General features: G+C 46.6%; 93 protein-coding genes across 139 annotated transcripts in view; 42 read left to right on the forward strand and 51 right to left on the reverse strand.

Annotated features, from left to right (window-relative positions):
* The window catches only part of LOC117587485 (flocculation protein FLO11), a 4,127-nt gene extending 2,253 nt beyond the window's left edge, over positions 1–1,874 (reverse strand). The window contains exon 1 of one of the 3 annotated variants that reach the window (XM_034278222.1): positions 1–1,874. This exon is cut by the window's left edge and continues 1,457 nt beyond it. In XM_034278222.1, coding sequence (XP_034134113.1) covers positions 1–1,844 — 1,844 coding nt within the window. In that variant the 5' untranslated portion in view covers positions 1,845–1,874. The other 2 variants (XM_034278224.1, XM_034278223.1) reach the window with 2 other exon arrangements.
* Positions 1,875–2,046: 172 nt separating this feature from the next.
* LOC117587501 (peritrophin-1) lies at positions 2,047–2,771 on the reverse strand. Its single transcript, XM_034278272.1, has 2 exons — positions 2,704–2,771; positions 2,047–2,641 (listed from the first exon to the last, which is right to left on the reverse strand). Exons 1-2 carry the CDS (start codon positions 2,708–2,710, stop codon positions 2,118–2,120), a joined length of 531 nt encoding a protein of 176 aa, XP_034134163.1. The 5' UTR covers positions 2,711–2,771; the 3' UTR covers positions 2,047–2,117.
* A 1,292-nt stretch (positions 2,772–4,063) lies between these two features.
* LOC117587497 (cell surface glycoprotein 1) lies at positions 4,064–4,910 on the forward strand. The gene is made up of 2 exons (XM_034278269.1): positions 4,064–4,099; positions 4,164–4,910. The coding sequence occupies exons 1-2, from the start codon at positions 4,093–4,095 to the stop codon at positions 4,892–4,894; spliced, it is 738 nt and encodes a 245-aa protein (XP_034134160.1). The 5' UTR covers positions 4,064–4,092; the 3' UTR covers positions 4,895–4,910.
* Positions 4,911–5,211: 301 nt separating this feature from the next.
* Positions 5,212–12,681, forward strand: LOC117587480. The gene is made up of 11 exons (XM_034278209.1): positions 5,212–5,289; positions 5,345–5,610; positions 5,672–7,570; positions 7,633–7,797; positions 7,867–8,046; positions 8,101–8,268; positions 8,337–8,516; positions 8,580–8,762; positions 8,837–9,025; positions 9,090–9,836; positions 10,221–12,681. The coding sequence occupies exons 1-11, from the start codon at positions 5,283–5,285 to the stop codon at positions 12,618–12,620; spliced, it is 6,384 nt and encodes a 2,127-aa protein (XP_034134100.1). The 5' UTR covers positions 5,212–5,282; the 3' UTR covers positions 12,621–12,681.
* Positions 12,682–14,618: 1,937 nt separating this feature from the next.
* LOC117587506 (anoctamin-4) lies at positions 14,619–19,180 on the forward strand. The gene is given in 11 exon segments (XM_034278278.1): positions 14,619–14,821; positions 14,879–16,092; positions 16,151–16,296; positions 16,357–16,937; positions 16,993–17,210; positions 17,274–17,438; positions 17,504–17,857; positions 17,915–18,014; positions 18,076–18,472; positions 18,536–18,626; positions 18,690–19,180. Coding segments are annotated over 11 exon segments (3,819 nt in total). The 5' UTR covers positions 14,619–14,643; the 3' UTR covers positions 19,065–19,180.
* A 156-nt stretch (positions 19,181–19,336) lies between these two features.
* On the forward strand, positions 19,337–20,560 carry LOC117587495 (tubulin polyglutamylase complex subunit 2). The gene is made up of 4 exons (XM_034278267.1): positions 19,337–19,492; positions 19,561–19,728; positions 19,780–20,075; positions 20,139–20,560. Exons 1-4 carry the CDS (start codon positions 19,420–19,422, stop codon positions 20,514–20,516), a joined length of 915 nt encoding a protein of 304 aa, XP_034134158.1. The 5' UTR covers positions 19,337–19,419; the 3' UTR covers positions 20,517–20,560.
* On the reverse strand, positions 20,527–21,719 carry LOC117587500 (viral IAP-associated factor homolog). Its single transcript, XM_034278271.1, has 2 exons — positions 21,588–21,719; positions 20,527–21,404 (listed from the first exon to the last, which is right to left on the reverse strand). Exons 1-2 carry the CDS (start codon positions 21,591–21,593, stop codon positions 20,688–20,690), a joined length of 723 nt encoding a protein of 240 aa, XP_034134162.1. The 5' UTR covers positions 21,594–21,719; the 3' UTR covers positions 20,527–20,687.
* Positions 21,720–22,814: 1,095 nt separating this feature from the next.
* On the forward strand, positions 22,815–40,438 carry LOC117587481 (tuberin). 3 transcript variants are annotated; one of them, XM_034278211.1, is made up of 16 exons: positions 31,037–31,193; positions 31,280–31,404; positions 31,467–31,718; positions 31,779–31,915; positions 31,976–32,150; positions 34,966–35,172; positions 35,239–35,383; positions 35,445–36,217; positions 36,272–36,881; positions 36,933–37,132; positions 37,194–37,450; positions 37,515–38,420; positions 39,120–39,765; positions 39,829–39,999; positions 40,061–40,156; positions 40,218–40,438. In XM_034278211.1, exons 1-16 carry the CDS (start codon positions 31,139–31,141, stop codon positions 40,335–40,337), a joined length of 4,875 nt encoding a protein of 1,624 aa, XP_034134102.1. In that variant the 5' UTR covers positions 31,037–31,138; the 3' UTR covers positions 40,338–40,438. The 3 variants fall into 3 exon arrangements, with proteins under 3 accessions (XP_034134103.1, XP_034134102.1, XP_034134101.1); XM_034278210.1 differs by having other exon boundaries at positions 37,515–39,765; XM_034278212.1 differs by lacking the exons at positions 31,037–31,193; positions 31,280–31,404; positions 31,467–31,718; positions 31,779–31,915; positions 31,976–32,150 and adding an exon at positions 22,815–22,819 and having other exon boundaries at positions 37,515–39,765.
* Positions 23,252–27,668, reverse strand: LOC117587484. The gene is made up of 5 exons (XM_034278221.1): positions 26,571–27,668; positions 26,358–26,511; positions 25,938–26,299; positions 23,628–25,879; positions 23,252–23,570 (listed from the first exon to the last, which is right to left on the reverse strand). The coding sequence occupies exons 1-5, from the start codon at positions 27,621–27,623 to the stop codon at positions 23,330–23,332; spliced, it is 4,062 nt and encodes a 1,353-aa protein (XP_034134112.1). The 5' UTR covers positions 27,624–27,668; the 3' UTR covers positions 23,252–23,329.
* LOC117587504 (alpha-endosulfine) lies at positions 27,911–29,883 on the reverse strand. The gene is made up of 3 exons (XM_034278276.1): positions 29,537–29,883; positions 28,773–28,961; positions 27,911–28,704 (listed from the first exon to the last, which is right to left on the reverse strand). Exons 2-3 carry the CDS (start codon positions 28,953–28,955, stop codon positions 28,531–28,533), a joined length of 357 nt encoding a protein of 118 aa, XP_034134167.1. The 5' UTR covers positions 28,956–28,961; positions 29,537–29,883; the 3' UTR covers positions 27,911–28,530.
* LOC117587490 (peritrophin-48) lies at positions 32,239–33,712 on the reverse strand. Its single transcript, XM_034278261.1, has 2 exons — positions 33,280–33,712; positions 32,239–33,217 (listed from the first exon to the last, which is right to left on the reverse strand). The coding sequence occupies exons 1-2, from the start codon at positions 33,491–33,493 to the stop codon at positions 32,277–32,279; spliced, it is 1,155 nt and encodes a 384-aa protein (XP_034134152.1). The 5' UTR covers positions 33,494–33,712; the 3' UTR covers positions 32,239–32,276.
* On the reverse strand, positions 33,329–42,337 carry LOC117587492 (ketohexokinase). The gene is made up of 2 exons (XM_034278264.1): positions 42,334–42,337; positions 33,329–34,856 (listed from the first exon to the last, which is right to left on the reverse strand). Exon 2 carries the CDS (start codon positions 34,854–34,856, stop codon positions 33,732–33,734), a length of 1,125 nt encoding a protein of 374 aa, XP_034134155.1. The 5' UTR covers positions 42,334–42,337; the 3' UTR covers positions 33,329–33,731.
* On the reverse strand, positions 40,484–41,817 carry LOC117587494 (ketohexokinase). Its single transcript, XM_034278266.1, has one exon. It carries the CDS (start codon positions 41,570–41,572, stop codon positions 40,640–40,642), a length of 933 nt encoding a protein of 310 aa, XP_034134157.1. The 5' UTR covers positions 41,573–41,817; the 3' UTR covers positions 40,484–40,639.
* Positions 42,338–50,436: 8,099 nt separating the features above from the next.
* Positions 50,437–88,522, reverse strand: LOC117587482. Of its 7 annotated transcripts, none has more exons than XM_034278216.1 (13): positions 87,467–88,522; positions 82,345–83,878; positions 56,631–56,819; positions 55,137–55,664; positions 54,501–54,598; positions 54,228–54,444; positions 53,789–54,166; positions 53,493–53,720; positions 53,081–53,425; positions 52,357–53,026; positions 52,120–52,291; positions 51,357–51,461; positions 50,437–51,122 (listed from the first exon to the last, which is right to left on the reverse strand). In XM_034278216.1, the coding sequence occupies exons 2-13, from the start codon at positions 83,848–83,850 to the stop codon at positions 50,840–50,842; spliced, it is 4,719 nt and encodes a 1,572-aa protein (XP_034134107.1). In that variant the 5' UTR covers positions 83,851–83,878; positions 87,467–88,522; the 3' UTR covers positions 50,437–50,839. The 7 variants fall into 7 exon arrangements, with proteins under 7 accessions (XP_034134107.1, XP_034134104.1, XP_034134105.1 ...); XM_034278214.1 differs by lacking the exons at positions 82,345–83,878; positions 87,467–88,522 and adding exons at positions 59,801–61,954; positions 65,073–65,273 and having other exon boundaries at positions 50,840–51,122; XM_034278213.1 differs by lacking the exons at positions 82,345–83,878; positions 87,467–88,522 and adding an exon at positions 59,801–61,606.
* Positions 80,720–82,066, forward strand: LOC117587502 (protein snakeskin). Its single transcript, XM_034278274.1, has 4 exons — positions 80,720–80,841; positions 80,946–81,017; positions 81,270–81,466; positions 81,526–82,066. The coding sequence occupies exons 2-4, from the start codon at positions 80,967–80,969 to the stop codon at positions 81,764–81,766; spliced, it is 489 nt and encodes a 162-aa protein (XP_034134165.1). The 5' UTR covers positions 80,720–80,841; positions 80,946–80,966; the 3' UTR covers positions 81,767–82,066.
* A 1,481-nt stretch (positions 88,523–90,003) lies between the features above and the next one.
* On the forward strand, positions 90,004–90,375 carry LOC117587505. The gene has a single exon (XM_034278277.1). It carries the CDS (start codon positions 90,060–90,062, stop codon positions 90,294–90,296), a length of 237 nt encoding a protein of 78 aa, XP_034134168.1. The 5' UTR covers positions 90,004–90,059; the 3' UTR covers positions 90,297–90,375.
* Positions 90,376–90,422: 47 nt separating this feature from the next.
* On the reverse strand, positions 90,423–91,535 carry LOC117587493 (probable chitinase 10). Its single transcript, XM_034278265.1, has 2 exons — positions 91,407–91,535; positions 90,423–91,348 (listed from the first exon to the last, which is right to left on the reverse strand). Exons 1-2 carry the CDS (start codon positions 91,509–91,511, stop codon positions 90,467–90,469), a joined length of 987 nt encoding a protein of 328 aa, XP_034134156.1. The 5' UTR covers positions 91,512–91,535; the 3' UTR covers positions 90,423–90,466.
* Positions 91,536–92,437: 902 nt separating this feature from the next.
* Positions 92,438–93,998, reverse strand: LOC117587489 (peritrophin-48). The gene is made up of 3 exons (XM_034278260.1): positions 93,940–93,998; positions 93,307–93,884; positions 92,438–93,247 (listed from the first exon to the last, which is right to left on the reverse strand). The coding sequence occupies exons 1-3, from the start codon at positions 93,947–93,949 to the stop codon at positions 92,588–92,590; spliced, it is 1,248 nt and encodes a 415-aa protein (XP_034134151.1). The 5' UTR covers positions 93,950–93,998; the 3' UTR covers positions 92,438–92,587.
* Positions 93,999–94,468: 470 nt separating this feature from the next.
* LOC117587491 (peritrophin-48) lies at positions 94,469–95,803 on the reverse strand. Its single transcript, XM_034278263.1, has 2 exons — positions 95,743–95,803; positions 94,469–95,672 (listed from the first exon to the last, which is right to left on the reverse strand). The coding sequence occupies exons 1-2, from the start codon at positions 95,747–95,749 to the stop codon at positions 94,534–94,536; spliced, it is 1,146 nt and encodes a 381-aa protein (XP_034134154.1). The 5' UTR covers positions 95,750–95,803; the 3' UTR covers positions 94,469–94,533.
* Positions 95,804–96,779: 976 nt separating this feature from the next.
* On the forward strand, positions 96,780–98,135 carry LOC117587222 (peritrophin-48). The gene is made up of 2 exons (XM_034277782.1): positions 96,780–96,860; positions 96,972–98,135. Exons 1-2 carry the CDS (start codon positions 96,857–96,859, stop codon positions 98,051–98,053), a joined length of 1,086 nt encoding a protein of 361 aa, XP_034133673.1. The 5' UTR covers positions 96,780–96,856; the 3' UTR covers positions 98,054–98,135.
* Positions 98,136–98,946: 811 nt separating this feature from the next.
* On the reverse strand, positions 98,947–100,289 carry LOC117587223 (peritrophin-48). Its single transcript, XM_034277783.1, has 2 exons — positions 100,180–100,289; positions 98,947–100,124 (listed from the first exon to the last, which is right to left on the reverse strand). The coding sequence occupies exons 1-2, from the start codon at positions 100,187–100,189 to the stop codon at positions 99,052–99,054; spliced, it is 1,083 nt and encodes a 360-aa protein (XP_034133674.1). The 5' UTR covers positions 100,190–100,289; the 3' UTR covers positions 98,947–99,051.
* Positions 100,290–100,820: 531 nt separating this feature from the next.
* On the reverse strand, positions 100,821–102,439 carry LOC117587224 (peritrophin-44). Of its 2 annotated transcripts, none has more exons than XM_034277786.1 (2): positions 102,364–102,439; positions 100,821–101,922 (listed from the first exon to the last, which is right to left on the reverse strand). In XM_034277786.1, exons 1-2 carry the CDS (start codon positions 102,368–102,370, stop codon positions 100,898–100,900), a joined length of 1,032 nt encoding a protein of 343 aa, XP_034133677.1. In that variant the 5' UTR covers positions 102,371–102,439; the 3' UTR covers positions 100,821–100,897. The 2 variants fall into 2 exon arrangements, with proteins under 2 accessions (XP_034133677.1, XP_034133676.1); XM_034277785.1 differs by lacking the exon at positions 102,364–102,439 and adding an exon at positions 102,011–102,119.
* Positions 102,440–103,717: 1,278 nt separating this feature from the next.
* On the forward strand, positions 103,718–105,051 carry LOC117587225 (peritrophin-44). The gene is made up of 2 exons (XM_034277787.1): positions 103,718–103,798; positions 103,856–105,051. The coding sequence occupies exons 1-2, from the start codon at positions 103,789–103,791 to the stop codon at positions 104,863–104,865; spliced, it is 1,020 nt and encodes a 339-aa protein (XP_034133678.1). The 5' UTR covers positions 103,718–103,788; the 3' UTR covers positions 104,866–105,051.
* A 636-nt stretch (positions 105,052–105,687) lies between these two features.
* On the forward strand, positions 105,688–106,968 carry LOC117587226 (peritrophin-44). The gene is made up of 2 exons (XM_034277788.1): positions 105,688–105,785; positions 105,900–106,968. The coding sequence occupies exons 1-2, from the start codon at positions 105,779–105,781 to the stop codon at positions 106,907–106,909; spliced, it is 1,017 nt and encodes a 338-aa protein (XP_034133679.1). The 5' UTR covers positions 105,688–105,778; the 3' UTR covers positions 106,910–106,968.
* A 172-nt stretch (positions 106,969–107,140) lies between these two features.
* On the forward strand, positions 107,141–111,227 carry LOC117587218 (possible lysine-specific histone demethylase 1). The gene is made up of 5 exons (XM_034277779.1): positions 107,141–107,516; positions 107,586–109,219; positions 109,279–109,817; positions 109,878–110,494; positions 110,555–111,227. The coding sequence occupies exons 2-5, from the start codon at positions 107,643–107,645 to the stop codon at positions 110,573–110,575; spliced, it is 2,754 nt and encodes a 917-aa protein (XP_034133670.1). The 5' UTR covers positions 107,141–107,516; positions 107,586–107,642; the 3' UTR covers positions 110,576–111,227.
* Positions 111,228–112,300: 1,073 nt separating this feature from the next.
* On the forward strand, positions 112,301–114,054 carry LOC117587219. The gene is made up of 2 exons (XM_034277780.1): positions 112,301–113,182; positions 113,245–114,054. The coding sequence occupies exons 1-2, from the start codon at positions 112,388–112,390 to the stop codon at positions 113,752–113,754; spliced, it is 1,305 nt and encodes a 434-aa protein (XP_034133671.1). The 5' UTR covers positions 112,301–112,387; the 3' UTR covers positions 113,755–114,054.
* Positions 114,055–114,246: 192 nt separating this feature from the next.
* On the reverse strand, positions 114,247–122,415 carry LOC117587217 (probable serine/threonine-protein kinase yakA). Of its 7 annotated transcripts, XM_034277776.1 has the most exons (12): positions 122,212–122,413; positions 121,035–121,704; positions 119,682–120,611; positions 118,399–118,893; positions 117,384–118,320; positions 116,277–116,455; positions 115,894–116,208; positions 115,693–115,830; positions 115,378–115,627; positions 115,032–115,315; positions 114,784–114,966; positions 114,247–114,721 (listed from the first exon to the last, which is right to left on the reverse strand). In XM_034277776.1, the coding sequence occupies exons 2-12, from the start codon at positions 121,647–121,649 to the stop codon at positions 114,641–114,643; spliced, it is 4,407 nt and encodes a 1,468-aa protein (XP_034133667.1). In that variant the 5' UTR covers positions 121,650–121,704; positions 122,212–122,413; the 3' UTR covers positions 114,247–114,640. The 7 variants fall into 7 exon arrangements, with proteins under 7 accessions (XP_034133667.1, XP_034133666.1, XP_034133663.1 ...); XM_034277775.1 differs by having other exon boundaries at positions 117,384–118,893; positions 119,682–120,608; positions 122,212–122,414; XM_034277772.1 differs by having other exon boundaries at positions 117,384–118,893; positions 122,212–122,414.
* Positions 122,416–122,475: 60 nt separating this feature from the next.
* Positions 122,476–124,886, forward strand: LOC117587228 (probable deoxycytidylate deaminase). The gene is made up of 3 exons (XM_034277791.1): positions 122,476–122,628; positions 124,151–124,526; positions 124,591–124,886. Exons 1-3 carry the CDS (start codon positions 122,624–122,626, stop codon positions 124,756–124,758), a joined length of 549 nt encoding a protein of 182 aa, XP_034133682.1. The 5' UTR covers positions 122,476–122,623; the 3' UTR covers positions 124,759–124,886.
* Positions 122,915–124,084, forward strand: LOC117587227 (clathrin light chain). Of its 2 annotated transcripts, none has more exons than XM_034277790.1 (2): positions 122,915–123,077; positions 123,200–124,084. In XM_034277790.1, exon 2 carries the CDS (start codon positions 123,202–123,204, stop codon positions 123,868–123,870), a length of 669 nt encoding a protein of 222 aa, XP_034133681.1. In that variant the 5' UTR covers positions 122,915–123,077; positions 123,200–123,201; the 3' UTR covers positions 123,871–124,084. The 2 variants fall into 2 exon arrangements, with proteins under 2 accessions (XP_034133681.1, XP_034133680.1); XM_034277789.1 differs by having other exon boundaries at positions 122,917–123,077; positions 123,191–124,084.
* LOC117587221 (flocculation protein FLO11-like) lies at positions 124,832–126,184 on the reverse strand. Its single transcript, XM_034277781.1, has 3 exons — positions 126,027–126,184; positions 125,645–125,967; positions 124,832–125,581 (listed from the first exon to the last, which is right to left on the reverse strand). Exons 1-3 carry the CDS (start codon positions 126,157–126,159, stop codon positions 124,916–124,918), a joined length of 1,122 nt encoding a protein of 373 aa, XP_034133672.1. The 5' UTR covers positions 126,160–126,184; the 3' UTR covers positions 124,832–124,915.
* An 8,043-nt stretch (positions 126,185–134,227) lies between these two features.
* Positions 134,228–139,996, forward strand: LOC117587026 (serine/threonine-protein phosphatase rdgC). 5 transcript variants are annotated; one of them, XM_034277447.1, is made up of 13 exons: positions 134,228–134,538; positions 135,005–135,112; positions 137,172–137,299; positions 137,478–137,559; positions 137,613–137,737; positions 137,805–137,972; positions 138,030–138,233; positions 138,296–138,445; positions 138,515–138,580; positions 138,646–138,831; positions 138,895–139,302; positions 139,360–139,459; positions 139,518–139,996. In XM_034277447.1, exons 1-13 carry the CDS (start codon positions 134,271–134,273, stop codon positions 139,859–139,861), a joined length of 2,337 nt encoding a protein of 778 aa, XP_034133338.1. In that variant the 5' UTR covers positions 134,228–134,270; the 3' UTR covers positions 139,862–139,996. The 5 variants fall into 5 exon arrangements, with proteins under 5 accessions (XP_034133338.1, XP_034133339.1, XP_034133340.1 ...); XM_034277449.1 differs by lacking the exons at positions 134,228–134,538; positions 135,005–135,112 and adding exons at positions 135,861–136,102; positions 136,208–136,590; XM_034277448.1 differs by lacking the exon at positions 135,005–135,112 and having other exon boundaries at positions 134,232–134,538.
* Positions 139,997–141,864: 1,868 nt separating this feature from the next.
* LOC117587006 lies at positions 141,865–143,265 on the forward strand. Its single transcript, XM_034277416.1, has one exon. It carries the CDS (start codon positions 141,909–141,911, stop codon positions 143,226–143,228), a length of 1,320 nt encoding a protein of 439 aa, XP_034133307.1. The 5' UTR covers positions 141,865–141,908; the 3' UTR covers positions 143,229–143,265.
* A 185-nt stretch (positions 143,266–143,450) lies between these two features.
* LOC117586992 lies at positions 143,451–163,749 on the reverse strand. Its single transcript, XM_034277392.1, has 10 exons — positions 163,035–163,749; positions 152,254–152,624; positions 150,297–151,589; positions 150,113–150,243; positions 146,745–146,975; positions 145,854–146,178; positions 145,337–145,793; positions 144,862–145,279; positions 143,896–144,791; positions 143,451–143,858 (listed from the first exon to the last, which is right to left on the reverse strand). The coding sequence occupies exons 2-10, from the start codon at positions 152,366–152,368 to the stop codon at positions 143,855–143,857; spliced, it is 3,870 nt and encodes a 1,289-aa protein (XP_034133283.1). The 5' UTR covers positions 152,369–152,624; positions 163,035–163,749; the 3' UTR covers positions 143,451–143,854.
* On the reverse strand, positions 147,059–148,944 carry LOC117586994 (cilia- and flagella-associated protein 157). Its single transcript, XM_034277393.1, has one exon. The coding sequence runs from the start codon at positions 148,898–148,900 to the stop codon at positions 147,110–147,112; it is 1,791 nt and encodes a 596-aa protein (XP_034133284.1). The 5' UTR covers positions 148,901–148,944; the 3' UTR covers positions 147,059–147,109.
* Positions 163,750–164,237: 488 nt separating the features above from the next.
* On the reverse strand, positions 164,238–165,518 carry LOC117586995 (protein FRG1 homolog). Its single transcript, XM_034277394.1, has 5 exons — positions 165,364–165,518; positions 165,116–165,298; positions 164,856–165,054; positions 164,591–164,790; positions 164,238–164,519 (listed from the first exon to the last, which is right to left on the reverse strand). The coding sequence occupies exons 1-5, from the start codon at positions 165,420–165,422 to the stop codon at positions 164,372–164,374; spliced, it is 789 nt and encodes a 262-aa protein (XP_034133285.1). The 5' UTR covers positions 165,423–165,518; the 3' UTR covers positions 164,238–164,371.
* A 575-nt stretch (positions 165,519–166,093) lies between these two features.
* Positions 166,094–170,857, reverse strand: LOC117586825 (tectonin beta-propeller repeat-containing protein). The gene is made up of 4 exons (XM_034277105.1): positions 169,668–170,857; positions 167,943–169,612; positions 166,609–167,887; positions 166,094–166,533 (listed from the first exon to the last, which is right to left on the reverse strand). Exons 1-4 carry the CDS (start codon positions 170,730–170,732, stop codon positions 166,495–166,497), a joined length of 4,053 nt encoding a protein of 1,350 aa, XP_034132996.1. The 5' UTR covers positions 170,733–170,857; the 3' UTR covers positions 166,094–166,494.
* A 651-nt stretch (positions 170,858–171,508) lies between these two features.
* Positions 171,509–177,293, forward strand: LOC117586827 (DCN1-like protein 5). 3 transcript variants are annotated; one of them, XR_004574019.1, is made up of 8 exons: positions 171,509–171,721; positions 172,410–172,452; positions 172,516–172,703; positions 176,038–176,129; positions 176,204–176,457; positions 176,523–176,730; positions 176,789–177,151; positions 177,212–177,293. XR_004574019.1 is itself a non-coding variant. In XM_034277108.1 (7 exons), exons 3-7 carry the CDS (start codon positions 172,600–172,602, stop codon positions 176,863–176,865), a joined length of 735 nt encoding a protein of 244 aa, XP_034132999.1. In that variant the 5' UTR covers positions 171,509–171,721; positions 172,410–172,452; positions 172,516–172,599; the 3' UTR covers positions 176,866–177,227. The 3 variants fall into 3 exon arrangements, 2 of the variants coding, with proteins under 2 accessions (XP_034132999.1, XP_034133000.1); XM_034277108.1 differs by having other exon boundaries at positions 176,789–177,227; XM_034277109.1 differs by lacking the exons at positions 171,509–171,721; positions 172,410–172,452; positions 172,516–172,703 and adding an exon at positions 175,718–175,973 and having other exon boundaries at positions 176,789–177,227.
* LOC117586826 (lysosome-associated membrane glycoprotein 5) lies at positions 173,198–175,150 on the reverse strand. The gene is made up of 5 exons (XM_034277106.1): positions 174,875–175,150; positions 174,649–174,731; positions 174,325–174,573; positions 173,796–174,205; positions 173,198–173,732 (listed from the first exon to the last, which is right to left on the reverse strand). Exons 1-5 carry the CDS (start codon positions 174,957–174,959, stop codon positions 173,690–173,692), a joined length of 870 nt encoding a protein of 289 aa, XP_034132997.1. The 5' UTR covers positions 174,960–175,150; the 3' UTR covers positions 173,198–173,689.
* A 712-nt stretch (positions 177,294–178,005) lies between the features above and the next one.
* Positions 178,006–180,864, forward strand: LOC117587030 (serine/threonine-protein kinase polo). The gene is made up of 5 exons (XM_034277455.1): positions 178,006–178,371; positions 178,727–178,951; positions 179,025–179,804; positions 179,868–180,296; positions 180,367–180,864. Exons 1-5 carry the CDS (start codon positions 178,273–178,275, stop codon positions 180,559–180,561), a joined length of 1,728 nt encoding a protein of 575 aa, XP_034133346.1. The 5' UTR covers positions 178,006–178,272; the 3' UTR covers positions 180,562–180,864.
* A 608-nt stretch (positions 180,865–181,472) lies between these two features.
* LOC117586951 (retinoblastoma-binding protein 5 homolog) lies at positions 181,473–183,439 on the forward strand. Its single transcript, XM_034277320.1, has 7 exons — positions 181,473–181,560; positions 181,621–181,841; positions 181,893–182,099; positions 182,162–182,343; positions 182,402–182,521; positions 182,575–183,203; positions 183,272–183,439. The coding sequence occupies exons 1-7, from the start codon at positions 181,542–181,544 to the stop codon at positions 183,358–183,360; spliced, it is 1,467 nt and encodes a 488-aa protein (XP_034133211.1). The 5' UTR covers positions 181,473–181,541; the 3' UTR covers positions 183,361–183,439.
* Positions 183,374–185,923, reverse strand: LOC117586952 (serine protease inhibitor 77Ba). Its single transcript, XM_034277321.1, has 5 exons — positions 185,460–185,923; positions 184,542–184,959; positions 184,201–184,471; positions 183,771–184,139; positions 183,374–183,701 (listed from the first exon to the last, which is right to left on the reverse strand). Exons 1-5 carry the CDS (start codon positions 185,473–185,475, stop codon positions 183,435–183,437), a joined length of 1,341 nt encoding a protein of 446 aa, XP_034133212.1. The 5' UTR covers positions 185,476–185,923; the 3' UTR covers positions 183,374–183,434.
* A 974-nt stretch (positions 185,924–186,897) lies between these two features.
* On the reverse strand, positions 186,898–189,048 carry LOC117586961 (alpha-soluble NSF attachment protein). The gene is made up of 4 exons (XM_034277333.1): positions 188,957–189,048; positions 188,194–188,509; positions 187,805–188,125; positions 186,898–187,740 (listed from the first exon to the last, which is right to left on the reverse strand). The coding sequence occupies exons 1-4, from the start codon at positions 189,046–189,048 to the stop codon at positions 187,591–187,593; spliced, it is 879 nt and encodes a 292-aa protein (XP_034133224.1). The 3' UTR covers positions 186,898–187,590.
* A 731-nt stretch (positions 189,049–189,779) lies between these two features.
* LOC117586953 (eukaryotic peptide chain release factor subunit 1) lies at positions 189,780–194,561 on the forward strand. 3 transcript variants are annotated; one of them, XM_034277322.1, is made up of 8 exons: positions 189,780–189,835; positions 190,438–190,775; positions 191,518–191,693; positions 191,752–192,221; positions 192,289–192,444; positions 192,517–192,714; positions 192,783–192,930; positions 194,297–194,561. In XM_034277322.1, the coding sequence occupies exons 2-8, from the start codon at positions 190,690–190,692 to the stop codon at positions 194,377–194,379; spliced, it is 1,317 nt and encodes a 438-aa protein (XP_034133213.1). In that variant the 5' UTR covers positions 189,780–189,835; positions 190,438–190,689; the 3' UTR covers positions 194,380–194,561. The 3 variants fall into 3 exon arrangements, with proteins under 3 accessions (XP_034133213.1, XP_034133216.1, XP_034133215.1); XM_034277325.1 differs by lacking the exon at positions 194,297–194,561 and adding an exon at positions 193,150–193,254; XM_034277324.1 differs by lacking the exon at positions 189,780–189,835 and adding an exon at positions 190,306–190,376.
* Positions 194,562–195,565: 1,004 nt separating this feature from the next.
* On the forward strand, positions 195,566–197,881 carry LOC117586949 (cysteine sulfinic acid decarboxylase). Its single transcript, XM_034277319.1, has 4 exons — positions 195,566–195,834; positions 196,222–196,409; positions 196,592–197,567; positions 197,636–197,881. The coding sequence occupies exons 1-4, from the start codon at positions 195,667–195,669 to the stop codon at positions 197,822–197,824; spliced, it is 1,521 nt and encodes a 506-aa protein (XP_034133210.1). The 5' UTR covers positions 195,566–195,666; the 3' UTR covers positions 197,825–197,881.
* A 106-nt stretch (positions 197,882–197,987) lies between these two features.
* Positions 197,988–199,461, forward strand: LOC117586956 (DNA/RNA-binding protein KIN17). Its single transcript, XM_034277329.1, has 2 exons — positions 197,988–199,045; positions 199,103–199,461. Exons 1-2 carry the CDS (start codon positions 198,062–198,064, stop codon positions 199,301–199,303), a joined length of 1,185 nt encoding a protein of 394 aa, XP_034133220.1. The 5' UTR covers positions 197,988–198,061; the 3' UTR covers positions 199,304–199,461.
* Positions 199,461–201,073, forward strand: LOC117586954 (phospholipase A1 1). Its single transcript, XM_034277326.1, has 4 exons — positions 199,461–199,842; positions 199,905–200,164; positions 200,228–200,363; positions 200,420–201,073. Exons 1-4 carry the CDS (start codon positions 199,491–199,493, stop codon positions 200,959–200,961), a joined length of 1,290 nt encoding a protein of 429 aa, XP_034133217.1. The 5' UTR covers positions 199,461–199,490; the 3' UTR covers positions 200,962–201,073.
* On the reverse strand, positions 200,971–202,669 carry LOC117586948 (DNA primase large subunit). The gene has a single exon (XM_034277318.1). It carries the CDS (start codon positions 202,618–202,620, stop codon positions 201,007–201,009), a length of 1,614 nt encoding a protein of 537 aa, XP_034133209.1. The 5' UTR covers positions 202,621–202,669; the 3' UTR covers positions 200,971–201,006.
* A 182-nt stretch (positions 202,670–202,851) lies between these two features.
* Positions 202,852–206,717, reverse strand: LOC117586942 (toll-like receptor 1). The gene is made up of 6 exons (XM_034277308.1): positions 205,762–206,717; positions 205,469–205,699; positions 205,121–205,375; positions 203,395–205,025; positions 203,205–203,332; positions 202,852–203,150 (listed from the first exon to the last, which is right to left on the reverse strand). The coding sequence occupies exons 1-6, from the start codon at positions 206,060–206,062 to the stop codon at positions 202,931–202,933; spliced, it is 2,766 nt and encodes a 921-aa protein (XP_034133199.1). The 5' UTR covers positions 206,063–206,717; the 3' UTR covers positions 202,852–202,930.
* A 352-nt stretch (positions 206,718–207,069) lies between these two features.
* On the forward strand, positions 207,070–210,038 carry LOC117586944 (protein inturned). Its single transcript, XM_034277313.1, has one exon. The coding sequence runs from the start codon at positions 207,245–207,247 to the stop codon at positions 209,924–209,926; it is 2,682 nt and encodes an 893-aa protein (XP_034133204.1). The 5' UTR covers positions 207,070–207,244; the 3' UTR covers positions 209,927–210,038.
* Positions 210,039–212,579: 2,541 nt separating this feature from the next.
* Positions 212,580–215,947, reverse strand: LOC117586946 (brachyurin). Of its 2 annotated transcripts, XM_034277315.1 has the most exons (5): positions 214,841–215,100; positions 214,516–214,778; positions 214,148–214,449; positions 213,266–213,543; positions 212,580–213,198 (listed from the first exon to the last, which is right to left on the reverse strand). In XM_034277315.1, exons 1-5 carry the CDS (start codon positions 215,083–215,085, stop codon positions 212,637–212,639), a joined length of 1,650 nt encoding a protein of 549 aa, XP_034133206.1. In that variant the 5' UTR covers positions 215,086–215,100; the 3' UTR covers positions 212,580–212,636. The 2 variants fall into 2 exon arrangements, with proteins under 2 accessions (XP_034133206.1, XP_034133207.1); XM_034277316.1 differs by lacking the exons at positions 212,580–213,198; positions 213,266–213,543 and adding an exon at positions 215,738–215,947 and having other exon boundaries at positions 214,019–214,449; positions 214,841–215,397.
* Positions 215,948–216,073: 126 nt separating this feature from the next.
* LOC117586962 (serine protease 3) lies at positions 216,074–216,937 on the forward strand. The gene has a single exon (XM_034277334.1). It carries the CDS (start codon positions 216,106–216,108, stop codon positions 216,913–216,915), a length of 810 nt encoding a protein of 269 aa, XP_034133225.1. The 5' UTR covers positions 216,074–216,105; the 3' UTR covers positions 216,916–216,937.
* A 953-nt stretch (positions 216,938–217,890) lies between these two features.
* LOC117586940 (cyclin-T) lies at positions 217,891–224,276 on the reverse strand. Its single transcript, XM_034277307.1, has 4 exons — positions 222,979–224,276; positions 222,841–222,886; positions 221,534–222,156; positions 217,891–221,467 (listed from the first exon to the last, which is right to left on the reverse strand). The coding sequence occupies exons 1-4, from the start codon at positions 223,562–223,564 to the stop codon at positions 219,315–219,317; spliced, it is 3,408 nt and encodes a 1,135-aa protein (XP_034133198.1). The 5' UTR covers positions 223,565–224,276; the 3' UTR covers positions 217,891–219,314.
* Positions 224,277–227,044: 2,768 nt separating this feature from the next.
* On the reverse strand, positions 227,045–264,350 carry LOC117586943 (ecdysone-induced protein 74EF). 3 transcript variants are annotated; one of them, XM_034277310.1, is made up of 6 exons: positions 263,721–264,350; positions 263,084–263,377; positions 262,315–262,813; positions 230,623–231,057; positions 230,201–230,455; positions 227,045–229,043 (listed from the first exon to the last, which is right to left on the reverse strand). In XM_034277310.1, exons 1-6 carry the CDS (start codon positions 263,805–263,807, stop codon positions 228,154–228,156), a joined length of 2,460 nt encoding a protein of 819 aa, XP_034133201.1. In that variant the 5' UTR covers positions 263,808–264,350; the 3' UTR covers positions 227,045–228,153. The 3 variants fall into 3 exon arrangements, with proteins under 3 accessions (XP_034133201.1, XP_034133200.1, XP_034133202.1); XM_034277309.1 differs by lacking the exons at positions 262,315–262,813; positions 263,084–263,377; positions 263,721–264,350 and adding an exon at positions 241,108–242,477; XM_034277311.1 differs by lacking the exons at positions 230,201–230,455; positions 262,315–262,813; positions 263,084–263,377; positions 263,721–264,350 and adding an exon at positions 241,108–242,503 and having other exon boundaries at positions 228,538–228,831; positions 230,832–231,057.
* A 15,285-nt stretch (positions 264,351–279,635) lies between these two features.
* LOC117586964 (ras-related protein Rac1) lies at positions 279,636–297,079 on the forward strand. The gene is made up of 2 exons (XM_034277337.1): positions 279,636–279,650; positions 295,465–297,079. Exon 2 carries the CDS (start codon positions 295,499–295,501, stop codon positions 296,075–296,077), a length of 579 nt encoding a protein of 192 aa, XP_034133228.1. The 5' UTR covers positions 279,636–279,650; positions 295,465–295,498; the 3' UTR covers positions 296,078–297,079.
* Positions 283,720–284,917, reverse strand: LOC117586963 (charged multivesicular body protein 5). The gene is made up of 5 exons (XM_034277336.1): positions 284,740–284,917; positions 284,527–284,678; positions 284,304–284,469; positions 284,011–284,241; positions 283,720–283,943 (listed from the first exon to the last, which is right to left on the reverse strand). The coding sequence occupies exons 1-5, from the start codon at positions 284,806–284,808 to the stop codon at positions 283,875–283,877; spliced, it is 687 nt and encodes a 228-aa protein (XP_034133227.1). The 5' UTR covers positions 284,809–284,917; the 3' UTR covers positions 283,720–283,874.
* Positions 285,212–286,643, forward strand: LOC117586960 (lipid droplet-associated hydrolase). The gene is made up of 2 exons (XM_034277332.1): positions 285,212–285,706; positions 285,774–286,643. The coding sequence occupies exons 1-2, from the start codon at positions 285,514–285,516 to the stop codon at positions 286,502–286,504; spliced, it is 924 nt and encodes a 307-aa protein (XP_034133223.1). The 5' UTR covers positions 285,212–285,513; the 3' UTR covers positions 286,505–286,643.
* On the reverse strand, positions 286,561–290,645 carry LOC117586939 (RNA polymerase-associated protein CTR9 homolog). The gene is made up of 5 exons (XM_034277306.1): positions 290,475–290,645; positions 290,311–290,409; positions 289,296–290,231; positions 287,937–289,231; positions 286,561–287,872 (listed from the first exon to the last, which is right to left on the reverse strand). Exons 1-5 carry the CDS (start codon positions 290,514–290,516, stop codon positions 286,666–286,668), a joined length of 3,579 nt encoding a protein of 1,192 aa, XP_034133197.1. The 5' UTR covers positions 290,517–290,645; the 3' UTR covers positions 286,561–286,665.
* LOC117586947 (5'-nucleotidase domain-containing protein 1) lies at positions 290,718–292,858 on the forward strand. Its single transcript, XM_034277317.1, has one exon. The coding sequence runs from the start codon at positions 290,850–290,852 to the stop codon at positions 292,467–292,469; it is 1,620 nt and encodes a 539-aa protein (XP_034133208.1). The 5' UTR covers positions 290,718–290,849; the 3' UTR covers positions 292,470–292,858.
* Positions 292,945–294,697, reverse strand: LOC117586957 (acetyl-CoA acetyltransferase). Its single transcript, XM_034277330.1, has 5 exons — positions 294,539–294,697; positions 294,308–294,429; positions 294,107–294,219; positions 293,428–294,043; positions 292,945–293,367 (listed from the first exon to the last, which is right to left on the reverse strand). The coding sequence occupies exons 1-5, from the start codon at positions 294,579–294,581 to the stop codon at positions 293,083–293,085; spliced, it is 1,179 nt and encodes a 392-aa protein (XP_034133221.1). The 5' UTR covers positions 294,582–294,697; the 3' UTR covers positions 292,945–293,082.
* Positions 297,080–297,893: 814 nt separating the features above from the next.
* Positions 297,894–299,156, reverse strand: LOC117586958 (calumenin-B). The gene is made up of 2 exons (XM_034277331.1): positions 298,652–299,156; positions 297,894–298,594 (listed from the first exon to the last, which is right to left on the reverse strand). Exons 1-2 carry the CDS (start codon positions 299,100–299,102, stop codon positions 298,080–298,082), a joined length of 966 nt encoding a protein of 321 aa, XP_034133222.1. The 5' UTR covers positions 299,103–299,156; the 3' UTR covers positions 297,894–298,079.
* A 616-nt stretch (positions 299,157–299,772) lies between these two features.
* On the reverse strand, positions 299,773–302,289 carry LOC117586945 (rab5 GDP/GTP exchange factor). Its single transcript, XM_034277314.1, has 4 exons — positions 302,016–302,289; positions 301,742–301,960; positions 301,357–301,669; positions 299,773–301,294 (listed from the first exon to the last, which is right to left on the reverse strand). Exons 1-4 carry the CDS (start codon positions 302,161–302,163, stop codon positions 299,890–299,892), a joined length of 2,085 nt encoding a protein of 694 aa, XP_034133205.1. The 5' UTR covers positions 302,164–302,289; the 3' UTR covers positions 299,773–299,889.
* Positions 302,290–303,340: 1,051 nt separating this feature from the next.
* On the reverse strand, positions 303,341–321,876 carry LOC117586938 (protein FAM135A). 4 transcript variants are annotated; one of them, XM_034277304.1, is made up of 9 exons: positions 321,749–321,876; positions 313,647–313,865; positions 312,616–312,893; positions 309,455–309,728; positions 307,938–307,967; positions 304,540–307,743; positions 304,268–304,479; positions 303,964–304,204; positions 303,341–303,908 (listed from the first exon to the last, which is right to left on the reverse strand). In XM_034277304.1, the coding sequence occupies exons 2-9, from the start codon at positions 313,721–313,723 to the stop codon at positions 303,716–303,718; spliced, it is 4,509 nt and encodes a 1,502-aa protein (XP_034133195.1). In that variant the 5' UTR covers positions 313,724–313,865; positions 321,749–321,876; the 3' UTR covers positions 303,341–303,715. The 4 variants fall into 4 exon arrangements, with proteins under 4 accessions (XP_034133195.1, XP_034133193.1, XP_034133194.1 ...); XM_034277302.1 differs by having other exon boundaries at positions 321,557–321,876; XM_034277303.1 differs by lacking the exon at positions 321,749–321,876 and adding an exon at positions 316,724–316,833.
* A 1,599-nt stretch (positions 321,877–323,475) lies between these two features.
* LOC117586955 (C-type lectin 37Db) lies at positions 323,476–342,887 on the reverse strand. 2 transcript variants are annotated; one of them, XM_034277327.1, is made up of 5 exons: positions 342,128–342,887; positions 337,052–337,546; positions 329,191–329,294; positions 324,927–325,035; positions 323,476–323,991 (listed from the first exon to the last, which is right to left on the reverse strand). In XM_034277327.1, the coding sequence occupies exons 1-5, from the start codon at positions 342,423–342,425 to the stop codon at positions 323,741–323,743; spliced, it is 1,257 nt and encodes a 418-aa protein (XP_034133218.1). In that variant the 5' UTR covers positions 342,426–342,887; the 3' UTR covers positions 323,476–323,740. The 2 variants fall into 2 exon arrangements, with proteins under 2 accessions (XP_034133218.1, XP_034133219.1); XM_034277328.1 differs by lacking the exons at positions 337,052–337,546; positions 342,128–342,887 and adding an exon at positions 332,690–333,183 and having other exon boundaries at positions 323,481–323,991.
* Positions 342,888–343,636: 749 nt separating this feature from the next.
* On the reverse strand, positions 343,637–345,149 carry LOC117587048. Of its 2 annotated transcripts, none has more exons than XM_034277483.1 (3): positions 345,036–345,149; positions 344,323–344,975; positions 343,637–344,120 (listed from the first exon to the last, which is right to left on the reverse strand). In XM_034277483.1, the coding sequence occupies exons 1-3, from the start codon at positions 345,127–345,129 to the stop codon at positions 343,866–343,868; spliced, it is 1,002 nt and encodes a 333-aa protein (XP_034133374.1). In that variant the 5' UTR covers positions 345,130–345,149; the 3' UTR covers positions 343,637–343,865. The 2 variants fall into 2 exon arrangements, with proteins under 2 accessions (XP_034133374.1, XP_034133375.1); XM_034277484.1 differs by having other exon boundaries at positions 344,323–344,988; positions 345,038–345,118.
* LOC117587047 lies at positions 343,637–347,204 on the reverse strand. 2 transcript variants are annotated; one of them, XM_034277482.1, is made up of 3 exons: positions 346,208–347,204; positions 345,955–346,142; positions 343,637–343,895 (listed from the first exon to the last, which is right to left on the reverse strand). In XM_034277482.1, exons 1-3 carry the CDS (start codon positions 347,103–347,105, stop codon positions 343,866–343,868), a joined length of 1,116 nt encoding a protein of 371 aa, XP_034133373.1. In that variant the 5' UTR covers positions 347,106–347,204; the 3' UTR covers positions 343,637–343,865. The 2 variants fall into 2 exon arrangements, with proteins under 2 accessions (XP_034133373.1, XP_034133372.1); XM_034277481.1 differs by lacking the exon at positions 343,637–343,895 and adding an exon at positions 345,106–345,247 and having other exon boundaries at positions 345,756–346,142; positions 346,208–347,203.
* A 323-nt stretch (positions 347,205–347,527) lies between these two features.
* On the reverse strand, positions 347,528–350,379 carry LOC117587024 (phosphatidylinositide phosphatase SAC1). 2 transcript variants are annotated; one of them, XM_034277443.1, is made up of 3 exons: positions 350,316–350,379; positions 349,870–350,025; positions 347,528–349,783 (listed from the first exon to the last, which is right to left on the reverse strand). In XM_034277443.1, the coding sequence occupies exons 1-3, from the start codon at positions 350,362–350,364 to the stop codon at positions 347,967–347,969; spliced, it is 2,022 nt and encodes a 673-aa protein (XP_034133334.1). In that variant the 5' UTR covers positions 350,365–350,379; the 3' UTR covers positions 347,528–347,966. The 2 variants fall into 2 exon arrangements, with proteins under 2 accessions (XP_034133334.1, XP_034133336.1); XM_034277445.1 differs by lacking the exon at positions 349,870–350,025.
* A 380-nt stretch (positions 350,380–350,759) lies between these two features.
* On the forward strand, positions 350,760–354,718 carry LOC117586872 (kinesin-like protein Klp61F). The gene is made up of 6 exons (XM_034277170.1): positions 350,760–351,095; positions 351,157–351,457; positions 351,551–352,883; positions 352,952–354,162; positions 354,224–354,475; positions 354,539–354,718. Exons 1-6 carry the CDS (start codon positions 351,010–351,012, stop codon positions 354,560–354,562), a joined length of 3,207 nt encoding a protein of 1,068 aa, XP_034133061.1. The 5' UTR covers positions 350,760–351,009; the 3' UTR covers positions 354,563–354,718.
* On the reverse strand, positions 354,648–361,258 carry LOC117586873. Its single transcript, XM_034277171.1, has 6 exons — positions 361,088–361,258; positions 360,368–360,625; positions 360,060–360,306; positions 356,932–357,058; positions 355,420–356,858; positions 354,648–355,353 (listed from the first exon to the last, which is right to left on the reverse strand). Exons 2-6 carry the CDS (start codon positions 360,572–360,574, stop codon positions 355,145–355,147), a joined length of 2,229 nt encoding a protein of 742 aa, XP_034133062.1. The 5' UTR covers positions 360,575–360,625; positions 361,088–361,258; the 3' UTR covers positions 354,648–355,144.
* LOC117586874 (glycine-rich cell wall structural protein) lies at positions 358,762–360,020 on the forward strand. The gene has a single exon (XM_034277172.1). It carries the CDS (start codon positions 358,837–358,839, stop codon positions 359,899–359,901), a length of 1,065 nt encoding a protein of 354 aa, XP_034133063.1. The 5' UTR covers positions 358,762–358,836; the 3' UTR covers positions 359,902–360,020.
* Positions 361,259–361,867: 609 nt separating the features above from the next.
* Positions 361,868–363,187, reverse strand: LOC117587279 (alpha-tocopherol transfer protein). The gene is made up of 3 exons (XM_034277865.1): positions 362,825–363,187; positions 362,393–362,765; positions 361,868–362,329 (listed from the first exon to the last, which is right to left on the reverse strand). The coding sequence occupies exons 1-3, from the start codon at positions 363,127–363,129 to the stop codon at positions 362,072–362,074; spliced, it is 936 nt and encodes a 311-aa protein (XP_034133756.1). The 5' UTR covers positions 363,130–363,187; the 3' UTR covers positions 361,868–362,071.
* Positions 363,188–363,263: 76 nt separating this feature from the next.
* On the reverse strand, positions 363,264–364,453 carry LOC117587278 (retinol-binding protein pinta). Its single transcript, XM_034277864.1, has 3 exons — positions 364,103–364,453; positions 363,672–364,044; positions 363,264–363,613 (listed from the first exon to the last, which is right to left on the reverse strand). Exons 1-3 carry the CDS (start codon positions 364,405–364,407, stop codon positions 363,350–363,352), a joined length of 942 nt encoding a protein of 313 aa, XP_034133755.1. The 5' UTR covers positions 364,408–364,453; the 3' UTR covers positions 363,264–363,349.
* A 512-nt stretch (positions 364,454–364,965) lies between these two features.
* Positions 364,966–392,083, reverse strand: LOC117587276. Of its 4 annotated transcripts, XM_034277860.1 has the most exons (9): positions 391,542–392,083; positions 387,476–387,866; positions 387,156–387,416; positions 367,834–368,107; positions 367,589–367,764; positions 367,226–367,528; positions 366,835–367,167; positions 365,254–366,780; positions 364,966–365,216 (listed from the first exon to the last, which is right to left on the reverse strand). In XM_034277860.1, exons 2-8 carry the CDS (start codon positions 387,826–387,828, stop codon positions 365,259–365,261), a joined length of 3,222 nt encoding a protein of 1,073 aa, XP_034133751.1. In that variant the 5' UTR covers positions 387,829–387,866; positions 391,542–392,083; the 3' UTR covers positions 364,966–365,216; positions 365,254–365,258. The 4 variants fall into 4 exon arrangements, with proteins under 4 accessions (XP_034133751.1, XP_034133750.1, XP_034133752.1 ...); XM_034277859.1 differs by having other exon boundaries at positions 364,966–366,780; positions 391,542–392,082; XM_034277861.1 differs by lacking the exons at positions 387,156–387,416; positions 387,476–387,866; positions 391,542–392,083 and adding an exon at positions 384,862–385,753 and having other exon boundaries at positions 364,966–366,780.
* LOC117587284 (lysozyme S) lies at positions 369,123–369,651 on the reverse strand. The gene has a single exon (XM_034277871.1). The coding sequence runs from the start codon at positions 369,615–369,617 to the stop codon at positions 369,192–369,194; it is 426 nt and encodes a 141-aa protein (XP_034133762.1). The 5' UTR covers positions 369,618–369,651; the 3' UTR covers positions 369,123–369,191.
* Positions 371,160–371,680, forward strand: LOC117587282 (lysozyme B-like). Its single transcript, XM_034277868.1, has one exon. It carries the CDS (start codon positions 371,177–371,179, stop codon positions 371,606–371,608), a length of 432 nt encoding a protein of 143 aa, XP_034133759.1. The 5' UTR covers positions 371,160–371,176; the 3' UTR covers positions 371,609–371,680.
* Positions 371,804–372,346, forward strand: LOC117587283 (lysozyme S-like). Its single transcript, XM_034277869.1, has one exon. The coding sequence runs from the start codon at positions 371,849–371,851 to the stop codon at positions 372,275–372,277; it is 429 nt and encodes a 142-aa protein (XP_034133760.1). The 5' UTR covers positions 371,804–371,848; the 3' UTR covers positions 372,278–372,346.
* Positions 372,965–373,511, forward strand: LOC117587286 (lysozyme P-like). The gene has a single exon (XM_034277873.1). It carries the CDS (start codon positions 373,007–373,009, stop codon positions 373,430–373,432), a length of 426 nt encoding a protein of 141 aa, XP_034133764.1. The 5' UTR covers positions 372,965–373,006; the 3' UTR covers positions 373,433–373,511.
* Positions 376,998–377,499, reverse strand: LOC117587281 (lysozyme D-like). Its single transcript, XM_034277867.1, has one exon. It carries the CDS (start codon positions 377,468–377,470, stop codon positions 377,048–377,050), a length of 423 nt encoding a protein of 140 aa, XP_034133758.1. The 5' UTR covers positions 377,471–377,499; the 3' UTR covers positions 376,998–377,047.
* Positions 379,394–379,890, forward strand: LOC117587288 (lysozyme D). Its single transcript, XM_034277875.1, has one exon. It carries the CDS (start codon positions 379,425–379,427, stop codon positions 379,845–379,847), a length of 423 nt encoding a protein of 140 aa, XP_034133766.1. The 5' UTR covers positions 379,394–379,424; the 3' UTR covers positions 379,848–379,890.
* On the forward strand, positions 381,091–381,590 carry LOC117587287 (lysozyme D-like). The gene has a single exon (XM_034277874.1). It carries the CDS (start codon positions 381,124–381,126, stop codon positions 381,544–381,546), a length of 423 nt encoding a protein of 140 aa, XP_034133765.1. The 5' UTR covers positions 381,091–381,123; the 3' UTR covers positions 381,547–381,590.
* On the reverse strand, positions 382,388–382,874 carry LOC117587285 (lysozyme D-like). Its single transcript, XM_034277872.1, has one exon. It carries the CDS (start codon positions 382,854–382,856, stop codon positions 382,431–382,433), a length of 426 nt encoding a protein of 141 aa, XP_034133763.1. The 5' UTR covers positions 382,857–382,874; the 3' UTR covers positions 382,388–382,430.
* LOC117587289 (lysozyme D-like) lies at positions 386,450–386,949 on the forward strand. Its single transcript, XM_034277876.1, has one exon. It carries the CDS (start codon positions 386,487–386,489, stop codon positions 386,907–386,909), a length of 423 nt encoding a protein of 140 aa, XP_034133767.1. The 5' UTR covers positions 386,450–386,486; the 3' UTR covers positions 386,910–386,949.
* Positions 389,255–390,773, forward strand: LOC117587277 (ester hydrolase C11orf54 homolog). Its single transcript, XM_034277863.1, has 2 exons — positions 389,255–389,463; positions 389,817–390,773. Exons 1-2 carry the CDS (start codon positions 389,367–389,369, stop codon positions 390,698–390,700), a joined length of 981 nt encoding a protein of 326 aa, XP_034133754.1. The 5' UTR covers positions 389,255–389,366; the 3' UTR covers positions 390,701–390,773.
* A 2,313-nt stretch (positions 392,084–394,396) lies between the features above and the next one.
* Positions 394,397–395,855, reverse strand: LOC117587439 (mitochondrial carrier homolog 2). Its single transcript, XM_034278121.1, has 4 exons — positions 395,510–395,855; positions 395,280–395,448; positions 394,720–395,217; positions 394,397–394,659 (listed from the first exon to the last, which is right to left on the reverse strand). The coding sequence occupies exons 1-4, from the start codon at positions 395,712–395,714 to the stop codon at positions 394,587–394,589; spliced, it is 945 nt and encodes a 314-aa protein (XP_034134012.1). The 5' UTR covers positions 395,715–395,855; the 3' UTR covers positions 394,397–394,586.
* Positions 395,856–396,616: 761 nt separating this feature from the next.
* On the forward strand, positions 396,617–397,824 carry LOC117587440 (tRNA pseudouridine synthase-like 1). Its single transcript, XM_034278123.1, has 4 exons — positions 396,617–396,732; positions 396,794–396,922; positions 396,979–397,293; positions 397,352–397,824. The coding sequence occupies exons 1-4, from the start codon at positions 396,686–396,688 to the stop codon at positions 397,785–397,787; spliced, it is 927 nt and encodes a 308-aa protein (XP_034134014.1). The 5' UTR covers positions 396,617–396,685; the 3' UTR covers positions 397,788–397,824.
* Positions 397,776–398,535, forward strand: LOC117587442 (dual specificity protein phosphatase 19). The gene has a single exon (XM_034278125.1). It carries the CDS (start codon positions 397,802–397,804, stop codon positions 398,417–398,419), a length of 618 nt encoding a protein of 205 aa, XP_034134016.1. The 5' UTR covers positions 397,776–397,801; the 3' UTR covers positions 398,420–398,535.
* Positions 398,536–398,596: 61 nt separating this feature from the next.
* On the reverse strand, positions 398,597–405,896 carry LOC117587436 (ras association domain-containing protein 10). Of its 3 annotated transcripts, XM_034278116.1 has the most exons (7): positions 405,712–405,896; positions 403,017–403,228; positions 402,882–402,936; positions 400,187–400,583; positions 399,799–400,124; positions 399,561–399,733; positions 398,598–399,495 (listed from the first exon to the last, which is right to left on the reverse strand). In XM_034278116.1, exons 4-7 carry the CDS (start codon positions 400,580–400,582, stop codon positions 398,735–398,737), a joined length of 1,656 nt encoding a protein of 551 aa, XP_034134007.1. In that variant the 5' UTR covers position 400,583; positions 402,882–402,936; positions 403,017–403,228; positions 405,712–405,896; the 3' UTR covers positions 398,598–398,734. The 3 variants fall into 3 exon arrangements, with proteins under 3 accessions (XP_034134008.1, XP_034134007.1, XP_034134006.1); XM_034278117.1 differs by lacking the exon at positions 405,712–405,896 and having other exon boundaries at positions 398,597–399,495; positions 403,017–403,099; XM_034278115.1 differs by lacking the exon at positions 402,882–402,936.
* LOC117587437 (arrestin domain-containing protein 4) lies at positions 403,524–405,662 on the forward strand. The gene is made up of 4 exons (XM_034278118.1): positions 403,524–403,687; positions 404,339–404,874; positions 404,948–405,130; positions 405,197–405,662. The coding sequence occupies exons 2-4, from the start codon at positions 404,419–404,421 to the stop codon at positions 405,590–405,592; spliced, it is 1,035 nt and encodes a 344-aa protein (XP_034134009.1). The 5' UTR covers positions 403,524–403,687; positions 404,339–404,418; the 3' UTR covers positions 405,593–405,662.
* A 138-nt stretch (positions 405,897–406,034) lies between the features above and the next one.
* On the forward strand, positions 406,035–407,259 carry LOC117587438 (formylglycine-generating enzyme). 2 transcript variants are annotated; one of them, XM_034278119.1, is made up of 3 exons: positions 406,035–406,059; positions 406,096–406,614; positions 406,679–407,259. In XM_034278119.1, exons 1-3 carry the CDS (start codon positions 406,050–406,052, stop codon positions 407,158–407,160), a joined length of 1,011 nt encoding a protein of 336 aa, XP_034134010.1. In that variant the 5' UTR covers positions 406,035–406,049; the 3' UTR covers positions 407,161–407,259. The 2 variants fall into 2 exon arrangements, with proteins under 2 accessions (XP_034134010.1, XP_034134011.1); XM_034278120.1 differs by lacking the exon at positions 406,035–406,059 and having other exon boundaries at positions 406,062–406,614.
* LOC117587441 lies at positions 407,257–408,247 on the reverse strand. The gene is made up of 2 exons (XM_034278124.1): positions 407,509–408,247; positions 407,257–407,446 (listed from the first exon to the last, which is right to left on the reverse strand). Exons 1-2 carry the CDS (start codon positions 408,177–408,179, stop codon positions 407,293–407,295), a joined length of 825 nt encoding a protein of 274 aa, XP_034134015.1. The 5' UTR covers positions 408,180–408,247; the 3' UTR covers positions 407,257–407,292.
* A 223-nt stretch (positions 408,248–408,470) lies between these two features.
* Positions 408,471–444,220, reverse strand: LOC117586875 (breast cancer anti-estrogen resistance protein 1). Of its 3 annotated transcripts, none has more exons than XM_034277173.1 (4): positions 443,695–444,220; positions 418,832–418,975; positions 416,418–416,702; positions 408,471–411,255 (listed from the first exon to the last, which is right to left on the reverse strand). In XM_034277173.1, the coding sequence occupies exons 1-4, from the start codon at positions 444,073–444,075 to the stop codon at positions 409,399–409,401; spliced, it is 2,667 nt and encodes an 888-aa protein (XP_034133064.1). In that variant the 5' UTR covers positions 444,076–444,220; the 3' UTR covers positions 408,471–409,398. The 3 variants fall into 3 exon arrangements, with proteins under 3 accessions (XP_034133064.1, XP_034133065.1, XP_034133066.1); XM_034277174.1 differs by lacking the exon at positions 443,695–444,220 and adding an exon at positions 429,768–430,405; XM_034277175.1 differs by lacking the exons at positions 416,418–416,702; positions 418,832–418,975; positions 443,695–444,220 and adding an exon at positions 411,510–411,628.
* A 490-nt stretch (positions 444,221–444,710) lies between these two features.
* LOC117586876 (WD repeat-containing protein 78) lies at positions 444,711–447,389 on the forward strand. Its single transcript, XM_034277176.1, has 6 exons — positions 444,711–444,812; positions 444,877–445,023; positions 445,080–445,280; positions 445,346–446,778; positions 446,840–447,052; positions 447,107–447,389. Exons 1-6 carry the CDS (start codon positions 444,744–444,746, stop codon positions 447,315–447,317), a joined length of 2,274 nt encoding a protein of 757 aa, XP_034133067.1. The 5' UTR covers positions 444,711–444,743; the 3' UTR covers positions 447,318–447,389.
* Positions 447,390–449,106: 1,717 nt separating this feature from the next.
* On the reverse strand, positions 449,107–451,650 carry LOC117586889 (DC-STAMP domain-containing protein 2). Its single transcript, XM_034277222.1, has 9 exons — positions 451,425–451,650; positions 451,057–451,367; positions 450,739–450,999; positions 450,474–450,687; positions 450,259–450,412; positions 449,620–450,203; positions 449,488–449,562; positions 449,289–449,426; positions 449,107–449,232 (listed from the first exon to the last, which is right to left on the reverse strand). The coding sequence occupies exons 1-9, from the start codon at positions 451,622–451,624 to the stop codon at positions 449,133–449,135; spliced, it is 2,037 nt and encodes a 678-aa protein (XP_034133113.1). The 5' UTR covers positions 451,625–451,650; the 3' UTR covers positions 449,107–449,132.
* Positions 451,651–455,161: 3,511 nt separating this feature from the next.
* Positions 455,162–475,307, reverse strand: LOC117587473 (3-phosphoinositide-dependent protein kinase 1). 3 transcript variants are annotated; one of them, XM_034278202.1, is made up of 6 exons: positions 474,758–475,307; positions 467,250–467,712; positions 466,847–467,167; positions 458,196–459,308; positions 457,858–458,132; positions 455,162–457,518 (listed from the first exon to the last, which is right to left on the reverse strand). In XM_034278202.1, the coding sequence occupies exons 1-6, from the start codon at positions 474,824–474,826 to the stop codon at positions 457,162–457,164; spliced, it is 2,598 nt and encodes an 865-aa protein (XP_034134093.1). In that variant the 5' UTR covers positions 474,827–475,307; the 3' UTR covers positions 455,162–457,161. The 3 variants fall into 3 exon arrangements, with proteins under 3 accessions (XP_034134093.1, XP_034134095.1, XP_034134094.1); XM_034278204.1 differs by lacking the exon at positions 474,758–475,307 and adding an exon at positions 472,027–472,187; XM_034278203.1 differs by lacking the exon at positions 474,758–475,307 and adding an exon at positions 471,251–471,376.
* Positions 475,308–504,064: the final 28,757 nt, after the last annotated feature.

A 504,064-nucleotide genomic window follows, 5' to 3' on the forward strand; every position in this document is an offset into this window, starting at 1 on the left:
ACAGGAGTCGAATCCTCAGCTGTGGTGCTATCTTCAGGTGCAGAAGTCGAATCCTCAGCAGTGGTGCTCTCTTCAGGCGCAGAAGTCGAATCCTCAGCAGTAGTACTCTCTTCAGGATCGGATGTTGTTTCGTCCTCTACTGTGGTGCTCTCTTCAGGTGCAGGAGTCGAATCCTCAGCTGTGGTGCTATCTTCAGGCGCAGATGTCGAATTCTCAGCAGTAGTACTCTCTTCAGGATCGGATGTTGTTTCGTCCTCAGCTGTGGTGCTCTGTTCAGGTGCAGAAGTGGAATCCTCAGCAGTGGTGCTCTCTTCAGGCGCAGAAGTCGAATCCTCAGCAGTAGTACTCTCTTCAGGAGCGGATGTTGTTTCGTCCTCTACTGTGGTGCTCTGTTCAGGTGCAGAAGTGGAATCCTCAGCTGTGGTGCTATCTTCAGGTGCAGAAGTCGAATCCTCAGCTGTTGTGCTATCTTCGGGCGTAGATGTCGAATCCTCAGCAGTAGTACTCTCTTCAGGATCGGATGTTGTTTCTTCCTCAGCTGTGGTGCTCTCTTCGGGTGCAGGAGTCGAATCCTCAGCTGTGGTGCTATCTTCAGGTGCAGAAGTGGAATCCTCAGCAGTGGTGCTATCTTCAGGTGCAGAAGTGGAATCCTCAGCAGTGGTGCTCTCTTCAGGCGCAGACGTCGAATCCTCAGCAGTAGTACTCTCTTCAGGATCGGATGTTGTTTCGTCCTCTACTGTGGTGCTCTGTTTAGGTGCAGAAGTGGAATCCTCAGCAGTGGTGCTCTCTTCAGGCGCAGAAGTCGAATCCTCAGCAGTAGTACTCTCTTCAGGATCGGATGTTGTTTCTTCCTCAGCTGTGGTGCTCTCTTCAGGTGCAGGAGTCGAATCCTCAGCTGTGGTGCTATCTTCAGGTGCGGAAGTGGAATCCTCAGCTGTGGTGCTATCTTCAGATGCAGAAGTCGAATCCTCAACAGTAGTACTCTCTTCAGGAGCGGATGTTGTTTCGTCCTCTACTGTGGTGCTCTGTTCAGGTGCAGAAGTGGAATCCTCAGCAGTGGTGCTCTCTTCAGGCGCAGAAGTCGAATCCTCAGCAGTAGTACTCTCTTCAGGATCGGATGTTGTTTCTTCCTCAGCTGTGGTGCTCTCTTCAGGTGCAGGAGTCGAATCCTCAGCTGTGGTGCTATCTTCAGGTGCAGAAGTCGAATCCTCAGCTGTGGTGCTCTCTTCAGGCGCAGATGTCGAATCCTCAGCTGTGGTGCTCTCTTCAGGTGCAGGAGTCGAATCCTCAGCTGTGGTGCTCTCTTCAGGCGCAGAAGTCGAATCCTCAGCAGTAGTACTCTCTTCAGGAGCGGATGTTGTTTCGTCCTCTACTGTGGTGCTCTGTTCAGGTGCAGAAGTGGTATCCTCAGCTGTGGTGCTCTTTCCAGGTGCGGAAGTGGAATCCTCAGCTGTGGTGCTGTCTTCAGGTGCAGAGGTCGAATCCTCAGCTGTGCTGCTATCTTCAGGAGTGGATGTAGTATCGCTCTCTATTGTGGTGCTCTGTTCGGGTGCAGAAGTCAAATCATTTGCTGTAGTACTCGATTCAGGCACATATGTCGAGTTTTCCACAGGTTTTGTCACGTTGGGTTGAGGTGGTGTTGGTTTAGTTGGTCGTTTATGCAGAAATTTATTATCTCTGCCAAACTGTGATTCATATTCAATAGTATTTAATTGCACTTCATCACTTTTTATGTATTGAGAATCCACAGAGGCACTGTCTACTCCGTGCAGGAGAATTTGACTGAGTATTACCAGTGATATTACAAATTTTAATACATCTCGGGAAGAACCTATGAAAGACATCTTTGTGCTTAAGAAAGATGGAGAGCGCAGCGAATTCGCGTATTAGTTAGAGAAAAGCATTCAGAGAAGTGATATTCGGGCTTTGTGCATTGACACTTATAAGTAGCTCTTTAGGTAGCTCGTTGCACTTCTTATCAGATCTGTTTGTGCAAAAGCCGTTATCTATAAGGGGAAACCTCTTGAGGTGTCGGCTACAAAAATGTAATTGCTTAAATGTATTTTGTATTATTACATTTATTGGAAACGCATTTTCGTTGGTTACAACATATTCGTTCATTGCTCCTGATCGTCTTCGGAGTACGCGAAACGGGAGTCACACGTGTAGTCGCATCTCTGGAGTGGCTGGTTCCAGAAAAGCCCCATTGGACAGTTCTGCTTAATCCCGGTATTGTAGACACACTGAATGTACTTGCTGCAGTCTAGCTCATAGGGAAGGAACGGCAGGCCAGATGAACAGTCCGACTCCTTGCCAGTGGGCTCATCCACATTCTCACAGTACTTTGAGTCCCAGCCGCAAACGTCAAGTGCCGGGTCCCAATAGAGGTCCGGAGGACAGAGTTTTAACACTCCCTCCCCATACAGGCATTGGTAGAACTGCTGACAATTGGGCGCTGCTAGAAATTCCTCTCCCTCTTCGCACAGCACGGGCGGCGGCAGTGTAGTTTCGATATCTTGGGGCTCCGTTTCAGTGCTGGGATCCAGTGTTGTCGATTCGGCGGACGCTATGTACTCATCGTCAAAAGGCAATGAAACCGCATAACCCACAAGGAATGCAAATGTAACCACAGTGCACAGGCCTGAAAGCATAAAAGGAACTTGCGAGTTATGTGTGAAACAGCGCCAAAAGTTATGCTCCTACCTCTCATATTTGTGAATGTCGACGTTGCAGTAATGCTCTGATTATTCTTGAGGCTCTCTGCTTTTATAGCAGAGAGTACCTTCAGTACTTCCCATTGCGTGGTTCATGTCTAATCAATTTTGATTACACTTGTATAGGAAGCCAGCGGAAAGTAAATATTTTATTGCCTATCAGTCTTATTGACCAATGCAATTTACGAGTAGATTTCCGATTTAGAAATTTACAAGCTGCACCGATTCAGAGGAGACTTGGCTAAGGCATACCCACATGGCTCTGAAAAGGTAACTCCTCAAAACCCAGAAGCATATGAGAAAGTGATGCTGATGCTGTTGAATCTATAAGTATTAATATTCAGATGTTACATTCTCTTTCTAGAACCCATAATGCTTCCTGACTACCGGGTAGGTATCTGCCGTAGAGGTACATATACAAACGTACTTATATGCAATTGATTATAAATGGAAAACTATAAGTGTTCTGGGAAAAAATAAACTTTATTTCAATTGAAAAAGTGGGTTGCAATGCAATACTTAAAAGGTGTATACACTCGCCACATCCGACTGTGCTCTTCGGAAGTGAGTCATGCTCATCTGAATTGTGTTTTGAAATTATTTAGAATTATTTAATATTAATGCCAGTGATGCATTGATGCAAATGATGACACCAAGAGCTGCACAAATCTAATGGTTATGGTTTGGTCCATTTTGTTCACAGAATTCTGAATGCAGTGATTTAAAAATTGTCCCAAAAATATGCAATACATATATTTCGATATGCGAAACAAAAAAAAACGTAAGCAAACGGAAGCGTACCCTTCCTCTTTTACAACTCCGCTCTTATCTTATCTGACATTAAAGAGGGTGCGATACCAAAAGAAATCAAGAGCCAGATACCTAAGATCATATTTTTTACATATATATTAGTATTTCCACCAATAATTACAGCCAAAGACAGTTGATAAAACCCCCTTTATATAATTCAGACTGCAGCTATTTTCTTATTATTATCTAATCAATCGAAAACTGTTTGCGACCTTGACTAGCCGATTTGGCATCAATTGCACTTGAAATATAATGAAATTCAACAGAAATTCTTGGAAAATATTGTCTGTTAAATATCTGCCATAAATTGCCATTGATTTGTTTATCAAATTGAACTAATTACAAACATAAGTTGTATTTACTCTCCCACCGCTATCATAAGACAATCATCATGAATCATGTTCGGTCAAGATAAGAAGAACACATCGATGGCTTGTGTACGCTAATTAGATGCAGATGATAAGTGCAGCTATGGTATGCAGTACTTGGAAACGGTATAAATAGAAGGAAAATGGCGAACTGATCATTAGTTTGGGATAATAGTGAATCAATTCGACTGCTGAATGAAATGAAACGTAAGTACGAGCATGAAAGAATATCCTGAGTAGTACTAACAACAACATCCATTGCTTGTGGCAGTGGCCTTTATATTTATGTCCGTGCAGCTCATGCTCCTGGCGACATCCCTCAACGCCAGAAGATGCATTCGGCCCACTACGACAACCACTTCGACGCCAAAAACCACCGACGATGAGCCAAGTGACGAGTCCTCTGACTCATCGGGGGAAATCACTAATGCACCATCGGATCCAACGGGAGAGACTACTGGTTCAACACCGGATCCAACGAGCAAGCCCACGGATGCCCCATCAGATCCAACGGGGGAAACTACTGGCTCACCCTCGGATCCAACGATTGAACCCACAGATGCACCATCGGATCCAACGGGGAAGCCCTCGGATGCACCATCGGATCCACCGGGAGAGACTACTGGTCCTCCCTCCGATGCAACGGATATGCCCACAGATGCACCCTCAAATCCAACAGGGAAACCCACGGATGCACCATCGGATCCACCGGGAGAGACTACGAATGCAGCCCCAGATCCATCCAGAGAAACTTCTGCTGCACCATCGGATCCAACGGATGCATCGGGTGTACCAGCTGATACAACTCAGACAACAACCCCTCCACCCGCAATAGATTCCGACGCTGCGTGCCAGGCACATCCGGGAGTGCATTACTTACCAAATCCCTACGATTGCCATAAGTACATACAGTGCGAGGGGAATGTGGGGCACATACATACGTGTCCAGCCGATCTCTACTGGAACTCGATTGCCCTGACCTGCGATACGGTTTGCCAATAAAGTATTATGAATAGCAGCTCCCTCCAGAAGCCTTCATTGCATGCATTTTGTATGTGGTTTTCAATGTGGCCTTGGGCCTGAGCGATCTTGAAACGAGAGCAGTTGTTCCTGACATTCATAAGTTTGCAGATTCCGAGCATCGATCGGGAGTGGCCGAAGTTGCGTTCCAGGAACCCACGAAAGACTTCACACCTCAATTAAACTGACACGATGGGCGCATGTTCGACACGATCAACATAATTGAATGAGATAAGGGCTGCCAGCGAAGGCAAATGAAGATCGCTATTGAGTCTCTAATGTATATAAAGGTTTCCAAATTTTGGCAATTGGGCAGAGTTCAACATTCATTATTGATAAAGCATCACGAGTGGAATACTATCGAACAAATATGAGAGGTGAGCAGAATCAGGACCTTTGGAACTTGGATTTATTTTTGTTTGTCGTTCGCAGTTGCTCTGCTAGCTGTGGTGACCCTCACTACAGTGGCGGTCCTTGTCGGAGCCGCCGATCCTGAGTGCGTCTATCGCAAATTACGCGGCCTGTCGCCCCACTGGCCAAACCCCACGAGCTGCTCCAGCTACTACCGCTGCTCGGGCAAGGGCATTGCCCGGGCTGTGACCTGTCCAGCCGGTAAAGAATACAACCCCAAGAACGGCAAGTGTGCCACCGCCGGGCGCGGACTCTGCAAGCTGAGCCTTGCCGCTCCCCTGTCCCTGGTGAGTTTTCCTGTTGATTCTGACAGCCGTGTGCCTGGATAACTAACGCTCCACTCCATAGTCAACCAATCTGTGCACCGATGAGGTGAACGGAGCATTTTTGCCAAAAAGCGGATACTGCGGTGAGTTCTACATCTGCGACGAGCAACAGGCATACGCCCAGAAGTGCGACGCAGGCAGCGTCTTCAACAACACTCTGGCAGTGTGCCTTCCGGACACCAACAAGACTTGCTGGCAGAACCTGTGCGTGGGAGAGGCCGATGGCCTACTTCCCACCAGCGACGATAACTGTGCCAACTACTACTCGTGCTCAGCTGGTGTGGCCACGCTGGAGAGGTGTCCACAGAAATCGTACTTCGATGACAGCCTCAGGGCCTGCACCCCCGACACAGACTCAGTTTGCTGGCAGAACTTCTGCGTTGGCATGGCAGATGGCTCTGGCGTCGCTGACAAGACCAACTGCTCCGTGTTTTACATCTGCTCCGGCGAGACTGCCACCACCCAGTACTGCCCGGTCGGCAGCATCTTCAATCCCGAAGGCTGGAACTGTCAGCCCGGCACATGCGACGACACCACCACTGTGGAGCCTGGCGATGATGTCACAACCACAACCGAGCCCTGCGATGATGTGACGACCACAACTGAACCTTGCGACGAGGTGACGACTACAACCGAACCTTGCGATGAGGTGACGACAGTAACCGAGCCCACCGCCGACTGCGATTGCGGCAGTAATGTGAAGAACGGAGATCTCGTGGCCAACGCACAGAATTGCCGATTGTACGACGTCTGCGTGAACGGCGTCCTGATCTCTGGCGATTGCGGAAAGGGAAACTTCTTCAACAGCAAGTTGAACGTGTGCCAGGTTGACTCTGATAATGAGTGTCCCGATAGCTCTGAGGCCGAGTGCACGGACGGTGAGCTGCAGGTGGATGTGCAGAACTGCGCCAAGTACTACCAGTGCAAGAACGGAGTCTGGCTGTCAGCGAGCTGCAGCAGTGGCAGCTTCTTCGACACCGCATTATCCGCGTGCAGGGTAGACTCGGACAACGTCTGTGTGGACTCATCCACTGACGAGTGCAACACGAGCGATCCGGCTGCAAGCGGCAAGAACTGCTATAGCTACCAGACATGCATAAACGGCAAGTGGCAGGAGGAGGTGTGCAGCAAAGATTACTACTTCGACCCGGTCTTGGGCATCTGCAGACAGGACGAGGAGGGTTACTGTCCCGAAAACAAGTTACTCTTCAACTTCATGCGACCCGATATCGGCAACACCAGCCTCAATGTCAGCCGCCGCGGCAGGCGCAGTGCTGAGTCGGATGGCAGCTGTGCTGGAGGCATTGCCCAAGGCTCCATTGTGTGCCATCCCACCGACTGTGGCAAGTATCTGCTCTGCGAGAATGGTGAGATGGTCGAGGGCAGCTGCGGCGTGGGAAATGTGCTGCAGAACGGTGTCTGCGTGCCCGACACCGCCGCCACGTGCTGGGTGTGCTCCAACAAGCCCAACGGCTACCAGCTACCCACTCCCGATGACTGCACCAGCTACGTCAGCTGCTACAACGGCCTGGCCACCCAGCACTCTTGCGCCGCTGGCGAGTGGTACAACGGAGAGGTGTGCGAGATCGATGTCACCGCTCAGTGCATCAATCCCTGCAGCTGCGCCTCTGGAGCCGTGCCCCATCCAATCTGCACCAAGTACTACCTCTGCACCGACGGCGTGGCCCAGGTAGTGGACTGTGCGGAGGGCGAGGCATTCAACAATGCCACAGGACTGTGCTCCACCGCAACGGTATGCAACGCAAAGCTGTGTGCCACGGCTGCCGATGCTACCACCTACCCAGTGGCTGGGGACACCAGCAGGTTCTATCTGTGCCTCAACAAGGAGGCCACCATCGTGTCCTGCCCGGCCAACACCGCCTTTGACGCCACCTTCGGCATATGCCAGGCCGTACCCAGTGTAAGTGAATGCATCCGAAATCCAAGTGAGTTCAGCCTTAACCTCCTCATGTGTGCCTCCAGGCGGACTGCGATCAGGCCACCTGCAAGGGTGCTGCTGAGGATCTGACTTACCCAACTCTGAACTGCGACAACTCAAGCTTCTGCCTGTGCAATGGCGGTGCTGGCTACATCCAGTCCTGCGGCGAAGGCTACGTCTACGACGCCGTCGATGGCATGTGCCAATTTGTAAGTAAAAAGTTGTTCATATAAAAAACTAACTTTAGGCGAATAACATTTGATTATGCCGCTTTTCAGACTGGACAGTGCGACCCTGCGGCATGTGTCGGCAATCCAGAGTACTGGGTTTCGCCTGATTACCAGGATCCGAACAGCTTCTGTCTTTGCCGCGTTCAACAGCCCGTGTCGGTGCCCTGCCCCATTGGCTACACATTCAACAGTGAGGATCTTGTGTGTGCCCTCATCCCACAGCCTGACGTAAGAACACAACTCCCAAACATTGTTCTCACATTAATCTCATTTCCATAACAGCCCAGATGCGATCCCAATGGTTGCTCGTGCAAGTCAGACTTTGACACGATTCCGGCCCTGAATACCGATGCTGGATTCTGTATATGCGTGGACAAGCTGCCATCGTATGACAGCTGCCCAGCCAACACAGTCTACAACCTGGAGGACAAAGCGTGTTTGGCCCCCGAGGTAAGTAAACTGGAGGAATGCCTCAACCTACTCATTTGCTCACCCAAAGGTGTATCCTCTCTCTGCAGATAACCTGCACAACTAACGCTTGTGATGCGACGCAATGCGACAAACTGGCAGACTACGAAACATTCCCCGCCCCGGATCTGTCTGGATTCTGCTACTGCAGGGACACCTGTCCCATCTACGAATCCTGTCTGAACAACACGGTTTACGACACGACGCTGGCCATCTGCACAGAGCCAGAGGTAGAAATCTGCTAATTTCTGCATCTAATTTGCCTCCTCCTCACATCCATTATCCATTAACAGGATCCCTGTGCCACTAAGCAGTGTGATGTCAACCAATGTGACTTGCTGCCGCCTTACGATCCATTCAAGCCGGAGGGCGACCTACAAGGATTCTGCTATTGCGAAGACGGATTCCCAATCTACAATGAGTGCCCCGAGGGCGAGGTTGTTGACTGGATTCTGAAGCTATGCCAGGTTCCCAAGGTGCTGTATCACAAATCTATCAGTTACTTGGAGTTATTTAATTGTGCAATTTTTTGCCACTTCTTCCCCTGTAGGTGGATGCCAGCTGCACCTGCGATGCATCCAAGTGCACCGTGAATATGCCTGATTTTGAACCATTCCCCCCCAAAGCGGAAGACGACACCGCCGGTTTCTGCTATTGCGATAATGGCGAAGTGGTCTACGATACGTGCAGCGAGGGAATGGTGTTCGATGCGTCAGAACAGATGTGCGTCATACCCTCGGTAAGACTCACATTTAATATGAGCTCAATGGAAATCCACACAACTAAATCTCAACTCTACACAGGCTCCCTGCTCAGTGTGCGCGCCAGGCACTTGCGCCACAATGGATGACTTATCCACCTTTAAGGCTTCGAATACGACCGCAGGATTCTGCTTGTGCATGTCCGGAAGTCAGGTCTTTGTGCCATGCGAAACGGGCCTCGCGTACGACAGCGATATGGGCGCCTGCCTGAGTACATCGGCCAAAATTGTCGCCAGTACGGCTTGTGACACGACGCAATGCATCAAGCGGGATATCTTCTCGAGGTTTTCGGCCAGAAACACGACCAGTGGCTTCTGCACTTGTGAGGAATTCGGCGTCACCGCCTACCACAGCTGTGAGAACGGAGAGCTCTACAACGAGGCCCTGGCCGCCTGCACGGCTGAGGCATGCGATCCCAGCCAGTGCCGGCGTCGTGCCCAGTTTGAGCCTTTCGCGGCTAGGAACACCAGCGAGGGATTCTGTAGCTGCAACGGAGTCGCCGTCTACCACCGCTGCGACGAGGGACACGTCTTTGACGCTGCCCTGGGCCTGTGCACACTGAAAGGTTTCATCGGCAACATTGCCTGCAACTTGCTGGAGTGCCAGAAGCGGGCTCGCTATGAGCCCTTCCCGGCACACAACACAAGGTCCGGATTCTGCTCGTGCGACGCCTCGGACGGAGTCAGTGTCACGTTCCATTCCTGCCCCACGGGCGAGGTGTTCGACTCCGAGATGGGAGTGTGCGCCGGGCATGTCATTCAGAAGCGCTCGCTGGAGGCGCAGGCAAAAGTAAGGTCCCTATCATTCCTTAAGAGATTCTTCCAGAAACTTGCATAAACCTTATCCGCGCGTGTCCCCTATCTTGTGATTTTTAAGTGCATATAATCCCATTTTATTTACGAGTTATGTTTAATGTGAAAGTTCCGCTTGTTCCACTTCTTTACTGCTATAACCTGTACCATAAAAATAACCATGAGCTACAATAAATTCAAACTAGATGAATTATACTTTCGGCCTTTTATTCAGAATGGAACATGAGGATCTTATTCCTATGCTTTAGTCTCAAAGTTTAAGAAAGAATCTACAAAGAGGCATAATGTTTCATCCATTAATCGATGCTTTATCGATTGATCAGTAACTTATTAACCTCTATTATTGTCTGTTGTCTTTCAGCTTGCCTGCTTGGTGGATGAACTGCGCTCAGTGCCAGCGAACTGCTCCCAGTACGAGGTCTGCGTGGAGGGGCACTGGCGACGACGCACCTGCACCGATCAGCGCTACTACAACCCGGAACAGCGGCGCTGCCTGGAGCCGAGGGACGACATGGTCTGCGCCTATGCGCGGGTCACCTATCTGCCAGCCTGCACCAACAGCAGCGAGGCCCAAACGATGTCCACCAGAAATGGCAGCTGCCTCCAGTACTTCCGTTGCTCTGGCAGCAAGTGGCGCCTCCGTAACTGCCCCAAGCAGCACTACTACTCCTCCCTGATGGGCTCCTGCCTGCCACTGCCGCTTGCCACCAAGGAAAACGCTAGGAACATCTGCAATGCGACATTTATTCAAAGTCCGCCAGAGGATTGCCAGCATCTGGCTGTGCGTCCGTCCGCGGCAGGCTGTGACAGCTTCCTCATGTGCCTGGACAACGTGTGGTGGCGGCAACAGTGTCCACTGGGCATGTACTTCAGCCGCGAGCGCAACTACTGTGTGCCCAACGATGGCCAGCAGTGTCCGCAGCATGCCACGACTTCCTGTGTTAGCGGCCAGAAACGCAGCCTGATCGGCAGCTGCAGCATCTATGACCAGTGCTCGGACAGCCAGTGGGTGCGAATGCAGTGCCTCGCGGGACAACAGTTCGAGCCGCTGCTCGGCTGCGTGCCCAGCGATGGCAGGTGCCAGGCCAACGGCATGCGCCGCGTCTGCCACAATGGGGAGTTGCGGCCGCTGCCACTGATCTCAGCTGACGGTGGCCACTGTTCGGCATTCTTCCACTACTGCGAAGAAGAGGAGTGGCTGCTGGGCAGCTGCCTGCGTGGCCAGCAATTCAACCCGAAACTGAACAAGTGTCAGGCCCAAGCCGAGTGCCGGGAGCAAACTCAAACTCTGACCATGTCGGCTGCGGAGAACAGCTGTGTGGGCCAATCGGATGGCCTGAGCGTGCCTGATGTCCAGGATTGCACACGGTTCTACCTGTGCCTGCAGCAGCAGCCAGCTGTACTCCAGAGGTGTGCCTCTGGAAGCTTCTTTGACGCCGCCCAGGGATACTGCAGACCCAACGATGGCACCTGCCAGCTGGCCGTCTGCTCGGGCGTGGATGATGGCAGACTAGTGGCTCATCCCGAGGACTGTCGCGCGTACTACAGCTGCTCCAGCCAGAACGGCACGCAACTCCACCAGTGCGAACAGGGACAGTACTTCCACAGCCTGCTCTCGCTGTGCCGCGCCGACCACGGCCAGTGCCAGAAGGAGTCGGACCCTGGGCAGGAGGAGTCCAATGGGAGGGTGTGTGCGGGGCAGCACGGAGTGCGCTTGCCCCACGAGCTCTACTGCAACCTGTACTACGCGTGCGTGCGTGGCCTGGCGATTCCCGTGGAGTGCCCCGCCCAGCAGCAGTACAATCCCGTGCTGGGAGCCTGCGAGCCAGAGTCGCTGGCGCTGGAGACGTGCCAGAACGGACAGCTGGATGGAAACAGCAGCGCCGTCTACAGCTGCGGTACCCTACAGGAGGGAAGCTACCTGGCAAATCGCAGCGACTGCACGCGGTACTTCATCTGTGCGGGTGGCATAGCCGTGGCTCAGAGGTGTGCAGCGGGCAGCTTCTTCGATCCGGAGCAGCTGCTGTGCGTGCAGGACGATGGCTCCTGTCCGTTCGTGGAGAATGGGGACGATGGCGAGGAGACAAACAATCAGCACGTGCCGCCCGATCCGATGGTTTGCGAGGGCAAACACGGCTACATTCTGCCAGATCCGGCCAACTGCAATAACTTCTACATCTGCGTGTCTGGGAAGCTGCGTCACGAGTGCTGCTACTCCGGATCCTTCTTCAACGCCACGCTCCAGCAGTGCCAAGCCCTGGAGCTGCCCAGCGACGTCGACTCGCAGACAGAGCTGCCCGGAAACTCCACTCTGCGTGCGCAGAGCACACTGGAAAAGCAATGCAGCGATGCACCCACCACCTTTGACAGCCTGTGCAGCGTCATTGGCAATGGCACCTCCGTGGCGGAGCAGGGCGACTGCCGGCGCTACACCAGCTGCGAGGATGATGTGCCCGTGTCGCAGCGCTGCCGCAACGGGGAGAGCTTCGACAGCCTGCTGAGAATCTGTCGCCAGAGCGACGGCACCTGCCTCATGGAGAACGGCGAGCGGGTTGGAGTCTGCAACGGCCTGCACGGCCAGTTGGCCCGAGATGCCAACAATTGTCGCGGCTTCTTCGTGTGCCTGCACGGCCAGACCATCGAAGGTAACTGCGGACAGGGTCTGTACTTTAACAAGGCGACGAGCAGCTGCGAGCTGGATGTCCTGCAGCAATGCAAGATCGATGGAGACGACACGGTAATTGTGACCGATACGAACTAGGTGCAGAGAACCTGCATGTAAATCATTTCAAGTGTATTTAATTCATTTTACGGTGGAGGCTACAAAAATATTTACTCTTAAAAGGAGCATAAGCTGTTTGTATTTGAGGGGTCAAAGGAAAGTCCCAGGAATGCCCTTCTCCCCAGCTGTACCCCTGAGCAGTGAGGCCTTCAAAAATGTTTCCATTCAATCAAAAGTTCCGATTGAACTCGTACGGGGATGATGAATACTGATGTGTACATGGCCGCATATCAATATTAATAGGTGCCATTTGCATACGAGTAGTCGTATCTATAGGTGGTGCCAATCAAAGCACTATTACAGGACAACCGAGCGGCACGCACCCAGCACTCGAAATGGCGCTATTAATGACGTACATTCAATCAAAATAGATTCCACGTCCGAGAATAATAGTGTAATAGTAACTGCTGCATAAGAGAGCTCTGCTGGAGGGCTATTTCTGTGGTCACGAATTGAATTCCCAGCCAGGTCTTACGAGTATTCCATCACAAACAGATGGAAGAGTCAGTCCATAACCCGCCCCAAGGAAACTGACGTCATTCACAGAAAGTAGTCCAAAGTTAGTGGAGGAGAAGCGTTACTAGACCTGATTTAAAATTAGAAACTTATCACGAATAACCAACAGGAGGTCCAATATTAATAGGATATTCGTGTGGGCGGTGGTGCCAGTCCCTCCCCCCGTACGCTCGTTTTACTATTCAACGAGAGAGCGCCAGAACCGTGATTATCTATCCAGGAGTACCGATATCCTGTGCAGCTCGTCAACGACCATTGACACCAGGGACAGGGACAGAGACAGAGACAATGTTGGATTGCTGTGGTCATTCGTGCGCGAGAGCCAGAGCCAGGCACATCGGAATAGTCGGAATAGTCGGAATAGTCGGACAAGACCCATATGTACATATATGCAGGTCGAAAAGTGTTGAGTCAAGTGCGGGGGACTACAACGGATGGACATGCGAGGGCATGAAAATTGATTCAAAGATAATGATTATGGAAACACAAAATCAATAGTGCCCCAGTTCTGTAGGCGCAACGCGACTGATCATTCGCAGATTGTGAAACCAAGAGCTGCATCCGAGTGCAGGACTGCAAATCAATAATCGATTGTTCCTTCGAGTGCTACTCGGAACTGACTGGAGCGATCAATAATCCTTCAATTGTTGTGATTACTTCAATGGCATGGGACTTTGCACAACTGCCAACCAGCGCTGACATTTCGAGACCGTCGCACACCCATTAGAATTACTACAGGTACGAGTTCGGATTTATTTGTCCCAAGATACATATGTTTTGGGGCAAAGTAAAACTTGTAGAACACTCCCACAGTCCTTTACATACATGCAATAATCTGGGGCAATTATCTAGAGCACTTGTCATTCCAGCGCATGGGAGTGGGTAGGGTAAGGTGACAGTACGCTAGCAACAAGTTTGTTTGACTAACCTTTGGGAGTCAAGTGGAGCTGCTCCCACAGTGCATTGACTAATGTCCGAGCACTCTGTATGGGTCCGTAAACCCTCATCAAGTTGGACAAATACAAATATACAAAGCCCGACCCGAATTCGTGGGTCAATGTCGAGCGTGTGTTGGCGTGTGCGTGAGTTTGAGTGCGAGCACGCCTCTGATTGGGTCGTTGCTGGCAAATGAAGTTACAAATACGAATATGAATAGCCACTCGAGGGCCGTAGTGCAAACATCGATGAATTTTTAACATCGCAGCACTCGCGTGGAGGTCGCAGGACACAAGCTTATGCATTGTCCCCCATCTCGGTCGAACTTTTGAATACTTCTTGTCCTTTCCGTTCCGTTCCGCTCCGTTCCGTTTCGAGTGTCAGCAAACCGAAGCAAACCTTAAATAGTTTATCATGGGTACTGGAGCAGCTGTGCTCCAAATTAGACACTATACATTATCCTTCCGGCTTCACCGTGTACATGTCCCAACCAGAGCCCAAAACGAGGGAGTGGAATAGCCAATTGCCAACCAACCAGCAGCGTCCCACAATGAGCAGTCCCGGAGAGCGATCTGGCGACAAGTCACACATATTCCAGATACGCATCGACAGCGTGGATGACGAGAGCACCGCTCCAATAACGGAGGCCAGCTCAAAAGAGGATCTCATCATCAGTACTGCCCAGGAGTGCGATCAACAGAGCGAGCAGTTGATCTTTCAGTTTCCCCGTGAGTGAATCCCATTGAACAGAGCCAACAGAGTACTATAATTGTTGCCCCACGCAGGATTCCTTTCGGTGCCAACGCTGCGCAGTCCACGACCAGAGACGACCGCACGGCGTGAGGTGATGTCCAGTCCGTCCAAGAGCGAGCGCATGTACCGCCACAGCCAGACCAAACTGAGACCGCGACGGCTCAGCCAGGACAGTGGCATTGTGGCTGGCCGACTGATCGGCTATGGGGTGAGTGCAACGATATCTTGAGTGACTGTGTAGTCCATCCATTACAGCTGTCATCTCCCACAGGAGCCCGAAGCACAAATGCGAATACAGAGCGAAACAGAGCGAATTCCAGCCGAGAACATCTACAACTATCTGACGAACACGAGCCAGCCGGAGAGCACTCCCGCTGCGGTGGTGGCCAAGCCTGCCACACCGATCCTGCCGAGGTCCAAAGGCAAGGAAGCGATAGCCCATCGGGCCAACTCTGCGGCCTACACGGAAAAGTGGCTCAACTCCTCGGTGGTGCGAGCCAGCAACGGCTCCTTGTACCAAAAGTCAAACTCAATTGCCATGCCGCTGCCCACCCATCTGGAGGGTGATTCGGCGGAGCCCAGTCCCACGCAGGCCTTCGGTCCCAAGATTGTCGGCAGTCATGAGGAGGATATTCCGGGCACTGCCATGCGCCGCACACTGGCCCTTAACCTGAGCCCCACTCTGGGCGGCCACAGATTGAGCTCGGAGGATCGGGTGAATCAGTCGTACGAGGTCATTGAGTCCTCGCACTCCAACGTGTTGGCCGACCAGTTCGGCTACCGGCAGCTGATGCCCACGGAGCGGAAAGCCTCGGACACGGCGAGCAGCATCAGCGGCAGCTACTACGGCAGCCGGAAGGCGAGCAAGAGCAACAGCATTACGGGGGACTCGGGGGACGAGCGGCGACGCATCAGCAAGCAGGATCGGGAGGGGCTGGATCCCGAGTCTCTCATGTTTCGCGACGGCAGGCGCAAGGTTGACATGGTGCTGGCTTGGGAGGAAGAGGATCTGGGCGTCATGACGGAGGCGGAGGCACGTCGGCGCGACCTGAGGCGCAGCTTCATGGAAAACCTGGTCAAGGAGGGCCTCGAGGTGGAGCTGGAGGACAAGTCGCAGTCGTTCAACGAGAAAACCTTTTTCCTCAAAATCCATCTGCCTTGGCGACTGGAAACCAGACTCGCTGAGGTCATGAACCTGAAGTTGCCTGTCAAACGCTTCATAACAATATCCGTGAAGCCATCTTGGGTACGTATTCGCATTAGCCGCAATCAGCATCCATGCTGATGCTCCTTTTCTTTTGCAGGATGAGGAAAATGTGGTGCTAAGGAATGTGCAGTACTGGCGGGAGGTGTGGCAGCGCCTCACCAAAAAGATTCAACTCGATCAGAGCTTGCTGGAGGGAGAGACAACTTTTAAGACAGCCACAGCTAATGGCAATCCGGAGGAGCAGTAAGTTGTGGAGTTTTCTTTGGGGAATTCAAGAAACTTACGCAGATGCCTACCATGCAGATTCATCGTCAAGGATCGTGCCACAGCCTTTACCAGTGCCCAGCGATCACTGATGGTTATGCAGGTGCTGATACGCACGCCCTACGACGAAACCGATCGCAGTGGGATCCGGCGGCTGATGAACGATGGCACCTACCTGGGATGCTTTCCGCTGCACGAGGGGCGCTACGATCGGCCGCACTCCAGCGGCATCTCCCTGGACAGGCGAGTGCTCTACCAGACCTGGGCCCATCCCTCGCAGTGGTACAAGAAGCAGCCGCTGTGTCTGGTGCGCAAATACTTTGGGGACAAGATTGCCCTGTACTTCTGCTGGCTGGGCTTCTACACCGAAATGCTGGTGTATCCCTCTGTGGTGGGCACTCTTTGCTTCATCTACGGCCTGGCCACCCTGGAGTCGGAGGACAACACGCCCAGCAAGGAGATTTGCAACGATGCTGGCCCCGGCAACATCACCCTCTGTCCACTCTGCGACAAGGCCTGCAGCTACCAGAGTCTGTCGGATTCCTGCCTCTTCTCGCGTCTCACTTACCTATTTGACAATCCCTCAACTGTGTTCTTTGCCATATTCATGTCCTTCTGGGGTAAGTGACGCCTCCACAGTGCCACAATTGGTCAATGATCATCTTCTGCCAACAGCCACCACATTTCTGGAGCTGTGGAAACGCAAGCAGTCGGTGCTGGTGTGGGAGTGGGATCTGCACAACGTGGAAATGGATGAGGAGAACCGACCCGAATTCGAGACCAATGCAACCACATTCCGCATGAATCCGGTCACACGCGAAAAGGAGCCCTACATGTCCTCCTGGAACCGAGCCATTCGATTCGTTGTAACCGGCAGTGCAGTGCTCTTTATGGTGAGTGTTTAGCTTACAAATATATACTTCAAAATGATTCCACTCTTTCCCACTCTTGCTCAGATCTCTGTGGTGCTGTCTGCTGTCTTGGGCACCATCCTGTACCGCATTACACTGGTGTCTGTCATCTATGGCGGCGGTGGATTCTTTGTGAAGGAGCATGCCAAACTATTCACCAGTGTGACGGCAGCTTTGATCAATCTGGTGGTCATAATGATACTCACAAGAGTAGGTGTCGATACTGATTATATTTTCTACTATATATATTTATATAATTCTATTTTCGTGCACAGATCTACCATCGGATGGCAATCAAGTTAACAAATTTGGAGAATCCGCGCACCCACACCGAGTACGAGGACTCCTATACGTTCAAGATCTTCTTTTTTGAGTTCATGAACTTCTACTCGTCGCTCATCTACATTGCCTTCTTCAAGGGCCGCTTCTTCGACTATCCCGGTGATGATCAGGCGCGTCGGAGTCAGTTTTTCCGCCTGAAGAACGATATTTGTGATCCGGCGGGATGCTTGTCCGAGCTCTGCATCCAACTGGCCATCATCATGGTGGGCAAGCAGTGCTGGAACAACTTTATGGAGTATCTGTTCCCCAAGTTCTGGAACTGGTGGCGTCAGCGGAAGCACAAACAGGTAAGAAATTGGATCCGCTTGATCATTCCAATATTGCTTTGTATTTCACTTTTGCAGGCAACCAAGGATGAATCGCATCTGCACATGGCTTGGGAGCAGGACTATCATATGCAGGATCCGGGTCGCCTGGCTCTTTTCGACGAGTACCTGGAAATGAGTGAGTAGAAAGTCTTAGAAAGTGCCTTCCATGTGGGTAATTCTGCAATCTTTATAATTAGTTCTGCAATATGGCTTTGTCACTCTGTTTGTGGCTGCCTTTCCCCTGGCTCCGCTCTTTGCGCTCCTGAACAATGTGGCCGAGATCCGGCTGGACGCATACAAAATGGTGACTCAGGCCAGACGCCCACTGGCCGAGCGTGTCGAGGATATCGGTGCCTGGTACGGCATCCTGCGAATCATCACGTACACGGCTGTCGTTTCGAATGCCTTTGTGATTGCCTACACCAGCGACTTTATACCGCGGATGGTCTACAAGTTTGTCTATTCGGAGACCCACACCCTGGCCGGCTACATCGAGCACTCGCTCTCCATATTCAACACCTCGGACTACAAGGAGGAGTGGGGCGCCACGGTCAGTGAGCGCGATCCAGACACTTGTCAATATCGTGGCTATAGGTAAATCAAGCAACATCCTCAACTTATCCTGATGCTCCCAACCATTCATAATCTGTTTTGCAGGAACGGCCCCAAGGACTACGAACCATACGGCCTGAGCCCCCACTACTGGCACGTGTTTGCCGCTCGTCTAGCCTTCGTTGTGGTCTTTGAGGTGAGTAGTTGAAGTGCTTCCAGTGCAGAGACTGTAGCCTAATTCTCATTTTCCACCAAACAGCACGTTGTGTTTGTAATCACCGGAATTATGCAGTTCATCATCCCCGATGTGCCCTCCGAGGTGAAGACGCAGATGCAGCGGGAACAGCTGCTGGCCAAGGAGGCCAAGTACCAGCACGGCATCAAGCGGGCCCAGGGCGACAGCCAGGACATCATGAGCCTGTTTCGCGATGCCAGCAATCGGACGTCGGTGGCCGGCAGTCAGGGCACCAACCGCGGCAGCTGGGCGCGCCGCTTCAGTCGCCTCAGCGACGGACTGGATGCCCATGTGGAGGTAGCAGCTCGACCTCGACGGTCTGTAGAGTCCACTGTCTGGGAGGTCTCCTGACACGAGGAGGAGGCCGAGAGCGAGGCAAACGTGTCGAGCAAGAGATGAGACCGCAACCTGCAGACCACAAGCAATGCCGAGAAATAGCTCCAAACACTTTCTCACATTATCTTCTCTCTGGAACTCCCCATTTCCCCATTCGAATATTATTGTTATCAGCTTATGTTTTGCCGATCTTGTACTAAATACTTGTAAATAAATCCTTTTCAATGTTGTGAGTCGGTTCCTGTGCCAGTTTGCCGATTGTTATAAGCGACAGCCCTGCCGTTTCCAACACAACACGTTTCCAGGCCAGGGTTTTGTTTGCTCGAAATCAATCAATCGAATCGGAAAAGTAGTAGGGAGCAACACACGTCTGACACGTTAAACTGAACAAAATATTTTGTATGGCGAAAATTATTTAATGATGAACAAGAAACTCTCGCCGGAAGATGCATTCTACGAAAACCTAACGCTGGGCCTCATCAAGACGCTCTGTGAGTATCCAACGCAAAGTCAGCCAGAGCTGCTCTAACATCCTGAAACCTGCCTCATGATATGCCAGCAACTGTGCCGCGGGTCTGCAATGTGAGCCTGGAGCGACGACAGCCGCTGACCGCTTGCCAGGTGGTCAACTGGGAGCAGAGACACTGCGTCTATCTGCCGGAAGACATGAAGAAGTTCTATCTGTCTACCGACGGATTCGTGCTCAACTGGAGCTATCAGTATGCGCGTGAGTAGCTCATGTGTTGGTGTGGCCTGCTCCTACACATCTCATCTGCAGCCAATGACATTCGCCGCGTGGGACACATCTACTTCCCGCACCTGCTGCAGGTGACACTTTTGCGGGAGAATATCGAGACGACGCACTCCAGCAGTGGGGTTGCTCTCCCGCCGGCTGTGACTAGTGGGGGCCCGGAACTCTCAGGAGCTGGCTCCAGTTCGGCGGCCAATCTTCTGCCTCTGACAGTGCCGAGTGCCTCCAGTGGCACGGGCAAAGACAAGTGGGGCAACGCCACGCCAACCATCACGGCCAAGTCAAAGATATTTGAGATCAACAACATCAACGAGATGGCGAAGGTGATGAGGATCTAGTTTGGGTGTTGAGATTCCATATAATAACTTGGTTTCCGTTTCGTTTAGGTGTGCATGTTGTATGAGTCGACAAGCTCGAACAATCCCAAGTTCTATTTGCTGGAGCTGAACACCCTGAGCTGGCAGTTCCTGGCGGAAACATTCAGCGAGTATTTGCGGATGTCCATCGCCCACTTGGGACTGCCCTACTGGGAGCTGTGCTTCTCCAGCTTCGGCCTTCCCTCATGGACTGAGCAGCTCTTTCTGCTGCTCGCCCCCCATCTGCTCGAGGAGCACGAGCTGAGGCGCGGCCGCGTCCTCAATCCGGCCTGCGAGCACCCCTACAACATCATCGATCCCAACATATTCCGGGGCAAGCCGAAGAGCGTGGCCAAGACGGCGGCGGCGGCGGCGGCGGCCAGCAGTTCCAAGCAGAGTAATAAGTGAATGCGGATTTGTGTAGAAAAGTAAAGGTTTATTGGTGAAGAAAATGCACAAGATGGCAACGAAACATAAATGCTACAAAAGAATCTCGCTACAGATCATCTCTGAGGCGTAGCTTAAAAGGTTTTGGATGTGGATGTGGATGGGGATATTGATGTGGGGAGCTTAGGGTCTTCAGTAAAAGTCCGAGCTCTTGTCCTCCAATTCAGCAAGCAGTTTGTCCCTAATCTGGGGCCTGGGATCTTCGGTTATTTCGGTGGCGACGGCGCCCACTTGGCCGAGCATGAACTCTAGCTCATCAACCGTCAGCTTTTCTCCGCGCAGCTCTACGGGGCCAATGAACTGTTTCCGCATGGCGCCCTCGTGGTAGATAAATATCGTGGGCAGGTTTTTCTCGGGGAAGTTCGCTATGCATGTGGTGGCAACGGAGCGCAGGAACTTTGTCTGCGGGAAACGTACCGCCAGCTGCTGCATATGGTGGTGGAGGAGAGCGCAGAGCGGAAGGCCGTTCGCGTACAGGTGCAGCACCACCCAAATACCCTCGCCGGCCTTGGTGACTTCGCTGACATAGTCCTGTCCCGAGATTTCGCGCACGCTGCCAAACCTGGCCTTCTCAGCCGTGGCCCGCATCTCCGCAATACGCTTCTGACGGTACTGCTCCAGCACAGCCTCGTCCTCAGAGTCTTCCAGCTCATCCAGCTCGTCCAGCGACATGTCATCGATCTTCTTGTCACGCTGACCCTCGCTCTGTGGCAGGTCTGTGCGGCGCTGTATCGCATCGTCCATTAGGGCTTGGATCTGGTCCTCTGTGATTTCGGCCTCCTTCTGCTTGGGTCCGATGATTCCCTTGGCCCGCAGCACATCATTCCACTCGGTGTCTTCATTTGGATCCTACAAAAGTTCAAACCATTTGAGTTTTCATTCACACTCCATTTATTTTCGGCCTGCAAATTGCAGCGCATCTGCCCAAATATGGAATTTCATATTTCAGTTGCAGAGCACACCCACAAAAGTGGAACTCCACGCATTTCCCGCACACCTGGCGCTGGTCATGCGTTAAAATATATCCCTCACCTGCATTTTCAACTATTACTGCTGCGAAAGCGGGTGGGATGCAATTAAGAGAAAACGTGCCTAAAAAAATTCATAAACTAAAAATAAACGAACAAATTACTCATGGCCAGTGGGACCGCAGACAGACCCACGGAAATATACCGAGATATACACTTGCATTTTCAAAATATACCGTAAATATACCGTAAATCTTAAATAATTTTCCTCGATTTTGATATTATATTTAATATTACTAGCTAGTTAGGAGTCTCAGCGCTAACACTATAATTTTATCCGACTTATCAATAAATTCTCCACAAGATTGGTTAGTTCTTACGACTTAATTTTCTTTGATTGTTAACAAAAAAAGGTTCAAACAAAAAAGAGAAAAGAGGCAGTGTGCCCGGGGGCTTATTGATAAAAAATTCCTCCTGACCGTCGGAAATATACCGAAGTATGCTTTCGCTTAGCCCAAGTAAGCCAGATTTTGGCAGGGAACGCATAAGCGCAGATTATGATAAGCATACATAACATACACATACATAAAAACCCCTTCTGTAAATATGTGTTCCAGAAGTTGGCGTCGAGTTCGCAGGGACGCCACTCTGCTAATTTCGTATGTATGTATGCTTTCGCTTAGCCCAAGTAAGCCCCCACAGATTTTGGCAGGGAACGCATAAGCGCAGATTATGATAAGAGTTCCAGAAGTGGGTGTCGAGTTAGCGGGGACGTCACTGTGCTACTTTTTAAGACAAAAAAATTAAACCTTGAAGTATGCAACACAAATTTCCTGAAATAACGATAAATTTGAAGCATACTTCAAGTTGAAAAATTAAAACTTGAAGAAAGCTAGAAATTTTTTTAAATTACAGGAAATTGTTGTTGCATACTTCAAGGTTTCACCAAGTTAAGAGAAAAAAGTCGAACCTTAAAGTAGGCTACACATTTTTCTTAATTTCATGAAATTTTTGTTGCATACTTCAAGGTTTAACCAAGTTACGATTAAAAATTGAACCTTGAAGTAGGCTACGGATTTTTTCTTAATTTCATGAAATTTTTGTTGCATACTTTAAGGTTTGACCAAGTTAAGAGAAAAAAGTTGAACCTTGAAGTAGGCTACGTATTTTTTCTTAATTTCATGAAATTTTTGTTGCATACTTCAAGGTTCCATTTTTGTTCTTAGCTTGGTCAAACCTTGAAGTATGCAACACAAATTTCATGAAATTAAGAAAAAATCCGTAGCCTACTTCAAGGTTCAACTTTTTTCTCTTAACTTGGTCAAACCTTGAAGTATGCAACAAAAATTTCATTAAATTAAGAAAAATTCCGTAGCCTACTTCAAGGTTCAACCTTTTTCTCTTAACTTGATCAAACCTTGAAGTATGCAACAAAAAATTCATGAAATTAAGAAAAAATCCGTAGCCTACTTCAAGGTTCAACTTTTTTATCTTAAGTCAGTTTCATATCAGCCAGCTTTTGCCGGCATGCCCATGTTTGTTGTGCAACAATTTCTCATGCTAACAAAAGCTGATTGCTTTTTAAAGATTTTAGGGATGTTTTATCTTATCTTTTTACTTCATTAAAATTCATTGTCCTAAAACATTCGGAAAAAATGCAACATAATTATACTGAATAATTAACCTATAATGTGCGCCTCCTAAACATTCTGGTTTTTTTTCAAGCAGCATGCATTATTAAAATCTTGAAATCTTATCTCACTTCTTGGATCAAAGAATCCTTTAACAGAATCGGACGCACGATTGCTACATTCGATTTGTGAAGGTCGATGTGGATCCGTCAGATAACTTGTAATAGTTGTTAAAATTAATAACACGTATCAGGTCTCCGATTTCCTCTTGGTACCCGGAGGCAGCCAGCTTGTTGCCCAAGTAGATGAAGTACTGCAGGAACTTCTCAAACTCTGCCTCCTCGTGTACAAGGCGCTTGTAGCGCGGATGCACCAACTCTTCTCCCTCCATAGCGAAAGACTGCGACTCGAGAACCCTGTAAAGGAAGGTGGAATTAGATCGTAGGCGACCATTTTAAGGGATTAAAGCGTACTTGCAAAACCGCATAACAATCACAAGAATGCCGTCAATGGTTTCCTTGATCTTGGTGCTACGACGATTGAGCAGCGCCAGGAATGCCACACGTTTCAAGTACGACACATGCATCCTATAGAGCCCCTCGATGCAGTCGCACCCACACAAGTCCTTCTTGAAGGAGTTCCAGGTGGCCTGCAGCGCATTAGCCACGAGATGGGTCTGCAATGTGGTCATAAAGTGTGACAGCTTGTGGCGCACCGCCTGCAGGTGCCTAAACTGCAGGGCAGTGCGGAGTGCTGATCCGTGCTGCTTTGCCAGCAGTTGGAGATGCTGGAAGGAGCCCTCAAGAACAAAGGTGACATGACGCAGCTTTAGCAGATGCTCGAAGATCTGTCCATACTTGATGATTGTTTCGCCGTTGATCACCAAGCTTAGCGGCCAATTCACTTTGCAATTTAGCGTCAACATGGACGTGGCATCCAGAGACATGAAGTCCAAGCCATCCGGTATCTTTTTGCATTCCAGTGTGAGATTCTGTGCAACGACGACGTCCTCGCCAGCCGCACAGCCTCCGAGCGCGTTGTTGAGAATAGCGTCCAGCACACCCTTCTGGCAGAGGCTGCCCGGATCCATTCCCACCCTAATGTGATCCAAAATGCCGCCTGTGAGCTGTGTGCCAAACTCGCCGTTCAGCAGAAAGAAGTAGTTTCTCAGCATGCGAAAGTGCTCGTAGACTCGTTGCTCCTTGAAGATGCGCAGCACCTCGTTGCGAAGCAGCGCGTAGTGCGCACTGACGGGCTCCATCACGGACATTTGCAGACAGCGCCTGGCCATAAATGGATTACACGACTCCGGCACCGAGGCGACTGAGCTCTGCGGCTGTTGCAGCTCTTTCACCTTTCCAAAATTCGTTGGCCACCCAACAGTTTGGAATCTGCTGGCTCCTGAAGACGCTCTTGTAGCCTGTAGTGCTGGCGCAGGCTGAGCAGGCAATGGAGTAAGCGACAAAGGTGTTGCAGGATCCAGGCTGTTGTTCTCTTCACCAGCATCTGTTTCAGAAGCATCATCTTTTTGAAGTGGAATGTGGTCGGAAAGTCCATCAATATCCACATCGGATGTGGTGGACATCGGAGTACCGACATCCAGAGGCTGTACCACATGCAGCTTGTGCACTTCGAGTGGCAAGTGCAAACCGTTTTCCGCAATCGAAGCCATTTTGATTGTGGCTTTTCTGCAAACACTCGGAATATCAAATTCGCTTGCCATCACCCGTCGCCGATTAATGGCCAGCGCCGAATTGGAACTCAGATGGCACTTGACGCGCTGCGTGTGCACATCCTCGGTGGAGTTGAAGGCATTGAATCCATCATGCTGCAGCATACGCTGACGGTTCCGTTCCAGATCACTCTGCTCCGCAGTGTCCTCCAATCTATTGAGGTTCATGTTTATGTCCGGAGGCAGGAGTGCCCGTAACTCTGTGCCTGAGCTGGAAGACTGCTCCAGATGCACCTCCGATTGGCACTCCTGCAACAGGGCGGAGGACAACATGTGCCTGCGATTGCGATCCAGCTCAGTGGGTAAGGAGGGTTCTTCTTCATTGGAATTGAGAACATCCGAGTGACTTCTGTGATATGGCACGACAGAGACGGGTGCTGGCTCTGGAACTATTTCATTTTGTTCTTCATCGTTCAATGAAGGAGTGTCCACTGGGTCTGCTTCTGCATCTGCTTCAGGGGCTTCAAGGCAAGATTGAAAACTCGTATTTGAACTATGATCGGGGCTCATGGCCATATCCGATTCGGAAGCATCCTCCGCTGCCTGTTCCCTCTGATGTAGCACTTGTATTTGATTTAAGAGCGCCTGCTTCTCACGCTCCAGCAGCAGATCATCGTACCGTTCACGTTCTCGCTGATGCTGCAGCTCTTGAACGACCTCCTGGCGGCGCTGTTCGATACGATTCTTTTGCTGGAGTTCCTGCTCTGCGTTCATCTGATTGTAGCGCAGCCGCTTCTTGGCATTCGCTTCCAGGAGAAGCTCGCGCTGCTCCTCCTCCCAGGCGGCAATAAAAGACGCCGTTTGCTCGACCATGCGGTTCTTGTATCGAAGCTTGGATGCCATCCGCTCCTCAAAAATACTCTTCATACTGCACTCCTCAAAGGTCTGACGGACCCGGCAATATTTATCGTTTAAATTGGTACGCATCGTCGTGAGCTGCTCCTCCGAGAGACATACTACTATATCGGGGTACTCCTCATCAAAGACTGGATGCTGTAATTGTGCAATTGATTATAATCAATGCATTCCTTTCGCTAAATAACTCTCTCACCTGAGCATTGCAAGCCTTGAGCAGGCGATTGTACTTCCCGCACTGCAAAATGATGTTTTCGCAGCCAGACAGAAAGTCTGGAACTTCCTCCAGGTGCAGCTGGTAACCCTTGTCGAAGAACTCCTTGCTGCACTCGTCAATCTGTGAATTCAGTGGCGCACGGCGTCTGATGAAGATCTCGTTCACCGCCTCGTCCAGCTCGCCCCTGTAGACCCACCGCTGAAGCTGGGCAAAGTATGTCTGGCACATGCACTTCAGCAGATACATCAGCAGCTGCAGGAAGTCGCTGTTTCGGCACTTGTCAATGGCCGTCCCAATGCTGGTCAGGAGAACAGTTCCAGGCACACCCAAGTTCAAGTTCACTGCAAATGTCGGTCAAATATTAACGATGAGAGGTGGATCGGCATGCCAAATGCTTACGACTAGGTTCTGCATCGAACATCATCTCGAGATGCTGCATCATTTGCATGGCAGGTTGGGCTGAGAGCAGCAACTGCGAGAAGCTTTCGGCGGGCAGGCAATGCAAAAACTGTCGATTAGTGGCCAACAAATCAATGAGGATGTCCCGCATGGCCTGCAAAGATAGGTTATTTAGTAATGGCAAAGATGAAGATTCGAGAGTGAGCGAATTACCCGATTAAGCGGTCCCTCCTGGCGGGGCCCTCCGCTCTTGACGCGCGCACTAAGGCGTCGGAAGGCGGTGCCAGACCGCATGAATGGTTCTACAAAATCGGACAGCACCTCGGGCAGCACTGTTCGCACCGTGGTGTTTCTTTTTATTTGAAGTAGATCCCCGGCTTCGGCTGAGCACTGGAAGGTCTCTGATTGCAGACCTGCGGCTGCCTTCTTCAAGTGGTCAATTAGCACCTCCTGCTCGACGTAATGCAGCACCAAATCTTTGTTCTGGCTCAGCAACAGTTCGTTGCTCATGCTAGTATCCGACAAGAAGTGCTTCTCGGGCATAGCCTTGGCTATGAAGTTTTTCTTCAGCTCATCCCGGGCCCTGGTTTTATCAGGCGGTGGCCTTTTCGTTGGCAGCGGTAGGCGATATGTTATGCGCATCATTTGGTCCTTTGGCTCCCTAATGCGTGCCAAGGACTGTGAGATGGCGGAGCAGGTCTCGGAGGGGACCTGCAACTGCAATCGTTTGGGGGGAGCGCGCCTCTCACTTAAACTGACGAGGGCTAAACCAGAGCGGGGCGTGAAATGGAGCGGGTTGCCTTTCCGTCGCAATTCATCGATGGAGGTTAGCATCATTGGTTTAAGATCACTTAGGGCTGCATACCCTTCACTATCATTGGCCGGCTTTTTCAGCTGCAGTGGTCCTGGCTGTAGAAGCTTGAGCCTGAACCTGGACACCGTTTTGCACTCAGCATCATTCTGCGGTCCTTTGCAGTCAGCAGCATCCAGGAACGGATCCTGAGAGCCGAGTATCTGCTGGAAGTGGCGCAACGTTTCATCTTTTCTCTCGCTCCTGATGTCCCTGCACACCTGCCGCAAGAGCGCCTCCTTCATGGAGGCGGGCATTGTGCCATTCCGCAGCAGAGAATCGAAAATCTGGCTGCGCTTCCTGGCCACCGACGCAGCTGTTGGCCTTTTCGGTCCACTCTCCTCGGCGCCCAACAGAAAGGCCAGGTGAGCCACCACTTCGAGCAGACTGTGGGTGCGCTCGTCGAATGCATCCATAAATATTTGTTTTTAAAATGCGGATGAGAATAAATTGTTATTAAAATCGATTGGTGTTTTTGGCAACTGGTCACACATTTTCAGCGCGACACACCAAATACACAAGCTAGTGGTGGGCACTATGACAATCGATGAATATCGATAGGTTCGGCGCTTAATTTAAAAACAGACTTACCACACAAAATATATTTATATAATTCAAAATTTCCACTGTATGCCTTTCAGAGGTACATATGTAACTTTTTCCCGAACTGAGACTACAAGTTTAATCTAATAACACTTAAATGTGGTAGTACGAACAGGATTTTTTATTTTAGTTCATTATAATGCCATATACATGGACTCATTTACAACAGATTCTATTACGACAGTTTGGTTTTCGCATTAAAAATTGAATTCGGCAAGCTTGAACGAGACTTGTGCCTTCTGGGAGGTCTTACAATACGAGAAAAATTTAGCTTGCTGGCTCCAACTTATGTTTATTATGCTGGTAATACTTAAGGCTACATCCAATCTGGGTAAGTTAAGATAATGTTACACAGATTGGGGTACATTATATGAATGTTCTGCAACAAGCTCCGTGCTGCCCAACTTCCTTGGCATGAGAAATGACTTGATCTTGAGATTTTGGGTGGACAAGTAGGTGTGTATGGGTGTTTAGCCAAAGGAATATGCAATACAGTTTCACTTAAAAATTAATAAGGTTCGGGGAGCAGCTCTTTTTGTGGGGGATACAATTTAGACCAATTGAAACATACGCGAAATCTCATAGTGGTGCCGAAAGTGCGCCGCAATTAGCAATAGAATTTAAGATAAGATATTAGGAGCATTTGAGGGGTGGGCTGCTGCTTAGCGTTTGGGGGATGTGTGTTTGTTTGGGTGCTTGGGGGTGGCAGCTTACGAGAGCTTAGCTCGTCGCTGGGAACTTGTTGCAGGGCTGAATGATCGAGGTTTTGCGTGCCGGCACGGTCTCGGGCGTTGGTATGGCTTCGCCGGTGGACACCTTGTTGGCAAAGACCTGCTTGACGCTGCCACCCTTCTGCTTGGCCATCTGATAGTCGCCCGAATCGAAGAACTTTTGCTGCAGAAGGGACAGATACAACGATTATGTGAGACGAACCATGGGGCATCGGCACATGGCACACTTACCCCCTTCTGCAGACGCTTCTGGAGGAACGCAGAGTGGCCTCCGGGCACACGCATGCCGCTCGAGTACTTTGACTTGAGCTTCTCCTCCTCAATCTTCTCCAGATCCCTGGGATTGGTCTGCTCAGGGGCCTCACCCTCCTGGGGCGTGGTGGCCGGGCTGTTGTTATCTTCCGTCGAGCTCATGGTAATCTGGTTTTTAAAACACAATGAATCGCGGATTAGTAAGTGACTGAAACTGAAACTTATTCCGACTAATGTTTGGCGACGAGAATATGTCAAAAATGGCGGCGCTGTTTCCCCAAAACAATCAGAGAACGTTATAGTCGAGTGACTCGACATATGGATACCCGGTAACCTGATCACAGCAGGCACTGGCCAGTCCAACTGTAATTTCTGACACTATTTTTCACTTGGAGAAGGGCATCCATAGGTGTTGAGTTTCTCTGCTACACGGTACCCTGTACCATACTGTACGAGTACCATGTATGCATTGGAAGCACCGGGTATAGAAATCAAGAGCAATACGCCTGGAATCTGAGGCGCGAAAAATGCCAAATAAAAATTGCATTTCATGACACATGCACACAAGTAGATGGCAGGAAGGCAAAAGTTCGCATGCACACACGCAAACACAACCAAATAAGACTACTTTACTTTGGTGATATATGGACGACGCGACGACGTCGTCGGCGACTGCACGCAAATATAAGGGTAATAATCAGATGTTCAAATATTGCGTTAATTTATTACATGTGTATACATACCTGCACGTTTGGTTGTGTGTGAATAGAATAGAGCTTATTCCTAGCTCAGACGCGCTTCGTAGATTTGACGACTAACTGTTGTTTTCCTCCTTTTGTTCTTCTTGTTCCTTTTGCGTATGTACTTTTCCGTGGATCTGGTTTGCCAATTAGCGAGCGCGGAAAGCAACGAAAAAGTGACACTGACGACACTGTGCAATCGCGGGAGGAAAACGGGTGAAAACTTTAGAATGTGGCAGAGAAACTAGACGCTTAGATGCGCAGCTTAGTTAAAATGAATAGAATTTTTCAAGGTTCAAAAAACTAAAATAATTTTTTTGTTCACAGACGCGTCGAGTGTGACCGAATATGAATCGATAAATATACCGCACGACCCTCTATTATTCTATATACCAAAATATAACCTTGCATTTTCAAAATATACTGTAAATATAATGTAAAACTTAAATCATTTTCATCGATTTTTATGTTCTATTTAATATTACTGGCTGGGTAGGAGTCTTCGCACAAAAACTATAATTTTATCCGATTCATCAATAAATTCTCCACAATATAATTATGAATTTATGAATTCCTTTTGTTGGAATGTTTAGAAATTAGGTAAAAAGAAGTTAATAAAAGTACATTTTTTTCACAGTTGCTTTCAGTGTGACCGTCTGTTATCGATAAAATATGCTGTACGACCCACGAAAAATATACCAAGATATACTTTTCATTTACAAAATATACCGGAAAAAACAATTCATACCTAATCCATTTCCACGAATTTGATATTCCGATTAATATAACCAGCAAGTTCGTTTTTTTTGCGTTTAACTTATAATTTTATTCGATGCACAAATCAAATCTCCACGATTTAAATGTTCTGGATGGACTTCCTTTTATTATATTGTTTCGAAAAGTTGAAACATTCTGAGATATGTTTCACTAAAGCAAGCTTTGGACTCACCTTGTTGTGCTAACACACCCCTGTAAAAATTATGTAGATTTACATTTTGTGGGCATGTAGTTGCCGGGTTCGCCGCTAGGTGCCTCCGTGACAATTTCATTTATTGTGTACATGGCAAGTAGCAGCTAAAAGTCTGCCTGGAAAACGGAACTTTAACATTAATTAATGGATAGGCCTTACTACTGTTTGAAATACTTCGAGTAGTCAAATTACGTAACATTGCATTCCCATTTACGCTGCATTCCTACATTTTTTGCTAAGTTATTTTGTATTTACCTTTTTAGTTGTAACCTTATATTGTAAACAATTAAATAAAAACAAGTCTAGAATGCTCACTAATCTTGTGGAGAATTGATTCATCAATTGGATAAACTTATAGTTTGAGTGCTGAGAGTGCAAAATAGCTGGTAATATTCAAAAGAATAGCAAAATCGCGGAATATGATTTTCAACGGGTCTATTGTTTATTTTTTGAAAAGGAGAAGCTATACTTAGGTTTCTTTTCGAGGGTCGGGCGGTTATTTTATCGATAAGTCCGCGGTCACACTGCATGCAGCAGCAGCTGGGGCCTGTAAATTGTTATTAGAATCGAAAATAACTAAAAATTGTGCACGCTGCTAGCTGTTTTACCGACCACCGCCCAGAGAACGATCCACTATGAGCTCCAACAACAAGTCAAAGTTCAAAAATTTTATCAAACACATACCGACAGGTAATGAACGACTCCAGTTGTTGGGTAGAGCACCACCGTCGTCGGGCCCTTTTTATTTATTTGTATTAATGCTGCGTTTTGCACAGGCAATGCAGGGGAGAACAGACTGCGGCCATACGAGCGGGAGCTGCGACCGGAACAGCCCGTCGCACAGCGGTGCAAGATGCTCAAGGAGCTGGGCGACACGCTGAACAACTTTAACTTGGATGAGGTGTGTAGCAGGCAGACGACTGGGAGCGAAACCAGTTCTAAAGCTATCTTCCGTCCCCACAGACTTCCATTACCAACCTGTGGAATCTCACCAACGATCTCATAGTGCCGAACAAGCCGGCGGAAACACGACAGATTGCCCTGAGCTTCTACAAGCGACTCATTCACACACAGTACAAGAACCTCACTCTCATGAGGGAGAAGTTCTTTCTGGTCATCCAGAACCACGAGGCGCGGGAGGACCTGCGGCATCTGCTCGAGCTGCTGGACACACTCACGGAAAACGGCAAGAATATCACAAACTTTGAAGAAAAGGTAACCCTGAACCATGTGCTTGGAGAATTCTTAACTAAATTTCCATTCGTTAATTGGCAGATTGGCAAATTCATGCTGCTGTGGATCCCAGCAATAACAGAGGCCAATCTCCTCTGCCCGTACCTGGACATGCTGGTCAATCTGATCAAGTTTAATGCAGCCCATCTGGACAAAGACATTCTCGTTGGAATCGTACAGTGGGTGATCTTGTCAAATATAATCTCAGCATATGTTTTACGTTTCTCCCTTCTGCTTAGGAATGCCTGCGAATTGAGCTGCACCGTCACCGACGTCGACATCGGCCTGCAGTGCCTCACCATTCTGGAGATGGTCATTGGCTACACCATATTCCCCAGCGAGCCGCTTCCACAGTGCATTATCACGCTGTGTCGAGTTGTCGACTGTTTGAGCTACTGCCCGTCCTCCCACAAGGTGAGATTTACATAGATTTCTGTCCGATTGGTGATCCTGTTTGGCATGCAGGAAGGCATCTCTCTCTCTCTCTGAGACGATGGTGATGTGGATCTTATAACCTTTTTATTAAGTACTTTAAATGTCTCAAAACGAAACAAACTTTGACGAGAATTTATCGTAATTCGCGACGACTTCCCGTTCTGGTGGTGGCGGTGGTTTCTTTGCTATCGCCGCCGTCTCTGTCACCTCGAGAGTCTTCGCCTCGCTCAGGTCGTCCTCAGGTCGCTGACACTCACTGGCGAGGTCCAGAGCGCAGTAATGGTGCACCGCATCAAAGTATTGACCCCTGGGACACCTCATCTCGAGGACACGCTTGTCCGCACAGACATAGTAGCGGCCGCAGTCCCTGCTGTGGGGCGCCAGCCGGCTGCCAGTTCTGATGCACTCGTCCAGGGCGAGCGCGTGGTCCGTGAGAAACGGCGGAAATGTGGGCTTCTCGAAACAGATGCCGGTCGTGTCCGGCAGACAGCTGCCCACGCTGCTCTCAAAGTATTGGCCAGCAGGGCACTGAACGAGCACCGCCTCGCCGCTCTCGCAGCGATAGTAGGTCTCGCAGTCGCTCGGATTGGCCACCGTGGCGTGGTCCGGCAGCAGGCAGCTGCACTGGTGTGCTGCCGTCACGGCCACTGGCAGGCAGGCGCGTCGTCCGGTGTCAAAGTAGCTGCCACTGACGCATCGCGCCACTGAGTAGGCGCCTGCTGGCGTGCAGCGGCGGTAGCGGGTGCAGTCGCTCGGTATGCGCTCCGCACTGGTGGAAACGTTGCAGGAGCTGGTCACCTCGTTGCAGGCACCGGGCACACAGATACCCTGCTCGGCGCTGAAGCGATAGTGGAGCGGACAGCTGAACTCCTGGTAGGCATCCTCTGCATCCCCAGTGCAGACATAGAACCTGCCGCAGTGTCGCTCATCGGGCAGCAGTCTCCAGGCGGTCGAAAGCCGACACAGAGCGGCGATTCTCGGGTCATGCGCAGCACTGCCACTCGCCACACTCACTGCCAGTAGCAGTAGAATCACCATTGAACGATCTGCAAGCAAACAAGCTCTGGTTTAGCATCCGAACGTCTCCTGTTCCCTCCTCCACACTCACTCTCCATTTGAATTAGTCTCTTGTTGCGCTTCGAATAGCGAATGCGGCACTGGTTTGACGACGGGCACCTTTTTATGTCCTCCTCAAGACGAATCACATCATCGCTTTTGTGGCAATCGCTTCCGAGATTGCATTGACATTCGATTATTAATGCTAATGAAAATTCCCTCGAGTCAATATCTAATTTGGCATTTGCAATGGAGCCCCCATCCATCCACAGACACAGCACCGTCTTATCAGAGAATTACACATTCTGCGGGACTTCTTATCGACAGCCGCGACATGCTGCCAGATGGATGATTAACTAAACAACGATCAATGAATCTGTACACTTTGATTCCTCAGCGGTTGGGTGTTTTTCCAGCCAAACTCAAGGCCAAAACTCTTGCTTAGAGCAGCGCTTGATGCTTGATAACCCAGTTTGGTCATGAACTCAGCCGCTCAATCATCGCTTAGGCGTAGTAGCATCCAACGAGATCCTTGGGCAGGCAGCGCAGACCATCGAATCCGTTCTGTTGTACCTTCAAGACGGCCGCCCGAGTGCCATATGCCAGGGCGTCGCGCAGCCGCAGCTTTGCCTCCAGCAGAGCATAGATTACCGCCGCCGCAAATGTCTCATTCTCACCGATCACGTCCACAATCTTTTGCGGCGTGTGAGGTCCCACCTTGAAGAAGCTGTCCTCGGGCAGCAGGCAGCTGGCACCCTCCGCATAGTTGTTGTAGATAATTGTGGGGCCGTTCTGTGGCGGCCCCGGGCAGAGGTTCGGGTCTACGGGAGGGGTGCCCTGTGTGGGGTGGGGCGTCTTTCTGGGCTGATCTTTCTCCCATTCAGCACGCACCTGACGCAGTCCATCGCGTACAGCCCATACCGTCTCGTGGCCGTTCATGTACGAATAAGTCTGCTTGAGCTGCTTGCGGACAAACACATAATCCACCAGATCGGCCACCATCAGGCTGGGCTTCTTCAGGCTGCCCAGATCGGCGGACAGAATGATTCTCGCCTCAGGGCAGCGCTCGTTGAAGGCGCGCACGGCGCGTATCATGCGCACCGTTTCCATGGGATTGCGACACTCGAAGTGCACCCACGAGTACCGCTGGTAGTCGATGGCCCCGATGAACTGCTGGAAGGTGAGCTCCTGCCTTCGATTCGAGTACTCCAGTATGGTGTGCGTCTCGCTGCCGCGTATGGTGATGATGCTGCGATGCGGCGGCTGCTGGGCCGACATTGGGCAGTGCGAAATGTCGATGCCCATCGAGTGGAAGCTGGTCAGCAGTTCCTCGAAGGCACTGGCCCTGCTCAGTCGCCCAAGGAACTCGCAAGGCGTGCCCAGGCGACGCAGAACGCTGCACATATCGGAGGCGCTGCCGCCCCGCCGCCAGCAACCCTCGCTGGTGCGCTGATCCACGCCGGCCGTAGGATGAAACTCGCAAACCGTGACCAGATCCAAGGTGCAGCTACCCACCACGAGCACCTGGCGTGGCGGCGGTGGCGGTGGCTGCGGTGGGGGCGAAGGCTGCCGTGGCAAGTAGCGCACCTTCTTGACCGTAATGAACTCCCGAACGATTTGCTTTTTCATCTGGAATTTTGAATAGAATCTCTGCCAAAAATAACTATAGAAATGATTCAAAACACTACGACAGAATTTCAGGAGAACTCCCCCCACCACTCTCACTTATTCGTTGCAGATAATGAAGAATCTGTTGGGCACCCAGCTGGGCTATCATTCCATGAAGATAATGTTCAGCATCCTCAACGATCGTTCCCTCTACGACGATGCGCAGCTGTTGCGCGGAGCTGTCTTCCACCTGACAATGAACATCTTTTGCTCGAACATCATTTTCCAGGTCTCATCGATGGCGTATGCGACGAATGTGCTCACTGGTTTCCTGCGCGTAAGTGCCACTATTTGCACTATCCATGATTATATTTTTAAAAGTATTTCTTGTGACTCTTTTCAGGCACTGGATAGTCGACAGGTGATCGTCACATTCGAGGTGATACTCAGCGTGCGAAAGGTGATCAACAAGACGGGCCTCTCGGAGATCATTTGGGACAGAATCTGTGACATTATGTCGGCGATTGTGAACAACATTGAGTTCTACGGTAGGTACACGCTTAATGGGTTCTTTTATGTCTGATATTAATTGTTGTTCCATCCACACAGAGGTCTCGGGCATGAACAAGGAGCGCCTGCAGCCTCTGCAGATCAATTTCCACGAGAACATCGACTGCATCGAGAAGCTGCTGAAGCAGGATCGCTCGCAGATACTGGGCAACGTCGATCGCATCTACGATCTCATCGAGCGTGTGGCAGAGAGGCGCCCAGAAGCCTCTGTCCTAGCCCTGATCGAGTATCGATCGCGTCAGGTGACAGCCACACGGCCGGAGTGGCTGCAGGTGCTGACGCATTTCATCCGCCGCTACTACCGCATGGCCAATGTGAATGTACGCATCAAGACGATCGAGTCGCTGGTGCGCATTATGGACCAGAACCGCGCCTGCTACGAGGAGGAGATACTCAATCGTGTCGTCCTTACCCATCTGGCGCAGATCCATCAGGAGCCCAGTGTGCAGGTGCGTGTGGCCGTTGCGCGGGCATTGTCCAACTTTGCCCTGCACTGCGACACCAAGCGGTGTGTGGATCTGCTGGACACGCTTGAGGCGCTCATTAATCGTCCCTTTGAGCACATGCGTCACCTGGCCGCTGCCGACTCTGGGGCGCCTCTGCTGGAGGGGTCGGTGGCCATTATCAAGAATGAGTCGGAGGTGGCGGACATCATTGCTGCCGTCGATGGGCTGGTCAAGGTGTTTGCCACCAAGCTGCACCGCCTTCCAGCTGCACATGCCATGAAAATATTCAACATTCTGCTGGAGCACCTCGAGCTCCACTACGATTGGCCCAAGATCTTCGAGCAGACCAGCATTGTGCGCCTTAAAGTGAGTAAACAAACACCTGGACTGGCTGTTTATATAATTTCACTTATTCCCTAGATATTCACCTGGATACTCAAGGCTCGGGCCAATGCCTCCTACCACATTGGCTATCCGGAAACGGGCGGAAAGGAGGCTGTGAAGTTCAGCCACTATTTGGGCATTGAGTCGCCGCTGCTGCCGCAGGCGCATGCCACTGCGATATCCATACGACGCGTCTGCAAGCTGATTGTGCGGTGCCTGGAGCAGGACACGGACTTTCAGGTGTTCGAGCTGGTCATCAAGGAGCTGCCCAAAATGCTGCAGAACAAGGCGCTCATCCAAGGCACCGACATCGAGGAGCTGGCCAACACGCTGTTCAAAATCAATTCGGTCAGCAACAACAAATTCAGGCGCTCCACCGATGAGTTTCACGCTCTGGTGCTGCCGGCCATCGCCTCGCTGGTGATCTACCACGAGTGCCTGCAGCCGCCGCATCACTACAGCATCATCACGGCGCTCAATGCGCGCGTGCTGACTGGCATTGCCAGCGTGTGCATCAACACGATGACCATCCTGATACTGGAGATGCCCGAGTCGCTGATGCGCAAGCTGCCGGAGGTGCTGCTGCAGATGAGCAAGATGTCCGACACGAACACGCTGGCCATTCCCGTGCTGGAGTTTCTGTCGTGTAAGTAAATGGAATATCCCACGGACTTTTACCCTCTATTCTTTTGGGCAGTGCTGATCCACCTGTCGAAGCATCTCTTCACCAACTTCACGTCCATGCACAACATGTACGTATTTGCCATTTCACTGCCGTACACGAAGCCGCATCGCTACGACCACTACACAGTGTCGCTGGCCCACCACGTCATAGCCGGCTGGTTCCTCAAGTGCAAGCTGGAGCTGCGCAAGAATTGCGTGAACTACATCAAGAGCGTAAGTGGGGGCACCCAGACTCAGCGATCTGCTCTTTCTCATTCACTCCCCATCCCCGCAGTCGATGCAGTCGAATGCCAAGATGCTGTCCAACGACATTGTCAACCTGAACTCCCTGAACGAGGACTCGTCCAGTCGCAAGCGCAGCACCAGCCTCACGGAGCGGGGCAGTCGGAAGAATGCCACGACCCGAAATGATCCCGAAATGCGACCAAAGATGAACAATGGCCTGCGCAACTTTCACACGGAGCTGGCGGAGACCTGCTTCGATTTCCTCGCCCGTCACACCTTCTCGCCGTGTCCGTCGCCACCCAAGCGGTACGCAAAAAAGAAGCATCTTTAGGCTCCCGTTTTAAGCCCCTTTTTATTGGTTGTCTTGCAGTTTGCCAGCAGCCGAATTTCTGCTGAAGGATGGCGTCTCGCAGACCTGGCTGGTGGGCAACAATCTGGTGACAATCACCACCTCCGGCTGCCCCTCTGCACCCACGCGCAGCGGCCTCTGCGAGCGGTGCGCACAGCTGGGCAAAGCCCCCAGCATCAGCCTCAACTCGAAGAGCCTGAGCGACGCAACGGCACCACTCTCCCCCGAGCGAGAGCGACGATACACGAAGGTGAGCCTGCAGCATAGCAGCGGCAACGAGTCGGCCGGCAGCACCGAGCTCACCTCCTCCTCCTCGTCCAACTCGGCGGCCACAGGCCATCCGCACAGACAGATCTCCAACAGCTCGACAGCCTCGCTGGATGCGCTGTCGCGGCGGGGCTCCAATCCCGAGGCCCTGGGCGGAGGACTTGGCGATGGACCACACACGGGAAGCAACACCTCGCTGCTGGGCAACTCCTTGTCGCAGTCCTCGGCCAGCATGAGTCCCGCGGGATCTGTTGTCCAGCAGCCGGTCTGTGTGCGGGCGTGCACCGGCTGGGCGGAGATCTTCATCCGGCGTCCGACTGGCAACATCTCGTGGATTACGCGCATCCAGAACCCCATCACCAACGACTGCTTTGGACAGGATCTGCCTTTCAACAATGTCGTGTCGCTCTTCTTGCCCACGGCCTACGGGGGAGTGTTTGGGCCGGACAGCACTTTGCACGACAGCACGGTGCAGGGACAGCCGCAACCGGAAGCAGATGGGGAACAGGAAGCTCCAGAAGAACAGGCCGTCGAACCACAGCCAAGTGCGGCTGTTGCTCCACCCACAAGCGAGCTGCGGGCCAAAGCCCGAGCGCTGCAGCGCCAGGAGGAGATTCATTCGGTTGGCGGTGTTGGCAGTGGCAACGGCAATGGCAATGGGAATGGCAATGGTGGTGGTGGTCCCTCGGGAACTGCAGCGATTCCCATACCACGGGTAACCGCACCTGGCAAACGCGGCAAGGAGGCAGCTCTCTGCGGCAGTGTGAGCGACGGTGAGGCAGACGACGACTCGCTGGCGTTTGAGGATGCGCAGAATCGGGCCCGCAATCCCGTGCGTCGCGTCAACTCCAGCCCTGAAATGAGCTCCAGCTGGCGGCAGGCGTTTCTAACGGCCAAACCGGCGCCGCTGTCCCAGGAGCCCGTCAAGGTGGCGGATGAGCCGCAGAGCCAGCTCACGCTGAAAAAGAAGAGTGTCCAGTACAGCACGAAGGATATGCGTGTCAGCTGCGAGGCCATACCGGAGGAGATAGCTGGCTCAACGCCTCCGCAAGTTGTCCAAGATCTGCAGCCAGAGAGCGGCACCTTGCCACCCAAGCAGCATTCGGCGGACGACGTCAGCAGTCAGCATGGTGCCGTTGCCCTGCCCACGGCAGCCAAACCTCCGTTGTCGCCAGCACCTGTTTCGGCTACGACTGCCGCAGTGCCTGCCGTGAAACAGTCACCGCTGCTGGCGGCGAACAAGATCACAAGCTTCGGCGGCGCATCTGGGCCGCCGCAGCAGCAAATGCAGGGCGTGGCTAAGTCCAGCAGCAGTGGCAGCAATGGCACGAATGTGGGCGGCAGCTCGGAGTATGGCAACAATGGCAACGGCAATGGCGACATGATGAGGGGACGCTCAAAGACCATCTCGACGGTGCGTGAGGTGATCAATGGCAAGGCACGTCCCCCGCCGGCCAGCAGCTTCCGCAACTTTGGTCCCGCCAAGCCGCCGATCAATGCCAAGCTGTGCATGAATCCGAGCTTTGTGTTCCTGCAGCTGTACAGCACGGGATCGCTGGGTGTCACGGAAATGCCGCTGAAGCTGGGGCCCGAGCACTCGAATGCCGTGACGCTGTTCGACCTCGTGCCGCCCTTCGAGACGCACAAGATCGGTGTGCTGTACGTGGGCCAGGGGCAGTGCAATAACGAGGTCGAAATCCTGCGCAATTCGCACGGCAGCTCGCGCTACATAGAGTTCCTGCGCAACATCGGCACGCTGGTCAGTCTGAAGGAGGCCGAGCAGAACAATCTCTTCATTGGGCTCGACAGGAACGGGGCCGATGGGAAGTTTGCGTACATCTGGAAGGATGACATTCTGCAGGTGACCTTTCACGTGGCCACGCTGATGCCCACCAAGCTGAAGGACGATCCCAACTGCAACGAGAAGAAGGGCCACATTGGCAACGATTTCGTCAAGATCATTTACAACGAAAGCGGCGAAGAATATAACCTGAACACCATATCCGTAAGAGCCACTGGACTGACACTAGGCATCCCGAAAGTGGTTCATTAACTGTCTCCTTTCCAGGGCCAATTCAACTACGCTTGTGTGATTGTCGAACCCCTGGAACTGAACTCGAATCGGGTGTACGTCAAGGCTCGCTCCGAGATATCAAAGTTTGTCTGCCATCCACAGCCGAGGATTGTGTCTGATCGCAGCGCTCCGCTGCTCGCCCGTCAAATGGCGCTGCATGCTAATGTGAGTAGAGGCACTTAATGAACGAATTTAACTGCTAACGAAATGTCGTAATGTCTTTCAGCTTGCCTCGCTTGTCTATCAGAGTGTGCAGAAACAGAATCCGTATGCCTCCAACTGGCTGGAACGACTGCGCACGATAAAGCGCCTGCGGGCCAAGGTAGGGCCCTGCATCACTGAGGAAAATGCATTCTAACAGCATTCTTTTTGTCCCTCCACAGCTCACCGAAGCCAACAACAGTCAGCAGCAGAGCGGTGCTTCGAGCGGCATTGGCATACACTCCTCGGCAATCGGCTCGGACATGGACGACCAGCGAGCAGACTTTATGAAGTTCACATAGACAGCCACTGGGCATTCGATTGCGGAGCAGTAACAATCATCCTGCCATGCTCCCCACAAAGATTGCTGGATACGGTCAGTGCAGGGCGGCTGAGTTGCAGCAGGCCGCCGCATCGGTCGCTGCTAAAAACATATAATCATAATACATACAATACATATATACATATATTCGTAATGACTTTGACAAGTTTATAAAATTTGTGAAAATATATAAGCGCTGACATCCTCAAGGAAGCAGCAGGAAACTTTCAACGAAAATGGGGAAGCATTTTTGGTCTTTTAGGGTTTTCCCCCCATTTGTTTCTAGGTCAAGCTCAGCTCTCCAATATGATCGTAGCCGAATTTGGTGATTTTGTGGCTGGCCACACGATTGGCAAAGTCCACAGCCTCAGCTAGATTCCGCTTGTGCTTGTGGGCGGCGTATATGAAGCCAGCCATGAAGCTATCGCCCGCGCCCAGTGTGTCCACCACCTGTTGGGGCTTGTACGGCGGCAGCTCGTGGCAGTTGCCACTGGCGTCCAGGCAGACAGCGCCTGCACTGCCCCAGGGACAGATGATAACTGGCGGTGATCGTGTGCCCTGCAAAGACAGGTCGGCTGCCAGAGATTCGCAGGTTTCCCTTGGGCTCTTCCAGCCCCGCTGGCTGGCCAGTTCCTTGGAGAATACCACATAGTCGCAGGGATAGCACAGCTGCAGGTTTTGTTCGTACAAAGTCTCAAAGTCTAGGGATATGATGATGCTTTCGCCACTGACTCGATTGTGCTCCACAATGCTCGCCATCATCCTGGAGGTCTCTGCGACATTTCGAGCCTCAAAGTGCACCCAGCCGTAGCGCAGGAGATCGATCTTCTTGAAGTCTTCCCAGGTGACTTGTGGATAGTTCTTGTTGCAGTGGATGATGGTGCGTGTGCCGGTGTCTTGGGCAAGTATCACAGAGGAGAACGGTGGATCCTTGTCCGTGTGCGGGCAGTGCCTCGTGCCGATATTCCGCCGTTTCAGATCGTCCAGCAGCACACGAAACGCATCCGATGTGCTCAGCATGCCGTAGAAGTCGACCTTTGACCCCAGCACACCCAAGACAGTGCACACATTTGAGGCATTACCGCCACGCTGCCAGAAGCCATCCAGGCAGCGTCGATCGGTGTCCTCCTTGGGGTAGCTGCCAGTGATAGTCACAAAATCGATGACCGTGCAGCCCACGCACAGCACGGACTTAGCAAGAGTCTCCTCGTTCATGGCAACACACAGATCTTTGCTGGTCACTGGCCACTCGCGCGATTATCGAATGTGTTCTGCTGTATTTACAGTCTTCTGGAGCTTTATTTTCCACTCAATCTAATCAGAATATACGCTTGTTCGTCTTTGAAGGCATACATTGCACAATTTGCTACTTTTATTTACTGCCGATCGTGTTTTACAGCTGTTTGTATACACTGGCAGCGGGTATTACGGTTATGCTGAAACCTCATGGTATATATATATAGAATTATTCCAACGTAGACACTGCTGATCCAACGAAAGAGTAACTAAAGCTTCGACCATCAAAGCTCTTGCTCTCTCTCTCTCTCTCTCTATTGCTTATCAAGCGGAGAGAGCAACTACGCAGCAGTCTCAGCCGCTGATCGCGCCTTCAATTGTTTCTCTCATTTATTTATTTCTCACTCTCAATTATTTATTTCCCCCCTTCGATTATGTTAACTGCAGTCAAATTGGTCGCGTCGCTCCAATTACATATCATTAACGGGGCAACCATAAACATTAAGCCAGACCGCTATTATTGAATTAACATAAGTATGTAATGCCAATTGATTCATGCTGAATATGAATGTAAATTGATTAAATTGATTGGTTTCATTCCATTTGCTAAAGCCTGAAGCGGAAGTCTAGTCAAGAAATGTACATACATACATTTTTAGATATGCAGATACATATTCGTATGTGATCACAGGATGACCCCCAAAAAAAAGTGATTGTATGTCGAACTTCTTTTGACTGACATTTGGGAATTATGATAATTTGCATAACATGATTTCGTTACGCCTCCAACCCCCCCGCACCGTGTCTGCATCATGATTTTGCAGAATTCAACCAATGCCGCACCGCAAATACCATGACTAGACAGACACACATGGGGCCGGTTGGCGCTGCCACGAAAATAAGCTCAGCAAAACTTTGCTTTAATGAACAAGCCGCGAACAAAGTTGTGTACAGGTGTGTACAAATTCATTAAATGGATTACACTGCAGTAATTACATATGCACGAGGAGTACCTATGTACAATGCGCAGCTTAACATTAATTAATACAAAATGCCTCTGCTTGCAGTTCTCTTCGGTTGGGGGAGTGGGTAGCAAAACAGCAGTCATCGCCCATAACAATCTTCATTCTTCCATTCCGTTTGGAATTGTTGAACTTTAACTTTGCTGGATAGTAAACCCTCTCCTTTTTGTGAGCACACAAGCATAATTTGCACTAGGTTCCACAAGATGAGTAATTCCACAAATCCTTTTGCCCACGAAATGTCGCTACTCAAATAAAGTTCTTTAATTAAAGGGTCTGGAGTGGGAAAGGCGAGACGACCCAGCGGACGGGCTTCAAGTAACGGGAGCAAAATTTTAAAGCGGGTTAGACGGCGACGGAGACGGTGACGGTTCTCCTCCTTGACTTGGCTGAGTGTGCGCTTCTTCCATAAATCGATAGCTCGACATTTGCTTGCCTCCGTGGCCGCCTGGCCGCCTGCCGCGTGGCCGCGTGGGTCTGTCGCGACGACACTTTGTTGAGGTACCATTTTGCGGCGTGGAATTATGGCAGGAAATTGCCTTAAAGTGTCAATCACTGGTAAATGCTCTTAATAGGCATTTATTTTTGCCATTTTAATTACCCCCGTCCCTTAATGCTCTCCAACTCCCAGTGCCAACGGACTGGGAACAGCGCCTGAACTGATGATGGCATAATTACTTTCTCGCGAGAAGAACTCATTTCCGACTGAATTATTTATGTACACAAATATGGGTCGGTCCTTGAATATTAGCCCAAAAGGTGTTAACAGCCGATTCTATGATTTCCCAAGTTAAAGACAAACTTAAGGCAGCACAAAGCAAAAAGATTTCGTTGCCACACTGCTGACACCTTCAGAACTTCCATTGTGTGGGGGAAATCTATGGCACAGTGATCCAAGCAGCAACAGAATCATAATCAACATTTACTCAAGGCAAGGATGATGTAGATTGTCTTGTATTTCTTGGTTAGTTTTCTGATTATTTCTGCCTCAGGCAAGACGTGCCAGATAGTGCTCACTGTGCAGCGGATTGGGATCATCGCGTGCGTGCCAGTCTTGGTTAACGAATTCAACATTTTGTATCGAGCAGCACACACTCCCAAAGCCCTGATGGCCCCAGGCAGCAGTTAACACAAACTGGCCAATGGTAATAGCACGCTGGAGAGCGCCCCAACCCAACCAGCAGAAACACCAGGTAAGGGTCAGCTTGTCGGCCCTGGCCTCCACAGGAGCTGGCCGTAAAAGTGCTGCTGTTTAATGCAGAAATACGTGAAACTGGAACTCGACATGTTCGAGTTCTTTTTGTTAGCTACTAACTGCAGTTTTAAGCCATTGAACTCAGTGGGAATGGCTGTGAAAATCATCAAATCGAAATGAAGCAATCTACCTGAATGACTTTTGTAAATTTTAGACTTTAAAACTTAACTTTCCTGGCTTCGTATTTTAAAAATAAGTCATATATTTAATGCCTGCTATTTTTGTATAATAAATTGTCCTGTCCACATTGCATATTTGTAGTGTCTGGCACAAGTACTACTCGTATATCTTCGAGAGTAAATGTTTTATGATAATCAAAAGATGATGAACAATACTCGTGCATATGTGAGTACTTGGCAGCGTATTGTGCATACAATCGTGGTGTGCAATCAGGTTAATGTATTCAAAACGAGCGTCTTGTCGCATGCACACACACTGCCCATAAATAATATTCCTCGCACCGTTAGTCAATTCCCCAGCCCAGCTCCAACATTTGCCTCAAGTGGCCGCCACTGACAGATGTACAAATACGAGTGCACAACAGGATTGGAATGTTTGTGTCCCTATGAAAATGGAACTGAGAGTGGGAAGTGGTGCTCTGCATATGAGAAATCTGTTCAACTGAATCGTGACCCAGAGAGTACTTAAGGACGAGACAGATAACTCAATTGAAAGTAACTGATTCAATTCCGCCTCTCCTCGGTTCGGCTCGGCATTCTTTTGCCATGGAAAGTAATTGTCAAAGCAAGCATATCAGTGTTTGCTTGTGTTAAATTAAAGCTCAGATTTCAGTCAACTTTGGCGCTGGATTATCCAGCTTCCTCTTTGCTTTGCAAATTGATTCTCTACTGATTTTATAGACACTTCTGAGCTGTTCACTTGAGCCTTTGCTCTACCTTGCTGAGGCCTGAATTAATGGTCCCTTTCTGCAAAACGGAAATTAATTCCAATTTCTATCATCGATTGATAAATGGTGTCGCTGCTAGGAAGCTCCTACACTACGCGTAGGTATAATTCATCATTTTCTACGTCGATACCCGAACGGAGTTCGTAGAGCTTTAAACTCTTGGAATCATCCAAAATGGGAGAGATTTATACGCTGCGACTCCTCCAATGTGTCAGTACCAGTACTGGGAAGCCATATAGTAAATTCCTGCTGGCATAAATTAGGGAAATAAATTATATTTATCAATGAAACTCATAAATAATATCTCCTGCCGCCTCTGACAGCACACCTTGCTGACGCCGCTCCTGTGGCACTGCCATGCCCATGGCCCCCCCATGGGGTGTGAATGTGTATGTGTGGCGTTGTCTGCCTACTCGTATAGCTCACAAAGCATCAATCAAAAGTATTAAATACAATTATAATTGTCTGTCACCGTATCGAGATGAAAAGCTTGCCGCCACCAAGGATGCTCCTGGATGCCTTTGGCTTCGCATTTACTTTATTTACTTTAATACCTCGATTCCATTCCATCACAGTTGAAATGTCGACTGTCATAGGTGTGTACTCAATGGAGCAATGGATTTATGTTGCTGTCTCGTTCAATTCTGATAGAAAAATCCAATGTGTTGCCGAAGTGGAAAGAGTTCCATAGTGCATTCCCTTTTGCTTCATTTTGGGTGTGTTTTTGAGAGCCAAACCGAGAATGGATGCACACTTAGAAGCAGAGACAACCGCAAGGCTTGAGAAAATAAAATGTTTAATTTCCGGATGCACAGTCCGTTGAGTTTCCTGCTGAGGCGCCCAAATGTATGCAACGAGGAGCATACCATGCAGATGCTTCAAGCTTCCGGCACTTGACTGCATGCAAAAGGTCTGCCTCTGCCCCATTTCTGTGTGCGTGGGCCATCTGTCCGTTGCATGAAAAGTGGGGCAGCGAGTGCAGCTGAAAGTGAAGCGCAATTTCCGGCGTCTCCGCCAGAAGCAGCCTCCATCCTCATTCCGTCTAATTTCTCTTTCACTCGTAACCGGGGAACAACAGCAACAGTCGGGGAAATGAAAACATATTGCTGCTGCTCTGTCCGTTCGCAGGGCATCCATTGTGGCAGCTTCATCGGTAATTGGGCACGGACAATCGAGCGAACAATCGAACTGAACTACGGGCAAACAATTCTCGTAAACACTCAATGCATTGGCTCGAGTTTAATGACACTTTGCATCGGTGACGATGACTCCTCCGCTCGACAGCAATTGGAAATTAAACAAAGCCAGCGACCGATCCGAATGTCCACCCTGTCCCACAAGGGAGCATTGGGAGCATGGAGGATGCGACTCTGACCCGCATGTTGGCTCGAACGCCTGCCACAAGGTGTCTACATAATAATTTATAATGGTCGGACGGGCAGTCCACGACCGCAGACGGCCACACCAGGGCACGGAGAGAAAGAAAGTGGCGTGGAAAAATACACGATAATAGCGCCAGACGGCTGCAGTGCCATTTCTCAAACTCAAGCACCGCACCAAACGACCGAGCGACCGAGCGACCAAGTCGACTCGAGGACACTTGGCCCACAGCCAGGCCCATGAGTCAGTCCCAGTTCCAGTTCCAGTCACAGTCCCAGTCGCAGTCGCACTCATGTCCAGGGACGACGACAGTTCGTAGGTGAGTGACCAGGCTCTTTCTTGTTTACAAGCCACATTCACTTTGCAAACATTCTGGTTAGCCATCCGGATGGTCGGCAATGGGTACGATGAGGTGCCGGAAAGGCATCGATACACACGATATGGATATCCATGCAGTTGGTTCGTTACACTCACAAAGAGAGACAGATTTTCGACTGCCGGGTTTACACAAATTGTAAATCTGTTGCTGTCGTCTTGCTTTCACGAGTGTGTAAGTTAATCCGCCTTCTATGGCATTCCTTTCCTTTTAGCATTATCCTGACTTACTGCTGTGGTCGCATTATTTCAACATACGTAATCACTTACAGCGATTCAATCGGATTCAATCCTTCGCTGCTACATCCTACGAGTGCGAGCATGATCTGCCTCGAATGCAGTGAAGCAAGCAAGCCAGTGGAGTGCCACAGCCAGTGCCACAACCAGTGCTGGTGCCGCCATTTATAATCCAAGCGAAGTGCCTATCGTTGCCATCCGTGGAATGGCATGGCGGATGGCGAGCGACGCGAGTGCAGTGCGGCCAGGAGGCAGTCCTCGTTCCGTTCCGTTCCGTTCCGTTCCTGTCGTGGCTTAAATTTATTGCGGTGCTATTGATATTTTGAATAAATGTGCCGTGACACAAATAAAACACTTTTCACTGGGCACTCGTACGAAAACATAGATTGGATGCTCTCGATGCTTTCGTTGCTTGTTTATTTATTGTGTTTTTTTGTTCGTTTGGTGCTTTGGGAATTGAAACACTTTTCGACCGTGCAAACTGACCTTGTTTGGGTTCTTTTTTTTTTTGTTTGAGTGGAAAGAAAATAAAGAGTAAAATGTAATGTTCATTGTTCATTGATTCTGGGTACATCGTCGCAGGATTGATTGCATTTCGAGGACATTTCTGTGAGTAATGGAAAGATGCAATCAGACCGTGGAGGCTAATCTTTCATGGCTTATAACTTACTTTGGAACAAATTTACTTGGAAATGCCTGCTTTAAATGTCACTCAGTCTCTGTCCAATCAAATCCTCTTAAAGAATCCCCTGCTGGCCACACACAGAGTGAGAGGAGCAACGAGTAGCCCCTGCTCGGGGCTCATTATATCCCCGAGTAATATGCTAAAATGACTCGAACACACAGGCGACACACAGCAGACGTCTGGCTGGCTCGGTTGCCAAAGCGCTGGGCTGGGAAATGTTTTTAATTGAAAAGAACTTGCGAGGCGTGCCGGCGCAAGGTGGGTTGAATGCAGTGGCACACTCTTCACCTCTCCCCTTTCCACTTGCAGGGGGGGTTTATACGGTTTCGTCACTTGTGCAAAGGAGAGGCAGGCTGCTGGTGTCCCCCAGCTCTCTCCTCTTAAAGCTCCGCCTGGAATATGGCTAATTTGCATTTATTTTCCTGCAAATGCCTCAATGCCGCTGAAAGTCTGCAAACTGCACCAATATTTAAATATCTTGTTTAGATATTTGTAATTATTTTACCTGTATCCCAAGGCCAACTTTGACGCCTCCATGTGCTGCTACGATTCCACTTGGCCCTGCAAATGGATGCAGTCGGAGGGCGTATGTGGGTTGCACATTGAATTCTCCATGGCTCGGTGCTGGTTGCAATTCGAGAGCCGGCTCGTAAAGTGCGTGTTTTTACGACGCCATTATGGTGTCTAAATATACGAGTAAGAGACCCGACCGCGAGGCAAACAGCCTGACTAACAGCCAGTCATAACACTTCTATGGCGGCATCAAGACATTTATCATAATGTTTCCCGAGCATAGCGGGTCGGGTGAGGGCATGCAAATAATCCTCTCTTGCAACAGCAAGCATCGTCTGCCTGTGAGTGTGCTCGTTACGGGTTTGCCGTTGCCAGCTTACCAGCTAAGGAATATTATTAAAAGAAACTTAATTTGCATCTGCACAGCTTGTACAATGAGGAGGGCATTAGTTTCGCCTGCTCAAGACGATGCCTGACGCAGAGTGCGTCACTCGTTTAGTTTCAACTTACATAATATTAAATTCTCCGAATCTGTTGGCTAACTGCGATGCCAATTAGTAATCGCGCATTGAATGACAACGATGGCCCCGCCAGAGAACCCTTCATTTATCAAACTGCATCCTTGGCATGGACACTGACATGGTCTGGCTGCAGCTGCGGCCAAACTTTTTAATGGAAAAATAAGCACTGTTGTCCACTGCACTGCACTCCACACCACTCCAGTTGGCTGCAACATGTCTTCGAGCTCAGATTTGATTCGTACGTGGCAGCTTTTTCATAGTAATTGCCTTTAAATTGCAACCATTCAACTTGACAATGTGCAATTGATGTCTGTGCAACCAAGACAACTCAGTGCATTGCCTGCTCCATAATTTGTAAGATTTTCGATGTCTGTTGCAGGGCAAAATTCAAGACAAAGTTGCACAAAGAAAGTCGGAAAGAAGTTGAAGACTTCTGCCCGCTTCAAATTCTATTTGGATTCATTAATCACTTGGAAATGTCAAATCAAACTACATTTAAATTGTGAATTTACTTTACAAATACGTTTAATGTTTATTGTTCAAGCGTGTAAATAAAGCTTTGTTGCACTTTACGCATTATATGTCTGTCTGTCTGTTTGTTTGTTTGTTTGTTATTTGTGTTCCATTGTAAATAAATTGCGATTTTGATATATGTAGGTTTCAATAACATTTTAAGTTCAACTTCAATTTACCATATGCGGGGGTATGTGTTCTACATGTATTTATATGTTGGTAACTATCATCCCATCCACTCTTTACTCTGCACTAGAGATTAGATATTGTAAGGCGGAAGGGGCTACAACTAAACTCTAAGATACGAACTCTATGCATACACAATAAATACATGCAAATACAGTTAACGTTTTTTATTGCGGTTCTATATATGGGTAGATATTGTAATATATACTTTATGTGTTCCCTCACCTCTCTTTTGTACACGTTTACAAATATATATATATAAATAATCTCTCTATATATATCAAGTGTGTGTCTTCGTTTGTTTTCTCTATATGTAATTTAGAACTTGTGTCACGCTTTCCCGAAGGTAATATTTACAAATTTCTGGAGCAAACACCTGCGATTGCTGTTCCAGAACATCATTTATGTAGGAAGAACAGAACTACTTTACACTTAATTATTTTACTAGTGGGATCTAGTAATATGTATTCCCCTCAAGATATAAGGTTCTACGGTACGACTCTAAACTCCTGTTCCCACCTCAAATCTAAGACAAACAGTAAATATATAGACTCTAATGCTTCAAAGGATAGTTAGACATTATGGAATGGAACAGAGTATTGCAAGGCCGCTTGGGATTCCCCACATATGTACCTGCTACTTACAGCACAGACAGAGAAAACACCATCGAGAGGACTTACTTCTGTCTGTATCACATCACAAATTATATCACCCATATCACCACTGGGGTCCACATTCATTGCCTTGAAACGGGAAACTCAAACTCAAACTCAAACTCAAACTCAAACGTTGAAGAATAACTCTATGGCATACAGTTTAAAATGTACTTACACAACTTTTGGCCGTTGATCGGCTAATACTCTAGGTTGGTATACATACGTTAAAGGGGAGTTGAAGCTTCTTATGTTTTAGATTCTATGCTGTTGGGAATGTTTAAGCTATTATTGTAGTGTCTACAAACAACATTCAACTGAATTGGGAGGGGAAAAGCATATGTTTTGATCTGTTTAAGGTTCTCCTTGTATAATTTATATATATATATATATTGAGGATACATATTTACTTTAATCATGTGTATTTTATTTGATATTTTGTAACCATAACATTGTAATTTGTCCTACTTGTGGGTAAGTAACGACTTACATCAACCGACTTACTTGGAGACACTTTTATAAAGCTTGCGAATCTCGTTCTAAATAGTTTTCGTATATATGGCATTGCACTATGCTTGTATGTTTTAGTTCTAGAATTAACTTCTTCCATTGGTTAAACTTTAATTGTCTTTATATCTTTAGGGGAAGAATACTCGTAATATGGCTGAGTGTTTCCAGTGTTCAGTAAAGGTCGAAGCTTGAGAGGCTAGGTGGTCTGACGCGGGGTTGATAGTTAGGTTTTAGTAGATGGTTTTGGAATGTACATTATTTGGACCCAAAAGTGCCGTTTCTCACAAGTTCAAGTTTAAGTTCCTCCTAATAGAAAAGTGCTCTCTGTGTGTGTGTGTGTGTGTGTGTGTGTGTGTGTGTGTGTGTGTGTGTGTGCTATTGCTAATTTGTGACAGGTTAAGTTAAGTACACGCTCTTTACTTTCCAGGACAACTCCAAGTGCTACAGCTTGCGGGCACCGGTCGCTGGTCGCCGGAGTTTGGCTCCACATCATACGTCCGTCTCGGTGCTGGATGTCGTCAGGGGTGCCTGGTGGGAGAGCTGCTTGTGGAGCAACGGTGGCGATGGGTCCAGCACTGGCAGCGACTTTTGCAGGGCAATGCTGGCGGCGGGTGTGGAGCTGTGCTGCGACCGGGGACTGGGCGGCGTGGGCGTCGGGGTGGCCGGTATCTGGTGCCAGTTAATACTGTTCTGGGAGGTCACGTTGCGCGTCTTCCGCAGTGGCGGATTCTTGGTGGAGGTCGAGAAGGCCATGCCACGTCGCAGCGGCACTCTGGGAACCGGACACAGTACAGGCATTAGGCATTGGGGACGGACGGTGGGTTTAAGTTTTCATTTCGGGATTTTTGGTAGTCACAGGGCGGTCGATGATGGCAAAATGTTGGGTCGTGAGACGGTGGCGGTTCGATCAACGATACACATGTGGAAAGACGACAGATTGGATGGGGATTGTATGAGCAGGTGAGACCATAACCAGGCGGCGGCTTCCCTGCCCTTCACAACTCACCTCGTTGGGCTCGGCGGCGGATAGGAAATGCCACGATGGCTGGGCGACAACAACATGTTGCCCGAGTGGCTAGTGGTCGTGCCCGGCACGAGCAGGGTATTGTTACTACAAAAGTATGGCAAAAGGTTAAGGTCTGTAAAGAGCAGAAGGTGGATGCGGAGGCGCAAGCGAGAGCAAGCGATAGGCACGAAACGAAAAGTAATCGATCTTCAACGATTGAAATTGGATGAGAAAACAAAAGTTAAATGACAAATGCATGGCAGTATATGTGTGTGGATTAGCACGAATGAACACGAACGGACACGAATGATCACGAATGAGCACTGATGCTTGGTCGTTTTGGTGGTTGAAATGGCGATGGATGGGCCGCGTTGCGTGTGGTGTGGAGTAATCGAGTCCATCGATGCTTATCGTACACAATAAAAACGATTTATTCGATAGTTTTTGTATAAAAGAGATGACTAAATTACAATACAAACTATGTACCTAGGATTGTTGTGTTTAAATACAAATATATATATGATATGGCTTAATGATACAATATGATACAACATAAACGATAAACGCTGTGTGCCCGATAGTTCCTGTGAGAGGAGGGAGTGGAACCCTCGGACACATGACTGGACGAATGTGGTGAGAGAGTATTTTGTTGGATGTTGGATGTGCTTGCTTTTGTTTTAGTAAGAAGCTGGTCATGATGGTCATGGTGGTGGGCGGGTGGTTGGTGGTTGGTGGTTGGTGCACTCTCTACGGAACAACTTACGTGTGACTGTGGTGCATGTTCAGGTTGGGCAGACTCTGCCCCAGGTGGTTCAATGGCTGCACAGTCAGTGTATTCGCCGACTTGGACCCAATCGCGCCAATCATCCCAATCTTTGCCTTGTGCAGACCGCTAATCAGTTGCTGCTTTCCCTTCGTGGCTATTCCATGGTTACCTGTCCCCAAGAGACCAAGCATTCAGCTGAGATTGGGAGCTGTGGGAGTCGCTGGCTGGACTCACCTGTCGTCAGGCCGGATCCCTCGTCGCTCGACACGGAGTTTGTCTTCTCAAAGTCCACGGATATGTTGCGCGAATCGTTCCACTCGACACTGCCGCTGTGGCTGTTGTTCGCACTCGACACATGGCTGCAGATGGAGGAGTTCATCGGTGACTTGCGCACCCCCAGGGAGTCGGCCGTGCCGCCGCTAGTGCCGCTGCCTCCAAAGCGGAAGCTGTCACCCACAGTGCCCCCGCCGCCGCCGCCGCCTCCTGCTCCGCGCTTCAGTCTTTGGTAGATGGTCTTGGCCCGCCACATCGCGTCGTACCAGTTCTTGGCCTCGGTGCACTGCAGCGTGAACGCCGTGCTGGCCACCTGGAACTCGTTGAGGTAGACACAGTTGAGGGTGTTGTTCGGGGCCATGTGGACGATTAGCTGGTCGGTCAGGTACGGCTGCCGGATGACCTTCAGTGCGCCCAGTCCCCGCTTGGCCATGGTCTTGCAGACGAGCAGGAGGTCCGTCAGCAGGAAGCAGTGCACATCGGACTTGCCCAGGTTGTCCTTGAACTTGTGGTCGCCCTCCATGAACAGGTGCCGCACATGATATGACGGACAGCCGCGCATCGGGGCACACAGATCGAACATCTGGCTGTGCTGCTTGATCAGCTTGTCCAGCCCCTCGTTGTTGGTGTCCTGCGAAACATCGTTGCATCATGGAGCTACACAGGGATCAGCCACTCTACTCACCACCACGTCGTAGGACTCAATCCGCACCATCACGCCCTTGAGCCGCTCGTTCTCCTGCCGCATTGTCAGATGATTGTTGACGCTGCCCACAAAGTTCTCGACGCTGTGCATCATCACATCAATGGCCTCGATCTCCTCCACGTCGCTCATGTGCTTCTTGATGGCGGCCAGCAGGAGGCTGTACTTTGTCAGGCGCTGCATCGGTCGCACCACAATGTCGGCCAGCCGCAGGCGGTTGCACATCTTCTGCGACTCGCACCACGCCAGGTACGAGGTGAACAGCGGATTGTTCTGATTGAGCTCCTTGCAGTAGAACTGGCAGGTGCTCTGCTCGGCACAGTAGATCTACGGGAAGAGGGGATACATAATGTTGGGGAATTGTAGCTCGAGGCAGAGCGAGAGAGAGACTCACTTTGTATGGCGCAAATATTGAGGCGAATGCAATGAATCCTTCCTGGAAGAAGGCACAGCGCAGTGGCTCGTGTGTCACCACACTGTGGGCCACCATCGGATAGAGCCACATTGTCCAGAACTTGATGTTTGCCTCGCAAACGGCTCGCACATTGGAGAACAGCCTCGCCTGGTCGACATCAATCAGCAGCCGCTCCTCCTGCACAGCCTCCAGACAAGCGAGGAAAAGCTGAAATCAATTAAATTCAACAAACAGTTCACTGGGGGATTCCGCCTCCTCTTGATTTGAGGTCTCACCTCTGTCACCGTTTGCAGGGCGTGTATGTAGTACACTTCGGTGGTGACCAGCTCCCAGATGGCCGTCTGGATCTTGACCTCGCTCTCGGCCATGCCGTCGCTCTCGACAAAGTCCCGCCAGGACTTGTGCATGTTCTGCAGGTACGCCAGCGAGTTGTCGAGGTCCGGATGCTCAAAGCTGAGACCTTCCGCCCGCTGGGGCACACCATTCCGCGAGTAGCTGTTCAGCAGCTCACACAGCTGGCTCTGCTGGGGGTTCTTGATGCCGAAGAGTGAGGACCATCGTTGTTTGATTTGTTTGCCAGCCGCCACAGCCGCATCGCTGGTCTCTTCCGTCGAGGCGGAGGGCAGCAGGCGGGGCGGCGGTTGTCGGGAACCCTATTTGGGGGAACAGAAAAAGAGTATTAAGTCGGTCTCCCCTCCTGCTCCCTTCACTTACAAAGGAGGCTGCCTTCTGCAACGGTTTGCGATTGGAGCCACGTTCCGTGATGCATAAGTGATGGCCAGCCAGGTTCTCCACATCGGTTTGCTCATCCACGGAACTCGTTGCGGGCGAAGGACCTGCATCCAAAAAACTGGGCGTGGGATTATTGTCCGTTATCGTGATCTGTGAAAACGTGAGGTTCCTCCGCCGCAGGGCATGGCTAAGGGCGTTACTGAAAATGGATCCAATAGAAGTCGGAGACTAACAGCAAATCTTGGAGGAACTTACAGTAGGGTGACTCCTTTTGTGGCCGGTATGAATTCCTCGTCCGGATGCTGGGACGATTCCATGCAAAACGACACGGAAAAGAACTCGGAACTGGATACCTAGGCGAAGAATGGGAAACGTTTTAGTGACAAGAATTCCTGCATTAAAATTGCTAGAGATGTATCCATCCAGAGGCCACTGTAGAAGAGATTGCTTAAGGGACTTAAAGGGTTGCCCTGCCGCGAAGTGGCTGCCACAGAAACTACTGAATGGGCAAACATTACGGAATATTGCCCAAGTGTTTGTGTGTGGCAGGCGGCAGGGAAACCAAAGAAAGGAGGCAGTAGGATGAGAGAGTTGTACAACAACTTTGCTGATTAAGGCGACAAAGCAAATACATAGAGAGAGAGAGAGAAATTAAAAATCTGCGAGGTAGAATCCCTTCCTTAGCGGGGGAATGGCGTTTGAGTTCTGTTTGAGTTTCTCTTGGGTGCCCGCACACACACACACAAGACTGGGGGACATTCACTGGGTTCGCTCAAGGCTCTCGAGGCTCTCAAGGTCTGATTATGAATCCATATTGAGGCACTCTCGACCTACGGTCACCGGTTCTCTTATTTTGGGTGCCGCTCTCGAGTGTCGGTGTTCGGGACTCACCTCGCTGCGTGTCAATAGCGGTTTCTTGCGCTGCAAAAATGAGGATTTCTTTTTGACTGTCGCCGGCGTTGACGCCGACAGGCCTGACGGTGAGCTCAGCGGTGGGCCCGCAGGAGGCGTGCTGCTGTAGGGGCTCAGCGAGGTCGCTGCCGCTGCCACCTGCGCCTCGCCGCCCGGATGCTGAAAGTGTTTGAAGGAGGAGGAGCAGGAGGAGGAGGGTATCGAATGAGTTGTCGTTGAGCCACTACCACTACTCGTCACCGCCGCAGCCATGGCCGGCTCTTGTGGGTGCTTTTGCTGCTGTTGCTGCTGCTGATGTTGGTGCAAGGAGCTGGCACTCGAGTGCACAGTGGGTCGACCGGAGCCAGCAAAACAGGCGGACGCGGCCGTGGTCGTTGTGTCGAGCGTGGGCGAGAGTGAGAGCATCAGCGACGGCGCTCGACGCACGATCTGCGGTGCTTGGGTGTAAATTGTGGGTGGATGGGACACGGACGCGGACACGGACACGGACGGATCGCTCTTTTCCGTCTGTTTTATGGATGGGTGTGTGGCGGGAAGGGTTCAAGCGGTTGGCAAATAAACAAAAAGTGAAGAAAAAGACAGAGCAGAGAGCGAGAAAGGCACAGACATAGAGGGGGTAAAGAGAGAGAGAGAAAGAGAAAGGAAGAGAATACAGAATAGTCGTTAAAAGGATTTCAATCGATTCTACATTGGATACCGGAAGATTATCAAAATAAAAATGGCTACATTTTGAGAAAATAAAAAAGAAAGACTAAAAAATACGAGGAATACTTTTTCCTATCACATTTTATGGCTCTGTTTGTTAAAAATCCTCCAGTTAGTTGCCCTAATCTTCATGACAGCATACCCTTGCCCGAACCCTACACCAGCTAGCAATTTCCACTACCAATTTAATGGCTTTCCTAATCCACGACAAGTTTTATTGGCTTTACTTGCCAGGCGAAAATTGCATCGATTCCGCGCAAGAGCCCAAGAGGATCTCGACAAATATGGCAACTGTGCTGCTGCTGTCAGTGGGAACTAAACTGCTGGCCGAGCTAAAAAAAAGTTTTAAATGATACCAGAAGGAAGAAGTTCTTCTGCAAATCATAGGCAAGTCACGTACTTCCTGACAGCGAAAAGAACAAGGCTTTTTTCAATGCATACAAAAGCCAATACAAAAGTTGGAAGAACGAAGCATGGAATACCCTTGCAGCTCTCCATTTGGAGTAGATGAAACAGACAGACAGATAAGATAGTAAGGGATACAGAATATAGTCAAGAGGTAAAACTAGTATTTAGAGTAACAGCAATAATGGCGGAAGCAGTGGCAGTCAAACTCAAACTGAAACCAAAATGCATTAACAAATGAAAAACGCATCAAAGGCGCATCACTATGGATAATGCTTCGCGGAAAGCCCGTCGGCAGCCAAAGGACTACACACACACACACTACAAAGGATGGGTGGGGCATCGCTTTCTAGTCTCACTTACCGCATGAGGCTGCCGGCCAAGCGCCGTTGGTGTCGTTGCTGCCGCCTGTTGGTGCTGATGCCCAGAGGACACGCCAGGTGTGGCAGCCGTTTGGACAATCGAGGTAGTCGCTGCAGTCCCTCCGGGCCCGTGCTGGCAGGCCACCACCGTATCGAGGCCATCCAAGTGCGTGAGGCTTTTCGATTTAAGCTGCAAAATGGAAATTAAAAGCGTTGTGTAATCAATCAGGCGTTACACTCAGTTATTGATAATTGAATATGGGATGCGAGAGCATTGTCGAGAGATTTTTATTATGCATACTCGTACATGAGAGTGTTTCAATGGGAATTATTCACATCATAAATTCAAATAAAAATGGAAATAAAAGCGGGAAATAAAATGCTACAATCGGCATGCCGATGCATTAAATGAAATGAAATTCCTGTGAAGTAATAATAATATTCCCAGCTATACATATCAGAATTCCTGCTGTTGATATTATATGTGGAGCAATCTCTGGAGAAGTGCATTCAAAGGGCGGTGAACCCTTATTGGATTTACAGAGTATTTCGCGCTTATTATACGAGCGAGCATCTAATGCCCCTGGGGTGCTGCTTGCCGGAAAAATAAATTGCTGGCAGCAGTCGGCAGTCGTCAGTCGGCAGTGCCCCAAAAGGGCACGAGCGAGATGCATCGAGAACAAAAAGATTGTGCCAGCAGGGCCAAGGGCTCTAGACGTGTCCTAGAAGACTTCCTGTCCTGTGTCCTGTGTCCTGTCCTCGCCTAATGCACTGAGATTACATCAGTCAAGAGACCGCACCCCTCCGCCTTCAGTGTCAGTGGCAAAGTCAATGCCGCCTCTGAGTCCCGTAGTCAAGGACTCGGCAGTGATTTACACATTTCAGTGCCACTCTTGAGCAAAATCCTTGTACATCTATGGAATGGCATCGACCACAGGGGGCAGACAGGGCAGAGCAGCACATAAAATCATTACTGGCTGTGCAACAGCCAAGTAATATAACGTTCCCACCGATCCCAATGGAAATGGAGAGCACTCGCAAATTTCTAGCTCTCTGTTTTCACTTGAAGCGGAGGGACACTCGCCCCTGCCGAGGGACACCCACCCAACCAGCAAGAGGGATGTTCAAGGATGCGCGTGCCGTTCCGATACATTCTCGTCTGACGACAATAATTCACATTTTCTGCTTTTGGCCATTTCGAGCGTCGCCTCTTGCCCTTTACTCTGGTTTATGGTTTTTGTTTTCCTGTTTTATCGTGAATTGTCGCTCTCCCACTGAGGGGTATCTTGGATCTGTGCAGGCACGGGAGAGTCTTCTCCCTTTTTCCCCACTGTTCTCGGAGGAGGTACAGAGGAGGTGTCCCCGCCTATGGCCTTGTCAAGCGGGGATTCTGGTTTGGTCTCTCTTTTGTTCTCGTTTTAGTATTGTTTGCTCAAATCATAATTTCATAATTTCTGTGCGGAAAGCAGGACACTTTGTGGGCCAAGAATGTATTTACTCTAAATTAGGACAAGAATTTACACCCTTAAAGCCTTCAAGCCATTCGCCAGCTCCGCTTTTACCGCCGCCGCCGCAGCAGCAGCATCTTGACCACGGCATTTCCGTGTAAAGTCCACGACGAAACGCAAAGGGGTCAGGGGGTCGCCCACGACACGCACAACAGCAAAAATCACTTTGGGCCTTACAGGCAAACACGACTCGCTGCCAGTGCAAACACCCCAAGGCATGGGTCCGCAAGGACCTCTGGGTTCAGTTTTAAGATTTGCCTACCGCAGGGCCAGCAGAAAGGTGCTTCACGGAGCGTTAAATGCAATTGGAACTATTCTTTTTTAAGCTTTTCAATGGGAAAATAGTTTTAAGCACAATGGCATCAATGATTTGTTTAAACTATGCCGGTAATTTTCGTAATTTTAATTCACGAAAAGTGTGTTTAAAAATAGTTATTCTTATGCCTCGAACTTTTGGCAAAGGAAGTAATCAAGTATACAGAGTAGAGAATTCGCTCTTAAATCAACCAGCAAATGGTAATCAAAAGCAGAAGCTTATTTTAAACACAGACTAAATCTTGGCAGTGCAGTAAGACACACATAAATAGGTACCCACAGCTAACGATAGCTTGGAGGAACCTCCGCTATTCACTTAAACAAGTACTAATAGGATTAAATTCTGCCATAAACGTGCAGGAAAATCGCTGAATAAAAAGTCTTTGTACAAAGGCGGAGCCGAGGATTTGATACAAATGATTCCACAAACCGACGAGATGCTGCTGCTACAAGATTCCGTGATGGAACGTTGACACGTCCATTGAAAATCTGAATGAACAAGCAAGCCGAGTCGAGCCTTGGTGTAAGTCTGAATCTGTGTCTTCTTTTCACTAGCTGCTTTGTCGTGTGTGGGTGGTGTCCTTGGGGGCAGCGGGGAACTAAGTGGACAAATCGTTGATGCAATTTACTGCTTGACTGCATTTGCGCTAATGCCCCTAAATGTCCTCCGGACGACAATTGAATGCCGCCAGACAGACAGACAGACAGACAGACAGACAGACATACAGATATTCATGCGGGGTCTTTCATGCGTTCGCGTTCAGGTTCACGCTGCGTATGGGTAACATAAATACATACATAATAAATATGTACATCTGCAGTTCACAACTCGCATTTATTATCATATGTATGTTATGCGTGGTCGTCAGAGCAGTCAGTCGCTTATTGCAATTCCATTCGAGCATTAAAGCCGTTGACAAAACGAATTCCATTTAATATTACTTTTTGTTGTACATTCAGCCCCCAGATTGCTGTAGATATTCATGTAGATTCATTTCCAGTGAATAATGGATTCACTTATCAATCTATTAATGGATTCATTTGTAATGCAAACAAACTATGAAGTCAACCAATCACAAATCTCAACTTATTCGAGACAGAAAATGCCAAAAGTAGGGCTTTAAATTTGCAATAAATTTGGGCTGTTCTTTGGAAATTGTAAAATTAAATAAAAACCAAAACGAAGCACAACTCACGAGAAAACAGAGGAAAAACGAAATAAAATAAAACGAAAATACACCAATCGGCGGGGGGTGCGCCGGATAAAATCTGTTTATTCTCATTTCTTAGAGTAAACATTTGCTCTGGGGAGCCTCCTTGCTGGCGCAGGGCCTTCGCCTACACTCACCTGCAGCTTGCTGCTGGGCGGCGACACCACCAGGCAGATCTTCATGGTGGCGCGCAGGAACTCCTCCCGCTTGGTGCCCAGGTCCGGGGTCACGGCGCCCGGCGAGGTGACGGCAGATTGCTTGAGGGGCGAGCCACGCTTGGGCGAGGAGGCGGTGGGCAGGAAGGGATTCAGACTCCGCACCAGACTGCCAGAATGGAAGCGGCCGCTGCTCTCCTGCTGGGCGCTGGAGGGCGGGGAGGCTGTCGGCGTGGGCTGGGCGGCGGGCGCATGGTGCAGCAGCCGCGTGGGCGAATTCAGGCTGAAGAGTTTGCGCCTGTGCCGTCCGGGCGTCGAGGAGGAGCTGGAGGCTGGGCTGGGACTCGGTCCCGGAGGGCAACTGACGCCGCTCTCGCTGTGCGTAGACTCCTGGGATCCAGCGCGACTGTAGGCGGGCGTCGGCAGCTGGGCAGACCGCGTGCCAGCGGCACTGGCATTGTACTTCACTGACGTCACATTGCCATCCAGCTGCAGCTCCTCCATCTGCTCCAAGCCATCGTCCTCGTAGGTGCTGTGGTAGGTGCGGGCCGTGATCTCCGGCAGGAAGGGATTGTTCGGCGAGGTCAACGTGTACTGGTAGTAGCCGCCACCCGCCTCTCCGCTCTCCACCGGCAGCGTGCTGCCCGCGTCCGTGGCATCGGTCTCATCGGGGGTGCTCTCCTCCGGGAAGGAGCCACCGTGGAAGCCCACGCCGCTGCTGCTGGACAGTGGTCCGTGGGCGCCCAGCTGCTCCCACTCCCCCGAGGAGGAGTTGTGCGAGGAGGCCGTGAAGCCCTCATTCGAGTGCCCCTGACAGCTCCTCGAGCTCTCGTTGCTGCTCTTGAAGAGGAAATTCTGGAGTCGTGTGAGCCGCACGGAGCTGCTCTCGCTGGTGAGGCTGCAGCTCCGACTGCCGCTGGCTGGGGCCGATGATGTGGTCGTCGTAATGGACACCGGCTGCTGGTCACTACGATTGCTGCTCTGTGTCTCCAGGCGCCGCTTGGCACGCTCCTGTGCTTCCTGCTGCGATCCTGCTGCCGCACCACCGTTGGCCGTGCTCACCTCTCCGCCCATGGATGCGTTGGTCGCCTGCTGGCCACAGGCCCAGTAGAAGACGCTCGTCTGGGAGCCGCTAAGCTCTCCCAGCTCGCAGTTGCTCTCCAGGGAGGTGCTCGAGTTGGTGGTGGCGACGCTGCTCAGATGCCGATACGCGTACTCGGGGGGCGTGCACTCGTCGGGGCTGTCCAGCAGCAGAGCGGGATTGATGTGTCCGCCCAAGCCCACACCGGGCAGATGCAGCTGACTGAGGGCAAAGGCTGAGGGGGATCTGCCAGCAATCAGATTGTTGTTCTCCGACGCTAGCGGCAGCGGCAGCGGCAGCGGTGGTGTGGCACGGCTCTTGGCCCGTAGCTCGTCCGGCGTGGGCTCCTGTCGCTTGATTTCCAGCGAGCGATGGTCGCCACGGCGGAAGGAGCGTCGCAGGCGCTCCGCGAATTTCGATTGCTTTGGTGGCTTGTCCTTGGGCGGCTTCTCCTTGACCTTGCCACCCAGCAGACTTGTTGCCCGTTCAGTCTTTTCTTTGCGCGTCTCCTCCTGCTCCAGGAGTTTCTCGTGCATTGGAGCGACCGTTGAGGACCTGCTCGCCGTTCTCCCTGCCTTCGCTTCTATCTGCGTCCGTGGATATGTTTGATGTTGCTCCTTCTCCTTGTTGTTTTTGTCGCTGGCTAAGGCCGGGCTCTGGTTGCTGGTTGCTAATGTAATTGGTGGCCCAGCAAAGCCACCACCCATTACGGCCGCACTTTGCCGTGTTGTTTGGTGGGTCTTGGAGTCTTCTCCTACCCGTGTATCCTTGTATTCCTGTATCCTTGTGGCTGTGTAGCGGGTTATAAAACACCCGAGATGCTCGTTGTTGTTGTTGTTGGTTCTTAAATTTGTCTATTTACTAAATCGTAATTTATGAAGCGTTGATTTTCCCCAACGAAACACACATTACATGTCTTCGTTTTTCGTTTTTCGTATTTCGTAAAACCTTATTCTAGGTATCCTCTAAAGCGTTCTTAATATATTATATGCTGTATCCTTTACAAGTAGAAGGTTGCTATTGCTTATTCTATTATTTAGTTGTTCGTTGGTTTGCTGCAAAAAGAAGTCAGAAATCAATCGGAAAGTGTTTAATATTTGCAGTTTTTCTTTTAAAGGTGAGAGTTTTGATGTGGCGGCGGCGGCACCCCTTCAACATATCAATGGAAAACTCTCCTTTTTCTCTGTAAATCCCAATGAATTTTGTTAAATGGATGTATTAAATCCTCCAAAAATAGCACTCTTAACTACACTCCAATTGAAAGCACTAGAATTTAGATTAAATTAAGTATTCCTGATTGCCATTCTATTCAATCCTCTCAGTGCCATTTATGCACAAATCTGCATTGCCTTTTCATGCTGTTGATACCCACCGAGAATTCCCTATCCAATAACTACCGATTGAAGCACTCTTCAGACAAAATGAATCTAAATTCCATAAATTTAATTAACGTTTCCATCGCTGCCAAATTTCCATCAACTTTTTTCCCATTTCCGATTTTGGGATTAGTTTTTCTAAACATATTTCTTCTTTTTTGTTGTTGTTTTTGCTTGGGCTTTGTATGGGAAATGAAAAGTTTTTGGTTTTTTATGGGCACATTGGGGAAACGTGTCAGCATTGCAAATGAAGGGCGAGACACGAATTTTAGCATAATTTTGCCAATCTGAATGCCAATCGATGGGAATATGAAAAGTTTAATGAATGTGCATATATTTTGGATGTCCAACCCATTGGCTAAACGAAGGGGAGGCTAAACCACCATACCAACTGGTTGTGCTCCGCTCAAAAAGATTTAAAAGCTGCAGCCACAGCTGATGAAGCTGATGAAAAATGGCAAAAGCGGCACGAATCGGTCGTACGAAATACTTATCTATGGAACATCAATCTCTCTGGCTTCTAATACCCATCTTATGCATAGGTGCATCTGTCTGTGTTCATGTCCAATCTCATCTTCCTCGAGAAATGCAAATGCCATAAAAAATGGGGAAAAACAAACATTTCGAATAAGCCAAGGAGCGCATAATTCTGCTTTCGAGTTACGGAGTAGCTCTCTCATTCCTCGCACATGTCAAATATCTTATTGTTAAGGTCACGAAAAGATTAGCAAAACGAGAACTCATGGTTGAAGCACTTTTAGCAATCCTTTGGGGACTCTTTTTGAGGCAACGCAAACTTCGCCATAAAGTGGCTCGGACAGCTTTATTGTTATTAATATTACGGGAGATTTTGCCATAAATACGAATACATTCGGATACGGATAAGGATACGGGAGGGCTGTTGTAGGCAAACATGCTCCTACGAGGAAGTTGATAGGCTGGTTGGCTGCCCCCCGGCTGCTGCTGCACATAACATAAATCATTGCACACGCTTGGACGCCTCACGGGCACGCGACGTGCCCCGTCTGCCTGGGCCTAGACCAACGTAATGTATAATTAGGCTCGAGGCGGAGGCAAGCCGCCGTATTTTGGGGCTGGTCTTTATTAAAGTCCGGGTTTGTGGCTGGCGGCATATTGGCCAATTGATTGAGCCCCCGCCTCCCACATCCTGGTGCTAATCGGGGAGCAAAAGCCCCTCGGTATTCCATTAATTGGAGTGAAATTTCATAACTCAAAGAAAGATATTCAATCCGAAGAAAGGTGGCAGTATTCATAAGAGTCTTATTACAACCTAAACCTATTCCCCTCTGGGGGGACGCCTAAAACCTAAAAAAGAAAAAGCCCAGAGCAGAGACTTGACACCAAAAGCATTCTCCTTCACGTTGCATAATTGTAACCTATTTTCCAGCAATTTAAATATTCTATGCTGGGGACGGGCAGGGAGCTGCTGGTGCTGTCCCGTGAGGGAGAAGTGTGCTTCGCAGGGAATCACGGCAGAATCCAAGATAAGCGAGCGCGTGCATGTTGTTCTCCTTCATTAAATTAAATTAAATGTGTGTCTTGCGATTAAATTTTATATTCAACCCAAACTCAAACCAAAACGTCGCTCGTGCTGTCTCGCTTGCTCGTCCGGATGTGGGTCCAGACTGGAGCGGGTTCAAGGCGCTTTTCGATTTCAGTGGAGCTGCGAAATCCGTCCTCCAACGCCACCGCCAGCACCACCACAACAACCAAAACAACAGCAACAACAGCCAGCAATGGACAGTGAAGCGCCGTCGTTTCCGCTGCCTGTCAGAGCAGCAAAAATTTAATTTTTATGGTTATGATGTCATCAGCATAAGAGGCAGAGAACCAGAACCAGAACCGAAACCAGAGCCAAGAGCCACACAGCCTGTGCCTGTGCCTCTGCCTCTGCCAGTGCCATTTGCAGCGACAGAGTCACAGAGTCCATGCTGACGCAGTCGTGAGACGTGGAGGACATACAAATTGGCCTAGCAATAGACTCTCAGGCATGCCTCCTTCTCCCTCTGCTAAGCAGGACCCTGAGGGAATGCTACACCTTTTGGGTGGAGCGATGTTCGCGGGCGATTAATGGGTGGCAGGATTTATACGAGCTGTTGACCAGCAGCCCTACGGCAGCAACACAAATGAAGTACCAACAGTGCAGTGTAAGACTCTACTATATATAGACTGGAACTGAACTTCGTGGTGCCCCCACTTTTTATGTGGTAATGTAACATTTTGCTGAGCAATCAAAGGCGCAGCACAACTTTCCTTGTGTGCGGTAGAAGGAGCAGCAAGGGGACAAACCGCATCCGGGGGCCAACTTGCACCAGGAGTTTGATCGATAAGCCCATACCAGATACCCCAACAGACAGACAGAGAGACAGACAGACAGACAGCTGAGGCCCCAGCAGAAGTCAACCGCCACCTCATCGGTCCCGTGTCAAAGCTGAAGTTTAATCTTTTGGGCTGGCGACACATTGGGCCAGAATTGATTTTTAAAGTGAAAATCGGGTGCGGGTGGGCTGGGACTCGATATCTGGGGACTCGGGCTCTGATTTATGCAAAGGGGTCTGTCAACTTTTGCGTTTTGTCTCTGCACCAAAAAGCCCCTAAGGCGAAACAAAAACAGAACTGAAGAGCTGAGCATGCGGTGGCCATGCCCGCCTGCAAGTGAAACAATACCGATAGGGAAAACATCCATCATAATATTGTCTTTGGGGGCGCCACTCCACACGATACACGCCACACCACTCTCCCTCGTGGCATCGATTGCCACCTGTACAGTACTTACCTCGCGTTGATTCCCTAATGGGAGCTCCTCTTCGTTTCCGATTGCGGTTCTGACTGCGATTGCGAATGAGAATGCGGTTTCGACCTTCTGGCTTTTCTCTTCTTTTTCCGAGTCCTCTTTCTTTTGTCTGGTCGGGACTGTTGGTGCGGCTGCGTCTGCGTCTGCTCCTGCTCCAGCCGCCACCCGCCGCACATTTATTTTTTGCAATTTGGTTGCCTCTTGGTTTTGTTTTTTATTCTTTGTGGTTCTTTGTTTTTCGTTTGTTGCCTGTTTGCTGGCTTTCCCGGTTCACGGCACAGCCTACGACACGGATACACACATAAACTTACATAAATACAAACGGAGAGGGACACGGACACAGATACGGATACGGATACGGATACGGAGAGGGACCTATTCGAAAGTACACGAGAGATGGGTAGTGCACAGAACCCGACGAAGGAAGCATCCAGCAGAGACAAGAGTCTCCTTTGGATTTCTGGGGGGTACGCAAATGAGTTTATTGCTGGCAATAAACCCCCTTAATGCCCCTTCACAAGAGACTCTGGTGCAATATTTCATTTGGATTTGAAAAGTTACCTGCAAAGAAACAGAGAAAACAGAACATTGGGTTAGTTTGGGTTATTTTTACGTCTGTATTGTATGTAATATATTCATTTTTATTGAGATCTGCCTGCTTATTTATGTACAGAGAGGTGAAACATGGAGTGATTATATATTCCTTCTTAATTCCATGAAAACTCAAACCTCACGCCTTTCTACTAATTTCCTGTTCTTTCGAGTCAAATGGAATTAATGAGAGCTATCAGTAGGGCAACCCACCCTCTTCTTGGAAAAATTACTCAATGTTTAATGGGAATTCAAGGTGGAAAAAACCGTTTAGAACAGCTGGCGACGGAGCTGCGTGTTGGATTTTATGGTACACCTCGCAAGAAGGAAGGACATGTAAACACAGCGTTTTAATTCGTAGACCAACTGCCACCACAGTTAAAAATTTAATTTCAATTTCGAGAATGTTCTTAACTGGTGCATACTTGAAGTTGGTTTATGGGGAATCGTTATGGCAGAAGTACTCCTGTACTCCGAAGTTATTCTAGCAAGCAAACTTTATTTACTTACGGACTTTTCAATTCATTAAGAAATTCAACGGACCATCAAGCTCTGTGTGATTGTGTGCCAGGCCTCTGCCCTCCCGCTTAAGCAGACCCTAACTTATCAGTGAATGCGATCAGCTAGATGAGATTTTGTGCACTGCGTAGCGAGCGTCGAATGCAAGCGGGTTCATGTTTGGCAAAGTAACTTAACGGTGCAACGAATGAGACGAGAAAGCACGACAGCCACAACAAATCGACAAAAACAAGTTGCCGTTAATTGTAATAGAGAATAAGCACACACATACATACACTCTGCTAACAGGCTGCTTGCACATCGCCTGAGACTCTCGCGTAGTTTTAACTCTTGTTCTGCATACTCCACACATTTGTTGACTGGTGTAAAATGCTTTTATCTGACTTTTGAATGGAGTGTGTTTATGACGTGAAGAGAAGGCAATGAATGCAATGCTCAATTAGAGATTCATTGATCTGCTCTGACTCTCTCTCTCTCCCTTGGTGGTAGTCATGGTAATGAATGTGTTAATTAGGAATACGAGCACTACGCGTACATTCAATCAGTATTAGATTTCCCCTCAGAGTCATCCATCGCCCTTTCAGGCATGCACAAACAGCAAAATCCATGAAGGTATCGCCCGAGTGTATGTGCAGGTTGGTTGATGGGTAGAAATTTACAAATGTGAGTGCTTTAAAAACACTCGACCCGTTGGCTGTTTTCCGGTACCTGACCCACATTCCACACTCCACATTCCTCATGTCCTATCCGCCCAAGGAATAACCATTTGGGCAGTACGGCAGCAGCATGTTATGCAAAACAAAACAAAAATTCAATTTCAATTCAATTAATCACGCTTGATTACCACCAATAATGGTCTTCGGGCAGACACCGACGCAGGCACAGGCCCAGCAGCCACAGTCAGAGTGAGATGGAGAGAGTGAGCTGGAAAGCCGAATAGTCGAATAATACCCTTGTGCAATCTATTTGGGCAGCCAGCAGTGGCAGTGGCAGTGGAGTAGTCCTTCTGCCTACATTGTCCTTGGCTGCAACTGCTTCCGATGCCAGCTTTTGTTTACCACTTTGCACATTTCGCTGTCAAATTTGTTGATTTATAGTTCCCGATGTGCCTCCGAAACTGGGATGGAAGCCCTTACTATGGGATCTGTGTGGGGCCACTGATGACAGCAACATAGGTTCTGATGGAGCAAAAGCACTAGGGAGTGAACACCGCCCCCGAAAAAAAGGGAAATAGAATTCTCGAAAAAAAAAAACTACGATAAAGCCAACCCCACCTACAAAAAGGAACTGAGAGACAAAAAGTCCGGCCAACATTTCAATGACAATGCGGCTGTTTGTTTGCCAGATTCGGCACTTGGCTACAGCTTTGGCTTTCACTCTGGTGCAGTTTCTGTGGGGTATGGGGCATGGATGCGTAGGGGCCCAGGACCCCATTCGAGTGAAAACTGTTTTCAGAACTGTCAGAAGGGGCGATTAGGCACCTGAAATAGTTTGCGGTATCGCTACCCACTCACCAACTGGATGCGGATACCCCACTCCATCGCTAGATATCCAGTCGAGTGAACACACCGTCGGCCCCACAGACCCCACAAAAGAGCAAAGATTGAGTACGCCCGACGGCATACAAATTCCCCCCGCCTCGATATCTACAGGCGAACCGCAAACAAGGCAGCGGCGATGCTCATTTGCAGGCAGGCCGCATCCTCGACGTCAGACGGAACTCGGATCCGATGTCAGTGATGCTCTGCCATTGCTCTGGCAATGCCAATGTGTTTGATGAGGCCGGAGATAATCGTTTGGCAATTGAATGAACCCCCCATGGCCATGGCGGGACTATGGCATGTGGCCTGAAAATGGGTTAGAAAGAGAGTTGAAATTTCGGGCAAACATTCATATTTTCCATGGCACTGGCACGTTCAGGCTTTAAAGCAACATTGCGAGCACAGACTGGTAATGGAATTGGTGTCCTCAATCGATAAGAATTGTTTAAATATATAATTTAACTTGTTTAAACCCCAACAAAATATTTGGCAAATCAAAAGTTTGTCAGAGTTTGTACTCTGCCCCGTGGGGGCTCACGGCAATGATGTCACAGAATATCTAAAACTTTTATTTTTCATTCAAGTACCCGCTGGAATATTTGATATCTTGGCCACCATCCAAATGCATTGAAGAGTTGCAGAACCGAGTTCATATTCCTATTGCTCGTTTCGTTTAATCGATGTTATTTCCCCACAACTGGGCCGCTTTTTATTTGCAAAATGTAGCGAAAGGACCTCATTTCCAGTACATGCACCTCGGCAAGGAGGAGCTCCACAGCCCAGGCAAGTACCTAGCTCTAGCTGCGGCCATGTTCTGGCCGCTTGTAACTGGATTGAAGCTCTATAAATTAAGTGCAGAAAAACAGAGTCAGATAAATTTGCAGTGGCTATGTGCCCGTTTCCCCAAGTATTTTGCTGGTGGCATAAACCACTGCGCGTGCTGCCTCGATGGACGACTGCTTTGAAGTTCTCTCAACTCGCGGGTGAAATCGATTTAAATGCTCCGTTTGCGTGTTCTGTTTGCTGCCGTCTCCGCCGTTCTGTTGTTGGGGTTACCTTGAAGTCTTTATGTAACCTGTGAATGGGGTCGTAGCGGGCCGGGTCACTATGCAGCATTGTGTCCCGGTTATAGTAGTCGCTACAAAGCGAATTTCCATGCTAAATAGCCTGACACGTGGCATCTGCCACTCTCTCAGCAACACCACGTCCCGTTCTGGCTCCTGCGTACCACAGGAGCCATTTTGATGGGCGTTTGATAAGCCATAAGGACGAGCGTGCGCCTGGTCGAACGGAAGGTCCAGAAACTGGCACAGCGGCACAAGTGCTGTCTGACTTCATTCTTCATTTTCCATTCAACGTTCCACATTCCATTTAATCTGCTGACGTTGTCGATTGTTGTGGCGGGGCAGCAGGCAGCCAGCCCTCTGACAAATGTTTGCCTGTGCCCCACACACACTGATACCTGCCTCTGCGTGTGCTGCAAATGTTGCAATCCTTTCAGGTAAGGGCAGACCCTCGCGTATGGCGTGGTTCCCACGCGAGGATAACTATCTTTTGGCATTAATTTCCCCTATGGAGAGTGCTATTACGTTTCAGTTGCTAATTTTGGGAATAAACACGATTTTCCGGGTATACTGTGTGCCATTTAGCGGTGTTTAAGCAGAGGGATAGAGGAGAAACTTCAGCAACAGTTGGTACACAGAATTTGGATTTAAGCTTAATCGATGCAACGAAGGATCATTCCGTGACGCAGCTTACAGATGGACTCGATGCAAACTTGTTCTTTTCCTTCCTGAATATTCTGGCTACATACACGAGAAAATGAACAGGTTAATGGCTGCTAACCAGAGGGAACTCCAAACACGAAAGCCGAAACATGTATTCGTGTGAGTCGCCCTGCACTTGCAGTTGTTTGCCTAATACTTTGTTGCAAAAGCAAATTCAACACAATTCAATTTTGCAAGGAATACGTTTACGGAGGGGGGACATTGTTGCTAATGTCTGTCCCATGTCAGGTGAACATGCAACATGCCCAGCACTGATGCCACTACCAGTGCCACTCCCACAGCCACAGGGAGACATGGAACCGAGAGCTGACACGCAAACACATAAACGCCATTTCCCGACGAGCAGGAGAAGGAGGAGACTACAAAATACCTACGTAAATGGCAATGACATTCACAAGAATTGTCCCCAGCCAAAACCTGGCTTCCGAAATGGCACATTTTTGAGTTCATCTCTTGTCATTGCTGCCGCTCTACAATGTGGCATCAGTCATCCCCTCAATCCCATCCATCCCATCACATCGCATCCGGGGGAGCAGTCAAAGCCCCTTCGATATATCAAATTAATTCCATGCCATCCTTCTGGCATCCTCCTCTTCTGTAACCTGGACACGGCCCGGAATGACTCAGTGATTGCTGTCCACGGCCCAAACTGGGATTCACGAACTGGGATTCACATTTGACACGTACATTGACACACACACACTCACTCGCATCCACATGTGACAGATAGAAAGACTGACAGACAGACAGGCCCGAAAACTTGCTAGGGGCTTAGGCCGCATTTAGTTTTCGCTGCTGGCTTTGACAGCACACACACGCAAACGCAGGACGCAGGATGAAGGACAGGCGGGGACTTAATGAATTATGTGCAAACTCAAAGTTTCCCAAAATACTCACAAATCAAATGATTTCACCATAAATTTCGTGTCTAATTCGCACCTGCGGAGCGCACAAACGGTAAGCCTGTGGCTAAACCAAGTGGAGGCTTTTGCAGTCATAAGGATACAATGTGTAAGAAATAAACACAAAGTTGTGCAGGAGAGACCACCATCTAATGAGCTTACTGCCTTTAGAGGACGCTGCTTTTTCATGTCAAGGATCAGCTTATGCTTGCAGATGTCTTTAATTGGCATTTAAGCCGATTTTCGTTGGCCACATTTAAGGGCGAATGTTGGAAAGTTGAAAGAAAGTTGTGCAATTAATTCTAAAAGGTTTCTTCAAGAGTTGTTTGTCTAGAAAATCTCTCAACAAGAAGCAGCTCATGTAATGTATGAAAAATGAAGTTTATTTTAATGATTTTAATGGTTTTTGAGTTCTATTCACAAGCTACGAGTACCCCCCACAGGAGCAAGTGAATCTTTTTAGCACTCCTAATGAGGTGCTTCCATTCCGCAGGCACACACAGAAACACACAGCCAGCGTAATAGGCATAGACACATTCACATTAACCGACTTTTTACACATCGATTATTGATCCGTGCCACAGTTTTTTTCTTTTTTTTGGCGAGGTGTCGTCCTTTCGCAACTTCTTACGTCATTTGGGAAATGCTCCGACAACCGGTTCCACGGCCAGGCGCGGGTGGTGGAGAGAGGCGCAGGCCTGCCTCCAGTTTGAATGTGTCATCATTAGGGTTCGTCGTGCATTCCCTACCCAATGACCTCCTCAGCCCCCACGGGGTGATGATGGGAGATGGGCGCTGAAAGACCTAGCCAATACACAAATCGATCGCTGTGGTTTTCTTTCATTAAGTATATTTCGCGCTGTCGGTGGAGGGTCGTTCCCGCCATTCGGCGTTATTATTGTAATAAAAATTTACGTAAATCGTGCCTCGAACCCTGCGCCATGCCACGCCACGCCACGCCACACACACACTTGCTCTCACGCACAGTCCTGGCTGCTCCACGGCTCGTCCTTCGGCGAAAAAGTTGCCTTTGTTTGCCAATTTTTATGAGCAGACTACCTGCCACCCACACCAGCCACATGTCCCTGCTGGCCCACAACACCTGCAGACTAATTAATGGCAAATTCCTGCCGCCTCATGCATGATGTATATAAGGTTATGAAATCACAAAGTTCCTCATTCGGATGACGAACCCAAAGCAGGAGGCATGATTATCGATTGGACTCCACAGGATGTGGATGGTGGCTCTGCCGCTAAGCGGAACATTGCACTGCCTGCAAGGGGGTAGAAAATTGAAATTTATTCGATTTGTCCAGCTATCAGTTGAATGTCGCAACCAATTAACATCTGCGGTTATTCGAATTATGAGGCCAGAGAGTGTTTTGTAATGGCAAACAATTAGGGATATGTCAACGGAATATGCCTACAAAAAGAGCCTCTCTTCAAAGTCTCTTTTTAGCTACCAACTAACGGGTAACCCTTGGTCGTAGTGTCCAATAAATGGCTACCAATTGTTTTCTACAAGTATTTAATTTAATAACAATGGAACAAGAACCCCCTGGGAGCTGCTTGTGTCCTACTTTGAAGGACACAAGCATAAAGCACACACACATAAATATTTGGAGTCTCGTGAAGTATGTTTGAGTTTCGTCTTTGGGCACTTGACAATATTTTGGAAACTTTTAATGACATTCTCGTTTGTGTGTGTTCCTCTTCTGTGCTGTGTCGAGTGCTTTTTGCCAGGATTAATCAATTGTAATTGTCATTGTCATTCTCTTCCTCTCTTACTTTGTGGCTGTGTGTGGTGTGTGCGTGTGGTCGCAATTAACGGATGGCAGAGCGGATGTGGCAGGCAGTCCTTGGAATTACCATGCTCTCCCCATACATCCATTGACTTGCTGGCATTGTCCACATTCACATCCTCCTTGAGAGCACACTCTTCTAAATATTTATTCAAGCAAATTGCTCTTTATTTCCTTTTGCCAGCAGTTTAACATTTGATTTGCATTATTCCATTATTTCCATTTGTGGAGCTCCACCAAGAAGAGAGCTGTGAGCTTTGTCGGTTTCCGTTTCGGAGGTCCCTCCGAGCACACAACTGTGTTAATGGCGACACATGCCACAGCCACAGCCACAGCCACAGCCAGTCACTGCCGCAGCCTCAAAGCCTGAGCCTCTGTGGCGGCCAGCAGACATCCAACCTTTCCTTTTCACTCTTTCACCCCGTCTTTTTCAAGGTCCTGCCGGATAGGGAAGGAAGCAAGGGACCGGCTCTCAAGTGCTGGCAATTATTTACAACAATCTGAGAATTGCCAGATGAAAGGATCAACCGGGAGGCGGCCCACAAACATTGAGGGCTCTCATCAAAAACTAGATATGTGTGCGGTAAGTACACTGAAAGAAACTAGCATAGATAGCATCTAAATGGAAATATCTGCCCGAAGCTTAGGATCTGCCTTTGGTGTGCGTGTCTTTTCCAGTGTATATTCCGGAAGTTGTTCGTTCCATAACACAATAGTTAAACTTTTCACAGAATTGCTTGCGTGCCAAGTCAAACAGCAGAGGGGATTTTCTCTGGGTATTTCTGGGGACGCGTCGTTTCATTAAGTGAGCAGAAAATGACGCATCTCGGCGCCCTCTCTTTGAGGGGCGGTGTGGGCTGTTGTTGGCTGGACATTTGTGGGTATCCCTTCTTGTCTGGCCGCAAAAACGGGGCACGGAGCACAGACCTCGGAGATATGCCGCCACTCAAATTCAGTTTCCGTTTCAAAGCAAACATTTAGAACAAAGGAAAAGCTGCCTCGAAGTCCATTTGCTAAATAAATTTGATAAGCAACGAGCGCGCAGCAGGAGCTGTCGAATACTCTGCTGCTCCTCTCACTCACTCTCTCTCTCGAGACGTGGTTCAAGGGCTGTCCCCCATATTGAGCTGACCCCAATACGGGACCCAGACGCCAGACGACAGACAGCAGGCGGCAGGCCTTAGGGTGCAGGCGTGGCCTTGCCAACTCCTCGCGGCAACAGCAGGGAATGTTGCATGGAGCTTGAGCATTCAATGTGCCTTGAAAAACCCCAAATGACCGGCAGAGCAACCGACCAGCAGACATTTCATACGCTCCTCTCGTTCGAATATTAAATTTGTAGATGCCTCTGCGCTGCTTCTTCTGCTGGTTGATCCTTGATCCACATCTAATGCTAATTAGTGCCGCGACTTGTTGACGCTGGGCCCCCACTGGCCCACTGGCAGACATTATCGGATTTCAGGGAATGCTAATTGAGGGCTGAATCGTGATATCCTACCAGAGAGAGAGAGAGAGAGAGAGTTTTCCTTTCAAAACAGCAAAAAATGGAACGACCAGAAGCTCCTTTTTTTTGGGTAGAAATTTCCCTGAAATTTCAAAACGAAAGGAAAGTGAAAGTATGACCCGTATTTTCTCACACATTTCCACAAGATAAAATCGTACCTTTTTGTGTTAGGGAGCGTTAGATATGGCAGGATTTAGGATTCTTTCCGATGCCTCAAACTATGCAACACCCAAAGAGCGAGACAAAGCGTAATCAGTGTCCATTGTCCAGCGGTGGCCACACCTCCACGCACCTGGCAAAAAGCCCTTGGCGAACCGAACCTGCATCGCCCCATGCCGCACCCATGACACAAATCAAATTAACAGACACCAACAGACCGCACCACCAACAACACACCGGCATGGACAGGATCGGATTGGATTGGAATGAACTGGAAAGAACTGGCGGCGGCGGCGGCAGTAATTACCGGAGAGTGGCGGCGACGTCCCAATACCTGCATAAATCACTTCGCATTCAACGGACACGAAATCTATGCCCCTGACGCACCCAGCCTGTGGAGAGCAGGCTCAACGTAATTTATTGATTGATTAAAACTAGATCCCCAGATCCCCAGAACAGAACTGAACCATTATAAATGGAAGATAATCGACGAAGGGAGCAGCGGGAGTTTACGGTGGTGCCATTCGATAATTGAATGACTCGAAATGAACATTCATTCATTCATTCATTCATTCGCTCTGACAATTTATGTGTTGTAAATGAAGGAGACCTCATGGTCTTCCATTCCCTCTTGTCTCTCAATCTGTCAGCAGCAGCAGCAATCAGATCCGTTCATGGCTCGTCTGCTACTGCTGCTGGTCTGTCCATAATCCTTGCCACTTTGCCAGTCACGCAGATGACTTTGCCATGTGTCCATCTGTGTCCATCTGTGTCCACTTGTGTCCTTATCCCATGTTCACCGGATACCCATCCATCGTTCAATTCTCATCTGCTGTTCCGGTGTTCGTGCGGTTTTGCGTGCGGTTCGTTTTGCGGATTTGCTTTTCAGTTTTAATTAATTTTAAAATGGACTTCTACCTTCGCCGCTAATTGCAAGGACTTTGATTTATCGTCTCTGATAATGACCAAAATTGGTTTTTCAGCACTCCACCAACGCCTTCTCTACCGTCTTCCCCTGCGTATCCACACACCCATTGTGCGTCTTTCTCCTGCTCCTCCTGTGGTGCTGTGGTACTTTTCTCCTTCAAAGAATTGCGAGGGACATACTTTAATGTGAACATGAAATGGATGCCCTATAAGCTTTAATCTATCTCTTGAATGTTGTGGGAAGTTACCCCAACTTCCGAGAGAGTTTAAACGTGTGCAAAAGGTATGTCCTTTCTTTCCTACTGTCTCCGGCATGCCTGCCAGGAATGTGAAATATTTTAAAGCCTCTTGGCAGAACAGCACCAGCAAAACAATTTCAAATATGGTTGATTCTATAGACACAAGAGAGATGCAAAAGTGATGATAATTTTCATATTTTCTCTGCGGAAATTCTGCTTTTGAGACGCTCTTCAAAAGATTAGCTTTATTATCTATTTCTGTAGCAGTTCTAGCATACCCTCTGGATCCTCTATTACCCACTTTTAAATGTGTAAATTGTAGCCTTAAATAAACCTAGCTACAGATGGAAGCACCTCCCAGCACACACCAATTACTGGGTATCAAGAACAGAAATGAAACTGTTCAAAAAGGCATCCCCTGGCTCCGTAAGATTCGTCGTAAAGTTTTACACAAAGTTCTGTTCGTCGCTGGCCGTTATCCTTAGAGGGAATTCCGCCCCATAAATAAACAGAGATAATTTTAAGGTCTTAAAACTTACATTCAAAACAAATTTGAACGCACGTTTAATACTTAAAAGAATTTCAGAGGAGGAGAGTGAGGAGCAGGCGGAGGAATTTCAGTTATTACCTGCCATTAAACAGAGGCCCACATTTCATGAAAGGAAATTTAAATATTCAGGTAATTCTCTTTAATTTAAGGACTAATGGAGCCTTAAAGCAGAGGGGCAAATGACATATAACAATCGAGTATTATGTTCCAAGAAAACACACACAACCAAAAGATATTCAAATCTGGGAAAAAGACCCTCATAATCGATGGATAAATATGGGAATTCCTAAATAGATTCAAGGTGTCACATGTGGTGTCCTCCCCCAACGAATGGCCAAGGAATTCTGTTGTTGTTTGCTTATGAAAAATATCCCGAAGAAACATGCGGCCATATTTTTCACATTAAAATTGATTTATGACGCACTGTTGTGGCATCCACCAAATATTCACCAGCCACAGCCGGCACATAACGCATCCGTAAATTCCTCAAGCTATTTTGTGTTTGTGTTCTGACCCTCCCCGCTTCAAACAACGGATGACCAACGGATGGAGAGCTTCAGAGCCATATACGGAGACGGAGACGGAGACATAGGACCCTGGCAGCCATAAATCATTTGACGTGGCCACTTCTTCGGCTGGGCATTCCTGGATGCCGAAGCTCCGCTCTGACTTTGCACCTTCTTTTTGCAGCGGTTCGGAGTGGAGTGGAGTGGAGTGGCGTGGCGTGGAACGCGGACGTCACACGGAGCAGCGAGTACGGACGTCATCGGAGGAGACCTGTCTCTCCACCGTGCTGTCCGGCTCAGATCTGCCTCGTAAACTGAATTTATTAGCATTTAAATGCTTCAACGGCTCATGGGGGGAGTAAGGATGCCCAAATGGCAGGCGGCAGCACACGGCACGGGGCACATATGGGCCAGCTAGGTAATGAATATTACAGCAGGAGGCAGGACGAAGCAGAAGAAGGCAGTGGCCGCATTGATGTGCCGCGGGGGCACTGTGCCGAAAAGAATGTTGCATAAGCCGAAATTAGTTTATGCATATTTGAGAGCTCTAAGAGCAAAGAACAGGCCATCCACACGGCACCCACTCCTGCTGCAGATTCTGCAATGCTCTCGTTTTCAATAGAAGACTGCACGGCGTGCTACATGCCCAAAAATAATATTTGTTGGCATTACATATTCGCAGAGATCTCTGTCGCCAAAAAGGAAAATATGCCAAAGGTATCTGCCCTACAAATTCGCTGCTCCGAGTTCCTTGGAAAGAGAGAAAACATGCAAGGAACGCAACATAATCGTTGGCGTGGGCGGAAACATCCAAAGGGCATGTGTCTGAATCCCTGGTATGGGGTGAAAAAGGTTCATGAATCTGAAAAACCACAATACGAAACAGAAATGTTGCGAAACGAAAGGAATTTTTGCGGGTTTTGAAACGTTTTTGCTAATTGGCCCGCCCACTGACCCCAAAAGTATTTACTTGAGTAATTTGTAAATCTCAAAACAAATAAACATTTAATTCACATTTTATTGCCATAATAAATAAAGTCGTAAGGCAGATTTCCTTAAGCCACTACTTTTGAGTCAAATAAAGCTGCCCTGAGGGTTTATTTGTGGTTGGTTGGCAGAAAACAGAAAACTAAAATGGAATTCAACAAGCATAATGCACACAAAAACTCTCACAATGAAGTCATATTTAATTGTTATTTATTTTTGGTCATTTTAAGAAATTTGTCATGCGATTTCTGGATCTATTTATTTGCTTGCGAAGCAAAACCTCTGCCACATTTACCTCTACCATCGCTATATGCCAAAATCATACAGAATCGTATGTCTGGAACCACCACTAACTTTTCTAACTCCCTAAAAGTAAAAGAAACATCTAAACAATTCCCTTAAAAATGCACCACTTTAAAGCAGAGCTCCACACTCCACACTTTTTGTCAACAAAATTCGACTTTAGTTTTGCGACTGTCGTCCCTTCTTTTGCTGTCCTTGCACTTCCCATGGTATTAAGTCGCTCGAATCCTGTAGGATTTCGGAAAAACTCACTTTGGTCAACAAACAATCACATGAGCCAGAGCTCTGGCTTGCCATCGCATCTGCTGCACCGAATGTCGGACATATTCCATTTGATTTGTTTATTCTCCGAGCGTTTAGTTTATTCGTCTGCGAGGTCTGACAGTCATTCGCGAATCCAAGCGGCAGCGGCACCTGTGCACTGGTACAGTGCACCCTGGCTAGTCAGCTCCCCAGCGAATAGACCACGCGACGGCACTACGGCACTACGGCACTACGAGCAGACGGAGCGCAGAATGGCGCTCAACAAAAACGGAAACCGAACCGTGGACGCGGACGCGGACGCGGATGTTGCTCCTCTCCCAAGGGTCGTTCGCTGGGCGACGGCTGGCAGCGAACTGGCGCGACTCTGGCGCCATCAGTTCGTTTAAAGGACGAATCGAAAGGCCAAGAAGCGGAACGAAAGCCGAGACAACTCGCGCCGCCTGATAAGGATGACGAGTCTCCCAACCGAAAGAGAGGGGCATACATCCACCCAGCCACCCAGCGACACTTGTGCATGTGGGAAATGTTGTGGCATAACGGATGCAAAAGGGAAAATTAAATAAAGTCTACTACAAGTTCTCATTTTATTTGGAATAAGCTGATATAATAATGCTCCCCTCGTATCAATGGATTCCAAGATGGAATCTCCGCACAGTTATTCAATTGGCGAAACTCTTTTGGGGTCTGATGATAAGCATCTTGCTCTGTCTCTCGCTCACACTTTTTGCTACCTTTCTCTCTCCCTCAATCACTCACGCTCTCTCTCTCACTGCGTGTCGTGCACTTTCTCTCTCCGAGAGAGTGAGTCGATGCGCACACTCACTGAGCAGAGCGTAGGCACCGAAAAGTAAACAAACGAAACTTTCATTCATAAAAGCAACAACGACCGGAATCTGGAACCCCCCTATGCCGAGCGTCTCCCCTGCCATCCACATATTGCCGGCATTGATTGCCTCCAGAGAGAGAGGAAGAGAAAGAGAGAGGGTATGTGTGTGTACGAAGAAGATCCAACGGAATCGAGTGGGCAGTAATCAAAACAAAATCGAAAAGCTCTATCGATGCGCCAACCAACCATCCGTCTATGCAGAACATGTGCTCGAGGGTTGCCGCTGTGGGCTGTGGCTCTGACTCAGGGCAGCTCCAAGTCTGCGCGCCAATTCGAGACACTGTCACACCTCATTGACGCCGGGCAGGGACATACTTTTATGGACATCTTAAGTGCTCTCCAAAAATGGTAGCAGCGCAGGTACACTCATTCGTGATTAGCATTTGAGCACAATGTAGGTAGAAATTACAAAAATTACAGCAAAACTTTCGTAGCTTTAAGCTGGAACAACAATCACAGTTATTCGTGTGTCCATCAATATCTGGCTGGCATGAAACTCGTGGATTGCGTATCGGCTGACAAAAGCTGGCCAACTCTCACTCTCTCTCTTGCTCTCTTTCGCAGCTGCGACAGCGACTGCTCTGCACGCGACGTTTATTATTTCTGGCTGCTGCGTTTGTGTTTGTGTTTGTCGTCTGTTGCATGCCGGTTCCAGTTCTTGCCTCGTTCTCACCCAGCTCCCCCTCTCTGACGATCACAGCACAGTGACTCATGCAGTGACTCGGCAACGCAGCGGATACAGATTCCAAAAATGAAAAGACTTCACTCGGCGCCTAAGTAGGCGAAAGAGACAGAACGTTTCGACCTTTGGCCTTGATTCGGTGTGGCATTCCACTGCAAGTACAGCAGCTTACCATTCCCTTTCCCATTCCTGATTTTCTTTGTCAATTTAATGTGAGGGAGAGGGATATTCTGGATATAGAACTATATTTATAGGAATTTTCTCTGGAATAAAAGAGTGATGATTCTGTTCTTAAGCTGAGAAAGTTGGACCAGCCTTCGCGATATATAACAAAACATTATGTGCAAGGAGAATTACCCACTCAAAATAAGAATCAAAGACTTGAAAGTTAGAATAATTTTTCAAAAATGTAGAGAGTACATGGGGCCATTCTTTTCATTCTGAACATATTCAAGATGGGAAGCCTTGTGCACAGATCGGGCTTCTCTTTCGTTCTACACTTCCTATATTCGAATAAACCGCAGAGACACCTCGTAACTATGTAAATATGTATGTATGTGAATAGATATGTACATAAATATTTATATGTGAAATGACTATAGTGTAGTGTACGAAAGAGACACTTAACGACGGGTTATAAAAAAACGTCTTGACAAGGTGTGATGTCACTTTTCATGTTTTGATGCTGCCACTGGATATACAATATTTATGATCTATAAATATAACTCATAATTCCGAGCACGTGATAAAAGCCAGGGGATTTCGTGGAGCTCCCACAGTTTCTACCAGCAAACTAACAAATTTATGTAAATGTATTCCCCAATATAATAATAATAGTAACTCACTCCCTTTACCCTTTGCTGTCACTGATATACAGATCGTAGTTGCGGGCAACGGGAGGGCATACAATTGTCGCAATGCTTTGCATTATTTGCTTGCCTGCTTCAATTGGTTTGTAGCGACTCTCCACGATTGCCCCTTGGGGTTGGGTTCAGCGTTGACGGGCTAATTGACATGCAGATTGCTTTCAGTGGGGCAGTCTTTGTGTGTGGGGCATTTCAATCGGTTGTTAGATCCAGGTAAGGGCGCCAACACAATCGATGCCCAAGGTCAAGAACAGTGGCACATTCTTTAGAAGCAACATAAATTCCAGACCCATGGCTCATCAAAATTTAACCATTCATCGGTGACGCTTCCGGACCTTTCTTTGCCACAGAACTTTGTGGCTTTGTGGCCCGTCATGATTAATGTAGTACCAACGCCCCACCTAAACGGCAATGTAAAGCGGCCAGCCACAGTGAGCCACCGATAAGATAGGGGCAGCGCATGCGCACCACCTCCACAAACAAATAGTAGCCCACTTCGGATCGTAGAGCACCTGCTATCGTGCCACCCAGCACTTGTTATCGTTCCCCTGTCGTATCTTATCTTATCTCGCTGTTGTGTGTGTACGCCGCAGATTGCAAAAGCTACACAAATTCTTTGTCGGCTGTGGGTTCCGTTCCAGTTTTTAAGTTCCAGTATTCAGTCGACAAGCGACAGCGATACGAACACGAGTGCGAGTGCGAATCAGTTTGTGGGTGTAAATTACAGCAACAGATTGTGAGTGCGGTGGCCAGAGATTGATTGCAAATTCAGAAAGAGAAATCTGAGGAAAAGCCCAAGATATAGCGCTATTCCTTAAACGATTCTTATTTACCTTTCAGCCAACGAAACGAAACATCAGAATGGTGTCTGTGGAGACTATTGGTTCTATTTTCATCAAGGCCCTAAAGCTGGTGAGTCTACGCCGTACCCTTCAATCCCAAACGAGGGCCAAAATGTTGAGCAATAGCCACACAGCCCCACAGCCACAGCCCCTGCTGATAAGAGTCGCTTATCAGCAGCAGCAGCAGAAGTGCCCGCCCTGCGCGTATTAGTAATATTACTCATACGCAGCGTTGGATACTCCGCTCCATTGGCTATGGCCATGAATCATGCAAAGACATTAAAACAGTGACCTCATCGCACATCCTTTCGTTCTTTTGTAGATCATCAACCTGGTGATCCTCTTCCTGTACCGTTGGGGCGATGGCGGAGAGTTCTTGGGCATTGGCGGCACCTGGAATCTCAACGAAGAGAAAAGTGCCGATGCGGAAATTGTTGCCTCTGGAGTAATGGTTGGATTCTTGATCTACACGGGATGCCACACGATTGCCTATGCCTTCGGCACCACCAAACATAAGGGGTAAGTCCACATTCGAGGCAGCTTTATAACATTTCCCTAACACCTTTATTCATTTGCAGAGAACTTTGCGACACCATCATGAACGTGGTGGGATGCATCATGTGGATAGCCGTTGGCGGCGTGGCACTGCACTACTGGAAGGGTTACATGTCCGACGAGGGATTCCTGTACGTCAACTCTGAGCGACAGGTGGGCATTGCCATGGGCTCGCTGTGCGTCTTGGAGGGAGCACTCTATCTGCTGGACACGGTTCTGGCCTGCATCCATTACTCCAAGGGCGACACCGACTACACGCAGTAATGGGAGCAGACTCCACCCCAAACAGGGTCGCCGAATACCATTTCCACACATAAGCCCCATAAACCTTAGGATCGCTTTAAGTGCAAACTAGTTTTTATCATATGCCGATTATCCACTAACCATTATCCAATTTACGATTTATCCGTAGCTATCCGTTAAGTACAGTTGTTCGTAAGGGTCCCTTGTCGCTATAACTTTTTTCTAACTTTTTCTATTATATTTTGTTCGATTCGGCATTAATCTGTACACCACACAACAAAGAAGCTGGCAAATACAAATAGTTAAGTCCATGCCAAAGGATGTTCAATGTTTTTGCTTGGGAGAATCAGAAAGATTCTAGGAGGGTTCGGGGAACAGAGAAAATATGGCCTCTGCTGGTTTCCACTCCCAGAGATGTCAGGAAAATGGCATAGAAACACTCTTCGAATGAATAATACTCATTGCAAGGCATTGATAAGGCACCCAATGACGGCACGGAATCCCACGAAATACATTAGCAAGAATACAAACATTAATCCCACTTCCTATCACGCTTTTCCGGGGTAAATTCAATGAATCAATTCATGAGTTTCGCTCACCTGTTTCTTTGGATTCCCCCGCCCGTCCACGGCGTCACGTTGCTGCTGCTTCATGCTGCCGCTCCTGACCACACGCTGGGAGCAGAGCTTACACCGTCGCTCCACAGAGCCATCCTCCAGATTGAGGGCATCGAAGAGCAGCGGCTGATCCTGGATGAACGAGTTGCGGGAACGCAGATTCAGCAGCTCCAGGGTGCGCGAATCGAGACTCTCGCGATAGACATTGTGCACCTTGTCCAGATTGTGCTCGTAGTCGGTGTCCAGGCTGGTGCGTGCCGCCAAGGAGGTGCTGCTGCTGCTGTTTCCCCGCTTGTTGCGCCGCATCACCACCGTCCTGGCCACTGTCTCATCCATGGGCGAGACCAGGGGGACGGGCAGTGAGGGCGAGGGAGAGTGCGAGTGTGTCATGGCTGTGGCAGGCAGTGGCAACTGTGTGGCAACGGGCAGCGGCTGCTCCGCGAGGCTCATGAGCGACTGCTGCCGCTCGAGCTGCTTCTCGTAGCCGTTGAATTTGTCGTAGTCGATGAAGGACATGTTGGCATAGGACACCATATTGTCGATGGCCTGCAGCGACTGCAGCGAGGCGCTCCACTTGGGGTTCATCTTGTCCTTCTTTTCGCTGGCTCCACCACCGCTGCCAGCGATGCCACCGCCACCGCCGCCGGCCAGACCGCTGAAGGTGCTCTTGAAGGAGGCGATGAGCGTGTTGGAGCGACGCTTCTGGAAATTCAGCTGCGGATTGTCGGACATGAGGGAGGCCTTCCGTTGCACAGCGGGCACCGACACCGACGACACCTCATCCAGCGGCGTGGAGGTAATCGGATGCGCCGACTGGCGACGCGTCGGCGTCCGCACTGAGCCGGTCACCTCCCCGCGCCGCAGCATAACAGGCGACTCTTCGGCCACCGATGTCTTGCGGGGAGAGGCCGGTGAGGTGAGATCCCCGCCGGACTTTTCCGTCTCCTCCGACAGCTGCTCCAGCTGTGGCTCAATGAAGCTCCGACGGTTGGGCCGACGCATCAGGATCATGGAGCGGCTACGCGTGAACGTGAATGGCGTGCGGCCTGATTCCGCATCCTCCTCGGAGCGCGACAGGTTCTCCTTGCTGCCCGTCAGGTGATTGATGAACTTCGAGAGCTTTGTCCGCAGCGAGAAACTGTTGGATCGCTCCATCTTGGCCACATTCTCGTATCCCGGCAGTGATGGCAGCGTTGTGGCTGTCACTGTGGCCCTTCGTTCCGCCTCGTAATGTGTCCGAAATTTCTGACTTGTGTTTGTCGATTCTGCTGGCGGATCTTTATTGTTGTTTGGCACAATGTTATTATTGTTGTTGTTGGTTGTGGTGCTGTTCGTTTGTGTTGGGGTCTTGGCGTTAGGCGGAGACTTCGTTGTGCTCCCAATTTTGATGCCGTTCTGCTGTTGCTGCTTCTGCTGCTGCTTTTTGGACACCTTTTGGGTCTTTTTCTGCGCCTTGGCCGCGCTCTTTGTCTCCCTTGTGGCATACATCCCAACGCCAGTGGACTTTAAGCCCCACTACAGAGAGAGAGAGAGTGTTAATAAAGTTAAGATTAAGAACAAGAGTCATTCGCTCTCTTGGCCAACTGTTTTATTGATTCAATGCCCCTACACACAGGCACACACATAGGAACCATGGGAGCTCTGTACCTTCTGTCGGATCGGTTTTTCCCAGAAATATATTTGGCCACACACTTTCCGGGGCTTGCTTATTCATTTTTAAAGAAATTGCGGAATATCTCTGGCTTAAATTACGATTCAAATCAGTCGAGGAATTTTTGTATATTTAAGAGTATTTATGCGGCCCCTTTAGAATATTATATTAGAGATATTTTTCTATCTTTTGCAGCGCTCTTTATGTTCCCTAGTTTATGGCAAACGTTGGTGATTCCAGTCCAGTCAAATGTCCATTCAAATCCCCTGATTTTGAGTGACAGTGACCCCTCTGGACAGTGCTGGAAAGTGGACGTACGCGGCATAGCAGTTTGCCTGTCAATTTATCAACAGAGAGTTCGTATTGATAAAACCCAACGACAGAGCCACAGAAGAGTTCGTCCATCCATGATGGATGTCGATGTGGATATATGTATGTATGTACGATGTACGATGAAAATGCAAAGAAAAAATGACAGACATGCTCGCATGTGAGTGATATCTGGAAGCGAGGGAGCCGCTATATCTCGTTTACAGTGGATATTGCCAAAGTGCAAACACCAGCCCTTCCTTCAGCCAGATTCCGGCCGATGGAAGCTCAATGGAAATCAAACGAATCGTGCCAGTTGCAGATACAAAATAAATGAACGAATGCAGTTTAAGAGTGCACTGAGACACTGTTGCCACTTGCCAGCTGCCACTGCAAACATTTGGCATGCGGATGAGCTGTGGAACCGGCCTGCGGAATGAGTGAGCGGAGTGATAGATACTCTCCAGTGTGGTGAAACTTTTGCCTAAATTGTTATCTCGAGCAATTTTTATTTCCAGCCAAAGCCTCAAAAACAACATTCACAACATTCGCTGCGTGATAAGATTTCCCACACAGAAGAACAAAAAAAAAAAGCCCCAGACACACTTCTGCCCTTTCCATACCCCTAACCCCTATCCCTTTCTCTATAGTGGCGCGATATCTGAGTTTTAGGTGTGTGTGTGGGTTGGCTGTTGATTGCTTTGGTTCCGTTTTTCACCTGCCATGAGAATCCAAAAAGATTGCATGGCACTGATCTCTCGTTCTCTCTCTGTCTCTGGGGGAGGAGAGGTGCTATCAACATTTGTGTCGCTCAATGAATAACAAATCAGAAAATCAGTTGATGATTTTCGCAAGTAAAATGCTGCTGTAGATAGTCGGACAATAAAACTACATTCAACTTGAATATTAAGTGCAGGATTACTCGGCAGCCATTGTCCCTTTTATGTGGCATTGCATAACCAATAAATAATGCCAATAAATAACTAGGGTATCTGATGGTCGTTCTAATCATTCCCACACTGGAGTGTGTTTTATCAATGTCAATCCCCCAATCCAGCAGAACTTTACTTATTTTTAAATGTCGAAATGACTCATTCACACGACAATTAAGGAGTATTGACTTATTTGTGTTGGGAACTTCAGAGGCAAAGCCAATCACTACTGCCTGAGGCCGAAGCGTATTTTTTGGGCGGGTTTCTTAAACAATAGATCGTTGAGTACACAAATCCTATCTGATACGTCACTCAATTTTATGGCTAAGATTTCGGAGGTACAAGTGTCGCTCTTATTGGAAGATTTCTGCTAGTTCTTGCAGTTTTAGGTATTCAAAATGTTGCTTGTAAATGAGGAATTCATACAAGGGCAGGCCCAGTGCAAGTTGTATCCTTCTTTATAATTAATCATAAGATTATTCCATTTATTCTCAGCAGACCTTCAAAAACCCTTTAAATGGATGATTTTGCATTGACATTTCCATGTTGACATCCATTGGAAAAACTCGACTTGAATGTCTAATGTAGACCCATCCTCATCCTCCATCATTGTAGTTCCCATATCGACTATTTAATACCCGATAATCACAAATATTTGTTGTTGCAAAAGGTCTAATGGTAGACAAATTTGGTTTTTCTGGTTATTTTTAACAAAGAGCTTACCATCGATCATATACAAAAAGGCGTTCGAAATTGCCAACCTCCTGCTAGCAGTTCCCTGTATGGATATACTCCACTGCTGAAGAGGGTATCGGTATACGCATAAAACCGCATAGAGAAGCCATGATGATGATCAGAATATCAATAACCGTCTCTGTCACTCCCGGGTCTTGAGATCAACTTTAAATTAGCCGCAAAAGTACTCACATTTGTGGTTAAATTTAGACGAGAGTTTCTGAGACGGTTTCGCTGTCTTTTCATTTACTTTAAAGTGATTTCTCTGCTCTTGCACCTGCCACTGAATACCGATATCGATTTCGGCTTCGATTGCGTTTGATTGTTCGCTATGGTTCAGTAGATTCTACGCCCCGCGTTTGATTACACTTTGAGAGGCGATTGTGCCCGCTCCAGCCAGGTTTTTGTGTGTAAGATTCACTTGGAGTTGAGCTTGAGACGAAAGGAAAGGGTTTGTTTATTTGCGTTTCTCTGTAAACAGAAGCTTCGATGCGTATTACGTTACCACATGGCAATGCGTGGTGGGTATGCCTGCTTCGGGTTCAATATCAGGGCGGATGAAACATGTTATCCAAAGGCATATTCAAGTGAAAGCTCCCTAATGCTCGAAGGGGCGAATGACCATCGTCTAATGACAAATCAAATATGTACCCGCATATGTATCGATCATGGCTAAAACGGAATACTTTCCAACAACTGGCAATCAAAATTCTACGAAATGAACACCCTGTAACACAACAATCTCACCGGTTGACGTAAGTCCGTCGTGCACTTGAGACAATAAGGAATAAAGAATCCCAAATCTGTGAGAGGGCTCGATTGCCTTTTGTCTTGTTTTTTATGAAATGTGTACACCCCCTCAGAGAAATTAAGAAGTGCGGGATAGGTGCTAGTCGAGCATACACCTTGCCGCCTTCCCGCTGCTGCTGATGTGTGTTTTGTTGTCTCGTTGTTTGGGTTCGAATGAAACCTGTTTGCGGGTTTCATTGACAACGCATTGTTGTTGTCGAAGCACTCTCATATGTAGCATCCGTCAGTGGTGATAGATAGCCTCCTCCTCCTCCTCCTGGTTCCTTTGAGGAACCTTCGCCTGAACAACAGGAACACAAACCGGTTCCAATTCTAAGCGAACTAGTTCTAATGATGGAACACCCATCCCATAGTGTTTCGGGCTTATGATAAGGTCGTGTGATATATGCATGTTACATAAATCTCTAGCAGATTAACGTGATAAAAAGCTGATAACGAGATGTGCCATCTCGCACATGTACGATCCCGCATGTCTGCCACAGTGAAACTTCCCCCAGGGCGACTAATTCTATTGAAAATCTGTTATGGAAGGTACGGGAGCTTTCCATTTAATCTGCAGACATCTGGTACACACATATGGCAGCCAAGAATTTCCAATTATTGGGTTCTGTTGTAGAGTCGTATCGTAGTGTCGGGCGACACATCAAAAAGTGTTGGCAATATTTACCCTTCGGCGTTATCAGCTCCACAAGTTGCTTTTTGGTGTGTGCGTGTGTGTGGCCGCTCTTTCCTGATAGACTGCTTTTGATATACTCGTAAGTAGTTTCCGATTTTCGCCGTTGCTATTCTGCTGCTTCACTGCTGCTGTTCAGATTTTCATATACTTTGCTTTTTTCATTAACACTCGGAATCGCATTGGCATTTTACCGACCCGACAATATGTACGTCCGATTCGATGTCCGACGCGACGCTTGCGCTCACACTAGACAGAGAGAGAGATATTTCGTATATGTAGCCTTGCTCGATTTTGGCCTGGTCAAAGCGCAACCGTTTTTTTAGCGGCAGCGAACTTTGAAGCGCGTGCACACGCCGACAAAGAAATGCACTTCACTCTTATTTGCTCTCAGCCCCGCTGGGCCCGCACTTTGTTTTCGGGAATAGACGACACTCTGCTCTAACGAAACGCAGTGCATGGAAAACAAAACAAAATTGAATTGTACATATTTTCATGCACGGCCTATGTGTATGTAGTTGTACATATGTATGTAGGGAGAGAGAGTTTATATAAAGGCTTTTTGCGCAATTTAACAACCAGCTGACAGCTGAGAGTCACTCTCTCGCTGCTTTCGCTCTCGCTCACCTCACAAACGCAACGAAGACACACACACACGAACGCACGCTGGCACACGCACGGAACGACACGCTCTCTCTCTCGCCGTTTTGCACGTTTCAATTTGATTGCCTCTAATTTTTGTTCTGTTGTTGTTTTTCTATTAAACAACGCCAGCTTTTTTGCACTTGAAAATTGGCTTCGGTACCAATATGGACAGGCGCCGCCGACTCGCCCCTGCAGCCGCTACACTCACAAGCTTGCTGGTGTACAATTCCGTACCAAGTCGCACCGCACCGCACTTAACCCTATCGCACATCAGAATTAGCAATGTGCTCGAGTCGCCAGTAGTACCGCCATGTGTGCGCACTTACTTCCAGGGATCGACGTTGATGCGAAAATAAATAAAACAAAAAAGAACTCCCGCTCGCGCACAAAGCTAAAAGCCAACTCTTGGCGTTTCGTTTTTGTATGAACGGTACGCAACGAACGATCGCCGCAAAAATAGTGCCGCTCTCGCTCTCTTTCTCTCTTCTGCTGTCAGACTCTCTCTCGGCGTTGGAGTGGTATGCGTGCATTGGCAGTGCGGCGGCGCGGCACCAGCTGTTTGCTCTTGCAGAGGGATACAGGGTGCCTTGGTTCAGTTTTCGAGCTTTCGTATATCAACGGAGATTTCAGACAGACTATTGTTATTTTGCTGGGTCGAAAGTAAAGCTTGAGACAATATACAGCAGCCAAAACTAATTCAAAACTCATGACTATATCTTACAGGTGCCATGATAACGATTTATCGGCAATAGTTACTGATAATAAATCGATGAAGCATTACAAATTATGTCATTGTACTCATTGGTACTTCTGTCATAAGAACGACCAATCTCCAAGGGTACCCAATGTTTCGAACCCAGAGCCGGGCGTTGGCTTCATGAGTCACAGTCCCGACAGAGAGTTTTTTTGTTGACCAACGACCGAGTTTGGACGCTTGAATTAATTAATGAGCAGAACACCGCCAAATGGCTGGGAGCATACAGCGAGCCCTAGCAGCGCTCCAACCGCTTTGAAAGATAAATTTAAATTAAACAAAATATTGCGCGAAACATTTGTATGTTCATACACAAAAGCAAAAAATACATAAATGGATACATAAGCAAAAATAAAACCTAATACATCCAATTAATGGATTATTTATGAATGAACAGATCAATGTGCGTTGAGATCAGGGACAATCTTTAAACGTTCGTTAGCTTAAAACTGACATCATTTAAGATACCCAGTAATTGCAGGGCACGAGGGAATATACCTTCGCTTCCCAGTTTGCAATACTCAACATTTAGAGACTCCGTTTATATGCGTAGGGGCTTCAGTGGAGCTTCCTGTCTCCTGCCTTGACAGGGAGAGAGATAGCGAGTGTAAAGAGATGGAACATTGGAAAACAAAGACAGAAAAAATATAGAAAAACACACACAAATACACACAGGTGTGCTTAGCGTATACTTATGAGAATCGCGGAGAAAGGCGCTGATACAAAGTACCAACATTTATTTTATTATTATCTCAATAAAGTACGATTTGGATGTAGATTATGTATTTTTACTCGATTGGCAGTCGAAAATCCCACAAATGGATGTTCTACTTGGTTTCTAAAATATATAAAATATAAAATACTTTATGTTCTTCAGCTAAAAAGAATGCAGTAAAATGTCGATGCTCGTATGACAAAATGATGTCCACCATTTTTGTGGCAGAATTTTAGACTTTTTAGTTTTAAAATGTCTGCAAAAGAATGCAATGCTTTGTCAATATTTAGCTCTTTAGATACCATAACTTAATATCTTTGCAATCTTATCCCATTATCTGAATGTTGTAAAGCAATTTGCAGCGTTGTAAAATAATCTAAATTGATAAGACTCCCATCATGCCAAGTCTTTTATGATATTCGTGAAGATCAGTCACTTGCACACAATCTACTGAGTGGTAACGGAGCCTCAAGATGAGGGAGATCAACGTATTTCAGTTGGCCATTTGTGGAGCTTTGCTTTTCATGCTGATCTTTGGTTCAACCAGCATCGCCGCGGGGGAAACAAATCCACCAACTCTATGGTGGCGAATCGTAGCCGGAGTGAAGAATTATCCCTGGCATTCTGATAAACCGGAAAGGGAGACACCTGAAAATATTCACAACAAAAGAGTTATGTGGCAAAGGCTTACAATGTCCACAGTTTTATAGAGCTTGTATTTGTAGAAGATCAACGATATTTATCTGAATAAAACTGAAGGCCAGGAAAGCCACAACAAATACTCCCAAATATGCCTTTCGATTGATTCCACGGAGGACAACCCGTATGCGAATATGTAGCAAGTGCAATGTCAAGCACTAGAGGGGCTCGAGTTTATTGATCAAACTTGGAAGCATTTCACATTCTTGGCCAGGTCGCAGTATCCCGACAGTTGGTCCCAGTAGAGACCCTTGGGACAGGACGTCAGCACCGGCGAGCCCACAATGCAGATGTAATACTTGCTGCAGTCCTCGGGATGGGACATGTAGCTCTGCTTCTCCGAGGGACAAGTGAGTGGGACACTGGTTTCGGCACGTGGCGTGGACAGTACTGGCGCTAGGAGCGGCACAGTTGCGTCCGTGGTGGCTGGTGGTGGCTCTGAGAGGAGCGTGCTGGTGCCCACAATGTAGCACACTGTCACCTCACCACCGCTGCTGATAGTAGTCATCCCATCGGTGTCGTCTGTGCCCACAAGGGCGTCCTGGCGATCGGGTCGCAACTGGCCGTAGCAGACGGCGTCACTGCTCAGCTGGCACTCGGTCTTCTCGTAGTTCCAGAAGGTGCCACGACCGCACTGATGACGGTGCAGGTGCCCGTAGGCACAGATGAAGTACAGACGACAGTTGCTTGGATGGGGCAGAAAGTAGGCGCCAAAGTGGCGGCACTCGATGTGCAAGGGATCGTACTTCTCCATGGGATTGACGGGCTGTCCAGTGGATACGTCTACTGCCACGAAGCTGGGCCGCGGCCTCTGGGGCCACCAAATGATTTCGGAGGCTTCTGGCACAAAGTCGCTGGCCGGACTTGGTGTGGATCTGGACACCGGCAGCAGCTCACTCTGCCTACAGTTGGCATTCTCCGGCAGATCGCACACGCCACGAGTCTCGTCGAAGTGCAGGCCCTGGTCGCAGTAGAGCAGCGTCGGGATGCGGCCGCAGGCAAAGTATCCATTGCAGTCAAGCGGGTGGGCCACCAGTTCGCCATCCGAGCGAGCGACGCAAATCTGCAAACAGGCAGATGGGAATACGAGACTCGAGTTCCTTCTACGCTACGCTACTCACGTGACTCAAGTCACCCATTGCAGCCTGAACCTGCGGCTGTCGGCCATATCCAGCTCCAAGGCGGAGACAGACGATGCCCAAGACAAATGCCCAAGAGCATTGCATTTCAGTGAATTTTGATAGGGGTTGCAGCTATGTTTCGATGTTGATATGGTTTTCTTTTTTGCACCACAATATGGTGGCGCCTCTCTGCGTGCTTCCCTTTTATACAGTCGATCCGCTGGGTGCGGCAAGTGTCAGAATTAATCGAAAACTTGTGTTTGGCAATCTGAAATGTGTGCTGCGATCTGGCCATGCCTCTGCCGCAGATCTTGAACATCAAAACTTGGTCTACTAATTTCCCGATTGTGATTTTTCGGCGAGGGTAGGCACAACAGAATATATGAAATATATGTGGGTGCTTATGTTTGTTGTTTCTAAGTAAAGGTTAATAAGTGATTGGATATGGTAGAAGAACAACCTTTTACGTCGGAATCTGCATAGAAACTCTCCCGGCGCTCTCTCGCCGATCGGTTAGCCGCTCTCGCTCTCAATTCGCTCTCCTTCGTTTTCTCTTTGCGTTTGCTCTCGCGCATGAAGAAACTATATAGGGAGGTCTCGTCGGCAAAAATAAGCAGAACGTGCGAGTGAAAAGTGCGAGTGAAAGGGCTCTCGCTGTAAGTGTGAGGGCAACGACATTAGAGTGTGCTGATTAATCATTTGAAGGCAATGTGAAAAAACATAATAATTGATTAATAATTTAATTTTTAATAGTTTGCTACATGATAGTAGTCTTTGTTTTAAGAAAATAAACATTTTGAACAAATTAAAAAAAAAAATGTTGCCGCAACCAACTTTCCACGTCGACAAGCAAACAAGCACTGAGCAAACAAGCACTGACAATAAGCAGAACCAACGAGTAACTCTGCCACCAACGAAGCCTCCTTATAGTTACTTGATGCTCTCGCGATTTGCAATTCGCAGTGACGCCAATTTGCCCTTGCTCGTTTTGGCAACTGGCAAAACCCAGCCCACTTATAGAATGCATTAAATGGTTTGCTTGTAAATGTTATTTAACTGAAATATTTCAAATATAATACGTTATGCAACAGGAGCAGAATTTTCTCCAAAGAATTTCATTGCTTCGCCAGCTACGAACGGATCCTGGCCGCGTTTAATCGAGCGACGTTCGTGTGGAAGCATTATTTTCCCTTATTTCCAGCGTCGTCGGTTATCGATCCTTCTTCGCCGGAGGATGGTCCTCCTTCGCCGGAGGATGGTCCTCCTTCGCCGGAGGATGGTCCTCCTTCGCCGGAGGATGGTCCTCCTTCGCCGGAGGATGGTCCTCCTTCGCCGGAGGATGGTCCTCCTTCGCCGGGGGTTGAGTTCACTTTTGCTCCAGCGCAAGCTCCATTGCTGGACACATAGGTGGTGAAGGCGGGCAAGTTGGAGGTGGGCACGCAGCCCTGCTGGGCCTCGTTGAAGTAGTAATCCTCCTGGCAGGTCTGGAGTGTGGCCTTGCCATTGTTGCAGTAGTAGTAGGTGCCGCAGGTGGTCGTGTTCACGGCATTCACCCATGTGGTGGTGGCGAACTGGCAACGATTGCAGCCCTCAGCCGGTGTGGCTGTCTTGCGCGGCAAGCAACCAGGTGTCGTCACATCAAAGTAGTAGCCATAGGCGCAGTCGTAAGACACCAGAGACTTTCCATTGCACACATAGTAACTGCCGCAGACGTTCTCATTGGCCACCATGTCACCGTTTTTGGTGCACTCTAGGGAGGCAGTGCCCAGCGCTGTGTTTGTGACTCTGCTGCACACGTTTCCGGTATTGTAACCACACATATTGTTTTGCACATCATAAGCCTGAAAGGAATCAATATTTAACAAGAGTTCTCAGGCTCCGGCTGTGCGGGTTCTCTTACAGTCGCGCAGTCGGCGCTCTGGAGTGTGCCGTCGGGTTGGCAAAAGTTCCACTTTTGGCAGTTTATGGTGTCACCGAAGTACTTGCCAGCGGGCACAACTTCACAGACGCTCTGCAGGCTGGGCTCGTCGCTGCTGTCGACGAGGGCGGGGTTGCAGTTGCCGTAGACACATTGCTGGCTGATCTTGTCGAAGGACTGAGTGCCCCTGCACGAGTCCCGTCCCTTGTTGACGCCATCCAGGCAGTAGTAGTACTGGTTGCAGGTTCCCGTCACGGGCACCCAGTTCTCGCCGGTCTTGCCCAGGCAGGGATTCTCCATGCCGTAGTAGCAGTTCGCCTGTCCCGCTGGCGTGCAGGAGCCCGTGGCTAGACTGAAGGCGTAGCCGCTGGTGCAGGAGGTCTTTACGGGTCCGGTGCTGGTGCACACGTAGTAGTAGTCGCAGGAGACGATGCTGCCCAGATTGGTGCCGGTCTTCACTGCCGTGCAGAAGGCCGTCACATTGTAGTTGCCCTCCAAGACATCGGCGCCCAAGGCAGTGCCCAGCACAAGGCAGAGGATGGCAGCCGAGAGGAATTTGGCTGTGGATCGTGAAATTGTGAAATTAGTTATCACTTTCGAGGGGGTTTCACTTGCCTGTTGTCATGATGTCGGATGTCAGAGAGATATCCGCTTGAGCTAATACTGGCAGCTAGTCGTTGACTGAATATGGTGTTATCCCAGCGACAGTCTTTTATACTTCGCCGATGGCCAAAAATATACACCATATATTTTATGGAGAGCCTCTGGCAGCGACAAGCCAATTGATAAGCGCTTCGATTCCCGAGAACTACGTTGATGCAGATGATTCAAGATACAGGCGCAACACAATTTAATTTTATAACAATTTAATTTTATTGAATTATCGAGCCATTGTGGCTGTCGTATCGAATGATACTCCGCGAGGAAGAAGACGACACCCGCGACACCTATCTATGCTCGTTCATATCAGGGTCATAACTTAATAATTAAAAAAAAGAAATAATAAGGCAAGAAGCCACAGAAACAGCACTAATCAGTAGAAACGGGGGCTGGGGTTGGGCGCACGTTTCCAGATTAGTTCTTGAGGTTTTTGCAGCGAATTAATCGACATTCGTGGGGCCCATCCATTGAACTGAAACTAGTCTCGAATGATCAAGGGGCACAAGGGGCTTTCCTTTAATTGCAAACATATTTCTTCAGCAAAATCCTTTATGCAGGTGTCTTTGTTGTTGCTGTGGTGGTGGTTGTTGTTGCTGTAGTTGTTGTTTTTGCTGCGGTTGTGGCCGGCTGTCCGGACAGTCCATCGGGATTGCAGCACTTGAACGCGGGTTCAGTCTCGTAGACACAGCTGCCGGCATCCTCGTTGAAGTAATAATTGTCGGGGCAGGTCTCCACAGCCTTTTGGGCACCATTGACACAATACAGATACTGATTGCAGCCGCTGCTGGAGTAGGCATTCACGAAGGACTTGGTGGAGCCGAGGCAGCGATCGCAGTCATTCCGCGCCTGCATGCGGGCCACGCACGTCTGCGAGACGGTGTCAAAGTACAAGCCGGAGCCACAGGTCATCAGGGTGTAGCTGCTGCCGGTGCAGAGATAGTACTGGTTGCACGCTGTGGCGTTCTTCATGGTGCCACTCGTGGTGCATGTCGTTGGGGCCACAGCGCCGGTCAACGAGGGATCGTTGGTCACCTGGGCGCAGGAGCTGGGACTTCTGTAGCCGCAGCTCTTGCCATTCACATTGAAGACCAAGCCGTTCTGGCAGGTGCCGCTGTGCAGCACATTGTCCTGGCAATAGTTCCAGCCACTGCAGTCCGAGGCGCTGCCAAAGTAGAAGCCATTCTCGATGAGGGAGCACAGATTGAGGGCCACCTCCACGCCGGGACTGGCGCCGCTGCTGCTGTCCACGACCGACTGCGAGCAGGCGTACTGGTAGGCATAGACACAGGCCATGGTGGTGGGATTGAAGTTCTCGCCGGTGGGGCAGCTGCCGTATATGGCGCCCGAGTCACCGCAGTACCAGTAGCCGCCGCAGGAGCTGCTGTCCGGCTGGAAGCTGCCCACCGTCTTGCCCAGACAGGGATGGCTCTTGCTGGCGCAGGTGCTCTGCGAGGAGGCCACACACGTCTGCGTGTCCTTGTTGAAGTACTGCCCATTGGAGCAGCTCATCAAGCTGGCTGTCGCGCCCTGGCAATGGTAGTAGCTCGAGCAATCCATCTGGCTGGACACGAACATGCCATCGGGCACCGTCAGGCAAAGGGCGCTCATATTCAGATTGGCCGCAGCCGGGGCCGTGCAGGCGCACAGCAGCAGCAGGAGGCCGGCAAGCATCGATCCTTGACCTCTACCTATCGGGGAGATGTTTATATCTATGATTAGTTGTTTATTCTCTGACATATTTGTGGCAGCAGCACCCACCCATCATAATTATTTGGAAATTTCTTCAGTGTGCGCTCTGGTAGCTCACAGTCGAACACTGTGCAGGAGCCTTTGCGCCGCCAGACTTTTATATGCAACCAGAAGTTAGTTTATCGTTGCTGGAGGAATTCCCTGGATTGATCGACGACATGTCGAGCACAAGACATGATGAATCGCACGCACCGCGCCACTTATGGTCAAAAGATATTTTGCATGATCGATCGACGACGTCCCACCAAATCGTGGCCATAAATAGACACCCAAAAAGAACAGCCAGAAGAAAGCCTGCAAACATTTCGATCAATAGCCAACAGCTGCAGTCTGCAGATATTGTTAAGCAGATGGAGGACAATCTATGGCTATGGCTTTGCCTCATTATTGATACGTTCTTCCAGATAATCAGTTTGTATTTTTAAGTGAACTGGTCATCGGCGTTTATTTATACCCTGATGCATGTACAGACACACACATGTCTTATCTGGCAAGAGACTTTGGAGTTTGGAAAACAAAATGAAAACAATATTTGCACTACCCAAAACATTATACATATATCAGCCTTGGTAGTTGTGTGGCTCCCTTTTCAGAATTACAATTAATCGTAGCATAATGGGAACTATTTTAATCATTTTTGCTCTTCCCCAAGATCAATACACAGTTGATCAGAGCCCAACATATACATTTCGGTAGCTGCAACAATTCAGTAACAAATTCGCATTATCCTTTGCAGTTTCTGCAGAAAAAGAAAGCACAGCTCGTCTTTCTTATTGCCGATCCTCCATATAATACGCAATTGGTTGGTCTTTTATTTGTTGATCGACCAACAGCCACGGAGTTCCCACATATATCAAACAAGTCCAATTAGGCTTTAGCAGCAATTTGATAAAACAAAACAAAAAACAGAAATATGAATACGCTCAGCGCCCTTTTTTAGGCACTGACGACAGTTCCGTGCCGACCGTATAGTAATGCTCATTAATTTATGGACCTGCGGAACACTCGATCGAGCGAACGCCATTTACGAGTATAAAATAAAACCAGTGCCGTGCGCCTGCCAGTTGTACGTTGTCGCCTATAGGAGCGTTAATAAAGCATTTTGAGTCCACAAACAAGCAACATGAGTACGTAGAAATAAACGTGGAATATTACTAGAAAATTCTGATTGCCCGTCTATAAATGTTTGCTAATTTAGTTTTGATTTTTGTGCTGTGATTTCCATTTATTTCGTCTAGATGCCAGGATATTTGTGTTTCTCGCACTCGCATTGGTGCCACTGTGCAGCGCCACCTTTGACCCGAGTGTCATTTGCTCTCTGGTTGTTAATGGCACGAAAATAAACGATCCTCGTGTGTGCAATGGCTGGATTGAGTGCACCGCTGGGCAGCCAGTGGCCGGCACCTGTGGCGCTGGCCTCTTCTACGACAGGGAGAGCGAGAAGTGTGTGGACTCGGACAGCATCCAGTGCTTGTCGAGTGATCCGTGTGCTTCGGTGCTGAATGGCTTCGCCGCCGATCCGTACTCCTGCAGCAGCTACTACTACTGTCTGGACGGGAAGGGCACGAAGGGCTACTGCCCCACGGGCATGAACTTCAGTGCCGGAACGGAGACCTGCATAAGAATGTATCCGTGCAAGCTGAACATGGATCCGGACAGCTACTGCAACATCCTGCCCGATGGCGTGTTCATCAAGGACTCCAGCAACTGCAACGGCTGGCAAATGTGCTGGGACGGCGAGGTGATCAGTGGCACCTGTCCGGGCACCTTCTACTTCAGTGCCAGCTCCGCGAGCTGCGACTATCCGCAGAATGTGGCCTGCGACATCAGCGTGCCCCCATTGATTGCCGAGAAGGGTGTCTGCGCCCAGGCTGGCGACTTTGTGTCCGATAAAGTGTCCTGCAACGGCTACTACTACTGCCACGAGCTGGCGGATGGGCAGATGGCGCTGGAGCATGCCGTGTGCTCTGACGGACGGTTCTTCCTCGCCGCCGATGGTGGCGCCTGCGTGCCTCGCACCAATGTGGCCTGCCCGTACGATCGCTGCGTGGGTCTGGGCAACACGACCATTCAGCTGGCCAGCGAGTCGGATGACGGCTGCCGGGGATTCGCCATATGCCAGGACGGAGTCAGCATTGGCACGGGCACTTGTCCGGCGGAAGAGTACTTTGACGAGCTGACTCAGCGCTGCACAACGGCGGTAATATCTTATCCCGCCTGCCAGACCCAAGTTGTGGCCCATACAGCCAATAATGATGACACGACCGGAACCAGCACGAGCGACAGTCCCAGGCAAGCCACTAGCACTGAAGCCGCGTGAGCAGCGTACGCAATCGGTTTTAATTAGACACTTGTTAGATACTCCCCACCACGACAAGTAAATACGAGTCTGCTGTTATCAATCTTAAGTCGATTAAGTCGTTCGGTTAGAGGTCCCCCGGTGGGTTAGATTTCTGTGAATCGATTGGCCAACATAATAGCTACAAGATCCAAACATGATGTCATACATTTTTCGGCAATGCAGACACTTAAGGGATGAAAGAATCTGCCAGCATGCCATTCCTCGGGGGATCCCAGCAGCAGTTATCAAATGACTTATTTATTTCTAGGAAAGAATGCTATCGCATGCTGTTTTTGTTGATTATTATCGAAATGTCAATGACTTGTTTATGGCATAAGTATAAATCAACTAAGTTGGAAAATATTTAAACATTTTTAACCCTCTGCTGTAGCTGTAACTATTCTTTTTTTTTTTTTGCCCATTTGTGTGGCAAAGAAATTGTATCAAAAAGTGAGCAGCAGCAGCAGCAGCAGCAGCAGCCTCACATGCTGAATCTGTTATCGGAGCTATCAAATGGCGGCGCCGAATTCTTCGAACCCGAAGACTGGCGACGGGGGTACTCTTTTAATTAAAACTGATAATGCCTGGGGCCTGTGCTTGGGCACTTGAACTGTAACGAAGAGCGATTGCCAAAAAAAAATAAATAAAAACCAAAAAGCAAAGGTATGCGGCGTAATTTGATGGGGAAGGCCGTGTGCCTGCTCGAACCTACTCGAACCTGCTCGCACTTGTACTCAGCAAATGAAGACAATTCCTGTGCCCCTGGCCACGTACACAACTCCGTCGTGGGATGAGTATTGAAATTGGTATTGGAATGCATTGTTGGAGTTTAATATTAATAAAGAGTATGCAGCAAAAGGGGAACAAAAGGGCGTGTTTAGAAAATGTTTAATCGTGCATGGAAATATTTCGCATGACCAGCTCTAGTTGTTGTGACCTCCACCCTGTTTCGGATCGGTTAACTATGATTAAGGGGCCTAGGCAATCCTTGGGGAGCAGGCAATGTAGTGGTGATTGGTGGGCGTACAGCCCTGGCTGCGCTCATCGAAGTAATATTTATCCGGACAACGACCGGTGCCGGCTGTGACGCCGCCCGAGCAGCGGGCATACTTCTGGCAATCGTCGGCCACATTCACGTAGGACATGTTGTTGCCCACGCAGCGATCGAGAACGCAGCGAACGTTGAGCCGGTCGCGGCAGGAGAGCTTCTCGATGTCAAAGTACTGGCCGAGGGCGCAGCTCAGGTGCTGGGGCTGTGTGTCGTGTTTGCCCTTGACGGGCTTGCCGCAGATGTAGTAGTGGCTGCAGGACTGATCATCCGCATAGTAGCCACCGGTGCTGTTCAGGCAGAAGGTGTTCTCCGGCTCGGGCAGGGCTGCTGTGGCGTAGCAGGCCACCTGCTCGATGTCCACGCAGTAGCCCCTGTTGACGTCGTAGGCCTTCTGGGGTGCACACTCGCGGGTGTGGAGGATCTCGTTGACGCACTCGTAGTACCGCTCGCAGTGCTCGGTGTGGGCCAGACGCGTGTTGTTGGGCAGAGCGCGGCAGGCCGGGCTGGTGTGTGTCATCTGGCTCTCCGGGCACGTGTACTGGTTGTGGTAGACGCAGGAGCGGGATCGGGGATTGAAGATCAGCTCGCTGGGGCAGTCGGCATGGATCTGGGTGCGGCCCTGGCAGAGGATGTAGCCGCGGCAGTTGCTGCTGCTGGTGTCTTGCAGGAAGGTGCCGTCCGTCTCGTTGGCGCACAGATTGATGGGCGCGGTGGCCTCCACTCCGGTGTAGGGACACTGGACACTCGAGGCCAGATTGCAGCGGCCCTGCTGCTTGTTGTAGTAGAGTCCGGTGGCGCAGGCGCCGTGCTCCAGGCTGGTGCCGTTGGCCGGGCAGCTCACCCAATTGTCGCAGGTGCTTGGCCGCAGGAAGCTCGTCTCCCACGGCAGCAGGGCGCACATCTCCTGCACCGAGAGATACTCAAAGTCGTCGATTGTGCTGCCACCCAGGGCACCCACCGCCAGGCAGAGCAGCGCGAGCAATGGCAGGATCCCCCTAGCTGGAACACCAGTGTGGAATGTTGAATGAGTCGGAGTGGGTAGGTCGGAACATACCTTGCTTCATGGTGTTTATCCTTGGGGAGGAGAGGATTTCGTTTGGTATCCTTGAAGTTCGATTGCGTTGCGATCGATTGTGAGCAGCAACCAGAAGACGAATGATGCGCTGTCAGGGGGCTGCCACCTCCTTAAATATGCAAAGACCATTCTGCGCTGTTTTCTTCGGCGAAAAACAATTTCCAAAATGCACCAAAACGATGCGGCCAATCGCTTGTCGCTATCTCAATCAGTAGCACAGATAACGCTCCCCACTCTGATGTACGATAGCGAGAAGCATGTAAATTACACGGCATAACCTTGTCATTGCTCTCGGAGTGGAGAACCAATACTCATATGAATATGTACAAGCACGTAGAAGCATTGATATTGCCATTGTCGAACCACCAAGGGAAATCGAATTACTCACAGATACAATTATGATTGTTTTCCCCTGCTCTTTTGCTTCTAGAAATATACAGAAATTCCTTGAAATATTCCCAATTCCATGAATCAATTCCCCCCCCGTACAGAGATCTTTGAGCATTTGTATGCCTACTTTTTGAGACTCTATGAAATGTCCTGCAACAAATTAAAAGGCAGTTTTGTTTGGTACTTCCACTTTAATATCTTTTTCACCCAATCATTAAATCGAAATGAAGTAAATGTACCATCTCAGTGACGAATAGAGCATTCATTTATTACGGAATTAAAGTAATTGAAATTGCTGGAAAATCATTCATTCAGCTCCGCAAATTGTATAAGCAGGCTTATCTTTTGTACAAATATTATGTACTTCATCGTAGAAGGGGTTTGAGGAGGGACAGTAGGCTGTAGCGCCGCTTGAGCAGATTTCATATTGCTTGCAATTTTGGCCACTGACAGCCATGAATGGGGAATTGACATTGCCGCAACGGTTATAGGTGCAGTCGACTGAAGCGGGAGAAACGCATTTCTGTGTGTCAGGATCGAAGTGGGTTCCAGTCAGACAGGCGTTCCAAACTCCATTTCCTGCTGCTGTTGTACAGTAGAAGTATCCATAGCATGTTTGCTTATCTGGCATAAAGAAGGTTGTGGCGGGAGCTATGGCTGTACCGCCCGTGCAGACAGCTGCAACCGACTGTCCCACAGTGTAGGTGGTGCCTGGATTGCTGCCACTGTTGCCGGATTCGCCGGTGCAGGGATTGGTCCCCTGGCACATGCCATTGCCCGGATTGTAGAACTTGCCGGTGCCACATTGTCCCGGAGTGCCGTAGCCGTTGTTGCACTGCAAGTAGGAGCCGCAGTTGTTCGGATCACCTACGAAAATGTCATTCTTCATGAAGCGACAGATGGTGTCCTGAGGGCAAGTTGGTCCCCAGACGCAGGTGTTGTTGTTGGCAGCATAGACGCCGCCGGCGCCGCAGTTTCCGTAGCCAATGGAGCCGTTGCCGAAGCAGTAGCCATACTGGTTGCAATCACTGGGCACAGCCACGTACATGGGAGACTTGGCGGCCGTGCAGGTGGCCACCGCGCTGGTGGTGCAAATCGTCGAGTTGGCAAAGCCGCAGGTCGAGGTCGGGGCATTGAAGACGCGGCCGTTGGGGCACTTGTTCCACGAGACCAGCTTCTGGCCCTGGCAGTAGCCCCAGCCGTGGCAGTCGGCTGGGTCGCCCACGTAGCCGGAGCCCGACCACTGGGCGCACAAATCCTCCATCGAATAGCCGGACACATGTCCGACCAGCAGCAGACAGGCCGCAAGGGCGCAGACCTTCATATTGAAACCTGCAAGGGGAAAGAACAACAAGATGTTCGACGGTTTAGTTATCGGTTTAGCTTACAGACACTGCGCAGTCCTCGCCATCAGCCCTACCTCCCATATGGATCGGACTTGGAATTAGTTACGGCAGAATCTCGGCTCGGTATTCGATATTCCGCTGGGGAGAACGATGCTGGTACTAGCCTGGCCAAAAGCAGGCTGCAGGCTTTTATAGGCCACCGCCTGGCAGTGCGATAATTAAAAAATTGTCAAACACTTCCAGCAGCTTCATATAAGATAAGCCATCCAGCAACCAGTAACCAGCCATGCCGAATATCAAACTTGTAATTAAAATTCAATTCGCAGTAAGCGAGCGATCAAAGTCAAACTGGAAGGCGTAATGGGAGACAGAGTCTGTGTGTCGAGCGATAAGACTTAGAGTAAAGGTAAACCTTTCAGACACACACCTTTCATCCTTGTACTCTTCAGACGTACTGCCGGGACGTTGGACGTTGGACGTTGGACGTTAAGTGTTATACTAGCGAACTCGGCCAGCGAGGCACGCCTTTTAAGCACTAATCGGGGCACCTGGACAGCCGGCAGCTATTTTGACATGACACCCAACCCAACTGACGGAGACAGCACTGCGGATAATCAGCGACTGATTGCGTGCCGTTTGCCGTTTCTTTTGTCTATAATTGATATTTAATTCAATGGCATGGCACTTATTGATCACTTCACGCGGTATCTCGGACTCTACCTTCTTTTTTTCGCTGCTGCCTATCTAAACTTTTATTTTCCAGCGATCCTTGGCATATCTCTGTGCCTATGTCTTACTCGCTTGTTCTTGGCCAAAATAATGGCAATATTTTTAGATATTCGCTCACGGAATGGCACCCAAACTTAAGGCAGCTTTGTCGTGTATTCATTAGCAACTGTTGCCCTACTGATAAGCTCTTGAATTCTTTGAAGAAGTCTTCTCATAAATAGATTTATGCACATTCCAATAGTTTGATCATTGTGAAATAAAATAATAATATATATTGGATTGATGACTAATAAAAATAGTGTTAACAGTACTCCCGATTGCGGTTCGTTGTATTCAATTGAACAGTCTCAATCTTTGTTTACTGTCGTTGAATGATTGATCGTCTGTGGAGTGACGCATATGGCATCTTATCTGTCCTGAGGAATGCTTCTACAATTCTTCGTTCGCCTAAAAGCAAGCTTTAAATAACAATTAAATGGTAGACACAAAAGTATGCTTGTGTAAAAAGATTGGAAGTCAAAACTAGACCCTAGGCTTTACTCCAAGTGCCCATTGGCCTTTGTTCTTTTAGGATATTTAATCACCTACTGCAGCACTCATGCATAAGTTTCCTTTGTTGATATTCCGCAGCTCCATGTGGCAGAGACACCAAGCTCCTTTGAAGTCCTTTAGCTGAGATATGGAAATGATCTACTACCAATTTTTAATGTGCAATTATAGGAAAGCAAAAAGCATTATTCAATCCCAACTATTACATTTTCCATACCCCATTTTTGATAATGTTTGAGAGTGTATTTTAATTATAGCTGCCAGCGTAGCTTATCTTTCTTTGCATACCCTGACAGAGGGCACAACTGCTGTCACGAAACTAGGGAGAGAAATATATAGGCACAGCCAAGAAAATACTGCCATGGGCTGAGCTTTATGGCAGAGTATTTGCACTTCCACCTTCACACAATCGAAAGCGAAACAGCTGCCCAAAGTGGTAGCTGATCCTTTGATATGCGAGCCCATAAAGCTAATCGAAGTGCCAAAAGTGCCAGCAGCAATAGCCATCAGTTCGGCAACAGTCGCACTGCGAAGCACAACGTTCTACGACGACTCAGAGTGAAGATTGTTAACAATGCGAACAGGTGGGTACCGTCTTAAAGTTAGATTTTCCAGAGTAATACAACGATTTCCCCTTGCAGCTTTCGGAGCACACCTTGAACCGGCTGTGGCTGTGGGCCTGGCCATGCTGATGGTCCTGGCCTGCCACTCGCCCGTTGCAGAGTCCATTGAGCAGGACATTTGCAGGCTGTTTTCCAACAACACGGTTATCCGGGACCCGGACTCCTGCAGTCAGTACATCAAGTGCATTAATGCTGTCAGCGTTTATGGCACCTGCGGCGGCTCCACGCCGTTCTTCGACAAGGAGAAGGGCGCGTGCGTCAAGACACTGACTGACGACTCGACCTGCGACGTGTCGTGCGTGAATGCCACCAGCCAGTTCGTGGCAGATCCAAAGTCCTGCTACGGTTACTACTACTGCTTGGACCAGGAGACGCCCATGTACGGCTCCTGCCCACAGGAGACGCACTTCAATGAGACCACCCAGACCTGCACGCGGCTGTACGAGTCGGAGTGCACCGCCAGCGACTTTGAGTACTGCAGCATCGTGAAGAACAGCGTGAAGTTCGACAATCTGAAGTCGTGCGCCGCCTACCACGTCTGCGAGAAGGGCGTCCTGAAGACAAAGACCTGCTCCTCGTCGTACTATCAGGCCAGCACCGGCACGTGTGTGGCCAAGCCCCTGGTGGACTGCGTGGCCCATCCGCTGCCCAGCAATGTGTGTGGCAAGGCCAGCAAGCCCTATGCCAACAAGTTCGTCTCGGACGGCGCCACCTGCCGTGGATACTTCTTCTGTGCCGCCCAGGCGGATGGCACCCCGGACGCAAATCCCATGTGGAACCACTGCCCCCCGGACACCTTCTTCGATGCCAGCAGCGAGACCTGCCGCAGCCCCAATCTCGTCAAGTGCGCCGAGGATCGCTGTGACGGTCGCACGCTGCCGTTTGTCATTAGCAGCACCAAGGGATGTCGCAACTATCTACGCTGCAGCGAGGGCATTACTCTGGACGAGATGTCGTGTGGCAATCTCTTCTTCGACGAGGCAAGGGGCGGCTGTGTGCCCAACGTTGTCTCCTACAACATTTGCTAGGCCAAAGGTGAGTTTATTTATGCAAGAACATATTCACCACGCGAGCAGAAAGAGATGGTTCCCGAACGAGATAAATGTGTGGTGAAGATGTCGCCTTGCAAGTAAATTTACATTTTGTTAGTCTTTTGTTGCTAAACCATAAAGTTATTATGCAATATGCTTATATAATAAAGCTCATCAATTGATTTTGTTGCGTTTTCCTGTAAGGCAAGTGTATTTTGCCGGATGCCAAGTAGACTTTTGCACAGTAAAAACTCATTAACTGGCGCAATCGATTAGCCATGGGAAGGACTTATGACTCTGGTCACTGTTTCACTTTCGCTTATGAAAGATTATGGCCAACAATCAGGGCTTGTTGTGGATCAGAACTGTTTGTTCTGATTACACGGAGCAATAAAGACGAAAAACCCATAAACAATGGGTTATCAATCGGTTGGACTATTTACGGCGACCCACAATCGGCTTGTGGCTGCCGTGCCGTGATTTATAAATACCAATTAGTTAGCAGCCAATAAGAGCGATCAGCGATCGTAGAGCTACGAGGCAATTTTTAATTAGTGACAGGGAATCGTTTTGCTGTTTGGTTGGTTGGTTGGTTGGTTGGTTGGTTAGCGCCTGCAGTGGCACGACGCACAGAGAGCAGGGCCATTGGACCATCCACAGTAAGTGGAGGAAATATATCAATGGCTTTGCGCACTTTTGCAAGCATCGATAAGATTCGCGCACCTGCTATTAATGGGCCAATAAAGTGTGTATAGTATATGGGTATCAGTAGCCAGAGGCATGTTCCCTGCTTCCATATAAACTTTTCCCCAATTCAGTAATCTCCATTTAGTTGGCAGCAACAGCTACAACAGGACACAACACACATCCAAATTGTTTTCTTCGGAGTTTCCCCAATAATTCAGCAAAAATGCCTTGTAAGTTTTTTATCTCCAGAGTATAAATAGAAAACGAAACAGGGGGAGATTATGCACCTGTGTGGCCTTGAATATTCTGCCGCATTCTAATCGAAACTTGCTCTTCCTTTGCAGCGCGAAATGCTTGTGGAGTGCTGCTTGGGGCATGCCTCTTGGTATTCAGCCTGCTGGACCTCTCCACGGCCGATGGCGACTACTCGGAGCTGTGCCGCCTGTTCAAGAATGGCACCAACATCCGCAAGCCTGGCACCTGCAACGAGTACATACATTGCAGCGACGGCGAGGGCATACTGAAGTTCTGTGAGGGCAGCACTCCCCACTATGACAGAAGCAGCCAGAAGTGCGTCAAGGAGGTGTCCAACAGCCACCTGTACTGCGGCAACAGGTGCGAGGGCAGGAATGGCACCTGGGTGTCCGATCCGACAGAGTGCCAGCGATATTTCTACTGCAACGAGGGCGTGCCGCTGGAGGGCACCTGCCCCATGGGCCAGCACTTTGACGAGACGAGCCAGGCGTGCCTGCACAGAGTGGACTCGCACTGCGTGGACGTGGCCAACATATGCGAAATCCTCCCGGACAAGACCAAGTTCCGCTACGAGGACGACTGCGACTACTACTACGAGTGCAAGAGCCTAAAGCAGACGCTGAACAAGTGCAGCACCACCAAGTCCAAGCTCTACTTCAATGTGGAGACCGGCTCCTGCATGGCCCGCAATCTGGTGGCCTGCACTGCCCACTCCAAGAGCGGCGTGTGTTCCGCCACCAGTAGCCTCGTCTACAAGTCGGATGGAGCTACGTGCCGTGGATACTTTGGCTGCAAGCCCTTCGGCACTGTGGCCGACCTGGATCCGATTTGGGGTCAGTGCGCCGAGGGCCTCTTCTTCGACGAGAAGCGCCAGATTTGTGCCAAGGCCACCGATGTGGTGTGCACCCACAACCGATGCGAGGGCAGGGGCACCATGCTGGTCGCCAGCAGCAGAAACTACTGTCACAACTACATCGAGTGCGTCGATGGTGTTGAGGTGGCTGAGCATACCTGCCACTTTGATCACTTCTTTGACGAGGTGATTCAGGCGTGCAGCAGCAAGATCATCTACGACAACTGCTGTGACGAGCAGGAGTAGGAAGAGCAGAGGGTGTTTATAGCATTCAAGAATTACAGAATTACAGAATGAATCAAAAACATGTTTTTTCTCTCTGACATCAATAATTGTCATTTCTGATGGGAAATTCAAATTTAAATTTAGATTACTATCGATAGTCATATCGATAGCTGGCAATTTAGTCAAGTATCGTAACTGTTCACAAATATATATTGCATTTCAGTATCGATATTTTTATATCGATACCCATCTAAACAATTTGATATAAACAATTTTCAATAATGTCAAAAACGGAGATTTTTTAACGTAAAATAAAAAGCATAGCGTGTCTTAAGCTAGTGAGTTTCGAACCAAGTTGACAAAACGAATTAAGTCGCTTAAAATCGCAACAGGTCGTACCAAGGAGCACCGAACCGGTCACCAACCGCCAAGCCTTTCCATTCCATTCGCATCTTTCGGCGGATCCATAACGTGTACCAAAACTATAGTTAATTGAAGTTGAGACAATATAGTGAAATGCATCGGATCCTGCCCCGCCTCTAGTCGCCCGTTTCGGCTCAGTTGTGCGCGGGCCAGTGGCCCTTCTCCTTCTGCTCCCGCTCCTGACTGCCAAACTGCTTCCACCCTCGTAAGTGCCGCCATCTATGTATCCATTTTTGTATCGGCCGCAATTCGTTTCGTTTATGCTACGACACAGGACGAAGAAGATTGATTCTAAATCGCCGACTCCTGAAGGATTCGGAGGAGACCTGCGATGAAGCCAACCCAGGCCAGCGGCGGTAGCAGCAGCACCAGCGCCAAATTGCCCGAACCCATCGACTACGTGACTCTGATCAGCGACGACTCCGATGGTGAGCCGCCACAGAAGCGGATACCTACAGCACCAGCATCTACTTCATCGAAGCATAAAATCCACGACGACGACTCCAACGATGCCGCCGCCGCCAACAGTTCCAATGCCCACGATGAACGGCGCACGAGTCGGCGCAACAAGCCCAAAGTGGACTACACCACAAACAAGCCCAGCACTAGCGGCGAGGCGACAGGCAGCGAAAGGGCCAGTGTGGGACCCACGAGAAGCACCAGCAACCCGCCAGTGGAGAAGCGCGTCCAGGGTCATGCACAGTCGGAGCCACGCACCCGGAAATCGGACACGGCTGCTGCTTCTCTGACATCTGCGGGCGGGGGTTCATCGAGCACGGGCACGCGCAGTGCCCCATCCACCAACGGGGAATCATCGCGCAACCGGGATATGGGCACGCCCACAGTGCTGTCAGGAGAGGAGGGGGCTGTGTTTCAGTCCCGCCTGCCCTATGGCAAGATGACGCCCAACGAGGAGGCCTGCTTTCCGGACATCAGCCGCTCGGGCATACTGGGCCACCGCGTGTTCCTCAACATCCGCAACAGCCTGCTCCACATGTGGGTGGACAATCCCAAGGTGCAGCTGAGCTTCGAGAGCGCTCTAAAGGCACTGCAGCCGCCCTTTGACAGCGAACCGAACCTGGTGCGGCGCGTCCACTCGTTCCTGGTGCGACATGGATTCATCAACTTTGGCATCTTCAAGCGCCTGGTGCCAATTCCCACCAAGAAGCTGGGCAAGGTGATTGTCATTGGTGCGGGTATCTCTGGACTGGCCGTGGCCCAGCAGCTGCAGCAGTTCGGCATGGACGTCATTGTGCTGGAGGCTCGAGATCGTATTGGCGGACGCATTGCCACCTTCCGGAAGAACAGCTACATAGCGGACCTGGGAGCTATGGTGGTGACGGGCGTTTACGGCAACCCGATGACCATATTGAGCAAGCAAATCGGCATGGATCTGGTGCCCATACATCAGACATGTCCGCTTTACGGGCCGGACGGCAAGCCAGTGCCAAAGGAGAAGGACGATGTCATTGAGCTGGAGTTCAACCGACTGCTGGAGTCGGCCAGCTACCTGTCCCATCGCCTGGACTTCAACTATGCCGGCAACTGTCCCGTGTCGTTGGGCGATGCCCTGGAGTGGGTCATCAGCATGCAAGAGATGCAGGCCATGAACAAGCGGGCGCAGCACATGCAGGATATCGTTGCTGCCCAGAAGAAGATCATTGAACACCGGAAGCGGCTCAAAGCAGTCAAGCTGAAAATCGAAGCACTTAGGACGGAGCATGCGGCCATGGTGAAGAAGCGCTGCCCAAAGGGCGTCGAGAGCGACACGAATTACGCGAGACAAGAGTACAACATTCGGCGCACCCAGCTCCAGCTGGACGATACGCTTAAGGAGTTCCGCCAGCTACACGAAGAGGATATACAGATGGCGGCCAAGCTGAACGAGCTGGAGCAAAATAAACCCAGGTAACTGTTTGGTTACCCGCTTGATTTTTGCACAGCTAATGCCTTCGAGTATTTTCCAGCGATGTGTACCTCAACACCCGCGATCGCCTCATACTGGACTGGCACTTTGCCAACCTGGAGTTTGCGAATGCCACACGACTGAACAACCTGTCACTGAAGCACTGGGACCAGGACGATGACTTTGAGTTCATTGGCCACCACACGACCGTTCGGAATGGCTACTCCTGTGTGCCCATGGCTCTATCCGAAAACCTGGACATACGCGTCAACAGTGCCGTCAAGGAGATCAAGTACGGCCCCAATGGCATTGAGATTGTGACCGAGAACATGAAGACAAGCAACTCTGTGATGACATACAAGGCAGACCTTGCTGTCTGCACACTGACCCTTGGGGTGCTGAAAGTTGCCGTCGCCGAGGAGGAATCACAGCAGAAGAACACGGTCAAGTTTGATCCCCCGCTGCCGGACTGGAAGCGACAGGCGATACGACGCCTGGGATTCGGGAATCTGAACAAGGTTGTTCTCTGTTTCGATCGCATTTTCTGGGATCCCAATGCCAATCTCTTCGGCCACGTGGGCAGCACCACGGCTAGTCGCGGTAAGTGACAAATCACAAGTAAAACAATCGATAGTATTTGCTCATTGCTCATCGATTTAGGGGAAATGTTTCTGTTCTGGAGCATCAGTTCGTCACCAGTGCTGCTGGCTCTGGTCTCTGGAATGGCCGCCAATATTGTGGAGAGTGTCACGGACGACGTCATTATTGGGCGATGCATGTCAGTGCTGAAGAATATTTTCGGCAACACCGCCGTGCCCCAGCCAAAGGAGACGGTGGTCACGCGCTGGCGCAGCGATCAATGGGCTCGCGGATCCTACAGCTACGTCTCCGTGGGGTCCTCCGGGAGTGATTACGATCTGTTGGCAGCGCCCGTCATACCGCCGCCCGCCAGTGGGCACCGCGCAAGCAATGACTCTGAGGGACTTCCACGTCTGTTCTTTGCCGGCGAGCACACGATACGCAACTATCCTGCCACAGTACACGGAGCCTACTTGAGCGGGCTGCGCGAGGCCGGCCGCATTGCCGACTACTATCTGGGCTATCCGGAGGGAACGCCAGCCAACATTGGCTACTCCGTCGCAGAAGCGGCCAATGCCGTGTGTGTTGGCAAAGTTGTTACGCTGAACAACTTCTCGCCAAATCTCTCCGATTCTTCAACGTCCAAAAAGTCCGAGGAGAACTCAAACTCAAATACTGCCGATCCCGAGCCCTTGGAAGTGCAGTAGCTCTCGAGATTCTGCACTGCGAGTATTGTGTAGGGTAGTGTAGTGTATTAGCGAAATATAACCATCAAGTAAGCCATTTAGTTAAGAACGTGTTGTAATATTGTAATATTGTATCTGTAATTGTATAGTGAGTGTATTATTGAATCGGCTTTTTGCTATATGTTAGGAGAAGTTTCAGGATAAGCTAGACCTATGGATAATGCTAGAAACCATTTAACAAATTACTTTATTTAACAATTAAGCAAACAACAGAAGCAATATCATTGAACATAGTAAATTATATTTCACTCACAGCAGCCCGAGCAGCATTGTTCGGATTGCTATCTATCTTTATTATGCATGTCCCTCCTAAGGCTGAACTTTACTCAGCATTATCATCATCATCTTATCTGTCATAGGAACTTTAGTCATATTCAGATTTGAAGGCCAGCCAATATTTGGGACTGCTGTAACAACTCTTCTAGATTCGTTGTTTTTGATTTGCTTTACTTTCCCATCGATGTGGCAATCAGTGACTGTATCCCCATCATAATCGGAGCGCGTATTCCTATGATCATTTCGTATCCCCTTCGTAGGTAATATGCATGTACATATTGTATGTAATAACAAACCACATTTAAGGCACGTAGCTACCACACTCTCTAAGGTTTTAACTTATCTAAAATTAATTTTAAAATAAATAAATAAAATTTAAAGTAAACAATTAGGAAGTAAACATATTGGGAATGTACACTTTTGTTGTTATGTATACATTTTTTTTATATAAATAAATATTTAATACCAATGTAAAGATCATCACTCTCAGCCGCACAGCATACCCAGCTAGTAGGGAGTATCAGAAAGCGAAACTATATTTTGGGTCTCTCGGGCAGTTGGGCAACACGCATTGCTTTCGTAATTGTGCCATTGGTTCAACGACCCCTCTGTTATTGTACCGAACCGTAACTATGTGCTTTCAATGCCAATGAAAGCTAAACCTTTACCCGAGCGAAAGCTCTCCCCCACTCCTCTCAAGCTGAAACCTTGAGTCGCAGAAATGCACAGAAACGATCGTACATTTAGCGAGCTTTTGGGAGAGCCAAATGCACGTTCGATTCGTGTGTCAAGTTCATTGCCCGATTGTTTAGAAATCTACCTAACTACCTGGTCCTCACAATCAATAGTAATTCTCCAAAAGCTCCCCGCAGAAATTGCTATGACGAGCGTTCAAGTTTTTGCGTTAGTATTTTGAATGGAATGCTTTTCTAACTCGTCGGGCCTGTGTGTGTGTGTGTGTATGTGAGTGCACATGCATACTGGCAGTTTGTTTTGGCCTTGAGACAGGGCAACGACATCGGCCGAATCTAATACTAGAAGCAACTGAGGCGGAAACTTGGTATGTGATGCCCCTTCAGGTAGGGACTCAAATGGGTTACTATCATGGCCTATATGTACATATGTACATACATACATACAAATGTACATACTATGTACATACATACATACTATGTACATACATACATACAAATGTACATACTATGTACATACATTCATATGTACAACTATGTACATACTAACTCTAGCTTGTGGGGTTTTCCCCGCTCACAGAAACTAACACAGAGATTTCAGATCATTCAAAATTCGTTGTTTACTCAAAATTATTAATTACTCGGCGGGCTCGCTATGTCATTTCCGCCGCTAAAGCATCACTATCCCCCCGTCCCACCATAACAGCGATACGGCCGACACGATGCAGCAGAGCTAACTATCGCCGTGAGCTTTTTTTCCCACAGAGCCAACTACATATAAAACCCGGAACGGGAGCTGCAGCAGGTCAGTCGCAAAGATACATTCATTTGGTGACGAAGAAGCTTCAGAGTCTAAACAGCAACAAAAACAAAAAACATGAACGAGAGTAATAGTAATAGTGAGCTTTCAAGCGCTGTGAGCAAAGCCCTTTTGGCCCTTTATAACCGCCACAATGTGCCGCTGGTCACGCAGCCCATATCGGGAGTCGGAGAGAATGCTTGTGGCGAGATCCTGCTCGTAAGTTGGCCATCAGAGTCCAAGGCGAAGAGGCTGGTGGTCAAAATGGCGCCCAAGAACGAGGCTAGACGACAGCACATGCACGTCGCCGACTGTTATGCCCGAGAGGTGTTCATGTACCAGAGCGTGTTCCGCAGCTACCGCGAATTGGCGAACGACCAAAGTACCTTTAGTGTGGCTCCTGAGTTGCTGGCATCCGGACTGCAGGCGCCCGACGAGTTCCTGATCTTCGAGGATCTGTCCCAGAGCGGCTTTCAGACAAACCCACGCAGCTCCATGCCCACCTATGACATTGTGGTGGCCACGCTGAAGGCGGTGGCAGAGCTGCATGCGTGCTCCTTTATCCTACAGCATCGGAATCCGACAAAGTTCAGGGAGTTGGTGGATCATGTGCGGCAGGACAATCTATTCACTGAGAACATTGAGACGGTGACGATTGAGTTCGGCAAGTCAATGCTGAGCCGCGCTCGCCTTCTGCTGGAAGAGGACAAAGTAGGGGACGACCACACAACCGCTTTGATACAGGTGCTGGAAAGCTGTGAGAGAAACCTGAAGGCCCTATCACTCTACTGTGTGGACGGCACTACGCAGTCACCTCACGCGGTCATCTGTCAAGGCGACTTCTGGAACAACAACATATTGTACAGGCGCGAGGTAGGTCCACGACGTCTCATGTTAGTTGGCAGAGTCTATATAGAATCACCTCTTCCTTACAGCCTCGGTCTAATCTTGTGGTGGAAGCCAAGCTCATTGATTTCCAACTGTCTCGCTATGCCTCGCCGGTACTTGACCTTGTCCACTATCTGTTCACCAGCACAGAAAAGCAGCTTAGGGATAAGCACCTACCCGAGTTTCTGGACATTTACCACCATACGCTGAGTGGGAAAATTGGTTCCTGCGGCCTGAATGCGGACGATATCTATCAGCGCAGCGTCTTTGACCGTCAATTTCAGCTCTTTGGTGTATTTGGCATGATAATGGCCGCACTCTCCTTGCCCTTCTTTATATCCAATGCCAACGAAGTGATTGACATTGATGAAGCCACCGAGGCCATTCAGGATTTGTCTGGTTCGGCCACCGATGAACCCAAGTGCCGCGAGCTTGTCAAAGAGTTTGATATGCTCAACGAGCGCACATTGCCCATTTTCAAGCGGCGCATGACCGATGTCGTTCGGGACTTGATTAAGTACAAAATGACCCAGCCGCTAGATCAATTCGATTCTTAATGATGATTTCTGTTAACAGTATTAGGTATTATTGTGTGTGTATATATATATATATATATATATATATGTGTATGCATGTCCTTAAATAAACAAATATTTTATCATGTATATTAACTTGCACATAGAGTTCTTAGATCGAATTATGAATGATCTGTGACTATACTCCATATGAAATTCCGTCAGATGGAGGCTTACGGCTTAACGCTTAACAGTTACAAGTTACCAGACCCACAATACCACAAACACACACACACACACACACACACATACACACATACATACATATATAAATGATATTACTCTGGGTTTTAATTGGGCTTAAAAAGTCTTACAAAATTAAAAAAACTTATAATAGAAAAAATGCACTAACAAAAAAGGGATTGACATCTACGTTTACTGCACAAATGGCTTTGCTTTGCTTTCTATAACTAATACAAATACTACATATATATTTACAAAATCTTATATTGAAATTGAAAAGGAAAGAGGCTGTTGCTTCGTGTGTTTACTGGTTCGTTTGACGCATGGGATAGTTCGTTCGGTAGTTCGTCATAGCACATCCATAAAATGGAACAAATTAATGAAAATATTATAAATTCATTACTCAGAGTGTGGTGTACCTAAGGTGGCTTTTGATATTCGTATGTAAACTAGTACTTGTGAATCTATAGCTACATGTAGCTACATTTTGAATGCTTATTCTATGAAAATGTTTATGGAAATTATCCGTAATTATAAGGCCTACTAAGTTACTGCTACTCGTCAAGTTAAACCAGGTTCTACTCGTATGTTATGATGCACTCTCTAATCAAATTAACAACTCATTGAGTTTATTGCAGCGACGAATGTCCAGCACTCAGATACGCAGACAACACGCAGCTGCCGCCTACTGCATTGACTGCCGGAACCGGTTCTGTCGCTCCAGACTCTCCACTTCCGCCCAGCAGTTGCGCATGTTACGGAACAGCTGAAATAACAAAAGAATAATTAAACAGGATTGCCTGGGCACTGAGCTGACATCGGACTTGCCTCATCGATCCAATTATGCTCAGCTAGCAGATCGTTTAGTATTTCGGTGGAGGTCTTTCCGGGGAACTGCTGCTGTTGCTCCGTTACACGCTGCGAGCAGTTGATGAACAGATTAAACTTCTCGTGCGCAATCTTGTGGAAGAGATCAGCGCGTGCGGCACAAATGCGGCAAAGAACAATGTCCTGCAGTGAAAAAGAGAAGTTGGAGTTAAAGAAAGGTCAGTCAGTAGATAAAGTGATATTCTTACCTTCTCGTAGACAATACGAGGATCGACAGGTATGGTCTGCATGGTGTTGGGATTGTAGGGCTCGCCGAAAAGAAGGAAGCGCACAGCGATGCCCGGCTGGCGGCAGCCGGCACAGTTCTTCTGGGTCAGATTGTTTTGCTCCCACTCGGAAAAGACGTGGCACTTGGGCCATGTCTCAATGGACGAGATGGTGCTGCGTGTCCAAGGCGTGATGGCCAACAGCTTGTGCTTGCAATTCTCCATGATGGTATCCACCACACGCACGCTGCCCAGGAAGTAGTCGTCTGCAAGAAGTAGGAAATTTATTAAGTATCAACGAGAAATAAGAGCCACATCCACATGTTACCCTTTTCCCGTGTAATTTCTGAGAAGAAGCTCGGATCAAGGGCCTGCGATATCATGGTCTGAATGTAGATCTCAAAGTTATCCCTGTACGACAAATAATCCTCCATAATCTTCTCGATGAACTGCTCGGTGTCGTCGGCCAGCAGCTCCGACCGCATGAACTCCACAATCGTCTCTGTGTGGGAATGTACCTGCATGCGCACTGGTGTTTTGAGGTAGAGTTTCTTTGTTTCGAGATTCCATGAGGCGTACTAGTTGCAAAGTCAGAGAATAGGTAAGTCAAGAATCGGGAATACGAGTGTGAATGTGAGCATACCTTTGACATGTTGCGATAGAAGGTCTTTCCGTTCTGCCGGAAGGGCTCATATTTTTGCAATATGCACTTGGAGTCCACCTGCCAAATGGTGGGCCAGTCGTTCACTAGATCCGAACGCAGCACGATAAAGTCGCCCGTCTATAAAACAAAATGCAGATACATGTAGCATCAAGTTGGCTCAAGGCTGGCAGTGCCACCTACTTTAAAGTTCTCCGCTGTTGCAGCCGTGCCACCTGCCGCACTGCCATAGCCCACGTCGCCCACTCCGGACATATCGTGCTGTGAATTGTAGCCATCGCCAGCGGTTGGCATTTGCTGAACCTCTTGTTGCACTTGCTGGTGCTGGGGAACCTGCTGCATCTGATGCAGCTGTTGGTTGTGCTGCTGCTGCTGATGTTGCTGCTGCTGGTTTTGTTGCTGCATCTGGGATGGATTCTCATAGGTGTTCTTGCGAGGCGTCCCCTTGGAGCGTCGCGCAACCTTACGCTTCCCATAGCCCTTGCCAGCATCATCGCTCTGCGTACAAAAGTGGATGGGGGATGGTTGAGAATTACAGACACAAACGGACCACAATCAACACTTACATCATCCTCCTGTGGAGTCCAGACAGGATCCGTGTCCGAGTCGGTGAACTCGGCCTCCGGCTCGCCCACAGCACTGCTGTCCCCTCCGGCGGCAGTGGAATTCAATAGAAGAGCGTGCATACTGCTCTGCTTGGCCTTGCGGGAGCACTGCTCGCGCCTCACAGGCACATTCAAGGGGTCTGTGAAGAGCACAAAAGTTCGGTTAGCAACATTGATCAGGGCAAAGGAGGCCTTTGGTGGGGTGAGCATTTCCACGAACCAAAACGAACGGAACGACAACAACAACAATATCAAAACAACAACCACTACAACGACGACAACACCACAATTATCCCAACAGCCCAAAAAGAGCAGTCGCCGGCGCACCAACACCGTTGCACCTTGCACCACAGCACCTTGCACCTGAACAGAGCACAGGACTCCGTCTCTCCCGATCACTGCCTGATCTTCTGTGCATTCGGTCGGTGGTCGTGGGCTTACAATGTAAATAATAAAAATACACAGTTTATTTGGGTTTTTGTAAATTAATAATATTTGTTCATCTCGATTTCATCTCAAAAATACTTTTTTACTTTTGTTCATTCGATTCTTTCTCCTTTCTCTGCTTCTTCTTCTTTTTTTCTTTCTTTTTCTTTTAACAATTTAAAAGTGCGTATTCCTTTTTTTTGTTCTTTTTTTTGTTTGTTTTGTTTTTACATATACACAGCGTTCTTGTCCATTGTTCACGTCTGGATCCCTATTGCCAGTCGTCTGTCGTCGGTTGTTGTTGTTGTTGTTGTCGGTGTAGTCTATTGTCGTGTCGTGTGGTGCGGTGCGGTGTTCGGTGCTGCGGCGGCAGAGACAGCGGCTAGTGCTGCCATGGCCACAGTAGATTTATAAAATGATGAGGATTCGGCGCTGGTGCAGCGGCGGCAGCGGCAGCAGCGGCTGCGGCAGTGGACGCCGGCGTTGGAGATGTCGCGATGGATGCCGCGCTCGCGTTCGCATTGGCTGACGTGTTGTGGTGGTGGTGGTGGTGGTTGTTGTTGTTGTTGTAGTTGTTGCATGGCGTGGAATTAGCGATAGTGGAGTGCTTATTGGAACTATGCTGTTGGTCAAGTAACATACCTTGACTGCCGCCAACGACTACGCCGACCCCAGCACCCGCACCCAGCTGGGCGCAATGTTGCTGCACGAAATGCTGCGTGCCCATCGACTGCTGCTGCTGCTGCTGTTGTTGTTGCTGCTGCTGCTGGGCGTATGGCCGGAAGGATGTCGGATCGGCGGGCTGCTGAATGACGGAGGAGGACGTGGACTCAGCAGCTGCTGCCGCAGCCACCATTTGTGCATGCGGCCGCTTCTTGGGCAGTATTTGGGTCTGGGAGAGTATTTTGATGCGATGCCCGTCATCGCCGACCAGTCCGGTGAGTCCTTCCTGGCCCGTCTGATTGTCCCCAGGACCTCCGGCCCCAACCACTGTCTGCGACGTTGAAGCCTCTTCATTGCCACCTCCAGGGCCGCCCTTGCCCTTACGCTTATACGGCGCCCGCGGATAATTCAGCTTGCGAGATGGCTTCACCACCGGCGGCGGATCGTCGTCCCTCTCGCCCTGCAAGAACTTCAGATAGCTGTCCATAAACTGCGTCTTCTTCTCGCCAATCATCGTGCCCACGCCAACCGGCTTCGGCGGCGGCTGAGCTGGTCTGTACGGCACCGAGGCCGTGACGGGTGGGCTTGAGGTTGGACCAGCAGATGAATGGTGGCCATGCCCATTCGACGGACAGGGCGACGGCTCTGGCGATGGAGTCTTGTTGGGATTGCGTATGCCAAAATTTGTGTTGTTCGTCGATGAGTTGGTGCCGCGGCCATTGCTGGACGACGAGTTGGCGAACCCCTGCTTGGGCGCACTGCTGGCGTCTGCGAGGAAGTCCAGCTCCTCCTCAATGTTAGGCACGATCACCTTATTGCTTGCGTCCGCTGCCGCCGCCGCAGCGGCAGCCGCAGCATCGTCTTCCTGTTGGGCAGCCTCGATTTTCTCCTGTTGCTGCTGCTGGTTCTGGTGCTGCTGTTGCTGCTGCTGTTGTTGCTGCTGTTGTTGCTGCGTGTAGGCCTGTTGGTGTTGCTGCTGCTGCTGCGTGTAGGCTTGCTGTTGCTGCTGCTGTTGTTGCTGCTGCTGTTGCTGCTGCTGCTGCATGCACGCCGTGTATTGCGAGGCAATGGGCTGGGGGAAGGCTGGATAATATTGCGCCAGCTGGGTGAGATGTGATTGCGCCTGCGAGGACTGCAGATGGGCCGGCTGCGGCACGTGCTGCTGCTGGGTCTGGTGCTGCTGTTGCTGCTGCTGCGTCTGCTGTGGATATGTGGGTATGTTTATGGTGGCCGCCGGCGAAACAGACGCCGCATTGTTCTCCGTCTTAAGCGGGGCATTCCACTTGTTGTTGAAGTCGTAGTACGTGTTCTGTTGCTGCTGCTGCTGTTGCTGCTGGCTGTGCTGCTGCTGCTGCTGTTGGAGCTGATGGTGCTGCGGCTCCTGGGGACTGCGCACATTGCTGTAGTCGCTGCTGGTCGCTATCAGCGTTTTCTTCGGCTGTCGCTTGCGCGGCGTCTTCGCTGGCTTCGGCGGCGGCTTGACCTCTTCCTGCAATTGAGCGAAAGAAAGACCTGCGATTAGGATCCTGTTTGCTTTTGTGGCTTAAAATGCTATCAAAGACGAGGCTATCAAAACATTGGACATGGCATTAGGGACAGCATAAAACAATTATACTCTGCCTAAGCAGAGATCGGTCGGTCTCCACCTGGATCCAGATCCACCGCACTGAACGTACCACATTCATTACATTACAGCATAACGTCACAGTTTCAGATCGGCCACAAGGCAGCTCTTCAGCACGAAAAGATTAGCAGTTAGCAAAGCAGTTAAAGGAAGCAAATAAAAGAAAAAACATAACAGATCCGAGACAACTAAAGGGTGTATAGAAAAGTGTACTCTTCCACCAGCAAGTTACAAGCGAATGTTAAAAAGAAAGCCCCAAAAAGAAAACAGAATATATTTTCCATTGATTTAAATTTGGGAGCAACAACCAGCAAGAACGTCAAATATCTCATCAGCGAACCCAGAATAGTCATGCACACGACATGTATTATGTGTTTTATATACATTGGAAATACAAATGGATAACTTTTAAAGGTAACCCACACTGGAAATGCATTGCTTTATGTCCTAGAAATTCTAAAAGTATTTCAAGAGGGGACACCGGGGGAAGAGCTGAAGCTCCAAAGAAAATATTCGGAATGAAAAATCGTAAAGAAAAAGCGCAAAAAAAAGCATAAAATAAAAAACACCAACAAAACGAGCAAAACAAAATGGAAATTGAACAAACAAACAAAAAACTATTCGGAAATAAATAGAAATAAGAAGATACAAACCTTTGGCACTACTTGAATCTGTGACGCTATGTTGCCGCTCGCTGGCGACATTATCATGTTGGCCACCACATGCTGGCGCCGGCCAGGGGCCTGCTCGTGCAGTAGGTGCTCCCCATCGACCACGCCGGACGGATAGAAGGTTTGCTTGATCTCCAGGCCTGGCGGCAGGTTGAACACCAGATTCTCGCTGGTATCTCCTCCGTCAGGTTCGCCCGCCGTTGCCGCCGCCGCCTCGCTGGCATAGTCTAGATGCCGGTGCTCCTGTTTCACATGCAGCTGCAGCACATTTTTAATGTCCTCCTGGCTGCCTGTTCCCTCTTCCAGCTTCTCCCAGCAGAGGTTATGTTCCTGCTGCTGCTGCTGCTGTTGCTGCTGCAGCGTACTTTGTATCACAGATGAATAGGCCACCGTTGTGGGCGCCGTCGGGTGCTCAGACGAACCAGCGCCTGGCACATTCACCACCGATCGTCGCTGCCCTAGAGGCGCCGTCTTGTAAACAATCACTTGAGCCTGCGGCGTGCTGACCACGTCCACGGCATTTAAATTCGTGATGGGGGATCCGTCCGCCGAGCTGAGAGCTGGACTTGCATACTGTGCCGGATAGGATCCCCCCGAACTGGCGGCTCCCACTGGCACAGCCACTGGCACTGGACTAGCACTTTGCTGCTGCTGTTGCTGTTGCTCCATGTGGATCTGTTGGGCCTCCTTGCGCGTCAGCTTCACCTTCTGACCATCCAGCGTGTAGTAGGTTTCTGTCTCTTGGATATCCTGCTGGAGGTGGTGGTGCTGCTGCTGCGGGTGCTGCTGTTGGTTTTGCTGCTGCTGCTGCTGTTGATGCTGCTGTTGTTGCAGCTGCGTCAGGTATATTAACTCGTTGTATGCCTTTATTTGCGCCTTGGCTTGTTGTTGGGTGTTTTCTTGCTTAATCTGCTAGACACGCAGACGAGGACGGGGCACATAGATTGAATCGGAATCGGAAAGTTTTGGTTTTTGGTTTGGTTTTTGCATTTTGATTGTGATTTGAGAAACTCATGTGTTCATGGTTGGTTTGGATAAGGCAAAAAGGTCTAATCTAGGCTTATATGGTAGGGTGGGATTAGATGGTTAGTAGAGCAGAATGACAAATAATGCGATTGGCGGAACTTCAGGCGGGAGTGAGAGATTCAGATTCGATTCAGAGATTCCGCTTCCGCTGAAGTCCCCACCCCACACCCAGAGACGCAACTGATTAGGTAGAGATAAGGGGGGCCGTGCGGCTGTTACAAATATGTCTTTATGTATGGTATGGATTTGTATGGTATGTCAGTGAGAGATCAGTAAAGCGATAGTATTGTAGAGGAGTATTCTACTCACCACTTTCTCGGCCACCAGGTTCAGCTGCTGCTGCTGCTGTTGCTGGGCCGCCTGCTGCTGTTGTTGCTGCTGCTGCTGCTGGGCCTGCTGCTGCTGCATGGCAAGGAACGTGTTCGATATCATATTGGGCGTGTTCCAGGTCAGCGACGTTGAGGTCAGGGCTACAGTCGTCGGCGAAGGCGAGGCGCCGCTGGACGACGAGTTCTCGCCGTAATAGTTGGAGGCAACATTGTTGACCACTGCTGCTGCTGCCGCTGAGACGGCCGCCTGGTTTTGAAATGTGCTCAACTGCTTGTCCAGCGAGCTGGGGAGCTGCAGCTGGCGGTGCGGCGTGTTTGCCGCCGAGGAGGCATAGTGGGCGGGCTTCGGCTGTACACTAGCCGCAGCCGCATGATGATAGATCTGCTGGAATACTGGATTGTAGCTGCCGATCGGTGATGGTGGCACAAAGCTCCCCCCACTGGCCGCAGCGGCATTGAAGCTGGCAATGCTCGCCGCGGTTATAGTCGCCAAATGCGGATGCTGGAAGTCCTCGGCCGTGCCGCCCGTGCTGCCAGCACTCGCCGGCACAATGCGGTTGTACGCATATGACCAGGGGCTGGAATTGGGATCCATGTGAAGGTAATGGCTGTTCTGCTGCTTCTACTGCTGCTGCTCGTAGTAGTAGTAACTAAAAAACAAAGTCGAGATGTGTTTTTGTAAGTATTTTCACTGTACCATTATCGGGTGGTGGGGGAAGCTGGTTTTCGCGTCTCCTATTAGCAGGTGGAAATGCTTTATAAGCGGGACTCCACTTCCCATCCACCACGCTGCTTCGATCAAAATATACACACAAGTGTATTTACATGTGTACATACAGGCTTATATGCATGTATGCATGAATGTGCCCGAAGGGAACTACTTCTTTTGGCGTCGTCTGTATTTTGTGCATTTTTGCTTACACATAAACTAATCCGCGCACGGAGGGTGGGGGGCAAACAATGTTTTGTTTCATTGAGGAACGCACATTTTACTTGTTCAGGGGCGCACATTCATTGAAAAGATATGCCTTTTTCCAGAATTGCTCGATTTTTTTAGCACTTTAAATGTTGTACATATGTATCTATACATACACACATGCATGTGTATGTGCATGCGTGTGCCTGCGTTGTTGAGATTGAAAGATAGCCACACTAACTTGTCGTTGTCGTTACAGATTCGGGAGGCGCGAACTGCGTCGGGTCAACATTATTTGTATATTTAATTATGCACTGCTTAATGCACAAGGTAAATTTTGAGTTCAATTTCAAACTAAACTTTTTTTCAATTTTGATGCATAACTTTTTTGTGGACAATCTCCAAAATGGCCGCTTCGATATCGAAAATATCGATGGTTTTGGAATGGGGCGATGGTTTTTTTATGCAAAATCGATGTTTCAGTGTTTGCCGCGATGGTTTTGAGATATTAATGAACCTCTATGAACCTCTAGATCATGGGTATAGTGCCGAAGTGAACCGGTTCGCGGCGCGAGTGTCTTTTGTTGTTATCGTGGTGCCAATTGATTAATGCATGTTTAGTTAAGAACTTTATTTTCAATTTTTTTTAAATAATGAGGTAAGTTAAACCGGCGCGTCAAAACAATATGCACGGCACGACAGCAGTTAATTTCCAGCAGCCAGGGCGTGTAGGCACATCGCATGACGACCACAAGTGTTGTAAAATGGCGGATTTGGGTGTTGGGCTGAGTGGTTAAATTAGTTTTCCACTATTTTGTGACACCTTATATGCATTTATATTCGTTTAAATAATTTACCAGGCCACTCACAAATTTGTTGTGGTTTTATAAACTACAGCAGTAGCAACAACTCTATTCTATAACCGGGCGTTAATCAACACAGTGCGAGATAGTTCGATAATTTTTCTGCGATATTTCGGGTGCTAATGACATTCATTTTACGTATTCATTGCTAAAAGAAAACCGAAAAAACATATATTCTCCCCGGATTTCCTCTTAGTCATCCACATATCTGATCTTTGTTTCGTATTGCAAACTTGAACGAGAGGTATGTAGCAATCTACAGTGGGTTCGCTGGCACATAATGTGTGGCCAGCTTGAGCCTGCCCTGCGTACGTGTAAATGGAGTGAGACGCCCACTAAATAATCAACATATTTTAGCTTAAAAAGAGATGGATTTCGGTGATGATTTCGCATTGAAGGAGGAAGTCGATCCAGCGGCAGAGTTCCTGGCACGAGAGCAGTCGGCTTTGGGAGATCTCGAAGCAGAAATCACAGGCGGCTCTAGCACGGCCCCAGATCCAGCCACAGTGGACGATGCTCTTGGGCTTGGTCTTGGTGGCCTGAGTGGTGCTGGTGCTGAGCTGGGCAGCGAACTGTCGGCGACCGGAGGCGGCCTCGAATCATCAACAGGCAGCTTCGAGGTGATCGGCGGCGAGTCGAACGAGCCCGTAGGAATTTCCGGACCCCCGCCCTCTCGGGAGGAACCAGAGAAGATACGCAAGTGGCGGGAGGAGCAGAAGCAGCGCCTCGAGGAGAAGGATGTGGAAGAGGAGCGAAAAAAGGAGGAGCTGCGGCAGCAGTCGAAAAAGGAGCTGGACGACTGGCTGCGCCAGATTGGCGAATCGATTTCAAAGACGAAACTATCATCGCGAAATGCTGAAAAGCAGGCCGCTTCATTGGAAAACGGGACCATCGAGCCGGGCACTGAATGGGAGCGCATAGCCAAGCTCTGCGACTTCAATCCGAAAGTTAACAAGGCGGGCAAGGATGTCTCTCGAATGCGTTCCATATACCTGCATCTCAAGCAGAATCCAATTCAGTTGCAGAAGACCACCTAAGTGTCAGCAGTCGACGCTATGGCTTTGCCTGCCAACTAGTTTTAATTATGTACTCGCCTAACCACACACATTGAGTTGAATATGAAAAATTATTATTGAAAAGTATTCGCTGTATATTCCAATTATATGATAAATACATTATTATTGCTGCTGACAACAATTTGAGATCATGGTTCATGTTCATGTAATGAATGCAATAAATAATGTGCACACAGTTGTCGTTTAAATTATAACTAAATAAAAAACCAAAACCATCCAAAAATATCCTCAATCATTCCAGCGACACATCTCCCGATAAGGCAGTGGCGGAAGCAACCAGCTCGAAGCGGAAAGACTACCTGCATTGGGACGACTACTTCATGGCCACGTCCCTGCTCTCGGCTAAGCGCAGCAAAGACCCTGTCACCCAGGTGGGCGCCTGCATTGTGGACCAGCAGAAGCGCATCGTTGCCATTGGTTACAATGGATTCCCGCGCAACTGCAGCGATGATGAGTTCCCCTGGTCCAAGTGTCGCGATTCCCTCGAGGACAAGAAGCTGTATGTGGTCCATGCCGAGGCCAACGCCATACTCAACAGCAATGGCGCCAGTCTGGTTGATACGACCCTTTACACCACGCTCTTCCCGTGCAACGAGTGCACCAAGCTCATAATACAAGTAATCCCCACTTTTACCCACTCATACAATAACATACTGTAACAACTTTCGTTTCTATTCTCAGTCGGGCATCAAGCAAGTGTTCTACATGTCGAACAAGTATGCCCATAAGAAGAATTACCGCGCATCCAGTCGCATGCTCAACGCCGTTGGCGTGGTCTGCACCCGTCACGTGCCAGCCAGGAAGCAGATAGTTATTGACTTTGACGCCATCCTCCAGGACGACGAATGAAACGCTCATTCTAATGACAAGATTATGGTTATGTAAATTGCATGTACATTTTTGAAGTATAATTTGTTGTAAGTAATGGCCCTTCTTTTAATTAGTGTGAATTTTACAATAAAACTTTAGACAAGGCATTTCTACATTCTACAGATAGATTGATTGTTTACTCTTGTGGGTTCTGTGGTGCACTCGTTGCAGATCCTGTGGTAGCTGGAGTTTCAGAAGACGCTGTTGGTTCCTGTGGACCACTTGTGGGTACTGTCGTAGCTGGAGTTTCAGAAGACTCCTGCGGAATACTCGTTGTAGGTGCAAGGGTAGATGAAGCTTCAGAAGATGCTTCAGCGTTAGCATTTGTGGAAGACTCTGTTGGTTCCTGCGGGCTACTCGTAGGTACTGTTGTAGCTGGAGTTTCAGAAGACGCTTCGGAGTTAGAACTTGTAGAACCACTCGTAGGTTCTGCGGCAGATGTACTCTCTGTTGGCCCTGCAGAGGGAGAAGTCGTCGGTTCCTGCGGGCTACTCGTTGTTGTTGCTGGGCAGCTATCCGGTCGAATGGCCACACATCTGGAGGAGGCCGAGTCGAAGAATGGTTCTGCCCCATTGCACTTGTACAGGATGGCCAGCCACGTGACGCTACTGACCTTCTCGCAGTACAGATAGCTACTGCATGTTGCGTCGTTGGTGTATCTCGTATAGAAGTAAGGGAAGTTCGAATTGGCAGGCAGGTCACCTGCCTCTTTGCAGGCCTTCACCTGCTCATCCAAAGTGGGTACCGTTGGGTTTGGGGGTGCCACATACTCACTATTGCTGCATGTCGCCGTCTCGTTCAACTGTGTATCAAGCAAGGATTCAGCAAGGGTAAACTACCATTGGTTATGGGTCGAAACACTTACGAAGGTGGCGGCACAGGTGGGCACACAGAGGGTGCCGTGGGTGGCGAGTGCCTCAATCACACAAATCTCATCCGTGCCGCAGCTGTAAACATTGGCAGTGGATGCCTGCTGATCGACACATCGTACAAATTGGGTCTTGCTGACGCAGCTGTACTTGTTGCTGCCGATGCAGACCTCACAGTCGTCACCGTTTCCGCCGGGTGCACCGCACACATCCAGCACACTAGATCCATCCACAAGATAACTCAACACGCAGACATTCTCGGTGTTGCTGCAAACGTAGCCGCTGTCACACGATACAATGTCGCCAATGGGATTGTTTTCTGTGGGGTAGCTTCCTTGAGTGAATGCTTTTGGATGGAAGAGTCCAAACTGAACTTACGCATGCAATTTCTATATTCGGTCTGACTATGACAGTAGGCCGAATTACCGCTCTGACACTCCTGGCACTTTTGTGCCGACACGAAAGCTAATAGGCCGCAAGCGAGGGCCAAAATGGCGGTGATCTTTTGCATTCTAACTGAAAACTGATTCAAATGCTGTTACGAAGGGGTCTTATATAGCTGGGAGCCCAATCTTATTGCCAAATTCATCAACCTTCATAAGTTTATGGGCCGGGCTACAATAATTTGGCTTATCGGAGTTGTATCGGCCTGTCCAAGTCGTAAATCTGCCATCATTAAGTAATTTCGGGAGTTTTCAGCGAATTTTTCATACCATATCAGTAAACAAGAGAGAATGGTGTTTGTGTGTATGTAGATTGTTGTGATTTCCAAGTGCTCTTATCAGCAAAATTATTTTTCCGTTCCATTAAAGGGTAGGTCGGATATACTTACATATGTGGGAGAAGTTTTACATTTAATCAGCTTTATGTACCCACTTACAGGTGCTCCGTCATCGAAAGGTCAGATGGGACTCACATGCAACATCTAATTATCGTTGTACACCCTCCCAACTGCACCTAGGAGAGTTTCACAAAGGTTGAATGGCGAATTGCTTAGAACAGAAGAAATCATACTCACAATTTGAAAACCTTGAAGTGACTGAAGACATCATAAATATCCACACTTAACTTATTTTGTATCTAAGGTGTTTTCTATCATTGTGAAAGTACTTGGCCAGTTTAGAAATTTGAAATTGTGCACCAGAAGTTGAGGTACAAATATGCATTCAGCTTTTATGAAACGAACCGGACCGGACCGAGCAAAACGGTGATGGGATGTTTAAAAATGGCATGCCGGCACGAAGGAGCGTCACCCTGGGTGGAGTGCCACCAAGCCAAGAAGTAAGTGTTACTGGGGATATGCAAAACAGTGCGGTTAACCGGATGCCAAGAGGTGCCGCCATCTGGTCTCACGCAAACTCCATATACCCAGGGGTACTTGGGAATGTGCATACTTATATAGAGTCGTTTGTTTTCTTAAAGGTGTCTCTTGTATTATCCAAGTCCACCAAGAATGGGTTTTAGTTCTAAAAATTACTGCACACTTGATCTCCATATTTGCTTGAGCTCAGGATATGCAGATTGAACTTTAAGATAGTTTCAGAAACGACACACAATATGGTAGAGCCAGAATTTGTTTTGGCCAAGACTTTCAGTTGTCACGGAAAGTTGTGTTCCCCCTATTTGGAACTACTGCCAAGGGCGGAAAACCCTAAAGTTGTTGGCGACCTAACGGGGTCAGCGTGTAACAAAGCCCTAATTTTGGGTTTCGTGAACTTTAGCTACACATTTTCTAAAATCACATCGAGTGGCCAACTGAAGGCTTGGCGGCACTGGACTACTTAGAATGTGTGCTACGGGTCGGTCACCCATGCATGGGGCAGCAATAAAAGACACGACATCAAAAAATAATCAATATACTCCGAGGTATACAAATATACAAAGCTAAAGAATGGCATTTTTTTAAGAAGAAAGCCGGTCCGGCTCTCTTTTCAATAATAAACGTTAACCTTTTGAATACGTTAAAAAACAAAGAAACATTATATGGGTATTCGTTATGTCGATATCTTGCTTTATTTCTAATTGATCGGATACCAGTAGCTGGATATTAGGATCAAAGAGAGGACTTCGTTTTCGTGTGCCTTTGGGTATGATTCGCACTATAACGGAAAATAAATGTAAAATGCAGAAAAGATCAGCAGGTCTAACTCAGCTTAATATATTTATAACACGCTCTATTATTTTCGGTAAACAAATGTCGCTGCCAAAGTGTTTTTAAGTGCAAGTTTATCCATAAAAGACCTCTCAAGAGAGAATTAAAAACAAAGGGGAATTCGTCACCTTGTTTAAATACAGTCGCAGCATCAGCATGGCTCTCCTCTCACCCTCACCTGCCTCCTCTCCCACACTCATTTGTCAGAGCACAAGTCACATGGAATAGATGGTAAGGCAGTCCAGAAGAGCAGCCTCTAATTGCCCTGAGCTGCCTTCCAGACAAAGGGACATATAAATAGAGAGAGAGACTGCTTTACCTGTTATTTTGCATTCCTTGGGAGAGCGGGTCTCAAAGAGCGCGCAGCCTCCGGAGAAGAGCGAAATGGAGCAAACGGGAAAAAGTGAAATGACACTTGGAAGGTGCAATCAGCTGATATGGACGATGCCGTTTGTTTTGCTTTGCCCATGCTTGCTGCTGCTGCTGCTGCTGCTGCTGCTGCGACGTCACTTTGAGGAAACAGAAACACCAACAGAAACGGTAAGTGGCGGCGACTGCGACGCCGACTGGCGACTGTGGGGCCACTGTGGCCAAAAAGGATTTCCGAGCTTCTGGCCCGAATCAGTTTGTAACGGAATTCCATGAGAGACGGACCGCAAATACCAGAGAGTGCCCTCCTCGCTGCCTCCGTGTACGTAACGGTGACGCTGCCCGCTGCTGCTCCTCAGCTCCGCGCGCTATTTCGGAATCATAGCGCAGATATGCGACGGTGTGTGGTGTAGGTCTCGCCTGTTGTTCTTGTTGCTGGTCGTGGCGGTGGCGGTGGCGGTGCGGTGCTGTTTTGTCACCAAAAGCATTCTATTCTGTGTTTGGCTTCATTTAATGCTTTTCGCCGCCTTTGTACTAGTTTTCGTTATTGTTGTTGCCGATTTAGGATGTGGCTGTTAATATCTGTACATATGTATGTACATGTGTATCTGCGGATGCGGCACTATGTGTCTCTGCGCTTATAATTTTATGACCACTTATCCCTCCGAAAGGAAAGGCGAACTGTCACCTCCTCGCATATATTGATGTATACAGTGTTATGCAGGCATAATAATTTCCCCCCCAAAACATGATGGGGCTTTTGCTGTGCAGTGTAATGCGTTTTCTTCTCAGTGTGCGTATGTGCGTATGTATGCCAATTATGCGAACAACAATAACTTAAGGCGCCAAGCCATGCGAGAGAGAAATTGGTTTTTGACTAAAGAAAAGTAAAAACATATTTACATATGTACATAAGTAAATATTTATGTAGAAATGTTTGCTTGCACGTTGGTACATACAGATGCATGTGATATTTATTTAGACAACTCTCTCTCTCTCTCTCTCTCTCTTCTCTCAGAGATATGAATACCCAAACGCACACAAGCACACATCTACGGACTGAAATTTGTTTAAAAAATATGCAAATATTAGAACAAACAAATGTTTAAGGTGATGAAAGACCCCAAGAAGACATTTCTGACCGAATTGCCAAGTAGATAAAACGACGCTGCGGGTCATTAAATGTGTGTTCGCTTAGATATGGAGAATAAATACTTTTGTATATACATAAATATTTCACATAAATATATGTACATGTAAATTTGTTGTTTGCATCAACAGCAGGAGCAGCAAATAAGACATGTAATCACATTTGATTGATATGATGGACCTGTCGGAGTTAGTGTAGCAGTCTTTTATATACTCTTCCTACGGCGTAAAGCTCCTTTAATTGCCTCTGCATAGCAAACGAAAGTCGATATATTTATAGAAATAATTGCTTAACAATCAAAACAGGTAGCTTGTATAGTTCCACGACTACAATCCAACCATTGCTTGGGGGTATTTACCATACCATTTGAAATCTTATCACTCACATCATTCACATTTCAGTACATTGTCAAAATAGTAATGATACATATTAGATTAGCTCGAGTGCTTTGCCCTACCCTTTGAATGGCAGTCAGTCGAAGATTAAAATTCCTCATCCCAGTGACGTTTTCCGAGCTTCAGATCCAGAAACGCAGGCCGGCCCCCACAGAGGCAACCAATTTCGCTGACGTTTGGCATTTGATTTTGGGGCTTTCCTTTTTACTTTCCTTCTTTCCCTGAGATTCACTTGTTTATTTATTTTCGTGATTTCTTTTATTTTTTCCATCGCCTGGGAGTTTTTCTTTTTGTTTTTGTTTTTTTTTTTTATATTGTGCTCCAACTTCCAGCGGCTTCATTCCCCTAATGTGCCACCACTTTTGATTTGATTTTTGCGTGGGCTTTAGGACTAAACTTTTTTTTTGGTTGGTTATTGAAATGCCAATGGCATTAGAATGTGGTGCAAAGAAGAAGGCTCTTTAAGTCTTGACACTTTTCGTATGTGCGATGTTTGTTTTTGGGATAAAAAATTCCAAAGGACTAGCCGCAGAGCCTAGAGAATCTTGAGAAAGGAACCCAATCTGAGGAATTGTCAGAGGCACAAGAGTACCCAAATCATCTAATCAAGACTTGAAATTTAAGACTCCTGCCGAAAATCGATTTAAATAAGTCGTTTACCTTCCATCCCTGAAACCATTTAAGGTGTCGTAATTTTCGCGCTTGATTTGCCAACCAAAAAGAAGGAGAAATTTGGTTACACTCCGACGGCAATTAAGGCAAAACATCAACTTGCCGCATACTTTCCTATGAAATACACTGCCCGAAACCTTCCCTGAGTTTTTCTTTTAATACGTTCTTATAAAGTTATAATCCAAAGTACCGGGCCTCAAGCACGCTTTTACTTTTTTAGATATTTATCAGAAATTTGTAACTCAATTTCACTTTACAACTTCACTTTTATGCCCCATTATTCTCCGAGTGTACGTAGCGTGAATAAATGACGGCTAAATACTTGCTTCGAATGCCTTGGGGCGCTTCTCACACAGCTGGTGGGCTGGAAATTCTGAAATCCGGGTCCATATGGCTGCTTAATGCTGGCAGAGCGGAGCGCCGCTTTTAAGGTGCCAAGCGCCTGACGCCCAATTTCCGTTTATCCCTAATTTGGTTTATAAATAACGAAAATCGACTCTCAGCATTGACACACATCCAACATTCACATGAGCATCGCATCCGAGAGCTGACATCATTGCAAAGTCGTTAAAGCCCGCGTGGCCTTGTTAATGGCCATAAACTGTGAAATTTAAGGGGAAAATGTTTATAGTTAATACGTGATAGCCAATGCCAAATGAGGGCCATGCAGGATACAGGTGCTCCCTCGGCAGGTACCCTCTCGGGCACGTGCCTACCCTTCAAATTGACTCCTCCTCGGGCAACTCAATTAAAAGCGCAGGCAACCTAATTACCTGCCAAGAGAATTTGAATTAACAAATTTGCGAGCCGTGAAGCCAGCAGACTTTTCTGATTCTCATTTGGCCTTTGGGCGAGGCGTACCCGAGGACCTTTCAAGTTGCTCACGGTTAAATGTTTTTGTAGCCATAGCCACAGTACGGGAAATGTTATGTGCCTTCAAAAAATACTTATTTGATAGTTGGAAACAGCTTAAGCCTTCATGTTGGAAACTAAATGAATTTTAACTTTGTTTAAGGCCTATTAAATGTAGCTTTTATCTTAATGAAAGTTGTTTTCATAAACGACACTCGTGCAGGTTTATAGTTTTAATTAGTAAGTTTAGGCAGTGAGGTCATAATAGGAAGAGGTTTGAACGCAGTAAAGAGAGAAATATTCCTCTAAAAATGCTCAGCTTGATAGCAAACTCATCTCGAGATTAAACATCAATGTGCCACTTCCTGTGGGACCAATGGGACCAATGACAGCCTGCTCTACAGCATGTGACCTAATGTCGTGCTAGTTGTTTGCCATTGACCCTGAGACTTGACGCATCATCTGCAAATAAGTACATTTGCTGTCAAGTTAATTGCTGCGGGGCGTAAGCGATGTTTGCTGAACTGAAATGCTGAGTGCCGGAGTGTCCGTGTCGTCTGACATGCAATTCATCGTAATTGAGTCAGCCAACAATCATCTTTTGGGGGCGCCACGCCACACCACACACGCAATGGGGCGGGATTCGGATTCGGATCCTGCCTCCTTCACTCCATTCGTTGGTGGACAGAACCTATTATCGTCAATGTCCGTTTAGCGGACAGATAGCTGCTGCTGCTGCTGCTGCTCCTCTGTGTTGTTCTGTTCGCTCTTTGTTCTGGGATTAATGGAGAAACAACGTATTCTCTCGTCCGCAATGTGCTGGCGTATAATCCCATTATCTTTTGATCCCTCTTGTCCTGACCCAAGGCGGCAGCGTTGCCACCCGGAACCGGAAATTGACCCCAAAAGAAATGGGTAATTGAAATAAATAGAGTTGGACCTCCAACCGGTACCGAAAAGTGACCTAGAACTTCCTCTAACGCTCTGGGCTTTTATTTCCGTTGGTTTCAATGGCCTAAAGATCAAATTGTGGCTTTTCCCCACTCCGAATATCCTTTAGATTTATTATTTCTGACGCATAAAGTTAGCGAAAATCCTTAAAGATATGCCAAAATGTTGCAGTCAACTCTCTCTCTCTCTCTCTCTCTATCTGTTCTGTCATTTTCACTTTAGACAAATTACATTTCGATAAAAGCCTTGCGCCCACTTTTACCGCCACATTTACATTTTTCGCTAACGCAATTTTCTCCTCAACAGTGCCATGGCAGAGGGGAAGGGTGTGGATGCGGTGGTTCAACTTCTAAAACATTTTACCTGGCAAACGATGGGCGGAACGTCACGGCTGGGGGGGATCTTTGACTACAGACAAGAAAAAATAATTGAAATATGCATGAGAAATCCCCTCCCTGTGGAAGATAGCGCCTAAAATTGTTATTTTCGGGCGCTAAGAGTTCTTCGATTCCCTCGTTTTGGTAGTTGCTAAAATTTAAACTCACTTTCTGGTGTTATCTCTCTCTGCTCGTTTTGCATTTCTGCCACAAAATGTGGCCCGTGCTATGCTTATTGTATGTTTGAAGCGATTAATCAATACACCCACCCATCCATGCTGCCTTTATATTTAGGTTACAATATGTTGCGCCACATCCCTCAACCCTCAACCCTCATCACCTTTCCCATTCCCATTGAGAGATGGGTAGAGAGGCTCCTCGTGCTCTGCTACAGGTTATCATTTTAATTTCACACTTTGCGGATGTGCCACTGATTCTGTTGCCACTGTTTTGGTGGGTGCGGCCACCCCCATCCGGTACGTTACGGGCTGAAGCCTGGGTGTGGCATATCGCTCAATTGGTGGATACATTGGTTCGTTCCTTTGGAGCCACTCGAGAGGAACAGTGGCTTCATAAAAGCTGAAAGCATTTCGACCATCACAAAAGACCCCTCGGGCACCTACCGTACCCCATATAAAAATTCACACACACACACACATACAGTAGTGGTCATAAATAGTGAAATGGCAACCGGGTCAACGGGTTTTGTTGGCCAAAACCCAAAGCAACTCCCTGCCCCCGCTTTGGCTATGGGGCAGTGTATATGATGATTGGCCAACAATTGGCAACGCATCAACGTGCTGTAGGTACGTGCTGGCCATAGAGCAAAAGAGAGTTTCATTTTGAGCCATAAACTAGTGGGGAGTGGAAACATAATAATTGCAGTGTATTCAAAGTTTCGATGGTTCTTCTTGCTGCTTTAACTATCATTCTTTTATTCTCCAGTCGATAAAGCGCAGCGTATTTGTTTCATTTCACTACATTCCTCCACACCCATGCACCCATTATGCAGAGATATGGAAAGTACTTATCAGGGAACGTTCCTCCTGCGCTATTTATTAGAGCAGAAAGCGAGTGCAGAGTGCTCCTTCAAAGCTAATTTGATCAAGGAGAAACTTAGCATTTCAATTTAACTTTTGTGCTCAACATAATTTCAGACTCGGGAATATTTCATCGTTTTGTTTCTGTTTCAGTTGGCAAGAGCTTTGAGACGCTGATTTGATGCCCCATGTTGCAACATCGCCAACATCGAAATGAATAAATTATATGAAAGTGAAATCAATTTGCATTAGGGCCGCCGACTAGCGAATGGCACCCACTCGCACCCCAAGACGAGCGTTCGGCGGAGGTGGACTCTGGCTGTACTCTGGCAAGTGAGAAGGGGGGGGGGCTGCTGACAAATTACATTACAGTGTCAGGCGAAGGCGAGTGACATCAGGCACATCAGACCTCTGGCCCCGGCGCATGTGTGAACGTGAACGTGGATCTGGAGACGCGCCTCACCTGCCTGCCGCCGCCTGACAGTTGTCGACGGGCCCAGGAACGTCACTGTGGCGTCTTAGGTTACGCTGCCCTGCCCTGCCCTGCCCTGCCCTGCCCTGTCCTCCCCTCTCCGCGGACTTTACGGTCTGTGACCTGTGACCTAGCCCCGGGGGCTAGTTTCTGACAGCTTGAGACAGGATTTGTCCGTCAGCCCGCAGAAGTATGCTACGCAGCTGCGTGTGCCTGCGATCCGAGGAGGACGGCAAGCGGCGCGGCTCCTCTGTGGAAGACGCCTCGTCGTGCCGCTCATCGGAAATAGAGCGCGTGGGTGCCAGCATGCAGACACTGGGTCCGAGCGGCCAGCCCCAGTCGGTGTCCGCCCAGACGACCACACGGGCCTCCAGTCTGCTGCAGCTGTTCCAAAGGAAAGGTTGGTGCAAGCACTTTCGCAAGCCACTGCGGGGAATGAGCGCCTCCCGTGCCGAGAAAAGTGAGTAAACTTGCTGTTAACCTTAGATCCATTCGGTTCACTGTCCCAGGGGATTTGTAGCAGAGCCACGCGGGCAATAGCGCCCAAAACCTAATCCATTTACGCTGTCATTGTTCCTCTGATGGTTAGGAATTAAGCAAAGTCTGGCCAGCAATTGGCATCGGTTGACGAACATGGCACTAAGCAGAGGATAAGGTCAGCTGAAATCTGGTCATGCTGACAAATTAGCTACACTAATAGGTAGGAATATAGGAAAGATCCAGCAGATCCCTGGAAACAAATGACAAAGGAGTTGTCTCAACATACCCTTAGAACTTTGAGGAGTCCCACAATTACCAAATGTCCCTTGTGTGTTCTTTGGTGTTAGCTCTGCGTCTTGTACTCCCCATCGAAAGACCTTTAAGACCTACTCTGACCGTGGTCGTGTTCCGGTAACCTTATTCTTTGTTCCAATTTATTTTACCAGCGATACACATGGATCCAAGCCAAAGAGACGACGACACACTGCTTCTCTGTCGCCGTCAAGGGGAAGGAACATCGCCAAAGAGGGCGCCCATAGTTTGTTGGGCTGTTGGTAAGACAGCTGGACAGTTGGCTATAACTAAGGCTTGATATATGTACAGCACACATACATCTGTAAGAGTATGGGTCAATACTCTGGCATGCATAGTAGTAGTACACCCCATTCAGCTAGTCACGCAGCCAGAAATGAAACCACAAACAAACGCGGACGTAGACGCAAATTGGTAGAGGGAAGGACGGCCGAACGGCCGAACGACCGTCCAACGATTCGATAATTGGAACAAAGAACACTGTGGAGGCCGTGTGCTTTGTGTACCTTAAATGTGTTTTTGTTCACTCTAACTGAGTGTTGGGCCCACTGTGCTACGCCAAAAACAACACTTTAGCTGCCACACAAAAGCAAACAGAACAGAGCAGAACAGAGCACGAGGCATCGCGTAGTTCTTTTCTACTGCTGCAAGTATTCTACGAGTATTGTAATAGTTGCCCAGTCGTTCGGGGTCCTCTATGCGGTTTCAAGCGGCGGGCACGGAAAAGAAAATAAAAACTTTTGTGCTTTTCATTTGAGTTTGAGGTTGCATTCGAAAGACAGTCACAGAAACAGAAACTTCGAGTATTTCTTTAGGGTTTGTTATTAGGTCGGACATTCTAAAGTGCATAACGATGACATTTGCAAACGCAAATTAACTCTCACCTTCACTGTTTCGACTTGAGAGGTCTCTGCGGCTGAGGCTTTTCCAAGGCTTTTCTTGCCCCCAGTTTATATAATTAACCAAAAACAGTCCGTGCCTTAAATGTCAGGGCAGTTTTATCCAGTTCTGGCAGCCAAAAGCAATATATATTCATTTCGTATATTCGTAATTTGTGTGTGCGGCCAAGAAAGTATTCGTCATGCAGCAGTGACTGGATATGGACACGGACTGACTATTCGGCATTTTCCCTTGTAACAAAATCCTCATTCAGGCCATTAGCGCTAGACGAAAGCTGTAATCAGGTATTCCAACATTAATTGCCAGCGAGATTAATCACAGCAGATTTATTCGTAAGTGGAAATGGCAGCAGAGAACAAAAAATGAACATATCTGCCAGTGCGCATGCCTCGTTAATCAATTGGAAACTCGTTTCATATTCGATTTTGAATTTACAGAGTGCCAAAACTGAAGCTGGAATCAGGCCAAGTCTAGCCATAAGATGGACCTGTATTTATACATCGATTTGGCCATTGAATATATTCTGAAATGCCTGCGGGCAGATCACAAAATTGTAGAGTAAAATCGGCCCAAAGTTTTCCAAATTCATTTCGAAGACATGACGAGGGAAAGTGCCCGAATTGTGACGAATACTTTTTTGTCATCGTACTTTATGGAGATTTCGAGTATTGTTAAATGACAAATTACCGGAAATAATAACCATTTGCAGCTGGGTATCGGACTGTACTGCGACGGATGTTGAAGCAATTTTCGACCCATCTTATGGGCTGTATAAATTTGAAAAAGAAAAAGCCACCGCCCCCACCAGACACAGCGACAAGTGTGTAAAAGATATTGAAAACTGCCGAAGAATTCATCCCAAAAACCAAACCCCTCTCTCTCTCTGGTAGAAGTAGAACTGTTGCTGCCACAAAAACCCCAGTCTTGCCCTGCCCTGCCCTGCCCTGCCCTTGCCCTTTCTGCCCGACCATTTTTTGACTGTCTTTGACGTTTTCAGCATTCAGTGTGTGTGTACATTTTCGTATTGCAGACGTGTAAATTTGCATCAGAATGGATGAGAACGGCAAGTAATTAACGCGTGTACTGTCCATATTCCGCACAATCCAACCCAAACCCGCACCACCCACCCCCATCCACAACACACAAAAATTTGCATTTTGTGAACTTTGTACCGATAAGCGACGAGTCGAACGGGAAATGCTTGAAAATGTCAAAGGTTAAGCGTAACTTTAAGGAAAACTCCCCCCCGCCCTGCTTTCGACTGTCTTCAGGTGTTGTTTCTGTGGCTTTGATGTAGCATTTCCTCGAAGTCCTTCAATTCCCCGCACCCGTACAGTCGCTAGCAAGAAACCCACAAGACAGAAATTACTTTTAATACATAATTCCCGATCTATTTTGTAGCTATCAGAGCGGCAATATTTATCCAAAAATGGTATCGCAGGCATCAGGCACGTCGCGAGATGGAGAGGCGCTGCAACTGGCAGATATTCCAGAACCTAGAGTACGCCAGCGAACAGGACCAGGCTGAGGTAAGAAAAATGACCCCCCAGTCGACGTCAGACGATTGCATTTGTACAGTTTCAAAAGTCGATGGCATGGCAAGTCGAGGGAACTGTGCTGCAAGTGCAACCACAACAGTGTACCCCTCAGTACCCTTCCCCAACAGTGTGTCTGCCTATTCATCCGTAACATTCTGTTCTCCCGCAGCTGTACAAATTCTTCAATGACCTCATCAAACATATGCCCCAGGCAGCGGGCAGGAAAAACCAACACCATGCCGACTCCAATTGTAAGTTTTGCCACATGAAATGACCTCTAGAGTTTATCTGTCTCTGCCTGCAGTTTCCCTGCTGGAAGAAAAGGACGACATCATGGATGAGCTCGGGGATACTGTGGATGCCAAAATAGAGCTGCCAATACGAAAGAGTCACATCGATCTCCTCATTGACGTCTTCCGCAAGAAACGGGTAAGCTTGTACCAGCAGCAGCAGCATCTACCTGCCCGTGTCCCAAGCATAAACTCTCTGCTTTCAGGGCAACCGATTGCATCCAAAGTATGTGGCGCTGATCCTGCGCGAGGCTGCCAAGTCCCTCAAGCAGTTGCCCAACATCTCGATGGTGTCCACCGCAGTGTCGCAGCAGGTCACGGTCTGCGGCGATTTGCATGGAAAACTCGACGATCTACTTGTGGTGCTACACAAGGTGAGGGAATACACTCCATGTTCTACGCATACTTACGGGCAGTTCTTTCACTTACAGAACGGTCTTCCTTCATCTTCCAATCCCTATGTGTTCAATGGGGACTTTGTGGATCGCGGCAAGCGGGGACTGGAGGTGCTGCTGTTGCTGCTTTCCCTGTATCTGGCATTTCCCCAAGCGGTGTTCCTGAATCGCGGCAACCACGAAGACAGCGTCATGAATGCTCGCTATGGCTTCATACGCGAGGTGGAGGGCAAGTATCCTGTAAGTATTTTCGGCTCGCTCAAGGATTCGTAGCTAATTTATTCCTTCTGTCTGCGCTGCAGCGGAACCACAAGCGACTGCTATCGATCATCGACGAGGTCTACCGATGGCTTCCCCTTGGCTCCGTTCTCAACAGTCGAGTGCTGATCGTTCACGGCGGCATCTCCGACAACACCAGCTTGGATCTCATCAAGAGCATCGATCGGGGCAAGGTGGGTGTCTCGCTTCACTATCTGAATCTGAATGTTTAACGACTAATCATGTTATCATCCATGTTCCAGTACGTTTCCATTCTGCGACCACCACTCACAGATGGCGAGCCCCTGGATAAAACCGAATGGCAACAGGTACAGCAGCACACCCATAGATGGGCTTCCATTTAGCTTTATTTCATTCGGTCCTGCCATTGCAGATCTTCGATATCATGTGGAGCGACCCACAGGCCGTGATGGGCTGCGTTCCGAACACACTGCGTGGTGCTGGCGTTTGGTTTGGCCCCGATACCACTGAGAATTTCCTGCAACGCCATCGACTCAGCTACGTCATACGCTCCCACGAGTGCAAGCCCAACGGGCATGAGTTTATGCATGACAACAAGGTGGGTGAATCACTCTTTATCCCTCGCTCAGACCTCTCCTATAATCCTTGACGCTCCCCACAGGTAATCACAATCTTTTCGGCATCCAACTACTATGCAATTGGCTCCAACAAGGGCGCCTACATACGACTCAACAACCAGCTGATGCCGCACTTTGTGCAGTACATTTCGGCAGCCTCGCAGTCCAAGCGGCTGTCCTTCAAGCAGCGCATGGGCATGGTGGAGAGCTCTGCGCTGAAGGAGCTCGCTGTGAAGATGCGCGACTATCGCGACGAGCTGGAGGATGAGTTCAAGAAGTTCGATTCGGACAATACCGGCTGCATAACCATTACCAACTGGTGCTATGTGATGGAGAAGGTCACAAAGCTGGGACTGCCCTGGCGTCTGCTACGCGATAAGCTGGCTCCTGGCACCGACAGTCACATGGTGAACTATAACACCACTCTGGATCTGCTGGACACGGATGTGATTGTGAGTCTTTACTTAGTATTACTGTGAACCGAAAATATATTCCTTTTTGCTTTGCAGATGGAGGCCGAGGCAGATGGCACCTCGGTCATGGACGCTTTGTATGCGAACAAAGCCAGTTTGGTGGCCATCTTCAACATCATTGATGCAGACAATTCGGGTAAGCACACACCCCACTAGCAAGCACCCACAATGCAGCTGTACCTTCCATTCATTAGGTGAGATTACGCTGGATGAATTCGAGACAGCGATTGATTTGTTGACGGCGCACATGCCGGGCGACTACTCCAAGGAGGAGATGCTGGAAAAGTGTCGCATGATGGATCTCAATGGGGATGGCAAGGTGGATCTGAATGAGTTCCTGGAGGCCTTCAGGCTGAGCGATGTGCAAAGGAGACAGCAGCAGGACGAGAACATACGCAGGCGCTCGGAGGTCAGATCCACAACAAAACCTTCGGATCCCGTGACCGAACTGGCGGAGCGCATACACCGGAATACCGTCATTGTGGAGACAGATATAGATCCATCGGACTGCGAGGCTAAAGTTATCAAACCCAATTAGGCATAGAGACACCCAGGATGACTCTTTGGGCACGTGACTCATGAGAGACCATCGGAATATGTTTATTTAAACATGAAATCCCCAGAAAAATTGTATGTCATTCACGAATTATACTCGACACAGTTCTCCACAGCACTTCTGATGATCTTTTTTTATCGTTCCCCGCGGAGCGTCATATTCAAGGCATCACAAATAAATTCTATATGTGAATATATTTATAAATGATCAATTGTGAGATCTCATGACACATTTTGGCTCGTCGGCCGGCCATTCCCGTACGCTTTTGATTTATATAAACATTTATAGACCATCGTATAATTAATACCCCGTATAACAAACAACCCGCAGTAATCGTATTGTGCACTCCTATAGCTTGTGCTTTCTTCAACTATAGACAAATATCGTGCACATTTTTTATAGCTACAGTAAAAGCGTAGAGAAATAAACAAAAGATTTATGTATGTAATATTTATAACGCTTACAACCTAAGTCAATGGGGAACAAATTGAATTTTATAATTAAAACAAAAACACAAACAAAAAGCAACAGTTAAACGTTGATGTTAAAGACATAAAATATTCCTAAATATAATTATAACTATGATTAAACCGCAAGCCAATTATGAAAACAAATACTCCAATCAAATCTCCATAAAGCCGCACAATTTTTAAATGAAACGAATGGCAAGAAACTAAATGACAGAAATTAAAACAGAACGAAATGGCAACTTATTTATGACTTAAGAATCATTTTACAACTCATCTGAGCGAGCAAACCATATATTTTAGGACATTTCTGTGCACGGCTTTTAGGAATCGCTTAATTATGATTTAAGTTGGGCTAAGAATCTGTAGAAATAAATGAATACCCAAAACCTTATTTTACATATTACTTTTCCCATTGAAAAATAAGATATACCAAGTTTTTGGGAGCTTTTATTTACGTGTTATTCAAGCTCGCTCTTAGCCTCCTCTGGAAATATCTTCTGTGAGTTTTACCCACTGAAACCTTAGAAATATTAGGTTCCAAACACAAGTATCTATTCCAAGCCATTTGAGACCAAAATCATATCACTTTATGCAGTTTTTGTTAGACTGACCCGAATGCATAGTCGATGTTTCGCCTTTAAAAACCCCGAAACTAGCAGAATGGAATTTATACATTTTTACACAATATATTTGGAACCACCTTGAATGTTGAATGTACAATGTATAAATGCAATGAAAGCAATTAATTACAATGTAATGATGATACAGCATAGTCAGTTATAGTCTCGATCAATTGATACTCTAAACACAGAATTGACCTCAAATCCGTATCAATTGGCCGTCAAATTTCCCAACTAAACGCAATAAAAACTTTTAAAATTAGCAATCCATTGATGTTGTGCTAAGTATTTAAGTAAATTATGAAATTAACATACTAATCTAAGTCGTTTGTTCGGATTGGAGAATGGGAGTTGCTCCTTTCCTTTGCTAAGAAGAATATACTCACAGGATCGGAATGGAATCGAGTACCTATGATATAACTATGTACAACCAAAACGCTTCTCAACAGGCACCGGTAGGACCAACAAATGTCATTGACAGACAATTAGCATTACGCTACGCTACGCTAGTTATCCATGAACATTTTACATACATAAATACTTACTTAATGCCATATACATAAATATGTTATTTAATTTAGGCATAAGATACTCGCACTCTAACTCTAACTCTTAATCCTTCTCTTCAATTTGTATCGTGAGTCACAGTTAATATTCAATAGTGAAAATATATACCTGAAAATAAACTTTACTAATTCAGCAGTTGAAAGAAAGTTCCTTGCAAATAGTAATTCCAAAGGATAGTTTCTGGTGCTCCCTTTAAACTGTCTGAAATCTGTTGGAGATCCAGCAAGCCTTCCTTTTTATTTTGTATTTTTATAAATAGTCTAAATCGGAAAAAAAAAATATATAAATATGAAGAAGAACTTTTCCCCTCCCATAACCATAAATCCGAATGCCAAACACTTCACCGACTCGTTGGCAAATGTTTTGTTCAGCATGGAAAAACTAGAAAGCAAAGCACTAGCTTGGCCCACTTGCAAGGGCACCTCCAGAAGGAAGCAGGACCTCAGAAGCAAGCAGGACTGCTCCTTTCCGGAAGTTCCCTTAGCCAAGACTCCATCCAGCCTCCATCCGTTTCCTCAGAGACAGCCAGGCGGTTGGTGGGCGAACAGCAGAGAAGCTCATAGAAAAAACACATTTTATCAACTTCTTCGAGAAAACCAAGATCCGGAATCGTTGCGGAAGGTGCCACAGATGACGGTCTATTATCCCATGGGAAATCGTGTGGATATCAGCAATATGAACTATACGAGAAGGTTACCCAATGACGGCAAAGCTACAAAAAATTCACATCTGGCAGTGAATCACATCCACAAAATCGAAAGGCTACCAAAGCCTCCTAGTCCTTTATTGGCATCAAATGTACCGACAATTTCCAACTCACTAGAATTTGTACTCAGTTCCTCGTCGAATATGTTTGAACCGATTCGTAAATTAACTCAACATAAAAAGGCCACAGGAAAACCAAAAAGGAAGCTACGCAAACAAATTAAACGAAGTAAAGCATCGAACCTTTTGAAGGAGCAAGCAAGGCAGTGGGACACGATTAGTCTTGCCCGCTCAAAGAAATCGCAAAAGTCTGAAACAGCCTCTATTGCCCCCTCAATGCTCGAAGAAATTGTAATCGCTGAAATTCAGTCAATGCATCCGATAAGAAGCGGTTTGATAGTCAAGCCCTACAAACAAAGACTCGATGACATTCAAAATGATCAAGGGGAGTATCGAAAAAGCACCATCAAAGACAACAAAAGTCGTATAGAGGTGCATAATAAAAGGGAAGAAACTCCCACACCGTCCTATGAAGAGCAGCTGAGTCAGCTTAAGGAAATTCTTCAAGCAGACAATTCCTTGCAAATTTTCAACCATGATATAGACATTGAAAATATAGTGCCAGCCGATGTACTTCATTATCCATATCCTATGTTCGATGAAGATACTCCCAAAGTTGAGCCTACAGTGCAAACGAAACCAAACGGTGAAGTCAACTCGAAACGGAAGTTGGATGGAAAGAAAATAGAGCAACCTTCGGAGACGAAAGTTCCACAAAAGAACTCCGACTGTTGCATTTGCCAGAGGTTGCATCGGAGACAGACAAAGGATGCGCCCTTCATGGCGGAGATGATAAGGGAGCAAAAGCGGCAGGAGCTGCTGGCATACCGCTCCAGAATGTTGGCTGCCAATTCCAGCACAAGTCGTGGCAAGTGGTGCAAGACACTGGATAACTACGATCAACTTGTTCATCAATTAGTTTCATAGACTCACGCAATGTGCTACACGGAAACACAAGTTCTCTGAGAAGTACGAATATTCGTATTACTTCTCAAAGAAATTGTGTGTTCCGTAACTGGCTTTTGTTTTGAAATAGAAACGATGTTTTAATATATAATTTATGTATCGTACAAGTTGTGTTTATGTATCATAGCTTAGAGGTCAGGCAAGGGCACAAAATCTTACAAATTAAACTTCCTTTTTGATTCGTTTTTTTAAGTTCCAAAAATAATTTCCACTACGTACACAGTAATCGTATAATTTTGACTAGAATGTTGCGTTTAAATGCACTCAAAGCTGTAAATAAGGATCACAAAGGGCAGGCCATAGCTCTAAATTCTCTAAATCAAAGTTGGATAATAATAAAAACAGATTGTGGGTTGCATCTGTGTGCGATTAGCTTAAACTTAGCTGCGATATTTACATTTACAATGTGAGACTAGAGATGTACTCTCAGTTGTATCCTAATCCTACTCCAAGGTGGTCTACGTTTCTTATCCTGCTGTCATATGTATGTGAATGTGTACCCGTACTTTACAGAATCCTAAAAGTGTTATGGCTAAACGTAATCTGCATTATTTGTGCTGTTCCTATATATGTACATAATACTCTCGTTACTCGTTACTCGCTACTCGCTACTCGTCTCTACTGTTACACGGACACCTCCCGCGACTTGGAGCGCAGCCTCGTTTGCAGATCATCGTGTCCCATTCTGGACTCCTTTGTGGCTGTCATTTGCTTCAGCGTCACCGTCTCATAGTCGCTGCCACTCTCGTCCGCGAATTGTATGTCATCCAGTGCCAGGAAATCCTGCAAATCATTCGTCGCCTTCTCGCAGGCAGTCTCCTTCTCCACATACGACCCAGTCATCGAGTCATTGGGCTCCGTGTCGACTTCCAGCTTCTGATGCACGGCGGCAATCTCACTCGGGTGAGTCCTGACGGTGCGTATCTCGTGCTCTGGTGCAACGCCAGTGCCCAGGGAGCATGTCGAGAGGAATCTTTGCTTGGAGTGTCGTCGCTGCTTGCGGGACATGTACGGCGTGGGCTGCTTTCCATTCTTCTGGACAGCGGACGTCGTCTCGCAGGGGGAAGTTGCCTTGGAGGCGAGCTCGCTGTTCGGTGGCGAACGCTCCTCCGAGCTGGGCGTGTTGTCCGCCGTGTGGGAGCGGCTCGACTCTGTGTTGCTGGCGGGACTCAGATAGTGACCGTACTTCGGCATTTGAATCTCCTCGTACAGCGGCTCTGCCTCCTCCCGTTGCGGCTCAGGCGTCTTGTCTTCGTCGTCACGTTCGGCCACCTCCTCGAAGGGCGGTATCCACACCAAGTAGGCAGGATCCATGCCCAGATACGAGCCTGGTGCTGAGCCTGCGTTGATCACGTTGTAGTCGTAGTAGTCCAGCTCGAGCTCCTCCTGATTGCCCAGCGAGAACTCGGACCCAGGCCGAGCGAGCAGCTTCCTGCGGTTCTGCTTCTCCTTTGACTCCTTGGGATTGCTGGTCGTCCGAATGGTGGCAGTGCTGACCACGCTGGCGGCGGGTGAGTAACAGCCCTGCAATGAGGATATTTATTTAGCTGTAGCTATGATTTCTGGGTAGCCAAGTGTACGAGTACCAACTCACATTCGTCAGGGAAGAGCTGACACTGCGCGAGCCCAGGCGACCCATTCGCAGCGACTCGGACACGGAATGCAGCGAGCTGGCATCCTGCAGACTCTCGTCCAGACGGGAGGAGAGCAGCTTCAGGGTGACAGCATCGTAGCGATCCGAGTACTTGCTCATTCGCTTGCTGTTCATCGGCGGACTGTTGCACAGGGAACTCATGCCGGAGGATATGATGGACTCCGAGTCCTTGGCGCTGTCCGGCAGCATGTGCGCCTCCGGTGAGCATTCACCGTCATCCGCTTTGGAGGACAACACAGCCTCACCGGACGAAGGCGAACCGATGACACTGCCACCTTCCAGCGATCGCGCTGGCGAGGATCGTTCGTTACGCAATGTCAGCATTGAGGCGGAGCTGCCAAGCTCTTGGATGGGCTCCCTGAAGGATATAGAATGTAAGAATCTTTCGGTGGGGAATGGTTCTCCGCTTACTCACCCCTTGACAAGCAATCCATTCGGGCAGGCATCCTTAAACTCCGTCTCGAGGTTCAGGTTCTCGGCATCCACACTCTCCCGGAGGATGGAGTGGCGCAGATGGTGCTTGGGTCGCATCTTTACCAGATAAATAACCTCGGAAAGCAGCGTCGTAGTCGATGTGGCACGCGACGGTGGACCGTGCAGCGAGCTGAGCGATGCCCGAGGCGTGTGCAGGCGTGATCCCTCATCCTGTCGCAGTGCCACCGCCAGATGATATTTCCGATACCGCACCACATACTGAGCACCGAGCAGGGCGCTTATCAGAATGATGATACTGGCAAAGATCATGGCACTCAGGTGGACCAGGGTGAAGCGTAGACGTGACATCGCTGTTTTCTGGTGGATGGCGCGGCTCTTGCCCGAAATTCTGGTGGCCGCCATGAGAGTCGCACTGCTGTTGGCTACCCTGGCACCAGCTGTGGAATGGAGTCAATCAATTTGAGGTTGGAGTTGAAATTTTCAGCCAAAATACTTACGAAGCTGCTGCCCGACATTGGCCATGAAGCCTCCAGTACAGGCGGCCGCTGTTCCATCCTCAGGTGTGGCGGACGTCGAGTTGGCTGCCTCTCCCGATGAAAACTCCACCAAGAGCTGCCCACCGCTGGACTCAATGGCCACTGGAATGTGATTGTAGACATGGCCGCCCTCGCCAACAGCTCCCTTGAGAGTTAGGCCGCCGCCGCTGAGTTCCACCAGCAAAGTGGATGAGAGTGAGGGTCCATCGCGCACCTTGATGTACTGAGAGGCGCAGGGCAGGCGAAGGAAGCTCAGCACAAGGGAAATGGTTTCCTCACCATCCACCTGAGGATAGAGAAGTTTTCTTTGAGTACGAGTAGATATTATTGGGTGAATTCCCCCCTTCGAATTGGGGTCGAGAATTTATCTACGTTCAAAGGGAAGTTCTGCCTGCCTGCCTGCCTGCCTGCCTGCGTGAACGTGCCAATTGGTGGTCTAATCAACCCAATTGTATTAAACATAATCAAGGAGAAAGTTCGTTGCTGAAACGTTGATAGTTTTGGGGTCGGACGAGCACTGTAATGGAGTTGACAATACCACTGAAAGTGGAGCATTTATTATGCATGAATTCTGTCAGTGCCATCCCCAAAAACATCTCTGTGGCATGCAACATTAACTTACAACGCCTTTGTCACGGCGGCCGGCAGCATCTGAGGCGTACAGGAATTTTATTCATGGCCAGCACATTTCTGAATGGCATTTTGGCATTGTTCAGCTTTATGGTTATTGCCGCAGAGCAGAGCACTTGAAAGAAAGAAACTTTCCGAGCCATCAAGAGTGTCCAACGGTCAAGGGGGTCAAGTGAGTTTGTCTCAAGTTTTGGTGGGGGTCAGTCAAGGACACACACATACCTGTATGAGCCAGAAGGAGCGTCCCGGGCAGCTTTGAGTGGCTCCCGCGATGATCCGCTTGGGCTTCGAGGCGCCCAAGTGCACAATGCAGCCACAGCGACAGCCGGGTCCGATCTCCTGACTGACTTCCGAGTTGTTTGATTTGCTCAAAGAGCTGCCGGATGTCTCGTATATGCAGTCCCAGGTGTCGCCAATGCTCTTGCCACATTTCTCAGTCTCCACGGAGGCGCCCTGAAAGAGAAAACAAAAGATTTCGATTAGCTCAAAAGTTAGCGATTAAAATCAAAGTTGAATGAACATTTTTGTACAGTTTACAAAGATTTTTATTTGCTGTTCAACGAAAAACATAAAATATAACTAAATACTTAGTAGAAGAGATTAATTTCAAAGTCTCCCTCTTCCTCCACGATCTCCTCCATGTCGGATGTGCGAGTGACTCCCGTGATGCTTTCGGCACTGCGCAGGGACTTTGTCTCACTCGTCTTGGCATCCTCCACAGAGACAAGGAGTGGTGCTGCGGCTGGTGGTGGTGCGCTGCCCTCGCTGCTGGGCTTCTTCATGGACACATCACTGCTGCTGCCTTCGGGCTCTTCCAGCGGCTCCTCCTCGGCCTCTATGAGATCGTCCTCGCGAGAGGAGGACACATACAGCGTGGTGCCAAACTCCACGTCAATGATGGAGGGCTCGTCGCCGCGGCGTCGGGCTTTAGCGTCCTTGTCCTGGTCCTTGTGCTTTGTCAGGTGGTCGGGCAGTGTGAGATCCATCTGCTGATCGACGACTTCGCTTCTGAATATCTCGTAGGGCGTAGCCTTGGGCTTCTGCGGCATGAAGCCCATCTTGCCGGGTGCATACAACGAGGAGGTGGCACTGCCAATGGACACCACGGACGGTGTGCGAGGCAGCTCCTCCGAGTGAGAGCTGACAATGTTCATGAGCTGCGAGAGCAGATCGATGCGCGCCAGCTTGCAGAGCGCCACTGCCTCCTCCCTGACATCCTCGATGACCTTCGGTTCGTCGACATCCGCCACGACCAGTCGCTCCGGGAAGAGCTTCACGCTCTTCTCGGCTATGATAGCATCCCGCACTGTGACCTTGATCTCCTGTATCATGCCACGCAGTCGCTGTATCTCCATCTCGTGTTGGTCGTGCACCACTGCCATGTTCTTGTTCTCCAGCGAGAGGATCTCCATGTGCTTGGCCAGAGTGCGCAGCTTGCCCACCGCCTCCTTCTGCTTCACCTGCTCGCACTTCTCCGCCTGCTGCTTGGCCTCGTAGGCTCTGCGGTACCGCAGCACCTCCACATACTTAGCCTTCAGTTTCTCATAGTTCTTGGTCAGTCCCTCGATGATTTTGATCTTGTTCACGGAATTCCGCACCAACTCATTCTTGATTTGGTCCAGGGCGCTGTACTGCTCCTCGATTTCCTTGTGCTTCGCCTTCTGGTTGGTGTACTGCTGCTGCAGCTTGATCTGTGACATCACCAGCAAATCGATCTCCTTCTGCAGGGCAATATTCTCGCGAATCAGGCGCCGCGTGTAGCCAGCGTTGCGGATCTCGCTGGAGCGTGTAAAGTCCTCGGACACTTGGAGCAACTTCTGCTCCACCTCCTTCTTCAACGCGTCCTTCTCGACCACCGCCCGTTGCTCCATGTTGTATAGCGCCTCCTTTTGCTCCTTTTCCTTCTCCTTGAGATCCGCCTCCTGGTCATCGAACTTCGCTAGGAGTATGTCCCGCTGTATGCGGAACTCATCCAGCGAATTCAGTTTGCCATTCAGCAGCTTTATCTCGGACGTCAGCTGGTCGTGCATGGCCTTGTACTTGCCCTCCAGGTCGCCAATCTTCTCTTGCGCTCTCTTGTTCTCCTCATCCCGCACCTTGGTGATCTCCAACAGTCGCTCCTCCAGCTCGGTGATGGAGCTGTTGCGCTCCGCCAGCGTGCGCTCCAGATGAGCAGCCACATCCGTGCGATCGATCTCCACTTCCTTCAGCTGCTCATTCAGCACAATGTTCGACTCGTCCAGGGTGGACAAATGTGAACGGAGGCGTGCCAGCTTCTGATTGAGATCCGTTATTGTCAGCTCATAGAAGGTACGATCCACCATGGTAATCTTGTTGGGATCCTTCTTCTCCTTTTTTCCTTTCTTCTTCGGCGGCATCTTGATGTAATTTCTGCGACTTTCGACTTAGTAAATTTCCAACTTTGTGTGTTTGAATTTTGTTTTGATTCAGCTATGATAATGACAGAAGAGATGCGGGACTCCTGCCGTTTCGTTTGAGTAAAGTAATTCAATAAATTCCTAAACAAGCAGCAAAGCTCCAGCGTTGTCAAGGCTATGAGCTTTGCAGCAAAAGCTTTTGTCAAAGCTGCGATACACCATAAATAAACAGTGCAAGCTTTCGCTTACTCCACAGCTAACGGAAACTGTAAATTTGGCATAAATATTTCACAATTATGACTGCTAAGAGAATAGGTTTCTAGGTTCCTAGAAACCAATAAAAACATGAAAATATAAAGTGCAAAAGTTCATTGCTTCTTGTCACAATAATTATGAAGTGCAAACTATTTTGTATTTGGGTGAAAGACTGCTTGCTGTACCCACTTCAATGTACTCCCCTTCATTGTGCCCCTCCATTGTTCTGTGTGCTGCACAGCCAGCGGCAAGGCAGCGCTGTGGACCTACACCTACTGTCAGTAGTAAGTGCGGCAAACATTTAAAAACTTGGGCCTGTAATTGTTCTGAACAAGTTGGCAAACTGTGAACTAATGTGTCCCGGCTCCTATCTGTGCCGGAAGTTTTCGTATAATGAAATGCACGGTCGGACGGGGGAGGCGTAACGCGCACTGTTTCCCCACAAAAGAAACAAAAAAACGATGAAGTGAGCCGACGACACCGACACCGCTGCTGCCGCGCACTTGTCGGAAGTGCCGTAAAATCCCGCATGCTGTCGCCCCACACACCCCCACAGGCCTCCCAAAACACAGATAGCAAATGGAGTCGTTCGTTTGCCGTACAGACGAACAAAAACAATGAAATAGTTGTACAGAGTGCAGCAGGGCATGTTACTCTGCGGGGGAAAAGGGAGGGAAGCCAAGTGGATTGCGAACTAAACTGGAAAGAATACCCCCCGACAAGGGAGCAGAAAAACAAATGCCTAAACTTTAGCACTTATTCCGTGTGAGTCTCGCTCGATACAAATTTACAGATGTAAGCATTGCATTAATCATTCCCTCAAGCATTCAATCAAACTTTGACAATCAACTACATGGCATTAAGACTGCGAAAGCCCTTTGAGAAGCTCAACAAATCCCAAGCTAGTTTCATTCTATTTATATTATTGGATATTTGATATCTTATTAGTGTACAAACCTCACAGAACTTGGCTCCGTAGCGCGGCGGTGGGGAATCGCAGAAACGGTAGCGATTTCGGGTTCCTCCCAGGCAGTTGGTGGAGCAAGACGTCCACTCGCTCCATGCACCCCAGCCACCAGTATCGGAATCTGCAGAGTAAATATTAAGCTGAAAAACCAAGAAAATAGACTGAAAAACTTACCGCTGACTGGCAGTGTAGGAACGCAGTCCATGCGCACATCTGCCACCGCGCCAGAAATTGCCTGACTGACGTACACAAAGCAATACTCCACGTACTTCTCGGAGAATAGTTCGCAGGAGAAGTACAACGAGTGCTGGCTCTTGACCACCCGCTGCTCGGCGACATAGTGCAGCGATGTGGGGGGCTTCAGGGAGGCCACATCCGCACGCAGCTTCGCGTAGAGGCGCACCCGATCGCCCTGCTCCAGAATGCAGCCGGGATACTCGTACAACACACCAATGCCCGTGTGTGGATCGCAGGGAAAGATGCTCCGGGCATACACATTGAAGACAAACTCATCGCTCCAGTCCACGCTGAGCAGCCGCCGGGTGGTGGGCACATTCTGGGAAGCTACCATGGGCCGCAGCTGAACGGCATAGTTCCCGGCCAGACCGAACAGCTGGCAGCCCAGATGCAGGCTTTTGTTCTTGGGAAAGCCACGCACCTGCTCGGCAAAGAGCACGCTGGACCGGGAGACATTCAAGCTGCAGCTGCGCTCTTTGCCGCAGTAAACCAGCTCCAGCCAGAACTCGGGCAGCCCGGGAACCTTCCCCGCTTCATCGCAATTGACTTCGGGAAAGCGAAGCGTCACCTCCACAGGGGCCTTGGGGTAGGTGCGCAGGCGCACCGGACTGACGATCATCTCGGCACTGGGCCACCGCACATCGAGTGTCTGCTGCAGCCGCTCATCCTGTGCTGGCACAAGCGTTGTCGTTGTCAGAATGGGTCTGGTTTCACTGCTGTTTCCTCGTTCCTGGTTTGAGGGTGCTTCCGATATGGTCTTTAGGTTGCTGACAACCTGCATCTCATAGAGGCCGCCCAGAAAGAAGGTCTGACAGGGCACGGTCACCTGTGTAACATTGAAGCGTGGATCCGGAAAGAGGGGTATGTTCTGGACCACCTCCTTGCGCTTCCGCTGGAGCAGCACCTGGCTGCCATTGCTGCTGGCTCTGGTGCTGCCATCGTGCTGCCCTGATGCCAAGCCCTTTTCCGGTGAGGGCACGACCTCATCAATGATTTTGCTAATGACTAAAGTGCTCATTATGGTATTCCTGCTCGTCAAGGAGTCCCTCTCCATCGCCTGCTCCTTGTGCTGCTGTGATGCTCCTCGTTCGTCGCTGCTCAAGTGTGGGGGCGTGACAGGCGGCCCTGTGTCGTTTCCATTGAACTGAATCTGCACATGCAGGTCCCCGCTGAGTGCAGTGAATGTGCTCGGGGACATCAGGCGACCCTTTCGCACCGCCAGCACGTGACCTTTTGTCGAAATCGAGCCAAAGACAGAGGCCGAACGGAGCACAATGCGAGCAGAAGCCACAGCAAAAGCCGCCGCATGAGAAAGAGAGATGAGAGATACAAATTATAAATCCCTGTAATTCATTTCTTGTTCCCCCCCACAGTCCGCACTCCGCACTCCGCTCTCCGCTCTCCGCCTCATGGCCCCATTTCAAGCGATTCATTCAGGCTTTTGTGTGCGTTGTCGTCGTCCCTCTGGTGGTGTAAATTGAGATGGAAACAGAAGAGCCACAACAAAAGCTCTCCCATTTACGGATTAAGAAGACAAAACAAAAGCAACAGGAAAAGCTGCGCCACGGCACACCGAACAACTCATACCCTTTGGCATTCAGTGGGTTCTGCGTATGTGATTTTAGAAATCCTTAAACCCCTTGTCAAAGTCTGTTTAATTGAGTGACACCTGGAGACAACGGCTAGCGAGTGTGCCACACTCACCCCTGCAGCTGGAAAGGTCTGAATGTATTCTGAAGTTTACTGATTTACTGACTCAATAATGAACACAACAAATGGAGCTACTTTGAACTATGAAACAGGTTCCCCGATTTTATATTCGATTTCTCTACTCCTAAATATATTCCCCTCCTTGCAGTCTAGTTTGGTGTCAAAAGCACTAAGTTTCACTCACTTGTTTCACTCAGCAGGAGCAGCAACATTATGGCTGATATAATAATTTTCCACTTGACTACTGATTCGAGGCCTGGTGCCATCATTCCAATTGTCTTCTTTCGCTTCTCTTTCATATTTTTTCTCCTTTTGTCCTGTTTTATTTGTGCCTTGTGCTCCCAATTTAGTCAATGGATTGGGTCCACCGGAGCTGCTGCTGCTGCTGTCACTACTTTGGCTGGGGTTGCTGCCGCAGCGGCACTGGGACAGTAGCCGGGAGCAATCGGAGCTGGGCGCTGGCTGTTATCCCTCATGGGGGCACAATTTGGCTTGGCATCTGGTTAGCTCTTATCGCTGGAGGAAGAAGGTGCCGCGCCGTGCCGTGGACATATTCTGAAAGACAAATACAGAGAGGGAGCCACACAAATCAATTGCAGGTAAAGTCTAATGCAAAAATAAGATAAGGGAACCGAAATGAACACAGGACTGTGAGAGGTTTGATGAATGGTTAGCGTATGCCCCAGATTCTGCCTTTGCTCTCTGCCCAAAGGGGCATTTTATAAGGGAATTTGGGATTCTTTTTCCATCTTTTTCCCCCATTAAAGCTCTCCCCACTACTCTCTGAGCTCCCAAGTAACTTCTTCCAGCCGAAGCTAATATTATACCGAATGGGATACCAAAACGTATTCCAAAACTCTTTGTGAAAGTACTTTTAAGCATTAACTATGAATCAGCAGCAGTCCCCTGGCATTTTTCTCTGTCTGGACCGCTTTCCGTTTGAGCTTAAAAAGTCACTTTCGATTCGATGATAGTACTCGTGCAAGGCAAACAATACAAATGACAACTCAACTGAAAGAAAAAAAAACCTTAAAAGTAAGTGCCAGCAGCAAAGGGTGTCAACGGCCCCCTTTCGGACAATAAAACATTCCCCACTCCCAGCCACCCCCTAAGCCAAGACAAAAACCCACCTCACATGTATGCCCTAGACCGTGCATCTACATACATAAGCGAATCAGATTGTTGTTCATATGTAGGTATGTATATTGTATGCTTTTGTGTATGAAAACTCCTTTGTGCCCCAAAAGAAAACAGAAATCAAGAACCAATTGTTAGGTCAAACATTGCGACTAAAAGATACCCGTTCCCGGAGATATTCAGAGGGAATTTGGGAAGGTGGAAAGTTGAACAAAAGTTTATAACTTATACCATAACCCATAGAACCGATTCCGCCAGATCCATGATACATATATAACCATAGCAATAGAGGCATATTTTGTATCAAAAAAACCTTCCTGGCTCTACCAACTCCTTTTGTACTTCGTGCACCCACAATATGCCCTTGGAGCCATCAAAATATTGGGTATCAAAAACAGAATCAACCCTCATAAATTCTTAAACCAATTACAAGTCGTGCACGAAGCATTTTTATGGCGATTATTTTCACAATTCAATGCAATTTCATGAAAGCTATGGCCCAGTCCAGTCCCAGTCCAAGACACAAGCGAAATAAAACGAACATAAAACTAAGCAAAATTGTGATTCCAAGTGCCAGGGCAGAGCCTGCTCCTTATGATGCTCACTTCAAAGTAATAACAATAATAGCACAGACACTGCTTAGGCAGAATTGCCAGAAATAACTCGCTTTATGTGTCACTTGGAAGCACAATTGTTGCCACAGTGTCCATAATTTGTAAATTATTGTGGCATAAGCACTCGAAACTATCTCTCTAATGGCACATTTAACATGCGTTTAGTCAAAGGACATTTTCAATTTCAATTTGTGGAGTAATTTTAGCTTTTATGTGGCACTTTCGTTTCCATTTTCGCCCATTAGTCTGACTGCAGCTGACAGATGGACGCTAACGCTTGAGTTACTGTGGCCCTGGGCGAGTATTAGTTATCAATTCGTTGTGTTGACCCATCCAAAAACCATCGGTGGAGTGCCGAGACCACTCAGATGTGTGTTCGATGTGTTTGCTTCCACACCATAATTAAATAACTTTCGTACAAACACTTTCTGAAGCAAGACAGCCCCAGCTCCAGGTGTGGCCATTCATCATGGGCATCCCCCTAACATATATGACGACTGAATCAACGTACAAGCCGTAAACTTTATGCTGTAGCTATTTCCAGGTGCCTAAATCAACCGCCAACCCCTTGCTGCAGCCTTCCTTCATCATTAGCGAAATCTGCCAGCGTCATTGGACCCTGCCGCACCCCATCCTTCCGCTCTCCGTAGGAGTGTAACTTTAATTACGGACACGCACGGATCGTATACCGATAGGCAGATGGCACATTGCACGCCTTTCGCGCTAATGAGTCGGACCTGCCCGGGGTATCCACATGACACATCTGTCCGCCAGTCCGTCCGTGAGCATTGGAACGAACATTTCTCAGTGGAGGGACAAGCGATTGCTGGCTGTAAGCTCCATCGAATTTGTGGCTTGTCTACAGCCAGACGATTGGGCGATACACATCAAACTCTGGCACTTTAATTTTGTGCATTCTCCGCTGCCTTTTTCTATGCTCTTTCGGAATACTCTTGGCAATATTTGATTCAACTTTTAAATGGGAAATTTATTATGGGATAAGCCATTGCCTGAGGGCTATTAGGGCATATCAGTTTCCATGCCATTTATAAAGTGTGGAAAATGAAAGGCACTTTTCATTGCCAAAAATTTGCTAAACTTTGCGCTGTGCCATCCCCCCCCACTGTGCAACAAGGGAACGCCCACCGTCATGATTATCGATGTCGCTGTCGGCGATCGGAGGGTGGCTGGTGGATGCCATCGGAAAACTATTAACTGCACTGTGAGGTCCTTTGCATGGCCCATTATCCTGCCAGCCAGTCGACACTCGCCACTCGCCACCCGCCACCCGCCACCCGAAACTGACGCTAATCGCTCGCCTGTCCCGAGCCTGGGACCGCTACACAGGCCTCCCAATCGACGCAGCGTGGAAAATCAAAGTGATTGCGGCAAAGAAAATTATGGTGCATGCCTGGTGCCTGGACTTGGACCTAGGGGGCAGTGCGACACGGCTCTACATGTCAATGCCCCTGCCTGACTGGTTTTTGCGCCGTCTGGCTACGCTACCAATTCCACCCTCGCCTCTGCCTCCGCCACCGCCTCAGCCTGAGCCACTGCCACGGCAGAGTATCTCCACCCTGCGAGCCCAGCCAGAGTGCTGTTATTCATTATATTTTGTGGGCAGGGAAAACTCTGCATGGACTTCGCCGGGGGTGACTCCTCGTCTATGGAAAACTCACCACAACCACACACACACACACAGCAGAGAACAGACGAGAACTCGTCGTACCTCCGTTGGGGCGAAACTTTAAAATGCGCAAAATTCACCCACAGAGGAAAAAGGGGAAAAAATGCAGATTTTGAATACATATCCACACATTTACATGCTCTGTTTACTCTTAATCAATGGACAAGGCTGAGAACAAGCTGAGTTTGCGGGGTTTTCCATGTCCGGTTATGGCGGGTTGTGTGGGAGAGGGAGCCACAGCCCGCATGCGGTTCAAAGTCTCGCCTCAATGGGAGGAGGACTCTCTCTGGCAAATGGGCTTAAAACTACACATAATAAATCCCCCCTGGGTTGTAATTGCCCAACCTGGACCACAGCCATACACAAGCTTGTCCTCATTTCACCCAAAATGATGGTAAGCAAAGGCAAAAGCAAAAGCAAAGCTAAACAGGCAGGTACATGGGTATTAGGCCACGGCTAAAAGCATTCACTGAGGGATGCAACTTTTACGAGTGCATAAAACAAGAGAGAAAAATCGAAAGCAGCTTAATCAGCAGAGGATAGTGGAATTTATAGTAGATTTAAATATAAATACAGCATTTAAGCTACAACTTATTTTGGGAAATCATTTGTAGACTCTGCTGCCCCTTTGTGGCTGTGCTTCTCTGCAGTTTCATCAACTGCTCGGTTCATCCACTTGTAAACCGCTGACCCAAGCCGTCAGTGCAAAAATAAATGCAACTCAAAAGGGGTAAAGCTAGAGCAAAAATGTGGCAAAGCACGACGGTGTCTTAGTTGTCGGTGCACTTGACACCGAAACCACAAAGACTTTAACTACAACGATTTCCATGGCACGTCAACCCAAGAAAGGCAAGTATTTAAATTCCATTTTAACACAAAAGAACTATCCTCACCTATGTAAGTTTTCCTCCGTTCTTTGAAGCTCCCACTAATTGTGTGTCAGAAATGCTGAAACTTGAAGTTAGCTGGAGGTTGGGAAATTTGTTTCTAAGTTTAGTTTTTTCAATGCAGTTTCCTCCCACAAGCAAATCGTTTTTAGCATCAATAGATCCCTGAACATCTCTACCATAAAAAAGGAAGAATCAAAGTGAAAAATACCCGATGATGGATAGAAATATTCCCAACACTTGCATGGTGCATCCAATCCACTGGGAGTGGAGCGTACGAGTATGTTGGGTTCGCTTATAAAATTGTAAAGCAATTTGAACTCCAGACTGGATCTCCGCTGGTGGCATTTTCCACAAGACTAACCGCAACAGAGGCACTCGCGTGCCCCATGCAATTGACATTGACGTTGGCGCCAAGCTGTGGGTGGTAGGGAGTTGGGAGTTCCTTTTGGTGCTTCCAACTCCTGCCGTGGCTCGTAACTCTTTCATCAGAACTAAGGGTACCTCATCATGCGAGAACTGCTCGCATGAAGCCTCAACAGTAAATAAAGGCACGACTTTATTAGAATGGAGGTGCAAAGAGCTTATCCACCGCAGACGGCCCTCAGGACGAATGCAGCACAGAGAGAGAATGGAGCGAGGGGTTCTGCCATGCCTCTGCCGTATGGAAATGGAATGCATTACACGAACAAAGCTACTCAAGCGAGCGCCCTGGGGCAACGACTGGATTGCATGCAGGTGGACATTAAAGAGAGTCGACACCGACCCCAATCCCTGCCGAATATGACTATGACTCCTCCTATCCGCTAGCCAGCTAGCCAGCCAGCAAGTGCTACTTAATAATTGAAGACGCTGGCATTCGCAGCGTCGTAAACTTGTCGAGAGCCACAGCCAGAGTCTGGCTCTACCAACGTCACTTTAATAAACGTCTGCGACGTCTGCCCAGGAAACTTCCCAGCGACTAGACCACAATCTAAGACAGTCCTTTTTGGCTTCTAGAAATGCAGACTAGAGCCCGACCCCTTTGGGGGCTTAAGTGTGTGTGTGGGTGTGTTCGTTCCGATTCTGGCTTGGCATCCGCCTCTCTGCTGCCTCTAAACTAAATGTGCACTTAAATCAGTCGGAGTCCGCCTCCTGTCGTCCGCACTGCAAGCTCCTCGCCCCTAGACCGCCCTCGAGCGAGTGTCTTGTGGCTGTCGTCTTTGTTTCGTACCGCTCCAGGCAGAGTCCGTGCAGTTGTCGCTGTATTTTCGGGAGCCTTTCAATATGCTTGCCAGAAAGGGGAAGTCGTATCAATGACGCCAAATATCCAATTAGGGGGTTTATTAGACGAGTACAAAAAGGGATTCACATGCTCGAAGTATCTTTGACCAAAACACAAGGAAGACCCACAAATGGCACCCTGAAAAATGTTTGTTGTAGCCTTGCAATCAATTCTCATTAGCAGTCAGTAAGGGAATGGAAACTTCCCCTTGGAGTATCATGAGTTTAAAGGCGTTTCAGCGTAATAAGCATTATGTCTTCTGATCGCAAAACTGTGGCTTACAGCGAAGAAAATAATCAAAGGCAATTTCTTGCGAGGAAACTTGTCACCAGACTCGGCATTCAATGACCTCTTCCCCAGCTGCTCCTCTGGTTTATCTATTCATAATTTACCAACTGGCGCGAGTGTTTCAATTGAGTCAACTAAACATAATCCAATCAAATTACGAGCCTGCACGTGCCGGATGCCCCTCATAAAAACTGTGTGGAATGCCAAACTTTTGCGCTGCATGAAAATGAATTGGAGTCAATTTAGTTTTGGCCTAAATAGATAATTCCGCCCCCACATATCGTGGGAAGGGCTGCGACAACAAATCTGTAAATCAGCAGAAAAGAAAAACGAAAATACAAATTGCGTATACGAATATGAGGGTCACCGAAATAAAAACTCCCCGAGATGATTTCCGATTGAAGGAAGCCCAGACAGTAGCCAGCGGCGCTTCAAGATAGAAGTTGGCGCTGGGTTCTGCCCCTTATCGGCTGGGACACAATATTCATACATATTTGCATAACGCTTCCATAGAGTCCTGCAATCTCCGGCTCTGGTCTGGAGAGTCTCCCTTTTTTCTCTTTTGCGCTGCGCAAAATGCCACAAGTCGCCTCCTCGTTCGCATCCTTATATTTGCTGTCGTTGACGCTGGAACAGCTGGAGCTTGATTTGTCAGTTTTTATGGCAGGCAGCCTTTGAGGCGCCAGTGCCGCCAAGCGAAAGGAATCCATTAATCGACAGCAGACAGCACGCCCAAAGGATGTTATCCCCAAAATATAATGAGTCGACACAAATACTTGTTAGCTTTTTTCGGAGAAGAATTTCGATGTTATACCCACAATAAGTTGCTGCCATTCGTTTTGATTGATTTCTGGTTTGGCCGACATGTTTCGTGACCAAAATGTGAGATTTCCACAAACCAAATGCTGAGTAAATAATAATAATTACTATCGTGGGAACACACACAAACATAGTTCGTGTCAAATAGAAATATTTCTGCAAACATAATTCTGTCGGAGGTAAACACAAAACGCTATGACAATGAGGGTTTAAATTCACGAAATTCTACACTAAACATTCAGAGTATCTTTTCACGAATCTACGCACTTAACAACCGCAAATCGTGCCATTCATTTTGGGGATTTTTGAAATTAATACCCGATAACGGCTTCAGTGCTGTTTTGAATAATGCTGTGAGATTGAAATTGTAAGCGGCTGCTATATTTTCGCCTTTTCGTTCGCTTCATTTGCTGTTGATTTTGTGGTTGGGTTTCAGCAGGGACCGCGTAGCTGGGCTGCTCGGGATGATTAATGGAATGCGCATTCGCCATTTGCCATCCCATCCCACCCCTGCCAATCCTCCACCAGAGCGTTCGTCCATTACGATAATGAGCGTGGGCTGAAACCAACTCTGTTTAGAACAAGAACCAGAACTGGAGTAATCGGGATGTTTTGGTGAGCCAGAATCTTGAATTATCTTTAAGTTCTTTGTATTTTTAGCGTGAATATTCGCTGCTCCTTAAAAGAACTCTCTAATCAAAGGAAAGGACAGATTAAATCAACAAATTTTGAAAGTTTCCCCGATTAATAGGTGCGGTGCCACGTTACGTGGAAATGTAATCAGCCAGAAGCTGGTCATTACTTTTGCTGCGCAGTAAAGAGCCAGAGGCATGGACCAACCAATGGACCAGAAACCCAGTTCCCAGTTCCCTGTTCCCTGTTACCCAGCTGTGTTGGTGGTCGGCCATAATTGTGCCAAGCGGCCGGCAATGGATCTAATTTGAATAAAAATTGTTCTCATTACGTGCAGCATCACGCGCTTCCGTTCTGCGGACAGATACATCAGATGTAGACCAAAGTGTGGCGCCTCCACACGCACACGCACACGCACACACAGACACACACCTCATGCACACCATGGAATCCAATCTTACTGCTCCCCAGGTTCGTAGGGAAAATTGTTTATGAGAAAATTGTTTTTGGGGGAGTAGGCGGCAGCGAGGGAGAGAGGCTTATGACACGCAATAGAGAACCTCTCCATCCACATCCAGGAAGCGGAAGTCTAATAAGTGGAGGCATGGGCATCCCCAGGAGTTGCGTGGCTGAGTGGAAAAATGGGAGAGGGCAGGGGAGTGAGAAAGTGTTGGAGCACCACGTTGACTTCGATTTATGTTTGCCACGAGCCAACAGCAAACCGAAAGTAAATTAAATTTGCATTTTTTTATTAGGAAGTATTTTGCTGAGTCGCAGAGTGGGAATCCCCATGTTTGTTGAACCCCAAAGGTGACACACTCCCTTCCTCCCTACCGAGTTGACGGCAAGTCAAGGAGTGAACTGAGACTGAGACTGAGTGCCTCTCCGTCTAATTGTGCCTGTTCCTGTTCCTGTTTCCTTTGCCTTTGCCTTGATTATTTTCATTATTTGGAGGTGCAAGCATTCACAGGAGCATAGATTTGTGTTGTGTGTTTGTTTTGTTGACAGAGACGGAAATACTCGTACATAAGTATGCCCCCCGCCCACTACACACTCTTCACACTCGCACAGTACAGTCGTATAATCGCTTTCCGCCGGATTACATTGTCGCATAAATTGCAAAATGAAACCCTGAATCCGGCTTCAGTTTAATTACGCACATTTTTCCGTATGCGAAAATGAAATGCAAAGAAGATTATAGGATAAACGCTCCTCGGGTATCATCCTTTATTCAAGCAGCAATCCAATTTGGAATTAAATACCATGCTGCTGCGAAAGAAAAGTTCCTTTGTTTTTGCAGTTTTTCTGAGAGTATTTCTTATGCGAATGGAATATATTTTGTGAATTAGATAACAGAAATATATTAATTTAATTTCAGAATTATCTGTGAAATCAGAAGCTGCTTGAATCATCTTGCTATTACTTGCTAATCAAAAACAAATCACTTATTGTCTGTCTGCCAACAGAACCATCGATCTTCGTGTCATGTCTTAATTTCTCTATAAATCACTTACTTTGCCTTTCGCATATGCGAGTTTGATTAATATCGTTGGACTACCAATGAAACATTTATTAATAAATAAATCCATCACTGTTCCAGTTATGATATGTTTTCACAGCTTTAATACATGATTAACGAAACGATTGATTGCACTGATGATATTTTAGCAAGAACAAAATATTTGGGAACACGTCTTGTTAGACTCCAGCTTTAGGCCCTCTTTGAATGAGAACCGAGAGAGAGATCTGATAAAGCTTCAAATAGAGTGAAGCCATGCATGCGTTTGAGTCTCGAAACTTTGCTTTGAAGTCGGACATGTTTATGCATGTCTTATATCTCACCATCTCCCTCGCTCACAGATAAACGCGAGAGCGAGAGTTTGTGGCGGAACAAAAGCACAGTGCATATGCACGACTGATGCATACATACATACACACATACACATATGATGCATATGCATGGGTACGGTAGGTCACGAAATCTACGGTAAAAGTGCAGCAGCGTGGATTTCTCTTTTTTTCCTCCAAGTAAAGAATGAATGTTGATGGCCAAGCAAAACTTTATTGCTTTAGCTTCTGCAAGCTTCGAAGATGATCAGGTGAATAACATGGACTTCTGCCCGTTTCATTCATCTTTGTAAATTCCATATACCCTCTTTGCTCGTTGCTGTGTACTGGGTATAATTGCAATTAAACAGAGGGAATGACATGACGGAGAAGCCGTGCAATGCGTCTGGCATGCCATGCCATTCAGCCTGGTCATCGGATATCCTTGCCTCTGCATTCAGTGCTGAAAATGAACAGCAATTCCCTTGCGAAATGCAAACAACTTACCAAAGTGAAGCCCTACGGAACTAAGTAAATTGTTGGCTTAACAAATTGCTAATCCCCATGCAAGCCACTGGAATGAACTGAAAGGAGACTGGAGCATGCCTCCGTCTGCATGCTACGCAAGTTTTGATTTAAAGTAGCCAAAGCAAAGATCTCGAACTGAAATGCACTCGAAGCGTGCAAATGTAGTATACCTAACACAGGAAAATCCTTCATCACGAAGTGTTTCCGTCTCAAGTTTCAGTGTGAAAATATTTAAATTTAATTGTGTTGCCACTTGAGCACAATTGAAGGCCTGCATTTCTTTCAACTGCTTGGACGACGATTGCACTTCTGGTAGTTCTCCGAAAGGTCATTTCGCTTAGCTTTTAAGAAAATTAGTTTAAAATTAATTAAAAGATTTTCCCCATAGCAGCTCTGTGGCTTTTGGAATACTCCTACCAGTGGAAGAGCACGGACCAGACCTCGGGGAGCAGGGCATAGTGGCAAAACTTGGGATAATCATCCCGACCAACACCACACACACCCCATACACTCCACTCCCTGCTCCTTGCCAGGCGGTTCGCTTGGGTGGACGTACACCAGGAATGTTGCTCACTTTTTAATAGTTTGCAAACCGCGGAAAAGCTATGTCGAGCTTAAACACTGTTTCAAATACTTTTCGGTACGCAGAGTGTGTGTGTGTGTGTCTGTGTGTGTGTGTATCCCCACTTAGGTGGGGAGCTCGAACCCCTTACAACTCAAAAATACTTCAAAAGTCCTTGGCTGCGAGTAAACTCCAATTATCCGCCGTTTCCGAGATGACTTTCTTTAATTTTGCAGACAAGCATCCGCTAAAGAGAAGTTAATCGCGCTGCTCTCTCTTACTCGTTTATTAAAAAGTCAAGTTGCTAGCAGAAATTTTCCTTGGGGGGGTACGTATAAAATAATGACTGGGGGATACAAGGTACAGAACTGTCGTCGTCCCACTTATTTATCAAGCTATTCATAATTTAATTTTTCATGTTGCCTGAAAAAAACCAACTTTAATTGTCAAAGAGAACAAAACGTTTGAAACAGTCCACAGATGCTGTGGAAATAAATTAAATCTGATGGATTTCCATTGTCAGTTTTTCCGTTCCATACTATCATCTGGCCTTCCATCGAACGCTTGTGTGCTTGACAATAATACGGAGACCCCCAACAAAAGGAAAAAAGCTGCCAATGCAATTGCATATTCATGGTTCAGAGAATGCAGGGGAGAGGCTTTTCAATAAGATAACAGATCCTACATCAAACAGCAGTTCAAAATGTTCGCATACTTACATAAATATATGTATCCCAAAGATGATGAATCAATTCTGAATGCCAGGAAGAATTAGATTCTTTTAGAATATGTTCCTTGTCGTTCTGCTGCAGTTGCGTTTCCTTTCTGATTCTAGTTTACTTCGAATTGATTATCCCATACCTGTCCCCGCCACAGGGAAAAAACACCCCATGTTGCATGCAATTTTGGAAACACCACCAAAAAGAGAACAGGAATACGAGCAGAGCGGCCAGACAGCAACAGCGAGGCTTACTTTATGCGATTCCAATTGCCAGTTTTAACGATTGCAGTGCCTTAAATTTGAATGAGATCACCCAATCGAGTGCAATGAGTGGTGCCCCGATGGCTTCACTTTTGTCACATATATAGGGATCCGAATAAGTAGCTTATTTCTGCAACACACTTCACAATAGCTAAACAATCGAATCCAGATAACCCACACACACTACTGATGTCACTGCCTTTCAGAGGACCTGTGTGCACTTGGTACCATTTGCCTTTGCTCGGAAAATTCTATTTTGACAATTCCCAAGTGACACTTCGATGGCGCACTAAACAACAGAACGAGTTGCGCTCTTAACGGCCTAGAGCTCGATGGAATGGATGAATCAAATCCCAGCTACTACGAGACGATGTATGATACGATTGAATCCGATAATAGCGCGACGACAGGCGAGTGGACTTTCACCCACGAACAGAGTCCAGAGCAAACTGGCGGGCACGCGACATCAAGCCATCAGCCAAGGCAAAATAAAGCCACGAGCGCACGGACGAGCACGAGACACCACACGAGACTTCAGGCTCTGTCCTTACTTCCTGCTCGGGGAAAGCGAGAAGCGCACACTAGCGCTGGTGTGAGGGGGTGCGCAGAGAGAGAGAGAGGACGCGAGCGAGCGCACAGGGTGGTTCAAACAACCACCCAGGGGGTGGTTCGGGTGGTACATGTTTTGTATCGTGTGTTGTGACGCCGTCTGTTGCGAGTTGTACAAGTGGCAGCCAACGCGGGCCGGTAACAGGGGTGGAAAAGCGGGTGGCCAGACATTTCCTTTCCCCTACGTAGTACATGCAACTGGCAATTCAACTAGAATTAACTAATCGAAGCGTGTAAATCTCTTTGAGAGCCCTTGTTCCTGCTGCAAATTGGTGCATATAAAGCCATGAATGTGAGCTGGAAGGTAAAAATTAACCTGCAACTATAGAACTAGCTTTGCATCACATACGAGGCACAGTACACATTTATTTGTACAAATAAATGCAGACTTACTCATCAATCAGCTTTAGAAAAAAATACATTAGTATACAATATATGAAGTCTGATCATAGAATCAAGCTGCCTTCACTTGCAATAACGATCGGCTTTCATTTTGCTACGTCTGTCCAGAAGAGTTTCATGCAGGGATCCTTGCGCCTTGGCTTCCTCGAGCTCTTTTATGTTACTTTTGCTAATCAAAATCTTTTTGTCCTGAAACTTTTGGAACTTTTTCCTGAGAATCAAATAAAAAAAAGTCGTACGCTTTAGCTTGAGAATGATCGCTTCTGTGGCGGCCGTACTTACACATAATTCTTTTCCACTTCACCCAAGTCGCCCTTCTCTTCTTTGGGCTCCTCATCAATGACAACGTCCCGTGCTCCATTGCTTCGTACTTTGCAAATTTCATGCTCTCCCACCTTCTTGCGCAGCGCCACGCATGCATCGTCTTCGGGATCGATGGACATGAAGTGTCCGGTTTCTGCTAGCAGAGCCATTCGATTTTCCTAAGAACATAACAAATAGATGTAGCTTAAAACCTTCTTTTTAACACCTCAGGGGTGTTGCATACCTCGAATACTGGCTCCCATTGCTCCATGCTACCAACGGCCTCTGAGCGTCCCGTAACCATTCCATCCTTTTCAATTTTAAGATACTTTCCGTAGCCCGATTTAAAGGCCACTTTGCGTTCGTTGATGGGAAATGCAGTGAAAATCTCCTCCGGCTCTGGCGATTCACCAGAGCCGTGTGGGGCGCCCAGCGTAAACAGGCTGCAATATGAAATGGTAGATTATAATAGCGTGCCCAGTGCTCTTGCTTCGGTAACATTACCCATTGTCCAGAGCCTTTAGGTAGCAGCGATTACCAAATTCTATAGCGACTGTTCCGGTCAGCTCCACTGCGGCCTTTGCTGCCCACCAGCCGCCGTGATCGATTGCATCTTCGTCGACCTGTACCTTTGGCTTCTTTGAAGTTTCCTTTTCGTCCTTTTCCTTCTTGCGCTTCTTACTTTTTCTGTTGTTAAATGATATGCTAACTGTTAATCACTAAAGCAAAGCATCAGGTTAAAAGATTCTTACTTGTGCTTCTCTCCCTTTAAAACTAGTTTTTTGATGCGTACGTTGTCATAGTCAGACATTGGGGCTTTTATTTATAACTATTTAGAGACAATTTTCTTTAAAAAGCGGTAAATTCCAGTGGAAAAACCAAATTTTGATATTTTATTTTTGTTTTAGTTGAAATTAGTGTGGCCGCAGATTTATCTAGAAATATACCGCCTTCAGAAATATATACTTCGCAATTATACCGAATTATGCATGCAAATGTCACTAACCATACAGAAAGTATGTAAACTAACCGTATGTAATCAAATTAGTTAACAGTTTATTGTTGATCGGATGTCATATTCCTCGATTTTGAGATTCTGTTCTATATTACTGACTTGCCAGAACTCTTAGGAATGAAAATTTTATTTATTCAGATAGATTCATCAATGTTCTAGAATGGTTGCTAGTTTTATGGACTCTCGTTTATTGGATTTTGTAGGAATAAGGTTTTTAAATAAGAAACTGGGTCAATTGAGTAACCACAAATTTGCGTCAAGCAGCTTCATTTGGATGTAAAAACATGAGTCGACATTTTTCAACAATACCGTTTTAATTTGCAATCAATTTTTGAATCGAAATAGGGAAAATATTCAGGGATACACATATATTCTTGATTATTTATATTAATATAGTTAGAGTTTCAAAATAGATCTTATCTTTGGTTTATTGAATATATATTTGGTAAATAAATAAAATAATATACAATTTTAAATATTTAATTGGTTAAACATAAATGTAAGCGTTTCATGGTTGATTTGGGGAATAAATGAAATACAAGAGAGTAGGCAAGGCTTCGGGTACCGAAGCTTTTGATACCCTTGCAGATTAAATATTCCATTGGTGTCTATATGATATAGTAGCCCGATTCGGTTACAATTCGGCTGAGCTATGAAGAGAGAGTAAAGTTTGGTGTGGAATATCTCAAGAGCTGGCTAACGGCAAGAACATTAATACTTAGTGAGGGGTCTAAAATGCGTCGTTTGCATTAGGAACCCCTTGTCAAAATTATAGTACCGTCTGCAAGGGTATAAGAATCCATATAGCAAGCATAAATACAAGATCCTGAATAGTATATAGGAATGCACTTCATGGAACGTCAACTGGTTACATGTAGCCCTCGACCGACACATGCTGCCACTGACCCTGTAATGAAAAAAATAGAATTAATAGAATAGAAATAATAGAAATTAAAAATGTATCCAAATGTATCATATTTACTGCGATGCCCAGGTTCCAGCCTACGCCAGCGGGATTTTCGCTTGTAATTCCGCAACGCCTGCAGATGATGCCATTGAGGGAGATGGCCCACACCTCGGTGCCCACGGATACTGATCGGAAGCCGCAATGTTGCTCCGTGTGGGGCGGTATGTTGGCGGCATTTGGAAGAAACTGCCAGTGCGAGCCCTCTGGAAAGGTCCTTGAAATCTCCCTGCGCACAGCCAGTCGCTGTTGGTTGTCCAGAGCCCAGATTCCAGCTCGTCCGACGCTTATTGCCTTGAATGTCACACCAGCTGGCGCCTCCACTTGCTGCCAAGCATCGCCGCAGGGGTTTTGCCTGCTTATGCCATAGCGGAAGAACACCATGCCGTTCCGCGCCACTGTCCACACCTGACCGGATGGCCCAACGCTGATGGCTATCAGTGGCTGCTCACTGGCAATGTGTTCCCAGGCATCTCCGCGAGGATTCAAACTGCTGACTCCATGCCGAATGAGCACATCGCCATTGGAGGCAATGGCCCAAGCGGCCACTGGCACATTCTTAACGTCATGCGCACTGTCCACATCCTCGTCCAGCACGTGCAGTGCCGCATCGAGCACTTTCGACTGACTCAGCTCCTGCCAAGGACCACTGCTGCTCAGGCGGCATCTCTTCATCCAACGCCGACGACGCACGCAATCCGTCAGCTTCTTATGGGCATGATAGTTGGCAGGAAAGTCAATGGCATATTGCCAGCCCTCCTTGTCAGCGCCACCAGGTATGTTGTAGTCAATAGCCCAATCCGAGATCCATTCGCAGTGCGTGGACAGCAGCTTGGTGTGCTCCTTGCTGCGCTTCTGCTTGCCCGTGGCATCGCTCCACGTGTGCCGGTCCGTGGGCAGGCTCTTGGCAGTGAATCCACTTATCGGATTCCACCGCTGATTCTCATACACGTAGTACGTGTGCGTGTCTATCATGGCGTTTATCTTGCCAGAGCCCTCGAGGCCCTTCAGGAACATGCCGCCCCAGCCGCCGTTGTAAACCCATGCGGTATTGTCACACGAGATGCCCCATACAACGTCCACGCCGCTGTTGTAGACGCGCTTGATGTGGCCTCCCATTTGGCGCCAGTGCATCTGCTGCATGGACACAATGACCGAAGGACAGCGATAGAGCACGCTGAAGAGTTTGATGCGTCCACTCACGTACAGGCAAGTGACACTCTCCGGATCAATGCGATATTTGTAGTCCGTATAAACCTCATTGTTGACAGTGATGTGGTAGTGGTTCAGCAGTGCTCTGAAACAATGGAGAGAGTCAAAGATGGGCAGGCTTATTGTTGCCATAGCCTTACCTGATTTTCAATGTGAATGTGGCGCCTGGAGCAAACACCATCTTGTCGTTGCATACCTCCTCCAGCCATTCGGACTCCTTCATGGAATTGAGCACTGTGATGCGCTCATTGAAGCGTGGATTCAGATGCAGGGCAATCACTCGATGCTTCTCCACACGATGCGGCTGTATCTTCACCGTCGAGTGGCACTGCAGGTCGAAGCGTATTTGATCGGCATCATCGTACACGCACCCAGAGATCTCCAGTTCAGTGCCACACGGCATGCCATTGTACAGGGTGTTGTAGTAGGGTGTCTCGCAGGTGGACACATCCATTGTCTCCACGTAGCCCTGACCGCTGGACATCTGCTGTGCCTTCATGGTGGCCGCATCGAACACAAACACATCCCCCAAGTCGCTGGTCAGCCAGATCGCATTGTTGGCCGGCTTGCCCATCAGCGTATTGATTTGGCTGCACACCGAGGACAGGTGCGAGAGCCAATCCTCCATTTCCGAGTCGCTGGAAAACTGCAGCTTCACCGGCGAGCAGTTGACGGGCAGGTGGGGCGCGTGGATAGCCAGACGCGGCGATCCCGCCTCGCTGCAGCACTGCGCACACGTAATATCGGAGAGCGGAAATTGTATCTTTGTGGCAGATCCATCGGGACTGAGCACAGTGAAGGTGCCCGAATCGCCGGACCTGGAGCCATCGATGCTGCCATTGTTGCTGCTGCTACTGCTGCTGCTGCCACTGACCCATTCCAGCTCTATGATGCAATCCTCAAAGTCGCCTCCGGGTCGCTGGTAGCGTGCATCCGCAGACTTTATCCATGAAGACAGCTCCACAGCCTTTTCGAACTGGGTCTTGTTCTGCAGCTTTGCGAGCCTCTCCTGTCGGGACTGCAGCTTGCCCAGAATATCCTTCCGCCAGTTGGCATTCACATCCACTTTGCTGTCACTGGCCGCCTGCTCGTTGAACCAATTGGGCAGATTGCTAGAGTCAACGGTGACAGCCCCTGTGGCTACACAGCTCCACAGAACACCGCATTCGGTCCAGAACTGTGAGCCCGTGTGGTCATCATCCTCGCCCAGAAACACATCCGATCCGTGGTGCATTGAGTCCGACTCGAAGACCGTCGAATCGCTCTCTGGATGCGCCTCCATGCCCACCACGGAGCCCACACTGCGCACTGGCGACCAGGCACGTGGATTCCTCAGTTGTGTCTCAAATTTTCCAATATTTTCGATCACATCTGCGGCAGGGGCGCTGGAGGCATGCGCGGATTCGCGAAGTGCTGCCGTGCGCTGCTTGTGACGGTCGTTCAGGTTCAAACTGCCTATGGTGGGCGGCGAATCAGCAGTCAGCTTCCACCTTTCGTTTTTTAAGCGTCCGCCCACTCCATTGCTGGAGGAGGAGCCCGCTGAACCATGGAGCACCGTTTCTATAACTGCACACGTCTCAACGACGCCCTTCTCCTTCTCTTTGGAGTAGAGATTGGAGAAACTTTGGTGCTTGGATCCGGGCGTGGAACTGCTGCCGTTACTTTTCCGGGACACGATAGACAACGAACTGGAAGTGCGGCTGATCTGCATGGGGCATTGCAGCTGGCGCCACTTCTTGCCAGTGGGATCCGCAGCAGTCACGCCCGACCGATAGTAGAGCAAACGGTCAGCGGCCCCCACAGCAAAGACCTAGAGTACAGATCAATATTAAGTAATCGTGGAAGGATTCAGTGTGTGTTCTCACCTGATCGTTGGCCGCCACGGAAACCATTGAGACGTTGCCCACCATTTCAACCCAACCCTTGCCAATGGCCGAGTCCTCACTTATGCCCGCCGCCTCGCCCTTGATGCCACGTCGGAACCAGGCATGATGATCGTTAGTCACGCACCACACCGCATCCGTGCCCACAGAAACGTGGAAGATACGCAAACTCGCGCCCGCCACGGGCGTCTTCACATCGAGCCACGCCTCTCCGGATAGGTTATCGCGGGTCACACCTGTGCGGACGATGACTCGACCGTTGTACAAAACAGCCCAGACCAGCCCGGTGGGCCCGACACTGATCTGCGACAGTTCGCTGCCCGTAGGAGTAGCTATGGCTGTCCAGCGCAGGCCCTCTGGTGCCGTTTTTGACACACCTGTTCGAAACATGGCCCTGCCGTGTGCAGTAATGGCCCAGACACACAGCGTGCCGGCCGGAGCATTGGGCACGCTTGTGCCTCCAATGGCCACATCGATGAAGGGCTCTTGGGTGGGGTCTTTGTGCAGCGGAGCCACTGCACACCAGCTGTTGAGGGCTGCATAGCGGCGGTAACGTTTCCATTTGCGTCGACGCACATACGAGTTCCAAGACTTTTTTATTGAGTAGGAAGCCGGAAAGTCTAGGGCATACATCCAGCCATCCTCTGGGAGCTGCTGGCCATCTAACTCCAGGTCCAAGTGCCAGTCCCCATCCCATTGCCAGGCCATCGAGGGCAGGCGAATCTTGTCCACACTTCGCTCCACACTGCCATCAGCCGAAGAGTATTTGTATCGATCGGTGGGCAAAAGAGTTTTGGAAAAGCCCTCGATGGGTAGCCAGCGTTCGTTCTCGTACGACTCCTCCTTGATGCGTATGGGCACATCGAGTCCGTGAACGTGTACATACACCTGTCGGTCGCCGCCAATGGCCCAAAGAAAATTGGGTACAGCGCAGATTTTCTTGAACTCCAATCCCAGATATGGCAGTTCGCGCCAGGCTGCTGAGCTGGTGGACAACGTGTACACGCGTCCCTCACTGCTCGCGGCAAACAAATATGTGCTGGGCATTTTGGCCACAATTATTTGTAACTTATAGGGTAGTTGCTATTCGTTTTCGACCTTTCATTGTTAAAGCTTTTTTTTGTTAGTTTTTGTTACTATTGTTCTTAAATCGATAAAATATGCCTCATGACCCTCAAAAATACTAGGAAATAGACTATCTTATCTTCAAAATATACCGTAAACATACCAAACCCGGAACACTTATCTTTCTTTTGGATATTCCTTTGAATATTACGATATAATAATTATATCTGATTGTTGAATCTATTCTCCATAACATTGGCAACTTTTCATGACTTTCTCTTATTGAATTGTTTACAAAAAACTATAAAGGTAAATACGGAATGTTGGTCATTCCATGTCCATGTTGCGAGACAAAGAGCTCATTTATCGATACAAATTGCTGTACAATACAGAAGAGTGTTGCACAAAATTGATATTTTAATTTCATAAATAGATGAAATTTATTAAATATGCCATTACATACCTATACACCTTAACACATTTCGTAGGTAAAAATTAATATTATACCGAAAATGGTTACACTGGTTGAATCAGCGGAATAACAGCTGATTCGCGTGACTGAAACTTTGACTACTTAATTTATCGAATATATCGGAACTGAGTAACTAGTTCAGAAAACAGCGAACTATTCGCCCATTGTCGACCAGTAGGCATTTAAATATATCAACAAATATAAGAGTTGAACAACTAAAGTGAAGTGGAGGTTGTCATTTTTTGTGAATGTAAAGAGGAAGGATTCGGTCTACGAGCAGAATTTACAAACAGCGTTATTTCCGCGGTTGGACTCAATTGTTCACCTGTTTAAATCGAGGGGTGTTCAGTGGGTTAAGTTCGTTCACGCATCACTGAACGAAACAAATGAATGAATTATAAATTGATTTTGAAAAATATGCTAAAAATTCAAACAGTTCGAGCGTTTGGAGCAATGCGTGTTGCATTTTAACTAAATATAGTACAACCACCACCAGAAAGTGAGTATAATACGGTAGCCGGGCGAGGGTAAAAGTGCTTTCGGCGTGGCGACGTAAAAGACGAGCACGCGCAGCGTCAGCTGCTGGCTGTGGAGGCGACCACCACGAAATCCCGACCGACACCTACCTCCACTCCACTGCATGACCATCGCCATATCACCAAAAGCAAAGTAGTCCTTGCCAGCAGCCGGTATTTCGTATTTCGTACATTGAAGTTGTAAAACGTTCCTGTGTGCAAGCATACACACACACATTGCACACTGATTTGGGTGCAAATGGTCAGGCATGCACGTACTCTAAAGCAAGTTGTTGTTTTTTGCTTGGTGCGAACGAACTACACTACGCGGACGCGGAAGTCCCACAGAAATATCCATGCAAAGCAGCCCCGTGTTGAGTGTAAGTGTCTGAACACACACACATACAGCGATGTCCTGTGTGCATCCCGTGAATTTCTTGGCAGCGACAGTGGAAAAATCATTGCGTCCACCGCGGCCCCAGGAGTTGGGGGTAGGCCTGCACCGAGCCGACCTTAGCGTTTGCGACAACTTTCAACGTCTACGCAGACAGCCGTAACACAATTAATTAAACACAAAGCACATAATAATGTTCTTTATTCGCTTGATATTTACTCTTAAGTACTGGCAGTTTTGATTCGTAATAACCATTGCCTCTCTCCCTCATTTTACAGACTAGCATTTGAAGCTGTAATGGTTTTTTTCTAGACTACTGAGGTAAGTGCTAATTTCATAATTGAATTGACGATATGTTAATCTATTTATCCACAAAACCAACAGAACAAATTCTTCCAGCAGCACTTATTAATTAAGTCTGGTGACAGGCGCAAAAGGCGACGTCTACCAATCACATCACAACAAGTCATGCCACGGGGTAAGCGTCGAGCTCCAGAAATAGGCGAAACCATGGATAGTCAATCAAAAAGAGCCCGAACGAGCTATACCAGCATACCGACACAGCACGGCAGGTGAGTGCACCCAAAGAATATACTCGGGAGAGTCCACATCAGCCAACTCTGTCCATCCATACTCACTCTTGAAGCCGAAGGGGAAAAGAAACTTGAAGCTAAACCCCCACCCTGACTCCTTTTTAAAGGCGCTTGCTTTGGCTTTTGTCCCCATGGATTAATTTGTGGAAACAAATCGATGTCACGGTAGCCAGTTGCTTCATTTATTTGCACACTTAATGGATTTGTTCACATGTTCACTTCCGTAATTTCCTCGCAATCTGCAGACTCTCAGGCTACAGACTCCCCAAATCTATACGGCGATCCAACGCTAGGTATTTTGATTATTAAATTTGTTTACTTAGGCGAAGCGCATCCCGGTATTGTTTATTTCCTGTGGAAACTTAAAACCAAACTGCATTTGATATTCGATATAAAGATAAACGTGGTTGTCCCAGTCCGAATTTAGCAGGAATTTGTTGTTAGTTGTTGGTGAGATAAAGAAAGACTTGTTTGTGCGATGAATCTGAGATTTAATCAAAGGAGAGTGGAAGGTGCAGGAGGAAATTTCAATTAACAATAGTTTGATGCTGAAATTTGAGATAGAGATTGAGAAGCGATTCGAATCGATTCGATCTAGAGTACATGACGCACCATAACATTGGTCTTTAGTTTGGAGACAAGTAAACAATAGCTGGATACATCTGGGGTTAGTAAGGGATTTATGTTAACATTTAATAATTTGTATGTTTATGTATATGTTTATGTATCTATGTTTTATATATGTATATGGTGCGTATTATTTTATACATTAACAATATGGAAGACATTTGCAATTCTCATATATGTGTATCTCATAAATGGTAACATCAGCAGCTCTTGCGCCAACTCTTAGTTTAAAAATAGGACTACGGATTACAAGAGATCCAACAAACATGGGGGATATGTGTAGACAACGATATGGTCGAGAATATTTGAACAAAAAGCGCCTCGCATTATCGCCTCGCTCACTCCATTGAACCGTATTGAACCTTCTTGATTTTAAAGTACCTTCAAAAGAAAAGAAAAAGCAGAAATGTTATGAGTTTCCCGGGAGTAGGGGCACAGACTTACCGCCAGCCTCCGTATCCGGATATGGTCAATAGAACGGCTATGGCTAGGGCAGTGCCCACTGCCAGAGGCGCTGTCTCGTCGCGATAGGAGCCAGTGGCACTGCAGTGGAACGACGGTCCCCACTTGCCAGTCTCCTTGAACATGAAGCTCTGCATGTGCAGATCGCGCAAGTACAGACGAGCAATATGTCCAGACTGGTCGCCCGAGTCGTGTGGGGCGTACATTATGACGGTCTGCTCCTTGTCGCAGACATACGCTTTGCCCACCGGCGTTGGGAAGTACATGGGCGTGTGCACGGGCGAGGTGAGCTTCACGTTCAGTCCGGGGCGATCGGGGTGCTCGAACAGTGGATTAGACGACGAGTATGTCAGCTCGAAGAGGTTGATGTACCAGCCCTCGCCGCCAGAAGACTACATGGAGGGTGGGAGAAACATTCCGGTATAAGTGTGCGCCACCTTTGACCTTATTTTCTGACAGGCATAACCACCCCAAAAGGGACACCCACGCACTGGGGGCTTATAGTACGTACCTTTTTGAATGTCATGGACAGCTTGAAACCCTTAAACTCCATTGTCATGATCTCCATGTTGGACTCTTCGCATTCACCGCTCAGCTGTGGGCTGTCCGGCATGTACAGATCGGCCTCCACATCCTCGTTCAGCTTGTTGCGATACTTGATGCCAATGAGACCATCGACCTGCATGAGGATGCAGGTGATGCCGTTGGTGGCATTGAAGCGGTACAGCGAGGCAGTGGCATCGTGGTTCATCGACGATGCCTGCAATGGGTAATCCAGAGATGGAGATTCCTATTGGATTTTTGGAACCCCGACTGACCGAGCCCAGTGACTTACCGATGGCGATTTGGTTGTGTATTTGCTGACCCTCGGAGTTTTCGTCGTGAATGCGCTCAGCTGCAGGCCCTGAACGGCGGTGACTGCAAAGGACAGGACAGACAGGTTGCTTTTTCAGTGTGTCAGAACCCGTCCTCGATAGTATTGATTTTCGGTGTGCTCCAACCACGCATAACGCCACTCGTAGCCCACAGTCCCACAGCACTCAAAGACTTCTCTTACTCACCCACAAAAACAAGCAACGCCGAACAGGCTATTGCTCCATTCAGGCTATTGAGAATGCAGTTGTGCCCTGGCTTCAGCTTCAGCATCTTTAGGCGAATCGTTTGCACAATTTATTTAATTGATTCCTTGAGGAATTTTACGCTACCGTCTCCACTAGAGAGCTCGATGGGGAACTGCGACGTGTATCTTGCTTCGGGTCCTGCGCACATCTGAGGCCTAAACGGAAATCGTTCTAGCTGGTGTCCTCACAAAAACACACTCGCAACACACACTTCCACTCGCCCCCACCATTTGACTTCACTCTCGCTTTTGTCCTGCGCAGTCGCTGAATTGGAATGTGGGTACATATAGAGGATGCACTGCAAGAAATTGTATGGAGAGCAGAGATTAACATTAACATTGAGTGAATTGTTAATTAAACAGAACAATTAATTATAAATTCGTGATATTTGGATAACCTTTTAATAAGCATATGGAAACTATTCCTTTCGATTCTGGGGCATTCTCTTTTGAACTTTTCGCTTGTGCATCTAGGACATTTAGTATTTTGTATCTTATACTGCCAATAGTCGGATAGATCTAGCCTAGAAAAGCAGACAAGTACAAAGATAGATCTCCCATACGATAAGAGCTCGTAGCGTATCTAAAATTGTTGAGAATTTCTATATGTACGCACACATGTAGCCGCAAATATTTGTGTACATATTTAAATACATATGCCGTAGGCCTATGTCTAGGCTATCCTACTATAACTGTCAAAGTGGCAAGAAAGATTATTGCGTGATAAAGTTATTTGCCTTTAAGGTCAAATAATCTGTGTATGCAGATGCGCCAGGCCTTCCTTTCTGGTCTCTCAGCTGTTTGTTCTGCTCTTGGCATTGGCCTCGTCTCTGCGCTACGTTTACTATCGCTATTTTTAGGGACCGGACGCAACACTTAAAACAAAAACCGAGAGAAGAAGAAAAGTCGAAAAAATAAACAAAAAGAAAAATAGAACATTAGCGACAGATTCGATTAAAGACTTTAGTGTAGGTGAAGTGCATTGTGCAGTGAAAAGACAGATAAATTAATTCTCATTGGCTGAGAGTACCGATGGCAGAGTATGTACCATTGAAGATCGTATCTATATATTTACTGATCAAATATTTTACTTATTTCCCGCAGGCGGCATATCAGAGCCGAAGACGGCTTCAGTCATAAACGATGTCTGACATGGTTCCAGGAATACACAACTCCCGACGAGCCAGAGACACTGGGTAAGTGGCGCTGATCGCATGCACGTTTTTGGGATCATATATATACATGCTATGCGTTGTTTTTCCGCCCTTAGGTCCGGATGGTATGGAAAAGTTTTGCGAAGATATCGGAGTGGAGCCCGAAAATATTGTGATGCTGGTCCTTGCCTACAAAATGGGAGCCACCCAGATGGGCTTCTTCAGTAAGAAGGAATGGGTGAAGGGCCTCACAGAGCTCGAGTGCGACTCAACAATTAAAATGGTTGTGAAACTGGACTATCTGCGTAGCATACTCAACGATGCCAACTCCTTCAAGAGCATTTACAGATATGCCTATGATTTCGCCAAGGTTAGTTTACCTCTCAATCTAATGCCGTGGAAGATCTGACTAAATTCCATTACCTATTATCCTAGGACTCGGATCAAAGAAGCATGGACATCATCACAGCCAAGGCAATGTTGTCGTTGCTGCTGGGCAAGCATTGGCCACTCTATACGCAGTTCGCACAGTTTCTAGAGCAATCAAAGTACAAGGTGATCAACAAGGATCAGTGGTGTAACATATTAGAGTTCTCGCGCACAATCTGCATGGACTTGTCAAACTATGACATTGATGGCGCCTGTGAGTAGCATTTGCATTACTTTTAGGGGCAACTAATTAATTATTCTGTGATTTGCAGGGCCTGTTATGCTGGATGAGTTCGTGGAGTGGATGCGTATGCAACGGAACCAGGTCTCCAGCTCGGTATCCAGCTGAGAGATGCTTTATCAATTCGCCTATTTCTAGTTCAACTGCTGGATATCAGTGTGGAAGGGAGGAGGGGAGGAGTGAGGAGATCATCCAATACAAGATCGGCGGAGCTAAGACACCGTACCCTGCATCCCATACCCTGTATCCCTGGCTCCCTGTACCCCTTCATACACGCACTCAAAACGACACTCACTCGCAGAGATATACACACGCAAACACAAGGCATTTGGAGAGACTGCGTACACTGGCAAAGCAAACCAACTATTGAAACTATTGATATAATATATTTAATGTAATAATTTATGTATTAACGCCTACTAAAAACTAAAACCGAAACTTTTCTACTTTTAAGGAGTCATTGAGAATACGATACGAGAACACAAGAAAGAACAGCAGAAAAAGCCAAATTGGGGGCGCAGAAACCCAAAAAAAAAGAAACGATGATATTAACCGAGAAATGCAACCCCAAAGAAACGAAATTTTTTCAAGATATCTGCACCATAGTCAAAATCAACGAAAGTCAACACCAATACTAGGGGAAGTCGTAATCGTTACTAAATCAATGTAGAAAGAATACAACTTTTGGGGAATACTGAATAAATATACATATTAAGTGAAGACAGTGATGGTGTTGCCTTATTAAGATAGATTCAATCTTCCAATCAGAAGATGCAATCAGTTTTTGGGCTTCGCGAACATTGTGCGCACTGTAGCGCCATCTGTTGAGCAGTAGATGAGCTCAGCAGCAGGAACCTCCGGGTTCGTGGCCAGCAAGATCAGTATATTTCCTAGGCCAGAGCTCGCCCCTAAAAAATCAGAATCATTGAAAAAGACTCGCGGTGCTATAGTAAATACTTTCAAACTCAGTACTTATTATTCAAAGTATATACATTTCAAAGTAAAACGACGAAATAAGCGGCAAACTATCGCATAAATATATCGATTTATTTGCAATACTTTCCTTGTGACCTGATGCAACATAAAACAAGATGTTATTATAATCAAAAGACGGGAATATATTCAACTTTGATGAAACAAAGGAAACATAGTGTGCTCTGAATTCAGAAATGAAGTTGAGTTGATATACAAATCACACAGAAGTAACAAAATTCATTTAAATAACTACATCGATATATAGGCAACGCGCATCACTAATTTTCATTGGCATTTAAATCGAACGGTTTCGGCGCGTTGTCCGCTTTGTGGCTATTTTTCGTGAAGTTGATGGCATAGGCATAGTCTGCAAGTGGTGGTCATTTGTGTATTGGCAATTGCATTGATCTCTTAAGTTGTTTCGTTGGGAACGCATTTAACTGGACGTGGTGTGTACAGATCAGAGCGGAGTTTGCATCAACCCGAAGGCGAGGAAGATTTTGTTTCGCGTGATCAAGGCAAAGGGGACATAGGATCAAAATGGCCGCAAAACCAGAGGATAAGAGCACAGATATACCGGATCGGCTCTTCGACTCCAATCAACGAAGGACGTATAAGCGTATGCGCTTCTTTGGAAAGGTAAGGCTTGCCCAAGATGCGGATAACAATGTTCCAGGTGATCCGCGTGCACATTTTAATAACTCCGCGCAGCCTCACTGCGCTATGCATATGTACATATGTATGTAAGGGCATGCAGACCAATACAAGCATGCCATTTACATCTATTTTCGCTTGTTTCCTTTGGCACCCTTCCACGATCCGTAAAATGTGTGCGTGTGTGTGTGTGCATGTTAGAGTTGTCAAAGAAGTGACGGCAGCTACATACGTACATACATATGTAGATTATATTTATTTTTTGGCGCGACGCATTCAATTTATATTTTTATGGTGAAAATTGTGACTATAATGAGATATTTTGGAATTGCTTGTGCAGGGCGGCTTTGCCAAGTGCTACGAAATCATCGATGTGGAGACCGACGATGTTTTTGCCGGCAAAATTGTATCAAAGAAGCTGATGATCAAGCACAACCAGAAGGAAAAGACTGCTCAGGAGATCACCATTCATCGTAGCCTAAATCATCCTAATATAGTGAAGTTCCATAGCTATTTCGAAGATGTCCAGAACATTTACATTGTCCTGGAGCTATGCAAGAAGCGGGTAAGTGCACGCCGAAATGGCAGCATGCGTTCTTCCGTACTAATGGATCTTGTCCCGACTTTTTGCCAATCAGTCGATGATGGAGCTGCACAAACGCCGGAAAAGCATCACGGACTTCGAGTGCCGCTACTACATTTTCCAGATCATCCAGGGCGTCAAGTACCTGCACGACAACCGAATTATCCATCGAGACTTGAAGCTGGGAAACCTGTTCTTGAACGACATGCTGCACGTGAAGATTGGCGACTTTGGGCTAGCCACCCGAATCGAATATGAGGGCGAACGGAAGAAGACTCTGTGCGGCACCCCCAACTATATTGCGCCAGAGATCCTCACCAAAAAGGGGCATTCGTTCGAAGTGGACATATGGTCCATTGGTTGCGTCATGTACACGCTGTTGGTGGGCCAACCTCCTTTTGAGACCAAAACGCTAAAGGACACTTACTCCAAGATCAAGAAGTGCGAGTACCGCGTGCCGAGCTTCTTGAGAAAACCAGCTGCGGATATGGTTATTTCCATGCTGCAGCCGAACCCCGAGAGCCGCCCAGCAATTGGCCAGCTGCTGAACTACGAATTCCTGAAGGGCTCTAAGGTGCCAACGTTCTTGCCAAGCTCTTGCCTTACGATGGCTCCGCGCATTGGTCAGAACGACATCATTGAAGATTCCATTCATCGCAAGCCGCTCATGGAGATGAACGGCATTAGAGATGATACCCGTCTGGAGTCGACATTCCTCAAGGCCAACTTACACGACGCCATCACTGCCTCGGCCCAGGTGTGTCGCCACAACGAAGACTACCGCAGTGACATTGAGAGCTTGCACCAGCAGCTCACCAATCTAATCAATAATAAGGTAATTTATTTCCAATGAGAGTCTGTTTGAAATAATCACCAATCATCCATCTCGTGCTTACAGCCGCGCATACTGCAAGGCAATCTCGGGGATGAGAACACTGATCCAGCAGCACAGCCGCTCTTCTGGATATCCAAGTGGGTGGACTACAGCGACAAATACGGCTTCGGTTATCAGCTCTGTGATGAGGGCATTGGCGTCATGTTCAACGACACAACCAAATTGATTCTGCTGCCGAACCAGATCAACGTTCACTTCATAGACAAGGACGGGAAGGAGAGCTACATGACTACGACAGATTACTGCAAGTCGCTGGATAAAAAGATGAAGCTGCTCTCCTACTTCAAGCGATACATGATCGAGCATCTCGTGAAGGCTGGAGCCAATAATGTGAACATTGAGGGTGATCAGATATCGCGTATGCCCCATTTACACTCTTGGTTCCGCACAACGTGTGCTGTTGTTATGCATCTGACCAACGGTTCCGTGCAGGTAACTAAACTAACATAGTGAATGCTTCCTCAGACTTATAGAGATTAACAAAACCTATTTCCGCTTTCAGCTTAACTTCTCGGATCACATGAAGCTCATTCTCTGTCCGCGTATGAGTGCCATTACATACATGGATCACGAGAAGAACTTCCGCACATATCGCTTCTCGACCATCGTGGAGAACGGTGTGTCCAAAGATTTATATCAAAAGATACGCTATGCCCAAGAAAAACTTAGGAAAATGCTGGAGAAGATGTTTGTTTAATCATCTCCTAACCCACCAGCGGACTATCATTCTAAGGCACAATGTTAGTTTAAGCTTAATCACGAGCGCCTTAGCCAACCCATCCCTTCTGGCCGACTCAAAATATCACCCATCCCATTCAAGTGTACCCAACGCCGCCGCGCCAATGCTTTTCCAAACCCGCGCTTTCTGTTTAAATTTATATTTACTGCTTATCGTTCTGTTTAGTTTTCTTTGTTTTTGCGTTCAATTCTAGTTCCATATTTAAAGTTTATTCATTGCATATGCTGGGCCACGCTAAAATATATATATATATCTGTTTAATGTTTTTCGTACACAAATATCGAATGAAATTAGTAATTAATAAAAATATACTTTTAGAAATTACAAGTAATCCTCGACCGGCCACACATATTTTGAACAATTCGAACTATTGGAACCCTGCCGTTCGGGACTAAAAGTTTATTTATATTTTCAAATAAGCCAATAAAATCATTTTAACCAATCACCAACAATAATGAGAAGTTTCTTTGCTTTCAAAAGTATCTTTGATCAAACCCGAAACCTTCGGTGATCTGATAGATATGGTCATTCTTTGTCTTTATCTTCAAAATTGTAGCTTTGTGAGGTTTTCGCTTTCTTGCATGGGCGGAAGGGTGATATCGTGATATTATCGACCAATATCGAGACTTTAAGCCATCGATAGTGAGCTAGGTCGATAGTGTCAAACCATCGATAGTGCCAACGATAGTTCTCCACCTCTATGCTGCTGCAAGGCAAACCACACAGTTTATAATGAACAAATAAAGACATATTGTTAATACTACGTCATAGAACAAATTTCAGATACAAATAAACACCTATATATAGATCAATGAACAACTGTAAACTGCTTAGGGTATATTTTGAAAATGTGAAAGCATTTTGGTGAGAAGCAGGCATGAATATTTTATCGATAAATCTGCGGTCACACTGCCATAAGCGTAAACAAAAACAAAAAAATGAATTTGGAATTGTTAGGTACGTTGTTTTACAAAATAAATAGGTAAACTAATAACCAGAACACATTTTATCTATCAGAGTCATTTGGACAAAACTATCCCGAGGAGTTTGATGGTTCCCTAGACTGCATTTCACTGGCAGTGACATGTGCCTTCAACAAATACGGAACGCTCCTCGCCGTGGGATGCAACGATGGACGAATAGTTATTTGGGACTTTCTGACGCGCGGCATTGCCAAAATCATTTCAGCCCACGTCCATCCCGTCTGCAGCCTCAGCTGGACAAGAAACGGGCACAAGGTGAGCTCTCGTTTCGATCCTCTCGCTTCTTTAACTCGAATCCCATTTCAGCTGTTGTCGGCATCCACGGACAATAATGTCTGCATCTGGGACGTTTTGACCGGCGAGCTTGAGCACAAGTACCGATTTCCCTCCCCCGTGCTGAAGGTGCAGTTCGATCCCCGCAACGACAATCGACTGCTGGTGTGTCCCATGCGATATGCCGCCGTTTTAGTTGAAATCGGAGGATCGCATCGCTGCCTGCCCCTGGACTCTGACGTTGGTTTGCACCTTACACAAAATCGAAGGGACAGCAATTGAGATTAACCTTTCTTTGGCAGGGTGACCTGAATATTGTGGCTTCTTTCGATCGCCGCGGAAAACACATTTACACGGGAAATGCCAAGGGAAAAATACTCGTCTTGGATGTGGAAACGTTTGAAGTGGTGGCCAGTTTTCGCATCATTGTGGGCACCTCGAGTGCAACAGCCGTCAAGAGTATCGAGTTTGCCCGACGAGGAGAGTAAGTGACTGGAAAATAATTAATAATTCAAGTAAGCAATAAATAAAATCTCTTTCAGTGCATTCCTCATCAACACATCGGATCGAGTGATACGCGTGTACGACTCCAAGGAAATAATTGCACTGGGCAGGGACGGAGAACCAGAGCCAATTCAGAAGCTGCAGGATCTGGTCAACAAGTGAGTTCCCGCTTCGACTTTGGATGATTCAATATACAGCTTTATCTATGCAGAACCACCTGGAAGAAGTGCTGCTTCTCGGGAGACGGCGAATATATATGTGCGGGCAGTGCACGCCAGCATGCGCTGTACATATGGGAGAAGTCGATTGGGAATCTCGTGAAGATTCTGCATGGAACAAAGGGCGAACTGCTGCTCGACGTGGTGTGGCATCCGGTGCGACCCATCATTGCCAGCATTAGTTCGGGTCTCGTTTCGATTTGGGCACAGAACCAGGTCGAAAACTGGTCAGCGTTTGCACCCGACTTCAAGGAATTGGATGAGAATGTTGAATACGAGGAGAGAGAGTCCGAGTTCGATATTGCCGATGAGGACAAGTCGGTGGACCTTAATGCAGACGCCCAGCAGGATGAAGAGATTGAAGTAGATGTACAAAAGGTGGAACCAGTGGCAGCATTCTGCTCCTCCGATGAGGAGGGTGAGGACGAGAATGCTCTGCAATTCCTGCCCATGGCCCCGGAGGTGGAGGATCCCGAAGATGGCTGGGCACCACAGGACGGCCTCGAGGCCAGTGCGGTGATACTTAGCAACGATCCACACGACTACGATGACGACATAATGGCCTCCAAGCGGCGACGCATGCAGCACTACGATGTCAGCCTGCCCGATGCACCCACCGACGGTAAGCGCCGCACCACTAACCGAACGATAAATCCAATGCACTTTATAATCCGCTGCGGTCCCTTTTAGAAACTCATCCCCTCATCTCCAGCAAAGCCAGCAAAGACAAACAGCAGCCCGTTGGCGGCAAGAAGGCCACCGGGCGCACCAAAAAATAGTCTGCCCGAGGGCTACGAGTTCCTTAACGTAGGATTTCTCTTTCTGAATGATGTCAATAAAATCTCGCTTAAGACTAAATCGCCTTAGGGTTGCGCACTTGGCCAGCAAAGAGCATTAGATTGGTGGCCTTCTCCACGATCATGTATTGGAATGGCTTGTTTAGCTGGAACTTTGGCGGCGTCGCCTTGTTCGCGAGCACAGCGGCAGTCACTGCCCCGGCGGTTGTACCCTGCTCGTCCACAATGATTTTGGTGGAATGAATGCAGAGTTTGGCAAACAAACCAGAGGACATCCGGCTGAGGTTTGCCCTATTCTCATCGAAAAGGTCGAGTATGCCCATCTGCAAAAGAAATATCAAAGAATTGGCTGAAGTTTGACTGTGAAAGCGAATGGCTGGGTTGGATCCTACCTGTGCCAGGACTCCCTTCAGGGTGAAGTCAGTCGTCGTTGTGAACTTTGGCATTAACACCTCCACCTGGTTGTCCTCCGAGGCGGTGCGCCTGAATGCAGCCAAACGCTGCAAGATGGGCGCAAGACCCAACGCCTTTAGATTATTGGCCACGTCGTTTAGCTTGAAGCCGCGCTTCGGCAGTATAACTATCATCGAGAGCCTGTCCTGAGCTCCGTACGGCAGCTCCAGTACGTAGCCGTCCAAGCCCTCAATATTTGTGGCATAGGCAAAGTTTGCCTCCTGCACCATCATGGGTATTGTGGTGATGGCCTCGTCGTTCTCGTTGTAGAACGGCTCCATACGCGTCGCAGACTGATTGAAGGGGAACTGCAAATGGAGAAAACTTTTTAGTTAGAGCGGGGACTGCGCTACACACAACCACACACACCTTCCACTGGCCCTTGAAGAACAGCGAGGAGAGCAGGAACATCTTGGCTCCATAAATATCCTGGGGCAGCACCGTGTACGGAATGAGACCGCGCGTTGTGCGGTTGGAGGCCTCGTTGATCTGGTGCACCGTATTGGCACTGTAAAAGTCAACCTCCACGGGCTGTACGTTGTAGTTCTTTACGACATCCCGGTAGGCATTCTTCACGGGCAAACTGTGATCGGTGTAAACGGCCTGGAGCGAGGCCACCTCAATGGTAGACGTGTTGATGCTGCCATAGAAAGGTCGCACAATCGAGTAAGTTAAGAGTAAATGGCATGCCATTAGTGACGGTTTCATACTTCAGGTACGTGCTCCACACTTGATAGACGGCGCGCAGCTTCTCATCCTCGACATTGATGTGCAGGGCCCGTCGCAGCTGGTCGTAGGTGGCACCGCTGGCGCCCTCGTACAGCAGGACGAGCAGCGACCACACGGAAAAGGGTGATATCATAAAATCCCTGTTGGATTTCTGCACCTCCACGGATATACGCTGCAGGAGATCGAGGCCAAACTCCTGTGCGCCCTGGGAAATTGTGCGCAGCAAGTCCGCATCAAAGTTGCTCCTCAGCGACTGGATATGGGTGGTTTGCTGCTCAAATGCTGTCGGTGCGGTCAACGGTTCCAGGGGAGTGCCGACAGACAGCTGAGGATATTGCTGCTGCGCCAGACACATGCCTGCGAACACAAGAAGCAATTGGAGGCATCCTAAAACACGACCTGAAATGGAGTCAAATATGTTTGCAAATCAGTGCTAGACTTTGGCAACAACTGAATGAGTAAATTGTGTGGTGAATCCTGAATCTATTATCTATTCTACTAGTAGATTTCCCCCCTTGTCAAGTCTATTGTCTGAATTAAGCGAATTCCGGTGTCTGTACGTATTTCAGATTGCCCAGATTCCACAGTGATTCAGCTTTATATATACATAAGTAAATATGTACTTCACTTCCGGATATTGGAACACATTTTCTTAACTGTCAATTTCATTTCCATCTTCCATAAATGTGAATACACTGCGAGTGTGTTTGTGTGTGTTTCTGTGCTGATAAAGATGATTTGAGTTGCGACCTTCCTTCCACAGACAAAAGTATACGGATGATGTACGGACTGATGCTATGTGTTTGCTCAAGTTAATGTAAAGACTCGGATGACTGCATGGGTTGGTGCATGAGTGTACCAGAAATGGGGAATATCCCCCATTGTCAATTGATCGTTACCTGGTAATGCAAGCATTTTGCAAGTTACTTTCGAGTCTCGTCTATCAAAACAGTGAAACTGTTTGCTATAATTTGAACTTATGTGTATGTACTACTGATTGTACATTCGTACATACATACACATGTGCGTTGTAGTATGTTTCAATTATTCAATTTTTATTTACTGATGTATTTCGGGTTTTTTTCGGTGGGATTGGCACTGACGTAGCGACCGTTTATACGAGTGCGGGGCGTGTGTATATATAAATTTATATGGAGCTTTTGTTGTTTGGATATTATTCCAAAACCGGAATGCAATGAGTATCACACGCACACACGTACACACACACACACAGCCAAGACGTAGCTGATCTTCGAATCGAGGCTTATATAATGCGAGTAATTAATTAATTATTTTAATTTCTGGACCACGGTAGGAACCAATAGTTGGAACCAAACAGCTAAACGGATCAAACAATTAAACTGTACCTAACACACTGACCACGGTGGAATAACTGAGGCATCATTCCACGCCACTGATACGACGGTCATCGTCATTGAGCTCGATGAGAGCCGAGAGCGCGTATTGACAGTCGTGAGCTGCTCACGAGCTGCTCTGTTTATGCCATGGCACTGGCAAAGTACAAGTTCACCTGATGCTCGCGAGTGTGTATGGAGAGCTTAATAGTTTCTGATTCAGGATCAACGACAGAGACAGGGTTACATGGAGGCTTGGAGGCTGAGAGAGAGAGAGAGAGAGAGAGCGCTCTCTGAGAAGTTCCCACGCAGATGGATTTTTGTTCTAGAGATCAATTTATTATTTTGCTGCTGTAGGAGCCAAAGCTAGACTTTCTTTTCTGTGGCTGTTTGACGTTCGCATTCCACATCCGACTTGATCAAGTTTTCTAATTCGCGGAGAAACCCAACCGATCTAAAGTGGAAACTGGCTTACTGACGTTTAGGGTAGAGCGTAGAGGGAATAATCTATTCAGAATTATATTTCTGATCATCCATGTGCTTACCAATGCATGTTGTATGTACATAAAGTTGATTTTAGAGTCTGTGTCTGATTGGATTGGATACGAGGATTGGGATGGCGGGATTAATCCAAGCAAGTAACTTTATTAAAATAGTTAAATTTGAAATATCTGTGATAATGAATGCATAATTGCATTGCTTATACCCTTGCAGTGGTTTTTATTTAGATATCGTTTAATTGTTATGGTGGAATATCCATTTAATAATTGGCTTTTCAACCGCAAGGGTGTACAATTCTCTGCCCCGCATTTATTTAGTATATTTTAATTCTGTTTATTGGATTTGAATATTTTCTCATACACTTTTATAGGAGTTATCATATAATCTACTAAACATTTCAAAACATTTGCGAGATGGAATTTTCAATAAATGTGACCCTCAAGTATTTTTATAAGATTTCGTTACTCTCGTTTGAATATTATTTATAGGGGAATAGTTTTCGATACATTTATGGACATGCATATATAGTTGGTAGGTCTTGCATATTCTAAAACTCGTTTACTCTTCTTCTCTTAATGTGCATTATCAATGGAGGGGAGTTCTAATTTGATTCAACAAACATCCAATTCGGTTAAAACATCAATTTTGTTTTAACACAATAAAACTCTCCGGTTCTAGAAGCTAAAATGTTTCAAACAAAAAACAGCAGCTAATTAAACATTTTTTCTAATTAAAAAGAAAATAACAAATGTAACGCAAATACCTGGAAAATAACCGCGTTACAATTACATTCCTATAAACGTGCAATAAAAATGATTATAGATAACAGAACTTGCACAATTTTCCAAACATAATATTAACAGTGGCATTTGGCTTGATTTATTTATTCGTTGCAAGGAGCTGATATTCGTCTGGGAATATTCTTAGCCAATAGCTATCCCATCCGGAAAAGCTGGCATTTTATGGGGCGGCTGCTTAATATATTATTCAACTGTTAGTTAGTTCCTTTTTAATGGGATTATGTGTGTGTGTGTGTGTCTTTTCTGTGACGAGCAGTGCCACTTGTTTAATTAATTCTGTAGTTATATTGCATAGGTATATTAAATTCCGAAACGAATAAAGCATTTAGTAAATGTGTATGTGAATTTATCAGATCAGATAGTGTTTGATTAATTTATCGCAAATCTGGATCCTCGTCCGCAGCCTTCTTGATTCGGAGTAAAATGGTGGTGTACCACTGATCCAATCGTGAGATGCTATCGTAGTCCTTAACTGCCTCTGTGAAGCCCTCAATGTTCTGTTCCTCAAGATGCTCGCACAAAACCTGTGAATAAAAAGAATCAATTTCATATTAGAGACGCTCAGGTTCTCCTCATTTCATGTCTAACCTTAATGAGCTTGAACTCTCGCGAGTCCTGGAATGCTGGATATTGCTCCGCATATTTCTGGATTGCATGCTGGGCATTCAGCAGATCGACACTCAAATGACAGAGAGCTGCACGAAAGAAGTACTCCTTGGCGCTGTACTTGAGCAACGAGCTTTCCAGCGATGAGGCTGCCACCTGCTCGTATATTGATATTGCTTTCTCGTAGTCCTCCAACTGGGCTGCGTACTGGGCAACCTTCAACATGCACTTGTTGGCAGAGCTCACAGACTCCTCGCCCTTAAAGTAGTCGGCTGCCTGCTCATAGTGTTGAATCGATTTAGCCTGTGCGGGAATAAAAGTGTCCGGTTAACGATTCACGTTCAATCGGGAAATCGCTGCAGGGCACATACCAGAGTATTGGAATCAGCCTCGTACATTTCAGCGATGCTTTGGTGGTGCTTAGCGGCCATCGTGAAACGACCCATGTCAGTGTAAATGTCTATGGACTTCATCAGACAGGCGACAGCGTTCTCAACATCAACCTTTTTGTAGCAGTTGGAGGCATCCACATAGCAGGTGCCTGCATCATGGCGACTTCCAGCACGGGCGTGCAAAGTAGCCGCCTCGCAGAAGCATTCGCCAGCCTTTGTCCAGTTCTTGGACATTTTGAACATGTTGCCAGCACGCTGATAGCACTCGATGGCATCTTCAACCTTGTTTGACCCTCTGCAAAAAAGAAAAGAGCACACCCAAGTTTAAGACACATGCATAAAAATCGCATTCAGCCCATTTGCAGGGATTTATAAGTAACAAAGGAACAAAGAAACAATTGTGGAAGATCGAAACAAAAGTAAAGTAACTTTTCCATTAAATAAAATGATGAATCACCTTTTCATAGTTTCATGATTAATATCCAAACTTATACATAGATATGTTTATCTGTGCAATCTTGGAGCTGGTACATATAGGATGTGATATGGGAGAGAGGGTGGCAGGCAGAAGAAATAGCAGCGCAGCTTACTGGAATTTCATATTCATGCATGTGTGTATGTATGTAGTTACACATACATGCATACAATGTACGCATGTTTAAGATGTAAGCTTGCATTAACCAGTGGAACGGAGGTGGAAGGTGGAATATATGCACATAATCGTATTTTCCATTTGACTTACCCGAAAAGAGAGCCCAGAAATCCTTTTTGTTGTGTCAACTTCTTTTCGGCGTCAGCCATCAGCTGCAGGGCCTTCTGCTCGTTGTCACCCATTCTGAGGAATTATGTTCGCTTTGTGTGAAATTGCATTTAAATGCAACAACTAAGTAGGGTAGGGCTCGGCTGGACCCTAGGTTTGGAAGAAAACTTTTATTTCCACTTTTACAATAAAATCAATATACGCAGGTATCAGAGGAGGGGAACTATCGATTGCACTATCGATGGTTGGACACCATCGACCTAGCTCACTATCGATTGCTACAATTCAATATCTTAATGATACAAATTCATTTTACATATAAAATATATAAATTTATTTCAAAATAACAATCACACTCAAATCAAAGTGACTACATTAAAATGCTTACATTTAAAAAGCCAAATAACCATAATGGCAGACAAAGGCGCTAAGGTGTTCTTGTTCATTTTCATTTGGGTCTAATTAGATTCATCTTTAATGTTAAATAGACTCTGAATTCAGCATTAGCATCCAGCTTCCAACACTTTGTTATTTATATCCCTATTCTGCTAAGTATGTTATTGGTATGTAGAAAATGTGTAGTAGTAATGTCATAAAGTCATAAGTTATACCAGCCAATAAAAAGGAGAATTTATATTCAGAAAAATTGATTCATCAATCGGATTATATTATTGTTTCAGTGGTGAAAGTATTTTCAAGCTAGTAATATCAAAAATATAACACCATAAAGAGGAATCTGATTTAAGACTACGGTATATTTACGGTATATTTTGAAGATTCAATGGTATAAATTGGTATGTTTATTTTATCGATAGTCGATAATCGATCATTTCGCGGTCCACGTCCGGTTTTGTGCACGTTGTATGAAAAATTATTAAATTAGCCCCTATTTCTAAGTGGATAATGTGGACTGTGTGCAGAGGCAATACGTGTGATAATCTATAAGAGATTTCATCAAGTTTGCAGTCATCGGAAAGGCAATTCGAGGACAAATATCATTTGCACGCGATTGTGTCAACGTCACCTTTGGAGCCGTCTCAGTTCCACTCTCTCTCTCACACGCTTTTTCTATCCCTGTCGCACTGCTAAATTTTGCGTACGGGCGCTAATTCTCGTGGAAGCATAAGTGGAGTGAAATAATATACTCGAATTGTGCTCAACTCGAGACTGAAATCAGTCTTTTGTTCACAGGAAAAGTTGTCATCCTAAATCTGTCTGTCTGATTGTCTGTCCCCAGAAATCTGAATCTTTAGGGAGTGTGTGAATTTACAAGAATTCGAGTAAAAAATTATTAGTATTCGCAATTATTTCGCTCGTTTTGTGACTCTGTGACAGCTACTGCGCTCAATTTCGTTCTCCCCTTTCTTTCTTACATTATTTACAAGTGTATGCGATTGTGTGGGTGTATGTGTTCGTGTGTACATGTAAAAATGTGTGTAATGTGTGTATATAACCATTTACAGGGTATTTTCATCACGGCAGCCACGTTAAAAGGAAGAACGTGAATGTCAATACAACGAACACAGGGAACGGTGAACATAAATACTAGCGGCGCAGAAGAATCGGAGAAGGAACAGGCTGCCTAACCCTCCCCCTAGCCACAGTCACAGCCAGCAGCCACTGTCACCGTCACACAACAAGCACAAAAAATCACTCTCGTAATTCTATTGGCAACGACTTTGAAGGGGAACAGGAGATAGAAATTCACAAGCAAAATGTCTGGCGAAGAAACGTCTGCTGATCGCAATGTCGAAATATGGAAAATAAAGAAACTCATCAAGAGTCTGGAAATGGCACGCGGGTGAGTACACACTCTTCTCCTCCCTCCCCTGATTCAATGGCTCCACCATTGTGTGCATATTTTGCTTAGTTTTCCTTTTGTGGGGTACACACACCATGCTGCATCGGACGGGCGTGTGTGTGGGGCGGGTGCGGAGAAACTGCGCGCTGTCGCCAGACCTTGCGACTGTTTTGGGGGAGCCGCAAGTGGCGCGTGTGGTGGTGGGTAGCTGTACAACCACCACCTTCACTTTTTTGAGCGCAGTGACTCTCTCGGAGCATATTGTTTGCGAGCCTTTGAGCCCCAATCGTCTCAAACGTTACCACACCACCCGTTTGAGGTTTTTTTTATACCTTTTCCCGTTCCCGTTCTCAGCGTTTGAGCAACACGTTTTTCGTCAGGTTTTTATCAGTTCAAACTAGACCTTACCGCTGTGCCCCGATGAGGTGGAGCCCATGAGTAATGCGCCTCGTGGTTCACCCCTCTGCCTAGCGGATTGAGTGCTCTCACTATTTGAGTCTACTTCACAACTCCACCCTCTCACTCTGTCTCGCTCTCTATTTGAGTCCTTCTTTCAATTGGGGTCCCCGATTCTCTCCGACTCTCCGACAGTAGGTAACAAGGTCAACGATTCACAGAACTCGGCTATACTACAGGGTGTAATTGTGTAGTACATATGTATGTAGTATATAACTCACCTACAGTGGCGCCTCACCACTATTTCGATTCCGAATTCCACTCACTTTCTCTTCTTTGATTTCAGAAATGGCACCAGCATGATTTCCTTGATTATTCCGCCAAAGGATCAAATCTCGCGCGTTAGCAAAATGTTGGCCGATGAATTTGGAACGGCGTCGAACATCAAGTCGCGCGTGAACCGCTTATCCGTCCTTGGTGCCATTACGTCGGTCCAGCACAGACTTAAGTTATACACCAAAGGTGAGTTGAGATATCCTGAGATTGTAAGAAGAAATAAATACAAATCATTCGATTTCAGTGCCTCCAAATGGTTTGGTCATCTACTGCGGCACTATTGTCACAGAGGAAGGCAAGGAGAAGAAAGTGAACATAGACTTTGAGCCATTCAAGCCCATCAACACCTCGTTGTATCTGTGCGACAACAAGTTCCACACGGAGGCCCTCACTGCCCTGCTGGCCGATGATAACAAATTCGGCTTCATTGTGATGGATGGTAATGGTGCGCTGTTCGGTACCCTGCAGGGCAACACCCGCGAGGTACTGCACAAATTCACCGTCGATCTGCCGAAGAAGCACGGTCGCGGTGGTCAGTCTGCCCTTCGTTTCGCCCGTCTGCGCATGGAGAAGCGTCACAACTATGTGCGCAAGGTCGCAGAGGTGGCCACCCAATTGTTCATTACCAATGACAAGCCCAACATTGCCGGCCTCATTCTGGCTGGTAGCGCGGACTTCAAGACCGAGCTCAGCCAGTCCGATATGTTTGATCCCGTGAGTTGTGCACCATCCTATGGCCTCTGCCTCGGCTAACACTGTTTTTTCTGTTACCCATTTGCAGCGTTTGCAAACAAAAGTCATCAAGCTGGTGGACGTTTCTTATGGTGGCGAGAACGGCTTCAATCAGGCCATCGAATTGGCAGCCGAGTCGTTGCAGAATGTGAAATTCATACAGGAAAAGAAACTCATTGGGCGATACTTTGATGAAATTTCTCAGGTATATTGAATTGGGGTGTTTCCCCTTTCCAAATTGATTCTGTGTGACGAGACGTTGGCTTTTGTGATCTAGGACACTGGAAAATACTGCTTCGGAGTGGAGGACACTTTGCGTGCACTGGAACTGGGATCGGTGGAGACTTTAATCTGCTGGGAGAACCTCGACATTCAACGCTACGTTCTTAAGAATCATGCCAACTCGACGTCAACGACAGTATTACATTTGACGCCTGAGCAGGAAAAGGACAAGTCGCACTTCACTGACAAAGAGGTATACACCATCCCCAGCTATTATCATTTGATTTCCTTCTTAAATTCATTCCATTATTCTATCAACAGAGTGGCGTGGAGATGGAGCTAATCGAGTCTCAACCGCTGCTGGAGTGGCTGGCAAACAATTACAAAATTTTTGGCGCCACGCTGGAGATCATTACCGATAAGTCGCAGGAGGGCAGTCAGTTTGTGCGTGGCTTCGGCGGCATTGGCGGTAAGTCGAGACAAACACAGCTCCAGACACTAACGTTAGCTATCATACTGGACTGGAGCTTGCTTTAGTTGTAGTTATATCGTAAGCTAATCAATGCCGAAAGTTGAAACTGTTTTTCCATTCCTCTTCCCTCATGCTGCTTAACCACGAATGCGGCACACGAATGGTCTTGGCCTTGGCTATAATTGAATATTTGTAAAATGTAAATTTGTCGAATAGGCATTTTGCGCTACAAAGTAGATTTTCAATCCCTGCAGGCTGACGAGCCGCTGGAGGATGTTGATCTCGATGATTATTAGACACCAGTGTGCTGTGAACAGACTCGCACTTTGCTGTTCGCTATTTGCGAGTCTAAGAGTTCTCGATTATGCGTTAAATTCAACAAATAACAAATATACTTTTTTGGGGAAATCTCGTAAAGCAAAACGTTCAAATTGATTAGGAACCAATTTACTTGCCACATAGTTTTAATCTATGTTCAGCGTAGCCGTTCGATACAATATTTATCAGCAGAGTAGGGAGGGTCCTGCATCACTCGGAGGTGGATTGCATTTCACTGTCGGATCAGGTCAGGGTGCACTAGATGTGTACCCATATCTACGATTTACCAAATTTTTAAATTAGTCCGCGAATACTTTTAAGAACTCACAAATATTTAATTCGTAAATTAACTGAAACGATGCAACGGCATCGTTTTCACACAATCCATTAGATTATTCCCTGTTTTCGGATTCACTTTAATTCCATTAAAACAAAAAACAAAAAAAGAAAGCTAAATAAAAGAATAAGATATACGGCGAGCGTGTCACCACTTAGCTGGCAAAGAGTTCCCCCGAACGTGTATCTGCATTTTCCCTTCTATTCAAACCTTAGACCGAGAGAGAGTTATAAGAAAGTACACAAGAAACAAATTAAAACCATGAGAATTGTAATAAAAATAAAACACACCACACATAAAAACGATTAAATAAATATAACTATCAGAACATGATGGCAGTGCTACTCCAGTACTCCTGTACTCCTTTTGTAGCCTCCTTACTTAATTTAGAACTAGTTACTTAATAATGATGCCTAAAGAGGTGAGACCCTAATGTTTAGTTTTACAAGTTATCTTGGGTTATCTTTTATCATTTTGGTTTATCTACACTCTTGCAGATGATATATTAATTTATAATTTATGCATTTCCTGTATCCTTCAGTTTTATCTGTTCCATGTTTGATTTGGCCAAAGCTTTAACGCCCTCAAAGCTAGTCTCTTTCTTCTTTCATTTAATTTATTCATTCAATATATTATTAGTTCTCTTTATTATTTTCTGTTTCTTTATAATTTATTTGATATTAATACGATAACATTGTACTTCCGCAGGTATCTTACGCTACAAGGTGGATTTCCAGAGTATGCAGCTTGATGAATTGGACAATGAAGGCTTTGACTTAGATGATTACTAGAGAATGTTTCTGTTAATACAACAAAAAGCTACACCTACCATCGAACGTAAATTGAAACTGAGCAGCCACATAGACCAGGAAATTAAATAGAATATTTTAATACTGCGCGAAAAACACACACAACAAACCCCTCTTCCATTTTTACGTTGTTGGCGAGTAAAAGTAAAATCTAAATTAATGCATATATACAAGATAATAATATGTTAAATCGAAGAAAACAAACATTAAATGATACCGTTTTACGTGAACAAAACTGATACAAATGTCCATTATGATTTAGTGGACCCAAACACTACCAAAGGGCTAACAATATCAATGTTCTAAGGCTTTTTCCCTCTACGATTACCAAGCACCAAGTACAACTTGCATGCAGATGTTTGTAAATAGTTGTCTGAAACCCGTTTCAGCTTTTCAGTGCAAATAGTAAAGAGCACAAATCCCAATACATATAAATTTACATACATATATGCTACGAGTGTTAGTACATGCATTCAAATGCTGTATTTGTAAGTACTCACCTACCATACGTACGACTTACTGTGCTCGGACTACTTATCAGCTGGGTATCTCTTTCATTCAATTACCCCTTCTGAAATTGCACTCCATTAAACTCTTCTACTTTCAAAATCTAAAAAAAGAAAAGCCGAAAGTTCCAAGTGAAAACTAATCAATTTGATAGAGATCTTTTGATAAGGCACACAGGTAAACTGGCCATACCGACTATAGGATACCCTCTATTTCCAACAGCTTTTCTACAAGATTATACTGTGGTATTCCACGTGAGTGAAGTGAAAGTCTACAAGATTTCTTTTCTTAAAGAATGCAAGTACTGAAATGTTGACCCAATTCCAATGCTAATGAATATTTCCATGTGATTCCAGTTGTAGCACAGCTTCTTATGTTCGTCAAACATTTCTTAAACAAAAAATACATATCTATGAACTTTCCATCTATAGTTTGGATAAACAAAATTCGGTTCCACCCCAAAGATCACGATAGCGGCACTGTGCGTGTATATACAAATCGTATGCTCGCACTCGTGTATACCATTTGTATGTGGTAGAGTCTCGGTTTACAACTTTGATGAGAATTTGATCAAGAGAACGTACAAATGTACATACAATCTCGTAAAGTCACAATCAGCTACAGTGCGGCGACTGGCAATCACATCACTGGGGCACTTCCAATTGAATCGTCGGCGGCGACAGAGGTTCAAGAAATACTCACTTAATAAAATTAATCCGTTTTTTTCACTGGTAAAGTCGTGACTTGGCGATATTTTGTGATATGGATCAGGCAACAGCTGTGAATCGAGTTCGCGATGGCCTAATGGATGATTGGAAAATCCTGGAAAATGTATTCCAGCTACTGCAGAAGGACAACACATTCTGTGTGGACCCCCAAAAATGGAATAAGCAGAAAATTGTATCATTTTTGCAGCCAGACGAGTTGAAGGTACGTCTGTCTTGAGATAACGACGGGGTGACTGTCTGATTACAAACAGAAAAGAGTTCATTTCTTGACCTCCAAGACTTATTCCAAAGAAATTAATTGTGAATTAGTCAATTATATAATAAATTGAATGGTGTTGAGAGCACCGATAAGCCAAAACCGGTTCTCTTCAAGCCGAATGAATAGAATAAATGAATAGACATAGTACGAGTACGAGCTGTGTTTTTGATAAGTAATTATCTTTAAGTTAAAGTTAAAGTCAAAGTTATTAAATATATAAAAAGGTTGGATATACTAAACACACCTTCCATGGAAACAGACAGTCAATAAGCTTTAAATGAAACCCATAATGTACTTACATTTACATGTTTTTTATGTTATCATTCCAAGGAATTGATTAATCTGAAAATCCGGGAGACGGAGAAGTGCACTCTTTCGGAAATCGAGCAGATTTGCCAGTCGGTGATCGAGTATTCAGTGAAAACCTCGCATGGACGATTCCACAATCAACTGTTCGGACAGGTTGACCCCTTTGGAATGGCGGGAGCATTGGTCACAGAGGCCTTGAATGGAAGCTCGTAAGATTGCAGCAGCATTAACGTTGCACTTTGTACATACATTATGGGTGGCAATAATTATAATTGCATTTTGTATTTAAATTAATTAAGAGTTCGCAAGATTGTAGTCCAACAATCCTACATATTTCATTCCCCAGATGTGACATGATAATTGTGCAATAACTATCTTTCTCGACCTGCAGGTACACCTACGAAGTGGCTCCTGTTTTCAGTCTGATCGAGACAGAGCTGATTGCAACGGTGTGCAGGCTGGCCGGCTATACAGATGGTGACGGTATTTTCGGGCCTGGAGGATCCATGTCCAACATGTACGGCATCGTGATGGCACGCTACAAGTATGCACCAGAAGTGAAGACCTCTGGAATGTTCGGAATACGGCCCCTGGTGCTGTTTACCTCCGAGGAGTCCCACTACAGTTTTGTGAAGGCATCCCACTGGCTGGGCCTTGGAAATGACAATTGTGTGGCTGTGAGAACCAATGAACGTGGTCAAATGCTTTTGGACGACCTGGAGGCAAAGATAATGGAGTCAAAGGCTCGTGGAGCACAGCCTTTCTTTGTCAACTGTACGGCCGGAACCACTGTGCTTGGAGCATTCGATGATATCAATGGGGCTGCGGATTTAGCAGAACGCCACGGACTGTGGCTGCATGTCGATGCGTGCCTAGGTGGGGCAGCGCTGTTATCCCACAAACATCGTTCACTGATTGCTGGCCTCGAGCGTGCAAATTCCTTTGCCTGGAATCCCCACAAGACGGTTGGAGTTCCCCTGCAGTGTTCGCTGTTCTTGACGAGGGAGTCGGGAGAATTGCTGCAACGCTGCAACAGTGCGGAGGCCAACTATCTGTTCCATCAAGACAAGTTCTACGACGTCTCCTACGATACGGGCAACAAGAGTGTGCAGTGCGGCCGCAAGATAGATGCGTTCAAGTTTTGGCTAATGCTTAAGGCACGTGGCTACGGGCAGTATGGGCACTTGGTTGACCACGCCATCGATATGGGCAGATTGTTGGAGGATAAACTTCGTACTCGTCCCGATCGTTTCAGACTTGTACTCCAGAAGCATGAGTACTCCAATGTCTGCTTCTGGTACATACCCAAGGCCATGCGGGTTACAGCCAACAAGGAGACGTCTGATTGGTGGACCCGCTTATACACAGTAAGTAGAAACAAGTGTTTTATTTAAATGAAACCCATGACGACTTTGTTTTCTTGTTAACCTGCTAGGTAGCCCCCAAAATTAAGGAGAAAATGGCGTACAGCGGCTCGTTGATGGTTGGATATTCACCTCTGAAAGCGCGCAACTTGGGTAACTTCTTCCGGATGGTTTTCACGTGCTTTCCAGTGCTCCAAAGTAATGAGTTAGATTTTATCTTAGACGAGATTGAGCGACTGGGCGAGCAAATCATAGTTTAACCACAAATCATACAGTTCATCATGTAAAATAAACAAATTAATTTTATTTAAACTATAGTTCGTTTTTTCCCCGGTAGAGGTGGAGAACTATCGATAATGGTCACCAAATTATAAAATATCAATCAATCGATAGTACCTAAAGTGCCATCGATAGCTCTCCACCTCTAACTCAGCTGTGTTTTTGTTCATAAAATTGTGATTTTTTGTTATAATTTGTTATAAAAACCAAAATAAACAATGGGGCGCGCTGAGGCTGGTACGCCCAAGTACCTCGCCAACAAGATGAAGGCGAAGGGCTTGCAGAAGTTGCGCTGGTATTGCCAAATGTGCGAAAAGCAATGTCGCGACGAGAACGGCTTCAAATGTCACACCATGAGCGAGTCGCATCAGCGGCAGCTGCTTCTGTTTGCAGACTCGCCTGGTAAGTTTCTGCACAATTTTTCGAAAGAGTTCTCCGATGGCTACCTGGAGCTGCTGCGCCGGCGGTTCGGCACCAAGCGTACCAATGCCAACAAGATATACCAGGAGTACATTGCGCACAAGGAGCACATTCACATGAATGCCACCCGCTGGCTAACACTCTCCGACTATGTCAAATGGCTGGGGCGGACTGGGCAGGTTGTGGCGGATGAGACGGAAAAAGGATGGTTTGTCTCGTACATTGATCGCAGCCCCGAGGCCATGGAGCGCCAGGCGAAGGCCGAACGCAAGGAAAAGATGGAAAAAGACGACGAGGAGCGAATGACTGATTTCATTGAAAAACAAATCAAAAAGGCAAAGTCAAAGGACGATGACGACGACAGTGGGCAGGAGAAGTATACGGAACTTATTCGGGAAGAAGACGAACCGCTTAAGTTGGATATCCGATTGGAGAAAAAGTTCCAGCCCGAATCGATCTTGGGCAAATCGGCTCTTTCGGCAAAGCGACCCAGCTCTGAGGTTGATGAAAAAGTTTTCAAGAAGCCCAAGTCAATGTCGTCGGAAAAAGGCGGTTCCCATTCCAAATCTGCGCTGGATGAGATCATCCAACAGGAGGAGGCGAAAAAAGAGCGGACCAACCGCAAGGATTATTGGCTGCACAAGAACATTGTGGTGAAATTCATCTCAAAGTCCATGGGCGACAAGTTCTTCAAGCAGAAAGCTGTTGTGCAGGAGCTCATCGACAAATATCAGGCGAAAATCAAATTTCTTGATACAGGCGAAAAGCTGAAAGTGGATCAGGTACGCTCGATTCTATATGCCACAAGCGTTAGCTTATCTCTTTTCCTTTTCCTACAGGCCCACCTGGAGACAGTGATACCGGCCATGGGCAAAACAGTGTTGGTGGTTAATGGCGCCTATCGCGGGGCCGAGGCTGTGCTGAAAAAGCTAGACGAGCGCAAGTTCTCAGTCAGCATTGAGATACTCCATGGTCCGCTGAAAGGGCGAATAGTCGATAACGTACAGTACGAAGATATATCTAAATTATATGACGCATAGCAGAACCTATACGGATTATAGGTAAATCACTTTCTAGGATTAAGATTTTCTAAGATTAAATTTACACGAACACCCAAGCTCTACCGAAAGCAGAGAGTGAAATGAACAATTTTCCACTAAAAACTAAATTGAGGTCAATTAAACACGAATATTAATAAGCAAATGGTGCCATTGCCACTTGCAAAATATGGCAGATTATGCAAACATAAGGCTAAGGCAAAAAAAAAGTGAGATTAGGAACAATGAAGAGGCAGAACAAAGCTCGCAAAAGCACTTCCATACACTTGCAGCCTTACGCAAGGCAGAAAGAGATTCACTTCGGTACGGAATAGAGATGCGGATTCAGTGTTTACTCCTCTGTGTACAAATCTCTGTGCAGTGTCATGCCGTACTCCCCGAGATGACATCAACTGATGTCAGATCTACAGCCAATTGGTGGGAGGCAGTGCCCAGAGTGCTGACCGACATTGTGACTTTGAAAGCGAACATCCTTACAGCTGTTCCGCTCGAGCTAGCAGCCAATGCGATAGATAAACTGTGTAAGCATACAGCATACAAATGTCTATTGTTAGTACGCATGTCAAACGATGTGATTCCACAGGCTCGTCCACGCTGTTTATGGGCAGAGTTCCACCGAAGATCACTCCGGATATAAACAAAATGCACTTTCAGTACATGACGCCCTGCCACAACTACAGCGTTCCACTGCTGGATGCAGCGAAGCTCTGGAATCACTCCAAGTTCGGCAAGGGTCGCAAGGTGGTCATCTTGGCCACCGGCTGGACCAACACCGTTAACGAATCCTCTGCTATCGCCATGATTTCGAGGGCCTTCATGTGTCGCCGCGATGTGAATTTTGTAGTGTGTAGAGAGAGTCCTGCCCTGCACTGTAAATTTCACTTATAAACCAAGAAACAATTTCAGATTGTGGACGCAGCCGATTACGTGGACACTCTGTACTCTTGGTCGGCCCTAAACACGGACCTAATCGGCGAGCACATTGCTGTGGGTCTGACGCACTTGATAGAGCTCACTCCACTGCGAAATATCCACCTGATCGGTAAGTGATAGTCTAAACAGTTGAAGGATCCATGGATGATATGTGAGCTTCCGTAGGGCACTCACTGGGGGCACACATAATGGGCACCGCTGGGCGCTCATTTAAGCGTCTTACTGGCCGGCTGGTACCCCGCATAACTGGTCTAGATCCCGCCAAGCCCTGTTTTCGGCAAGAAAAGATTCTGCCGGGACTGACACGGGGAGATGCGCAGCTGGTAGACATCATTCATACGAATATTGGGATTCTGGCAAAGCGAGGACCCCTGGGAGACGTTGATTTCTATCCAGGTGGCGCACATCCCATACAGCCCGGTTGCCTCACCATTGGCTGCTCTCATACACGCGCTGTAGAGTACTTTGCTGAAAGCGCATATCCCCAACAGGAGAAGAACTTTATGGCCACCAAATGCAGTTCCTGGGACGAACTCAGACGACGCGACTGCAGGGCGGGCAACCCTTCCTCGATGGGATACATAATTGATAGAAAAGCAAGAGGCATCTATTACCTAGATGTGAATGGATGGCCCCCGTATGGTCGAAGTAGTAGTGGAAAGGCGGGAAGTGCCAGCTCAAAGACCTGCTACCTTTGTCGGACGTGAGACGATTAGTAAGTCTATAGATACGTATTTAATTGTCTTAGCTGATTAGAATGTAATTTCCGTAAGATCTAGATCATCATTAAAGGCCTCCGATATGTCCTTTTGGCTCTGATATGCTCGCTCCTGTGACTCCGCGATCTTCCACAGCTCATCATCGTCGTCGCCGTTGAACATTGATCTATCCGCATGTCCCTTAATGTCTGGCCTGGGTTTGATCTTCTGTGGCATGGAGCCAGCAGTGCGCTTCTGACGATTGCCCATCAGTATCTGGCTCTCCTCGAAGTAGGTGTTGGGATGATTGATGGTCGGTTCCACGTTCGAGTTGTGCGTGAGCATAAAGTACTTGCCACAGGCGATCTGATAGTGACCGCGGGACACAAAGAACATCACCTCCTCGATGTGGCTGGTCGACAGACCGTAGGAGGCCAGTTTTGTTTTGAGTGTAGCCGGATCCACGGATTTGTAGGGACAGCCGTGGCAGTCGCCTGGTGCAGCCATTTCCTTGATGATTTTGGAGCAGGAGTAGGGTGTGTAGTTGACCATGGATCCCTTTTTGCCATAGTTGTGGTGAATGTTGTACTCGTAGCTGCGCGTGAACTTATCAGCGTCCATCTTCTTTGTGAACTCCTCGCGCCAGAAGCGAATGGAATCTTCAAGAGTTACGCCAATGCCCTTGAGGAAGAGACCATACTGCATGCGGCCGCCGTGCTTGATGTGATGCTGGGCCCGAATGTGCTCGTGACACATGCGCATACATAGCGGCATCGATGTTTTGGATAGCTGGTTGAGGGACTCGATCGCAACGGCAGCATCGCGGCATATAGTATAATCCTTGCCGGTGTACGAGTTGTGCAGTGCCTTGAGCATGCGCGAAATGCGCTCATCTCCCTCCACCTCGTCGATAAGGCCCTTGGATGCCAGCAGGCCCATTTCGATTATATCCTGTTGCTTTGTGCCGACAATTGAGACCAGATCGTGGGTGTTCACATACGCGAAGCCCTCCTTCAGGTAGCACCGGCGACCGCGCACCAAGTCCAATACCTGCGTGAATGGCACCTTGTAGAAGTCGAGAAGCTCTATCTTGGAAACACTTTGGCCCGCTGTGCTCTCGTAGAGACCGTCCTTGACCTCATCCTTTTCTGACTCTGTCAGAGGCTGGAACTTGAAATCATTCTCCTCGAGGAACTGCTTCACCTCTGCACTGCTCAGGGCTGCAAACTTGTATCTAAAAAGCTCCATCTCGCGGGCCACAAACCAGCGAGTCAAGTCCTCGGACCGACAGTAGGCCAATCGGAGTATAAAGTGCGATAAGTAGTCGCGCCGACGCGTCTGTATTTCCGACTCGTGCTTGCTGCCCTGGCCACTGGCTCCGCCGGATGAGCACAGTCTCAGATAGCTGCGCAGGCCCTCGCGTGTTAGCTCTGCATTCACATATTCCTTCCATTCCTCAGAGAGCAGTCGTAGTCCTTTCGTTCCTGCTCGGTCCAGGACGCGCAGCAGACGCAGTCGTTCGAGGGCAAGCTCCTCGAATTCCTCAATATGAATGTCGTCTGTCGGTGGATAGAGGTACATCATTACATTGTGGGGGTACTTGCTCTCAAGGCTGACCACCTCGATTTTGACATCAGTGCGGGCTCGTTTCTTTAAACGAAATTCCATTTTGTTTATTGGAGTACAAAATATTTAATGCACCTATTTTTGCGCGCGAAGGTGAAACAGCTGTTGCTGTTGTTATCGATAGCTGTAAAGCGTATGTATCGGATGCATATGTTAATATGCATACTATCGGCATTTCATGAAAGTGAAAACATTACGAAAACGTGATTTCACCTAGCTTCACCTGTTTCAAAAAATGTGGAAAGCAGCACCAACACACACACACTGGTTGAGTATATTTTACGTATTAATCTATTTTTGATCAGGTACATGTAAAACTGACTAGGAATTTATTGGGTTATTTATGGGTTCCTCAATCTTTGTTCTCTTTCGAATGACGAATGCCAATGACTTCCAGCGATCTTCTCAAGCGTTTCCAAAATAGCTTACGCTCCTCCAGCTTGGGTTTTTCGACTGGCCATTTGATATAGGTTTTCACATCCATTAAATATTGTAAGGTTTTGGGACGCTTGCTACGCGGTATATCCTCCAGGAACACAAGGATCAAATGTTCTTTGCTGACCTCAAAAATGCTGAAAGATAAGTGTGTGAGGACTGGAATGGCATGCCAGATTGGCTTTGCTCACCGATGCTGGGCCAGATACATTTCGAATTGGCACCAGTGGCTGAGTAGAAACTTGGAGGAAATGATCAGCATCAATGAGTGCGATCGATCCATGCATGAGATAATGTTGTCCAGTATGGTGACCCCGATCTGCAAAGAAAATCTCATTACATTAGTACACATTAAGCCCCCTAAGGAACCCCCCAACGAACCTGAAAATCTCTTTCATGCAGACATATGGAAATATCTCCTGCTTCCTCGACATTGGGCAGCAGTTCATTCAGCACCCACGCTCGATCGTTTTGGCAGTAGCTGATGAAGATGTCGTAGACCGTGCTGGGATCACGTTGCGACAAATGCGCAAAGCTGTCCACCGACTCTTTCGATGCACTGGACAGCAGAGCTGCGGACTTCAGCGACGAGTAGTAGTAGTGAATGTGCCAACGCTTCAGATAGATGATGAAGCCACAAATGGACAGGCCGAGGATGGTGCCAATCACCGCTATAAGCGTCGTCGTTAGGTTGTGCAATTCGTTTGAGATTTCGTTCATGGCTCGAACCTGGCAGTTCAGCTCCTCCACCTGCACTTGATCGGTGTCATTGAAGCACCAATACTGCGACGCATCATAGTCAAGCAGCTGAAACTTCAAAGTCAACATCTCAGCGTTGGTTAGCTCGGACATTGGGTACGGCGTCGAGGCAGGACATCTGGAGACACTGTAATGGCCAGCTAAGAATCGCAATTTGAAAATCTTGTTCACCCGCTTGTAGTCTTTGATGTTGTTGTAGCTGTTTTTCAGCTGCGGCAGAAATCGGTTCTGCCAGAGCTTTCGATCTATGTTTAGAGTTTCCGCGGTGCTCAGTAATTTCTGGATATTCAACGAACTTGTGGGGCTTATGTTGAGCAGATTGTACGAACAGTCGGCTTCCTTGTTGTTACCCGCCGCCACCTCGACCACTTCCCTCAGGTGGCAGTTGCAAATGAAGTTGTTGTCGCCGAGACTCAGGTACTCGAGGCGTTCAAAGTCCTTGAGCATCTCATTGGTCAGCACATTAATGTTATTACTGCGAAGATTCAGCACACGGAGCTCAAGGTTATTGTCGAAAGCGCTCTTGTACCAATTGCCAACGTGGTTGGAGCTCAAGTCGAGTATTTCCAAGCTCTTCAGCGGCTCGAACATGGTCGAAGACAGCGCGTTTATGTTGTTACCCGCCAAGCCCAGGATTTGTACGTTCTTCAGGGGCCTGGACCAGTCCATATCCTTGAGGTTGGAGTGCTCAAAGTACAGGTACTTCAACGTACTGCCAATCCCATCGAAAGCATCATCCAAGATATTGTTCGACACGAAGGGGTTCCCCGACAAGTCGAGGCCTTCCAGGGCGGTGTTTTTGAAAATTGCGCTGCTCACCATGGGAATGGCCGTGTAGCACAAGCTGAGGAACTTCAGCTTTGGCCCCAAGTGTGCAAAGGCCACGGCACTGTTGCGAGTCATTTTCGAGTGGGAAACATCCAGATAGATCAATTCCGGCAGCAGTTTAAATGCATTCTGCTGTATCTTTAGTCCGTAAATGAGGCTCATGGCCATCTCAAGTGTGGGCATTGATATTTGGTAGCTGTACGTGAGTACGTTGGTGAAGGAAATATCCAAATACTGCACTCCCTGAATATAATAGAACGTGTCCTGATTGATGGTCATTATTTTATTGTCCGACATGAAGAGCCGCTTCAAGTTGGTGACATTCCTAAAGGCCTCCTTCTCCACATACTCAATGCTGCAGTTGCTGATGTCCAGCTCCACGAGCCGTGTTAGATTCGGAAAGGTGGCCCAAGCAATGGCTTGCTCTAAGTGAGAGAAGTTAAAGGATTACAGATTACAAATTATCACAGACTAAAGGCATTATCTGTGGTAATAAATGTGTGTGTAATTGTGGTCTTACTTGACTTCCCAAGTTGGTCAACCTTCGCTTTCAGTAACTGAATGTAATCACCATAGGATTTATCATTCGTTGGGGGATTTATCGTGTTGGCGTTGTTCGTGTTCGTGTTCGTGTTCGTGTTGTTGTCTGTTGTGTATAGAAAGCATTCCCGATCGAACAGATCAGTGGCATTTTGTGCCAGCAACTGCTCGCATTTGTGTTGTGTTGTGTTGTTAATGGAGTCCACACGAGTTTCATTCAAATACCGCTCAACGGCTGAAATTTGCGAATGATAACTGATCATAGGAATGGGTGTATTTGTCTCTTGTTTCTATAGTTTAAGTGCAAACAACTTCTAGCCACACTTACCCTCAGCATCCGGCAGTAGGTCCGCAAACTTGTTTCCCCTCAAAGTTAACAGCTTCAACGAGTCCCTTAAAGAGTACAACGCTTGGTAGGGCACTGCATTGAGTGTGTTGTAGGCAGCCGAAAAGACTTCAACTTTCTTCATGTTAAATGTAAGTGAGAGTTTGGTCTGCTGGAACAAGTCTGTGTCCTCCACCATGTTGCCATGCGACAGGTCCAAATATAAGTATGTTGCTGTGCATAAAAATGGTATCAAATCAGAACAGAGGAAAGAAGAGATTTCTCCAACTACTCACAGTATTTTCCATTGAGCTGCTTCAGGGTTCCATTTGGATATGACCACCACAGCACATCCTCCTTGATGATATCGAGCAGACAACTGTTACCATCATCCGAATCGTATTTGAGCAAAGCTGACTTGAGATCTGCATCCGCAGTGGACTCTCCGCTCTCATCGGTCGTTATCTGGCGTAGATTTGGATTGGGCTGCACGTCGGAACTCATTGATCGTCGGAACTCACTGCCACTAATTGCTTGTGCATTTTCACGTAGCAGAGACACAACGAGAAAGACTTCTAATATGAATATAGAAGGCATTTTATAGGTCTATTAATTATCGCCGTTATCAGTGTCCACAAATTATTGATTGTCGAAGAGCAAGTTCCTACTTTGTCAATGAGCAAACATACTCGTACATTCTCGTAGCACTCGTCTGTTAGGTACATATATTGTTGACACTTCCTTTGTTGATTATAATCTTATTTTATTCAAGTGTTGTCTTTGTAGTTAAGTCTTTATTTGTTTGTCTCTTCCCAAACGCTTTTCGCACGTACCGATGCTTTTGCTTTACCGAAAAAGACTAACCAAAACAAGTGTTTGCCAATGGTCAGCGAATATAATTGGTGGCAGCCGATATGTGGCCAACACTGACACGATACGGCTTATCAATTTTGGCAATATTTTTGCCTGGCTTGCCTTTGAATGGGGTTCCAGCTATCAGCAGCGGGTATCAGTCTTTCGGTGGCAGAATGCGTTCGTTCCGCCCCCAGTCCCACGCTTCGGTCTGAGTAGGGAGAGAGGTCCATGTTTCATTATCGGATAATTATGGTTCGTTGCCGAACGCAGATTAGTCTATAATGCTAAACTGTGTAAGCAGTAATACGAATCAACTACCAACGATATCAATTGCATGTCTCGACGGTCTATGAGTCGACATATAACTGCTCCTACCACTGATAGTCCCTAGACGTGATTTACAGTTCAAATGAAAGCGATAAGACACCTTAGCAAACCCCCAAGATTATCTGTTGATTGGCGCTAATAAAGATTTCAAAGTTACTTATTTTAGGTGGGATTTCACAACAACTTTCTTCATATTTTCTGATATTTTTGACATTTTGTACTTTTATCATCTATGTTCTAAAGTCTTTCTGTTGTTACTTCTGTGAAATCATTTGCCTAGATTTATTTACAAACATAATCGTTACCAGAAGCGAAGAGCGCAAGTAGTTTCCCGCTGTTAAATGGCAAAGAGAAAAAGGCAATACACAGCCTTCTCCAGGTGGGCTTACACTGATCTCTGGCTCTGACTCGACTGCAATTAGAAACAGGTTTTGAGCAAGGTAGAACTGTGTGTAGTTTTAGGGTTTTCGGTTCTGTGAGAAGAGTCTGCCAGTCAGTCGACATTCAAATGTAAAGATCAGCGGACCTCGCGTTACTTTATGCGGCAGAACGCAATCTGATTGAAAAAGAGACAACTTGTCTAAAATAGCTGCCGAAATGCGCAAGTCTCCGGGTAGTCTGGCAGGCATTGATGCCAATTCGGAGGCCTTTTCCAGCTCCAGCTCTTCGATCAGTAACTCCTACAGCGACGGTAGCGATTCGGCCAGCTGGGAGGAATACGTGGCCACGGACGGCAGCCTCTTCTACGTTGAATACATGCCGCAGAATGTGAAGTCAAGCATAGCCAGTTCGGCGGAGCGTCGGGTGGAATTCATGCGCCGCTCACTGCGCCTGGGAAAGAAGCCGATGCGACGACAACATAATGCCAGTCGCCCGTCCCACTCCCAGACTCAGACTCAGGCGCAGATGCAGAGCCAGAGCCACAGTCGCAACCAGTTGTCAGAGCCCGAGCCCGAGCCCGACGAGTTTCGATTCTCACACTTCAAGACATCGCATGGGGACGCCAGCAGCAGCAACAAGAAGCTGCAGCTAGTTATAACTGCAGCAGATCGGTTTCGCTTTGGACGCCGCTCCACAGCCGTGGAGTCGATTCTTGGATTCCGAGTGCTGCCCTTTCCCGACCAGCCAGAGTGTCTCATGGTCGAGGGCTTTGTGCACGACATAAGCGCCATGCAGCACGACATCAAGCGGGGAGATTGGTTCAAGTCGCTCAACGGCATCGAGCTGTATGCCAGCAATGTCGACGAGCTGCTGCAGCAATTCGTGGAGCCCACTCAGGTCTGCCTCTGCTTCCAGGCCTCCTCCAGCTCCACAGACGCCGCAGCAGCAGCAGCAGCAGCAGCAGCGGCGGATCCCAGCTACGGACCTGGCCAGCAGGAGGAGCAGGTGCGCAAGGTGGAGAACTTTGCCATGTTTGCGGATAAGTTTGAGGAACTGCTGCTGCCAGAGCCTGACCCCTTAAAGACTGCCGATCCTATGCCCTTTGGCATGCTGTTGCTGCCACCGGAATGCTACCAGCATGACCAGCACCAGGACTCGCTGTACTACTACCCCGAGGGAGCAACGACCAACTTCCTGTACAAGGCACGTGGCAGCTTCCTCACCCTGCATGCCGTGCTCAGCGAGCTGCACACCCAGCCAATCACTTCGCGCCTGCTGGTCGACCAGGTTCCCTATCATGTGAACTACCGCCGGCTGAATGGCTTTCTGGTTCTGTTCGCCTACGCAAACAGTCTCTACAGCGCGGCCGAGTGCAACATGCGTTCGGATGAGCTGATTGGATATATACGCTTCTCCATGCCGGGCTTGGTGCTGGAAAACTTTGCAGGTGCAGAAACAGAGGGCAGGTCCGGAGATCTGAGATCATTCTTGCGCCACTTCTGTGGCATTCAGCGCACTCGGCTGCTGCTCAATTGCCGTGGAGCCACGCAGTTCGAGGAGCTGCTCGGGCAGTCACGGAATCTGCCCCTGCCCAAGGAGGCGCAGCTGCGCGTATTCGATGCACTGAGCGAGATGGAGGCCATGGATTACCGCAACTGGAACGATGAGCCGTTGACCACTCACCGCGAGTTCTTCATCTATGGCAGCGCTTTGTACTACAATCAATTCCTGGTGGCCAGCCTGCTGCCCGCTGAAGTGCGGGCCAATGTCGAGGGCTTCCTGAGATGCCGTGGGATCTTCGATCTGATTGGAGCACCGAGTGTGCGTGTCCGGGAGCTGTATGTGTGGGAGGAGATCGTGCTGCCCAATGCCACGGGCCGATACTTTCTGACCATCTGCACACGCAACCATCTCAGCCTGGCAGTTATCCTGAAGATATTCGATGCACCAGACATGGCGCCGGACACCGTGGTGGGACCATCGCTCTTTTACATCGAGGAGATACAGGAGACACTGGATCACCTCATTCAGTGTGGCATCGAGTCGCTGGCCATGTTCTGGTCCATTTCGAACAAGCGGCCTCAAGTGCTGGAGCAAATTGGCGCTGAGGCAAAGGACGAGAAGGAGGCAAACGGCAAACTGGAGTCCTTCCTCAAGCAAAAGCTTACGGTCTTGAGTACTGCGGTATCTGTGGATGAGGAGGCACAGCTCTGTTCCTCCCTGGGCGGATCTTCGATACACAGTCTGACGCCCAGCGAAGATGATTCGTCGCGCAAGCGTCTGACACCTATCCATGGCGGCGCAGAGGACTCCGACAGCGAGTCGGACTGGGAGAACTTTGCCGTTCAACATCCGCTGCACTATGGCCTCAATTTGAGATCGGAGACCCACAATCAGAGCCAGATGACCGAGTCCATGTGGAAGGAAATCAGCAATGTGGTGCCAGTGAAGATATCCGCCGGCTGGAAGAACTGTGTCCTTTACTATGTGTACATTGACATAGCCAATGGATCTCTGTTCGCTCCCTTCAATGACTGCGCGGAGAGTGCCACATTTCTTTCCGAAATACGCCAGGCCTGCCACATCATTCACTCTGTACTGGAGCGCTCCAAGCACTACCGGAGACAGCTCACTGAATCCATTAGAGGGCCAGTCAACGCCAATGGACACAGCAGCAGCAATGCAATATCGCTGGTGAGGGAGCACGGGATGACATTGGAAGCCTTCCCGCCTTCCAGAACGGAGAATCAGGCCTGTTCCACGAAATCCTTTCGATTTGTGGTGGTCGGTCGGCTCTTTCAGTCGCCAGCCAAAGAGGTCTACATATGTCATCGATCTGATGTTCCACAGAACATTGTTGAAATGGCCTTCAGGTTATCATTCTTCTCCATGGGATAGGAGGTTATTCATTATGCTTATTCATTATTTTTATAACCGTAACCACTTTCATACATACATACAAATTTAGGAATACTTAATTGGAAATACAGGAGAAATATGTGGTAAAAGATATTGACCGGAACGGAATAATTGCTTGAGTTTTCAGTTTTCAAAGATGACGCGGGTGTTATCGTTTTGTTTGTGCACAAAGTGCTGCGTCAATTTAACAGTTCCGAGATAGTTTTCGCGCCAAACAGCAATGAATTAGCAAGGTGTGTTCAAGCAACTAGGTGGCGTCGATTTCTCAATATCGATATCGTTTTTGCGTCGAACAGCACTTAATTTGCAAGGTGTGTTCGAGCAACTAGGTGGCGTCGATTTCTCAACATCGATATCATTTTTGCGTCGAACAGCACTTAATCCGCAAGGTGTATTCCAGCAACTAGGTGACAATTTCACAAGATCGATATCATTTTGCGTCGAACAGCACTTAATTTGCAAAGTGTGTTCGATATCACAGCATCGATCTCATTTTCGCTTCGATCAGCACCTAGTGTACAAGGTGCCTTGCAACTACGAGGTCTCTTCTGTTTTCGCGATATCATTTAGGCACGTGGAGAGTGTTTCATTTGTTTTGATGTTGTATCTTATCTGCCGTACAGATTGTATCACGAGCACTGGATGCTATGTGGAAACCCTGCCACAATGTGCCAAAAGTACTTTCCTGTAGAACTTATTTTCGTGTCAAATGAGGCGTGCACCTGGCCAGACGGATATACGGCATGTTAAGAGCGTTTACCTCTTCACCATCGCCTTCCAATGATAACCTTTTCCCTACTTGCAGGTGCCGCAGGATTTTGCTGTCAGGGGAGCCGCATGATGGCAGTCTACATTGCCAACAGATTGGCGGCTACTGAAGAGATGGGAAACTTGTAGATATCGGATACATGAACGGATACAATTTCTTCGAGAAGGGAACTGAGTACATCAGCTCAGCCTGTCGTTGATCAGCAGATGCGCCGCAATCCAGTTGCAGTTCTTCTCGACATGCTCAAGGCAGAGATTGTCCTCGGCACACTGCATAATCTGCAGATGCTATGTGGAAACCCTGCCACAATGTGCTAAAGGAACTTTCCTGAGGAACTGCTTTTCCTGACAAATGAGGCGTGAACCTGGCCAAACGGATATACGGCATGTTTAGTGGGTTAACCTCTTCACCATCCTCTTCCAATGATAACCTTTTCCCTACTTGCAGGTGCCGCAGGATTTAGCTGTCAGGGGAGCCGCGAAATAGCAGTCCACATTACCAATAGATTGGCGGCTACTGAAGAGATGAATGTTTGCTAGATATCCGTGTCCCTAGTGAAAGGATAGTAATTGTTTAAGAAGGGAACTGAGTGCAACAGCTCATCCTGTCGTTGATCAACCAGCAGATGCGCTGCAATCCAGTTGCAGTTCTTCTCGACATGCTCAAGGCAGAGATTGTCCTCGGCACTCTGCAGGTTGTCGACAATTGGCTGGGCTACAAGCGGAATACCACGATCATTGGCGTTACGACTACAATCGCACACGAAACGATGCTCGCGTACAACCAGCTACTAAGGCGGATGCTCAGCGAGAGAGAGATTGAGCTAATTCGCGATTTCTTGCTGTCCTAGAAGCTCCATCATATTTCGGTGCGGAACAAGGAGAAGCTCTAGCTGCAACAGCGGGTGGAGCACGTACTTGTGCCCTTCAAGGAGTCCATTGAGGAGCACAGTGCCAAGGATAATGTCTTGCTGCAGGCGCCTTCACTTGATTTATAATACCTTTAATGTCCTTAATAAACTATTAAAAAATGAAAAATATGTATTTTTAATATCGCATCCTTGCTCCTTGATCCTTGATAAGGACCCCATCAAATCAGGGAAATTTTTCCGATCATAAGAAGCCATTTCCGATCACAGGAAGCCATTTCCGAACCCATTGTGATTTTGGAGCACCACTGTGCAAATCGCAATTTCATAGCAGCCAGCTGTTGACACAGTGAAAAAACATGGAAACCAGTTACCTTCTGCTGACTTCTGTTCGCCTAGTACTTAGGCTGGAAATTTTCCATTTTTCGGCCATTTTAATGAAGTGGCCGTCGTGATAGTGGGGGCGCCACTGTACAATGTTGTGGTTGTTGTACAACAATAGCAAAAACCACTTTTGTTGTACAACAACATAAATTGACAACAACAACAGGACATATTTGTTTTGTTGTTTTCTCCTTTATTTGTGGGCCGACCAGGACGTGCCACGCATCCTCGTGATCGGGACAATCGGCTGTGTCCTGTGGGATAAGGACATGTCTCCAGATCGGGACAATGTCCTGGATCCTTTGCAATCACTTCGCAACGGAAATTCCTGAATTTTCGTGAAATTTTGAAAAAATATTGTAGCCTACTTCAAGGTTTAATTTTTTTGTCTTACTAATTTTCACAGTGGCGCCCTGCGATCACGCCGGTCACTTCAGGAACTAAAATATCGTAGTTCGAGAATTTTCCACTCATGGCTTTGGCGAAACTGTGCCCAAAGCTATGCTGTTTTCTGTCGGATCAGGACATGCCACGCCTTATCGCGATCGGAACAATTCCCAGGATCGTTTTCAATCCTTTCGGATGCAAGGACATAAAGGATAATGCACGTCTTTTTTCAAAATCTATTCTTTATTACTCCGAACAAAAGGAGAAGAAACATCAGCAAATTAACGAGAGATGCCGGTGTGCTCATGGATCCAGCCCAAGTAGCTGGTGACGCGAGTGAAGACAGCGGGGTACTCCTTCTCGCAGCCAGCGGCAGAGCCGAAGGAGGTCAGACCAACCTGGACCTTGCTGTGCTCCAGGACCAGAGGGCCACCGGAGTCTCCGTTGCAGGTGGACACGCCAGCGGGGGTGGAGACGCAGATGTTAGAGTCGCGGATGGTGCTGTAGTAGGTGCGCTTGCACTGGCTGTTGGAGATGACCTTCATGTGGGCGTACTGGAGGTGGGCGGCGACGGCGCTGGAGTCGTCGGAGGTGCGGCCCCAGCCGGAGGCGATGACCTCATCACCATCGTAGGAGGAGTAGTGGGACTCTTCACGGGGCAGCTCAACGGCACGGATGGCGCCGCTGTACTCGACGCGGGGAATGCGGATCAGAGAGATGTCGTTCCTCAGGGTGCGGCTGTTCCAGTCGGCGTGGATGATGATGTCGTCCTTGGTGACGTGGTGCTTGACCTTGGGGCTGGAGCGCACAGTGCTACCCAGATAGACCTCAACGGAATCAACGCTGCAGGGAAGTCAAAGTATAACTTTAGTTACTTTTGTTTGCTGTAATCTCTGGATGAATTGCTTACCCATCAGTGCAGTGAGCGGCAGTCAGGACCCACTCGTTTCCGATGAGGGAGCCACCGCACCAGGCCGAAGAGGAGCCGATTTTCAGGGATAGTCCAACCTGGTAGGGGAACTGGTCGGTGCGGGCATCCTCGCCGTGGGTGATGCGTCCGTCGGGTCCGGTCTGGACACCGCGCAGAGCCGATGCCGAGGCGTAGGCCAAAGCCAAAGCGAATACAACGAGCACTTTCATGATTGGGCTACCTATGAAAAGTATACGTGATCTGGGCTCGTCCCACTGCTTTTATAGGCGCCCGTCCATCCAATCGAACCTCATGACGTGACGCACTATCTGATCTGTGGTCTTTCCGATTCGGCCACCTGCTCAAGTGGCTGTGGCCCGCTCCTTGTGTAACGGCCCTATCGGCATGCGCCACATCCAGATCTGTTCGCGCTTCTTGAAACTGCTGAGAGATACGGAGAAAATGAATTGGCAGTTCTCCTCGCCAAAAGATAGCCTAACGAGAGATCAAATCAGCGACTAATGGAAATTTTCAAAGAAAAAGGGACACAATAAATGAACTTTGAGCTTTTAGATAATATAAAATATAACAGAGAAAAGAGTTTTATTCGTCCAATATCCTTTGCATCCGCCATTCAGAGGTACACTCCGCGTGCCTATATTCCAGCTAATTCTTTATCAATAGGAAAGTTCGGCTGTTGGGTTATCTGTTTGGTTATTTCTCAAGTGCACCTGCCGCCGTCCACACTCCTCACGCCCCCTTTCCACAAACAACAAGCACTGAGGCACTTTTGAAATGCTCAACATTTGATTTAATTTATTTACAGTGCCCAGCACTGTTTCATCAGCCAACCAGCCAACGCGGGCCACTCTACGCGTAGACAACTCCACTCACCTCCGCTATCCAATCCAAGTAGGCTGTGACGCGGGTGAAGACCGAGGGATAGCCCTTGGTGCAGCCCGTCTTCTTGCCATAGGAAGTGACACCGATCAGGATATCGGCATGCTGCAAGGTGTCATGATAGATCAGAGGACCTCCAGAGTCTCCGGTGCAGGTCGATCGGCCGCCGGTTGTATCCATGCAGATGTTGGTCGGTTTGATGTTGGCAAAGGAGTACCGGCAATCCTCATTCGACTCCACAAACTGCACGACATAACGCAGATGATCGGAAATGAAAGTGGATTCTGGAAAAAGAATACAGGGATGCAGTGGAGATCTAAAGTCTGATGTACATGAGATAACAGACATACCATCATTCATGCGACCCCATCCAGAGGTTGTGGCAGGGACGTAGTCGTAGCTGACATGTCTTGAGGCCATTCCCGGCAGTCTGATGACTTGTATGGCGCTGCTAAAGACAGCAGCCTCGGGTAAGCGAAGCAGGGCAATGTCGTTATCCAGAGTTTGGCTGTTCCAGTCAGGATGAAGGTACACCACGGGACTGTTCGTACGCATTAGCTGTTTGGGAGACAGTCGCTGCACTCCGCCCAAGTAGAACGTGATGGAGATGGCTCTGTAGGGGCATAATTGTCAGCTTAATCCTTTCGAACAATTTTCTGGGGCTCCTCCACTTACTCCTCCACGCAGTGCGCAGCCGTCAGGAGATATTGATTCGATATCAAGCTACCTCCGCACCAACTAAACAAGTCATTGGCCTCCCCTATTGATAGACCCACTTGATAGGGAAACTGATGCTCGCGGGCCTCCTCTCCGCCACTGATGCGCCCCATCAGTGCGCCACGAGCCAGATCCAGGCAGAGGAGACCTCTCACCTGGAGAACGACGAATAGGAGACCAACGAGAGCCGAACTTATTTGCATCTTGAGTATATTCCACTCTTTCTGCCACTGACGAAACGTACCCACCTGGATGTGGATTTATGGCCTCTTTAGTGGATTAATCTGCCCTGATTGGCCGTTTATAGTCGCCCGAATGGGCCATAATGCTCGATTACGGATTATCATTTGCAAGCCATCTGAACGCCACTTGATTGCTGAACTCATTGAAGTACATGTGTTTTGCTTTAGCATTTGCTCGGAATTTCCGATAGCAATGGGGGTTCAGTGTGTGTTGCCAGTGTGATAACCTCCTTAGGTGTGTGCAGAATTTGCGTATCCTCCTCACATACATAGCTGAAACAATAGTAGTTTAAAAATTTCTTAATTATAGTTGTACCCATCTCTACCATTAGTCAAAAATATTTGATGTTTCTGGGAAACATTTCATCAATGAAATCTTTGTCACAGAATTCTGTTTTATACATGGATTTAAAGGTGTGCAGGTGTATGCCACTGTCGGAACATCTTTTGATAACATATTCATTCAATTGTTGACGTATTACTGTTCCACAAGCGTAATACTATCACATAAAGTACTAAACTAAACGCCTCTACTTTTACGATCTTATCTGCCTGATACAAAATGTGAGCAGAAACAAAGTTTATCGCATGCGATATTTTGAGAGCCACTTACCTATCCAACTGATAGAAAAAGTTAGATGGTTGGAGTCGGTCTTCAGGGTTCTCAATTCCCTACTGAAAGGGGGAATCTTCATTCTCTTTTATCACGTGCAGTCTGTATTTCAATTAGCATTTCTTTACAATTGTTCATGGGGAATCGAGTGTAAATCCCACACAAATTAGGGAGCAGCCTTCAAGTAGATTGTTTTCAGCTCGTATCTCTGGGAATAATCACTAGCAGGTGGTTCTACGCCGCCAACTATCTGTGGTGCTCAATGGTCAAGGGCTTCTCGATCGTCGATAAGGCCAAATGGCTACACTGCTCCTATATAACTGTTGGACAATCGTCTTCATCAGTCATTTGACAACCAATTAAGTAAGATGAAAATACTATCGACTATTCTGCTGACTGTCGCGTTGGCTGGCTCCTGCGCAGCTGTGCCGCTTCTGGCTGATCTGGAGTCACGCATCACCAATGGGGACCTGGCCGTGGTGGGACAGTTTCCCTACCAGGCGGGTCTGAACATCTCCTATGGCAACACGAGCACTTGGTGCGGCGGCACTCTGATCTCCCATCGCTGGATTGTGACGGCTGCCCACTGCACGGACGGGGCAGAGTCGGCCATCGTCTACCTGGGTGCCATCAACATTCAGGACGAAAACGAACCCGGACAGAGGCGGTTCCACGTGGACAAGTCTCGGATTATTGTGCACAAAAACTGGACAGCGAGCACGGTGGCCAACGACATTTCACTGATCCGGCTGCCAGTCTTAGTCCGGTTCACCGAGAGCATTCGGTCCGCCATCCTGCCGAGGCGTGTCAACGGGTCCTATCCCACCTACGAGTACCAGAGTGCCTACGCCTCGGGCTGGGGACGCGACAGCGACAGCTCAGAGGTGGTGTCTCCGGCGCTGCGTTACGTGAAGATGCCCGTCCTGCCGCATGTCCTGTGCAAGATGTACTGGAGCGGGGCAGTATCGGAGAACATGATCTGCATGAGCACTACCAACGGCAAGTCCACCTGCCATGGTGACTCCGGCGGTCCTCTGGTCGTTATGGAGGGCAACAAACCCACACTGATTGGGTCCACGTCCTTCGGTACCAACATGGGCTGCGAGGTGGGCTTCCCGGCGGTCTTTACGCGCATCACCAGCTATCTCGAATGGATCAGGGCTCATGTGAGAGTCTGAATAAAAGCGCATTGTACATTTATTTGTATTTAATTTTTTTCCTGATTTTTTTTGTTTATTTTTTCTCATTTTTATTGGTTTTTTGTTTTGGATTTTTGCCTGGTTATCCGAGCACCTCGTGGAGCGGGCAGGTGTCGAGTGGATTCATTTTCGAACACACCGACCGATCGACCGCACACACTTCGTACTACGCATTCGTGATCCCAATGAAACCCGGCACTGGCCCGTTCCTCGAGGAGCGGCTTTTCCATTTCTTTCTTTCTATGTATATACAAAAACTTAAAGTAGGGTAGGGGAAGGGTAGAGGAGCTGGGTATGGGTAGGGTCAGGGCTTAGGGCTTAGGGGATTGTTTCAAGAATAAGTATGTAAAAAGAAAAAACTAAATCTTAGCTGCAAATTACACATCGTACGATTCTCCCGAATCGATCGAAGGGTTAAGAAACACGAACGGATGTCTCCTCAATTATAACTTAAATTATATGTTTTGTATCGTGTGTGTGTGTGTGTTTGTGTTTGTGTGTTTAGGGGGGAGTATGTATCTGTGTTTGTGTGTGTATGTGTGGTTTAGTGGATAGTTTAGGGCTACATATATGTGTATATACTATATGCATATACTATGTATGACTGCAGATTAATGCAGTAGTAGAGAAATTGAACACGAATACGAATAATGGTGAAAAAACATTCGCTTAACTCTTTTGCTTAGTGTCGAAAATTACATAAAAATTCAATTTCATTTGATTTCACTTACTCCTGACTAATTGCCGCCTCGAAGATGCATTCATTTACTTTCCGCTTAGGTTTCTATAAGTTTCGAACTTTTCTTCTTTTTTGTTTTTTTCACATCATTTTTTGTAACGTTTTTCTTTTTTATGTTTTCTTGCACAACGATTTTGTTTTTATACATAATTTTGTTTTTTTTTTGGGAATATTTTTGTTGTTTTTGTTTTGTATAATTTGTTTTTGTTAAGGGATTTTTGTTGTTGTTTTTGTTTCCACGTAATGCTAGCTTTAAAAATAAATTAAAAAAACAAATGAAAGCTACGTCAACGTTTCGGGCGACCTTTTAAACATATTATCCACCGCCGAAACGATCAAATTGGTATTGGTATTGGTTAAGCTTAATTCTATTCATTGAAAAGCACTGAAAGACAATGCTGTCAGTATTGCTATTGGGGGTTTTGGGGCGTACATATATGGAAAACAAAGTTGGAATTCGGAATTGGTCGGGGCTGGCTGGGTATAGAAAAACTTTGCTAACTAAACAATAACCTCTCTGCATTTGAATTCACTTGCATCATCATCCACTTTTACGCGTAGCAATTATGATTTAATTCAATAATTTATTATGTAGTTTGGCGTCTTCAATTTTGAATCAAAGCGCTGGCTTTATCTTTTCACTTAACTTCACTTCTCTGCTCTATTCTCTCCTCCTCCTTCTGCTAGTATTTCTACTCTGTTCGGTGTGGATTATTCTGAATCTCCAAAAGTCCTCCTGCAGCGGCCTGTAATTAGTTGGGGGGCCGTACTATATATTGTATATTTGCTAAGCGGAAGTCGGTCCTATATATATATCTTTTGAGTGTCTCTCTCTCGTTTTGTGTATTCAATTGTGTGTGTGGTGTGGTGTGGTGTGGCTATGTACATCAGATAGGGTGTGTTTTCTGTGGTATTGATTTGCTAACTTAAATGCTAGACGGCCGTGTTGTGGTTGCAACTAATGGAGAAACCCTCGCTAGGGAAGGTACTTCTCTATATGTACGATGGGTGTCTATTTCTGTTTACGTCTGTCTATGTTTTTTTTCCTCTTAATATTTATCCAATTCTTGGATTTCTAAGTCCGATTCCGATGTCAACAACTCGTTTACAACTACTTTATGTGTGGTGTGTGTGTGTGGGTGTTTTCTGTGTGCGTGTGGGTGTGTAACTGTATGTAATGTAGTATAATTATAAATTAATTAATGCTGTACAAAAGTTTTCGCTCATTGAGTTTTGAGTTATAGATTAATATTCTCCAACTGGAGAATCGGTCAGAATCAGATCAGCCGTTTTGCGTCTCTTCGAATTGCATCTCCGATTTCGTCTTCTTCATCTTCGTTTTCGACTTGATTCGAATTCGATCTTCGGGGTTTGTGAATTTTGTGGTTTAATGATTTTGTTTTTCACGTTTTGCTTAACTAAAATGAATCAATAATAACTTAGGCCACTAATGCATCTGAATCTGCATCTCACCAACAATTCTAACGACTAAATCTACCATCAGCTTACGGGGTCTCTATACAATTATCAAAAGTGCGACTTATGGATAAACTGGGAGCTCCTCGTGTCTCCTCTCCTCTTTTTCCTCATCCTCATCCTGTGGCAGTTCCTGCCTCTTCTCATCCTCTATCTCCTGATGCTACTTCTTGCCGTAGACTGGCAGCGCGGGCGGTGGCAGGCCGATTGGGAGTACAGCATTCGTGGACGTCATCAGCATGGAGGATGTGGTGGTGGTCATCGGCATGCTCGAGGCCAGGCTCATCGCCGTGGAGATGTTGGGTGCGGCGCCTGCACCGCTGAGAGGCGCAAATACGCCGCCACCAACGCCAACGCCACCACCCATGCCTGCACCGACAGCTCCATTGTATTTCGAATAATCCTGACCCTGACCCTTGTTCTTTTTGCTCTCCTTGTCCCGGTCGCGTTCGCTGTGCTTCTTCTTGTTGCTGCCGCTGCTACTGCTGCCGCCCGAGGAGCCCGTGCTATAGCCGCTGGCAAATGGAGGCAATCCAGGAGCAAGTGCCGCTGTCATTAAATTCAAACTCGCCGCGGATGAAGCTGATGTCGTGGCCACCGCTTGCGGCAGGCCATAGCCTGGGGCCACCGCCAATCCGGCAGCCGCAGAGTAGTTGCTCGGCTCCACTTTGTTCTTGCTAATCTTAAGCTTAAGAGGAGCCGCTGTGCCGCCGTTGGGATTCGTCGGAGCGCTGGTCTTGATCACCATTTTGAGGGAGTCGTTGGCCAGCGAGCTGTCCTTGCCACTGCGATCCTTCTGCTTGTCCTTCTTGTGCTTCTTGCGCTCCTCCTTATCCGACTTGTCCTTGGACTTGTCCTTCTCCTTATGTTTATGCTTGTCCTTCTTCTTTTTCTTCTCCGACTTGCTGCTGCTGTCATCCTTGAAGTCGCCGCCGCCCAGTTTAGTGAGCGCGTCCACCTCCATCGGGGTAGTGGGGATTATGAGTTTGGACACGGCACTCAAGCTGCCCACCAGCGGCTCCTTTTTAATGGTCGCCGGCGATGGCATGGGCTCTAGCAGTTCCGCTGGCGGCTTCAGTCCTGGCATGGTGAGGGCATCCGGCTTCAGCAGCGACACATTCGACGGACAGAGACTCTCCTTGAGCAGGCTGCGCACCAGATCCGGAGTGGTCTCGATGCCATTTGACATGTTCAGGGGCGTGTGTTTCTCCTCGTAGCTGGGATATGCGGGCAGGCTGCTGCTGTTGTCCAGCTTGCGGAGCTTCTCGCGCGGCAGACTGCTGCCGTCCAGGTCGTCCAGCTTGTTCAGTCCGTACTGACTGCCTGAGATTTCGTTGGCCCGTTTCAGATTGCCGACATCGCGAATCTCATTGGGATTGGCCAGCAGTTCCCCTCCGTGCGGCAGCTGCGGCTTCTTGTGGGGCGGCATCATGGCGACATTCTTGGACGACGCATTGGGTAACCCGCTGCTGGACATGGGCATCACGGGACGATGTTTGTCCTTCTTGGTGGGCGTGAGGCGATCCTTCTTGGGGCTGTCCTTGTCGCGCGGATGATTGTTTAGCTTGAAGTCGTGGCCGTGTGGAGCCGGAGGCGGCAGGAGGCCATTGAAGGGCTGGCTTTGTGGGTCCTTCTTGATATCGCTCCATTCGGGACTGAACAGGGAATTGTTCTTGGCCTGCGACGAGGCCTGGGGAGGCGCTTCCAAGGAAAGCTGCTGCTGCTGTTGCTGTGGCTGCTGCATGTGACTGTAGCCCTGGCTCTGGGGATAGGGCAGCTGCTGCTCGAATGGCGGCATGCCGTGGACGGTGGAGCCGGATTTGCTGCTTCGATGGCTGCTACCATAGCCAGCTGGGGGCTGGGGCTGTGCCCCGTTGTTGCCGCCCGGATAGCCACCGCCTCCGCTTCCGCGTGACATCAAGGGATTGGGGGGGGCACTGTTACTATAGGATGGCGGCCCATTCGGGTACATCTTGCTGCTTTGCGACTTGTCCTTTGAGGAAAGGCCCGCTGCAGATGAGTTGGAGGCAGATGGATGCGTTGGCGGAGGCTGCTGCGACTGGGGCTTCGCACTCGAAGTCATTTTGTGTGCACCATGTGGAGGAATACCCACACCGACCGGCGGCATACCGCGCGACTTGTGATAGTCCACGGGCATGGGCGGACGGCCGGGTTGCTGCTGCTGGCTGGACGACGAGCTGGAGCTATTCCTTTGGCTGCCACTACTCCCGCTTGCCGTGGCGCCCAGGCTGCCACTGCTTCGTTGGTGGCCGGAGGGCAAGCGGTTGTTGTAGCCCTGCTGCTTCGACTTGTGATCTATAAGTAGAAATCGAGTTGAGTTCTTCGCTCTCCTGGGAGATGCACTGTCAGTTGTCTACTCACCTGGATGACCATCGGGTGGCAGGCCACCCGCGTAATTTGGCAACTTGTTGTGGCTAGCGGACGACGATGATGATGATGAGGAGGAGCTGAGAGGGACATTGCTTGCGGAAGATGAACGCTGATGGCTGCCATCTGGTCGCCTCTGCTGCGGCACCATTGCTGGCGGCGGCAAAAGCGTCGACTGCTCCCGCTCTCTTTCCCGTTCCCGTTCGCGCTCTCTTTCCCGATCTCGGTCCCGATCGCGACTTTCGTTGCCATTCATGGCCAGCTCTGGCGGCGGCTCAATGTTCGAATGATAGCCCTTCATCATCTCGCTCATCTTCCAGTCTTCCTTGGGCTTGTTGTCCTTCGATGCCGTCCGATTGCTGGCTCCCTGGGCGATCGCCTTGATCGAGTTCAGCTTGGACTTGAGGCGGGCGGGGCTCTTCTCATAGATGGCAATAAACTCTTCAGTCAGCTGCTTGAGCAGGTCCAGCGACACGCTCTTGTCCACATAGTAGAACCAGTGCTTGCCCTCGGTCGACTGCGGGATCTCCCATCGCGACCATTTGCAGGCCAAGTAAATGCAGAAACATGCCACCACAGTGGGTCGATATTGCAGGCACATCGAGGTCAGGTGCAGGCTGTTTCCAGGATGGTATTTTAGTGAAATTAAGTGGCAAATCGAAGGCTGTGTATGTATGTTTTCATGTGTTTGTGTGTCTGCGCGCAGGTGGGTATCACATTTGAGCCATCTACTCCCGTATCCCCCCACAGTTTAAACAAATAACTAAAAGTCTAGTAGTATTCTTCGTATTTCCGCAGGGTGTCCCCTTTCTTTATTTTGTATTTTTCTTTCAGTTCCAGTTACATTTTAGTTGCAGGAAAAAACCCAAGGTAAATCGATGGATGGTCGGTCCAATAATTTAGCTAAGAAATCCGACAAATTACCTCGGCATAACATAAAATGTCATAAAATGGTTCTGTTTCTGGTCAAAATGTGTTAACAAGATGTGTGTAAATTCGTGGGATTTTAGCGGATTAGTCGGACCCGAGACAACAACTGTCCCTGGAGTGGCAAATAAATGTCATTTATGTTCAACTAGGGTCGGGTCCGTACTTTGTTCCTTTTGTTTTGACTATTACCTAAGCAGGTAGCCGAATCATGGCTTGACTCTGCTCCCACTCGTTGCAAGAATGGACACGACTATAGCACACCACCACCACACACGCACACACACGAACATTCGCATATACATTTTTACTGTTGAGGATTGTGGGGACAGAGATTGGATCAAGGATTGGGTCACCAGAGTGTTGAGCCATACCTGTTTGAGGCCAGAAAGTAGGAGGTCTGCGCCAGATCCTTGCACGCTAAAATATATCACAGTAATCAATTCACAAATCGCTCTATTTGCACATCATTTGGGATTTTGGGATATATTTTACAGCAGATTGGTGCCTACCTTTGACCAGCTGGCACGTGCGCACTACATGCGTGTGCGGGTGATCGATGGCCACATCAAAGCCGAGCGTCTGCAGCAGCACGTTCTCGTTGAAGACGAGCTCCTGGGCGAGATCGGCATAGTTTTGCTCGGTGGTCGGTGGCAGGCACTTGTTGGCGGCTCGTATCACATGCTCCAGTTTGCGGGGCTGCTCCTCAACCTTGGCTGCCAGAAATAGGCTCGCCGATGCCATGGAGTTGCGATGGAAGTGGGTGAATGAATGGAACGCATAGAATCGATGCATATACACGATGGCCGTATTGATGCACAGCTGGGACACCTGCAGCCGCTGTCCCATCTCCTGTATCAGGTAGGCGGTCATCTGCCTGTACTGGAGCTCGTCGTCGCCTTTGATGCCACATCGACGACTGGGCGAGTTGGTCAACTGCTCATTGCTGAAGTACCAGATCTTGTCCTTCTCGAATGGCAGATTGTTGTTACTGCTGCCGCTGTTACTGCTGCTGGCTCCGGGCGTTGCACTGGCTGAGCCGGATGATCCTGCACTCGCCGAGCTGCCCGGGGGCATTGGCGTGGCCATGAGACTCATTGCCGCCGCCGCCGCTGCCGTTGCTGATTGCTTTGCCCCTTCCTTTGTTTAGTTTCACATGCAAGCCTCTTTATTGCGCGCTCCCGCAGTTGGATCGCACAGATTCTGCTTGCTCCCGGATTTCTCCTCTGATTACTCTTCCTCTTTCTCTCTTTCTCTCTCTCTCTCACTCACTCTTGCTATGCTGACTCAAGCGCTGGCTGCCGTCGTAGGAACTGTACGAAGAAGCAGAGCGCTCTTTCTTTGTCGGCTGTGTGGTACGAGGCGAGTGCGTTAGTGTTGGTGCTGGTGGTGATGGCGTGGGTGGCGGGGAGGCGGAATAGGGAACGGGGAGCACTCGCTGCGGCTGCCACAGCACATTGGCTATGTGAGACGCGGAATGCACATTCGATTCGACTGCGATTAGCTGTTGCGGCTACAGTTTTTTACACTTTTCCGCCGCGCTGCTCTTGTCTGCTGTTGTGTGCGTGTGCGTGTCCGCGCGCGTGTGTGTGGTGTGGTTTTCTGGAAATTGCGACTGCGGGACACTACCGCGACAGCGACGTGTTATGCAACTTTCGTTTCAATTCATAGTTATTTGTATTGCAATTTCCGTCGCGTTGGCCACAAACACCATCACGATTTCTTTACTGCACTTTATTTATTCTACGACGCATCACAAAAATGTGATCACAATGACAAAATTTGCAGAAAAAATGTATTCACACACGCACACAAACGTAGAACCCAGTGTGGCAGCACTGCAAAAATATACTGTAATATACCAAACAAATGATGAAATATACCTATGTGTCAAATGTCACGAGTGAGTGATCGAACTTAGCCCACTATGCCCCCTCTATTTATACAGTCGAGCAAGTTGGGCTAAGCGGAGGAAAATAATACTGTTTTACTGTACTCTACCTGCACAACAGGAACTACCACGATATATTTCACCTGAACTTCGTTGAATCTTCGACAATTTGGTCCCAAACGTGCTCGGCAACTATCGATACATACATGTGTGCCAAATACCAAAGATATCGGTACTTTTCTGCGATAAGTGAAATTTCGATATTCTTTAAATATGGCATACTCTACATGTCAATTTACATACTTTTTGTGAAATTGAAATTCAAACCAACCCGTTGAGTACTTATTAAAGTTGTGGGCAATTAATTTGGCTGGCATAGGGCCATTTATCATCAGTTTGAAGAATAACGTATTATTACGTTAAATATTATGGCCTGCTAATCCAAATCAAAAACATACACTTTTCGTTTTATTGTTATTTATAAAACAGATAATATATATATATTTTTTTGTATGGTTTGTAGATTAAAATATACAAAATTTAGCTAAAAATCTTAAAATTCTTATGTCGTAACAGTAAATAATTATGCTAGCTTGCGTTTTTGGATCTTCTTTCGTTTATCCTTATAAAATTAAGACTAAACCTTCATTGCCTCTCCCACTATCTTCTAAAATTCACCTACATACCATATTACGGATCCCAACGTTCGTTCTCTTATAAGAAATACATAAATACACACATACTTGTGTGTATATTATATGTTTTGGCTGGCTTTAGCTGATTTCTCTTTGCAGACATTTCAAAAAGTGTCTGTTAAATGTACAATGCATAAACCAAAAGTCAAATAAACGTGTAAAACACTTAAGTTTAGGTTGGTTATCTACAACATAACCTAATTGCGACTAACTTTAAACCATTCAACATATTTTCCTAATCCCGTGCCAATCCGTGTGCCTTCAGACAACACAAATTCCGTTCAGTTGTCTCCAAATTATCCTCCGCTCGGCTTTAAAACTAGATATTTGCATTTGTTTGTTCGGGTTTTCGCCTTAGTCTAGTTAAGAAATCGCGCTCAAGGGCTGCGCTTTTCGTTATGAATTAATTTAGTTGGTCTTATCCAGCATTCGGGGTTATCCAATTCAACAAATAATTGGTATATGTATATACTTTACGTTAATATTCGAGTGGAAACATGAGGTCCAGAAGTTGTTTAAATATATTTACAATTATCGTGCTAGGCATGTGTACTTGTAGAAATATTCCCGGGTTTCTGTTGAAAATCTTGAGGAATGGTTTCATGTTTAATGAGGAAGTCCTATCTTGGAGTGGGTTTAAAGCTGCGTCCTTCAGGGGAGTGAGTGGCTCAGATTCGTGTTTACTGATTTCGTTGTACTTGAGTCGATAATCTTTGAATTTATATTGTTCTATTCGATTCTGTGTCGGTGTGTGCTTAACATTTACATATTTATGTACGTCGCATCCTTATAACATGGGAATATTTATCCGCTAACAACTAACTAATAACTGATGTACTGTTCGCATGGCTAATGGTAGATGCGATGACTTAATCTAGTAAATAGACATAGACATGTTTAATTATAAATCCATGATCTGTGGGGAAACCTCATAAACTGAGACCTCGTGAAGTGGTGTCGTTTCGTGTGTCCATCGTACACCAATCAGATTTTATCTAAAATATGCGATCTGCTCAATAGAATCGTTCGTAAATATCGCTTAACCTATATAGACTTTGAATATATTTTATAACTTATGTAACTTTATGCACTTTTGTCATGGGAGGTATATCTAGATTCCAAATTTGTAGCGGGTTCCATATATTTGTATCATATCGTTTGCTTACTGTTCTACTCTCTTCGCTCCTTTATCTTTTTCTGGGGTGTTTTATCTCGTTTCTCGTTTCTCGTTTCTCGTTTGGGTGTCAAACGTAGGGTGTAAATAAAACGCATGCAGAAATTGAAATAATAATTTTATTTAAAAATAAAAAAATAATCATAAAAAATGTTTACAATGAACAGAGTTGAACTCAAGACTCACTTTGTTTATTTGCATCATCCAAGCATTCAATCATCAATCATCAATCATCAATTAACCAATCAATCATCATAAACAAAATGAAAGATATATTGTAAAATTTCTCATCTTCACTCCACGTACACATACTCGTTAGCATAATAATAATAATAATAATAGATAAAGGTACTTAGAGAACGCAACTAGTATATAGAGATGTAGATTAAAGAACTAGGAGTTGGTCTCCATTCTCTCCCTCTTATTAATGTTTGCATTTTTGAAAGAGATTGCTCGTTTGGGCAGTGTTTGAAATTGTTGTAAAAGGGTGTTGCAGTGTGTTGCATTGAGGATTGCTGTTGCAGTTGCTGTTGCATTTACAGTGGTTGAAACTTTTAGGCAAAATCTTGATTCTGTTTGTCTCGGTTTTTGTGGCAGTGTGACGTTTACAAGAATACAGAAGTTAAGTTTAACTTTTACGTTTAGTTTTACGCTTTATAAATATATTAAACTTCAGATCGAAAGAGTTTTTGTTGAGTTTGGTTTTGCTGTTCTAGGACTGCTTAAACGATGATTGCTCACAGAGTGCGGGTTCCATGGGCTCCAGGGAGCCCCTGAAATGTTAGCTACCTGTTAGCTTTGCCGTGCTCTTGCTTTTCATATTTTTGTTTGCTGTGAGTTTTTTGTGTACAATTATACGAAACTTATGAAATAATAATTACAAGAAAGTATAGACCACCAGTTTGTGCAGACGGGGCAGGGTTTGTTTACTGTAGCTCCAGTTAGGAAGTAGGAAGTGTGGCGTGGTAGGATTTTAAATGGTGGGTAAGCAGGGGGTAAGGAGAAAAACTTAAATAAATAACCTAAATATACATACGCGTAGAAATAGCTATAACTATGAAATAATAAATTTCTTTCCTTCTTCTTTTTATAAAATAAGCAACAAAAACAATTAGCCGAAGGACAGGCACAGAGCACAGAGGACACAGATATGTACATCCCATATCCCGATCAGTGCCTGTCCTGTCCTCGGGCAGCGGGGGCTGGGGGGGGCAGTTGAAAGTTGATATTAGGCTAGGGGCAGATACAATACATAAAATATACTCATATACAGAGCCATATAGATGGATAGAGATAGAGAATTTCTTGCAGCTATGCGTCCACGTACCCATATACACCACTCGTACTCGTATCGATCGTATATCAGTAAGAGTCGGTCCATTCCATCCGCAATAATAATAATCATAATATTAATAATAGTGATAATAATAGAATAACCAATAATAACAATATTCATTAATTAATCGTACAGTTAGAACTACAGTTAAAGTTAAAGTTACAAGTACAACACTAACGCCAATGAATAGATCATTATTTATGTATGTTTGAATGCAGGTCCTATGTATAGGGTCTCTGTGTGTCTGTTTCTGGGTGCTTGGGTCTGTGTCTGTGGACCAGGGCTACAGGGTGTACATCTATAATTCTGGGGTATATTTTTGGGACTATCATCTATGTAATTTATACTCTTCCACGAAGAAACTCAACACATACAATATACAAGGAAATCCATCACTTCCCTCCTTCGCGTAGCCCCGATCCGATCCGATCCCAATCGGATCGATCCCAATGCTACTATTGCCGCTAGCCGGTTATTACGGTTATTACGTTCCCCAGAACATATTGCCATCGATCTGAAAGTGATCCGATCTGAACCGATCTCGGATTACATCTATTTACAGCCGCCTCTCCTCTCCTCACCTCTCCTCTCTCACACGCCATTGCAGTCGATCTCGACTATATCCTTGGGCACATCGACAAACTGGTAGACCAGCCGCTGGCCATCCACCTTCGCCAGGATGCCGCGCTGGTAGTAGTAGCGCAGGGCACGGCCCATCGTCTCGTAGTTCATGTCCGGCTTGTTCTTGTGCATGCCCCAGAGGCGGGAGACCGCCTTCGAGTCGACCAGCTTGAAGACACCCTTCTCCCGGTTCGTCCACTTGATGAAGCGCGGACAGTACTCGCGATCCTGGAGCAGCTTCAGCAGGAACTCCCACAGGTAGGTGGTGGAGCCCTCCCGGCTGCGCCGCTTCACGCCCATCTCCAGCTTCGGCTTGCGCGGCTTCTTCGCCTTCCGCTGCTGGAAGCCGCCCAGCTCCAGCATGTAGGAGAGATCATAGCTGACGCTCGACGTCGCCGGTTGGATGACGCTCTGTGAGGCGGCCGCGGCCGCCGCCGCTGCACTTGCGCTGAGCATGGCGGCCGCTGCCACCGCGCTGCTGCTGCTGCTCACAACGGAGGCCGCCGCTGCATTGGCGATGCTGGAATGCGTGTGCTGCTGCTGCGCTTGGTGTGGATGTGGATGCGAGGGAGGCGCCAGCTGCGAGTGCGGATGCTGCTGCTGCTGCTGCTGCGCGTACGCTTGTTGCTGCTGCTGCTGCTGCTGCTGCTGGGATTGATGCTGCTGCGTTTGCTGCTGCTGCTGCTGCTGCTGGTGCAGGGAATGATAGCCGTTGACGCCAGAGCTGCGCTGCTGCTGCGTCGGTGCGTTGAAGTAGGACGTTGTCAGGTAGCTGGGGGTCTGGGGAGCTCCGGGCGCTCCTGGATTGCCGACGCCACCGCCGCTACCGCCTCCACTGCTGCCATAATAGTTGTCGGGCACTGCAAAGGGTAAACAGAGATCGAAAAAATGTTAGTTGCAGTTTAAATTTCTCTTCATTTAAAAGGCTAATCTGTCCCACTGTGCACAGGTATCATTTGGTTTGCTTTTTACTAAGTTTAGTGTTTTTTTTGTTACATCCGGCGTTGTTGCCGCAGTGCCTCTCGCTCTCGCATGCGACGTTAACGTTGCCCAATTCCCCCCATCAGTTGTCGGGATCGGTCGCAGGGGGGTCGCACTGGGTGTTGAATAAAAACAAAAGTGAGCAACAGCAGCACGACGCTCTCTCTCTCTCTCTCTCCCTCTCTCTGTATCGTTGCTGCTCTCCCCAACACACACACCGACACGTACGTCAGAGAGCAACGCACGCTTTCGTGTGTGTCTTCGTTCGTTTCGTTTCGTTTCGTTTCTGCCGCCAAGAGAGTGGAGACGGTGCATTTGCGGCGCTCTCTGAGAGCCAAAGAGAGCCCCCCATTATTGCCACATTTTCGCTGTCTGCTGCCTGCTGCCTGCTGCTGGTGGTGCCTCTGCTGCCTCTGCTGCCTCTGTCTCTGCTGTTGCTTTGGCTGTCGTTGCCGTTGCCGTTGTCGTTGTCGTTGTGACCTTCACAATTTGCGCAAAGGCAATGTGTCGATGACCACAGATTTGTATACAGCAAAGCACACAAACACACACAAGCAAAGAGAGAGAGAGAGAGAGAGAGCATAAAAGCAGCGAGTGCAACACATTCTCATTGCAATTGATTGCTCTCTGCGTACATGTTTGCCTGTGTGTAAGTAAGTTGTTTGCTCTCGCCCCCTGCTTGACATTTTTCGAACAAAATAAAAGAGCTTAGCGTTGGCACCCATTCCATGACGGTAGGAAGGTGGATTAGCAGGGAATTATCCGTGCCATGCCACAGAGATTCACAGAGAGAGGCTTCGATGTTTAATTGAGCGGCGAGGATCTAATCTACAAGTCACAGATATCTCTCAATCATCTATCATGAACCATGGATAGATAGTACGTCTGTCGAGGTAGTCATTCCATAGTTCCCCAATTTGGGCTATATTTCGTGCACAGTTTCCATTAACTGCAAATGTCCTTCTATCATCATGAACTGTGTGAACCTTTGTCCCTGCAACCTGACCACGGTGTGCCACATTGTAGTACTACTCACCCCCAACACTGCGATTCCATATGTTCCTCAGCGAATTCGCCGCATTGTTCTGGTATAAATTCGGATGCAGAAAGGTGCCCGTGTGGAGGTGTGCCGCTGCCGCTGCGGCTGCTGCTGCTGCGGCCGCTGCCGATGCTGACGTGGCAGTGGGCATGCCCAGGCGCGCCTTCAGCTCGTCGGCGCAGGGCTGGCCGCCGGAACTAGAGCTGTCCACATCGGACACGCCGCTATCCGCGGGACTGGGCGGAAATGAACCTGCATAATTCGGCACAGACGAGGACGAGGACGAGGACGATGACAAAGAAGAAGTAGAAGAAAAAGGCAATTAGCAATCGATATAGAGGTATGTGTATGAGGCTCGGATCGAGTCGATTCGAGGGCGTGTGCAGTGAGTGGTTCACCTTGCTGCCTCTTCCACTCACCTGTTGTGGCCGTCGTGTAGTTCCTGTGATGTGGATTGTGGATGGCGCCGCCGCTGAGCAGATTGTGCAGCAGGGGCCGGTGCGGTATGGCCAGTGGTTGTTGCTGCTGCTGGTGTGCACTGTTGTTGTTGTTGTTGTTGTTGTTGTTGTTCCCGTTATTGCCACCACCATTGGTGCCACCGCCCGTTGCACCACCATGTAAGCTATGCTGCTGCTGCTGGAGCGGCGTGAGCAACGGGTTCTGCTCCGTCTTAATGTGCAGCAGAGTGGTGGCTCCAGCAAAGGAGCTTCCGTTGTGCTGCTGCTGCTGCTGCTGGTGTTGCTGCTGCTGCTGCAGGATCTGTTGCTGCTGTTGCTGGTGTTGTTGCTGCTGCTGCTGTTGTTGCTGTTGTGGTGCTGGACTCGTCGATTGTTTGACAATAGGAATTTCGGTATCTGCAAGAGAAAAGGGAATAAAATGTTCTTGAAAAAGGGTTTCGATTGGTTTCTATTTCTTAAATGTTATCTAGTAGATGATGTAGGGAGAGTTGCTTTAAAATACTTTAATTCGATTCTTCCAGCAGTCTGATAGCTCTGCATTTAAAATCGTATCAGATTGTTCCAGAACTACCCTTTAGAGTGTTTCCATTTACAAATCTCTTGAACTTGAATGTCATTAGCACCTCTTAACTAGATTTCTTAATCACTCTTTTAGCCCTGGAGTGCAGCATTCACCGTTGCCGCTCAATCAATGGACTGCCTAACCTCACCCGCGCTCGCATAAATCTTCACACTGCACTCTCCCTGCCCAACATCACCACCCAGCCCTCTCTTCACTGCTGTCAAAATGTCTGTTTTCAAGGGGCTAATAATACGCAAAAATTCGCATCATAATTTCATAGAAATGTCATGTTGGATGAAATATTGCTGGCAGGAGGAGGGGGCTGGTAAAATGAAAGATGAAAAAGCAACAAAGAGTGGAATGGAAAATGAAATAAAATGAAGTAGAGTGGAATAGCAACAGCACCAACAAATAGCAACAAATGACAAACGGCAAACAACAATTGAAATGCCCCAATTTGTGGAGCCATGAACTCGCAGCAACAACCGTTAAAAGCTGCAGAAAATTAAGAGGAAGACCGCAGGGACAGAGGCAGAGACAGAGGCAGAGACAGAGGCAGAGGCAAAAGAAAAGCAAGAAAAAATTGTCTTCTCACTTTCCTTTGCAATGCAATTTCTCTAGCTCACTCGCACTCGCACGGGCACTGCCACTGTCTCTCTCTCTCCATCTCTCTCTCCCTCTGTCTTATTGTAATTGTTGTTGCTAAAAAGTAAAAGTGCATTTTCACTTATTTCATGCAGCAGCAGCAGAAGCAGCAGCCGCAGCAACAAAAAAAAGCGAAAAAATTGCATTGAATGTCAAGCTGTTCACACACTGCGACAGCGACGGCAACGGCAACGGCAACGGCAGAGCGCGGCCCATTCCATCACTGCTGTCTCGCTCTGGCAAATGCAAAGTGCAGGCGGGCCGCAGCGAGCGAGCGTCAAAGCTGGCAGCGCAATGAAGCTTGCAAGCAGCACACACTCGCGCATACACTCACTCGCACACACACACACAGAGGCACACAATTGGCAGCAAGAGAGGAAGAGAAATCAGGTCAAGGCTTGTCGGCTCTGCTGTTGCTGTTAGTGGTGGTGGAGGAGGAGGAGCAGAAGAGGGAGAAGAAGGGAGGGAAGCGACGACGAGTTTACAATTTATGCTTTGCTTGCTGCATTATTGCATGTTGTACGTCTCTCTCTCTCTCTCTCTCTCTCTCTCTTTGAGTGTGTCTGTGTTTGTGTGCCTTTTACAGCTTTTTAAATACTGACGACCGACATCGTCTCGTTTTGATGCCTGCCCGCCCGCACCGCGCCGTAGCGCTCCGCTTATTCCGTTCATTCCGTTGTGGGTGAATGAGAAGCATGTAAAAACATGAACAAAAAAACAAAATAAACTCAAAAGCCGCAGCACAGAAATATTAATAAGTAAAATAAAATATGGCACAAAAGCGTATTTACCCACAAAAAAAAGCGTAGGGAAGGAGAGGCATAGAAGGTGCACCCCGCGGAAATCGCGCGGCAACAAAACAGCTGTGCGCCTGCCTGCAATTCCCAGCCCAGCCCACACACAAACACAAACACAACCACACACACACCACCCCCTTCTGTTGCAGACCCAAAATCTACAGTTCTCTCGACGCTTTTTAACGGAAATTATAAATACGAGTACATATAATTTTTGCCGAGTTTTTACATTCTGTTTGTCCCGGCGAGTTGAGCATTTCCTTTCTGTTTTCCTGCTCTCTCTATTTACTCAAGTTTTAATCGCTTGTCGAAGTCGAGAGGCTGTCGGAAATGCCCGTCACTTGCCGCCATATTTTACGTATGCCTTGTACCCTGTAATCTCGGTGAACAAGGGGTATATTGAGCACATATTACTATGCACATTCCATTCTATTCTTGTCCAATCTAACTCCATTTGATAATTATCTTCTTGTTTCCACATGTAGGGGGTAACCCATAGTCATAATGTTCTCTGTCTGTAGTGTTTCTTGATTGTTATATTTTAGTTTGTCGTTTGGATCCGCAACGGGTGGTGCCAGGTCTCACGTGTTTTTGTCTGTGGCATACGTTGCGTATGCGCAATTGAGTGCAGGTGTCCGCACACGGTAAGTGCGTAAGATTGAGCCAAAAATGCTCTCAATGATTACATTTGAACAGGGAAATGCTTACGAAATGCCACACTTAAATAAATGCACGTGCAAGTTCTGTTTCAGGTCCTGATTTACGCGAATTTAAAGGAAATTTAATTGTAAAAGAATATACACAATGATATATGATTCCATTACAATTGGTTTGTGGCAGGCATTCACGTACGAAACGTGTGCGATTACTTCCTGTCGACATACTACGCTTATGAGTAATGCCGAAGTACTCATATTGCACATACGCAGCGGTGTGCGATGAGAACAGATTTTCAGGGGAAACCCAAGGAATTGTACCCCTATGTGCGCCTGGGGTGCGCCTTCCCTCCACAAGCTAAGCAATTTAGGGGCTCATTAAAGCAGACCACCACCCAGTCCATTCTCTTTTTGCTGTTTGCCTGGCAAGAGCTTTCACTGTACTAGTACAGTGGGACCCAGGGGCAATCATAGAGCCCACAGACGAACGTTCAACTTTAATGGTGCATAAACAAACAGAAAACACACAGCAAAAAAAAGAAGGAAAAAACCTACAACCCATTGCAATGCTGCGCCAAATGTGCGCTGACCTCTAAAAATGCGGTCTAATAAAGACAGCAACAACAGCAACAATACAAGAAACCCCACCAAAAAGCCAACAAAACACACTAGATAAAAATATATAAAAAATACATATAAAAAACAACACAAAATTAAATATATTACGAGAAAACAAAGCGAAATTGGCAAACCAACACACACACACACAGAGGCACGCATAGACATGTCAAAGAAATTAACGGTAAAGTCATGTGCATGTTTTTGTTGCTTTGCCTTTTGCTATTTCTTTTCGTTGAATTTTGAATCACTTCCAGCGACAGCAACGGCGACTGCGACGGTGTCCCTAGTACCGCCAGAAATTTGGACTTGAACTGCTGCTCGTTGATATGTGCGCGGCATTTTGGGACAGTTACATCACAATTCCGGACAAACGGACAGACAGACGGACAGACAGCACAGCATAGCATTTGCCGTGGCAGCAAGAGTAGGTCAATGTAGGTACGAGCCATCGTCAGTCTGTTGTTGTTTTGTGGTTGTTGTTGTAGGTATGATTAGTTTGTTGCCATATAAAGCTGATATGCGAGTGCCGCCTGCAAGTGGGTTTACAATAAACAAATACCCTTTGCCCGAGGGTGCTACGATTCTGTCACACAGAGCACTATAATAGGTATTAATGATCAGCATTAAACATTTACATTTGGTTTTCCCTTTGATTTCCCTAAGAAGATAATTTCTTTTCAAATATCCTCGAAATTAAAGGGCATTTCATCTTCGATTGACTCTCGTGCACTTTTTCTTAACACTTTTTATTTTTCGAGCTTGCTTGGGTTTTATGTTTCACTGGTGGATAAGGCGGCGTCATCGGAGGAGTTTTGTTTTATTGTTGCCGTTCGAAGTTTGTTTACAATTTTCGTAGCATTCATTTCCGAAAGCAGTAGAAGCTGCTCCGCTGTCTGCTTAACAACAATTACACCAACACCAACACCAACAGCAACAACAACTTGAGCTTGTAATTGTTTATGGCATTTTGGTTATTGGCCTATTTTTGATGTGCCTCGGACCGACATTTCTTGTGTGATTTGTGGGCGGTTTGGTAAGCAAGAAAAAAGTGAATTTTTGTGTGTGGGTGGGTTGCCCCCTCAAAGGGGAATTCACTTATTGAGCACTGCTTTTTTTCTTGTATAAAAAAGCTTGAACATTTTTAACAGACATTAATCGGTGGAAAGTGAGCGAATGAAATTGCAGCTTTTGGTATCCGAGACACTACGGCTTTTGGGATTGGGGTTGGGGCTGAGTTTGGAGGCTGGCATATCGAATGACATGGGAAAAATGTAATAAAAGAAATATTCGATTGGATTAAATAATAAATATATCTATCGGAGAGAGGTTAAAATATTTAGTCAATCTAACCCCGTTCTCTTTGAACGTTAATTTAATTGGTGATTCCCTGGGAATAATCCATCATTACCTGCCACCATTCCCCACCCAACAAAAGCACATAAATAAATAAATATGCTAAATATACAAGCTCTATTCATCAGAAAACTATTATTTGTGTACTCCTTAATGGTTGGATGGTTGTTCGAGTGAGTAGTGCGGGTTCCCCCACAATTACCCAAAACAAATAAATAGAAAGGCATTCGAGGCATTGCCTCGAAAGAACTGCAAGATACCCTACAATATGATGCAGATAGATGGCAGATTTAATGGTAACTCTTTAGAGATTCCAATAAATGTTCCTTTTTCTTCGGCACTAAATCTTTTTTTAATGGATTGTGGGGCCTTGATTGGGCTTCCTCCACCTGTTTCAAGCAGAGTATACCCTGGGGTACTACTCGAACAGGATATGAGCAACAGAAAAACAGAAAATGGTTCTTGTGTCGATAGTTTCACTTGTGCGCAATATTGCGCCAAACCGGAATCGAAATGGTTTTAGATGGCCATTGTGGAGTGCGGGATGCGGTACATGGGATACACACATTTATTTATTTATTGCCAATAAGCATAATAATACAATTTATTGCACTTGCAGTGTCAGAGTGTGCCTGCAAAAATTCAAGTTAATTTTTTCGACTGCAGCCTGCACAAAAGAGGAGAAAAAACAAAATCCACAACAGAAGCAGCGAAAAAGGGAGACAGCAACAGGAGTGAAGAAAAGCGACAACAACGCAAAAGTTCTATATTTAAATATTATAATTTATGTGTTTGTTTGGCAATTGTTTAGTTGCTTTTGCTGTTGTTCGTTTTTATATTTTGCTGGTGAATGTCTCCTCTTCCCCAAAATATGTCTTTCCCCCTTTCGCCTGCCCCGCTCAGCCTACCATCCACGATTCCCATTCCGCAGTTCTCATTCCCTGGCGCTGTCTCGCTCCCACACTGTTTCTATGTTCCCCATCATTCCCTGTCTTTCTTTCATTCCCACTCGCCTTCCTCGTGCCGTCCAGTCCCGATTGCTTTCCCTTTCGCACTTTCGCAGAACTATGCCTCCCCTCCGCTACTGCTCGCTCCTGTTCCAGCTGTCGTGACTGCCTCGCTCTCTGGCTCCATCTCTCCTCTCTCTAAATTCCTGTTCTGCTGCTTATTTTGGCTTTTATGCCGACGTCGCTGCCACTGCCTCTGTGTGAGTGTATGGGCGAAAAGAATAAAGCTGTTTTCTGCTCTTGTTGCTCACTTTTTTCCTGCTCTTCTGTCGCGTCTGTGTGTGTGCGTTATCCGCGAGACCTTGAACTTGAGACTGAATTTCCAAAAAGCGTACAAGCACAAACACTCACACACGTAGGCAGAGGCGCAAAGGCAGAGCACACACAGGCGAACATGATTCTCATTGTTTGCACACCACACGCACAGACACGTCCACACACAGATGCGAACGGACGGGCATGCATATCAAGCAATTTCTTTGCCTTTTTTTAGCCTTTTTCAGCCTTAAATATTTGGACACACACACACACACAGCGACAAAATTCTTCCCCCAATATTTCCGCATTAAGAAATTTGCTTTTGGTTTGCCTTTTTTTTTCCGTTTGTTTTTTTACGACTGCTTTTTGTTGTTCTATACTCGAAAATCTCTCAATCTCGACAAATATAATGTAATTTCTTCTGAAATATATTCATTTGTTTTGTGTTTTTGTTGCTTCATTTTAGCTGAAATCTTTTTTATTTGTCATTAAGTACTTTTATTTATATTAAATGTGTTTTATTGCAGGGTATACAAGGTGCATATACATATAGTATGTGTATGTATGTATGAATGTGTTGCATATAGATTGACGCATTTGCCTCCAGCGCCAATTTGTTGTTGAATTTTTGAATTTGTAATTTGTTTTTATTTTTGCGATTTTTGATTTGATTTGATTTGATTTTGTAACCAACATTTTTATGGCTTTCCAAATGCACAATTCTTGCATGTTTTTAAATAAATTTGATAGAAAAATGTGTGCCATGTTTTAATTGAATTTGTAAATGTCCATATGTCCGCAACTATCTTTAAATTTGGGCAGAGAGCTCCTAAATTTAGAACAGATTCGCGGGGACTTACATTCATACATTCATTCAATACATTTCTTTTAATTGATTTACATGTAAAGAATCGTGTTTATGGGAACCTTTACAACCCGCCTAACCAGTTATTGAATGTAAGCGTTTCGTCTAGTCGATATTTCCTATAAACATTTTGTATTTAAATCTAATTATGAGTCAGCGCTTTTTGTTTTGGTTTTGTTTTGCTTCCCTTTGTTCCCAGTACATTTATTTCAGTTTATTTTTACCTCATAATCGTTAGGTGTTCGGCCACTTCCCATAGTTTTTGTTTGTCCAAAATTAACACTTTCTAGTGGTTGATAAAATTCGACTTTTGTCACGCGCCAACATTTTGTGGCCCTACAGGTGTTAATTGCATGAGAATCGCTTTTGCTACACGGAAATTCCAAACATAATTGATCAATAGCCAGTCATTAATTAACCACTGGAAAGTTTTAGTATCCATTTTGGAAGCAGAAGAAATCAAATCCGTTGTTCTGGCATCTTGCAACAAGTTAAAGCCGTTGGGGCCTTGACCCGATCCGAGAACTGCACTGACCATATGGCCGCCACACAAGAGACATGTGCAACATTGGCACACGAGCTGCAACCCCTCCCTCTGCCCGCCCTCTGTCTACATTTTGCTCAATTTAGTATCTCGAATTGCGTTAATCCGATTTTGTAACGTTGTTACGTTAGCCAGAAGTGGGGAGGTGGGTGTCTGACATAAGCTATCTATCTAGAAATGGCATTCAGAAGGGGTGCCCCCGACTGTCTCATTATCGAAGCCAATCAATAAGTCAAACCGATAAGGCGATAAGGGGACTGCGACTCTATCCGCAACTCCAGAGACAGTTCCAGGAGAACGACAGAGAGAAAGAGGGGGAGAAAGAGAGCCCAAATCGATTACAAAATCTGAAAGATATACGCTTTGGGGCATATGCCACAATATGCTATATGGGGCAGGCAGGCAGGCAGGCAGGCAGGCAGGCGCAGCAGCAGCAGCTTACATAATTCTAAGGCAAAAGCGTATTTGGGTTAAGACAAAAAATTGAGTGAAAAAAAAAATGGGAAAATCATTTGCTAATTTCTTGCCACGAAACGAGAAATTTAAGTTTTTCCGCGCACACTCGATGTGTGTATCTGTAGCTGTATGTGTGTGTGTGTGTGTGTGTGTGCGTTTGTCTGCTCAGGTTGTTGCCAATCTATTCCCAACCTACCTCAAAATGTTTTGCGTTAGGCCTTAGGAAAAAGCCACAGAGAGCGGATTCGAGGGGAGGTCTGGTGGCTCTGGTCTGGCCTGCCCGAACAACTTGCGCTCTTTCTCACTATTTCCCACATCGTGAGCACACACACAGAAACACAGATAAAGATACGAACACACACAGAGACAGTGCTAAGCTGGTTTGTCATGTAAAGATACTTTACAGCAAAGAGGAAGACAGACAGCGAGACACACAGAGATAGAGAGAGAGATAGAGAGAGAGAGAGAGAGCTTAACCAGACTCTCGGCTCTGCCTGCTCTCCGTTGCCGCATGTCGCAATTGAAAGTTGCCACCGCTTCGCTCTGTCTCCTGCCTCTTTTTCTGCCTCTCTGCCACTGTGTGGGTGGATGGGTGGCAGTGCTGCTGCTGCTGCTGCTGCTGGCTGTTGTTGTTGCCGCTTCTGTTGAAAGGCCCGCAAAAGGTTGAAGGTAAGACTAAGAAAAGAAACCAAAACAAAAGCCCCACAAAATGAAGTCATGAGGAACGCACACACACGACACAAGGGGCTAAAGAAAAAGGTTAAAGTAAATAAATAAAAGATGAAAATGTTGTAAGCGGAAAATGTATATCATCTAGGAATTTGTGTGAGAAAACTAAATGAAATAGAAACAAAACTCAAATAAAAGACAGAGGCAGAGGCAGAGACAGAGACAGAGACTCCAATTTCAGCAGCAGCTTCCAGCTTGTGGAGCGGAAAGATGCCAAAAAATGGAAGAGGGGCGTAGCACTGAGACTTAAATACAGGTGGGAATATAGTGTTCCAAATGATTGGGAAATTGCTAAGCGTTTGCATAAGTGATGTGGTTTATGGGGTTCAGTTGAGGTCAGGGTTCACATCGTCAACAGCTGAAACTATGAAGGATACAGCCACACAGACAGTTGGAATTTTAGAGATAAAGTAGCTGCTGGTTCTGTACATTTTAGGGAGTGAAGGGAGCTACTCCCCACATTAATTGCTTCTGGCACTTTTCGCTTCTGGATACCATTTAAAAGTGTTCTCCCCCCAGCTGCAATCTCCCCCATAAATCGTTCAACATCTTGCACTTTGGGGAGCTGTGAGCGAGAGGAGCACATTTCCGCCAGAGCGTCTTTTGGTCAAGAACTGCAATTGGCAGAAACATTTGCCACTGGCTGGTGTGTGTGTGTGTGTGTGTGTGTGTATCGCCGGAGCCGTGGGGCTCCGGCCAAATCAAAGTAAAAGCTGCGTTGCAAAAAGCCAAAACCGAGGCAATCTCTGGGCCAGGCCAAGAGCAATAGGAGAGGGAGGAAACGGCCGAAGCAGCAGTAACTCTGCTGACTGCTGACGACGACGCCCCGTGTAAAAGTCAAATAGAGGAAACAAGTTGTTGGTTGTAGGGTTACGAGCCAGGCCATGTCCCATGGCACACACACGCACACACACACACACAAGAAGTGGTTGGGGGAGCCGCTTTGGAGTATGTAGCAAGTGGCAGGCAGTCAGACCCCCCCTCAGACCCCATCAAGTCATTTAGCAGTTCAGTTGGCAGAGCTTTGGCAGTTTTAGAGCAGCAGCAGCAGCAGCAGCAGCGGGAGAGGGAGCGTAAAACTATTCCACACACAAACACATAGACAAACAAACTGAGAGAGAGAGAGAGAGAGAATTTACAAAACTATAACCAAATGCAGCCAAGAGAGAGTGAGCTCCATCATGCATAGTTTTTTTTGACACTCACTCAAGCTAGATAGACGACCAGCTGGCTCTGGTTTGCTCTCTGGCGCTGCCACTGCCACTGCCACTGCCTCTCTGCCTGACTCTCTTGCTCGCTGCTTTTGGCTCTGCTGGCCGCCTCAAGCAATCAATAAAATTGTTGAGGTGGGTTAGGAAACTGTTACGAAGCCGTTGACGTAGACGACGCTGGGCGCTACTGCCGCTGCTGGTTAGGATTCAGATTCAGATTCAGCGTCAAATTCTGCTCTTGCTTCTTGTGCTTAGGCAGCGACGCCGCAGCGACGCCGCAGCGACGCCGGCGGAAATTGCGCTATTTTAAATAATGTTTATTTTCGCTTTTTTCCCTATATATCGTTTTTGTTTGTCTGCTGTCCTCCCCTTCATCGCCTCTTCCTCTCACTGCTTTTTCCGTGCATTGTTTTTTCTTTTCTTAGGCTATAAACATATTTTGTTGTTACCAAATTGACATTTCATTTCACAATTCTTTTTAGTTAGACTGAGACTTTCGTGGGGTGTGAGGGTGCCACGGAAGTGGGGTGTGAAGTAAGCCAAACAAAAAGGAAACAAAACAAATTCATTTAAATTAAGAATTTCGAAAGGGAAATGGCGAATAATCACCGTGTGGGTTTTCCCCAGAACCTAGAAATTTTCCCAAACCTAAAACTGCCCAAAAATTCATGGAATTTCCCACGCAGCAACCCAAAATGTAATTCCTTTCGGTACATTTCAGCAGTAATCCCATCACACTTACAGTATCGCTTCATCAAGCTCTTCTTGTAGGCCGCCGAACGTTCCGCCTTGCGCTCCGGCTTGAGGCGCATCCTCGCACGCTCACACTGCGCCGAGTCATCCGACTCCGTGCCGGAGTAGGTGCGTCCACGACGGCGACTGGCCGCAGAGACGGCCGATGCTGCATTGGCCGCGGCGCTGGTGGCACTGCTCAGGGACAGATCCAGGGGCGAGTCGTAGCCATCCTGGTACTGCTCGAGGAGTTCCTCATCGTCTGCATCTGCCTCAACATCCGCATCGGCCTCGGCATCGTCCACATCCTCGAGGGTCTCCTCGTCCTCGATGTCGCTCATGGGCTGTTGCTGGCTTCCCGCGGGATCCCTGTGCTGGGCCGTGGGCAGGAGCTGACTGGCGGCAGCCTGGACATTGCTGGTGATGACGGAAGTCCGCTGTAGCTGCTGCTTGCGCTCCCACAGAATCTTCGAGACATCGTCCAGGGTGCTGCGAGTCTTGTCCGGGGAGGATTGGTGGTGCTGCTGCTGCCTCAGATGGTTGTACAGCACTTTGAACTCGCGGCACTCCGGGGCGAGGGATTCGGGCTCCTCATCCTCCTCTGCCTCATCCGCGGCGACAGCTGGATCGCTGATCTCTGCTTGTGGCGGCGCTGGCTCCTGGGCTTTGGCGGTGGACGCAGACGCAGACGCAGCTGGACTTGGACTTGGACTTTGCCGCGCCGACCCTGACTCGGTATCATCTATGGCACCTGTTTCTGGTTCCCGTTCCCGTTCCCGTTCCCGTTCCTGCTTCTCCAGCTTTACCAGCTTCTCCTCATGCTCCTCTTTCTCTGATTTGGGTTCCTCCTGGCAGCTGGCAGCCTCCTCCATGGGCTCCTCTGCCTCTGGGCTCTCCCCCGCTGCTGGCGGCGCCTCCACTGGTGCTGGCACAGCTGCTGCCGCTGGTGATGCCACAGGCGTGGGCGTGGCCGAGGACAGTGACGAACTGGACGACGAAGAGGATGAGGAGGAGGACAACGACGAAGACGATGACAAAGAGGAGGATAATGATGAGGACAGTGATGAAGAGGAGGACAGCGAGGAGCTGGAACTGGAGCTGGAGACATTGGCTAGGGCTGCCGCCTGGCTGGCGAAATTGTGCGCCGTGGCAGCCACCAAATGTTGCACCATAATCATTTTGCACAACGCGTCGTATGCGTGATGTCTTCGATAAATGGTTGCGTATACGCAGCGGGTTACACTTTAGACATGGCTTTTCCTAGTGGTTCACTCCACAGTTTGTTTCCCTTTCCCTCTTTTTTTCTTTTTCTTTTTTAATTGTTTAAACTAATTCTTTTAAAATTGCACTAAAACTTGTTCCTTTTGCACTTTCGGTTCGTTGTTTGTGGGGTTTTGTTTTTGTTTGTTGTTTTTGCTGTTTGTAATTCTTATTTTTGTTGCAGCTTTATTTGAGGTATTTTCAATTTTCAATTGCATTTAAAAATCTATAACATATTCGGCTCAGATTTGCATTTGCATTGTGTTGCTGTTGTTTTTGAACTTTTCACAGATTCTGGACGTTTTTTTCTTGAATTTTCTATCATGCGTCGCAAGTTTGACTAATTTTGGGGCAACTCTTGGGTTGCCGGTGTGGCAGCGACATGGGGAGTCATTATTTGTTGTGGGTAGTAGCAGATAGTTTATTCCCTACTAAACATTAATCTATGTTGCACAAGCACTCAGCACAGCACGCTTTGGGGCATGCCTCTGTCTCTCTTTTTGCTTGTTGCTCGCTTTCTGGTGTGCTGTTCGTAGCTTCTCGCCGCTTGCTTTTTGTGGGGGAGCTGCCGCGCGGCACGTCGTTTATCTCTTACGGTATCAGCGAAACTAAAATCTAAAGTCAGCACAAAAACCGCTGCCACTGTTTGTTGGTCGCAAACAACAAACGTTAACGTCAACGTCAGCGCCGCCGTCAGCGTCAGCGTCAACGTCAGCGCAGGCAGCGTTGTGTCTCGCAAAAGCGCGCGCGCGCCCCACTCACTCACCAATACCCAAATACTGTGGGGGGGAGCCGAACCCCAAGACTAGCACGAACACGACGCCAACCGAACACGCACAGGCACGGCACGGGCACACGCACACGCACACGCACATGCAGGTGTAAAAGGCAGACAGAAATGAGCAAGCAATCGGCGATGTGGGGCTCTGAATGGGGCTCGCTCGCTCGACTCGCGCCGACTGAATGTTGTTGGAGCTGGCTGTCGTTTGCTGTTGCTATCTCTGCTGCCTGTGATGACTGCGCTGCGCTACTCAGCTCCGCTCTGCTGGCTGCGCCAAGTATTGCGAAAACATTGCGAGAGTGTAAAATGGCAAACAAACGTAACAGCGAGAGAGCAAAAATGTTTGGCGCTCGTTGTTGCTGCCGTTGCTGTTCCTCCTCTTCCTTCTACTTCTACTGCTGCTCCTCCTCCACCTTCTATGCTTCCTCTGGTGGTGCTGTTGCAGCTACTTGTTTGCTCATTTGTGTGCGTGTGCATGTTTGGGGGGTATTTAGTGTGCCACATGCACATTGACATGCAATTCTCGTGGGCTTCCATTTTTGGTTACCAGCGGAAGAGTAAACCATAAAGAAGTTTTCCCCTCATAAACCAGCAATTAATGAATTCGCTTTGCAAAGATCATCTTCCACTAAGCAATACGATCCATAGGCCCCAAAAACAATCCACAACAATCACAAGCTGCGACCCAGACCCAGTGCCCACCACCCTCTTCCATGGGCAGAGAGAGAGGCTCTCCAAATGGGTCAGACAGCAACTTCAAAAGGGCTAAACATGATCATCTGGTCGGTGGCCAGAGCAGGACGAGACGGGCGGGGTGGGGACAGAGAGCAGGAGCAAGTTTGGCAAGAGAAGTTGGCGCTGACGTCGCTGCCACTGATGATGCTGCTGCAATCGGCACGATTATGACTCAATGCAAGTGTATGTACGACTGTGTGTGTGTGGGGAGAATGAGAGAGCATTCGTGCGCTCTCTTTATATCTCTCTCTGTGTGTGTGTGACGATGGCAGTGGAGCAAATTTTCACTTTCCGTTTGTTTAGTGCTGTTTCTGGATGACGGGAGCGCGAGGGGCGGAGGGTAGGGATTGGACGGCCTTTCCATTTACTTTGCCGATTGCGATTGCAAGTGTGCGAGCAGGAGGGAAGCACTCAGCTTTGGCTCTCTTCACGGCTGCTGCTGCTCTCTCACGGCATATAATGTATGTTGCAAATAAAGGAAGCAGAGCGCAAGTAGACGGCAACGACGACGACGACGACGACGACGAAAAGTAGAAGAAGCGGTGGCAGCAGCAGCGCTGTGTGGCAGAAGGAAGAGTTTTGTTTTTAGAAACAGCGCCAGGGGGGTGTGTGGGCGGCTTGTGGGTTGGCTAGGCTGGCTGGGGGGTTTGTTGAAGAACCTAAATGAGGCGACGACGACACAGACATACTTTTGCCATAGCTCTTTGTGTGTGCCGGCGTGTGTGTGTGTGTGTGTGTGTTTGCATGTCTGTGTGCGAAATGAGTCCAATGTACCGACAACTGTCAAAGCGTGGAAACAGAAGCACTGCGGGAGGGGGAGCGGGAGAATGGTAAGCAGCAAGAGGCGGACGGAGGGATGCACAGAATGGACCTCTCGGGGACATGCTTAGGGTTTGGTTGCCGCCGACGGCTCCTCTGCCCAACCCAAAGAAGGAGTAGCAGAAGAAGACAGACAGAGAAGGCGAACCGAAAGTGAGGAAGACTAACAGCCACAGAGAAGGAGAACGAGCAAGAGAAGGAGACAGCGTGGAAGGGGTCCACGCCCAAAAGGGGGCCGCAGACAGACAGACAGTCGTAAAGAATGTGTTGAAGAGGAAGCATTAGGTGGTTCTCGTCTCCGTTTCGGTCTCCCTCTGTGTGGCTGTGTGTGTGCTTGCTGGAAGCTTCTGCACAGCTCCTTGACTCCTGCGGGCTTTAGACTTAAGTAGGAGAAGGAGACGACGACTGTGTAGTCGATTCATGTTTCAACAGAAGTCATTGAACAGCTAACGACAAAGCTGCACAGTGGTTGCAATTCATATTATTATATTGTAATCTATAACCATGATATTATTATTGGATGTTTTTTACCTTAAGCTTCCTTTTGCAAGTGGATAAGAGTTGAAGACAGATTATCGAGATACTCTCACTTTACAAGATATCAGATTAAAGGATTAAGAATGCAAGATTCGCCTGTGATTTATCTATTTCAAACATTTATTATCCATACTTTTCCCTGCATCTTTGCCTAGTGCTCATCCACCACAGACTACTGTACCTGGCCCCACTGTACATGCATAAGCTAAGTCTACAACAAAAGAGCGCCACCCATTCTACCCACTTCTCCCTCTCGCACACAGAGCCAGACAAACGGACGATGGGCAAGGAGGATGTCGGAAATGTAGAAGCAGGGCAACAGTTTGGGGTTTCGGCGGGTATTGCTTACAGCTCCCTCTGCCACTGCCACTTCCACTTCTGTGACAGAACCATAACAGTAACAACAAAATCGTATATTGAACGCAGCGTCATCCAACAGCAGAGCAGAGGAGCAGCAGCAGCGGCGGCGAGACACAAAAAATTTCGGTATAAACAGCAGTGAATGACCTCATATCATCTAATACACGCGCCATGCACTCAAACCACAGTCGTCCCAGTCGCTGTCGCAGTGCCAATACCGAGTCCCAAAATCCCAATTCCACTCCCAGTCGTAGCAGTAAATTTGTCGCATTGACTAACCGACCGACTGACTGATTGACAAAACCTGGAGACTGTAGACTGCAGATGGAGAGGGAGCCGGAGCTGAAGCCGAGGCTGGAGCTGTGTCAGAGGCTGAAGATGGAGCCGGAGACAGAAGCAGAATCAAAAGCAGAATCACAATCGCAATTTCCACTTCCCTTCACTTCTCTTTGTGCACTCTCACTCGATTACGATGGCAACGGCAGCGGCGACATGGCGACAAAACTTTCTGATACCCACTGATAGAGAGGGTGTTTTAGGCCATACAGATTGTAAGGGAGGTATTTCGTATTCCATGGAGTGCAAATAGATTTCTTCTATACAAAAGAATCCCTCAATTAAAATATAACCAACAAGTTAATTTGCTTGCATATAACGGTTGCATGTTACGGTACCTGCAGCCTCGTTCCTCAGCAGCTACACATTCTTCCCTTTTGCTGTTTTGTGCCATTTTTTTTGTGTTCTCTTTCACGCCACACCAAAGTACAAGTTGAAGTGGGGGGAAGAGGGAGCGCAGACTTTGTAATTGTTACGGCTTCGATGATGGGGTGGGGGAGTAGTCCGCCAGCAAAAGGAAGTGCGAGGGTGGTGGGGAGGGACCAAGCGAGGGAGTGTTAGGGAATCTCTTTGTTCCACGCTCGTAATCTTTTGCCGAAAAAAAGTGCGCGTCGTATAGTTTCTTTGTCTCTCGCCTAGCACTGGGTGGACGACTGGTGGTAAGAGGGATGGTGGCTGCAGGCAGGGGAATAGACTTTGATGGGTTAAACGAGCAACATTTATAATGTCTCGGAATTGATGATTGCGACTTTGATGCTTGACGAGATTAGGAAGATACCGCAGAAGCAGCAGCATCAGCACCAGCACCAGCAGCTTCGGCAGCCTGATAAATATCGGATATCAACTGCAAATTCGTGACCTTATGGCGCACAGATCTTTAAGGTTGATTTTACGCTCAAATTAATGGGAAACTTTATGCGATTTACAATGTTAGTTAGGAGACTCGTGGGGGTGTTACAGTCGTTCTAACCGATGATTCAGAGCAGAACATAAAGGACGAAAATCAATTAAAATAGTGGCAGAAACAATTAAGAATCATAGCTGGAGATTGCTCACTTTATATGGCAATTGGAAAGAGGAAACTGGCATGGTATCTCATAGAAATTCTCATAAAACAACAAATACTTAAGATTGAATGCAGAAAATGAAGCTAGAACTTATAATTTGTGCGTTTTTCAATGGTCAGATCCCATTCCACAACACCAACAGATCTCTCCAAAACTCAAAAAAGATTCCAGCACAAAGTTTCTTTCTACAACTCCCGAAAAGAAGCCAAAGCAAATACTCCAAAATCTTCTCCAATTCTCTGACAAAAACTTCAGGAAGTTTCCAGAGCTCTGCGGATGCGGAGAGCGCAAAAGAGAGCAACACATGTTCACATGACATTCACCTTTTGGGCCGCAAAATGAAAGCAAAACAGCCAAAAACATACAATATCTGTTTGTGCAGCAGTTTCCAGAAGCTCTGGGCCAAAGCCTTCGCTACGGGCAGCCAGCTTCAATTGTTTCCCCATTTCCAGCCAGCAAGAGCAGCAAAAAGAGTTTGGCTCCAATGCACTTGACCATCAGAAGAAGCAAATCCCAAAAGAAGAGTGAGAGACAGACAGACAACAAGTAGATTTGTTGACTGCCTCATCATTTGGGGGCACCGACAACATTGCGTATGAGTGATTTGCTTGTTCTTTTTGCATGTAACGCGGCCAATTACAAGTGTCAACTTTTTCAGAGCCCCTCCCCAGCTCCCCAGCTCCCAGAACCTTGACCGCGACTTATGGCCAAATGCACACAAGTTCTTAACGTGTTATTGAGATGACGTAAAAAATAAATCAAGAAAGATCTTAAGCAAAAAGAGCAAAGTGCAAGCATTTAGCATGATTAAGAATTATGATGATGAATAAGTTTTTTGCTTCTACTGCTGCTGCTGATGTGGGCAACTTTTTGCGAGCCAAGCCAATGTCAATGATAAGATACAGAGAAGCCGAAGACGAAGACGAAAACGAATATGAGTACCAGTCAGTGGCAGACCCACTGTATCTGGCTTTCTGTCTGTCACTGCCAATGACGAGAGCCAAGAGATTGTTGTCTTGTCTTCGCTTAAAGACAAAAATGAAGAGTAAAAGAGGAGTCTGGGGAGGAGTACTGGCGCACTGGCGGGTACTATGGCCAAAATCCTAGACAATGACATCGCCGGGCGACTCAACTTTTATGCGTTTTAATTAAACGAAATCGAAAGCTACACAGACGGAGCTTCAGATGGAGATAGAGCTGGAGCTGGAGCTGGGGAGAAGCTAAAAGGAAATTGCTGATTGTGCTGCATGCAACATGATTCCGCGCTGCCACTCCGCCACTCTGCCACTGGCTGCGCTCTTGGCCATTGAATTTACTGCTTTGCTGCTCATTTGACCACAAGAAAAACCACTTGCACTTGACAACGAAAATGGTAGCAGTGGAAAAACTCGTCGCTGTGTCGCCGCCACACAACAATGGCATTCATCCTACATTTTGGCCCGAAAACAAGTTGCTCATACGCCCCATTGGCATTGTTTCGCTTTTCCTTTCTTTGAGCCACTGCTGCCACTCTGCCACTGCCTCCGTTACCCCCCTGCTGCTGCTGCTGCTGCACTTGCACTTTCTTTTTGCATTATGGTCTGGGGAAAAACTTTCGATTTTCTCGCATATAAAAAAAAAACAGCTACAAAAATATTTTTCTCGCTAGCAAAGAAAAAGAAAATGAAAGCGAAAATGCGAAATGAAAATGCGCAAAACTCAGGCAGAGAGCAGGGGGAAGAGTAAAGGAGAGAGAGATGTGTGTTAGTTGGCTTACACTTCCATTTGGTGTCCGTCTTGGACGTCTTGGGACCTGCACCGTCAATTGAGCTAAATGGCAGTGCAACAGCCACCGCAACAGCAACAGCAACAGCAACAACATAGTTGGCCATTAGACTTGATGTGCCCAGTGTCCAACACAACAGCATGGACGAGTACATGGCCAAGTAATCGAGACAGGCCCTCGGGGCGCCGTGCTCCATGAATATGAATGAGTTGGATGGATAGATGGATAGAAGTTAGCTTTGATGGCGGTTCTTGAGATACGAATCCATTCAGAGTTTGAAGAGGTAGAGTCTGGGAGTTAGTTTTAACTTGGTAGATGCATTAACCATGACTAATCAAGGAGGAGTGTCCCTGCAATTTCTGCCAGTATTCCGCTTGGAAGGATTTGCCGACTCTGCTGCTTTTCCACCCAATTAGCTTATGTTTGCCAGCAGCAGCTGTGAAAGAAAAAACGCCATGATTTGGCCAGGTTGGATGACCAAGAGAGTGGCCACAGCGATGGCCAGTCACATTTGTATGCAGCGAGCGCCATGCGGCTGTCCATTCATAATGAAAGTGAATTTCGCATAGTTTTTCCACGGCTCCAGCTGGATCTGTGTGTGGAGGGAGCCCAAGCATTGATCTGAGGCCAATTTCTAATGCACCCTCCTCCTCCGTGGCCAAAACCAGTTGCCGTTCCGTGCCGTGCCGTGCCGTGGTCGTGTCTGGCAGCGAGCCGGCCCAAGTAAAAGTATCTTAGTAGGCCGCTTTTGGCATCGTTTGCCTCGGCATCCGATGCTATCGTCTCGGTATCGTATCGCTGCTGTGCGGTGTGGAGCGGAGCGGAGTACGAGCACCACTGACTGACTAACTGACTTCTTGGTCATGCAACGTGCCGGGAGGAAAATCCAAACAGCCAAAAGCGAAAATCGAAAAGAAAACGCAGCCAGAGATCTGCCGCCCCGCATGGGCCCACATGTGGCTGGCCAGCAGTTTCACATTCGTTTGCTGCAGTTGTTTTCTTTGACTTGTATTTCAGTTTTTTTTTTTTTTTTTTTTTTGGCACCAAAACATTTGCCACAGTCTCAGGCCGGAAAGTATTTATTTTAATTAACGAATCGCGTTGGAGTGCAGCTCGAGAGTTGCTTTTGGGGAAAATCGTTGTGAGTGTTGAGGTGCTTGGACGATTTTCATTTTGATTTCCGAAAGGCATTAATTTTGCATTTTACTTTCCCTCTCTCTATAGACACGTTTGGAATTATCATTACAGCTATGAGGCTGATGCAAATTGGGGTAAGACTTCTTTGGATGCTTAGCTACACCCGCTACAGGAATAGGTATATCTTTATATCAGCAAACTGTACCCCTTAAGGTGCATCTGATAGATTCATCTGTTCACATATAAACAGCCTTGCGCTACATTTAACCTTTTCAATGTATCTTTAGACTAAGCAAATGTATCATTAGACTTCCCCAATGTATCTTTATGCCTCTTGCCTTGCATTTGTTCTCCTCCCAAAAGGTAGCTCTTCCCATCAAAGTGCATCGTTAGCCTCACCCACACACACTTCTACACCCTTCCAATCCCCAGTATACCCCAGTGCTCATTTGTATCTAATGTTCATTGAAATTCAATGGAAACATTTCTCGAAGTCTCTTGCTCTCTCAGTCTCGCTGCTCTCTATCGGCACTGTAGCCCCCCTCCCCTTCAGTGTCAGTCTCTCTCACACGCGGACGGACAAAAGTTGATTAAACTGCACAATGACAAGCGGCAACAACAACGTTTTTCAAGTTCAGGCTATTGTGAATCCGTAAGATACAAACGCTAATTCAAACGAGCATTTCAGCTGGAAAATTCCCAAAAAAAACAGCAGCAGCAGCAACATACTGAGCAGCATATTTATGTATAATCAGAAAGCAGTCATGCAACACAAGAAACAACGCATTTACAAGCAACACTTTACCACAAAAATCCATCGACATAAAGATAACTATTTACAGCAACAAACATTGACAATAATCAATGACAGCAGTCAGCAATCGACGACAATTTTCACCAACAAAAATGTGAAGAAAAGCAACAATCAACAGCAACAGCTTCAAATAATCTTCAACAGCAAATCTACAAGATAAATCTTACAAAAAATTCTCACAGCTTTGCAAACGTTGTGTGTGTGTGGGATGAAAATCGTATTTTTTAATTTTTAACAACTATTAACTAAATGTGGAAAAAAACGAATAAATAAATGCAAAATGTTGCTCCTCTTCTTCTTTCAGTTCGTTGTTGTTGTTGCGTTTGCCTTTCGTGCGTTTTCATTTCGGTTTCGTTTCGGTTGTTGTCGTCGTTGTTGCTGTTGCTGTTGTTTGTTTACGTGTTTTATTGAAAAAGATTTTCAATGCCATTATAATGCACACACACGCACACATGCACCTCTAGCCGTATCCGTGTGAGTTCGTCTCTGTGTGTGTGTCTGTTGTAAATGCAAGCAAAGCAAACGTCCGTCTAACTGTACGACCGTCAACCGCAGTCATTGGGCCAGAGAGACGTTAGAGGCATTGCCTCGTCTAATGGTTCAGCAGGGGGGGGGGAGGTGAGGACGACGACGACGACAGCGGCAGCGGCAGCGCAGCAAGCAGCAGGCAGCGACAGCGACAGAGACAGAGACTGCAGCGCCGCAACTGCAGCCAGCTTATCCGCTCGACGTTGTGCACAATGCACGTCGGCCAAATGGAGGAAATACACCTAAAGGGGAGGCTACTACAGAGGCATTGGGGGGTGGATCCTATATATCCTATGCTTGTAGCTTAAAAAGTGACCAGGATATGGCATATCTATTTTAAAAAGAGCTCGCTCGACTGTCAAATGCCATAAAATCCTTGGAAATGTGGATGACTTTGAAAAAGATTTCCAGGAACAGCAGAATAGCAGAATAATGAATCTCTTGAAATGTGCAATCTTAAGAAGAAGTCGAAATGCAATAGCCACTACCTGAATGTAATACATACAGCAGATAGATGCGATTGATTTTCAATGAAACCAGACTATGAATGAACTCTCTTGGATCATGTAGAATGTAGAAACGTCTATCAATATCTTATCTGTAATACATCCCACTTTAACCTACTTTTATGCGTATCTAACAGCTACAACTTATCTTTGCATGAGGAAATCGCTAGTAAGGAATAAACCCAAGATGGATCCACAATAAAGGTACTGCTGACTTTTACCTTAACACCCAATAAACTCGAAAAGATTTTGCTGGATCACACCCCACACAGCTTCCATTGGCAGCTTATTAATTATTTGCTGCAGAGGAAAGTTTTTGCACCGACATGGATGGCCAGCAAATTGATCGTGCAATAATTACTGCATAGCTGCAAGTTGCAAGTGGCAAGTGGCAAGTGGCAAGTTGTGGCTGCTACAGATGATGATGAAGTTGTTGCTGTTGCTGCTGCAAATGGAAAGCAACGAGAGGGAAAGTGTTGCCAGTTGGCAGTTTTCATTTTCCATGGCATGCTGCTAATAATACCAATCATAATGCCGCATAATAGACACACTGACATTGAAACGGGCCACTCCGGGAGGAGTGCCAGGGGCAGCGGCAGCGACAGAGACGATAGAGCCACAGACAGTGTCTGCTGCCAACACGGTAGCCCAAGTGAGATCGATTGGCATCGTCGATCAAAGCCAGCAGAGGCAGAACAGTGGCAAGCAAAACTGGCAAACGGCAAACAGCAGCCAACCAACGTCAAATATTGCATTTGCAAACTGCACAACAGGCTGCGGCAACGGCAGCGTCGCAAACGTCGACGACTGCAACGACATTCAACTGATAGAAGTCAAAGTTCTGAGAGAAGGCGACAGATAACACGTCACTTGACTCGAATGGGGACATGGACAACATGCGTGCTGCCCCCCAGCCCCGAGTTCTCCTCCCCCCTTCCGTTCAGCAGCAGCAGCAGCAGCAACTAAAACTACAGCCACAACAACAGCAATAGCAACAACAAGTCCGGCACTCGCCGCTGCCACTCGAGAGTCGGCATGAATTGTCGTTAGCTGCGCTCTTACCCCACGGGGCAGTTCATGGAGGTTCTACTGAGGTGCCCCCGCAGCACCCCAGCACACCCCCTTGGGTTCTACCAGCCTGGCCCCCATCAATCCTCTCCCTCTATGATTTTGTCTCCTCCCTGCTCAGCTCAGCCATTCTCTCAGGCCTGCTTGATTTTGATACACTGCCATGCGGGTGCTTTGACTTGTGTTAGATGTTTAGATGTTATAGATGACTATCATATCGTAAGAGTATCCAAAACTTGGTCTACTGCTGCAGCTAGCCTTCCTTTCTCATTTTTATTTGTTAGAATTTTTGCGCATATCGAACGGCTGTGGCTGTGCTGCTATTTGCCACTGAATGTTGCAACGGGGCTGCCGCTGGTGGATCGATGGCTGGCGGGTGGAGATGTAGCAGATCTCTCTCTCTCTCTCTCCCTCGCGCAGTTAGGCGGCGTTTGTGGACAGAACAAAAAAACAAACATATTTTTGTTCAATTTAAATTGTTTGTTGTTGCTGCTGCGGGTTCTGGTTCTGGGTTTTGTTTCGTTCAACATTTATTTTTGTTGCTGCTTGCATTTAGCTTCTCTTTCTTGTTTAGTTTTATTCGAAATTCGCATTGCGTTGCAGTTGCAGTTGAAAGCCAATTGTAGTGGCTGTCTTGTTGGCTGTTGTGCATTTGAAAGCCAATGTCTCTGCTAGACGGGCGATTGGCAAGGGTAACGGGTGCCTCAGGGGGTGAACAAACCCCAAGATGTCCTAGAACGTCACTAAAGGTCGTTGAATTGTTGCAAAATGTATACGAATTTAGATGAATTCATACACAGAATTCGTACTCGACAATAAGTAGAGTTTCTGGCAACATTTTTAGATATTTTACTATGGAAGAATTAATATTTCCTCCAAGGGTCTGGAGGATGAAATGATGGAAATTCACTTCCAAAGTGTTTCTTTTATTGTCATCACATCAATCAAAATGCACTTACAGTCATCAAATGACTGCCCATATATCACCTCCAATAATTGCAGACATTTAACGCTGATCACTGTGCCGCCAGAGGCACCCTGTACGGGGAGGCAACTAACGCACAATTACCCACAGACACAAAATGCATGCCAAGAGACGGACAGACCTCACACATACAAGTCTACTTGTGTGTAGCTGTAGAAGCACATTGAATGCATTTTATTTGCTTAGGCATATTTTTAATTTGCGAGGAAGGAGAACAAATAATGAGTGCCGCACGAAATGGCACAGAGAGGAAGAGTGAGTGAGAGAGAGAGAGAGAGAGAGAGAGAGAAACAACGAGAGAGAACAACAACGAAACGAACGAAGAACGAACGAAACGAACGAATGCAACTACACCCGATTGCGACTACGTACTCGTACCCGTAGTCGTACTCGTAGTCGTACTCGTACCCGTAATAATAGCAACAAAATGTTCCTTTTCTAGGTCTAGGCCAGATGCACAATTACATTCTAAAATATGCACACAGCCAGAACAGACATGTACACATATTTGTACGTATATATAGAAATATCAAAGTGTTTGTGTGTGCATCGCTGGTCGGAGGGGAACAACACAGAACCAGGTCCGGCTTGCAGCAAGCCAACAGGTAACACTGAATGGCAACACACTTAGATATAGGGCCCAGCCCTAGCCCCAACCAGCAATCCATTCAGCTGTTCGGGGAATATATAATGCGATCCACCTGATTATTCCAACGCGAAACGAGACAGAGCAGCAGCAGCAGCAGCAGCACGAGAGACTTGGCTTAGTCTCATTCTCAGTTCCTGCAACCTATAAATATTAATCTATATACAAAAGTGTCCGTACATATGCATATAAATGTATGTATATTGTAGATACATTCTTATATATAGATACATTATAGATGCACAAGTTGTAGTCACAGACATCCGCCTAATATTTTCTGCATTTGCAGTCGCTGTGCCGTGCCGTGCCGTGCCGTTGGCATTGCAGTTCTTAATGTTGTTGCATATTCGCACTGTACATGTACATGTGTGTTGTTGCAGTTGCAGATGTTGTTCTTGTGTGCCTCTTACGCATACAATTTTTCGCTTTCGTTTTTCACGTTTCTGTTTATTCGTTTTGAAGGACAAGCCCCATGTGCCCCATGTCTAGTGCGAATGCGAGAGGCGACTGCGAGTATGTGTCGATGTGTCTGGGTGTCGATCTGAATACCGAACTGCAACAAGCAGCAGCAACCACAACAACATTACCAGTATGCATCTATTTACACGTCGCATAATGGGCACGCAAATGGGCTCTGAGATTCCTTAACGCCCAACATTCATTTCTGGGAAATGATAATGACTTCTTTCGGGTGGAATGGCCAGTAAGCAAATATCTATGTGTAGCTCAAGTGTTATGCAACTAGTGAAGGGTGTGTTGCTGAAGGTTGCTTTATTAAATTCTTCCTGATTTGAATATTTACTCAAAGGTTTCTACTATTTAATGTTGCATTTCCTATCTTATCAATCTGGCGCTTCAAGTTGTTGAAGAAATTGTGATGGATGGCTAAATAAAACATAGATATTGTTCTTGCCTATCAATGATTTTCACTCTTAATTAATATACATTTCATATTGGTTCTTGAAGGTATTTATACATCAACTTTTTTCTGCCTTTATTATTCTCTTCTTTAATGCCATAATTGTAAAATATTAAATGTTTTCAATGTATGTACAGAAATTGCGCTACATGCGAGAAACCACACATCCAATTAGTCTTTTTGCATCTCTGACACACATATGAAAGCGCGCCAGTTTTTGCGCTCATTTTCCCCATTTCCCGACAAACGCAATTTCCATTTCGCTAGAGTGAGAGAAAGAGAGAGAGAGGAAGGGAGATAGATGTCTGTCTATCTATCATGCATATCCGTTTCCACAGATAGTTGGATATATTCGTACTACCTCTAGAGATCTGTGTGTGTGTGTGTCGGCACGATCTAAAAGAAGGCTAGACCTGGCACCAGATGACGGATTATGCCCCAAAGAGGCTGTGGGCGTTGGTGGGGGGTTGCAGTGCTGCATTTGCCTGACAGGAGGAAGCTAATTAGGGGCAACACGTTGATCAATCCTCCCTTAGGGGTAGCAGCAAAGAGAATGTTTGCCATGGACGGAAAATGTTAAATGCAAACAAGAAGCGACATGTTTGGATGCCATATAATAAAGCGCCAGAAGTAGCAGCAGAGCAACAGCAGCAGCAGATTTGTGTGTGTTTTTTTCTACATTTCATTTGGAAAGAGATGTACGGATGGGGTGTGGGGTGGCGTGCAGGGCAAGCAAACATTGCAAAAGGGGAGCAGAGCAGAGCAAAGCAAAGCAAAGCAGAGCAGAGCAGAGCTTTCGCATACTCTCACAAAGCGCACACTTTTTTTGCTTTTATATCACTCACTCTCTCTCTCTCCCTGTCTCTCTCTCTGTGTGTGTGTCTGTTTGTATGTACGTTCGGGTGCAGCGAACTAATTCAAGGCTGCATACCACACACGCGACGTTTGCGACTGTGACGGCTACTCGGTTGCGGGACGGGGGAGCTGTGACGGGAAAGCAAAAGCAAAAATAAAGCTATCACTGTGTTTGTTGCTTGCTCTCTCTCTCTCGCTCTCTCTCCCTCTCACACTCTATCTTTCTGCTGCGCTCACAGCTCAAGCGCTGCGCTCTCTGTCTGTGCATGTTATTCGTTCCCGTGTGTGTGTGTGCAAGACAAGTTCAGCGCTAAACATTCAAAGCCATGTCGGGCGGTTAGCTGGCTTTGAGAGCGGGGGGTAGAGATCGCACCGCAGACTGCGACTGAGAATTTTGTAAGGTTGTATCATCATCATCATCATCATCGTCGTTGCGTCTCTGCTGCTGTCGACGTTGCCTTTTGTTTTCATTTCTGTCTTTATAACGAGATGCGACTGCGGCAGCGACGTCGGCACACGCTCTAATGCAATCCAATCCAAAGGCAAATAGCGAACATCGAACAAACTGGAACTAAAACTGAAACTGGAACTGACACCGAGCTTCGTTCAGGGACGGAGCGCATGGGCATAGGGGGAGGGCCCTTCGACCCGCACAGAGTTTAAGTTTTGCCCCCGTCAAACCCCCAGCTTCCTCAATCCGCCCCTGACAATGCATTGCAGCAACAATTGCTGCTACTCCTCGTCATCCTCTTCCTCCTCCATTCAGCTTTTAGTTTCTGTTCATTTGTGGGTGGAGAGCGAGAGGCGTCCAGTGGAAAGAGAGAAAGTGGGAGAATGAAGCGTGGGTAGGGATGGGGTTTAGGGGGGAGCCTTAACAGGAAGCAGTCTCGTCTCGCATTTCATGTTAATTTCATGCCATTATCCTATTTCATGATTGTTTTTCGCTACTCTCTATCTCTCTTACCTTTACCTCTCCCTCTCGTTTTCTTTTCTTTACATTTCCATTGCCGCTGTTGAGGTGAAGGTGAAAAGTTTTGAACAAAAGTTTTCTTTTTCCTCTTTCCTATCTACGAATATTCCCCAAAGAGCAGACAATGGGGGGTGGGCTTGGGGCAGGCATGTCCGAACTGGTTCAGAGTTTTTGTAGTTGTTGCTGCTACTGCTGCTGCTCTCGTGTTAATGGGTTACAGTGCAATTAGGACAGTGAGAGAGCAAAGGAAAAGGGGTCCAAGAGATAGAGAGGGGAAGGTGGAACAAGGGAGAGAGGTTGTGTGCATATTGAATCAGATTAATATGTAATGAGAGAAGCGATGATGATGTGCCAGTAACTATTGAAAGGAAAGGAAAGGAAAGGAAAGAGCAGAGCAGGAAGTTCCGAGAATAAAAAGGTTTGCACGAGGCATTTCCTTTACAGAAATTACGGGGAAATAGTTAGATTTCATTCAATATTTCCAGGAGCACAAGATTTCCAAAGATTTTAAGGGAAAGTTTTTGCAGATTTAAACGAAGGTTGTGTATATCTTAAGGAGTTTTTCTGACTTCAAGGAAAGGTAAAAAAGGTTCCCCACTAGGAAAATATTATGTACAAAATTAGATTTTAATATTTCAATTGCTCTTTCTATACCATGGTTATGGTTGGTTTGGAGTACAAAATTAAACATTTATAATAGTTTTCAATTCCAAAACAGATCCTTAACCCATCCAGGTACATTTTAGAGCCCAGCGAATGTCAGAAAATGCCTCAAATACCATTACTCATGGGTTAATTCCACACCCCAAAGATACCTGTCTCAAATCCATTGACCAGATTCGGAAGATTACAATGCCTTGACATATTTCTAACCAATTAAGATCTCCACCCTCATACCGCGAAAAAAACCCATTACACATTTACATCTGCAAGTCGAAAACTTCAAATCGCTCAAAAAGCTGACAACTGGACCATTAATCAATCTCCGGCTGGACAAAATGGCGCACAAAATGACTTCATTTCACACAGGCCAAGCCAGGCCATGCCATGGGCAGGGGCATTAGCAGGGGGGCCGCCGCACAAAAGAACACGAAGCACGGCGGCCAGCCGTCCGTCGTAATGCTTACTGCTACTGCTGGCTGCCTGTTTTATAACGAGGCTAAGGCGAGGCTCCTGCAAAAAAAAAAAACAGACAAAAAAAAACGAGAACAGAAACACACAGCAACTAAAACGATATCCGTTAAAACTTGAACTCGGCGGTCAACCTGCACTGCGAATGCGTACAGCAACAACAGCTACAACAACAACAGTAAGCGAACAAATTTAGATAAGTCGCACAACAAATACAATACTGTCGAGTAAGTACGAGTATAAAATACAAAATCAAACACAAATCGTAAGAAACTAAAGGCAAGTGCATCTACCAAGAAATACCCTGGTTAATATTATTTATAGAAAATTCAATCAAGTAGAAATTCTGGAAGCTGTGTGTCTGCCACTTAAGATATTCCATTTCCTACCATTAGAACTTATAGAATTTTCGATTTTTGTTTATTTTTTCGACCATGCTGCTCACCTTTTCATTACAGGGTATTTAAATAAGAGAGAGAGAGAGAGAGAATAACAAAAAAGTAACAACAAAATGCCAAAGCAATCAACAAAATTGCAAAGTGCATTTTGCACTGCCAACGTTTGGCACTCTCAGAGGGGGGTTGGCTGTGCTGTGGGGGGTTCACTGAGGGGTAGTAAGGAGATTCGGTGGGGAGGAATGGCTTCAGGGGGGCGGCGAGGGCGGAGCGGAGCGGAGCGGTAAGCATTTTGTTGCTGGTGACAGTGACGTGCACTCGGCCCGGTTCGGTACGGTTCGGTTCGGTTCGGTTCGTTTGCTGGCTGGCAATGGACAAATGAACGCCCCTGACATCGTTAGTTGTTGTTGTAAATGTTGTTAAAATTGTTGTAAGTGTTTTTGTGTTTTGTAGTTTTTGTTGCAGTTGTGGCTGCGACTGCAGCAATTGTTGTCGTCGCTGTCGTTGTAATTGTTGTTAGACAACGCAGTGGCGGTGGCCGGGGTACGCAGAAAATCCTGATTTGGTTATAACAACGCACATTTTGAAAAGCGAAAAACGAGCAACAAATTCAGCAACAACAGCGTTCCACACGGAAAGAAAAGGAGTTGTCACAAATATTGATTTATCAATTTAAAATTTTTGTAGCAAGCTTTTTGTGGCTGCAAGGACTAACAGTAGAGCTCCAGAGATTATGCCACAACTAATAAGTTCCAGTTGTAACTAAGTTCTTTTTTATTGCAGTGCATGGGAGCAACATGAATTTGAAATTCAAATTGGCAATCCAAATCTAAAGCCAAGAAATGCGTGCACCGAGCGCTACAGCCCTGAGCCATGGCTAAAACGAGACGATATATCTACTCAGCTCTCGGTAGAATGGAAAATGTCAGTGGATATAATCAAATAAATAATCTGGCTAAGTGCCGGCGAGGGTTGCACAGAAAAACAGTGAAGAAAATATGAGTTCAAGGGGCGAAAGTCACAGAGCAAGAGGGAATCCTAGAAAGAAATTCTAAAGGGTTATTGCAGGAAGCAATGTACCGGCAGAAGATGAGTGATTTTCGAATATACTTCAAAGAAAAGTGTTAGCCAGGAGTTCCAGGAATCATCTCGAATCAAGCATCAAGGCCATCCCATCTCCCCCATGCAATCATCGTTCTTGTGCAGCCCTGGAGTGAGCGGTCTAACGCAGAAACTAACGCACTTTTCAAAAACTGCTCGGCCTGCTCGTGTGGAACCCCTTGACATTAATAGCGAGTCGTGGAGTCTGACTCCAAGAGAAGCCCAACAGCTAGGGGGCCACAGAGGGGATGCTGTGGCCGCCGCAAAAGAACCTTGGACTGACGCTGAACTCGCGCACACAAAAGTGAACAATCTCTGCCGCAGCCTCTGCCTCTGCCACTATGTCTATGTCTCCATCTCCGCCTTCAGCTGTGTCTCAGCGTTGACGACCGCTCGCAATGTCAACGGCTTGTCGGAGAGCAGCCCGGACTGGGAGAGAGATCCGGGGAGCGCAAGCATTTCAATGATTACCGCCCGAGACTCTGTGTCCGAGTCCGAGTGCTGGCTGTCGAGTGTATCCTTGAAAACGAGAGTTCAATGCTTGGACCGAGCGGCGCTTGAACCCAGTCGCAAGGACCAAAAGGAAAAAATGGGATATCTCGGTCCCAGTCCCAGTCCCAGAACCATGCCAACCCCCACACTCCCACCCCCCCAGGGTTGGTGCCTATGATTTTGCCTCGTTTACGGCCTGAACTTCAACGAAATTGTTCAAGTTCAAGGTTGCCGGAAAGCCCAGAGAGCCCCCCAAAACGAGTCCAGACACCCCCACCAGTTTCGGGTCTTTGTCTGCCGCACGCACATAGCCACTCACACAGGCAGTGAAAAATGGCCGACTAGGAGTGTGGGCAGCCATTTTGTCTGCGCCCAAAACACACCAATACCAACAGCAAGAGTGTGTGTGGGGGATGGGGCTGCCAGACGGCAGTTTAAATATATATATTCCAAACATTTCCTACACACAAAACACATTTACAGGCCCCCACACACACACACACACACACACACACCCAGAAGGGGGAGTGGGAGTGTTCGAGGGCGAGGCAAATATCCTTTTGACCTTGAGCGCACAATTTCCACACGCAAAATTTATTGACCCGACGCAGGCGAACGAACGAGAGAGAGAGCGGGCGGGAGGGAGAGCGGGTTCGTCTGACTTGGCTTCGTCGCCGCCGAAGGAAACTTGAGGGAAAAAACAAAAACGACAATAAAGAAGAAGCTTTGAAAGAAAACCCGAAATGGCCCGACCCCTCGGACCGTCTTGGTCCTCCCTGGGCTCTGTCTGGCTGTGGCTGTGGCTGTGGGCTCTGACTGTTTCTGTGGCTTGAGAAAAGGAAGTAGGTGCCAGGCCATGAAGGACGAAGGAGCAGGCGTGGTGTCTGTGTGGGTGGCTGTGGTATGTGTATGTGGCATTCAGGCAGTTCCCAGAACCGGGGATCCAGTCGCCGTCTGCCTTTCGTGTCAATAGACGTTTATTTGTCTGCCACCCCGCCGCCCCACCCTCTCTGAGCAAAGACCCTACGGGTTGGTGTTGGTCCACCTTCCTCCGATTTAGGCAGAATGACGAGACAACAACCGGAGCGTCGACATTTGTATTTTTGTCTGCGACTGCGACTGTGACTGCTGTCTGGGGCGGTGACTCCTGGCCAAACGGCAAGTGGCTGAGCGGGGGTTGAGTTTTGGGTGCCCACAGGAGTTGGTTGGCCCCTTATAGGGAGGACATCCTGTCGGGATTTAATAAACAAGTTACTGGCCTTTTTATTTATTTCTTGCCAGTTGTTGCCAGACACTAACGTTGCCTATTCTTAGGGGGCGGTAAAGGCCATAGGGTGAAAATTTTTCAGAGGCTGCCGTTTATCCCACAAATAATTGAATTAGGAAAACTAATTTAATTAAAATTTCGAAACTAGGCGTGTCTAGAATTGTAAATTTAGGGAAAATGTACCCCAGACAGTGTTTTTTGTAGGCGAATATTTCAAACGTTTGTGGAGCTTATCTTTGGCGCCATCGATTCAAATGGTCTGCTTGTGGAACCAACACACAAAAGCTTGGCTCTAAGAACTTCACAAGGAATCCACAATGGTGGAAGTCTTATTGGAATGTAAGCTTTTGGGTTCACAAAATCAAATACATGGCGACACCTAGCGACCGGCACACTTGCACCATAAATTCTACATTAATTTTACACGAAATATACACATATTCGACATCCTGAAAGTATGCTACGCATTACAGCTGCACTTAGTTCCCAAAACAAACTCAACCCGAAGTGAGGCGCCATCTAACTCATGTAGATATTTATACGCACATTTTACATGTAGGAAAAGCAATGCATCAACATTTGAGTGCTGCACAACACTAAAGTTTTAAAGAGCTTGGCGCCAAGCTACACTCAAATGTTAATGATGTTAATGCCTCAATTCTGATACAAATCATGTAAATATTTTTGCATATTAAAATGATGTTAAATATTTAAAGAATTGATAGTAAAATCTCTTGGCTTACCGCCCATTTTATCCAGCCGCTTCTCGATGTTCAGACACTTGGACATGAGCTTCTCCACGAGCAGGGGATTTGCTGCGGCGCTGGTCACGAAGCGCGGCTCCTCCGCATGCGGCTGGCCGCCCATCAGGGCGTACTCCAGCTTTGTGGAGCAGTCCCCGCCCGCAACGCCACCGCCACCCACGGCGCCGCCTCCTCCTCCTACTCCTCCATTGCTGTTGTTGTTGATCAGGTCGCCGCAGAGAGCGGCTGCAGCAGCTGCCACTGCCGCCGCCGCAGCCGAGTTGGAGGAGCCGAAGGCCAGAAGCGCCTGCTGGCCATTGGCGTCGCCACCATCGCCACCCAGACTGGCGGCCACCGAGTCCACCAGTCCCTGGACACTCAGCTGGGCATTCTCTTTGGCTAGCAGATCGTCACCGGCCACCACGGCGGCGGCGACGCTGGCAAAGTCATCGTCGTCCACCACATCGGCGGCACTGATGACATTATTGTTGTTCTCCTCCTGGAAAAGACACAAAAGGGGGGAGAGGGAGGGAGCGGGTTGTAGGGGGTGATGTGGCCAGAGAGAGAGAGAGAGAGAGAGAAGCGGGGAAGAAAGAAAAAAGAAACATATGATGAAAAATCCATTGAAATAAAACAAAAATCGGAATCCCCAAAGGAAAACTGTGGATCGATTGATCCGATAGATACATTTAGTGGTTATGCATGAGATTGATTGAATGTGTGTGGAATAGATTGAAAAACTTCTCTGATCTGTTCTTGGCGGATGTACATTTTCGACTTTCACCTCTACGGTGGCCAAATCGGACAGCAGGCTCTCGATCTCAAAGCTGCTCTCGGTGAAGCTGCGGAAGAGCTCGTCGGATGAGTCGCTGCCACATAGCGGCTCCACCACCACATTGACGCTGCGTGCCGCCGATCCATTCAGTTCCCCGCCAACTCCAACTCCAACTCCACAGCCAACTCCAACTCCGATTCCTACGCCCGTCTGCTGTTGATTGTTGGGATTGCCTGCCGATTGAATTGTGGGATTGATGCCTTCCGTTCCATTCACAGCCGAATCATCCTGAAAAACAGAGAGCGCATTTTGATTGAGGGATTTTGAACTCATTTCTGGTGCATAAATGATAGAGGCAGTGGGGTTTAAGCAAGGCAGACTCCAGAGTAGAGGGATCATCAGAGCTCCAGTGTTTTATGTAGACAGTTGAGATTATGGGTGATGATTTGTTGAAGCAGTTTGCTGTAGATGCTGAATCTAGCTTGTGGAAATTGATGAATATTTTGTAGAGTACGGAAATTGTGGGAATGGTTGAGTTAACACAGATTAAAGTTGCTGATTAGTTGTTGAAATGATGTATAATTATTGCTGAATGATTCATTTTAAAGGTGTCTGGTGAAGTTGTACTCACGGCTATGCAGTTTGCCAGATCTAAGCCACCGACAAGACGACCATCGTTATCCGGACACCAGAGCAGTGCATCGTCGATAAAGGGCATCGCTGATAGGGCAAAGCCTGCACTGCAAATGCTGTTCACTGCCAGCGTGTAGCCGTTTCCTGAATACCCTTGCCAGTCGCGAAAATTCTGCTCAATCTTGACGGCGCCCAGGTCCAGGGTCTCCTCGTGGCTTGCCTTGAAAATGTTTGTTCCTTTTGTTGGCTTCGCTCTGGAAGCCTTCTCTTTGTTTGATAATTTGATATTTGATTTTTAAACAATAAAAACACCTTCGTTTTTCTATCACACTCTTTTCGGAAAACGTTTTCCTGCTTTTCATAAGATTTTTTGTTAATTTTGTTTTTGGAAATTTCGTTGTAGGCACTTTTTATGAGACGGTTTTGATTTTTGGTTTTACAAAAACAATTTGTAGATATAAATGTTGCTTAGTTTTTAGTCTTAATTTGATGTGATTTGTTTTTGTTTGTGGACGCAAGAACACACTCAAAAAAATGTTTGAAATATCCTTTCTCCTCTCTCCGTTTACTAGGCGTATACTTGATTTTTGATTTTGTGTAAAAACTTTTTGATTTGTGGCACACAAAAGTGTAAAAATTTTAAAGAGTTTTCTTTTGTTTAGCTTTGTATAAATATATTTTTGTTTAATTGTAAGAATATTTTGGCTTTATTTTCGGAGTCTGGAAAGAAAGCGAAGAACGGACATAAAATATATGAATAAATAAAGTAAATAAATCCACAACAGCTGCTATTATTTCCTATCCCTATAATCCCTCTAAAAATTATCCATTCGCAGTCAATCTGCAATTGAAACATTTTCATTTGCAAATTGCATTTGCATCTGAATTTCTTTTCGGGAAATTCCGACCCAACCTCAGCCCAACCCCAGCCCAGCCCATCCCATATGCCATCTAAATTTGCATCTGCAACAATGCTGCCTCATCGTGCATCCATTAAAATATATCTATTTGTACAATATATGTACGTACATACGAAAGACCGCCGAAAGACAAGAAGGGGCTGCAAAATATAGAAAGTCGTCTTGTTGCATTGTTTCAATTTTTGTAGCTGCGGCTTCCGGTTATAACTAATTTTCTTTTGAATCAAAGTAGTGCTCCCCTCCCCTGTCCCCTGTCCCCTGTCCGCTGTCCGCTGTTCGTTTTTGTTTGTGTTTAAAGTTCAATAACATTAGAAATTGCGAATTACAACATAAAGGCAGCAGCGGAAAGAAAACTCTGCAGCAACTGCAGCAACACCAACACGACAGCTGCATCCCAGGGGGTGTGGGGAGTGCGGTGCGCAGGGGGGGGGGGGGTGGAAGCGGTAAGAAAACGCTCAACAAAGAGACGTACCACACAAAAATGCTGTGGTAAAACTTTAACTGGAAAAAAAAACTGACAAAACAGAAAAAACCAAAATAGAAACAAAACATAAAAAAATAATACAAAATCAAGCAGAAGCAAAGCTGGAAAAATGCTTTTTACATAACATGTTACTGAACCGCTTGCACACAAACCAACTGCAACACCAACACCAAAACATGACAACACCAACAACTACAACAACACCAACCACCACCACCAATACCAGCAACTAGTTTTGCACTCGCCAAATTCATTACAAGTGAAAGTCCAACAATAACAACAGCAGCAAGTAAGTGCAGCAACAAGCCAATGCAGCAACATAGCAACAACAACAACAACAACAACAACAACAACAACAACATTCAACAACAACTTGCATTCACAGCGCAAAAAGTTCGTTAACATTGAACTACACCACGAAGCAAACGAGGCGGAATACGAAAGAGAAAAATGTGCATACACTGGAAGAATTTGAGTAGTAGGAGCAGATGATGCCTCTTCATCGATAATATATTCCAACTATATTGAATCCAATGAAAGCAAATAAAGAAATGTAAAAACTGCCATGACAAGATCTAATTTTTCTTCAGCAACCAGTGCAAAATATTATTAGCTCTACGCTTTTCCTCTCAGTGCACTGAAAAATTGCAGCAGAAAAACTTGAAAGCGCAATGGCAACAGCAACAACAACAACAACAACAACAACAACAACAACAACAACACTTGCAGGCAAGCGTTAGCTGAAAAATATTGAAGAGAGAGAGAGAGAGAGAGAGAAGAAAGAGATAAAGCGAGAAAAGAGGAAGAGTTTACATCGACAGAGCACAGAGCCGTAGGAGTAGCAAATTAGGAACAGCATTAGAGGATGTTGCTCCGCTGGCAAAACAACAGGAAGAACATCCAGCAGCAGCAACAGCAGAAGCAGCAGCCAAGGGCAACAACAGGAGTATCGCAGAGCAAAACAATAGAAACATCATCACAGATGGAACAACAAAACATGAACAAGAGGCAAGGCAACTACATAAGACATTAGAAATAGAAACAGAAACTGCAGCAGCAACATCGCAGGAACCGAATTGTGCGGATGCCCTTGCAGATTCATTGTTCTGCAGTCAAATGATAATCATAATACCCGCTGCAAGTGTATGACCAATACAGGCCACAACTGGAAAGTCCGAGTACATTGAACAGCGCACAGCACCACTACGAGAGCAACAACTTGAAGCACAGACATTACAGCATTGCGCTGCCTGGCACCCGCGTCATCCACAGCAACATCAACATTTCTGCTTCTTCTCTCTCTCTCTCTCTCTTCGCATCTCCCTCTTTCTCTCTAGTGATTTTCTTTTGGTTTTTCCATGGCATGCACAGCCATCGTTCAAGTTTGCTGCTGCTGCTGCTGCTGCTGTTATGATGCGCATGCGCGGCGGAAAACTCGTTTTTCATTATTCAATACAAGCAGCTGCCTGCGCCTGCGCCTGCGCCTGCCCCTGTACTGCCCCATGCCTCATGCCACTGCTGTTGCAACTATTTCACTTTCCAGCCACAAACTGCAAGTTCAAGCGAAAGAAAGAAAACTTGAAAGAGAAAAACGAGCGAGAAAGGAAAAGCAAATGGAAAACCCTCTGCTTCAGCTTCTGCTCTGTGCGCGCGGCATCAGTGGCGCCAACTTTTGCCATTCCGTTCCCCGCCCCTGCCCACCCCTGCTGGATCATGCTTCAGGCGGAATTATAATTAGACATTTGGCCGCTCAACATTTATGCAAAATATTGGTTGCCTCCATCCGCCCGTTGTTCATTCTCCTCTCCTCTCCACTCCCTTCCCTTCCTCTTTCACGTTTCTCCAGGGCTAATCACAGAGCCACAATGCGTATACGCAATCTTTGATTAACTCGGCAATTTTCAGTCCCTGCCCCTGCCCCTGCCCCTGCCACCCCCTGACATGTGTAGTTAGTCGAGAATCTAGAGAGCGGAGTGGCTCCCACTTCCTGGTTTACCCCCGCACCCTGGTTCCAGCGAGAGTGGCTAGCAATGAGAATTCTCGATTCTCGATGCTCGATGCTGGATTCTCGATTTGGGTGCGGTCTCTCGATCGGGGAGTGCGATCAGCAATACAAGTGTGTGTTCCAGTGCAGTCTGTGTGTGGGGTTTGTTCTCTATGCGAAAGTTGACATATTTTACTGGCATTTCTCGGAGAGTGGGTGACCTTACGGCTTATGGAATGTTTTGGGTCTACAAACGAGAGGCTGGGCCTAGATAGAAAACTCTTGTGAATAAATGAATCTTTCACTATTCGATTGAGTCTGTTCTATTTTTTAATCATTTAGATTATTATTACTCACCTTTCGCTTGTATTGTTTCTGTTCTATGTCCTCCCGCGATCCTCTTATCTGTTTATATATTTTGTTGGTTTTTTTTGTTGCACGTTTGGCCGCTCAAATCGTTGCTGAATGTTGCTGCTGCTCCTCCCTAATCTTGTATCTCCTTTATAAATATATACTTTGTATATCAGTTTTTGTTTATAACTATATAAATTTTGATTGTTTCTGTTTTGCTTTTGTATATTTTGTTTTTTTTTGTATATTGAACTAAGTTTGGATTTGATTAATGTGTGGATTTTATCATCCATAAGGCAGTGTAAAGTTATCAAAAGGTTGATGATATTCACCGTTTTGGGTTGCACACCCACCGAGTTGGTGCTGCCACTTGTTGCAGTTGCACTTGCACTTGCACCTGCAATCGATGCAGCCGCTGTGGTTATTGTATTTGCTTGGCAGCGCACTCGGGCGCATTTTAGTTTGTCTTCCGATCGGTTACGTCGGGTTATGGGTCACAGATGCGCGAAGAACTTGCTGATTGCTCGGTTGGGATTGACTGTTGCTGAGAGTGGGGGGATAGCAGGAGCAGTCTCTCGGCAGGGACTCGATTCGATTGATTTTATCTTACAGCGTATGCGATAGATGTACAGAGTTTTAGTGGCATTGGCATTGGCGTTGCCCAAATTTGCATCAGTTCCCAGTTTGCTGCTTGGGGCACGCATTTATGGGGCTGGCAGCTCCGCTGGGGCATTGAGGGGTTTTGGGGTGCGGCTGAGGTTTGCTGCCCTCCTCCTCCTCCTCCTCCTCCTCTTCCTCTCGTTCTTCTCTTTAGCACTGTCTTCTATGTCGGCGAGCTGTGCGGCCTCTGCAAGTAGAATCGCAGAAGCGAAAGAGAAATAGAGAAACGAATCAATAAATATGAAATAACCATTCATTTGCTGCATAAGTTGGAATTGTTTAACAAATTTCGAGTGACACTGACGGGAACCGGTTGACCGCAGCCACAGCCACTGCCAAAGACGGTACCGATCCAATCCGATCCGATCCAATCTGTTGATGGCCAGCGGATGGTGCTGTTCCAGTTAACATTTTGAGGTACAGATCATAAATTCTCTGCCAAAATTTTATTGGCCAACAAATTAACGTTTGGCAGTCGTTATTCAATGACCAAGGGTAGAGTTTCCTGAAAGAGTTTCTTTGAGTCAAATCAAAGAGGGGAAACTCAGAAATCAACATGTAATATTTTTAGGGGAAAAAGCTCCTATCACTAATCCCGAAAACATATTCCAGAACACCCCAAAAGCAACAACAGCATTGAGAGAACAAATGGCAGCGGTGAGCTTTTGCTATGCAAAATGCGTCGGAGAGAGAGAGAGAGAGAGCGAGAAAAACTATCCGAAGGGGCAAAACGGGGAGCAGGTAAGCAGACAAAGATAGAGAGAGAGAGAGAGAGAAGCTCAGTGCGCCGGCTACTTTGTTGGATCGCGCTCTCCCTCTCGCTCTCATTGACTGCGTAAATATGATTGTTGTTGCTGATAGCTGGCTGTGCAAGTGTGTCTCTCTGTGTGTGTGTGTGTGTGTGGTGACCTTCTCACACTGTCATGGCTACGTATAAAAACTGTAGAAAAATAAAAGCTTTCAGTTTTATAATTTGTATGCAGCTCCCAATGCGTGTCGATGTCGGTGTCGGTGTCTATTTCTATACATTTATTGTGTGTGTGTGTGTGTGTGTGAAGAACATAACCGAGTCGTGCTTAAATCACAACAGCAACAGCAACAGCAACATTAGCAACAACAACATGATATTTCATTGAACAAAATATTATTAACGTTCCCCAAGCTCAAGATCGTTGCTTTTTGTTGGTACATACTTTGTTTTTGTTGCTGTTGTTGCAACTTTTATGGTTGTTGTTAATAAAGTAAATAATTTGATTGGGCTTTGTTTGTTATAACAGTCAGGTCGAGTCATTTTTTGCGCTTTTATCTTTCATTTATTTAGAGAGAGGGAGAGAACACTTCCGATTTTGGCGAAGAAAAAAGCTTTAAATTGCAAATCAACATAAAAATAGACTTTAATAAAAATCAAAATGGTCTTTATGGTGGCTTATTTCTGGGTTAAGTTTTTCAAGGTCAAGCCAGGCTTGGACTGGTTATTCTCCAAAATGTAGTTCAGAAATTATAGCACACAAAATTCTTATGAGAATAAAATTCTTGATTCTTCTTTCAAGATATCCCCTCTTGATTATGCGACTAAAACAAACGCTCAAGAAGCGCTCTAAACTTAGTCACAGTTTAACAAGTGGGCAAATATCTAACCTTAGTTTTTTCTTGCTGTTTGTTTTGTGTGTTTTAAGTTTTGTATTTGTTGTTTCTGATGTTTTTTTCTTCTCTGCTGTAACCACAAAATAAAACACAAATAACAATAACAACAACAACAAAAACTTAGTAACCTTCTTCTTCGTTTCTGCTTCTTTTTTTCCTCTGTTGTTTCTATTTTTTCTTGCTGTTGCTGTTTCCTATTCAAGTTTAAGGTCAGAAGAGCTTTAGCTTTCGGGGTCTAGACAGTCGCTAATGCCGCACTAATGTCTATGGGTGTAGGGTATATTGTTGTTGGTTTTACAGGTAGCTGTATCACCCCTCTCCGCCTTTCCGCCTCTCCTCCACCTCCTCTCCCTCTAACCAAGGGCGTAGCGAATATTGTTGTAATTGTGTATGCGTCTCATCTCCTCTCTCTTTCTCACTCTCTCTATCTATCTCTTTCTTAGCTGTACGTGAAAAATAAACGTGTTTATTTATATATATTGTAAAGTTATATTTGTTATGCTTTATTTCTGATTTCTATGCAATTGCCAGTGTGGCTGTACGGTCCACGTACGTGGAAAGAAATCGTTTAATAGGCTAAATAATCTCTAAAATATAATACACCTCATTATGTGTGGCTAATCGGAAAATACACTATGCATAATTTTTGGAAAAAAAGATTATTGAAAAGTGATTTCATTTGGGATATGAAAATTTTGAAAATTGTTTATTTAAAGATAACTTCCATGCCCCAAAGTCATCTGAGAACCAACAATTTGTAGTTTCTGGTACAAAATAACTATCATTCCACTCTTTAGAGAGCTTTATCCATTGTTACACGTAATATCACACATACGCCACGTACCCCATCCATATATTCAATTTAAGGAAGTTTGTTAATTGATTGTGCATTGTTTTTGTGGCTCTAGAAAATGCCCTTTAAAAGCCATTACCAAAATTATCATCATGTGGAACGAACGCAATCGCTCCAATCGCTGCGGCCACACGCTGCGTATGCGTATTATGTGTGTTAACTTCTGTTTTGAGGGCCCATTGTTGGAGCAGAGAACACCCTCTGGCGAAGGTAAGACCATGGGAAATCAATGACCTTGAGACACTATAATATAATCAATATTCAAATTCTTGGAAAAGCACACACACACACAAACACACACGCACACAGAACATAACAACATTTTAACGCTTTAAGAATGCATTCTAATTAAATTAAATAAAATTAAGATAAACATAAGCAGCGCCAACAACGACATGAAAACATGTTGAAATGGAAAAATTATTCCGTAGCTGCCATAAAAAGTGCGATCAAGAAATGGCAGACACACGAGACACATCCATTATGCATAATGGATAATGGATGGTGGGTACGAGTAGTAGAGATGGAAACAGTGGCTAGGAGACAGGGGGGGATTAGGAAGGTGAAGTGTAGAGATCTGCCATAGTGAGATGTCGTCTGATCTGACTGCCGCCACTGGCTAGGCCCCCATTGTTCTTGGCTAAACTGTAAATGCAGAGAAAAGCTGCCTGGGTGATGATATGGATATGAAAATACCCTGTAAAGCATTACAACTGATAGATTATTTAATGAAACCCACATACATATTTTTAAACTATTTCAATTTTACAGATTTCTTCTTCTCCCACGAAGAACATCACATTCCCCCGTTTGCCGGAAATTACAGGGTACAAGAATATAACAGGGGAGCGGGCTGGGCTGTACACAGCGTACTACGAAAATTGATGTGCCTCTACCAAGTATATGGTGCCCCAAGCAGAGTGCATGTGTGCGCTTCTGTACCCATGCGCATGTGTGCATGTGTGTCTGTGTATGTCTGTATTAAATACGCAACCTTCAAAAAAGTCTAACAAAGCAAACTTGTTCAATAGTCATATGCGTATCAGGAAGTCAACATTTCAAGGATTGACTCATTGAAAAAGTCGAATGCGACGACGACAACGACGACGGCGGCAACAAAAACAAGTTAGTCGCTCTCGTACGCGCACACACAGTCGCACACCTCTCTCACACACACTCATATACACATCCATGCAGAAGAAGCATTAGACGAAAAACTTGTGTAAAAGCGCGCCCGGCAAAAATGCAATGCAAAACAACACTACAAAAAACCAACAACAACGAAGAAGAAAGAAGAATTAACAATTCATTTACAGTAAAGCACACACTGAGCAAGGGAGAGAGCATCAGTTGGAGCGCGAAAGAGAGAGAGATCACTTGCATGCAGCAATGCAATCTCTCATTCTCTCTCATCCAAGTTGAGCGAAAGCTTTTGCATGCATGGCAGTATTTTATTGTATGTGTGAGATGCACCGTTTAGCGTTTACTCTTCTTTCACTTGGGGCTCTCTTTAGGTTTTCCATCCAGCTAAGAGCATGCGTGGCGCTCTTTGAGCTGTCGCCCTGCTCTGCTTTCCATTCAAATTGTTTAACGCCAAAAGTGCAAATACCGCAAAATTATGGCATGGGAGAGTTTACTGGTTGTTGTTGCTGTCGTCGCTGTAAATTTTACTTTTCATTGTGCAAAATTACTCATAAATATTAACAGTTGAAATTTGTGAGGTAATTTCTGACTAAAATGGAGGGGGTGCAAGTGGACAAAAAAACGAAGGGTAAAAACCCAATCAAGGGTTATCTGTTTCAAAGAAAACTTCGGGGATATGTTACGTTTTTTTTTTAAACAAGGAACAAAAAAAGAGACCATCTGTCTTTTGATTTTTCGACGAAACAATAATCATTTATACACCCATTAAACATTTAAGTTCTGCGATTATTTCGCTTATCAGTACTTAAATTATTCCCCCCAAATATGCGAAAAATCCTTCAGCATTAATCTCATATCCCTGACCTCACTAAAGCGTTCAAAGCCCTGAATACGAAAACGAATCCGCATCCGAAACGAAACCTTCACTCCCTACTTCACTGGCACAGGTTCAATGCTCAGCCCCAAGGCACTAACCGGCCAAAAAAATTACCAAAAACTGTGGCCTCAACCCCGCGCTACACTTCTGTCCAAAATGATTAACTCCTACTCCTTCACGCACCGCACAGTAAAAGACAAAAACATAAAACAAAAGACAAAACTGAAACCGAAATCGAAATCGAAAGAGCTTTTCAGGCTTCAGACGACTTCAATTGAAATTCGCTGTCGCTGTCGCTGCCACTTCCACTGCTGTCGTCGCTACGGTTGACGTCGCTGTCGATCGCGCGTACACACAGTGGAAGGAAGGTCGTTGCATTTAAGAGTTTAATGACCAAGGAAACGCTGCCGAAATATGAAACAAAAGCGAAAGAGAGCAGCAGCAGCGGCTGCGTGTAAACTGCAGCAGCAGCAGCGCCCACAACTTACTTACGCCTCCAGCGTGCACCCCCCTTTGCTCCACCATACAACACACCACACCGCACCATACTCCTTTCATGGCAACAACACTTGAGAAAGGTCAACGAACAACATTGCCTCGTCGGTCAAAAGCAGAGTTCACACGAACACTCGCAGTCAGAGAGAGAGAAAGAGAAAGAAGGAGATGGAGATGGAGCATGGAGCATGGCCGAGGGAGACACAGATAGGCGGAGCGAAAGAGAAAGATACAGCGTGAAGAGAGGAGCGCAGCAACAACAGTAAAGTATCCAACGGCTGCGAATTTTTGTTTCGCTTTTGCTTTCGCGATGGAACGAGAGAGACAAAGAGGGAGATGGAGCAGCTCCAGAGCAGGGAATTACGGGAATTTCGGGTGTGTGGTTTTCCCTGGCTCAATGGGATTTTCTAGTGGAAAATATAGGGTGTACAGTGAGCACAGAAAAGCCTCGAAATAAATATTGGCAGAGATTTGATCTGGGAAGCAAAGAGATGAAGAAGAATAACTAAAGGAAGGCCAAACTTAAATCGGGAATGGGACAAACTGGATTACCTTAAAGTTCCCTGAACCTTAGGGCAATCCTCAAAGCGATGTGAATCATTACCTCAAAAGCTGTTTAATTAAATATTTATTAATTGTTAGTCACATTTTGAGCTATTTCCAAGCAGCGCAAAACGTAACCAGGCAGCGACGCAAACGCCCACACCAGCAGCAGCAAAGCGACGCCAGCAAAGGCAGCACGCAGCAGCAGTAGCAACAGCAGCAGCAACAGCGACGTCACCGTTTGCATTCATTCACTTTTGCCGAGAGATCAACGCACTTTCCGTTGATCCCACGAATCGAGACGAAACGAAATTAAACAATTTGCCGTTTAATGCACCCAAAAAAAAATACCAAAACCAACAACAACGAAAACCAAACCAAATTATACAACAAAAATATAAAAGCAAATGCAGTTTGATGGTTTTTTTTGTATCTTTCTTGATTTTGGATTGAGTAACTTTTTTGAGTGAAATTTCACTTTTTTTACTACGAAAATGCAGAGATAAAACACACAAAAAATGGGAAATTCGTATTAAATGTTTGGAGCCTATTTCAATTTAAGAAAAGAAAAACCCAACTAAAACTTAAATGACGAGACTTTATTTGACATATTTTCTGACTTACAGTCATCGATTTATTACAAAATAAAAGCAAAACCGAAATTCCACTTGCATTTTTGCAACAACTGCAACACGCAGCATAAAATGCAGTCGCGACGTCAGCAGCGCTGCCAGCTGTGACGGCAGCAGCGCAGTGACTGCACACCAGGCAAGTTTTGTCATTGAAAGCAAAAAATAAAAATAAAATAAAAGCAAACTAAGAAATAAAGTAAAATATGGCAGCAACGAAAGTTGCGGGCTAAGACATTGAAACAATTTCGTTGCCGAAATAAAAAAGAATGCAAACAACAAGAAAATAAAACAGCCAAAAAAATGGCTAACAGGGAAAATTGCAGAGCGGAGAAGATAAACCCGAAATACACACAAAAATCGAAAACGCCAAAGTAAATGTGTCGGCGGAATTCCTGGGGCCTGAGGATGCCAGGCACTTGGTCGGGCCAAGAGGCCTCTCCGACCAGGCTCAGTCCACAGCCAAGTACTAAACTTGTTTGAAACTTTCCACTGACAGGGGGTAGAGGAGCACACTGGAGGGGGTGTTGCTCTTTGGGGGACTAGAGGATCCAATGCAGTAATGCATTTTTTCTTTTCTGTTTTATTTTTTAGAAATTATGGATTACCTGTAGGAAGGTGGAGAGAATGATGGCAGGGAAATTGCTGGCAAATTTGAAAAGATCTGCAGAAATGTAAAAAGAAAATAAATGAAAGAAAAAGGTTTGTCTGACGATCCATTGATTGGGTGTGTACTGGAGGTGCCCCTCTAACCATCATCCGAAGTTGCGATTTCAAAAGATTCTTCTATCAATATCTTTCAGAATTTATGAAGTGTTCTTTAGAGTATACGTAAAGACTTTCTGGCATCACTTTAAATGCCATTCCCTATATCTTAAAACAAATTCGAATGTTGCCCCCACACCCTGGTCAAAGTAAAAGTTCAATGTTTCCACCTTCAAAGCCTTTCGATTTGGTCAAAGGGAAAGTGCATTGGATTCGGGTACGCCTCCTCCGATTGCCATTCTGATCTGCATTTTGGGAAGAGGGGAACAAATTTGCTTGCATCTTTGACCAAAAAATAAATGAAAACCAAAACAATCGAATCGGAATCGGAATCCGAATGCAGCAGAAACATTTCTTATTGAAATTGAATGCAGCAGCGACGCAAATAAACATGAGGAGCAAAAATGGCAGAGAGAGAGAGAGAGAGGGGCGCAGAAAGAGAGGGAACTAGACTGCAAGCCAAACATCTGAAGATGCGCCATAAAACTAGCCAACAACAGGCATCGGCCAGCAGCAGCAGCAGCTTCTTCTTCCTCCTCTGCCACTGCTGCTCGTAACTATGGGCCCCAGCAAACCGAACAAACCAAACCATGCCCATTCCCAACATGCCATGCAACATTAGAAAACTGCAACCCAACAGCGGCAGAGCTGTGGCAGCAGCGATGCAGCAGCAGCAACAACAACAACTGAACTAAAGCGACGGCGACAGCGACGGCGACAGCGACAGCGAGAAAAGCGAATGAACCGAGCAGCTGCACAGTGGGCGCAATTCGTGCAAGGCCATGGCAAACATTTGGTACGCGGAAACAGCCAAAGCAAAAAACGAAAGACATGGTGTGAAAAGGAAATAAATATCTTTGCTGACAGATAGATCGATAGATATCATAATTAGATAAGTAGTATCAGCGCCAGTAGATGGTCAAGTAGCTTCATAATATTTGTTATGTTCTCCCCTTTCAGAATGCACTGTGATTTCGGATAAAACCATTCCATGGTATCAATCTCCGACTTCCGAAATTGACCCACTGTGCACAGTCTCAGCCAGCGTCGCCGTAGACGGAGAGTGTATGCATCAAAAAAACAGACAGTAAATCTGATTGTTTGGGGTAATTGAACTTTCTTAAGAAATTGCGACATGTACACTTTGAAAAGCTCTGGATTTGCGGGCAGCAGCAGTAAAGCGCAGCACAGCACAGTGCTGTGTGCTGCAGCTGCACCAGAGCAGAAGCAGCAGCAGCCGAAGCAGCAGCAGAGCAGAGCAGAGACAGCGGCAGCACACAAATGTACGCCAATGACCGAGTTCGGGTGAAAGACCTTCGATAACCATCGTCATCATCATCATCACCATCGTCGTCATCGTCATCATCATTGCAGTTGCAGAAACGGAACGCCACAGAGAATGAGAGAGAGAGAGACCGACCAGCAACATCATTATCATCATTAGCGAGTGGAGTAACGTGCTCCATCACTGGCTGCGACGCTGGTCTCTGTGTCTGGGCCTCTTTCCCCACTCTGCCTGTGCCAATGCTTTGGTAGTCAATGCACTAGCAGCCCCAACAATAACAGAGAGAAAATAAAGACACTGAGAGAGCGGCACAAACAGAGCGAATGAGTGAGTGTAAGTAAGAGAATTCATTGAACTAAATTTAGCTTTTCTGCTTGTTCTGGCGCTGCTCTCTTTCACTGTCACTCACTCAGGCAGTCTATCTGTGTGTGGCAAAGCGTGGCTCTCTCTGTTTGCAAAAGCGCGGGAGTTGTTGCTGTCTCATGCATTGCATTTACACTGTTCTGACTCGCTCTCTCTCTCTCTGTGCGTGTGTGTGTGCATTTCGAGGTGCATTGCAAGACCTCTACAAAGGCTAAACGCCGAGTGTTGTTTTTATTTTACGCGCGCATGTCGTTTACACATATGTGTGAGTGCATGTTTGGGGGCTATTGAGATAGGCGCGCGCTATTTGTCGCTCAAAATGCATCTCAAACTGCATTCGTGGAGCCTTGAGTGTTTAGTGCGGCACGTGTTGGCAGTTTGACAAGAACTAAACGCTTAGAATGCTGCTAAAACTGTGGGATTCTGAAGGCAACTGTAAATTACGATGGGATTAGTAATGAATGCGGCTGCTATGAGGGGTTTAGGAATCCTTGGAATGGTCTATTTACAATGGAATTTTATGTGGAAGAAGAGTTGGGTTGGTTTTTATGTATTATTGAAAAAAGACCTTTAAAATGTACAAAAAATATGACAGCGATGAGTAATTCTTAATCTTGAATGAGTAAGTTGAGGACTTTAGCAAATTGTAAAAGAATACTCTCCGATTTCGATTATACAACACCATTCAGGGTACTACCTTGCGTAGTTCTAGATCCTTCTCGAATCCATTCATCATTTAGATTCGTTAAAAATTGTTGGTGGTAAAGTAGTATTTTAGCAAATTTCAAATTATGATGAAATTTTAAAAGAGTCGGTTGCCCTAATAACTGCTTTTAACATTCATTGTTTTTGAAAAATTCTAGAAAATTATTTACAAAATTGCTGCTCTGCTTTATGCCTGCTTCAAGGGATTGCAAAAGCTGTGGCACTTGGGAAGACCCTTGAATGACTGGGAGAACAACTTTTGGGTTCAACTATCGTGGGGCGGTTCCTTGAACCCTTCTCTTCCCTGAGCTGTTGTATTATACAACTGGAATTCAGTGAATTTTTTCGTGTTGATTAACTTCTAGCCTTCACAGAATCGCAGCCAAGAGCAAACTTTTGTTGATTCGCCGCTAAAGTGAATGTACCCCAAGCACCGGCGGCACGGCGTCAATGCACGCTCTGCCGTCGTCTGCCGTCAGAAGCAATGACACTGATCCTGGCGTTGACCTCTGCCGGAGCGGACAGGGCCGTCGACATACTCAGGCGGGCAGCAGGCTGTTCGGGGGGTACAGTCCATCAACTCTGTGTGGCTGGTGTATCCAACACATCTGGTTCCGTCTCGTCTCTCTCGCTCTCTGCCTGTTGCTGTTTGTTTCGCTTTTTGGCAATGACTTGAGTATTTTTTCGGTTTCGTTTTCGTAGCGAAGCCTGATTTAGGTTCGGTTCTACGCGCTCATGTTATTTAATTATTATGCTTAAAGCTCTTTTTTTGGGCAAGGTCATTGAAAAAGTGTTGGTATTGTGCGGCATAGCACGGCACTTCTCTTCTGCTCTGCTTTGCCGCTGCTGCTGCTGCTGGCTTCTACTTTTCGTTTCTGCGGCCGCTCATTCGGTCTCAATCAAGGTGAGTCACCTTGGCCTTATTTTCGAGCAGCGCACTCTTTGCTTCTGCTGCTTGCCTGCCTGCCTGCCTGCGCGCATGTGTGTGTCGTCTCACTCACGCATTGCCAAAAAAGCTCACGACGTCGACAGAGGGCAGAGCAGCAAGTAGCCGCTGCAGAAGCAAAGGCACAAGGCAGACCAGAGCAGAGGGAGAATCAACAGTTGCTGCTGGCATTGTGGAAGGTCATGATTTTTTCGGCAATGGTATGGGTAAGACAGAGAGGAGAGCTCGGTGTGTGCTGGCTGTGCTGTGATGTGGCTGTGCGCTGGCTGGCATTTGCCGTGTCGCGTAGCGTCTCAATCTGAAACTGAATTTGATTTCCTTGCTCTTGGAACTGACTGTTGGAGTGGAGTGAAGTGGAGTGTGCTGCTGGTCGAGAGCTTTTTTTTGATCAGATTTATGGCTCATAAAGGTCTTTGTGCACCCTAACTATGGCAGGTCGTAATCATGTTTGAGTGAGAACTCTTGTAGAGCGGAATGCTATTGCCTTTTGACCTTTATTTTGGGGCTGGGGCAATTTTGTTCGATTTTAAAAGAATTATAATCATTTTCAGATCATTATTCTTTCGAAGCATAAAGCCCCCAAATACTTAACAAAACTCTTAAAATATTCTGTATTTTGTGTGCCTGATTTACATTTGTATTAAGTTAGTTTAAGCTGCTTTACCATTGATACCCTTCCTTTTGTTCACGATTTCTTTATACAAGTCCCATCGACAGTAGTGTATAAACGCTTCGTTTATGCCTGGAACAAAGCACACTTGACATTTTTCATTGTTAGTTGGCTTTTTGATTAATCTCTCGACTGCCTCGCTGGCTTTGGGCACGTGCTGGGGGCAACAGTGGCAGAGCCCTTGCCATTTTAGGCCTACGTTCGGTAAATGTTTGTCACGGTTTTTTTTCTGCGGCTTCTTTCGTGCCACTTGAGCCCCCAGAAAATGCATAATTAAAACATATTATATTCATAAACGAAAACGTACGAGCAGAAACCGAGAGCCACGACAGCTCGGACTTGCACTTGGCCTTGCCGGAGTCGAACGCTTCGCTCGGTTTTGTGGGTCTTTTCGCCTTGAACCTCGTCAATGTGCCGAATTGTATGTATGAATGCTGTGGGTAGGTGGCAAAATGGGGGGCAGCGAGGTAGCAACCGAGAGTGAGAGAGACAGAGAGAGAGAGAGAGAAGTTCGAGTTGAGGCAGCAGTATGTGCTTTTGGCTGGGTTTTTCGTCAATGTTTAGGTTGAACTTGCCGCAAGCCGCAGAGCAAACAGCCAGCAGCACCAGCCACAGAATGCCAAGAAAACAACGTAGTAGTTACCAAAAAAAAACAAAACTACAACAAAAAATTACGCGGTCGCAGACCTACAGAAAACCAAACGTGACTTAAGGTTAGCCATCATATCATATGGTGTATCTATCTGTACGTACATATCTGTGTATCTGTGAGATACATCGGCACGAAGCATCTGCTGCTGCCGCTGGGGTATTTTTTGGGTTTTTTTTTGTCTGTTTCGCTCCTCCAATGCTTCATTTTCATATTTTTTATATCAGGGCACATAACTTTTAGAACTTGTTTAGATGACGGCTCAAAGCCAAGCCAAGCAGCAGCCCTCAGCCCCAGACCCAGACCCAGACCCAACACCAAGGCTGCATGTCTGCCCCAAGAGCAGCGGAATTCAACAAATATTTCCACAATTGGTCGCTGTTAAAGGCATCGAGTGGATTTCTTTTGATTTGTCTAAGGTTGCCCACCACCGCCCCCCCTTCATTGTCTTCGTTCTGTTCTGGTGTGTAACTTTATCAAGCTTTGGGGGTCGGTTATCAGCCAAAGGCAAAAACAAACAAACAAAAGATCAGCGGGGGGAATTCGATTCTTGGCTTAGTCGAAATTGATTGCGCAGATGGATTTGATTTGACTTTGGCCACGTTCTACTACATTGAAGAATTCACTACGTAAATCACACTGTTGAATGGTCTTGAATGGGAGCACAGAAGTTGGGTGGAGGTGATTAGGGGGCCTATACTATTTAACGCTGCAAAGCAATATTCTCACTGGGCCAAGACAGATAAGGAAATAGTCTGAAGCTAATCGTAAATCAAGTAAGTTTTTACCTGTTGGAGTATTCAGTGTATCTAATATTTCTTTTAATATATATTAGCTCTCTAAAAGTAATCCTTCAATGTGCATTAATTGTACTTATTTCAAAGTAGAACCAAACCCTTTCTGGCCTTACCCTGGTGTTGGGTTTGGGCCCACTCCCAATAACTTGTAGCTTTATTTTAGAGGCGAACAATTGAAACAGCACCCAATGCGGGATAGTACTACTATCCGCAGCAGCACCTATTGCTAGAGAGTATCTCATATCCATATGTGTGGTGCGGTGTAGTGTGCTGTTCGCCTGCCTGCCTGACTGCCTGACTGCCTCTCTGTATAGACAATACTTAGATACGTACGAGTATAGTATTTTGAATGGTTGCGCTTTGTATTGGCCTCCGAGTGTGTCTAGAGCTTCAATAGCAGGCCAGGGTCATGCGACATGGGAGGGAAAAACTGAACTAACGCGAAACTGAGCGAACTTGCCCCTGTATACGAGTGTGTGTTTGTGCTTATGGTATCTGTGAGAGCGAGTGTGTGTGGTGTACGTAGTGCCCGTTATCGGAAGAAAACGCCAAAAGCTCGCGTTCATTGCCTTTGCAAACGTTTTCGATTCTCCCTCGCTCTCTTGCTTTTGTTATGCTGTGCCTCTCCTTCTATTTGTCTATCTGCGTATTGTTCTCCCTTTTTTGCAGCGCAAAGTGTTGCCTGCCTCCCCCTCTCCGATTGAGCATTAGAAATAATCATAAATATTTGTCTGATTGGAAGCGTAGATCAAGAAGGAGAGGGATAGAGAGAGAGAGAGAGTCCCGAAAGGGAAGCTCTGTCATAGCGCAGAGGGAATCTTATCACTAGGGAACTCAGGGCTATCTTTTTTTTTCTTTTCGTATTTTAATGAATTTTATTTGCGGCGGGTTCTATTTTCGGGCAATGGGAATGAGAATGGGGAAATGTTTTTTCGGTGAGGCTGGTCAGTAATTCTGATCCGCGTTAATACTCGTACTCGTACTCGCACAGCTCTTACCTCTCTGACAGATGTCAAGGGATTGTTCATGGTATGGAAAGGGTCTAGTGGTCAGCCAGCGATATTTATTGCATATGCCCTCCCCTACCCTCACGAAGGTCGCATGCATAATTTCGACTTGCAAATCTCTACATCTCTTGGCCTTTGCGACTTGGTTTACCCACAAAAACCAAAGCCCAAAATGAAACTGATTGACATGTTAATGCAATAAAAAATAAAGCATAATTTATTTAGCTGTTGATGGCGAATTTTAACGTCGGTCGGAATCGAATTCTGTTAATTGGTTAATATCCAAAATTTAAGTCTTAACTGGGCCATGGATCGGATCGATGCACGGGTCTGTAATTCTAGAAGGCAGCCACAAAAACGGAATCTATGAGTATAGCAAAATCAATTCAACAAAAAACAAACTGATGTTCTTGCAGTATCAAAGTTTTGCGAACTTTGTGTTTTTTTTACTTCACCCCAAAAACATTGGACATTAGTCACGATCGATATAACGAAAATATGAAAGAAAATAAGGAGAAGCCCAGAAATGGTGTTGGAAAATATGTAAAAGAATGAGACATAAAGGAAAGTATACTCGAAAATTAAAACAAAGAAGAGCTTTTGATAATAATATACACATTTCTATATTATAGTTTCCGTTTTTCTTTACCTTTCATTTTAGTTTTATCCTAAGAACCAATTCCCTCCCATTTGTGTAACTTGATGCCGTTGGCATTCTAAACATTTAATAACCATTGCACTATAAACCATGAATATTGCATATTTTAGCCATATGAATTTATGTATGATCCGATCCCCCATCCACCGACAGCCGATGACGAAATACAAATATATAAAAAGCTTTTTCGCGCCATTCGCTTCCTGCATTCGGGGGCGACTGCTAGCTGGCTGGCTGCAGCAACTCCCCCCGCAATCGAATCGTATGGCGAATGCAACGCTGCGTACGAGCGATCTGCACCCTCATAGTTCTCGGCAATAAAAATGTAGTAACTTACCATTTCAAGCAAAAGTAATCCAATTGGCGGTGTATCCATTATGTTTCAGCATGCAGCAGCAATAAATAACCATTCAATATTAAATGTTTCTAGTTTTTCTTGGGGATAGATATTTGTGTGTGTTTAAGAACCGATTTCCACTTGCACAGAAAAAGTTGTTGTTTATGTAAATATTTATTTGGATAAACTTTCAGGCACTTGTTGGTTGGTTGATTTGTGGGTGGGACGATTGCGGGTCTGGGTCTGGGACGGGGGACCAGGGACTCGAATTACACAAGACTCTCTCTCACTCTCTCTCTCTCTTTCTTGGCTCTCAAATTAACTGCCAATTTTCAATAGCATTTTCATGACATTCACAAAATCTTCGAGATTTAAACCAGCGGCTCTTTTGTAGCGCATTTTTATGGATTAAACAAACGATCGCATCGGATTGGATCGGTTGAGGATTGCACTTTTGATCGGGGGATCTTTTCCACAGCAAACCGTTTAATTAGCGGTGCGGCGCGACGGTGACGGCGACCAACACTGACAGTGGACACGGCTGCTGAGAGGGCGCGGGTGGAGGCACACACGCTTTTACAGTTACGTTTTAACAATTGATTTATGTTGTTTGTGCCTTGTGTTGTTGTTGAAAAGCGAAGGTTTTTTCTCTGTACATTTGCTTAGCTCTTTTTATTTTTTGGGGGAAAATTGCGTCCGTTACAACCAGCCGTCAAAAGGCAACTAAAGCTTTATTTTTGCACACAACACACCGACGGACTGCACTCAGAAGCAGACAGAGGCAGAAACAGCGCGCATACGCACACACACACACGGACAGCGGTGGCAGAGAAACGAAACACGCGCGAGTTTGCTCAAGTTCATGAGCATGCAGAGAAAGAGACAGAGTGAGAGACCAGCTGTGTTTGAGTGTGAGTGCGAGAGTGAGCTTAAGAGAGCAGCTGCAGTTGCTCTCACGCGAAAGAGAGAACAAAAGCATGCAAATTGGAAAAACAGTTCGTTTGGCGATATTCATTTCGTCATTATAGCGCGACCTTACGGTTTAAGGTTTATATACTTTCGGGGATATATTAACCACGAAAATGGGTTAAATTTACGCTATATCGGTGTTTAATATTCAAGAATATAGGGTATCGGGACTCCCACATGCATCGATATTCATTTCGGAAAAAACGCGAGCCTTAACCAAAGTGAAACATGAAATTGCTACCTTAAAAGTGAACAGCTGTACGTTGTTTTTACCGGCTATTTATTGAAACAAAAACATAAAATGCATACAAACGCGAAACTTAAGTGAAATCTTTGATGGAACCATATTCTCTATATATAACATACAAAGCGTGCCTGAAAGTGTATGGAAAATCGAGTGACGCGCGCGGCTCCTTCTCTATGTGGTCTTCAGCGATGTTGGAATCTTGGGCAAACCAAACTCGTCCGTCTCAATGCCAGTGGCAGTCTATAAAAGACGAATCAAAAAAGTGTTAGCTCATCCGCGCAGTGGTTCTTGTGAACAGTGTAAAAACCTTTGTCGGCACGATGCTGTCGGCGCCTGGCTCTCGACTCGGAGCCTCGGGTGCCTTGACCACATCGTCCAAATAGCTGGAATCATCATCCAATGCCATTTCGTCGCCCAAGGCATCCAGCTCTGCCTGCAAGTCATCATCATCCACCTCGGGCATGCCGTAGGTGCGGCCCAGAGCCTCCTGCACCTCATCCGCCTGCTCGAACATGTCCGCCATGTCATCTTGGATGTCCTGCAGGCAGAAAGTAACGTTAACAGGTATGTCATAGTATATAGAATTGATATGATTCCCACCTCGATTTGATCAATATTGATCTTTTTGTATTCGGTCTTCATCTGCTTGACGCCATCCTTCATGGCCGCCACTGTGGCCTGAGTATCCTTGAGTGATTGCGCGGCATAGTTGGCCTGTTCCATGTTGAACGACTGGTTGCGCAGAGATTCAGACTGCTGTTCGTAACTGTGGGAGGGGAACGCACATTAGTAAAGTTGCAGTAGTATCTGCTTCTGCACTTACGCTTTCTTTTGTTTGAGCACCCGCAGAGCCTTTTGTTTGACCGAGTTCTTGGCTGGTCCCTCGCGCATCTTGGACATTTGCTCGCGGTATTTGCGCAGCTCCGTCTCCAGCTTATTGATCTTCTCATCGATGTTGTTGGCCCGAGCATCGACCTGTTTGGGAAATTACAAATGTCGTCACTTCTTTGTTTGTTTGCATTTTCGTTCTACTTACGCCCGAAATGCAGTCGTTTAGGCTTGGTCCCGGCTCCTTGGGCTTACCGCGTCCAAAAAGGCGATTCATTTTAGAGGTTTAATTGGCTTAGGCACCGAAATTAGTGGAGATTTGTTGAATTTTATGGGAATTTCGTTTTTAATTTTGTTTGATGACTAATTCTCTGCTTCTTACTGGCTGAACAGCTGTTCTCCAGTGTTGCATAGGAGCGGCTTTTTCGATAGGTAACGACTACTTCGCTTTTAATCCTCTGTTTTTGCTGGGAACTGGCAAGATTAGTTCATAAAAGTCTCTGAATTTCGCTCTATTCCCTGGTTTTACGCTCTTAATAATTTTAATGCATACTTTGAAACATAATTCAAGTATGATAGGCCTTTTCAAAGCAAAACGCCGACTGGTACGCATATCGCACAAAAACACCGATCAATCGATGATGGTCAATTTAGCAACACTAATTTGTGGTCTCAATCCGCCCGCCATCCATCCACCTCGTCACCTGGAAACCCCTGACCTTTGCTCGACTGGCAATAAAAGATTAGCGAAAAACGGATTAGCGTTATCGCAGATCAAACGAGACGAATCGCGCCATTCGGTCTAAATTCAAAAGCCAGTTAACGGACATTCGTCAAGTGGATTGCAGAGAGAGCGAAAGAGAGAAAAGCTGAAACCGGTTGCCGCTTCTGGACGGAACAGAGTGTTTTTGGGGCAGCAGCGCAGGTGTTCGATTGATTTTCACAGCACTTGCCACGCCAACAGCGAACAGCATCCGTGAAAATGCAGGAGGCCTACGTGAACATCAACTCCATACCCACCCACATACTCACATGGGGCAGGTGGATCGAGGAGAAGATCACCGAGAAGGAGCTCGTCATTTGCATAACAGGCAACCCCGGACTGCCGGGCTTCTACACGGAGTTTGCCAGCACTCTGCAGAAGCAGCTGGGGGATCTCCCCGTGTGGGTGATTGGTGAGAGAAAGTGGAAGCGCCAGTTCGCAGCTGAATGTTGCTCTACTTTTCGCTTATTTTCGCACAGGACACGCGGGCCATGACGATCCACCTGAGGCGAGCATCCGCGAGGTGCCTCAGCTGACGGGCAACGAGGAGATCTTCAATCTGGACGGCCAGATCAAACACAAGGTGGCATTCATCGAGAAGTATGTGCCGAAGGATGTGAAAATCCATCTCATTGGACATTCCATTGGCGCGTGGATGATACTGCAGATGCTGGAGGAGGAGAGCGTGCGGAGTCGTGTCCAAAAGTGCTACATGCTCTTCCCCACGGTCGAGCGCATGATTGAGTCGCCCAACGGTTGGGTCTTCACCAAGGTCGGCATGCCCCTGTACTCGGTGTTTGGCTACATCTTCTTCAGATTCTTCAATGCTCTGCCCGTCTGGCTGCGCCTTCTCCTCATCCAGATCTACTTTCTCATCTTCTCCATACCGCGTGCGTTCCTGGGCACTGCCCTCAAGTACTCGAAACCCTCGGTGGCCGAGAAGGTGGTGTTCCTCGCGGACGATGAGATGAGCCGCGTGCGTGGCCTACAGAAGGAAATTATCGAAAGGAATTTGCATTTACTAAAGTTCTACTACGGCACCACGGATGGCTGGGTGCCCGTCTCCTACTATGAGCAGCTCAAGAAAGACTTTCCGCAGGTGGATGCCACGCTGGACACACAGAAAATTGACCATGCCTTTGTGCTGCGACACGCGCAGCCTGTGGCAGGCATTGTACGGGAAATGATTCAACAGAGCCGCTCGAAATGATGAGCCCAGGATCTCTAGAGGGGAAGAGTCCTTTCCTCCGCCCACTGGCAATCAGTTTTTTGTTAATATTTTTATTACACTCTTTGCAAACTCTCGAAGGAAACAAAACACTAAATATAGTCCAAAAATATCTTGTAAAGCGCCGCCGCTGGCTGTGTCTTTTAGTTGGCCGCAGGCGCCGGCGAGCCAGAGGGACTGCGTGATCCCGACCTGGATCTGCTGCCGGAGCGGGAGCGTGAACGAGAGCCTGATCTTGACCGCGAGCCTGACTTGGAGCGGGAACGAGAGCGCGATCTGGAGCCAGACTTGGAACGGGAGCGAGAACGAGAGCCAGACTTGGAGCGTGAACGAGAGCGGGAGCCAGTCTTTGAGCGAGAGCGAGATCTGGCACGGGAGCCAGACTTGGAGCGCGATCTGGCACGGGAGCCAGACTTGGAGCGCGATCTGGCACGCGATCCCGACTTGGAGCGCGATCGAGAGCGTGACTTATCCGACTCGCCGCCAGATTCAATGCGATTCTTGGCCCGCTTACGCTTGGCGGCAGCATCGCTGTCGCTGCCACTGCCCGAGCCGCTGCCGGGGCTTCTGCTACGCTTGCGGCCACGATCGCTGCCACTGCCACTGGGACTGCGGCTGCGACTGCGACTGCCGCTGGGCGAACGACTGGCGCGGCTGCCACTACGACTTCTGCTCCTACTGCGCCCCTTGCCATCGCTCTCCGACTCACTCGTGGAAATGGTTTCCTTCGACACGATCTTGAGACGCTGCTTGGCCGATAGCTTCTCCTTGGACTCCTTGGCACCGGCGCCTGGTTTGGATTTCTTGCTCTTCCGCTTGCCCGACTTTTGGGCACTGCCGCTGGGCTCCTCCTCGCTGTCGCTCTCGTACTTCTCCGTCTTGCGTTTGCGTCCGCTGCCGCCCTTCTTGCGCTCGCCCTTGCTCTTCTTTTTGCTGGGGCGTTCGCCACCCTCGCGGGGTCCACCCTCGTTGCTGTCGCTGCCAGAGATGTAGTCATCCTTGCGCGGCCGGCCGCCGCCCTTTTTGCGCTCCTTGTCCGGGGCATCGGCAATGATCAGCAGGTTCTTGGTCTTTTCCACATACTCCTGGCGCTTGGCCAGCAGCTGGTCGCGCGACGTTTGTGCCTCCTCCTCGCGACGCTTGCGCTGTTCGGCCACCTTCAGCTTGAAGGCCTCGCGCTCCTCCTCCTGCTTGCGGCGCAACGAACGCTCCTCCTCGTCAATGCGACGGGCACGGCCCACATGGTACTGCGCTTGTGAGAGCAGATCCTGACAGGTGTTGGCCTCCACGCCAGCCACCTCGATATTGAAGCGATTCTTGTCGCCATGCACGGATAGATATTGAAAGTATCTGTGGGAACAAAATAAAGGTTTAAGATGGGATCTTTTAGTGATGTTTCGGGTGGCAAACTCACTTGTGCGCCAGCTCCAGTTCGTGGACTGCTTGCAGGACCACTTCTAGCGTGGATTTCTCATCCTTTAGTATGGCCATGGCCAGGCGGGAGAGCACCACAGCAATGTTGAACAGCAGCACAGTGTCCTGCGGTGCCACACGGCGCGCCTTGAGCAGCACGGCCTTGGCCTCCACCAGCTTATTGGCACGCAGATAAGCCCGCGCCAGATACTGCATCACCTCCACGTTGTTGTGCTTGTAGAACTTCTTCATGCAGTTCTCGTACATCTGAATGGCGCTGATGTATTGCTTCTGCTCCACGTAGACGTGGGCAATGTTCAGCCAGACGTCGGAGAAGTCAGCGGTGGCCTCGCGCACCTGGGCAAAGATGTCGCGCGCCTCGATCACGCAGCCCTTGTGGGCCAGCACAGCGCCGATGCCATTGGTGGCCCAAATATTGCGTGGATCGTTGCGCAGGACCTGCTTGAAGATGGCCAGCGCCTTCTCCTGATGCTTGCGCTCCTTCTCCTTGTCGCGGCTCGGCTGATGCAGCGTCTGCAGCGAGAAGTTACCCAGTGCTATGAGGGAGTAGGCATCCGTGGATGTGGCTGGATTCTTGAGGATCGTTTCAAAGTTCTTTTGGCCCAAGGCAAATTGCATTTTGGCCAAATGGAGATTGCCGAGCAGCGAGCGTGCATCCGGATTGTCGTTGTTGATGTTCAGCGCATCCTTAAAGAAATCCGAGGCCACAAAAATCAAGCCCTTGTCCCTGGCCATGCAGCCCAGTCGCAGGTAGCAATCGATGTAGTTGGGATGCTCCTTGAGGATCTCCTTGTACAGCTTGTCGGCCACATCGTAGCTGCTCATGGCCTCGTTCAGTCGCGCCAAATTGTACTTCATGGTGACCTGAATGGACTCGTAGTACTTGACATCCTTGTCCATCTCCGAGATGGCATGCTGCAGCGCCGACTCCAGCTTCACCTTCGCCTCAATCAGATCCCCCAGGCGGTAGTGCAGCGACGAGACATTGTTCTGTATCTCTGCAGGAATTTCATACTTTGCTTTGTCCTTGAGAATCTTTGATGCTGTGGCGTAGGCAGCCAACGAAGCAGCCAAATCATTCTGCTCCAGGATCTGTGCCAGCTCTATCCAGGCTTCGATGTCATCCGGGAACTGTTCGGTGACCTTCTTCAGGTGCGTCTTGGCCATGTCCCGCTTTGACTGCGAGTTGGAGTGTGCATACAGCGAGCCGAGGATCTTCATGGTCTCGTAGTTCCCTGGCTGGATCTTGAGAACCTTCTCAAAGCACTGCGCTGCCTGCAAGAGTGAAATATTTAATAGAAATTGCTCTTTGAGCAAGGAATATCCTCCAGCAACTTACATTCTCTGTGTCCCCGCGATAGATGTACATCTGTCCTAGGCCATAATGTGGCAGCACAAAGTTTGCCGGCGCTATCTGCGTGGATTGATAGTAATATTGAAACGCCTGATCGTAATCGCTTTGGGCATGGAAGCTCCGGGCCAGCTGGTAGCAGCTCTCGGCGCGCATTGCCTCGTTCTCCGTGTTGTGGAACGCGTGCAGCGCGAGATGATGCACCTTCTGGTAGTCCTTTTTGAAGAAGAAATGATTGGCCAGATGGTTGAGCACCATGGGATTGGCATTGTCGATGGTGTACGCCTTGGAGAGCATCTGCACACCCTCCTTATTCGACTCGGGCTCCAGTTGATTGAGCTTCAGCACGGCCAGACCGATGAGCGCGCCCACACATTGCTGGTCCAGCTCCAGGGCACGCTCGAAGGCGAGTTTGGCCTTCTCGGGATTGCCCATCTTGAGGAAACAGTGGGCCATGCCAATGCGCACATTGGCCGGGCAATTGGGGTTCGTGCGCAGCGCTTTCTTGTAGAAGGCCATCGCACCGCGATAGTCCTTGCGATTGAAGGCAATGCACGCCTTGCCCAGCAGCGAGGGGATGTTCGAGGGCGACTGATTCAGCACAAAGTTGAACTGAGCGTCCGCCTGGTCCATCTTGTCGCCCTCCAGCAGGCAGAAGTAGGCCCGGCCCAGCAAATGGCTCTGGTCGTACATGATAATCTTGTCGGCATTCGTGTACAGGTTCGTGGCCTTCATGAAGAGCTCTCGCTTCTTGTCCTTGGACTTCTCGCGGTAGGCCTCCTGGACATAGTGGGCGGCCAGCATGTCCAGGGCCCGCATGAGATCCTTGTCCGAGTCGCGGTACTCCTTGTTGGCCTCGGGGCCACGCGAGTCCTCCAAGAGCGTGACGAAGTCATCGGTCTTCTTCTGCTTGTAGTACGCCAGCTGGAAGAGAGAGCAGAGCGCCATGTGGCCGCCACATTAGTAATGGAATCAGAGGAAGAGAAAGATTCCCTTGACTTACCGACACATTCACCCACACATGCAATGGCGCACGCTCCTGCTTGAGTATACCCAGCACCTCAAGGCAGTCCGGCAGTTGATCCGGATCCACATCAATGACCTACGAAAATGCGAAACCTCTTGGAGTCTGTTGCGAAAATGCAGAAAAACCGTCTCAATACTCACCTCATCGGTGTCCTGCAAGGGTATTTCAATGCAGTTGGACATGGCTAGAGCGGTATTGGCCTAAAAGCCAACAATCTGAGCGCAAATGACCGTTTATTGGCGAAAAATGTGCAACAAATCCAAAATAAAACTCAATTTTCCATTCCGCGTACGCTTGCTAGAGATGGCACCACCGGTGACAGCCACTGCCGATAGTTGAAGAAAAACACTGACACAACTATCGATAATTTGTGAGCGATCGAAAAGATGGGTGGAGAGTAGAACAAAAAACACGCAAAAAAAATATAAGAAAACAAAGATAGGAAAAATGTGCAATCTTTTGTTAATTTTAGAAAATCAATTCTGGGAATGAGATGTGCTAGCGGATAAGATATAATGCAGGCCTTGGGCAGATCGGGCCACTGTCTGGGTGCCAGTTCCAGCTCGATTCTTTACGCCACATCAACAAAAACAAACGCACACTCACAAAGATGTCGAACAGATGTTCTATGCCGATTACGTAATTATGTGAATTTGGCGCAAAATTCAATGCCAATGTTGGGAGACCCAGTAGCAGCAGAAATAGCCGCAGAACGTGAACGCTTTCCCCAGACGCCGCGACGACTTTTGCACAGTTTTGCTGCCCCTCGGTATTCGCGTTACTCGGCCAGCACCATCATGACGTCCTACTGCAAGGAGCTGCACCTCAAGGACTATGACATCATCGGCTTTGATCTGGACGGCACTCTGCTGCGCTACGATCTCACCAATATGTCGGCCCTCATTTACAAAGTGCTGAAGCGATATTTGGTCGAGAACAAAGGCTACTCCGCTGCACTGCTGGATCTGCCCATGGATCTGGACTTTCTGCAGAAGGGCCTGTTCCTGGATGGGCCACGTGGCAATATCCTGAAACTGAGCAGCGAGGCACAGATCCTGCGAGCCACCCATGGCACGCGGCAGCTGAGCGACCAGGAAATCGTCGCCATCTATGGCCCAGAACGACAATGGGCGATCACCACATCATTCTACAAGGATCCGCTGTCCACCTGGAATGGTGCGGCCTCCGAGCAGATGCGCTCCCTGCTGGACTACTTCGATACGCCCAGTGCGCTGGTGTTTGCCCAGGCGGTGGATGTGGTGGACAAGCAGAGCGGCTCCCAGCCAGAGGAGTACGAAGTGTGGCGCGATCTGCAGGCCGGACTGATGCACATTTTCAGCAGAGATCACTTCTCGAATGACAGCAGTCTGTACTTCAAGGGCATGCGGGAGGATACACCAAAGTATGTCCTGTGCACGGACAGCTGCGTTCTGGACTGGCTGTCGGCGCTGAGGAAATCCGGCAAGAAACTCTTCCTGCTGACGGGCTCCAACATTGATTTTGCCAATATGACGGCCACCCAGGCACTGGGCAAGAACTGGCGGGAGTATTTCGACTTTGTGGTGACCTACGCCAAGAAGCCGGGATTCTTCACCATTCAGCGTCCCTTCCTGCAGGTGGATGTGAGGGAACTGAAGGAGCTGGCCAACACGGAGCTGCCGCAGGATGCAGGCGTACTCAAGCCAGGGGAGATCTACTCGCAGGGCAACTGGCATCAGCTGCATGGGGCACTCGCCAAGCTGCTCAACAAAGAGACGGCACAGGCCAAAGCTCTGTACTTTGGCGACAACATCATTCAGGATGTCTACACACCCGTAAAGCATCGCGACTTTGATGCCGTCGCCATTGCCGAGGAGCTGCTGATGGAGGAGAAGAATTATCCGTATTTCGCCGAGTTGGACTCTCAGCTGTGGGGCTCGTACTTTGCCATCGGCTGCCAGCCCACACTTTGGTCGAATTTTATCAGCAACTTTGCCCAGATCTGTGTGCCCTCCATGAAGGAGCTGGCCCAGTTGGAGCCCGCCCAGCGCATCGTTTGCACCAATCCGTATGGCTTTTCGCCCAAGCTGCCCAAAGAGCTGGAGACGGTGAATCCGACAAGCTGCTGGCAGGGCGGCACAGGGAGTGCCCAGTGAGTGACAACACCAACCCACCTCACTTATCATCGTCTGCTGGTGACAATAAACGATCAATGAACCTCCCCCCAAGGCCTTCGACTCGCAGATAATCTATGCCGCTGCATCTCATCAAAAATTCTAAAGTCACACAACAAATATTTTGTCCTCAGTGCGCGACATAATGCTAAGCACATGGACAAACAAATGTATCCGTACATTTATTGTATGTTTATGTTTATGGAATAGAATATACGACAATTTTTTAGCTACAATTTATACATATAATTACACCAAACGAAATTTCTATAATATACTACCGAAACGCAGTGTACATGCTTAAATTAAACTTTGACCTTCACTTTGTATAAATATATCATGCATAAACAGAAGCAAATTGCATAAACAAATGTGTGCTTGCCACCAACAAGCAAGAGAGAAATATTATTGCTGGAAATGGGCAATTGAAATTCTGGTAATGGAAACACTTTGCAGCTTTTCTAAAATGGATTTTAATTGGCATGCAACTCGAGATACACAAACGAGAGAAACTGCAACTGGTAGAGAACAGACAAAGTGGATAATAAATTAAAAACTGAATGACTAAGCGGTAGCTGCATATGGATTCCAGACACTAGACAACCCGCTCGACGGCCAAGGCAATGCCCATGCCGCCACCGATGCACAGCGAAGCAATGCCACGACGACCGCCAGTGCGCTCCAAGGCATAGAGCAGCGTGACCAGCACACGGGCACCCGAGGCACCTATCGGATGACCCAGAGCAATGGCACCGCCATTCACATTCACCTTGCTGGCATCCAACTTTAAGTCCTGCACCACGGCCAGCGATTGAGCAGCAAAGGCTTCGTTCAGCTCATACAGATCGACTTCCTCGCGTTTCCATGAGATTTTCGTCAACTAAAAGAGGGGAAAATATGAGCCAAAATGCAGGCAGTAGAGGAAGGTTTTAGGATTTACCAAAGCTTCCACGGCGGTGACCGGTCCCAGACCCATTACCCTTGGATCGATGCCACTTTGCGTCCAACCCACTATCTTGGCCAGCGGTTTCAGGCCCTGCTTGGCCACCTCCTCGCCGGACATGAGCAGCACAGCGGCAGCGGAATCATTCACGCCGGAGGCATTGCCCGCGGTGATGGTGCCGCCCTCCTTGAAGGCAGCCCTTAGCTTCTGCAGGCCCTCGACAGTGCTGCCCGCCTTGATGTACTCATCCTTGCTGAAGATCTGTGTGCCCTTGCGATCCTTGATCTCCACGGGCACAATCTCCTTGTCAAAGTAGCCCTTCTGTTGGGCCTCCTCCGCCCGTTGCTGCGACTGAACGGCGGCTGCGTCCTGGGCATCGCGACTGAGGTTATATTTCTCTGCAATAATCTCAGCGGTGAGGCCCATGGAAATGTTCTCCATGGCATCGGTGAGGCCGTCATGCATCATTGAGTCCACCAGGGTGCCAGGACCCATTTTCAGGCCCTGCCGCAAGTGCATGACATGGGGAGCCAGGGACATGCTCTCCTGCCCGCCAGCAATCACGACATTGGCATCACCAGAACGAATGGACTGATAGCCCAGGACAACGGTCCTTCAAAGTTGAAGAATTTCATTAGAAAAAGTATATTGAAGGGGAAAGTTACTTGAAACTCACTTGAGACCTGAACCACAGAGCATATTGATGCCATAGGCTGGCACTTGGATGGGCAAACCCGCCTTGAGCGAGGCCTGACGTGCAGGGTTCTGGCCCTGACCGGCCGTGAGTGCCTGCCAAAGATTTACATAACAATTAATTTAGCAGCAAGTTCTCTGACGAAGCAAAAACGATAAAAGATAAGCAAATGGGAGAACTCACTTGACCCATGATGACTTCGTTGACATGTTGGGGCTCCACATGGCCCCGCTTGAGCACTTCCTGGATGACCACGCTGCCCAGATCGGAGGCTTTCAGTTTAGAAAGCGTTCCACTGAAGCTACCTGTTGAGTCGCGGCCGTCCCGTGCAGACGAGAAAGAGAAGAGAAAGTTACCAATTGGAATTTGGATATCGCATAACACCTGCTGACGCGTGTGCTGCGATTTGTTTACCTATGGGCGTGCGGGCTGCGGACACGATGTACACGTCAGTCATGGCTGCTGGATGCGTAATACCTGGAGTGTGTATGGATCAACAAAAATAAATTAAAATTTAATATTCGAAATGCGCCTGAGCACAATCGATTAGTCGTGGCACCTTACAACACTGAATTTTGGAATCTAGTGTGGACAGACTAGCAGCTGCTGGAGATGACAGCTGAAATACAACTAAAATCCTGGAGGAATTAACAAATTCATCTGAATGACAAAGTGGGCAATAATTTTCCATTCATACAACAATTGCTAGAATTGTTCATTCGTGCGAGTAACAGGTGCATGTGCAACTGCCATCTCCAAGTGCGGTTATCGATCCATCGATAAGATACAACAATATTATTCTTATCCGAATCAAAATTTGTGAAATATTCGGTCATAAGGTATACACTCCAATAAAGAGGAGTATTTATAATAAGCCCAATTGATTCTTTAATAGGATTAAATTATTGTTTCAGAGTTAAAGACTTTTCATGTTAGTAATATCAAATGGAACATCAAAATCGAGGAATATGATTTAAGACTACGGTATATTTACGATGTATTTCAAAATGAGATGGTATATTTTTGAGGGTACGACGGTATATTTTGTTGATAATTCCGCGTTCACACTGCAGTACACAGAAAATTAATTTTTTTGAGAAAATTGGTAAATTAAACGCACAAAACGTGAACAAAAGCCATCTCAGCGAAAGGCGCGATTACCACGCGTCGAGAGGACCAAACGGCAAATAAAACAATTGGTGATATATACGCATTTCGGCCGTCGCAATCAACAGCCCTCGCCCAAAAACGCCAACCAGCAGCAGCAGCAGCAGCAGCCGCAGCACCACACCCCCCCGCACTGCGCCGCACAATCAGCAGCCGCACACAAAAGCAGTCCAGCACCCCAGAAAATAGTAAAGCAACGCAACAAATATGCAGGCGATTAAGTGTGTCGTTGTGGGCGATGGAGCCGTGGGTAAGACCTGCCTGCTGATCAGCTACACGACAAATGCGTTTCCCGGCGAGTACATACCCACCGTGTTCGACAACTACTCGGCCAATGTGATGGTCGATGCCAAGCCCATTAACTTGGGACTGTGGGATACGGCCGGGCAGGAGGACTACGATCGCCTGCGGCCACTGTCCTATCCACAGACAGATGTCTTCCTCATTTGCTTCTCGCTGGTGAACCCGGCCTCGTTCGAGAACGTGCGCGCCAAGTGGTATCCGGAGGTGCGGCACCACTGCCCCAGCACACCCATCATACTGGTTGGCACCAAGTTGGATTTGCGCGACGACAAGAACACCATCGAGAAGCTGCGCGACAAGAAGCTGGCACCCATCACCTATCCCCAGGGCCTGGCCATGGCCAAGGAGATTGGCGCCGTCAAATATCTAGAGTGCTCGGCGCTCACGCAAAAGGGACTGAAGACGGTGTTCGATGAGGCTATCAGATCTGTGCTCTGCCCAGTGCTGCAGCCCAAGTCAAAGCGCAAGTGTGCCCTGCTCTAAAAGAAGGATGCTGGCAAAAGCAGGAGAGATGGATGAGGAGGAGGAGCAGCCCAGAGCAAGTGAAGAGCAACAACACCCACGAAGCATTACACACACCCACACACACACACTTCTCTCTAAACGTAATATTATTAACGCTAAAACAATTATGTAACTGAGGCAATGGCCATTGGTCCATTATTGTCCTTCATTGCTACACTTTTGCCACTAATTTTTGGGGGAACGTTCCCAAAGACGTTCCCAGCCACAACTTCTTGCTTCTGTTTCAATATCGTTTCCGTGTTCGTTTCTGTTTCCGTTTCCGTGTTTGTTCTACATATAATTCAAATCTATAAAATTCTGTTTGTTTTCTATTGGTAATTTTCTCCATGTGCATTAAATCAAACTAAAAGTTGTCGCCAGATGCGAGAGAGATTTCTTAACGAGAAAAAAAACCAATGAGGAAATTCTGTAACTGTAAACTCGTCGTAACTGTATTTTGTATTATTTAATACCCTTTTGTAATTAAAATTAATGTTGTAAAACTGAGGTAAAACCAAAAAAAAAAAAAACAAAACATAAAAAAGGAGAGAATAGCAAAGGAGATTGGAGGAGGACGAGTATAGCCGCATAAAGAGCATAAAGAATAGAGTTTGCCTGTTGATTGTCGATCCACCGGGGGCCATATCTTCGGGGATCAGGATAGAGTAGGATATTGAGAGTCAGTAAAGTAAAACGTTCCATTGCAATTACACTTACATTATTACATACATATTTGTATTTAGATGTTGTTGGAAAGAAATGATTGAGTGGGAGAGGCAGGCAACAAGAGTGGTAACAACTTTTTAAACTTTTGCTAGATCCAGGAACTATCAATATATATATACACACAATATTATAAATGTATGTATAAGATGAGAAAGTCCTTCGTATACTATGTACTGAAATTAAAATCATCATCAAAAAAACTGAGCAACTTTGAATACTTTGTACTTTCAAAAACCACAACAAAATATTCAACAACAAAAACAACGCAGATGAGCGAAACCAAGATAATTATATAAATGTGTCTATTTCAATGGAAATCAATAAAGCATACAACAAAACTATCACTAATACATTTAAATATTACAAACATGGATAATGCAAGCAAAGGAAACTTGTTTGAGTTTGATATCTCTTCGGAGAGTGAAGTTATTCCCGTTTAAGGATGGTAGCCGCTATCGCCAGTCTCCACTGTACTGTAACAGTTTTAGGGAGACAGAATTGTCAACCCGAAAGTGGAAATATTTGCTTATCTCGGCGAAAGTCGAAACCAAGAGTAGAATCAAAATCAGCTTGAAGCTAAGTAACGGATTTCCCCGCCCTCTCTCTTGAGCTATCTTTCTTGATGTTCACAGTGCATGGAAAAAGTCTACAGCCACCTATTGGTATTGAGAAAAGTATGTTTTCTTTTTCAAACACAATACAGCGGAAAATATCAAATATTTTGAAATATGTATAAGATCATGGTGGTGTCCCATAACACAATTGACTCAGTGTATGCACATACATGTCGATTGTGGTGTATGTGGAGTGGAATGTTCTCGCAGCTGGAAATAAATCTGGAAACAACTAAAACCGTTTTATGTTTATGTTACACACACACATACTCCTACACATGATTCGGTCTATCTGCTTGTGCGAGAGGGGTCAAGTGTCCATGTGTGTGTGTGTGTGCGTGGAGAGTGACGTGTCCATTCCCATTGAGGAGAGCAGAAGATGAATTGAATCCAATGCTGACGTGGACGCCTTTCAATTATGAAAAAATCAAATCAATTAACACCAGGGGGGAGAACTTAAGTAGAAATATTAGTGTTTATGTTTATCCTTTTTATAATGCACTTTGTCTTAGGTCTAAAGAGAGTTTTACAAAATTATTTGGCATTCGAGTTTGGAGATTCTTAAGAAGTTCTCGTATGCTTTTGTTCGCATTGGGTATTAATCTCTGGGATTGATTCTGTGTTTGATTGATTGTCTAAGTCTAGAACTCGTCGTGTCTGGCCAGAGCCTCGCCGAATTCGGTGGCCTGGGAGCCCACAAAGGCATCGTATTTGTCCAGCACTTCTGCCTTGGTCAGCTTCTCGTCGTGATCCACATCCGCTTCGAAGATCAGATGCTTGGCCTCGCTCTCGGAATGATCAAAGTCTTGGGGCGTGATCCACTGGCGCACTTCCGTCTCGGTGAGATAACCATCGCCGTCGGTGTCGCGATACTTGCTAAAGGCCTCACGCTCGCTGGCCACCCACTCGGGCTCCTCCTCGTTGGCCTCTGATGGGCGGTACATGTCACCAATGTACTCGTCCTCATTGATTTTTCCATCCTTGTCCTTGTCCAGGTCTTCGACGGTCTCCTGCAGTACCACGTCACGCATGGTGGGATGGTCCTCGGGATGCAAAAAGGCGGTGAACTCCTCACGGGTCAAGCTATCGTCCAGATTCTGATCGGCCACGGCCCAGCGGCGGCGATCACGTTTCAACAGCCCCTTGTAGCTGATGCCTGAACGATTGATTGATTATAGATTTTCCACTGACACACACTCTTTTATCCACTCACCATTCTCCTCTTGTGCCAGCTCTTCCGCTGACAAATCGTTGAGGAAGCCATAGACCGCATCGCGATACGCCTCCCAGCTGATGGTGGCATTGTTGTCCGGATTGTGCTGCCTCCACAGGCGACCCGTATCCTCCTCGATGTAGCGCCTCTGCGTGAAGGAGATCCAGTTTTTCAGCTCTGACAGTGTCACCAGTCCGTCCTTGTCCTCGTCTATGCGATCGAATATCACGCCCAGCCTCCGCTTGCTCTCCTCCGGCGAGAGGTTGTCGAACTTCTTGGACTCGTCCGGCCCCAAAAAGGCCTCGTGGTCGTACTGCGGATTGTGCTCGGCGCCATCAAAGTGTGGCGCATGCAGCGAGTCGTGCTCCAGGGGATTGTGGGGAGTCTCAGCCGGTATGCTGGACGCACTCGAAAGGCTTATCGCGACGGCCACAACTAGCAGCAACAACATTCTGACTATGGCTTCTGTTCTGTTCTGTTCGGGTTCTGAGTGGGCAAACGACTAAACATAGTTCTCTAGTGGGTTCTTTTGGTTTCTCGGAAATATACCGAGATATACCGTTTTATTATCAAAATATACTGTAAATATACCGTAAATCTTAAATCATTTTCCTCGATGTTGTTCTTCTCTTTAATATTACCAGCTAGTTGGCGCTCTCAGCTTTAAAACAGTAATTGTAATCGAATCATCATTCAATTCTCCATAAGATTGGCTGATTTTCATGAATTCTCTTTATTGGATTGCTTCCAAAATAATGTTAAAAGCAAAGTGGGTGGCAATGGAATGTTGCGTCAATTGACAATTGGTTGCTGGGCACTCTTGTACCCTATTTCCAATAATTATTATTAATAATCCAGTTTATCAGCTGCTTTTAAACATTAAAAATGTCTTTATCTTGGACTATGCCTTTTTATATGATTTATAGATCTAAATACATGCTAGGTATCTAGAATCTGCCAAATGTTGTGTAGATGGCTCACCAACACAGATTGACTTGTTTTTGCATTGATTGGAGCAAGTTTCCTGAATTTCCACAATTCGAGGATATCCTTTTTCCCAAGGGTATCATAATGTTGCTCATTTATTTCCTATAAAGCTATTTAAATATTGTACAAATAAATATGTGCAAAATGGTTGAATTGAAACGAGCTCTATGCTAACTAGCTAAATCATATAACTATTTACATCTCTGTTGTACGTGCAGGGTAGGATAGGTAGGAGTCGATCGATCTTCCAGCTATTTGTGTCCCTCAGACGGCCCGGCATCGTGGCCCAGCGAACTAAAGTCTCCCGTGTTGCAGGAGATGCTGGGAATTTCGAAATTCGAGAATCCCCGATAGTTGGCCACCTCCGGTTTCAGGGGCGAGGGCAGCGAGACGCAACTGCCGGGCACATCGCTGTCTATCAGACTATCCATGGTGGTGTCCAGCAGGCTCGTCTCGGGCTCCACTGCTGCTGCCGTGGCACTGCTCTGCGCCAGGGGATCAAACTCTTCGAGATTCAACTTGGCCTCCTCCGCCGTGCTGTTCTCTCCGCTCTGGTCGGAGAGATCAAAGTCATAATTGATGTTCGTTAGGCCGCCCTGAAGCTCTGCGCCCAACATCAGAACATCCGTACTGCCGCCAGACGAGGGCTCCTCCAGCAGCGACACCGCATCAAAGGCCGCGTAATTAAAGATGGGAGAGGCAAAGAGATTGTCTGGCTGCTGGAGGTTCGGCAGCGGCGACAGGCGTCCAATAGAGCTGATGCTGGTGTCCTTCAGGGCCAGGCCGGACTCTTCCGCTGGAATAGAGGCCTTTACCATGCCGCTGTGGACTGTCAGGGAGTGGCCGCCACTCAATACATTCGCTTGATAATGACCCGCTTCGCCCTCGTGCAGCAGCTGGGCGCGAGCCTGGCTGATGAGGAAGGCGGGCGTCTTGATGGGCAACAGCGTCAGCGGTGCCTTCGCCATGACCGTGTCCACGCGCTCCGTGACTTCAAGCTGGAACTCAATCAATTCTTTTTCGAATGCGGCTATGGCCGAACTGATGTCCCCATTCTTCTTCTGCAGCCTTTCCATTTGTTTCATGTTCTCCGAAATCAGATGCAGACTCTCGCAGGCCATTAGGGCACTCTCCCAGGGGCTGCTAAAGGGCTGCTGTCCAGACATCAGTGCATCAAACTCCTCCTTGCTGATGCCCAAACTCTCGCCATTGAGGTTCTCGATGAAGGCAATGGCCGAGCAGAGATTGGTGAAGTAGTAGCCACCCTCGCCGCTCATCACGCGCGACGCATTGGTGAAGCGCGTCACAAAGTTGATGTTGCTGTGCAGCCGCACCGGATTGGCCTTCAGCACCACAAAGATCAGGGCGGGCAGAAAGTCATCGGCACTGGCTGGTCCGCCCGTGGCACGCTTGAGCAGCTCAAAGATGTGACGACAACAGCGGACGGTGCACTGAAGTTTCTCCTGCGGCGAATAGTACGAATCGATGCCCACCAGCTCCGAGATGGCACTGTACACCAGATCCCTGGCCTCGGCATTCACCTCATCAATGCTGCAGTCCAGATGCTTCGACGTTATCCAGCTCAGCTGGCGTATGCGCTTCTGCACCTTCATGTCGCTCTCCTCGTCCGTCGTGAAGTAGGGACTAAAGAGAAATCTGCAAAAAGAATTGTTTAGATAACTGAATGGGTTGCTGCGCTGCCTGGCTGCATGACTCACTTGTGGTTCTGCGTCATCACGACCTTCTCAAAGAAGTCTATCGCACTCTCGCGATCCTCATTGGTGGCGATCTCGAAGCGCGGATCATTGTGCACAATGTCCGCCACCTTTGTGTAGGTATTCTGCACCGCATCCGAGAGCTCGTCAATGTTTTTGCTGCTGTTGCTGTTCATGTACTTCCGAATCTCACTGTCCAGTCGCTGAATTTCGCTCTTCAGCTTGCGCTTGCCATCGTCGGGAATGCGCAGCTTTTGCAGCTGCTTTACGAACTGACTTTCTGTGGGATCGGGCACATATCCACGCTGCTGGGCAACTGCATAGACAGGGGAAACGTCTCATTAGTAACAACTTATGCTTATAAAATCAAATCAATCCTTTAGCCTACTTCTTTGTGCCCCCGCCTGTAGGGTCTTCTGCAGCACTGCCGTAAATTTCTTCTTCTGCAACGTCGAGGTGTCCGGCTCCTTGTCCACTTGCTTCTTGGGTGTTTCACGCACCTGAAAATGCTGCGGCGACCTGCGGTCGCTGGTTCCGCCAGAGGAAACGGACGCGTGGCTGTGACTGTGACTGCCACTGAGGATGGGCTGCATGTCGCCAGCCTTCACTGCAAAGCGCAACTTCATGACTAAAGGCTCGCCTTGAGATTAAGCTGGACTTACGCATTTTACGCTGCTTATCGTTGCGGTCGCGAAAACATTTCGAGCAGAGGCCATCGTTCTGGGGAGTACCATAGTAGCCACAGCTCGCCCTGCATTTCAGATCTTGCTGCCCCAACCGCAGCGCGGGTGGGCGTGCGGCCGTTGACATGTTGGAGTATAGGCAACGCAACCTTTGGCTTGATTCTGCCTATCAGGTATTGATTGATTGACTTGACAACAAACGGCAGGCAGATAAAATTGGAAAATTGGTAAAATTCGCTTAATTGTCCCAGCTGTGCAGTGTGACCGCGGTTGTATCTATAAACACAACAGACCCTCAGAAAAATACCGAAAAGTATACTACATACCGAAGAAGTATCTGTTGTTTCCGCCCAATGATTTAAATTAGCTGTTTTTGTTCCACTAAAATTTTATTTTAGCATATGTACTTTATTTTAAAAACGAAAAACATTCAAACTGCAACTCAGGGAAATTTGCACAATTTGGTTTGGAATACATTGAGTAAAATCGAAGTGCCATAGGAAACATTTTCAACACACATTCACAAATATTTAAAAAAAATCAGTTTTGTTTTAGTTTTTAGCAAGTAGATACAGTTTTTATACATTAGGACGGTTATACACACAAAGAATGCAAGTTCTGGTAGGGTAGGCTCTCGGTTGGGAATAGAATCCAATCCCAAATGAAGGCCAAAAATTTGTTTTTTGTTCACAACAACAATTTGAAAAAGCTCTGGAAACACATATTCATAAATATTAAAGTTAATATCTAAGACTAGACTACGCCAAGTTCCCTGTCCTAACTGCTCCGCCAATTAATTTCTTGTTCCCAATGAAAATAACGAATTCTAAAATTAACAAGAAAATTCTCCAGCTTAATTGACGCTCTCCACATATCAACTCTTCTAGTGCTATCTCTAGCTCTCTATTTTCTATTTTCTATTCTCTAATTTCTCTAAATTTGTTTCTCTTCGTTCTAACAGTACAAAGATTTGGAAAAAACCATTTTGTTGTCGTCTTTTGTGAGTGTTTTTTGGGGGATTAGTCTTAAAAATTGCTAATATTATTCTCTCTGCCTGTTATCAAAATGCAAACCTTTGCTGTGACCTTGCCGTGTGCTCAAAACTACGAGTACAATTCGATAGTTGCGTTTACGTATACTTTAACATGAACATCCATCATCCCTCCAGTTTCAATTTCCATTATGCAATTCAACCATGTGTGTTTCGAAAAAAGTCTCGTGTATAGTTTTGAACCTTGAATTTAAGTAAAAACACTACCCTATAAGATGTCTTCTCTCGTTGGCTTCTCCTCTTTGCTCTTCTCTTCTACACTTACAGCTACAAAAATGTATTTGCTAACACTTACACACACACACGTTTGAAACAGTTATGCTGCTCTTTTTGGTTTCCAGTTAACTTTTGTGTTTTTCTTTTGATTAAACATTCTTTGGTTTTTGATTTTTTGGTTTTACTTCTGCTTGCTCCTTCTTCGTCTCTTGCTTCACACTACAAAAGATTTTGCATTGGTAAAAAATTCAAGTCTAACGATTTGCATCAATAAATTCCTTGGAATCAGTTGGCTGGTTCTGTGTATGCAACTGAATAGATTCCTTTTTGATTTTACACATTAAATAACTTTAAAATATGAGTAGATAGTTTTTGGTTCCGCCCAATGCTCAGGGCTTGCTCAGCGATTTGGTTAACTGAAATACTTGAGACCCGCAATTAGCATGAACTTTTCAATGAATAACTCCGAGTCGAGGACTGCTATGTGTGCGGCTCTGCCTATCAGTGTGTTGGCGGTGTGTGGCAGCGCGTGATGCACATCAAAGCGTGCCAGCGTCAGTTCGGGTCTAGCCAAGATCGGCGCAATAACATTGTGCACCATTTCCCTGCAAGAAAGAGTGTGAAATTGTGATACTTTTGGCATTGATTTGAGCTGCGCACCTGTATATCGTGCCCAGCGTGGAGCTGTCCCTCATGGCTGCCTTGCACAGCTCCAGGCGTGCCGAGTGAGCCGGCACATAGCGATCCTGACTGGAGCCGCACAGCAGAATGTTCTTGAAGTGATGCAGCGTGCTCCGCTGACTCAAGCGGTAGAGAAAACTGTTGCGCATATCAGTGGTATCTCGCATGCACAGCTGCAGCAAAGATCCAGACTTTTTCCACTTTTGCATGAACCACATGCCTGCCGGGAAAGCAACGAAACAGTAAGAGGGTAAACAGAGAAGGAAGAGTGCCAGCTACTCACCCATGTTGACCAATCCGCTAGTGTTGTAAAGCGTGCCCAGATGCGGCCCGGAGAGCGAGAGGAACGTGTGCAATCGTGGCAGCAGTGGGCGCATCTGTGGGCGGGCCAGCGCACTACGCACAATGATAGTGCCCAAAGAGTGGGCCACAAAAGAGATGCGTGCGGGATTCAAGGCGCAGCTATCGATATGGTAGAGTATCTCGGTTACCAGCCTGGAAAAGCAATCAATAGATGAGATGACTGCATTTTCTGGATCATTCTCGCACACTCACCGATCAGTCATGGTGTCAAAGTCCGAGAAAGTGTCGCCCTGATTCCGCTCGGACATGAGAAACTCGAGATTTACGCCTGGCAAACCCAACTCCAGATATGTGCGCACCAGCCTCAAGTCAGCGGAATTGCCATCCAGTCCATGCACGCAGATGACCAAATGCAAGCCATTCGGGGAGAACGCGCGATACTCATCGCTGATGTAGAAGTACGGCAGCTCCGATGCCAGCTGCACGTAGTCCGAGTAGATGGTGCCCTGGTACTTGATCTGCTTGCGGAATTCCTCCCGATACTTCTCAAACTCCAGCAGGGAGATGCTGGGCGGCGCCTCCTGCACGGCAGCTGACGTCTGTCCCTTGCGCTTGTGCTTTGTGCTGGTGTTGGTGCCCACCGTGGAGGTTTTGCTGCGCACGTGGGTGTGGGCATTCTCCTTGTTCTCATCCTGTTCGATGGCATCCAAGCCGTTCTGCTGGCCATGATGCGTCTGGCACTGATGATTAGGTGGATTGGGAAGATTCTGCGGACGTTTCAGCTCTGCCAGGCTGTGGGACTTGAGCACGGGCTTGTTGCTGAAGATGGCCGGCGTGGAGATGGGACGCAGTGACTCGTAGATGTGGTAAACGGGATTATCGATGGCACCCACGGGTTGGCGCTCCTTCAGCGGCGGTGCTGTTGCCGGCAGTTTGGTTCTGGGCGCAGGAAGCGGCGTGGCAGCTGGAGGAGGAATCGAAATGGGAATCGGAATGGGCACCGAATGAGCTGTGGATGGCGCTGGCTCTGGCGGTGGATCGCGAAACTCATCGGGTGGCGGTGGAGCCAGCGTGAGGGCCAGGGCTCCTATAACCTCCTGTTCCTGCTCTTGATCCTGGAACTGCTGCGGAGGCGGCAGGCACACAGCATCCAGCGGCTGCATATCCTTCAGGCTGGTAATGTCAAAGTCCGACTTGGATTTCTCGTACTTGTTCGGATGCCTGTGGCGATTGCGTCGCGGCGGTGGCTCCATTTCCTCCATCTCCGTGGACTCGCCATTGGGCAGATGTCGCAAACGATCCAACTGGAAGCGTGAGCGCTCCCTCTTGATGGTCACCGTCACCGAGGAGGTCTTCTTGTGCAGCTCCTGCTGTTGGCTCTGCTGCTGCCGGGCAGGCGTTCGACTCTGACTGCTGGAACCCGCACCTCCCGCGGCCTGCCGCTTGCGTGTCTTGTGTGGATGCTGCTGTTGCTGCTGCTCGAGTACCTTCTGCAGTCGCAGACGCAGCTGCTCCCCATTCAGACGCGTCTCCATGGCCATGCCCATGCCAAGATTCAGCTGCGTGTGCCGCTGTCGCGTGGTCAGACCCGTGCTGGTGATGGTGTCCGGACTGGAGGCTGCCAGCGAGCTTCTCCGGCTGCTCACCCAGCCGCTCTCCTCGCTCAGCGACGAAGTGGAGTTGCTGCGCTGCCGTCGTCGCAGCGAGTCCGAATCGAACTCGGGCGGAGGTGCCAGATTGGGCAAAGATTCACTGAATCCACTCGTATTTGGATCGCTGCTGGTGGTGTTGTTGTTGCTGGTGCCATTGCCATTGCCATTGCCATTTCCATTCCCATTCGTTGTTATTGCTGTTGCTGTGTTGGTGGCATCCAGCCGAAAGGGCACACTGCTGGAGGAGAGCATTTGGAGCTTCTGCATGATGTCACTCTCCGAGCTGCTGGACTCCTTGCGCAGCTGTCCCTGGCGCAGCATCTCCTTGATGTCCGACACTCGCACCCGTGCAATTTCCACCGCACGCGGTATCTGCGAGGAGCTGCTCCGGGGCATCGTTGTGTGCTGCGCAGGTGGCACTGGCGGATAGGAGTTGCGCGGCGGCACCATCGACTTGGGCAGCGAGTTGTAGGCGCCTGGCTGCTGCTGCTGCTGTCCCTGGTGCTGCTTGGGCGGATTCAGCAGCTTTATCTCGTGCAGATAATCAATCTTCCCATAGCGCTGACGAAACTCGCAGATATTCCTCATGAGATCATCAGCCTGGAGGCGTGGCAGCGTGCTGTGGCTGGCAGGGGGATGCGCTGGGGCAGCCTCACAGCCATCCAATTGATCGAGGGACTTGCTGTGCCTGGCCTGTGCCACACTCGCCGCATCCAGATCGAGATCCTCCAGCAGCCCAGTGACCGAATGCCTGGATAGGTTGTGACGCATGGCAGCGGTTGGTGGCGGCGCCACAGCAGCAGGCTCCTTTGAAGGTGCAATTGTGAGGCTGGCCTGCAGCACCTCACCGCCGAGAGCGAAGCGTGGAGTGACCACACACTTGGCATGCGGATGTGCCGGCCCAGAGCCATTCATCTGAGGATAATCGTAGTCAAAGTGGCACGCAAGGCAGTCCTTGATGCCATTCAGGCTGCTGCTGGAGTGCGTCTTGTCCGCCTTCTTCTTCTGCGGTCCCATGGAGGTCTCCTCCAGCTGCGTATCACTGCCAGAACGACGACGGGAGTAGCTGCTGCCCGGTGTGACATATCGATCCTCAAAGATCAGCGGCAGCGAGGCAGCATCCCCATCGATGGGTGTACAGTGCACAGGCAGCGGCGGCAGTGACTGCAGATAGCGACTCCTGCGAGCCAACTCCGCAATGGCCACGTACCCCTGACAGTGTCCGGGCGAGGGACTGCCATTGGCCTGCTCCTGGCAGCCGGCAGCAGCCGCATGTCGCGGCTGTTCCAGCACAAAGAAACCCTCGGCAAAGCGACGCACTCGCAGGATGTGATGCTTGCGCGCCAGCAGCGTGTGCACCGCCGTGGAGGAGCGCGAGGCCAGCAGCACGCGACGCCACCAGAAGATGCTCTCCGCACAGAGCTGCGCAATGTCCGAGTTGGCCCTGATGGCAAAGTCCTCCTCCGCCTCCAGCTGCTTGGCTTGGTCCAGCAGCAGCTGCAGCCGCTCCCCCGTATCGTTCTCCCTCAGTGGCGGCGATCCAATCTGCGAATTAATGCTCGGCGGCAGCACGGTGCTGAATTCATTGAGTGTCGCCTTCAGCTGCTCCACGGCGCCCAGCAGCAGGCAGCAGATCTCCTTGTGTATGGCACGCGACTGGAGGAGTCTGCCTGCGGGACCGCCGCTGCATTTAGTGGTGCCACCGATCTGTGGGCCAAAGAACACGGCCTCCAGTGGTCCCGGCGAGGTGTTGCCTCTGCAGCTAAGTTTTCCCGCACTCCAGGGCTTCGAGCTGCGAGGCGCACTGCAAGAGGATAAAGGAAAAGGGATTGAGAGATGGAGTTTAAGGAATTGAGAGTTTATCTACCACACAGAAAGATACAGATACAGATACACACAGATATAGAGATACGAATAACGGACAGACGACACACCGAACTACGTGGAACCGAGAAGTGGTGGGCAATGTGGATTGGAATTTGGATTTTGGATTCTTACCAGAACTTCATATATGAGAACATGCTTTTCCTGTGGAACGCGTCAGTTATTTATTGTCCATTTATATTATATGATATTTGGATACATTATATAAATATTTATTTGGTGGGTTTATATCGTTGGAGCGCAAAAAATGAGATAAATGAATTGGAGATTATAGAAAATAATTAAAACTGGTGGATACACCCGCAAAACGAGGAGTTTTATGCGACATTAACTAAAGTAAAGTGTGGAAGTGCATGGATGGGATGGAAACCAAGAAAACCCAAAGCAAACGAACGACATTGTGGATCCCAAAACAAAATAACTAAGAAGGAATATAACTCCCATTATATGTAAAGCGAGACTTTCAGTCGGAACACTGATACCATATGCTTAAAAAAATGAAGTTTCTGCCCCTACAGCTTCAACTCGAGCTGTGGCCTGTGGAGATAATCAGGCAATTTACCGCCTCGCGCACATCGCTGCTGCTGAGCTGCTGGGATTTAGAGGCGATGTAATCAGCATGAACATCCCACATCAACATCAACATCCACAGGCAAGGCCAAGGTCAACAAGGAATTCCGAAGCCCCATGAGATGATATTTTATTCATACGCTAGTAGATGGACAGAGGAAGCATAGAGCATCGCATCCACGCTGATTTGAAATTCCGTTTCATACTGCGATGGCCGCACGAGGACTACAAATTGCCACTAGAAATCTAGCTGGAAATTTTCGTGGATTTGCCGACAACTTTAGAGCAATACAAAACAGATTAAAGTCTAAAAAGTAAACTTTCTGTCAAGCAAATCCTAAGCAGCTTCTTCTTCAGAAACTTTCGTTGAATCAAACGGCGTAAAAATTGACTTGGTCCGAGGATAAAGTTGAATCCCCCAGTTTTTGGTTCTTTCATTTAGGCTTTTTTTGCATTTCCCCCGTGCTGGCTTGTTGCAGCAGCCGCAGACAAAGGACAATTGCAGTGCGAGAGTCATTAAAATGCATGCCTCAACTTATTTTTTGTTGTATACACGGAACTCAAAGGGTGCACCAGGGGATATACCTACAGATGTGTAACTGGAAATCTTAGATTTTCGTATTATTATTCGACAGAATGTGACTGCCGGGTATCTTGATGTCGCGACACGTTGTGCCTCGATTTCAACTGGTTTTTTCTCTTAATTTCTCTTGGTGCAGGGGGGGCTGGACAGTGGGCGTGTTGGGTGCGTGGTGGGTAAGTCTGTGTGCAATTTTAATGAGTTGGAAATGATTTGTGCGGGTAACTGGCCTCCAGTTACCGCCGCTGCACACCCATTAACCGCCCAATGCTGATGTTGCACAGTGACAGTGGGGTGCCACGCCACGCCGGCTGCCCGGCAACCACAACACGCGCCCCCACTCGTCAGGGGGCTCAATTTACTGGAAAAAATATGACTATATTCCACGTTGACATTAGAGATCAAGTTGTCATCTCCTGCAGCAGCAGCCGCAGCAGCAACGCTTCTCCCCAGCAGCATCCATAGCCACACCATTACTCACTTGATATAGGGCTGATGGAGGGCAACGAGACTGGCATGAATGCCCACACTGATGGCCGCCAAATGGAAATAGTCGAAGAGCACCGGCAGATGATAATGAAGGCCGCGTCCGGGATGAAAGTTCAGCTGCAGTGTCCTTGTGGAGGCCAACGTGAGGCAGGAGCCAGAGCCAGAGTTGATGAAGCCGCTGGTGCCATTCTGTTCAGCAAACCAAAGTTCCAACTGCAGCGAGAACTCGGCCCGTTCAATGGATTCCTTCAGGTGGCGGCTGTCAACTGCAAAAGAAGAGGAGTGAAAGGATGAGTGAACAATATAGAGAAAAATATGTAGAGGGATCTGTCTTGCGGTTGAGTGAACTGTAAATCCCCCGGGATAAATATGAAAAGGTAGAAAATCCTGCATGCAAACAAGTTTTGCCACCTCCGGTCGAGTGGGTCGGGGGTCGGCGCCGTCGATTTCAGTACAGTTCAGTCTTACCTTTATTTGTTCTCGTATTGATTTTCGTTTAGGCTTTGCCATGTGGGGGCAGTGTGGGCAATGGGAATGGTTTAATATCTTTGTAGTTGTGCGGGTCCCCAAAGACAAATCAAAAATTCATAGAAAAATGAATGGAATTCGAGAAAATACTTACATGGCCCAAACGGATTTTGTTTTACTTTTTGTGTGGGTAAATTCTATTTCTGAACTGGGGCACACACATTGCATTGTTAAATCGAGTTTGGTATCAATATTCGCGTGTAGTTTTAGTAGTTATTCATTAGTTTCTGCCAATTCATAAGAGATTTGTATCTAAAACCCCAAAATATGTGTGTTTCAAGTGGTTAAAACTTGGAAGAATGTGCGTGTGTTCCCACATAATTCCTTTCCTTTTCTTTTGATTTGGGTTACCAAAGTTATCCCATCTTGGTTGAAGTGTAACCTAATCAGTTACTTCTGTCGATAACTTTGATTATTACACCTGCCACTCCATAACAATAACCATAAGAACTTCCCAAAGCCACCACATTCCTTTGCGTCTGCGGGAAATGTTAATCAAATTCAATTTGCTTCAGATGTCGATACTCCTTTATGGGGCAGCGATACTTAGGCGGCGTCTCTGTCAAGCTCTGCCTAATCCTCGCTCTGCTCCGCCATTCTTGTGTCTTCCTCAAGCGTGTGTGGCCATAAAATTCATTTGTTTTCATAAAATAAGGATTTATCCATGTGGGCATGGGCACACAAGAGGCAATAAACGAGAAAGAAGTCGCTCTGCTCCATCTCACTCTGTCCAGTTGAGATTTACTTGCTCTCCCGCTTCACTCATCCTCCATGTGGTGGAGGTCCTTCGGTCGTATCTCTCCATCGTATCGTCCTGGTGACAATTGCTTTTGGCTCGAATAATTTAAATGCCGAGGATTTTCAAGAGTCTCTCTCCTCTGCTCGACACAGTTTATTTTATTGTCTGCGGTGCAGTCGTCAGAGTCACCCAAAAACCCACACACTCTGGTCGTCCCGCTCTGGCCCACACCATGTATCTTTCCATCCGCCGCAGGATGCCAGCGAGTGAGAGAGATAAATTGCACAGTTAGTGCCAATTCAAGGTAAATTACTGGAAAGATGAGGTGTGTCTTTCTCTCATGAGAAAGAGTATCCAAAGATCATGACCACCATACCTTTAATTTAATATACCCTGGTTGGGGCAAAGGAGTGAGAAGAAGAGCGGCAAAAACACACACACACACACTCACCCGCATGAGAACGAACACATCAAAAACAGTGAAAAGTTACTTGTGTTGTTTCACTTTGTTGTTGTTTCTGGTTTCTGGCTTTGGGTTTTGTTCTACTCGTATTCCTGCGGCTTTTTTCTAGATTCTGTCCACACATTCACATGCCTTCTAGGGGAAACTTGTCCAAATGAATTAATCACTTTAGTCAGCAGCCAAGTGGATGATGTGTCTATTGTTGTTGCTGGCAGGCGGCGCAGAGACAGAGGATGTTGAAGCTCACAGAAGACCAAACAATAAGGAAGCAACTTGAGAGGAGAGAAGGGATAGCAGACTGTCAAGAGCTCATCATTCGAACACTCTTACGAGCCGCTAGAGCGTGGGCGGAACAAAGACAGAGAGAGGTAGAGAAAGAGCGTGATGCCAACACCTTGAAAACGATTTTCGTTTTTATTTCATTACACAATTCATATAAAAATATCTCTTTTTATATATTTTTCATTTGATGCTTGTGTTTGCATGTATTTTTATGAGCTCTCCGCACCGCCATTCCCCCTTCCCCCTGCTCCATTACTTGTTACTTGGGAAAATTTACTTTCAATTTGCGTTTTTTCCTTTTCCTTTTTTATGCCTGGTTAAGTTTTTATGCGATTTTCATAGTGTTTTATGGACTTGGTACCCTGTAGAGCGTAAGCGCTTTGGCAATGAAGTGTTTTCATGCCGATTTTGTAGGAAATGAAAGTCTCCTCCGATGGCAACAGGGCAGCGCCTATTCGATCTATCCCACATAACGAGCTGTACCGAATTGTTTACTTTTTATTTTACTTTGCGCTTGGCCTTTTGCTTGTGTGTTTCCGCCTTATAGACGATGATAAGAATGCCCGCCTCTTCGGAAAGTGGGTCATGTGTTGGCCAAGACTTTGCTTCTCCCAGCAGAAAAGTAGAAAAGAGAGAGAGAGAGAGGAAGCAGGAGCGGGAGAGTACTTAAAGGAGATGCCAACTTTGCCGTAATTTCATTGCACTAAAAAATCCCTTTTAGTTGCAGATTGCAATAAATGCAATTACGTGGAAATTTTCAAAGCAAAGTTTGGATCTTTGGAGTCCATGCATCTTCGGCATCTGTCGCGTGTGGTCATCATCAACTCCATCCGCACTGAGGCATGGCATTCTATTCCCAGGGCTCAAAACTTTCGGCACCAAACCGAGAAACTTGGTCCGCACCCTGACAATTTGATTTATATTTCCAATTGGACAATAAACTCATTTCAGGTTGCAAAAGTTTGGCCGTCCGCCCCCCGCCCGCCAACTGAGTGTGTGATCTGGTGTTTGGTTACCCGCGGGCTCCCGGACCACCAATGCGGCAGTGGAATGGATAGCAGGGAAAATTCTTGGCACTCGCCAAAGTGCAAATTTCATTTGTTGGCCCCGTGCCGTCGTGCCGGCCCGGTCGGCCACTCACCCAGTAAATGGCTGCGAAAGTGGATGACATCGCGCAGGGGCACCTCCTCGTTGCGGTAGAGTATCTGAAAGATACGCGAGGCGCCACTGCCATTGATTACGCTGGCACCCGGCGCATCCTCCGGCGACAGCTGCTCTGCACGGTCGCTATCGCTGCTGCCATGGTCCGTGGAATTACCGTTCTGCTGCTTACCGGCGCCACTCGCTTCCGGGATGCTCGTCTCCACCTGAACCGGGAGCCGGGGTGAAACACGTAGGCCACAACGCACTTGGTAGAGCCTTAAATGGAGAAAAATATAATTAATTCTGGAATTCAACTCAATGATAGTGCACACGGCATACGCAGTGGCATTTTTTGTGGAAAAAAATTTAAAGATCGCAAATACTCAATTCTCTATCGACGGATGACACTTCCTCCGTTCAACGTCATTCGCAGTGACAACAGAAAAACAAAGCAAAATCACATAATTCTGCCCGAAGAATTGTATTTGCACCGCACCACTCTCCTGGCTCTACTCTCTCTCGTGTGTATATTTGCGCAAATTTCGTGCGAGCGTCGTAATTTTTTATGTATTTATAACACACGAGCTGTTGTCCCGGCCATAGCCCTCCTGTCCCCTACTCGACGCACTGCATCCGTTTCACATCTTCAAGGGCCCGTCGGTAGCACCGTAGAGTTGAATTCCCATAAACACCTGGCTGACAATTTACTCACTGCTAGGTCACTATTCCCCGCTCTTTCACTATTTGCCGTTCCATTCTGTATGTTGTTGCACTGTTTATTTGCGTTCCGTTTTGTTTACTCAGCACTTCAAAGTGTGTGTGAGTGTATGTGTGAGAAACTGGAGAGAAATTAACAACTCTATTTGCGTTTTTTCTGTAGAAAGATCAATAAATTGAATGTCTGGCAAAGGTTCGTAAACTCGCGGAATAGAGTATTTGAAATGTTTAAATTAAGGGATTAAAGTGTTCAATGTTCGTGCTGTGATGTTCGCGTGTGTTTCTCCGCGTGTGATTGTGAGTTGAACTTACCCGCGCTGAAATAAATCCACATTGAAGAACTTGTGCAATTCTACAGAAAATTCAATGGTGGCTTGCAGGTCGCCCATTGTGCTACTTGACCGTGCCAGAGTCCTATCGTCCTCCTGCACTCGGCGCTTCAAGTTGTCATTAAGTTCATTGGCTTTTCACGTGCCCGTGTCCTGGGGCTGATTTGGTGTGTGAGTGGAAGGCCGCTGTTGCTGCTGGATCCTAAATAAACGGGTGAGAAAAGAAAAGAGAAGAATAAGTGCCGTTTTTTTTTTTTTGGCGGTGACTGCAGTTTGCAGTTTGGGTGTGCGCTTATTGCCGTCTCCCTCTTGCTGCTAATCCCGTTGGCTTTGCCAAGTTCGATTACAGTGCTCTCAATAAATTTATTGCCCAACAACTATTGACAGCTTGAAGCAATTGATGGGCCAGTAATTGTGCGGAGAAACTGTGCCAAGTCGAGGATTGTTACCGCGGGCTGAATTTATTGCTGACTGCCACTGTGGGTGGCTCTGTGTGGGTGGCTGGCTCTTACACTTGTGTGAGCTAGTGTTTGTCTTTGTGTATGTGTGTGTATTCTGTTCTGAGGTTAGCGGGTCAGGCCGCAGTAGCAGCGAGCACAGTGAAAACGGAATAAGGGAAGCCCGCGACGATGTCACAACGAATGAGGGCAAAAGCGAAAGGAAGCCAGCAACAACAACAACAAAAACAATAAACAGTTACAGCAACTTTTAATCGCCCAAACAACAAAAGCTCCTTTCTTGATTCTCATGCGGCGGCTGCTGCCTGCGTCTGTTGTCAGACAGAGGGAGACAGACAGTCAGTCGCCTGTAAAACCCACGCCTACAATAACTGTTATGTGCTGCAGTTAATGCCACCCACTCGCACCCTGCCCACTCGTGACCCCGCTTGTTGACACAATGGAAGCAAGGCAGGAAAACTGCTGTTGTTGCCGATGATGATGCTCCTTCTTCTCATTCTCCTGTTGTTGTTGGCTGAAAGAGTTCGCAGTGTGGATTTTTAAGGATAGAATGAAAGCGGAAAGGGAACAACCAGTCTGTCTCTCTCTTTCTTGCTTGTTAGCTGCCTGTCTGTTTGTCTTTTTCTGTCTGCTGTGTGCCTGATTGTCAATGTGGGTTAACCTAAGTGAGCCAAGCAGCGGGTGGGTGGGGTATTTGTATGCACTGCGTGACGAAACTATAAGAATTGGAAAAGATAATCAGATATTGAGCTTGCTTATTCGGTACGTTATTCGATATCGATTGCCTTTATTGTTGTTCTGGATACAAATTCGGATTCGTTTAGTTGATAGTTTCTAATAAAAATAATTTAAAGGAGCTCTGTTCAGAATATGGGCATGGATAACTTATTTGTTGTATATTTAATCAACAATAACTTCGAACAACAACTCTCTCCATGTACACATGCCCTGACCTCCGTCAGGGAAAACAGTTCAAAGCTGTGTTTTCTCCAGTTGCAATCCTAATTAATAAATACTCCTATCTTTCTTTGAAGCTGGAAACATATCTATCGTACTTATGGTGCACTACCCGCACTGTCCCTCTGTACGTGGCTGTGGGTGCAGCCCCTGACAAAGTGAAAGTGATGATGCCATTTGTTAGCAAAGTCCTTAAACCGCTCGCATTTTGCTATTCTTGCGGATGTCCTCCCCTTTTGTATCCCCCGATGCTTTTTATCCCCCATATGATGTATGGAGCAAATGTTGTCGTCGCCACATTTTGACTTACTTTGCCATTAAGTGTGTCGTTGCTTCTTGCCACAGCCTCTATTCCCCCCCTCCGAAACTGTTTAGAGATTTGTGTACATGAATTTGAAATGTGCTCTATGAAAATTGGGGGAAATTTACGGCAATTTTGGGCTAAATTTAAAGCAAATTTGTTCGTTAGTTTTACAATTAAATATTTAACTTTTAGCACACTTTACGCATACGCAGCGCTGTCTGAGTGCATTTCTCCCCACCCAAAAAACACAAGCAATAACCAAATTTAGAAGGAATTGGACTAGGAAAAAGGGGAAATCTGGGTCAACGCTAAAGTTCACGAATTGTGAAAAGTGCCAACCACAAGGAAAGAGAAATGGGAAGCGGAAACTTTTATAAAGCCACAAACCTCCGAAAAAAAAACAACACATTTGTGCAGTTGAATAAAGTGCGGGAAAGCCGTCGTCGTAATGGAGGATTTTTCAGTGGATTAACACAATGGAAAAGTCAGAGCGTAATGAGGATTTTGTTGGGCAAAAACTTAGGAAACCACCAAAGAGAAAAGCCTCAGCCTCAGATGGAAAATGAAAAGCATTTAACAAGTTTTCAATTAGAAAAATAAAAGAAATAATAAACGCATTCAATAGCAGGAAAATACGTGAGGTGGAACCGCGTTAGCCATACAAATAAAGCAACAAACGCCACTTGAGTCCTCAGTTATCGAAACAAAACAAAACCAAACAAACACTTGGCACAAAGGCGCTCACATTTCCGATGCTTAGAATCTCCCCTCTCCCTTCTGTTGCATAAAGACGAGGGTATATTTTGTGTATATTTTGGCCAAAACAGCTGTCGGTGACAACGGCCTCATAAACGAGGAGGAAAAATCAAATCGCTCGTGCTTATCATCATAATGATTATCCTTAATGTCCCTTGAAAGGAAGAGAAGAGGATTTCCGCGAAAAGGAAATGAAGCAAAGAAGGGACCAGACCCATACCCGGACCCCGTATCTTAAGTATCCCTTGGAATACATTTCGGTGTCCGCACTTCTTTCACTTTGCGTTACGTGTGCCCTAAATTATCATCGTTGTCTGGCTTTAGTCCAAGTAGAAGGACAAGCGAGGACGCGCCAGGACGTTGGCCACCAACGCTCGGGCCCCGTCAATGGCAGACAAACGAGGGATGGGTCTGTAATGGAGATAAGTTGGTGACCCCAACACGATTCGTGTTTTCCTTTCTTTATTCCTTTTTGTGTGTTGTTTGTTCGGCTTCGTTGCCTGTGCCACACGCCCCCACAAAATGTTGCTTCTCTTTCTTGTTTTGTTTTGTTTGAGAAATAAACAGGGAGTATACCATACATACCTTTATTTCTTTGTAAATGTGTTAACGTCTAAGGTCTCTTCTCGGTTGTGGGCTTTTGCGGGCTTTCACATTTCAATTTCAATGCCATGGGCCTCATTTTCTCTCTTATTTTCAATTAATTTGCAACCAAAATCTTAATTAAAAACGCTTTGGAAATGCTGCAATTATGTCGCAGATCAAAGGGATTTATTTCCTTACTAAAGAGTTCTTCCTCTTGAAGCATCTCAACTTTCTTGCACTTTAACCTTTGCAAAATTCGTATTGCCTACTTGTGGGCGCTGTTTGGGGGCAAGTTTTAAACATTTTGTGGAGAGAATGGAATGGAATCTGTTGTCTTGCGTGTAATCTGAAACGTGGCAAAGTCAAAGTTGATTGTTATCTCTGTTGCCGCCACAAGAAAGAAAAACACCAAAAAGCTCTTTCAATTTTCTTGTCATGTAACTTTTTGTTGGGCAACGGGAAACACCAGAAGAGGATCTCCTGCCTCCGTTTTTCGTGCCGTTCCGCTTAGGCGGAAAGCCGGAAATAGGCAATTTTCATATCAGACATTTTCCAGCCACCGATTTGTTTTTTTCGACTTCTGGCTAAAATTACATACTGGAATATGCGAGTGAGTTTTCCCCATTTAAATTATTCATTCATTTCGTTGAAGTTCCAAAGTTATACAAAAGCTTCTCGTCCTCGTTCCTGCAGCGGAGGCAGAGCACCAACGTTTTCCCAGGGCATCTCATAAAAAATGCCCTCAAGTGACGACGACGTCGCCGTCTTCGTCCGTGAGCATGAAAATTATTTACCACCACCCCAAATCTCATTCCCCTGTTGCCTTGCACTCCTGCCTTTCTGCCTTCAATGGTGTGTTGCAACAATAAGAAAAAAATTGCCAACAGTTTCAGCTGACGGCACAGAGCAGGCGGCGAAAAGGGCTGCCAGAAGGCGGCTCGGCTTGGTATCTTGGCCAAGTGCATCGCGTGCTTAGGGGCCAGGCCTGATGCCAGGGGCGTCTGGGCGGCCACTTGCTCACGTTCACGTAAAAGGGCCAAAGTCGGCAACAACACAACTCTGTCACACACACACAACGAGAGAAGAAAGAAACAATAAAGGGCATGCGATACACACACACACAACACTCGAGTGCAACAACAACAGGCAGCAGCAATGGAGGGGCACGCGATTGGTAGGAAGCGGAGAAAGCTCCATAAAGCAAGCAAGCGCAGGGAATTGGTCAACATTTGGACGGGCTTCAAGCATTATAGGGTATATTTACGGGAAGGGAAAAGCATCCGCGATTAGGTGCCTCTGGCAGAGAGTCTGGAATTCCATCCATGGCAGAACAGATTGTAGGGGCATGTTAGCCTTCGATTTAATGTACCTTGCTTATGAAGACACGTGCTCGTCTTTCGAATGAGGAACTTGTGGAGAGAAATGGCAAGATGGCAACAGCTTAGGGAATGGGTTGGGTAGAAGCGGCACGAACGATGCTCGAAACAGCTGAGCAAACGAGACAGCGAGAAGGAGAGGTAAATACAGACAGAAGACGAAAGCCATAGGCAAAAGCTTATGGCATATGAAACGGAATTGAATGGAAGAAAATGCACGATGGGCAAATAAAAAGAATATTTGGACGTGGCTCAAAAGAGCTTTGCGAAATGAAATGGAATTGAAAAGACGAAGGCGCAGTCCAGCAGTAGGAAGATCACAGGAAAACGAATAAAACAAACAGCAAACAGAAGAGATTTTTAAACAAATCAATAAATATTGCTGGGATATAATGGGGAATTCTAGGAACTTCCAAGAACTTCATCTTTTATTTAATGGATGTTTTCGTACTGGAACCCTGGGCATCAGAAGTGCCACACGGGTGGAGCCAATGATTTATGAGGACAACCTATGTGTTTCATTACATCATAATTTGCTAAACATTCCGCAACATTTCCATGCATGAAACAAGACTCGTTCGACGGCACATGCTTGCCACATCGCCCACCGGATGACTTAATTATATGCAACGAGCACCTGCTTCCTCTGTGGCACTCTCCACTTGGACTACAACTCCAAAAACAAAGAGCCAACAGGAGTGGGTTGTGCATTGTGGAAAGCGGGGAAAGAGCACGTCAGGAGTACACCTGAAGGACCTTCTCTAGGGTTTGGACTCTCCTCCTAATGAAAATGGAAACTTGAATTGCCAGCAGACCGAAACGGAACACTGGGAGCAGGAGCATGAGCTGGAGCAGGAGCTGGTGGCCCAAGTGGTAAAGGGGAGAAATTGAATTGAGCCTTTTTATGCGACTAGACTGCGATGACTAGGTAGGGGTTTGGGTTGGGGTTGCCACGAGGTTGCACGCGGTGGCACGAAGTGGAGGCGGAACAGGATATTTCATTACGTTTAAGCATGCATGGATGAATGGGAAATGGGAAATGGGAAATGTGAGGGAGCGAACGAAGGGAAAGGGGCTACAGGGCTACGCCCACATGGATTCAAAAAATGGCAACATTGTGGAAATGTGCAAATATTGGCTCAAGTTAGGGCAATAAAAGAGTCAAACAGGAGTCCCCAAAGCTTGTTCTTTCCATCAGCCAACCCACGAGTACATGTCTGCCCTCCGATCCTACATATCCGTATCCAACTTGTCTCCATCCTTTTGGCAATTGATGTACCTTTAGTGTTACGTATCTCACGGATTGTCGACAGCAATTTCAATTTCCATTTATTGACAAATATAACCCAGAAACCGAAACCAAACTCATACTCAAACTTGAACCTAAAAACCGGAACTCAGTCATGCCGCCTCTTTGCATAATTGCAGGGCTGTTGCGGCACCAAATGTAACCCTTATTGGCAATTTCCAGGGATATATGAAATGTATAAAGGATAACAGGGACAACTGTATGCAAAGTTTAATAGAAAAACCTGCCCCAAATGTCCCACGTGGCACATTCGAAATTGTTTTCTTTTCTTCGAGGTAAAATAATAAACCGATTGCAGAGATTTCTTGGGAGTTAAATGAATTTAAGAACTGGGAGTCATAAATTGGAGTACCTTTATGGAAAATAAAACCCTTTAAATTGTAGAAGTAGAAGAAAAACCCCGAGAAAGACAAGCGCTTAGCCCCGTGTCTGCCTGCCACTAGTGTCCTGTGTCCTGTGTGTCCCTGCCTGCTCCTGTCACAGACTCTCATATTATTATCCTTATCTCCGCTGCGGTTTTGTGCGGTTCAGTGCGGTTCAGTGTTCGGTTATGTTATGTTCCAACTGCCTGCCTGCCTGGCTTTTTTTTGTGTGTTGCTTGCTGCTGCTGCTGCTTTGCGTTATGCGGCGGCAGTTAACTGTGTCGTGACATGTGGCAAGCATAAAAGAACCGTAAAATGTCATGTTTGTTGGCGGCCGAACATGACGTGAAGTGGAGGAGCGACAGAACGATGACGACTCTCACAGTTGGCTGACATGTGACTCACGCATTTGGTGGCACATTGGGGTGGGCCATGGCAGTCGGCAGAGCCTAATAGGTGGCCATGTCAACACACAGCCCAAATTACACTAGACACGCAGGCTGCGGTACCGCAATAATTTTTGGGGTTTGCTTTGGTTAAGGACAGGGTTTTTTGATGAACTTGCCAGCGGAAATTGAGTTGTGCGGTAGCAGGTTTTGGGAGCAAGAAAAAGTGTTGTTTTATTGCAGTTAATCGATATTTTATTGGAGGTCACTATTGCTCCATTTATTGTTTCGCTAAGCGATTCTATAGTAAAAGAAATGTACCTTAAATAAAGCTTTAAAGTCGATCATTCATCTGCACCTTTGAAATTTGATATTCATTTTTGAGTACCGTGTAGCACAGTGTTGTGGGCGCAACTCGAAATGCGAGACCCTCGACCCTCTTTGGTCAGTTCTTTTTGCTTGTTTGACCAACAAATTTGCCAGCCAATCTCCTCCGTTATTCGCCTTTTTGGCGAATCCTGTCCGTCGTTCCTTTTAATTAAATGCAACATAAATTTGCTCAAATTTGAGGGGAAAAAAAAAGAATGAAAAGTGTCGAACGCACTTGTCACACAATCTGGCATAATATATTTTCCCCATTTCCCTAGCATTTGCCTGCCATTTTCATTCACATTTTCTCTTTTGGTTCGTGGCATTTTTTGGTGGTGTTTTCTTTTTATTTTTATCTATTTCTTTTTTGGTTTCTTTCTGAGGTTTTTGCCCTACGATGACAGTTTTTGTGGCCATGAAAATGTGAAAGATTATTTTTAAATGTTGTGTGTGAGTTTTTCTGCTATGTTTGCTGCATGCAAATTTGTTTGCAATTTAAAAATAATTAGACCCGAAACGCATTGCTGGGACGGGAGTATTAAATCATTTTTGGGGGATATTTAAATTTATTTTTGAGGCATGGCACGCTGGTGAGTGAAAGAGGAGCCATTTGAAATTAATTAGGCTGCGACAACGAGGAGAGGGCAACACTTTAAAGCCAAGAGCGGGCAGGCAGGGCGGTCAAGTGGTGGGAGTGGCACAGTAGCTAACACACAGGCACACATACGCAGGAGATGAACGAGCGCATGACCCTCTTGTGTCTCCTCTCTGAAGCAGAAGCACCAGCAGCAGCAGCAGCAGCAGCAGCAGCAGCACAGCATTTTGCCCTAATTTTACTTTCTGCGATTTTATCAGGACACACAAACTCACATACACTGACAGAGGAACCACCCACACACACACACAAACACAAAAGCTTCATTTCGTTCTGTGTTTTTTGTTGTTGTTTAAACTCCGTTACTCTCACTCTCTCGCTCTCTCTTGCTCTCTGTCTTGCTCCACCGTCCCGCAAGATGTCATAATTTACGCACTTCTTCATTTGCCTTTTGATTATTTGCACTGCTCTTTCCTGCTCCACATTTGCCTCTCTTTCTGGCACACACTCTGACACTGTCTTCTCTCTCACTCTCTCTGTGTCCGTCCGGCTAATGAAATTAAAGTGCGAGACGCCGAAAACCGCAGAAACCGAATAAACGGAATGGGAAAGGAATAACTAGTAGTACTTTTTTTTGTCGCCGTCACTCGCTTCGGTCGTGTGCCTCGAAATGCGGTTCGAAACGGTTTAACGATTAACGCACGTCCGCACCGGGAAAATGTCTACAGCGAACTAACGGTGCCCTGCCAGCTTCGGAGATGCTTTTGTCCGGAGAAAAACCATTCGTGCCGTGCACGGCATGCGTCGTCGTCGTCAGAGGCAGCGTCAGCGTCAGCGTCGGTGAGTGTTTGGTTCCTCGTGCCAACGATTGCCGTGTTTTTGCTTGGATATTTGATTCTGGCCAAAAAGCAAGAGAGAGAACGCAAAGAGAATATGCGTTGCTTTGCCGAGAACATTCTCTTTATCTTTGGCACTTTTTTAATGCGAATTGGCGTGTCAGACGCAAGGTGTTTGCTGGCAAACTCAGAAGATTTGGGCAGGGATCACAGTTCTGAGAGTCGTAAGTACAGAGAGATAGAGAACATGTTTGACCAAAAAACAACTGTGGAAAGTTAATAAATAAAAGACTCTTGAGAGCAGGAGAATGCTGCAGAACCTCGGATATTTGTAGATATAATTGCATTATTTAGTTGGCAGATCATTCGCTTGATTTCTCCACCAACTACTGAAGATACCTCCATCAGCTGTTTTCTCTTAGCTCCGTTAACAAAAAGTCTCTTCAAACATTTCCTGCGCATGTCCTGACTCTCTGTCTCTCTCGGAAAACAACAGGAGTTGTCGTCGTCGTCTGTGCACGTTTTGTCGGTGTACTCCGGGGCCGTGACTAGCCCTTGCCGGTGGCTATAGGGTGGCAGCGACAATGTTGACTAGGGGGGGGACACAGGCAAACAGCTGGACACGAGGACAGATAAAGAGGACATAAAGACAGAAGGACAGCGGGACAGACTGTCCGCTAAAGTCGCATCGCCCTCGTTGCTCGTCGCTGGAGCAGAACAAAGTAAACCATGGATGGAAATCCGAGTCCTTTGCTGCACTGGCACTGGCAGTGGCAGTGGCAGTGGCAGTGTCCGAGGCGTCTTCATCGCCTTCGCACAGAGGTGGCAGCAACAGCAGCTGATTATTTTATCAGCATTAGTTTGGTTTTCTGTTGAGTTGCCGCAACATGGACACACATCCACACAGACGACAGGTGGCTGCATCCCCAGAGAGAGGGACAGAGATGTAGAAATGGTGCAAGAAGAACGTGTGGGTGGCAGGTGGGATGGTGAAAGGAAGGGATCCTCCTGCCGACAGGCACTTTCAATTTTATTTGCGCGCATTATGGCAAAACATCCTGATTATCGGATGGGGGGCTAATGGCGAGAGGAGAGGGAGCAAAATAGAGGATGGATGGATGGTTCGTGGAGGGGTTCTCTCTTCAAAATGGATTGCTCATACGCACCGTTGCACCCCATGGGAGAACCGATGATGAAATGATGAGCATAATTCCATGGAAAAATCCCAGTTTCCATGCTTCAAAATTTGTGTAATGGAAAAAATGCACACCAATTGATGCTCTCAAAAATTATGGAATAGAAGCGGAGGGTGGCGGTGGCAGAACATAAATAATTTAAGGGCTACTTGAACTTGTGCTAGATTTTTGATTTGAATGAACGCTGAGATTTAAATTCATTGGCGAAACGGGAAGGTTTTGGCTAGATATTTTATGACTCATTGAATACCCGCTGAATACTGTGTAATTCTTGTCACCAGATTTAATTCAAAATTAATTTAATATTTTATCATACATTTTATTTGTATTATTTTTTGTGTGCTCAGATTTACATGAGAAGATTGACGGAGAGAATTCTAATTATAATTTAATTACGTTTACTAACTAATTATCAACAAGAATTTTATACACTTACATTACATACATAAAACCCTACTTTCTCTCACGGTTTTTTCCTCCACTTTCACTTTAACCTGGGGGTTAATGTTAACCTTGGATCACTAATCGCTATATGCCTAAATGGATGTGTGTGTATGCTCTGTGCGGTGTGGTGTGGTGTGGCGCCACCTAATTCGGTTGCACCTCACAAACGAAATATGTCTCGAAGCTGCAGGGTGAGTCGTTCCACTTGAGGCCCTTGCCATCGCGATTCCACAGCTCCAGGCAGTTCTCCTCCTCCCCGTTCTCGTACCGGAAATTGTTCGGCTCGCCGGCATTCCAGTTGGTGAATGTTATCGGACGACCGGTGGCCATCCAGAAGAAGTTGCCCTCGTCGGCCAGATCCGTGCCGGATATCCAGAAATGTTCGTGGCCCAAGCCTGTGTGGGGGAAAATGTGCAAAAAACGTTGATTAAATAAAAGTTACAAAACGTATTTAAATGTTGCAAAATAAATCTACGACTGTGAACAAGAATCTAATGGCTAGGGGGAAACTGAATAAACAATTTACTCTGCGCTTGGTATTAATATTTGAAGGGTTGTTGATTGCTTTGCACATTTGTCTGCCAGGAAAATGTTTTTAGTAATTAAAATTGCACGGATCTGGACCTAATTTTAGTCGGTTTATCCGATTAGCTGCCTCCTAAATATCTACTGAAATTAATTCCAATCGGAACATGGAACACAGACTATCCACAATATTGTTACTTAAAGGGTATTCCCGTAGTCTCTGCAACTTCTTAAACCCCATTCGAATGTCGCTTTTTCACTCAGTAGTCGTGGGCGTAGTCTTTGCCCATGGCCCTGCAGCCGTTGCAGCTTTCAACATTCCACATAATAATGTGCCACATTCACTTTTAGCAATATGTTTCTGTATCTGTATCTGTATCTGTTTTTATGTTGCCCTCTCTTTGGAGATTTATGCAATGTTGGAGTTCGTTAGCTCCATCATAGCTGCCATCTCGCCCACTCGCTTAACCTCTGCTGTTGCATATATCTGTGTTCCCTTTTGTGTTGCGAGTTTATTGTTGTTGGGGGTTTTCGGTTACCAACTTCCGTGTATTATGCCACATAGACAGTCCTCGAAAGTCGAATGCCACTGACCAGTCGACAGAAAATTTGCTTTTGTTTGCCCGGTGCGGTGTCTCATGTCTATTGTCATATTGATCGGCTTTTCTAGTGATTTAAGTTGCATGTTGCATGCTGCCCCTGCCTATGTCTTTCTGTTGTGTCAATGGTTTGACAGACTTGTGGATAAAGTTTTCATGGTGTCTCGACGTCTGCAAGTGTCGTGTGTGTCTCTTTTTTCACTTACCAAAGTCACGTATGTGCTTCTCCAGTCTATCGTTCTCTTCCTGTGATGAAATGCTCGCCAAATGCATGCCATGGTAGCGGCAGTACTGTGTGGCTTTGAACCAGTTTGCCTGCAAAGAGAAAAACCAAAGGAAAATGTTAGAGATGCAATGGAAAGCCAAGAGCCGTTGGAAGATTATATAATTGTGTGACACAGTTTCTACCCCAATCCCACTTGGCCTGCTGCAGTTATACGTAGATCCATATCCAGCCGTCAACAAAAAACAGTCGCTGAAACTTTTGTGTCAAATGGGGCGTTGAATGGAGATATATATGTATATATGGTTATATCTATGGAAATTGAATCTAGCTCCCGTATGCCAATTAGTGTTTTTGTGATGCGGTTTTTGGGGTGCGCGTTTTGGGCCGTCTAAAATGTTATTCTCAATCGAAATCGACAGCAAAATCGGAATCAATTTCAATCTATAACCATATCCAGTGTCCAAACTACATATTCAATTAACTCTAATGGACTTTGGCCCCTCCTGTCATTAGCCAGGGCACAGAAAAAACAGCGAAGAGAAAGTGTCAGTAAAAGAGGAGACAACCAGAGAGAGAGAGAGAGGGGAGAATATCTCCTGTTGATTGCGCATATTTCCCTTCCCTTCTGCCTCCTGCGGTTGCTGTTACGGCTCTCTGATGTGCACATAAATCGATTACACAACTATCCATCCTGCCACCCGGCAAACCCATTCCTGCACCACATCCTCAGCGCTGGTGGCCCCATCCTTTGGCCCATTTTGACCCACCTGTAACCCCATTAACTTGCTCCTAATTGTATTAGCCGTAATTGTGCGCGAATAAAGCGAGGTATTCCTGCTCCTCCTTCTCCTTCTCCTGTTGCTGTTGCTGTTGCTATGAGCGTACAGCGTGCATGCCACATGTGGCACACAACCTGTACAGAAGGTGTTTAACGTCTCTTCTGCTTTTGGGAGGGCTCCTCTCGGAGTGAAAGCGCTTATTGGGTTGTAAAAAGGTTCACCTCTCGTTCTGCGCCAAGAAGTCAATTAGTTTTTGTTGTGCGGAGGTACAAGAGGGATCCAAGGATTCCATGATTAAGGCAACAACAAGGAGAGGGAGAGGAAAGAGTCTTTTCAGTGGTTTCGGATGTCGGTTTAGGCAGCAGGAGATGCCAGAGACAGGTTAATGGTTTGTCAGAGGACTTGTATCTGATTTTTTGGCTAGAGAGAAACATTGTTACAGAAGAACAGATGACGGAGGAAGGGGAAAGCCAGCTATTCAGCAATTTTACCTAGAAATTAAGTATGGGTTGAGATATTTCAACAAAACAGTGTCTTAATTCTGGCTTTAATTGTGATAAAGCAGCCCTAGAACTACTCCTTTCGTAGGTTATCGATTTCTCTTACATTTAATTGAATTTTTGCAATCGCACACAAAATTCTATTACCACAAAATGTTGCAGAAAATGGAAGGAAGGATGGAAAAGTGTAATAAAATTGGAGTACGGACGACCAATCAACCGAATGAAGTTTTACACGAAACTCAATTAAGTGGCAAACAAAATGTGGGACATGTTGTTAATGTCATTAGCATGGCCTACACTCGGCAAATTTCAGCACCTCCCCTACTCAGCTCTACCCCTACTCGCTCAATTAAATGTTGGATTTGATTTGCGCCTGCGTAAACCCGTGTGCAACGAGATACCCCCCGCCTGCCGCCTCCTGCGTGTCCCACTGTGCCGCCGCTTGTCAGGCCTTAATTTTCACAAAAACAAAAAGAAACAAAACGAAAAAACAAAAAGCAGAAATATATAATTTAATTGCTTCATTTGCATATTTACACACGGAATGAAATTTGCATTAAATTGCTCATAATATTATTGCGTTGCATAATATTTCACATTGCCACCGAAATAGCTACGGCAATACTGAATGAATTTCGAGTTTTCGAAAAAAATACTTACAAATGAAATATTGGGCAGAACTCTTAATTAGCGGATTGACCATAAATATTCGGGAAACACTTTTGCCAAACGATATGCGATAATTAATGCAGAATTTTGAAAAGGAACTCAAGAAAACCAAAGCAGATCCATTAAAAATAAGTAGATTTCAATGTTAATAAGTGGTTAACGATAAAGTGGATATGCTCTATAAAATATGGAATAAAATAACGATTCGAATTCTCAAATATGGGATATCTTTAGGGACAGCTAGGGACGAAAAGCTACCAGCTGGAGGATGGAATGACAAGAAAGATGCTTACACGCTTCTCCTTAAAGTGCCAACATCCTCCAGAGTCTAGAGTGTGTTCAAATAAAAAACAATTTAAAATTAAAATCAAATTAAAATGCCAATGCGCTGAGCTTACGAGATGCTTAACATTTTAATTGCTTTGACAATTGCCTGCATTTCGAATTGGAAAGAAAGAGTGAGGCGGGGGGGGGGAGAGAGCGAGACAGATGAGTGATAAGGTACCGTTAGCAGGCAAATTTGAGATAAATTTATGACTTTCTTTCTGTTTTCGGTTTATATGTATATTTGATTGTTTTTTGGGTGGTATTTCCTATCTTTTGGCTAATCAGCGAATGAGAAACAGGTGGAGATTGTGGAGGGGGACTGAGAATCGTTGTTTAATTAATGACCTTATAATGTATTCCCAATTCCCGCTGTTTATCCGGCGGCATACTCCAAATGGAATTGTTTTTTGTGTACACAAAACTCTGCGTAAAATCGGGGATTTTAGGGCGAGGGCGAGGACGAGAGGCGGCAAAAAACGTTCATAAACCGAAAATATGCAACGAAATTCGATTAAATATTTAGTTGTTTGTGTTTTTGTTTGAGTTTTAACTGCAATTAAAGCGTTGAAATGTCGCATTAAAAGTGCAGAGATTTATTTGTCAGCAACAAATAAACCATTTTATTTCTGTTTGTGTGAGGGGGGGGCAGGGAACTGGTTGGGATTATAGAGAGAGATTACTCTGAAAACCACTTTTGTGAGGAGCTTTTAATAGGATCCAATCAAAGGAATTATTGTGGCAGAGGTGTTTCGAAGCCACTATTTGAATATTTCCAGGAAATTCCTAACGACAAAATATCACCGAAATCTTTCGATAAATCTTGTTAGATTTCAAATAAAACACTTAATGTATTTCCAATTAAGATTGATGCCTCGAGAAGTGGAATCTCATGCACTTTGGTTGCTCCATCAATCCTCAAAGTCGACCTCCTCTTGTCAGTGGCTTGATCCATTGCTGGTGGCCCTCCGTTTCCTCATTTAGTTATTGAATGAAAATACAATGAATAATCCGGCTGATTACGATTTGGTTTACAATGGCCAAAAGCTCTTCCAATTCGACGGCTCTTTGGCTTTGGCTTCAAAGTTCAAGGAGAATGTTGCGCTGCTGCTGCTGCTGCTGCTACCCAATGAAATATAATTCAGTTTGTGACGCACATTTGCATACCGAACGTAGTACCAAAACCACACCTCTCCATTCGATCGAGTGGAGCCAACTAGATTTGCCAACTAGCCAAGACTAATTTGTTTTTAATATGAATATCATAACGCATATCTATAAGGTTGCAGATATGTTATTAGGTTTACGTGCGTGATATGATGCGTGGCCAAGCACGTGCCTCTTTTTTTTTCTGATTTGCTACTCTACTTCTGATGAAGTGGCCCTCAAGGTAGTCGGCTGACATTGAGCGCAGTTCTAAGGCTGTTTTGTTAATGTAAGCGCTGTATAATCGATATCTCATGTATCTAAGCTCAATGGAAGGTTGATAAATGTACTGAAACGTAACTAATTGAAGGAAAGACTTAAACAATAATCTGCTGATCATCTGAGCTTTCTTTGCTGCTCTCTCAAGGAATTCGTTCAAGGAATTGTTCTCACCAAAGAATGATTCTAGCTTAAGTTCCCTTAAAGCCAAAATCATTGAAATTCCCAGCTTTTTCTTGATTTCTGTTCCTCTGTTAACCCCACAAAATGTGTAGCTTAGTGTAAAGTAAAGCTGGTTCTTCTGCTGCTGTAAATATTCCATATGCCATCATCCTCTTGCAATCAGCAAACGGCAGAAGGCAGAAGGCAGAAGCCAGCTGCTGCCCCGAGTCTCCACTCGAGAGACGACCCATCAAACCGGACTTGTAAACCGTTGTCTCAACCGCTGGCTGAACTGTCTGGACAGTTGCACTTTTGCTTGGTTAGTTTGCTGGTTACTTTATTGGCCACATTACGAGTATGGGCCGTGCGGAATGTCGCTTACCTTGAAGAAGATTCCCAGGTAGTAGCGCTTCTCCCCGAGCTTCAGCAGCGGCATTGTCCATTTGTTCGGCGTGTACTGTGACTCGTCCACGCAGTTCGGGCAGTCTATAAATAGAGATCAAAAACGGGCATAAGGATACAGATTCGAAAGAAAAGATGAAAAAAAATGCATAAAAAAGAGGCTGGTGGTAAAGAGCGTGGGCAGGACACATGGAAGATGATTTATGCGACGGTTATACACGTTTTTTGCCGGTCATAATAATTGTATGTTTATGGATTTATGGAAAACTGTGTTGAATGTGTGTACATAAGAGTTTTTCAAGGAAGGAATCTTGGATCTGATCATTTCAGAGAGATCTTTTATTTATGATATTTATACTAAAGAACTTTAAATCTTGATTTATCGAGTAAGAATCATTAAGAGAACTTTGAACTTAAACAGTTCGTACGATAATCAGTTGAAAGAACCATAGAACTATCTCGGAACTTTGACCTTTAGCATGATACTCGTTGGGGAACTACATCTACAAAGCGTTCTATATGCTAATAAGAAACCAATATCGCAGCGACTGGTTCTTTTAGGGAATACGTGTGTGAAACTGCTGCGTTTGAGTCATCATTTGATGGGCCCATGTGCGGCTGCCACAGCTTAATTAACTAACTCTTCGATGGCCCATAAAAAGCATCGTAATACTTAAGTCTTAAACCATAAACGGATACAAAAGACTGGCGACTCGCGGACTAATTGCGGATCAAAGGGAAGAGAAAGAAATTGAGTTATGAACGTCGCGACGCCCCGTTGGATGAGAGTCACTAGGAAACAACGGATTGTGGTGCAAGTTTTAAGATTTAAGAACTGGTTACCCCATAAGAATAAGAATACGAAGACTCGTACTAAAATCAAGAACAAGTTCAACTCGTCTGAGACGCCTGGAAACGTTTCGTTGTGGCCTAATCCCACATGACGTGATGGAGATTCGGGCTTGAACCAGATAGAACTTTACTCTTTTTTCATTTGATTGTTGGAATGTGAATCAAGGCCGGGTCTTTTGTTTCGGTTTGTGGCCAAAAGTATGTGAAGGTCACTTACGGGAGGCGGCGCCACAGCGAATTCTTTCTAAATATATGAGAGAAAATGAAAGCCAAATGGTTTCCCTTTTGTTTCGTAATGGAGTTTTCGCTAATGTTTGTTAATTAATCATCCGAAATGTACGGCCCATTCATTTGAAGGTTGCCTCCGCCAAATGTGGCTGAAACTCTAATGATGACGATGTTGAATGTTGTATGTTTGATGGGGGCGTCTCATTCCGCCAAATATATAAAGAAATAAATTAAACAATGAACGTGCAACGGGCCAAGTCCGTGTGAAAACATGTCCAAAGAGCAGTTAACATTTTGACTCTTTTTTTTTGGCACAAAACAAAAGCAAAGAAAAGGCAGAAACAATGCCAGTCTCAGCAGACGCTGAAAGGTCTTGAGAGTTGGATTTAAATCAATGGCAATGTTTTATTCAGACACCTTTTATAAGGTGTTTCGGTGAAATATACACATGTTAGAAGGCTGCGCTGGTAAATCTTAGTTTGCTTGAATTTTTGGCAACATTCTCAGCTAAAGTAAAGAGTTATTGCCGCTCTTTCAGTTCCCGACGTTCCTTGACTTAAATGCAGTTTTTAGTTGGAATTTCCACTCGCAATTTTCTTCTGTAAATATCTGCTAGCAATTATCAACTATAATTGATAACTTCCCCCTATATTTTTCCATCTAAATGGTATTCCTGCAACTCTTCTGTTCATCGAATTCTTCTGCTCGACCTGTTGCATCATTGAATTAAAACAGTTTTGTTAATTGTATATAATCTCGAAGCCAGAGAGCCACCATAAATGCAAACCAGTTGGGATGTCTCCCCTGCTGTGGGGCGATGCCGATCTTCCATCTTTTCCGACAGACAGAAGGTGCAAAATTGATTAAGATCTGTGGTGAGGTGGGGTGTGGGGACAAACATATGATTTGCAATCCACTAACCGATGCAAAGACGGTAAATTGAATATACTCATTAGTTGTTGGATAAACTTTTAAGCAAACATATGTGGAATTTTGTACGGGGATTATGGTTTGGAGTTTCTAGAGGCCGAAACTGTCGAGTGTTTGTATGATTTATTAGCCGTAAAAGAATCATAAACGAGTTTGCAAACGAAAAGTCAATGTCAATTTGTTGGATACCTCGTTAAGCGGTGGATAAACCCTGCTCTGATCGCCTGATTCCAGCAATTAAATTTATATTTATATCCCAAGATGTCGACCTTCGTTGAAACACCAGAAAATTCAAGAGAGAAAAAGAATCCACAAAAGGAGAAATACGAATGTGCATGAAACATCTGCATCATCAAGCAGACATTCAACAAAACACGAAAATATATGTAGGTGTGTGTTTGTATCTTTTATTTATCCATCTCTTCCTGCTATATATTTTATAGAAGAATTTTTTTGTGTTTTATGCAAATTTCTGTTGTTTTTTGAAGTAAGACAAACAAAAGAATTTGTGCATATTTAAATTCGGTTCTTTTTTGTTTGTCTGTGCCTTTTTTCGGTGTTTATGATTATGTTTTGGACTTTTATAAATATTTAAAATTAATTTGTGTGGAACGTTGCAGTTTTTTAACAGAAAAAGAGATTGTGGATTTGGCATGGGATGCTGGGATCAAGCGGAAATTAATTCAATGCTTAAAAAATGTAGATTTCATCTGATAAAAATGCAATAAAAGATGGGTAGAAGATTGAGGGGGAATACTGGTTAGTTCTGCTCTGCGGCCATAAGAAATGTCTCCAGAAACGAGCAGAGAAGCCGCCGAAAGCTCAGATTTAACTCCAAATTGAACTTCAATACTTAACAAATGGCTCGTCATCGTACGATACTCCTTCCCTTCACTTTATTTTCATTTAATTTCAATCAATGATTAACCCTGAACTTCACTTAAAAATGTGGAAACCCTTTTAGGGCACATATTCCATTGACTAATGGGAATTTCACATGTCAACCAAATGGTTTCTTTTATTACAAACATTTCAACAGCCACACACAAAAAAGGCGCACAAACACTTGACTCATTTGGAGTTTTGGAGCATAAAACACGCTGAAAACCAATCGAATTTGGGCCAAAAGCCGCCGCTGCAGGCAGACAGAGAGACAGATAAAGGCATGGACATGGCTCAAACAGTAGCCCCACTCTGGCCATAAAGTGTGGCTTAAATCTCCCTAATTAAGCAGCCATCCACTTCACACATTCCCATCCATGGACTCAGTCCAGTCAGCCATCCATCTCGCCAGCGATCCATCTGTTCATCCAATCCGAATTGAGAAAAGTGAAAGTGAAATTGGAATCTGTTTTTTTTTTTGGTTCCAGTTTTCTTTTTAGTAGGATTCCCGCCATGGGAAACCGTGAATCGTGAGTGAGAGAGTCTTATGCAATGAGAGAGTTTTAGAGAGAGGCGTGGACACATACCCGTTACAGGACCCTGAACTGCTCCTTTGCTTTGTGGCGTTGCCATTGCCATTGTCCTCGTGTCCAGGCTGCCCAGCAGCTGAACCGAGAGTATCACAGACAAAATATAATAATTCTGCATGTTTTCAATCGTTTAATTTATACCAAATAAATATGAATATATTTGTTTTTGGTTACACACTTCCGCAAAAAACACTTTTACCCTGAAAAATTCCGTCAAATGTTTATTTATGAAAAAAAGTTTCGCTTTTGTGTGGTGTGTGTGGATTCAGCGCATATTTTTGTATTCATTGAGATTTTATATTGGGGTTATTGATTGTTTTCGCTCGATTTATGAATTATTTTGAATAAAATACAGATGCTATCGGAGCTATGCGGAATCGGATTTGGAATCGAAATGAAATCGAAAGTTGGTTACAAATAAAATACTCGCGAGTAAAAGTCTTGTGAGATATGTGCGCAGGCGCGCGCCCAAACTGAATGTCGGCTGTCGAAGAACTAAAGATTTTGGCTGGCTTCGGCCCAAACCAAGGCAGAATCCACCCATGAGAGAGGTAGAGAGATCTCCGAAGAGCAGAGAGAGGCAGACAGAGACTGAGTGAGTGAGTTGAAAGACTGGTTTGAGAGAGACAGAGAGAGAGAGAGAGAGAGAGAGAGAGAGATCCCAGAGCTCGAAGACGAACTTGTTCCGCAGCGAAACTCGAAAGATTAACATCGACCCGAGAGAGATCCCCTTGTATGGGCCAGCCGCCGCTCGACCAGCGGACACTTGTGGCTCTGCCCTGGCCTGGTCAGCGCTGACTGTTTGTCAAACACTTGACGCAAGCATCAACCTCCACAGAGCCTCAGAGGAGATGCTGTTTATCAAGATTGAAGCTGAAGTTGATGCCGAAGCCTCACCAAGGTCCAAGCTATCACCGAAGCGTGGACGTGTGTGACGCGTGAAACAAACACCAACGTTGTGCGCCCCCAAAGTCACTCTGGTTTCGATTCTCTGCGGTTGCAAAATGAAAGAAGAACGTTCTCGGTTTACACAGCTTACCCTCTCTGCATTTTGGTCTAAACTTCACTTTTAACTGTTTGCTAACTGTATTTTCTGTCACATTTAGCAGCGAAGCAATGACCTTGATGTCATGCTGCCTGCCGATGAACTAGTTTTTCGTTTAATTTTGAATTGTGATTCACTTTTCATTCGATTGAAGTGCGCTTTGTGTATGGCTTGCTGTCAACCAATGCGTATGCGTGATGTTTGCTTAGAGATCGAAAAGATATCTGAACCCACCAGAGACACTATCTACTGTGGGACGAAATGAAGATGTTTGTTGGGGGAAGTTAAGACAGGGAGCCTCGTGATCTTTCTGTATCTTTACTGCTAGTGAACATTTATTTAAATCATCTGCTAATACCTTACACTCATCGAAAGCATTTCCATTAAAGATGTCACTCCATTAAGAACTGCAAACATTTTCAGATTCAAGTTTTCAGCAGTATTTTTTTCTGAATTCCAATAATCCGATTGGGCTTATAGAAACATATATCTACGTATCAGACGAGTGTACGATGTTGGCACCAATTAAGTCTCGGTTTTAAAAATTGATTTTACAGCAAAAACTATTGACAACTTTTCTGTGGGGACAAAATGTCAACAGCAGTTGGACGGACGGCAGGGGCACAGCGATGCGTTGGGCGAAGAGGAGAAGAGGAGAAGAGGCATGGAGGCATGCGATTGGAATATTCTCTGCAATGGCCGCAATTTGTGAGGAAATACGAAAACCAAAATCGCACCAAAACGAAACGAACGCAGTGGAGTGGAGAGGAGAGGAGAGGAGGCAAGTGGCAGCCACTTGTTGCACTTGTTGGTGTTGCCGCTGCCACTGTTGAAGCACGAGTATCTTTTTTTTCCTTGTATCTTTTGCATAAAAATCAACTTCTGCTGCTACCTTTTTTTGTTGCCGCTCTTGTCGCTTTTTTTCTTACGTGTTTCTTTTTTTTTGGTTGAATTTTTCATTCATTTTGTGGTATCTTGTAAGAGCGGCATCGCCTTCAAGATTCGCTACAGATTTCGTGGTGGTTCTTCTCCCACTCCGCACCTGAACTAATTAATTAATTGGGAAAACAAGAAACAAGATTTCGTAAGCTTAATGCGTGTTTTATTTCGATTTGCCTTTAGATTTAATTTCCATTCAGATGTAAAAACGAAACCAGATTAGAGGCCAGTAAAACATATTTAAGACAAATTTATAAGACGGCAGAGTTCATTGCTATCCGAAGGCCCACGTCATGATAAAAATATACAACTTCTTTAGCATAAAATATCAGTTTGTATCTGCATACTGAAACAAATATCTATCTATAGAATCATTCGCGTCGTAGAAGAATCGGAATTCGCCGAAAATAAACAATTTAAACCGAATTAATTTGACACGAAATTACAGGAAATTATAAAACCATTCAAAGCCATTTTCTAATTAATAATATTTATAGCTAGCATTTTCATACGTAACTCTATAATTATCTCTTGCACATTTGCATACATTTTCCTACGGCGTTAAGCCTTCATTCCTCGATTCTTGGAAGCCAGTGATTTCCCAATCAAAATCATGTGAATCCCCACACAAACTTCAAGCTGCAAAGTCTTGGCCTTTGATGGATCGTCAAACTAAAAGTTTGTTTGAATGCAAAATATATACAGATTCAGCTGTATGCTAATTAGGCGTGATTTCTGTGGCTGTTGCCAAGCTGTTTGTTGCTTTCTTTGCTTAAATAGTTTGTGTCTAGATGGAAGATGTTTGTTGGATTAACGAGAACATACACAGACGAAACTCTTTGAATATTTCATGAATTGGAGTGTCATAAAACTATAAAGCAAAAAGGGGAATTCTTGATTGATCAAGTAAAACATTTAGGGACGGTTAAATTGTCTCTTCCTTACTAATTTCCGTACTGGACGGTAGACATGAAATGATACATGATCTTTGATCTTAAAATAAATCAAAATATCGAAAAGGAAGTGAAAGAAGTTTGTTTGTAGATAATTTGTGTACACTTCTCGATTTTCTGTTGCCAAAAGAAACCATAAATTAAATTTAATTAATTTTTAATGCCATCATCCATAAGCAATCATAATAATTTATTATTCCCTTTCATTCCATGCGATACCAAATTCTTATCTGAATCGCCTGTCGCTTTCGGTTTAGGGGAATTTCTAACAGAATCATATCGAAATCCGCAACAAGTTCTGGCGATGCTTCCAATCGTGGGTGCAATGCCTCCTCTAAACTGAAATTCAATTCAATTTTTATGGCACAACCTCTTTTGTTTCACAGTCGTCGTTCGGGTTTGTGTGTTGTGTTTTTTGTTTGTGGCGTGTGGTCCATAAATTTCAATGGTTTGACGTTTAAGTAAAATAAAAATCCCGTCATCGAACTACTTCTAGACATCGATTTCGAATCGATTCGTTGCGATGCCACGCGATTTGCCTGCAGGTCGTAAATTTCGAACAGATAAATTTCCGCGGATTTTTCAGCTCAGGGCCACAGACGAAGGGGAAGGGTGTGGAGGCAAAACTTAATATATTTGCCAATATTTTCGCCTTCAAAGTGTGCAAATAAAACTATGCTTGCGGCTTATGTAAACTACAGATCGAGGGATCGAGGGCCCCGAGCCCTGGTGGCCCCGTAAATCGACAAACGGAGGCGCCAAAGCATTCAGTGCTAATAAAACTTGAAGAAATGTCAATAGTCAAATGGGAAAAGTAATGCTTGAAATGTAATGGTAATTGGTAGGAAAAACAAACAAAAATGGGACAATAATTAGATGTGGAACATGACAGAGACAAACAGAAGTGAAACACTAATTGGATGGAACATATGAGTGGGGAATGACTTGAAAACCAAACAGAAATGGGGAAATATAAACGGAATGGAAGTTAAAACAATAAAAAAGTTAAGTGGTTTAATGATTAATTCACTTTTCGCAAAGCATTCAATGAAAGGCCGAGGATAATTGAATGGAATTCCCAGCAGGATGCAGAAAATGCCCTTAAATGACAATTGCAATATTTTTGGAATTGCTTGGAATGACAAATGTACTTTAGGGCATGGAATGATGTGATGGGCAGCAGCTTCAGGCGGAGGAATGCCTCAAAAATAGCCTGCAAATTTAAATAGTTTCATGGCTTTTGGCTCTACTTATGGATGATGGAAGGGAGCTAACACTAAGTGGAACTAATTTACTTAGCGACTACTTGTAAGAGATTGATGAATGGGTCAGCGTGGCTAACAGAAAAGCCAAACAAATGAAGAGATCGAAGGCTGATCGCCCTATTTGATTAATGATCGATTGTTGCAATACTCGACTCACCCGCATCGATCTCATTCTCGCTGGGATCCCGTTGGAATATGTTGCCATAGTACTGATCATGCTGCTCCGACTCCACGCTCTGCAGCGACTCCTGGACATCGTCTTCGAAGTCCTCCTGATTGGCAGCGGCCTGTGGCTGTTGGTCTTCCTCCTGCTGCTGCTCCTCCTCGAACCCTCGATTCTTTTGGGAGCTGCTGGTCTGCCGCTTGGCCGCTGCTGCTGCCAGACGATTCCGCTGTGCCCCACCGCCACTCCGCTTGCCACTCCCATCACTGGCCGCAAAGCCGCGTGGACGTGGCCTGGCCGATGGCTTTGGCTTCGGGAGGATGTCCGCTATGGTTGGGATCTTCTGGTTGGCACTGCGATTGGGAAACAGTCGCCGCTCCAAATAATTGGCGAATATTTGTTGGGTTATCTGATTCTGGCGATGGAGTTCGTTTTGATCCAACTGGAATCCAGGGGCTGGGCTCGGAGTTGCTGTCGCCTGATTTGTGCCTGAAATATGTGCCACGATTAATTGCAAATCAATCACGAATCAATCGGTCTACCCATGTGGGTCGCAAGAGTTGTGTAATACACTGATATATTTTGGGATGGTAATTACATAAGGCGAGGGACAACATACGTTCCACATCCCACAGCTGTGTTGAAAATAAAGTAAATTAAAAAAAAAAACAGCAAACTCTTGTCCGTAAGGCAACGAAGTTTTGGTTACTCTTTTAATGGAGATTTAATGGAACCAAAAAGCTGTTTATTATCTCTGTGTATGGATGCATGTTAGGGCATCATCTCTGAGTGTCTTTTGATGAATTTTTAATTACATCGTTTTGGTTTCTGAAGTGACACACATCCATCAAAAGTGGCCAGCGACGAGGTCTGTGTCTCTGGGAACCAGCGGAATACCCCTTATGCCCTTTTAGAGTGTCGTGTGGAGTGGAAATATGGTAATATCTAAATGAGAGATCACTGAGAGATGGTTCGAGTGGAAGCAGAAGAAGCTAGAGAGTCATTTCGATTCAAGGAAAGGTTCATCTGTGAAAAGCAAGAGTATTCCTCTTCAATGGCAGAGTGGAATATGGAAATGTTTGAGTATAAAACAGAAAATAGAGAGTTTAGGAAGAAATATATACAACAAAGATGTTTCTAAGTACGTAAGATTTTATGGAGTTCAATGGAAGAGTATTTCCATTCGGATGTTAAGAAACTCAAACAAAAATGGTGTCAAGGCCTTGCCATTGAGGAGGCGCTTTTACTGCCCTGCAGTTAAGCGGATTGCAGGTCGTTTCATTTCCCGTTCCATTTCGTTTCTCTGGGAATTGCCAAATAATTGTTAAACATAAGCTACCGATTGTGGATGCTAAATGTCTCATGAGGCATTAGGGCCGCGCCCAGCCCTTAGTCCATAATTTGAGTGGCATTTTGGGCACAAATTTATGCTATATTCCACTGGGCCTACGTGTGTCGTACATCTTTCCTCATTCAACTGATGAGATGAGAGGAGAAATACAAAGTCAAATTTATTATGCAATTAAATGTAATTGTTTTTAATATTTTGTAAATCTTTTTTTGCGCTCTTTTTTGTGAATCTCTTTTGGCAGATGGTTTATCATCAGTTAAGAGCGCGCGAATTAAAAATAAAAAATTGAAAAAGTTGAAAATTCCGCCCTGACATTTGTGTCGGTGATTGAGTGTCGCTGACGGGGGTAGGGGGTGCCTGGTTGCCCCAGATGTCAGGTGAAACATTATGCGGCAGATTGACTGTGGAAACAAGGCCTCTGTGCTGTGCCACTCGGGTGCTTATCCGTTGGCATTCGCTTAATGAATCGTCAAAAGAAACACTTCATACGCGCACTCGTACACGTACGTGAAATCATCAATGAGATCTTTGCCTGGAATGAGATCTCTATGGCAGATCTGAGGAGTTTTGCGATGGAGAGTGGTTATGTTATGGCTTATGGCTTTTTGGTAATTGGACAGCTATTGAAAGTCTTGTTAATGGAAAGAAAAATGGGGATATATCAAAGAAATTGAAGAGGAAACTAAGTGTTGTCGGTTACGGAAGGTTATGAAACATTTTCATACGGAAATAAGTGAAAAAGGAGAGTTAAACTTTTTGTTTTAAGTGCAACCTAAGCAATCTGCTCAAGGAATCTAAAATAATTTAATCTCTCCATGCACAGCAATTGCTAATCCATTTATTCAAACATTTTTAAGTAATTTTTAAATGGAACACTCAGCGGATGTTGAAATGTTCATTAAAAAACCATGGAATGCTGCCGTGTAAGCTAAAAATTCAAGTCATCGAACAAGAGTCTACCTTTTTGTGGCAGTAATTACCAAATAAAATCGAAAATTGAACCGAAGGGGATTCGGCATCTATGAGTTACGTAACAAGAAGCGAAACAAGAAGGGCGAGCAAGGGCGATTGCCACGCACTCGTCAAGAACTCGTTATAATTGTTCCATTATCGAATGATTGTTCTGAAAGCAACAAAACGAAATCCTTGACGGGTTATTGGAGACCCATTATGAGCTCTAATTTACGTGCCATTGTTGGCTAGCTGACCAATTGAAAAGTGTACTTCATAAACAGTCACAAATGGCCAGTCGTGATGGCCTAAATGCCCGACTTTTGTTGGATGTTAAATGCAGTTGTCTGTCGATAGTTGGCTGGGGCACGCAACAGTAGGAAGGGGTGCACGACGACGACGATTCGGTGACCCAGTTGTCAGTTTCCACTTCGATATGTATCTCTGTGTATCTCTATCTCCTCTGTATATTTGTGTGCAACAACTGTAGCAGATACTTGGCTAATTGTCGTTTGCACAGGCAACCGCATAAATCATGACAACTCGCCGAGGATGTTGAACGTGGACTGCCGCCAGCGTCTGCTGCCTTGAGAAAAACGACTACGAAACTGAACCTAGCCGTTGGCAGTAAATCATTTTGACTAGCATCTGCGGCTAAGAACCTCTCTCTGTTAATGGATCTGCAACAGAAGTTACAGTGCAACTTGAGGGCCGTACATTTTGCCGCTTCGGCGAAAAGAGGTCAAATTAGCAGCGCCATTGCATTCATTCATGAGGGGAGTTGCCGTGTTGCACTCTTGCATTACGAAAACAAAAGCATATTTCGCCACACAGCTGCACCGCTAAATGTTTGCTCGGACCACAGCTTCCACAGCATAACTGCATGCGAAAAGATACATTTTTTTGACTTGCGTAATCTTCTTGTAGTCCGTGTGTGTACATTTAAAGTAATTACACGAACAGCCAGGCCCATGAGGCGTATACGTTACGCAGCGATCAAGCGCCAAAGAGTCTTTGATTGACGCACTCAACGCTCGTTTGTCTTGAGAATTGGTTTCTGAGTACAACTACAACTCCAATATACAATTATTGTTAAATTAAATCATAATTAAGTTAGTCTCTAAGTCAAGTTTCAATGTCAAGCCGAAAAGCAGAAAAAGATTTATTAACTTAACTTTGAAAATGGTTTATGTATATTTATAGGCACATGTGTGATGATGCTCTTGCGAAAAGAGGCGTTTGGATTGTGGCGAGGAGTTTGTTGAAACATATTTTTCATCGATATTAAGGTAAGGTAAGTCGATACAAATTTTAATACAAAGTGATAGTTCTTTCCCTAAATAAAGCTTCTATTATTCATAATTTCTGGTCTTAAGAACAAATATGGAATCCTTCATCGTTATTATTCATTATCCACAACCATAGAGTATTCCTATCAGTCGCCATAGCTGCTTCATGACAGCCCTTATCTTGACAAATTACCAATCTTAAGTTCTTAAGTTGTAGGCTGTTTTTATTCGAACGATTTTTTCACATTTTAATAGAAAAATTTACATATTTTTGTGGCTTGGCACTTTCAGCTAATTTCGAATGGCATTTCCAATGCAAATCGAAACGAATATCAAATTATATTATTATCATAATACCCAGTAATTAGCGATGATGTCTTAGCCGACTTGAGAGGTGATTGAACTCTTCTCCAGCGAGGTGGTAGACCCATTAATCTTTGGACATTTTTTTGTAGGGGAAAGAAGCAGAGGCGCGTGCTTCATTTTTCATCGGCGGTTCCTTGGCTTTTGTTCTCTGTATCTCTCCGTCTATCTATCCTCGCCAAAATGTCACAAGGTGAAAGACCAACAAATTCGTGTTGTTGCGGACAACACGCCCCATAATTCTTTCGTTTCTTGATTTCGCATTTTGCATAAAATTTCATTTTATGTGTATTTCTGTTTTGCGTCGTCGTCGTTGCTGTTTTCTTCTACTCCTCTGAAATAATTCACTTAATATTCTGAGGTCATCAGCATTCCGCCGTTCAAAATGCAGTCAAAAAATCAAAATCGAACTCGAAATAAGAGTCGACGTCTCAGTCGCTCGGTGAAAAATAAAACTCCAAACTGGATCGTTGAATATTTATGCAATGAGAAGATGGACATTGAACGCACCTGCCTCTGTCGTCTTTACCTCTACAATATGTCTATTGTAAATACATCTATCTATGTTCTATATACAGCATTTATAACAGGGGCGCGGAAGCCATGCTGTGAGAGTTTCTTTTTCTGATCTGAGTATTAGCTTCGATTTGGTTTGTTTCGCTTTGATTGTGTCGAAAGTAGAACTCATATTTAGATATATGAAATGTCAAAAGTTATAGCAAAAACTAACGTTATGGCAGCCAAATAAGATAATTCATTGGAAGTCACAAGAAGAGAACTTTTTTGTTGCACTAAAGAGAAGCGAACAGAAACAATTTTGTTCCTTAATTCTTTCTCCCTTTTCCGCATGAATTTCCAAATAAATTCTCAAATAAATCAATCGAAAGCCCCAGACAATCCCCAATTAAATCCACAAACACCTACATGGAAATAGGCCCTTAAAATGGATCCACAAAAGGCAATCGGTTTAAGTGCAATTGTTAATATTTGCCAATCAATTGACACACAGACAGACACCCACCAAACCCTCCAATGATTGACCCTGACACGGATTTAGAGACAATCGAGAAGACACTTGTGCCCCCTTGCCCCCCACACTCGAGTGGTGCTACTTACCTCTCTTGTCGCGGAGGCCATTGGAGACGACCTCCTCAGAGGTAGCCGCTGGGGCTGAACGCTCCTCTCTCCTGGCGTTGACTGGAATATTCCCTCTACTGCTGCTGCTGCTGCTGCTGTTGGTGTTGCCATTGTGGCTGTGTCGTTGCTGATGATGATGGTAATTGTGTGGCACATTGCTCGTTGTGGGTGGTGGATGAATGGAAGCTACAGATGCTATGGCGGGATATGGTGCTTTGTTACCGGAATCGACACTGACCAACGGCATGAGCACTATCAAGAGCGTGAAGCGTATCATTATCACTGCCTTTTTTGCGGTCTAGACACCAGATATAATGTTGCAGCTGCACTTTACTTGAAACTTTGTAGCACTTTGAACGCGTTGCTTGCAGCGGGAGAAAGCCTCAAGGTAGAGCTGCGACCCCGGACTGTAACTGAAACCAAACTGTGGACGGTGCCACGATCAACGGAATGGGAGAGTGTCGCGTTGTGGATCGATAAACGTAGATGTAGATGTCCAGATCTAGTTGGCTATTCGGTATGCAGCTTCGCTTTCTAAATTATCAATGATAATATGGGGATCGCTAGTTAGATCTCTGGGTCACTGGCCTTCTTGTCTGTGTGCCCTCCGAAAAAAATACTTTTGTTTTCTCCGCCCAAAAGCTGCGGAACGCGGAACGCGGATTAAGTAATCGCTTTACTTTCTTTCCGCTTTTCGAAACGAGAGAGCGACAAGTGAATGCTCGGGAGAGCCAAACGATCGATCGCTCTTTGGTACTTTACTCTCACTTTTTTTCGGCTTGGACTTGACCGATCTCAAAAGTGGTCCGCACTCGATGCTGGACCCTCGTACCGTGCACACACTTCGGTTTTCGGCTTCACTTCGGGTTGTCTTTCTGTCAAGCTTTCAGCTTTCCTTGCGATCGCAGCGAGACTTACAGACTAAAGCGTTTGAACGCAACTAAAACACGTTCCATAGCTCGATTCCTCTCCGAGCTGCTGCTGCAGATCGTTGGAGCCAGCTGGTGTCTCGATCAACGGTCAGCAGAGACCGCAAATCGAGTTGTTTCGAGTCGCTTCGCTCTCTGTCTGTGCCTCTCGCAAACTGCCGTTTGCCTTTGCAACTCGTTTTGCGAGCTGACCAGCCTCTGCATTGGCTGCACCGATCGCTGGAGATCTCTGCCGGAGATGCGGTTTATGGTGTCATTTAATTACAGGTGTGTAATAGATGAAGATGGTGTTGGGATGGGTCTCAGGGATGTCTGGCTGCTTGTGCGTTCTGCTGCCTGCAAGATATCCATGAAGAATCGTTTATTTTTAGATGCAAAATCGCTTTGGCCTTCGGTTTATAAATAGTCTGAGGGCTTAAGACAAAAACCAAAGCACTTATGGGTGGAGTTGTTGTCTTTAGGGATTCGTAACAGCAACTTTGGGAATGTTAAACAGCAGGAACAAGGGAGTATTTATAGCTCCTTCCCCTCTTAACATTTCCCCTTTTAAATTCCCAAGTTAAAGATTCCAAATCTCACATTTATTGTTTAAATATTATCCGAAAGCCAAAGGAAAAATGTGAGTGATGTGATGCCAAATTGATAATTGAAATTGGAAAATAGCTGCTAGAATTTTGATGACAATTTCTCTGGGATGATCCTTCAAAAAGGTTGTCAATCCCTACTGGTTCTGGTCAAGTCCGGTTGGTTGTCGCTGCAGTTGGGTTTTGGATTTGGGTTTGCTGCAACTACTTCTTCTTTTTGCCCTTGCCCTTGCCCTTGCCCTTCTTCCCCTTCTTGCCACCACCACCGCCGGCAGCATTCAGCAGCTCCTCGGTGACATAGGTCTCGGTGGTGACCTTATTGCTGGGCAGAATCACTGGCTGCTTCGGTGTACGCAGCTCAATCTCGATGACGTTCTTCTTGTGGCGCGACTTGGCTTTGCTGCCGAGTTTCACGAGGAACACATCGCTGTCCGTCTCGTCGCAGGTCTTGTAGCACACCTGTGAAACGTTGTGAACCGAAAAGGAAAGGCTTAAGAGAGCGTGCCACAAGTGGAGCGGTTTTGTTGTGCAACAGCAGCAATTGGCAGCCGTTTGCACAGGCATGTCACGACACCATAATAAAAACGAACACAAATTCCTCACAACCATCCATCCATGGAGTGCCGCTGGAATGCGGAGGCAAAACAGGAAGTTTTCTTACCTCAATACCCTTCTTTTTGGTGTCCAGATTGAGGCCCTTCATTGTCTCCTGTATGTCCTTGCGCTCCACCTGCATGCAGCAGCTTCTTTGGTTCTGTGCGGGTGGGCAGGCGGGCACCATTTTCGGCCCACCGCCGCAGAGCCGCTGGCGATAGCATTCCCTGCGATCATCCTGGAAGTCGCACGCCTCCTTGATCTTCGAGAAGGGCACATAATAGTTGTCCGTCTCGCAGGCATCGTTCCCCGAATATTTGATGTTTGCCCGCACCTTGGGTATCTTCGGGTGATTGATGATCTTGCCCCCTGTGCGGCGTCTTATATGGTTGCGGGCAAAGGAGCTGCGCTGCAGAAGCTCGTGCAGGCAGGGATCCTTCTTCGGCTCACAGTCGTCAATGCTGTCGCGATAGCAGGGATCATCGTCAGCGCCCAGATCGGGATTGAAGTTGCTGCCATCGTCGACGGTCTCCACCTTGTGGGTGTTCTTGAGGACGCGTATGGTCAGGCCGCTGCCATTGAGGCAAGCCTCAAACTCTTCGTAGGCCTCGGGTCCCGGATCGGGGCGACGCGGTTGCAGGAAGCACGGAGCAATCTCCGGACTGCAGTCACAATCGCACACGCACTCACACTGACAGCAGCCATCGCAATCATCCATCGCTAAAGGATCAAGCAATCCATAAAGAGAACTATCGGCTGCAGGAGGAATGGAGCACTCACCTGGTTGCTTGAGCATCGCATCGGTGATTGGCAGCTTACAATCGACCTTGGCTCGCTTGCCTTTCTTGCCCTTCTTTCCCTTCTTCTTGGCCATGTTTCAGTTTCGGTAGTTTCAATTTGGATTTACGGGAGAAGATCCCGAAAGATTTACTCAATTTGGATGTTGTACTTAACCAGCAAATGGCGCAATTTCCTTAGAGCTCGTTTCCGCGCTAACAAGAAATTAAGCAGAAGAAAGTGATGTCAGATAAAACCACAAACTTAAATTAAAAGGTGAAGCCTTACGATTGAATTGAATTTTGTATTTCTATGGCAACAAAAATTTCCCCATTTGTGGAAACAAATTGGAACACTGAAATAATTCGAATGAATGAATGGACTGAATGATTGATGCTCTACGCAAGGCCAACTTTTTTATGTGTCTGTATCTGGTTAGGTTGTGACTGAACAGCTGTCTAGAGCTGTATTTAAAGGCCTACTAAGGTTTTAAATTGAAGATTTTATGTATGAACAAACAGGGGGGGAATATAAAAGGTTTTAGCTAAGAGAAACGATGTGAAAAAGGCTCAGGGAAAGAATTTTGAGACAAAAAGGGGCCAGAGAAGTCAGCAAAGTCTAACGAAGAAAAGGAGCGCTTTGGCTTCCTCAAATAAGATAGAAATCTCTTAAGAATAATCTTACAAAGATCATCTGGAGGTCAGTTTAAAGTCCTTTACTCACCCGCATCGCAACAGGCTTCGTACTGTGGACAGCAAGCTTCACAGGGACTGGAATTATGCGACTTCCGCTGGTCAAGTCCCATAGAAAGTGATTGGCCGCCAGTGCCCCATGTGTCATAGATGGTCGAGGGTCCAGGGCCATTATTGTCGCAGAAAAAACCGCCGCCCGACTGCCTTTTCTTGCTCTTTTTGCCCTTGGCATCCTTCGCCTCCTGTTTTTCCTTTTCGGCTTTCAAGTCTTTGCCCTTGGCCAGTGCCTCGGCTTCGGCCTTCTTTTGGTCCTGGACATAGCGTGGATAGGCGGGAACACCGCCGCAAGGGCCGCAGGTCTGCAGGCGCTGCTCAATGACGGATGGAGGGCGACCCTTGCAGGTGACAGTGGGACATTCTATGGGAGAAAGCGAAGGAAGATAAAGGTGGACTCACAGCTGAGGGGAGCAGTCTGTAACGTACGCCTGTCAAACTCATCCTCGCAGTAATCGCAGGGGCACTCCTTGTCCAAGTTGCAGGAATAGTACCGCAGGCACTTGGGACGATTAATATCGTCTCGTGCACACGGATCGGGCATCTGGCAGGGCTTGGGGCACGGTGGACACCCGCCGCCGCGGCAGCCACCTTTCTTCTTGTCCATGGGTCCCCCGGTGGCGCTGCCCGGTGGACAGGAACCGCACGTAGCGCAGGGATCGGCCTCACTGCCACAGGGCTGCGGACACTTGGGATTCCGCGAGCAGACCCTTGAGAACGGAAAGGAGGAGACAATCGACGGGCCGTTGCACACGAGCCGCATGATCAGGACAATGTTGCCGGTCTGCATGTTGCAGAGATTGAAGAGCGGCAGCAGGCGCTTTGAGAGCTCCGATGTGGGGCACCACTGCTCCCGGCGCCCGGAGAGCGGCTCGTAGCAGTAGCAGTCGTCTTGCGGCGCCTCCTTGTTGGGGGAGCGCAGTTTTGGCATCTTCTGGAGATGCATCTGCAGCGCTTTGCTCCAATTTGGGTTCTCCGCATCGAAGGACTCGTTCACGCGATCGAAGATGGGCTTGGCCGCCAAATCGGACAAACCAATGAGGAACTTACAGCTCTCCGTGCGCTTCTTGTAGACATGCACCTGAATGCGATCCTTCTCCGTCACGGGCGACTCCAGCGTGAAGAGGCAGCACTTGCCGCACTTTGGGCCGCACGGATTCACACATGACCCATACTCTCGATCGCAGACTGAGAGGAACACCGAAGACCTGAACGAGATCTCCGTGCAGGTGGGATACTCCTCGGGTGCGCACAAATTCTGCCGCGTGATCAGCAGATCATCGACCACGAACTCGAACATGTACAGAAACGAATTTTTGCCAGTCATTTTGTCCAAAAGAATTTACCAAAAAAAAATATCGAATTTGGAAGTGAATTTTGAGAATTTGTGCTACGATTTTGAGGGCAGGCCGAACAGTATATTAAAACTATAGAATGGAAAGGGGCAGACTGGCAGCAGAAGTTGGATTCAAGTCTCAAGGCTTGCTCATCGAAGGGTTAAAGGAAGTTCGATCCCACACAGCTCCCTGATATTTGGATTTAATCGTTTGCTGGAGCACATTCAGAGTACAACTTGCTACTTTTTAAACGCCGCTTGGTGGCAGTACTTATCCTCTACCCGTTGTCTAGAATGGGACAGCCAAACTGCTTGCGATTCGCTCTCTAATCGGGAACAGGAACAGGAACAGGAATTCCCATACTTCCATGCATGCCATAAACCCTTTAAAGAGTTTTAAGATTTTCTAGCAATGCGTAAAATACTTTATTCAACGTCACGTTAAATGGTACTACAAAAGATTGATCGACTAATTGATTGATTGAACTAATTTTGCACTTAAAAACATACAATAGCCATAAAGCGGGGAGCGGGGCACGGCACACCCAGTCCGAAAATGTATCTACATATTCCTACAGAAGCTGCAGAAGAAGGCTTGCCTTAAGATCTACCATAAAGTTGATTGCTAAATGCCAGTGGAAAAGTGTAAAGAACATAAAACAGAAAACACAGAGCAAGGAATCGATAGAATCATCGTATTACAGGAATTTACAGGATTTGGAGTAGGAGCAGGAGGCTGCATGCTGCACGCTGCATGTGTTTGGAGTGGAGTGGAAGCGTCTTGTGTGCTGCTGCTGCTGCTGCTGCGGAGGTAGTAGATCCAAGTAGATCCCAGCCTAGACGACACTAACGTCAGGCGCCGCGAAAGGCCACCGGCGGAAAGAGCCGCGGCCATTGCACAAACTCCACGCCGTAGTGCAGGATCCCCGTGGCACTCACGGCAATCATGGCGCTCCAGAAGAGCATGAAGAGCAGGTTCTCCGTGTTGAACTCCGCGGGATATGTGAGGGTGATCATGAACATGGCCATGGCCATCAGCAGCACCGATGGGAAGGCAAAGAAGCGCCAGCCCCGTCGCCACTCCAACGGCGATGGCAGGGCTCCGCCCTCGTTGTCGTTGATCAAATAATTGCCAAGGAACAGATCGATGCCGTCCTGTCGCCGCCCATCCGCAAAGTTATTCAAATAGTAGCGAATCATCGAGTTCTTGCCGTCCTGCAGGGCTCCCGCTTTGGTGCGCTTCCCGGTGCGCGTGAAGTCCGTCTTGAGCGCACCCGTGCCAGAGTACTGCAGCGAAATGAGGTCCGCGTTGTCCGCCCAGACGCCCTTGAAGAGATCCTCGAAGCCACGCGATGCCTGCTCCACGGGCTGGCCCACATGCAGGATGCCTAGCTTCTGGAGGACGGACGTGAGGGAGCGTCGGGCGAGCATGCTCTGGACGACATTGGTGCGATCCAAGCAATCGATGCAGTTGGTGCGGAAAACTCCCGTCTGCGTGGACACCAGCCGACCGTCGTCGAAGCAGTGATAGAAGGCAAACCGCTCCGTGTCGTGGGTCAGCCGATCGATGAGGATGTTCAACCGATCCCAGCGCATCTTTCGGCACTCGTGATGGAAGTCAAAGGCCTCGTACTTGACCATCGGATTGGCCAGCTCCTTGACGAGCCGCGCGAACGTTGCCTCCAGCTCTCCCTCGGCGCCCTTTTGGTCCACCAGATTGACAGCCACCTGGGCGCCATAGAGCTGCACCTGCTGCCGGAAATGAGCGGCACAGGCGGAGAGATGATCCTTGCCTGGGACTAGCCTCGGACGGGGCTTGTACCGCAGATTCGGCAGCTGTTGCCAGTGGAAGGGCATGCTGCCACGCGTCTGGACGAAGCTCGTGTGCTGTCCGTTGAACTCGACGATCTGTTCCGTTTCCACAAAGTTCGCCACATGCCCCTCGTCGTTGATGCCGCGGCAGAAGAGGCGCGTGCCTGCCCGCTGCACGGATCGACGTGTGACGATGCTCCAGAAGAAGGTCTGGCCGTTGATCTGCACCTGGTTGACGGAGACGAAGCCGTGGATCAGCGGCAGCTGGAACCTCTCCATCTTGTCGCACTGGAACTGCTGCAAGACATGGCCGTTCCACACGAATCGGGGATCGGCTCGCTGCAGCAGGCCTTGACGCACGGTTTGCGCCTGCAGCTCCCGCCGCCGTTGCATGGTGTGGGTGAGGTCGTAGCGGTACGAGAAGTAGAAGTACTTGGTGTCCAGCGTCTTGCGCAGCATCTGCAGATACGTTTCGTTCTCCTTCCGCTGGATGGCATTCGGAATGTACGGAATAATGTCGTATCCGGCCAGCCGCCACACTATTGATCCGTTCAGCACGCCCACGAACAGGCGGTGGGTGACCACCAGCAGATAGTCGCAGCTGAGCAAGTGAATCGTGCCGAGGACACCGCAGATGCGTCGAGTGGGCCGCAGGTTCAACAGCTGCCCGCCCGTTGGCTGCACTCGCGTGACCTTGTCGTGGCGGCCGATAATCAATACCTCCCCGCTGCCATTCGGCTCCACAATGAAGCTCTCGGGGGTGATGTAGAGGTTCATGTCATCGTACACCTCATTGTCGTCCTCCATGCTTATGTTCCGTATTGGTACCAAAGGGGATTTGTTCCGATCTTCGGGATCTAAACAGGGCAGAAACACATTTTATCAGTTAACATGTTGACTTATTTTGTGGGCTGTGAAGTGTTTTTGTTTTGTTGTGTCTTACTGTTTTTGATGGCCAAGAAATTTGTATTTATCTCGCGACTGCAGGCAGAGGCACACGCACACACATGCAGCAGCAACAGCAGTAGCAACGGTAGTGGCAGAACTTTTATTATTAGCTTCTTCTTGTTGCACCTGCAGCCACCCCCCGACAGCTCGCCTACGAATGTCAATAGGGTTTACAGTTAAAACACAACGCACAACGTAAATTATCTACTTAATCTCTACGTGTCGTGTTCTTTTTTGGGTTAATCTTATGATAATTTCTTGTTGTTATCGTCTTTTTTTTTTGCCAATACGTGTGTCGGGTGTTGTGTGGCTGTCGCGTTTTTGTGCAGAAATTCCAGTATTCGATTTCCAGTATTTTTAATGTGCGGCGTGCCAACTTATTTGACATTTGCTGGTATTAATGTGTTTCTTGAGGTGTTTTTGGTGTATTTGCCAACTCACCCAATGCTCGCGTGTTTCGCTGGAGGATCGAAGGAATCAAAGATAACATTTTATGGTCTCTATACACATGATAATTTAGATTGCATTTTTATTTATTTTCGAATAAAATTGTGACAAGTGTTTAAAAATTACACTGACAAATAGTGGCTGTCAGAAAGTGGCTGCTTTGGCATTGCCACTAACCAAATAGTATAGTTATACGAGTTGGTAGTGCGGCAGGGCTGCACCATTCGATAGTTTATACCATCGACATATCGAACAATATTAAGACAATATTAAAAAAAACACTACAAAGTGGTACGAAATTAGTTAACTAGCCTGTGAGCTTTTTCTTTGGCAGTTTTCCAAGCTTTCCACATTTCCACACTATTCATTTTATATACCTTAAACAAGCACAAAAAAAACGATGTCATCGATAGTGCCATCGATGGTTGTGCAGCCCTAGCTTGCGCATCATTTTGAAAATTGAACGGACGACGCGGCGACCGACGCTGTGGCTTGCTGTGGAATTTCATTTTATTAGAAGTTATTCCCAGGCCTAATTTGCTGTACAAAAGCTTAATCGAGTAAAAAGTTATAATTTCCGAGTGTTGGGAGGAAAAGTTTAAGTAAACACACACACGCGCACACCATCTTTCGGGTGGCATCATTTTTACGCGCTAAAAAGTGAATTAAGAGTGAATTCTGCTGCATAATGGACACATCGAGTGGGACCAGCATGCGCCAGCAGCAGCAGGCACGCAAATCGAATCAAAACATTCAGGTCTATGTGCGCGTTAGGTGAGTGTCCCATCTGTGGTTGATAGATCCCGCCAGCATGCTGAAATTTCCCTCTCTGCAGGCCGCTGAATGCACGCGAGCGCTGCATACGCTCTGCTGAGGTTGTGGATGTGCTCAATCCACGCGAGATCCTCACACGCCACACCCTGGACTCGAAGCTAACGAAGAAGTTCACATTTGATCGGAGTTTCGGCCCCGAGTCCAAGCAATGCGATGTCTATGCGGTGGTGGTGTCGCCTCTGATCGAGGAGGTGCTCTGCGGCTACAATTGCACGGTGTTCGCGTACGGGCAGACGGGCACTGGCAAGACGCACACGATGGTGGGGAATGAGACCGCCGAACTGAAGTCCTCATGGGAAGATGTGAGTAGAAGCAGCGAATTTGTTTTCTAATTCCTGGAAACGGGGGAAGGTTCAAACGCTAATTGCTGCTACCTGCCTCTTGCCCTTTTGTAGGACTCTGATGTGGGCATCATACCGCGTGCCCTGAGTCACCTTTTCGACGAACTGCGCATGATGGAAGTGGAGTTTACGATGCGCATCTCCTACCTGGAGCTGTACAACGAGGAGCTGTGCGATCTGCTCTCCACCGATGACACCACAAAGATACGCATCTTCGATGACACCACCAAGAAGGGTTCGGTGATCATCCAGGGGCTGGAGGAGATCACCGTGCAGAGCAAGGACGATGTCTACAAGCTGCTGGAGAAGGGCAAGGAGCGACGCAAGACGGCCACAACACTCATGAATGCCCAGTCCTCGCGCAGCCACACTGTCTTCTCCATCGTGGTGCACATTCGGGAGAACGGCATCGATGGCGAGGATATGCTGAAGATTGGCAAACTCAATCTTGTGGATCTGGCAGGCAGCGAGAACGTCTCCAAGGCGGGCAATGAGAAGGGTATACGTGTCCGCGAGACGGTGAACATCAATCAGAGCCTCTTGACGCTGGGGCGTGTGATTACAGCTCTGGTGGATCGAGCCCCACACGTGCCGTACCGCGAATCGAAGCTGACGCGGCTGCTGCAGGAGTCGCTGGGCGGCAGGACAAAGACTTCGATCATTGCCACCATCTCACCAGGGCACAAGGACATTGACGAGACGCTCAGCACGCTGGAGTACGCGCATCGTGCGAAGAATATCCAGAATAAGCCAGAAGTCAACCAGAAGCTCACCAAGAAGACGGTCCTCAAGGAGTACACCGAGGAGATTGACAAACTGAAGCGAGATCTCCTCGCGGCGCGCGACAAGAACGGCATCTATCTGGCGGAGGAGACCTACGGGGAGATGACCATGAAAATGGAGTCCCAAAATCGTGAGCTCAACGAGAAAATGCTGCTGCTGAAGGCTCTGAAGGATGAGCTGCAATCGAAGGAGAAAATCTTCAACGAGGTGAGCATGAGTCTCGTGGAGAAGACCCAGGAGCTAAAGAAAACGGAGCAGCATCTCACCGACACCAAGGGGAGTCTGCTGCTGACAAAGAAGGTGCTCACAAAGACCATGCGCCGGTACAAGGAGAAGAAGCAGCTGGTGGCCTCGCACATGAAAACGGAAGAAGCCCTCACCACACAGGCGCATAAAATCCTGGCCGTTGCCGATCTGGCCACCAATGAAACGGAGCAGCTGCACGGCACCATCGAACGGCGACGGGATACGGATGAAAAGATACGCAGTGTCTGCGATAAGTTTAAGGATCGCATGCAGGATAATCTGGAGGTGATTGGCGGCAGTTTGAATGTCTACTTGGAGCAGCAGGCGGCCGCCAAGCAGCATTTGAGCGAGGAATTGGGTGAGCCACAGCATAGACTTTCCACTCTGTACATTTTCCATTAACTTCTGCCTCTTTGTGTTGCCTAGAAAACTCCAATGGCGTGGTCCAACGCTTGACTACGAATGCCAGCAAAAGCATTGACATGCTCAAGGGAATCTGCAGCCAATCGCTGAAGGATCAGGCGCAGTTTCAGGCAAAAATGGTGGCTGATATATTGGAGAGCTGCGATCAGCATACAAAAGGATTGGTCGAAGGATTGCTGGCACAACTGCAGCAGCGGGAGCAGCTGATGCGTGAGGATATCCAACTGCAGGTGCTGGCACTGGAGGAGAACAACCACAGCCACAGGGCCATGCTGGAGTCTATGCAGGAGCGATTCTCCTACATCATTGCTAACAGTGCCGAGTCGCTGGAGAAACATGTGATGGAGGTGCAGCAGCAGTTGGAGCTGCTCAGTGAACTGTCTGTGCCCGATGCGGATCAACTGCAGCAGCTGCAGGCGGAGGTGGCCAACGAGCGGGCACTGGCCCAGCAGGAGGAGGCCCTGATCGAGTCGCTGATGATGCAAATGGAGCAGATCAAGCAGCTGAGAGCCAAGAACAGCGAGAGTATGTCCGAACGCCTTGTCCAACTGGAGGAGAATCGTTTGCAAAAGATCAAAAAAGTGGAAAAGACCAAGGCCAGTGTGCAGGCCTACCAGCAGGAGGGATCCGCCGCCTCACAGGCGGCCCAGGCAGAGCTCTCCTCCCAAATCAACAGCGGCATGAAGTGTGTGGACCAGGGCGTGGCCAAGTGCTCGATGCTGCAGGCACACATGACGAATCTCAGCCAGGAGTTCGTGAAACACACAAATTTGAATGTGGAAATGTGTCGCAATCACCTTGCGGCCGTGCAGTGCCTGTGCCTGGAGAATGGCAAGCAGCGGGAGGCGCTGCAAGGGAAACAGCAAAAGGAATTGGAACTGCTCTGCGAGGAGCGGCAGCAGCTGGGCACAGAGGAGCGCCAGCGTTTCATTGGACACTCTACCGTTGCCAGCGACCTTGTGGCGGAGCTCAAGCGTCAGACGAACGAACATGAGACCCTGCAGCGACAGCAGCTGCAGAACTGTGAGCAGGATGTCATTCGCTTTCAGCAGAACGAACTGAAGACCTATGCCCCAACGGGCACAACGCCCTCGAAAAGGGATTTCGTGTATCCACGCTCGCTGGTGGCCACGTCACCGCATCAGGACATAGTAAGGCGTTACCGTCAGGAGCAGGATTGGTCGGATCTGGATACCACCGCCACCATAGATGAGGTAGAATAATCATAGTTGACTCTTCACCTTAGAGTAAATTTAATCTTTTGTTTACTTTTAGGGCAGCGAGGATGAGCAGGAGGACTCCTTGCACTCCGTTCAGGAGCTCTCTGAAACGGAAACCATCATGAATTCCACACCCATTGAGGTCGCGTCGACTGGCATCAACATGAAAAGAGGCTGCGGCAGCAACACACACAGCATGAACTCCAATACTTTGAAGCCTCCAGTGGCGGGTAGCCGAAGCAGCTCGCTGTCCCGCTCCCTGACGCCACGCAAAGCATCGCCGCGTGGATCCCCAGCCTATAAGAGAGTGAGTTTGAGCACTGCTAATGATTGAATAACTAATACGAATAAATACTCTCCCTTTTTGCAGCAAAACAAAGAGAACGTGGCCTGAATCGATCGATATTTGTTCTCTATATCTACTACTCGCCCCAGTACTACACTCACCCACCTTTCAGTCGCCGGCAAATTCTCTGGAGTTTCTCGTTTTGTATTTCTGTATATTGCACAATTTAATAATTAAATAAACTTAATGCTAAGCAAACCCCAAGACCTGCCTTCGACCTTGGGTATAACACTTAAGAATTTACTTTTAAAAGTTGTGTACACTCAAGGAAACGTTTTGTTTGCGATCTTTAGAGTTCATTTCTTGAGATTTTAATGCAAATTTCAAGATTTCTTATATGTAAGTTTGAATATTCCTTTTTAAATTGTAAGAAACTTATTTTTTACGAACTTTGGTGTTCCATATGCATTGAATATTCTTTTGAGATTTGTTGCAAACTAAAGGAAACTTAATTTACTTTATAATTTAAGCTTTAAACAAAGATATAGGAGCTATATCCTAAGAACTTGCAATGAAAAGTGTGTAAATTATAGAGTGCGCACAAAATTGAACTTTTTCAACCAAAATATTCAGGTTTTCTGCATTAAAAGTGACTCAAATGTTCATGCTGTTTCCTAGTGTTAAATACTTTTAATCCTCATCGCGATCCTCATCATCATCATCTTTGAGTATGCCCAGACGACGTGCCACCTCCTTGACATTCGCAATGAACTCCTCCTGGACCAAATTAAAGCTCATGGCCAAGAGGGCAATGCCAAAGAGCAAATACAACGAGCAATATGCAATGGATTGCTCCGACTCATCCTTGACGCCCTTCGCGGGCACAAAGTCACCAAAACCTAGAATAAAAAGGAAAACAAAATCAACTAAAAGGAAGAACTATGTGCGGAATGCTGTGCCCCTACCAATTGTTGTCAGCGTGATGAAGCAGAAGTATGCCGAGTCCAGGAAGGACCAGTTCTCCCAGTAGGCAAACAGAGCGGCGCCTCCGAGGATGTAGCTGACGACCAGGAAAACGCACAGCCAGATGGGCACGGGACGATCCTTGGGCAGGAGATCACCATAGTCTCCGTAGTCATCCCCATACATGGAGTCATCCTCATCGTACTCGTAGCTGGGACGACGGCGAATCTGCCGCTGGACAGGGAAGCCCATGGGCGACATGATACGCGGCGAGGGAGGCAGACGCTCGGCACGCTCCCTTCGACGATGATTGCGTCGGGGCTCGCGACTCCTCGACTTGCTCTGCACTGGCGGATAATCCTCGTAGTGGCCGTCGTCGCACAGGGAACCCTCATCGAAGCTCTCCTCAACGTAATCCTCGTAGTTGCGCGGCGAGCGTCCACGTCGCTCCCTGCGATGCTCCCTGGAAGAGCCTCGTGGCGAATCATCGTAGTCGGGCAGCTCCAAATGGTTGCCATAGCGTGAGGATTGCCTTCCCAGACTGCCAGCGCGTCGTCCTCCGTTCCGCGGCGGCTGTGGAGAGCGTTCCCTTTCGCGATCTCTCTGTCGTTGCCTTTGGTGCGCCGATCGAGGCATTGATTGACTTCGCGGCGCTGCATTTCTCGCCCTCTGCTGGCCTCCAAAGTCATCCAATGCGTATCGATTGGGTATAATCGGAGTCTTGCGCACCACATCCTCATCCACGTCTTCGTAGTGCTGCGAGGAGACATGCCGTGGATCCACGGACTTGGCGCGGGCACCGCGACCAGGCGCGGAGTGCAGGCGATGCAGTTCCCGCGATGCCTTGGACTCCTGATGCTGTGGCGAGCGGACAGAACGCACACTGCCGGCCCTCTTTGCCGGCGGCTGCAGATCACTGAAATCCTCCATGGAACCCGCATCAAAATCGTGTCGATATCGCTCCCGCTCCACCGTGTGACGATCCCGCATTCGATCCCGCTGCCGCTGGCGGCTGCTGTAGCGATTCCCGCGGTTCAGTGTCTGCGTCTGCATCTCGTACTCATCCCCGTAGATGTTGTGCCGCTGCTGGCGCGGTTGTGCCGCCATCTGCTGGTGCTGGTGCTGGTGCTGATGTTGCTGCTGGCGTCGATTGCGTCCTCCACTGCTGCGGTGGACAAACTCGCGATCGTCGTAGCCGCCGCCGCCGCCACCACGTCCCATGGTGCGGAGTTCTGGATCGGAGTGGGCATGCCCCATGGAGGGACCAAACCCAGAGTCATTGCCCGAACGCTGTGTCATCTTCATGGATCGGCGGAACGAGGGCGGCGGCTGGGAGCGTGCGTGCCGTTGTCCCCTCACTGAACGCTGCCTGGAGCGAGCATTCCTCGGCCGCTTGGCTGTCCGCGTGCACACATAGCAGCAGATGCGCCAGTAGAGGAACCTTTGAATGCAGTGAGAAACCCCAATTAGTGGAGGAGTCACGTCACGCAACTGTGGAGTTGTCAGCGGCTTACCGGAATGACGTGGCCATCACATCCCCGATGTTTGACAGGCAGATGAGCATCAGGGGGATGCCAACGATGGCATAGAAAATCGTTGTCACCTTGCCCCAGTCGGTGCGCGGTGATATGTGTCCATAGCCTGTGACCACCACCACAAATGATAAAAAAAAAGAGTACAGCAAATTATGTGTTAGAAAAAACTTAAACATAGCCAAAAGATTCCAATTCCCAACCAGGGAGTGTCTTTTGGTTTGTCTGTGTCTTTGCTCGTGTCTTACCTTCAACTCTTTCCAAACACCAAAAAGTTCTTGAAATGCTAATGAGGTTTCTTCGCTCTAATCTCTCAGGTTGTACTTGTCGCTCCCAAAAAAAAACCGAAAACCATTACCACAAATGGCATTTCAAGTCTGCCGCCGCTTTTGGCATTTACGGAAATGCGATTATCGCTCTATAGAATTCTACGACTACGACTACGACTATGACTATGACTATCTGGATTTAATGGGCGTGTGGGTCAGTAAACCCCAGAGTTAAAATCTAACCGAAAGCCAAATAGCATAAATCCATATCGGGAAATTGTGCAAGAAGCAGGCAACAAATGAAAAATAAGCAAAAAAAGAAAACGAATAAAAACCCAAAAATTCCCATCATTAAATTCTAAATAATGAAGTACACTCGAAGAAAATAGAGTTAGGAGTATATATTAATACATTTTATATTAATACATCTTAGCTTGATCGTTCCACTAAGATCTTGTAACTATAGTGGGAACAATTGTTACCAAAACTAGAGAGACGATCCTCTAAAAGGTGTACTAAGCATCCTGTTTTCTCCTGTTAAAACTCTGCCACATATCTAGTCTATAATTTTCAAAGCTTATACAACTGTAACCAATGAAACCTTGTCCAATGGGAACCCTAAATCGACAAGTTCTCTTCCAACTAATTCTAAAATTTCGAACTTCATTCCTCTCCCCTTTTTTTCGCCCAGTGTAAACTCTCATCGCGATCGGTCGTTTGGGTCGGTCAGTCGCGTTTGACCTTGCCGTTGTTTTGACTACAGTCGTACAATAATTCCACTTTTGATTTCATTTGACACGCTCCACACTCCACACTCCACCCTGCAGCCGGCGCACCTGCCCCAATGGCTATGGCATGGAATGGGGAATGGAACCCCGTTTTTAGAGGTCATTCACGTGTGTGCAACAAACTGTGGCGGCAGATCTGTGGCCCATGCGACCTATGACTTTTCTAATTAGGGGAGTAGGAGTAGGGGTTTGCTCTGCGATCTGTTATCATGCTAGGAATGGGATGGGGAGGAGCCTTGGAAGGCACTTTAGGGCTGATGCCAAGTCATTGTGATTTCCAGGAAAACTTTTTTGTTTTTTGGGTGAAAATTAACTCTGTGCCGTGACATAAATGAATTTGAGTAAATTGCCAAATGATTGACGATCGTTTGCTAGCGATTAATGTGATTTCAACGTGATCATTGAGTGGACATAATCGGTTGCTCGATTGCAGCAGTTCCTGGGCGTTCCTCCGATCGTTGGATCGTGCCACGCTTCTTTGCGGTTTGCGCTACAACCGTGAATCAACGATCCATACCCATACGATACGATACCAAAAAGATCTGTGCTGCGCCAGTGTCTGGCACGACGAATGTCTGCTGCTGCTGTTGCTCCAATGTTTGCGTTGATTCATTGGCTTCGTACCCACCTGCTGCTCGTCGGATGGCGGTGCCCTCGCCGGTTGACTGAGTTTTTGTGCGTCGTCACCATCGTCTGCCTTGCTGCCCATCGGTTCTCTGGTTATTGTTATATAAGTAGCATGCGTCGGTGGCATTGCCGAATCATTCTGTTGGGGCATCTCGTGGCGAACAAGCCGCAATATAAACAGAGAACAAACCAGTCTAAAAACCATGCAAAGTAATTGCTTAATTTTGGCTTTGGGCCTGCTGCTGGTGCTGGGATTTGGTGCTGCAGCCGCTGGAGATCGCGATCAGTGGGTGTGGCACTCCGCCAACCGACAGCAGCGTTCCTTTCGGGACGGAGACATTGGCAGGAGTCGAAGTGCTGCCATAAGGAATTCCTACGACAATAAGCTAAGACGAGAGCCAACCACACGCAGACCTCTGCCGGGAGAGCCAGAGAACGATGAGATCGAGGACTATGCGGATGTGGTGGATCCCACTAGGACATCGCAGGACTCAACCCCGAATGTGGGCACGCGGCAGTACAATCCTTATGGGGGACAACCGAATGCAGGACAATTTGGTGGCTCAGGGCTCTCTGGAGGATATGGCGGCAGTCCGGGAGTTCTTGTGGGCCCAGGGGGACCCACGGGAATCATTGGCAGGCAGCCCCTGTATCCGTCGCCCTACCAGCCCGGCTATGGAGGATTCAATGGAGCACAGAATGGCATTGGCGGCTTTCCTGGAGGAATCTATGGCGGACAATCGGGCGCAGGACTGCAGGGTTATCCCACAGCTGCTGGATCTGGAGCTGGCTATCCAGGCGGCAGCCTAGGAGGAGGCTTTGGTGGTTTTCCCAGCAATGGACTGGGCGGCGGGCAGTTCCCTGGCGTGGGACAGCAGTTCCCAGGCGCTGGCCAACAGTTCCCTGGCGCTGGCGCACAGTTCCCTGGCGCTGGCGGACAATATCCCTTTGGGGGATCCTTCCCAGGTGGAGATTTCAGTGGCAATCAGTTTGCAGGGCAGTTCCCGGGCATTGGGGGACAGCAATTCCCCTCGAATCAGTTTGGCGGCGGACCGCAGTACACCGAGGGCTATGGCCTGGCAGGAGGAGTGGGTCTGGGACAGCAGTTGGGTATCGGCGGAGGCGGAGGTCTCGGCCCCTATGGAGGCGGCAACTTTGGCTTCGATGAAAAGTCCGCCTCCAGTCCAGTGGTGGCCGAGGGCAAGAGTGCCAAGAGCGTGGCAGCAGCGCCCAGGAATGTCAACGATAAGTTAAGCAAGAAGATCTAGGATGAAGGATCCAGTATCCCGGAACCCTTAGACGTACTCCCACCCCGCACACTCCTCAGTTGTATATAGAACCCAACTTTACTTATATGTATATGTAGATATGTGTGTATATGTAGTTGTAGAATAAATAATTAGCAAAGAAAGAGGCCAAGACCCACCTATCGTTGTGATCACAATGATCGAGTAGAAGAGGGAGCCGGCAAAGGTCCATTGAGACTTGCGCAGATCCTCGTCCCCGTCCCAGCCATCCGCCTTGATGGCCGTGAGGATTTGCTTCTCGAAATTGGCCAAATGTTTGCTCACATTCGCCATCCAATCGCTTTCCCGCAAGACCAAAGCATCGTCGGACAACAGCCAAATGTTCTCCGTCAAATTAAAGCGAAGATGCTGAATGTCACGCTTGACCTGAGGAGCAGAATGGAGCATCAATCAATGGACCATTCGGAGGATCTATTGCTGTTCTTACCTCCAATTCATGTGGCCGCTCCAAATGCTGAAAGAGATACGCTCCGCCCACGCAGTAGGAGACCACCAGCAGGACGAGCAGCACATGGGACACAATGCAGGTGATGATCTTCCAGGAGAAACAGATGGCTGCCACACAGCGTCCACGTTCCGGTTTTGCCGGCTCCAACATGTGTGCCGGCAGAGATGTGGCCCGTCTGCCCGACATTACTGCTGGGGAGCTTGGGGGAGCCTCCTCTTGGCCTAATTTATCGCTTGGCTGATCATAAATTATGTGTGGAAACGAAACGAAAACGAAAACCAAATTAAGGACAGAAACCGCAGAGGCAGAGGCAGATGTAGACGTAGACGGAGACTCAGACGCTCGATTATTTGTCTAAATAAATATTTATTTATTTGTGGTTGTTGGGTTTGTTGGGGGGCAAGGCCGAAGAAGAGCGGAAACAAAGAGACAGAGAGAGAGAGAGAGATATACAGAGAGGCGACTCCATGGAAAAACTATTTTCGTACACCGGGAGGGGGCATTCATCTCATTATTCCAACCAAAAACGCGAACAGAGAACTACTCTTTCTGTTTCTTGCTGACTACATAACAATTTCCGTGCAATTATTAACTTTGATTTTAGATTCGATTTATGGACACCTGACCTCCCATCGAGAATGGGCGTGGATTTGTCTGCCCCACTAATGATGATTACCGAACACGTATGTAGATACGTACGCACTGGGGATAATTGCAGTCTCAATCGCAATGGGAAAATCTGTTTAGCTTTTCAATTTTCCATGCCATGCTGTGTCTCCACCACACTCTTTTCTTCCCCCCCAAAAAAAACACTGCCTGAGGACGACGAAGAACCGAACGACCGATGCTCCGATCCGTACTGAACCGTGCGACTCTCCAACGTTTACTGAGGAGGCAGCCACTGGCTGGGCAGATCGATCTAAGATCTGAGATCGCCTTTTCTCTCTCTCTCTCTCTTGATCTATAGTTTTATTTTTGGTTTTACTCAAAGTTCTCTTTTGTTTTCCTTATTTTTTTGGAAAATTCTGTTCTGTTTTGTTTGGTTTACTCATGTGGATCGTCAGTCGGTGTATCAGGTGGAATTCGGTCGTGTTTTTTTGGCGGGGTCGCCCGAAATTACTTTTTTCAAAAGAGCAGACACACCGGCGTGTTCTGGATTTCAAATTCGCTGTGAAACTTGTGGAGAAAGTGAAATTGGAAGGGAATATTGATGGGGATCTGCAAAGCCAACTAATCGAATCTGTGATATGAGAATCAAAATATCAGTAGATTTTAGTGCAGAAATAAAGAGAGAGCCCAGTAGAACTCCATAAACCCATAATCAACATTCATTAAATATATAACATTAAATGAACTTCAAACCTTTTTCCTTTACAAACTCACACACTAATCAATGCTTCATTCAATAACAAATTATATTTTACGTTTAAATTCATGAATTTCCCATCTTAATCTTTACAGATTTCAAACATGTTGCTGTTGGGTTGTACTTTGGTGAGTACTCAGTTCCTTTTACTTTGTTTCATATCGGTTCTTTGCTTATATTTTATACACGTTTATAGTCAAACGACTTATTGGGTTTTGTTGCTACATCATCGTTACTTAAGATAAGAGTGGAGTGGAGTGGACTGCAGTTTGCTCGACTATATTTAGCAACACAATTAGAGGGTATAAATTAAGGCCTTAGTCAACATTCAGTTGTCGGAAGGAACCCTGCAGCCCGAATAGGCTCTCGAAATCGACAGCTTTGCCCAGTCGCAGGCTCTCATCGGTGCCGTAGTTGTTCTCCTCATCCCAGTAGCTTCTGTAGGCCAAGATGCGTTGCTCCCATTCGGCAATGATCTCAGGAATGGAACCATTCTCACCTCCATACTCGATGGGTAGATACTTTTGGGGCACTTGATCGTAGAGGGCATCCCATTTGTTGCCATGGACATAGAGCTAAGAAAGGGAATAGAAATCGATAAGGATTGACTTTGATTTGTTTGTAGCTCTGAGACTTACTCGTCCCTGTTGCTTCTTGGACAGCATTGGCTTAAACATATTAAAGATGGTCTCAAAACCCGCAGGAGTGTTGATAAAATGCACACCCTGTGGCCGCAGTGGCAGTGCCTCCTCCTGGAACACGGTCATCTTTTTGGCAAACGAAGGTGTCATGTGCAGAAAGTGTCCCGTGGTGACATTTGCCAGATCCAATATGGAGATCATGCCATTGACAATGGCCACATCGTCCTCGTTCAGCATAATCTGTTGCATGAGTCCAGCGGCATGATTCACCTCCTGAAAGGTGTACACACTCGGATCGTACATAGCCTGTCGCAGCAGCGCAATGCGGGGACCATTGTCGTTGAGGGGACGCGGCAGCAGGATAATGGCTCTACAGAGGGAGAGATCAATGAGTACTTTCCCTGGAGGGTTTCCCTTTGCTGTGTTCACCCCAATCGAAAGATTTCCAACAGCTTGTCCACATCCACTTTGTGGGCTGCATAGAAGTCCGGGTATTTGGTCCTCAGCGTATAGAAACGATCAATCTTGGACTTGGTACGCTCCAGACTGTACTTGCAGCCGCGCAGGAAATTCACCAACGTCTGATCATCAGTGCGTGCCTTCAGGTGGGGCTGTTGGCGTATCCACTCCCTCAGGGCGGCAATATCATCCTCAATCTTCTCGGGAATCTCATTCAGCTTCTCCACGGCAGCTTTCTGCAGCTCGGGGCTCAGCGGACGGATGGCAGGCGGCATCTTGTGGGAGCGAACGATTCGATCGATCGACGAACAATTGTCGAGTGGCGTCGGACGCGTCGGCCCTGGCCTTTGTGTGCCTCGAAATGGGTAATCGATAAGCTATCGTGAATGGATTGAAAGAGTCGCGAACAAAGAGTGTATCAGCGCTTATCAGAAAGCATTTTTATTATCGTTTTATGGGTTTCAGATACTCGTACTACGGCCAGAGGGGTTGTCTTCAGTCGATGGCCAGCAGGCGGAAGGAGCCATCCACACCGAAGTGACTCGCGTGGCTGTTGCCGGGGGAGCGTTGTTCCTCCCTTAGCTGCTCATTGATGCCAAAGATCTGAGTGGCCTCAAAGTACTCTCGATAGCTGCATAACTTGGCCTCCATTTCCTTTAACAAATTCTGCATTGAGCCCTTGGTGCCGCCATATTCCACGGGTAAATAATCACGCGAAACGCGCTCAAAGATTGCCTCTGGATCAGAGCTAACAGAAACCTGAAAAGGTGCATCAAATGAAGATAAATTCTTCCTCCGACTAAGGTCTGTGACTTACTCTCTCTCTGATCTTGCCGGGAAACCAGGAGAGCAGCGATTTGAAACCCGTTTCAAAGGCTTTGGGCACATTGATAAAGTGAATGCCCTTCTGCCGCGTGGGCATTGCCTCATCGGCGTAGGCCGAGAATTTGCTTAGGAGCTGTGGCTGGAGGGCAAAGAGATTGGCAGCCGTGACGCCCGTCATGTCCATGATCTCCAGATAGCCACTGACAGTGGCATTGTCCTCCTCGAGCATCATTATCTCCCCAAACATGGAACCCACGCGAATGATGTCCTGGAACTTGTATTTCTGTGTGTCGTAGGAGCCCACACGAATGATGGTCACTGCTGGGCCAGTGTCCTCTTTGTCCAGGGGAATGCGCAGGATAACACTGCCAGGAGAGGGAAGTTCCTTAGGGGAAAAGGTTTTCAATGTAGAACGTGAGTTACCCCATTCGAATGATCTCGAGCACCTGCGGGTCATCCACCAGGCGATGCTCATTGAAGATCTCTGGTATCACCGCTTGCAGCGTGTAGAACCGATCAATCTTCTGCTTGGCCTTCTCCAGACTGAACTTCGATCCGCGGAGAAAACTCAGCAGAAACTGAGCCTCCATGCAGGCACGCAAATGTGGCAACTTCTCCAGCCATGTCCTCAAGGCGCAAATGTCCGACTCCACGCGATCGGGCACCTCATTGAGCTCCTCGATGGCAATCTTTTGCAGGCCCGCCGGCAAGGGTCGAAGGAATGTCATGCTGACTATCGCGCTATCGATTGCAGACTGCCCAAAATAATGTTCCACAACAAATTACTGATTTCGGTAATGCACTTCCAAGTGCTCGACAGTCGACACTCGACATCATGTTTATTCAAAGCTAAAAGCCGATAAGATGGCACTAATCTAGCGATTAGCTGCGGTCTGGTTGAGTTTTTGCTATGAGAGTTCCAAGGCATTGAATGACATTGAAGACTGATGATGGGTTATGATGGGAAAGGCTTTAATTTGGGTAACAGCTACAACAGCTACGCGCCAATGATGCGCATTGTTCCTAGTTGAAGATCTTCCAGCTTGCAGAAATATTTCTTGTGGCTTTAACAACTTTTGTGGTACTCAGAGGGAAACAAACTGAAGAACATTTATATTTAAATGCTGAAAAGTTCTGGTTATACTTCTAGTTCCAATCCATTTATGTTTCCAAGTTGCTCCAATTTCTTATCATAATAAACCCTTCTATAAAAGTGCACATAAAGATAGCCCCATAGACAGTGCTTCCATCTATAGATGGCAAATCTATATTGGTATCGGTACGAGTACGACTATGAAATATTTATTTGTAGCAAAGGAAGGAGTAAAAGTACGCTAAGACCTAAGCTACTTATCGGCTATGAACCCGCGGTTGAAGCTGCCACCGTAACTACATTTGATCATGAGATATGCGATAGATTATAAATGAATAGTTTTACATATAAATAAGATCCGATCCGATCCGATCTGATCTGATGGGTGTTTTCTGTCGTAACCTAAGAGTGTGGCTTGCTATTGCACAGGCGGAGGAGGAGCAGCAATCAACGAGAACATAATTTATTCGAGTGTTGATCTGAGGATCAGTAGAGGCCACAGGGTAGATCCGTCACCTTGGACATTGAACCCTGGGTGTAGGAGCGCGTGCGGGATGCGGGACTGTGTCCGGGCATGGTCACTGCCACTGGTGGCTCCTGGTGCATCCTCATGGCTGGGTTGCTGCTGAAGTAGATCTGCTGGTTGCTGCGCGACTTCTCCCTGCCATTGATGGCTGCCTCATTGAGTGCCTCGTGGGCGCCACCGCTGGAGGAGGAGGCAAAGGCCGCCTCCAGGCGTTCCACATTCTTGGTGACTCGTCGGGCCTGCAGGGCGGCGGTGATGTCGGGCTTTGGGTACCGCTGCGGTGTGTTCATGCCCGTCATAAAGAAGACGCCATTGAACTGCTGGGCCGGTGGGGCTGGCGGTGCCGGTGCGGGGGGTTTCATCTTGTGGGGCACCACCGGTGCCTGAGGCACATCTTGGGCGCTCTTCCTCAAGGCCTGCATCGTGGGATCGTGCTCGTCGTGTCGTGCATTCATTATGACATCGAGCAGCTCCCGATTGGTGCCGGCATTGTAGGCCGTGGCGGCGGCATTGGCCTCCGGCATATCGGGGGATGGGGAGTCCATGGCATAGCTCGACGGATGATCCGTCTCGGGGGCATCGTAGTCGGCCTCATCGAAGAAGGTCTGCATGGCGGCCAGTCGCTCGGCAGCCGCTGGATCCCCAGGATGATGCACCAGCATTCCATAGTCGGAGCCGCCCTCCTGCTGGGAGCAGTCGGTGCGGGGCACGAGGTGCGCCAAGGAGCGGGATTTCCTTGGCGGCTGCGGCACAATGTTCACTGGGATAATGTCCTGCTCCACGGGCGCACGATGGCGCGACGTGTGGTGGTGGTGGCTGCTGATTTGCTTCTCCGCCTCGCTGACAATGTTGTCCAGCTCCTCGATGACATCCTCAATGGTCGCTGCATCGTCCTCGTCCTCCTCCACGGGGATTTTCCGCGCTTTGTGATGCTGATTCTTGGCCGCCTTCGAGGGAAGCACCAGTATGGGCACTGGACTGAGCGAAGCGCCCGTCTCGGAGCTACTGATGCCCTCATCCTCGTGCTCCGAACAGCTCTGCTTCGTGGTCTTGCCAGGGGGTGGCACCTGTCGTGGCAGTGCCACGGGCTGATGGGCCTCCACCGGCTTGAAGTTGGACTCCTGCTGTGCGCCCTGCAGGCGGAAGATCTCCCGCTGCAGCTCCGCGCATCGCTCCTGCAGCCGCCGCTCCATGGAGGTGAGAACTGCCTTCTCCTCGTGCAGGATCTGCACGCGTCGCTCGAGGATCACCATCTGGCTGCGGGTGCGATCCGCATCGCGTGCCTGGGCCATCATCTTGTCGACGTCGATGTGGAGTTCGTTGAAGCGCTTCACCTCCGCCCGCAGGCTGTCCAGCCAGGGCGAGGAGGAGGAAATGGTTCGTGCCAGAGTGCTGGGCTCGAGACCCGCCTGGAAGAGCTCTGCCTGGATGTAGAGACGCTGCTGAATGCTCACCGCACTCTCGATGAATGTGTTGAGGAATCTGCAAAGGATTATCAGACACTTCTTCTTCATGGAATTGGATGGTTTTACTCACTTGACGCCTGCACACTGTAGCTCCCCGGATCCCCCACCGCTGTTGAGGATCCCCACCAGCAGGCGGAAGCGCACGGGTTCACTGCATCGCAAACGGAGCGTGGACATGGCCTCCGAGACGGCTGTGTGTCCCGCGGAGGCGATCTTCTGGCTGCCAGTGCCACTGCCAAACGGCTGGCGATCACAGGCGGAGGCCAGCAGCTGCAGAGCGAGAATCCGAGCACGAATGCCCTGCCCCGTGGCCGAAGAAGCGAGCGGCATGAGGCCCACAGGTGTGTTCCCCAAACGGGCTATGGCATCCAGCGAGCGAGAGCAGCAGATGCTCAGGCATTGCCTGTCAAAGGAGAGACAGGATTAGGGATGGAGGAGACGCTGGTGATTCCAGGACTTACAGGCAGGAGAGCTCATCGAGCAGTGCCCGTCGCTGGTAGCTCTGTGGATTGCGCGACATGGCCAGGGAATTGCTTGCACCTGGCACAGGCGCTGGGGCATTGCTCGCTTGAGCCATTTGTATGGCCCGCAGCACCTCCAGCAGATGGCTAATTCCATCCGAAGGCGTGGCCACAAACTCTTGCACAAAGCTGGGAAAGGAGACCCTCAGATCGGCCCTCAGTTTGGTCAGCAGATCCGTGATGGAGCCAAACTGTCGGAGCGACATTTCGCTGTCGCTCTCCGGCGGTGCAGGAATGGGAGATCTACAAGGAGGCACAGGAAAATATAGTAAAGAATCTCAACTGTAAGGATTATGTTCCTACTTGTATTCGGAATGCTTTGCTGGCAGTGTAGAGGATTTGTAGACCTCCTCCTTGGCACTGGGCGTGGTGCAGACATCGTAAATGGATTTCATTTTCGAGGCGCTGCTTCCTTTGGTGAACTTTCGCAGCGAGAGCACATAATCCTCTGGATTGTACACCGGTGGACGTTGATTTTCCTATTCAATTAGAGAGAGAGATCAAGATCTTTAGTATCTTTTTCTGGGCAGGGAGCAATCAAGACTCACTTTACTGTAGACTGGCGCCTGTGGCCAACTCTGTTCGGAGCCAGCCATCTTGTAGGAGGCCAAAGATCCATTGAGACTGCTGCCACCGCATTTCTGTGTGCCCGAGGCATGGCTGGAAGTGCCGCCAGCAGACTTGGAAGCAGCCACAGGCGTTGCTTGTGGTGCCATCTTCGAGGCAGTGTCGTGGCAGACACTGGGAGCCATCTGGAACGAGTGTCGTTGGTGTCGTCCCCTGTGCTGGTGCTGCTGGTGTCGCTGCAGCGTCGAGCTGTCACTGCAATAAACGGAAAAGCCATCGGGGTGGAGTCAATTAATGTACGTGCCTGACATCGAAGAACTTGAATTTGCATTCACATTGAACCATAAATAATACCCCAGAGCCAGTTGGGATAGTCAATGGAGGATGAAGAATGGAGGGGTATGGGTTCGGGGTATTGCCATAACACGTAACGCACCGGAAAAACGCGCCGCTAAGTTTATTGAACATATTTCTACGAGTATTTAAAGCAAAGAGTTATCTAGTCTCTGGTCTGGCCACAGGTTGCAGTTGCAGTTTGGAGTTGCTTGGATATCCGCCAGAGTCTGAGGTGTTTTGTGGCATGTGTAGGCTGCAGGCCCGTTGCACAGCCAACGAGCGAATGATTTGTTGACATTCGCTTGATTCGGTATTTAATTTTCAGCCCAAAACACTTTCACCTGACGGAAGCTCCCCACAACAGAGAGGGAGAGGGAGCCACCGTTTACCGTTTGTTTTGGGCACCGTTAAGCCAATGAGTGGGCCTGTCCATGCAAATGCCACTGATACCTCTCATACTCGTAGCTGCATTGTTCGATTGCCGTGGAATTATGACGTGCATCAATCAGCTGGCATCAATCAGTCACGTACGATCTATGCAGAGGCATTCACTCATTCACTCGATCGATTGTTGGAGGTGCCACCGATTGGATTCTTTCATCAGGTGTGCCCCTGAGGCACAGACACTGAGGCAGACCCCCAGTCAAGGCTTGAGTGGCTGCCACCAGTTCGTTCCCACAGCAGCAGCAGCAGCAGCAAAAACACTTCGACCAATGTCAGTGGACGAGTCAAGAGAGAAACCCACCAGCCGCTCAAGAAAAAGAGTGTTGAAAGATCCGATGGAAAATCTGCATAAATCAATTTGCAAGACAGAAATTGAAAATCACGAAACGATGTACGAGACGAGACGAGACGAGACGAGACTTGAGTTTGCTCCAAAAACAGGAATCGATAAGCCCAGCCTAATGGATTCACTCTCCACTCCAATCTCCAATTTTCAAGTGTTATTTTCGTTTTATTTCAAAGAGTTGTTCATCGATCGCATCGAGTGGAGGCCTCCTGCTTAGAAGCACTCATCGATGGATGGCAACCAGCCGCTGCAGTAGTGCCAGACGGCCCAGGCGCCCCATCCCTGCTGGGAGAGAACCTTCTGTGCGCAACGGACGGAGTTGGTGATGTCATCGGTCAACAGGGCATTGCAGCTGAGGCCGCACTCGTTGTAGGAGAAGCGTCCATCGGCCTGGCACCAGTACAGATCGTTGATCTGGAAGATACCGTAGTCGTTGGAGCCATCCGAGTTGGCGGGTCCCACCACCCAGGTGCGGTAGTCGCTTTCGTGCTGGGCAATGCATGTCCACTTGTCCAGCTGGTCACGAGGAACGCCCAGGTTGGACATCTCCCTGGCCAGGGAGCAGCGGTCCATGGTGCGTCCCGACAGAGCAGGAGCGGCGGCACAGGCCAGGATCACCAGAGCAAGGAAAGCCTTCATGTTGCAGATTGTTGTTAAAACGAAAACTGTTTGACTTTTCTGTGGCTCTAGCCGGAGTATTTATAGGGGAAATGTTCTATCGTATCTATGGGATTGTTGTTGAGTTTCCAAGTGGCAGGAGGGAGATTCGGATCTGGAGAGGATTCAGGTGTGTGGGGGGGCTTTTAATTAAAAAAAAGCCCATTTAAATAAAATATTCAATTGATTCCATTGAGAATGCGCCACTCTCTGCTTTGGATCAAGCAACAAAACAAAAAGAACTTGAATTTCTGTTCTTATCAAAAGACAAGAGACGTGCGCGACACATGAGGCATACGAGTGGTCGTTCATTGAAGAGGTTTCATGCCCCAGAATGTGGCATAGTTTTAGGCATAAGGGCACAGAACTGTGACTGCCAAAGCCAGAGCTTTCCAGAGATAAGTCTGTATACATTTAGTACTTACCCACCTTGAAAATCATTTCTTAATCTTGATTTCGTCATTGTTGTTTCGTTTCGTTGTTGGACTTGAAGTTCATTGAAACTGGGAGAAAGGTAGTAGAGTAGAGACCTCGACGACGACGCGCCCTCAAAGACTGATTAGCATAATTGTTGTTATATCAACAATGACGATGGAATGGTTGTGGTTGTTTCTCTTTGAGTTTTGCTGCTTAGAAAGGGCTCATTGTACTACCACCGAGAGAGTCATTGGATTAGGCCCCCAGAAAACTGCTGAATGGAATAGATGGAACCACCGCCCAAGTGATGGTGATCCATATGAGATAGTTAGTCCAATTCGGATAGTTGGATGGGGGCTAATAGCTGCAGTCAAGTGGAGCTGTTTTTGGCCATTAAAAACCCAACGTCGAGACTCCACAACAGTCGGACATTAAACTTGGCAGATAACCTGCAAAATATGGCAGAGATGGGAGTTCGTTTTGAAAGAAATACCTCGCAATTTCCAGACTCGGAATCGCTGGGATGCCGCACAATGAATAACTATGAATAATTTCCATCGACATGCAACACGACCAGACACCACACGAGTTGCGTGAACAGAGACCAAGACGGAGACAAAGCTACACAGAAGACAATGCCACCACCAGAGCCACAATCGCACTCTTATTATAGATAAATATTTCGAATTGCTTGTGGAATATTTAGAGAAGACGAACCGCCCAGGCCCCTCCCCCCCCACAGTACGCACCTGCCCACCCGATTGGGGATCGAGTGGAACGCGTATGCCTTATCGAGTGGAGCAGCAGCAGCACCAGAACCCAAGTGCTTCCGTACTCGTAGATTGTTTTGATGATGTGTCGAATTGATTGAGTGAGAATTGGCTCGACACTATTTCAGTGGGAGTTTTTTCCTAGATTCTCTCTATAAGTAAAGTGCTTTGCTCGGGGGAAATCTTCTCCCCGAATGCATGCAAATATTAGCATTTGTAATTACTGGCAAATACGCGCAGAATGGACTGTTGGCTTTGATGTTGACTCAACTGCAGAGCAACATAGTAGCATCCTGTGTCCCCTGGCTATAAAATACTCCAACCCAAGTGCAGATACTTTAGTAATTTATCAAAATGAGAAGTTATCTAGTGATCTGTGCCTTGGCTTTGGCCTGCTTCGCAGCTACGGCAGTGGCACGCACCATGAACCGTTGCTCTCTGGCACGTGAGATGTCCAAACTGGGTGTGCCACGGGATCAGTTGGCACGTTGGGCGTGCATTGCCCAGCACGAGAGCTCCTACCGCACCGGAGTGGTGGGACCGGCAAACTCCAACGGCTCCAACGACTACGGCATCTTCCAGATCAACAACTACTACTGGTGCGCTCCTCCCAGCGGTCGCTTCTCCTACAACGAGTGCGGCCTGAGCTGCAACGCCCTGTTGACCGATGACATTACCAAGTCCGTGAGGTGTGCCCAGAAGGTGCTCTCCCAGCAGGGTTGGTCCGCCTGGTCCACCTGGAAGTACTGCAAGGGATCCCTGCCATCCATCAACGATTGCTTCTGAGACTCGAACACTTTTGCAATGTTTTGCTCGCAGTCCAATAAATGAATTACCACAGATTCTTGGCATTGTGAATCATCTGATGATTTCTATATCCATGCCAGTGATAACTTATCGCATGGATTGCAACTTATTGTTAGGAAAGTACAGTCAATGTTCTCTAATCTCCTGTGTATAAATGCTCCCTGACTGTGGAGCCAATCTTCAGTTTATAGAATCAACAACAACCCAACAATTCCCACCATGAGAACTTTTCTAGTGATCTGTCTCCTGGCTCTGGCCGGTTTAGCTCCTGCAGCCCTGGCCCGCATCATGGATCGCTGCTCCCTGGCCCGGGAGATGTCCAATTTGGGTGTGCCTCGGGATCAGCTGGCCCGCTGGGCCTGCATCGCCGATCACGAGAGCTCCTACCGCACCGATGTGGTGGGGCCGCCCAACTCGGACAACTCCCATGACTACGGCATCTTCCAGATCAACGATCTGTACTGGTGCCAGGCCGATGGACGCTTCTCCTACAACGAGTGCGGCCTCAGCTGCAATGCTCTCCTGGACAACGACATCACCCAATCTGTGAGATGCGCCCAAAAGGTGCTCTCCATGCAGGGTTGGCCCGCCTGGTCCGTCTGGCACTTCTGCAGTGGCGATCTGCCACCCATCGACAATTGTTTCTAGGTCTTAAAATGTGGAACATGAAAACCCTATCCCTAGGATTGTACCGCCGAATAAAGATTTCTAGAGGCACTTGTAATATTTTCTTAATAGAAAGACTTGTTCCCTATAGTTGTTGCGTTTTTATTGCACCTTGTTGTACCGCGAGTGTGCAAATTGAGTCACAATTGTCAACAATTGTCTTATCTCAAGATCTGCAAGAGAGAGAGAGAGAGAGGCATAGCTCTCTCAGCAATTCCTTCTGTCAGTCGCTCTCTCAGCAACTGTTTCTGTCAACCGCTCTCAGCAACTGCAGCAACAATGCGACACACTGAGCGCCAGCTGAGGCGACGCTCTCAGCAAATACGGGACCTCGTGTGAAGCATAGCAGTAACCAACGGGACTTTTTTGCTTTTGTCTTTCTGTTACAAGTTCTTAAGTTGGCGACAATTGATACCCTACATTTGCACTGCATTCTTAAATGTCTGATGCGATGTCTAATGTTTTACATGCTTTTTCTGAGAAGTGTAATTAAATACACATGTAAATATGAACACATAGGTAAATGTGTACATATTTATGTACATAGCCTTGATAAGACTTCCCAGGAACTGCACATATTTGTCTTGCGAATCCATGAAGCAATAAATGCACATAATCTTCTTGATTCCTGTCATTCACTTTGAGTATAAATACTGCCAGTTCCAAGATCCAATCATCAGTTCACAATTCGAACCCTAAACCGTTTCTACAATGAGAGCTTTGCTAGTGATTTGTGCCTTGGTTGTGGCCTGCCTTGCACCTGACATCCTGGCTAGCCGCATCTTGGACCGCTGCTCTCTCGCCAGGGAGATGACCCAACATGGCGTACCACGGGATCAGCTGGCCCACTGGGCCTGTATTGCCGAGAAGCAAAGCAACTACCACACGGATGCGGTGAGCCCGGCGAACAAGGAGGGCTTCCGCAGTTATGGGATCTTCCAGATCAGCAATCAGTATTGGTGCTATTCTGCAAACGAAACTCCCAGGGAGGTCGAGTGCCGCACAGTCTGTGAGGTGTTCTTGGAGGACGACATTGGCATGTCCGTGATGTGCGCCAGAAAGATTCAGGAGAAGCAGGGCTGGTCCGCTTGGCCAGGCTGCACCGGCTCGCTGCCATCGATCGACGATTGCTTTTAGTGTTCCAAATATGTATGCAAACCTTATGTAAATCCTCGAGGAGTGCACAACCCATAAATATTTCTTTTAATGACGCGTTTGAGTGAGCTTTTCGGGGACCATTGCAAAATTGTCGTTAAAAAAACGGAGCAAAAGAGAGCCTTTTGGCTGCAAAAGTGAAATTGTATATACATAATGGCCCACACATAACAGTGTCATTATGACAGTTGGACCGGGCTAAAAGCAAATGAAATCTATTAGACATTATGGCCAACAGCCAGCCCGAGCCTCAATCGCGGCACTCGATCGGCGGGGCTGTGGCTGTGGCTGTGGCTCGGGCTGTGGCTCGGGCTGTGGCTGAAAAAAACAAGTTAATTTAATTTCCAAGCATAAAACAAATTACGTATGAAGAAAACTGGCCGCCGTTATCGAGGGGGTTTATCATGGATGGTCCCCCCTAAGTGGGAAACTTTTAATGTCTGGCTGGCATCGGCAGTGCCAACGGACTTTTAGTTTGCAATTGAAAACAATTTCAAATCAGAGGTACATACATCTATGGCAACCAGCGGCAGAGCAGAGCAGAGAGACATGAACAGATACATGGATGTAGGGTATCCATGGGATTGCCTTTTGGGGCTAATCGTTGGAGATCAACTTTGCCATTTTGAGCAGCGGTTTGGGCCTTGTCTTAAAGCGGGCAAACACGAACGAGCCTAATGTATCAATTTGTAGCGCTATTCTCAAGGGTGTCCGCCAGCGGGGTTGAACGACATTCTTTGGACAGTTTCGTTGCTGATTGATTGACTGATGATGGATGTGCTGAATCCACTTTAATCCTATCCGCCACATGGCAACCAGAATCTCAACTCTCATCTCTCAGCTAACTTTCCCGCAATCCGCATGCGCGTTGTTCTCTGCCAAATGCCATCAAAAGAAGGCGGAAATTTAAGTGGAAAATTGTAAAAGTTTCTCTTCGTTTCGTTTGAGCCGACACCTTGCCAAATTGTGTGTTCCATTCGGGCCCGCTGCGATGATGTGTTGCACAAGACAGACGACAGACAGACAGACAGACAGACACTCCACCATCATCGGATGTGGTGTGTGGCGCTGGCACTGCCATCAGATGCCAGAGATTAAGTCACCGCCTGACAAAAGTTCTCATGGCAGTTCCATTTCTTTAGCCCCATTTGCATTCGCATTTCACACTCGAAAGATAAGACTATTAGGAGAATTTAGCAACCAACAAAGCAAACGCGAAACCTACGAAAGAAATGTGGCCACTTTTCAGCTGCTGTCAGAGATCTCTCCATGGAGATTTCCTCTGAATTTTCCCAAGGCTGTCAGAGCTCCCTTGAGCTATGCTCCAAGATCTCATCGCCCATTCCCGACTTTTGTCATCTTTTTTTTGAACTTTTATACTCTTTTTGATTGTCGACTGTCATGCTTGACGGCCTCGCGCTTGACTCCAAATTAAAATACGTTTCTACGTTGTCTTTTTTGGTTTTGGGTGGAAAGAGTCTTTTTCCAACGCTCATTATAGTTTTCACTGGGTATTTGTTGGCTACAGATTGAGCACTGGGAGGGCCCTGGGGTTATATTTCAAGAGAGAAACATAGCTCCACCAGCTGTCAAATATAATAATTATGGTTTAAGGTTGTTGAAACAATATCACAGCGCGGGGTCTGCTCTGGTCTCTGGTCTCTGGAGCTTGCCATTTGACACAGTTGCGTTTTTGGTGGCTGTCAAGCGACAGGAGACAGACGAGAGAGGGAAATGTCTATAATTTGTGAGTCGAATTTGTGGGGCAGAGTGATACTGGCACTGGCACTGGCACTGGCACTGGTGGCTCAGCGGGTAATTGATGCCGAAAGAAAAGGCCAGACCAGGCCACTGGTGTCTGTGTCATGGCCGCTGAAGATCATGTAAACGTAACCGGGTGGAAAAAGCAGTAATATAATATTTATTCCTTGACATTGTAATGCCTGAGCATCAGAGAACAGAAGAACTGAGCTGGAGACTCACCCACTGCGAAATCAGATCCTTCAGCGGAGATCTTTCTCCCCAGAACTTTCCAGCGGACCGCTCAAGCGATCGCCCGAGCAATCCCTCCACACGCTGCTGATTCTGGAACCATACTGCCATTCAGACTTTGCCTTTTCTTTCGAGCGTTTTGTGAATGGCACGCGTGTGCCATACTATTGATAAAAGTAAACCCCCTTTTGCTATCAGCTATCGTTCAATTTGTGTGGCATCAGATCAGATCAGTGCAGTTTCGCACAGTACATATTCCAAGTGGAAAAGAACCAGAAAAATACTTGAAAAGTGGCTTCTTTTTTGTTGATAATTTAATTATGGAGCCCTTGCAATCAATAAAATAAATGAAAAATCATCACATTTCTATCTGTTCATCTTGCTCTTATTTTATAACTATTTTGGAACTTTCAATTCCTTTAGGGACTTTTCTTGTTAATCGTTGTAGAGATCGTGTGATGTGATGTCTGAGGAACTTCCTCCTTCTTCCAATCATCTACAAACATCTATGACCTGAGACCTTTCTGCATGAATCTTGTTTTGGGTTCTTCATTCTCCAGTAACCTCTTTCCCAACAGACCAACAACTTATTCCCATCTGCCTGTCAAGTACTCCTCCTCCTTGGAAACCAATTAGATCTGCCACAAACCAAGTGTAAACTCGAACCTATGGCCCCTCCTCATTCTCATTGCGGTAAGTGTGGTTCCAGCGTTGCTTTGTTACAACTACGAAGTACAAGTACAAATATCTCTGGACCATCATAACTTTACGGTAGAGTGACTTCCACTCCACTTCTATCCAATTGTCTTTGGTTCTGACCCACGCAATGTCGCAGCCCAACTCCAACTCCAACTCCAACCCTGAAGCTCGAAGCCCCGAAGACAATTACTTATGCATTTCCACTACTTGTGGTGCTGGAGTTGTGCTAATGTCTTCAGATTATAGGAAACACTCGAGGGGCACTTGGGTTGGACACAGGCAGGGGCTGTCTCTGCCATCTCCTCTTTCCCTGGAATGGTGTAATTTTCCGGTCTATGGTTTCCTGCTTTGTTTTAGGCCCTCCCAGTTCTCTCTCTCTCTCTCTCTCTCTGTCTCTTCCCAGACGATCGATGCGTGCCTCCCGAAGAGGGTCTGTCTTGCGTTTCCACTTCCTTTGAACACAGCTCCCCACTTCCCGTTCCCGTTCCCGTTGCCGTTGCCGTTCTAAGACGACTACCCGGAGCTGTTGCTGTAGCTGGATCCCACTTTATGTACATTTATCACCAGCCCGAGCGACGTCGGCGGCCACTTGTGTAATTTATTGCCCCCCCCCTGCCGATGGCCGCCACATTAAGAATTCATTGACCGGTCCAACGTCAACGAACGTTGGCCCATCGGCCAGGCCAGGCCATTCCATGCCATGTCTCGGAACAAGTAGAAGGGAAGCTGCGATCGATTCTTTCTTGGCCTTTCTCTCCTCACTTTTCTCCCATTTCTTTCCATTTAGAAAGTGTCTGCTAAGACGGACACCGGGAACACGCGAGCACACTCTCGGGCACAACAACCAGTCCAAACATCAGCTTGCAATCATAGTTTATTGAATGGGAATCAGAATTGAATTGCTTCTTAGAAGCAATCGTTGATGGAGGGCAGGGAGCCGTCGCAGTACTTCCAGGTGGACCAGGCGGACCAGCCCTGCTGGGAGAGGACCTTCTGGGCGCAGCGGACGGAGCGCTCGATGTTGTCGGTCAAGAGGTCGTTGCAGCTCAGGCCGCACTCGTTGTAGGAGAAGCGACCGGTGGGAGGAGCGCACCAGTAGTAGTCGTTGATCTGGAAGATTCCGTAGTCGTTGGAGCCGTTGTAGTTCTCGGGTCCGACAACGCCGGTGCGGTAGGAGCTCTCGTGCTCGGCAATGCAGGTCCAGCGGGCCAGCTGATCGCGGGGAACGCCCAAGTCGGACATCTCGCGGGCCAGGGAGCAACGGTCCATGGTGCGACCGAAAGCAGGAGCGGCCAGAGCCAGGGCAACCAGAACGATGAAAGCCTTCATGGTGATTTTTACTTCAATTAATTGAAACTGTTGTCGAAAGGGAGAGTGGCGTGTGCTTTTATAGCCGCCAAGTATCTCAATTTTCGCCATGTTCTAAACACTATCTCGAGTGGGGTGCTATCGGAACTTAAGACTAAAGAGGACGGGACGTATAATTAATCACGCTATCAGGCCAGACAAGTGGGGCCCTTAATCGCGTGGTCCTCGAAATGTCGCGACAGCTAAGCTTAGGCCAAGCTTGGCCTCATCTCTGCCAGGGGTTTTAGGGGCAGAAGGTATTAATTTTTTGTTAAGTTAAACGTTTGCTCTTTAAGCCATTAACCTTGTTAGCATCTCCGTCTGCGTTTCCACTGGGTAATTACTGTTGGGGGGTTCCATCCGTGGGCAGATGGTACACGAGAAGCGCAGCTCTTCTTCCTACTTCATCTCCAACTATGGGTCCACTTCTGAGTACTTGAGTAAGACGTTAGCTTTGGTGGAAGAACTCCTCTGTTTGGGCTATTGGCTTGTAACGGGCATGCGTTCGATCGTAAAACCACTGACTCGACAACGAGAACCCCAAGGCTACCGCACATCATCAACATCCATAGCAAACATCAAACATCATCATAGAGCGCCATAAGCCATGAGCTGTGTGCTGAACATTTTGCTTTCTCAATGGATGGATTGGGCGGAGGTAGACTCCAACTTCAACTTCAACGCCAACTCGAGCTGTAACTCTGACTTTGGCTCTGACTAACGATACAACCGCAAGTATGCAAACGTCAGAGAGCCTCAGTTGGCTGTTACATTAACCCCATTCGAGTGTAAGACTTTTGAGGAGGCGTACGGACAGACAGGCGGACAGGCTAGCGGTATTCCTGTGGCCTAAGGCCTGACCCACCATTCGACTAGCCCCCGAGGAGGGAGTCGAACACAGATTTCCACAGAGGTGAGCCCGCGGAGTGCTTCTTTTGGGATGTGCATATCTTCGACTCCAACTCTGACTCCGACTCTGACTGGCAAGAAAGTTGTTAACCTTTCGCATGTGGCGTGTGGTTAACAGCCAAAGACAAATGACAAAAGGCTACTGTAAAAAGAGTCGAGAGATTGCTGGGGCGATGGGAGTTTGCTGATGGAATGACGAAAGAGGAATTAGCTATTAAGACAAAGTCGTTTTCAAGTATGTTGCGAGGCCGCCCATGAATTAAAGATGAATTCATAAATTAATGATAATTTTTGAACATTGGAATAGAGCTCTCCCATCGCCAATGAGTGGCCAATTCTTTTGAAAGCTTAGAAAGAAAAGAAAGAATGTTTCTCACTTTTACTTTTTGTTCGCTGATTTATTGACGACTAAAATACACTCTGACGGTCTTCACAGTCATTCCCAAAAGTGTGTCAAGTAACAGTTGATTCTACGAGAAAAGAGAAGAGAATCTCCAATAGACCGAACCTCATTGCCTATGCATGAGGCATTAGCCATGAGGCAAAAGGTCGCTACTCAAAGTGTGTCCCCTTGGTGCCCCTTGGCCAATTAAGCAACATTTCCCCTCGAGAATCCACTAATTATCGTTTGAACTTTCGGAAAAACGAAACCACTGTTAGGATTATGGCCAAGAAAAGTTCTTCTACTTTCAAACGGTTCTGCAATCACAGATCGAAGCCAATTACCGAACGGCCGGCCAACGGCCAACGTCAGTGGTTCGATATTTGTAAACAAACATTTGAGATTAGAACTGAAGAACTGATTGATCAATCGAGTGAGCTTCGGCAATGGCCAGGCCATATCAGGCCAGCAGCCACAGCACCCATTGACAGTCGCCCCAATATGCTTATCAACTTATCTTCACGCCTCGAGTACTCTCCTCCTTTGCGATAGATAAGGCGCCAGCCCTATGAAAGTGCTATATAAACGACAATTGCGAGGACCTCAACATCAGTTTACTCCCGTATTCCGAACCAACAAATCACCATGAAGGCTTTCATCGTTCTGGTTGCCCTGGCTCTGGCCGCTCCTGCTTTCGGTCGCACCATGGACCGTTGCTCCCTGGCCCGCGAGATGTCCGACTTGGGCGTTCCCCGCGATCAGCTGGCCCGCTGGACCTGCATTGCCGAGCACGAGAGCTCCTACCGCACCGGAGTGGTCGGACCCGAGAACTACAACGGCTCCAACGACTACGGAATCTTCCAGATCAACGACTACTACTGGTGCGCTCCTCCCAGCGGTCGCTTCTCCTACAACGAGTGCGGCCTGAGCTGCAACGACCTGTTGACCGACAACATTGAGCGCTCCGTCCGTTGCGCCCAGAAGGTCCTCTCCCAGCAGGGATGGTCCGCCTGGTCCACCTGGAAGTACTGCGACGGCTCCCTGCCCTCCATCAACGATTGCTTCTAAACTCTGATTTTGACCCACGAATAAAATAATTGCATAAAACCAATACGAATATTTGTGGTATTTTTGCATCAGAGAATAGTTAAAGTTTCTCTGCTTTTTATGGCTATTTTGTTTTGGTTCATATTGATTGGGCTTTCACTTTCTAATCACATGATGCATATTCATGGGGATTCTCTAATCTAGTTGATGGTTGATGAAATAAGAGCAAAACTAGAAACTGTTGCCAAAAAAGAGACGAATAAATCTAATTTGGGTTTTCTCCAGTAGAAAGTGACAGCGATGCTACGCCTGATGGACAAACGACAGCTGGGGTCACAGTCAAGTAATTGCCCAACCCAGATCCAAAGACAAATTCATTATAATTCCATTGAGCGGAGGGGGATTCGAGCCCTGAACACCAGTTGGACGGGTGGCTTTGGTTTTTGTCAGCGCAGAATTAATTTAAATTCATAAAAACTCAAAGCAACTTCCGTCTTCTGTCAGAGATATGATTATGCCCATGCAAAAAATGTCAAATCGATTATTGAAATTGCTCCAAGCTCCTTGGCCATGCCCCCATTGGGGATACGAAATACAATTATTTGTCGATTGTAAGCTCTGACGAGGGTCGCCGCAGTTGAGTAAAGGCGACTTCCACTTAGAAATCATAAATTATTCTCTCAAAATATAAATGATTACATTTAAAACAGAAACACTGCTGTTAAAGACTCTTTTTATTCGAAATTTCTGGGACTAAACGATCTGTAAATGGCACTTAATATAAATTTATTTCTACCTATTTTAAAAATTGTGGAAATATTCAATAGGTGCACATAAAAATCAGACAAAATTCAACTGATCAAAGTATTGTGACCATTCTATGGATCCATTAATAGTAAAAAAAAGTTATCCCGAAACCGAGTGTAATTTGTTAATTATGAAAAACAAACTTAACAATTTAAGATTCCGTCAACACGATTAATAAATGAAATAAGAAGTCTGTAAGACTACTACAAATATCTGAATTATCATTGCAAACACAGACAGCTTGGCATTCCGTTACACAAGTGCTGTCTGGCCACAAAATTCTTTATCTTCAGTAATCATTGACTAGGCACTAATCAAATGAGGATTGAACGTTTTCAGGGGGATTTTTTCTAGAGATTCAAATACACTCCCACAGATAGTGGCCCTCCTGCCTATCTAAGGAACAACTTCAGATAATACCGATTTTTCGTCCTATAAAAGCTCCAACCTTCGTGCAGTTGGACATCAGTTTCTTCTGTACACTTTCAATATGAAGTCTTTCATCGTTCTGGTTGCCCTGGCTCTGGCCGCTCCTGCTTTCGGTCGCACCATGGACCGTTGCTCCCTGGCCCGCGAGATGTCCGACTTGGGTGTGCCCCGCGATCAGCTGGCCCGCTGGACCTGCATTGCCGAGCACGAGAGCTCCTACCGCACCGGAGTGGTCGGACCCGAGAACTACAACGGCTCCAACGACTACGGAATCTTCCAGATCAACGACTACTACTGGTGCGCTCCTCCCAGCGGTCGCTTCTCCTACAACGAGTGCGGCCTGAGCTGCAACGACCTCTTGACCGACAACATCGAGCGCTCCGTCCGTTGCGCCCAGAAGGTACTCTCCCAGCAGGGATGGTCCGCCTGGTCCACCTGGAAGTACTGCGATGGCTCCCTGCCCTCCATCAACGATTGCTTCTAAGCTTTGGCTTTTGATTGAAAATAAATACAATGTTTGACGGATAATTTGATTTGTTTTGTGGCCTCACTTTCACCCGCAACGAAATTTCTCTAACAACAACCCACTGGGCACTGCGATGCCAATCGACTAATAATCGAATATCGTGTGCACAATTTTGGGGATTTCGGGAAGGCCCTAGGCTCCGTTTATTATTTTCTATAATCGATTTGACATTATTTTGTCTTCGGAGGAGACTTGAACGTTGGAAGTTATCTTGCAGCTGGACAGGAGACGGAAGTTTTTATATTTTGCTTTACGTGTTTACGTTTTTTATGTTTCTTATTTTATTTATTTAAATATCGACTCATTGACGAGTTCTGCGCTCAAGAGGCACCAGTTTGACTGGTTCAGAGGCCTCCGTTTCGAGCAGGTCCCCAGCGCAGTGCTCAATGGAATTATAATGAATATGTCTCTGAGATTTGCTGGATACAATTTGGCGTTTGACCCGCGCTGTCACTTGTGGAACCAGGCTTGGGGTTTACTTTCTATCGGAGAAAAGACGCAAAAAGGCAGCCGAATTCATTTGATTTGTGTTTTTGTCTTGCAAAAGTTTCTAAATTCGCGCTTCGACTGACTTATTTATGGCCAAACGATAGGGCGACAGTATCTATTAGATTAGCGAATTCATATTCTATTCATGGGATTAGAAAGTGATTTGAACAGAGACAAAGCCTGGCCAGCAAAACAAACCCAATCCCACCCAATCAATCAAAAGGTGCAGCCACAAAGAAAGAGAAACTTTTTGCAAAGATTAAGGAATGTCCATGGAGGAGCAGAATTAATGGGAAACATTCAACAGATATTCGTTTTATGCAATTATTTTATTCGTGGGTCAAAATCAGAGTTTAGAAGCAATCGTTGATGGAGGGCAGGGAGCCATCGCAGTACTTCCAGGTGGACCAGGCGGACCAACCCTGCTGGGAGAGGACCTTCTGGGCGCAACGGACGGAGCGCTCGATGTTGTCGGTCAACAGGTCGTTGCAGCTCAGGCCGCACTCGTTGTAGGAGAAGCGACCGCTGGGAGGAGCGCACCAGTAGTAGTCATTGATCTGGAAGATTCCGTAGTCGTTGGAGCCGTTGTAGTTCTCGGGTCCGACCACTCCGGTGCGGTAGGAGCTCTCGTGCTCGGCAATGCAGGTCCAGCGGGCCAGCTGATCGCGGGGCACACCCAAGTCGGACATCTCGCGGGCCAGGGAGCAACGGTCCATGGTGCGACCGAAAGCAGGAGCGGCGATAGCAGCCAAAGCAAACAGAACGATGAAAGCCTTCATGGTGATTTTTACTTCAATTAATTAAAACTGATGTCGAATGGTGCAAGGGTTTGAGCTTTTATAGTCGGAGAATCGGAGTACTATCTGCCCGTGACCAAGGAGGGTTATCTTTGAGTAGTTCCGTGCAAATCTGATGGGCATTATGGCAGCAGCGCTAATCGGAACTCTTTGAATATTCGAGATTCGACTGCAAATCGGACCATATTGATCTTTTCATTGATAATTTCGATAATATGAATGAAAATTCAACTGTGAATCCCCTATCGGAGGGTATGACGTTTGTAGGTGCGCCGTCACTCTGCGTTCACCTGATCTGAATGTGGATGCAACAGCCAGTCCCATTGTTTGGGGACCAATTGGCCTCTGATCTCTCAATTTGAGTGTCTCTTTTTGTGGCTGATTCCCCTTCTTCGTGGCCCATTGGCTTCAATTAGTCTTTGGTGGCTAACAAAAGCCCACTGCCCATGGCCCAATGTCTGCTCTTATTTACTGCCTGCTGTTTACGAGCATTGCCCAAGTGCGGTGGTTGTTGCTGGGTTACTCAATGCCCACCGATCACCGATTGTTGCTCCATTTGTCAGGGGCCTGTCAAGGTGTCCAACATCTGGTTGTCCCCTTGATGGTATTGCCTCTAATGTGGTCTGTGGCCCTGTTGGAGCTGCAGTTCCCAGCAGGAAGACAAAGACCCAACAAAGAATGGCCAAAAGTTGACCACAAAATCGCGTGAAAAAAGAAAGATTTCTTTTAACTGTTTTTGTATTTTGGGCAGCACCGAAAGTAAATTGGCTATTCGGTGGATTGCGTGTGACGCCCCACCTAGCAGCAGGCCAGCGGCATGCCCCACACACAACACACTCTTTTGGGGCATGGCCAATGCATAAGCTGTTTAGCAATTGTTAAATCAGACCGGAACAGATTTTTCTGTAGCTCGACTCCGTACACTGGGAATACGAATGCTCGCTGTTTGCCCTCTTGTCAGTCTGCGTCTACTCTCTATAAGGGGTACCATTATTATTGGGATGTGTTTGCAAGGGCTTTTTATAGGGTTTATGTATTATGTTCTTGATTTTCTAATATTAGTTCTTTCTCTTTTGTTACAGGATACGAAATGGAAGAGCGAGAGATAACTTCCCTGTAAGTTGTCATTCATTTTTAATATAAACTACACAGCTCTTAGCAATAGTATAAATTCTGATGGAAAGTTCTTAAAGTTCTTTAAGGGCATCCAAAAGCATTTAAATTCCCCACTGAAAGTCACCTTTTTATCTTGTTTATTTATATATTTAGTATCTTCTCAGTTTCTTCTCTTTTTTATGTTTGTTTCTTCTGCTTTTTCTTCTACATTGTCTTTGGCTTTGTCTTGCTATTGGACGGCTGGACAAAGTGGCATTGTTAGTCGGTTTGGGTATTGGGGTTTGGGGGGCTGCTTCGTCGAAGTCCATCGCAGTCTCGTGCCGCTGCCAATTCAATTTTCACTTCAATTTTCCATGGGGGCTACACAGAGGAATGTAATTTGTTTTCATGCTTTTATAACGAACACGCAGTCATAACGCCTTTATGTTATGGCCCGTTTTTTGTTACTATTTTATCTATTTGGCCATTGTCTGTGTTGCGTTCTTATTTTAGCCCGAATCTCTGTGGAGAGTTTCTTTACTTTCTTGGGCTGGCCATGGGCTATGCCCAAGTGGGCGTCACAGTTCAATGTCAGTGCTACTCGTACTCCCACACGAAAGCCCCGTGTACTGACTGAGGGATTTACATATCTTGATTTTGGGCAGTAGCTTAAAAGAAAGTCGGGGTCCCATTAGCATATGCATAAGTTTCGAGCAGGGGCTGGGGTCTCTGTATGGGTATGTGGCATGTGGGATCCAAATCTGTTGACCAACTGGAAGAAGCCTTGGGCAGCTCTGCATCTGAATCTGAATCTGACCCTCTGACTTAGATCGGGAACTAGTTTTTCCCCCGAGAGAGAGATGAAGATAGAGAGGCGGGAGATGACTCTTACCTATTTTGCATATGCGGCTACTGCGGTTACAGGTTCTTCTGCTGCTGCTGATGGTGCGTCTGTCCGAAATCCAATTGGGATCAAGTGCAGAGCGGAGCACGGAGTACTGACACGAATCCAAATTGGGGCACTGCTGCTGCAGAACGTTCTTAAAATCTACGAGGCACACACACACACATGATCTTCATATTTGTTGGAGGATTGGGGCACAGTTTGAGCTGACTTTCATGCTGCACTTTGCGTCGTCATCGAACAAGAAACGTAAATTGAGAAGATTAGCAGCACAAGAGAAGAAGAGGCACTGCCACTGGCCGCTGCCACTGTCCGGTGGATGCTGCAATAGGCCACTAGATGCAGCAGGGGCATGCAGCATGGGGCTTTTGTGGGGCCAGTTTGCCAGTTCTAGCCGAGAGTCGTACTCGTTTTACCGTTAGAATGCAATCTGCGCGCGCTCACTGTGGCACTCGCGATGCTGTTAGCCAGCGGAGAGGGGGAAGTCCACTTCTACACGGTATCCAATCAAACTTGTTTCTCCTCCCGAGAGAATACACAATAAGAAAATATATATAAATCGCGTAATCGTCTGCGACACGTAACCAGAGAGGTGTCGGAGAGGTGGAGAATGGAGGGAGGCTCGAAAAGTGACAAAGATTGACAGACAGTATCCCTTTTGTGGGATCGTTGAGTTTTCGCTTCCGCACTAAGACCTCAAAAATGCCACTAACGAGTGAACTTTGCTAGACCTCAAGAACAGCTAACAAAGCCATCGTTCATCGTTCATCGTTCACCGTTCGTCTTAATTGGTAACCAAAAGCGCGCTTCGTTCGCTTCCGCTATCTGCGATCTGCACACACAAGTCCGAAGAGAAGTAAAGTCACGCACCGACTGATCGAGAGCCGGGCTCACAGCTTAAACGAGCCACGATCCCCGGGTTTGGGCCTGCATTTTGATCGTGAAACGAAGATCGCACGAGCCGAGCTTCAACTCCGAAGTGGCATTCGGCAAGACCGCCTATTCTCTCTCTCTCTCTCTCTCTCTCTGTCTCTGTTCATATAAGACCTGGTTATAAGAAACAGTAGCAATGGAACTACTTTGAACTGATGAAGACTGTCAAGCGCTTTAGGGCATCTCCAAACACCCAACCACAAGAGCCAAGCCATGATTAGGCGGAAGAATGTGGAAATGAGCCTCAAACCATCAGAAAAAAAAGATCACATTGTGATAATCAAAGTGTCTTAGCAGCATCCCGTTTTAAGGAAGATCGATCCACTGATTGTCGTCATAATTATCAAAGATCGCAAGATCGAAAATTGTCGAGTAGTTGAAGAAATGTTTATACTGCGTCTAAATTGCACAACTTATCGATTTCCATAACATTGTTTACTTTAGAATTGAGATATGGAGGCTTCTTAGCCATCCATTGAGAAAGCTTATTCTGTTAGCCCTCCCTCCCTATCAGCTATTAATTAAAATATGGCGATGGTCAATTTCTAGACTTGTTGACTAAGGGAACCGCTTGTATCAGTGAATGAGCTCAAGATAACTCCTTTATCAGCGCAGTTTTCGGCTATAAAAGCTCAAACCCTTGCACCATTCGACATCAGTTTCCAATAATTGAAATCATCATGAAGGCTTTCATCGTTCTGTTTGCCCTGGCTCTGGCCGCTCCCGCTTTCGGTCGCACCATGGACCGTTGCTCCCTGGCCCGCGAGATGTCCGACTTGGGTGTGCCCCGCGATCAGCTCGCCCGCTGGACCTGCATTGCCGAGCACGAGAGCTCCTACCGCACCGGCGTTGTCGGACCCGAGAACTACAACGGCTCCAACGACTACGGAATCTTCCAGATCAACGACTACTACTGGTGCGCTCCTCCCAGCGGTCGCTTCTCCTACAACGAGTGCGGCCTGAGCTGCAACGACCTGTTGACCGACAACATCGAGCGCTCCGTCCGTTGCGCCCAGAAGGTCCTCTCCCAGCAGGGATGGTCCGCCTGGTCCACCTGGAAGTACTGCGATGGCTCCCTGCCCTCCATCAACGATTGCTTCTAAACTCTGATTTCGACCCACGAATAAAATGATTGCATAAAACAAAGAATCCTTAAATGCTCTATGACAACCTGCCTACATGTTTTTACATGACACAAAATGTACATCTACATGTCGATGGGGCGCCACCTACCGTTGCATGCTACACACATTCTAGAGCTGGAAAGTATGCAATTTGTTCGATGCCCACTGACAGAAGCTGACTGCCATTTGTTGAATGGTTGGAAGAGAACTTTGCTCGTAGCTTACCTTTCTTCGGCCAGTGACTTTCCCTCCTCGAACATAGAGTCCAGGGAATAATCATCAGCAATAGAGCTGTAGACATTCGTCTGTGTCCCCGCTGGATCCTCGTCGCAGTAGCTGCAGCTGCAGCATGAGTACTGGGAGCAGAAGGAGGAGACAGCATCCAAATCTGTGATGCCAATGGAGCACTCCTCATCCATCGGTCGACGCTGGGCCTCCATCGGTAGGGTCTCCCCTTTATGTGGCGAACCACTGTGAGGTGAACGACTGGAATGAGTAGAAAGAGTTGGAGTAAACCTCAGAGAACGAAGCAAATGGAGTGTTACCTCTTGGTGCGTGTGTCCATCGTGTCCATGACCACGTTCCAGGTGCGGTGAATCAAGTAGAGCAGAAACAACACCCGCGACGTCTCACCATTGTGCGGTGCACCATTGGCTGCTTGTGGTCCGCCCAGGCAGCTGCTGGACCCAAGCCTTGGGTCTTGCGGGTTCTCCCCGTGTTCGTGATCGTTGTGTGGGTGTCGTGCGGGAAGGGTCTTGGAGCGATACTCGCTCTGCAGGCAGTACTCCCGCTTGTGCTGCTGGTATCGTCTGCGTGTGTTGAACCTGGAAGGCAGCTCGTCACCAGCCACCACTCCACCGCCACCTCCTGCTGCAGTCGCTGCGATGCGGTTGCCCATTACGACGACGTCGCTGATCGGCGCCTGTCAGGCATTGCCTAATGTGACATGGACAGGCAGAACATACACATGTTAGATGTTAGATGTTAGATCAGGGGGCCAGAGCAGAAGATCATGTCTGCGAGTATTAGCGCTGACACAATTCGTAACCAGTTTGGGTTCCAGTTCCCCCACCATCCTATTGCCTGGTCTCAACGATTGCCTGGCAAAAAAAGTGAATTGCTCGATGGAATTGGGTCAGCGGCAAGTTCTCGACGGATGGTAACGAGGTCGTCTAGAACAAATGCCTGTAGATGGTCTGGACGTGGCTGGTTCCTGGTCCTCTCGGAGCAACTTGTAATTATGATAAACTATCTATCTATCCATTGGCAAAATGATGGATTGCGTGGACCAGTTTCGGCCAGAAAACCAGGAGAGCTGGACAGCTTTACAACATGATTGCCCCTCCGGCGGTGCGTGGATTCTGTCAGTGAGTGACACTTTTGATGTCTGAAATCTATCTTTCGGCATTGAGGCCACGCAATTGGCACACTCATTAGGTAGGCCATTCATCAAATTATCGCCCTAGCCTGATTTGTCTCTCCCAGCACTTGTGGCTTGACCTGAGCAACACCCTGAATGGGGACTACATTAGAGCCTCCACTAGGAACCGCAGAAAGTGTGTTATCTGTGAACGTAGCTAAACGTGACCGCTAAATGACAGAACACGATTACAGAACAAAACAGAACTCAGAAGCAGAACCGCAGACCCACGGGCACTATCAGTGGAGGGTCGCCGTTCGGCGTCACCACCTACCACAGTGAAAGGTGCCAGCATAGGGAAGCATCGTAAAAATGTTTACTGCAATCACAGCTATAATCTCAGACAACAATGAGTTAAGAATAGATCAGAAATTAGGCATAAATTATAGATCAACTTTGGAGAACAACTTTCATGCTGTCTACGAATATGATTTTATATGGAAATTAGTAACTATAAATGGGAACACAAAACACACCGAAATGGGGAACCAGTTTCGGTCTTAGGGCACCACCTGAAGAACCTTTTGTTGAGTGAAAGTGTTGATAAAGAAGTGGAAAGTTTTGTCGTGGCCCTGCACCGAAAATGTTGGTAGGGTAGGTTCTGTGCGTACCGTTTCGTTTGGGTCGTTAAATGAAGGTGTTACTGTACTTAAAAGTTGCACCATAAAAAGAAATAACACCGAAACATGCGGCTTGAGCGTGTGTGTGGTGGCAGAAGAGTGGAAGAACTCAACATCTCGACACTAATTAAACTAAATTAAACCAAGAGTTTATCTTATCAAACGACACAGCAGAAGTCACCCTGTACGGTCAGCAATGTTAACTATAGGACGAACCGCAGCCCAAGCACTACTCAAGCACCAAAGCAATGAAATGCGAAGCGGCGGCGGTGTGCGGCGCACAGTCGCGTTTCCAACGATCTAGAGAGCGGTACACACTCCAGTGGAGAGTCTGAGCCAGAACCAGAGCAGCTAGAAAGGAATAACCGCAACTAGGACACACCTTGGGGCATCAGCATGAGCCAGAAACAGACACAGAGCCAGCTGGAGACGGAGCAACTGCTCTTCGAGGAGAAGCCGCTCCACGTGCCCCCATTGTCGGAGCTGCAGAATGGTGAGGGAAAGAAAATATCATCTCTTAAAGATAGATTCTACGTGCCGCCCGATGCCATGTGCATATGACCTTCAGAACTGTGTCGAACTTTCCATAGCCGGTTTTCAGTAGAGTTTCATTTCGGTTCTCTCTGCTCTCCGCCGCTCTCTTCTCCGTTCTCTGTGTGTTTTTTTCTTTGCTGTTCTTTGTTTTCGTACGACGCCTGTAAACAGAACAGAGACACAAGAAAACATATGGCTGGGGCGGAGGGTGAGCTTCGGGCAGCTTAAAGTTCTTTCGTTTGTTTAGATGAAATGAAAGATAAAGCTTTTGATTTAATGCTCCCTGTCTCTGTCTCTCTATCTCTGTCGCAGTCATACAGGGTGCTTTGAGTGGAAACTTTGCCCAGGTGGAGGTGAGTGTGGGTGCATGCCCCGATCTGAAGGCGGCACGGTTCGGATTGGTTGAGAGCGGACTGGGTGGCAGGCCCACGCTGCTGGAGGCTGGTGGCCCACCCTTCCTGCTGCCCCTCGTGCAGCGGGACAAGCTGTACAACATCAAGGAGATCACGCGGAAGATCCAGGGACCCGGCAAGATCTTCGCTGTGGGCGCCGGTGCGGGACCCTGGCCCATTCGCAGCTCCAACTGCGAGGGCATCTACAATCTGTCGGTGAGCGAGACGGGAGAGCTGACGAACGGCAGCTACACGGCCACCGTGCGTGGAGCACAGGAGGAGTGCGTGCTGGAGAAGATACCCCACACAGAGCCCCGCTGCGCGCTGCTGCTGAACCTGTTCCTCAGCCAGGGAGCACCCGGACAAGTGCTGAAGATCAGCGCCAAGCAGCGCACCGGCGAACAGAACTTCATCGAGTGCATCCGCAAGGGGCTAGAGGTGCACTACGGCGACAAGGTAGTGGGCCTGGGTGGCATCTTCCTGATCAAGAAGGGCGCCGCCCATCAGCACGTGATGCGTGACTTTAGCACGACGCCCATCCACACCGACGAGGAGGTCAACGAGTGGCTCAAGTTCTACGAAATGCCCGCCCAGCTCAATGCCGTCGGCACACTGGTGACCAAGGAACACGACCTCGACCTGCGCCTGCAGCACTTCCACTCGTTCTCCTTCAGCAACTGGGGCGGACACTACCACTACGACACCACGCCCGATATCGTGGAGTACGAGGCATATCTGAATGTCGCCGAGCGAGTGGTGCGGGTGGACAAGCCCCTGTCCACACACAAAGTGGGCAGAGATTAGTTCTTATCTGATCTACTCCATTATCTACTCTATCTACATTGCCTAATCCGTCATAAATAAATGCTCTTAAAAAGAAGACTCTACTGAGGAGGATCGCTTTGGCTGCTAGTTGCCCAAAAACATAGACAGAGAGGAGGATTGCTGCTGAAGCTCAAAGTTATCTCTAGTCAGTTTGCTACCTGGGAAATCCATCATAAATGTTAATGAGCAAAGGCCAAAAATAAACGTGTGTCTTAGAAGTTAGTTTCGGTTTCCGTCCGCGATCTCTCGTGTGGCCCCGGTTTGTGGAGCTGGCCGCAGGGGCCGACGGCGCTGGCTTTATGTAATTGCCAAAAATTAGAGTCGAAGCAGCGGCAGCTTTCTTTGCCATGCAAATCGATTGTCTCGATGAGTGCTCGAATGAGATCTTCTAGGCCGGAATGCTTGCTGCTGGCTGTTGAGGTTCTGGTTCTGGGTCTGGGTCTGGGGCTGCGGCTTCATGCCTGGCCTAATGAGAGACTCCACACGGCAGGCAGACAGAGCAGAGAGCTAAGCCAGCTAAGCAGGCCGTAAATAATACGCCGAACATGCAGCAATCTGTGTTTTTCTTTTTGCACCGCTGGCCATTAATTATTTAATAACTTTGATTCATGCAGAGCTCCGACTTCGACTCCGACTTCGACTTCGACTGCGGTTGCAATTGTAATTTCGAGTGCGAGTCTATTAAAACGTTTTATGGATTGCCCCAAAGAAGAAATACAATCGAAAAACAAAAACAGAAACTGGAATCCCGCGCCCGAGTGTTGTGACAGTTACAAATCGCAGCAAATGATAGGAGTGTCGATCATGTCGAAAGACTTACCCAGAGAGAGAGACTCTCCCAGAAATTGAGTTGAGGTCGCGGCCGCCGCTGCTTCTATTCTTCTTCTGGCGACGTCGTCTGCACCTCTTAACGGGTTTCTAATATTTGCATTTAAATATTTATTATTCGGATTATTATTCTAGTAACCTTTCACTCGAAACTCGCTCACAAACACAAAACACACAGTGACGATCGACGGACGATGGGCAATGGGCGATTGATCCAATATAATCTTCCAGCGAGCGCGGAGAGAAATGCAAATGCGATTTCTTCGTCCCACGAAAAAAAGAAAATCTCTTTTTGTTATCGTTACCGTTGTGGTTGTGGTTGTGGCTCTTGTAACCGTTTTTGTGGCCCTGCCATACACTCGCAATTATTCATATTTTAAATACACCATTAGCACTTTTTATTAGCTGCCTTTTGCTTTGATTGTGGAGTCAAAACGATTCCGACTACGACTACGACTTGGGGCTTGGGCTGGACTGTGTTTCGATCTGGGTCTGGCTTGTACGATGACTTTGGCGCGTCTGCTCGGCTGAAACGCGAGTTGCAGACTGAATGAAGTCTGCGATCAGATGGCACACGGCTACCGCCGCCGCCGCCGCCTGTTTGGAGTCGCTTTTCATATGGTCTTCCAGGCGCGTAGCTGGCGAACTTGTTTCGAGGGGGAACCCATCTGCAGCGACATCTTGTATATTGTATTACTGCTGATTCTTGTCGTTTGTTATCTGCAGCTCGGTGAATTTTTAATAGACAGCTCTCCCAGCCCCTCCCCGTATGCCCATATCATTTGACAACTCATTTTCCCTCCCCAAACAAATTTATGCACTGTCGAACCACTGTCGGAGCAAGTTTTGGCGCTTGCTCTGTTTTACAAGAGTCTTTAAATTGAAATTGTCGTATAATCTCCCATGGGCCGTATTTGTTGATAGCCAGTGAATTGAAGTGAAGTGGCCACGACACCGACCAGGCCAAACAAGTGCATAAACACATGCCGCAGAGATTTTCCCAACCCCGAAACCTGTTCCCTACACAAACTAAAGTCGCTGCCAAGGCTGCTGCTTGCTGCTGCCTTTCTGCTGCATCCATTATCCATTTCCATTAGGAGCGACACAACGCAGCGTCGTTTGCTCCTGTTTCAAGCCCAAAGGCAGGCCAGAGCTGGCCCCCTAAAAACCGTTCAATGAACCGCCTCCAAAGAAAGTAACTGGCACTGGCTCGCGAGGCTGTCTTCATAAAAATTGCATAATGATTGAAGCCCGGGGCGAGGCTGGACTGGCCTGGCCTGGCCAGGCTCTTCTCTTGTAGCTTGTATCTTGTATTGCACATTATAATTACGATCCAATTTGTTCTCCTAGTCTTGGGCGTTTCCATTAATGACTGATTGTTTTTCTCTTTGCAGATTCTTAAAGATAACCGAAAACCCTTGACACATATGACGATCCCAATTTCCGTCCTCTTGTGAATTTCGCTGCTGATTTGGAAATCGATTGACAAGCTTATACGACTTTATTCAATGGATTTCATTAAAAAACAGAAAAAAACTGTTCCAGAATGTGGTAAGTCTGTTCATAAACTAACTGCCTCTTCTTCCATTTAATTGTATTTCATTTACTTCCATTTCAGGGTGTAATTGCAGCTGCACGGCCGGCCTACATGCAGATCTTGCCCAGGAGCTGGCCATCAAACTCGATTATGACTGGGGAGCCCGCCGAGCTGAAAGACAATCTACAATCTGAAGAGTACATGCGTTACGCAGAGAAGAACAATTTAAGCTGAAAAACTAGTTCTAATAATAGAAAATACAAATTGTATTTAATTTTGTATTTATTTATTTTATTAAAAGCAGGAATAGCAAATAATCATGGCATACTTTTGGGGGTTTATTTAGTGAACAGCATGGCATACTTTCAGGCTGGCCAATTTATGCCTTTCTCTTACAAAATAACGTAAATCAGCCATATCCTGCCTCCCTTGGGGTCCTTGAGGTCCTTGATGGATTCAAATGATTCATGAGATTACTACGCTCACGAGGACTCGTATCACGTCTCAATCGGTTGAGAAATGGCGAAATTATAGAAATTATATCCCTAATCCTTGATGTCCTTGAAGCGAAACTGATTGAAAAGGTTCGGGGAAGTTGTCCTGAGTACGAAAAGGTACGACACATTCTGATCGACACACAGGAAACGGAGAAAACAACAAAACAGTTCTGGCCTGTTGTTGTTGTCAAGCCATTTTGTTGTACAACAAAAAATAGTTGTTGTACAACAAACAATAATTGTTGTACAAGTAAAGTTGTTGTTGTTGTTGTCCAACTTTCAATTTGATCGGCACAGAAAAAAGCAAAATCCAAGTGCCAAAAACTTGCAAGGTACCAGGCGAACATAAATCAGCAGCAAGTAGCTGGTTTTTATGTTTTTTCATCGTGTCAAGAGCTGCATGCTACGGAACTGAATTAATTTTTTACACGTGCATGCCAAAAGTATGCTGAATATTTTATGTATTTGCACATGCGCCCCAAAAGTATGCAACATATTTATTTTATTTATTCGTAAACAATTATATTACCGTGTCTATGGGATGTTCCTATCTTCGTTCTCTATTCTTCTTAGTCTTAGCCTGCGCCCCAATACCCCCATACTAAAATGTTCTTTTCTCCGCTCTTTGGGTATTTTTATTTTTAAAACTGCAGCAATAAAACATTAACAAGGATCATGCGCAGTCTGTGGGTATTTTGGAACAGTTTTCGTTCTAGGGGAATTTGGAGATATAGGGATGCGGATTAATAAATGGATACAATGCGAGGATATATAGAACGTAAGGCTAAGCGACCCCGATGGGAATGCATACACTTCCACATATGTAGATGTATAATTGGGTTTGTCGCAGTAAAACAAATGCGGTTGTCTTCGGTTGGACCTCATCATCATCGTGGTTCCATTAAAATGCAAAGGCAAACACCGATAGGCGTGTTTGGCAGTTGATGGGGATGGGACTCCAGAGCCTGTTCTCATCGTATGGTCATTATGTGTGATGTGCTGTTTATTGGTAGCGAGCCAGCGAGGGCAAGGGCACAAAACCATCCGAAATGCGGGGAGTACGTCTGATTTGAGTGCTAGAAAAGATGTTGTGGCCATTAGTAATTAATCAGAAGTCAATTCGATTATGTAATTACCGCCAAATGAGCGAACCGCCCCGCTTAAGCTCCTTTCGTGCTTGCAGATCGTTCCAGCAGTCAACCCAGTTAGCGTAGGCGGGCATGATGGGCGGTTGGCCAGCCATCAGACGCGATCCACTCACAGTCGAGCATGTGGATACCACCAGCAAAGGATACAGCAGACTAGAGCAGCTGAACTGCATGAGCGCACCGTTGTACTGCCGGGCCAGTTTGTCCTTGATGAAGAATTTGTTTACAATATAGATTGCGGAGCTGCTGAGAACCAGACAGGCCACATCGGCCAAAAGCTTGGGCACCAGACCAGCAAAAAAGCCAGAAATCCCCTCAGTCTTCCAGATCTCCACAATCGAACCGGCTATGGATCTATAGAGAGTCTCGCGTCCAATAAACTGGGCCATCATCCGAACCGAGATCACGTGGAATGGATGCGAGGCAACAATTCCGCTCACAGTCACGACAATATCACGCTTCAGCTTCTGCTTAAACTGAGCATACCTAAAACAAATCAGACAACAAATCAGAAGAGAGCTGCAGGATAATAGTAATTGAACACTTACTCGTCTTCCTCCGACAGATCAGTGTCGTGCTTGTTCTCCTCCAACTGGTTCAGTCCCAGTTTGTCGGCAACTCGCTCGCTCACCACCATCGCCACGACGGATCCGACCAACTTAGGTGCCAGGCCGCGATAGCAGCCATAAAACCCATCAATCCTCTTGATGTGACCGGCTGCAATGGTAAGAGCGATATGAAATCAATCCTGCCCGGCAAGCAAGAACTTTGTACCCACTGTATTGGAAAATGTTCGGCAGCTTCATGATTGGTTTGCCCGACCAGGACTTGCCGGGAATGGCTGCAATCGGCTCATATCCGAGTTGAATTAGCGTCTTGGAGTACTCATATGGATGCAGGGCAGCACTTACTCCCAGATGCATGCCAAATTTAATCCAACTATTCACCTCAAAATCCTGATTTTCTGCAAATGGTCCGTCCATTCTTTATTTTTTTTCTATGCTTCTTCCTTTTGACGAGGGCAACACTTCCGCGCTGAATTTGGTGCTGTGCGAATTAAATTACGGAACAAATTTATAAATAACCGGCTCTGCAAATGCAAATTTGATTTTTTTGATTACAAAACTTTTTACAAAACCTGCCTCGCTTACTTTACTTATCGATAAACAGCTGATTGAGTTTTCGGTCTACCCTCTTCACGAAACACACCTTGCAGCTTTTTTGGGATGAGCTTTTTATATTGATATCTGACTATTATCCATCGATAGTTGACGCGCCTTGCTGTGCTAGCTCACCTTTGTGGTGTTGTTTACATGTATTAAATATGTAGTTACAAAGTAAAAACTATTTATATAGTTTCTTAATGGAATGGGATAAAAGGGAGTATTTAAAGCTGACCAATCTTGTGGAAAATATATTGATGAATTGGATAAAATTATAAAATCAGCTCTGAGAATTCCAACTAGCTAGTAATAGTAATTAGAATAGCAAAAATCGAGGATATTTATAAAATGAGAAAGTATAGTTTTGGTCGTGCGGTATATCGATAAATACGCGGTACCAGTGTGAAAGGAAGGAAATATAGATATTTACTCAACATTTCATTACATTACATATACAAATTAATAGTTGCTTCCGGCACTAATTTGGCGTTTTTCACACAACACAGTGTTATCAGTTAACATGGCTCATCCAAATGTTTCTCTGTTAATAGTTTACACACGTTTACATACTAAAGACGAATACCAAATGTAAAGAAAGTACTGCAAAATCCAGCCTAAAATGCAACCGTGCGAAAAATTAAGAATTAAAAAATCAACAAGTCCAAAAAACCAAACGAAAAAATCTTAAAAACAAACAAGTGAACAAACAATTAAAAAACAAAAGAAAAACAATTTAAATAGGTATACAATGGCAGAAAATAAGTGTGTGAGAAGTGATATGTAAAAGGAAGATGCATAGATATTTACTCAACATTTCGTATATAGGCACGACTTTTCGGTGAGAATTAGTTAACTAAAAGCTAAATTGAGCCATACACGACAACTATTCTTTCATGCAGTGGTATACAGAAGACCATAAACAAATTGGAACAGCAGACTGTGGACACCAATTCCGTGCAGGGCTGCTTGGATCTGGCACTAAAAGTATTCCATCCCACCAACGAGATACAGACGGTGCTGTCCAGTCGGTAAGTGTCTCAAGGCTAAATAGTCAATGGCATAACCTAATCAAAGTCATTCTCAGCACAGACGCGGGTGTTCATGCTTTGCACTCGACGGTGCACGTGGATCTGGAGCGCCGGAATGGCCAACCCTACGATACCACAACGCTGACGGGAGTTCTCAATAGGACTTTGGACAAGCAGCGCCTACCCATCCGGGTGCTCAGCAGCCAAGTGGTGCCAGATACCTTCCACTGTCGCTACCACGCCATAGGGAGGACCTACTTGTATCGCTTTGCCGTCGCGCGTAATCCCCTGTTCGACGACGGGAGGCTGCGTGACAAAGGATTCGAGGCATTTGTGCCCGTGGAGGAAATCGATCGATGCCATTTTTTGATGTAAAGTATTCTGCCTGCACAGTTTCCTCTACCATCCTAATTCATTCTTCCCCCACAGTGCCCCAACCTTCGACATTCAACGCATCCAACGCGCGGCTCGCATGTTCATCGGCGTGCACGACTTTCGCACATTTATGAGCGTCAGCCGGCAGAAGAGCCCCAGCCGTGACCATCCCATGTTTACCCTGCGCAAAATCGACGAGCTTAATATACGTCCTGGACGCACGCTTGCCCTGCCCTCGAACGCCACTCTGGCTGCGGAAACCTACGACTATTGGGACATAGAGATCAAGGGCAAATCGTTTCTCTACAAGCAAGTGAGACGCATTGTGGGGGCATTGCTTGCGCTGGGCAGCGACCGCATTGACGAGAAGTGCATCTACCAAATGCTGACCATACCCTCTAAGCACTCCTGGGATCCCCGAGTACTTCCAGCGCCAGCCTGCGGACTCTACCTTTGCCGTGTGCACTACAGAGATACAACGGACAACTAAACTAAGCCCTAATCATGATACTGCTGTATGAGCTGCAGAAGCGGCTGGCCAATCTGAGGCCCACCACCACCGTCGTTACCACACCCACCGGTGCACGTTTCATTGAGCGTCGCAAGTCCTCTGGCAGCGAGGACGGCACAGCCACCACTCCCCAACAGCTGGAGGCTCGCCAGTATGGCTTTGTGGTGGACACAAAACCTGACAATGTGCCCGCATGCATCCTCAGTGAATTCCTCTATCTGGGCTCCCAAGATGCCGTCAGTGCGGAGAACATATTGAAGTTCAAGCTCACGCACATCCTCAGCGTTGGCATAGAAACCCCCAGCATAGAGCTACCAACATCAGTCAAGTGCAAGTACTTACCCTGTCTGGATCTGCCCGAAACGGATCTACTGCGCTACGTGCTGCCCGTCTCCATAGACTTTATCGAGGAGGCACGCAAGTCCCGCGGCTGCATTCTAGTCCACTGCAACGCGGGCGTCTCGCGGTCAGCCTCTGTTGTCATCGGTTACCTGATGCAGCGGCGGGACATGTGCTACGAGGATGCCTACCATCTGGTCAAGTCCTGGCGGCCCTGCATCCAACCCAATGCTGGCTTCATGCAGCAGTTGAAGAAGTATACCAAAACATAAACATAATTATAGGTTAGGTCGGTGTCCGTTTAAATGCATTTTGGCTTTAACTGTGTGTTTTTAGTGTGTTGTTATTGACACAATAAAAGTGTTGACCATTATTTCCCATTACAAAACAATGACCAGTCCATGCTAGACAAAGACAAACACGAAACAGATACAGGACACATGTTTAAACATTAACAAAACATCAAATCTCTATTTGGTTAGTTGACAACAATTTGGTACGGATGTTCAAAATACGTTACACGAGATTCTTAAATGGATTGCACTCCACTCTACACTACACAACCCCCTCTAGTCGCTCACCTCAATCTAGACGAGGGTGCCCAAGTGCTGCAGATCTAAGGCTGGATGCAGCGGAGTTCCATAGAGGACATCCAGTGGGATTGCTTCTCTGGGTACAAGCTTTCCGCTCCGACAGGCTTCCACTGCTGGTGAGGTAGGGAGGCTTGTGGTAAACATTTGCTTCGTTAAGCCCTTGTCGGCCACATGTCGAACATTCAAGTTCTTTTCGGCCAACTCCTGGGGGGGCAGGCAGCGATTTGGGTTTCTGTTTCTGTGATTTTCACCTGCTTCTAATACTGGCGGCAACTTAACGGATATACGGAGATCATCTACGTCACGCATGGAAGATTGGATTAATTTCGCCACTTTGTCTGCTTGGGTGACCTCTTCTGTGGTTGTAGCTGTGGGTTCTCTATGAGTATCATTGGGGGCATCAGCAACGGTTACAGTTGTCTCGAATTCGCGACCCAAACATTCGAGCACTCCCAGTTTGGCTTTTAACTGCTCGTTGGCCGTGAATAGTTTCCGTTCCACTCGATGGATATCCGCTACCTGTGTCGACAGCTCCGTATCGAGTCGATCGATTTGCAGCATCACCTCGCTCTTGGTCTGGTACGCCCGCTTCACCTGATGCCTGCGCACCTTGGCGTGCAGACTCAGCAGCAGCTCCTCCTCCCGCTGAAGCTGTTTGTTCACCGCATGAATCTTTTCCAGCCAATACACTCGTATTTCGTCCTTGACCTCCACATCGCTTGGTGTCCAAGCAGGATCCGCTCTATAATCATCTTCTGTGAATGAAATTCCATTAAATGGCAGGCTTGGGGGAATGATATTTGGAGATCGTTAGCTGTACCTGTACATAAGGGAATATCCGTTGCATCTGGATCATCTTCATCGACTTCTTCTATGGCCTGCGGCTCATCCAAGTCTTTTAGATACGTTTCGAGCAGATAATTCTTGCCCAACTCACGCTCCCGCACTCGATGCTTCTCCTCTTCGATTTTCAATATTTGTCGATCTTTTTCGCTTTGGGAGGAGGAGGGGAGGATTCATAAATATAATTGCCTGGCAGTTCGTTCTGCATAACTTACTGCAACATGGACATCTGCTGTAGGATAGTTTCGTCCTGGGCCAGTATGATGGTCAGCAGACTCTCATTCGGAGTCATGTGGCAGTTCCGCTGCGGCAATTTCCGGCTTCTCTTTGGTTGCTTGGGGTTATTCGTTCTCGTCTCTCCACCCCAGTGATCTGTAGCCATCGGCACATTGAGAGAGGGCAGCACTTTGTGCTTTCCCCTTCGACGAAATCGCATGCTACGAGAACTGTCCACAGGGCTGCCCATGCCACTGTCCTTGTCCGTTGTTGGGGTGTGTTTTCGCGCCGATGAAGTGGCTAAATGGCGTAGCTGTAGCTGACACTAAAGGGAAACATTGAGAGGATAAACAGCGTTTAGTTGAAGTTCCCTTTTGGTGAACTTACTTCCTCCTTTGGCGAGGCATGACGATTGCTGATAACATCAAAGAGTCTGGCACTGCCATCGAGATACTCCTCGTAGTGCCGCTGCTTCTGCACAATCGCGTACTCCTGCTGCTTGACATTCGCTGTTGGCTTCAGGGGGTCAGCATTTGGTGGCACTGCTTCCGGTGGGTCGTCTTGGTAGCTGAGCAATGCGCAGATTAGATCCGCGCAGGTTGTGTTTGGATCCACACCCGATATCCAGTGTTCCTCGCCATCGATCCAAATCGACAGATTGTCCGCCAACGAGGACACCGACTCGACATCCTCCCCTTCAGCATCGTCTGCTAGAACGGGCAGCATCTTCTGCGTGCGCTCGAACCGTGTCTGGTCAGTGGTCTGCATTGTGTCTGCTGGCATTCTGTGGAAATGGCACAAAACAGAGAAGTGGGTTAGATATAACAACATCCCGTCCGGTGTATAATAATATGCAAATAGATTATTGTATAAGAAGCGACGAGCATTTAACGGTTTTGCACAAAAGCGCACAAAACATTTGTTACATCTAATTTATGCAGACACTCTTTTTGAGCTGGAGCTAGAGCCTCAGTTTGAATACTCTGACCACAGTCCACACTGCACACACTCTTCCCCATTCACTCCCGATTGAGAATGGACAGTTATTCTCTTCTTCAGCGAAACAATAGTCCCCGTTTCAGCCAGAGCTGGACGCTCGCTCGCTCATTCTCTTTGGCTGTTAACAACGTGTCAAGATATGTAATTAGGCAATTATGCAAATCTCTGCACAATCTGCAGTGCCCGAGCCGTGTAACTGTCGCTGCTGCTCATAATAACATGTGTACTTTTGAGCTGACAAGATCGGTAACAAACTAGAACAAGCCACTGCGCGCGCGGTTATCCTCTGCTCAGCTCTCCTCTCTTCATTCCGTTACATGTGCCGCCATGTAAGTGAGCCACAACGATGATGACTCACGGAGGAGAGGAGAGAGGAATGGAGTACGGGTACGACTACGATTACGAGCGTGCTAATGGTGCACCACAGTCTACGTTTCTGTTTCTGTTTCTGTTTTGTTACAGTTTCAACTTTCTCGCGTTACACCTGTCTGTCTCTGTCTCTCGACGGTCGACAGCGGAATTCCCTGTGCGGGAATTGTGGCTTACCAGCGTGCTCAACGTCATCGCTACAACTGAGGCACGACGCGACCGAGCGCTGAGCTTAAAAAGAAACTCCTCCATCCAGTAAGTAAGAGCGGAGACCCGGAGACCTGTCGAAACGGAGTGGCGCTCGGCAGTTGGCAAAAGAAGCCAAGAGCAGCGCGCTAACAGTGGCTAAAACACACACATAAACTCAGTGAGTGGTCTGTGTGGCAAGCAAAGACAAGACACCATGTTAGCTCTGTGGATCCGCTCTGTGGATCCGCTCTGTGGCTGTGGCTCCGACTAACAGTGGAGGAGTGCGGGCTCTGGCATGAAGAAACACTTTTTGTTTTTTCTCTCTCTCTTTGAATTTTACGGTATCGTGGGTAAGTTTTATAACTTGTCCCGGCCACTCCCCTTGTACGAGAGCAGTTGCAGATGCTAAGAAGAGATATTCTTGGCCGCCAGCCAGCCAGTCCAGTTGAAGCCGAACCTGGCTCTGGCTTTGCTTTCGCTATACACTATTATGAAAGACAGAGTTTTACTATAATTACAAAGTGTATATACGTATACCTCAAACCAACTGAAGAGTTTGGCTTGAAAAAAAGCGATAAGCGCGGCCGCGATTCAGATTTAGATTCAGATTCATAGACCTGGGTGCCCGTGGAGCGGCTAAACTCTACTGAACTCAACTGTAACTTCACCACATTTAATTGCTGGCTACCCAAAAGCCCCGGCAGTCCAGCAGCTAGTCGATTATCATTTCAGTCCAAACAAGACTATAGACGTCTCTGTCTCTGTCTCTGGCTACCCCTCCACTCCACTTCGCTTTACCTCTACCTCCACTCAGAAGTAAACTAATTTCCGAATACTCTGTACAGTTTAGACCGCAGACTGGGAAATCTTTCCACGTCTTCGCCGTTGTCTTCTACTCCGTATCTCCGTTCATCTTTCGTGGTTGTTGTTTGGGTCATTAAGTCCACAATTCTCAGCCAATTCAGACTACAAACAATAACCTCTAAATGGAAAGATCTCTTTCAACTCTCTAATCTGTCCAAATATGTTTGCAGTTTCCAGCCAAGTTGAGCGCTTTGCCTGATCAAATCAAAGGATCTTTGCTGCTTGTTGTAGTGGTTAAGTGTGTATAATGCCCGCACTGGCTGCAAGAAACCCATTTGTCGATTCAATTTTCTTGAAGCCAGTGCGATTTGTGTTTTCTTTTGATAGTCGGCTTGGCTCTTGGCTTTTGGCCTTTCATTTTCATGAGTTACAGTTGAGGTTCTTCGATTTCGGATACCTAAAAACAACACTAAACCGGTATGAATTGCATGCATAATGCATAAATGTGTGCCACTTAATGTGCATTTATGTGCAACACGTACCAGACGTACAGACATACACATATACATACATAAGTACATATGTACAGGCCGGTTACAGGCTTGGTGTCTGTCTTTCGCAGCCCATAAGTCAAGCATTTTGTAGGTGCGACCAATTCCAATTTCAAATCCAAATGCACAAACAAAACCCATTTAGCTTGCTAAATAAGGCTACAACGTACTTGTCAGAGTCCAACGCAACACCTGCCCGGCCTGGCCTGAGTGCGAAGTGTCTATCCACGAGTATTACCAAATTTGATTAGCGAATTGCTCTTGTAATCGAGCGGATCAATTGAATATAAATTTGCATAACTCACCCAAAATCAGTGCTGAGGCATTCCATTTGTGTAAACAAGTTTGGATTAATTGCAGACCAAAAGTGGCGGCGACGGCTTCGGAAATGTTCTAAGGGTTCCCCATATCGAATTCCATGCCATGCTCTGGAGGTCGTCATTGTTTTGGTCAGGCACAGGTGAACATGCAGACGGTTTGTCTGCCACAAAAACAAAGGCGTAACATTAAACGTATCCTGTAAGCAGTAGCATAGATATAAATGAACAAACATAAGTATAGACATACAACTATGGGAAGCAGTACACAATAATAAAATCAAAAGCTGCGAGGCTACTCAGTGGCATATTACGACATCTGGCATCTGGCATCTGGCATCTGGCCTGAAGCTACCATCTCCCGACTCCAGCTGAATATCTCTCGTTGCCAGCAAACTGCTCACAAACAACGCGCTCAAAACAAGTTGTTCGTTCATTCATTTGATCTTGTTCAGCAACAGCAATAGTCAGAGCCACGGCCTGTTGCATGAACCGATGACGAGTGATTCAGTCGCTAAACAAACGTCAGCGTGCGCGGTTTAGATCTTGGCCAAGTGACCGCGCGCTCAATTAAACTTCGGGACTGAGCGGATCGTTTCTGATCGATTCTCCGAGCTGGCAAACACACAAAATTCCTAGCTTTGTGTGTGTGTATAAAAGTACGTATAAGCGAGCTCATAAAGCGAGCAATAATCTTTTTTTTTTCGGGTGCACCCACAATAAGACAACAATCGGATGTAGATTGTCTGACAACAAAGAGCTTTGACTCTGTTGGCTTCCCATGGGCCTCCCAATTACGTCAATTTCCTCTCGATTTCCCAATTGACAATCTACGTGTATTGTCGTCAGTCAATGCACCAAAGTGGTTCGGCTCTGCTCCCCGGTTATGGCAGTTGCAGCTTACGGTTTTGGCCAAGATGTACATACTTGACTTTGGCCCCAGAGCTGGGGCCGTGACACGAGCCGCATCACTAGATGTTCCATGGACTGACCTTGCTTCGCGGGGTAACATGTAGTCAACGCGTTGAACGATCGCACACGCAGCCATCTCTAGGGGCTACACCAAACTGGTTTGGCTGTCCGCTTCCTTTACCCCGCCTAGATGCTACCCACATAAATATATCCAAGAAAACATACCTACATAATACTCGTACTCGCAGCCAGAGACGTAGCCAAGTATGACAGATAAGTTGTCATTAAAAAAGAGCCAAGCTCAACGCATGCGCAACGTTGCCAAATAATTGCAAACGCGAAACAACGAAACACGCAATGGAATTTCCTTTAAATTGAATTTCGTTGAATATTTCCAGGGACAACGACGGAGCAGCCATAGGGGAATGAGAGCAGACAAGAGCGGAGTGCAAGCAACACACCCACACACGCAGCGAAGATGCCGCGCAAGCTACTTAAATTCCTGATCATCTTCGACAACACCTCCCTGCTGTACTTCCCCGGCCAGTTCCTGTCCGGACGGGTGCTCATCGAGCTACAGGATGAGACGCCTGCGCTGGGACTGCACTTCCATGTGGTGGGGGAGGGCGTGGTTCGAAATGGTCGCCGGCAGGAGCGGACATACGACAAGGAGAACTACATTGACTTTCGCATGCGACTGCTCGGCGATGTGGACCAAGGCGGTCCAGCCATACTCTCACCGGGCATACACAGCTTCCCGTTCAAGCTAGGCCTGCCCTTGGGCCTGCCATCGACGTTCCTGGGCCGATACGGCTGGATACAGTTCTACTGCAAGGCGGCGCTGCGCGAGAACAACGGCATCATACACAAGAACCATCAGGTGTTCATAGTGATGAATCCCATTGATCTGAACCTAGAGAAACCGATTTTAGCAGTGAGTAAATCAACTCATCATCAATCCCAGATATTATTATACTTACGCTGCTTCTTGGTATCCTTTCGCACAGCAACCATTCACCTGCGAGGTTGAGCACAAGCTCGGCGTCGTCTGCGTGGGTGGAGGTCAGATTAAGTGCCGCGTGTCCCTGGATCGAGGTGGCTATGTGCCGGGGGAGAACATTCTGGTCACAGCCTTCATCTCGAACTACAGCAATGTGTCCATTAAGCGCACCAAGGCATCGCTCACAGAGGTAAGCACCAGAGTTTGACGCAGCTTTGATCAGTCCTCACTGATATCTTATTCGCTTTCCTTTCAGACAATCGAGTACTTGGCGCGCGGCAAGGTGCTGCAGACGGAGAAGCGGGAGCTGGCCGTTCTGGTGCGCGGAAAGATACGTCCGGGTGCGAAGGATGAGTGGCATAACGAGAGCTTGTATGTGCCACCGCTGCCGCCGACTAACTTGCACGGCTGTCACTTGATCAAAATATCTTACGATGTTTTCTTTGTGATCGAGCCAAAGTCGATGGAGAAGGAGATCAAGCTGCAGCTGCCCATTGTGCTGGCGACCTATCCATTCCGGAACAACTCCGGCGATGCAGCCAATGCGAACACGTGGCCAGAATCGGTGCTAAAGCCGGACACGCACACGCATTACCCCTCAACGTTGCCAATATTTAGGCCATGGATGCACGAAAAACCCAGTGAAGCATAGCAAGCAGCACACACACACATTCACAGTTATTGTTAACAACAAATTGAGCCATAAAACTAATTTAAACCTATTTAATTTTTGTGTGTACCGTTTCCAATATGTTGAGACTTACGACTTACCTGTTGTTGCATGTAATTAAATAATCCGAAAATCATCAACTAATTTCGCCTTGCCGGCGTAGATGATTTCTCTAGGGTAATTGGTTTCGTCTTTTCTTTTATTTACCACAGCCCGTTCCCATGTTTGGACTAATTATATTATTATTAAACAAACAAAACAAAAAAGTATGTTTCGTACATTGCCAATTCCGTTATTCGCTTAAATTTACTGTGGATGCCAGAGATGCAATTTCTGTATCATGCGGCTGGTATTTTAGTCAATCGATAGTCTAGTATATAATACAGGTGCATTTCTGGAAATATCGCCTCCATATCGATACAGTGGAAATTACAGAAAAATGAAAACATTGGAAAAGTAAAATTTAAAAATTTACATTTTTGTGATGGCCTGCTTCGACGGCCTGCTCCTTATTGTTTTTCTTATAGGCGCGAATGGTGACTGCGGCTGCAACAAGCTGGACCGGGCGGCGTCTGTCGTGGAGAAGTCGGATAAAGTGTGCAAGCAGCAGGCACGCAACACGAACGGGCACTATCGCGATTACTATGCTGAGTTGGAGCCCGAGATCGAGGGCATGTCCCTGATCCCCGGTGGAAGCGTACACATTGGAACCGACAATCCGCACTTCCAGGCTGACCGGGAGTCGCCCGAGCGATTGGTGAAGCTGAAGGACTTCTACTTGGACAAGCACGAAGTGTCCAATACAAAGTTTGAGGAGTTTGTGTCGGCCACCAACTACACGACGGAGGCGGAACGGTTTGGCGATAGCTTCTTGTTCAAGACTTTGCTCGGTGCGCCAGAGCAGAAGCGACTCGAAAACTACCGCGTGGCCAGTGCTCCCTGGTGGTACAAGGTCAGTGGAGTGAGCTGGCGAAATCCCAACGGCGTCGACACCAACCTGAATGGTGAAGTATTTAAATATTAACGTTGATTCCTCTTGCTGACATCTGGTTCCATGTTTGTACACAGGTCTCGAGCAGCATCCCGTGGTGCATGTGTCCTGGCGCGATGCTGTTGCCTACTGCACTTGGGCCGGCAAGCGTCTGCCCAGCGAAGCAGAATGGGAGACGGGGTGCCGTGGGGGCAAGCAACGCAAACTCTTTCCGTGGGGCAACAAGCTGATGCCCAAGGAGCAGCACTGGCTTAACATCTGGCAGGGTGACTTTCCCGATGGCAACACAGCTGACGATGGATACGAGACCACCTGCCCCGTGGATAGATTCCGTCAGAATGTGTACGACCTCTACAACATGGTGGGCAATGTCTGGGAATGGACTGCGGACTTGTGGGACACGAACGACGTCAGCGTGAGTCCGAATCGTGTGAAGAAGGGCGGCTCCTACTTGTGCCACAAGTCCTACTGCTTCCGCTACCGCTGTGCGGCTCGTTCGCAAAACACCGAGGACAGCTCGGCCGGAAATCTGGGCTTTCGATGTGCCAAGGATGCGTGAAACAGCATGGCTTGTGCGTTGGTCTTCGTTCTTTGGATTATTTGTACGTTTGTGAGATAGCAAACTGAAATTATACTCACATTGGTGACTCTTAAACTATCTTAAGTATCTACGATGATGAAGCGTGAATCTTTATGCTTCTGAATATGGTAGCGGACTAAACATGCGTGTCATCCGGCGCTGCTTTCTCATGCGTCGGTTTCTCAGTCTCTGTGCGGCCAGCTTGCGTTCGTTTGGTCTGGCCGGTGGCTGTGGCATGTACGGAAGGGGATTGCCACGTTCCCGCCTAAAAATCGAAGAACTCGCTTAGTTTTGCAATTGAATAGGTCGTCTCTTTTATCGACTTACCCGGTACGGCAGGTGCGGCAAGTACCAGTGCTGGGGGCACTATGTGTGTCCCAGCGGCAGTCCATCACCAGGTAGTTACACCATCCTTTGATGTGATTGTATATGAAGAATTTCTTGGCATTTTTATGTGGGTCTTGACCGCACATTTGGGCATGTTTAATCCACCCGGCCATTCGATTCCTTTCCTTATTACACCGGATGCAGTGGGTCCACTCCTTTATCTCATTGACGGTATACCAATGCGACTCTTGTAGTGGTTTTCGTGGGGGTTTCACATCCTCGGGCTCGGAGAGCTGCTCTTCGTCGTCGTCAAGCACAATCAAATCTTCCGGCTCCGCCCGAACCTCTGGCACCGCCTGTTCGGGCTCATAGTTAAATGGAATTAGATCTGCCGATGAGGGTTGTACCGCGGGTATGTTGACTGTTTCGCTTGGAAATGGCGGCCAGGGCTCGGTGTACACAAAAACATGAAACGAAGCCTGTGGGCAGCCAGTGTGCGCCATGGACAGGTCTATATCCCGCCAAGCATTGCAGTTTATGCACTTTTGTGGTGGCGATTTGAGACAACAAAAGCAATGATATTCTCGCCCGGTCCCGCCAATGCAGTATGGCAAACTGTGCGGGAGTGAACCGCACCTGCAGCACACGACATCCGGCATAGTTCCATGCATAAAACAACAAAATACAAAAAACCAAAAACTTTACAGAGCGCGTCCTTGAAATAAGCATCCGTGTGACCGCGATTTTGGTGGTGAGATATACCAGCTGACCCTCAAAAATATATGATCTCATTTTTAAATATACCGAAAGGTATATAATATATCGGAAATAATTCCCTGGTTGGTATTTTTTGGTTGAATCGATCAATTGAAAATAGTACCGATAGCTCGATAGCTCTCATTTTTGCGTTCAAGTAGCGGGAGTTTCCAAAACATATTCCATAGTAGAAGGCAACAAAGTGGTTTTTATGTTTTAATATTATTATATTCCCTTTGCATAGTTTAAGCTTGGACCGGACACCGTCCCTCGTTCCACTCTTACCATATGCTATTATTCATATTTGTTACATTTTCTCATACAGTTTAAATGATAGTTAATGCTAATGTGTATATTTTTTGTATATTGATGACTAAACTGCCATGGCGCAAATGCAAAATGTTGTAAATGAATGTAAATCTTTCAGATTTTGACTATGTATGTACTTTTTTCTTGTATATGCCTACATGCCTAGCTGCTGTATGTATGTATATAATATGGTTACGACTATCCCTACGGTATATTATATTAATAGTATTCTACGCTGAAATGCTTCACTGATACAACATTGTTTGTGCGCATGGCGTGGGGTTATGAGCGGGTCTGATGCTGGGAGGATGACGTGCTCTAGGGCAACGGCTACACCTAGGGCTACGGCTAGGGCTAGGGCTAGGAAGATGGACATTTACAAAAGTCTTAAGCTTAAATGGGCGAAACATTATGTACACAGGAAGCGACTGACTTTCCGATGGGGATCTAAAATGGGATCGTAGTTTGCAGTTTTTATCGACTTTATGCGGAGAGATCGTGCGATCGTAGGGTTGATGCTGCTGCTGTTGCTGCTGCTACTCCTGGGGGTGCTGTGCATTTTCAGATGTTTTGCTCAAAAATATCACAATGCAAAATAAAAGCGACAGACGCCTCTGTCTGCTGTGGGTGGATATGCCAATTTCAGATGTACATCTGGATGGATGTGCAGGGGGAACGAAGCGTTAAGGAACATTGCGCTGTCAGGCTGGAAGACTCTGGGCAAGTCTACGCAAACGCTAGACACTGATTCTGTGACCTTAGCGGGCAGGGTGAAGCTGCACCAGTTCGTAATACTGTGCCGTGATGGCGGGACAATCCTGTTGTTCAGGCTCCCACTCCGGCGGCCGTTGACAGATGCACCGCCTGCAGCATGACCGTCTTGAGTTCCCTGGCCAAACTATTGATGTGCACCACCGAGTCGACCATCTCCTGCACTGCGCTGCCGCTGGGGAAGTGGGCCGCCGCCTTCTTCGACTTGAGAACACACGTCTTCAGGGCATCGGAGAGGCCATTGGTGCAGTGTAGGATCTTCTCGCGCAGCGCCTCCTTCGAAATATTGCGGTGCACGTTGTCGCCGATGGTAACCAGATTGTGGGCACTGACCACCACGAACTTGCCGTAGGCAATGAAGAACTTGGGCGGCTGGTTCTTCTCCACAGTCTCCAGGAACGAGTCGATCGCCTGCATCAGATTGCCCATGTGCGTGGAAATCTGCTGGGCATAGTAGCGCACCAGCTTCTTGTCCTTGTCTGTCATCTCTGGCGACTTGCAGGGCGTGGCCGCTGTCGGTGTGGTTGGCACTGAACTCACTCCTCCCGTCGTTCCCATGGCCGTGCTCTCGGCAGTGCGGATCACCGTGTCGAACTGCGTCTTCAGGCCAACGGGAATGGCCTCGCGCAGCGATTGGTTCTTCTTGGCCGCTGCATCCTTGGACTCGAAGGCCACGTAATCGTAGTCCTCCAGCCACTCGGCGCTGCCTCGGCTGCAGCCATCGCTGGATGCAGGAATGCCTCCGCTTCCTCCGTTCTGTTCCGCGGGCAGCAGACGCTTGAAGAGCAGCGAGGCATTGCCCTGAATGAAGCTGGTGGTGGAGCGTACGTCCTCGGTGAGGGTCTGGGCGCAGGCCATCAGCTGATCAAGCGAATCTGGCGGCCGGCAACCATGCTTCTCGTCACTCCGCGCCAGCACATCCAAGGACCATCCGCCCTGGGCATCCAGGGCCTCACTGGAGTCGTGTATCAGCTTGTTGGCATCCCGCAGGGCCCGGACCAGCGGCCGCAGCTTCAACGCCAGATTGCGATCCTCCGAGCGCGTGGCATTGCCCAGAGCTCCCTCTCCGAATTCGGCCAGATCATGCAGGGCTGTGCGTAGGCGAAGTGCCGCTAGCTTTAGCTCCATTATGGCCGGTTCCAGCTGGCTGCGGATGCGCCAATTGGGCACCACGAAGCTAAGCAGACGCGTGATGGCCGACGTGGTCTGGGACTGCAGCTTGGCCAGCGTCTCTAGAGCGGAGCTCAGCTCCAAGGGCAGCTCCTTGACGACGGCCGGACTGCTGTTGCCGCTGCTCTGGGCGCTGGTCAGGCGCTGCTCCTGCTCCTGCAGCGGCGGCAGAGGGAAGTCGTAGGTCAGGCCGCTCGGCTGAAGGGGTGTGCGGCGCACGGGCAGCGGATTGCGGCGCGGGATATCGTAGTCGGGCATGTTGGCCAGCGATGAGCGGTTCGAGCTGGAGAAACTGAGGGACAGACTGTCGCTGGTTAGCAGGGAGGAGGCCGAACTGCTCGGCGTCATCTGTTGCTGCAGCAGGCCGCTGCTGATGAGCGGTCGCGGCACATCGTACGACTCCTCCTCAATGGAGGCGACCACACTTTTCAGTGACTCGAAGCGCGCTCCCAGTCCGGAGATGGACGTGGGTGTCCTCGGGTGTCCGCCCTTGGGGCTGTCGTAGTTCAGCAGCACGGGCGTGGCAGGCTTGGGTATGTCGTAGGTCTCGAACTCGCTGCCACTGCCGCTCCCGTTCTGATTCTGCTGCTGGGCTGCTGCCATCATGGAGAGGTTCTGGTAGATGCTTTGGTTGCTGTAGATCTGCTGCTGTGAGGTGCGAACTCCTGTGCCCGCTCCAGGCAACGACGTAGGCGAGCAGTTGTAGATGTAGACATCACCGTGTCTCTGTGGTGTAATTACCTGAAGCGAAACCAGAGAGAGGAAAAATGCATAGATTAGTCGCCATTAGAGCACATTATGGGTGGTTCTACAGCTACCACGACGACGTCTGCCACTACTACTACTACTAGTCGCATTCCTTGCTACAACCCACACCCGTAGGCTTATCGATTTTCCTTTGCTGCTGCTGCCTGTCTGGCAAGTTCTGTGAATGAACCACCGTCTAGCGCTAGCAGGGAAGTGGTTCCCTTTCTGGTTGCGGTTTCTCTTCTCACCTGCTGTCTGAATATATCACATTTTGTATCTCAATTATTGCAAAAAATGCACTAGTATAAAAAGTTGTACAAAAATAAAGGTGGAAAACTGAGGCGTACAAAAAACGCGACGCTGTTCAAAGGGAAACCCACGACTGCGACTGCACAGACCCCAAAACTGAGAATTGTAAACGGAATCGTACGTCGGCCAAGTGGGTAAATTATCAGAAAAGGGAATTTCTGTGGCGCAAGCGCACTAAAAGAAAAGGGGGAAGGACATTTCCTCTGTGGATTGCAGTTCAAGGCAGTTCAGTGTCAAGGTAAAGGACCCCCCGCAAAACTAATATAGAATAATAATAATAAATTCAGAGAATTGTAATAGAGAACTGTGGACATGAATGGAAAATTAATGAACAATGGCTGAAGCTTGGATAAAATATGATAGGCTGGCACAACTCATTTCCTGCAGAAGAAAAGGAACTATGATGGAAGGGCCGTTGCCCTTCAACAAATTGCTTTTCGAACCATATTGATTTGCCATAAAAAACGGATTAGCGACTAGACATAAAGTTAATCTTTCAGCGCCAACTGCATTACAATGAAGTCACATAAGCCAAATTGGAAAACTAATACGAGAACAACATCCACGTTAAGTTTGTAAATATATGCGAAGGCCTAGCCCTAACCCCTAACCAACCCCAAAGCCTAGTCCGAGGCCAAGTCTAGGGGATGCGGATCTGTGGCCATATGCTGCCAGTCGAATGATGAAATATTATTGCGGCATATGTGGCATCAGCGAGGCACGTACCACCGCAGAGGGAAGACACGCCTACCGCTGCTGCAGCTCAGCGAAATGAATCGATTCCTAATTAAGTAAACCGTTACGCCAGGAAGTAGCCCCTCTAAAAGAGAGAGAGGATCGATCTATGGAAAAGGGGCAGATTGGAACAAACAAATAAATGAATAAATGAAGAGTGCTCTACCTGAAGTGGACACTCGTGGCTATGGCTGTGGCTGTGGCTGCAGTCCCCCACCATACCGTATCGGGTTGCCAGCGAGAGTTATGTTTCCCTTTTTGTTCTAACCTTAACCATTGAAGTGCCAATTGACGCGTAACACGAGTCAACAAAATGCCAAAAAAGAAGGCAAAGAAAGAAAAAGGGATACGATGCGGTAGAGAACAGCTGAGGCTGCACAAACTGCGGGATGGTTTCGTTAAAAGCATATCAACAACATTCCCTCTTTTATCTTTTATCTAATCGGAGGGGAGAATCAGGGCAGCTGAATGGACAGCTGAGGCCCGCCAGGCGGTCAATGTGAATGCCATTTGAAGTACCAACAAACACAGAACTAAAGATCATCAAAGACTTGTCCACCTGAAAAGTGGTTCTTTGGCTGTTGGGTTTGGCAATTGCACAACCAATCTCCAAGAAGAGCACAACCCAGCAGGGGGTTTGGGTTGGTTTGGTTTCTATTTTCTTTGTGTTTTTGTGGGCTTGGTTGGTCTTTTCCTGTGACCCATATTTTTTGGCCTGCCTTTTCTTTCTAGCGAAAATTTCCTTTTTCGTTTTGTTTTTCTATTTGTGTGACCCAAATGAGCAAGTTTTCCGGGGCATATATCACGAGATTTGTGTGTTTAGTTCATAGATTTATGACACATTTGGGGCACTCCAGGGGCTTGGGTTTGGGTTGGGCCATCCGCTCTTCCCGCATTTAATTGTCTTTTGATGGTAGAAAGATATTTTGTTGTAGTATTCCCCACACGTCAAGGAATAATTCCAGATTCTTCGAGTGTACTTGGAGGGAGATGTGTATCGTGGTGTCTCAGGAAAACAAATCTTTTTATGTCCTCGTTTAAATTCCACTACCGAAAACAGTAGCAAACGAGGAGATAATCATCTCGGGAGTTTCGCAGTATCGTTCGTTGAATGCATTTCAATGCGCCCCTTCCCTATACGGACACCTGCCCCCTGGAGAGCGAGAGTCGTCGGAGTGGCCCACGCAGTTTTTGAGTTCTTTTGGGATTTCAACATTTTCTCACGTACCGAAAAAAAACAAAACAAAACAACACAACATCACATTTGTATGGGAAATGTTAATTATCCAAAGAAAAGAAAGAGGAGAAAGAATGAACGATCACTGGGAAAGGGATCCGAGGATCTGATTTGGGGGAGAACTGTTGTTGAACGAATGCCGAATGCGGTAATCCCCCGGTTCCCTGCATAACACTAACGACCTTGCTGCGAACGGATCTCCTCCTCTGCTTTTGTGAAGAGACTTTTCACCGCTTTCCACATACGAAACACTCTGCTATGAATCCGCATTGCTGTCCGATCCACACACTGGCCATAACTTTGGTCACGCACAAATCTCGGCAGAATCCCAAATACAACAACGAACAAAAAAAAGAGTTATTGTGGCTGCTCCGATGCTCCGATGCTCCAATGCTCTGCTGCGGCACTCGGGGCCTGCATTTGTAACCATTTTTGGGCAATAAAATAAAAATGACATGTTTTGCTCAAGCTTCAAAGAGTCGTCGACGCTCTGTCGCTCTCCCGCTCTGGCTCTCGCTCTCTGCTTTTGGATCTGGCCATAAATCTTCATTGGCTTTTGCAGCAGCAACAGCGCTTGCATTTGGCCACCACCTGACTTTGGTTCGGTTTGCTTTTGCCTTTTGGTTTGGCTTGGTTCGAATGGGTTTTGCTTTTGGCTTTATGGTCAGTGCGTGACCAAGAAGGAGACAAAGACGCAGATAGAGTTGGAGTCTGCTCCAAACAGCAGTCTCTATGTGGGCTCAAGGAACTTGAAGTTGTCACACAATGTTGTTGGCTGCTGCCGTCTAACGGTGGAGGCGAGTTTTTCCGAAAACAACCACCAGCTTGGGTTACTGCCATAAAATATACTTAAGTATGTGGGTTGTGGGATGCTGGAATAATACGAGTAGTATCTGTGGCGTTGGGCAGGCAGTCCAACGATTGCACAACATTAGACGAGACATTTCCGTTCTCAATTAGCCCCAAGGAATGTCTCTGACGCTGGGCAAAGGCGTTGCAGCTTGCACGTTTTGTGTTTTTCAGGGTGTTGCTATGATATTTGGCATACAATTCAGGCACGATCTATTCAATCTATCTATTTCTGTTTCAGCTGATCTATTTCTCTCATTCTATCCGTAAATCTACCCATTTCCCATCTCAGGGTCACACTTTTCACTTCCTTTCCTGACTAACAGCAACAAAATCTAAAGTTCGATCAACCTGCAACCCGAAAATAGGTCAATAGGGAATGCCACAGAGAAGATTCACTCTTTCGTTTCGAGTACTCGAATGGGGATAAAGTTTGTGGTGTAAAGTGTTTATAGCTCTTTTTTCCAACATCCCATTTGACGCCTTCGAGTGACAGCTTCAACTTCGCACGCGGAGATTTCCAGAGTCAATCAAATCGAACAAACGAGCAAACAAAGGCCGAACAGCATTTACTGTTTTTTTTGTCAGACTTTTATGACTTTTATGACTAGGAGAAAAGGTTTCTCCCCGAAACTTCGACTTGGACTGCAGCTTCGGGTCTCGTAATGCAATTCGCAGTTTTTGGGGGCCTCCAATGAAATGGCAGCTGGGGCGTGCAGCAATTTGTGGCCTGCCCCCTACAGCCAACTGGCTCTCCCCCCCGCGCATAGCGTTTACTTTGAATTCGAATTTGAATTTGAATTTATGGTTTCACTTGCCTCCAGTTAAGATTGATAGCTGCCGATAATGCGAGGAAATGTTTACGACTCTGTAATTTGGGTTTCATTTTATTTGATTTGCCTGCGAGCCGCAGCCCCAACCCCCTCCAGAGATCGCTGGGAAAGCGAAAGTCCACCGCATCCAAAAATCACTGACCATCCCATTCCATCTGATCTATCCATCCATCCATTGGAACGACCCGAACCCACCATGGTTGGTGGGCGTACTTGGATGCCAAAGTTCAGGCAGCACTCTCGAAGGCCGCCGCGTGCATGCGGTGCTAATGATGATCCAGCGATCCCAGCGTCAATTAAGTTTATTTATTATGCAATATTAGAGGCGAAGAATGGGCAATGGGTTAACCCCATAGAAAACCCATAAAAGCGAAAGGTTTAACAAAGATTGAACTAGCCATGATCTAAAGTGTCACAGATCTCTCTTTGCATCAACTTTGTAGGTTTATCTTTGCATCTATCCAAAAGTATCCATCCACCTCTTTCCCCATCAATCTGTTCAGTCTCCTGGCATCATTTATGAGATCTTTCTCTATTGATCTTGCGATGTGCTCTTCCGATGGCAAATTGTTCGTTTCCTTTAATTTCCAAATCAAACCAAATCAAAGTGAAAGAAATGCAAATAAAACGCATGTCCAGCTGACAAATTGGCAAATTACAAGACCGACTGCAAAGTGGGGGGGAAACCCGTTGGACAGCAGCTGCAGCCAGAGCCCCCAGAGTGCTGCTGCCCCACGAGCACGAGAGGCACAGTCAGTCACGAGGCGCAGCACAGCCTCAACTTGCAACCGAGGATCGACTGCTTGCAACTCTTATTAATTGCACAATTACGACACGCAGTTGACGTGAGGAGAGGAGAGTTGAAAGGAGAGTGTGGAGGATGGAGCATCGAGTGTGGGGCATGGAGGATGAACGATGAACGATGGACCCCTCAAAGCGTAATGATGGACCGAAGGAGCCACAGCAATGACTTTCTTTCACTTTCCCGACAAATATCATAATTCAGTAGCCACCGGGAGACGAGAAGAGAAGCAACAGGAGGATGTATGTAAATGTTGCAGAAAGAAACGAAATCAATTAAGAGATCCCAGACTCCCGGAGACTTCCAGAGAGTGGCCGACGAAGCGGAAAATTAAGAAATTGACAAACCAACTGGAACGGCAACCAGGATTTGCTGGGGAACAAATATTTACCTTGTTCGGTGATACATGCCACGATCGTCTCGCGCCACGTCCCTGCGTGGCAGTTGACGATTCCTGGCCATTCGTCGTTCCTTGGCCATTTGTCACCCCACCACCTGACGATGAAGCTGCACTGATGATGGACCCATTCTCATAGATCTCCGCGGAGCAGATGGAGCTGTTTAGCGTCGCGGTGCTGGCTGCCAGCGAGGGTATCGGGGAGCTGGCCGGCGATGGCGAGAAGCAGCCCGAATCGTACGAGTTCAAAATGCGTAACCGGTTGCCGGGGCATAGACCCTGAAAATAGAGAGAAATTTAGTGAAAATTGCAACAAAAACAACAACAAATAATTCATATAAGCATTTGGTTAGGGAAACTCGATCAAGGCAACGCGTTGGGAAAGCCAAAGAAAAGCCAAGAAAATTGCTAAAAACTATGAAAGTGAGGAGATGGAAACCGCATGGAATTTTTAAGTATTTTTGCATTCCCAATTCTCAAGTTCTCAAGCCCCATTGTTCTCAATGATCTCAATTGCTTTTGATTGCTTTTTAATCAGCTCAATGCTGAATGAATTATTAATGAAAAATATATATTGTAAAAAAAAGACTAAGGAAAACATATTGGAAACATTTTTCGCTTGTTTTTAATTGCCAGACGCATTCCTCGCCATTCTATTTAAGATCTGTTGCAGATCATTGCTGTCCCACATGTTTAATGCAATTTTCCGACACCGATCTGTGGTGTGAGATGTTCTCCAAAAAAAAAATGTTCCCATTGCTGTATGGTTGCTGGTTGCTGGTTGCTGGCTGCTGGATGCTGTTGCTGCCTTGGGGGCAACATCAAAGTGTACCACAAAGTCTTGTCAACATGTGTGTTTTCGCGATCGAAATTTATGCCAAAAGTTGATTTTTATTTATAACATTATTTTTTGTGTATTTTCCACAGCTACTCTGTTGTCGGCAGGCACTCAATTGTCTGTTTTTGGGTTAATTGTTTCCATTAAAAAGTTGCAGCTACTTTTTAATTAGAAACAATTGGCGGCCAGCAATGGACCGTGGCATATACTACATACATAGTATCTGTATCTATAACGCTTGCCTGCCAATTTTGATTTCCATTTTGATATATGTTTTGACACCATCATCATCAGCCGTTCCGCCCCACTCGGCCAATGGGTTGTTGTTTTTCTAGCTGGTGGCGGCGCCAATTGAGTTGTTAATTAAAAATTGCCGCCGAACGACGTGCAGAAATTTCAAAATTTGCGATCATTTTTGTGATCTGAAGTTTGAAAAGTTGTTTCTGTTCAGTGCGGGCTGCGGATTAGCTGCTAGTTGGTGGGGTTAATCAGCCACAGGAGGCAGCGGTTCAAGGTTGCCTCGGGGCAAGCCGAACGAGTGGGAGATTAGATTAGAGATCATTAACAAGTTCGTTCGCAAAATTAAGGTTGAAGTTTGCGGTGGGAAAGGGCTTGCCAACAGAAGAAGGTTTGAATTTGCCATTGATAAATGAGATTTGGTTTAGAAAGTTTGCTCGAAGCAGAGGTTACTGGGGGTTATGGCGAAAGAAATAGCAGAAATGGGAAATATCTGGGCACTATTTTCAGGTACTTCCCCTTTCTGAGAGTGAACTCTTTCATATCGCAATTCAAGTCTTTATATTATCTGCCCATAGGAATTTCCTTGGAAAAGTTGTATCACTTCGGTTTCCACTTTGTTTACCATCGAAATCTAAGCGAGTCGAGGCGAAACGAAGCAAACAACTTCGACCTCTTTATCCACTCCACACAAGATAATGTTGTATGCCCCACAATTTCTGTGTGGCATTTGCTGTGTGGCAAGATAATGCTGTATGCACTTTGGTAATCTGTAATCTGTGGACTGTCTGGCAATGCTCACAACCCCCTTTTCAGGCATTAGGAGGCCAGACCATCATTTTGATGATGATGATTATTATAACAGGCTGCAGACACAATTAAAGTGCCAAAGAAGATGTGTAATTTATATGCGCACAGCCTCTCGGGGGTATGTGGCAGCTCCCGCATGCAACGCCATCAATTGGGCCACGTGCCAGCGATGATGAAGCGTTGAAACAATTACAGAAATTAAATTAAAATTTTAAATGAGTTTTTTGTTTTTTATTCCCTAATGGGAGGCGGAATGGGAAAAATGGAAATGGAAAAAGTTATGCAAATGCCTTCGGATTGCTTAATTACAAATGCAGACAGAACCCAGACACAGAACAAGCCAACGGATACTCGTAATTTAAGAACAAGAAAAGGAACGAAAAGTAAATGAAAACATGAAAAAGAAGGCGTTTCCCTGTTAGCTCTTGATGGCTCGGCGCTCGGCTCGGCCCCAAAAATGTTTTGACTTGATTTGGGTTTCTCTCTCCTTCTCTCAAGATCCCTCTCTGAATATTCCACTCACCTGTCGGTTCTTTAGCGCACAGAGCCACCATCCCTGGATGCCCTCCGTGTCCTGTTCGATGACGGTGAGGATGTCCCCCTTCTTGAAGGGCAGCTCGTCGGGGCTGTCTGCATAATTATCATATATGGCCTTGGCATAAAGTTTCTGCAAATAAATCAACGAACAAAAATGAAACAATTAAGAAAAAAAGATACTCCAGTTTTATCCGAGGAATGAGGCGATTTATGCTGCGTTTTTTTCACATCTAAGAGAAGCCGCAAGCAAGGCAACAATTTCAATGGAATTTCAAAGACGTTCTCGCGGGCGGGGCTTGACCAGCAGCAGCCACTGACCCTGTGTGCCGTCTCTGTTCCCCCTGTCCCTCCTCGCCACGATCTAACTGCCACTGCCACTACCTTGCCATACCCAAAAAACTTCCATCATTCATAAGAATTTCGTCGTTTGCTGATCTTTAGCTTTTACGCACACAAACACAGCACACATATAAATATTTCTCTCTTTTTAGGTAGCAAAATGTTTTGGGGAATGGAATACAAAAGAACTGCAGAAAAAACTGCAAAGACCAAACGAGAAGAAAGACAACAACAAGCAGGCAAAAACAATGCCAATTTTTTGTGTGTTGCCTCAGCCCATGCGGCGCTCGCTTCATTAGTTTAGCTGGAATTTCAGGTCAACTTGGGTTGATTTTTCGGTTTATTTGGTTTGCCTCTAACAGTGGAGTAGAGAGAGATATCCCAGATAGATCCACACAGGCGGGGGAAGTTGTCTAGAGTTGATGAAATCTCTCGGAGGATGTGAGCAAGCAACTTCTAAGAGAGATTGGAATCAGACATTTGTTGATCATTTCCCTAGCACTCCCTTGAACTGATTTCAATCAACAAAACTTCAACATCCTGCTGGCCATTTGGGCCAGTAAACAACTTTATGGCAGGGGAACATTAATCATCTGCACGAACATTAACATTCCTGCAATCGGATTTAATCACTTGAAATGAAACACTTTCCAGCTTGCCTTTTTTTTTCTATTGTCTCTAAATCGCTGACCACGAGTGTTGCCTGTTGGGGAGTGGGGGGGGCAAAGGTTTACTTTGCTTTTCTTCTTCTCAATGAATGCCAGCGTCCATGTGTAATTGCTGTACATGTGTTCGTGTGTGTCTCTCTCTCTCTGCTTGTGACTTTGTATTTGTGGTCGCGGGTTAAGCGTTGTGTGCTTTTAATTTCGTAAAGAAATCCAAAACGAACCGTTTTGAACTCGAACTCAAAGCTGCAGCCGCAGCCAAAGCGCTGCAGCGACAAAAGCCGTGACTGCTCCTTCCTCCTTTACCATTTATGGTACCCTGTGGCAAAGAGGTATGCTCAGTACGTTTAAGTGTAAGCGTTTTATATGTCCGATATTACAAATTATTACTGTCAAAATATAGAATTTTTGCTATCTTATAGTATAAAAAGCAATGGAACCTTTCTTAGTATTAGTTTCACTAATTTGCACTATGTTATTGACTCACTTCAGGAGTTCCCTATGCAGTACTGGGTATCCCTTCGTCGCTGTGCCCAAACCCTTTACCGTTCTTACTTGTGTCTACCCTACTCCACTCTTGAGTTCTCCCCCGCTCTCTTTGTACCGTACCTTCCACTATCGTACTATACCTCTTCCACTGCTACGACTAATATGAGCTTCGGCGGATATTGTGCTTAGCAAGTGGGGCAGGGACACGGCAGTTAAAGCGCGAGAGAGAGTGCTGTGATCGGCAAGCGAAGCGATTACAATATCGAGCGTACAATCGCGAGTGAACTTTCAACTCGGGGTTTCAGCGTTTGATACTCGTATGTCTGTGGGTAAGTGGAGGTACGTTTCGAAACCCGTTTCACCAGGCCACGAACGGAGGCGGAGTCGGAGGCTATTCTACTTTTCAATTTGGAAAGCGCGATGGAAGCGCGTTCAAATGTCAAAAAGGAAAATGAGCGCACTTGAAGTTCAGCGTCTGACATCACAGTGTGACACTTGAACGATGTAAAGGCAAAGGAAAGCAAACAATACAAATGTTTGTTGGGTTTTGAGCGCCAGGGTTGTCGCCGTAATTTCGTTGCTTTCTTCACTGCTATCTCGCACTCTTTTAACACCACGCTAATTGAAGGGGCAAATATTTAAAGATGAGAATTGGAAGATTGAAGTTCCGCCTGCGGTTCCCCAATGCCCGTTCGAAGCAAACAAAAATCAAATTTCTGTTTGTGTGGGTTAGGAAAAATTAGGCTTAAGCCAATGGCCAAGGCAGGGGTTTCTTGACAGAGGTTTATTTGTTTGTTCGAGAGTGACTGTAATTGGTTTGCTTAGTGCATTTTTCTTGTCTATCCGACGAGAAACGGAACCGAAAAGAGGTAGATCCCATTCCTAGATTTCCGACCCATGCAAATGCTTTCTGTCCAGGGCTGTGGCCATAAATGCTGTCATAAATCAACGAAAAGAGTCAAGTAAATTTAATTAAAGTAATTTTTGCCTTTGGGCTCTGTATCTGTTTATTTCCTTTCATTTCTGGCTCCGAATTTCGAACAGTGAAAGAGTTGCCCGGCCATATATTGTTTTTAATGGCTCCACCAAATGGCCCATAGCTGTGGCCCCAGACGAGGCTTTAATTCGCACAAGCAGCAACACATTCGAGTATTCGGCAAAGCAAACTTCATTTTTGGTTATTTATGCACGAGTGTTCTTTGAGAAATTGCCGAGTGGCACTGATCCATGCCAAAAGATCATTCAATTACTCAATTCCAACATTCTTTATCTTTATCCTCTTCTCTTTATTTTTTGCACATTTCGCTGTGGCCCATAAATAATCAAGTCAGAAAGCGAAGAAGCCGCCAACAAACAGCTTAATGAGCACTCAAAAACTCACAAACCACACAAAACCTCGTTGGTTACGCCGGTCCACGACTCAGAGACCTGACAATGATGACAATTTGCTTTTTGGCGCTCCAAGAGAGTCCATTAACCGCATTAGAGGGGCCTGTTACCCTGGAGGGTATACGCGTACTCGATGCCAATCAATGGCCATGTCTTGGCAATATTTTGCTACACAAAATTGGAGCAGTTTTCTTTCCTCGCTTTTTTTTTTGGCAATGACAGTTCGTCCGAGTGATAACCCAACCCCTGGAGAGCTGATAAGTGGTTATAGTCCAAAGTCAAGCGCTTGCTTGCGTGGCAGATAATATTTTTTGTCAATTTTAATTAACAGAATTTGACGAAATTGAAAAATAGAAGGGAATGACTTGGAGTAGCGTAGCCCAGGAGGGGTTCTTAATGGCAAAGAAACCTCTCCAAGAATTGCGGTGAGAAACATTTCAAAGTTGGGTATCTTTACAGGTTTTATCACACAGGCGAATGTAAAGAGAGAATTATAGATTTTTGCTCAATGGAGAACACTTTTGAAACAGCTTAATATGGGATTTCCTGTCAGAGTTTTGCTGATAGTACAAAATTCAATTAGTAAAGTAAATCTTTGAAGCAACTGTTCCAACATATCACGTGTCATGTGCTGAGTTCACTCTACTTTGCCATTTCTGTGCTTATAGATTTCGCACCTCGTAAACCCCCCTTTGTAATGTTCAACCTGCTAAGCCATTCATCTATTTTTAACACCTGAGTGCGTCACTTTCCTTCAAGGTTCGCTTGTGAGCAAACTTTGGACTTGGTCGAAGGCTATGACTGATTAAAAGGTTTTCTGTGGCAGCAACAACTTCTTTTGCGGCCAGTTTTGGGTAGAAAATATTTTCGTTGGTTTATAATAAAACGCCATATGTCGCGTTGAACTGGTTTCCTTTTCAGCAAAAATATAAAAATAAACAAAATGTTTACTGCTCTCGCGGCTCACATGTGGCGGCGGCGGCCTTTTCGTCACATTTCGTCAAGTTGTGTGCAAAAAATACATAAAAAATATAAAAAAACAATCTGTATAAGACTCGGTGTGACAATAAAACTTAAAAAGCGGGCCAACTCAATCGGAGAGAAACACGTTCCTGAGAGATCCGACAGATCCGAGAGATGGAGAGATAGAGAGGCAGCGAGACTGGGTCGAAAGCCGTTTTTGCCATTGATGCTAAATTGCATTGACAAGTGCACGAAATCAAATTTAGCATCTCCTCCGCATCTCAGCCACATGTCAGACAGGCATTGTACGGACCACTGAGCTGTAAGCGAGTCAATGAAAGTGCAATTGATCCACACAATCACCACACAATCCATCCACCCATTCGAACATGCTTCAGCTCCACCCTTTAACAATGGGGATGCAAAAGTCAATTGCATTTCGCATTCCTTCAATAGACGGCAACACGCCCCAAGTCTTTCTCATTCAATTTGCATTCTTATTGCTCAACTCTGGGGCGGGCAAGTCGCTCTCATGCTCTCTTGCTTTAGCTTTTGATCTTTATACTAGATATACGTGAATTTTCTTATAGATTCTTAAGGTTGATCAAGCAAATCATAGATGTTTGGGTTCAAGTAGAGTTAAGGAATAGATTGATCAAGCGAGAGGGAGATATTGTGCAACTTTCAGTACTTCCCATGGAAAAAAGGGAACTTTTCTCGTGCCAATTCTTCCCCGAAAAATGCAAATTAACCACAAAAGTGGAACGTAAGATGTTGCCCAACCGTAAGGGAAATGACTCACAAAACAAACCCGACCCATCAGTGCAAACACATGCCAATTTCAATTAACTTAAGTAACTTCTGTGCAAAATAATAAACCCGAACGCAAAGAAGTAAAACGAGGTCCAATAACAAAGGAAAATACCCAAATTGTTTACTTTTAAATATTAAAGAACAAATAAAAACGAAATCTATACACAAAAGTATTGCCGACCTTCGCAGCAAAATTTCAAGTGAAATACGCAAAAACGTTGCAAAAATTTACTTCCCTCAACGAGAAATCGAGAAAACTAAATACATTGTATACCTCTATATAGAGAGGGAGAGACCCGTTCGATGAATCAACGGAAACAACAACCGGGCTAAAATCAATTTTGAAGCGTGTCTGTAAAACATTTTTGTGTTGTTGTTGCAGTATGAGTACGAATAGTTTTGTTGTACACTTATTTTTATGGCTTGGAGTGTGTGTTTCATAATGGATTTTTTCACATGCAACGAGATGAGTGTAGAAGTACGAGACGCCGAACCCTAGACATTAACGATATTTGAAAGCCAATAACAAAACAAAAGATCAATCATTTGATAAGCAACACAGAATTTTGTGTTCAGTAAAACATTAAATAATAAACACAAAGAAATGTCCCCCCCAAGGCACTGCAAGTGCCAATTAAAATGATTGCATAGGAAAGAATTCGAAAAGCATAAAAAAACCAAAAGAGAAACCCAAAATAAAATATGCACAAAACAACGAAAATTAAGGAAAAAAACATTTAAACTCAAGCAATTTTTTGAAGAGATTCATTCCATACCATTCATTCAATCAGCCTTCTCGACAGCATTTTACAAGATTTATTTTCTGTTCAAGACTTTGCTTTGGGTGTTGTTGGGTCTCGGAGTCGTGGAAGAAGTCATTAAGTTGACTTTGAGATTAGGTCTGAAGTGAGGAATACCCCGGACGTGACTCATGCAAGAGGTATGATTGGAGTTTGCTTATGGCTTTTGTTACGGCCTGAAGTTCCGCATCCAATTCTTTCCTCTAACCAGTTTTGTTCCCTCTTTCTTGCTGAAGAAGATCTCTTCTCCCACGTGAAATGTGTGTGTTGGCTGCCTTGAACCCTGAATGGAAATGGATGGAGTATCTAAGTCACTTTTATCGTTCGTTAGGCGACTTATGATGGATTACTGTTTCGGGGCTCTATTTATAAGCCTACTTCTGCGGCATTGGCCCACGCAAAGAGATGGTTAATGAACGAAAGTGAGATGACAAGAGGTTGGCTTGACGGATGAAGAGGAAATGACATCTTAAAGAGGGGATCAGCTCAGATCAGATCAGTGGAGTTTCTTCTGAGAAGTGATGAATAATTGGCAGTATCGCAGCAGTAAATGAATCTCTTGTAAGTTATTCAATCATCGCTTGAGCTCATGCACTTTTCCCATCCAAAAAGCCAATTCAAATCATTGCAATTCATTCGCCGCCAGGCGAACTCCAGTAGCCCATCCGTAAGTTTGGTGTAAATGGGCCCATTAAGTGTCTTGTCCGAGCCATTGGATGTGATGTGTTGTGTTGTGATGTGAGGAGCGAATAACCGCAGGCTGAAACACTCTGAAATCACTGCACACTGGTGACTGCCAACTGCGATGATGGCCTAGCCCACTTACGAGCCACAATATAAGTTTTATTGCTCTGCTCTGATGGAGCTTACGACCAGTTTTGCCTCCATTCCTTATCTAGAGAGAGAGAAGAAGACTCCCCCCACAGTAATGCTGCCTCTCTCTCTCTCTCTCTCTTGGCCATAAACGATGACAAGCTCATTCCATAACACATTTCCGGTGTGGCTGGGGGGGGCCATTAACTAAAGACTCAGAGAGTACTGAGTACAGAGAGCAAATGTGGTGCAAATTATCAGTTTGCCTTTAAGGCCAATTTGCAATTGTTTAATCACTGTAAACACTCGGAACAATACAGTCTCGCCCAGACTCGACCTCAGCCTCAATGTTGCACCTGGGTTCTACGACTTTTGAAGGACCGTCTCCGTCTCCGGTTCGTAGACCAATTAGTCAAGTCAGTTTCCATTATTTTTCTCTCTGTCTTTCTCTCTGTTTTGCAGTGAGGTGTGAGTGAGGTCCTGGACGTGCCCTGACATATTCATATTTCACAATGTAAACTTGTGCACGTACTCTGCACTCTCCTCTCTCTGCTGAGAGTTGGGCAAACAATGCGCATTCGTATCCCATAGATACTCACACAAAAGAACAAATAGGAAAGAGAAATACTTAACATTCCCCGACTGTAGAGATACCTTTAAAGAACCCTTCTAAAAAGAATTGCCAGAATGGCAGAAAGAACTTCGTTTGCAGAGAGACAGAGAGAGAGAAGGGTTTGCTCGTACTGGAAACTTGTTTTCTTCATACTGTTACGATAGATAATAGTTACACTTTCTGTTAACAATATTCACCATTTGAATCTCAAGAAAAAGCACTTCAAGCTGGGCATTCCCCATTGTTGGACAATCCTCACTCCTCCCACATACGAGTATTTGCTGATGTATTCCCATCATGTTTACATGGCAGCAGGGAGTGACACAGTACAGGGGCTGTGCCTCTTATCGCATGCCTCTTATCAACAGTTTGGCCCGCGGGCAGTGCATTTGTCTCACGTTTCTGCATGGCCAGCGGGAAAGTGGCAATGCAAAAAGAGACAGAAAGAGTGAGCTAAGGTGCCAAAGGCCAAGAGACACTCACAGACACACACACACACCTGAGCGACGTGTACTTATGGTTGTATTTTTCTCATTATCGACACTGTCTCGGCCATAATTTTCCGTGTGCACTGTGTGTGTCTCTCTCTGTCTCTAATCCATTTGGCCGACATGTTTGCTTCGGCAAAAATGATAAGGAGTGTGGACGGGGCGAGAGGTTGGTTGGTTCGTTAGGTTGGTAGCACATGACTCTGCCTGCCACTGCCACTGCCACCAATTGTTAGATAATACGTGAAGAAGTGAATATCTGGCCAAACGCAAACGCAACGCAACGCAACGCAACCTCAACTTCAACTCAAGTGTCGAATGCCGAGATAAAATACCTTTGAACACACAACAGAAAGCGAAAGTTTTTCTACTTCGTTGGGTTTTGGGTTTTTGTTTTGAAAAGAGGCCCATGGAAAACTCATATTTGATATAGCGGAAAAGCTGTCAAAGAGATGTTGTTGGAGAAGCTGCTGTGGTAAGGGAATAGTTATGTGGTCACCTGCCTGGTTCCCCACCCTCCAAAGTCTCCTTTCTTATCTTTTGACAAGTTCTTTCATTAATTTCTGCATCTCTCATTCTCTCTTTCCATCTGCAACTCTTTGCTTACCTTAACCTTGCCTCTCATTCATCAATTTCCAGCTGCCTGCCAATAGCTTGGCCGGACAACCTGTTAAACAAATTTGAATTCGCAAAATGTTTGCACAACTTGAGCACTGAAATAAATTAGCTTACTTACGACTTCAGAGCAGCTCTCTGTCTCTGTCTCTGTCTCTTCTGTCTCTGTCCCCTGTCTGCGTCTTTGGCTTTTACACGAGTAAAGTGTGTCTGGCCATCAAGTGGGGTACTGGGAGGGGAAACAGCAGCACAGATGTAAATGCAAATGCAAATGCACTCCACACAACACTCTCTACCCTGAAGCTGTACCTGTGTACCTCTATTTTCTACTCGCCACTCAATATTCTGTGGCTGTGACTGTTGCTGTGGCCCGTTGTCGTTGTCGTTGTCGTTATTAAGCTTGAAATTAAATAAACAACAACGGCTAATTAGAAGAGTCGTGTCTGGAGTCCTGTTTTGGTTACTTGATCCCTGCTCTAACAGTCGCTGACACAAAGGGTTGGCCATAATTGAAGGGCTGCCCGAGGGGCATGCGGCAGCACCGTCTCTGCAGCACCACAGATGCATCCATCACACAGAGATCGAGAGGCCAGCAGGGACAGAGACAAGGCGCAGGGAGGAAGACACAGGTGAGATTAAAATAAATGTGCTCCAAATGCGCACAAATGCGAAAAGTAATTGACGCTGGAGCGTGTCTTGAGATGTCTGGCAAGAAGCCGGTTCCAGTTCTCAGCTTAGATTTCAAAATGCAAACAGCGGAAAACATTCGAAGATGGCTTTCCGACACAATCTCTGTAGGTCTTTGAATGTAGAGATGGTTGCGTGATGCACTCATAGCCTTGAGGTGGATCTCCCCTTTGGCTCCTCTACAACATAGAAATTCCTTCATTCGTGTCACGCTTACATCCTCCAAAGGGTACCTAAAGGGTTTATTAGCATGCCGCTGACTGATGGCAATTAATAGTTCTCCATGGACTATAGACTCCATCTTCGGCCTATCCCATCCCATCCTAGAGGACGTGCGCCTGACTGAAGGCCCGCAATTAAGGGGAGACTAATGGAGGAGGACGTGGAAGGAAGCAGAATGAATGCCAAGTAAGGCATTCAGATAGATGCATAGATCCCCCTGTGGCATGGCAAATAAAATCAGTTATTAATAGTCGCGAACGTGGAGCCGTTGATTTCTTTTTGCCGAGGATTTCAATTGATTGAAAGGCCAAGTGAGAAGCCTATAAATAATCAAGGGCCCAGAGAGAGAACCCAAGCCAAGCGCCCCATAAGGCAATAAATTCTCATGGGCCCAAAGACCACGCACGTTGCCTAGGAAAATTGATTGAAGGAATGGCCAAAGGCAGAGTCAGAGACGGAGTCAGGGGCATGGGAATGGTTTTCCCTTATCGGGTAATAGCGGAATAGGCATGACCAAAAACGATAAGGGCAAGTCCAAGGGCTGTGCCCAAGCACCACACTGAATTTCTGGGCAAAATCTAATCAGTCTTAATTGAGCGTCACACCAAAAACCAAAGACCAAAAGACCCTTAAACTGTCAGGAAAACTTACAGAACGAAAACGAAACCGAAATCGAAACCGATAAAATGGAAAAACGAAACTAAACCCAAGTAGCATCGTCTCCAGCATATCTCTCAATATTAATTACGATTATGTCAGAGGAGGTCTTCAGGTCTTCTGTCTTCTACCCGTCGTGAGTTTATCTGCAGGATAACCGCAGGGCAGAGACTCCCTGAGGGACATAATTTTTCCACATTTCCCTCTCACTGATTAAGTGGGCGCCCCACAGCTCTCGGCTCTCCTCTCTCCTCTGCGTCTAGACACACAATTTTTCTCCTTCGACATTTAATTTTTGAGTGTGACGCGGGGACTCGGAGAAAATTGATTAGAATTAATGTCTGTCCGTGGCGTCGTCAGGCGCTGAAGTTGATTGAATGACTTTTTGGTGGGGGACTTGACTACTGATGAAAATATATGACAGCATAAATCTATTGATCAACATTCGTCGCTGATCACAGATCGATTGAGTGCCGCGCTGCCATTAAATCATATTTTCCTTCACAGCAACAAAACCGATTCGGATGGGAATTGGAATTTTTAAAGTGGACTTTAAATGAACTCCAAAGTGTTCCGTAATGATTCTTGTAGAGTGTTGGTTCCAGCAAAAATAGCAGTTGAAATTGGTCTAATGAGTTCGCACTTAAGGTGAGGAAATATTAAAGACATTCCTTTCTCTTTTCCATATCAGTCAAAGCTCTTACTTACTAATCGAACTAATCGAAAGCCTTCTCTTGATACCCAATCTAATCGGTGGCTCCTTTCATTTACTATAGAGCCCACATAAATATAACTTTGGGGAACCACAAGCGAGTGCAGAATAGCTTCTTTATCGCGATGAGCTCATGTGTTGTTTTTTTGAACAGAATAACTTGAGACATTCTAAGCACTAAAAGATTTGAGGCATCACCTGTACGAGGAGGAGGAGTACAAGCTCACGACATTGCGATATCGCACCTGAGAAGCCGTAAAGTAGAACATCAAACGGTGTCGACTCTCTGACTCGGAGGTGAGGTGATAACGAATGGAAAATTGCGGAAACTTTGCTTGGCAGCTGCCAAAGATAGAGAAAGAGATCTCTCAGCGATCCGTTACGTTTTCAGGCTCAAACTGTGGCCATCCAGCGGCGGCTGTCACAACAGTGCCACCAACCACAGTCACAGCCACAACCACAACTGCAGTTGAAGAAGTGGCGACGACGTCTGGCAGGCAGATGGGGCATGCAGATAGCAGAACGGCTGATGAGTTGATCCTGAAGAAGGGAGGCTGGCATCTCCTCCTTCCCCTCCTTCCCCTCCTGAATGTCTTAATCTCCGCGCTAAAGCGGTATAGTTTATGGATCACGGGTTGCATATCTGCAGATACTAACCGATTTGATGTGGATGCGCCGCGAGACGGGCACATCGTAGTCCAGGTCCGCGTTCGTTGCATTCGAGCTGCAGCAGGAGCCGGACATCGAGACGGAACTCTGTTTATCCAGCATTTTAGCAGCGGATTTCAATGGCAGTTCGAGTGAGTATCTCTAGAGAGGATTTTGTCAGAGCTTAAAGCTGGCACAACATCGAGATAGATTTAGATATATTTAATCCAGGACAATATAAATAAAGTATCTCGCCGCTGTGAGACGGTTCACCGCGTAGTCGCACACTTCACTTTGGGTTTTTAATCTTTATCTGCAATGCTCACACATCTGCATATGTATCTTGTATCTTTCTTTAATGCCGAATCAGCTTTTTGCGATTTCAAGTTTAGCCGCGGGGCAAGCCGAAAAAAAACTCAAACTCCGATACCGAAATCGAAAAACAAAAGCCGCTGCCAAAACCACAAACGTAGCAAAAACAAAAAATATTTGCTGTTTATTTCTCTTATAGTTTCTTTCTGTTTGTCACGACTCGTATCTTGTATCTGGAACTCGTACTCTTAGTCGTAGTCGTATCTTTTGCTTGCACTTCGCACTTCGAATGTGTGTGTACCGCACCGCAGCAGGCGACTCCGCAGACTGTGGCGTTCTGTGTGGCAGACCCACAGCCATACACCACGGTGCCTGCTACGCCATCAGCTGATTGCGCTTCGGCTTTCGTTCGGCCACGCGTCGTGTCTTGTCGGTTTGGTTCGGCTGCTGCGCTTCGTGTGTCTCTTACGGTACTCGTTCTTATAGAGCAAGTCGATGCGTTCGCTCGCTTGCTTTTATTTGCATACTATATTCGTATATTTAAATAAAAAGCAGTTGGATTATGGATTACGCGAAGGAAAATTGCAGTTTTCCGAAGAGAATTACGAGAATCTGATTCAAGTTGGAGTTATTTGGATAAATATTATCAGGGCAAATATTATCAATGAAAAGCAAAGAGATTTCAATTCATAAAGAGTTCTTCAAAAATAAATAAGAAGTTATACTATAAAGTTATCCAAAGATGTATCCATAGAATCTATAAGAACTTACGAAGGTGCTCCATTCAGATCACTTGGGAGAAATCTTTATCTATTAATAATAGCCACATATTTTATCATCAAGTTTCATCCCTCAAAGATATCTACTGGCAACATCTCGAATAGCCACATAGCATAACCATTTCTATGGGGTATTATGTTTCCCTTTGCTCTCAAGTTGACTGCCCTCTCACCAGACGATGATATTTTCGTTCCAATTTCTATTTGGATATGACAAATATTCGGTTATGGGAGACAACTCAGCGCCAATATACGATTCTATGTATCGAAGAACATATCAAATGCAGACGCTATCCATTGTGGGGAATGTTTACCCTACAAAAAGCTCAATTAGCCGACAGATGATGATGGGAGGGACCCCTGCTGCAAGCTCACGTTACCTCAAACCGATGAATAAGAGTGTACCCTGCCCCATCCGAATACAGAATACAGTAGCTTCATGTAACAGCAGCAGCTGTCCAAACACAACACATTTTTTGTGTGTACATTGAGGCCTGAATAAGAGGCGTGAAGTTCTGCCCAAAAAAAAAAAGAGGAAACAGAAACACCTCCTTAACAAGTCAATGGGCTGAAGGTCAGGGGTAACCCGTTTCGTTCCATAAAAAGGAAGTTCTTATGGATTGCTCCCCCCCTCTCGTGCAATACGAAACGCGATAAACGAGAAACAGAACGAAGAGACTCGCATTGCCTCGCCACTGATGTTGCAGCTGCAGTTTTTTGTGGAAGTTGAATGTGACATTTGACATGATTTGCATGCCACACAAGTGCCACGCCCACATCAGTCACGTCAAGAGTCTGAAACGGAGATGGAGATGGAATTGAAAAGAAAGACAGCGACAGGGAGACAGTCCAAGGCAACAACATGAAAATTGTAGTGCCCCCAAGACAGCCAGACAGACAGTCGGACAGACCCCCGCCAGTTAAAAACGAAAGACAGAAAGACAGAAAACTCGTTGAGTTTTATTGTCACTTTCGTTGGGGAATTGATTTAATTTAATTTGATTTGATTTGATTTTCTTATGGCAGACAAAACACTTTAGGACAGGGATTACCATTTTGAGCGACTTGGCTTTGGCTTTCTCGATCGATTTGTGTTCTTATCTCAAATGCTTGGGTCGTAAAAAAGTTTTCAACAAATAAGATTTTCCTCTCCATTTGCGTGGGGGCTTCTACTCGTATTTCTTCATGACAATTGGGGGAAAAGTTCAAGCCATTCAATTTGCATGGAAATCACTCTTTATAAGGGATTCAGCTCTGTCCATCTCCATCTGTACATCTGTGATGCATGTGCATTATCCTGTTTTACAGTAATTACAGTCGTTCGTCCCGTCATTATCCTTCGAGGACAATGACAATTTCGAGCTCATTTGTTGGATATTCTTTGTTGCTGTCACGCGTGGCATAAACCGGGTTCTGGCTGACTATAGAAACAATTTCGGAATCCAGAATCCAGGCAGCGAGGATGAGAGTTGGGGGAGAGAACCCACCCGCATTCCAGGGAATTAGTCGGCAATTTTTGGACATTTCTCTCTCTGTGTGTGTGCCGTGCCTCAGGGTTACAAAAATAAATGCAAGGCAAACAATGACCAACAGAAAGGAAGGGACACACACAGATGTATGTATAAGCCATTTAATTGCCTCGTTAGACCCACAAAAATGGTTGGCTTTGGCATCTTTAATTTCGTTTACTCTCACTCTTAAAGCTTCCACCCACCTACTGACATTCTGTGTTACACTTTTTGGGGCATGTTTTTTTTTTTATTTATTTTTTTTGGGCATCATAAATATGCAAATGAAAAGATGTTAGAGCAGCGTCAGCGTGTGGCTTCGCTTAGCCTCACCTTCCGGGTGGGAAGAGCCAAAAGCAGCATTCATAACACCTCGTAACATGTTTCCATTTGCAATTTAGAAGTTGAATAAATAATATATGTAAATCAGACCAACGAAAACACGCACCGCACCCCCACATTACATATTTTCCATTCACGTAGCGTGTAGTACATACACAGATACATATTTACATATGTATGTATACATATTTTGCTATCGCTGCTCTTACGCAAAAAAGAAATACAAATATTGTAGGCGTCATAGGTTTTATCTAAATTATTTTGTTTTTCTCTTGTGTGTGCCCTGGAAAACGTTCCCCCATTTTATTGGGAATTATGGCACCTGTCTGCTCATCCAAAACAGATCTCGCAATCAGCAAAAGAACATTTCAACGAGAAAAACATCTCTGAGCAAATATTTGTCGTGTGTTAATTGAGGAATTTCCATGACCAGCCAGGGGCATCTATAACAAATGGAGGCATTGTATATTTTATTGCAGTTACCCTCCGGCTAAAATGACCCTCAAGGGAGAGAATACTACGTACTGCTCTTTGGGGGTGGAATTTAGTTGTATCTCTATTTGGGATGGAATGTCCTTTACAATTTAGTGAACAGATGTGTCCACTACAACAGCTGGAGTGCCTCTCATCAGTTGGCTGGGGAGCTGAATAATGGTTAAATTATTGGAAAACATTCCCTGCTTCTATTCCTAGCGTTACAACCATCCAAAAACCCATCTGATATTTGAAAGAACATCTTGGGGTAGGTCACAGCTCCAAGCCATAGCCCCAATTGTGAGTTTCCCAATCAACAAACCGCTCTCTAGGGCCAATCAGCTTATTTGGCTTCTGTTGGCTGTTGCCGTTGGCCATGCGTGCCGCCATAAATGGCCAGAACGTGCCACATTCGGAAAACAATGCATAAGCGTATTTCACTCGAAACCTGGCAATGGAATGGAATGGAAGTGTGTGTGGATGCCACTGAAATCAGAAATCGGTGGAGAGAAATCACAAAAATCACAAGTGTCGAGCAGCGGAAACAAAGAGCAATAAGAGCGCAGAGATTGGAACAGAAATGGAGCAGAAATTGGAGCAGAAATGAAGCAGACCCCAAAAATGCACTTTACACGCGACCAAACGGAATGGATTCCGAGAATTCCGGTCTCCCGGTCTCCCGGTCTCCCAGTCTTTCATTCTTAATGTTAAGCCAACCATTAGGCTGGGGGCAAGATTACTTCTACTCGTACAACAATTAGAAGAACCCAAAGCGACAAACGGCTGACGGCACTTCATCAGCAGACGGCACTCTGGGGCACGTGATAAGATGATGAAGAGAGAGGGGGAGAGGCAAGCAGTTTCCAATCAGTAAAAGTGATTGGGAAACGGGCAACAGGCAACAACGTGGGGCAGGGTGTAGTGGTACTACTCCATGTTGGGTAATAAATTCATCAATTATCAGGGGACACACTGCCGCAGCCACTCCTCGTGGTGGCCATAAAACAATAGAGAGAAAGAGCGCAAGGGAGATGCAGACGACCGAACCCACTTTTGGTGGAAATTGAAAAACAGGATCGTCTTCTGCATCAGATGGGATGGTATTGAGTGGTTATGGGCTTAGGATGGTGTGGCATCAGCTGCGGGCACAATTAAGATGTACATCTTAATGAAACTCAAAATTTTACAACTGCGTTTGCTTTTGGGGTTGGACCAGAGGTCAGTCGCGATGCCAGAGGTTGGAACGTTAGAGAAAGGCACAGCAAAAGTTGAGCCAATAAATATGCAGTCAGTTAGCTTTGATATTTCTATAGAGAGAGTTCTTTAACCTCTTCCATTTCGTGCTTTTTTCAAGGCACTTACCCGAAAAAACAAAACCAACCGCCAACACTTCATGCAGTGGGTTAATTATCCCATAATATTAATGTTCATTGGGTTCAAAAGAAACATTTAAGCGACTAAACGATTTCATCGTATTGAATACCCTGACAATGGGGTATGATGGCACTCACACGGGACACAAACCTAAATCTGATTACATTTCAAACCATCTATGGCAGCATTTCCCAGGGTATTCCCAACTTCTGGTCTCTGAAAACAGTCGAAAACTCCCCCTTTGGGTTTCCTCATATTTTGCTGCTGTCAAACTACAAAAAACAAAAAAAAAAGCAACGCTCTGTGCGCTCCATTTATCATCGCAAAATCATAGATCTCTCACTTGGTGCCAGCAGCAGCAGATCTTCCTCCATAGATCTTCTATGTACAGAGGCTGTCGGCAATTTCACACATTATGGCCTTAGGGCTGCTGAGGCCTAAAAATAAACCATAAATACAGACCGAATGCAAAATAAATATAACAAGATGGAGCGAAAAAGAAACACCAGTCTGGACGGGACCTAAGTAAATCGTTTGGCAGCTGTGCGGCGCGTTTGACAATTTGCCGCCTTCTACTTCTACTTCTGCTGCCAGGCGGTATCTTAATCTACGATACAGGGGCAGGGCGGATCCGAATCCGAATCCGACTCCATTTCCAACTCCAAATCCGGATTCCTGACTGCGCCACCCAGCGATAATAACAAACAATTTGTTTGTTTTGCTTTCTGCTGTCAGTGAGATCAGTGTTAGTGTTCCTCTGGGGCTCCTCTCTCTCCTCATTCTGCTGTGCAGATTTTGTGCCAATGTTTGCATAATTCATGAGATCCCCCAACTATCCACAGTCCGCATTGCACCCACATGCGGAGGCAGAACAAGATCGTGCAACCATTCATTACAGCCACATTGAAAATTGAGATACAAAATGCGAAAACAAAAGGCTGCAGTCCGAACCACATATCGTATATGGTAGGAAGCATAAGTTATGGCCATCTCCTACTCCAACTCCAACCTCCTCCTGCAGCTGTTGCGGGGGTGCATCTCAAGAGCCGGAGCCAGTCCGAAAGAATTGTATTTCAATATCTGACTTATGCTAACTCTTGCAGTTTTTTCTGAAGTGGGAAAAATACTTGAATGCCTGCTTGCAGGAACTATGGGAAGCTGCATTCGCCTCGTGATGGCAAGAGGGTCTCAAGAAGCCTCCAAGAGAAAATATCTCTGGATTTATTGCATATATTTTAAAGAAAATGCCATTCCCGGAAGTATATCTGGCAGCAAATCAATCCCCACCTCCCGCACCTTGAATGAAGGTGTCTCAATTAGAACCACCATTCAGTGTGGAGCTTTGCATCCTGAATCCTGAGTCTCAAAAACCACAAAGGAAGAACCGCAATAATTGCTTTACATCTGTTGGAACAGTCCCTGTCAGTGGTGGCAGCATTCGTGAGAGATACAAAGCGGCATTGATTGCAATTACGCGCCAAAAATGATGTACAAGAAGCGAAAATAAATGAAGAGGGGTTCGGGTTCGCCTTTGGATCTCCCACTTATATTGGCTGCATCTCGCTCTCTGCATTATCTTGCTGTGGTTGTCACTTGAAGTGCTTGCCACAAACGAACGAAAGCAACAACAAAATGTATGTTTACAGCCCGAGAGCTTGCAACACTTTCCAAAGAATTCCAATTCCAATTCGTTGGGTGAGAGAAACACGAAAAACAACTTTCGATTGCAAGTAAAAATGTTAAACGACGACACACGATATGAGCATAAGGGTATCTCTGATATAATGAAGACATATCTTCTGCCTTTTGCCTCTACCACTCGACTTTGACTTCAACTTCGATGACAATGTCTGCACTGGGAGGACCGTCTCCGCGTAACAGTAGCCGCAGAATATTCTGATTCTTGAGTAGACTTTCCCGCAGAGACCTCCTGCAGTGTTCCAGCAATTACCACAAGAACCGACCTCCAGTTGTAATCGAATCTGTGTCGACTTTTGTGTCTTTTCTCAAAGAGAGGTTCATTGATGACCAGACCAGAGCCCTCTTCCAATGCCGAGTGCATGAATGAACGACAGACACATTGCAACCTTATGCTGCCACATTCTCATTCCTCATTCATCCTCTCTTCTGCTCATTCTTTTGTACTTTCCGCTGAAGCGGCACTAAATTTTAACCCAATTCCCGATTCACTTTGCAAAAATAAACAGATAAAACAAATCTTTATGGTCTGCTGTTGTGTGTTGCCGTTGGTGGCAGAAGTGTTTACAGCGGATTCCCTTCCAGTCAAGTATTTCCTGGAATGCCCTGCCCGAAAGATACTTCTCTGCCTGCTCAAGAATAACAAAAATCTCTAAGACAAATACATAGATCTGGACAGAAATATCCTCTAGCATTGCATTTGTTGCACATTTGTGCCGCTTCGTTTTTATGGCAGCAAAGCGTTGATTGCTGCCTGGCCTCTGGCTGCTGTTAAACGCAACCCAAACAGGAAATTTCTTCATGTCATCAGTCAAAAAATCATCCAAGTCATAACTGGGCAAACTGAAAGCAGAACATTGACTTTGGTTTTCAAGACTTTAACGAATGGAATATGTGAGCAGTGAGTCAGCAAAGTTTGAGAGGTATACGAGGGGTTTACTCTTATTAGAGAGAGAAAAGAATCAAGCCAGTTGTAGTGATGAATGAGATACAAATATAAAAGGAAAGTTTAACTTTATATGTCTTCTAGATCTTAGAAAATAGCAAAGGTATAAGGCAGTGCCATGAATCACAACTATTTTCATTCAAAAATGTCAAATATATTAAGGAAATGTAGGAAATTTTGATGCTTTATTGAGCTAAAATTTTATGTTATGGTAACGGAAATCGTTAGGAATAAAATTAGCTTTAATATAATAGTGCATGAAAAGCGTAAAGTTTCAAAGATTGCAATCCGAATATAAAGCTCAATTGCTCCACAAAAAACGACCAATAAAAGATGACTTAATTCCAAAAAGAAAAGCCAAAAAAGAAAGTACTGCAGGTGCATAAAGCTTATCATTCCCACAAGCCGCCTGCTGCCTGCTATAAATGCTGTTGTTTTCCTTTGGACATTACTTGTTTGAGCACAAATAAAATGTATTTTGCATTGCAACACAATTGGAACGATCAACGACCTATGACAATGCTTTGCATTGGTAATATTTAGTACCCCTCCCTCAATGAAACACTGCTCCAATACCTTACTTAACATATTTCAAAATACACCACCGGGAATTTGATTTGGAAATCGATTTTTGGGGCATTGTTTGTTAGAACAGTGTCATGGCATTGACGTCAATTACAGGAGCGGAAATACGTAAAGGGAATGACTAACGAGGAAGCCAGTCAGCGCACTGGTGGAATGAATGCTCTGACACTGTTGGCCTTATCACTCAGTTTATAGACACACTGGAAGCGCTAGGCAGTGCACGAGATTTCGTAAGCAAATTGGAGAAAGAACAGGGAGTAAAACTACCCACACATGATAATAGAGGTGCTGGTGATCAGCGTCATCACCATCAGTGGGTTGTGTGTGTGTGTGTTTATGCATGTAAATAAATCAATCATCGGGGGACCATCATCATCATCATCATCACATGCTATCATCAAACAATCCATCAGCGAACCTCAACCATGATGATGGATCTGCTCTGCTGTTTAGTGTATATTTTTTTTGGAGGGACTAGATTTGCATTATCTGGGATATGTGTTTTGGTAAACAAATAAAAATGTCTATTTATAACCACATTTGACGTGAGAGAAGGGCACACAGGCTGGACATGCAGCTATTTATAAACGATTGCAGCATTTATGAGGCGTAGTGCGAGTATTTCCATAGAAAAAATAATGGTCAAAAACAAAAGGCTAGACAGGAGAGTACTAATAAAGCCACAGGGGTATTCATTATCTTATCACGTGTGCTCAACATGTTGACATTTTATTTTGCAAATATCTAAGGGAGAGAACGATAAGATTAGATTTGCTTTGGGTTATATCAATAGCATTAGATACTCATACGCCACACACACGTTTTTTTTTTCTATGGAACTTTACTGTTGCCGAGAGGGTTCCATAAATCCCCAAATGTCCCCCACATGTACAGTCCATTACTCGAGAAATGGAACGTACTCTCTGGGATGCCACAGTTGTGCAAATAAAATCTGTAAGATCTTTTTCCAACAAACATCAGACGAAATGCTGTGCAAATTTGTAGAGATCTTTCTTAGGAATTCCACAAAAGATACGAATATGACAGAGCCAAGAAGCAGACGTTCTGTTTGCCCAAGGAATTGTTTTGTGCCCGAAAAGCTTAGCATGGAATTGCACATCTTATACGATTAGCAAGTTTCGGGCTAACTCATAAAAGATGAAATATACATTGCTGTTTTGTGCTGCCTGTTTTTACAGCGAATTCTTTGATCTGGCTCCACACACACATCGAAATTTGTTCCAGTGCTCAAATCAATTTGTGACACACTTTTCAACATTCGTTTTTATATATCCATAAAAATCTAAATTGAGTTACAATCCCCGGCGCCATATAACCCCTTAATTTCCTCTCTAATTTACAGCACACTTCACCAGAAATTATAATTGCCCCATAAAAATGTTTCTCTTTCTTTCACATTTCACACGATTATCAGTCGAGCTTTTGCCATGGATTTTCTTTACAGTCTTTCCCGTCCTGGCTATATGGCTGCCAATACCAATTTGTCGCGAGTTCCAAATTACTTGATGGCTGTGGAAATTAGCCGAAATAAATCAACAAAAAGTAAAGTCCACCTTCTATGTCACTGAGACATTGCGTAAATCAAATATTTATGTTTAGATTTTTGAAAAGTTTATGGATCTTACAAATTTGGTTTGTTCTTCCTCTGTATCTGTATTTGTGTGTGCATCTCTGATTTATAAGGTCAAAGCATAGACCGAAATAAATGTGGATATAAAAGCTGAAAGCACACAAAACGCGGGCCAAAACGTGGGCGACCCCAATGGCAGGGGTCCCCGATCGGAATAACCAACAGAAACGATCTTCAATGCGATCATTAACGATGAGAACTGACATATTTGGATTAATGGGTCACCATTTCGAGCAGAGTAGAGGCAGAATTTTGGCTACAACAACAAAAAAAGTGTAAGAAAGTGATTCAAACGATGCCATAGATATTCCCTCAAATTCAGATTCATTTGAATGCGATCAAAGCTAATGAAAAAATGATGATGATGATCACCATTTGGGGCTGCCATACACAATAGGGTCTTATCGGTGTTCACAAAATTACGGCGCATTACGGCTGCGTATCTTCGGAATACGAAGTGTATCTTTCCCACCTCACGGCTGCCCAGATCTACGGATACTATCATAAATCTCTGTTGGCTCCATTTTTTGTTCTTCTATAATTTAAGAGCAATTTATTAAATGCCGCAACGCTTTAATCTGCACTGGAGCATCTTTGCCCCCAAACTGCATAAATTAATTTCAGGCAGAGAGAGATGGAAAAAAAAGAGCGCGAACGCTGCGCGCGATGCGGAATGCGTGACATATTTTTCAGATACAGATACAGAATCGCCATGTGCATCCAACAAAAAATAAGTTGCAGAAGCATCTCCCGACTGTATCTGTTCAGTGTGTATCTCAGCGGCTGACAGCGCTGATTAGCATGGGGCACACAAAAAACAAAACAGGGACTGTGAGATGGACAAAATATTTATGGCAGCTGGGTTAAACGATCTCTGACGCCAGAGTTTTCCCAGGGAAATCTTCTGGGCTGCAACGTCCATTCTGTTTTTCCCTCAATTGCATATTAAACGTTTTTCGTGTACAATCCCACAAAAAACAAACCCACAATTATATAATCAAATGTTGTACGCTGCGACAAGTTGTTGCATGTTGGCATTTGTAAATGCAGAAGTTCTTGAGGCGACCACAAAAGAGAGAGATGTCTACTTTTGTGTCAAGTTTGTGCGTTATTTTTCGGTTGTATCTTGAAGATATTTCAGCTGCCGTCACGTGACATGAAAATTTGTTTAGCCAGCCGAATGGATGAGAGGAGGAAAAGCCGCCAGGTAAATAATTCTTCTCCACTATGACCGTCTGTCTGTTTGTCTCTGTACAAATTAAGGAATTTCCAACACGTACACATAAATTCTTCACTTTTGCCGCACTCTGGCTTTGCCCCCTGTCTTCTCTGTGTGTGTGTCTCTCTGTTTTCCCGGCTTTCCACTTTCTTTCTTAATTTGTATACCCTTAAAGAGGATATTTATGACTATGATGAGTGGGAGAAACAAGAGCTGAGGGGAGCTGCTGTATGACACGTATAAGCGACAGGAATTTCTTCTTAGCTTAAGTAAATTTCAACAAAATCCAATCGTTTACGTTAAGGGTATCCAAAGCTTCGACTGCATTTCCATTTCCATTATGGGGGCATTCTCTGGTTGGTGTTTTTTGGTTTGCTTTTTAACTGCTTGCCACGATTTATGCATAATTTCCATAGCCAATGTCAGAGCCAAAGCCAGAGCTCATAATTTGAATGCGACAGCAAAATATGTTGGCGCCAGAGAGCCACCGCCACCAGCAGCACCAGCAGCACCAGCAGCAGCAACACCACCACCATCAGAGCCAGAGTGCGACGCTTCCATTAACTGTGAAACTACAACTGCAAAACTGCCAACTGTTTTGTGGACACATGGCTATGGCTATGGCTACGGGCAGCAGCGTTCGCATGGCTACTGCCCTGCCCCCTGAAAATCTGCTTACACGCTGCATTTCAATTCCACATCTGAAGTCTCAAGTCTGATGTCAGATGTCTGAAGTGGTCGCTGCAGCTCAATGACCGATCGACCGACTGCAGCTAAAAGCATTTTTTGGCTTTGACTCCGTTTTGCCATTGAATAAATTCATAAATCAAATAGAAATGAGAATTTTGCGACATAAAAAAGATGGAAATTACTTTGGGGAATGGTCATCCCAGCAATCTCTGTGCATCAAAAGTTAGGTCTATTTATTAGAGATGGGAAGATACATGGCTAATGCAAAGATGTTTATCTTGAAAAGTAGCCAAAGAGGGTTTGCTTTCAGTTCATCTTCAGAATACCCACATCACACATCATCGTGGAGCAAAATTAACTTCCTTGAAGACGCAACTTTTCCGCATAGTTACGGTCAAGTTCTTTGGCTCAAAGTTTATGCCATAAATCCTCCCACAACACACAAAGTGCACCTCCGGAGCGAAGAGCACACACACACAAAGTTCTGCGCATAAATGTAGTCCTTCATCCTTTGTTCCTTGGGACGACAACAAACTTAAATTGCGCACATCTTTTATGGCTCTTACAGCCGCTGAAGAACGGGTGGAAAGGTTGATTAACCCCTCGAGATGATGTTACAGAGCAAAACAAACACAGCAGCGGCACACGACGAACACGAGATGAAAGAGGGGGTCTCTTCCACCCATAGAACACTCCAAGAGAGAGTGCTCGCAGCTCTCTCTCAGATAAATTCAGCAAAAGTGCTGACAAACAAGCGACTTTGAGGTGGTATAAGCTTAACTCTCTGGGACTGGGCATCGGCTGGGTGGGGGGGAGTTGTACGTTTCGCCGCCGGAACAACCCCAAGTGAGGTTCAATTGCGGGCAAGTGCAAGGCTGTAGCTGTAGCTGTGGCTGTGGCATTGAAAAATCGAATGGCATCGGGGGATAAAAAATAAAAATCGAAAGCAAACATAAACACAAGGAAGCCAGCCAGCTACCCTTCTGTAAAAAGGATGCTGCCATCCAAGGGATGTGGAATATATCCAAAGATTATATCGGCAGTGCAAAGAAGGGTAAGAAGACACATGGCAAAAAGTCAAACGGAAAGTTTCCTCAAGCACTCAAGATGGGGCCAATAATGTATACAGTCTCGAGTCTGAAGTGCGGCATCCACTTCATCAACTTCAGATGGATAGTTGGCTCCCACAACTCTCTCTGCAGCATCCTTCAGAGTCTATTTTGCAGAAGGAGCTGGAATGGCAAGGGTCTGCCACTACCTCTACCCCCAAATGCAAATTTTTTTCACATCACAGAGCATCTGATGTATGACGTGACTCCGAAACAGAAGCCACTGCCACACGCAGCCACAAAGGCACACAACGACACAGCCACCACCAAACCGGACTCCCTTTCGTTCTCCATAGTCATCAGGCAGTCAGCAGCCGTAGCCAGCAGTCAGATCTACTCTGACTTCTGTTTCGTCACGACTATGTCGTGTCCACGCATCCCAGCCCAATCCTCTCCAGCTCCCACTCGCCGACACTCGACTCGCGAGGTGTTTACATAACATGGCATTCTCTCTCTCTCTCTCTCTCTCTCTCTCTCTGCCATTCTCTCTGCACGCATGCGGCCCACTGTCCAGCTTCCAGCCATTGAGCTTCAGCTTCCGTCCACCTGGATCTCCTTCTCTGAGTCTGACTTTTGCTTTTGGACTCTGCTTCGTTGGTTAGCCGGTAAAAACAGTTTACAATTTTACGTTACGCACCACCCTGCGTATCCCATAATCTGTATGTATCTGTATCTGTATCTATATCTATAGCTTTGTTACTGTATTCCATTGTGTGGGTCCGCATGGCTAGAGGGTTGCCCCATGACTTTGGCTCCAGATGATACCAAAAGATTAGCAAAAGGGATTAAGAATGATGAAGGGATAGATCGGGTGATATAGGGCAAAGGCAAAGGGGAATGTCTGAAGAAAGTGCAGAAAGTGTTACTTTATTTCGTCCTTCAAGCAATAGAAGGAGATTTAGAAGGGGTTTTGCGATAAAAAGCTGGAAAAAAGTAAAATAATTACAACGAAATTATCTTCATTTCTTTCCTGAAACTTTCCCCTACTTTCTCTTCCAATATAACCATAAGGGAATCCCATTTCATGCAGAAAACTCTTCTTCCTTTTGTCTCCTGCATATCCTTGTAACCCATCTCGTATCCCTTAACCACAAACACACCCAGAGACAAGCATATACCATTCGTATCTCTGTAGGCATATCCATTCCTGTTGGCTTGGGTTAACCTTCCAATTAACGTCACGTTCACTCCACTTCACTGTGCTGGCCTCCACCTCCACCTCCATTGTTTCACTGCCTTTGCAACGTACCTGCGCACTTTTCACCCGGTGTAGCGTGCCGCCAGTGATGACGCCTGCCGTGGTCGCCTTGGCGTGCATTGCCACTGAATTTATGACGTACTGCGTCTGCTGTTGCTGCTGCTGTTGGAGTTTCTGCTGCTGCTGGTGCTGCTGTTTGGCCAAGACTGAAGGCGTTTGCGGTTTGGGCAGTGCCTCGCTTGTGGCTGTTGTTGCCGCTGCCATTGCCGTTGTCAGTGTCTGGGCTTTTGCAACATTCCTAATTGAGTTTTCTGGTACTCGGTTTTCACTTTGGCACTCCATTGACTCCATTGATGGAGGCTCCACGAGTTGTGGAGGCTGTTGCTGCTGTAACTGCTGCTCCTGCTGCTGTTGGTGTTGTGTGGTGGACATAATTAGGATTTTATTTGCTCTGCTGTTGCACTCTCTGTTGCAATTTATCTCATGTCTGGCAGCCAGATGGAAATCAATTAGTCGCACTACACGTATCTTAACTATCAAACATCAAGCACACATCACACACCACACACAAGCACTCAGGGAAAACGAAAGGAAAAACCAAACTAATCCACGCATACGGACGCGAGCACGGAGTTGGTGTGCACGGGACGCGGGTTCAACTGTTACTGGGGGATTCGCACTTGCAACCTTCACAGCCAGGCAGGAGTCAGGCCCGGCGTCCTTCGCTTTTTTGGGGGTGGTGATGTTGGTTAGGTGGTTAGATGGGTGGTGGCTTTAAGTGTTAACTTTATCTCACTTTTATCTAACGAGCAAGCGCAGGGGAAGTTACAGAGAGACAAAAAGAGAGAGAGATGGAGAGAGAAAACCATTATGGCACGTGCTGGCTCCTAGATTGAGGAAAAGCTAAACAGATTTAATTAAGAACTATGGGAATACTTCTCGTTAAGTTGGCACATTGATTAGAATAGATTTCCCTGCCATAAAAAGTAGGCATTCCCCTAAACAATCAACTCACAAAACTTTCCCTTGAAATTCATTTTGCAATTTAGAATTATAGTTTATATCTTTTACCCAATAAAGCAAGGGAAAAGGCTCCACAAATGAGCGTCGATTCAGATCGGAGTACAGCTCCGCCCACGGCCGTGAGTTCGGCACGTGAAACCGAAAGAGTGAGCACGGAAACTACTCCTAATCCTCGAACCTTTTAGCACTATATCGGGGGTATATTCACAGCTAACAGGAATGGTCGAGTCCAAGTCCAAAAAGTCCGTTCAGGTGACCCATTCCATGTCCGGGCCAATGAAAACGAAGAAGGAAGATCATGAGCATTACTACAATCAAGAAATAGCCTCCGAACTGCAGTTTCGTTCACAAATCAAGGTGCGTTTTGCTGCCCCATAAGGTATGTTTCTTGTGTTTATCCTAACCCTTTTCAGGTGGTGGAGGAAATCGATGGCGAGGAGGTGGACATGACACCAAAGCCCATACAGACCAACGTACATGCCGAACAATTTATGCGCTTCAATCTGAACTTTCTCCAACAAATGTCGAATCTGGTGTCAGTGCACTCCAGAAGGTCCTCGCGGAGACGCTCCAGCATGCGCAACAAGCAGTCCATCGATGATCTAATGAGTGGGGTTTGTTTTGCAGCACACCAGATAGTCTTTATCCCCTCTTGATCGTCCTATTACTAATCCAATAGATTAACTTGGAGACCATCACATTTGACCGGAGCGCCACTGACAAAGGCGACGAGGAGTATGTGCCACAGCCCTTCAAGAAGTCCTTTGTGAAGATAACTCTCCGCAAATCGGACTTCTTTGCGCTTCACTCGCAGTGCAGCAGCACCGCGGCCAAGGGCACAGCCGATGGCGATGAGGCGGAGCGGGACAACCGATTGTACGACTTTCTGACAGCGGGCAAGGGCAAGGTACGTCGCCGTTCCGAAAACCAAGCACAGACGGACACTATGTTGACCACCACACGGGCGGTGAACACCATTCTGGTGACCCAGGCGACGGTTGGCTCCTACGTGTCCAACTTTGAGATGTACGACACGGTGCACAATATGCACCGCAAGTTCTCCACAATGCGGAGCCTGCAGAGCGTGGCGAAGGACCAGGAAGCGCAGACCACAGACATGCTCGACGACGACGAGCACAAGGCACAGCACGGCAAGGTGATGTCCGAAATGGAGAAGCTGCTGAGCAGCGCGGAGTTCAGGAATGCCGTCATGTTCATGGGTCGCACCCTCTCCAGCAACATGAACGAGGGCGGCATGAAGCGCTTTCGCAACTTTCAGAAGATCGATCGCTGCGCCCCGGATGTCAAATACACATACTCCATGAAGGTGCTGTTTCGCCTGATGCCGGTGCCCAGTCGGAACGAGCGGAAGGCAGTCAGCGACATTAGTTTCTGCCGCAGCAACGGCGACATTGTGGCTGTGGCCTACGGCCTCTATTCGTTCTCCTCCCAGCAGGTTCCCGAGTCTGGCAGTGTCTTCGTTTGGAGCATCAAGAATCCGGGGGAGCCGGAGCGTGCGTACTACTATCAGACACCCGTGACGGCCATTTGCTTCTCTCCGTATCTGCCCTCGCTGCTGGCCATTGGACTCTATGATGGCACTGTGGAGGTGTGGGATGTGAGCAGCCTGTCGGACACACCCATCGCCATATCGCAGCGCAGCACCTCGCCGGGCTGTGCGCCCGTGGTGGCTATACGCTGGATCAAGCAGGTGGAGGAGTCCAACAGTGTGGACTTTGACATCGATCCATTTTTGAGTCTGTCGCAGGACGGCTCCGTCACTCGTTTTCGCATCATCAAGAGTCCCTTTCTGCTGGGCTTCAATCAGATGACGCTCGAGCGCGTGGAGGGCCATCCCGAGGGCATTATGGTGCCCATACCGCCGCTGATGACCTGCGAATCGAACCGACATCCGCAGGGACTCAACCTCACGATCCATCCGGTACACAAGGACATATACTATGTGCTCACCGACGAGGGCTGCATCCACAAGTGCTCCATTAACTATCAGCATCAGTATCTGGAGGTCCTCAAGTGCCACGATGGCGGCGTTAATGTCATGGAGTTCTGTCCCTGGTCGCCCAAGCTCTTCCTCACCTGTGGCAATGATTGGTAAGCATTCTGTATGATCTAAAATGACAATATTCTTACGACTTTACGATGCTCCCCATAGGTACGTTCGCGTCTGGATTGATGGCATCACGCGTCCCCTGATGGAGCTCACGGATGAGATGACGCCCGTGCACTGGGCCAGCTGGAGTCCCACACACTCTACGATCATTGTGTCGGTGAACCGCGAAACAGCGGATGTCTGGGACATAAGACGCAGCATACTAAAGCCCATGTCCAGACATGATACGGATTCATCCTTCAATACAGTGGCACAGTGAGTAGATCATTGATTCCAGCCATGGAATTACTATTCCTACTCCTCTTTTAGATTCTCCAACTGTGGTCGCACTCTCGTCGTAGGCAATGAGCGTGGCAATACTCTCTTTCAGGCACTAAACAACATGCCCTTTGAGCCACACTTTCAGTACGATGAGCTTGAGAAATCCATTTTCAAGGCCATTGGCAACGATCAAGAGTTGCTGATGGAACTCAAGAGCATCGGCTTCTTTGGTTATCCAAACAAGAGCTGTGTCAGGTAGTTCCCAATGTAAAATAACCCTCAACGCTTAATAAAGAGCAGAACAGAACATTGTTAAAGCTTCACAATTGAACATGGGCTATCAATTTCCTACTTTTCATCCGTTTGGGGTTCAACGACACAAGAAATTTTTGCAAACTTTACAGATATAACGGATTGTGTTTTGTTGGCTCATCAGTTCCGCAGCGAGCGATCAAATAACAGAAGAGCAGAGCAAACCCAAGAGACAGCAATCCCCCCCTCGAGAGATGATAAGGTAACCTAATACCGAAACATACCTGTATAATGCAACAAGCAGTTCAAATAGGTTGGTGTGCCCCACTTCCCTCTGACTCTCACTCTCTCAAGTGTCAACCCTGGTGGTCACCTTGGATGAGGGCTTCGTTCTACGGTCGTTCTTCGGTCATCGGTCAGCGGGTGTTAAATAACAAATAAACACTTGTGCACACATTAGCATATAGCAAATGGTAGCCACAGGGAAAGGGAAGAATTTATTAAACAACCATTAGGGAAAAGAAGAGAGAACCAGACACCAGACAATATACCAAACAAAAGACGCAGGCAACGCAGAGAGGCCAGATCAAACGGCGGGCCAACACACACAACACACTCAAGAGGTGGGCCCATAAATGGTCCAGAGATCTACAGCGTGTTACAGTTTTAGCCTGAAGAGAAGCACAGGGAATAACAAAAAGCATAGAAATAAATGTCAAAATTTCGAGGATCGTAAATAAACAGACAGAGCAGACAGAGAGCGCGCGGACCACCGCAGAACGATGGCCGTAAATTACACAGCACATTCTCTCCCTGTCTGTAACGAATCGAAAGCAAAGCAAAGCAAAGCAAAGCAAAGCAAAGGAACAGCTAAAGAGCGACAGTAAAAACACCGCTGGATGTCATCATCAGTGTGGCGCGATTCGATCCTTGTCCCGACCGCATTAATTGTTGAGAAACAATCTCTGGCCCGTCGTTGTTGTCGCATTTAATGAACATTTAATTGCAGCCCACATGTGCGCCAAGCAATGCTGCCCCCAAAGAGAGCTGACTAAGCTGTGGCCGGGACGTGGACTGGACATGGACGCAGTGGTGGCGATTTTCAAGTACGGATTGCAGGCGGTTGCGATGTCGGTCGCCGTCCGGTTGCACAAATTGAAAACAAAGTGTTATTGTCCAACGGACAGCGGTGACAAGGAGACAAACGAGCTTACAGTAGCTGCCAGAACACACTGTTATGGCCATGACAAAGCCAACCTGAACGAGCTGCCAGCACATCTAGAAACCGAAACCCACAACGATGATGAAAATGATGTTGATGACAATCACGCCCGACAATGACGATGATGTGGCTGTTGTCTGCAATGCCATTTTGCCAATATAAAGTTGCGATTCATCAGAATATTTGAGATTCACATGCCCAAGTAGAGAGAGCCAAGAGATCGCGTCAGAGCGCACCAAATGAGATTTCCCTCTTCCGCCCCGCAGCCCATAGGGAGAAAGGTGCCGGCTTCTGCGCAAAAAAAATGGCAACAGCCAGCAGCAGCGGTTTGCGCAGATTGTAAGTGGCGTACAGTGAACGCCTTCAGGTGCAGAACAAAATAAACATCATAATTATAAGTTCCACTCACCCTTTATGCAATTATTTACACTTTAAAACACACAATTATAATATAAACTTACACCCACGCGTTGCTGCCTATCGAATGGCGGTTATCGATATCGATAAGTCAGTGCTGCACAGCATCAACTGATCAGCTGATTGAACTTTTTTTATTTGCAAATCACTAAAAATATGTAAACACGATAAAATATCTCCATTTTATGGCTGCATTTTCCTTTTTTGCTTGCTGTATCCACCGCACTCTAGTCTAGCTTGCTGCTGTGTAAAAGATTCTGCCTCAGGATCGTCCGAAGAGTCCCTGCAGCGCCAATAAAATGGTTTACATATGGCAACTGCAGCCAACAATCTACTCACTGCACTTCAGAGAAATCACTTAGATCGCCATAATCTATGGGTCGATGGCACAAGCAGCATTTGTTGTTCGACTCACTGAAACACGCCGAGCAGTAGACACCTTTACAGCCCTGGGTGTCGCACTTAATGCGGGTGGAGCTGCAGGACACAAAAGAAAAGTCTGAACAAAGGAAGGATACATGTTGAACGAACTACTAACGAGCTCAAGGACTTGGCGCAAATAATGCAGACATCACCACTCATGGCACCCAGCAGACAGGCACAACAGCAGCACCTGCAAGCAAAAGTCCAATTAGATGTGGAAATCGATTCAAATCGAATCGAATCTCACCGATTCAGCTTGCCCCTCAGCCAGTTGAGGCAAGTGATGTGCCCTTCGTGATCCTGGTACATGAAGGCAGCTCGTACCTGTCGACGTGCGAACTTGAAAACGCATATTCGCTCAGTCAAGATCTTATTGTGCAGATAGAGCGCTCTCTCATGGTCTCTCTCCGGGTAGAAGCAGCGCATAATCGCATGACGAAGGCGCAGGAAATACGGCTCCGTCAGCAGAACCAGCCAGGCGATCAAGCAGAGTCCTAGGATCTCAGCATATCTCCAGTAGTTCGGCTCCACGGGCAGTGGCAGACAATGACTCGAGTCCAAGACGGTTCTCTGGGTGAGTGGGCGAAAGCCATTGGAAATTCCTCGCATTATATCAGCCACAAATCCTCCTCCTTCGATCTGCAGATCGATGTACGCAGGCACCTCCAGTCCGGACTCCTGATGGCCATAGTACGACATGGTGGCCAGCAGCCAGAAGAGGCTGTAGTCCAAGAAGCAAATGGAGAACAGCTGCAGGGAGGTGAAAATCATAAAGAAAGAGTTCCCCACAATGTCCAGACACTCGGAGGAGGTGAGACGCGGACTGGTGAGCTGTAATTAGAGAATATCTATTGGGATTTCATTAATAGAGGATCTGTGGTCCAACCTTAATGTACTTTCTCCTTTCAAGTCGTTTCAGGGGCAACAGCAGCTCGTCTCCATGCTGCTCCCTTAGCCCCTCGATGGCATAAATGGATTTGGTTAAATAAACATTCCGATACTCCAGACTGTGCATGTAGCGGACATAGAAGTAGATGGCCCTGGAGAGGAACAGCTTAACGAATGGATCTTAGATATTTAAGGGTTCGAGCTCTTGCCTACTTAACAAACACAGCCACAATCAAGATGTAGCAGAGCAGATCCAGCCAGCCGAACATGAACATCAATGGCTTCAATTGCTTGTTAATATCCTGGACTATCTCTTCACCCACCTCCGAGAGATCTCGAGAGGAATTGGTGTTGAAATGAAAGTCATGTTCAAAGGAGACTTTAACATCAAACATTTCCCTGATGTGGCCCACAAACAAATGGTACTCTGATGGAAGAAACTATAAAATATGTGGATTATAAAGAAGATTCTACCCACGCTCCATGACCTTGTCCAGCAGCTCCCACTGGACATCCCAGAAGCCAGTGCAAAATACATCGATGATCTTTGCCGGATAGCACAGGGCCAGAAACACTTTGGCCACATGGCAGATGGGCTTGAAGACACCCAATGTATCCTGACACTTGCTCATGGCACTAAGGGCAGCCTGTTTGCAGCGTGCCCACGGTGTGTCCATCTCTTCGTTGCACATGTCCACAATGGATTCCAGCCAGGCCAAACAGTTCTTGAGGGTTCCAACTGCAAAGGGGAGAGGTGTAGCAACCGAACCTTGATAGCCAGACTCCACTCACTCACTGATGATGAGCAGGTACTCTTGGATGCGCAGCAGAGTCTCCAGAACTTGCTTCAGCACTCGACGCACCTCGTCCAGCATCAGCTCTATGGCCATTTTGATGGACTTTGCTGGTTCCATTATTACATCCAGCATTTGGCCCAGTGCCTGTCGCAGCAGCTCTTGCCCGCAGGCCAGGCTGCGCAGCATCACCTTCAGATTGGCGAGGATACTGGCAGTCGGCCCAATGGCCGCCAAGAAGAAGGCCAAAGCTATCAGAAAAGCGCGTCCGCGGGAGCTGCACAACGAGGGAATGGCCAGAGTCAGTATGCACCTGGGGAGAGCAAGAATCAGCGTTAAGAACGGATAATCTGCTTGCTCCCACACTCACCTGACAGGACGGCCATAGAAGAGAACAATTAAAAGCATAGCCAGGCCCACAATTGTCAGCCAACGGACATTGAGGTCTTGCCTTCTCAGCGATGGATGCCATTCATACCACACGAATGTTAAAACTATGCCACAAAGATAGCCACATAGAACAATAGGCACAACGACTTTAAATGTCCACACAGCGTGTCTAATTTCCATTTTGAAACATGGATTTTGATGTTCTATTTGACATTACTAGCTAGTTAGGAGTCTCAGCGCTAAAACTTTAATTTTATCCGATTTAGCAATCGATTCTAAACAAGATTTGAGTAGTTGGATTGATACTTATTTGACAATTAGTTGCTTGTCAACCGGTAGGTATAGATTGTATTGGTATTTGTATACCCTATTTCCATAAATAAATATTAAAATTTATTTAATTTTTTTTTTTTTTTGAGGTTTTAAGTTACCGCTCTACCCTTAGGTAGAGGGGAATTATTTGGCCACCCGCCTTTACAAGGGGGAAATCGCCACGTCGTAATATGTAACTTGTTACAGCTTTGCTCCAATACTTACCTGGCGTAGAGGTTATGTTCCCCACGTGCTTGTTGCAAATTTTTGGCGGTGTATTAAAATTTAATTTGGTTCATATTTTATTCGTAATGTCGTTTTCCCAACATCGCCCATTAGCCAGCACTAGAAGCTTGTCATTGACAAACTTACCAGCACTTAAAGCATCAAAACAATAGGTCACTGCTATGGCACTGAATTCAGCACATGCCATACAGTTGTCTCGCTCTAGCATGCGCTGTGGCCAGCACAAAGCTAGCTGCTGGTTGAGCTGCCCGCCCAATTTGAAATGAAAACCACTTTTCGTTTCTCTTTCTTTCGCTTTTCGCTTCACTTTTTATTTCAATCAACACTTCTCCTCACTCACTCGTTCCACTCTCAGCCTCAGTTCCTTTACAAATGTCTCGTACCTTAATTTTTGAATTAACAAACGTGTGTGCCATGTTTACTTTTTTTTTGTTGGGAATTCTTTGATATTTGAGGGGGGAGGGAGGGATTTTTCAAACAGCGCGAATGCGTCTTTTAGTGTAACGAACTTTAGTTTTTGTCATTTAGTTTAGTTTCTCCCGGTTACTCTCTGTTCTCTCTCATGTTCCATATTCTTTTCTTTCCTCATTTCTTGTGCAGCAAAAATACAACGTTGCAGTCCGGAATTCATTTCTCGATTTTGTTACGGGCTTCCTAACACTAGTGGGGGGTACTGCTTGCTCCAGCCAAGGGGAAGCCATCAAACAGGTTGATCTGATCTGATGGATCGCCTTGGTTAGAGTCCCATTTTAGGCGATAGCTTCATATGGGGAGAGGGGTTTATGGGGTGTATGTATATGTATGCATTAATACTTTCTCCTCGCTTAAAATCTATATAAATATATAGGTATACATATATTTATGTAGGTATGTATATGTATATAATTCGAGTATTCAATCGAGTATCAACGAGCCGAGGTTAAGTTGGTAAGTACTGGATATACAATATATGTAATATAGGCAACCTATTACCCATATTAGTTGGTGTATTTGATACTTTGCAAGGTAATTGAATTACGTTTACGTTTATGTTTACGTTTAAGAATTCTCAATTAGGCTTCAATTTTTCATTTATGTATAACTCAGTCTAGCACCCCTAGAGATTGAACTTGGATAAAAGGATCGATCGACACTCGGCTCTCGACTTTATCAATATACAAATTGGAGTTGTTAATCTTGAATGTATAATTATTAACTATACATACATTTACGCATATGTATATATTTTATATGTAGTTAATTGTATACTGTATAATATAATTACATATGTAGATATATATTTATGGGGGCCGCAATCGACCTAATGCTTGGACTAAAAAAATGCTCCCATAACTAAAAGGATTTTAAACACAAATTGAACACGAAACAATTTCCTTGGAATCTAAAGTGCACTTGAACGCAATTTACATACATAACTCCCAATCGATCGATTGAAATGAAATAGTATACACTTGACCCTGGCATTTTGATCCATAACGATGAGAGAAATGATCAAATATCCCACCACATGGATGTGTATTTTTAGTTTATGTTTTTATATTCATCTAAACTTCTAATGGTTCTCTAGGCACTTTTTCTATCTGATAGTAGATCTTCGGTTTTTTATCGTTTTTAGTTTCTCATTTTGTTTTCTGGTTGCATTACAAAAATTACCAAAAATATATAATCGATCTACAAATGAGATGGTACAGTGCGTTTCGAGACTGTAATTGAGTAAGCTACCATTTGAATAAGGACACCAATTGAATGCCAGAGATATCAAAGTCAAGTCATCAACCCATTGACTCCATTGAATCATCGAATAAGAGTAGACAAATATCGGTTGGGGAATCACTAATTGTCGGGAATCTCAAAGTTATGGGTAAGCTCAATTATCGCGATATAATCAAATCAGTTTGGCATTATCTTCTGCTGTGGAAACGCACTGTATCTGGATACAAAAAGAGAGCTAAAAAACTAATTCTCATATGGTTTAGTAGCAATTGATTATGGAAAATTGTGTGTGTATTTGTTGGGTTGTTCTTGCCTCCTCTCATTGATCTCGCTTCTCACTTATGTTCCTCCTTTTTACTTGGTTTTTGTTTTTAGGTACTGCAGCACAAAAATAGGAATAAAGTAAAGATTTTGGTAGTTCCTTTTGTGGTTTGTAATATTTTTTACATTTGGGTGTGGAAACCTATGGTTATATTCTTAAGATTGGAAATCTCTCTCGCTATCGCTTTCACTTTCTTTTTATTGCTTTTCCGTGGTAGGGGAATCAAGTGAGAAGGGGTCTGGGTTCTGTGGGTGCCTGGGGGGGGACTATCGCTCACCAACCAAAGTTGATCCAGGGTAAGGGTTTGAGTGGGGGTTTATGATTTTTGTTGCCAATTATTGTAACCAAAATTAACCGAAATAAAAACAAATTTTGTTTTAATTTTTGTTGTTTTTGAAAATGTTTTTTTGTATTTTTGCTTTAATTTTTGTTTTGTTGTTTTTTTTAATGATACGTTTTTTCCGCTTGTTTTTCTTTCATCTGTTTCGCTTTTGACCAATACCAATGTACTGTATGAATAATATATATATTTTATAATATATAATATATCATTGAATTTCTTCTGCTGCTTCTCCTATTTATATAATTTTATATATATATTTTTAGGTGTATATATAATTTGTTTAAATATTTATTTTACACTTTCTCTCTCGCACTATTCTAGTCGCGTTCTTTCTATGACAATTTGCAATAGTCTATACAATTTTATATTCTTCATATTCTCAATACATTTATACATATATTTCCATCTGTAGTTTGCTTTTCTTTTCGTTTAATTTAATTAATTGTATACTTATGTAAGTGTGTGTGTGTTTATGTGTGTGGTTTTTGCATTTTGCTTTTGTTTTTGTTTTTGTTTTAAATTTAATTTACTTAATGTTAGCAAAAATAATTTACTTACAAGTTAGAAACAGATTTAGGTTTAGATTTAGTTTATATATATATATCGATTGCTGCTGCTGCTAAGCCGCTGCCACGCCCACATACTTGTAATTGTATGCGGGCGATATGTATGTACAAAATGTATTTTTTGCTTTCTTTCAACTTCTGCTAGTACATCGTCATCGTCATCATCTCTTAATAGCTACTAAATCAAGGATGATTCTAATTAATATAAGGTGTTGGTGTGTGGCTGTGTGTATGGTTGTGGTTTTTGTTTGTGAGGGGGGCGTGGTCTAGTAATAGTAGTGGGCGTAACTTAGACTCTTACAAAAATTGAACTAATACGCGCGAGTTTTAGAAACTTTTCTCTCTCTTTATCTTCTTCGAAACAAAAAGAACATCCATTTAGGGTCATCTTACACAGATACATCATACATTATACGTTTTACATCATAGTACATCTATCTTTTAGGGGTCGCTACAATCCACCTCTGGCTTCTCTGCTTTTCCAATCGTTTCGTTTCGTTTAGTTTTAATTTAATTTAAAATTCAATTTTTATACCTGTTTTGCATAGTTTTTTGTTTTCTCTTAAACTTTTCAAGCTAATTTCCGCTTCTATCTCCTTAATCCTCCAACCAAAAACAAGAACAGAAAAACCTTGTGGTGTTCGTACAACAAAATATGAATTCTCGAAAATCATAATCAAATGTTACTTTCAAACATTTTTTTGTTTCAAAAGCACAAAAAAAATCAAAGCCAAATGTAATTTCCACTAAATTTGTTGCGTTACAATTTATGTAAATCATAAATGTATGATATATACATATGTTTATGTATAAATATATATATTTTGTTGCTTCACATATAGATTCTTGTCTATATATTGTTTTTTTTTTGTGTTCATGTTTTGTGTGGATTTTTCAGCTTTTTTTGTAGTTTTTTTCTTCTTCTCACATATTTTCATCGTTTTTTTTTCTTTCTTTTGTTTTTTTTTTTAAATAGAGGTTGTTGCTCAAGTCTTATACGTTTCTTTATAGGGCAAATAAGCAATTACAGAAAATCATAATTGTACAAAAAAATCCAGAGTGGAGAAAACAAACGAAAAATGTTACAAAATGTTTAAACAAGTAGGCATAATAATGACAATAATAAATAATGATAATTAGCATAGGATTATACACATGTATATTTATATTTATATTTATATATATAATATAATTTAACAAGAAAGTGTAGCATTAGTGCGCCCCACTGTAGTGTGTCTGGGCGGCACTGGCCACTAATCCTCTCTGTTTTAGCGGGTTTGCGGGCCTTCTGATGTGTGTGTTTGTGTGTTTTGTTGTTGTTGGATTTCCCATATATATAGTGGTATAGTGTGTGTGGTTTACAATAGTTACGATTCTATACAAAAATGTACAAATAAATCAACGAACTCTTCAGATACGCGTACATATACATATGGAGATATAAATATTACTATATTACAGTTTCGACACACATTTACATTTTCCTAGTACATTTTTCCACGAAAATTCAATTACAGCTTTTCATCTGCTTGCATCTTTTTCTTGTATCAAATTTGACCGCTTGCCTGCTCGCCCTCTCCACTTCTCCACTTGTCTTCAGCCCCAACCCCAGGGATTTCGATCTATATCTCAATCTGATGCTAGTTCGGTAATTCATTTAAATTGTGACTAACTACGCACTAAAAAATTATTACAAGGTATACTAAATTCTAGGCAAATCTTAGGGGAAGGGGGCAGACTGTGTTGCGGTTGCGGTTGCGGTTGCTGTTGCGTTGTGGGTCGTCGGAGGAGGGTGAGCGGCATGGGACAGAATATATATGCTATATATTGTATATAAATATTTAATTTAAGCTTCGAATCGAATTGAATTTACTTAACATTAGATTACTTTAGATTTAGCTTTAGGTTTAACTTTAGATTTAGTTTTAGCTTTAGTTATTTATATTAGTATTCTCTGCCCTAAGCACAATCAAAACGATCAACGATCGACGATCGACAAACGATAAACAGAAACAGAAACGGAAACAGAAATTGGGTTCTAATTAGCACTAGAGACATCATTATCTTTATCTTTATATTCTCCCCGTCATCATCATCATCATTATCGCTCTTCCTGCTGATGCTTTGCCTTTGCTTTGCACTAAATTTCATCTAAATTATAATTGAATTTCTCATTGCTACAACTAAACGTAAGTTTACAATCGCTTCGGCATCCTTACTTGGACGCCGTCTTTTTTGTGGGCGACGTCCCCGTTGTTCTCGCCTCCTGCTGTTGCTGTTGCTGTTGCTGTTGCCGGCTACCCGGCGCATTCACAGGCGAACTGCGTCGCGCCGTTGGTGAGCTGTTTGAGGAGGCGCCGGATGAAACCGAGTGGGCGGCGGTCACGGCCAGACTTATGCTGCTGCCGCTCGAGCAGGATATGGTGGTGGCCCCCGCCGACGAAGTCGACGCTGAGGAGGAGGCGGATGAGGAGGTAGAGTCGCCGTAACTCAGTTTTCGCATATTCTCTATGGCCTCGGACCAGTGGATGGCATAGCCTTCGGGATCGTCCAAGTAGTAGGTGCGACTCGGCTGTAAAATATATAGAATGAAAATGGAGATTAGTCAGACGCTCACATTGGCAACAAAATGCACCCACTGGCAGTGCCCCTTTCCCGAGTAGTTTTCTCGCTTTTATCTGTGTTGCGTGTGCAATTTTCAATGCCGCATTTAATTTGTTTTCATCGCCAACACGTGCCGGACTCGTAAACGTCCGTTCAAATGGCTTTTTTTTAGTGGGAGTGTGAATAGGGCTGTGACGTCACCACACAGCCGGCGAATGGTTCAACAAACTTGTCGAATTGCATGCTTCCGGGGTCGGTCTCTAGCCCACTTAAATAGTTTGCCCCTCCCATTTGAATCCCAACTTACCGTATGGACAAAGAAGATTTTGAAGTTCTTGTATTCGGCTCGCAGCTCTGGACTCCAGCGGATCTCGCCCTTCTTGATCATCTGCACGGGATCGATGTAGATGAGGCGGGGTCCAGTCGTTAGCAGGAGCATTCGCTTGCGGGCAAACAGACCCTTGCGCTTGTTCACGAATCCCTTCTTGAGGATCACCTCACCGTCGGCAAACACATGCCACTTGTCAGTCTTCTGCTGCTCCAGACGCTGCAGCTTCTCGGCATCGCTCAAGTCAAAGGAATCTACAGAAAAGATGAGAGATTAGAAGGCTGTTCGGGTAGGGAGCGACAGTAGATTGGACTTACTCTTGGCCGTGGATCGTTTGGCGGGCATGGCCACGCTGCTTCCCACTCCCAGCTCGGCGCTGAGCAGGCGGGTGATTTGGCGCTCATCGAGTCCTGGCTCCAGGTCTCCGGGCACACTGTAGCTGGAGCGGAAGTCCTCATCCAGGCTGACGCCGGGCAGGTAGGGGTAGATGGGAGGAGGGGTCTGTTGGCGCAGTGTTTCCCAGTTGACGCCGGCGAAGAAGGGATGGGCACGGATGCTGTCGTAGTAGCCGAACTCATCCTGGGCACCGAGGCGGTCGCGGGGCTCGATCTTGAGCAGCTTCCTGACTAGATCCTCGGCATCCTTGTCAAAGCCCTGGGGGAAGTCGACGGCGCAGTCGAGGATCTCCTTGAAGATGACATAATCGTTGCTGCCACGGAAGGGCGGCAGGCCCGAGATCATTTGGTAGATGATGCAGCCCAATGCCCACAGATCGGCGGCGGGCGTGATGGGGCCGTTCTGCAGAACCTCCGGAGACACGTACTGGGCGGTGCCCACGAAGCTGCCCTTGCGACGCCGCGCATAGCGACGCTGGCGATGCCGTGGCGAGTCCATCTCATCGGCTGTGTGCTGCTGATCATCATCGCCATCATCTAGCTCCGAATCCTTGTCGTAATACTCCTCGTCATCGTAGTCCAGCTTGTCGCTGTCCTCGTCATCGTCGTCCGAGTTGCCTCGCCGCGTCTCCGCACAGTGCTCGGAGGCAAAGGCACGCTCGCGCGGTGTCATCACCTTGGCCGAGCCAAAGTCGGCGATCAGAGTGTGCATGTCCTCGTCGAGCAGGATGTTTTCGGGCTTCAGGTCGCGGTGGACGACGTTGCGGCGGTGCATGTGCTCGCAGGCGAGCAGCAGCTCGGCGGCATAGTGACGAGTGCAGGCTACATCGAAGCTGCCCACGCGGTTGATGTACGGCAGGAGGTCGCCCTTGCGGGCGTATGTCATCACAAAGTAGAGGGAGCGCTGGTCTTGGAACGTGCACGAGAGATTCACGAAGCCGGGCACACTGGTCATCATGTGCATCACCTCGCGCTCCCGCTTAATGTAGTCCTGTTTCCGCTCCCGCAGGATCAGGCGCTTCTCGCAGACTTTAACTGAAAGAGGAGAGGAGAGGGCGAGAGTGGGAAATTAGTTTCAATCCGTAGATAACGGTAACGGAAACAGCTGTTCGTTTCAATGTCAGACAATCATCGGAGCGAGCACCGGCTCTTGGCAACACAGCCACAAAACAAACAAAACAAAAGTAAGAACAACTGTAATGTGGAACATTAAATAATTCAAATTAGAAATGCGACAAATAAGCACACAGAACACAAAATGTACGCGTGAGAATAATAAAACCGCACACACGCAACCACACTCACACACACCCCACACAGAGCGGCCATAGAAAAAGAAAAAGTTCGAGTACAGGCGACAGAATTGTCAAGGTCCATTTGGATACAAGTCAAAGGAGATATAAGTCCACTCCCTTTGCCATTTCGTATATGACGCTTTAGTTGGCTGGTCCACTTCATCTATCTACAAGTGTTGCTATCCCTGTCTATCGCTTGCTGTGATTTATTGAATTGAATGAAGCCGCCGCCGCAGCAGCAGCGAAGAGCGAGATTGTAACATGGCCACAGAGACTGCCCAAACGAAGAGAGGGAGCAGAGTATGAGAGACTGGAGCTAGGTATGGAAAAAGGAGAAGAAGGAATTTTGCTCAAATTGCTAAATTAACAGAGAAGTCTCGCGTCTGGCGGGCAAACGAAAGCGAGTGCGCTTGGGAACTTGTTTCTGAGCGGATCACCCCCTGTTCCCCCTTCATACACTTCCCTTCTACAAAGAAGAGAGGGAGCCATAGTTGAAGAAATTCTAAACTGGTTGTTGAACTGAAATGCGAGAGAAGCAGTGCTCCGCACATACATACAACACAGGGATCCGTTCGGCATTGAAACCATATGAAGAGAAAGGGAGCAGGAGATATGATGTGATACAGTTTTAGGCTTGAGCTTTGGCACTCCGCCCGCCCGCTCTTTGTGCCTGGGGTTAACGGTTATCTAGAGTTATGACCGCTTATCACTAGTTTCTTTACTGTTCCGCCCCGCCTTCTCTTCTCTTCCCGTTTCGTTTGTTTTGCGGTCTTTTCCTTTTTGTTCCAGCGGTCAAGCTGGTCATTTTAACGTTTTGCAATACACTTCCCCATTTTGATTGACAATTCCCCCCACCAAACCAAGCAGGGCAAAAAGTGAAAAACCAAGCTAAAAATAATAAATTAGAATCAACTACTATAGTATCTGCCCACACATAGTATATAGAGGTGAGGTCCCCCTACAAATTCACAATCACAAATCTATAGGCAAAAATAAATTTAAAGATAATTTTTGCATTTGTTTCCTCTTCTTGGTATGTGTGTTGTTATTGCCGTTTTCTCTCTATCAAGATCAAAACAAAACGATCTGCCAACAACTATTCCCCCGAGGGAAGGAGATAGCAATAGAAAAAGAGGAGGAAAAAAGAAAAATAGAATCGGAATCTAGTCTAAAAAACATCGGGGGGCGATAAGTCGTCGTTGTAGTCGCTGTAGTAGTCGGTCGAGTGGCAACAAAATAAACACGAAAGAGGAAAAACAAAATACAGCAATTAAAAGATTAACAAAATAGAAACGAAAAATCTAAAAAAGCGAAAACGTTTTTTATGCGTTTTAAATTTCCCAACAGAAACACAGAAACAACAATAAAAGTGCGTAAAAATAAAATTGACCTTCAAAAAGTTGTTGCGCAAAAAAAGAGGCTTCTATGGGTGGGAGAATCCCATCGGGATAATCTTGTAGATCTGATTGAGCTTTTGAATCGGAGTGCAGTGAAATTGGAACACGCTCAAGCAGCGTGTGTTCTTCGTTTACCGCCTGTTGCGCGCCTGTTTGTTAATGTTTGGCCTTTTTCTCCGTTTTAATTGAAAAAGTCACATTATTTATTTTAATTTTTTGCGCGCCATTTGCGGAGCTTGGCTTGCTCGGTGTTTTATTTTCTGATATTCGGTGCGGTTCGCTTTTTCTTTTATTTTCGTTGGTTAGGTTTAACGGCCCCGGTGATAAGCATAGCCTTGAACTTGGCCACACTGCTTGCAGCATGTGTGCACCAGCAACAGCAACCACACGAGCAGCACCGAAAGTAAACACACATAAATAAATAGCAAGCAGAGCAGAAACACCAAGTTGGGGGTCTCCAGCTGCAGATGGGAGCGAAAGAGTCGGCGACAGAGCAAGCAAAGCGCCGTCTAAGCATAAATATTTGTCCAAAGCTCCCTCTGCAAAAAGCTCCCTCTATCTACAGATCGGTTTTCGGGTCTACCCTTTGTTTTGCTTTCGTCTGGCGGCGCAGCAATGTAAGCGTTGAAAAATTTCCATTGAAAACACGGTGCAAGCAGTTCTCCAACAGACATTAGAAGTTCTGGTAAAACGCGCCAAAATGCGCACAGAATGCAGTCCATCCACACTGCAACTTGTTGCTGCAACACGCGCGCGGTTGCTGTCCCCAGGAATGCAGTTCAACGGGTTTTCAGAATGGCCAACAGAGTGGTGCGGGGAGAGGGGGATGCTGAGAGAGACTGACTGCAATGGTTTGTTGTGGCCATAAAAACATCCAACAAGTCGATAAAGCAGGGGTCTTTAGTTCTAAAAATAGAACCAAATAAAGAGACTGCTGCTTGTTTACTGGAGGACAATGACCAAAAATGAGGCAAATAGATAAACTGTACTCATTGCACGGAAAGAAGGAATAGAAAAAATGCAAGAAAAGCTAGAGCCAATCTGATAGAGGATTTCTGTAAACAGTGTCAGCGAGAGAGAGAGACAGTTTAGAAGTCTTAAGCTCAAGTCAAGCTCAATTAGGCGCAAGGCCGTTCTGCACTCTCAAGAAGAGAGAGGTGTTTAACCTGTACACTGCGCCAAAGAGAGTGTAGCGCAGATACCGAAGACAGAGAGAGAGAGAGAGAGAGAGAGATCATTAGGAGAGCAAGGAAATGGATCACTTGAGGGGAGACTATTATTAGGTTAGAATTAGCTGGAAGCTAAACGCGATTGTTCCCCTTGTGTGAAAGGGAAATACGACCGCCAGGTGAGAACGATCCCAAATGCACCCCACACACATTATCAGATGTGTCTGCGAAGGCGTTTGCCGGCATCTTTGTTGTCTCCATTTCTGTCTGTCTGGTGGTGTCATAAATCTGACAAAAATGTGTCACAAATGAATCTTCTGCTTCGTGTTCCTTTGCCAATTCCACATCCAATTTCAATTTCATTAATTGGCAAACGCGCAACCCGCTCTCAATGACGTAACGCTGGGCGCCTGGTTCGCTGGAACTTCATTTGAATATTTGCACAAAAAGCAGAAAAAGAAATACAGAATAGAGAGAGAGAGGGAGAATGAAGCAGAGAGGCCAAAATGCGACAAAGGGGACATCCAATAAATATATACACACACACACACACACAGGTAAAAACTGGAGTATCAGAGAGAGAGCAAAGAGTCTGTGAGTGATTTCCGCGTGTGCGACTGACTGTGGTGTGTGTGTGTCATAAGCATTTTGTTTTTGGGAGTTTCGTTTTTCCTTTTTTATTGCTGCTGCTCCTCTCCCCCTCTCTCATTTTTGACCAAGTTTATTGCCCTTTGGAGTCAGCGGGGGTGTACAGTGGGGCCACTGGCGACATATTGACTGCACGCAAAGGATTTTGAATATAACTGTTAACACCCACACAAACACAGAAAGAGAAGATAGAGAGCGACAGAGTGACAGAGCGAAAGAGAGAGAGAGCCAGCCCAAATGTGGGACAGCAGTTTCGCAGTGTGCGTGTGCAATAAAAGTAATACAGTGGCACCGAAAAAAACATTGTCAGGTCTGTGGGACACACATCTAATGCTGCTGCTCGCGACTTCCTGGCGCTATTTAATTTGCTCATAAAGCGTCGTCAGGCGGCACAGCCGCTCCGTGGAAATGTCCTTGGCACGTGCACTAGCAAGCCACCCACTTACCACCCATCTACATATGTACCTCACCACCCTCCTCTTCTACTACCTTTGCAGCTGCTGCAGCCATAAAAAAACAAGGGAGCACGGAACGCAAGGTGCAAATAATAAGGGAACAAAATTATGAATCAGCCAAAGATAAAAGCCAAAAGCTCAAAGGATTCGGGTTGAATGACCCAATTCCGGGGCCCATATCATGTTACTACAAGTACCGTACCCCCCCCTGAGAGGAGGGGAGGAGGAGGCAGACTATCAGTTGGAATACCCTGCTGGTGCTGCCCTCAGCCAGCTGCGACTGCGCAGCAGCAGCTGCTGTCCAAAAATAAATGTGTAATTAAAAATAAAACATACAGAAAAGAAACGAAACGAAACGAAACGAAAAGGAAAGGAGATAAGAGCAGGGGCCAAGAGGCGCTGTTATAAAGGTAAATGAAAAGAAAATACAACAAGAAACAGACAGGCTGACAGTCCAACCCCCTCCTGAAGGCAGACTCGAGACAAGAATCGACACGAGAAAAAGGCGAAACGAGTTCGAGAGAGTTCAGTGGCCCAACAGAGGAGGTGGAGGTGTGTGCCCCAAACCCAACCCCTAAGGGGTACTTGAAAAATATTTAAATTCACATTAAAACCATCATGAACAGCAACTGGTGCTAATTTTCTAGACACCACTGTAAAGAGCAACCAGTTCAAAGTGTAAACTCTGCGTGGGTGCACAGCAGTCTAACTGTATCGTACTCGCTCTCGCGCTGCTGCTAGAAATTCCAGGAACTCGCTGAAGCAGAGCAGCTGCTGCTGCTTGCTCTTCTCTATTTTGTATCAGTCTCTCTCTCTTTGTTAAGCCAGTGACGTCTGCGCCAAGGATTATCTGCGCTTTGAAAGCAGCATCAAACAGACAGAGGCAGAACCAGAGCACGTGTTACTGAGAAAAATCTTCCATTCCGCCATTCAGGTAAGTGAAAAATAAAGATACTTCTAGTAGTCGTAATTTTTGTGGTTGTGTGTTGTTACAAAAGATGATGAAATACCGAGGCAGGCAATGTGAAAAGCCAGCCCATGGGCATAGGAGAATTCCGTATGGCGTCAAATAGACGCCGCAGTTGTCGTCATTGAACGAAACATACACACGCATACTCGTACGCAATGCGTAGTCACACAACACAAAATGAAAACGAAAACTGCTTCGTTCATGGTGAGTGTGTGTGATGGATGGCAAAGCAGGCGGCTGCGACGGTGGGCAGCAAGTGGGAGGCAAAAAGAGCTTTGGCAACATTTGTTGCTAGACATTTTTGGCCTACAATAATGTTTCAATCGATGTGTAGTGGGAGGTGGGGTAAAATGGACACCCAACTGTTGACCTTCAAAACTGTCAATATTTGCCACATTTGTTGCACTATTTACTGCCCGTTCCGCTCAAAAACAACAACAACAAAAACAGCAACTGCAACACGATTTCAATGTCAAAAGTGCAAACTAATTTTGTTTATTCAAATTGTTTATCAATTTTTGTTGTTTTTGTTGTTGCTGCTGGGGATTTCATAACATTTCCCAAAGGCCAGACGCCGCAATAGAGAGGCACACGCGTTAGCTGGGGGAAAAGTTTTTACGACTCTCGTATGCGTGTGCGCTTCTCTATTTTTATACAACTTGACTTTGTTATTATTGCCTTTCGTTTTAAATGCAATTAAATGGGGCACAAAGCCAGCAAAGCGAGAGATATTTGTGTGTATATATTTAGAGAGCGATAGAGGGAGTGAAAGCAGTTAAAGCACTGTTGCATTCCTCTGGTCTATTTATAGTTCCCTACCATAGGGCATTCCCCGTCTATTCGTTGCATTCTTCTTATGTATTCTACGGTTCTTATGTTTGTTCAAACTTTACAGCTTTCTGCTCGAATGCTTCACCTTGCATTAATACATCTTGTGCACTACCATATCGACTGCTTCTTTTTACTGCACAGCTTGTTGCCGACTGCTTCTTCACTGCTTATCAAGTAAGCTTAGCTGCAATTGCATTTTCCCAGCCACGCGCCATTCTTTCGCTCCCTCTCTGTATCGTCCACACTCTTTCACACTTCCACTACTTTGTTTGCTTCGGTTTTTGCTGGCGTTTGCATTTATGCGACACGTGCCGCGGCTTCTGTTCCTCCTGTTTTTCTCTGCTGCTCCTCCGAAAGCCTCCTCCGGTGCATATTGATTTGCTGTTATGGCAAAATCATTGCCACCCCACACACTCATACACGTGCAGTGCAACACAAAGCGAAGCAACAACTGTGAAAAATCTTTAAACAAATTGGCTTAGCACAAATAAACAACAAGGTAGAACAAATAAGTGGGATATATGTAAATATGTGTGTATGCACAATCTATATGTATATAACCTCTAGAAATCTAGTGAACAACAACTAACAGCTGCTTTTACTTGTTTCCAGACAACTTTATTTGCTGTTAATTGAAATTGCAATAAAAGATGAAAGTGGAGAGTGACTGGGCGGGTCGCGGCGGAGGGGGACAAAGAGATTGGGGCTAGGAGAACCAGATTGGCGACACTTGTCAACGCTTGTTGACGCTTTCCGACCGACACCACTGCTGCTAGCTTATCACACAAAACAGCTGATCTTGCCTCTGTGTGCGCACCCGTACCCGTGCCCGCACTAACGTCAATCAACAACAGTTAGGCGGCTTTTGGTTTCCTCCAATCGATAAACAAAACGTAGCAAAAACAGAAAGAAAGAAAGAAAACGAGAATAAAGCTGGCGTCAATACCGTGCGGGCGTTATCAGAGCAGACGCCGCCGCCTACTGATGTACTCTGCTGATAGCAAGAGAGGAGCGGCAGACAAACGTCCAAAATTCAGGCGCGTTTTCGGTGTTTTGGGTATTTGTTTGCTCTCAGTTCGCTGATAAAATGAAATTACCAATAACAAAAGAGTCACGTGAGTGGACACTGATATGCTTGGATTTTTTTGTTGTGTGCCTGCGACAACTTTGTTGGCAGACGGACAGCTAAATATATTGTAAAGGTATATCTGGTTGCCCATCCCACAAGAATGCACATTGTATTGTGTCCACCATACATACAATTAACGCTTTTCATCAAATTTTAGTCAAATTTATTGAGTGATCTTGTGTTACTTTTGTCACCTCCCCCGTCCGATTGCTGTTCTCAGCTCCCTCTCCCCCTCTGTTATTTTTGAGCGAGGCTTCTACTGCTTGACCTCTCTCTTTCGATCACTCTCCCTCTTTATTGCACTGCACTCACATTTGCTAATCTAGAATCAGCTGAGAGTATTTTCTATACATATGCACTAATCGCAAGTGCTTGTGGGGTGTACATGTGTATATGTATGGCTGTGGCGATTGTTGGCAAGATATCTGCTAAGCAGGTGACAGGCATCGCTGACGACGACGGCGCCGTCTCCGCCGCTGTCTACATGGCGACCGCATTCTCGCGCTGGCGCCAAGCAGAGGCCATACAAATGCTGTGGGCGGGCAGCGGCAGAGCGAAAGTGAATGCCAAATGTAGCCACGCCTTGTAGCTCAAGAGGTGAGTGGGTGGGTGGTGTCTGTCCCCCAGTTGATTCTTTTACAGTTACTGCTTAAGGTTCTCCTTGTCTTTGGGTACTTACTTGCATACTCGCGTCGCGAGTGAATGTCCACCGCCAGGTAGACCATGCTGAAGCTTCCCTCTCCTATGTAGCGACCAAAGATGAAATCATTTGGGGATCTACGGGGCGGAGGATTCTGCTGCTGTTGCTGTTGTTGTTGCTGCTGCTGTTGTTGTTGCTGTTGCTGCTGCTGTTGCAACATGTCCAGTATGTCCTGCTGCCTCAATTCCGGGCAGATTCCATTCTGGTACTGATTCCGACAGCAAGCTTTGCTGCACTGCGGCGTTGAGGCAACAGACGAACTGTTGCTGGCCACCGCTGCCGCCAGTGGCGATGTGTGGCCTGCGAGAGCGAGAGAGAGAACATAGAATGAATTCATTACAACATGTTGATAAGGGAAGCTCCTGCTCTCTCGCACACTTACCGTTTGTCAGATACTTGTTGCTGGTGCCATAGCGGCTGTTGTTGTTGTTCTCTGTTTTTGTCGACATCGTTTTTGTGACACTGCCGCTGCCGATAGTGGTGGCAGAAGCTACCCCACAGCCGCACGTGTTCTGTTGCAATCGGGACGCCGCTGTGGTGGCGGCCATGGCGACGTGATACTCTTTTAGTTTCAATTCGAAATTCGATTCGCTTAAGGACACTGGCGTTGTGGCTTTCTCCTTGGCCATTGCCGCCGGCATGGTAGCCGCTGGTGTCGTTGCTGTTGTGGCAGCAATGTTGAACGGTTGCTGTTGCTGCGCCGACGTATGTGTCTGTTCAATGCTGCTGCAACCGCTGTTGCTGCTGCTGCTGCTTGAAGCTGCAGCCGAGACGATGGAGGCCGCTGCAATGCTGGCCCCGCTGCAGGGCTGAAGCTGCTGCTGCTGGTGTTGCGTACCGTTACTCTGCAAGAAGACAAGACATAGGCAGATTTGGATGAGAAAAGGTCAAATGTGTAAAGCAGTTCCTTCTGTCATTTACACTTCTGTTAACTTAACATGGACATGGCTACCGCCTCTGTTAATCAGCAGTGGGACCCCAACACGCAATAAATTAAGTTTCTGCTGCGCATACGTATAGACCGCCCTCCCCCCTCTTCCACACAAAGCCAAACAAAAACACAAGAAGAGGCAGCAGCGCTCCAAAGCGGAACTCAAGAACAGGTCCACAAAAGGCAACAGCAAAAACAGAGTCTGCCCAATGGTCCGCCATTGACGTCGTCCAAGTTCATTGCCGCAGAAGCTCAGAGCGCTGCTTCTTCTACGCTTTAGTTTTTGTGGGATTTTGGCGGGGTTCAAGGACTTGGAGCATGAAAATATAATAAAGTTCATTGCCACCTGTTTACATTTCTATTAGAAGTTTATGCTCGCGGACTTTGCTTTGCCTTTGTTATTGCTTCTCGTTTAGCGTGTTTTTTTTTCCTTCGGTATCATTATGCGAGACACAGATCTTTGTGGCGTGATTTTATGGGAGGGAATCAAAGTCAGAGCTAAGCCTATGGCAGGGTGTAGTGTTGAGAGCATAGCAAAAAATTATGAAACGTAACGTAAAACCAAGAAAATAAAAACATATTGAGAGGGATCAGTTCTAGTAGATGTAATGGCAAACTGTTTGCGAAACATTTGTCGCCTGTCGTATGATTTGCCTACAAACTGCTTGGCCGGCAAGCAGTGTCTGACACTGCCTTGTACACCCCACACAGTTTAACAAAACGAACCCAAGTCACACATTAAGCAAATTGTGCAAATTCTGCAAAATGGAAACAGATTAAAAAATAGCAAACCATAAACTAGCCAAACAAACGAAATTTAAATAACAAATTCAATGAGACATTAAAAAACAAGGTGAGCAAATGCGTCAATGAAAGTCGAAGCTTGAAGCTAATTTTAAAGCAACAAAGAGATGGAGATAAAAATGGAACCAGACAGATCCATAGATGCAAATACCAGCCAGGCTTCGGAAAGCAAACAACGAGAAGAGTCGAACGATCTATTTTGGTGATTGAGTGAGGGGAAGGCCCCAACCAAAGCCAAAAGGGCCACAGGGCCCTACAACAGGTGTATTATCAATTAAATGGATCGAGGGAGATAGCATAAGCATTCTTTGCATTCGTCAATGAAAACAGTTTTGTTGTTGCTTCTTGCTGCCTCTCCTCTCTCTCTATCTTTATGTGCGTCACATACATTGGAATGCCGTTGGTTTACTTTTCAGACACGCACACAAATGGAAATCAGAGATATTGGGCAAACGAACAGACAGAGATCAGAGGAAAAGAGAGCCAATTGTATTTTGTTATGCTTCTCTCTCTGTCCCTATGTTAAGACATGACCTCAACGGCATGCCACACATCCCCCCTATCGGGTGGGCTCTGGCTCTACACACCCACGAGTCAATCTAAACAAAATAAACATAAAATTCTTCGATATTTGAACTCAGCCGCCGTTTCAACGCAGCGAAAACCTAAAACAAAAAGTTGCCAACCTACTTTGTATAACAAATACCCTTTAAAGAGGAGTATCACAGAATTGGATAAGAGTTGGCTACTCCATTAAGTTTCAACATTGTTAAAAAAAACCCCAACCACTAAATCTCAAACTTAAGCATTCTTGAAGGGCATTTAAGCCGTCGTGGAACCAACAATCGTTCCTTTCTTTCTCGTTGTTTCATTTTCTCTTTTTTTGGCGACTACTCGGCTAATTTAGCAGCCGACGACGACGACGATGATCTGCGTCAGCGGCTCAAAAACTGGTCAACAGCCAATTGGTGAATGGCAGAAATCCACCAACAAAAAGCGACTACACAAACCAACAAAAAAAAACAGGAAATACCCAAAATTCCAAATCGTATTGTTGTCCATTACATGGAGGTTTTTAAACCAGATTTTGTTCTTTTACGTCAGACAGAGAGCGACACAGGCATGCCGCCACTCATTTGCATGGAGGGGAGCACGGAGACAAGCAATATTATTATAATAACAATAAGAAAGAAGATCCATAAAAATGCTGTGGAAAAGTTTGAAAGAATCGAAAGTTTCCCTCTTCAATCCCCTCCGCCTATTTCAAGAGGTGGGCGTGCATCACGAGAAGATCCACCATATGACAAGAGTCCAAAGAGGTGCCACCACACAGCAAGATATCTGGGTGTAGCTATACATATAGATATGTATGTTTGCATGTATTTGTGTAACCGATCTATAAACATAGAAGAATACGCTCTGCTCTGCTCTGCTGTTCGCTCGGACGTTGTTTTTGTCGCGTTGTCTGCGGCGTCTAGACAAAAATGACATTTAAATTAATCTATTTTATTGCCAGGCCAACGCCATTGAATGGGGTACGACGATGTTCCTCCACACCACACAGATCTAGGATCCCTCCCCGTCTTTCCGTAGCCCCCCACCAACACCTCGTCTTGTGTTCAATTTATATTTATAAATAAGATTTTCGTCTAGAGAATGCAGCCAATTGAAAGCAAAAAATGCAACCGCCACCAAACGACACCGAGCAGAGAATATCTCTGATTAAAACACGTAAAGATATACCGAAATGGGGAGGTAGGTGGTGTGGGGTGGAGCGTTTGGTTTGGTGGTCTCTCAGGGTATTGCAAAAAGAAGCCAAAACTTGCTAAATATACAGAAAATGTTTTTAATTTTGGCACCACATAAAAATTGAAAAGCGCTAAGCGAGGCCACACACAGGCACACAAAATACAACAAAAACTATTATTAACATTTCAATGTGGGTTTTTGGTTTATTTGTTGAATTAACAACGAGCCCCCTTCCTCTTGCTCTTCAGAGACGGTTGCTGGAGCAGCAGACGGATCCAATCGATCGTGGCTAAAATCACGTAGGGCCTGCCTGGACGATAGAGGTGCGTAAGTGGGAGTGCAGTTAAAGCATTCCATAATAGACAGATACTCCAAACATATTCACGCATTACCTATTCCGAAAATGTACTGAGGGTACTACGCTTTGGGGTTCTACGGAACAGCCCCCTCCAAAATTACCCATCATAAAATGAGCCTCTGCCCAGATAGTGGTGGAGGAGGCGAAAATCCCACAACCATACCTATATGTGGGCGTGGTATTTACGCCTCGCCTGGCATCAGCAAACACACACCACGGCACACATTTTTTTTATACACAAAACGGTAATAAAAAATTCGCGGAAATTTTGTGCGCCTTTTGTTAGACTCTTTTTTGCCCTCACTGTCTCTCTGCCCCTTCCGCCCCCTCTCCTGCAACAATCTCTTTTGTATTTTTAGCCAACGCCTTTTGATTTCTATTGGATGGAACAGATCAGACGATGATCTGCAGTCCCTGTCTGTCTCTCCCTCTCAGACGACATGTTTTGCATAATTTAATCGACGAATTGTTGTGTAAACGTATGGCTTGGGGTAGGTTTGGGCTAAACCCAATATACATAAAAATATATATAGCACCATACCTGCTTTAGGATCGGTAAAGCTTCCATGCTTCAAGAAACAGTGGGGAAAAAATACACTTGAAAACAGAAATTTTGAACATTTAATTTTTTTCGACTGTCACTAAATAAAAGGCTTGCCTGGTGCTGCTTCTCTCTCTCTAAACAAAATAGTAAAAATGCGCTTATGAATGAAAATGCAAAGAGAGCGGCTGGGGGACAGAGAGACGAATGCAAGCAAAACAAGAATGCAAATGCAAGTCTTCCTTTCCTGCTCTGCTCCCACTCTCACGCACAAACACACTGCTTGTGGCGCCCTGTATTACAATACTCTGCTCTCTTTTTATGTGCTCGCTCTCTCTACTTTAACTGCTTAGAATAGGAAGAGCAAGCAGTAAGACCAAGCAGTAGGCCAGAGCGAGTCAGAGGTATGAAGGAAGGCGAGAGCGAGGCGTAGAATACTAAAGTGAGAGAGAGGCTGCTGCTTCTTTTGGTCGGCTCTCTCTCTGTTTGTGTATGTTGTAATTGCGATTCACGGGTACAAATTCCAATGGGCACACGCACTAAGAGAGGGGGCTGTAGAGGGGGCTGTATTCGAAGGTAAAGAGGCAGTTTTTTTGTCGCATACACACAAACACACACTGAGCCATAAAGCGCGCGTATTTTTCGGCTATGCGCGAGTCTCGTCTCTATATGTATATGTCTGTGTCTATGAATTTTTTTTGCTTTGATTTTTCACATATAAATTTTCATCAAATGTGTTCTTATTAATTTATGTTTGGCTCATCTTTAACGCTTACGTTGAGAGTAAAAACAGCAAACGTTTCGTAGCGGCAACGTAATAATAATTCCAATTCGTTTGATGGGCAGCAAGACGCAGTAAGAAAATTTGTATAACGGCGACAGTAAGACGGTTTCAAAACGGAGCAGGAACGTTTACTGTGTATACATATACATACATATGCTTTTATATGTGTTTTTTAGGAACGGTACTTTTTTCGGCTATACGTAATTTGACTAATGAAAACAATTTGTTTTTTTTTCGTTTAAAACATTTGAACACAACGCGGAGACGAACACGTTTTCCAAAGAGATATTTTGAGAGGAGAGAACGAACACTCTCTTTGGCTCTGTTATATTTCTATTTTATGTAATTTTTTGTTTTATTTGGCCTTTGTGGAGTATTATTTAATCACACTACGGGGGCCCAACACCACTACACTTTTGTGTATGCGCGTGAGTGTGTGCCTATCAGCGGCCGTTTGTATGTATGGATGTGCTTCCGACGATCCGCGGAACGAAACGTTCGTTCGGATGAAAGGCGCCACAAAACTAAGCAGTGGAGAAAAAAGAGCATGTGGATACCCCCAAACGAAGCAGTTTGAAAACCCGAAGACAAAACCCGAGAGCGAGAGCATAAGAGAGCGGCGCTCGTAATGTTAAATGGGGCCAAAGCAGCGCAGTCGCCGCCAGCGCCAAGGCGAACAAGTTGCGCGCCAGTTTTTTTTCTGCTGCGGCTTGTTCCTTCTCTCTCTCGCTCACTCTCTGTCGCTCAGTGCTGCTGTAATTGTTGCATTGTAATTGTTATAAATAAATAAAGTCCAAAGCCAAAACAAGTTGCCTCTCGCTCTCGCACGCAGGCCAGAAAAATGAACAACATCCCAAAAGAAGAGAAGCGAAGCGCTCTCTTTTCCCAGAGTTGTAAAAGAGCGACCGCATTCCTAACTGTAAACAAGCAAGAAGAAGCAGGGCGGGAGAAAGAGAGAGACAGACCGAAAAGAATGCGGCGCTGCTGGAAAAACTAGTTTTCCCGCTGGAAAATGTGACAAAAACAAAAGAGGCAAGAAAACAAAAAAAAGAATTTTAGGAATTTTCTGGCACCCAAAAGAGAGAACAGAGAGAGGAGAGAGAGAGCGAGTGCGAAAGTCATGTAAAAATAAACAACAAACGGAACAACAGAGAGTGCGGGACAGAGACAACAAGGAAGTGCGGTCAAAACAAAATGCGTGAGAAACACGATGGCTGAAGAAGTGGGAAAGGGAGGCGCAAGGAAAACTGAAATGGAACAGGCAGAGGAAGAGGGCAAGAAGAAGAGACAGACAACAGAAAGCTAGACAGAGAGAGGGAGAGAAATGTAGTAAACAAAACAAGAGCGGCGCGGCTGCGACGCTGACGTTTTACGTTTACGGTTCGACTTTGCAGCAGCTGCGGCGGCGGCAGACATCAAAATGTAAATAAATATTATCAAATATGCGAGTGTGTACGTTTGTGAGAGGGAGTGCATCTCTGTATGTGTGTAATAATAACAACAAATAATAACTATAAACGAAACAAAAACAACAAAAAATGTGAGCAACAGAAATGCAAGTGAAAGGCGTCTGTCTGCGTTGTCTGCTTCCTCCTTCTCCACCTCTTCCACTGCTTCTTCAGCTTCTTTTGGTTTTTGCAAAAAGGAAACGGTACAAAAAAATGTTGTCGACTTCGAAGATGGTAAAGGAGATGAGGAGTCGAGAAAAAGAGACAGAGGAAGATGGGTGATGGGAGATGGGTGATATGTGATGCAGGGGAGTGAGGGAGAGAGGTAAACAACTTCACATTTGGCTGATTGCAGACAGACAGACAAAGATGGAGGTGGAGATGGAACGCAGAGGCAGAGTAAGGAGACAAGAGAAAGAAAATTAAATAAATATATGATTTATTATCTTGTGGTTTGCCATTAAACCGTTAGTTAAAGTGAGCACAAAAAAAAAACTTGTATTATTCAGAATTTATTATTTTTTTTTTAAACACATTCCCATAAATTTTTTGTTTGATTTGAAATACCAGCGATAATTATACATTTATTTTCTAATACATTTTAGTATTTCTTTATTGTATTTTCTGGGTCTTTTTAAATGTCAAAAGGGAGCTGTATCCGCAGCCTCAAAGGCAAATGAACTGCACTTCTGTCTCCGTTTTTTTTGTTAAATTTAGTTACCGTTTTTCGACACTGTCTGGTTTTTGTTTTATTTTTACAGGCAGCGACAGGGAGACTTTTTATTTTTATGGGCACCCCATTCCCAGATGTCAAGAAACTTAATTATCCATTAATGTCTATTTTAGGAAAAATATAGACACTGATGCATGTTTCTTTTTTTTGTACTTTCTGAATTAATTAAACTTTATTTTGATGTCTTTTAAAGTGGTTCTTTGCAATTTATTATGTTCTTAATGGAGATTTTATGGTTTTTGAACTTTTGTGCAAACAATTATTGTGTACAACTTTTTAACTTTAGGATTAATGAATTTTGAGAAAATATTCAAATATCCAAAATAATTAGGAATTGTGTGCCAAAACACATCATTATTTAATTTATTTATTTCGGAAGAACTTAAGTCTTGAAGAAATTTTGTATGTTAAATCCGTCTAAAAATAATTTTTTCCCATTTTTGTAAGCAACTTATAAAAATTAAGTCGACTCAAAAGGAATAGTTAAGATTTTTTAGTTCGACCCCCAAATTTATTCAACAGTTATGTTATTATTTTATTACCTTTATTGACGCCTTGAATCGACGTACGACGAAATTGTTGAATTTATTGGACCAACTTTTGCATTTCATGAGGAGGCCGGAGGGGACCACCGCACACGAATGCGGGTCGGAGATGTGGATGGTAAAAGACAACGGTAAACACTGAATGTCTCTCCTTCCGTTGCTCCACTGCTTGCTGCTACTCCTTTCTGAGTTTTTGTGTATTTCACTCTTTTTTTGTGTAGTTTTTGTCAGATTGAAACAGTTATTATTTTATTAATCCTTTGCTGATGCATTATTTTTTCAACACTTTAATTTTTACAGTTATTACAAACACTTGGACACAGGCACGACGGGGTATAAACGTTAATATACACGGAACAAATAATAGGTAAGGACGAAATTTATTTTTATTTATTTCTTTTTTGTTGTGGGATTTTCCTTTTTGGCGCGCGCAGAGAACGAACTTCTCTGCTTAGAGCTGTGTTTTGGTTTATACTGCTTCGCGTTGCAACGACTTTACTTGTCTTGTGTTTGGTGTTTTGAACGAGCGCGCGCCTCCAACCGAACCGAAGTCAAAAAAATTTGTGACAGCGAGAAGAGCCGAGAGCCGAAAGCCTGCCTGCCAGCATGGTGCGATTGTATAGGGTGGCCCGTCCGCTGCCAAATCGTTTCGTTTTCGTTCCCTTAGCGTTCAGAGTGTTTGCTTGTAACAGCATTCTTAGGGGCGCCGTTTTGCCGACGGACCACCTTATATGCCTGCCAGAATTTCAATGTGCAAGGCCGAAAAGAGCGCGAGTGCTCATTTCCGCGCCCCGTTTTCGAGCCATGAACAGCGAAGCGAAAAGCAGAAACAGAAAACTAAATAAACGCTCTCTTATTCTCTCTTATTCTGGGTATGAAAGAGGAACGCTGGAATTACGGCCATACAAAACGGAACATTTTAAAAAAGGCGCGCAGCGAACACTTCGCCTGTCCGTTAAAGGGAACTTTTTGCATTGTATAGGGCAAGAAATCGTTGAAGGAAGCGGGAAAACAACAAGGGGAGTGGAAAACAGTTTTTTACATATTCTTTCATTAGATAACGGAGGGGAAATGATTGGAGTAGATATGGAATGCAGTTATTCCACAGGAAGAGCAGAGAGATCAAGTGGATCCCATAGAAAGTGCACCCGAAATAGTATCACTTTATATGGCATTAATTTCACAAGCGATTTGCAAGTCGTGTTATTGGTTCCGTTATTGGCGATTTGCGTTTTTTTCCCTTGCATCGAAATTTGCATGCAGCAGTGGCGGTCCCCCATAAATTATTTATGGGGCAAGTGACGCACTTGTTTTCCTCTTGAAAAGCGACCTGCTTTTTTGGGTACTTTTTCTGTTCGAGAAAGATATTTTTTGCGAAATAATACAAAAACAACTATGAGTCAGCCTTGACAGTTTTTCCCGAAATTTCTGATGGCAGTTTTAACGGGTTGTGGCGCTCACTCTGAGTGGCATGCACCTCCACCTACTGTCTTTCTGTCTCTTTTTCTATCTGTGTCTCTTTTCATCGACGAGAGACCCCAATTATGTATGTGCATTGCTGGAATTTGAACTATTTGGACCTCACTCCATTCAACCTCTCCACTGAAATCTGCTTGGCGTTGGATCGTTTCATTGATCGGCGCTCTTAAGTTCCTCACATGCAGCCCACAGTCCACAATTCATTGTGATCGTTCGCATGCGTCCCACACACAGTCCAATGCTCTGCTCTCTTCGCGCAGTGTTTCGTTGTGTCCCAGACGTTCCCTGTTTTGGTTTCAGTCAAGCGCGCCTTTTTTCGTATGTATGCGTGAGTTCTTTGCCTGTGTGTGAGTGGAAATTCACTTGCTGTCTTTTCGTCTTTACGTTTTTACTACGAAACTCAAGCAGAGCCATGCCACTGGCGAGTGCGAGTGCGAGCGAGATGCGGCGAAAACAAAACATTAAAATTGAGTTTTGTTGAGGGGAAGATGGCAGCGCGGTCGCTGCTCTCTCTCACACTCTCTTTACCGTAAACTGTCTTTGCTGTTGCTGCTGCTGCGGCTGCTCTTTCGTCATTGAATTTTCGTTTTTATTTATTGCTTTGTGATTTGTTTTATATTATTTATCTTATTTCGATTTGGTATTCTTTTTCTAAGTTTAAAAGAAACATTTATTTTCATCAAAAAATGTGTGCTTAGTGTCAAAAATCGATCTACTGATAAGATTAGGTAAACTTTGCACGCTCCAAAAATAACAAAAATATCGATTAGGCCACAAATTGGTGGAAACAAAAAATATTTGTAGTAGTATCATATCTTGCACAGAATTCGAAGACGAATCATTAAAAGAACAGATTTCTTGAGTTTAATTTGATTTATGAACAATTACTAACCAAGGGACAACATTTGGCTGATAAATCCAACCAGAAACACGAGTTATGGATGGTCTTTAGAGAGACTTCAGTGTTATTTATAAAATCTACATATAACATTTAATCTATACAAAATATTACTTATAGATTGCAAGCTAGTCCTTAAACCCTTCATGTTTGCATTTAGTTTTTAATGTTTTTCGATTTCGACTCAACTTTTGTTGACTTTTTTCATCATTTTGTTTTTGGGGCTACAGCATTTTAGCATTTTCTGGCTAATTCATTTGTTAATGCGCATACGAGAGAGAACAAACACAAAAGCCAGCCGATGTGCTTCTGCTGTGTTTTTTGCATTCAGCTTCTTGTGAGCAAAACAAAAAATATTTGAGGAAATTAGCATTTTTAATGGGCGACAAGTCCGGAGTTCGACGAGACACAATGTCGCCTCCAAAAATATAGATATGCTCCACAGAGAGAGAGAGAGAGAGAGAGGAGAGATATACCACCTGTATATGTTTTTATAATTCGAAAATTTGCATAAAACAAATCTACGCTTAGCATAAAAAATTAATTTCTCAACCAACAAAAATTCAACTGAAATCGAAGATTGCTTTTGGATTAGTGGGGATTTCGCCTGTGTTGGTTTTTTGGTTGATTCGGAGGCATTCCAGAGACTAGAAAAGCGAATCATTAGGCGAAGATATGGTATGCCCCCTGCCCCCTGCCCCCTACGATCCCATAGTTTGATCTTTGGGTTCGTTCGGTTTCGTCTTCGATTGCTTTGCTTCCACCTGTTTCGTCGGGGGGTCTGGGTCTGGGTCTGGGTCTACGGCTCAGGTGAGGCTCTGGGGCTGGTCTCGTTTAATTACTGGCTTTCCCCCCGCAGAGCCTCTCCGCTAACCGGTTCGGTTTTCCCCCCTCCCTCCCGGTGCCCTGCAGCTCTCCATTTAGTTGTCACTAAGTTTACCCATTAATAAAACCCGCTGACTGGCGTTCGATGGGTCCGCAGCGGTGGTGCTGGTGGTATCCCAGAGTTACACATCAATGGACCCGACAATCCGTCCTCAATTTGTTTAATTTATTAGCAAACAGTGAAAGGCCACTAAGGGGGGTGGGGCAGTGGCGGGGCATCACATTGAGGAAAGAAATATTTCATTTAATTGTTGAGCGGAAATATTTCGTTGGTCAATTATGAGACGACAAACCAGCAATTTAAAGGTGGAAATTATTTTAAATATTAATTTCAGTGCTTGCCTTTGGGGCATTATCGATTGACCTCTGCATATTTATAGTTCCTTTGGGGCATGTTGCATGGAATGCGCTAAAGGGCAGTCCGCTAAAGGAATCCGAAGGTCATGGGAGTGGACAATGAATTATGCTTGGGTAGGTTCAACGCTGAAAGGGCTATCGCTGGAATTGATTTGGAGGGAATGAGAGTAAGAGAATACATGGGAGAGTAGATGATAAAGAATGGGTTAGAATTGTGTTTGATGTTAGACCTTTAAGCTGCAAATATATGTATCCCTGATTGACAATCCAATTACAGTGGCAAAGGTCAAATGAAACGCTGATGAAATGTCAGAGGACTGCAAGGATGGGCTTGTTGAAATGCCACTGAAAAACACTCATTGTTTTTTCCTATTCAATTAGTTTCCATTTTCGTCCAGTATCGATGCGATGCAATGATAAATGGAACTAAGGCTGCACACTGAATGTTGGTTTTATGTTTTTGTGAGTTTTGATCGAAATTCGATTATAAATTAATGGACATGTCGTTGCAGCGGCAAAAACAATTGAATTAAAAGCCATAATTTAATTAACACAGCGCGTGGGAGCAACTACTATTTCCCCTTTGCCCTCTCCCCTTTAGCCCCCCTTCGTTTCTCTTTTCAAACGCCAAACAAATAAAACGCGGAAAAGCCAGAGTGAACAAATCAACAAAATTCACACGTGTGTCTGCTGGCTCCTACTCCATATACTACTCTCCCTCCCGAACACTCGCCTACTGGAACCCCATGCCAGACCGATATATATTGCGCATACGCCGCGTGCGACGGCGCCAGGCGGTGTGAAAATGAATTTGGCGCCAAACGAATTTGCAACGGTCAATTAAAACAAAAAAGGCGGCAGGCGAAAAAGAAAATGGAACAACTCCATGTGTTAATAAATTCTAAACGCTCTCTTTTTTATGTGTGTGTGTGTCACCAGGGGGCGGACGCGGGGGGCAGGGACTGCAGTTTAAACAATAAATAATTTCTAGGTGGCGCCTCAATGGCGATTGTCGTACAGTTCTTGCCCTACACCCCCTCTCTCTTCTTCAGTGTGCTTGTGTGCTTAGTGCACAATCCATTCCCACGTTCCCATTTCACGTGCAACACGACAAGTGCGCCATACAGCTTTGTGGCGGGTTACCCTTTGTTTCGGCTTCAGGGCATAGGGGACTGTGATAAGGGTTTTGTTTTTAAGCTTTTGATTCGGGGTGGAGTTTCCATGATTGATAAAGGTTGAGGGTATGGTTACTCAGTGCCAGTTAGCGCTGATTCGATTCTGTTTGATAGCATTATAGCGATTGAAAGCTCTAAAGAGCATCCCTTAGTCGCTGTGTCCCACCTTTTCGTCATCTCTACGTAATTCTTCTTCCTCTTCTGCTCACCTAAATTCGTGTGTTTTTTTTGTTGCTTCTGGCGCAAAGCGCAATTGATGATTGCATGAATATGTTTTCCAATTGCGTCGTAGCGAAAATGTATGCCCTGCCCCCAGTGCGACGTTTCTTCTCTTTCTGTGGCACAAAGCGGAAGAAGAGCGGAACCCGACTGGGGGCAAGGGGTCGACACTTTTTGTTGGGCTTTTGTATGCGCTCAGCTCTGCTTCTAGTTCTTTCTTTCGCTGCTGCACGGCCTCTGCCTCGTGCTTGGCGTTCAAGTTCAGCGTTAGCAGCAGCAGTGCAGCAGAGCGAATGCAGGGTACATTCGGGAGTTGGTAAGGCAGTGTACGAGAGAGAATCTGCAGTTAGAAACTGCTTGCTAGCAGTCACTAATGAATGCACAAGCAAAAGGGAGTGGGAGTAAGAGAGGGAGGCAGACTGCCCCGTGGCAGTGGCCGCACCTTACCCTTCGTTCTTGTTTACCCTTCAAGCGGCAGGAACATCGTACCAGACAACGTTCTACGGCCATGTGACCTTTTGTGTGTTTAAAAACGAGTGGGAAGCGCGCTGATGTGTATGTGTGTGTGTTTGTGTTTGTGTGGATTTTGGCGCGTGGAATGTTCTCGGCCTCAACTTTGACCTTTCGCGCACTCACCTTTCTCATGTCCACCAAACCGAAAAGCGAGTGCAGCCGCCTGTACCATTTGTGGACACACAATACTACGCGAAATACTACCGGCTGATGGCTGCCTGGTGGCTTTCGCACCTGAATTAACGCAAAGCGCGGTTTAAAATCCAATTCAATAGAACAAACCTCTTCTTGCTTCCCGCTTTGTTTTCGTTTTCAAGTGCGTTTTCGGTTACGGTTTCTGTTTCGCTTTATTTTTGTATTTGCCTTTGCCGTGTTGTTGCTATTTCATGTTCAAGTGCAAGCGGTTGCTGACCGACGACGACTGAAGTGCAGTTGCCCTGCTTGCACTGCTTAAATAAGTGCAAGCCGCAACTGTTAAAGAAAGCAGCACCAGCCGCTGGAGCAGGAGTAGTAGGAAGAGAGGAGCCCTAAATGAATGTCATCCAAATCCAGAGAGAGAGAAAGAGAGGCTGAGCGTCAAATGGTAGTCATATGCTGAGGAATAAGGATAGCGGGAGCCCACCTACGTGGGCGTCTGACTAATGGACTTTACCCCAGAGAGCCTTATACTCTAGCGAATTCCACCGCCCACGATAGCAACTGCAGAACTTTCGAATAGGTAGGTGGATATGGCGGGTATGGCAGGGGGCACAGACAGATAGAGATATCAAGAGGAGGATGAGGGAGTAGAGCGACAGGTCCTCAAGGATTTCGAAATAGAAAATAAATTGGAAACGAGTCATTTGCCTGATGAATAGCTGGAATGACTTGCTCTGGGAATTGTAGTTTGAATAAAATAATCTAGACTGAATGGACTTCCATTGGGGACTGACTTCTAGCAATGTGAATATTCAATGATCCATTTGGGAATACTGAACTCTAATCAAATGATGCATGAATGATGAAAAGTCAAGTAGAATGAATGAATGAATGGAAGGCATGCAGACATTAAGTGAATGATGGATGATATATGAAAATAATATATTGATTTGAATAATTGTGGGTTTTATTTAGTGAATATTTGAGTCCAGAAATCACCATCAAAATTCCTTTATTCCTTAAATCCTTGTCAAATGTCAAGGCTAAATCCCTTTGACTAATCCCCCATTCGGATATACTCGTAACTCACTTTCAAGTTCAACTAAAATTGAATAACTTATTCACAAACAATGAGTACTATGCAAGGCCCTTTCTGAATGCAATCCAAGTGCCAATCCAATGTCCAATTTATGAAATCCCCCCTCCTGGTTACGCATGAAAATGCAGCACGGGAAATCACATAATGTCAAACTGTCACACAAAATGGACACCGGAAAATCCACACAGCTTTCTCGACTTTCCACCGAAGCTGTTACAGTAACATGTAACTGGAACTGTAACTGTAACTGTAACTGTAACCGACGCCCACAATACACCCACAACAGTGGCAGAGAGTGTGGGAGTGTTGATTGGATAGTGTGTGGGAGTGCTGCCTCCTCTGTCCTGGTAACCCAATTACAAAGATCAAAGCGGGGCAGAAGGCGAAGCGAGGCGAGGCACTTTGACCTCGTACAACCATTCGTATAGTACACCCACGCTCCGCGTCCTTTTCCTAGTACAAATTGCGCCAAAACTATGACATGGAATGGTCATGACGTTCACCATTAGTGATGGAAGGGCCATAAAATCACTAAAAAGGAGAGCAAAACTTTGTTTCGAAGCTAATTACAAACGACTGACGGACCGATGATGATAATGATGTGTTTTCGATGTGCCCCAATGTCGAATGACGGCAGGCCCGACACGTGTAGACCGACCCCATTGGATATGCCTTTGAGGCGCAACGAATCCACCGACTGATGACGACGACGACGGCAGCAACGGGGACCGCCTGGCGACTGACGGACTTGACGATTGTTACGCTAATTTCTTGGTCACAGAGTCACAATTTACCACCTCTTTTGAAAGCACCAGCACACAGAGCACCATTGACGTATACGTAATCACTTGTGACGTCACTGCTTAAAGTCGAGCAGAAAAAGCCGTGTAGCTGCCGGGCGGCAGCAGAGCCAGCCAGAAAGCAGCAAAAAAGTAACCATGTCACGACACGACGATGATGCCTGCAACAGGCGAAACCAACCAGTCCAGCAGGGGGAAGCTATACTCGTATATTGTATACCCTCCAAAACGAGTCTAGATATAGGAGGTATGTAGTCCTGTGTGTATCCTGTATATAGAGAGCTCTTTGCTGGTAAATAGGTTACTACGTTTGCAACGATGCCACACGAAGTTTTACGCTACAACACCCACTCGTACTCGTACTCGTACTCCTTCTTTCCTGTCCTGCTCTCTCGTCATAGTTCGGTACTCCTTCCGTGCTGTCTCTCTCTCGTCATACTTCGTACGCTGTTTGTTACGTCACTGGCAAGAGTTGCATTTTATCGTAAAATGAACGATGACGGTACATTTGTATTCGTATTCGTATCTCCCCCGGTCGACGCTCACCTCTCTCCGCTTCGGCTTTGGTCGGCTTTGTCGGGTACATGGGCACTCGGTTGTGGGGCCGCTTCGCTCGCTTCGTATATGGGACGCGCGTAGCGTAACGTAAAACATGAAACAGGACAACGTAAATGAATTTTGCATTGAATGATGCTGGGGCTGGAGTGGGAGCTGTCGAGTGAGTAGACGACGAGTGGCAGCGGAGGAGAGCCTTTCGCTTGAATGATGAACGCTTGGAAATGCTTTGAATGATTGAATGGTAATCATAGGGAATGCTACGAGTATTCATTTGGAGCAGCTAAGACTAAGAAGTGAATGAAAGTAGTAAATATTCTTAGCATTATCTTAAGCATATTTCCCTTCTGCTGTACTCAATTCACCTAAATATTCAATATGTTAATTATTTTTCTTGGTATACTTCTTTTCATGTATTAAATTCATTCACCCACTCATTACCGTAGATCAATCCATAGAATTATGCTCATAAATATCCAAGATCAATCCCGCTGCGTTGGCTAAATTATTCACCAGCACTCACTGTGCTATTCGGGTACAATGGAACGGGCTTATTCATTAGTTAACAGTGGCTGCCACTCGCATCTACTCGAGCCAAAGGCTGCTGCTGAATAAATGAGTAAACAGCGTCAGAGTCAAGTGGTTCAACTTGAGTTTAAGCAGCAACAGGATGGGTGTGGATGTGGGGGCAAGGACTGGCTGTGCTACGTGCGGCATTCAGTCGTTTTGCTTTTGATGCCAGGGCTAAGTATTCCACTGCTCAGAATGGCACAACACAGAAAACATCCAAATGTATCGTGTAAATATTTTATTGCACAATGTATCCAACAGATACAGAGCGCTCGCTCGCTCTCTCCTTCAAGGATACATAGGGATACAAAGCACATGGAAACATATACAGTGCTGTATATGTAATCCCGATTCATTGTACATGGCAGAAAACATCGTGCCTTGTTTCGAGTTCGTTAGAAAAACGAGTGAATGTGGAGCAATGCAACTGGAAATGGAAATGGAAGTGACGTGACTGTACCCCGACTCTTGACTGTATATAGGCCATTGGCATATATACCAACCAATAAATGCAACTACTATATACAAACATATATATACATAGAAATATGTATTCGATGCACTGGAGCACAGCTTCTTGTTTCCTTCGTTCAATGGAAAAATTTGCTTGGCTCGCGGCGTGGGCATCATTCGATAGGGGCTGTTAACCCAGAGAGTAGCCAGAGCTAGAGCCTCTCTTGCTCCACCACTCTTTGGGTGCCTGTTGTGTGTGGGGTCTGTGGGTTCTTCCCACCATCCTTGTAATGAGAATTTATGCGTCGACCTGCTCGTGGGCCAGCCTCAAAAGATTGGCCATTAAATTGCAGTTTGGCTATTTATAGGGTTGTGCGGGATACTCAGGGGGAAACTTGAATATCAAATTGGTATCCAAGAATAGGTAGCTCGTGCCACGGGGTTAAGCTTATGTTTTGGAGTACATAAAATTAGAAAGGATTTATCGGTTGCTCTGTAAAAAAAAGACAGAAAGCTGGCATAATGTGGTCCAAGTTAGGACACCAATTGGTGGGTTTATGTCTGTTTAAAAGATGAATGTAAATTATGTAAAATTCGTTGATTTTTAATTAATTTTTCAACTGTTTTTCCATGCGTTTTTCTTCAGCAGCACAGTCCAAACATTTCTTTGTCGTTTCCCCACCTGTTTTAGTTCCACTCTTTGCCTCTAAAAGGTGTATTCATTTCAATTTAATTAGATATTTTAACAAGTTCTAATTGGCTTTTAGCACCACGCCACACCCACGCCCACTGGCAGGGTAAAGTGCAATCGGTGGAGAAGTTCATAAAAGTTCAGTGGTAAAGGCAGAGGCAGGAGCAAGAGCAGCCAGGGAAAGTGGCAGGCAATTCCGCCCACGTCATGGCCAAGGCAGCCGACACGACGACAACTCGCTCTCTCTCTCTCTTTCTCTGTGTGTGTGGCATCAGACATCAGGGGCAATATTTCCATGCGGCCCACGCAGTATCAAAAGCACCCACATAGATTGTTCTAGGGTCCTGGGTAATGGCTCTACTTGTGGTCCTCCATCGCGATGCTCACCCACTTGTCCACCCACTGTGGCTGTTGCTGCTGCTGCTCCTTCTTGTGGCTCGCCTCTTCTGGCCTTTTGATGACGTGGGTAACGTTGATCCAGCTGTTCGTTCTCCTTCTTTATTTTCAGCCATATGTGTGGGTGCGTGGGTGCTCTGCTTCGCTTTGCTGCTCTGCAAATAGAAAACTCACCGTCTGGCTGTGGGAAACAAATCTGTAATCAGCCCCGAGGGGGGGCTGGAGGATGGCTATACATTTATTCCTTGGCTTATTATTATTAGTTGTAGGATGCAAAATGATGAAAGTTGATGGCTCGGGAATCCATCAAAATCTATTGAGCAGCTGCGACATCAGTTTGCCAGGACATGGCATGCAGGGTGGGAGGATGAAGTTTTTTCTTCCCTCATTTAAATTGTTAACCCCTGGAAAGAGGCAGAGCAGCCCCATCCTATCTACTGTATCCTGTCCTGTGGCATTATTGCTGACTTGACATTGATGTATTTGGTGACAAACTGTTGCGGTTTATTATCGTTTGGCAGTGCTTTCGGGGAGTGCAGGGGGTTGGTACAGTCAGTCACGTAATTTGCTAAACATGTCACAGCCTGCAGGGGGAGGAACGGATGCGCGAGATGATGTGCAGAATGCGAAGTAGACATTCCCCGCTCCACATATGCAGGCACACAGCCTCAAAGTTATAGCTAAAGACAATCGATAAATCATTTTAATTGTTCCGATTTTGAGGGGTGGATCATATGTGTCTCAGCGTAGGGTATGTAGGGAGGACTTGGCAGAGAGAAGTTAAGCCTTGGGGATATAAATTGCATTTGAATAAGGCCAATGGAGTGGGAACTTGTGGATAAAGTGCAAACACCCAAGGCTTGTTGTACATTTTATGGATGCAAACAAAGCAACACCGATTAAAGCATGGAGATTAATGAAAATGGAATGAACAAATTTAATTTCGTGGAATTTTGTGTGCCAATATATAATTTTTGCTACAATTTAAGCGGGTATAGACAGGGGTCTAAAGAGTAATAATTAGCGGGAAATCTATTATGTATCTTCCTATTAACGCCACAATCTTTAAAGTTCACTGATCTATTCATTACCTTATCTACATATGCCCCGGCCAACTGCTGATCGCAAAAGCCTCTCAAAAACTCAGATCAGGTACGCTGACAAATGGGCATGGCCAAGTCTTAGTTGAAAACCGAAAGCTAAAGCTCGTAAATTAACTCTTTCGTAGCCATAGATCATCCCCTATTCAGCCCACCGCCAGAAGTTCGTTCAACCAGGCCCCCCTGGGGGGCACGTGGCATCTTCCTTCACCATTTGTGTCCCCTTCGATTAATTGCTCCACATGGATAGGCGTATTTTTGGATCAGCAACCGAATGGCCATTAACTTTGGCTACAAAAATTGATTATTATTGAAATATAATCCCCAGGTGCGACAGAGGAGCAAGTTTTTGTTGTTGTTTTATCGTTGGCGACACACAAAACACACAAAGACGGCAATTAATTTAATTGAATGAGAGATTTAGAAGCGATTATATGGAATGTTATTACAATCTGCATGTCGAGAGGGGGCTACAGTAGAGAGAGGGGTGGCTGGGTTTGGCATATTGTGAGCGCGTGTCGTGTAAACATGAAACAATAAAACAAAGCGACTGAAAATGAATATCAACATGGAAATTCTGATGGTATTTGTCTGATGAATCTGTGTGAAAGAATCTCCACCAATACTTTGCTATTAAATAGAGATATAGTCGTACATAGTCGTATGTTTCCTAGTCTCTGGCCTCTGGCCATGCGAATCAATGAATGGAATTATAATGAATGAATGAATGGTGGAGAGGCCACTGCCACCGCGCCATTAAGCTTACGTCTAACCGATGGATGGATGGATTGATGGTTGTGTGTTCTACAAATATGCTTACTGATACAACAAACTATAATTATATACACAAATACACTCGTTCGTTTCATATGCAAACTATAATTCAAGCGCGTAATTGAAACACAACTTTTGGATGGAGCAGACGACCCACGACTTCAGTAATGCTCTTTTGGGGGTGGAAAAGGTAATAAATGTGGTACTGAATACTGTTAGTATTCCATTATGATAGTTGGCAGATGGTTTTATGGTTTAGTTTTGATTTTCTGTATAACTTTTGGGAGTGGAAAGAGAATTTTGTGACAACTTTTAGTAGAATAAAGCACAGATTTGCTGAGCCATAATTTCTCCACTCTCGCTGTCTCATATTTAATAATATGCACATCCACTAAAAACGTGTACTTCCCTTCAAATATATTCCCTTTTTTTTACAACAAACATCCATGAATGGCTGGGCATTCCCCCATCCCCACAAGATCATCCGTTTAGGGGTCATATGGCACGCTCGTACTCATAAACAAATCAGGCAAATTCGCTGACAGACGGAACAGATTGAGAACGATTTTGATTCAGAATTTTCCTCTGTGGAGGGTTCAGAGATCTTTAATCACTCTTTAGCGGCTAATCGGGCGATCAAGACGATGCTACAATGTACCCTCGACCTTCTGGGAGAAAGAGGAGATTAGGTTTGGGTTTTAGTTTTAGTTTTAGTTTCAGTTTTGTTGCCATTAATGATGATTGTACCATTTTTGTTGTACTCGCTCTGGCAGCATGATTCAGTTTTACTTCCGATAAGTGATTTGGCGTCGGCCGTCCATTCAAATAGAAATCAAAACATAACACAACTTCCGTTGAACTTTGAACTTTGTACACTCACTTTGCTGGCAGCTTATCGAAAAGGTCAGCTGAGGATTGAGGATGGGGGTGGAGTGCCTGCCCTCTTAATTAGCTTCCCCACTTAATGGTTAATTTTTCAAATGGATTGGCAAACATTCATTCCATTCGTCAGTCAGTCTGATTAGCATTTGAATAAGCAAACAATTTGTTCAATTCGGTTTTTTGTTTGCACTAGCATTCGTTTTCGTGGGTGTTTCAATTAATTAGCTATCAAGATATCATCAAGTAATGAGTGTGCAGCAAAAGGTGCGCTAGGAAGTGCTTCTAGAGTGCATTTGCGAGTGTTTTTTTAGGGGCCAATGCTGCTCCGTTTATTTACTCATTATTTGTGCTACCATTTCTAATATTCATTGATTCATGGTGGTATGTGGGTCATTTATGCTGCAAAATAAAACTCTGAATATCGCTGTTTACAACTTTATCAATGGCAGCTAAATGTGTATACACATTTTCATCCATTTTTCGCATGAATTACGCGCACTTGTACGACGATTATGATTCATTTAGTACCCCATGGGTTATCTGAAGTGGCGCCTACAGCACCCCAGCCAACCCCCGCTGCTTAGCTTTCAACCACATTGCCTGATTACAGTGTTTGTCAAAAATATTTGGACAGCAATTAAGGGAACAGCACAAAAATGAAATGGAAGTGCAATGCGCAGTGGAGTGACTCTCGGATGACGATGACGATGACGATGATCATTGCCCTACGCTGCAGCGTTGATTTTGATCAACTTTCAGCTGCGCATTTTCAGCGATAACAACAAACGCAGTGGAAAAGTTCCCGTTATATACGTAGTATAATTATTATTATTATTATAGGGTGAAAACTGTGATGAATGTGGGGCAATCCCCCGAAAATGACCAAAAATGGCGCAGTGCAGAAAACATTGTAAATATCTGAAAAGCGAAGACCTTCTGCTGCCAGCAGCTTCTTGGCCTCGTCTACAAGATAATGATCTCTCTCTCTCTCTCTCTCTCTCTCTCTCTCACTCTTTTTAGTCGTATATCTGTTTCTTTGTTTACGCAGAAGAAGGAAAGCAAAACAAAGAGCAGACAGAGAGCAAGAGCAAAACAAAAACTACAAAAATTAAGAAGAAGGAGGAGGAAGAGGCGCGCTCGTTCGCTTGTTGATGGGGAAGAGAGGGCCAAAGACCTTATAAATCACACGAGCGTAGCATGACTTGCCATTATACCAAACACACACATACGTAGAGCGGGTGGGGAGAGGTGTGTGCGGGGGGATTGCTTCAATTTAGATACATTTTAATGTGGTGTGTGTTGTAGGTACTAAAAATAGTTTCAGTCTATCGTTAAAGTACGAGCTCCATGCCTGCTGCGATCAGTCACAAGGTGTTGCACGCCAGGGGGTTGGGAGTGCTGTGTGTGTGTGTGTGTGTGTGTTGCATGTTGATGATGCAACAACAATGAGGAGGCAGCAGCAGCCACAACAACGACGCAATTGCAATGCGAAAGTCAAAGCAAAACAAAAATTGTAGGAAGAAAAGTTGGAGAAGAACCTTTGGATGCTCTTTAGTTAAAGATCGATTTTTGGTAAAGAAAGTTATGGGTTATAGAGTGCAGATTTAGGTGGAAAGAAGATTGTCTTATGGGAAAATATTTGACATTGAAGTTTGTGCAGCTTTGGTGGGAATTTATTCCGAATTGTTCCTAGCTGGATGTTCCATTGTGTAATGAATAAATGACAATAATACCCATATGAAGATCCATATCTAAGCATCAAGAATATATAATTAAAACCACTTTCCATGCTCTCTTCTCTGGCGCAGCCAAATCCAAGTACCTCCTCCTCAAAGGGTATACAAATTGGTGATGCTGCTTGGGTTGGGGGTCTGAAGATGCCACAGTTGAGGTAGTAGCGGGCAAGCAAAGTGACAGTGTTTGGGGGCAGGGGCTAAGGTAAGGTAATACTAAGGCGGAACAGCATTTTTTTGTATTCCAACCCGGTTTAGTCTAGTTTTCTAGCTGCTGGGAATTGGCGAATTTCACAAGACTGCGACGATTCGCGCGCGCCTTTTGTCGCCAAATTGCAGATACACAGATACAGAGATGCAACGCCAAACGATGCACAACAAAATAACAAAGGAAAGGCAAATGGCAACAACAAAAAATGCAAATAAATAAATACAAAATAAAATACAGATAAAGAAAGATACACAGTGGAGATGCAGCAGAGCGCGAAAACTGAAAGTTTTCTTGGCACTAAAAATGGTAATTTGCGGATTTTTTGATTAGTTTTCGGATTGAATTAGAAGTTTTTATTTATTTTTAAACATTTTATGTATTATTTAGAGCTTTGGGTGGCCTTCAAATTACTGGAAAACAATTTAAAGAAATAAAATATTTTGTAACCTTTTCTGACATTGATAAAACTTTAAAATATTTCGGGGATATATTTTTAGTTGCAAAATAATAAATATAATTTAATAAAGAACATTTTATAATTCCATTCTCGACTTCCGTCATGTTCTCCCTTTTTTTTTTGCATAATTAAATAATTATTTGCATTGCAAAAATTGTTCAACTTTCAAGCCGTTTTCTTTAAGAGCATCATTCACTGTATCTGTCCGCGTATCTGTGTATCTGTAACTTGTATCTGTATCTTTTGTGCTTACCTTGGCTAGTCTCTCTGCGTCAGGCACAGGGGCAGGGGCAGGGGCAGAGGCGCCAGATGTGAAGGTGCACAGGGCTACAGGGGGGGACGCTCGATGTGAAGCTGCATGGGGCAGTGCAGTGCATGGGAAGGTGCAGGCATAGTAGGTTGATGGGGAGTCGTCGTCGCAGTCGTCGTTGTCTAGCAAAAAAGGGCGGAAATTCAAGATGCTGCGCAATATGCCGGCGGGTTGTCCCACAACCTCCCGCGTCAGGTTGGGGCAGAGGCAGCGCCAGTGGCAGAGAGATACTCGAGAAGTCGCTGCCGCTGCTGCATTTTCACATGCGAGTAAACAAAGTTATTGGAAAATTGTATTTGCAGCATTGTGTAATAGGCGCAATTGGATTTTAATTGTAGATTGCCTCTGGATTCTCAAACCCCACTCAGACATTCTCTTACAAAACATCTCTTCTGTGCTCTGTGCTGTTCCGTGTGCTGCTTCCACTATGATAATTGGGAGCTGTGAGAGCGAGAGCTAGATATGATTCGGAATTGGCATTAGCATCAGCATACCAGCATGTCTTGAATTATGGGTTCTGCCCAACACTTGCCCAAGCGAAACATTCGCCCGTACGATCAACAGCCGATCATTTGATGGGGGGAGGGCTGGGCTTATTGCATGTCATTAAATGTAGTTCAGGTGATGATGGGAATGGGCATGAGATGTAGTCAAGGTCTAAGCATAGCTCAGCTATGAGAAATGTACATTTTGCTGGCTTAAAGCTGGAATTTCTGATGACTTTTAATGTCATAATTTACAGCCAATCCACAGAATGGTTCAAAATTAATGCATTAATTTATTTAAATTTATATTTATTGAAATCTACAAGAATTTGACTTGACAAAAGAGAGATTTTGATGTTTAATTTGATTGTTTTCAAGTAAAAATTGCCGATCCCATTGCAAATAGACAATCCACAGCTCGTTGACCTTATTCAACCAAAGAATATTGAAAAGGATTCGAGCAATGCCGTTCTCCAGCTCAAGGCTGCCAGCAAAGTGTTGTGCAGGGACAAGTATGCACACGTTCCTATAGTTCAGTCATTCCCACCAAATTATTGTGTAAAGAGAGAGAGAGAGAAGTTTTCTTCCTTCTTTAGAATTCCTTTCTGCTGCTGCTGTTGCTGTTTCTGTATGTCCTTACGATTTGTGAGCTACCTGTTTGAAAGAAAGATATGCCACCAATTAGAACAAACGCAAAATGAGAGGAGGATGGCAAAGGAGGCAAACTTTTGCATCTCAAAGGAGTTGGAAGGAAGTGCACATATCGTTACTAATGCGGGACAGCAGCGGCTGCACCACTCCGTGCTCAATGACAAAATCTCGTAATATGGGTGCGTCGCCGCTGATATTACACATCGAGAGAGTTGAGCAATGGCACTGCTCCTGCACCAACGACCTGCGAAAATACCCAAAGCATTTCCATTGAGTTGTCCTCCTTACCTGATTGATTTGATCAGAGCCTCAAACTGCAGAATTCTCTCATTGTGATTCTTCAGACATCCGACCAGAATGGGCAACAGCCCTGCCTGGACAACTATGGCGACGTGTGGAGGATGCTTTGCTCAACAATATATTGATATTTTTTAGTGATATTTTTGGGTGTTTTATGTTCGGTAACTAACCACAATATCACTTACCACAGAATATAGATGGGTCATCCCTTACACGCGAAACTTCACCGACGATTTGCAACTTAAATTTGCTGCTTAAATTATAACTTCCATCTTTGGTCTGATTTATGGCTGCTGCAACAAGGAAATGACTAAATCTAAACTCCTCTTCCCACTCGCAAAGAGAGAGAGAGAGTCATCAAACCATCAATCAATCAGACACTAAACCCACTCCCACTCTCTCTCTCTCTCTCTGTCTCTTTCTGTCTCTTTCTAATATAACAAGCTACAAATAAAAGCATAGTACGTAGTGTGTTGTGTGTCTTGTAGGCCTCTGCCCAAACAAAAAAATGTCCATTCAGTGCAGAGGCGGCTTCAGGGTGATTGCTTTTTGCTTCAACGGAATTTCCATTTTGTAATAGTTTGTAGTGCAATTGCAACAAGACTTGTAGCACCCCTCCCCTCCCCTCCCCTCCTCACACTGCTACCCCACAGCCGAGCGCTTATGTTTTCATAAATACGAAATTGAAAGTTTTTCAACCGACGAAAATTCTCATAAAAATTGTTCACCCAAACCGCACAGCAAAAAAAAAAAACAAAACAAAACAAAACAAAAAAGGAATAAAGAAAAGTATTTTCCGAGCACCCTTGAAGATACCCACCCAAAAACAACAACAGCAACAACAATAAAAAGCGAAATACTTGAAGCGCAAAAGAGATGGCAGGAGAGGTGGGAAAGAGACAGACAGATAGATGACCGGGGACCCAGTCGAATGAACGGTCGGCATTTCAATCAATTGGCGGCAACAGCTGCCGCTGGCTACATCTACAGCTGCCCCAACATCACCTACCCGGCTGCCCACGTTTTGTGGCAAGAGGCACAAAACCGACGCTGCCACCACTGTCGCCGCTGCCGTGGGTCCGTTTCGGGTAGAAACTCATAAAAAGCTCCCACGTTTGCGAGGCGACTGCGACTGTTGTCGTAACTTTTGGGGTCTCCCTCCCCCTTCCTGCTGCTGCTGCTGCTGCTGCTGCTGTTGCATTGCTGCATTGCCGTTGGCGCCTCTGCAACATCTCAGAGGCGGGGCTGGGCGTTACGCCTCTCCACTGTCGGCTGCTTTACTGGAGGCAGCATTCGAGGCTTAACGATGACTGAATGACTGGCGAAACGGAAGGGAAATTAGTAAGGAATTATTACGGGGCTTGGCAGGCAGCGGGGATTTTTTCCCTGTACAAAATTGAATTGTTTTCAAGTCTCAGAGATGATCAATTTAAGAAAGTAAAAGTTGAAAAATTCAGTAATTATTTGAAGGGAAATTGAAGCCAAAAATGGTTTGATTTAAGGTAGATTTTTGTGGGAATTATTGGGGAATATTTATGAAGGTTTATCAGGGAATATTTGAAGATGCTGATGCTAAAGATTCCCATCACAAAGAGGACCCTAGGTGCAGTGGGTTTCCTTCATCGATTGGTGGCTCTCGACTGCTGTCATATTTTCAACACCCAAACGCAATTGCCGCCTTCATATTCGACTGCCAAAATCACAAAACTCCCACCAACATGTGTGCTTTGGGCTCTGCTCTGCGTTTTTTAATTGCTCTTTCACCTAACCCCGGGGGTTGCCTCGTGTCGCCTCTTCACCATTAAGCCGTACAGCAACAGCAACAGCAACACCAACGCCATCCTCATCATCATCATTATCATCGTTCGAATCGTTTGGTATCTCGTGGCTATCGACAACGCAGCACCATCATTCGCTGAGTGGGCACAGGCAGAGGCAGCAGCAGCAGCAGAGGCAGTCACTTGTGGCCATTGGAGAGTGGAGAGTAGAGATTAACGCCCGTTTCCGGTAGTTAAACATTTTTGGCCAAATGAAGCAAACGAAACGGCGTACCCTGGAATGTAGGCAAGTACCTGTACAGTGGGGTGAAGCGGAGTACAGTGGAGTACCCGTAAGTTTAGCTTGTAGGTGGACGACCACTCGATGGGGAGTCAATGTGGGTGTGGGTCAGGGTCTGTGGGTTGTTCTCTGTTCGGTGTGTTGTGTGTTGTGTGTTGTGGGAAAAACGTGTTGAAAATCCATTCAGTTTTCGGTTTTGGGTTCTGTTTTTGTTTTCTTTTGGGTTGTTAACTTTAATGCCACAATCACAACCATCGATAAATGAGAATGGGAACTGGGAATGGGATTGGGAATGGGATTGGGAATGGTAAGAACAAAACGTTGATTGGAAGTGCTGGTACATGGCCATGTCGATGGTTACGCTACCAATTATCGTATAGTTTGACGTTCAACAAGGTACAAGATTTTTGTGGATTTTTGTTCTAATTTTATTGGGGTTTAGTTGTGGTTTTTGGGGTGCATGTGACCCAAATTTGTGAGAGTTATTTGTTTATCAGTAATTTATAACACTTAGATAAGCCATGGGGCATATTTTGAATGAACTTATTAACTTATTATACAATGTAATGCAACTAAAGCTAAGTATTTTAGAATTGAAATGGAGGCAGCCGTAAAATTGATAGCGCACATGATTTCTTGTGGAATATATTCTATTTAATCGATGCACATATTATGTATTTCTGGTTATGTTTGTATTTCTTTTATTGCTTTTGCATGTCCATTTCCATTGGAGCGGACACACATTTGTCTGCCATTCAATGGCATTTGTCATACTCATTTCAAGGTTATCATTCCATCACTTTCTCTTTCTCCCTTGCTTTCTTTGTGCCTTATTGTACATATCTCTCTCTCATTCCCTTTCGTTCCATGACCGTGTAATGCTCATTAAAACTGTCACTTCCCCCACCTCGCGCATTGGTATTTGGGTCATAAATAAATTTTCAATTTTCATTGTGACTGACACCTAGACATAACCCATTCTACTCTCTCCCTTTGTCTCTATCTCCTTTGGTGCACACACATCAAAGTTCCATTCCGCTACGACAATTACTCGTAAATAGATTTGTCGACGAGCTTTGTGGCATAAATCACTTTTGCTCAGTTCCTCTGGTTCCTAAATTTCGTGTTTAATTGATTTTACACCTATGTACGTGGGTGGGCGGGGGCCTAAAAGCTTAGGCAAATGGCCTTGCTGTTGCCCTGCCTTGTCTGTGTTTTCCACCCATATTTCCACGTGACAAAGGGCACAAATATTAAATGCACGTGACTGTCAGGGCAAAGGGGGGATGTAGCTACAAAGGGTTGTAGGCGGAGTTGAGTATGACTTGGCATTTTCACAGTTGACACACTTTCCCAAGCCTCTGCCGCTGCCCCCTGCCAAGCGATGATTATTTTAGGTTTCCCCCTATTGATTCCCCACTTTCGATCGGGTTCAAACAGTGTTGGAATTCGAGCTGTAAAATGGTCTTTGGAGAATGGAATTTATACGCTAAATGATCTTTGTTTAGGAGTTACATGGAAAACATTACGGGAAGACATGTTGATTGATGGAAAAGAGTGAAAGAAAGAAGGAAGTTAAGAGAAATAATGCCGGGTGTGCTGTAAGAGTAAGGAAGATCTCTTGCTGGCAGTTAAAATTCACAGAAAGACGTAAAAGTACTAAGAAAATATCATTAAAAATTGAGCAAAGTACTGCTAGAGTAAGGCAGGGTAAAGTAGAGCTAACCTATGGCTATTTTCTCTTTGGTTAACTCTACTCCACACTGGTAATTCACACAACCACAGAGCACTCCTTGTGCTCAACTCTCAGCTACCGCACTTCCAACCACATTTCAGAGTACATCATCGCTCTGTCTTTTTGTATTCCCCTGTCATGATTACGCTCATCATTATTACAGCAGCGGCAAGCTGTTCGTCTTACGATTATTATGAGTATTTCCATTATACGACCCAAAAAGCGAGAACATTCCATCGAGTGAGTCGACTTGGTCGTTGCATAAAAGTCGTCTGCTGCCTTATACGACCCGCCAGAGCCAAGAGCCAAGAGAGCTAAAGAGCTAAACCGTATGGAGTTCCCCCCGGAGAAGCTGCCTCTTCCTTTTGGGCCAGGGCTGTAAATCTTTTATCAAATCAGCTAAATCTGCCACGCCTCTAATTAAGTGTGTACTTGAGAGGGGATGTGCAGGGTCTGGGAGGGGTTGAGGGCTAGGTACTTAAAGTCGAACTTCAATTTTCTGTCTTGGCTTCCTTTAATTTTATCGCTCTCAAGGAGGAGGAGGCCTCCTCCAGCCTCCTTCTCTTCACTTTTATGCTCCCATCTGAAAACGATTTTTATGGCATATTTAAAATTGCATTTAAATTTTGTGGGCGTAACAGTGTGGGAGGTGAATTTTCTGGTTGGATACAGAGGGGTGGAGGGAGGGACTCTCCACACGCATTTGAATATTATAATTGTGGAGTTTTGCAGTCATCGTCTGAATGATTCTTTGTCTTTGGGTTGGAGCACACCTCAGCATTCATCTCGCTCTCCCTCTGCCACATCTCGCCATCTTTCTATGCCGTATATTTTATGCCGCTAACAATCTCATTAAAATTTTATGCGTATGCGTCTGATGGCAAGAGAGTCTGGCCACATTCCTTGCTTCAGCCCTCAGCCCTCAGCCCTCCAGCCTCTAGCTGCCACACCCCCCTAAAACACCTTCCCCATCCTCAGTCTGTTCACCCTCTTTGGCATTGCCCAACACCCCTCTCGCTTAGGAAACCCCCTCTTCAGTCTCGAGTAAAGGTGATAATGGTTGGCACAGAATGAATGGCGAAGGGATGGGCTAAGGGCTGATGGCTTCTGACTCTCTCTCTCTCTCGCGTTGCCTGGCAGGTGGGGAATCATCTTTGGCGAGGCGTCTAAATTGCTACAATTACGTTTTAAATGTGTGCCGCCGAGGCTGCAGAAGCATGGAGATGGAAGCAGAAAAGAAAGAACAAAAGATGTGCACAAATAGGTGCAAAAGTGAAAGAAGAGCTGAAGGAATAGTCGATAAAAAATATAAAAAGAAGAGTTTGAAGCATTCTAGTTGAAACATTAAATACACTTTGATAGTATTTATTGTAAAATACATTTTTTTACATTTTTCCTATGCTAATTAAATTTTGATTTATTTTTTGGCTGAATTAGAATAAGGAATGGCAATAAATGTATGTCAGAGTTCCAAACATCAGGCACTTATCATCATTCTACCCTCTGTTAGGGCATACAAAAAATAATTCCAATAAAAAGTAGCAAAAGAAACCAAAATGTAACCAAAGCCGCACACAGGAACCTTACAATAATTGCCTTAATTTATGGCTTTAGGCATAAGTTTTGCTCTATGACAACCTACTACCCTTAAGCAGAAGCTGCACACTGACAACCCTCCCCCCCTGTAATTGATATCTAGCAAATGGCCAACCTGCACATTTTTCTCAACAAAAATTATCTAAATGGACAGGGGGGAGTCGCCACAAGAGCGGGGCATTAATTAACACATGTGTGAGCGCCAAAATGATTTGCATTATTTATATTTTTGCAAAATGTTTTACAATGCGGACACGCCCACGCAGCAAAAAATGCCAACCGCGCCCCGCGGGAACAGCAGGAGAAATGTTAGGAAAATGTTTGCATGATGAATGCGTATTTTTATCGCAGTTGGTGGAAATATTCTTCAAGAATACTGAAAGAATGCTGCACATGTTGTTTATATTTTGCTCATCTTTTTGGGTTATTTTTTCTGGTTATTTTTTTGGCTGCATTTTCGAGGTGGCGCCGTAGTCGGCGTCGCGTTTGGTTGCGCCTTAATTGCCAAATGGTTCAAGGCCGCTTGTGGCGGCGTCGTCTCTGTGGCATGAGTGTGGTACGCAAAAGTGGATTTCGCTGTAGATGTCACAACGAAAAAATTGCCGCATAGATGTGGATGGACGTGGCGGAGGCTGACAGAACAAGGAGGCCTATAAGCGGACAACTGTCTGGTCACCTTATTGGACAACTCAGGCGTTAAGTGGGTCAATATATTTGTCTCGGATTTGGACTAGAAATGTACAACGAATATTCGAGGGGTTGCGATTACTTTGAAGGAGTTCTAAGAGCATATCAGGGCTAATATCTAACCCAAAAGTAGAGCCCAATAAACACTCAAAAGCACTGTACAAAAATCGCTTCAAAGAACATTCAAAATCACTTCAAAGCGCTTGCTAAAAAGCCTTAACCAAAGTGGAATGATATCTCAAGCCTAGACAACCAAATCGATGGCTCACTTCCTTTTGGCCATTTATCAAGAGTTTCGAAAACCGTGCAAAAACCGTGAATTGCTTCACCAATCTCTACCTTGATTCATGGCCAAAAAATTATTTCTGCTCTACTTAATGCATTCACTTAACTCCGAAATTCCCCCCGCTTGACTTTAGCTCTGTTTAGGCCCGCGCCCCACTCCGACTGACTCTAAACCGGATTCAATAACAAATGATTTCCTTTTTGGCCGCAATTCTCATTGATTTTCGTTCCACTATGGAAAACTCTTTCTATTTCTTTTGGTTTGTTTTTTGTTCGTTGAGCCGTTGTCGTCGCAGCTCATTTTGCTAAATGAAAAACGCTGAAGCTAAAAGGCTTTTCGCTGCTTATTTTCGTTGGGCAGCAGCCAAAAGCAAGTGGCCTTCTGTTCCTGATCCTTTAGCAGGAGCTCTCCGTACTCATGCCACCCAGGATTCGATTGCTCGCTCCCCCTATCAAAACTAAGCGAAGCAAAGCAGCAGAAAAAATGTCAGAAATAAGATGAGAGTGTCAAAAGAGAGGATATCGAAGTGTTTGATACACTCGAAGGTGGTTGAATAGGTTTATTTTATTAAACTTTATAGGGAATTATATTTCAAGCCATAAGATCCGCTTCCCTAAAGTTCCACTGGAATATTTATAGACAAAAATAAAAATAATAATTACTCATAAATATCTGATTTTCCCTGCATTAATACTTAAATTAAATATTTTAGCACCAATTTTTAGCTAATCCAAAACATATATCCTAACCTCCAGCATCAAATATCTTGTTATTATCTTATTGTTAAACCGCGTCTCGTAATCCTTATACCCTCTCCATACTGTATCTCCGCTTAGAAATCCGAAAAAAGCGAAACAAATGCACGACAAATGAAATAAAATGTGTGAATGTTAAAGGAGTGTGGGGAGCATGGGGCACGGGGCATGTGGCGACATGTGATTGCATGTCGCAATCGCAATCTTCTTCAACATCCTGACCTCCCCCCCTTCTTTCCTTCGCCTCTGAACCGCCTTTTGGCACACAAGGCGAAAATGTCGTACAAGGATTTGTTGTGGAAAATTTCTTATGAAATCGAAACAATTTGCAATAATGTATCTTATGTCAATGCACGCGTAGACGGTCACGCCTTGCCCCCCCACACACCCCTGCACAGCCACTGGGGGTTCTAGGGAATTACATTACGTCCGGGGTCCAGCAAGCGACAAAGGGGGGAAGTGGGTTGAAAGTTGAGTGGTTTCTCTCTCGCGTGGCCGGGTCTTTGGGGTTATTTTGTTGCACGCAATGTCAACATCATGACTGCAATTCAATTTCCTGCCACGTGGAGGTTTGTTTTTCTCTTTTTTTTTTGCAGCAGTCATTGGCAGCAGGCGACAGGGGAGACCTGGTTCATGCTGTGGCAAGATGAGGTTCAAGAATACAGAAAATGCACTGGTAATTGATTAAAAGATCTTTGATTTAGGTATACAAAGATTGGGCATAGTTGGGGGCTGGAAGTACATTTTCCCTCAGCGAATACCTCAAACCCCAGGGCCAACCCATTCCCTTTCCCACTCGTTCCCCATTCGATGTATTCAATAAATTGAACAAATTTTCAACTGTTCAACTTGTGACATGGCTGTAGACAAGTGGACATGGTCCAACACTTAATTCTTTTACATGAAGCAAAATGCCAGAACGGCGTTGGACTTAGTCTTCCACCCGGTCAAGGCAAGAGGCACATAATCGACTGGGCTGGCGATGCGGCCCTGTCACTGGCTTCTACATGATTTACATTTTTGTCAATAGCAAATTCCATTTTATGGAACTTTGCCTAACAGTTGTACAGGGGGAAACAAAGAGAGAGACAGAGCCACAAAAGGGCAGAAGGAACTTATCTTGGGGGTACCCTGGGAGCGTGAGTATTGCAAGGAGTATTTCAGCTGGGTTATTGCTCTTAAAGGGGGGTTTATATATAATTATAATCTATCTGTTTAACTTTTTTTAAAGCTTCTAAATAGCTTCTGTCTTTGAATCTGTTGCCAATCCAAACCGCAGCATTTCTTCAGTTTATTTTCAGCCACTTAGCTGCAAACTTTCCACCTTTCCCAGGGTATCCTTTACACACAATCCCTCCACTACTCCCTCTCTGTATCCTCACTCTCTCCTGCTGCATCTCCAGCCCTTCCTTGTGTGGCAGTGCCGACGCGTCTGTTGCTACAAGCAGGATCATGTCCTTGTTAACACGCCATAAAAGCTGTCAAAACATGTACGGAGTATATGTCGATAAGTCCCGGGGTTCAAGCCACCCAAAAGTCGAGTGTCAAATGGGCGAGAATGCCCCCAAATGGGGCACACACAGAGAGACGACTCGACAGCCACGGGGACATTACTTGGCTTTGATTCCGAAAGGAAGTCAAAGTCCGAACAAGAAATACTTTTGGGCCGCGCCAAACCAATTGCCAGTTTATTACTTACAATTTATTGGAAAGGACAGGCACACACACAGAGAGCGGCAAAACTGTGCTGGAAAATGTGGGGTAAACCAGTAACAGGGTTTAGCAGGGTTTAGTAGGGTGAAACTGTGACTGTGACTCCCACAGAGCCGTAAAAAAGTCTATATAAATAAATACAAATAAAAGCAAATAGATGGCGAAACCTACAACAAAATATGTATTCATGCGGCGAGAAAATGGATGCCGTCGCTCCGCTTGTTGTGGATGAAGGATGTGCAGCATGGAAAATACTCGAAGAATAATAAAAAGAAAACACAAAACAAAAAAAAACCTATAAAAGAAATATCCATTGGAGAGAAGATGCTAAAGAAAATGAGCAGAAAAAAGGGGTTGATTGGGGTAATGGGGCAACTAAAAGGCACTGAAAGAAATCTTTTTTACAATTTGTGAAGTTGTTTCATAAATTTAACAGAGGAACAGGTGGGAAAATGAGCTAAAAACAATCGAAATTATGTTTAAATCTAAGGTTTTATATTGATTAGAATAATTTGTAGAATTTTTTAGACTTTTAAGCACTCTCAAAGAGCTTTTTCTTCAGCATAAATTGAGCAAAGAATATTCTTATTTTAATGCCAAGTTTTCTCTATTAAAAGCTGAAGTTTTATCGCCTTAACTGTGGTTGAAAATTAAACTTCAAGATTTCTTTCGATCAGTGTTGGCTTGAAGAGTTGTTTGACCAAACCCAACGACAGATGATTCTGGCATTTCTTATCAAAGAGAGAAAGGGTTGCCGCCACACCCCTGCACCATACACTGGCCCATAAATTAAAGCTCCCCCCACCCATCGCCCCTCGTTTTGGCCATGTACAATTTTTATTTCTCTTTTGTAAATCATTATGGCCCACAATCCATATGTGACTCTTGCTGTACAACAGTAGAAAAGGAAGGGGTAATCCAGGAGGGGGGAGGGGTGTGAATTCGGTGGGTAGAAGGTGTCCTCTGAGTGGCACTGCAGCATTATTATTTTTATTTATTTATTTCACATTTATTTATGCCATGTAAATATTTTAAATGATGCTATTTTTCACATTTTATTACCAATTTTATTTGCCACACGAGTAAGCAATGACCAAGAGGCTGCAGCCCCCTGCCCACTGTCCCCTTCGCATGTCTGGGAAAGTGCATTGCATTTATTATAGTAATCTGTATGTGCAAGATATGTGGATATATAATTATATATGTTTGCTATTTGTTTTAATGGGACACAAACCTGAGCGAGTGCCAAACGTAAAAACTTTAGCTGCAAGCATTTATTTATGATACCCAGCAAGAGGAGGGTATGATGGGTTAGAGCATGGTTTTGACATGAAAGGAATGTGGAATAAGTTGGGGAATTAAGGGGAATATTTGTATATATTTATTAGCAGTCGAAAACAAATATATTTATATTTTGCTTAAACTTTTCTCAATACTTTTAAATGTCTTTTCAGATAATCCTTTAAAAGGGAAAACAACAAAATCAGAATTCAAGGGTAAGTAAAAATCCCATCCCTTCCTTTTGCTAACCCGCTTATATTTTTGTGCATTTTTTTTGTCGTAAGTTTTGTTCTGTTTTTATTAATTTTAGTGTGCCTCTTGCGGCTCATTTGCTCGCTGTGGGGCTGTGGGGCTGTGCGGCTGCGAGGCTGTGCGGCTGTGCGGCTGCGGGTCTGTGGCTGACATTTAATTACTTTTCTCGACTTTGTCTGTTGTTTTTGCATTTTGCATTTCGCTAAGTGCACTTTAGATGAGTCGCGTGGGGCAGGCAGGGAGTGGGGTGTACTGTCATGTACAGAGGTCAATGGAGGCATAATTACCTGACTGACACGGACTCCGCCGACTCCAACAGCGACTTACCGACTGACAGATCGACCGACCCAAAGACCGACTGTTTGCTGTTAATATTTCGTTGACTTTGGGCCGTGCCACATTAACATTTTAATGCGGGACTGAAGCGTCGGCACGTGTGTCGGCGGCGTCTGCCCCGAAGAGAGAACACATAAATTAAGTCGCGTGGACAACGCAGCGTATGAGCGATGAGCGTCGAAGCGGGGCAAATTTCATCAGCCCCCCCAGCCAAAAGGGTCGGCCAAAAGATCATTGCCAACATCAAGAATATATATCTTTAGCTGCGGTGTAATGAGCGCTGAACTTCGTAAATGGATACGCAAATGGATTGGTTGTGCTAATTACAGTGTATCTGTGGAAATTTACTTTAAAGAGTTTCAAGAAACTAAGAACTTGTTTGTGCCCCTTCGTTTCCATTAAATTCTGTTCATAATCTGGGATCATTTTCAACTTAATCTAGAGGTAAACATTTTGTAACCGTCTGCCTGGAACAATGGTTTGTAATTGATACAAAAATATCTGGCGTCTCGACACTTATCACATCCGCTATGATATCGATGTTTGGACAATGCCACAGTGTTCCAGGAACTATAAACATAAACATTAACAGGGAATGCTATCGCATAGAACAGAAAGCGGATCTGGTTCTATGTACTCCATGGTAGGGGTTTGTTTTCACTGTAGAACCATGGAGTACGAAGGTACAACTTCACCCTTGGCATTATACGGGGAAGTACCACATTACCGCATGTCAAGTGACTATATAGTTGTGCTGAATGAGATGATTCATTGAATATACATACGCCGGGGTCTAGTCTGGTCTGAGTTTACTGAGATATGCTATGATTTATGATTGTTTTTCAGAGAATTGAGTACTATATTTGAACGGACGACTGGGGAGAGTTATGACGGGGAGATTATATAGAAATAAACATAGATAACCAAAACAGAAATATACAAAATTAAGGGTAATTTTGGTACTGAATTTACTACTCTAATCTCTGAAGAAAATCTTCAAGTTGAAAGTTCTATAACCTCCTGCGATCTACCGATTGCTTGGCTTCCATTTCCCGCTGCAATCATTCAGAAACACTTCCTTCCCTTCTCTATCATTTCATTTATTTAAAACTTTGTTTTGCTTCCAGTTTATGTTGTTGTTGTTTTTTGTGCTGGCCTGCACTTTGAACATTATCATAATCTACTACCAGCACTCGCATTGACGTCAATTTGTATTTGTTTTTCGAATTGCGAAACTCGCATGTGAATCCGCGAGAGGAGCAGCCAAAGGGTTGGGTGGGTTGGGGATCGTTTTGTTGATATTTCGTATAATTTGTTTATGTGCTTTACAAAATTAACTTTTAAGCTATTTTTATAGACAAAACTACGCGCAAAATAATTCGCAAATAACTGAAATTCGTGACTCTCTCGTGGCCTCGACTCGATTTCGCGGAATAAATTTATCAGAATCAAACATTTTCTGGATGCCATTTCG

This window comes from Drosophila guanche, unplaced genomic scaffold (genome assembly GCF_900245975.1).
Source record: "Drosophila guanche unplaced genomic scaffold, DGUA_6, whole genome shotgun sequence".
NCBI lineage: Eukaryota > Metazoa > Arthropoda > Insecta > Diptera > Drosophilidae > Drosophila > Drosophila guanche.

Coding starts and splice junctions, on each gene's coding strand:
- LOC117587480 (XM_034278209.1), top strand. Junction 7,798..7,866: donor TCGATGGCATGTGCCAATTT/GTAAGTAAAAAG, acceptor GCCGCTTTTCAG/ACTGGACAGTGCGACCCTGC. Junction 8,517..8,579: donor CCATCTGCACAGAGCCAGAG/GTAGAAATCTGC, acceptor ATCCATTAACAG/GATCCCTGTGCCACTAAGCA.
- LOC117587495 (XM_034278267.1), top strand. CDS start 19,420: ATGATGAACAAGAAACTCTCGCCGGAAGATGCATTCTACGAAAACCTA. Junction 19,493..19,560: donor GGGCCTCATCAAGACGCTCT/GTGAGTATCCAA, acceptor ATGATATGCCAG/CAACTGTGCCGCGGGTCTGC. Junction 19,729..19,779: donor CTGGAGCTATCAGTATGCGC/GTGAGTAGCTCA, acceptor TCTCATCTGCAG/CCAATGACATTCGCCGCGTG.
- LOC117587484 (XM_034278221.1), bottom strand. CDS start 27,623: ATGGATGCATTCGACGAGCGCACCCACAGTCTGCTCGAAGTGGTGGCT. Junction 26,512..26,570: donor AGGAGGGACCGCTTAATCGG/GTAATTCGCTCA, acceptor CTATCTTTGCAG/GCCATGCGGGACATCCTCAT. Junction 26,300..26,357: donor GTTCGATGCAGAACCTAGTC/GTAAGCATTTGG, acceptor CGACATTTGCAG/TGAACTTGAACTTGGGTGTG.
- LOC117587504 (XM_034278276.1), bottom strand. CDS start 28,955: ATGAGCTCGACGGAAGATAACAACAGCCCGGCCACCACGCCCCAGGAG. Junction 28,705..28,772: donor AGAAGCGTCTGCAGAAGGGG/GTAAGTGTGCCA, acceptor TCCCTTCTGCAG/CAAAAGTTCTTCGATTCGGG.
- LOC117587481 (XM_034278210.1), top strand. CDS start 31,139: ATGAGCTCCAACAACAAGTCAAAGTTCAAAAATTTTATCAAACACATA. Junction 31,719..31,778: donor TCACAAACTTTGAAGAAAAG/GTAACCCTGAAC, acceptor GTTAATTGGCAG/ATTGGCAAATTCATGCTGCT. Junction 31,916..31,975: donor ATTCTCGTTGGAATCGTACA/GTGGGTGATCTT, acceptor CCTTCTGCTTAG/GAATGCCTGCGAATTGAGCT.
- LOC117587490 (XM_034278261.1), bottom strand. CDS start 33,493: ATGGATGGGGGCTCCATTGCAAATGCCAAATTAGATATTGACTCGAGG. Junction 33,218..33,279: donor GAGACTAATTCAAATGGAGA/GTGAGTGTGGAG, acceptor GTTTGCTTGCAG/ATCGTTCAATGGTGATTCTA.
- LOC117587492 (XM_034278264.1), bottom strand. CDS start 34,856: ATGAAAAAGCAAATCGTTCGGGAGTTCATTACGGTCAAGAAGGTGCGC.
- LOC117587494 (XM_034278266.1), bottom strand. CDS start 41,572: ATGAACGAGGAGACTCTTGCTAAGTCCGTGCTGTGCGTGGGCTGCACG.
- LOC117587482 (XM_034278213.1), bottom strand. CDS start 61,606: ATGGGTGGTGGCTTTGCTGGGCCACCAATTACATTAGCAACCAGCAAC. Junction 54,599..55,136: donor CGCTATTGACACGCAGCGAG/GTGAGTCCCGAA, acceptor TTCTTCGCCTAG/GTATCCAGTTCCGAGTTCTT. Junction 53,426..53,492: donor CAATATTTGCGCCATACAAA/GTGAGTCTCTCT, acceptor CTCTTCCCGTAG/ATCTACTGTGCCGAGCAGAG.
- LOC117587502 (XM_034278274.1), top strand. CDS start 80,967: ATGGTGTCTGTGGAGACTATTGGTTCTATTTTCATCAAGGCCCTAAAG. Junction 81,018..81,269: donor TCATCAAGGCCCTAAAGCTG/GTGAGTCTACGC, acceptor GTTCTTTTGTAG/ATCATCAACCTGGTGATCCT. Junction 81,467..81,525: donor GGCACCACCAAACATAAGGG/GTAAGTCCACAT, acceptor ATTCATTTGCAG/AGAACTTTGCGACACCATCA.
- LOC117587505 (XM_034278277.1), top strand. CDS start 90,060: ATGAGGGAGATCAACGTATTTCAGTTGGCCATTTGTGGAGCTTTGCTT.
- LOC117587493 (XM_034278265.1), bottom strand. CDS start 91,511: ATGCAATGCTCTTGGGCATTTGTCTTGGGCATCGTCTGTCTCCGCCTT. Junction 91,349..91,406: donor CAATGGGTGACTTGAGTCAC/GTGAGTAGCGTA, acceptor GCCTGTTTGCAG/ATTTGCGTCGCTCGCTCGGA.
- LOC117587489 (XM_034278260.1), bottom strand. Junction 93,248..93,306: donor AGAGCGCCGACTGCGCGACT/GTAAGAGAACCC, acceptor GATTCCTTTCAG/GCTTATGATGTGCAAAACAA.
- LOC117587218 (XM_034277779.1), top strand. CDS start 107,643: ATGAAGCCAACCCAGGCCAGCGGCGGTAGCAGCAGCACCAGCGCCAAA. Junction 109,220..109,278: donor CTGGAGCAAAATAAACCCAG/GTAACTGTTTGG, acceptor AGTATTTTCCAG/CGATGTGTACCTCAACACCC. Junction 109,818..109,877: donor CAGCACCACGGCTAGTCGCG/GTAAGTGACAAA, acceptor TCATCGATTTAG/GGGAAATGTTTCTGTTCTGG.
- LOC117587219 (XM_034277780.1), top strand. CDS start 112,388: ATGAACGAGAGTAATAGTAATAGTGAGCTTTCAAGCGCTGTGAGCAAA. Junction 113,183..113,244: donor ACATATTGTACAGGCGCGAG/GTAGGTCCACGA, acceptor TCTTCCTTACAG/CCTCGGTCTAATCTTGTGGT.
- LOC117587217 (XM_034277772.1), bottom strand. CDS start 121,649: ATGGATCCCAATTCCAGCCCCTGGTCATATGCGTACAACCGCATTGTG. Junction 115,831..115,893: donor CAACAGCGGAGAACTTTAAA/GTAGGTGGCACT, acceptor TTTGTTTTATAG/ACGGGCGACTTTATCGTGCT. Junction 114,967..115,031: donor CTCGTATTGTCTACGAGAAG/GTAAGAATATCA, acceptor TTTTCACTGCAG/GACATTGTTCTTTGCCGCAT.
- LOC117587228 (XM_034277791.1), top strand. Junction 124,527..124,590: donor GCACCAAGCTCATAATACAA/GTAATCCCCACT, acceptor TTCTATTCTCAG/TCGGGCATCAAGCAAGTGTT.
- LOC117587227 (XM_034277790.1), top strand. CDS start 123,202: ATGGATTTCGGTGATGATTTCGCATTGAAGGAGGAAGTCGATCCAGCG.
- LOC117587221 (XM_034277781.1), bottom strand. CDS start 126,159: ATGCAAAAGATCACCGCCATTTTGGCCCTCGCTTGCGGCCTATTAGCT. Junction 125,968..126,026: donor CGAATATAGAAATTGCATGC/GTAAGTTCAGTT, acceptor GCTACCCCACAG/AAAACAATCCCATTGGCGAC. Junction 125,582..125,644: donor CCACCTGTGCCGCCACCTTC/GTAAGTGTTTCG, acceptor CTTGATACACAG/TTGAACGAGACGGCGACATG.
- LOC117587026 (XM_034277447.1), top strand. CDS start 134,271: ATGCTACGCAGCTGCGTGTGCCTGCGATCCGAGGAGGACGGCAAGCGG. Junction 137,560..137,612: donor ACACCATGCCGACTCCAATT/GTAAGTTTTGCC, acceptor CTCTGCCTGCAG/TTTCCCTGCTGGAAGAAAAG. Junction 138,832..138,894: donor AGTTTATGCATGACAACAAG/GTGGGTGAATCA, acceptor CGCTCCCCACAG/GTAATCACAATCTTTTCGGC.
- LOC117587006 (XM_034277416.1), top strand. CDS start 141,909: ATGGAAAAACTAGAAAGCAAAGCACTAGCTTGGCCCACTTGCAAGGGC.
- LOC117586994 (XM_034277393.1), bottom strand. CDS start 148,900: ATGCCGCCGAAGAAGAAAGGAAAAAAGGAGAAGAAGGATCCCAACAAG.
- LOC117586992 (XM_034277392.1), bottom strand. CDS start 152,368: ATGAAAGAGAAGCGAAAGAAGACAATTGGAATGATGGCACCAGGCCTC. Junction 151,590..152,253: donor GCTCCTGCTGAGTGAAACAA/GTGAGTGAAACT, acceptor TTTCGACAAAAG/GTCACGTGCTGGCGGTGCGA. Junction 146,976..150,112: donor ACGGAGCCAAGTTCTGTGAG/GTTTGTACACTA, acceptor TTTCTCTTTCAG/GGCGCCTCCGTGGAGACTGA.
- LOC117586995 (XM_034277394.1), bottom strand. CDS start 165,422: ATGTCTGACTATGACAACGTACGCATCAAAAAACTAGTTTTAAAGGGA. Junction 165,299..165,363: donor TTAAAGGGAGAGAAGCACAA/GTAAGAATCTTT, acceptor ATTTAACAACAG/AAAAAGTAAGAAGCGCAAGA. Junction 165,055..165,115: donor CTAAAGGCTCTGGACAATGG/GTAATGTTACCG, acceptor TTCATATTGCAG/CCTGTTTACGCTGGGCGCCC.
- LOC117586825 (XM_034277105.1), bottom strand. CDS start 170,732: ATGCCCAGCACATATTTGTTTGCCGCGAGCAGTGAGGGACGCGTGTAC. Junction 167,888..167,942: donor ACATTCACATTGAAAATCAG/GTAAGGCTATGG, acceptor CCATTGTTTCAG/AGCACTGCTGAACCACTACC. Junction 166,534..166,608: donor GCTGGAACCTGGGCATCGCA/GTAAATATGATA, acceptor TTTTCATTACAG/GGTCAGTGGCAGCATGTGTC.
- LOC117586827 (XM_034277108.1), top strand. CDS start 172,600: ATGCCACGGGGTAAGCGTCGAGCTCCAGAAATAGGCGAAACCATGGAT. Junction 172,704..176,037: donor ATACCGACACAGCACGGCAG/GTGAGTGCACCC, acceptor TATTTCCCGCAG/GCGGCATATCAGAGCCGAAG. Junction 176,130..176,203: donor CGACGAGCCAGAGACACTGG/GTAAGTGGCGCT, acceptor TTCCGCCCTTAG/GTCCGGATGGTATGGAAAAG.
- LOC117586826 (XM_034277106.1), bottom strand. CDS start 174,959: ATGCTGAAGCTGAAGCCAGGGCACAACTGCATTCTCAATAGCCTGAAT. Junction 174,206..174,324: donor TGTCCATGACATTCAAAAAG/GTACGTACTATA, acceptor CCCTCCATGTAG/TCTTCTGGCGGCGAGGGCTG. Junction 173,733..173,795: donor TCCGGATACGGAGGCTGGCG/GTAAGTCTGTGC, acceptor TTTCTTTTGAAG/GTACTTTAAAATCAAGAAGG.
- LOC117587030 (XM_034277455.1), top strand. CDS start 178,273: ATGGCCGCAAAACCAGAGGATAAGAGCACAGATATACCGGATCGGCTC. Junction 178,372..178,726: donor GTATGCGCTTCTTTGGAAAG/GTAAGGCTTGCC, acceptor TTGCTTGTGCAG/GGCGGCTTTGCCAAGTGCTA. Junction 179,805..179,867: donor CCAATCTAATCAATAATAAG/GTAATTTATTTC, acceptor TCGTGCTTACAG/CCGCGCATACTGCAAGGCAA.
- LOC117586951 (XM_034277320.1), top strand. Junction 182,344..182,401: donor GAGTTTGCCCGACGAGGAGA/GTAAGTGACTGG, acceptor AATCTCTTTCAG/TGCATTCCTCATCAACACAT. Junction 183,204..183,271: donor GCCCGATGCACCCACCGACG/GTAAGCGCCGCA, acceptor GGTCCCTTTTAG/AAACTCATCCCCTCATCTCC.
- LOC117586952 (XM_034277321.1), bottom strand. Junction 184,472..184,541: donor GTGTGGAGCACGTACCTGAA/GTATGAAACCGT, acceptor TTTCTATGGCAG/CATCAACACGTCTACCATTG. Junction 183,702..183,770: donor TGAAGGGAGTCCTGGCACAG/GTAGGATCCAAC, acceptor TTTCTTTTGCAG/ATGGGCATACTCGACCTTTT.
- LOC117586961 (XM_034277333.1), bottom strand. CDS start 189,048: ATGGGTGACAACGAGCAGAAGGCCCTGCAGCTGATGGCTGACGCCGAA. Junction 188,126..188,193: donor AGGCTGATTCCAATACTCTG/GTATGTGCCCTG, acceptor ATTCCCGCACAG/GCTAAATCGATTCAACACTA. Junction 187,741..187,804: donor GAGAGTTCAAGCTCATTAAG/GTTAGACATGAA, acceptor TTTTATTCACAG/GTTTTGTGCGAGCATCTTGA.
- LOC117586953 (XM_034277322.1), top strand. CDS start 190,690: ATGTCTGGCGAAGAAACGTCTGCTGATCGCAATGTCGAAATATGGAAA. Junction 190,776..191,517: donor AGTCTGGAAATGGCACGCGG/GTGAGTACACAC, acceptor CTTTGATTTCAG/AAATGGCACCAGCATGATTT. Junction 191,694..191,751: donor ACTTAAGTTATACACCAAAG/GTGAGTTGAGAT, acceptor ATTCGATTTCAG/TGCCTCCAAATGGTTTGGTC.
- LOC117586949 (XM_034277319.1), top strand. CDS start 195,667: ATGGATCAGGCAACAGCTGTGAATCGAGTTCGCGATGGCCTAATGGAT. Junction 195,835..196,221: donor TGCAGCCAGACGAGTTGAAG/GTACGTCTGTCT, acceptor TATCATTCCAAG/GAATTGATTAATCTGAAAAT. Junction 197,568..197,635: donor GGTGGACCCGCTTATACACA/GTAAGTAGAAAC, acceptor TTAACCTGCTAG/GTAGCCCCCAAAATTAAGGA.
- LOC117586956 (XM_034277329.1), top strand. CDS start 198,062: ATGGGGCGCGCTGAGGCTGGTACGCCCAAGTACCTCGCCAACAAGATG. Junction 199,046..199,102: donor AAAAGCTGAAAGTGGATCAG/GTACGCTCGATT, acceptor CTTTTCCTACAG/GCCCACCTGGAGACAGTGAT.
- LOC117586954 (XM_034277326.1), top strand. CDS start 199,491: ATGGCAGATTATGCAAACATAAGGCTAAGGCAAAAAAAAAGTGAGATT. Junction 199,843..199,904: donor CAATGCGATAGATAAACTGT/GTAAGCATACAG, acceptor GTGATTCCACAG/GCTCGTCCACGCTGTTTATG. Junction 200,165..200,227: donor GCCGCGATGTGAATTTTGTA/GTGTGTAGAGAG, acceptor AAACAATTTCAG/ATTGTGGACGCAGCCGATTA.
- LOC117586948 (XM_034277318.1), bottom strand. CDS start 202,620: ATGGAATTTCGTTTAAAGAAACGAGCCCGCACTGATGTCAAAATCGAG.
- LOC117586942 (XM_034277308.1), bottom strand. CDS start 206,062: ATGCCTTCTATATTCATATTAGAAGTCTTTCTCGTTGTGTCTCTGCTA. Junction 203,333..203,394: donor TGCATGAAAGAGATTTTCAG/GTTCGTTGGGGG, acceptor TTTTCTTTGCAG/ATCGGGGTCACCATACTGGA. Junction 203,151..203,204: donor ATGTATCTGGCCCAGCATCG/GTGAGCAAAGCC, acceptor CTTATCTTTCAG/CATTTTTGAGGTCAGCAAAG.
- LOC117586944 (XM_034277313.1), top strand. CDS start 207,245: ATGCGCAAGTCTCCGGGTAGTCTGGCAGGCATTGATGCCAATTCGGAG.
- LOC117586946 (XM_034277315.1), bottom strand. CDS start 215,085: ATGCAAATAAGTTCGGCTCTCGTTGGTCTCCTATTCGTCGTTCTCCAG. Junction 214,779..214,840: donor GCTGCGCACTGCGTGGAGGA/GTAAGTGGAGGA, acceptor ATGCCCCTACAG/AGCCATCTCCATCACGTTCT. Junction 213,544..214,147: donor TAGCGGAGGTGAGTGGAGTT/GTCTACGCGTAG, acceptor CGCCTATAAAAG/CAGTGGGACGAGCCCAGATC.
- LOC117586962 (XM_034277334.1), top strand. CDS start 216,106: ATGAAAATACTATCGACTATTCTGCTGACTGTCGCGTTGGCTGGCTCC.
- LOC117586940 (XM_034277307.1), bottom strand. CDS start 223,564: ATGAGTCTCATGGCCACGCCAATGCCCCCGGGCAGCTCGGCGAGTGCA. Junction 222,157..222,840: donor TACTTTCTGGCCTCAAACAG/GTATGGCTCAAC, acceptor TCCTGGAAACAG/CCTGCACCTGACCTCGATGT. Junction 221,468..221,533: donor GCCACCCGATGGTCATCCAG/GTGAGTAGACAA, acceptor TTCTACTTATAG/ATCACAAGTCGAAGCAGCAG.
- LOC117586943 (XM_034277309.1), bottom strand. CDS start 242,275: ATGATTATGGTGCAACATTTGGTGGCTGCCACGGCGCACAATTTCGCC. Junction 231,058..241,107: donor GAGCTTGATGAAGCGATACT/GTAAGTGTGATG, acceptor TTTCTCTTGCAG/ATACCGAAATTCCTATTGTC. Junction 229,044..230,200: donor ATGGAATCGCAGTGTTGGGG/GTGAGTAGTACT, acceptor TACCCTTTGCAG/TGCCCGACAACTATTATGGC.
- LOC117586963 (XM_034277336.1), bottom strand. CDS start 284,808: ATGAATCGCCTTTTTGGACGCGGTAAGCCCAAGGAGCCGGGACCAAGC. Junction 284,470..284,526: donor GTGCTCAAACAAAAGAAAGC/GTAAGTGCAGAA, acceptor CCCCTCCCACAG/TTACGAACAGCAGTCTGAAT. Junction 283,944..284,010: donor ACAGCATCGTGCCGACAAAG/GTTTTTACACTG, acceptor CGTCTTTTATAG/ACTGCCACTGGCATTGAGAC.
- LOC117586960 (XM_034277332.1), top strand. CDS start 285,514: ATGCAGGAGGCCTACGTGAACATCAACTCCATACCCACCCACATACTC. Junction 285,707..285,773: donor TCTCCCCGTGTGGGTGATTG/GTGAGAGAAAGT, acceptor ATTTTCGCACAG/GACACGCGGGCCATGACGAT.
- LOC117586939 (XM_034277306.1), bottom strand. CDS start 290,516: ATGTCCAACTGCATTGAAATACCCTTGCAGGACACCGATGAG. Junction 289,232..289,295: donor ATCGCGGGGACACAGAGAAT/GTAAGTTGCTGG, acceptor TCACTCTTGCAG/GCAGCGCAGTGCTTTGAGAA. Junction 287,873..287,936: donor GAACTGGAGCTGGCGCACAA/GTGAGTTTGCCA, acceptor TTGTTCCCACAG/ATACTTTCAATATCTATCCG.
- LOC117586947 (XM_034277317.1), top strand. CDS start 290,850: ATGCAGGCCTTGGGCAGATCGGGCCACTGTCTGGGTGCCAGTTCCAGC.
- LOC117586957 (XM_034277330.1), bottom strand. CDS start 294,581: ATGACTGACGTGTACATCGTGTCCGCAGCCCGCACGCCCATAG. Junction 294,430..294,538: donor CGCAGCCCGCACGCCCATAG/GTAAACAAATCG, acceptor GCGACTCAACAG/GTAGCTTCAGTGGAACGCTT. Junction 294,220..294,307: donor ACGAAGTCATCATGGGTCAA/GTGAGTTCTCCC, acceptor AATCTTTGGCAG/GCACTCACGGCCGGTCAGGG.
- LOC117586964 (XM_034277337.1), top strand. CDS start 295,499: ATGCAGGCGATTAAGTGTGTCGTTGTGGGCGATGGAGCCGTGGGTAAG.
- LOC117586958 (XM_034277331.1), bottom strand. CDS start 299,102: ATGTTGTTGCTGCTAGTTGTGGCCGTCGCGATAAGCCTTTCGAGTGCG. Junction 298,595..298,651: donor GCTGGCACAAGAGGAGAATG/GTGAGTGGATAA, acceptor TCAATCGTTCAG/GCATCAGCTACAAGGGGCTG.
- LOC117586945 (XM_034277314.1), bottom strand. CDS start 302,163: ATGTCAACGGCCGCACGCCCACCCGCGCTGCGGTTGGGGCAGCAAGAT. Junction 301,670..301,741: donor ACAGGCGGGGGCACAAAGAA/GTAGGCTAAAGG, acceptor CTGTCTATGCAG/TTGCCCAGCAGCGTGGATAT. Junction 301,295..301,356: donor GTGATGACGCAGAACCACAA/GTGAGTCATGCA, acceptor TTCTTTTTGCAG/ATTTCTCTTTAGTCCCTACT.
- LOC117586938 (XM_034277304.1), bottom strand. CDS start 313,723: ATGGGCGACCTGCAAGCCACCATTGAATTTTCTGTAGAATTGCACAAG. Junction 309,729..312,615: donor CTTTCGCAGCCATTTACTGG/GTGAGTGGCCGA, acceptor CTTCTTTTGCAG/TTGACAGCCGCCACCTGAAG. Junction 307,968..309,454: donor CTCCATCAGCCCTATATCAA/GTGAGTAATGGT, acceptor CGCGTTCCACAG/GAAAAGCATGTTCTCATATA.
- LOC117586955 (XM_034277327.1), bottom strand. CDS start 342,425: ATGATACGCTTCACGCTCTTGATAGTGCTCATGCCGTTGGTCAGTGTC. Junction 337,547..342,127: donor TGGCCTCCGCGACAAGAGAG/GTAAGTAGCACC, acceptor CACATATTTCAG/GCACAAATCAGGCGACAGCA. Junction 325,036..329,190: donor ACCTGGGAATCTTCTTCAAG/GTAAGCGACATT, acceptor TTCTCTTTGCAG/GCAAACTGGTTCAAAGCCAC.
- LOC117587048 (XM_034277483.1), bottom strand. CDS start 345,129: ATGGCCAAGAAGAAGGGAAAGAAGGGCAAGAAAGGCAAGCGAGCCAAG. Junction 344,976..345,035: donor TGCGATGCTCAAGCAACCAG/GTGAGTGCTCCA, acceptor TTGATCCTTTAG/CGATGGATGATTGCGATGGC. Junction 344,121..344,322: donor CCAAAAAGAAGGGTATTGAG/GTAAGAAAACTT, acceptor AACGTTTCACAG/GTGTGCTACAAGACCTGCGA.
- LOC117587047 (XM_034277481.1), bottom strand. CDS start 347,105: ATGACTGGCAAAAATTCGTTTCTGTACATGTTCGAGTTCGTGGTCGAT. Junction 346,143..346,207: donor CGAGGATGAGTTTGACAGGC/GTACGTTACAGA, acceptor TTTCTCCCATAG/AATGTCCCACTGTCACCTGC. Junction 345,248..345,755: donor CGAAGCCTGTTGCGATGCGG/GTGAGTAAAGGA, acceptor ATTTCTTGTTAG/CGCGGAAACGAGCTCTAAGG.
- LOC117587024 (XM_034277443.1), bottom strand. CDS start 350,364: ATGTTATCTTTGATTCCTTCGATCCTCCAGCGAAACACGCGAGCATTG. Junction 350,026..350,315: donor GCGAAACACGCGAGCATTGG/GTGAGTTGGCAA, acceptor TGACATTCGTAG/GCGAGCTGTCGGGGGGTGGC. Junction 349,784..349,869: donor TTTCTTGGCCATCAAAAACA/GTAAGACACAAC, acceptor TGCCCTGTTTAG/ATCCCGAAGATCGGAACAAA.
- LOC117586872 (XM_034277170.1), top strand. CDS start 351,010: ATGGACACATCGAGTGGGACCAGCATGCGCCAGCAGCAGCAGGCACGC. Junction 354,163..354,223: donor CCACCGCCACCATAGATGAG/GTAGAATAATCA, acceptor GTTTACTTTTAG/GGCAGCGAGGATGAGCAGGA. Junction 354,476..354,538: donor GATCCCCAGCCTATAAGAGA/GTGAGTTTGAGC, acceptor CCCTTTTTGCAG/CAAAACAAAGAGAACGTGGC.
- LOC117586874 (XM_034277172.1), top strand. CDS start 358,837: ATGCAAAGTAATTGCTTAATTTTGGCTTTGGGCCTGCTGCTGGTGCTG.
- LOC117586873 (XM_034277171.1), bottom strand. CDS start 360,574: ATGTCGGGCAGACGGGCCACATCTCTGCCGGCACACATGTTGGAGCCG. Junction 360,307..360,367: donor AGCGGCCACATGAATTGGAG/GTAAGAACAGCA, acceptor TCTGCTCCTCAG/GTCAAGCGTGACATTCAGCA. Junction 356,859..356,931: donor GTGATGGCCACGTCATTCCG/GTAAGCCGCTGA, acceptor CTGCATTCAAAG/GTTCCTCTACTGGCGCATCT.
- LOC117587279 (XM_034277865.1), bottom strand. CDS start 363,129: ATGCCGCCTGCCATCCGTCCGCTGAGCCCCGAGCTGCAGAAAGCTGCC. Junction 362,766..362,824: donor TTGGAAATCTTTCGATTGGG/GTGAACACAGCA, acceptor CTCCCTCTGTAG/AGCCATTATCCTGCTGCCGC. Junction 362,330..362,392: donor CCAAGAAGCAACAGGGACGA/GTAAGTCTCAGA, acceptor TCCCTTTCTTAG/CTCTATGTCCATGGCAACAA.
- LOC117587278 (XM_034277864.1), bottom strand. CDS start 364,407: ATGACATTCCTTCGACCCTTGCCGGCGGGCCTGCAAAAGATTGCCATC. Junction 364,045..364,102: donor CTCGAGATCATTCGAATGGG/GTAACTCACGTT, acceptor CTCTCCTGGCAG/TGTTATCCTGCGCATTCCCC. Junction 363,614..363,671: donor CCGGCAAGATCAGAGAGAGA/GTAAGTCACAGA, acceptor GCACCTTTTCAG/GTTTCTGTTAGCTCTGATCC.
- LOC117587284 (XM_034277871.1), bottom strand. CDS start 369,617: ATGAAGGCTTTCCTTGCTCTGGTGATCCTGGCCTGTGCCGCCGCTCCT.
- LOC117587282 (XM_034277868.1), top strand. CDS start 371,177: ATGAGAAGTTATCTAGTGATCTGTGCCTTGGCTTTGGCCTGCTTCGCA.
- LOC117587283 (XM_034277869.1), top strand. CDS start 371,849: ATGAGAACTTTTCTAGTGATCTGTCTCCTGGCTCTGGCCGGTTTAGCT.
- LOC117587286 (XM_034277873.1), top strand. CDS start 373,007: ATGAGAGCTTTGCTAGTGATTTGTGCCTTGGTTGTGGCCTGCCTTGCA.
- LOC117587281 (XM_034277867.1), bottom strand. CDS start 377,470: ATGAAGGCTTTCATCGTTCTGGTTGCCCTGGCTCTGGCCGCTCCTGCT.
- LOC117587288 (XM_034277875.1), top strand. CDS start 379,425: ATGAAGGCTTTCATCGTTCTGGTTGCCCTGGCTCTGGCCGCTCCTGCT.
- LOC117587287 (XM_034277874.1), top strand. CDS start 381,124: ATGAAGTCTTTCATCGTTCTGGTTGCCCTGGCTCTGGCCGCTCCTGCT.
- LOC117587285 (XM_034277872.1), bottom strand. CDS start 382,856: ATGAAGGCTTTCATCGTTCTGTTTGCTTTGGCTGCTATCGCCGCTCCT.
- LOC117587289 (XM_034277876.1), top strand. CDS start 386,487: ATGAAGGCTTTCATCGTTCTGTTTGCCCTGGCTCTGGCCGCTCCCGCT.
- LOC117587276 (XM_034277860.1), bottom strand. CDS start 387,828: ATGGGCAACCGCATCGCAGCGACTGCAGCAGGAGGTGGCGGTGGAGTG. Junction 387,417..387,475: donor ATGGACACACGCACCAAGAG/GTAACACTCCAT, acceptor TACTCATTCCAG/TCGTTCACCTCACAGTGGTT. Junction 366,781..366,834: donor CTACAGTGTGCAGGCGTCAA/GTGAGTAAAACC, acceptor AATCCTTTGCAG/ATTCCTCAACACATTCATCG.
- LOC117587277 (XM_034277863.1), top strand. CDS start 389,367: ATGAGCCAGAAACAGACACAGAGCCAGCTGGAGACGGAGCAACTGCTC. Junction 389,464..389,816: donor ATTGTCGGAGCTGCAGAATG/GTGAGGGAAAGA, acceptor TCTCTGTCGCAG/TCATACAGGGTGCTTTGAGT.
- LOC117587439 (XM_034278121.1), bottom strand. CDS start 395,714: ATGGACGGACCATTTGCAGAAAATCAGGATTTTGAGGTGAATAGTTGG. Junction 395,449..395,509: donor GCCGAACATTTTCCAATACA/GTGGGTACAAAG, acceptor TTACCATTGCAG/CCGGTCACATCAAGAGGATT. Junction 394,660..394,719: donor GGCGGTTCGCTCATTTGGCG/GTAATTACATAA, acceptor CATCTTTTCTAG/CACTCAAATCAGACGTACTC.
- LOC117587440 (XM_034278123.1), top strand. CDS start 396,686: ATGCATAGATATTTACTCAACATTTCGTATATAGGCACGACTTTTCG. Junction 396,733..396,793: donor TATATAGGCACGACTTTTCG/GTGAGAATTAGT, acceptor TCTTTCATGCAG/TGGTATACAGAAGACCATAA. Junction 397,294..397,351: donor GATCGATGCCATTTTTTGAT/GTAAAGTATTCT, acceptor CTTCCCCCACAG/TGCCCCAACCTTCGACATTC.
- LOC117587442 (XM_034278125.1), top strand. CDS start 397,802: ATGATACTGCTGTATGAGCTGCAGAAGCGGCTGGCCAATCTGAGGCCC.
- LOC117587437 (XM_034278118.1), top strand. CDS start 404,419: ATGCCGCGCAAGCTACTTAAATTCCTGATCATCTTCGACAACACCTCC. Junction 404,875..404,947: donor TAGAGAAACCGATTTTAGCA/GTGAGTAAATCA, acceptor CCTTTCGCACAG/CAACCATTCACCTGCGAGGT. Junction 405,131..405,196: donor CCAAGGCATCGCTCACAGAG/GTAAGCACCAGA, acceptor CTTTCCTTTCAG/ACAATCGAGTACTTGGCGCG.
- LOC117587436 (XM_034278115.1), bottom strand. CDS start 405,747: ATGATTTTCGGATTATTTAATTACATGCAACAACAG. Junction 403,229..405,711: donor TTAATTACATGCAACAACAG/GTAAGTCGTAAG, acceptor TACTGCTTACAG/GATACGTTTAATGTTACGCC. Junction 400,125..400,186: donor ATGCCTCGCCAAAGGAGGAA/GTAAGTTCACCA, acceptor GTTTCCCTTTAG/TGTCAGCTACAGCTACGCCA.
- LOC117587438 (XM_034278119.1), top strand. Junction 406,615..406,678: donor CGTCGACACCAACCTGAATG/GTGAAGTATTTA, acceptor GTTTGTACACAG/GTCTCGAGCAGCATCCCGTG.
- LOC117587441 (XM_034278124.1), bottom strand. CDS start 408,179: ATGCATGGAACTATGCCGGATGTCGTGTGCTGCAGGTGCGGTTCACTC. Junction 407,447..407,508: donor TGCCGCACCTGCCGTACCGG/GTAAGTCGATAA, acceptor TTCGATTTTTAG/GCGGGAACGTGGCAATCCCC.
- LOC117586875 (XM_034277173.1), bottom strand. CDS start 444,075: ATGTCCACCACACAACACCAACAGCAGCAGGAGCAGCAGTTACAGCAG. Junction 416,703..418,831: donor GTGCGCTAAAGAACCGACAG/GTGAGTGGAATA, acceptor CTCTATTTTCAG/GGTCTATGCCCCGGCAACCG. Junction 411,256..416,417: donor GGCATGTATCACCGAACAAG/GTAAATATTTGT, acceptor GTTTCGCTTCAG/GTAATTACACCACAGAGACA.
- LOC117586876 (XM_034277176.1), top strand. CDS start 444,744: ATGAGCGTCGATTCAGATCGGAGTACAGCTCCGCCCACGGCCGTGAGT. Junction 444,813..444,876: donor CGGCACGTGAAACCGAAAGA/GTGAGCACGGAA, acceptor GTATATTCACAG/CTAACAGGAATGGTCGAGTC. Junction 446,779..446,839: donor CTCACCTGTGGCAATGATTG/GTAAGCATTCTG, acceptor TGCTCCCCATAG/GTACGTTCGCGTCTGGATTG.
- LOC117586889 (XM_034277222.1), bottom strand. CDS start 451,624: ATGGAAATTAGACACGCTGTGTGGACATTTAAAGTCGTTGTGCCTATT. Junction 449,427..449,487: donor TGCGCCAAGTCCTTGAGCTC/GTTAGTAGTTCG, acceptor TGTGTCCTGCAG/CTCCACCCGCATTAAGTGCG. Junction 449,233..449,288: donor AGTGATTTCTCTGAAGTGCA/GTGAGTAGATTG, acceptor TTGGCGCTGCAG/GGACTCTTCGGACGATCCTG.
- LOC117587473 (XM_034278202.1), bottom strand. CDS start 474,826: ATGAAATGCAAAAGTTGGTCCAATAAATTCAACAATTTCGTCGTACGT. Junction 467,168..467,249: donor CAACAAGTATCTGACAAACG/GTAAGTGTGCGA, acceptor TCGCTCTCGCAG/GCCACACATCGCCACTGGCG. Junction 457,519..457,857: donor AAATCTTCTTTGTCCATACG/GTAAGTTGGGAT, acceptor TATATTTTACAG/CCGAGTCGCACCTACTACTT.